The 489,519-nt window shown below is 45.4% G+C and overlaps 12 protein-coding genes across 23 annotated transcripts; 8 read left to right on the forward strand and 4 right to left on the reverse strand.

The window, feature by feature from the left end:
* The first annotated feature begins 22,322 nt into the window (after positions 1 to 22,322).
* Zfh2 (Zn finger homeodomain 2) lies at positions 22,323 to 337,782 on the forward strand. Of its 6 annotated transcripts, none has more exons than XM_076815525.1 (10): positions 22,323 to 24,238; positions 55,975 to 56,025; positions 109,299 to 109,334; positions 147,192 to 147,255; positions 219,648 to 223,024; positions 226,061 to 227,071; positions 227,162 to 228,900; positions 229,471 to 232,179; positions 232,289 to 232,736; positions 336,371 to 337,782. In XM_076815525.1, exons 5-10 carry the CDS (start codon positions 219,850 to 219,852, stop codon positions 337,090 to 337,092), a joined length of 9,804 nt encoding a protein of 3,267 aa, XP_076671640.1. In that variant the 5' UTR covers positions 22,323 to 24,238; positions 55,975 to 56,025; positions 109,299 to 109,334; positions 147,192 to 147,255; positions 219,648 to 219,849; the 3' UTR covers positions 337,093 to 337,782. The 6 variants fall into 6 exon arrangements, with proteins under 6 accessions (XP_076671640.1, XP_076671642.1, XP_076671641.1 ...); XM_076815527.1 differs by adding an exon at positions 307,344 to 307,414 and having other exon boundaries at positions 226,061 to 228,900; positions 336,371 to 336,508; XM_076815526.1 differs by adding an exon at positions 307,344 to 307,414 and having other exon boundaries at positions 226,061 to 228,900; positions 336,374 to 336,490.
* Positions 337,783 to 383,489: 45,707 nt separating this feature from the next.
* LOC143370437 (protein-L-histidine N-pros-methyltransferase) lies at positions 383,490 to 424,547 on the forward strand. 2 transcript variants are annotated; one of them, XM_076815567.1, is made up of 6 exons: positions 383,496 to 383,898; positions 396,580 to 396,791; positions 418,361 to 418,573; positions 419,691 to 420,078; positions 420,154 to 420,262; positions 424,262 to 424,547. In XM_076815567.1, exons 1-6 carry the CDS (start codon positions 383,707 to 383,709, stop codon positions 424,264 to 424,266), a joined length of 1,119 nt encoding a protein of 372 aa, XP_076671682.1. In that variant the 5' UTR covers positions 383,496 to 383,706; the 3' UTR covers positions 424,267 to 424,547. The 2 variants fall into 2 exon arrangements, with proteins under 2 accessions (XP_076671683.1, XP_076671682.1); XM_076815568.1 differs by lacking the exon at positions 418,361 to 418,573 and having other exon boundaries at positions 383,490 to 383,898.
* On the reverse strand, positions 420,268 to 426,697 carry LOC143370435 (uncharacterized). The gene is made up of 7 exons (XM_076815565.1): positions 426,476 to 426,697; positions 425,740 to 425,982; positions 425,244 to 425,628; positions 424,767 to 425,154; positions 424,567 to 424,689; positions 424,202 to 424,334; positions 420,268 to 424,115 (listed from the first exon to the last, which is right to left on the reverse strand). Exons 2-7 carry the CDS (start codon positions 425,979 to 425,981, stop codon positions 424,067 to 424,069), a joined length of 1,320 nt encoding a protein of 439 aa, XP_076671680.1. The 5' UTR covers position 425,982; positions 426,476 to 426,697; the 3' UTR covers positions 420,268 to 424,066.
* Positions 426,698 to 428,514: 1,817 nt separating this feature from the next.
* LOC143370482 (uncharacterized) lies at positions 428,515 to 430,427 on the forward strand. 2 transcript variants are annotated; one of them, XM_076815663.1, is made up of 5 exons: positions 428,515 to 428,904; positions 428,972 to 429,252; positions 429,354 to 429,529; positions 429,861 to 430,044; positions 430,212 to 430,427. In XM_076815663.1, the coding sequence occupies exons 2-5, from the start codon at positions 429,175 to 429,177 to the stop codon at positions 430,251 to 430,253; spliced, it is 480 nt and encodes a 159-aa protein (XP_076671778.1). In that variant the 5' UTR covers positions 428,515 to 428,904; positions 428,972 to 429,174; the 3' UTR covers positions 430,254 to 430,427. The 2 variants fall into 2 exon arrangements, with proteins under 2 accessions (XP_076671778.1, XP_076671779.1); XM_076815664.1 differs by having other exon boundaries at positions 428,855 to 428,872.
* A 3,319-nt stretch (positions 430,428 to 433,746) lies between these two features.
* On the forward strand, positions 433,747 to 436,153 carry Cpr4 (cuticular protein 4). Its single transcript, XM_076815588.1, has 2 exons — positions 433,747 to 434,018; positions 435,090 to 436,153. Exons 1-2 carry the CDS (start codon positions 434,007 to 434,009, stop codon positions 435,462 to 435,464), a joined length of 387 nt encoding a protein of 128 aa, XP_076671703.1. The 5' UTR covers positions 433,747 to 434,006; the 3' UTR covers positions 435,465 to 436,153.
* Positions 436,154 to 440,489: 4,336 nt separating this feature from the next.
* Positions 440,490 to 441,973, forward strand: Cpr3 (cuticular protein 3). Its single transcript, XM_076815587.1, has 2 exons — positions 440,490 to 440,516; positions 440,884 to 441,973. The coding sequence occupies exons 1-2, from the start codon at positions 440,505 to 440,507 to the stop codon at positions 441,820 to 441,822; spliced, it is 951 nt and encodes a 316-aa protein (XP_076671702.1). The 5' UTR covers positions 440,490 to 440,504; the 3' UTR covers positions 441,823 to 441,973.
* Positions 441,974 to 449,237: 7,264 nt separating this feature from the next.
* Cpr2 (cuticular protein 2) lies at positions 449,238 to 450,151 on the reverse strand. The gene is made up of 2 exons (XM_076814692.1): positions 450,140 to 450,151; positions 449,238 to 449,990 (listed from the first exon to the last, which is right to left on the reverse strand). The coding sequence occupies exons 1-2, from the start codon at positions 450,149 to 450,151 to the stop codon at positions 449,238 to 449,240; spliced, it is 765 nt and encodes a 254-aa protein (XP_076670807.1).
* Positions 450,152 to 454,213: 4,062 nt separating this feature from the next.
* Positions 454,214 to 455,502, forward strand: LOC143370442 (cuticle protein-like). Its single transcript, XM_076815579.1, has 2 exons — positions 454,214 to 454,296; positions 454,762 to 455,502. Exons 1-2 carry the CDS (start codon positions 454,225 to 454,227, stop codon positions 455,440 to 455,442), a joined length of 753 nt encoding a protein of 250 aa, XP_076671694.1. The 5' UTR covers positions 454,214 to 454,224; the 3' UTR covers positions 455,443 to 455,502.
* Positions 455,503 to 457,621: 2,119 nt separating this feature from the next.
* Smc6 (Structural maintenance of chromosomes 6) lies at positions 457,622 to 464,389 on the reverse strand. 2 transcript variants are annotated; one of them, XM_076813906.1, is made up of 21 exons: positions 464,253 to 464,389; positions 463,938 to 464,088; positions 463,275 to 463,519; positions 462,961 to 463,153; positions 462,733 to 462,885; positions 462,387 to 462,631; positions 462,195 to 462,314; positions 461,977 to 462,107; positions 461,376 to 461,576; positions 461,107 to 461,303; positions 460,867 to 461,013; positions 460,598 to 460,782; positions 460,225 to 460,535; positions 459,932 to 460,151; positions 459,689 to 459,859; positions 459,436 to 459,623; positions 459,181 to 459,346; positions 458,657 to 458,770; positions 458,377 to 458,574; positions 458,161 to 458,294; positions 457,622 to 458,058 (listed from the first exon to the last, which is right to left on the reverse strand). In XM_076813906.1, exons 3-21 carry the CDS (start codon positions 463,380 to 463,382, stop codon positions 458,022 to 458,024), a joined length of 3,219 nt encoding a protein of 1,072 aa, XP_076670021.1. In that variant the 5' UTR covers positions 463,383 to 463,519; positions 463,938 to 464,088; positions 464,253 to 464,389; the 3' UTR covers positions 457,622 to 458,021. The 2 variants fall into 2 exon arrangements, with proteins under 2 accessions (XP_076670021.1, XP_076670022.1); XM_076813907.1 differs by lacking the exons at positions 463,938 to 464,088; positions 464,253 to 464,389 and adding an exon at positions 463,610 to 463,853.
* A 2,999-nt stretch (positions 464,390 to 467,388) lies between these two features.
* Positions 467,389 to 468,981, forward strand: Rbm13 (RNA-binding motif protein 13). The gene is made up of 7 exons (XM_076815572.1): positions 467,389 to 467,524; positions 467,586 to 467,632; positions 467,714 to 467,857; positions 467,942 to 468,254; positions 468,342 to 468,578; positions 468,648 to 468,725; positions 468,782 to 468,981. The coding sequence occupies exons 1-7, from the start codon at positions 467,510 to 467,512 to the stop codon at positions 468,914 to 468,916; spliced, it is 969 nt and encodes a 322-aa protein (XP_076671687.1). The 5' UTR covers positions 467,389 to 467,509; the 3' UTR covers positions 468,917 to 468,981.
* Positions 468,982 to 469,041: 60 nt separating this feature from the next.
* Positions 469,042 to 476,986, forward strand: LOC143370441 (post-GPI attachment to proteins factor 2-like). Of its 4 annotated transcripts, none has more exons than XM_076815575.1 (5): positions 469,042 to 469,262; positions 470,192 to 470,501; positions 470,583 to 470,850; positions 471,312 to 471,509; positions 471,661 to 476,986. In XM_076815575.1, exons 2-5 carry the CDS (start codon positions 470,337 to 470,339, stop codon positions 471,792 to 471,794), a joined length of 765 nt encoding a protein of 254 aa, XP_076671690.1. In that variant the 5' UTR covers positions 469,042 to 469,262; positions 470,192 to 470,336; the 3' UTR covers positions 471,795 to 476,986. The 4 variants fall into 4 exon arrangements, with proteins under 4 accessions (XP_076671690.1, XP_076671693.1, XP_076671691.1 ...); XM_076815578.1 differs by lacking the exon at positions 469,042 to 469,262 and adding an exon at positions 469,367 to 469,531; XM_076815576.1 differs by lacking the exon at positions 469,042 to 469,262 and adding an exon at positions 469,539 to 470,085.
* A 354-nt stretch (positions 476,987 to 477,340) lies between these two features.
* Positions 477,341 to 480,252, reverse strand: LOC143370440 (integrator complex subunit 12). The gene is made up of 3 exons (XM_076815574.1): positions 479,530 to 480,252; positions 477,671 to 477,992; positions 477,341 to 477,599 (listed from the first exon to the last, which is right to left on the reverse strand). The coding sequence occupies exons 1-3, from the start codon at positions 479,965 to 479,967 to the stop codon at positions 477,445 to 477,447; spliced, it is 915 nt and encodes a 304-aa protein (XP_076671689.1). The 5' UTR covers positions 479,968 to 480,252; the 3' UTR covers positions 477,341 to 477,444.
* Positions 480,253 to 489,519: the final 9,267 nt, after the last annotated feature.

Genomic DNA, 489,519 nt, shown 5'->3' on the forward strand with positions numbered 1-489,519 from the left:
ACGAAAAAAAAGATTTTTTGAGAAATGTGTTATAGCTTTGGAGTAAAAAATTTCCAAAGACCACCCTTTTTTCGGCCTCCTGACTGAGCATGACCCCTTAACAACTTCCCAACTTCAATCATGGAGCTCCTTTTCAATCACAAGTTCCGCGTGTGGTCATGGTCGAACGCGATCTCTCTTCCACGAACCAACGCGGGCCTTTTATTCTCCGTAGCAGTAGCCAATTTGTCTCACTGCTCGCGATACTCTTCTGAATAATGTCTCTTTCTTAGATCACCCCTAGCTGTTCTCCGTTCGTCAAGCTTTCACCGTCAACAAATAATAATCGCAACTCCGAGGCACGGTGCTAACGACGAAAGCCCGCGTTTGCAGGGTCACTCCACAGTCGCGCGGTTTCGTTAGGATTCCCCAAACGAATACGCACTCGCGCTGGGGATCGATAATCGATGCCACCTGCAGGACGCGCTTAAAAAAAGAAAAACTGCCACCGACGCGCATCGGAGCGATTATTTGCGCTGCGCGACGATAATGGATACGGAAAGGCGGTTTGAATCCGGCCGAATGGGCGTATGAATGGTCGCCGTTTAGCGTAATTATTGGCGCATTGTCTACGGCACAATGCCGGGCGCGAAATTGGCATGCAAAAATCGGATGCGATCCTATTGTCCGATCCGTGGCCGCGCGGCAGCCTCCCCGAGCTCTCCAGTTTTCGAATATTTCGCCGTCAATGCCGCCGATTCGTTCGCCAATCGAATCTGGCTCGCACGGCCGTGGAAAGGAATTCGTGTCCCGCGAATTACGTGATTTTCGGTGGCTATTTCTTTTTTAAATACAACCACCGCGAAACGCGTTACGCGCGCGCGGGGCTACGCTCCAATCGCTCGTCGGCGACGGGGAAAATTGAAGTCGATGAAGCATCTCTTTAGCACGATCGCTTCCGCGCCACTTTCTTCGTCAGCTTTGCGTGGTAGATCCTTGGCGACGGATGGTGGCGACGTTCGCGCCGCTGCCTCGAGGTGAAAGTTCACCGATGAGCTGCTCGGAGATACGTTCGGAGCGCAGTTCCATCGAATGGTCCTAGCTCTCCCAAGCACGAAGACTAGAGTCGTGAAGGCTGGAAAGGCTGAGCCGTGAATTTGGCTGGTTATTAGGCAAGGGACGTCGGCGCGTTTCTAACTCCACCGAACCGAGTAACCGCGGGCTTTTTGTGCGGTCAGATTGACGGCCATTATGCCCCGAAATTGGGCCTTAATTGTGCCAGCGGTAATGAGTCGGGTTGCTCTAATGCAACGGCACCAACCACCACACATAGTATCTTAAGATGCCGCCTCGGTGTTTTTATCTAACGGGTGCTCCCTTGGCAAGTGTTCCTCTGTTCAGTGATGGTGACAGTTTCGTAATGTTAACGAGTGGCTGCTCTTACAAGTACTACGAAGTTTGCTTCACTAGTAAGGCGCTGTTTAATGAACAGCATCAACATCGATTAGTTTTCTCGATCATTAGCCAGCAGCTGCTTAGATTTGGGTATGTGGTCTCTTATTTGTAGATCGAGGAGAACGAGTACTAAACTATGGGCAGAAAATTTCGCAACCTATCCTGTACAATTCATTCGCAGCTGTCAATTTGACCAGTCGAAATTGTTTTCCGGATACGAACAAACAAACTCTGCCTCGCGCATCGATCTGGGACACCCGGTATATAATAGAGAGCGGTAGGGAATACTACTATGTGGCGACGTAGCATTATTTAATTGCTCTTCCGTTGTTTTTTCGTCGCCAGATAATTTGTGTACCTGCCGGCTATCTTCCAGTTCCTCCTATTTCACCCTATTCCCCCTGCCGTGACGTAGCTCTGTCCGTATCCCTCAACGCGGCCCTCTTCATCCCTCAGCGTGCCTCATTCGCCTCGTTTGTCTCGCTTCCTCCGACCCGGCAGCCTCGGTGTGTCGGTTTCCCCGTTGAAAGAAGTCGGCACCGTGGAAAGCAGAAGAGCAAAGCAGCGAGAGAATGGAGGAGAAGGACGAGGCGACCAGTCGGTCTACTCCTAATTGCGCGTAATTACCTATGGAGGCCAATTAGCTCGGATTGGCTGGACGGATGATCCGCGACTAGCCCGAGGACTCGAGCTCCGTCAGGACCTCGTGCCTACTCACCTTGGGCGAACTCACGCGAAAGCGACTACGAGCCGTCCCCGTTTCCAGAATTCCTCATTCTTCTCTCTCCCCGTCTCGTTTGAGCAAAAAATATTTACACCAAGTGGCCGCGTGACTATTTTTCCTTAAACCGAGCCTGAGATGTATCTAGCGAGAAATTAGAGAAACATAATCGCGCACCGGTGAAGAGGTACTGAAAGATATTGGGCTGTCCTTAGTTTTGAGCAACGCGCTCGTTTGAGCCGCTTCGTGGAAAGGATAATGGTTATTCTTCTAAAGAATCTGTGAAAGTAGAGTTTGAAGAATTTTCAGGAGAAAGGTACCTACCTTGAAGAAAGTGCACGGTTACATATGATTATTTTCCGTGGTTCGGTTCGGCATCGAGGATTTTCTATCTTGACCAGTACACGGGAAGCTTTAAAAATGTTACTTGCCTTCTTTATGCAGCCTAATGACTGTGAAACACAGCGAAAGCATACCGTAGCTCGAAGGCATTGTCTTCCTTATGCCGTGACAGATATCTGTTTGCCAGTAAAATCGTCTTTGCGCGATGTCCAATACGAGCACGGTTGATTTCATACGGCAAGTGGAAGTCATGAAATTCTTTCGGTCTAGGGGCTTCGAATATTAGAATACTGTCGGTACGAGCCGTGCCCACCGAATGGAAACGGTAGATTTACTTCCCCTTCGATTTACATGAATTTTTGCTGCATAAAATTTCGGTCGACCAGGTAAATCCTCTTGGAGCTAATAAAATCTAATGGATCGTGTTATCGACAGAATCGAGTTGAACGGCGTAATGGCATCATTCTTCCGCCGTTGTAAATGAAATCAACAGTGTCCTGGTTAAATGGTAAACGTAAATAAAAGTGAAAGACGACGAAGATGTCCGCTCTCCTCCATTCAGGATTCTAATATTACCAGCATCTCGATGTTCCCACGTTCTTGTTGCCTTTTTCTCGTCATATCACAGAACAACTTAATGGCGGTATCGGTGTTTTGTGCGTTTCAACGTTACGAACCGTTTACCGCGATGCTGTACTATAATTACGTGCCTCTAATTACGCGCGCAACACTGTCCCCTCCGGTTTATTTGTCCTGCCGTTTCCCAGGGAGCATCAGCACTAATACACCTCGGGCAGTTGCAATTTCAAACGATCATAAATAATCGCACGCACGATGCGGGGCCCAGGCGGTACATACGTAATGAGCAATTAACAATCGATTTCCTTGCCGGGTAATTGCATCATCCACGCGGAAACGCTAGGCGACGCCGCGATGCAATCGCTTTTATCGATTTCCCCCCTCGAAAAATCTTCGCCGCGCAATCTATCCTCGAAACTTTCATTCCGAACTCCTCGAGATTGTGTAAGCTTCGCAACCTCTCCATGACGATCGTATTTACTGGCTTTCCAAGGTATCAATTAATTCCTCCATTTCGGCGCTTTTATTACCGCAAGGACGAACTTTTTCACGCGCCCCGAGGACTTTACTTTTCCCCTTACGAAGAGAGAGAAAAAAAATGAAACACCTAAATAGATTCTCAGGCATAATGATGTAAAGGAAGCTGCAACTGTAGGTCGAGGAAACTTAACGTATCGATACGGAACAGCAAATCGTTCCTCTCATCCGACTCGATGGAGGTCTCGATTAGATGCAAGCTTCCAAGAGCCCATCATTCCCATTCCCTTTTCCCGAATTCTATTCCGTCCGCGATACAGTTCCACCAAAGACTCACTCGACCCGCAGAGAATACGTGGAAAATTCATGACAAGCCCTGTGCGACGAACAGTATGTTTTCGTCCAAACTAGGGGAAGCATATATTTATCTGGTCTTTACACAAGCCGATTCAGCTGTTGTTCCGTATCCACTTTTCAAGATCAGAATCCTGAGGGACTCGAGGACGCGGAGGCGGGGCTGGCCGGCGCAGGGGCAGGGGGACGGGAAAAAAGAGAATACGCGAAAAGAGAAAATCGCTGAGAACGGATGGGGGTGCTGGTGGCTGACATCGGAGGACCTCTGGGGCAGGACAATTCGTCATTAGTAAACAAATAGTTTAGCGACCGGTCGGGTCAGGCCTACATAAACTAAACAACAATAAGGCCCCGCAGCAGAAAGAAATACCGACTCGCTACCCTTCGAGGTTCGCACACCTGGCTTCACCTTCGTAGGAGTTTACCTGCACGGGTGGGTGCTGAAGAAGTCAGGGGCGTGTGTATTTCAACTGGTACCACCGCACCACGCCCAGTCGCCGGGCTAACAGTGATTTATTTCGCGGGCTTAACGATCACGTCTCATCTACCTAGCCCTTGCTTTATCTTTGTCATTGATCACCACCGGTTGCGTAACCGTGGCACCCTCCTTCTTCCAATTAGCCAGCGGCTTTTAATTTTCGCGTGCATGACCTGACTTTGATCGATACTGATGCTAGTGGACATCGCCAGGATTCGTACTACCGTGGTCAAATTATAGAGGAGGGATTTCCTCGTTCTTTGTCAGTGCCCCGATTTCTTCGCGGCCAAATTACTCCGCGACTCAGAAATTTTTTTATTTCGAAATAAATTTCAGCGCTGCTTGAGAGAAGCTGCTACTTTAAATGCTGGCTTCTCTTTACTTTGAAAGCTTCTGCGCGGGACATCGGCATGCTGATGTAAATATAAAAAGTCGATGGCTTGTAAAGGAAGGTTCGTTATAAAATCGATTCCATCGACAGAAGCTATGTTTCGAATATACCGAAGATGAGAGAACGAACGCTGCTCAGATTATGAATTCGCGAAGGGTACTTCGGGGCGCGGGCACGTCCCTGATCGGCACCAGGTTCTAGTTTGGCCGAGATCTCCCCACCTGACCGAGACTGATCGGTGTTAAAAAGAATTTCTCCGTTTCATTCGTCACCTCGGATTTCAGAATACAACTCATGCCAGGGACATCGCCGGGGCTGTTGAGAAAATGGGCGTAACCGAGCTGTGCGTGCTTTTAATCATCCGACAGTAATAGCCCCGAGCTTCTCGTTTCCCCGATTCTTCATTCCCAGATTACGATTTCGAGACGTTCGAGTCCCAAAGAGGCATTCGAGGCACTCGAAATTTCTAACACGAAACCGAGACACGTCCCTGCTTTTGTTTGGCCCGAACAAGACGGTGTCTGGTTCTCGCCAGTGCTCCGGCAGCCGGGAGTATTTGTTCAGAAGATTCCTATCGGTCTCAGGTGAATTCCCGATCGCTGTTCCTTCTGTCTAATCGCGCCAGTGCTTTCATCCACTTTTCATACTCGAAGCAATTATACAGGATATCCATAGGAATGATGTTGCATCTGCCGATCGAATCCTTCAAGCTTCGCAAAAGAGAGAAGACACGTCCTCGCAGAAAATTGAGTCCTTCGCCAATTAAAAGCTGTTGTATTTTTGTTACACTAATGCCATTCCAAACAGCGTCATAACAAGATAGAGGGAGATAAGCTGTGTTTCCGATTAATTATACAAGCAACCAATCGCCGCCCACCGAAACCACTCAATCCGAAACGACGCGTCGACATTAACGTCCTCTTTCCCGCTTTCACTGACGTTATCTCCCGCATCTCAGCTTTCTCGGGGCAATATGAAATATAAAAACTCAGTTTCCAGCCAAGGGCGTCTGGATCCAAGGAAGACTGGTCGTCCCTTTGTCCACCTGAGATCCTTGGTCCGTGATTCTCCCTAAACTATAGGGGAGAGGAGCATCTCGATGGTCCCCGTGGCGAGATTAGCATGACAATGCGCTCACCGGCCACTCATTATGGCCGTTCGTGATTCGGCGTTCCGTTGCAGCGTAAAACAAAATTCCAGCCCACGAAAATCCTGCTGGACAATAGGGGTTGACACCTTCCTCGATCCAACCGTTCCCGCTGCCCTCCGTGACGCGTCCTCTCTGCTCCTTCCACGCCGTTTTAATTCTGCCTCACCTTCCCGCCCTCCCTCTTCATCCTCTCCCACTCTCTATTACCGCCGGCATCATCCCTTGTCCACCCTCTCCCAGGACAACCTAGCCGTCTCCCACGGCTCATTCTTTCGCTGAATGAATACCAAAGATGGATCGCTTCCCTCTTTACACAGCTTCGCTCGTCCGCTTTGTTGTCCAGAAATCCTGCGATTTTCGACGAATTCACGCGTTTTAAGGGCCAGATACGCGTACACAGGGATCGCGCCGCGGATTGCCACCGGTAGATTATAATCAATGTCCCAGGGAATCGATCTATTCCCGATGGAGCCAACAGCCGCTCGCAAAATTTCGCTGGTCACGATGCGGCACGGTGACTCTTCCTTGGATAAATAATGATTGCTCGCCTTTGTGTATCACAGTCGTCGTGCTTCCCGTGGTGCATTGGAAAAAGAGGGAAAGCTAATTTTTTCTGTGCAACTTGCAGCGAAATCACATGGCGGATGATATGGTAAATGATTTTCATAGTTTCCATCCGTCGTGGTTTTGTCCCGTTGCATTTGCATTCGCACGCGATTCTAACGACACGAAATCCGCAAAGTCCGCTCGCCCCAGAGACAGGAACGTCGAAAATCCGGCGGATTCTGGAATTACGATGATTCGACGGGCAGCCGAGCGCGCCGCAGGTGTCTGCGAGAGGTGCATAAAGGGGATGCAGATAGAACGATACAAAAGAGGAGCTCGATATTCACGAGACCAAAGGGAGCATAATGCAGATCCCAAATTTTCGGAAAACTCCCTAGCTAATCGACGAGAACGACACAATCGGGCTTACCTGGTGGACGGTCCCTTTCGGCCACCGTGAGAAACAGTTTTCGAAGTGTTCTGAAAGCGTGGAGAAAAGGGGAAGAAGACCGGCGTTCTGGAGCGAGAGAAAAGCACCTCTGCCCGGCTCTTCTTCCTGGTAGAATTAACTGATGAGAGGAGGGACGGCCCAAGTATGCGTGTCACCTGAATGAAACCTCTCCTCGACCTTTTCTTATTGTCTCTTACGTACCACTCGGTTCTATTAGAATCTACAAATTTAAATTTATTATCGGAGCACCTCGAAAATTCTAACTGGATTTCTCGTATAGTGCTCCTTTGAGGAGTAAAAAGAAATTTCGTAATTTCAGGAACAATATTTTAATTTTGATTTAAGGGCAGACGGACTCCCGTAATAATTGGTGTAGTATGGTGATTACAGAGTGTATTTAAATCTCTGATAAATAGAGGTTTTAAGGAATGTCTTAAGTATACTTGTTACGAAGGAGAATCTTCAAGACGTCCCTTTAACAAGCCATTTACATCAACCCGCAATCTAAAATCAAGGGTATCTCCTTAAAGTGTCCAAGAAGACTTGAATGTTGCTCGAGGCCCTCAAGGAAGATCTCTTGCTCATCCTTAACTTATTGGAAGGCATTATAAATCTCCCTTTCGTAGCTGCGGAGTTGAAGTCGCCCGATCAATACCATTTTCAAGACACAGCGTAGCTAAAAATCTTAATAAAACAAACGATGCATAGGTATAAGTACTACGAATATAATAGAACGTCTTGTTTCCTCTTTGCTTCTTGGAGGGCAGAATATCCCAACATAAATTACCTGTGAGACGCAAATTTCCTATAACAATGAGATATGTATTTTCGTTCTACAAGCTCAACGATAAAATGCAGATACGTTCGTTCTAAATAACGACCGGCGAGGTTGCCTCTCCCTTTTCATTAATTTCCTTGGTCACCTTTGAGCCAAGATACGTGAGGAAGTTGAAAAGATCCCCGGACCAGTTTGAATCGGCACTTCACGCATCGTCCCAGCATCGCTCCTCGTCGTTCTATCTGTTCCCACTTTCCATGACAATGGTGCTCTCGCAGGACGAATAATTAAGCTTGTCGTAATCGTTCCGCACGGATTATGGTCAGCTCGGCGCATCAGCGCTCGGCCCTATTCAATGGCACAGTAAGAATTCCCATCAGCTGCCACGGTTCCTTCTTAAGTCTTCGAGTACAGAGGGGGCACATTAAGAGAAGGGTCTCGGGAGGGTGGCGAATTAATTTATGCAATAACGTACGACGCTAGTACCGACTCTCGTTTCATTGACCAGGTGATGACCGGTCCGTGTCGCAACGGGCGGCCACCCTTAACGCCAGTCTGTCCTCCTATTCCGTCTTCCCTCTCCCAGTTAACTCCTGGGGCGTGTGAAAATTCACGCTGCCCCTTTGTCTTCGTATTTTTCGTCCCCCCCCCCCCCGGATAGTTTCACTTAGGCTCTCCCTGCGTCCGTTGTTTACCTGTGCTGGCCCGTTGCTCCCCGTGAGTATCGCCGCGATAAAAGTGCCACGGACGGGAAAAGGAAGGCACGAGCGCACGACGGACGAAGAAAAGGGAGAATGGCTGGGAAATCGAAGTAAACAGGGAAGTTTGAGAAGAGATAAACAGCTATGTTATGCTTTCACTGCCATTCCGAATGCAAAGACCCTTTGCTCAATGGACCGCGAGCGCTTTGTCTAGAGGAGTACCCTGCTTTTAAAAATGTTGATGCGCTTAGGAAAGACGAGTTCTTCCTTCATTTTCGCTTATTTGTTACTTACAATTAGTTCGATTTCAAGATCGTTTACGTTTGTGTTTTTGTGTTTGTTTGTCGGGTAATGTATTCTCGAAATTATAAATATTTTATAATTTATAGATAATTATGCTTGTGTCCCTAGTTTGCGGGATAACTCGTGTTTTGTATAATTTTTATTTCTGCATATCTGAAGGCTAATTTCAACAGCTTTCGAAATAAGAATACACGACTCATTTGCCATCATTCGTCCCGGAAGGCTGACGGAGCTGATGCAGGACCAAGGAATCTTTCAAGCTCGTGTGACCGTAGAAAGCGAAAACTTATCTCGAATCCCGATCTGCTGTCTTATTTACTCATGCTCCTCGTTTTCTTCCCGAGGGCGACGGTCGGGAGTCGAGACAAAGCGAGCATCGTAATCGACCGTAAAAATACCGAGGTGCCCCCGAATTCGTTAATCTCTTTTCCTTCACTTTCGCGGCCGTTGTTTAGGGTGCTGGCGGTTCCCTCACGAAAGAGAAGATTCACCACAATGCCCCTTTGTCTAGCCCTCTTGCCCCAGTTTCCTGGTGCGTGGCCAGTTTCGGCCGTCTCTCTGACACGCTATAATTGAATTGTCGACCGAGGAATTTCTTAATATTTCACTGGCATTTGTTCCACTGTAAACGCACGGCGACATCTTGTTAGGCATCTCTCGCGTACCAGACGTGGGTATAACAAATCTAAAGAAACTATGAAAATTCCAATTATATAAACAAAAACAATTGAAATGGTGCTTTTGGACACTGTGTTTGCACACGCTGCGATAGAGAAAGGTAGTGACACAGAAGACATTCCGTGATACTGTGCAATAATGAGAAACGCCCTCATCCAAGATCTCTCGCACCGAAATCTCCCGCCCCCGTCGATCTTACGAGCAAATCGAACGCCAGTCCTGGAAACTTTGGGTCCACCGAAACACCAGAATTTCGTGGCGCGAGTCTCGCGTGGGTAGTCCGTCGAAAAGACTGCGACGTGTGGAATCCTTGGGCTTTCGGTGGCATTGAACCGAGCCAGGGGAAGAGAGAGAAAGACACGTGGTCCCCATTCATGGTTGCTGGTGTACTACTACGGTTCGAGCATGCTGGCTGGAGGTCGACTAGGAGGTGGAGGTCAAAGGGAGTGACGGAGGGAGGGAAGAGCATGGGCGGCGGGTAAAGGGTACCAACCACTATAGGTGAGGGTGAAACGAAAAGTCAGCGGGCTGCAGCTACCACGGGGGTTGGTATAGTGCACTACTACCAGCAGTGCTACCCCTCTAGCAACCGGGATACGTGGTGGCTCGGACTTTGTGTCGGTACGCGCGTCGCGATTCTAGGGCGTGCTCGTGGAGGGCTATAACCCTGGGCTGTAAAACTTACCAGAATCCAGTTCAGTCGATCTAATAGCCACCCCTTTCGCATCGGTTCCCTCCGCTTTCGATGGGTCGGCTTCACTGGGTCACGACCTCGCCACAGATTCTTTCGGTTTCGATCTCCGGACGGCCTTTCGAAAACACGCCCGCGATTGCATTCCTCGGCAGCGGCGGCAAACCTGGGGCTCGTCGAACGGAAGTGATTGATTTCTGCCGGCAGCGATCGCGTATGCCGGCCAACCGCGGTGCTCCTTGTCCATCGACCTTGCTCCAATGGGAAATTATGACCTGCCCAATCGGAACTCTTTACGCTGAGTAGGTACGTTGCGTGATTTGAAGGAACTGCTACCTATCCAACAATTTTGCGTACTGCAAATGTAGATCGGTGTAATGTTTTATGAAAAACTAGTGAAGATATTTTCACCTCCCCGGAGCACCAGGTTACTAACAAGGAGAGTATTTTACGCCTCTGTCATTTTGATTTTTGGATATGGACAAAAAATAAACAATTTTTTATGTATTATTTAAACAAGTGGACTTTTTGAAAATCTGGTGAGTCAGTCATATTTCGCATTCAAAGACACAAAATTCGTCCATTCACACTATTCCCCTATCTCTAATAGTTCTCGAGATATTCCACAAAAATGATTTTTCAACCCTAACTTTGAACGCAGTTTTCACCCCCCAAATATGAAAACGGGGAAAAATAAAAAAAAACACGTATTTCTTATTTTTCGGTCCTCTACAACATATCCAAAAATCAAAATGATCGGAGGCGGGCACCTAAAATACTCTCCTTGTAAGCCACGCCTGTCTTCACACCCCCCCACGAATTAGGAACACTGTAAATATATAGATTGCCATCCGGAGCATTGCATAACCGTGCCACCCGCGCAAAGAATGAAATTGTACTCCTCCGCTCTCAATAAATCAAGCTCGCGTAAAGACAACTGGACGGGGTTAAGGGGCACATTGAAAAGGGATCGCATAAATACAGTGAGCATGCATAGGTGAACGCATTTAATCTCTGCAGCTACCTCCCCTTCATCCGTCTTCCCTCTGCGTTTCCCTCGGCGGAGCACCTACACGCAGGTCAACCTTCCTTTCTCCCTTGGTCTTCGCTGGCCTGTCCTCCTCCTGTTCCTCCCCGGTGTACTCCGTTTTAGAGTCCCGCAGGAGGATTTTGAACGATAAATACGCCGCGCGTATAACTCAATATCAGACCGCGAACAGAAGAAAAAAAAAGAAGAAAAGAAAAGAGGAGAAGAAGACAGCAGGCAAAAATGTTCGTGGATGGACTTCGAGGGCAGACCGAGAGAGGCATTAAAAGGGGAGGATATTAAGAACCACCACAGATCTTGTGTAGAAGGATCCGTGGCGCGGACGGAGAGGAAGGGAAGGGAACGGAGAAGGAGAGAACGATAAAAGGGAGGATAGTGGGAGGATAGAGAGTGTGGCGAGGGAGACGGAGGCAAGGATGCTCACGTATGAGGCAGGACCTCATAACTCCTTATAATGTCCTCTTCTGCGAATGCCTAGCATACACCCCCGTTCCCGTGCACCGTTTCAGGAACACCGTGAACACACCATTGACCCTCTTCTTCTTCTCCGTCCTCTCCGTCCTTCCCTTCCCTCTACTTCCATTTCTTCGTCGCCGTTGTCGTCCACCTCGCCGTCGTCGTTCTCGTATTCCGCGAGGAAGTGTGGGTGGCTTGTGTGTACGCGCCATAAGGCCTGCCTGCAGCCTCCTTTTGCTAACCCCCTTCACCCACCTTCTCCACCTTCTCCACCTTCTTGCCCTCCACCTCTTCCCTCGGGAGTCTGTGTACTTTTATATGCCCTTCCATACCTTCTCCAAGGGAATAAGAGAGTTAATCTTGATATAATGGACGCGACTGTCGCGGCCCACAAGACAATAGTCCAAGATATATCGTTAGCTTCGCCCTTTCGCATCTCGGCGCCATTATACTGGCACGCTCGATTCTCTTTCTTCTTCGTTTTCTTCCACTTCTTATTTCGGCTTCACGGGGTGTTACGACGCACGCTCGCTTTCGAGGCAATGATAATGCGACCCGCGGTAGATGGGCCGCCGATGCTTTCGATTATACGCCGGCCGGAATGTATATCCGGCTACCTTTCGGCGTGCCCTCGGCGTTCGCTGCATTTTCGCCGCTGAACCTCGCGCGATTGTCTTCCCGCGATCGATCCCACCGGCGCGGACGATGGAAATTGCTCGTGCGTACGCGTGTGTCGGTGTTTAGGTCCTCGATCTCCGAGGGTGATCTTAGATTGCGAGCTTTATTTCGTTTATTTTGCCCCGTAATTATAGATCTCGCTTCGCAAACAGTCCCAAGGGTGGTGGTGGTGCTCGTGGCTATTATTTGTACTTGCTCTTTAAGCAGGAAGCCTCTGTTTAAACGATTAAACTTTATACATGAATAAGAGCACAAAGTGGGACTTACTTCGGATATTACGTGGAAGTTATATAAACAGGATTCTCTGTATTACTCTTCGACTTACTTTGCGCTAGATTAACCCTTTCCCCCGCTTATTAGAGGGGCAACATTAAATCAAGACCGACTCCCCACTGCAACGAGATGAATCTTTATACCGTGTATTTATTAGTATTTATTAACCAACCGATTAACGTTTACGTTTATCGACCGCGGGGATTAAGCAAGGCTCCGCGAGTTGCTGCTCAATCTCGTTAAATCCAAAGACCGGGACAAAATCTAATTATAAACGGCACGGCAATCACGCCGGGTCCCCGCGCTCACCGCGAGGAGAAAAGAATGGGGGCTTAAGTTGAAAAACTTTTTTCTTCCACGCGATTATCTTAAGATCAGCGTATTACCGCGATCCATTAACGAAGATGGAGTCGGAGGGAGATAAAGAAACAAGACGCGGAACCGTGATCCACGCCGTTGGAACTCTTAAAGGCCTTCGCTACTTTCTCCTCCATCTTCTCGCCAGCAGACTCCCCCGCAAAATCATAATCTGATCTCGTATTAAGGATCTCCTCTGCCCCTCTCGGGGCCCCTGCGCCCCCTGCCTACTCCGCGCCCCCTCCGCCGCTCCTTCTCCCACGGCCGTGTTCCCCTATTTTTATGCAGATCAGAAGCGAGCGCCCTGAGGTGGGAAGCTGCGCTATAAACGCTTTATAATCTCGATTTCGCTGGCTCGTACGTGCCGTTCGTTTCGAAGGGCAGCTGGTGCTCTTGGAGATCCACGTACATGCTCGTGACTGAAATCGATTAATCCGGGAGAAAATGAGGGACCACTCGAAAGCTGGTCTTTGATCGCGAAGATTGACGAACGAGATTTTGCGTTGGAAACGGTCCGAGGTTCGCCCAAGGAGACCCCCGGCTCCTGGGAACTCTGGTTAATTGTGTAAGGAAATCTGCGGTTCTTACACAATAGCGTATTATGCAAAAGTACATGATGAATCGATATCTATCAGCTATTAGTAATAGTATATTTAACAACTGCGCTGCCCTGATTCGAAATGTCGAGGGAACGGGGCTGAATTGCTTCTAGTTTCAAAGCTCTATGTACATGGACTTAGTGATTAATGGTAGGAGCAATGACGAGTTTGCAGAAAATATGTACATATTCCTTGATTCTTAATTAATAGTTATAGTTCAGTGTTTCGTGAACTATGTAGGAATAGGGTGATAAATTCCCAGTGATAAATTTGAAATATTTTCGAATTCTTCGAGCGAATGATAAAATACATAGGCGATTATTTTTATCTGCCTTAATTGTGGCATATCCCGGTACGTTGCTTTCAGCTGAATTTCCGCGAAATAATTTCACTCTCGGGTCGCTCGAGCGGGCATTGTTGAAAGCTCAAGGCGTCGAAACGGAAGAACGATGTCCGTTAGCGACATTCAAGGGGTCGCATTAAACGCATTCGGACGTTACTTAACAATGAATTAACCACCCCAGGGTCCGTTGGACGAGAGGCAATGGACAGGACATGCGAGGATTTGGCTGCTCCTTCTTTCATACAATGGCTTCCGGGCTCGTGGCATCACTTCCCGAGGGGAAAAATTATCCATGAAATATTGAGGGACCTTGCGAGCATTACCCTCGCTCCAATTGCATTGCGAATACCGCGTAACCAGCACTTATGACATTCACGTCAAACGTACAGGTGGGCCAACGTAATTTAACGTTCGGGCTCTCGTGTTGCCTCTGCAATGGTCTACTGTAAAAAATTCTTCCAGCATATTTTCACTCAAACCTGCTATCATTTAATAAACTCAAATAGCTCACCTCCATCATATCGATACTTAACACAAGTATAATTTCAATAGTTCACACTTTGAAAATCAACTTTTGGTAACCCCAATTTTTTAACTCTTCTGAGAGCAGAGTTGGGCATTAACAAAAGAAAAAAATTATTTGAATAACGGATTGAATGAAAGTTACTTTAATTTTAGATTATTCGACGAATAAAATTAATTTTTTTATTTGTCGGACGTTTCAACTTGAGCGTCGAATAAAATTTTAAACTTGAACTTGAACTTAAACTTAAACTTAAACTTAAACTTAAACTTAAACTTAAACTTAAACTTAAACTTAAACTTAAACTTAAACTTAAACTTAAACTTAAACTTAAACTCAAACTCAAACTCAAACTTAAACTTAAACTTAAACTTAAACCTAAACCTAAACTTAAACTTAAACTTAAACTTACAGCCACAGTTAAAGTTAAAGTTGAAAATTGTATTCAAAGCTCAAGTTGAACCGCTCGGCGAATAAAAAACATAACTTTATTCTACACATGATGTATAATTATTTTAACTCATCTTCGTTATTTGAAATTTTATTTATATAAAAATTTAGCCCATCTCCCTCTGAGAGTCGCGAAAACAGCAGAGTAGGTATACAGAATATAAACTGAAGCAGACAAATGGGAGACAACAGAAGATACTTGCTGCTTACATTTTTCTAAAGAAGCATACATAATCCTTCGCCGTCTTCAGGTGCACTTTTAATTCCCAGGAGCGTTTTAATAACCCTTGGACGAGCCGGAACAATCGCCCGCGGGCAGGGCCATCCGAAACTATTGTTTTTCCTCGGCAAAGAGGGACTGCCAAGTGGAAAATCGGCCGATAGATTCGGAAATGCTGCTCGCCGAAGACGAAGGGCGACGGTCCTGGTGGCTCTGTGTGAGTTCAGGGGAGTGGAACGTCGATAGTGGTGGTGATAGCGGTTATAAGAATCTACTTGGCGTACCCTGCACGGCGTCGTACTTAGAGGGCGCCCTTCTTCTTACGGCATCTCGAAGGGGTAGTTGGCATGGCCATTAATTCATCTGCTCGTTGATTGCCTGCACCCCCTCGCGTCTCCTCACTTCAGCTCCTACCCAGACCCCGTATCTCCGCACTTTTCTAATTAATTTCTAACTCGAGGTTAGTCCTATCGGTCTGCCCCCCCCCTTGTAACCTCCACCACGACTTCTTCGTGTGCTTACAGGCGGGGGGTAGAAAGCAACCGTTCGTCGTCACTATTATAGGCTGGCTTGATCGATGCCACGACGACAGAGAAGCGCAGTGACTACGTCCAGGGACATTAGAGAGGAGCGTTTCGTATTAAGCCCTTGTTAATTTTTTGGCTCGGGTTACGGGCGGGCTGTATCAAGCGATTCGTGCTTCCGTTCCTTCGTTAAGGGATAATGAGCCCTCTTCCGCTTTGCTCATCGGTTACGATGGTTGGGTTTCAGAAGGGATTACGGTAGATGGACGATTTCTGTGAACATCGGTCAGCTGTGCCGTCTGTTATTTAAACGGTAGCTATCGTTTATTAAACCAGCAGTTCCTTTGCCATTCACCGATCACTTAGTCAATGATTGGGGTGCGTGCGAAAAATCGCTACACACTCTTATCACTTTTAATATTCAATTGTAAACGATTTCGATGCGAGCTCCTGCATCTGGGAATATTATCTAAGTATCAGTCCCGTCGTTTTCAATTTAACGTTACAAGCTAATGATCCCCGTGAATCCTCCTGATCTACCGCTGAATCATTAAGGAGCGCGAGCTACTTACATAAATTCGTTGCACACGCGTAAAACACAGATCACGGAATTCCTGTCGCTTGATCAGCTGGAACCTCCGGTCGGTGCTGCTCGTTTCCTATCGCGTCTACCACAGCGTGGTTCGTCGTAGCGAAGGTAGCATAAACCAGGAAGGGGTTTATCAATTAAATCGCGCGTACGCTCCTTACGTAATTACAAGGATCCGTAAGCGGCGCAGTGATAAAGTCATTGACGCAACGCGGACATGCGTCGGCCGATGCTCGGCGATCCAGGGCGAGCGTAGCGTGACCGAATGTGTAATTTCGAAAAACGGCGCTCCGCGGCCCGGCCACTCGTGGCAGAATTCCTTGGTAATGGACGGCCGGGCGAAGTACAAGCGCACAGTTTCGTAATCCCACTGAAATACCTAATTAAGGCGTTAATGTTATGCCGCCTCACCGGCCGACGATTAATTCGAGCTTAATTACTGGGCGCATCGTTGTTAACATGTCAGGCGAGCGCGATGGCTCATTTTCCATTGGTCGCCGCGGTATGCTGCGCACGTTATCAGATATACTCCATCACAGAATTTTACGCGGTACCAGTTTGTCCAGCGGGGCCTTAATTCTTTCGGGCGCCCGTGTGGTGGTAACGGCAGTGGACGTTGGTGTAAGGAATGTATTGTGGCTTCGTTAGCGGGCTAATGAATGCTAAACTGGTCCCCGTTTACTGTTTATTTCAAATTTACAAGAGCTGCTTCAATACACACGGTGTCCCGTGCTGAACCAGTCCCCGCGAATCTCGTTGAAATTAGCAATCGCTATGCGCGAAGGCGCTTCAAGTTTCTTCTAAAATCCAAGCAACCGTTGCTTCTCAGTGTATTCCCATAACATCAGGGGCCGCAGAGATATTAACGCGTGCAGTACCTGCGTAAGACATAATCCGCGACAATTGAAAAAGAAAATCCGCAGCCCCGCAGTGTCTCCTTAAAATGCAAACGCCAAGGACTCCGTTCCAACGAGAGTCTCGAGAGCGTCCCGTTTCTCGCAGTCAACCGTCATTTCGTACTCGAACGCGTTCACCTCCGTTCGACGATCCATCGATCCCAGTGCCCGCAGGACACCGTGGTGCCGTCGACTGGTCGAGGAGGACTCTTGGAGTGCACTTGGTTCACGGATCCGCTGAACAAGATTTAAAGGGTCCGCGTAAACAAACGGACTGGTACGCGCTAACCGAAAGCTGCAACACTTTTTTTTCTCTCTACACCGTTCGCTCCCTCTCTCTCTCTCTCTCTCAGTGCGGGCTAAGTGCCATTATGCTGGCGCAGGCTACACCCTGTACGAGCACGTAATAAAGCAACGAGGGAGAGGAGCGGAACGAGCGAGAGACAAAGAGAAAGAGAGCGAACCGTGAGCCGCGGTGGGCAGACTTGAGGCATTGTGATGCAAATGTGTCTAATCGGCCGAGCCAGCCGACCATATGTCCGTTTGCGCACAACGAGCGCCAGCGTCGCGTTGCAGCGAGATGAACATGCTAAACCTAACCATTAACCATTATTGCGTACTAATGACGATCGCGGACACGCTTAGTTAAACGTATGACGAAGTGTCAAGGCTCCCTCGCCGCCGGTCAGCTTCGTGCCGCATCTTTTTATAAATCGCTCTGAACACGGAGTTCAGAGTCTTCGTGTTACGAATCGAGATCGCTCGCTGAATATTACCTGCACATTGTGCCGAACCTTTGGGTCCTCGATTTTAGGTCCTTCGAACTAACTTTGAAGTATTCATTAGTCGCAGAAGAGTCCCCAGCGAGAAGGCTCTTAGATTTGAAATTGCTGCCCCGTGAATGAGACCTAAAGCCATGCATGAAATACAGTAGAATCTCCAAGCGGCAGCCTTCTTTTTCGAAGTGTCTTGCCATCTGAAATATCCATTCATAATTCATCGCGTTCGTCCATTCATCCCCGGTTACGGATTGAAGTTACCGATTCATTTCGCGATTGTCGTTAGCCGTTTCCAATCGGCTAGCCAGAGAAACGGGAAAGAACGAATGCACCGATCGTCCCCAGGAACCGTCGACCGATTTCCGTTCGCGTTAACGGTTCGCGGACAGCAGTTGGTACGCGGGAGAGCTTCACGGGCATTACTGTGCCTCGACGTATATTTAGGCCCGATTATTTATGATTACGATTATTCCGGACGGCTTTCGAGCGCTTTATTGAATGTTTAGCATGTGCTGGCCACGCTAATTCTGAACTGAACGTTTATAGCATGAGGGGTATCTCTCCTCCTACGTGCTCTCCTTAGACGAGCTTTTGCGCTCTGTCGCTAATTCGCCCCGTTCGATCAAATTACTCGTTCGCGAAACAGCCTCGCCCTTCTCTGCTCTCCCTTCCCTGCTCCCTCCCCTTGCCGCCCTCCATTTCAGCTTCTTTTTTACCCTTCCGCCGGCTAATGATGATCGTTAATCCCCCTTCTTAACCATTTGACCCGTACCCCGTCCTCCGTCTCCTGCGGGGAGATATCTTCCTTGCGATTTTACATAACAATCGTGCCTGAAAATCGGCAGTGATAGCAGTTAATTTGGCGAGGGTTCGCTTGGATTCAGTCACCGCCGTTGCGGAGGAAAAATACAAATCCCTCGGGCAACAAATCCTGAGCTTAAGTAGTCCCCCTGGAATTGACGAAGTGGCGACCAGTGGGATCTCCGTTGCAACGGCTTGAACTTGAATAACGCGATCGGCTAGCTTGCAAAACTCTGAGGGAAAACTCTAAAAATATCTAAGAGGGACGTTGAAATGGTGGACGTTTAATAAGGCTTTCCTCGTTAATGTTCGAATGGGTTCGACGACGAAATCCTGGGTGCTGCATGTCCGGCGCGCGGTTCAGCCGACCTTGCGATCTAAGAAAAACAATGAGAAGTTAGAGCGCACCGCCGGGTTGTACATGACGCGAACGCCAGCTATTTCGGGCAGGAAATGTTTCGCGCTTCGACGTTAACTCCGCGACGAGTTTTGCCCGCGGGCGTAGGAGGCCGACCATTTATTCGAAATAATTACTCTGGCGATACTCGGAGACGGGGCGCAGATATTTAGGACAGCCAACAGTGCCAGGTATTTCGGGCGAACAAACGTTTCGCGCGCATCGGCTTTAATAAATGAACAACTTTTGCCCGGTCGCCCCGGCCGGCCGTCCAATTATTTAAAATAATTACACGGTTAGGCGGAACGGATCGGGCGACGGGAACGGCGATAACTCGTACGCTAGCCGACAATGAAGGGAACTATCGTAGGCGCTTATGCTGCGTCGTTACGTGCATAGCTTTCCGGTTCGTAATTCTTGTCGCTCGAGGAAATTTCAGGCAGCGCCGAGGAAAATCACGCGAGCAGTTCAATTCCGGGTATGCCGCGGTGGTTTTTAATAGTAATGCATCAAACCATAGCGCCCGGGTATGCTAGACGTGGAGAAGGGAACCTCGCAGTGGATTGCGCGTGGAACCGATGCTTGCAGTTGCTGCGATTTCTACGGAGCGCAGGCTTTATTTATATTGAGACCTTAACACGCGCGTCGACAAGCGAATTAAGAATGAAAGCAGAGGGTAGGGGAGACCGGGGCTGGTAGGCCAGTTTTTCAGTGTTTGATTTTTAATAAATTATGTGGGCGAAATGTCATTAAACCGGTTAGTGTATTTGATAAGGCATACGTTTGGCTGTCTGATTAAATTATTGAAGCATTTTAATGTTTCTCTAACACCCTCCATGCTGGTCAACCAGCTCCATGATCGGGGTTGCTAGACGTACAGTATGGAGTAGGTTGACTATGGGTTCAATCAGTTAAGAAAATGTTATTAGCTACTTATCTCAGTTGTAATAAACTAATACAACGTCAGAAGAGTTGTTTCGTTATATAATATTAATTATCCTTCGTTCATTTTTTAATAATAAACTGCAAATTTTTTCAACTTAATCATACATTATAATGAGTTTATAACATACGACAATTTAAATAAAAAATAAAAGTCTCTTTCCGAATATCAAAATAACAATTTAAAGCTTATTAACGTTATTAGGCAACCAGCCCCGAAAGATCATTTTGGCTTTAATAATCTATATAACCTTCAATTATTTATGTATAAACAAAAATACTACGTCAATAGATCGTCTAATAAACAAAATTTAAAATAGTCCCTTAACATTTATTCTATTGCAACTACATAGGGCGTGGAAACAAAATCTTGAAGAAAAAATATTTACGTACGTAGTCAATTTCTCGATAAACGATGATAAAACTGTCAAAAAACGTGCGATCGCGGGATCGGACATAAATGCATGTCATAGTAGAAGTGACTTCTTTCTGCACTAAATCTTTCCGCAGTAGAGCCTATGTCGGTGTAAAGTTATTAACAATTAGTCAACCTACCCCCGGTCTCCCCTACGAGCCGGCAGGAGGCACAATTGACGGAGAAGGTCAGTGCAAGAGAGGCATTTACGCTAAAGCATCGAAACACAAGCTATCCGAGCCCTTTCTCCCATCATTCTTCACCGCAGCATTCCAACAGCTATGTCTGCCGGCGAAAAAATAGCGTGCAGCTTAGATCCCCGCGAGAAAGGCAGAACCTCGGGCGTCTTAATTACATTTCTCGAGTTTGCATGCCGGCGATCGAACAAGTATCATTTAGCCGGCCGTGGGCAGGAGCGTGCACCGCGGAGCAAACGAATGATCGGTAATTGCCAAAGCGAGGCAACGTTCTAAGGCCAGGGGCGCCGTTTACACGGGATCACTGCGCCCGGTTCACCACGAGGCATCAGCGACTTATTTCAAATAGTCACGGGCCCGTTATTACGAGTCTCGTTACAAAACGGCCGGACGAAACCGCGTCGGAGGTGGCGAGACCTTTCGCCCTGGCGATTATTACGGCGGTATCGCGTGAAAGGTGTCTTTGCACTCACGGCGTTTTCCACTGGCTAGTCACGTGCCGCGGGAGGCGAAAGAGAGCGAGAGCCGGGGCGGCGGCGATGGAAGAAAAAAGGAGGGACTACAACGCCGTACGCTTCATCTTTAAATAGCAGTGGACGTTGTAGAAGCGGCAAAATCCATTTCCAAGTAGCCACGGATGCTCCGTACGGACCACCCACTGCCGCGTCTTCCCAGCTATCCGTCTTTTTACGCGGAATCGCCGCTTGTCTTAAATCCCTCGACGAATTAGAATCGGACACCCGCGCCAGCCAAATTGCCGGTCCTTCCTCCGCGTTTCCATCGCACGATCCGCGGACCCGTCGCGCCAACAGCCGAAGGATCCGACGAGCCTCTGTGGTTCGAGTCGAGTATCAATAACACACCCAGGCGCGAATTACGCGAGTACTGTTCAAGGGGGATCGCGATTATTCCTGACGTCATCCAGGCGTTTGTTTAATGAACGCTACCAACCTCTGCTCTCCCCTCTCTCTCTCTCTCTCGAGCAGAAATCGAGGATACGGCGAGCATAGATCGCGCAGCGGTCGCTGGGATCATTATTTATAGGTTGAAGCGGAGACTGTCAGTAGGCGAATGGTACCAGGCCAAACGTTTGTTTATTGCGTTGCGCGCGATGCTTATGGAATTTATAACTCATTAATACACTTTTATCGATGCGTCCCGGTGGGCTCGCTGCTCCCGGCGCACCGACCGTCAGGAATACTTGAGCCGAGAGTGTCGCCAGTCGTACCCGCAATTGTACACCGCGCAAGCATTCGCGGATGAGTTCACTCGTCCTCCCTCTCCTTCCGCGCGTCAAACAATCATTAAGCATTCAGCCGCGTCGAATTCTCTGGAAGCGAAAGCCATCGCCGCGGATGATTTCAGAAATACCTGTCAAAGGATCGTCACGAGACTTTCCAATTGAGCGATCGCCCGGATACTCGAAAGGCGGCGACTCGCGGGGCCTCGCGACGATGCCAATAGGTACCAGGCGGCCGGAAAGTTGCCCGTGGGCGAGCAATCTCCACCGCGGGATAGGATCTCGGATATCGATCAACCGTCCCCGGCCGCGACAACTGATTTTCGATGGTACAGCGACACTGACGTCATCGCGGCGTTTGTTTAATGAGCGGCTACCAAGTCTCTCCCCCACGGCCTGTCCCTCTACGCCGGGCAGAAATCGCGGCCAGAGGGAGACAGCTAGCGGTGTCCGTGGAGGGGGCGTAGGGAGAGCGAGAAAGAAAGAGAAGAAGGGGAGAGAGGTAGTATCGTGTCGGACGCTGGACGAGGCGCACGCTCGATGCGAAGCAGCGCGTGCTTTCACGCGTGGATACCAGGAAGCGGTGTTTCTGCACCAGGACAACGGGTTCAAGCCCTGGACGGTCCGTGTCGACCTGGTCGCGGGCCAAGCCGACAGGACCCGGCCTCGCGGGCACCAGGCCGTTCCGCAGCGTCCCCGCGGACACGTCCGAAAAGTGGTTACGGACCGTGCGTCGTCGGCCACGCGGCACACGTGAGTGCAACGAAGACGAACCGCTACCGAGCGCCGCCGAGCGCCGACGAGCGGCCACGATCGTCTCACCGGGGTATCCTGCCTCGCCGCTGATTGGCCGAAACCCCGAGGAAGTGGTCACCGTCGACGAAGGCTCGGACCACACCGCCACGTGAGTTGAGCGCCGTATCGCGAACCAGGATATCGCGCGCGCCTTTTCATCGTATTCTGGGCCACCGGATTTCGCCCGCGATCCGACGCGCAACGGCGCAGCATCTTCCACGGACTCGGCGGCCGAGCCCACCGACCTTAGCTAGTTCACAGAAGAGGACCGTTTTCGGAGAACATCGACATACATTTCTGAAGGAGCGTCGAGAACCGAAGCGACACTAGGTGTTGCTCTCAGACGCCAGTCGCTGTCTTCTTTGGCAGCAAACCACCGCATCCTTCGGTCCGGAGAAATTGAGTGACCAACGGATATATATGGAGCACGCCGTCCGGTTAACTTGACTGCGTCGTCATTGAAATTGGCCGTTCTATGGTTTAAAGACAAAGCGGGGAAAGCTTAAGCTTCTCCATGAAGAGTGGGACGTTCTTGCAGACGGTACCGCGGCTCCGTTTCGCTCCTGCACGGGGGAAGGAGTATTGATCTACGTCATCGTAGTCATCACGTGGTGATCCTGACCTAGGCCAATGTCTTTACTCCATATGACGCTGCGCGTTTCAGCCGGTGTCCTCTAGACGGCCGTTTCCCTTCTAAATATAAGGCTACCGCCGAGCCAGTCACCGAAGTTTTACCATGGAAATGGAGGAAGGCTCCTGGTACCGCGTCGAAGAACAGCTGGGATTATCGGGCGAGGGCTTGCTGCCGGATCTCTCGGAAAGTTGAACGCGACGATTCGTTGGACGCGAGAGAATTCGACGTCGCGGAACTGTCCTCGTCACGCACTCCGTCTATTGACAAAAGAGAAAGTTGGTGTCTTCGAGTGTTATAAATAGAAGTGCACAGTGAATAAAACGTTTATCGGGAAACGTTGGTTTTTTTCTTCCTCTCCCCCGGCAGCCATTGATCGCCGGAGATTCCGGTGTCGGGACTCTTTTGTAAAACTTTACTGCCGTTGCAGAGGCGATCAGTAACCCGTGCAAAAAGTGTCGGCGCACCATCGGCCTTAGGTTTTTGCTCGAAACGTGCCACGATAAACAGCCAGTGCTAAATGTTATGCAACAGACGCGTAGTGAAACTCGTAGATTACATCGATTAGCTGTATCGACGATTTGAACGGTCTCAGTGTCGAAACGAAAAGCTTAACGATTATCGAAGATTAGGTACTATTAAGAAATAAGTCCCTTTTAAATAGCCCGTGTATCGCGAGTATTTAATCACATTTATTATCTGCTAGCGATATCTATTTATATTAGCTCCATTAAGAAAGAGATCGGCGAGCTGGTGGCGTATCGAACGAGCGAGAGAGAGAGAGAGAGAGAACTTTCTGTGGTAAAGTGGGCGATTGGCAACGACCGTTCGACCGTTCGAGGGCTCGATGGCTCGGTGATCTGTCAGAGGAATCGATGAAAATTTCAAACCCTGCGAGTGTCTCTGCATAGGAGCAAGAAATTACTGACCCACCATCGGACACGAGAAGATCGCTCCAAGTGCTTAGAAAGCTTCTGCAGCGACGTGACATTGAAAACGTCCCCTCTGCTGGTATGTCGATCTTTTATTTCTCGGTACACAAAGAGCGTTGGGCGATCATATCGCGTCCATAATTAATCCTTCGCTATCAGACCTACGAAATACCTCGGTTTTAATTAGAAGATCATAGATGGACTATGAATTATTGCTAACTTTAGATTAAGGTGTTGTTTTATTTACGACCACAATCCAGGGAGATACGCACCTTTTTATTCGACATACTCCACAGAGTACATTATCAAAAATAATTAAAAACGAATTGAGGAAATTGGTTTAAAAATTTCAGGAAGAATATCCGTCAGATTTGCGCGTTAAATAATTATTGTTTCTTCGCGTGCGATGCTGGTCGCATATTATTTGGGATCTAAACTAAGAGCAACAGAAACGTTGCCAGAACTAATTATACATTAGGCTTTTCCTTATTATAAACTCTTTACTTGCACAGATTTAATGCGGCTCTTGCGAAACGCAGGAATAGTTGACACGTGGAGGAAAGGAGTCGCAAATATTTTCTTAAAACCGAGGCGGAACAATGACACTAGCAGCCTAATAACTCCCGAGGATTTGTTAATTCTAAACAAACTCGACGAGCACAATAATCCTGCATCGTTATTCAACTAAATCTCGCGCGACTAGAAACTCATAGCAGAAAATGAAGTCAGAAGAACAAGATGACTGCTAACTTGATGTAATTGGTGGAGAAGGTGGGAGAGCAATCGTACGCGTGCACTCCCCTTCACGTTGCTTTAGACAGTATAAAATTCGCGATTACGAGCGCTGCAACGGTGTCAGCTGTTAGCTGCTCGTGCACTTTATGATTGATCCCTTGGCAATATAAATCGTCGAAACACGTATTAACAAATCCTTTCAGGGGGATGGGGGGGGGGGAGGGGGAGAACCTCGCCTTCCATCGAAACATTAAGAAATCTGTGCTGAACACGCCAGCTATCATGCTTTCGTCAAGCACGTCGCTCGACGAGTCTCGATGACAAAATAATTTACCGCTCGGAAGCTGTCGCTGGGAAATTATACGCATATTCAATAATAATTCTTATCTCACAGGCGCGTCTACGCCGCTGCGCGGAAATTCACAGCTGCCGACGCTCGGGAATAAATAAACCCGATTTAAAACGTCGTTCTTCATTAAACAGGCCTGCTCTAATTCAATGAACGGTAACAGTGAAGGAAAACGGTATTTTCATTTCTCGGTCGGAACGATGCGCTCATCGAGTGCCTCGGAGCGCGGCCATACCTCACACGAGTATCGCCGGGAGATATTCAGGGCGCATACCCGTCGAGGAAACCGGGCGATCTAACGAAGTTATGAATTTCCTCGATACACGGCCATAGGGAACGAGCGCCACGAAAATACTAGCGCGTCGGCTCTGAATGAATAGCTCAAGTACGCTCGGTGGTGTCCGCCGGCGTTTAGTTGGCGAAACGTCAGCCATTCCGTTGCCAGAAATCGCCTCGGTACACTAACCATCGTAAAGACCGGCTAACGTAATTCCCGCATAACGTAAAAATAAACAAGCCGAGTCCGGATAACCGAACGAAACGTCCTCGAGCACAGGCACCGTGCTTCTAACGTACATACCCGCTGGGAAGCAATTCACCAGCGTGCAAGTCTACGTTCATTCACCGCTTCGGTGGCGTCGGCGTGTTTCCACGCCGAGGAATATCCGCCCCGAGTGTTTCCACTTCGACATCCTCCCCGAAAGCATCGAAATGCTCGAACGAAGCTCGCAGTACTGTTTACGCAAAATTTTCCCCATGGAAGTCGTGATTCGGGAAAGGTTTCAAAGACTTAGAGGGACATTTTTGAAAATCTAGCCCCACTCGGAGTGTTGGTGCTCCGAATTCGGAGGCGCAGTCACGGCTAATTGCTCGGGACACAGTGGTTCGCGCGAAACAAAGAACTTTTCGCGATCCGTCGAGCGGAGTGTCGGCGAGGTTCGGTAATGGCACACCTCTGCGCGGCGAGACATCGTCGGTCGATGTGCAGTCACTTCCAAAACGCGTCCACTGGCTCGCGACGATGGCTGCTCTGATCGCGCTCTGCTCCGTGAACGGTCGAGTTAATGACAGGCAGGAAACAGCGTTTAATTAAAGTACGCACTTCCGGTAGGAACGTTTTCACGAGACCGCGCGCGTCGCCGCTCGCTACGGGCCCGAAGCCACCGTCCATTGCGTAATTCCGAAGCGGAGATAAAAGGAACGAATTATCGCGCCCGCGAGATGTTCCCACGTTTTCCTTCGGTGTTTCTGCGCGGATCCAGGGAGCACCTTGCCGATTCCCATTCCATTTATAATCGCCGCGAAACGCTTGGAAATGTTGCGCGTTGCATCGCGACAGGGGGAGGGGGATTAAATCGGTGGCCACCGCTCGCGCGGGTCTACGCGGAACTTCGGTGCCAATTATTTCGGTTAGTTCGGTTCCGTTCAGGAAGAGCCGTGATACAGTTCTTTCATGCGCTAGCGGCTGGGTGAACGGTGATCCCTTTTCTATTATTACGGAACACGATTTGGCAATTGCAGGTTTGCGTCGTTAATATTTCTGTGACATTGTTGCAGAGAGGTGGCATTTGCCTGGCAGAACTAGCGTAACGATGATGAGGACAGTGGGGTTCGTTAATTACAATTTAATGGGAGAAACACTGGGGAAAGTTGACTATTTTGGCATGGAACTCAAAAAAGGAAACTGAAGGCCAAAGCAATTTACTCGTAACATTAAATTTTAATATTGAAAGTGTGGGAGGACTGTGTTTATATGGAATATACCTATACTTGGCTTCGAATTGTTCTGCTATAGGTACACAATAATAAGTCATAGAAGAGCTGATAGAATAAGGTAAAGGCACCAGTAGTTGACCGGTGAAGAGAAATCCTTCGCGTAAATAATAGTAACTATTTGCTCTTGCATTAAATAGTGACAGTCGCTGCCTAATGATACCTACTCTTTAAGCTTTCTAAACTACGTAATGAGAACGATTTTTTAAAAAAAGTTATGGTATACAAATTTTAGAACCGTTTTTCGAAGTTTAGTAACTGCTTCAGAAGTTGACCATCCTTGAAAATGAAAATACTAGTAGTTGGTCCTATGTTGGTCAGTAATTGACCACCTATACTAGAAAGAGAATTAAGGCAATGATATAGGTAATCGTCTTATCATCGTTTATTGTCAATGATTTAGAACAAGTTAGAACTAAAGAAGAAAATGAAATTAAAAGAAACTGGGTAAATGCACGAAAAAGTTGAATGTATGTTAGTGATTTTTTAGGTCGCTGATTCCGAATCCGACATGGGATTTGTAAAATTAAATTGTATAAATAATTTGTTTAAACAAATCATTGCAAAATTACATGTTTTGGTACATATAGAATCGTGTCAAGCGGGACAAGCAAGCAAAAAAAAAGTTAACAGATCCGTGAGGAGATCTTTTCCGTAGTTTATTAAAGCATTTACAATATATTTAAAAATACATACTTGTGACTATAAAGTGATACATTGAAACGAAATGAAAAAAATTTATTTTTTCACAACAAAAAAAGTAGAGGAAACAGTAGCTTCATGCCACTGCGAAAATGTAAAAGGTTACATGTCCAATCCGGGACACTTTGCGGGACACTTTTCAATGCGGGACAAAGGGCTCAAATGCGGGACGTCTGGTCACTTTACCTTAATAGAATTATCGAGCATGTACGTTTAGTGTTGAATTGCATTCTCAAGAATATTCCCAGTCCTTCGTACTACAGTTTCTTCGACCAACTACAAACTGACCGCTCCTTTGAATGTCAGTCACTGAAGATCGCGTATCAACCATGGATCGCCTACCAAAACGCCTCTTCATCATCCCCGTGATAACCTAATCCGTTTCCTTTACACGTTCCGCGGAGCTTGGCTAACAGCGATTCAGCTTCGCCGTTTAAGTGATTAATGAAACGGTTTTTTTCCCTCCCCGCAACCTTCTGGCAAACTATCCCATGCATTGTTACTGTGCACATTGTCCCGGTGTATCCGCGAACGATTGCTGTCGAACGGGTGGAGCTGGCGCGAGTTGGAGCGAGCCGGCGATCGACAGAGTCACGAGATACGATCGTTGTTTGAAGAAACGTGATCCAGCGATCCAGCAAAAACGGCTGATCTCGGCACGCCACGGCGCGCTGCGAGAGAAAGCGATTCCTATGGATCATAATGAACGGACGAGCCGCGTGTAAATGATTTTATTGCTAAGTGTTACGGGCAGAATTGACGGCCGGCAATTATTCCGTCGTTCGGTTTTTATGCACCGGCGATTCCTGTGGGAAAGGCAGCGCCGTTTTCGGCGCGCGGAAACGATTCATTGTGGATCGTTACAATGTACCAGATCCCGCGCAAGCGTTGCACAATTAACGAGCGAGCTATAGGCGCAAAGAAGTACACTCAGAAATAACTGTTTTTGCCCCTGAATTTGATCGCTCTGTTCCCCTGGAAGTGGAACGCGTAGTTTGAATGAACCGATTGCTGATCAGAGTACGTCTCGAATTAGGGCTTCTCTGCAAAAGTGAATTTCTCAGGCGTGTCTGATAATTTTACAGTCGCGTCACTCGCATCGCAATTAAAACAGACGGCTCTTCGCGTAGGCTCGATAAATTTTAGTGGTCCTAGCATATTTCCTAATACTAATAATAATAATTTCATCTTCAATATTCACGATTGAAAAGTACCGTGTAAGTTTCCAGCGCGGGGTGCAGCGACGCAGCGTGCTTAGAGCGATTCGAATTTCGCCTTAGATAACTGTCCCAAAATATTTGAGATCGTGCAATTCTCTCTGCTGCGCAGCTCCGAAAATCTGCTGCTTTGCATATAAAATTGTTACGAGAGCATCGCAATGGATAGCCTGAGTCAGCAGCTGTCGAACATCTGAGAAACGAGCGCAACTGTTCGCGGAGCATTTTTCCGCACTGGGCGCGGTAAATTTCAAACTTGTTGGCAACAAGTGTTTCCCCCCGTGTTACACGATTGCACGGCTTAAGTTTCAGCCGCGGACGTACCAAATTTCCGCAACACCTGTTGCGAAACATTTCGAATTTGCCAGCTAGCGAACTTTCCTGCGTCTCGAGGCCCGGCTTAATTTCAGAGATGATTATTATTATTATTCCGTTCGCATCGCCCGCGCCTCGTCGTCTCTATTTTTAAATATTATTGCCAGATCCCCCATCCACCCCCCACCGTTCTCAAATTCCAGTCCTATCCTCTGCTCCACATTGTTCGCCGATTATTTATTTTTTGCCACCGTTAATCGGCGTTACTCTCTGCAGCTTTACAACACGTCTAACACGGCTCGACTGTTCTTTATTCAGCAATATTTATGCGACCCATCGACTCCACTTACCGCACTCTTGAAGAAGCTTGAAAACTAGTTTAATTGCTGAATATAAGCTTCTTCTTTCTACCAATAGTAATTATTCTCGGAAGTTCAACATATCTCTATTAATTTCCACAGAATTCCTCAAATAATACTTTTGATAAGGTTTCAAAGAATTCCGCAAGAGGATAGTTGAAGGTTCAGTAGCTTCATTTGCACGTACTTCTTGCAGCCTCTTCGTCTTCTCCTCCTTCGAACTTCCTCGTACTCTGATTCCACTTCCTCTTTCGATCCGATTTGCGCGAAACATTTGAGCAGTTCGACAGCGCTGCCCGTCCTTCGGGCGCGGCAAGTGACGCAGATCGTGACTAACGAAGCGCCTTGTTCACGATATGCCGTAATCGTCTACTCGTCAATTAACACCGTGCCGAACGCGTAGCTTCATTACGCCACCTTTAAATTATGCACGGGCACCGCGGAGTAGGAAAACGCTGTGTCTGCGTGACTATTTCTTTTTCTGGAATCCCGGGGAACCGTGTCATCCCGTGCTCTCGACCTCGCTCCAGAATCCTCGCGCCGTTCGAAAATCTTGTTCGCGGCAGGCCGCGATTATTTTAGCAGGCTTTCTTCCGACTTTTCGGACGGCGAGCCGGGGCAGGCCTGCGCCGTTTCGATGAAGCAATTCGCGCCGGGAAAGCCGCGCGCGGAATCTTTAATCGAATCTGTTAGAAGTGCCTCTAAGTGATTAGCGAACGGGCGAACGAAGGAATCCGTGACTTTACGAGACGCGGAGGAAACGAATGGAACTTGCTGGAATGTTAATACGCCCATAATCGATGGTCGGGTATCAAAGGAACGGAGAAGGACGCGTCCGTCACCGACGCGATCCGATCGGGAACATCGGTGCTTCGACCGAAGATGATTCACTCCTAAAAAAAAAATCCTCGAATCGCTGGCCACGGCGCATACAAATCGCCAATAACCATGCTATTAAATTCACACCACGCCGAATACCAAATTAAGGGCCGAAATAAGTTAAGAGCTTCTGCGTTTCGAAAGCATTCCGTGATTTTGCAAACATCGATGCCCGCGGAGCATCGATTTTTATATATGCGTCTGCTCTCTGCAGGCCCCATGAATATTCCCGGGAAATTAGCGAGGCAGATTTCAGGCGTGAATTAAAATGTAACATAAATCATCTGTAACCAGTTATCTCCTGATATTTTTGCAAAACGTGGAAGAAACACTGTCGTTCCACGGTATTGGAATCCTCGATGCTTAAGTAGAAACAGCCAGCCGTGGGTAGACACATCGCGGCGTTCCTTACTTGACCACACACGTAGCTGTGAATTTTCAGAAGCAGTATTCTCAGTTAAGTTGAGTACAGTCAGCCCGGTTAATATGAAACGGCTTAAAACTAATGCTGATATCGTTTATTTTATCAGAATAAATCTAATATGTTAAGAGTTTAATGCTGATTCGGAAAAACTGGTCGATATTTGGTTTAAGATTATATTCGCTGAAAATCCAGTTGAAAACTGAAGTCATGAAATCTGATCATTTCTCTCGAGGTGACGTTCGGAGAGATGGTCCGTCTTTTTTGGGAGAGATGACCCACGTAATTACTAATGAAAAAATAACAGAGAAGAATGCAAAATTATTTACAACTACAGATCTATAGAAATTTTATTTGTCCACGCTGAACAATTGAAGAACACGTCAAACAGAAAGCGAACTGCCTACTGCATAATAAAAAAGATACTAATTCCTCGCAAAATATTGTAAATTAAACTGATAGAATAACAGTTTAGAAAGTGAGTCATCTCTCACCCATAATTTGAGAGTAAGGCATCTATCCTAATCATAACTACGCGATCTCTCCTTTCTGCAAGGAGGAGGAAGGTTAAAATGACCAAATTCTTTGACTGCATTGTCCCTTAACACCTCTACTATCTCATTATCCAAAAAACGTTAAACGAAAATTAACTTAGAATAAAATTCTGAACATAGGAGGTTTATTCTGATAAAATAAATGATGTCAGAAGTATATTTAAAATACGATCCTGTACACTACTGTTCTATAAAAAGGTAAAATGTAACCTCACGTTACCTTTTACATCCAATAACTCAAGAAAAACACAGAAGAAAGCGAAATGACGTTATTCATTCAACTGATTAGCTCCTAAAAAAGCAATTAATCTGCAGTTTAACGCGCCTTTACTATCGAGTCTGAAATAAATCGACTACGCAATCTCTCCTGCCCCATCGACTCACCTCAACTTATCCTAATAACTTAAAAAAAACCCTTATCCCATATTATCGCCTCACCTGTATGTCAGACCTGGTCTCTTTCCCGCGAATTTGACGAATGAAAAGGGGCCTCGGAGGAGGGCCTTTGGAAAACAAAAGAGTCGTAGTTCGACGGCGTAACCGGGGCACACGGGAGCGGCAGCATGATCGACGAAGTGGATACAGCCGCATGCTCGAAATAACTCCGCGACACCTGACTAACGTCGCTGATATTCATGCGATAAAGCGCGTGCATGGTCCGGTGCTCCTGCGGGGCCCGGCACCGCTTCAGTGCTTCCTCTGGCAATAATTGGCCGCTAGCAGCGCTTTCGTGGGTTAATTATCGCGGCACTAAACCCCGATCCACGCACTTTTAACCCGTCCCACAACGGCCGCGCTCTCTTAACGCTCGCGGTGCGAGGGGAATCGATCCGCGAGCGAGGAGAACGTGGATCGTGGGCGAGGATTTTACGAGCGATATCGTCGGTACCTTTAATTTACCGTCTCGTCCAGTCAGCTGGCGTCGTCCTTCGCCTCGGACTCGGCGAAACGAATTCTAAGTAACTCGCCGACTATAAACGTCCCTCGGAGCTGATCCCTCCCGAGGAAGGCGTGCGGCTTGAAAATAATAATAGATAACACCCGAGGCGTTTCGCGATTTCTCGGCGACCGGTTACCCGTTCGGCTTCCCTCGAGTCGGGTCTACTCCGAGAGGGAGGCTCTATTCTCTTTTTTTTTTTCTTCGCGGGAAAACACGACCCGTGACGGAGATCGTGTCGCTGTCGCGATGGGAAAGTGTATTTCCATTTCTGAATCTTCGTGGTCCAAGAACGAGAAGCGCGACGTACCGCCTAGTCGAGTAGCGCAAATTCTTCGAGGTTCCCTCGGTGGTTTTCGCGATACAAGCTTTTTATTAATTACTTGAGTACCGAGCTTGGGCAACTTTTTCAGTAAGCACCATTGGGATTCGATACTCTGTTCACTGTATGTAATACTGTATCAGTAATGAGCACCTGTAACAGAAACATCGCGCGTTATAGATTGCACGGCAAGAAGCTATCTTCAAGGTTGTTGACTGTCCCGTTAATGATCAATGATCACCAAGCTTGCCGTCACTGACGCTCGTCGCACTCAATATCTGGTCACAATTTAATTCAATCGCGAGGGAAAAAAGGGTACTTCGAGCTAACTGACCGTCAGATGCAGATTTCAAATCGAATCGATCCAACAGGTTAGATGAAGCCATTCCCTGTGCATAGAAGATACGTGTATCGCTTATCCTATTTAAGTACCGGGCAGTTACAGCCTGCTGTCCGCAGGAAAAATTTTACTTTAATGTAATTCATTGGAATCGTTGCTTCGAGGCTGACCATCGCGTGATTAATAATTTTTTCCTCAGATCATTTAAACGAGTTTGCGATGAGCTACTTTGAGGTTCGTGCCAGAATCAAACGAGGTTGCCTGAATATTGGAAGCGGGGCGGGTCGGGCTAGGGCATCTAGAGAACATAGAAGCGGAAAGGAGAAGATTTTACGAGCCGTAATGAAAGCGCTGGAGCCTAGCGGTGCTTTTTGTCGGATCTGTTTGATTATCGGCTAATGAAGTAGCGCGATAATTGCCCCAACATTTTTACTTCGCGCCAGGTCGTCAATCTACTCGAACGCCACGCTCTAATGTCGCAAAGTATCCAGGCGCAAGCGAGCAAATGTTTTCTCAATATCTATGGGGCAATGAAACGTGAAAAGTTATGTGTTCCCGGAACATTGTAATTCCGCGAGGCGTATTATTATTGCGGAAGTATTCTTAGCGTGTACACTGTATATTCGCCATTTCTGTAACGTCACAGTTAGCTATTTTTCCAGTGTTTCGTGGAGTTCGTTATTTGGAGGGGTCGTTCGGTTATGCATCCCTCCATTATTTATTTATTTATTTATAAACGGACCGAAGCCCTCTTTACATAAATGTTTACAAAGGAAAAAGAACTTTACCTAATATAACAAAAGAAGGACATGCTAAATTACATGGTACACCGGATAAGACATTATCCGATGATCCTATGTAACCATCCATTAAAGAAACCAATACTGTTATAGAGAATACTAGAGTCAGCAATAATTCGATTTATTGGATTAATTAATCCATATATAGATCTGGATTTAAGTGGTTGTAGTCCTGCTCTAGATCTCAATGCGCGTTCAGGTGCGTAGAAATTGATTTGCATAAGAAGATTTGCATTCTGAAGATTTTTAAATCATCAGCGAATAGGAGGAACTTACAATATTGGAAAATGGTAGTTAAGTCATTTATGAAAATTATAAATAGTAGAGGACCTAGGTGGGAGCCTTGAGGTAACTCCTCTAGAATATGAACTAGTTAGTTCAGATCGGTCACATCGTTATATGGTATAGTTATTTAATCCTTATCGCTTTTATCGCCTGCATTTATTAAAACTGTTATCTTTAACGGCGTGATACGTTCAACAGCATATTTCTGGAAATAATTATGCAGTATTTGGCGTTCATATGTTAGGAATACGATTCAGTGAATGTAGCACAACATATTTAAAAATAACGCGCTGCAAGTAGCCGCGCTCTCTGAGCATTTGATCAATTAATGATAATTATGATAAACACCTATCAAATCGTCATTATACCTCAACGCACCACACCCTCGAGTCTTTTTTCACCCACTCTGTTTTCCATTTCGTTAACCCTTGAATTTTTAGGAAAATGTAAGGCAGTTGCTAATATTTGTACTTCTCAGTTTTTGGCATTACGTTAAACGCGTAGATGAACTGAAGGCCGCGGCAGGGTTAAATCCCCATCAGTGTCAGTTAAAATCTTGAAGACTTGAGAATAGAAAGAAGCCAGACCCGTAAAACTAAGCAAACTCCAGCAGAAGATTATGAAATCTGGATCCACTTTGGTTCAGGTTAGATGAATTCTTCTGAAACAGACGAATCGTTCAGCCGTTCACTTTGCAGCCGCGGTCTGTCACGTACGTGGAAACGTGCCCGTCGCCCTTCGACGAACGGCCGCGCTGCTAATTACTGGGCCGCGCATAATTGTCGCGAATTAAGGAATTTAAGCTGGGAACGCGGTACGGCGAAGCCGGTCGCTCATTAATTGGCCCGGTTGATTGCCACTTGCCGTCGCTAAGCGCTAGATTGTAAACACTCGGCTCGTTAATTGTCCGGCGAGTGTCGCGCGAGTTGTCGTTGCCGCGGCTCCGAGCCGATAATTAAGCCTCCCTCGGACCGCGCCGGCCGGACGCGTACACATAACGAAATGCCGCGGGCGGTATTTTCGATCTCGCGAGCAGATCGTGCGGCACCGGCTGTCTGGCTTTCAGTTCGGCCACTAATACAACCTTAACTCGTCGCTCCCTTTCGCGAAAGCGTCGCGCCGCGGACGTCGATCGCGCGTCCACCATCGACCACCGAACGCCTATAACGAAGCGACAGCCGAAGGTGATGGCGGTGATACCGAGATCCGGATCTATCATCGCGCGAGAATTCGAGGCAATTTCATTTTTCGTGGAATATCTCGGGAACGTTGAGAGATATCGAAAAGAAGTTTAAACAAAAGTTGCATCTTTTTTACATCTACAAAGATGGGCAAAAAATAATTATTGAGAAATCTATACTTTTCAAGTTACCCCCACCAAAAATCCTTAATTCGATAATTATTTTTACGCAGTTTTGGAGATATAGAAAATAGATGCTACTTTTGTTTCAACTTCTTTTCGATAGCTCTCACCCTTCTCGAGATATCCCACGAAAAAGAGTATTCTGCATTTTTTCCAAGGGGTGATTTCACCCTCTAAAATCGCACTGTGGCACCAATGAAAAATAGGTTTAGGTTACGGATCGACTACTCTATTTGCACACAAAGTTGCATAATTTTCTGAATTTTTTAGGCGCCCAACTTCCCTTATCAGTGAGGAAATTTGGAGATTGACGGCGATGCGTAAATCTGCTCCTGGAAATTGAAATGGTTTTCATAGTGTCTTATCTGAGCTTCCTAGAGGACAAGGTTGTTTCGATTGGTACGAATTTGTTTTATTTAATGGGATATGTATTAATGCGCTATAATAGCTTTGATCATTAGTGTTGTCAGATTTATGTCGTGCTTCTGCTGTAACCCTTTTCGTGTGTAGGGGCAGTCATGTGTACGTGTGTTTGCTTTGGACTGAGCACAAACGGTACGGTGAAAGTGGGTCTTTAATTAATAGCAAAAGATACAACCTCCTTTATTTAGACTGTTTTCGTTTTGAGGTTTCCTAAGAGATGAATCCTTGGTTGCATTTATCCGCTGGGTATTACTCGAATACAGGGCATTTTCGAAAAGATTGTCGCACGTTAAGAGGACGGAAAATCGCGTGGGTGGGTGGATACTTGGGAGTGGTGCTGTGTATTTACCGACGATGAGAAAAGCGAAAGGCTTCTCTGAACCAATAGACGGCAGTGATTTAATAAGAATGTTGAACGTGTCATAGTCGCAGATAGATATGTTAAATTATTTTAATATAATGAGTGATCTCTGCTAGATTGGTGATATGAATCAAAGAGGAGGTTGACAGTCTAAAAAGTGACACTTTATCGGTGTGTGCTTGCATTTGAGAAAGCGAAGCGAGGTGATATATTTTAATGACAGTAGATGGTAGGGAATTTTTTTAATTGTGCATTTAAACATCAAAGTGGCACCGGTAATTTCAGTGGTCCACAATTTATTGCCTAATTAAGTCCCCTTTAACCTCCCATAAATCGCGTCCGTTTACTCTAAAAATTGCTCTTCGGCGAATTCCGTTACTTCCATTAAGACACTTCGGTCATTTAGACAAACGAAGGTTTCTCTTCCACCGTAAACGAAGTTATGGCGGGAAGGAATGTTGTTCCAGGTGTGAACATAACACCGATCCACTCAGATCGAGGACGAGTAATTAATCGTGAAATTTGACGTATTGCCCCTTAATTCGTGATTAATTATTGATCCGATGATCGTTAATGTGTCAAATATTCCAATTGCTCAATTCGGAGAATATGATATACGAGATAGTAGTTCGTACTTAAGGTCGCACAGTTATTGAAAGGCGGACAGGCGGAGCTCTTCGTTAACCAACATTGATTCTCTATACATAATATATGTATCTGAACAGAGCGATGCAAATCATAAGCAAATACCTTCAAATTTAAACTCGTAAATCCAACAGAACTACATAGGTATCAATGGCTTACTGCACAGATTTAGTATTTTCGTGAAGAGCAGGTTTAAACATTCAATGGTACCTATGATTCGGGGATATACAATGAATAAAAATATAATTTTTTACAAAATTTATGAAGTAGATATAAATGTGATTTTTATACAGCATAAAGGAACAGTCAAGAACTATCTGCTGCATATAAAAACTCATATTTCACAAAAGTGGTAAAATATATCATCCTCTAATATAAAGTTCAGAATATTTCACTTGTAGTGATCAAACCCAATATCTGCATTATTCTCAATTACGTACAACAGCAGCACTCTTGATTAGTCAATATCGACAGCTTTACCACCAAAAGACACACTTCCACCGGAACATGGAGTCCCCGAATTAAATCAATAATTCTACTCAAAACATTACGCCCTCAATAGCATTACGCCCTTAAAATATCAGAGGCTCTATCCTGGAAGCAGCACTTGCCGAAGAAAAAAATCTTTATTCCCCAACTAAGTAACTTCTTCTCACCCGTACGTACCTACCTCCTGTTCCTACCAGCAACAACAGAATACTCGTGCTACTTTCACTGTACACAGAGCCCCTCGAACTCTCCCTTAATTCCACACCTGATGACTCCACCGAAGCTACCCACCGAACATACACCCCCGGCGGATAAAGGAGAGGAGCACACCGCGTCTCGCGGATGGTGCAATAAATATCCGCTCCGTGGCGCGCATATAAATCTGAAAATATAATAAAAGCGCGGCGGGGAGGGAGGGGCCGCGGTGAAACAAACTAACCGACGTGCCAGCAGGGACGCGGGGCCGATGGATGAAACGAGAAGGAGACGGCGTTTACGATCGCCGCGGCCAGAGGAGGATCGAAAGGAAGGATCGAGGGAACCAAGTGTCGCGGCGAACAGCCGGATGCGCGCTTCTGGTCCCGGCAATTAATAATTAAGAGCCCCCGGCCAGTGGGCGGAGTGGGGGGTCGGTCCGTTAATTAATCGAAGCTGCGTGGCCGCGCGAGCGCTAATTACAATTTATAATTAAGCAGCTTAAGCTCGCGGTGCCTCGCACGCCGGGCCGGACGGGCCGCGTGCAATTAATATGATTAATCGTTCCGCGAATTGTCGGCCCGGGCCAAGAGTAACGGCTCCAGCTTCGAATTTAAAAATCGGCTGGGCCCATTCACTGGCCTGCATGCCCGAGATCGCCGTGATACGCGTAAAAAACCTGGTCTGATTGGATTCTTAGGCGTCGGTTATGATAAGCCATCATTCGCGCTGGTTATTAATAGCGGTACAATCGAACCGCGTGTTATTCCCCGTTGCTCTGATTAGTTTCTTCCCCGAACGCGCGATAGCTTATCGAGCTAACTCGGTCAAAACATCTTTGCACCTTCGGCAATTAAATTGGTGGCAAAAGGCACTTTCCGTAAACACCAGGTGTTTTCGTAACTGTCGATGAAACAATCATCAAGGACGATAGTTTAATGTCGCGTTTGCGTTTGAGGATTCTACCAGAATCGCAGTTTTAGAAATTTAGAAAGTTAACCCTGTGAAGGTGGAACACAGACGTCACTCGCGACACTCCCAGCTCGTAACGTTTATTATAGGGAAAGCTAATTACCAACGTACCACGTAATACGTCACGCCATACGCCTTCGCGCATTCAGCGAAATTAATCAATCACGGCGATCCTCCCAGCGTTAACAATGACCCCGTGCCCAGCAGCCGCAGAATTTATCCCGCGTGCATTTCTTTCCGCACAGCGCGCCTGGTGCTATCTCGTTCGCGGTGAATTTTTACAACGGCGCGCGGGTTGCGCAACGGGGCCGCACGTCCCACGAGCGTTTACGAAAGACCGAATCGAGGAAGCTTATGAAAGCGATGGCGATGCCCCCCTCCCTAATTGACGGACCCACGGCAGGAGGGACATTAATTACCACTCGATGCGCGGAGACGCTCCGTCCGACTAGCGCGTAATTAATCGCGGCAGGTGGAAGAGAGGATATTGATTTCGTGGCACCGAGGTGCCTGCTCGCGACTCGCTGGGCCGAGGGACGCGAGCGCAGGGAACGTGGGACAAGGACGCGGAGGAAGGAAAACGAGAGGCGGACCGGGGGGAAAAAAAGGTATCACCGGGACCGATCGCGACTGTTACGTTAATTAACGATGTAGATCGTGGTTCCGGGTCGGCCGGGGCCACCATAAATCTGCGACGCGGCGTGGATCCGCGTAATTTATCAAAACTCGGATGAATCCTCGGGGAACGAGGCGGTCGCTGGAACCGTGCGGAATTATTATTCCGCGGAAAATAACCGTTATAAATTCCCGGGCAATTCCGCGGCGAAAACTGCTGATACAGGTTCCCGAATCGAATGATAAATCTATCGGGTGGTCGGCCGACCGAGACATTAGTGTGTAAATGAGGCGCGGGGGAGGAGGGCGCCCTGTCTCGGGGCGAAAAACAACCCCGGCTACGGTATTAATAAGAGATCCTCCTTTCTTGCTGCTTAATGAACGCACATCAACGACCTGGATCCGTCTGTACGTACGTGCTCGAGAAATAAACGCACACTGCCCCGGTAACGAATACTCCGATGCGTGTAAGCGAAGGGGATGGTACGAGGGCGGAGGATGGGAAAGTTTATACAAAGATCGAGGGAGGAACGATGCAGAGAGAGATGATCGGGCTGATTGTGTTTTTCCGAATCAATATCATTAATGTAACACAGCAGGGGGTGCTTGATGAAGGCGCGACTGGGAAATCCCCGGGCCGCTACTTTAATCGGCTGTTCTCAGGGGCGAACATTGAGACTCTTTTTCCGGGGTAAGACTGTCGGTTATAGTTGCTGGTAGATTCGCGAACAAACTGCGTCCATGCGTTTATGTATGTAGAATGGCGAAGCATGATGCTGGAATATTTCTTCTTAAAAATTATAATAACGATAATAGTACGCCAGCAAAGCAAAAACTCAATTTGTGGTATTCCATTAGCGAGCGTGCTACTATTTAATATGCAAACTACAGTCGCAATTAGCGCCACTGAAAAAGTTCCTGGATACATTTAATGTTAGGAAAAACTCGATTTTTCCAGTTCTTCGGGAACCGTTTGAAACACTGCGTCATTGTGTTCCTTTATATAAGTCGTCCATGCTTGTTGAATATTCTCGCCTCAATTTACACGCCTTCGACATTAAATAGGGAAATTGACCTATTATTTCAAAGAATCCCACTTCGTTATCTTACGGTAATTGAAACGAACATACAACCGGGGCTTAATTATCGCATCGTCGGCCTTAATTCGCCTGCCTTGTTGGCTACCAAATTTCCATCGGAGAGTGTAGTTACAGCGACCGGGATTGCATCGCGGTAGAACCCGTAGGGAAGATCGCGGCCGCCATAAATCCATGGGAACGCGACACTCCCGACAAGGCGGACTCTAATACGAGTACATGCCGAGGTATCGAGATCGCGGCGATATTTTTCGTCTATCTGTCCGTTCATCCCACTCGTGATTAGAGTGCAAACGCACATTAGCACGGTTGTACATATCTGGCGTTCCCGTCACGCTTTATCGCCGCGGAGGCGCGAGGACGTTTCTTCGATATGTAATTCATGAAAAGAATATTCAATGGAAATGCCCGGCCATTGGCAATGGATATGCTCGACGTGCACCACATTGCAATTTACGACGATCTAATCGCGGCTAAAGTTCAGGGCCGTGCGATATACCGCTGGTACCCGCACCGTGTTTTCGTCCAGCCTCGAAAACCTGCCCATAAACACCGGACCTATGCCGCACCCCAATCCCCTCGAAACGCCGCTAATCAAAGGAGAGAATGGCCATTGGAGGTTGTCCGTAACTAGCTGCTCGTTAGTCATTTATAGGAGCGGATGACAGAGGTGTACCTTGCCAGATAACGAAACTCATCGACAGCTTTCCCTACTCTTTTAACGAGGGAAATTATTTTCCATCGCAGGTGGTATGCTCGTAGCAAACCAGCTGGCTGTGAAGTAATGGAAAGTTCGGAGCTAAATTTATTCAAGCGTCTTTCTGTATAAAATTAACGAAGTTCGACGTTACTGAGCCATCGTATGGGTATCTCCTACGGTTTTATTTATCCCGTGGATGCCATCGAGGGAACAGACCCATAGCGTAACCATCCGACGTTACAACTCTCCCTCCGGCGTTATCAACTCGCTGGTTGAATTATCAGAGGCGGTATAATGAAATTTTCCCCGGATTATTACCTCCAAGCAGTACGTCGCCCCACTGGCACAAGGTAGCTCGTCGTTACGCCGGCGAACGTCGTCCACTTTCGACACCATGCACCTTGGCCAGGTGGGTGTGAGTTAATTAGAGGCTACAGCGTACGTAGAGCACCCCCTTATGGTCTCCCTCAGCGGTGTTCCAGTCTCGACCGCCGTCAGAACGGAAGAACACCCAGGGAAGGTGTTGCGGGGGTGCAACGTCAGGGCTGTCAAGGTAATATCTAGTACGAGCTACAAGTCGACCGCTTATTAAAAACATCGAGCCTTGACCGGCGATCCCTTTCCCACCCAGACGACACGAGCACGCTCGCGCAAGGGCGAGCGTAGCCTACCCCCGTGTGTGTAGCACAAGCGTTACACACGCGGACGCGGGTTAAGCTCGCGGCTTATTACGTTCCATGGATGTTGGTCTGGGAATTATTAACTTTTGCAATTTTATGGCCACCGCTGGATATTGTGAACCCGCAGTCCTTGTGTATTTAAATTGGGGTGAATATGGGGTACGTTTGTGCGAGATGTCGCTTGTGCTTCGATGGACGGTGCTGAAGACACGAGTGCGTTGTAATTAAAAACAGCAGTAACATACTGCAGAACGCAAAGCCTGAATTAAATTTCAGGATCTATTGGGCCTAGTTATGCAGAAAGCTGCCAACCCTCAATGATCAGAAGCTGAGTAAATTTAGTTTGAAGATTTTAATTGGTAAAGAAAAGTAGCTTTAGTTCTATGGGGTTCATTTTATTTCTTATTATTGTTTTGCAATGTTTTTTAATGGGTTATTTCATAGTGAGTGGTATAATTAATATTATTTTAAACTTTCTGTAGCTTTTATTTATTAACCCTAAAATGAAACTCTGGCATGGTTGTTTTAATAATTGTATAATTTAAGAGTTGTTCTATGGGTTGGTAATTTTTTACCAAATAAAGATCCCGTAATTATGGGATTCGAATTTCTGTTATTTTGAGGGTTGGTAGCTTCCTGCACAACTACTTAGGCCCAATTGTAGGTAGTAGCAGCATCAAATGATTAAAATATTCAATGTAACAAAGACTTATTTGCTGCGAGCTCCGATGACAAAATTCTCGACTGGATTTTTCGTCGACGAAGCGTTCGATGAAGTTTTTAAGTGACCAATTACGAAATACATAGGTATTATTAGAAGGTTATGGCACCTTCTTTCGTGTAAGTAAGGGGTGTGCTGCCTTTCCCAGGATCTAACTACTCCACGATATAATTCCCCACGGTGTTTGCATGTTTTATAGCCCTGCGACGCGGAATCGACGTGTGACTCTTCATTATAGCGTGACCAATTAAATATTTAAACCCGCGGCGTTAACGGGGAACGGTTCGATCGGGCTGCAATAAATTGTCAGCGCAATCGGTGGCGCTACAAGCTGTGCTTCTTGTATTCTAGTTAACCTTTCATCGCGGTAAATACCTGTGCCGCAGGAAATTGTTGCAGTGTAGCATGTCACGGTTGCAGGTGCCATTACCGTTATCTGCGTTCGTAATCGCACATACGTGCCGCGCAATGACGCTTTCCACAGAACAATAGAAACGACGGCTTGTTTATCACGCACCGCGCCGCAAATTTCTACCTACCAAGATCAATTTGTTCAACGAAATCGACTCCACCGATTGCTTGCCCCGTTTCCATTTCCCTGGCTACTGGAGCACCGTCGGATTTTATCGACGCAATTACACAAATTTACCGTAATCACTGTCGTCCATAGTCGTCCTCGTTCAGGTGTTTTACGTGCTACTTTTCACTGGAATATCAGCAACTCGACTCTGATCCTGTCAATACAGCTGCTTCGCAATGAAAGGAAATTTCTATAGGAGCTATACAACCCTCCACATTATAAAAACACTTTAGTCCTATCAAAGATGAAATATTTCACTATTAAATATACCATTTAAATGCAAACAACAAAGGTGTCCGAGTTCGCGCGTGTACTCAGCCAGAAGCATTCGAATTACCTTGAACGAAGAAAGCACCCCTAAGCAGCGCGATTCAGAGCACTTGCGCCTTATCAATCGTTAAGACAGCGTTAGTCCCAGGTCGGCCAGAGTTTCGGTTTCGTTTTACCGAATCAGTTATGAATAATATATTTCTCAATTCCGAAGCGTTACGCGGTGCCTCCACCACGGCGGAGCAGCGTGGTTTCCGGCGTGATGGCGCAGCGGTAATGCAGCGTCCCCCCGGGGGGTTGGCGGAGTTAACGAGACGTCATAAGGGCCGAGGTATAATTGCGTCAAAGGCGTATAACGGGAGTAATCGCACGGGCGCAGTCAGGCTGCAACAAGGTTCATAGAAACGAACGGAGAAGGACGGGGGCTGGGTCGATGGGAGAGAGACGTAGCGTCGGGCCGCGGCGTCATAGGGGAATGAAACGAAATTAAGGAAAGAAATAATGCGATAGGAGAGAGCAGCCCCGGCGAGGGGGCCAGCGAACCTGGTCACACCGATGGCCGCGCGCGGCAGCGGGACACACTCTCATCGCGACGGAAAGCTTGGTACACGTGTTGATGACCGAGACTCATCCCTAATTGCGCTTGATGACACCGTGTCCTCGGGGGTGAAACCGCAGAACGCTCTCTACCCTCGCTTCCTTCCTCCCGCACGCGGCCACCCCCCAGCGCTCGTCGACGGACCCTCGGCACGAGGAGGGAAGAGCCTGGACGATCGGGACATGTGTCGTGCTCAAGCATCCGGAAAAGCACACCGGGTTATCTAGGATCCGGACCAAAATACACGGCACACGTTCGAGGGTCGTTCTCTCTTCTTTCGATACACGATACTCTCGTACGAGGGCGACGATCCTGTCACGTTTACCTGGATAAGGGCCAGCTTTATTGGTCTCTTAGAGGGAGGCTGTGTATCGACTCGTTGGCCCGCGCAGTTTGCATACTGCAAGGAGGGTGCGACACCGGAGGTGTGATTTTAATTTTACGAGACGCACAGTTGCTCCCTCGTACCGGTCCGTCGATTCACCCTAGCGCCACACAGTGGGCAGAAGTGAGCTAGTTTGTTTCAAAATCAAAGAACTTTTGATAGAAAGGAGATAGAGCGATGATTTTTTTTTTAATTAAAGCTGAAAGATTGCAGAATATGGGAAAATTAATGAAATTATGGTACGAACGGTTTTTACCTTTGAAAATCTGGGTTAAACTTGAAATTTTACAATAAAATTATGTTTTATCCACTACCGTGCTCGGTTAGAATTCGGTAAAAAAAAAATTCTAACCGAACATGGTAATGGATGAAACATAATTTTATTGTAAAATTTCAAGTTTAACACAGATTTTCAAAGGTAAAAAACGTTCGTACCATAATTTCATTAATTTTCCCATATTCTGCAATCTTTCAGCTTTAATTAAAAAAAAAATCATCGCTCTATCTCCTTTCTATCAAAAGTCCTTTGATTTTGAAACAAACTACCTCACTTTTGCCCACTGTTCGCCATTCCGCGTTAAATATGTAGCACGGCACAGGGTTGTGCGCGAGCGAGTAAATTTCCCGCGGTTCTTTATTGGGTGCCCAGCTACACGCAGCGGGGGATCATAAACTGTGGTAGAATGTGATCCAATGGAAGTGGTATGTCGTATGATTTTTAGCGAGGAGAATGCGCGAGTATGAGCACTTGAATGGATTCTTGGACGGTCCAGTTTATTTCGATGGCGCTGCTCGAAACTAACCCGATAGCAACGATCAATCGCATGGTTTCCACGTTTCTTTTATCTTAATCCCTTGGACTCCCCAATTTGGGACAGCCTCGAACGTACCTACCGCTCATCAGATACAGATCGCTAATCTATAATTTCCGTGACTAATTTATCTTCCCGCTCGACTTCATCCCCCAACGCTTGGCCGTCGACGACCACTGCCGTGGCCAAAGGATCCACGCATCCACGAACGAATTACCCAAGTTATTTCGAGCACGCCAAGGTTTTTAACAGGTGCGCGAGCCGGGCGCAATCAACGTTCCAACCTATTCAATTACGACGGAATTTCCCGGAATCGAATATTGTCTAAGACCTTTCCTGGCGGGGCGCGTTCTTAGAATCCGCCAATTAATCGACCGTTAGCCCGGAATGTTGCGCGACGGTGAATCAGGAATGGGTTACGCCGGACAGAGGGATGAACGCGCAGGAGAGGGTAGAACGTCGGGCAGCTACGTTATGAATACATTATATCTCCGGTTCCAAGGGATGCTGGCACATGCGCCGACGGAGTGGCTCCACCCTGTCCTCCACCGGGACTCCCTGTGTTTCTCCTCTCCTCTCTCCCTCGTCCTCTCGGCCCGCAACCCCCTCTGGCCCCGTAGCCCCCCTGTCTGCTGGCGCTAATTATACATGCGCTAACCAATCCACCTCCAATGAGGCCGGGCTTGTCGCCCTCTCTACCCGAGAGGGTTCAACCACTCTTGTCCTCACTCGTCGGAGCCTGGGTGGAGCGTGGACCTTTCTCCGCGCGCACCACGCATTTGCTTTGCTTAATTACGCGGAGGCGTTAACTAGCTTTCGGCCAACCCTTGAATCGCAACCCTTTGCCTGGCTGGAAAGGGAAACCCAGCCGTTGATTGGTCTTCCGCGGTTCCAGCGAGCTTACTTCCGACCGAGCAACTCCAGCCCGACTAGAATGATAAGGGTTTTCCGGTGAATTTCCATTTCACCCTAGACCCTCTCAAAAGCGCGTGTATTTTAGACAGTCGCTTACCGCTCCGAGTGATCTCGGTCTTTTAAACTGCGCGAGGGTTGAGAGTTTCTGAAATTTTTAACCTCGAGAGGAGCAGAGGGGGTGGGTTCCAGTGGCAGCTCGAATATCGTTTATTCACGACAAGAATCGGACTTCATCCCCGCGGTGCATTGTGGGCTCGGTTACCGCAATGTTCTCGACCACTGGATGCTCCGATGTCGACTCGCACCGAAGTTTCGGTATTCGCGGTTCGTGTCCTCTCGCGAGCGCTCGAAGCTCACGTTTTCTCGGCCGAGGCGCCGTTACGGTGCCCTGGCGCTCGGTTTCCCGGCGATAATTAAATAGGGAACGGGGCATAAAGGCCGGTCCTATTTTATATTCATTGCCTCCTATCCCATTAGGAGCTATCACCGATTCAATATTCCTCCAGCCGCGAGTCCCTCGGACTTAATCTCATATTCGCAAGACAAACACTCACCCTCCAGCGATCTTAACAGACGCTCCGCAGGAAGTAACGACCTCGCAATCTCCAATTTACGAGCCGGCACTCTACGCCAGCCGAGATCCTCGAGGTCAAAGATTTCCTCGGCTCGATCTTCGTTTCCATGGTGGAAATGACCGAGACGAGCTTGTGCCGGCGCAACGAGATAAATAAGAAGCCCGAGGAGCAGCCCGAGCGGATCGACGGAAGGGAGACGGGGATACGAGAGGATGCCCGGGCGAAACGAGACAGACAGATGGGGGGAAAAAAGTGAGAGAAAAGGAGAGAGAGTCGGGCGAGGGTGGAGGGCGGGGGGAGTTCGTAGCTCGAGGGTGAAGGACGAACTCGCAGCGTCTCTTTCCCTTCCGAAGGAGGCTAGAGAGCCGCGAAACGCGGATTCGACAAATCGAAGTGTGGCCCCCCCGTGCGAAAGGCTGGCGGCGGGGCGCGCAGGGAGAGGGGGAGCGGGCTCCTCGAGGAGATGGAGCGTCGCTGCAGCTCGGAATAAGAGGGTGGGTGGCGGTGTGTGCCGCCTTCGACGCGCAGGCCCTATGCAAAATAGCAAGGCTTGGTGGGGTGACGGAGCCGTTCGAGACCCCCCAACGGGGCAAACAACCCCTTAGTTCTGCCGTAGCGGCCGCAGACGCCCCCACCACGTGTGTGTGTCGCGCGAGAGACGCCTCTCGCCGTCGTCGCCGTCGTTGCCGTCGTCGTCGTACGTCGCCGTCGTCGACGGCAGCGCCACCACGCTCGCTCCTTCCTCTTTCGCACGATTTTTTCGCCGATCCCGATTTCTTGATATCGTTCCACGACCGCCACCATCCACGCCTGTTCCTCGCGTGAAGCGCGCGCGCGCGCGGGCGCCCTTGGACCTCTGTCGTTGTCAGTGAACGTGCACGACCTCCGCGAGGATCCCCGACCGACGCTCACCCCCTGGAGCAAGCCGGCAAGAGGAAGCTTGTGCCATTCGGATGCATCCCCCGATCAAGAGTAAGAATGACCGCCCCCGCGGTTTAAACAAACGTAACAACCTCTCCGCTGAGAATATGGGCCGCGGGTTTGTAACTGCTGCTGGACGGGTTCAGTGTTTCGCGGCGTTCAGGTCGATTTAAGTTATTAGAACTTTCGAGATTACTTTGCCTAACTCTCCGCCACCGTATCGAGGAACCAGCCAGGTGTTAAGGGATGTCGAAATGGCAGTAGTGGGACTCTGGCTGGAGTCATTGGGCGTGTAAACAGATCTTCGGGTTAGAAATCGAATCGCTGTAGAGTCTCAATGGGTGTTCTTCATCGAACCTCCTCTTCTGCGTCAGATTCTTTCCTGCATTGCTGGTGAATATTATTCTTCTTCTCGTCAGTCAGGTCGGACCATTAATCACGAAGCTTCCGGCTTTAAGTCGTATTCTTTAGTCGATCGGAAGATGCGGTTGACACTCCGGCAGCAGCGGTACACGCGCATGAAGTCAGACTCGGAATTACCTTAGCAACCTTGAACTAATAAGTCTCTCGTCAGCTGCATGCGACATTGCGGCGCTTCGAGTACATTAAATAAGGAAACATTCTACGCCTAGGCGAGCCCCGATCGCTTTATGGACACCGTCCCGGTGAGTCGTAAAAACGCCGTGATTTCGAGCCGGTATTTTTACGAAATCCTCAAGCTGGCATAAATCTCGGAGCTCTTTCGGCGAGAAACAGCCAAGTGATTATCAATATTTATTGGATCTGGCTGGCCATAAATCTCCCTCGAGTCTACTGATTGCCGTCGTCGACTTGATTACAATTGATTGCGTTTTAATTCATATGTTCCCCGAGACATTTGATCCACAATTTTGTAGGTCATTCGTCGTGGAACATTCGAAAGAGATCCATTACTTCTAGCACGTAAAGTGGGACCAGAAGCTCCCGAACGGAATTAAAACTCCGGTAGATAGAGTCCCACAGAATCATCAGCCCCACGTTTTACAGAACATTATTAACCCGTCGTTCCAATCAACAGCCGCGGCAACTACCAGAAACCGAGCACGAGTAGGTATTCCCAATCAATCTTGCTACAAGTTTCCAACTCTCGCCGACCCCGAGGATATTTAGAAGTATAAATTCTAATCAGCCGTTATAGACACGCTACGCGACGGGTATCGATTCGGTGGTAATTATACAGCCGCGCGGAGGGAAAAGACATAGGTAGAGAATCGATAGATGAGGAAGAGGCGATAAAGGTGCCATGATTAATCGCCGATCAATTAACAGTCGCCTGGTGCCGCGCGACGGTTGCGTCACACGTGTACCACGACGCTCCGAGCCGGACCTCCTCTCATTAATTAGTTATTAACAACGCACCGCGGTAATTACCTATGCAAATTGGCCCGCCGCCCGTTCTACGCCCGTCATTATCTCAGCAGTGATTTCGCAATGCCGCCTCCGCTTCCTCGGCTTGCCGTGCGACCGTCGCGTCGCCGAGGGCCCCGTGAAAAAGTGCGCGAAGGTGGAAGGTCGAGGTAAAGACGAATCGCCTTCGGATGTGCCGAGCGTCAACTCCTGCGATTCAATGTTCACTCTCGAAACCGGGAGTGTCCGTCGTGCTTTAACGACCGTTTGTGCATCGATCGTACGAGGAATTATTTATCGCGCGCCTGTCGTATTTACATTCCAACCGCGATCCCCCTCTGGTCTTTTTTTTTTTCCTTTCTCCCGTTCGCCCCCTCGTGGCACTTTGGGATAACGTCGCGTTGCTTGTTAAGCGTCGATCACGCCGGGGTTGATAATTCACGAGCGAAAATTTATAATTCAATAAGCGACGCTCCACCCGACCGTCTGGTTGGGAATATCGAACTCGATGGTATTACGTCGCACGCAAATTTCGCGGCAGGCGAGCTTCCCTTTCACCTTCGGGTCATTCCACGCGAAGTCGGACACTTTTCGCAGTAACATTTCGGGTTTTGGTGCAACTTGGATATGTTGTAGTCTTTAGGGGTGTATAAACATATCTCGATGGATTTTTCGAAATGTTAAAAATGGTGGATGTTACAGCTGTTTGAAATATAGTGTTTACTATTTTTCCAAAAATTATAACTGTTGGACTAATAAACTGATAAAAATCACCTTTTGGGTGCTTACAGTGCAGATATAAGAGTATCTAATAAAAATTATTTCACTTAATAAAAACTAATATTTGACCATTTATTTAGTAATTGTTCTAAACAAATGCAATTTTATTGTTGAAGGCACCTGTTTAAAAATTTGAAAAAATAGGAGGGTAAAGCCCTGTTTTTCCTCTTTATGGACATGGTTTGAAAAATGTGGACGTTTTAAAATCGGCCAAATGAAAATTAATTGAATGTAACGCTGCGTGAAATCACACCGGCTCGACTGGTCGCTCGGGCCGTGCGGTACTCGCAGCGGCCAAGCGGCTATACCTGCCACTTTTATATAGGGTATTAATGAGGACCGCTGCAAGGTTTGAAGTAAATATATTGAACTATCTATCTAGTAGATATGGTTTCTTTATTTCATTCCTAACCTTGTGTGCCCTTGACGGTCATAGTATACCATATGGTTGAATTTGTCTTGGCAGTCGCTTTCATATTGGGTAATCAAATATATAACATTCCATTTAAAAAACTAAAACTCACCCTCGTTTCAAGGAAAATATTGCGAACACCAAAAATTCAGATACCGTATTATGTCGGATATAAAAAACAGTAAGAGTTTTCCTCCTTCAATTTTTTTCAAATACTTACCATTTTCGAGAATCCTGTATAAGAATATCAGATATAGCCGCTTGGCCGCTGCGAGTACCGCACGGCCCGAGCGACCAGTCGAGCCGGTGTGATTTGACGCAGCTATGCATTCAATTAATTTTCATTTCGCCCATTTTAAAACGTCCACGTTTTTCAAAACAGGTCCATAAAGAGGAAAAACAGGGCTTTATCCTCCTATTTTTTCCAAATTTTTAAAAGGTGCCTTCAACTATGAAATTGCATTTGTTTAGAACAATTACTAAATAAATGGTAAAATATTCGTTTGTATTAAGTGAAATAATTTTTATTAGGTACTCTTATATCTGCACTGTAAGCACCCAAAAGGTCATTTTTATCAGTTTATTAGTTCAACAGTTATAATTTTTGGAAAAATAGTAAACACTATATTTCAAAGAGCTGTAACATCCACAATTTCTGACATTTCGAAAAATCCTTCGAGATATGTTAATATACCCCTAAAGACTATGACATATCCAAGTTGCACCAAAATCCGAAATGTTCCTCCGAAAAGTGTCCGACTTCGCGTGGAATGACCCCTGCAGGATCCTCTCGGCGAACCACCGTCCAAGAATATCGGCAGCACTTTATCCCCATCGAGTACAATAAACCGAGTTAAAAAAAAAAAGAAGTCCGGTGCAGGCCGCTTGTTCTAAAATTAAAATAGTCGAGGGCATCTTTTCCTCCGCTTTGTTTTCGCCCGCCGAAAATCCGCACTCGGCTCCTAGAATCTTAAATTCTCTTTACGTCACCCAGGGGACTCCGCAATGTTAAAAAAATACCCGGGCGATTCTAAAATTGCCGCGTCGATTCTAAAACTGCCCGCGTATTATCGTTCTTCGTTGCAACAACTCCGCTCGTATCCTCGAGCCCTGCTCGCGCTCAGGTTCACCCGCGCGTGTTCGTCGCACGTGATCACTGGCCCCGAGGATTGGGAAGAAAAGCTTGGGAATAAATCGGCGATATGCCATTGCTGGGCGTTTAAATAGCAACGAGGAGGCGAGTGTCGTTTGTTTTCCAATAGCGATTGCGCGAGCCGCAGAAGTGGCACACACCGGCGCTCGCGTCGATCATTTTCGCGATCTACGATCGATCGAGCCGCTTCTGGCGGCAACGAGCGCGATAATTACGATAAAACCGGCGCCGGCGGAGTGGAGTTAATTATTCAGCGCCGTGCGTGTGCCCACGTCCTCTGTCCCACAAAGGGAAACTACTGGAGGCGATTACCCTTCGATGGTGAATTTCGACCTGACAAAACCTGCCTCGTATGGAATGGCGAGCGTGCACTTTTCGTAGCAAGACCAGTGCGAACTACTCCACGATATCGCAACGAAGTTCGCGGGTTCTGGCAGCAACATGTGCACAGAAAACCTTTCAGCACTTTATCGTCATTATTCCCACAAACGTGTCTATAGCTGTCTTCATTCGTCGAACAGTATTCTACAGCTTCCGCCACTGGTTAGGTACGATTAACGAACGCAATTGCGCGACGTACAATTATTCCTGGTAGCCGAAGATGCGCAACCGATGAAGTCTCGTCTACGCTGTTCCATGACAACGACCACCGTGTAATCGCGAAGTTAGTCGTTGCAATTGGAAGATTGAAGACTTAAACGTCGGCCGTTCACGTAACTCCGCTAACGAACAGACGGAAAGCTCGAATTAACCGCACGACGAGCCGTTCGGTTGACGAATTTTACCAAAGCGCGGAGTAACAGGAGGCGCGAGTCCCGACGAATTCGCCGGGCCTGCGCGGGGTTCGTCGAAATTCCAAATGCCCGCGGTGTGGTATAATAATCGAGCTGCGAGGGAATGTTTAAAAAATGCTCGCTGCTCGGGCGAGGAGCGCGATGTCTCGGGATCGGTAACGATCGCCGTGCAAATGATCCACGGAGGACGCGGGAGCCTTCGGGAGGGTCACCGCGGGCGGTCCAGGATCGAGGAAGAATGAAGAGGCAGGAATGAGGGTGACGGGAAATAGAGGGAGGGCGGTGTAACACGCGTGTGCGCGAGGAGGATGAAGATAGAGAGAGAGAGAGAGAGAGAGAAAGGGATCTTTTACGGATCGACTACCAGAACGATGAAATCGGTGACGGAGAAAGGGGCGGACGTAGGCGGTCATTTGTTGTTGTTTATTAATTCGAGGCGAGGCGAGATACGTCCACTTTGTGCGGTTCGGTTGCTCGTTTCGCCCACGCATAAATTTCTGTCTATGTGTTTCTCTCCGGCCCGCAATAACGCACACGTAGCCCACAATGGCGCGCGTCTGCCCGATGATAATGCAGGGCATCGTAAATAAAATATGCCCGATGGCCGGTGACCGCGGGGACCGTCGAAATTCCGGGGCGAAGCTTTTTCGGAGCAGTGATCGGTGATTCCTGGATCAATGGCGAGCAGCCAGTGGACCCGAAAAGCATCGTAAAGGCGGTAATAAAAGCGTTGCTACTAACATGTCGCTCGCGCGGCTTTTTATTGGACACGGTGTTACTTTACTCCGACCAGCCAGGGGCCATTGTTTTTGGGGAGCAACCCCGCGATCTTCTTCACCCTTTGTCCTCGCGGGCTAGAGTTCTGCGGTGGTTTAATCGATTCGTAACGTTGCACCGGTAGGCCGTTGTCTAATTTCGTGGGGCTGCTTGCCGGAAATCTAGCGTTTCTTCGATTGTAAAGCTTCGTCGCTCGTTGCAGTGAATCTGTGGGTGACCTAAATTGGTGCGCGAGGTGATTGAGAGCTTTGGAGTGATTATTTAGGTGTTGCGATGTGGAGTGGCGGTAGAACAGGGTTGGATGCGGCTTAAATCCTGAATTATTTATTTATTATTATTATTATTATTAACGGGAAACCCTCTAGTGTACAGAGATATAAAATTATTACCATTACTACATAGAAAGATAAAAATAAGCGAAAGAAATAAAAAATATATATATAAAATGATAACATAAAATAAAATAAAATAATGTAATATGAAATATAATTATAGAAATATTTGCTGCTCCCTTGTCTTAGATAACTAAATAATGTACTGTGTTCTAGGTAATTAGAAGATTGCCTATTCGAACAGGGTAACCAGTGCAGTGCAAAACTATGCATAGTATAGAAACTAGAAAGTGAGCGAAGATCATACGTTAACGGAGGAACTGAGGACCTTGCAGCTCCAGTTTCGACTGTTTTGAGTTATGTGTAACATACGTAAAAAAAATCTGCATCGTTTGCTGCACATTTGATGTAAATCCGATAACGAATTAATGATTTATTATAAATTTTGAATCTTCTCCCATTACTTTTTTGCACAGTACGAATGCTCGAGATTCGAAAAATTCGCCAGAAATAGAAATGAAAAGTGATCAAGTCAGTACCTACTATTTATTGTGAGAAAATATGTTGTTTTTTCAATTAGAGGTCTCTTTTTAATTTCAAGTCGAAGCAATAATTTTATAAACAGTTTTCCCTAATTTACTTCAAGTTGATGAAGATGCAGCTGCGCTGCTCTTGCTGCAAGGTCCTCAATTGTGTTTTTATTTGCTGTTCATTTGCGTCCCTCTTCACAGGCGAGGTTCTTTAAACATTTCCAGTAGTCTTTCAGCAGGGCAGGAAAGCTGTCGGGTATATAGCATTCGCTTTCGCAATCAACAATTTAATTTCGTTCCGAGTCGCTCGTCCTCGAGGAACGTTGCGGCTTTTATCCTCCGCGATCGAAGAGCGTCGAATTAATTTCGGTAGCACCTGTATCGATTATAAGTGTGTTCTTTTTCCTGGCCACGCTCGGGGGCAACATTAAAAATAACTACCTATCGGCTCTCGTGCAACGAACCACCCACGTCTCGGTCTCGCGTTACGATCGCGTATCTCTTTTAATACAACGGTACTGCGGCCGGGTGAGAGCGTACCCTGCGAAATTTTTCGAATTTCCAACCAACGACCGCGCCGTTGTCGAAAATAAACGTTTCCACCGGTAACCAAACAACTGGCGCGCGTGCAAATCATTCATTATGCGAAAAATAGAGCCTCCCGTGTGCTTTGCATCTATGAGGCTCGTCACCCTTAACAGCAACTGGAACAAACTGGTTTCTACAATAATATAAATAATCTAGCTTGTCGAAAGTTCAACAAATATCATCCTCTGCTGGTTCGCAGAAAGCACAGCTAATTCCCGAAGCACAGATGTTGCGTGTGTCGCAATGAAGAAAGGCACATGCGGTTCGAGCGGAGACCAATCCTGTGTGTTCAGCAATTTTTCTGGGCATTATTATACCATTTACTTTCAAGGATAGATCGAATTACTATCAATTAAAGCCAAGAATAATCTTAAGTAAATGCAGTAATTAATTTGCAAGAAAAAGCGATGAAATTATGCCCGAGTTAGTGGCGTCTGAAAACGGGGGCCCCAATTATCCCTGACAGGTACGTCGGGGAAGGAAGGGATTTTCTTCTGAAAAAATCGTTACTGGTTCTCGTTAATAATAGCGTTGCGCCGCGAGGTGGCCGTGGACGTAAAAAGCGCGATAATTATCGAGCTGCGAAGTCGATCGAGCCGAAGTATTTCGATCGAGAGCCGAGACGGATAACAAGATCGAACCTCGAGGCTGCTTCCATGCCCACGGAGAGACATCGATGGTTATTATGAGCAACACCATGGGGACCCGTAATATAGCCCGTGCTTTGCTGTAGGTCCGCAGCTTCTCTCCGCACGCACACCAACCGCCGACACTCTCCTAACGGCTGTAAAAAATGATTCTCGCGGCGAAAGACATGTAAATTTATGAAGGCTCCGGGGGCCTGGCTGCCCTCCCTCCCTACCCCCTGGCTGCATCCCTGCCCCCCCTCGACGTGGATGCATTGTTGTGCTAACAATTAATTAATGTCGCTTTAATTGCGCCTACCACGGCAACGACCCCGGTCCCTTTTCCCGTTTCTCGTCACCGACGATCCTTTTGTCTTTGCATACCTTCGACTGCGCGAAATTATGCTGATTAAAGCGCTGTCCTCTTGGTTATTGTTAGTGGGCCTCGGTTCGGGGATACCGAACAGCGACTCCCCTTCTCGGTGAATATTTCATGGGCCAAAAACGGGCCTCTCCTTTTGTGGTCATTGTTCCGTGGTGTGCATTGTGCGATGCTGTTATTGTCGTCCTGATCGATCATTGTTTTTCTGCTTCTTTAATTGTATGCTGCGAATCCGCGGAGTTATTGCGAGTCAGATAGATTATCTCTGCGTATTAGTTAGCTTCTATGGGTCGGGGGTATTAAACACTTGGGAAGCAGTGGGTTGTATTATCACCCTGCGCCAGCTTTGGTGTTTATTTGAAAATTATTCGACTTTTTGCGAACACCAGAATCCAAACCCTTCTCGATGAAAAACGACGGACTAATGACTACAAATCACCCGTGCCTCAAAATCGGCGAAACGTTCACTGGACAGTCTGGCGAGAGATACGATAATTTGGCAAAAATACAGTAACTACTGGCTGGAGCCAAAAATGTCCATGGTTGATTTTTAAGCGCGGGACTTTATCGCGCGTGAATCTTGGGAGATGATTGGCGACGCCTTTAAGATACAGAGTGTCATAATCCAGTACGTGAATTCACACCTGCCCGATATGAGCATTAACGTTTGAGAGCCTGCCTTCGTTATATTTTCCTCCGCGTGTCCGCTGAAGCGTGCGTGCTCACTCTGTCCGTGTTTTTCTGTTCCAGGACGTAAGGGAGCGGAAGGAGCGTAGATGAGTCCTGCTGTCTGCGTTCTCGGTAAGTCGTGAACAGCGAATATAAAGAGCGTACGGAATGTCTCACGGCTGAGCCCAGGGGGACCTTGTTATACGTGTAGGTATATTATTCCAACCCATGCCCAGCTTCAGCTTCTATTTAACTAACGAGCCAGTTCCGTTACGTACGAAAGGCAAGTTTGGCTTCTTTTCAAAACGATACGGCTGCGTGTTTCGTATTTCGAACGTTCTCAGGATCGCGAGCTATTTTCGAAAATTAACCGAAATTGACGACTGACTTTTCTTGTTGAACACTCATGTACTCCCCGCTTGATACGATGGAATATCATGGAATATCGATATCGTGTCACTTCCATGGAATTCTTTGAATAACTTAAGCGGTCATGCTCAGTCAGGAGGCCGAAAAAAGGGTGGTCTTTGGAAATTTTTTACTCAGAAGCTATAACACATTTTCCATAAAGTCTTTTTTCCTTTTAAGAGTTGCATCTAGGACCGTGCATGGTAATTTTTTTATTTAAAAATATTTATCAATAACTAAGTTATTGTCCATCACTCGAAGGCTCTCTAAATAAAAAGGCTTCTGCGGTGCCCACTGCTGCTCGAAAGTCGAGCATCTAAAATAAAAAATTCAAAAGAATTTACTTATTATATTATATTATCTAGTATTTGAACAAAGGATTTTTTTATCCGCTGCTTAGTTTTCTTTTGATTGACGAAAATCAGGCAAGATTTATGATAAAAATTTAAACTTTTACTTTAAACATTAGCCATTTTTTCCCAAATCAATAACTACCTGTAGTAATTTTTGCGATGGAAAATATAAATAAGTATATGAAATGTCAGCGATCTCCCGGCAGCGACTTTTTTCAGAAGTTTGCGTCTAATTTTGACCTAGTGCGTCCGAAATAAAAAAATTCGCGGGAATTTAGTTAGTACGTTAGATTATCTAGTCCTTAATCGTTCATTATCCCGAGAAATTAATTTGCTACAAAATGGCGGCTTCTCATATCAAAAGTATCGATTTTCGCCACAGAATCGCTCTCATTATTCCTTATTTTTCATGTGTAAAATAAAAACTACGTAATGGAAATGAAAACGCCATGATTAAGGACTAGATAATCAAATATACAAACTAAATTTGGTCGAATTTTCCATTTCTGATGAACCAGATCAAAGCTACAGTGGTCACCGTAAACTGCATAAATAAAAAAACGCTGCCGTGAAATCGCCTAAAATTCGATTATTTATTTCGATACCGTAATGCAAAAAAAAATTACATGAACTTTAAAATATATACTTTAAAATATACAACCGTTTATTGAAAAAAGTCGTCAAGTTTTAAAAGAAAATCCCGAAAATACTTGTGTTTCCAGATCTTACAGGTAGGCATAGCCCCTTAATTGATCCTTGCGCCAGTGCCATCGTATAATTTCTATAAGCAACCCAAACCTTTCACCCAAGGATTCGTAACGGCTCGTCAAAAACGTTGCAACAAGATGTCCCCTCCCCGCGGTCTGCCGTCGTTTATCCAGCAAACCGGACCAAACGAATCGATGCATCGTGCCAGCGCGTCTCAACGAATTCTCGATCGGATCGATTCCCCCCGGGGGCGCGATGCAACGGTGTCGATTCCCCCGGTCCACGGGTGAGACAGAGAAACGGCCGGGCGTCGGGCGGAAGCGAGACGGCGCGGCGCGAAGGATGAAGGAGACAGGGGCCCGTTGCTGGACTACCTCTTCTTCCCCATAAATACGGATTTAGTCGCGCGGTTTACGACCGAAAACGTGTCGAGCTTCGCGAGCCAGGCCGCGCCTAAATTATTAAAGTCGTAAACGATCGAAATCGTCGTTAAGCGGCGCGCGAGGAAACCCATTGGGGCCCTGCCTCCGCGTCTCCACGGAGCGAGGATCATTTTTCTCGGGGCTTCATTGTTGGGCCACGGCTAAGCGGGCCTGGGATACACGACTCGCCGTATCCACGCGGCCGACAATAAACGGGCTTGCCCGTCGTACGCGGGTTTTCTGCGACGGATGCCCCCGGTATCTGGCCGGGCATAGATCAGGCAGCAAGGTTATTGGCACCGGTAATCTCGAACGGCACGCGTAATACCTCCCGATGAGTTGTTAACGCGACGTTACGCGAATGAAATATTCTGTCCGACGGTTTGAACCGGGATTTATCGTGTGCCCCGTGTCGCGCCTACCTTTTTACGGGGGCTAGCTAGTCGTGGTGACTCCGATGACGGAGGCGCGTTGATTCATCGCCGATCGAGGCTGTATTGTAGCTTTCGCGGCGGACCCTTCGATTGGAATCTGACGCGGCTTGGCGGGGACTCGTATGGGAGGGGAAATTCGCAGTTGAGGGGCTCCGTTTTTCGGGACTTACGAGTGAAAAGATCGTGGGCGTTTGAAATGTTTTGGGGATGGGACTTGTGCACTGAAGGGAATTAAGGTGGGCGTATGAGTGTTCGAAATGCGGGGGTTAATAAGTTCAAAGATGGAGTAGATAGTTTTCATTGAATTATTGATAAGATGTGGTTGATGCTTCTTGTGTTAGCGACGCGTTAAGGCTCACTGTACCACCTTGTTTAACCATCTTGTTTAATTATGCGCGTTTTATCTTTTATTATCCTCGCGAAGGCTGCATTCAGTTGAGTAAATCGTGCTGCGGGAATGGTGTGTGTGTGTGTACTTTGCAATTATTTTTTGCAGTGAGTACAGTGGTACCGTTATTATTTTATTCCGCAGTGTAACGAGCTTTATTCATTATTGTGTTCGAATGGGATTTCGCCTGACCCTGATCGGCTACAAGTTTCACGGAGGAGAATGATCGATGGGAAATACACTATTATTATATTTTTAATCGATGCACTTAATTCATTCCCTGTGTTCGCTCGAAACGATTTAATTGCGCGGTCATTATCTGGCATTATCCAGTGATTAACGCTGGTTCCGTTCCTTAAAAAGGTAGTTTACGTAATCAACGTGAGTGTTCGCTAAAGATGGATGCCGATGGTGATGAAAAAGGAACGCGCAAAGTTCAGCCGAAGCAAACATAATCGTCGTACTAATGAAGAACTAACATACGGTATGAAGAAATCACCTTCGATACTTGACGATTCCTTCGGATAGTTTTACGGATTTTCCACCAGGTAAAAATGTGACTTTCGTTACGAAGAAATAATCGACGATACATACTTCGCGATTGCTTAAGATTTTCTTATGGATTTTCCGATAGAACTCTATGGCTGCGAAGTCCACGATCCAATAGATATATTTCGCCAACCTTCGTTATTCCGAAATTTATCATTTCGCACGTAACGATCCTTAATAAATAAAGGATCGTTATTATAATAAACCGTGAAGTTGGTTCGTGGTGATTAAGGAACGAAAAAAATTCGATACACGGGCCCGTCGATACGCGAACGGCGAGAACGCATCTGTAATAACGAAAAGGACGAATAAAAAGGAAAGGAATGTTCGAAAGCTGGGGAACACGAGAGGGGGGCAAGAGAGAACTCGGTTTCGAGAGAACTCCGGTCCATTATGTATATTATATCTTAATCGTTATTAATGCAGAATTATCATACAAATTATACTTATCATGCAAATCGCCTCGGAAAGCGGAAATTGAATTTTTATCGTGAACCGTGTCGCTGACAAATTAGTTATGGTTTAATGTTCTACGCTCTCAACATCCATGTCACGGCTGTCAATGAAATTTGTCACGCTCGTGTAAGCAGGCTACGCAATGTACCGTATTTCTGAATTTTACGAACGTGCAGGCATCTCGCTCCCTCTCGGTCTGTCCTGATAAATAACATCAACCCAGACAACTGTGGCGCCTAATTAAAACCCATCTTCAATAACTTGGAAATTTATCCGTCCGCTCGTGCAGCTTCCCAGGAAAAATGGATCCAGGATTCAACCGCAAAATGTCAAACCTACTATATTAATTTATATACCGTGACTAATCTCTCGCAGGCATCGGTAGCTTTGTCGCTAAACGCGGGGAAACGTTAAGGAATATTTAACGACCAAAACGATATCGTCGACAGGTCCCAATCCGTAGAATGCGTAATTAAAAGGAGGACTAGTTAAGGTAGACGCACCATTTCTGGCCACTTTAAAGTATTGTACCAGTTTTGGCCAGTTATTAAAAAATATAATATTTCTCCGCCTAAGCAATAAATGTAACCTTATATCTCTGCGGGTATACTAAACAAAATATTTATCGTGTGAAATTCTCCGCATAATAATGATCTGCAAGCAGTTTAAGAAATAAGATAATTATACACATGGCCAAAAACAGTGCAATGGCCAAAAATGGTACACCTACCCTATAACGAAATTGTAACTTCATTCCTCTGAAACGTCCTCGGCCAGTGACAATCATTGGCCAGGCTGGCAGGAGAGAATTTATTATAAAGCCGGAGCGCCGATGGGGCGGATTAATCATTCATCGGCTGTATCGATCCCGGTGGAAAGCGGAAATTTATGGATTTCCCTGGCCGCCAGCTGGCCGACGAGGTCTCCAGCACGTCTGAGATTAAAACTATTTCTGGGAATGCGGCGTGGAGCGGGCAGCTAGGACGCATGTCGAGCCTCCGCGTCACGTATCCAGGATAGGTGGCACGCACTAGGTGGCTGACTACAAAGAAGCGAGGCCGATTTGCAATTTAAATCCGTCGGCGTACGTGCCCACGGGTCATCCGATTACTATACGCCACTGCGCCGATCATTTCACCGAACCTGGATAGCTTCGATAACAGCGTACATCCACCGAGAAGATACCCGCGAGATCGAGAGTCGTTCGACTGCAGTTCGAGGGTGGCAGCTCTCGTGGCCACGTCAACATCTCCGACGAAAGTATTTTCGCGGAGGACCTGTGTACTGAATTGAATCAGTATCCTCCACCTTCCTACTGAATTCGACGGGGCTGGGGGCGTGCTCTATGATTTTGTCAAGTCTCCTGGAGATTGTTGCTGTTCGAAAAACAATGGAGTAAATTGTGGTAGTTTGGGATATTTAAAGGGAGAGATAACTGTTAGTGAGGATGTATGTAGTTTCTTAGTGTTATTGGGTGTGATTTGAGGAGTGGATTTAGTACACTAAAATGGGAGGAAAGGATTAAATGAGGCATTGAGAGCAAAAACGGACTAAGCCATGTTGAAAAAAATCAATTTTTCATATTTTATATGATTAGTACTGGCTATTGGAATACATTATTGATACTAACTCAATTTCGCAAAAAATGTGCGATTCTGCTTTAAAATAAATGGGGCTTCTATCGAATCGTTACAGTTCCTATTCGAGATAGAAGAAAAAGTAGCTATCTGAAAATGAAAACAGAGCTCTTGTAAAGGCTCCCTGTAATTTCTCCTACACGCACTTGGTCTTCGAAAACAGACACGTTGATCCTCGAATTAAGAGACTCCGGGGGCTGGGTTCGGGAAAGTTTGGCTTAAGAGCGTCGAAGAAAAGTCTCTTCACCTTTTTCTTCCCGCTAGTCCTTCGTTTTTTGTAGGTATCAAGGTGGTTCTCTAATTGCTTTTTGTTGCAGTAATCGATCGTTATACCCTTCAAGGTCTTTCACTGAATCGAGCTGCACAATAAGTGTTGTCAAATTAGAGTAGATTAGTAATAGTCGATTTCTTATAATTCGTATGACTACAACACTACATATTATTTATTTATTTATTTACTTACGGGCGAAGGCCCTTTGGTGTCGAGTACATAAATAAGACGAAATATAAAGGAGAATTTAGTTCGAGTTACAATATACGCAGCTTAATATGTCTTGATACAGCTGATTTGAAGATGGTTACGGATCCATGGAAAAAGTCGACAAAGTCGTTGAAATCATTCGCAGTTGTACAGAGTCTATTTATACAATCATTTTTTCCTAAGTTCGTTCGATATGGGGCAATATGAAAAAGTTGCCTAGATCTTAAGGGTATCCTAGGGACATAGAATTTTAAAAGTTCCAGAATTCCTGGTCAATCGACGAACTGATTAAGGGTTTTATAAACTAAGACCAAGTCTGCCATGGTTCTACGTTCTTCCAGAGTATCATATTTAAGGTACTGAGAATGCCATCGTAGTTGTGACAGGTTATAGACATCGGTTTATTGATTTTGAAAGCGATATATCACTTAGAAATTTGTGTTGGACACCTTGGAGCAGTTTGATATGATTTGATTGCGCCGGGTTCCATACTTGCGAAGTATATTCGAGGTGTGGTATTTATCCTAAAGGAGGGCCTGATTATAATGCGGAAGTCCACATTTTTTCACTTAAAGTTGATTAAAATTCTACCTCCCTGCGAATAAAAAACGAACCGTAACCACTCTGCGGTGAAACTTCATTGAAGTGTGTTTCTCCAATAGAAAGCTTCTAACGAGCGCGCCAAACGCAATTTCATGGAAATTCGACAGTTTTTTCTGTCCCATCCGCTCAGAGTTTCCACGCCTGTGGACGCATTTCAAACAATGAAGAGAAGAACCATCTTAAGGCCTTCAGCTTTCCAATGCAGCGCCCCTATGCACCCTCGAACCCCCTTCTCTTCATCGCTCTTCTCTTCCCTGACTGAATCGTTCCCTTCGACGATATTTCCTTATCGATCGATCTTTCACGGTACCCTTTCGCCCCCTTCGAGCCACCACGCCAGCCTCTGTTTCTTTCCCTCTGCTCCCATTTTTGTATCTCGAGCAATTCTGTCCTCCCCGTTCAACCCAAGTCTTCGCCAATTTACTAACATCTCCCATCGCGTGAAACGGTGGAACCGCGAATAATTACAGACGAATAATTGCATTCCATCCTTATCAACCCCCAGAGGCGCCGATTTCTTCGATGTCTTTCGCCAAGGAAACATCAAGGGGCGTTCAGATGATCGAGATGCTGCTCGATTGCAAACGGAACGTCTCGCGTCACGGTGTACGCAGAGGGGCCGAGGTCACGAGGAGCACGAGGACGATTATAAAAACGGCTGGCAGGTGGTGGGGCCCAGATTGGTCCCCATGCATGTATATATCGGAAAGAATATCGAGTGTCGACCTTCCGTGGGGCTCTGCGAACCGTTCGAACCGTTTTCGATCGGTTCGATCGGGGCCCCCATCGTGCCTCTTTCTTACAATGTTTCTCACGTCGGCACAGACAAAAGGCCGCAGAAATTCCACCGTGAAAATCCGCGCTCATATTGGCCCGCGACTGCGCCTCGTGACAAAGAACGCGGGCGAGTGGAAATACGTGCGAGAAGGCTGGAAACTGCTTCGTTGAAATCAGTTAGGAAATCACGGGGTCCCATTGGAGAGCTCTCTCTCTCCCTCTCTCTCTCTCTCTCTCTCTCTCTCCCCCTCGTTCCTCCCTGTTCCTCCAGTTCTTGCCTCCCCTCCGTGCTCCCTCCCGCCACGGGGTCGATCATTAATTTGTAACGAACCGGCGCCGACTGTTATTATCCTATGGTTACGCGATCACGTGATTACACGCACACGCAACGCTGCGTGATCTCGTGGGTACGGGAGGCCAGTTTCGACGGATGTTAAGCGGGGAATCGAAAGGAGATTATAGCCGCGTCGCGAGGATCTCGTGCTGGATGCATCCGATGAAAACTGATATTACATACGTGCTCTCAGTGGGAAGACACCGCCGCGCTTTTCACGCGTCTGGCTATTGTACACGTGTAATTTATTCGTTCTTCGCTTTTGCACGGTTTAAGTGTTCAGTTGTTAAAGGGTGGGGCAGAGAGGAGTCACATCGAAATGCAGGGGTTGCGAGGTCATGGGTGCACGTTTAAGGGGTTACATCCACCTAGAGGTCCGGAAAAGCATACAAGTTTAGGAATTTTTTGGGGGAAAAGTATAAGTGAAAATCATACACAATGTTTTTCTACTAAAAGGTACATCTTTTAACTATATTATTCTAAATTTTCATTAGATATTATTATTAACTAGAGGAGATATCGGCTTGGATATGAGTCCTGTTTTTTTTTAAGCATAAGCTAGTGGAAAAAATTAAAATAGATTTTAATAGTAAATAACTTTCAGAAGTACCTAACGTTCTCATATTTTAAAATTTTGCTTTCAATTTCGCAATAATGGTAATACTTGCAAAGCCTTCTTGAAAAAGAGAAACATGTTTTCCACGAAATTCCATATTTCAACTTCAAACGATCGCTCTTTTTTTACCAAAATACAATATTAAAATGCGAAGAACGTCAGGTACTTCTAGTAGAAAAACATTGTGTATGATTTGCACTCATACTTTTCCCCAAAAAAATTCCTGAACTGGTATGCTTTTTCCGGACCTCTAAGTGGATGTAACCCCTTAAGTAGACGATGAGCCTCATAGACAGACCCACTTAATTCTTAAGTTTCCGAAGGCAAATGGCGATCGCAGGATTTCGGAGATCGGGTCCTCTCACTGGTAACAGAAGCTATCGATGAACAACAGCCTATCGGATAACCACCGCTAACGGATTCGATCGGTGTGCAAACATGGCCCAGGTTGAGCCACGAGACTATCGATTGGTCTTTCCAGGAAGGCAGGGGGCCGTCATGTAATCCGACTGGCGTCTTGAAACGGGAATTATTTCGACCATCGATTTCGATCACCTGCCCTGGACAAGGAGTCGCCCGCACCGTGAACCGTTCACCCCTGTCTGCCCAAAAAAATCCCTTAGAAGATCACCCTCGACGATACTGTTACTACCGATCAACAAGCAGGCTACAAGAATCACTCGGATGTATGTAAACTGGATTGAAATCGGTGTTGAAAAACTGCTTCGCGGTGTCTCATTTAACTAGTTCCTCGTGGAAGCTAATAGCAGATCTCCAACGAATAATTACGCTTTTTCGCACGGTTGAATGGAGCTCTGAGCATCGATCGATGTCACATATGATTCTATCTTTCATCAATTACTCAGCAGTTCTTACACGTAATTCCATGCTTCGAAGTTTAACTGTCTATAATAGATTCCTCCTACTAAATTCCAAATAGACCCTGTGAATTTGCATCACCTTCAAGCGAGTACAGTGAAGTACAATTCTATTACCATCTAAACCAGAGCACTATCCCTAAACAGATAAACCATCTGTCCAATTCAAACACCTTCAAAATAAATCCATTTTCCCACAAAAAGAAACCCTGTCTCTTAACCCTTAACTGGTATACTGTTTTTGGCAAACGTGACTGGTATACTGGGGTCGTGTCGGATCCCAAAGAAAAAGGGACACAGAAATTTGTACAGTCGACAGTAGATCAACCTCTATGAATATTTTCTTCTTAGGTAATGTATAAAATAATAGAAACGTAGAACGTTAAACTATTATTATAAAATTAATTAGAAATTCAGTTTACGAACTTAGACAACCAAAGATTTTGCACCGAAATTTGCCTGCTTGGGGTCATGAGCGACCCCAGGATAGCAGTTAAGGGTTAACGAAACGGAGTGCAGAAAATCGGCAAGAATACATCGATTCGATCGCGGTTCCCCAGTCTGTCGGTCGATGTCCGCTCGATCGCGATTACTTAAACATCCACCAGTTCGCCGCGGTACAAACTTTGACTTCTGGAATAGGATTTTTTTCCGGGAACCGGCTATCGAAGTGCACGGGGTAAAGCAACGCGAGCGGGGGTTGTTGGACGAGGGAAACGACTGGAACGCAAGTGGTCAGGGTTCCGTAGTGGACGGGCATAACCGGGTTACGCTCGACTGTTCGACGAATCGGCTTAGAACCTCGGAAAACGTTAGCCGATGTTTGCAGCGCCGAGAATGAAATGTTGTGTTCCGTGTATCGGTCTATACATCGAGGTAATTAAGTGCTGACCCCACGGTAATTCCATTATCGCTGCCATCGTTGTCCGGCGGTGCTGGGAAATCCGATTAGCCGCGGGCGACTATGTGTCGCTTTGCGCGTGCACATCATCGTGGCTGCAACGCCATATCCTTCTGAATTCGTAAGATTTTTACTCGCGCACAGTTGCATCGACGTCCGTGCCGCTCTTACCGAATTGAGGGCGCTACCGAGGAAACGTAACACCGCCCCAAAAATCGGCCGTCGACTAGACGAGAGACGGGTCTGTTATAATTATTTTGTAACACTATTTCTTAACCGTGAAATCCCTGTTTACCCGTGGCACCTATGCGATCGCCGTTCCTGGCTAAGAAAAGCGATAGTGACATCATCGAATGAAACAAAAACTCTCCGTTCAGATTCTTTTAGGAGAAACGCATTGTCTGGTCAGTGTAAAGCTGCACGTATCCCAAAACAAACTTGTTCTTTCGTCAATAAAACTCTTTTAAAAATAGCATCGGTCGCTTCGAATTGCTCGAATTCAATGGTCCGGCGAAGCAAGTGCGGCGTGTTTGAAAGAATTCAATGCTTTTCTCGCTACATTACGCACCTCTGTGACGCAGGTCTCGAAATCGACTCATCGGAACGCGACTTAAGATTCCGTTTCTCACCTCCCCTTTTCTGATTCCCCGAAAAGCGATAATCGTTAATTGCAAGACGTCGCCCGATTATGCATAAATCCGGCCGAGGATGACGCCCGCGAGGGAGCCTGCGCAGGGAGGGGCATGGAACTCGCCCCACGGAATATTTCGTTCGCACGGTTTCATTTCAATTAACGTCCCCCCGTCCCAAGGGGTTCGGTGTCGCCTTATTCTATATATAGTCTATTTCGATGTCTCACCGATAATTGCGCCGCGGTAACTCGAACGAGTTAGCGGCTCCTTAAGGGATGGATTTCGAAACTGGTTTCGCATTATGCGCCATTCTCACCCCGAGGCGTTTCGAGACGCTCGGCCGGGTTTTTATTTTGCCCGGCGAAGGGGTGGTCAAGGAGGCGAGCCGATCGATTTCAATGGCGGTGTTAATTCTGGAATGACGGTTGGCCGCATGCACTCCACGACCGGTCCCTCAAATCTGTATAAATTAAACGTTTCTCTCTTCCGACGCTGAACTTGATCTCGGGCATTCCACTCGGGACCTTCTTCCTCGAGATTTAGGAAGCACGGCAACGTGGAGATCTTTGACAAATCTGTGCCATCCTTTATTCACTCCGATATGGACGATCGAGTGAAAATTCAGGGTTCCAGTGGTCGCATTCTTCCCTCCACTTAGACCCAAGCAATCGCAACGGGCTGCCCATTAGCTCAGCCGTCCGTGCAGAAAAAATGTGTCAGAATTTTCCGGGGAACACCCCTCCGTCGCGGAAACGTGAATTATGCCGGAAACGTGGAAGCTGGAGGGCGGTGAATGCGAACGGAAGCCGCGACTTCGGCGATCAGAGGCGGCAGAGTCGCCCATCTGGCAGCTAGTCACTAATCTATTCCTGTGCGGGCATCAACACAGTGTCTACAGCGCATACCGTCGCGTCACAATGCAAACGGTGCATACACGCGTGGATTTCAAGTGCACGTACACGCTCCGTGGAAATTCGAAATCATTTCTAATACAGTAATTGCTCCGAACGGGGGAACTGGCACGAATTCAGATCGCGTTCGTCAGTGGACTGTCTCCCGTTCGCGGCCAGATGATTTATCTGTTCCGTTTTCATCTCGCGTCCTCGTTTTGTAATGCCGTGAAATCTTTGCGCCGTGCGATTTACCACGGTGTCCACTCGAGGAAAAAAAGAAGAAGGAGAGGAATTGCGCGGCTCGGGCGCGAACTTTGCTTTATCGCCATTCAACAATTTTGCCTTTGGGAATAGTTTAGTAAATATGTTGGAAGTGTGAATAATTTACAGTACTCGTAGCATTCAGGTTTTTTGGAGCGCCTATGTGTATGTTGTTTAATGGAAATATGCGGTCTGAATAAATTATTTTAGTTTACGCTATATTATATGCAAATTAAGGAGAGTCGCGGTTTCATTTTAAAGTATACTCGATTATCTTCGTTAAAACTATCGCAAATCTCTACCATCTACTTCGTCGAGTCCTTAGAATTAAGGGGTGGAGGGCCTATTTCAGATTCTAGGAGTAAGGTGATTCTTGGGAATTTTTTTCTAAGAAACAGTTAAGCGGATCTTTTCCAAACTTTCAGAGTATTTTAGTCCACATTCAAATAATAAAAATTAATTTTTTCGTTACAAAGTGTTCGGTAGAAATGGAGATATATTGACGAAATTGACAAATTCGTGGGACTTCAAAGAAAAAGTTACGATTCTACCCCAAAACGTTTCGTACTATTTATGGAAAAGGAGTTGTCCATTTCGATTTATTTATCAAAGTTTTAGATCCATCGACAATGTAATTATACGAGGAATAAGAAAATCGTTGTTTTTTGTTATTTCAGGGAAGAATTGTAGCCACCAAAATAATCGCAAATTTGCAACACCGGCGCGCGAGTCCCCACGAACGTGTTCATATATCTCCATATCTACCGAACATTTTGTAATGAAAAAATTAATTTTTATTGTTGGAATGTGAACTAAAATACCCTGAAAGTTTGGACAAGATTCACTTAGCAGTTCCTTAGAAAAAAAATTCCCAAGAATCACTTTATTCCTAGCGTCCTAAATAGGGCTCCCCCCTTAATTCTACAGTTCCGTTCTTCTACTTTAAAATGTATTGAATCAATCAAGTTCATGAATTGCTCAGAGGAGCCCTTAATCACCTCGTTCACCATAAAAGCCAAAAAATTTCACTTCCACCATTCATCGAGCGAGGAACGCAATCCGTGACCCAAGCTCGCCAGAAACCATCCCCCAAAGACGTTCTAAGTCAACGGAACTTGGTCTAAGTCAGCAGACATCGTGCCTGCTTCTTTCCCCCAATCATCTCCCCAGCCGCCCTGAGTTCCTTGTTTCTTTTTTTCATCGCGGTGCACGAGGCCTAAGAAACACGACTTCGTCGGAGTCGCACACCAGCCACGACGGTGTAATTATGCCGCGCAGTGATTGGCGTGGTTCATGGAACAGAGGGTGCAAGCGTGGCTAAGCACGAGGGTAGCGGCGGAGGTGGTGGGAGAGGTCCTGGCGGGGGCGGTTGTGGGGCAAAGAAGAGGGTTTTTAGCTCGAATTCATTAGAAGTAAAAATCGATAGGCGACGCTCTCGCTGCCTCCGCCGGCTACGTTTCGCTTGGTAAAAAGAATGTGAGAGCACCGCCACCCCTCCGCCCCTCTGCTATACTCGCAGCTTTCGCCCTGTTGTTCTCCGTCCTCCTTTGGAAGCCACCCTCACACTCTGCCGCTTCTTCTTTCGCCCGCAGAGTTGCGGCTATTCGGGCTACTTCTGCGAGCCGATACTCGGTGCTCGAAAAAGAGGCACGACGAGCGACAGAATTTTATTCTATCGCCACCGCGGCTGGTAGAAGCTCTTGGTGAATTAGCAAGGGAAGCTGATTCACGCGTCTCGCGCCACGAAAAAAAAAAATGATCAACGTTTGGAATAGATGCGGCTGGTTTGCAACTTCTCAAAATATCCACTCGCTCGATAACAAAGCTTGTATATCTATTCGTAAATATAACAAATATCTCCCTGTTCACGTGATGCGAATGTTCCGCATCGACTTCCAAATAGCCCAGCGGGAAGCTCGACACCATTCGACGTCGGCTTTCTCTCACGAAAAATCGCCTTTTGTTTAGCGACGTGCGCGCTTATGCGCGTTAAAAATACGTGTCGCATTAGGGACGGAAATTATTCATCGCACGGCCACGTATTCCATATTAATACCCCCGCCCCGAACGGCACCGGCGACGGATATCGCTCCCCATCGCTAAAGGTCTTTACTAGAACGAAGAACGATGATCTTTCGTAACTTCTCGCTACGGAGCCAAGACTTGACAGTTATGCAAAGCACATCAGGCCTGACCTTGATGTCAGAGGATATCGATTGATCACGATCGAGCGCGTCAATCTTCGACGCTGTTGTCGCTGGTGAACGATCTTTAGGCGCCTCTCGCTCACTCTCCGTCTTCTCCCTCTTCACTCGCGTCCCTCCGCTGCCGTCTCGCTCGTTGCCATTGTTTTTTGGGGTCACCCTATAAACACAGTGACGGGTGCACGAAAAATGTAAGGGGCGAGGGGAGGAAGGGACGATAAGGTGGGGGGCGTCGGTGGTGAAGAAGTGGCGGGTGAAACGCAGAGCGGAAGAGAGGGTGGGCCGAATTAACGGTAACCACTTCGGCTCGGTCATTAGAGAAAAACTTTCTTTCCACTGGCGCCAACCAATCCGACCCCAAGGATCCCGGGACCTGAGAGAATTTTCAATCGAATCGCAATCCTCGAAACGCTTTCGCCCTCGTTTTCGCGTAACGAGGACGCGTCGACCACCCTCCGCTTGCACCCCCACCGCTTCGGGATCTTCTGCCTGTTGTTTCCCTCCCCCGAAGTACGCGATTCCAATTCCGGTTGAATAGAAACACTGCCGGTCGTGGAACGATGGAAAAATTCACCCGTGCCGCGTGGGTCACTCTGTGCGAACACTTTCCTTTTTATCTCTCAGCGCAGACCTTCTCGCGCGAAGCTGCCTTCTCGCATCCGTCTGTATTAAAGAGAGTTACTCCGCCTCGTCGTTTTACTAAAACTTAACACATGCGAATCCTGAGGCTGAAACTCCTAACACAGTCACGACCGAGCCCCCGACGATTTTAAAATACCTGAGAGACTGAGAGAGTCGGCTATGCCTAGGGGAATTAATATCTGATCCTGTAATACAACGCGGAGAAAAGTTATCGCGAGGATCGCTCCACTGAAAACGGAGAAACTGCCCCGGTTCGCCTAGGATTCCTCGTTTCAATGTCCTCCTTTGATGAACCCACATCGTCTCTACTCGCGTCTCTCCTTCTCTTAATTACGGTCCCTCGAGAATGGGGTGGCAATAGGGGAGGGACGGTGGCGGCTATTAACGTCCAACGATCGAAGGAAGGAGCGCGCGCGAGCGAGCGAAAGGGGTGCGAAGGAGACAGAGGGCAGCGGGGGCGATAGGGGTTGATCTTAAACGAAGAGAGAAAGAAAGTCGGTACTTTTATGTATTCTATACTCAACGTGTGTGGTTTCACCGATCGAGGATAGCCGCGACCGTGGGGGGGGGGGGGGGGTGGCTAGGCAGTCGGAGAGGAGAAATAGAAGAGGATCGTGGAACCGTCGGTCGTTGGCGGGGATAATTAGACGGGGCGAGAAAGGGACGAGAGGACGGACAGTAAGGAAAAGAGGGAGAAGGAGGAAAAGCGACTTCTGGGTAAAGCGGCGCCAGATAAGACTTAATATTTGATCGTGAGCCCACCCTTGCCTCGCTCTGACTCAACACACACACACACCCCTGCCCCTCGATCGATCTACACCCTTTCCGAAGCCCCCTCCCCCCTCGACGGCCAACTATCAGGGGCAAATCTGTTGACACTACCGGCCGGAACCTTGTTTCCGATTTCCGTGGGATCGTTCTCGCGGAGATCGACGCCGTCCTTGCTGGCCGACACGGCCACCCCGACGCCACACGCTTGATTAACGCGCACGTGTCCCGTGCCATTTCCTCGGGCTCGATATTGCGCTGCAGCTCGCCGAAGGTTGCACTCGCAGTCCTTCCACCAGTGATTCCGATCGTTATCAGCCACAGTCTCGTAACTATTCGCTAATGCTCCGCTGACTTGACCGCGCGGATCTTTCGGCGAACAGCGGGCTTTTTGGAACAAAGTTTCCGTGTTTCTGCTTCGCGGCAATCGTATTATTCTTGGTGGGTATTAGGTGGTCGATGGGTTCGCGAGGTTCGTTATACAGTTCGGAAGGAAGATAAGAAACACGGAAGCTAGCGAAGCTGTAATTATTGACGTAGTTGCCAGGGGTATTTGGTGTACTCTTTAGTATGGAAATGTGTGAATTGCTAAAGATAAAAGAGAATGACGTTGCCCTTCAGCCTCGTGTCGCACATTCGCGGTACGGCACCGTTTATACGGTAAAAGGAACGAAGATCATACCGTCAAGGACCCACCTCCTGATCAGAACCCAATTTCTGATCAGTTTAGTATATAAATACCAAATAATAAATTTATTATGATAGAAATTTATTCTAATAAATTACTAAATAATTATGAAGTATTTCGAAATTTATACGCAAAATTTGATAGCTCGTAGTAAAATCTGTTTAGGTGATCAGAAACTGCTTCCTTTGCAATTTATACTTTCAAAGTTAAATTATAATATAATTATTATTCTGTGTGCACTGTTTTTAATACCAAATTAAAGATAAAACATAGATTTACTGAAATAAGAAAATATCATTTAAATTTGGGTAAGTTTTCCCTTTACACGTTTAAAAACCCGCGGTAGTTACTCTTAAGGGGAGGTTCCGGTCTAGAGCCCCAAAAAATAGGTGATCTTTAGGAATTAATTAAAGGAAAACTACTATATACAATTTAATGGGACGTTTTGCGTTGTATTAAGGATGTCCTAAATTATAGAAATATATTTTTTGTTTTGTAATTAATCATTACAGACGGCACTGGGGAGTCGTTAAAGTCAAGGCGTCAAAAAATTGATCCAAATCGGTGGGATTTCTTTCTGTATTCCCAAAAGTTATTATCCGATTCGACTGAAACTTTTTTTATTTTGAAGAATATACTTCTGGCTAGGGGGAAACCAGAAAAAAATGCAAAACTGACATTTTTAAGAAAATAACGACACTTGAAGTTTTAAATCACTTTTCCCCTATATTTTTCGTCCTTTCAACGCCTTTGAAAATTATAAATTTTCAATTTTGTATTTTTTCTGGTTTCCCTCCTAGCCAGAAGTATATTCTTCAAAGTAAAAAAAGTTTCAGTCGAATCGGATAATAACTTTTGGGGATACAGGTCCCACCGTTTTGAGAACACTGTTTCGAGAAAAACGTGTTTAAAGTTTTACGTGAGTGCCGAGTGGCCGGGTGTTACCCATGCATTTGATGCTACTCAAATGCCTATAACATCGGGAATTTTACGAATTTCAACAAATCCCTTTAAACACGCATTCCTAAAAGGTTGAACATTTGAAAAATGAAATAAAAAAAATCGACTTTTAGACCGGAACCTCCCCTTAAGTGATCAGGAACTGGGTCCTTGACAGTATGAGATCTTTCGCACTTGTCGTCGCCGCACAGACGGAGAACTTCTATGCGATCTTCGCAATTTTTACCGTGAAAACGGGACCGCGCCGCGAGTGTGTGAAACGGGGCTGAATCGCGATGCTAACGATCATTGACATCTTCCGTTCGTTTTAATATCAGTTACCTAAGGTGTGAAGTTGATAAATGAATTGGTAACGAATAATGTCACGATTAAATACTTGTATCGCTTCATTCGTGCATATTTCAAGGATAACGATCTGTCACCGGAGGAATTGATATTTCAATCGTCCGTATGTCGCTAACAGACCTGACCTGATTCAGTCATTCGCGTTTCTCGTTTACTTTCATTTCGACTAATAACATATTCGTTCATCAAAACGAATTCGATGCCCCGAGCGTGCTACTGATCTGACAACTGGAGCACTAAAATCGAGCAGAACGCATCGAATTCTGGCAAACAATATCACGAATAATACTTGAAAGCTGCACGAATCACTTTGCCCTGGTATCGTTTCCCCCCCTTTCTTTGCATCCCTTTCACCCGCGATCAAAGATTTGTCACCCACGACGAATCCTTCTATACACCTTTATACACCATCGTTCCTTTCGAATCGCGAATTAGAAAATTACTTTGGAAGCGTTCGTCGCGGCTGCGGATCGGCTGGTGTAAGTTTAAGGGCTGGCCGTCGCCTTTATTCTTTCGTGCCGGCCGCGTAGTCACGAAATTCGTTATGTACAATGTAAATAGGCTTCGTGACTGCAAAAGCGTTTGTTTCATTGCGCTGGTTTTAATCGGGGACATCGTACTTCATAAAACTCCGCTCAGCCACGTGAGCCATCGTTCCGAGCTCACCAGTTCCGAGAAGCCGTTGATTTACTACAAAGAACGTTCGTTATTTTTAAAACAATGCGCGTATGAATAATTCATAAAGCTTCGAAAATAGGGGCTGCTGCATGAAATTAATCGCCGCGATAGAGACGATGGAATTCCCGTGGAAATCATTATAATACGCGAACACCACGCTTGGCTCGCTTCTACAAATCCAAAATACTCCATACATTTAAGGGAACTCAATATCGCGTAACTGATCAGAGAAGCGAACGAACAACTAGCCTCGCTAAAATAATTCACCCCATTCCCGACCGCATTCCTGCACCGCGAGTGCTGATTCGCGAGTCTGCAGTACGGTGACCCAAGTAACCGAGCCCAGCACCAGGATTCTCGTCGAGGAACACGCTCTGGGGCACGCATCCGAGTCCCACGGAGTTTCCTCGAAGATGCCAGGCGTCGTGGGCGCGGGGTGGCCGCGAGGCACCCTCAAAGAAATTTCCATGCCGAGGCGGCGAATCGATTAGACGCCGGTCAACTTCGACCCTGTCGAACCGCAGACTCGATATTCCCTATTCCTCCCACTCCTGCTGGCTAGCTGCTCGGTCTCTGTTCCTCTCGAGGCTCGGTTCGAGCGTATAATTATCAGAGGCACGCGAGCCCAGGGACCCTCCTCGAGAGGGCCTGTGTGCAAGTTCTCTTCCTCAGGCTTGCGAGGCCTATTCCGCGCTTCTTCCACGTTCCCCTTCTGCTCCCTCCTCCCCGTCCCGGCCCTCTCCCGCGCTGGCTGAACCCGTCGGTTCGCTAATACTAGGAAGAAACCTAGACTTACCGCGGGCTTCGCTAGGTTCCTACAGGGGCTCGACCCCATGCTGGAGGAGCCACGGCGCCCCATTACCATACGATTTTCATGTTAGCGCCTCCGGGCCCCAAAGCTGCACGACCGCGCATTATACTTAACTTAAGCCGGGCCCGCGACTCACGTGTACGTGCACACGGGAGATTCGGTGCGCGTAGACGGCTCGCCGTGTGCACGCGCTTGTCCGCGTATTTTGCCACTCGGGGCGACGTCGGCGTAGGTGTAGGTGTGGCAGGACCATGGAATCCCGGCGTAGATAATTGTACAATGCTGTAAACGGTTTACTTCTGCGCAACGGCGTAGGCACTTGGGGCTCCGGTGTTGGGTACAGAGACGCGGGTTTGCTCTGATAACAGTGGAGCTTGGAAACACTTTGACTCGAGCTTCATCTCTGTAGTACCTATTAGAAAATTTCAGAGGATGGATGTATTTAATCTTCTTACCGAAACTGATCGTTTTCTTTCAACTCTGCTGGGCTATAGAGACCGAATGATCGGAGGAGTTGATAGCGCACTCGTAGCTCTGACTCGCGAAAGTGACGCGCACACTTGTGGAGCCTCGAATTTGGGCGTTCCTCTCTGTCGTTTCGAGCGAAGCTGAACTCCAACGGGGCGGTGTACTTTTATACGATGCTTTCTGGAGTGAAAATCGTGGTCTCGTCGCTCGGCTGCTGCCTCCGCTGGACACCGGTGCGTTCGCGCAAGTGCGACTACGCGTGATTACGTGTGACTGCTGGGAGGCATTTGCAACAATCGCGGGGATGCACTGACAGGCAGCTTTATTTACCTAATTACCGGATTTAACCGGGGAAAATAGTGGTGAATGATAGCTCGCGATGCCTGGGTTAAGTACGTGCGCGCTGGGCGTGTTTCAGCTGCGCGCGTGTGTGGCCCCCGTATACGTGCATGCGAATAATGGTGCGCGATGCATATTAAACCTGGGGGATGATTAGAGGTTTTCTAACGCGAATCTCGCTTTATTCCTGTTCGTCGCGGCGATGTTGGTGTTCCTTATCCTCTCCTCGCCGGCTTTCTTTTCGTACGGGGCGAAGATCGACGCCCGACCACGTTTCCGGCGAATTTGTGCAACGTTGCGCGGCGGCCTCCCGGCCCCGTTCCTTCGATCCCCCGCGAACGCAAAACTGTAGCGCCGTAAAGGGAGGAGAGCAATGAGGGGTGTTCCGTGTTTAGAATCCGTAAAGCTCGAAGCGTACGCTTGCATGGCGCAAAACTGTAAACGGCGATCGTAAGAGCATACGGAGCTGTCATTACTAGATAATCATTTCTCCGCGGAGCAGAAATAACAGCGGCCTGCTGAGGGCCACCGTTCAACCATCAATTAAAAAATTTTAAGTTTACACGTGGCACGGTTCCACTCGTCTGGCCACTTCGTACGGCAATTGGTGGCGTTGCGACTTTTCAAATTGTTCGTCGGGGGCAGAGGTATGATGGACGTTCGAACGGAGTGTGTATCGATATTTTGGATGAAATATGTGGACGAGAATTGAAAGTTTATTGTTGGGTGAAAGCGTTGAAGGGTTGAAAACTCTTTGGTTCTAATTCTCCATTGAGTAGCTACTGTTCATGTTGATGAGTACTGATTAGGGTGGTCCAAGCCTGTTTTTGTTCCTGAAACGAAAAGAAGTGTGTATATCAATAACTGGATCATATGAATCATGTTTACAGGTCGCTAAGAATTACAACATTGTTTTACGCAATTAACTCTCCGTTGACACTCTGGGTGTGAGCCACCCATAAACTGATTTTGACGCTCTGTACCTTCTATATGCAAAATAAATAACTTTTTTCCAAAGCCGAGTTACAATCTATTTTTTTTCTTACAATATTATATCAGAACAGTAACCATGTAGATTTTTAGCTTCCAATATTGAAATTTGTACATGTTACAATTTTTTGAAGGTTTTCTTCGTGTTTTCTCGACATATGGTGATCTAGATTTTTTTTGCAAACACTGGGATAAAATATCAATTAAAAATCTATTGGAATACAGTTTAGAAACCTTGAAATTGACCCATGATTTTTTTCATAACGATTGGATTCTTTAGATGAGAATGCCAGTCGTTCAAAAATTGTTCTGGGTGTGAGCCACCCGCAGATATGTCAAAGTTGATCGAAAAAGGAGGTGTGTCAACGCATGGTTAAGTGTATATTATTCCTTAATAGCGTAAAAAAATGTTATTTTTGTGTCGGGCATAAAAATGGCTTCCACTAGTTCCAAATCTACAAAGACATCAGCTGGAGAGTCGTTAATTGGAACACAGACAGAAACTCCTTCGCATGCCCTTAAAAACGATTAATCCTAGCAACCTCTAAAGATTGTCCGATTGGGCTGAAATTCTGCACAGGTGTTAGTTAGCATATTCAGAACAAAAGCAACCTTGTGGAAAACCTACATTTTATACTTGAAAAAATGGACCACCCTAAGTAGTACTGATACCTATATCTCATCTCTAGTAACATTAATATTGTACTAGCTTACCAAACATAAATTGAACTTATTCTTCTTAAAACTTGTCCCTTTACGTCCGACTCGAAGCTCAGCAACAGGCCTGAACTAGAACACAGTTCTCCAAAACTTGAAGTTGATGATGGTCTACTCCGATATGCGGTTTCGCAAGAACGGGCCATTTTGATCTTCCCTTATTGATCTCCAGGGTTCATATCAATTCGTTAATTGCACACTCTCTCAAAACACCTTTACCACATGGACCACCCCGTTGAAGTAAGTTCGAGAAGTTCCAATACGTGTTATCTGTTAATCGCGTGTCGAGGGCCAGGGAATAGAGCGCAGAGTAGGCGGAAACAATCAGAAGGGGGTAGGATATCTCGTGTTTAGAATCCGTAAGGCTTCGGGCGTTCGTTTGCACAGCGTAAACGGCGATCGCAGCAGCGACCAGGCTGGCCATTGTCGGGCGATTATTTGCCCTCCCTTGTGTTGTCTCTTCTCGCTAGAGCATGGGTACGTCGTGGGTACACTGTTGTTACGAAGTTAGACGCGGGCCTGCATGACACCCGTGAAAGTTTAACAAACATTGCCAGGGGATAGCGGACAACAGTTTCACGAGCGAGTGGTGGTTGACCGCGCTGCTACGGCTCACTGGTCATCGGGTCATCATCGTTTATTTATCTGAGAGACAGACGCGTCCCGCTGCTGAAACAGAGCGTGACGGAATCGCTGGAATTTGGGGAATTTAAAGTTCCCTGTGCGTCTGGGAGGTTACCATCTAAAGTAGAAATTAAATTAAATGGATCATAAAAGATGACGAAGAATTTAGAGAATTCTATTCAGCTACAGATAGATCCCAGTTCCGTGAAACAGAGGAAGGTCCAAAGAAATAACTGGGCGCGCGTAAAACTTGCGTATCCACTGGAAACAATCTGTCCTCCCTCGGGTGGATCCAGATTCGTATAAAATCACCGCGTTCCGCGTGCACTTGCGAGTACTTTTTACGATTCAAGGTAAGAATCGGTTCATGCTCCAGGGGTGGGGGGGGGGCGAGGGGGTGGTAATCCAAGAGAATTTTTTCTCCCTTCCCAGAGAAGTGGCCGTGTTATGCCAGCGACCCTGCGAGACACCAGGCTGCAAATGTCGCATTGTGGACCGGCCAATAAAGTCGCTCGTTCGCCCACGCACGCGACTCCGGAGGACCGTCTCGCGGCTGTGAAGGAGCAAGAAGCTGGACAGAAGGAGAGGCAGGGGGGCGAGCGAGAGAGAGAGAGTGGAAGCTTAGAAGGGACTATTGGAAACGCGCCTTGTCGTAAATGCCTCGGCCCCGCGTCGTTTCTTTCTCTTTCCTCGTTTTTTCCGCCTTCTTTCCCGGCCGAAGTGCTCCTTGCTCAAAGACGCAAGGTCGGCTCGTGGGTGGCGACGATAATAATTATTGCCAGGGGGGGGGAGGTGGGGGGCTTCGAACGATCGATCGACGATCTCGGATTTGCCGGTGAGATCTTCGCGATCTCCTTTATTCCTTGTTGGAACGCGGCTTTATCACCTGGCCGGGCTGGGGACGTTTTCAACATCCGTTGTACGCCGGCGAAAAAGAAACCAACGACGGGCGTATAAACAATTTTGCATTTAATACCAGCTGTACTTTACGCTGATCAAGTATACAGGCCCGCGAAGGTGTGAGATTTTTACGACGGCATAGATTCCCTGGGCGCGTCTACCGATGTTATTGAATATCAACGAGGACGATGAGTCGCGGAACGCTCGCTATACGCCCCCCCTCTAGGCGTAATACTTTTGTCGATCGAACACAGGGCACGGGAAAAAGACTGTAACTGCCAGAACGAGGGGCTTCTCGCGGGAAGAAGAAAAAATTCTCGGGCGGAATGTTCAATTGTTATCTCGTGCAGAGCTCGGTTAATTGAAAGCTAATGATCTTACTTCAGGTGGGACATTTCGTGCAAATTCGTGTCAAACTTGGGAGAATATCTTGGAAAGTTTCTTAAGATGCTCTGCGCAGCGTGCGCAGTTTAATTTTCTTAGTTTCTAACAAGGGAAGTTAGCCAACCCGAAAATTCAGAAAATTATGCAACTTTGGGTGCAAGCAGAGTAGTCGATCCGTAATACAAACCTATTTTTTGTTGGTGTCATCTTTCTGCTTTGGGGGGTGAAATTACCCCTTGAGAAAAGTGCAGAATTTTCTTTTTCGTGAAATACCTCGAGAACAGTGAGAGATATCGAAAAGTTCAAACAAAAATTGTATCTCTTTATTACATCTACGAAACTGCATAAAAGTAATTATCCAATTAAGGATTGGTGGTGGGGGTAACTTGAAAAGTATAGATATCTCAGTAATTATTTTTACGTAGCTTTCTGGATGTAAAAAACAGCTGCAACTTTTCTTTAAACTTCTTTTCGATACCTTTCATCGTTCTCGAGATATTCCACGAAAAAGAAAATTCTGCATTTTCCAAACTTCTCCTCTAAAACGAGTAACTTCCTTTGAAAAACACCTTAGATTCTATTATACTTTTTAATAATCTGCTTACCAATAACCACCCAAACGAAAATTCGTATACAAATCTCAACTATATTCCACGGTTAAAACATTCATCCTGTAAGAATCAGGAAGAGCATTCCCTCAGAAGCTTCGCCGTCATCCCACGCTTTAATTTACAAAAGCGGTGTCGCAGTATCTTCACCGTCCCCCTCGAACCTCACTAAAGTCCCTGGAATAATGACGGCAACATACATTAGTATATCTTAACGGTAGGCAACAATCTCCTAATCGTATACACGAGAAAGGACCTGCGCCTTCGCTGGTGCACCGTGCAAGCGCGCTTGAATCGCGAGGGCGGGACAGTTACGAACAGGCGGTATCTTATTAGGCAATTTGTCCAGGTGGAATCAGAAAAGTCGCGGCGGTTAATCGATTGCCATGGATCGACGGCGGCTGGAAACGTCCCGCGACGCTTCAGGTTGCCGTCCACCGTGGGCAGGCGTCCGTCTCGCTTCCCTCTGCGGACGTTCATCGATCGGCAATAACCGTCGATCGATCGCGCGATTCCGCCTTTCCGAAACGGCCCCGGCTGGCGGAGACTCCTCCGGGTGGCTCTTTTATCGCGTTAACGAACGCTCCGCGGCCGCAGATCGCCGCACGACGATAGCAATAATTGTCGTGCGTATATACGACCGATCGATTTGCCGTTCCCTCTGTCTCGGGGCGCGCTTGCACCGGGCCCGCTCCGACGACGTCCGCTTCCTCGCGACGTCTCGCCGCGCGCCGGCGTTAAACCGACTTTAACGCCGGTCCCGGCTGACGAGTATGGAAACTCGTGGGTGACAATGGCAATAATTGTATCCAAATCGCGGCGCGTCGCGTCGCGGACACGCTGGGACCGTGACGGGGCGAGGGGCCCCGGTGAACGACGTGCACGCGTTGCCGTCGAGATTCGTGGGTGACAATAACGATTCCAGGTTTACAGCGGTGCCCGAGGGATCCGTCGATCGGCATACCTCAGCGTCGGTTTATTCGCGCGATCTCCCTGGCCGATGTCGCGATAGATCGCTGGTTTAATGATGAAGGGGGCTGGGGGGAGGTCGGGTATCGACGTGGAGGATTTTATGGGGGTGGTCGGGGGACTTTAGCATCGATCCATCGACCGGTGATGTTTATTCTTGGGACGTGACGTCACGGGACGTCGTGCTGGGTTTTGTTAGGAGGTGGATCAGAGGTGTGGAACGGAAGAGGGAAACGTAGTTGGTGCGAAGAAGTGTATAGGTGAGGCTTTGGTAATTTCACAACGTGCGATAAAATTTCACAACGATGATATTGAAATAATCGAAATGGGCAAAGTTGACGCGTGCTTTTACAACTTCTTGATCCCTCAACGTTGCAAAGGAATTATTCAAAACAGGCTGGCTTGCACTGCATCCCATTGGACCCGAGGATCCTCCTTGGAATCAGTGAGCAAGCTTTCATCATCGAGATTTATTCTGGCACGCGCGATCTCGACAGGCGAAAGTGGAGGGAAAAAAAAAAGGATGCAAATGAGAGGAAGGCTCGTGGCGCGTTTGGTAGGAAAAGATTGAAATTCGGTCGCGTGTCCTGGACGCGTCCTGGCGGCGTGCTCCTCGCCGCGGTGTGGATCGGAGTCTAGGAGGAGGCACATTATTCAAATTCGCCGCGCGGAGATTAGAATTAGAATCGTCGATTTTTGGACACGTGCCTGCGCATCCCGAGATCGCCGCGCGAGTCGTCCCCCATAGCGAAAAAGAGGATAGGACCGTCTGAGATGGGACCACGGGAGGGAAATATTCAAATCTCCGACAGGAGACACGAGCCGGAAGTTGCACGCGCTCCGCGGCTCCGTGATTTATTTGCATGATGCGATAGATAGAACCGGCGAGGCCTCCCTCCGGATTACAATTAAAATCGTCTACACCGACACGGGCCCGGAACGTGCGCGCAGAATGTATTTCCATGGTTAAGAAGCTTCCAAGTGTGGCTCAGAAATGGAATTGTGTCTTAAGCGGCGATACTGCGTTAGTCTCGTTGCAATTCAGCTTTCGACATTTTTTTTTCTTCATAATTTAAGTTAACGAACGTGGGAGATAGAGTGAATTAATTAAACTTCTTTATGTTGGTACGATATTTCGGAGGTTTAATCAGGAAAGAGCTGTTCAATGGTCATAGCTCAGGGAGTAATACAGTGACGTCTGATACGATTAAATTTTATCATAATTTGCTGAGGAAAATGTAAGATATGGAAATAGTGTTAAATAGTGCTACTGTAGTTCTGGATTAAAGCACCGCTTGCTTTTTAAGATATCATTCAAACTAGGTACTTGCTATATAATATTTCCTCCGCCTATATGAGATAACCGTTACATGAATCAACGAGGTCGAAGAAGAGAAAAATCGAAGACCGTTTAGAAGCACGATAGCCGTTACGCGCATCGGAAAAATCGAGCGCCTCAAAATAACACGGCTGGTACAAAGAACGCCCTGGGCTTTCATCCTCGTCAGGACCTCTCCGTATGCAAATTTAGTCCTAGATCCATAGCAGCACGCGACTCGACGCTGGCTTGAATTCAAATTCAAACTTCCTACTGCGAGGTTGCCCTGCGTTTTTGCATCGTTAATTTCCACGTGAAGCGTGCACTTGTCACCCCCCAAAGGGTACGAATAGGAGGAAAAAGGGATACCTGACTGGCATACAGGCGGGCAAGAAGGGGATTTTTCACTTTCACAATGACGAAAGAGCAGTCACTGCACGCATCCTTATTTTCTATTCACCGGCGATCTACCGCCTCGAGGAGCCGAAATTTTACCTGAATAAACGGTCCGTCAGGGAATCACAGTGAAATCTCGGCGCAACGGTACCTAGCAGAAGCGAATATTCCAAAATTCACGTAGAAGCTAACATTCGCTGCTATTTCGTTCAGCTTCCTTTACTAGCAATGAATTCATCGCGCTGGAGCTGGCAGCAAAGCAACCTTATTTACCTTCGATAAACCCTGTCATTCGTCACACACTCCGCAGCTCAACATGTAATATAAAAAAAAATTAAATTACATGGGGTTTCTGAAGCACGAAAATTAATTCCAGACTAGTAGCCCAAGGTCCTCGATTCTACTTGTCGCTCGGTGCACCGAGCAAATCGTTTCGGCATTAGCATGGATTGTTGTGCGAGTCAAGCCTAGCTGAGCCACTGTTTCATCCAGAATTCCCACACCTATACGAGCGCCCTTAATTCTCCCCCAGCTGGTCCAGACAGATACATAGATCGGAGGAGAGAGACGGACCAGAGTTGTCACTTGAGCTTCGGCCAGGTATGGAGGAGAGAATGAATGTGCGCGGATCGGTACGTAAGATCTGCGATTCGGTGGTGAATAGGCGCCGCGGGTCTGAATGCGAAGGGGCTGCTTCCCTTCTGAGACAATAATAGAAACAGTACCAGCAGCCTGGGCACGGCCCAAATACCTTAAAATACATGATACACGACGAGCCTCCGCTCCATTTCTTCTCGCCCTTTCTTCACCCCCTTGCTCGACGTTTCCCTCGCCCCGGCGATACAATTAAAGTACGTTGCGGTCTTTAAAGCGTCCCCAGCCTCCGCACCGCGCACCCCTTCGATCGCTGTTCGTTTGTCGTTCGATTTATGTACCAAAAGGGTGAAACGTAGGGAATCTGGGCCAGTGCCCCGGACTCCGGTACCTGTTCCCCTCCCGGGGTCCCGATCCTCTCGTTCCTCTGATCCTGGCTGATCGCCCAATCGAACGACCTCCTTTATTCCACCGGCATAACCGAATCTTCGTCGCCCTTCGATTCATCGGCCGGGGGGTTCCAGCCGCTTCCATGCAGATCCTTTGATTTGTGGGATCGGTTGGTCGTTGGCCCACGGTGCATAATTCGCTTTGATTATCGTGAATACGTCGCTCGGCAATCGGGATACAGTCGGCAGGAAGTCGTTTTCCTTTCCTCCTTCATTTCGCCCCTCCATCCGTTACCTATTAGTAGTGTTCCTTCTCGAGAATGCTTTCTCGAGAATTTCACGAGAAATTTTATAATTGCTAATTTCTTATTTCTCGAGAAATACTATAATTTCTCGAGAAACTTAAGTCTAGGAAAAATATTATAAATCTCATTTATTTCCGTAAATGAATGTATTACTAGTTAATCGCGAACGTATAAACACATCTACAATTTATGATACATCTTATTAATAACATTAGAACCTATTTGAATTCCAATAGAAAATCACAGTACAGAAGATTCGATAGTATTAACTGCTGAAGGTGCTCTTAAATTCTTATTTAAAAATTTAGAAAAATTGTATGCTGAATTAAGTATCTAATGAGTTTCTTGTGACTATTAAAGAAGAAATATAGAGAAGAGGAGATAAGACTATTGTATCCCGTATAAATTTTTTGCATGATACAGAAATTCTTCCAAAATTTGCCACATTGTGCTATTTAAAAATAAAATTTAAAACCAAAAAGTAATGTTTCGCTTTGTACAAATTTTGTATTAAATTAATAAATTTACCAATTATATTTAATATCTATTTTTCCTTTACATAAGTTTTGTATAAATTAGACAGGAATAATCATTTAGTTAAAGTTTTCTTTTGTTTTTGATAAATATTATCAACATTATTCCAAAAATATAATTTTTGCAATATTTTTTTCAATTTCTCGAGAAACTTAAGTCTAGGAAAAATATTATAAATCTCATTTATTTTCGTAAATGAATGTATTACTAGTTAATCGCGAACGTATAAACACATCTACAATTTATGATACATCTTATTAATAACATTAGAACCTATTTGAATTCCAATAGAAAATCACAGTACAGAAGATTCGATAGTATTAACTGCTGAAGGTGCTCTTAAATTCTAATTTAAAAATTTAGAAAAATTGTATGCTGAATTAAGTATCTAATGAGTTTCTTGCGACTATTAAAGAAGAAATATAGAGAAGAGGAGATAAGACTATTGTATCCCGTATAAATTTTTTGCATGATACAGAAATTCTTCCAAAATTTGCCACATTGTGCTATTTAAAAATAAAATTTAAAACCAAAAAGTAATGTTTCGCTTTGTACAAATTTTGTATTAAATTAATAAATTTACCAATTATATTTAATATCTATTTTTCCTTTACATAAGTTTTGTATAAATTAGACAGGAATAATCATTTAGTTAAAGTTTTCTTTTGTTTTTGATAAATATTATCAACATTATTCCAAAAATATAATTTTTGCAATATTTTTTTCAATTTCTCGAGAATTCTCGAGAATTCTCAAGAAATATGATCTCATTTCTGATTTCTCGAGAAACAAAAAAGTGTGGAGAAATCAGGAACACTACCTATTAGCATCTGGCGTGGCAATGAACAGACATCGTCGTCTTCTGGTGGCAATCGGGAGCACCAGCACGGAGTTACATAGAATCGTGAATTTTTGTGAAATTTTATGTCAGAAAGAGTTCAACTTTTCGATTCCGTTTGTCATCTCTTGTTCGACAACGTGGGTGTATACGAAAAGTGTAATTGTACTGCTATTTGTAGTTGCAGTTATGTAATTGTTAGACTCTGAACAAAGTACAAGTTCTATCGTTAATTCAAGAGAGAACTTCTTACACAACTAGTTTACTAAACCTCGTGATTGAGACTGAAACAAGATGTCCAATTAAAGTCTGCAGTAATTGCAATCAGAATATCACTCTATGCTTGCATATGTTTCATTTGCATCGGAACTCGAATGTATACGTTGGCTCCGAGATACAAGCTTCTCGGTTAACGAGCAACGCTCAGAATTGCCAGCTGGTTTCAGAAAACTTTTCACTGAAATAACCGGAATTAGAAAGTGGCTGCAGGACGATGTATTAGCCGATGGAAAGAATATTATTAAAAAGCAGGGACGACTGATATCTGCAATTATACCTGTCCAACGTGGAGAGTGGCTTTTCATCAACATAGGTATACTTTATAACTGATAATCCATTTTTACTCTCGCGTGCTAATTAAGTTTCGTAACGACAGGTATTGCTCCACTGATTGTAAATCAGTTGCCACTGAAATCGTCCGCGAAACTGATCGTTTAAATAATTAATAGCGATGTACATCGGTGTTTCTAGGCTCGTCTCCAGACATCATCATCGTTTCGATTTAAGGGATTATACCTAGTCAGGCGGCCGAAAAGAGGCGAATATTTGTGATTTTTTCGTGCAAAAATCAAAATTTCAACTTTAAATAGCTGTCATTTTGTTTTAAATTAATATTTCTTAATAGTTTTAATAATATTTACTTATAGTTTTTTTATTTGAGATAACCTGGTTCCGAATGACAGTGCTCACCGCAAAACCAAATTTTTAAAAATGCTTCTTGGATGTCGGTTGTTACTTTATTATAAACGTAAATATTTTTCAACGAAAAAATTACCAAATGTTCTTTAAATGTTGCTCTTTTAGGCGCAAAAAGTTTGGTAAAAATATACGCTTCCACTTCTTCAAAAAAAATTCACAAATATTCGCCTCTTTTCGGCCACCTGGCTAGGTATACCTAACTCCTTAAGCTACCAATGCGACAGAATCAGATTTTTAATTTAATCGAATTCCGCTAGGATTGTTACTCGATGCTGTTCCTCTAATGGCGAAGAACCATTTCGGAACAAGTTATTAAATAAAGAATATATTATTTGCTTGTTCATTTAGGGCTAAGGGATACTAATCGACCCTTCTAATTATTTTACCAAGCGATACTGAAACGAATGGATATAATTGTAATGTTCGGTAACAACTTCTACGACGATGCACAAGCAGCCTCTTAAAATTCCGTGTGTCTGCTCCTCGAAACAGAAATTTATCCAGCTATGCTTATTCCTGGCCACCGAGAGCAGGAGGGTTAACACATTCGTTATATCCGACACAGCTCAGAGGGCCTCGTTCCAGAGCATAGCTCGTGGGAAAACGCGCTTGCGAATCGAAGCACGGCACATTTTTCGCCACATTCCTCCATAATTCATTTTCGCTCCTCACCTCGTTCGTTCTCTTTCCATTCTTCCCTCGACACGGCCGATTCGCGTTTATTCATTCGAATTCCTGGCAACTCGCGAGTCTTGACAAGAAACGCGAGACGCTCGCGACTTCCTTTGCGCCTTGAGCACCTTGGCAAATCGAACGCTATAAATAAATCACACGAAAATATATGGCTCCTCTGTACGTTCCTGTACCGCGTTCGCTCAATGGATCATTCCGCTAAGAATGTTCGAGCAATCTCCCCGACAATTGGTCCCTTAAATTAAATTCAATAATTTGGCATTAAATTGCCCGGGAAAATATGAGGCTTGATAAATTTAGTTGCCGCGGGAAAGCTTTTAACAATCGTATCACAAAATTTCGTCCGCGTCTTATTGTTAGCAGCAAAGGATATAATTGGGTGACCCGCTCCTGGCTCCTTTGCATATTCCTAAAAGATTCTGAAAACAGGAAATCGATAATCTTCCTCGTCCACTAAAAATATGTCAGCCTTATTTAATTTTTCCACTTCGCATATACCGTCCGACGAAATGAAAGCTTGACATGTACTCTGTTAAAAATATCTGTTGCGCGCGCACTCGTTGCTGCTGCTTTTACGGTGTCGCAGGAGAACTGAAACAATTGGAATGGTTTCGTAACGTTCCCGTACAATCGGGATACGATCGGAGCATCAATTTCCGATTCCAAGGAAACCCGTTCACAACACCGCGGATCAAATTATTCCACTTTTTCGTTTCTCGTTGGGCTAATTTAGCGACGCTTTTATCCGCCGGATCGCGGAAAAGTCGCGTGACGTTTTTGCCCGGCGGGCTATTATTATTCCCATTATCGCGGAATAATCGGCAATAAAAGGAGAAGTAATCACATTAAGGGGGCGGTATTGCAATGAGGATTTGTCGGCTAATTCGCCCGCCGAATCGATCCGCGCAGTGAATTCTTTTACGGCGCTGCGTGCAGATTACCGTGCACGCAACGACCGACGATCCACGGACACGCATCGATGGCTCTTTCCCATCGTGCCTTCGCTCCTGATCGTCGATTCAAATTCGAGCCCGCTCGAGGGACGAATAGGTGCTTCTGTACACCGCGATCCGTAACGTTCTCTACCGCGCCGCGAGAGCAGGCCTGCGTATGGATTCTTCGAGATTAATGGACCGCGAGATTCGAGGCTGTTTACGACCAACAGAAGCCAGTGCTACGGCTTTGCTCCACCGGCACGATAATTCATCAAAAATGTAAACTGCAATTTTATTAAAAAACAGTAGCTGCGATTATCTTATTTTATCCTCGAAAGTTTCGTGCGTGACGAAATTAGAGATTCCAGCAAAATATATTTGCTGCAAGTTGCCAACTGTACGAAATATTTGAATCTCTTATTTAAATCAAGTGACAAATACAGCTGGGAATCCACCGTGAGCTAAGCTATGCTATGCGATGCTATGTTTTAGCTTAGCTTTTGGTGGAAACGGTTCCATAAGAATGTAGGGTAAACCAACCAGTAATTGAGCGCATACTAGTGAAAGAAACATTAAGCAAAGCAATGTGAATTATAAATTTAAACGTTATTATATGTTTATAAATGGAGCGTAGTTGCACTTTTAATATCCTCTATTTTTAGTTACGCGTATTAAGCAAACATTAATAAGTACAATTCTTATTAAAAGTATGCGGTCATTTACTGGGCTTCTACGCGTTTTGCATTTTACAATTTTTCTTCTTAAATTACGATAAGAATAAGTAATTATTCATATAGAAATTTCAAGAGAAATAAATTTAAATACACTTTCAACAGTTGTTTTATTGTTATACATAAATATATCCAAGTATTAATCTCAACGGTCCATAGATTCAGCAATTCGGTCATTCACCGGTTGGTTCACCCTATTGAAGCTAATTTTTTTAAACCTTGCATCGCGTATCATAGCTTAGCTTCCCGGTGGATTCCCGGCTTAAAAGCTTCTATGTTCCAAACCCACCAAGAAAATCCAGCATTCTAAATCAATAAAAAATCTGTGACATCATCGCTCGACGATCCGAAGCACCCCTACTTGTCCCAGAACGAAGCCGCGTGACTTTGCACGCGCTCACCTGAAGCCAGCGCAGATACGGATCTCTGGACGCGCGACAGAGATCAGTATCACTTGAAACGATCGTAGGACGCGTTGGATTCCTCGTGGCGCGCGGACGTCGGGCGATTTTTCTAGGTGTAGCTTCCTGCCTGACGTCACAATTAGCCTGATTATAATTACGGCGGAGAAAGACAGGCTGCGCAGCGAGTGCGCGAGCAAGCGAGAGGCACGCGGCTGCGAGGAGGCGGGAGAGGACGCGAGCGTGCTAAAGGGAGCGAGATGACCGCCGAGAGGAATGCGCGAGGAGAAGCGGGGAAGACACGCATTTAACGGTGTGGCGAACGACGGTCGAGCTGACAAGCGAGATAATTAGGTGGAACGAGACAGGACGTGCGCATTAATTAATTAGCCCAATCTAAGTCCACTTCGCTTATTGCGCGCGCCCGTGCACGGAACTGGACACGACCTCAAAACCTATCCGCGCTGATTTCGCGAGCCACGAACCGAGTGCCTGCAGTCCGGGGATCGTTTATTCATGATCGCGCGATGATAGACAGACGGCTGTCTAATAATTCGCGCGACAGTGCCACGGGATTCGCAGTAACGTCAGCGATTTCTCGGCCGGCATTAATCAAGCTTAATTTTCGTCCGCTAATTCGCGCCGGACGTCACGTTTCCCTCCTTTCTTTCCTTTTCCCCTTCATCCGCCGCTTCGTCCTGTGACCTTCTCTTCTCTGTCTCCTCGTGGGCGTAGCTTCGTAGGGTACTTTTTGGGCGACGCGATTCCAGGCCGAACTGTGGACGTTTCAGCAGCGACTGGTTCCGATGTGGTCTTCGCTCTCGGCGAAGCTGCTGCAGCTGAATCGAGCGCAATTTTGAACGAGCCCCAGCGCGTTATTTACGCGGGTCGATTCGCTTTTTTTTCAGGGCGTGGGAATTCGTAAGGGAAGAGAGAATCTCCGTGACACGGTGTGGTATTTTTTTCTGGAATTTCGGGGAGTTTAATTTCACTTCATTTCGATCGGCAATAAAATTACAGGTACCCCGGGCTAAAAAATTGTTCGCGAACTCCCTCCGATATTGCATTCTTCCGTACACGCTCAGAAGAAGCTCATCAATCAAAAGCCTTCCTCGAAAACTCCGAAACTTCATTTCCTTCAAACTGTTCCACTTGTTCCTCCCGAATCACTCCGCCGCAAAAGACGCGCCACGTGTATCGATTCCAAAGTGGCTCCGAAATAATTACGAGGCAGCTCGCCGGGCGCGTGCTAATTGCAAACAGGCCGCGCGAGACTGCATTGCAGTGAGCTTAGGCCAGCGTGGCCAAGCTGGAGCGGGTCTGCGCGGCCGATTTCGAGCCTTCTTGGCACCTCCTGCGCTCTCTTTGCCCTGAGAAATAATTAATATATGCTAACGAATGAGAAGCGTAACGGCTGGCACTCTTAAATTCGCGCCATTGAGCGACCAAGTGTCCGTGAGTCCCTTCGACGATCTTTCTTTCTCCCCTGCTGCCCTCTCTTTCTGTTCTCTCTCTCTCTCTCCTCCACGGTGCCTCTCCCTCGAACTGCTTTCCGTCGAACTGTTCGGAACTGGTCGCAGCTCGGCAGCCTCCCTTCGGGGGTCGCGGGAAAGGGAGGCAGGAGGCCAACCGACGTCCTCCGCCAACTATCACCTCGATTAATTCTATTGGCAGAAATTAAACCGTATTCCATCGGCCCTGCTCGATTCTGCTGGAGCTCGCTGGCTGATTTCCTTCGAGATTTGGCATACGCTCGAAAGGGGTTAAACGCTGCACCAGAGAGGGCTGCTGGCGGCGTAATTGCTGGCGGCTTTAAATTGGATCGCCTGTTTGCCCGGCGATCCAAAAGCGACACCGTGGAGGAGGATTAATCCTTTCCGTTGCGAGCTGCTCTTGCCCGGAGCCGGCTGATTTGTCGCGCGCTTGATTCTTTTAAGTGGGAATACCGGTGCCGCGTGAATCGGCGTGGGGGAGAACCGATTCAGGTATCCAGCTGCGTGCAAACTTCCCTGGAATAAGCCATTTGGAATTGAATCGCGGTGCTTCGCTTCCTTGGCACTTGGGGATTGTGAAAGGAGATTTACCTTGCGACTAGGATGTTCAGAATTTTCGTCAACTCTCGCGATATGAAATAGAGCACAAATGGGTAGACGAAAGATTATCCAGAAGTGTCCATTAATTAAGTGCCATTTTTAAGTGCCATAAGCGTCGCTGGCCGTTTGTTGAATGATTTTGAATCAGCGACGAACAGAGAAAAGCTTTTAAAGGATCCCCACTCGCGACAATGGTGCCGGTTATAGTAACAGTTCCGAATATTTTAAGGGCTTTCCAAGAGAATGAGCCCGCTGCATTCATCGTCGCTCTCCCTCGTCGGCCATTTTCGCTTAATCTCTTTTCTGGAGAAAATTAAGTCGAATTCAGGCGCAGTCGTTCGAACGTAACTCAGTAACAATGCATCGGTGCGAGTACAGCCTAGTCCTCGTCCCTTCTGCCCCTCTGCCTCGCCCCAACACACCCTCAGCTCCGAGAGGGAACCTCCAGCAACCACCCTCTCTTACCTGTGCGCCTAGGCGTAGTGAAAACGACACTTTCGATTCAGTATTTCTTCCCCCCCCTATTCGCTGGAAAGTGTTACGTTTCTTGTGTCCGAAACACTCTCGAGGATATTAACGAGTTTGTTCGTTAATAATTCAAACGTAGGTGGCCGGAAGATCTGTCTTTATCGCGTCTGTATCATTATCCTTAAATCGCGTGAATTACCGCTGCAAGAAATATTCATCACTGACGCAATTGGATAGGTACTTAAAATAGCACGCAATTATGCCACTTCGGACGGTCAGGAAAAAGCGGAGTTGGAAATATATGCATGAAGCACCGCTTGCAACAGATTTGCGTGCTCCGAAGGTGCATTTCTTGTAAATGCTTATCGTCAGCAGGACTTTCATTGGCCGTGCTGGCGTTTTTAAGACTTTGTACTCAGCGATTATATTTGGAACCCTGAGTCAGGGTAGAAACTTTTAATCCAAGCGAAGAAGTGGCATTGAGGGGACTAGGCAGTCGAAAAAACGATTTTTTATTGCATTTTCCGAAAGTACTATCTTTTCTGAATAAAATGCCGCTTGGTTTACAGTAAAATTCGCTAAATTGTAGATTTGGCAGCTAAGAACGTCAAGCGGCAACCTATAGCGTCGTCTTTGCCCAGAAACTTTAAATGCGTTTTTCTCGAATATTTTTTTCTCTTCATCTTTTCCTGACTGCGAATGAATTGAGGTTCAGATCGACTTGGAAAAATTACGGGATGTGTAAAACATGTGCCATTTTGAGGCAAACATCTTATAGGGTCCGTAAAAATTCGAGATTTTCATAAAAAAAATTAAGAAGTCACCGAATTTTTTTAACCCAGACCATCATTGTTTGTGCGCTACAAAAATCCGGTGACTTCTTAATTTTTTTATGCAAATCTCGTATTTTTACGGACACTATAAGAGGTTTGCCCCGAAATGGCACATGTTTTACACATCCCGTAATTTTTCCCAAGTCGATCTGAACCTCAATTCGTTCGCAATCAGGAAAAAAATGAAGAGTAACAAATATTCGAGGAAAACGCGTTTAAAGTTTCTGGGTAAAGGCGACGCTATAGGTTGCCGCTTGACGTTTTCAACTGCCAAATCTACAATTTTGCGAATTTTACTATAAACCAAGCGGCATTTTATTCAGAAAGGATAGTACTTTCGGAAAATGCAATAAAAAATCGATTTTTCGACTGCCTAGTCCCCTTCGCAGCGACTTAAATGCAGAAATGAATTATGTAACACTTCGTCGCAGTGGTTTCCTAATGCCTAAAGTCTGTGATAATTAATCAAAGAAGAGGAAATGCAGTCTGGGCTGAAATTGATATTCCGAAGAAAATTGCGAAACAGCAGTGAAAATGGTTTCTTCGAGAAATACTGCAGACTTTGAATGGTGTGTCGAAAAGGTTCCAGCAGTCTCGATCACAGATCGGTGAATCCCAGAAATCACTGGCAACTGCGCGAAATGGGACAGAGATTCAGTTAAAACTCCCGAGTGAGCCGGAAAAAAGGAACGCCTGAAGGATCAGGGAGCCGGCCGAAATTGCTTGGCCCTCGTGGCGCACGAAAATTTTCAACGTGCATCCGGGATGAGCGAGTGACAGGGGTAGGTGGGCGGGCACGATGGGAATTTTATAACGAATAAAATTTTAAGCGCCTTATAAAACCTGGCAAGTGTGCAGTAGCAGTCTGTAATATGGCTCGTATATCCGTTGCCCGTGCCTCGACTCGTGTACGTAAAGTCCCTCCCTGTTTCCCCCGTCCCTCCATAGCTTTTTCGCAACCCCTAACCACCTATGCCGGCTTTTGCATTCTTGCGTGTCACATCTTCTGCCCTTTCATTCCTCTGGCGAGCAACGCAGCAATGCTCGAAGCCTGCTCTTTTATCGAGCCCTCGGTCCCGCTGGTTCGTCGATTCTGTGTCTATCGTGACTCGTAAGGTGAATTCCATTCCCATTGTCTTTGGCGGAGGCCCGCCGAAGGCAGCAGCAACGGATTTCCGTGGCGAAAGCTCGATGCTAATCAGGACCCAGGGCGCATAATGTATTACGTAATATCGGGTTGCCACGGTGGAAGGTGAAATACGCCGGGGCACGGAGCTTTCTTCCCATTTTTCCTCCCCCTTTTTCCCCTGTTTAACGAGAGACGCGCTCTAGCCGGCGTGATATTAAAATAGTAGCAGCGCCGCGTTACAGCGTGACGGCGTAAAATGATAACGCCTGGAAACGCGGCGTAATCGATCGAGCGTTATTAAGAATAAACGTGGAACACGTTAAAGGGAGGCGGGAAGAGAGGGCAGGCTGTGAATAAGCGAGCACGAGAGCGAGAGATCAGAGGAAGCATGGTATAATGGCATAAACCGGTCAACGAGTCAACATCACGCGGCTGCAACGGTGGGTGAGAGGTGGGATATAAATCAAAACATTCGGGCATTAGAGAAAATTGAAGGGACGACTTTGACGCCGCGCGAACGCTGCAAGAACTTTGGAAACACGGGGTGTGAAGAGGAAGAAGAATGGGGCAGTGTGAATAAAATTCGTTTCGTGGAACCTTCGTAGCTTTCATATTAAAGATATTTTATTACTAAAATATCCGAGGAAAATGAAATACAAAGAAAAAGTACCTATAGGCTGCGATCGTGGAGAAAGATTGTAGGAATATCTATTAAAGTTCTAAGGAAATAATGAAAAGTGGCAAGAGAAGCTTATAATTCTTCGTGCAAAAAGTAATTGAAAATCTTGTTATCATTGTCTTAATGGTTACTTAGTGTTAATAGTTATTAAAGTTTCCTGGAGTTTTTCCCCTAAGCTATAGGTTGTTAAGCAGCGTTACACTTTTTATGAAATAATAATTGGTTGGCATGGAAGAATTAATTAAGAAGTCAGCGTATTTTATCAATTTGTACATGGTTGCATATCAGTTCTTTATTTAATAAATAATGTTAGTGTGACGTATGGTAATTGAATTAGTTGTAACTATATAAATATTAAAAATTGGCTCTATGACAGCCAAACTTAACTGTGGCTTGAGGATACGTGTATTTAAATGGTAGATAGTCAGTCGAATTGGTTTTACCATTCTTTCTTCAATATTATAGTACGGAGGATATTGTCTACGTGATCCCTCAAAACAAAGCACGAAGAAGAAAATTTGAAGAAAAAAAAACAGATCGTGTTTACCAGTAAAACGAACCCTGCGGCAGTGTTTTGCCTTTACTCAATCACTTTGTGCACAAGTGATGAAAACATTGCGCGTTAGACTTCCATCAATCACTGATTCCCCCTACGTTCCTTAACTACATGCCTACCACCATTTTTCGTATTTTCTGAATTTCGACACGGAAATCCTCCCCTTTCCCAAATACTCACCTCTCAACGTTCAGTATTATTTCGACCGCGATAGCAGCAAGACCTGTTTCGAATAGTAACAGGTTTGTCCAACTGATAGTGAAGTGAATTTCGTTTAATTTCTTCGATCCCAATCGAGTTAATTGTTATCGTATCGCGTTCTAACACACTATACTTAATTCTTCAACCGCTAGATTATTATTTATCTTTCTTTTTTATGTGGATGAAAATCGCGAAAGTGAAACGTGTGTGCAATTCGATGAAATTTGGTACGTAAGATTTTTTTGGACTAAGGAAATAATTTATTATCCCTAAATATTAACGAGCTACATTTTCGAAAGGACGCAATAAATCACAATAAGGTACGAGATTCGTAGATTTCTCTTTACACGGGAAATTTACAAGTTTCAATGTGTCATATCATTTGAGGCTATTTTGTGTAATATTGAAATACTTCGATTTAGAAATGACATCTATTAATCCTTGTTAGCCGAAACGTTGAAATTTTAAATCCTATGTACACGAGTACTGGCGAAGTAGCACATCAAATATTAAAAAGAGATCTCAAGGCGTGCAACCACCGTCTAAAATTTGCAATACATGCCACCTAATGTACAGTATTCAAATTAATAATACAGTAGGAGCAAAAGAGTTCACTCTAAATACAACAGTTACAATCCTATAATAATTACATTCGTCACTTAGACTCTCAATATTACCACAAATTCTTAAATCCACAATATAGATTACGCTAACATTAAAGTAGAACATTTATTGAAGTATAACATTTAAGTTATTAGGACTCACCCCTCTCCTCCCTTCTGGGGGGTGGTTAAAACGGAAATTACGGGTTACATGTGCTTTTCGTTGCGCGTAGCAAAACATTTCGGCGATATTTACGGATTTCAATGCCCCGACCTCTAATTGGCCGTTCAGTTATCTCTCCCCTGAAGAACGAGCCACTTCACAGAAAGAGAGTGCAACGCATTATCCATGTCTCACCTTAACGCCGCGTCTCCGTGCAAATAAGCCTGGCATTGCTATTTACCCGTGATATTCCATGCGACTCGCGTGTGCAAGCGACGCGGTTATGTACTGGGTGTTCGACGATGAACGATCAGTTCGATCTGACCCTGTGCAAACCACCGTGGGGTCTAGGTAGTTGCTCGAAGCGCTTACCTGCAGCCTGAATGGTACCTCTGAACCGACGCCGACGATAAGAACGTTCGAGTGCTTGCTTGCATAGATTTTTTTTGGCCGATGCTCTTTTCTGATAAACGCTTAAAACAAACGGCGATAGGTGGTGTTTGACGATCAAATAGCAGAGGCTTCTGTTAAGGTTAATGAACAGACTCGCATAGAGTAATGAAGGTATCGAAGGTTGCTGTGGGACAGTAATGTTTGCTTTCAATATCTGGTTTGGAAGAATTTAAGAAATTTCTTAGGAATGGTGTTCGTTTTTATATATATAGTCGTTATATATATATATATAAATATTATATATATTATATATAAATATTATATATATAGATTATATTTAAAAATGGATTTTAAAATTTTTTAAAATTATATATTATATATATATTATTAATTTTTTTTTAATTATATATTATATATATATATTATAATATATATATATATAATATACAATTAAAAAATTTAAAACTCCATTTTTAAATTTTATATTTAAAATTTTTTTGTGGAATCAGAGGAATAGTGAGGCCTCTTTTCATAGAAGACAGTTTTTCGTACCTTACCATTGATATTTCGAATATATTCACACATTTCATATTTTTATGTCCTATCTTCTTTCAATCTCTCCTACTTCTGCCAAATGAACGTATCCAAAGTGCCAATTGTGAGCTACAGAAGTATCTTGAGTGAAAAGGCCCTCGTACGTTGAACCACAGATGCGTCATGATTAATTTTGCCGAATACCCCCGCGTGACGTTATCGATGCTCCAAAAACTATGGCTCGGCCATATTTTCCCTCCGAGAATCTTAATTGTGTTCCATACTTCTAGCTTTACTCGCCCAGCAACTAAAAATCCTGGGCGAGAAATTAACGAGAAAGCTTGTTTGACAAACAAGACGTATAATATGCAGAATTTCACTAATCATGATCCCCCTCCGAACGGAGCGCGCGTGTTCGCTCCCGCGTGTCATCGTGCACAACGAAGAAGGTGCCGGGAAGAAAAGCTCGCATCGGTGAGTCGGATACGAGTTGCACGGTCAATCCAGCCGATATCTTGGCTGAAGATCGACGAACGAGCTTCGACGGCGAGTGTAATTAATTACCGAATGAGGAGGAGCCCGGGGATACCACCCGGCGGGAACTACTCAGCATATACTCGTCATAATTCCCAGAAACCTCCCTTCCACCTTCCCCCGCCCCTCCCTCGATGAGTTTCAAGTTTTCGATCGATACTTGACACTTCCCCGTTCGTATTACGCTGCTGAATGCTACCCTGCATCGCGCACTTCTATTTTATTAACGACGAATTAAACCCCTGACGAACGTTACGAGCAACATCGCATTTCCGCCACGGTGCAGCTGGGAATTACCTACGTAGCGAATAACAGTGGGGAGAGTCTCAGGAACTGTTTGATTTCAAGCGTAATAGCGTATTCACCGATAATTGCGGATAATTATGGAAAGGCTAAATGCTGGAAGTCGTGATAATATGATTCTCTTCTGTGTGCTGCAGAATTAGGGGTTGAAAATCCATAGCTGCTCTTCCTGCACAGTTGTTTAGCCGACCCATATTCAAGAACTGTATTTTACCCAGCTACGTAGGCAACTCAGTTTTTATCACGTCCCTAAGTAGTTCTGTTCTTTGACTTTCAGCTGCAAATAACAGTCACCTCTTCCAACAGGCTAATCGTCACCTCCAATGCCGTCAGATTTCTTAACGAAACTCACAAACATACTTTATAATTACAGCAGACATATACCACAGACAAAAATCATTTAATTATCCATTCTTCAGACATTTAATACAGAAACACCACTGTCCACACCCCACCACCAAAACGTCACCACCGCACCAATATCAAGAGCGTTAATCACGTTCAGCAACGATTTCACACGATGCGCGGCCCTTCCACGGGAAGAATTTCCCCCGCCTCGATTCTCGCGGAATCACAGATACATCTCGTTCACGAACACCTGCGAGGAACACCTGCCACGAAATAATAGAAAGAAGGAGCCACCATAAACGACACGAAATTTAGATGCCGTTTTTATGCCGCGCGTACGCATAAAATCCAGCAGCGGATACTAACCGCAGTCGGCCGGGGCCATTATAAAACTGCCTTATGGCCCGATAAATTCCGATCGGCCTACTGGAATCCCCCGAAGGCCACGTTCGGGAGATCTTCCCTCGCTGGGGGCAGCCGCCCCCCGTAGACGGCACCGTATTATCCACGGGCGCATAGCTTGCCCGTCATAATTCTAGGAAAAGTCTGGTCCGGCACGAGATGGAGGCCAGGCCGGAGGAAGGGGCCCAAACGAGTGAGCGACACACGGGGCCCGACTACGCGGTGGGTTAATGTATGGAAATGCATTCCAGATCCAGGATGACCGGTGTCATCTCGGGTCGCCGGGCCCTAGGGCCCCCAGCATTTTCGCTGGCCTAGTAAATCTGTTCGGTCGGTCCACGAGATGATCTCGGGCTCGGCCAGGATGCTGCCCCGTCCCGTTCTGACGCGTACCCTTCAACGTTCGCCCGCTCTGCCTCTGACGCGCCCCCTTTTCCTCCGCTGGCCCCCGTTTCACGGCTCCTTTGGCCGTGAGCCTCGCCACCCTGGAATCTTCTGTCGTGGAATACCTGGAAAAGTCCATTCAGAAACTGGGACGATTCCTTTTGTGTCAACCAACCGTCGCCGCTCGAGGCGAGTGTGACTCCAAGGCCGCCACAGTCGCGCCTGGGATCGCAGGGATTATTCGTCGAGATTATTTTGACGGTTTAGTGAGAAGGCTTCGCTGTTCCTCGCCGCTTCCTTTCTCTCGTCCGCTGGCTTCTTCTCCTCCGGAGGCTGCTTTTGTCAATCGAGCTCGCAGGATGGCTTGTTTGTGGGGATCGATAGGGTTCAGGTGTTGGAGTAGTTATGAAACGGGGAATCGAAACAGATTTACCGTTCCCTCGCTCGCAATCATTGCTTACTTAAGAGGAGAGTATTTTAGGTGTCCGCCTCCGATCATTTTGATTTTTGAATATGTTATAGAGGACCGAAAAATAAGAAATACGTGTTTTTTTATTCTTCCCTGTTTTCATATTTGGGGGGTGAAAACTGCGTTCAAAGTTAGGGTTGAAAAATCATTTTTGTGGAATATCTCGAGAACTACTAGAGATAGGGGAATAGTGTCAATGGACGAATTTTGTGTCTTTAAATGCGAAATATGACTGACTCATCAGATTTTCAAAAAGTCCATTTGTTTAAATAATACATAAAAAATTGTTAGTTTTTGTTAATATTTCTTGTAAATCTTTATCTATTTTCATGGAAATTTATTTTCTTATACTTCGCAGCCGAACCGAAAATACGGATAAATCAGAATTTGTATTTCCTACAAATTAAGAAATATAATTATTATTGAAGTTTACTTATAGTAAGGTGTCCTCCTACAGGGAAATGTAGTTCTCAAGTTATCTAGAAATAAAATTCTAAACAAAACATATCTAATACGCATATAATTTCCTTTTGTATACTGGATATTACTAAAAAAGAAAAGTTAACAAAAGTTTCCGCGTCTGTAGTAGAAACTATGAGAAAAGCTATTGGCGCTGGTTATACTTTGCACGACAGACACATTCGGCAATGGGCTCTGAACGCATACAAAGAGCAGGACGCCTAAAATACTCTCCTCGTTAGTTTCTCCCGGACGAGGTTTTAAATTGACGGTGTTGGTACGGTAACTTTTCTGACTAGTCGAACTCACTTGTCCGTTCATGTTCCGATGAACAAGACCACTTTCGGAGCCGCTCTTTCCTCAAGCACTCACCGCGCCTCGTCAAACAGAACGTCCCATCCCGACGACTATCACTTATCAAGCCCTCCCTTCGAATACCAAATACATTTTACACCGCCCGGCGACCGATAAAACCGCCTCGTCCCCGCGCTATCGCGGGCGAGCCCGCTGTGGCTGCATTAAATGCGTATCCTAAGAGTCTGCGGAACATCCACGCCTCTAATTATTTCTTCACTCGCTATCTGCCGGTACGGATCTCCCCGACGATTCCGGCGAAAGGTGGTTCGCGCCCCGAAAACCCGGCCAATCTGCCAGGCGCGATCTTGCTCGACTGGAGGAGGCGCGAAACCGCGGGGGACTGTTGGGGGAGTTGGAGGGCAAGGAGGAGAACGACAATCCTACGGCGGTCTTGTCACGAGAGAAAGTGAGGCGCCTTGTTTGCACACCTGTGCGCAGTGTGTGAACCGTCCATAATAATACCAGGCTTCACACGAGGTGTGCTGCGTGCACGCGTCCGCCGACAGGCCGTCGTTCCCTTCGGCCTACCTGGGCTGCGTCGGCAGAGGGCCGCGGTAACAGAGACGAGGCGAGAATCGGAGTAGGCGAAAGAAGAGGAGCGGGATCGGAGTAGACGAGTGGAGGGCGGTGATCAGCCGGCTCCGCGGGCCAGGCCCGATGGTTTTAGCAAGGAAAATATAAAACTATAAGGACAAGAAGCAGAGGAGGATCCCAGCGGGACGAGGGAGATGGGTTCTTTACAGGCCAGTTGGTAGCACCGACAAGACAGCCGACATCTCCGCCCTTTCGCGGGCCAGATTTGTAACAGTACCCAGGCAAACCAGAAACCAGGGAGATCTTCCTCCTCCTTCGCCTAGCGTGTAAGGTATGACGTGGCCGGGCCGCGCGGTATGTAGAAGGCGAGGAACACGGAGTTTACGGTGATAAGCTCGCGTTAAGCCTGATAGCGGGTAATGGATAGGCAACGAGCCTTGTGTTTCTTTTTCTTCTGCTTGTGGGAGGTGAACGGGACTGGGTTGATGCTGGAGATATTCCTCTGGGATAGGTTATTAATTTCGCGCGTGCACGGGTGAATCGCGAATGTTGTGGCTCCAGAGAAAGGCTAGAGTTTAGAGAAACTTTGTAGCGAAGCATCCATTCGTAGGTTTGAGTGATTGGAAAACGTATAGTAGAACTGTTAGTCGACCTTAATACATGGGGATTTTTTCTAATGTTTCTCCAATCGAGGACGGTTCTGAATATTCAACGTGAATTATTATTTCGGCGTGAAGGAAGTGCGTGTATTAAATGGTTATACCCAGTCAGGCGGCCGAAAAGTGGCGAATGTTTGTGAATTTTTTTTTAAAAAGCGGAAGCGTATATTTTTACAAAACTTTTTGCGCTTAAAAGAGCAACATTTAAAGAACATTTGGTAATTTTTTCGTGGAAAAATATTTGCGTTTATAATAAAGTTACAACAGAAACACAGGAAGCCTTTTTTTTAAAAGCTGCTTTTGCGGCGAGCACTGCCATTCGGAACCAGAATATCTAAAATCAAAAAACAAAAAAGATTTCGTTAGTATATTAATGTATCCTCTGATTGGCAGAGGGAATTTCCGTAATATTAATTTAAAACGAAATGGTGGCTATTTAAGTTGAAGTCTTGACGGTTCGCGTAATTTATCACAATTAAAAATCAGGACTTCAACTTTAAATAGCCGCTATTTTATTTTAAATTAATATTTCGGGGATTCCCTCCGCCAATGAGAGGGTACATTAATATACTAACGAAATCTTTTTTGTCTTTCTTATTTTAGATAATCTGGTTCCGAATGGCAATGCTCGCCGCAAAAACAGCTTTTTAAAATGGCTTCTTGGATGTCGGTTGTAATTTTATTATAAACGTAAATATTTCTCTACAAAAAAATTACCAAATGTTCTTTAAATGTTACTCTTTTAAGTGCAAAAATTTCTGTAAAAATATATGCTTCCGTTTTTTCAAAAAAAATTCACAAATATACACTAGGTATAACCCCTTAAGCAGTATTAAGTGGACATCTCTTTACACTGTATTTAATAAAAAGCCATCATAGTTTTGCTAATAAGTGTTATTATAATAGCTACATCTCCCCTCCGTTTCTTCGCGAAACCGTGTAAAATGTAGCAATCTAAATTGACGTTGAAAAAGCGAAACAGTGGTAAATGGCTTTAACCTAGGTATCTCTGAAGCGCTACTAACATTTTTCTACGCGATGGCGCACTATGTACAATTTTCCGAGTGACCTTGAAACGGTGGCTTTCTTACAAGTCGGCGAAGGGAGTGCTAGCATGTTTATTCATGCCTAATTGTATCGCGTCGTTATATGGAAACGAAGCACCTGGTTATTAAATTATAGGCCTGCAAGTCTCTTCCAAGAAGGCTATGAATTCGTCAGACCTATAAATAATAGACTATAAGTCTGCGTACCCACGCTGCTCTTAAAAACCATTTTCCTTCTTATCAAATCATTCCAGGCGTTTTTTTTCCATATGTAGCAAACCCACAATTATTCACAACCCTCTGTAGTTCAACAAATTATTAAATCCACCGACACCATTTAAAGCTAAATTATTCATAACCACGCACAAGCATAAAGGCAACACTTCCCAATAAAACTCCACTCGAGGATCTAAAATGCGAAACACAAATTTCCCCGTCAACCGGCTTGTCACAAGCTTTCCGTGAAGAGACACTCGCGGAAAGCCTCTATCGCGGGGCAATTAGACCACTTCCTTTCGATCGGATGAATTTCTACAGGAGTCGCACGGGGACCAATGGCTGCGCACGGTTGTTGCACGCGTGAAAAGAACGGTTTAACATTTCTCTATAATAATGCCTGATCAGCCTATCGATTCTTTTCGAGCGACGTCCAGGCAATGCATGCGCTACACGCTCGGGGGAATTGGCTTCAATCTAAACGAGCCGTGGCCACAGACACGGCCTAATCACTACAAGGATATTAGCTAATCTCGACCAATTAGACGTAATGGCTGGATTAAGACGGATCGCACGCATGCTAAAATTGAATATTATATAATCCCGGCCAGAGCCACGCTAGGTTTCCCACGTACATATATATATACGTGCCGCGAACTCGGACGTCATTAGCTGTCGGTTTCTACCTACTATCGTCGTGGCCGTGTATGGAACTCCAAGAAAATCAGACTAACGATCCCCCGCAACAATTTTCTGCACCGCAATGCCGCGCAAAGCTTTTGTTGCTTCGATCCGCCCCGGCTGTTTTAACGGCTGTTAGTTGTTAGTCGAGGAAAGGCTCGCTTCCTGCTGAATTTTGGCGCAGCTAAGGGCCCCCAGCTTGTAACGAGGATGACATTTTGTAACGATGCGACTGTTCCGTTCTCCTGAGAACGGGGATTTCATTTTCATTGGGTTACATGAGAAGAAAAATGAAATTGCAGTATTTACATTGTTTATTCTTGTATCATCCCCATTCCTTCTGCTCGTGCTTCCAACTATCTTAATTTTCATACTTTAACGATTCGCATTCGCGTTTCTTCAGCTGCTCAGTATTTTTTAGAACACCTTGCAGCATTTCTATTTCTCTCGAGGGAATTATTTTCGCCTAACATTAATTTCGTCTCGTAATAGATTTAATTGCTTTTTAATTAGCCAGCAAATATCCCTTATTGTGCTCAGAATAATTCCAAACATAAATGTGTTGTTAACTGCTCGGATAAGAATCTTTATAAAAATGTCCACAGCACTTTGAAGCACCACGACCGGGTAGAACCTAAATATAATACCACGCTGTTCGAGCACAGGTGGTGCAGTCAGCTTTGACAGGTCCACATTCACAGAAACGACAACAATACGGCGGAAAATAATTGGAAACCATAATTAGAAGGGGGCATGCGACGCGTTGACAGGGTTTCGCGCGCAAGATGAAAGATAACGCGCAGCGTTAGCGGCTCCTAGCGCTAATTATGGTCGTAAAACGCCCGCGGTATGACGGTCCACCGTGAATAATTGTCGCTGTGGCGCAATTATCTTTGGCCGGGCGTTATTGGGAGACATCGGGGGGATTCCAGGAATGCGGTGAACAAAAAGCCGACACGGAACGATGCCACCACCATCGCGGCTGCTGCGTCACTTCCGAGGAGTGTAGGGCGATTAGGCGTTAACGAAACGTGGCTCTCTCTTCCCGTAATCACGCTCCCAATTCGCCGCGAGATAAGGGAAAGTTTCGTTGGACGCCACGGAACATCTGTGTTTGTCGTGGAACGTCCGCATGTCGGTCACTCCAAGAGCGTTTCCAGGCGAACGACAGTAAGGGCGCTATTATCGACTGTTTACCATATCTTACCTTTCCAACGATAACGATAATCTCGGGGAAGCGTCTTACGGACGAGCCGAGACACGGCTTTAAATGGTCTGGCGATCGCCATCGCCGATACTAAAGACGTGAAATTATTGAATAATCGGCGGACAGCTTGTACGGATTGGAGTGGGTAGATTTTAGTTTTCCTTCTGGCAGCAGGATCGTTGAATCATTTTTAGCATAGGTGACAGGCAGCGGAGCGAAACGTTGCACACGCGAGATAAGAGGAACTACATTATTCTTCTAATGCGCATTCATCGGTTGATCAGAAATTAATGTTTTGTGGAGAAGTTGGTGTTAGAAAAAGGAAATCGTTGAAGTTGCTTCAGGGTGTGTTCTGCGCTTGCTCTGATGATTGATGAAGTGTAAAGGAGTAGGATATGCTGGATAGTGGATGAGGAATTTTTACTTTGCGCTGCTTGATTGTAAAATACACAGGCAAGGCGTGGAATATTTTCAGATACTCCTACAAATAATATGAAGTAGGGTAATTATGGCAGAGTTGCCGCACCTTGCGCAAAATTGTCACCGTGTCTAAATTTTGCAATGAAAATTTTTTTCAAGGATATATATTATTAGTTGAACATCTTGCGCTGCTACTAGCATTAACCGAAATCTAAATTTTAATATTTGTCACCCTTAAAAAATTGGAACTAAAAACATCCCCTTCTAGGAGAGATGCCGCACAGGCGGGAGTGGTGTCTCATTTCGAAAAACGTTTAATTTTCCAGTTAATCGAGTTAATTTGAACTTGTTATTTAAAAAAATAGTAAAAGCAAAGTAAAATGAAACATCTCTTTAATTTATACAGTTATAAAATACAATAAAATTGGAAAAATAAATAGGTACAGTTATTATTTCTGCTTTTCTAAATTTAATAGGCTTTTCGCCTTGCTTCCATATTCATTACACCTAAAATAAAAATAAAATGTGAGAAAAGTGTAGAAAAAACCACAAATATGTGGGTTTTGTACAAAATTTTTGTATAAAAAATAAATAATTTGCCTTGACATATCACGGTATCTATTTTGAAACACTTTTCTGTATTTTTAACATTAAAAACATCATTTAGTCGGCTTAGGTACCTTCCGATACAGTACGCTATCAATCCCGCATAAAAGTGCGGCGTCTCTCCCAGTGCGGCATCTCTCCCATAATTACCCTATGCATGGTAAGAGCAGAATCGTTTAAAAATATTCTAAACTTTCAATTGCGCTGGATACATTCAAAAAGACAAAAACGACATTCATAGCAGACCCTGAGAACAGATCCGGATTTCAGAAAGCCCGGCACCTCCATCTTTCCAACACGTTCGCTCTTCCTTTCACTTGTTCCTGGAGCCTCGATCGCTCCCAAAAGTCGTCGTGTCTAAAGATGCCCTCGATCACGGGCACGTGTTAGCCGTTTAACGAGATCGCCGGTTACTGACCTTGGCCAAGCGATCGGGCCGTGAGGAGGGAAGAAAGCGGACACCAGAATTTCCAGCAGCCTCGAATTCCTCGGAGCTGACCCGGCCGACAGGAGAGAGATCTCTCTCCTCCTGGATGGTTTGTCGGCGGTCGAACGACAAGCGTTCCCCAAACACAGAGGGACAAGGCCAGCCCCCGGGGGTGGAAGGCAACAAGTGACCGCAAGCCAGACACACACGGCCATCAGCCCTGCTTCTGTTCTCTCTCGTTCCACCTTGCGGGTAGCACCTCTTCCTCCTCGTTCCTGGTCGACGACCACTCCGGCCGTCCGTCGACGACAATCGATATATCGACCGTCCGGGGAAAGGCGGCGTAACGTCCGGGCACCCATGAGTCGACTTACATAAGCTGGGGAGCCGTGCGTTCATGTGCGTGGCTACGTGCGCGCGTGTTCACGAGAAAGGGAGAGGAACGAGCGGATCGGTGGGTTACGTGGGTTGCGGTAGGCCACGGACGTTCGTCCATCTGTCTTCCGTGCCCTTCGAATACCTATTATCGATAGCACGCTGTACCGTTTACTCTGCCCCGAAAACTGCCAGCTCTCTGCCCGATCCGTCCAGAGTAAACAACCATATCTACGTTCCAGTGCGGGTGTTAGTCGAGGATTCACTGCTCCGCTAGGTCCGCACTGTGCATTTGTTTCCGCGTTCCCCTAGCCGTGCCTGAGCACCGAGGTTCTTTGATTAGGCCTGCCTGAAACGTGGCTGGAGTGCGGTGAATCTGACATCGAAGAGATAAGATATCGGTTGGGCAGATTACCTACACTGAACTTTCAGGGATGAAGCTTTAACTACCGATCTTTCTTATACTTAGGCTACGCACCTTATTCCGAAGTTTCTTTAAGGGGGAACACCTCTGTGACGGCCGGAAAAGTAAGCCATTTTTAAGAATTTTTTCAGGAATAATTTACAGTTTTCATACAAAATTGTTATTACCTACCTTTAGTACGCTGTCTTAAGAGACTATACAAAAAAATAATAAATACAAAAACATCTATAAATTTTAATATATTAATTAATCTTCTAGACCCCCCAATGCGAGGTGGTCGAGGTGTAACTATGGAACAGCAGGTCCGAAATTAAATTTCTTTTTTTTTATATAAACTATATGAGTGTAGTTTCCGTTGTACGTACGGATTCTTTGCTTGAAAATAAAATTTTTTAAATACGCTCGAAGAGCTGTCTATCTTATTCGCGGATTTTCGAAACTTTTCTTCTAAGGTGCACCATTTTTACAACAATAATTTGTTTAAGAAATCGGCGCGTACAACGGAAACTACACTCATACAGTTTATAAAAAAAAAAGAAATTTGATTTCGGACCTGCTGTTCCATATGTACACCTTCGACTAGCTCGCGTGGGGGTGTCTAGAAGATTAATTAATATATTAAAATTTATGGGTGTTTTCCTACTTATTTTTTTCCGTATAGTCTCTTAAGACAGCGTACTAAGGGTAGGTAATAAAATTTTTCTATGAAAACTGTATATTATTCCTGAAAAAAAATTCTTAAGAATGGCTTACTTTTCCGGCCGTCACAGTGGCGTTCCCCCTTAACTCCGAGGCACCGCGTTCGTTATACAGCAGGGAATTGGAAATACGGAGTGAGCTAGTCAATAGAATAACGGCTTCGAAGAGTTACGTTTTAATGACCAGTTGAAAGGCCTCTCGATACCACAGCCGTAACGATGCGACGAGCAAACAGTAAACCCTGTCAAGCTACCCCGTCGCTGATACGAACACTCCTCGGAGCTTCGTTCCGCTTTCCCGCCGCGACAGATACTTTCCCGCGTAAATTCCAGTCGCTGATCAAACAAAGGATGCCACGGAAGGCCAGGATCCGATGGACGGGCAACGGAAGTTCGTTAGTGTGCCGCAGGGTGGAGGGGCGTCACGGGGGTGACCGAAGGGAAACACCGAGCCACCGTTAGTTCTTTCGGGTTTTACACGCCGGCGTCCCGACGTGGTAATGTTTTAGCGTATTGATCCGTTGGGGTTTAGTTGTGCCGTGGCAAAAGTGGCGGCGGGGGTGGTTGCCGCGATAGAGAAGAGGGACGGTCAGCGGGAGCGGGGAGGGTAAAAACTGGACGGCGGCACTTACTCGCTCATAATCACCCCCCGAGCCACTCCAACCACCTTCGACGACCCCACCCCTCGTGCTTTCTAGCGCCGCGGTGCATTTCCACGAGCGCGTGTATCGTGGCTTGTTTGTGCCCTCCCTCTGGCCGCGTACACTCCACCGGAACTATAAAATGTCCCCTCTCGCTTCGGGGCCCTGTAAATTGGTGTCGGCCAGTGTTTAACCTTCCAAGTACTGAAGAAACTATCGAGGACGTAATTTCAAGGTTTTCCTGGGGTGGTAGTCTGCAGCTTCTTAAACCTTTCAGGCTCTATAGGATATTGATTTTATTCGAGGCGTGTACACGATACTATTTGTACTTGTACGAGCATCGATCATCCGTTTGCTACAGTATTACGTACCTGAACAGCGACTGCAGTTTCTATATTATCTGTCGATTCCTGCGAAGGCATGCCGTCGCGCATTCCAAATTGTCACCAAGCGGATGTGAGTCGAAAAATCGTTGGATTTTTCTGTGCAGGTTTATTACTCGCATAGTTTCAACGCCTACATGTCAGGTGGCCGTTGGACTGCGTAACTTGGACAGACGCGAAGAAAGTCACTTTCATTCCGCATAATGAAGCGTAACCTCGCTCGCAGCCAATTTCGAATAGCTTTGTCGATCGAACATTGAATTTTAGGATTCTTCTGATGCGAAGAATATTTCGGATGCGGCTCGGTACGGAACTCTGTCCTTACTCCTCCACATTAATGACAAATTCAACTCTGCGGCGCGTGCAGTTCAAGTGCCAAAGAACGTCAATTATCGAGGACACTTTGAACTTGAATTATTTACGCTTAACGCAGAATCGCGGCCCGACGAAATCGCCGCCGCGATTTCCAACTATTCTTACGCCTAAAGGGGGTTGTTTATTAAGGAGTTCTTGGAAGGAGTAATGAGCTCGTCTCGCGATGGCGACGCGAATCGATAGAGGCTGCAACGCGAGTGGGTAAAATGACGCTACAGCGGCGAGCGGCATTGCCACCCTTCTTACGTATGCACACCCTCGAATAATTGCGGCCCATTCGCGCAAATTATCCCGGGGTTTCCGCGTCGGGCGAAGTAAAATGTAATAATACGGCTTGCTCGTCGCGCACACGTGCATGCGAGCCGCGAGTGTCTTTCGCATCGTCTGGTCATTTGCTTGGCCTCGCGTCCGCGTGGCACCGCCGTTCGTGCACGCCCGATCGTTTCCACGTAAACGCGTTACGTTTTCAAACACTCCCGCTGCGCGGCGAAGTGTGAACATGCAAGTAAAGTCCCCCGGACTATCGTAAAATTCTAGAGAGAAATAATAAGCGCGCTGGGCAAGGATTCTCACGGCGACCCACGCGGGAGCTCGACGATGGATTATCAGCTTGGAGTTTCGATAGACATTACATTGTAACGGTTCATAGCTAGTCGCAGAGCCTTGGGATCCCAGGAATTTCGGTTTCATCAACGTGAAACTTGACAATTTTTTATATTACTGGTGGGTGGAGCGGGCAATGGGAGTCTATTTTGTTTTGAAGGGTATTCGGATTGAAATCTCGTGTTTACAATACTTCTTTTTTTAATACAATTGGGTGAAATTAATTGTGATTTAATAACCGAAATGTATCTTCGTTTGATTGCAGAAGGAGCCTCTACTTTTATGGTGGCGAACGTATCTGGTATGTATCACAATCTACTTTTTTTAGCTTTCAGATACAATGGGTGATCGAATTATCAGAGCCAGCTGTCTAAATCCACGATTTTAAATTAAAACAATTAATCCTTAAATGGAAGCCTAGTTGCACTGAATTCTTTGTTTCTCCGAAATATTCGTGCAGCTATACTCTGGGCAACGTTATTTCTACACAAAGGCAAAGAACACATTTTTCGTACCGTGGCTCTAATAATTTAATCACTCAAACCGTTAGTGGCGATCTTTGTATTGCAATCCTGCAACTGATAACTTAAACGACTGGTGTCTCTCTGTGTAAAATAGCAAATTTACCCTTGGAGCTTCATGCCTCGATAGTCTTCGCGCTTGCAAAACCTTAGAAAAGGACTCGAATTAATTCCCTGGCCATTCAGCACAACGCTACTCGCTCGATAAAAGTAAAACACTAAACGAACAGAAAGTAGAGTGAAATCAACGTGTTCACCACTACGCGCCCCACGTTTCTAATTCCAACTTCTCGTGACAGACCCGCGAAGCTCTATCAACGTTGAATTTTACGCGAATAAAACAAACGACGCAACGAAACGCCAACTTGACCTCTGATATCCCCTGGGCCCAGCCACAAATCTACAGCGTGCCGAAAGAAACAGCCTTAAAACGTACCGCGGTCCGTGACGAGTGGTTTGCCGAAACGCACAGTGGGTAGCGAGCGCGCGGAATGGAAAAAAATTGGAGGGACGACGGAGGATCCTCGGGCAGCGTCCGCGCGAGGCCGCGACAATGCGCTGCGAGCAGGGTCAAAGGAATTCCACGCTTTTTCTCGTGGATCGTGGCTTATCGGCGAGGAAAATCGGAACAACCCCGAGGTAGGCGCGGCGCGAACGTAACCGTGTAACACACTCGAGGTGGTCGTTGGTACGCGTGCGATTACTTACTCTCCATCGGCGAATTAACGACGAATCACCGATGGGAGAACCGGTTGCCCGGCCGAACGGCACGCAGCCTAACGACTTCTCTCCTCGGCTTCAACGGGCATTCCAACGGCACGAGTTTGCCCCGCGACGCGAATTAATGGAAACACGCCGCGGCACGCCGTGCGCGCTGATAAAGCGGAACGCGCGTCCTTACCTACGTATCTCTTTATCCCGGCCCGATGCGTTCCGCGCCGCGTTTCGTCTCCGACCATATTCCGCGTTTACGCAGATCTCGCTCGCCATATTTTGCTAATCGCCGCGCGCCTCCTATCGCCCCCGCGGGGGTGTTTTAGGAGCCGCGACCTTCGGCGCGAACGCGCGTGCAATTGTTCGTTTGGTTTCCACTGTGCGACGGAACTCGGTGGTCCCAGTTTCGGTCCTCCCCTTTCAGTGGTGATTGTGCGAGTTCGGTGGGAGTATGTGGATCGCATTCGGGTCAGGAATGCAGGCGTTTAGGGTGCTGGGTTTGTCAATGTGTAGTGCTGTGTGGAATGTCAGCAAAGGGGTAGCAGTGGGAGGAGGATTAATAGTTTCAGAAGGTATTTTGTAGGAACGCGGTGCTTCTTGGTGGAGGAACAAACTGGTGAAGTGGCGAAACATACTCGCACCGAAATGGCGCAGATGGACTCAATGTAGGGTTGCCAACTTTTTTCCTGGAAAATATAGTACTAAGGTGAATCTCCCAATTTCGGCTCATGTCCCCATTTCTGATCATTTCGTATTTTTTTTATTATTCTATGCGTTACGTTTGGAGTATAGTTGCAACAAAATAATTCTAAATTATTTAAATATTTACGCGAGTGTTGCAGGAGCTTGGGGCAATACATACATCGCTATTTTTCATGAGCAGAAATGCGGACATTTGGAGCATTATATATTATATAAATTATATAAATTACTAATAGTTAAACATCTTGAAATATCGTTCTTAAATAGTTTCTGAAATGGTTGATTTATTATGAAAGAATTAATCAATTACTCTGCAAATTTTGATCTCAAACAAATTTTATACACCTTCTTTATGACGAGTTATCTCTTAAATGAGCAGAAATTGGGACGTTCACCTTATAGGCCAAATGTGATAAAAAATACAGTACATTGTGAAAGAATATAGTAGATACTTTTCAGAGGAAAGTGGTACAAAATCAGGCTACATTAAAACATCTTATTTTCTAAATGTATATTTTTTGTGCATTTTCATTAGTAATTAATTTATTGTCTTTAATAAATATGTCCAAGGTTTACTTGCACTGAAACTCCAAATTAATATATATACATAAGGAGCTTATTTTTTACGAGAGATAGACTGGCTCTGTTTCTCCCTTCCAGTCACTTCATATTAATTACAGAAAAAATCCTCTGTGTTAAAGTTTAAATTCGCAAACTAAATTCTTGATGTAGCGATAGACTAAAAAAATAAGTAAAATTGTAGAATTATATCAATGTACCAAAAATACAGTATTTTTACGTACTACATCTTTTTCTAACAGTATATAGTACACTAGACAAAAATATAGTACAATACTATATATTATAGTAGGGTTGGCAATGCTAAGTCAATGGTGCATCAAGCACCAGTCTCTTCCTCGCGCTCTTCGCTCTAAATTTCATCAATCTTTTTCATCTGCATCTCCAGTACCTGCACCTATAGCTTTTCAATGTTGCATTAATTTCCCCACCAGAAATTACTAGCAGCGTACCAAAAATTAAAATGAATCGATCACTTCTCTTCATTGACTTCTGACCAATTATCCCAGTAAACTGTAATCACGGCCAACGCGCACTGCAGCGTCGCGAGAATGTCTGTAATGAATTCTGTCCCACCTTGTCATTCCCCCGGAATCAAGATTAATTCCGAAAATCATCCGTACATGTTGCCTGCATCACCGTCGATTACCGAGCGAACGAACGGTCCGACATGATCGACGTCAGACGCTTATCAGTTTCCGGTGTGAATTTGATTTCTGGACAAATCGGAGATCACTGATAACGCCGCGAACGAGATCATCCATTAAGCAGCGAGCTGCAACGATGCTTTTTAATTGCCCCGTAGAAGAATGTGCGTGCTGAGAGCCACGGCAGGGAGGAACGTCCTTAAAACTGGCTTCCTCCTTGTTCCTCTGCCGCCAGGACGCGCAGCTACGCGTCTTAAATGAAGCGATTCCGTATTCACGCATGAGCGGGATCGTAGAAGCTCGCCCGAACACGCTCGCGCCAGCTCGGAGAAGAAATATGAAAAGGAAAGAAGCCAGCGGGAGCGCGAGCATCTGTTTCCTTTGCGGCAAATTTCTTCCGCGTCCAACGGCCTCGCCGTGACGATAAATGATTTCGTTCACGGGCAAAATGAATATTTCCGTTCGCGGCGTAGGTATTCAATTTAACCCGCGAGCCGTCACGTTCGGATTATTCTCGCGGATTAACCGTAATTATCGCCGTATCCCCCTCCACGCTTAACGACCATTATTTTTTCACGCCACCTATTGGATTCTCGATAATCCCTCGTTAAAGTGTAATCGCCGTGGAGAATCAGCCTCTACTTGCACGAGAACGTTACTCGAAGTGAATAAAATTATTCGGCGCATAGGTGAATTAATTTAAGGAAGTTTGAGGGAGTTGAGACTGCTGAGAGGTGTGAGGATCGCTATAGGGTGACTGTTCGTACAATTTCTTCCGTATGTTCCTCTCATGGAAGGAATATTTCCAACTAGCTTTACTACTCGGCTTCGCCCGAAATTTAGATTCTGATTTTATAAAAAAATTGTTTTTTAGTTTTTTTTTTTGTGAAAGTGATCACATTCATCTGGATTTATCAGGCATAATGAGCTGAAGCACGTTTCGTGGTCACGGAGTTTATCGTTCGAAAGTTTTTAGGCGACAGACAAACACACAAACATATAAAAGCTTTCTGCTTCACATATTAAGATTTCCCAAAGAATATCGCGGGGAATATTGAAGGGAGTGGTTACCTGTCTGTACAAGGAAGATTTGCATCTACTCCTTTTTGAGAATAACAGGATGTCATTAAACACAAAATTGGGAAGGTTCCGAACAGTTAACCGTAGATGACGAAATTATACTCATAATTGACTGCTTTTCATTCGGGAATACCTACTTGTCTGCATTAGAATTACAAAACTCGTGGCCAGCCAAGTGGAAGAGGACAAAACTTGGTCAGACAGAGAGATGTGTCTAAACGTAGTATGTAGGGCTATTAAAAAATAGCAAATTCAGTGTCCAGAGGCCAAACAGCTAGGGTAAAGCAACCAGTGAATGACCAAATTGTTGAATCTATGGACATTTGAGATTAATACTTGAATATATTTATGTATAACCACAAAACAACTGTTAAAATTGCATTTAAAATTTTTCTTGAAACTTCTATAAAAATAATTACTCATTATTATCGTAATTTAAAAAGAAAACAATTATAAAATGCAAAACGCGTAGAAGCCCAGTAAATGACCGCATACTTTTAATAAGAATTGTACTAATTAACGTTTGCTGAATACGCGTAACTAAAAATATACGATATTAAAAGTGCAACTACACTCCATTTATAAACATATAATAACGTTTAAATTTATAATTGACATTTCTTTGCCTAATATTTCTTTCACTAGTATGCGGTCAATTACTGGTTGGTTTACCCTACGCGAAAATGTGGAACCGAAAGCGCGGTCCCATCCAAAAGCTCCGTCACGTACGGTCGCGTGCGGAGCACGAAGATCGAGCAACGCGGAAAATCTGCTCGGCGTTAAAACTGCAAGATTGATCGGGCAACAGTTACAGCATCGTCGCGGGGCACAATGTTATCCATCCGTCTGCAAGCGTAATTGAACATAATTTATCGTATTTCTTGACCCCGTTCGGAATCGATATTCCGTGCTTGCACGGGCCCCGTGCATCAGCGACAATGTGGCGAATTAGCTCGGCTCGTTTTGCCTTTTACTGCCTAACGACTCGAGCGGGCATTCCGATGGCGCGAGTTTGCCTCGCAACGCGAATTAATGGAAACAAGCCGCGGCGCGCCGTATGCGCTGATAAACCGGAACGACCATTTCACGGGCTTCTTCGTCGTCCTCTCGAACGCTCCGCCATGTTCGAATTAAACGATTCCGTGTTCACGCGTGGCAAGAAAAAAGCCTGGCAAAGTACCTGCGTAACGTCCCGCCTTTTTTCCTCTTTCATCCACGTTTCCATTCTGGCCTCCTCGCTCGTCCTTTTTACCGCGCGTCATAACCTGCGTGATCATTGGCAATCGTAGCGCTCCCACTTTTTCTGCTTACCTGTCTTTCGTTCCCCTGCGAGGCAGAGAATTCTGCAACGCGCGAATTAAAAGCATCGCCCGTCCGCCACGCGGAGCGGTCCACCTCCGTTCGAACGAAATTCGTCTCCGCCGGAGCACGCGTTCCCGGGGAAAATATGGCAGCTTTTATTCGACGAGCCCGATTATGCCCGTCCCGTGACCGAATCTCGTCCCGGGGTTAGCAGAGCGCAGACGAACCGTGGCCCGTGGACGATAAGGGCAAACCGGGCGGAACCGCGGGTTAAGGTGAAGCTGACTGGCGTTTTCGCGTGCTCCGCCGAGCTCCCCCCATCGTCCATGGGACCTTTATTCACACTCGAGGATCCGGCGGTCGGTGTTGATCGTTAAAAGCCGTTATTACGAAGAAAAACAACCCTCTCGCCCTCTCTTTGGCTGCGATTTTTCTTGGCTTTCCGCGGTGAAACGCGGCGTTCCAACAGTACGCCCGGCACTTTACGCTGCCACAGACAGGCTAACGACTTCTCCGCTTGACTTTAATGGACATTCCGCGCCGTGATTTTACTCCGCGATTTGAATTAATGGAAACACGCTGGCATCCCATTTGCACTGATAAAAGCAGAACGTCCCCGCCGACCGATCCTCGCCGTCCCCCGCCCCGTTTCTGCTCTGCCCGTCGGGGCGAGAGGGCGGCAGCCGCGGTTTCGTGCACCGCGGCGAGATGCTGTTGGATTAAGCGATTACGCGGCCCCGCTTATACGAGCCTCGGACCGGTGCATCGATCACCGTGAACGGCGATTTCGAATACGGCGCGTATCGCGAACGATGTTTAAGACCGACGCTCGCCGCTGGTCGCTGTACAACGAGCGCACACGCTTCGGGGATAACGGCAGTTTCGTGGAGGTGAGAGCGCGTTGGTTTTAGTAATTACTTGGGCTCGAATTTTTTGGCGCAGCTAGCGTACACCGCGTGTAAAAATTGGGGATGCTCAAAGTTTCGTGGGAAAATTCGGGTGAAGGCTTTGTCTCGTCTGGGGTAGATTTTCTGGGGCATCTTGTGTTTTTATGCTTCATTCGAGAGTTGGGATAAATTTGTGTTTTACTACTTAGTTGGTTTTTGGTTCAGACACTTGGGATAACGAATTTGTAGTATCACAAATGATTTGGTAAATAAGAATTGCTTTTTAGTTGGAAGCTTTGGGGAAAGGAGAGGTGGGAAGCTATAATTGTCTGGCAAATAATTCTTTTGTTGATAAGGGAAGATGCCGAACCTGGAAATTCAAAAAATTCTGAAACTCTGTGAATATGTAGGGGATTTCCTCCTGAGTACAACGCAAATTTTCTTTGCTGCCCAAATTCACTCGGAAGGGGTAAAATTAACCCCTGTAAGAGATAGAAATAAGTTTCATGCTATGACAGTAATACCAAAATGCTTGAAACTCTTGCACCAATCACTGTCACCCAATTAATAAATAAACAGACTTAATGCATCGTTGAATTCCGATCGTTATTACTTTCTACGATGCTGATATTATCTAAACCATTGTATTTCGTTATGTTAATAGCTTAAATATTACAATTACAGCATTTTCTTTAACGTCTTGTTTTCTCTTTAGCTAGTAAGGAAGTCATCGTTTTCACTCTCATAATATCCGCTCAAAGTGTTTGATCGTTTCATCCAAATTAACGAAGAAAAAATTAAGTGCTGCTTTTTTCTATCGTATAAATTACAGTTTCAATTGTATGCTAATTTTTTTTTACGTATCATTTCGCAAGATTTATTCGTTAATTTAAGTAAAACAGCTTTGGGTGACAGTAATTGTGTCCTTTACCCTACCTACCCCCAGTTTCAATTACACCCAAGTGCTCCTAAGTTTTTCCCTAAGATACAATTGCCCGCAATCAACAACCACTTCCATACCTCCCGTAGCCACTCTCCGCACTTTTCTAAACCGAAATCCGTGCAATTTTGCCCCGTCTACCTCTAAAGCCGGAATGTGATAATTTGATCGGTCCTCCGCCATCCACGCCAGAGCCCCCGCGGTGTTCCTCGACCTTTCCTCCGCGCAGAGGAATCAATCTGCAGTTCCACCGGCTGCCGTCAAAATGCACGTCGCCGCTCCGAGTGATATCATAAGCGACAAACGAGTCGGGGCTAGGCTATTCTCGACGCGAATTAACAATTGGATAAGGTAACGAGCGCGATCAAAGGATGGAAGCGAACCGAGGACGAGGTAATCCCGCGGCCGGTATTGTTTCACCGACGGAAGTCACTCTTTTATTACGAGACACTTCCTGCTCCGTACAGGAGCACACGGACGTGCCTGTTTACACCGTGTACATGCCACGTGAACACAGGTACCTCCGTCTCTCTCGGTCCCCGTTCGCCTCCTGCCTCGTCGCCACGAGCCATCCGCTCTTTCTCCATCTTTCGTTCTTTTTCCCTGGGCCGACAGGTAGACACGGGCTGGCCTGCGACAGAGACGCCCGTGCACGCAACCGAGCGCGCGTCCCCCCCCCGGCACCCCCTGTCGCCCCTGTAATTAGAGGACTCGGGGCTAATTTCCGCGACGGATTAAAAGGGAGGCAACGGAACGACGGAGAGGAGGGAGAAACGAATCGCGGCGGGCAAATGGTAGCGCGGCGGTTGCTCCGAGAGCTTGTTCCTACTTGGAGCAAACTGGCTAAAGCGGCGGATGATTAACTAACCGCGCGAACGGCTATTAATCAGCCTGGTAATTAAGACGAACCGGCCGCGAAAGGGTTTCGCCAGTTTCCTGCAACGCGTACGCGATACTCGAATTCCTGCGCGGCCGGGCAGGCTGGAATTCGCGGGGCGCGCGGCGAGCATGATTCGCACCGCGCACAGTGGTTACAACCTGGAGAAAACCCGAAATTATGAAAGTCGGGTTTTTAGGTATCGATTACTATTTTCTGGAAGACAGTGAACCGATCTATCTTGCTATGAAAAGGGATATATGTTTTTCTCTTTAATACGGAAGTAAAGTGCACCTGAAGTAGACCTTTCATATTCTAGCGAGATTCTGACAGCTTTCTAACCAAAGTTTCGACATTTTCCTTGTAATTTTTGGGGACATTTACAATCAAATGAATTATGTATTATAAACGGGTATAGTCTCAGCTTATGTATCACGTAAATAGTTTTCAAAATACATAAACGAAATCATGTTTTCGAGCCTTAAAGGAAAGTACGTATAATTTGTTTATTGTTTTAAAGATTTGCTTTATCTTATATCGAAATTAATAAATCCTATAATTTCGCAGTTTCGTACAAAATTCTCTGCGAAGTTCTCTTCCACGCGAATATATCATTTGAACACTTCTTACAAGAAAATTATTCGGTTTTCGAAGACGACCACATTAATAAAGTAGTGGGTGAAATTAATAAAAGATTTTTACCACGGTTGAACTTGAGACTTCGGTCAGTACACCGTATTAGAGCGAAGTTTTATAAAAAATACTGCGATTGGTTGGAAGGTGTCTTTGTAAAAAAGTCATATTAAATTATTTCTTTAATATCATATTAAGTTTGATGTTTAAGAAGTAATATGAAGCAAAAATAATTAAAAAATATTGAGAAATGCCGAAGTTATGAGTTTTTTCCACTTTCTCCTCTATGCATCGGACCACTGTGCCAGTACCGGCGCTGGCCAGTCCATTTGAAACGGGAGGCAACAAAACTAGGCATGGTAACGCCGGCCTGGGTGTTTCGCAGATGTAACAATCCAGCTGGGGTGTTTAACTGATGTGTCGCGGCATGCTCGCCGTCTAGGGGATGCAGGAGTGTGCACACCTGAGTGTCTAAGTTATTCTTGGGTTTATGGAAGAGTAATACAGAGGAGGATCGTGTTGTAAATTGGCGACGAGGTTGTCGTACACGAGGCGCGGATGCGCGAGCTTAGTTTCCATCGGTGACGAGGGTTAAGGGTCCCCTGAAAGCAACTCATTACTCATACTTGTAATTCTATGACCCTTTAGTTCGCAGCACCGATTAACTTCCTCCGTGGCTTCTGTTATTCTTGATTCCTCGCCCCTGCGAAGCTTCCCCAGCGATTGGAGAGCAGGAAAGTGTCCGAGCGAACGGTGAAACATTGCCCACGGAATCAGCTGGAAACACATCAGAATGGAAGCGTGAAGAGAGGAAGGGGCAACCTGGCCTAATTCAGCACCGTGTGTTCCGGTAATTATAATAATTAGCCCACGGTTCCGTTACACTCGAATCGACACTCGTTGCCCGCTGGTCGGCCAACGAGCGACCGTGACGCGGAGGAATCCCAATTTCTGTCCCGACACGCTCGTGGGGAACGCTCGAGACCCGGTGCACGCGCCCCCCCTGCCAGCCCCTCCTCCATTCCAGCCCTCTGCCCCCGACGATTTTTTGCTCTTTCCGCTGAAATACCACTGGTCCGGAGCGGCGTTATCAGCCGGTCAAATTAATGTAACGAAAGGCCGGATTAATGCCGCTACGTCGATGGTGGAAGTCGAGGGGGGGGCGGCCGTAGTGTTGGAATTAATTAACTCGGCCGCGCGTACGTATAATTCAGGGGTGTACACGTTGATTGATTAAAGCCGATTTCACGACCAATCAATCTATAACTCCTTACCGCCGTTCCACACCGGCAGCCATAAATTTGCACCGGCTATTAAAGGAATCCACCGTGAGCCTTATCGTTCATTTATAACTGTCCGCGGATGTCTCATTAACCTCCCTTTTCTCGGAACGGGATCGCGAGTGGCGACAAGAGCCAAAGAAATCTCTCGAAATATCCCCGGGTCGCGGATCGCGCGGAAACGGGGGCAGCCGCTGCCGAAGGGGCGGCCGTCGTGGGCAGAGGGGGGTGCCGCCGAGTTCGGGCTTTACATGTGTCGCTTGACACACTCGGCCACTCGTAAACAATGAACATGTGTAAACAATTGTCGGCCGTCGACGCCGGGATTAAGTCATCTTTTGGCACGAGTCGGGCCCCGCGCTGCGACAATGGAGCTGCGCGTCGAGTTGCTTATGCGACCGCGAGGCCTAGCAGCTATGCCGTCGAACGCGGGATTTAGCGGGGGTGTTTAAAATAGACGAACGCGGCGCGACGTGGAGACACGATGGTAAATGCTGTAGGGATCTTCCGAGGATTCTGCGATTCAGTGGCGTGAGGGGTGGTGCTGTCGGTGTTTTTTTTTTTTTTTAATGGAAATTGAATATTGTGGGTTGAAAGCAGTTTATTAGAGCGTAGGGTAGATGTACCCTTTGTGGCTATTGCACTGTTTTTGGCCACGTGCTTAATTATCTGATTTTTAAATCGCTTGCAGATTATTATTATCTGGAGAATTTCACATGATAAATATTTTGTTTAGTATACCACCAAAAATATAAGGTTACATTTATCGCTTACACGGAAAAATATTATATTTTTTAAGAAGTTGCCAAAACTGGTACAATATCTTAAAGTGGCCGCAAATGGTGAATCCACCCTACCTACTAAATAAATTGTGCTTTGGCGTTTTTAGTTTAAGGGCCCCAGCAATCATCCCGCTAAAGTTACTCGACGGCGCAGGATGTGACCCAAAAATACCCGTATCTCTTATCCTATTTAATTATGTCGGAAATCAATTATCCAGGAGGAATGCGCTGGAAGCCAGCAGCTCTGGGACCGTGTCCCAGCTCGAGCGCGCCGTTCGAGCTGCTTTTCCAGCAAGACACATTATAAGTTTTTCCCCGGGGTTAATTTCGCCCGGCGATAGCTAAATCCTTTCTCTCTCCTGCTTCTTTCCCACCCTCGCTCCTCCTCCCCGTGCTTCGCTCTTTTATTCTTGCGCCGCCCTGTCCCTCTGCAACCCCCGTTGGCCGAGCTCGAACTAAGAGCGGCTAAGAGTTGGTAGGAGCGTCTCTATGGTTAATTAAACGCATAGATCACCCCCTCTCTCGCAATCTCCACCGACTCCTTCTTAGGTTCACCCCAACCGCCTTTCCACTTGCCCGTCGTTTTCTTTCTTTCCCAGAAACCCCGCAGACGCTCCTGCTCGCTTCTTCCTCGTTATAAGCGTGCATGTGAGCCTCCTTTTACGTCGCCAGTGCTGTACGCTATCTCAGAAAATTTTAAAAACACCTCCCCCTCGCTCGATTAACCGCGTAGGAACCTCTGGTAATTTCGAGAATCTCGTCACAGATATTCTCACAAGCCACGTATTAACTATCGAGGCAAGCTCGCATTAGAAATCCTCTGGCTCCCAGATATCGTGGACTAAATAAAAATGAAATTATATAACAGCTCCTCTTGATACCAATGAAATTCCACTGAGAAAAATGGGGTGCCTAACCCTCCTGACTCGACCCCTCAGCGTTTCGACAATATTTAACCAAATAGTGGGCGCAGAATTCAACGAAATCCTGCACGAGGGTTCTCCTGCGAGAATCGCATCGGAGGAATTAATTACCAGTCGATGGAAACGCGCCTCCGTACTCGCTGCACAGAATTTCTCACGCGGGCCAGCAGCTTGGGCTTTTTTACACGATTTTCGAGAAAGAGGTCGGGTATTCGGAACTTCCTCTTCCACGCCCACGTGATGTAAGCGAAAGGGGAAGAAGAGGGCAAAGCCTCTGTAGGTAGGTACATACCGGTTTCTCAAGTAGGCGTAACCTCTGCCTGAAACTACCGTCCACGCTCATTATCGTTCACGCGGGTAAACCCGTCGTCGATTCCTCGCCCGTTCGCCGCGATCGATCGTTTGACCCGTTTGCCGTGAAACGCACGCTTGCATACATACCCGCGGACGCGCCTTATTCGCGCGCCTTTTTGCACCCCCTATTTGGCCCGATAACAGTGCACAGATGCTGCGCGCATCGCGTAGACGCAGGGCTCCACGATTTACGAATTTGTTCGCGTGGGGAGGCGCGTGGGGGTTCGATTCTCTAATGGACCGACGTCTCCAAGAATTACCCTGAATACGGCGCTCGGAACGTCACTCGATGTCGCGTGTTCTGGAATGCAGTATCAATCGAGGACATCTATGCAAAATAGGACCGACCTTTCCTATTACTTTTATCATTATTTGTAATTCGCTCGGTGCTCGTTAAATCCTATTTCTTTTCACTCGATGCTCCGCGATACAGGGGTGAGACGCAGAGGTTCTCCGAGGGTAGTTCTTGCGCGCCGTGGGCTGAGGGGTCGGAGAGATTTATTTGCAATAAGTTGCGATATTAACGATCGCCGTGAACGATTCTTTACATCTGATTTAGCGAGGTTTCCCTCTGGTATTGTGTTATTTGTAAGGTTGTCGTAGATTATTTACGACAGAGAACGGTATGCAAAGTGCACGAACGAAAGTGTGATTTCCCAGAAACGTCGCGAGCCCATTAATTAGACTTGAAAATTGCATTTCATCTATCAGCAATTATTCTTACGCGTCAACTTTCGTTTTTAATGGTGTTCTCGTGCTGCGCAGAATTCGAGCATTCCGATAAAATCTTATAAACTGCTCGCGTTCTAGAATATTTCGTTGTGCAGAAATATCGATTGCACTGAGCTCTCGTTATCCGCGTTTGAACAGCTTTCGAAATAACAGATGAAAAACAGAGGAGGCTGTTACCCACGAATACGACGATGCTGCGTCCAAAGTTTTTGTACTCCACCCCTTCCTCGTAGTCAAACTCGCCACCCCCTCAGCAAGATATTATTCGAATTCGAGGACCCATTAAGCAATACTTATAACAGAACACCATTGTCTGAATCGATCCCCTCTCGAATCCTCCTCCTCCACGTCAAGAATTACAACGAGGATCTCGAACAGCTCGCGTCGAATCGTCGTAAATAATGCAGCGGATAGATACGTCCCTGAAGCCGAAAGGAGGAGGTTGAGACGGAGAAGAAGGTGGAGGAGGAGGTGGATGGCCAGCAGGGCAGACGATATTCTTATGAATCGATGAAAGAACCGCGAGCATGCGCGCCGGAATCTTAATAACTCATGCGATACCACCCCTCCCCTTTCTTCTGTTATCCAGACCCCCCGCCGCTGTTATCAACCCCTGGCATCCCTGTTTTCCGCCCCGGGAGCAGATATGCCCGTTATAATATGCGTGTACCGGTTGCCGGGGTAAAAACACGAGGCCTGGACATTCCGCGCGTGGTTTCGCGGACACTTCGTGCATATTTGCGAGGGACGGTGGCATGGCCGAAAACACTCGTGTCGCTCGCGCCCCCGGCATTTCTCCTTGTCACCAGCCGAGGACAATCCACAACCGCTTCCTGCTGGATGCACCCGCCGTACAGTTGCTCACGCACCTTCGTCATGGCCGTTTACGACCGCTTTTTACGGACATACGCGCGGTTTTAGTGCGGCCCGTTCCCGCGGATTTACTGCTGGAACACCGCGTCGCTCCATTTCTATTACTTCCTTTCTGGTCGGGGCTTGCACTCTCGTCCCTGTGCCAGTGGAGGGTTAATTAGCTTTCATGCGTCGCGAGTGTCGTCAAGAGGCAATGAATGGGGATATTTTTGCTTGGCGCTGAATACGGCTGCAGTGTTCGTTTGCATCGAGCCAGAAAGGAAAGCTGGCTGACAAGTGAGAAATATTAATAAATGTCCCCTTTCATTCGTCTGGGGTGTAGGAATCAAGAAAATCATGAGAAATATGTGTTCTTTTGTGGTCTATATGTAGTGGTGATTAGTATCAGCAACTAACGGGAGAAGACTGTGAATTAGTACAGATGCTTCCTTAACATTCGTTGCTTCATGATTTTTTAACACTGTCTGCAAGTGTTTGCCTGCAAATGTAAAACCCCTGTTTCATTGGTCTGGGTTAGGCTATAAAACAACCGCATAAAAAACTTCAAATAAGTAAAAAAATTAGGCCAAGTACGTGAAATCAAATAAATCACAAAAGAATAGAAGATAATAATAATTAGCATATATAAAGAAGATGTAAAATCAAAATGAGCTGCAAGTACATAAAGATGCTTTCCAACTGCGCTTAAGATGGCACCACTACATATACACAGCTAAAATACTGTGTTCATACATTCCATTACCCATATCGCGGACATTTTAATAATGCGAAGATAAAATGTAACATCTAGACATTTGTCTAGATGTCCGCGGCCTGGAAGTCAAATACTTGGCGAGACGATATTACGATATCTCTGTTATGCGTGGACCGATTTTACTGAATTTGGTCTTAGTCGAAAGCTAATATGCGATTTACATAAGAAAAATGCCTTTAAACTGAGAAAATATTGCAGGCGTGATGAGATATTAATGAAATAAATTTCAGGATACATTGGAATAGCCGTGCGACGAGTAAATGATAGCGGTAGCGACAGTCGACATATACCGGGTGTCTTTCATGTACTTGGCGTCGAGACGCTACCGCGTCTCTAGACACTCGAAGACTGCTTACTGCCGCACAGTGCGCAGTTTGAAAAGCATTCGCATAACTACACAGTTCTGCCTAATGAAATCCACGAAAATATACCCCAGCTCCGTAATCTCCCTGAACAGACGGCTGAACGCACAACGCGACCGCACATAAGCAGCGACTAAGCAGAGATAACCAGGAACGAAACCAGCAACGATGGGGCATTTATTTCAGACAGAAATCCGTTCTCGGTCCCGCGAAATCGCAGCGAAAGAGGTGCCAATTCCCACTGCGTTCGCGATATGAAATTATAAAAAACACCGTGGGTCGCGCGATTATGCCCATCCCGAAGGTAGGGGGGCCATTGGCGATCTTCGAGGACTTCGTGACGCGTTTCCCCGCAGAGCGGAGGCTAGACGGTCGCTCGGGGTGTAGCCGAGGGTACGGTCGAGAGAAAAATCGTTAACGCGTCGATAAAATAAAATGGAAATGACGCGTCGCGTTAAGAGATCTGGCCCGGTGCACGCCAAGAGGAGAGAGACACGTCGAGCGGCTCAGTCCCCGTGTGTTCGCTGGGCCGTTGGCCGTCGAGGGGCGAGGGACGGGCACGCGAACAAATTAGCCCTCTATCTGAAACAACTTCTTGGAATAGCCGTTACTCACGGCCGAAGATCGGGGCCCGTATTGCTCGAGCGAAACGACCGCGGCCGGCGGGACGTGGGGGCCCGCGGAGAACGGGCCTGAACAAGAGGAGGAGAAGTGTCGGGGAAAGGAGCGGGGAGGGGAGGGGGGCAGAGCGAGTAGCCAGAGCGAGAAAGACGAAGTAGAAGAGGAGGAGGGAACAAAACGAAAGAAAAAGGTCGGACGAGGCATTTCGAATTTCCAGCTCGAATTCAGGGGAAGTCGGGAGGGGGTGGGGGCGGCAGACGAAGGGGAGAGGCAGAGGGAACGAGGAGAGCGGACCCGTGGATCTCTGCTCAATCCAGGGATAAGCGAGTTGTTCGAACAGTGTTGAACAGGAGTGAATATTTATACGCGGCCTCTGGCTTCGCACCTTTTTTGCCGTGCCCGTCGTCGTCCTCCACCTCCCGCTTCTACGCCACGTCGTCGCCTTCCTCACGTTTTCACCTTTAGGGTCCCATGCGGTATCTTCTTGATTACCCGGTCCTAATTAATTCCTCAGGCTTTATCTTTATTTTTCCCTGGCCCCGGCCGACACCGCGACCGTGCGGACCGATCGTTCCTCAGAGGAGGAGCTGGCGAGCCGTACGATCGGCCAGAGGACCAGCAGCGGCAAGGAGGGACACGAGGGTCCCCGAGGGGGATAGGAATGGTCGTCGACACCGCGCGGAACGTCTAGACGACGTGTCGTTCCGCCGGCCGTGGAAATAATCTTGCGCGCGATAAAACGGCGTGAATGATTGCTCGGTGAGCGTCGACACGAGAGCGTTTACTTCTGCCGATTTCCTTCCTCGTTACCAGTCACCACGGCGCTGCGCGCGGTTTATACGCCCTTGGTCTCCGATGTCGCCGGCGATATTTCGATCTTTTAATAAATCCGATCGACTTTTACAAGCGCTCCGCAGATACGGCCAATGAGAAGGCCTTTCAGGAGCGAGGCACGATGGGTTCCTGGGACGTTAATGAAGATCGATTGTTCGATAGCGAATTGTCGCCTTTGGCGTTCCAGAGCTCGTTACCGCCCGTGCCGATCCCTCGGTGATATCTTCATGCGCGAGTTCTGCAAATTCGGCGCATCTTTCGGTTTCATTAAGAGAAGCTTCTTCACTCGCGTCACTTCATTTCTGTAACAACTTCTCCCAAATACGTAAGGGGAGAAACTATGAGAAGTTTCTTGAAGACACTGGTTTCTTTTAGTTTCGAATCCCGTACACTTCTCCGTCTTCTTGGAAAGAAAACAGTGACTTCGCATCTCTCTATGTAGGTCAAAGCCGCATCTTCAACTTCGTTGACAAGTTCGAATCGATGCTTTAAACCACACAGGGAATTCGAGCGGAAAATTGAAAATACACATGTTTACACTTAGTCTTCTCTTCTCATTCGAAATAAATAGAGTCTGGCGCATCTCTTACAGCCGAACATTTTTATTTTTTACAAATTTAAATAGTTTTCATGGCACGACCATTTACTGTCAGACTTAACAGTAGCGTCTTCTTGCTCCACAATGTGAAGTCTCATTTCTACGTAATAAAATATCTACGCATTTTGCAAGCTGGTTCACCGAAATTCATCAACGCCAACTGCAGAAACAAACGAGGCTAATTCGAATAACTCGATTCGGTTCGTAGAGCGAATTCGTAATATTTAGATAATGACATCTGAATGTTCCCATTGATGGTTACTTCCTTCGCTCAAAAGAAAAATGACCAGGATAATAATATTGATGATACGATCTCCTTGATGAACGTGGTAACGAGATAGAGCCGTGTATGTACGCCGGGACGCACGTATCACTTTTAAACGCCGGAAATGAGTTATTAGCGGTTGCGCCGCGCGCACTCAATTGTCCTGATTTGGAAACCTCTAATCTGGACCCTCCCCCCTCCCCCTTCCGGCCACGAATTTAAGCCTCCATGTTTCCGTGTCTATCGTTACTATTTCAAGGGGGGCCTTTCTCACCAGAATCTATTCCGACTGTCGAAATGATATTCACGACAGCATCCGTACGCCACGAGTTCACGAGCAGAAAAATCGAACGAGTCACGTGCAGCTCGGTCGAGGCACCGCCTCAAGGTAACGAGAGAAGTTTATTGAAACGTGGTTGATTCTTCATATTTTTTTATACATAAAAGTTGGAGAGTTTTAACGCACACGTCCACTTTTATGAAAGTCACGAATTATTATATCGAAGCAATTATGTTTACCTTGCGCTATAATTGTAGGGTAACGTGCACTTATCTGACAGAGCACTTTGTGCTTTAAATGAAACTTGCAGTTCATTGGTATCTTATTAATGAAAATGGGACGAGGCTTGTGCATCGCTATTTCCACGAGTTAATTCGCGATGCTTGGAGAATTATATTATCGACACTTGAGGCGTTAAATCTTAGCTGGGCCATAAACAAATATTGCTTAAAACGTGCGGCATGAGTTTCTTTAGAAAAAATGTAGTACAAGCCGCGTGTAACATGCATAGACCTCGTGTATTGATACAGGGTCTCGATACATTCTGCATGTGTTTACCTAAATTGGATTAACGATATCACCGTCGTGATCAATACATAAACTTAATAGACTGGACGATCGGCCGTGCCTCGGAGGAATCGACTGGTAAAACGAGTTTGGACTTTATCGCGGCGATGATCTCTTTAGCTCCCCCGGTCCATCGGGCGCAAACAATTAAACGCAATGAGAAAAATCCCCTAATCTCGCGGCCGTTGTAAACATGATTAGCATCGGCGGGGGCGGGAGCAGGCGATGGTCGAGTACGTAAATTAGCGCGGTGAACCCTTCCGTGAAGTTTCAATTATCTCGTGGAGCGGCGATGGAGTTTAACGAGATTCTTAGATGGTGCTTGAAATTCAAAGGACGAAGGCACTTTACGGTACCCTAACGAAGCCACCTGCCTGGCACCGTCCACCCTGTTAATTTTAATCGAAGGAGACGCTTTCACGTGAATTAGAAGGGGGCTGGGCGAGGGGGGCGGCCGGCGGTAGTGGACGGCTCTACGACTGCAGCAGGCCGCTCGTAAAAGACGTTCGTATCGAAAGTGTCGTCGCGTCGGTGGACTCGCTTGGGGACCCCGAGCACGATCAAATGAATCAACAGAGACAATTAATAGCCCGGCGAGGACGCCCTGGAAAAGCGTCGGGACGCCGCCACCCCCGTCGGCGAATGTGTGGACAACAAATCTATCTGTCTGTTCGCCGGACACACTACTGCGGGAGCTGGTGCGGCGCGAATTAACCGATACCCTGGATAATTCGGCCGTTTCGTCCGAATCGGAATACGAAATTTTTTTGTGAAATCAGCGGTGACTTTTTTCAACACTTTGGACCTGAAAATGAGCGTAGGATTTTCTTCGAACTTGTTACTTTTAATTTTAATTTTAAACGGACCCTTCTGAAATAACCTTTTCGAGGGATACAGCGGGAATTGTAATTTATATTTATAGTAACCGAAGTTAGAAGTAGGCCGTGACCATGTCCGACATAATAATTGTGAATGGAGAACGAAGTGGAGCGCGAGAGGAGCTCTCGTTTCACGGATTCGCAAATCCGTAACAGTCTGCTAAGCGCGGAGGGGATGAATGACGACGAGGGAAAATCTGTGCTCGTTTAACGTGCCCAAGGGTTCAACCCTTCCGACGCTTCCACCCTTCGACAATATTTAATGCATGTTTTAAGCGTAATTAAATGGCAGAGGGTTTATCGTCTCCAGCCACGTTCGCCCTCCCACGCAAATTATCGCATTTAACCGCCACCGATCTCGTCTCTCGTCGACTGTCACCCCGCCGCCTTCTCCGCCACCGTTTCTGACTGCCTTCGCCAGTCATAATGTACTTTTCATTAGCCCCGAACCCTTTCGCGGAGTAGATTCAATCTTGGAATATTCATCGCCTCGCAACCCTTCTCCATTACAATACCCAACACCGACACGTCCCTTTCACAGCTTCGCGAGCCGCCACTCAACAGGTTTTAATTAGCGTCGACACTTTCGCGACGACGATTTAACCCCTTTCGCGCGACAAGTAATTTATTCTCCTTCGAACTGATAGATTTCCCTCTCTATTAACTCGTTATTATACACGAAAATCTATGCGGTATGGGTGATAATGGGCTGGTGACAAGATAATCTACAACCCCTGGCAATAAGTTTGGAACCAAACGCTTTTACTTTAAAATTGACTAATTTAACATTACCACGCGTTTCAAAATATATACCGTTGCATATTATACATAAAAAATATTGGTGTTTCTCGTTAATTTCGTATTTGTGCGTTTGGTTCCGAACTTATTGCCAGGGGTTGTACATAATGTACGCTATATTTAGTGGTATAAAATTAGCGGCTGTCTTAATTTCGAATATCTTTAGCCGATGGCAATTTCGAAACAGTTACGTTTTAATTGAAAATTAACCCCTCCACCTTTACTTTTCGCACGTCTACATATCGATGCAGAGAAATGTCAGAAGTCCGTTTCACGCGACAAACGAAAGGAAGGAAAGCTAGAAAGACAAACGATCACACTTAACTTTGCAGCTTGCCTCCGTTATCTCTTTGTGATATCTCTGAAGCACAGCCTGGGGGCCGCAGCGCGTTCACGGTACGGGGCTGGCCACTCTCACCCTCCGCGGCCTCTCTCGAACCTCTAAAGCCAAGAATAACCCTTGCTTTGCATCTCACCTGTTGCTCGACACCGACCCTCGACACTCCCGGCGGTACTTCAGGGGTGGCTAATTAAAGAGTCAGACGGTGGCTGGTTTCGCGGTGTTTAATACACCGTTCCTTCACCCTCCGCCGGGCCCCCATTTCGCCTCTCCTCGAGGCGCCAGGACAGAATCCAGAATCCCTCCACCCCCGTGCTTTTTGTTCCTCTCGGTTTCACAGGGCTGGAATTAATTAGCGGCTCTAGTTAAGCGGGGTGGATATCGCCGCGGCGACTCATTTAAGGGATGTTTATTTTAATTTCAGCCCGTCCGAGGGGCGGTGGGAGGAGGAGAAAAAACCCCAGGGCCGGGTGACTTTTTATTACTTAATTAACTTCTTCCTCCCGCAGCATCGTCTCCTTCATCACCTCCGGCCGCCGCAGCACGATCACCAGCACCCCTAGGGCCGTCCTCTTTACCCACGGTCCACCACCGTCCCTTCCACCCAAACTGCTCCGCGTCTACTTCTCGGCTGTTGGGTTTTTTCTTCCCTTCGCCGCAGCCTTAAACGCGACTTCCACGTCGAGATTCTTCGCGGCAATTATTTCCTCGTTATTTTTCATCGTGGTAACCGGTGCGTCTTGCGCGACTCGCTGCCTAATTATCGCCGCAAAAATGAGCCTCTCGCTGGGGCCTGCTTGCCGCCTCCCCCCGGGCCCCCCTGGCCCGTCGCGATTGCAAACCCTGTGATTATAATGCCAGCGAATACGCTTCCCTGGGTCCTTTCGGAGCAACGGGCCGCGCCGGGGAGACGCAGAGGGATCGTTTCTCGCGAAATTGCTGACGGCTCTCTGCATTTCTGCACGTGAAACCTTCCTCGGGCGGGCCCGAGCGTGCCGCTGGCGCGGCCAGCCTGGAACGCGACGAGGGAAAGCCGACTAGCGTGCTGCGGGACAGAAGACACTTTAAATTAGCGGCCAGCAGTCACCGGATTTACTTCGAACTTCGCATATATCTTCAGTAAATGTCCCATTCTTGCCGGTACTAAAACTAAGTTGGTTGCTGCGAAATTAGACTTTTGCGACTTAAAGAACCAGCGAATTTTTTTACAGAAATCGATGTCCGTTTTAGAAACTGCCATTTTTCTTGCAAGTTCAACATTTTTATAAACGAAGGAGTCAGGATCAATTGCGTCAGAGGGTGAATTTAAATTGCGCTTTCCAACGACCTCCTTTTGGAACGCAATTTAACCCCCAGGTGTGTGCATTAAACGGGACAGTTTATCAAACTTGACGCAAGTCTAATTGCCTCGTTGAGAACGTTCAGATATCGCGGTGTTTCTTAAAATTGCGATCCCCGTCGACCCCGTTAATCAACGGAATGGTGGATATTCAGAATTGTTCCTCCAGCCGCAGTAAAGGAGCAACAGTGACGAAGCGGGCTCATCAAGCACGCGCCTTTAACCTCCGTCCTGCCGTAACAGGAAGTCCGTCTAATTAATTTCACCGGGAGAAAAGAATCCCTTGCGGGGGTGGCTTCACGGTTAAGAATACAGCGCGCCGAGAAGAAAAGAAGGAGCGGGAGGGTGTGGGCGGGGGTTGGAGAGGCTGGATTATTTCGTTATGTCTCGCGGCGAGTCGAGATGTCGGGCAATTAGCCGTCGTATAATTATCCCCCTCGCCCCTTATTAGCCCCGGCCGTTCTCGGTGGCAGCTGTTGCCGCGGATATTCGGCAGCGGCGGAGCACGGGACGGGCACCAATAACAATGTATAATGACAGGATATCTTCCGCCATTTATTTTAATATTCCGTCGGAGGCCGGGTAAAAAGGGGAGAGTGTTCAATTTACCGAAGACGAATTTGATCGTCGCCGCTTCAATCTTCCCCGTTGGACGGCGGGCTTTCCCGACGATTAACGAACGTTATAAATTAACCGACCGCAAAAGGAAAGCGCGGAGAAACGACAGAAACGTAGAACGGAGGAGGAATTAATAAAGATCCGGATGTAATGAAAGTTGAAAAAAAGAAGGAGGTTGAAAGAGAGACGCAGGACGAGGAGGAGGAACTTGGTCAAGATACTCCACCCCCATCTTTGTCTTGGTGAGCCGCGCTTTCAGAATTCTTCCATTCTTGATAATTATCCTACCGTCCAAGCAGTCCTTAATCTTTCAGCTCGCCTTTCAAGGAAAGCTCCTACCGAATGAATGCCCGGCCTCGGCGAAATAATATTTTATACACAACAAAAGCGACCCCCGGGCACGGCTGCTGCCCTCCTCCACCTACACCTTCAACCTCCACCCTCCACCCCCTCTCTTTCTCTCTCTCTCTCTCTCTCTCTGCCGCACCGCGCGATTGTTATCGCGGAGACGTTACCTAGCACCTATACAGAACTGGCTATTTTACTTTCTTCCTTCCTTTTTCCTTGCCCGTTCAGCCGAGGAGCCACCGATTTCGTTGATAACCGCGCGCCCGCCGCGCAAATTAATCGCGAGTTCTCTGCTTCGCGAAATGATCCACCGGAAAGATTGCGTAATTACTCGGGATATAATTACGCTGCTGTGGTTAGAGTAATTTAAACGTATCGAACTGATGGCAGATCCGAAGATCTCGGGAAGTTGCAGGAATCTACTGGGGGTAGTCTAGTTGAATGCTATAGTTAATAATAAAGGAAGTTAGGAAATTCAGAATATTATGCAACTCTGGGCGCAAGTAGAGTAGTTCATGCCTGAGACAACCCTATTTTTGTTAGTGCCATAGTGCGGTTTTATGGGGTGAAATGACCACTTGAAAAAATGCGAAATTTTTGAATTTTACAAGTTTAATACAAATGTCAATTGATGAACTATATCCATTTTCGTGGTCAAAACTCCATAACTTATTTTTAATATATAAAATTCGGCACTTTTACGTTCTAATATATGAAAAATTAAATTATCCGAAAAACAGCACTTACAAAAATTACGAACGATAAAGATTTTTTTATTATTTACATTTATACACTTATTTCTTTGTTCGAGCATGCCTCTGCTACAGTGCAGCAAGGCATAGCAGAAGGGTTATCGCTTCTGACGACAAACAAACATACATAATACAAACAATCAAACAGAGGATCGAAGCTGAATAAAATCGTTTAAAAAGAATAAAAAGGTTTGTAATGTATAACATGTGATCCAGTCTCGGTCACAGTTATGTCGTATGTTAGACAAGACACACTGGATCGTGTTTAAAAAAATGCATATAATTACAAGATTAGCAATTATTAGCAATTAATAATTGCATTTATAGAATCAAAATAGTCCAACGTAAAATAGGAATGAAAATCATTATGTATCGAAAATGGTTTCTTATATGAAAAGGTTATTTCTAAAACACTATTTTAAAAATTGTATAAATTACGTATTAAAAACTGAAACATAATTATTTTGAGGACAAAAAGATATCTTACTCACCACCAAGAATTAAATCCATGCCTTGAAATTATTTTCAGATCTTTGGATAACACAATATAACTGTTTGAAGCAACTTGAAAACCTGGATTAATTCTTTAACATAAACATTTGCGAGTCTATAGGAGCTTTGTATTAAAACATTTAACAGTAAAATTGGTGGCGTTTGATACTCATATTAATTGACATTTGCATTTATTTTGTCGAATTGAAAAATTTATTTTTGTGGTTTTGGCCATAAAATCGCGAAATTTCCCCACTGTGCGTCTGCGCGACGGTATCAGATTTCGTGGAGTCACTAAACGATTATCCCCGGCGGATCGCGGTGGCCCGGATTAATCGTCATTAATCTTCATCGCCGCGTTGCCGATCATTTTTCTTGCGCGGGGGGGACGCGCGCGTCCGAAGCTCGCGCCGGTTCAACGCGGCATCTCATTTAACCGTATAAATCACTTTGCTTAAAACTGAGGCGAGGAGGAGCGACGTTTCCGAGCCGTGGCTAATCGAGGCCCCGAAACTCGCCCCCGACCCTGCCGCGAGCGTAAGGGGTTCGTCGCTGGTCGCGCGAAATAATTCAAATCGCGCATACCGGGCCCCGCTCGATCCTCGATCACGGTCAAGATTTCGTGGGGGTCACGTGAGAATGCACGGCAACGACGTGTCTCGGAGCAGCGCAGCCGTGGCGAGGCCGTGCGCGGTTGGTTTAGGCGCAATTAATCTTCGTTAAGTAAGCAAGCAAGCAAGCAAGCGAGCGAGCGAGCGAGCGGGGCCCTTCTACTTGCATCGCGCAAACGCCTCGCGCGCGCACACACAGCTGTCCTCCACACGCTCATCCCGCTTGTGCGAGGCCTGAAGTCGGTGGTGGCTCGCCTATACGCGCGAGCGTGTGCGTGCGCACACGTGGAAGCGCTGTGTCAGAGTCGCGAGCAGTCCCATATCTCGTTCGCTCGTTCCTCTCTTGTACGCTCGCGTGCGCGCTCCCCCTCCCCCATAACTCGTCCCCCGTTGCTCGTCCTCTCGGTTAGTTATGCTCGTACTCGTCGTGTACGCGCTCACACCCCGGGGCTCTGATTAAATCTGAGTAATTAAGGGAGTTAACCTCGACTTAACTTGACTTAACGCAGTCACGCCCGCTTGCCCACCCCTCGCGAGGCTACACACCGTTTACACGGCGATTTACATTGTTCCGAGGAAACGGGTGTCTTCGCGGCGCGCACTCACGGCATTCCGCGCGCGTCCTCCGCTCCCGGCCGGGGCCCGTCGCGCGTTCGCGCACGCACCGCCACCGCTCCCTCGTTTAATTGCTGCGCGCCGCTAATTACACAGCCACGTAGCCGCGGGGGGAACCGGTGCGTGCAGCGACGTCGTTCCTGATGCAAATTAAGCGCGTGGGCCCCTCCGCCCGCGCCCTGGCCCCTCTTGGCTCGTTTCTTCCGTTCTAATCGCCCGGTGGAAGGAGAGGCCTGCATCGACCGCGTCCACCGGCAGAAGTGCGATTGGGCGTCGGGTAATTAAGGATCCTGGTGGCTTTGGTACGCCGTGATCAGCGCCGACCAGGAAGCGGACCCCACGTGAGTTCTATTCGCGGACGCGCGTCTCGTCGCGGATCATTTAGCCTCTATGCTGTACAGAGCTGCTTCTAGGAGCAAACTGGCTTCACCCCTCGCGCTGCTTCCGGTAGGAATGATATTCAGAATGTCTCTCGAATGTAAATATCGTCTGATTTTTGTATCATTGATTTGTGTCTCCGAACATTACTTGCTAGCGTTGGTTAGTTGAAGTCGTCGTAGGTATCAGGTGGCAGTGCCCTTGACTTCGCTGGGAAAGGTAGAAACTTGTAGAAGGAACGGTCCTGCGGTGAATGGGCAGGAGACGTAAGGCCAATTACTCGGTTCGACGCCACGAAATTGTATCCCAGCGCCGGAATCCTCTCGAACATTATCTGCGGGAGCCACCTGAAGTTTATTATTTGTGCAACACGCCTAGTGCTATTAAAATGCATCAAAGCATCTAACAAGCTCAGGGTACTGCGCGACAATCCTTAATGGTATTCGAGAATTTATGACGAAGCGTGCGGTCGCGTTGAACTTCTTCGAAGATAGGTAAATGGCAGATCCTAGACGGAGTTACGAATGAAGCATACGTTTACACTAAGTTGTCTTATTGCCTTTTAGTGCTAGGGTTATACAGACATCATACAACACGGTGCAACGAATGTAGAAAGACAAAGCAGCTTAGGATGCACCATTCGCGAACATTACTTTAGGTTGCTCTGTCTGGTCTGCTTAAATGTGGCAGAAATGTCGAATAACTTTATGGAGGTGTAGGTTGTTACGCGCAGGACAGTCATATTCGTGGCAGGTAATTTGATTCACGAAGACCAGCTGATAGTCGGCTGATTTCCACGAAAGTGAGTCTGGGTCACTTCCTTGACGCAAAGGCTGTGCTTGTCATTCGGGCTGAAAGCTGTAGCTGACATCTGTTTTAGTATTGCGGTGGACAATCTGCTGCAAGCATTGTGCGAAATTTATGAATGGATTGAGCACTTTTACGTTCCGCTAAGCAGAATGTACGGTGTTCTCTACTGCGGACCTGTATCGGTTGATTTACTAGTAGCACTGAGGGTCTGAACACAAGGAAATGGTAAATCGAACGTAGATTGATGAAATGAACATATACGGATGTCAAAATGGAATTACTTTTAAGATTCTATAAATATTATTATCCCTTAACATTTAATATCCCTTTCAATCTTAACGAAATCTCAATATTTAGTTATCCATTGATCCACGTTTCTCTCTCGTTCGCAGACCCAAAGTTCAAGCAATGCATTCGAACCTACGCACCCTCAGTTATCCCTCAACCCTTTAACAGTAACAGCAACAGAGAACGAATTATGATCTCCAAAATATGCAACTCTTTCCTATCCGAAATCACTTGTACCTATTTCTAAAGTCCCACTACCTACGATACCTCTCGCCACACACGTCGTCGTTCGAATGGTAAAGTTTGCGACTATTTACTGTATAAAATTACTTAACTTTAAAACGCCACCAGAGTATACATTCACGACGAACAGACTCATGCATTCAGCTCGCAATTGGCAAAAATTGCAGTTTCGCAACAGCGATAATAATATCCCCCGGATGTACACCCACCTCTTGAAGAATTAAAGATGCACACCAAGCAAGCTCGAAGGGATCCTCGAAGGAGCATCGAATAGCGCACTAAAGGCAAGTCCGACGAGTAATATTAAAACAGCCCTTGCGACTGGGCGACGTGGACGTCGTCGCCTCGCCATCGGTGCCCTTCCCCCGATTCCTCGGACCCCCTGCGGGCGCACGCAATCCGAGTGCAGCACGCATCTCCAGCCCCGCGGTGGCTGCTGCAGAAGCGTCGCGACGCATGGGTTCCGCTTGCATTCGAGCGTAAGAGGAGAGGTGCCTCGCCTAATTAGCCCGCTCGTGTATTTCCGTCGCGTGACGTCACGTGAGCTCGTTTGCCTGGCCCGCGGCCAGCTTTTCCGCCGAACTATAAACCATATTCACACCCACGCAACACAATTAGCCCGCGGCCACCCAGCGAATTATAATATCCGCGAAGCCTGTTCGTCGTTGTTATAAAGAACATTTCTCCTCGACGGAGTCTGGAGGTCCATGGTAGCAGGGGACGAGACAGGGTAGGTAGGGAGGTCACGACAGTGGGGGTGACAGCCACGCAAGCTCGTCGTAATCTCGCCTACGAATTTGACGTTTCTGCTCTCTCTCTCTCTCTCTCTCTCTCTCTCTCTCTCTTTCTCTCCTTCTCCCTGTATCTCTCTGGTTCGAGCTTGGAGCTTCGACCTCATCCTACCCGCGATTCCCAGACGCAAATATGACGCGGAGCAGTTGGTAGGAGAATGACGTTGTCGGGACGAGTGTCGAGGATTTGCGCGGCTCGTTGGGATGCTGCGAATTGGCGCTGTTGCTCGGAGATTAGGCTCGACGGAGAACTTTATTTGTCGGCGCGGCTGGTTGTTTCGGTCAATCTTTGGAGGTTTAAGTATACAGGGTGAGCCACATGACTTGTCCACCCCCGAATAATTTCTGGAGTATGAAATTTAAGAGAGCAGTGAATTTTCTTTGAGGAGGTATTGAGCTTTATTTGTCCTACACCGAATAATAATAACAGGTGTATGAAAGTCAGCAGGCATTACTTTCAGCACTGTAGCTAAGGTAAAATATTTATTTGTATTTATCGTTACCTTTATGTACGTGCAGCTCATTTTGATTTCGCATCTTTTTTTATTTTATAATTATTATTATCTTCTACTTTTTGTGATTTCTTTGATTTCACGTACTTGGCGTAATTTTTTTAATTTTCTGAAGTTTTTTATGGAGATCTCACTTCTTTTTACAAAGATAATTTGCATAGAGAATGACTCCAGATGATTTTCAATATTATATATTATTATTATATTATTAATTGATGACTGGATAATTTTTTCATCCTCTCGGGTTTTTTTTAAATATCATAGGTCATTTTTCATTCATAGGTATACACCTTGGAGTAAGTTTTTATAATAAGATCTCATCTTGTTATCATCTAGAATCCCCAAGTGTTTCAAGAAGTGGTACTAGTAACAAATACTACGTGTAGTTTGATATTTACGACGGGTCGAGGGTTAATGTTTGATGGTGGATAATTTGTTGAGCAGGTTTTACGAGCTAAAGCACACTTCATATATATTCTTGTTGTCTTTTTTCTTCTCTATTTATGTATCCCCTCAGTACACTACAAATGTAATACTATTACTGTATTCAAGAGGGTTGCCTTTCGTAACGAAAATCGGAGGTTCCTGTAAAATCGCTGACTACAAAACGCTTATCGATGCCCGAGAGAACGAGATAGATGAATTGCGTATAGACGTGGACTCAAACACTTGCAGAGTGAAATTAAATTTGTTTCCGCCGCGAGAGGAGAAATCCGCACGAAGCTAGGATTTCCTGTACTTTTTACTTAAGAGATAAGCTCGGTGTTTTAAGAGCGTTGCGGTGGAACGGTGTCGTAAAACCTTGGAGGGGATGCCTGTAGATCGTCAGGGGGACACAACCCCTCGAATCGGCCCTCGAGTCGAGGCAGCCAGTAGATCGTGATGCCGCAGGAGGAGACTCGAATTTTAAAGTAGGTAGACTAAAACCTGAACCGCCTTGATGTCTTTTCTTCTCCTGGTCAAGTAGTTGCTTTCCTATGCAAATTCTTATTGTGCAAAGTACGTTAGAACTCGCGCAAGCAGCACAGCAATTTATTTATCGCGTCAACGTTTCCACCCCTTTCCCCGTGCAGCAAACAATAGCTGTTTCTGTACAACTATTCCAAGATATCGTTTGAATTGCTGGTCTAGCACCGATCTATTTATATATATATATAAAAGAAGAAGTCCTAACTGACTGACTCATCAATGTCCAGCTCAAACCGTTTAACCTAGGAACGTGAAATTTGGAAGGTACATTGTTTTCATGACGTAGACACCCACTAAGGAAGGATTTTTGGAAATTCCATCCCCTAGGGGGTGAAAAAAGGCAAAATATATTTTCTCGGACTCCCTAATATCTCTTAGGCCCGATTAGATATCAACTTGGGTCTTACTCACAAAGATTACCCACACAAATGCCTAAAAACCAATTTCAGTATTTTTCCCTAACCAATACCTAAAGAGGTGAAAAGAGGTGAAAATGTATCTTCACGGATTGCTCAAAATCTCTTAGATACGATTAGATATCAACTTGGTTTTTACTTCGAAAGATTACCCACACAAATGCCTAAAAACAATTTCAGGATCTTGCCCTAATCAACCGCTAAGGTGGTGGTGAAAATGTGTGAAACGTGTTTTCATAGAGTCCTTAATATTTTTAAGGCCCGAAGCGAAGCGCGAGGGTATTTTGCTAGCCTACAATAAACACCAAACACATACAAGAAACTACATACGAGAGCCTTCGCCAAATTTCCTTCTTAGTTCCACCCCTGTAACCATTCATCGCCACGGAAAATCGCCGAGCCCCTCTCCCCGAGTTAACGAGAATAATTCCACCCGGATCGTCCGCCAGCATCAACAGAGAATTCCGCGGAACGTTGTTCGCGCAGGGGAACGATCCGATCTTCCGCTCGACGGGCTCGAAGATACCTGCTCGCGAGAGTCTCGCAAACGAAATCTACGAGGATCGCGGGAGCGTGAATTCGGCTGATCAAACGTTGGGACTATCGAGAATTTGCCTCTCGCAAAGGGAAGAGGGACGCCGATAAGGGTGGGGGACCGACGTCGGAGGGGTGTAACGCGGGGAGACAGAGAGACAGTAACGCGGAGAATAACGGCGGCGAAGAAAACGGGCCGTGGCGGGGGTGCGACGGAGGAGCTGGGGGGATGACGAGAGGTGTATGTGCAGGAGGGCAAGCCGAAAGTCCTTTCGCTAAAAAGGAGGACCCCAAGGGGTGGTTCTCGGGGGAAGGAAGAAGGGAGCGGGCTAACGGGGAGAGAAAAAGATGGAAGATCGTGGAGGAGGCGGGGGGGGGGGGAGGAGGAGTGGAAGTAAGTATTGATTCAGATTCAGCTAGTTAGCTATGCTCGAAGCAAGCACATCCCCTCCTCGAGCTTCTTCGGCCACCTTTTTCTCCGGCGGGCAGGATCCCCTCGCTTCCTCTCCTTCTGTCTATCCCGTGCACGCGGGGGTGGACGGTTAGCGGCGGGCGAGAAGACGTCGCGGGGAGACGGGAGGGTGGAGAACGCAGAACGGGGGTGGAGCGAAATAAAGGGGGCCGAGGGATGCAGAAGAGGAGGCGTATGTAGAACGGAGAAGCGTGTAGACACTAGACGCCGCGCGAAGGTATAAGGTGTAGGAGGTGACAAGCATCTCCTTCGATCTTTCTTTCCCTTTGTGCCCCACCTCCTCTACCCCCTGCGGCCCCTTGTTAACCCCCTCCGTTCCCACCCGCCGTCTTCTGCCTCTCCGCCCTCCTCTAGTTATCTGTCTATCGTTGCAGCTCCCTTTTACATTCCCATGACGACAGCCCAGATGCACTCGGCAGCCATACGAGGTGTATGTTAAAAACGCCAGTCGATATTTCTGTTGCACAAGGCTGGACGAAGCTGGAGCGGGCGCTCCCGCGACGGGCTAGCTTCCACGTGAGCTTTACTGTCACCTCGGCGCAATGATTTTCGAAGGCTTCTTTTGAAATAGCACCTCGTTCACCATTTCCCCAGACGTATTTAGTATCTCCGAGGTGCTTCGCGATGAACATTTTTAGTAAAGTTTAATGGAGGTAAATAAAATGATTTAGAATTTCGACCGTAAAGAATTTTTAAAACTTAAACGTAAATGTTATCGGCGCACCTATTTTTAGACCGCACCGGTGCGCCGATTACATTTACATTTAAGTTTTATTAATGGAGCTACTGTGAATACCCTCTCTGTCAATAGAACTGACTAACTGAAAAGTTATTACACCACCAAATGGTTCTTGTGAGGTATTTATTTATTTATTTTTTTTTCATTTTAAGCGTCGAAGGTTTAACATTTTTCTCAGTGCACGATACCAAATTAAGCGTACGTTACGTACGGGGCAACGATCCCGAACAAATCGAAATGACAAAAAAAAATGGTGCGCGAATCAGCGACTTCCGAAGCGTCGCGACGCCTTCGCGTTGTAGCTTCATTCTGCCTTCTCTTTCGTAGTTGCCAGCTTTACGGGCGTCCCCATCTCGCGGAGTTTTCTGCAACCAGGGCGTCGCGACGCCTTAGCGGCTAATAAGAGACGCTGGCCTAGCCAAAAGGCGTCCCCTCGTGTTGCAGCGCCTACTGCAAACGCGTCTCTTCTGCTGCGTCTTCTCGTTTGCTTCGGCACAATCCTGCACTCACCCTAAAACATCTGCATAAAATATTTGTGCGTTATTCTAGATGAATTTGTAGAAGCACTCAACGCGAAGCCTGCATTATTTTGCAAATTATTAGCCGCTGTGTGGATCCAGCATGGATAAAAAGTCACTTGATTAGGAAGCATAATATGTACCAAAGTAACACGAAGACAAATTATTTTCTTCTTCAGATATAGTCACGTATAGATATCCGACGATTATTCCGAAAATCATGGTCAAAATAAATGACGATTCCTAGATCCACGAATACGTACTTGAGTAGGGTAGATGCACTGTTTGTGGCCACTTTAAGGCAGGGCTTGAATAGGTTTCGAAAATAACTGTTTCAAACTGTTATATAAAGGTTCTGACTGAAAGAGTTATGAAGAACCTTTATTCGGAATAACCGTTATAAAGAACCTAAATATCAGACTATATAAATATATGTTACGGTTCCTATATAGCTCTAAAACTTTTATTTTTTAGGTTCTATATAAGTTCCAAAGCGATTATCGAACAGATTCTTGTAACGACTGTACAGAATTAAGTAAGCAAATATATATTTGCCTACTTATTTATAATAATTTTTAAACAATTTGATTACACAGAGTAATCTATAGTTGTAATATGTTGTAATTTAATTTACTGTAAAATTCTGTAGAATCGTTACAAGAATTGGTTCTATAATCGCTTTGGAACTTATATAGAACCTAAAAAATAAAAGTTATAAAACCTAAAAAAATAAAAGTTATAGAACCTAAAAAATAAAAGCTATAGAACTTAAAAAATAAAAGTATATAGAACCTAAAAAATAAAAGTTATAGAACCTAAAATATAAAAGTTATAGAGCTATATAGGAACCGTAACTTACAATTATATAGTCCGATATTTAGGTGCTTTTAACGGTTATTCCGAATAAAGGTTCTTCATAACTCTTTCAAGAACCGAAATCTTTATAATAACGGTTTCAAGTCCTGCTTTAAGGTATTGCACCAGTTTTGGCCACTTCTTAAAAAATATAATATTTCCCCGTGTAAGCAATAAGTGTAACCTTATATTTCTGGCGGTATACTAAGCAACACATTTATGATGTGAAATTCTCCATATAACAATGATCTGCAAGCAATTTAAAAATAAGATAATTATGCACGTGGCCAAAAACAGTGCAATTTCCACAAACTGTACATCTACCCTTCCTAACAATAATCCAGCACACTCAAGCCCCAGAGGATCGATCCATACACGCGAACTTTCCCTTCCACAACCACCGCATCTTCACCTCACATTTTATCACCGATCTAACTTCCAACAGATCCGAAATTTATACAAAATTCCCTTCTTCCTTGCCCGCGAGAGCGCCGATATAAGAGCAACCTGTTCCTCCGTTCGTCGAGTGACAAGTGTCTCTATCGACGGCCGAAGAAGGTGCCGTTCCGTTAGGATTGGGCGAATTTTGCAAATTGCCGCCCTCCCGCCATGCGTGGCGCGTCGACCTAAATCGACGACGCCGATCTATCAAAAGGTTACCCCGGCGATTATTTCGCCCGATTACGTAGTCGGTCATTTATTCGCTGTCCGCCGCTAACGGCGAACTATTTCGCTCCGCTTATTAACGATCGCGGTGCCGTTAACCAATAAGAAAAATCCCTCGCCATGGCGACGTGTTCCCGTATCGCCGGGTCGCCGGGCGGAATTGATATCGGTGCGAAATCATTATTGACGCACACTACATTGGCTGCAATTTGCGTAACGATAACAATCAGCTTTAAGTGGAACAATAGGCTGCCGTGACGGTAATTAGTGCCGTGTACTGTCTGGCGTGATGACAATTGCGCCAGCGGGCGAATGGTAAATGGTAACATTAATAATAGTTGCCGATAGGGCGCAACGCGCGGCACCATCGTCACGAATAATGGACCGTTATTATTCTCTTCCGTTAAATATTTAAATTGAATGGGGACGGCCGGGGCTGGCCGACCGGCCGATTCCACTGCGATCGTAAATTGATTTCCAAAACGATTTCTGCCGTTGCGTAATCGCTTGTTTCGCCCGACGAACCGTGTCGTCGGGCGTTCGATCTTTTCGGTGACGTTTCACGCTTACGCGGGTAATTTTCGAGTAACGCGGAAAATATTTATGGCCCCCGAAGCTCGCGTTTATTACATTTCGACGGTGTGGAATGGCGGGTCGGCGGTAGGGGCTGCGGGCCCTTTCTTTAAATTCATCGAAAGAAAAGGAACCGGAGCGTGACGCCGAAGTTCCGGCTGCGGTCGACATATTTCGTACAGTCACTTCGGGATGCAGACTAATGTGTCTCGTTGTATTACTAATCCCTGCACTGCATTATTTACTACTGCGTATCACATTTACTGGGAAACGAATCTGAATTTCTAGATTCCCTTGGATTTCCAGATTTCAGTAGCACAAAATTAAAATATACATCCCATTTTCTCGGGGCATCCGTGTCGACGATTCCAGCGCGACGAGGTCTCAAAAACACGCGTCGCCATTTGAAAGTGAAACGAACGGGAAAGGAGCATTATCTGGCCCAGGGTGAATCAGCATCTGCCGTTTTAATGAAGCGCGGGGGCCCGGAGTAAAAGCGCAAGAAACAACGCACTTGGACGAGGAACGATTCGACGCTGATACGGTGGAACGACGGGCGAGCCGTCGACGGTGATACGCCGATCCGCCAGGTCGTTGCGAAACGGCGACACGTACGGCCAGAGATGGACGGGGAGGATGGTGAACAAAAAATATGTTGGAAAATTTTTCTCGCTGTATGCCCTGGTAGCATCTCTCGATGCGCATTGAACGTAGGGACAGAGACAAAACGTTCTCGAGGCGACCCGACGACGCATGGTCGACCTTTATTGGAATATTTATGGCGGCTGCCTGTACGAGACGAATTTTTATCGATCCGTTCTGTTGCCGCGCCGTCGATGCTAGGTTCGGGTTTCGATCTCCTCGCCGACGGAAATCGCGATATTTATTCATAAGCCTCGGTCAGAACGCGCGCGGATTGCGCGCATAATAAAGCTCCGCGTATTGCCCGGCCGGCTGTCGCTGTTCTACCCATCGCCGCGACATTGATTTCAACAACGCCGGACATCTATCGTCCCCCTTCCTTTCGATTTTCTTCCGCGCCTGCTTTTCCAAGTTTCCTCGAAACGCCGCGACCGCTGGAATAATCGTGACCATTCTAGGGCTGTTCGAGTACTCGAATACTCGAGTAGCTTGAAATTCGGACCGAGCCGAGACTCGGTTTCCGAGCCGAGCCGGGTACTCGAAAAAACGGAGCGGCTCGAATAGAACCGAGTAGCTTGAATAGAACCGAGTAGCTTGAATAGAACCGAGAACTCGAATTTTTTCGAGCGGCTCGAATAGAAGCGAGCGGCTCGATTTTTTTCGAGCAGCTCGAATAGAACCGACAACTCGAATTTTTTCGAGCGGCTCGAATAGAACCGAGAACTCGAATTTTTTCGAGCGGCTCGAATAGAACCGAGCGCGCCGAAAGTACCGAGTGGACCGAAAGTACCGAACAGTCCGGTGTGTCGACTAGTTTGAAGCTTGAATGTTTCGAATATTTTAGAATTTGTTTATTTACTGGATAATGATTTGTAATTATTATTAATTAATCCTGTTACCTGCGAGGAGAACTGAAAACTTCTATTAGTACTTTCGAATAGAAGAATTTCAGCTCTTTCAAACGCCATATTAATTAAGATATTTACTGATCAATTTATAGGAATAATACTGCTTCCTAAAAATGAGAATATTACATCAGAACTAACGAATTCAGTACTTACCGCATTGTACGATAACAAAACTAAGCACAGCCACACAAATCGACACTGGTAACTCTACCTTCATTGACAATTGACTGTCAATCACCATTGGCAACTGCCACAACTCAACAATGAAATTCTCATGGTGCGAACTTTTACCTACGTCTACTATATAAGTGTTCTGTACCACAGAAATTACTTGCTATGATAAATACTGATGTTTTCATTCATTCACCACGCAAGACTTCGTCCGCCAGGAAAAGAGACTCAATTCGACGCTGCCAATATGTTTTCCGGTATGCACGCCGTCTCCTTTCCTTCCCTCTTTCCCCCGATCCGCTGTTTTTTCCGCCCCTGCTCCGGGACCCTCCGTGGACCGCCCACAAACTTATTACCGGCCGTGTGCTAGGTGTTATTAAAAATTAGGGAGCGGATTCTAGACACCGGTTGCAAGTCACTGGACCTGAGTAACCGAGAGACGTGGCGTCGTAATTAAAAAATTAAAGGGACGGCTGGACCTCCGGTCTGTTAGTTTTACTGCGCGCTGGGGAGGATGAGTGTGCGTTCCAGGGTGAAATCGAGGTTCCTCGGCCTCGTTCATGGCGCCAGGAAACAGGGGAGTACTATAATTTTCGGTTTTATCCACGCCTTATCTTTCCCCTCTCGGGCAGCCTCCACTTAAGACGCAGCCGCGTTTCCTCGAGCAACATGACTTTCCTCGTATAGCTCCAGCGTCGCTAGGTCATATTAAAAGAATCTATTTAGCGAATTACAGCTGAGGAATTTTATGGGAAGCTGTATCTCAGTAGACAGCTCTGGTTCCGTTAATTGCTGAGAGTTCCTCGTGTACAGATTGAAACTTCGTTAAGATATTGAGCAGCTGACTAAGCGTCGCAGAGGATTCTACTTGTTTGCTACCATTCCATATTTCAATGAAGTCAATCACACTGTTGTAAGTTTCCCCTAAAATAAAGCAACCCTGCAAAGAAGCTGCTGTCACCGAAATACAGCGACCGGCACCTAGCGCATGAAACGAACTATATTTCCCCGCAGTGAGGAAAAAATCCAGCAGTGAATTCGCGATATGGCGCCAATGAGGGAGACAGAGTTGCACTTCCAATCCTACCAGAGGAACAATAGATACAAGCATATCTGTCCTTACTACGCCAAATAACTTCATTAATTTAACAACACACTTCAACGACCACTCACGCCACACCTCCGCCGGGGCCAATGCAACAACCTCCCATCGCAAGCGTCGCAAACTGCATGCTCGTATTACGGCCGGGCAATCAGCGAAGGAGGGAGAAAATACAAAGAAAAATTGAACAGAAAAGACGGCAAAAAGCGAGTAGGAGCAGAGGGACTCCCACACGCGGCATGCCGCGGTGTCCTCTTCGAGGGGGAAGGGAAGGACTCGCAGGTAAACCTTCTGCCAATCCCTTCGTCTTATTCGCGATACTTTAATATCGGATATGGCAATAAATTACGTATCGACGTAAAAGCGGCTTCTCTACCCTCCTCCCCCTGCCGGCATGGTCACGAAGACCTTTCTCCCTCCTGCGCCCTCCGCGGCCCTTGTCTCTTTCTTGCTCTCCTTCGATCCCCTTCTCCCTCTCGGAGCGTACACGTGAACGGGCGGGGTAATATAATCACACTTAATGACACTCGATACGAACTTGTAACATCGGCATTGCACGAGATACCGGAACGATAAGGGACGTGTTTCGAGACGCAGGGCGCTCGTAAGTCCTCGGCGCTACATTGGGACCAGGGCACCGCCAGCCCCGCGCCGTATTTATGGATTGCGCAGTGGCTAATCTGGCCGGGCTTAAACCATCGTTTAATTTAAAGTTCGCCCGTGGCGCAGTATTTAACGTCCGGCGGCTATCGTCCGACAATACGGTTACATTATACCGGCGACGACACGGCGGAATTTGCGAGGGGCCCCCGAAACCGTGAGGTCCGGGTACCGCGGGCGTATGGACGCGGCGTTTCAAATAGATGGGTATTGTAAAACCCTTCCTGAAATGATGTTGTTAGGTTGCTAGCTTTCTGAACCATTTCCTTAATGATTTCCAAGGTTATTTAGGGCACGGTTGATAGGGTATTGATAGTATTTAAGGCGCGGAATAGTTGCGTCGTAGGAAAGGTAGAGGTAGTTGGTGGGTGAAGGGGATGTTTGTTTTAAACTTCTCATAATCGGGAGAAATAGTGGAGGAACGGGTGGAACGTGAGGGAGACTTGTGGAGAATGAAGGGAATTGTAGATACGCTTGATTAGACGTTTATGGAAACTTTGAACAACTCTCAGAAGAGGCAAAGTCCTTCGTAATTAGTGTTCCTTCTCCAGAATGCTTTCTCGAGAAATTTTATAATTGCTTATTTCTTATTTCTCGAGAAACTTAAGTCTAGGAAAAATATTATAAATCTCATTTATTTTCGTAAATGAATGTATTACTAATTAATCGCGAACGTATAAACACATCTACAATTTATAATACATCTTATTAATAACATTAGAACCTATATGAATTCCAATAGAAAATCACAGCACAGAAGTTTCGATATTATTAACTGCTGAAGGTGCTCTTAAATTCTTATTTAAAAATTTAGAAAAATTGTATACTGAATTAAGTACCTAACGAGTTTCTTGTGGCTATTAAAGAAGAAATATTGAAAAGAAGAGATAAGACTATTGTACCCCGTATAAAATTGTTGCATGATCCAGAATTTCTTCCAAAAGAATATTAGATTATTAGATTTACTAATGCTAGGTCTATGCGACTAATTTAAATTATTTTATGTTAAACAGGTAAAACCCATTGGACCGCAGAACGTTGACACGAAGAGACTGCGAATGAATGCAACTAATTTCGGTGAGCACGAATTAAAAGTTCATTCTAACCGGCAATGATTGCGCAATTAGGAGCACGGGGTATTAATGCAGCGATAGGATTCGAATAGCTCGCGACGATATCATTAAACTAATTCTCTAAGCCACGATCAGCGTCGTCCATCCATTTCGAAACGGCCTTCTATCGGCCGACGAACACACGGCCAGCAGAGAGTTACACGTGAAGACCCAATACACGCGGCTCTCTATATTAGCATTTAGTAATTACCTTATCGTAACGATCAGCCTGTAGTACACCGTATCTTGCTTGTATCTCCGTTACGTCCTTCGCGCCTTCGTGACACGCGAGCGATTATCGGTGCCCCTCTACGTTCATCACGAACATCCTGGCTCGTGGAATCAGTGTCCATGCGTGCCTTTTCTCGCCCCTTCCTTGTGCTCCACCGTTCGTTCTTCCTTTCAAACGAAATTTCTCCCCACTATTACGTAAAACATTCTCTTATCGACAAGCCTCCCTATTCCGTTGCGTGCATCCCTCTTTTTGCTTCGTACTACTGAAATCCTCACGTAACGGGGAAGCTGACTGCAATGTTTTCCCCACCCGTGACGCCACCACTTGTCATCGGTGCTTCAGGTTTATTTAAATTATCTAATTTCCCTTCTTAATTTCTATCTCTATAATAAGCGCATGTATCTATAATTATTATTAGCTACTATTAATTACGTAGATGTAAAAAATAAATTTGCAACTTTCAGGTTACAAAGACGTCGAACCTGGTAAAACGGAAAAAAGATATTAGAAGTAAATTTTAGCATAAAAATTTTTCACACGTCTTATAATATTTCATAATTCTCTCCTTTTGTGGCGCATTTTAATTTCCAAACCAACAGTCAGCAAAGGCACATGCGCTAGTGACGCCCTCTGAGCGGAGCTTTGCGTCAGCTTTCCCATTGGAGAGTACCAAACATCTTCAAGTCTCTGTTCATATCTCCCATACAGTAGGTCACGTTTCCTCATCGACCCGTTCGTTAGACAGGTGCGAATGTCACAAATTTCCCAAGAAACCGACGTTTCCGTGTCACGTTATCATTGAAATGTTCGAGCCTCACTAACGCTCCTCCGAATCACTTAACTGTCCTCTAGCGGCGATTGCCTAATCGGATCGGCAAGCACTTTTGGATTTTCTCGCTGTCTTCGGTCTCCTTGTATGTAGCTTTCTCTGTTCTTCGTTTATTCAAGCTTCCACCGCGAGATTTTAAGTTAAAGGTAGATCCTGCATCGTTAACGAGAACCCAGAACGACGTTGCTGCTTTCTCTCTTGCTCTCTGGACCCCGGTATACCTACGTACCGGCGTACTCAAGTAATTTCGTTTTACTGCATCGGTTACCTGACATGCAGACACCCACGGACCGGTTCGAGACCACACGATCGAAACTTCACGCCTGCTCCTCTACCTGGCCACCGTAATCGGCTCGCAGGAATTCACTGTAATCCCGAAGCTAGGACGACTCCGATTTGTTTGCTCAGTAGACGCCAAATAGACGCGTCCGTTTCGAAATAGGATATGGCTTAACAAAGCGTTAAATGAGGATCTTCTGTCGAGTCGTCCAGCGGTCAGCCTATTTAAAATTGGGTTTCAATACCGTGTATTCTCCGTTGTACTGAAGTCTCGTGCACGTGGAGAAAGTATTAGAGTAAAGAAAAATTGCATAAAGACTCATTTAACCCCAAGCGAATCCATGGAAGGGCGTTTAAAAGTACATACTCTCAATTCAGCGAATTCCAAATCATCAAGACGATCTCATCACTGATCCCAGTCGAAGTAATTCAGTTAATCTTCAGTGAAGGTAAAGACTCTCGTCATCCAGCGAAATTAGACACAAGAACCCACCACCAGCCTCCAGGAATAAACTATTTTCCCTGCTTCATGAACCACCAAATCTCGTCCAAGGAAAAGCAAAGGCTGGGCCAGACGCGGAGCCTCTGAATCGCGGGACACCAAGCTTCTGAACGATCTCTGGTGACGCGCTGGAACCAGTGACGTCATCGTCCTTTCGTTTTATCGCGAGCCACGGGCACTAGCCTGAGGAAGGTCAGGGCTATTCACCCGACCCCGAAACCATTCCATCGTGTATGTGTCGTGACCACGCATGGCCGTGGCGAGGCTCGCTGGTGGCTGTGCGAGGGGCTGCACACACGAGCTCCTCTGCTCGCACAGGCATGCACACGGACGCGGGTTCTAGCCTTACACGCGAGTAATCGCATCGCGTGTGTCCAAACGTGTACACACGCGGTATATGTGCACCTAAGCACATAAGTATAGCCATAACCGCCAACTTCGTGAATGGAGGAGCGACGGAGGATCAATGCCCCCTTACGTTTATCTACCGCTTTTATGTGCGTTTCACTGGCCGCCGTGCAGTTAGCTCCTCGTTTCTGGACACGTAGGCATCTGTGGCCCATTGATGCAGGGGCAGCCGAATTGGCCCGCCAAATCAGCGCGCTCCTGCTGCAGATCAACGATCCATAGATCCACGATAACGTCCCCAGGAGAAATTCCGTGGATCCCTTGGTCATGCGTTGGGAACTGTGAGGTGTGAGTATGGTGGACGCGGGGGTGGTGACGTTCGGAGTGGAGCTGAGGAAATCGCAATTTGGAAATTACCTACTACGCGTCGATTGTGAAATTAATAATTCCACGACTGTCGACTAATTTTTGTGTACTCCGTTTTGCGACAGTTGCGACTGAATGTGGAAACACAACAGTGCTTTTACTCATTAATCATTCGCAATGCATAGATACCTACAGTGACGGGCGAAAGAAAGATTAGGTCCTTTAAAATCGCATAACTCTTTTAGAATCGGTCCAAACGACAATTTTTTTTGAGAAGCTAGAAGGATTAGTTTGCTACGCGTTTCGTCGTTTTGAAAAAAAAATTGGAATTGATCGGATCGCCGATTTCGGGAATTTCACGATTTTCGACCTTATTCTGCGATCTTTAAGCGTTTATAGCTCAGAGTTATATACAGTGGCGGGTTTCAGGAAAAAGGCCCAGGTGGCAAATATTCCGAGGGGCCCATTTTCTCGGGAAAATGAAGAGGTTTTTACTAAAAACGGGTTCAGTGTAGTACAGATAAAAATATAGGGCCCTGAAGGGCCTTCTGGTTAGGGGCCCACCTGCTCATCGACGGCCAGTTAAATCGTCACTACCTATATAGGTACTTTTTCTACGAAAATGACTGCATAGACGAGTAATAGGCAAATTTTTCCCCACTGCACAAATCAGGTTAATTTTTATGCTCGCATTAATTGAACAGTGGACGCTTTTCGATCAATTCCGTGTCTACCACGCGACACTAAATTCTGCGAACTGATAAATTTGTTTTCTAGCTTCCCTACATAGGTATCATCTCACTCGTGAGTTTTCCTAAAGATTAACTACCACACAGAAAGCTGCACGTAGGAAGCGTCCCTCGAGTTCCGAGAAATGGTTCGTTCGGCTACTGTTCCCTTGTTATTTATACGAGCAAAAGGTGAACTTGATCACGGCGGCGGTACTGGCGTTAAAATATTCAAAAAGAGAACTAAATCGATGTATAATAAGAGCGCCGAACGCACGGCAGGGTAAAAGAAGCAGATCCAGGACGCGGACAGTGCTATAGGACGCGAAACAATTCATCCCTCCGAGTAAATTTCCAACCCCTTCTCACGGGCGGTAAACGTCTTCGGCCCCCTTTTGCGCTCCCGGCGTATTCTTTCATTTTTCCATCCATCGAGCGCGTTGTATCTCGGTGGCCGTGTCAGGCGGGCCGCAGAAATGCAAATAGAGAATTGTTCGCAGGCCGCTCGCTTTCAATGTCCGCGCTTGAGGTGTTATTCTTGTCCATGAATTACCATCGAACGCTCCTTCGCGCGCGGACGCTCCTCGAATTTGCATACCGACCGTGAAACTGGAAATCGTTTCACCGTGTGGCGACTCGCGTTCTCGGAGCGTGTCATTAGGCCACGAAGAGATAAACGGGCAAATGGATTTAGGGAAATCAGCTTGTGGCGAGCACGGATTAGCCGTGGCGCTAACGCCTCGCCCTTCGAAACCCAATCTGAGATGGTATTCTCGTGATGTTTCATTAAGATAGAATAGCGACAACTGGAGAGAGGAAATTATTCGAAAGTCGATGTTTAATGAGTAGGTACCTATTTTCAAATATTCAGATTAAATAGAAGAGTCCTTGTAGAAGACACTGTAACTCTCAAAAATCAAATGCTATACTATAGTAATACTTTGGTAACTTTTTAGGTCGTCCTGAAAGCAAAAAGTGCGCCCACAAAATATTAGATTCTTTATTATTCTTATTCTTTTCAAACGTAGTAATTTTTTGTCGGCTTTAAAAGTGTTTGACTTGTTTAATGTTATGTAGGGTTTTTGTCTGTTAGTTAAATAAATTCAACTTTAACTCAGTTTTATACAGCTTTCAATTCTCAATTCAGCTTTTAAGTTTTGAGATGTTGTTAAACAGTAGTAGAGGTAAAGTAAATTAAAAAATTTGTATCTTTTTTGTCTACTGTATCTACTTTGAGTCTTCAAACATTTGGCAGAATAGCTTGCGAATTCTGTTTTTCTGTATTGAGATCAGATATTCAAATTGAGGTATTGATTTCGCGACGATCTAATAATTCCAGCACATCGAATTCCTCTGGAAAAATATAATAATGGAATATTCGTCTGACTTGAGTGTACCTATATACGCGAGATTTACTCCACTCGAATTCGGTGTAACCTGACGTTACGAGCTTTAGGAGAGCCGAAGCCAGAAGGTTCGCCTTGTTCTACAATCATTGAGTAATTAATTTGTATCCGGGATGATCGTTGGAGAGTTTCCCTCGCGTGGAATATTTCCTCGGTACGCTATCGGCGAACGCGTGCTGCTGAACATGCAGCCGTGCACTATTACAGTTTATGCCTTCGATCCGTAAACAGGATTACTGCTCGCCTGTAACTGCATGTACGATCTTATAAACTATTATTATCTTACGTTCGTTGCACGTTGCGGCATTGAATCGCCGTACACCTGCCGCCGCGACGTCTGGTAGGTATATCTCCTAACATTGTTTGCCAAACGATGAACCACGTCCTCGATCCACAAAAGTTTCCTTTCCATCGGTGGCGTGCTTCCGTAGGCTAGCGGAAAACTCGCGTCGATCGCCACGAAATGATTAAACGGCCGTGGGATATCGTTGCGAGAAGAGCATCGCTCATTAAAGCAATTAACGCAAGATTGCAGGCACTTACCTCTTTTATCTTGGTACAAATGAATTATTAGAAGAGATATACGCAGAATACAGACTTCGCTTGATTACAAATTCAAACTGTAGGTAATAACCAGGTATCGCCATCCTCCTGGCAGCTATGAAATCTACGCGAAAATGAGTCGCCACGCATCATCCTTAACCTACTTCGAACTTCCCACACTTTCGTCCCCCGAAGTCCCCAGCCTATCGAAGCCGCAGCCATCGAGGAGCCACCGAAACGGCCCAGAAGTCTCGTTGCTTCGCCCAAGGCTGGCGAAGTGCAGCTCGGAGGTGCCCGGATACTCCTCTTCCTGAACCGAGCCGCGGTGCGCTGTTAGCACGTGTTCCATCGAAGGGGCCGTTCGTCGGTTCGTGGGTCCTCAGCCGGTACCGGGCTGATCTACGTTAATTGCGGGTGCAAGACTGTAAACAAAGGTAATAAATAACCAGAGGGAAGACGTCGTGCCCGGGCGGAGCAGGTACCGAGCCATAGCCTGCCTGGCAGTTACAAGAGAATTAGGATTACACGCCTGCGAATAATAATGCTGTATAAAGTGTTTCTCTGCGCGTGACACGGGCACACCATTCGTAGGCCATTCGTGGACGGACAATGGTCAGCCGGTGGCGGGTGGTGCATTGTCCTGCCAGTTTCACCGAGAGTTTTAGGGTGTTCATGGTCATCTACGAAAAAGCAGGTGCTGCGCGTTCACCGAGGATCCCATTGGGGGTCGTCGGACACCGGGGGCCCTCGCTCGCCGCCGCTGTCCCACTCTCCGCTTTGTGACCGCTTCTTTTCTGCTTTCCTAGTCCTCTGTATACAGTTATGGAAGTGACCGGTGGTGACTGGTGTCACTCGGCGATACGCCTCACGGTTAGCAGGTTGCTGGAACCTGTCCCCGCGTCCTTGATCCTGGAATCCGTCGGCACCGCGTCACAAACGCGACAGTCATTCACGCGCTATCGATGAACTGGATTCTCGGGGGAGTGTGCGCGAGCATCCCGGCTCGGAGATACTTTGATAATTGCTGGGGTTCCTATAAAAACACTTACGCTGTTGGTATAGGTAACGCGGCACCTATCCACCGCGAATATATTTGAGTCATTCGGACAGGCATTTGAGTGCGTAGGCACGGGAATACGTACCAGCTTCTTATCTTCCTGAAATCGAAGGGGGATCCTGTCCGGAGGGAAAGTAACGAGAACGATTGTTCCCGAACACCAGCGCGCATTCGCATCGAATTACGAGCCCGAGTACGGAGCGCAGTGTCGAGAGCCGCTGGAACGTGCCCTGGAAAATTTATCGCTCTCTCCGTGGAAAACTCCAATTAACCAGCCCCGTCGCGCACCGCAATCGTATAAATGAGATTACGGATCGTATTTTACCAGTACATTTCCCACAATTACGCGCGTTCCCGTTCCACTTAAATATATTACCGTGTCCGCGCGATGACGTTTACGAGGCTGATCGCGGCGCGAGGATGATCTCATCAGGCCCGATAACTAGACAATCCAATCAGTCAGCTCTGTCCCGAGCAGTGGATCGTCCAGGGAAGTAACGCTCCTTTTACACCTTTCGCTCTGTCCCCCTTCTCCCCAGTCTCTCCACGATTCGGATGGTAATCGCAGACCGGGCACGCTCGATCCCCGTAGTTCCGTGCTCGGATGGTTTTTCGGCCGGTGCGGTTAGTCATTAAGGCTTGGCGTAAACGCACCACTCGGGGACGTCTCCCTCGTCCCCGGCATCGTGGCTCCGATCCTTCGTCCAGGCGCGGAGAGAAAGGAAAAAGGGACACGCCGCGTCGGTCCACTGGATCCACTCTCTAATTGCGGCTAATTTCGTTAATTACCGTAGAAGCACCGCGCGGCGAGCCCCACTAATTCGGGGGTCCTACATTGTGTCTAGACTTTAAACAACATTCGCGCATCCCGCCCGCTCGTCCCTCTCCCCTCCCTTTCTTCCTCTCCCTCCCTGGCCCTCTGTCTTCTCCATCAATTAGCCTCAACTGCTCATCGACGCGATCGGGGCCCTTTCTCACGGGACTTCGTCAGCCACGCGCTTTATCGCCCGTTCCACGAGGATTCCGTTTTCTCGGAAACACCGCCACGGACCAGGACACTGACACGTTCCCGGAAATTTCGGAGCGGTTCGGTGCTTCCGCGGTTCGGCTCCAAAGGGAATACTGCTTTTCAATGGACGCCGAGTAAGAAGGTTATTAAAGCCGCTGGTTAGCGGAGAGAGTGTGAAAACGGAGTTACGGTCTCGCGGAACTGACAGTTAGGTACTTATGATCCTTGGATTCCTATGGAATTCTATTCTCTATCCAGATATTATTATTATTATTATTCGTCTTTATTACTTGACACATCCAGAGAAGAAAATAATACATAAAGACAAGCGAAGTAAATGGCGAGGCTGCAGTGCAATACTGTTAGAAGCCTAACCGTGACTAAATAACTAACTGAATGACTAAGAACTAACTAACATTAAGAAACTAGAAAGTTATTGTGACGCATAATGTAACCATATATATCGCTGAGCTTTACATTTACAATCAGGAAACGAATTTAAACCTATATGCGTTAGTATTCTCTGGAACAGTAGGTGGGACTTTTTGTTCCCTGCAATCGGCTTCATAGTTACAAGGGCGCGCGCAGATTTTGATTAGTCTTCCCGCAGATTTGCAGAATTGTGAGAAATATTTGACACGTATTTTATGTTATCGGCAGTCGTCCAGGTCGAAGGAGTGAAAACAACCCCCAAAGTTGCAGGACGGAAACATATTTTCTGGAATATCTCCGGAACTATTGCAAATCTGCAGAGTCTCCTCAAAATCAGCGTGCGCGAGTTCGATACGTCCGTTTGCTAGTAACATACCTATTACTTCTATAGTTAGGGAAACGTATGAATATTCTGTTTACACATTAACGGTATCATTATCAGTGCCACGACCATCACTGAATGAACCCCAAAGAAATAATCGTGCCCCCCCAGGTACAGTGCGCAAGCCCATTCATTCTGTCGGTCAGATTATTATCTGCAGCTGTTTTCACGGGCAACAGGATCGCGAAGATAAACAATCTTGCGAAATACGTTCAAGCCGTGGTCCCGAGGAGACGAGAAACTTTGAAACAACTGGTGGTTACCTGTCCCGTGGCGGTTTCCGAAGTACCAGCAGCGACAGTAACGCTAACAGGTAGAAGGGAGGACGGTTTCCCCGGAAAAGAATGAAAGGCTTAGAGGGGAAGGATGGGTGTCCGTAGGACGTAAAAATACGCAGCTCCGGCTAGACAAAAGGCCGATGAGATCCTACGGCGTTTGCGGCGCTCAGCCACGCAGACGCAAGAACAATATTTTACTTTCAATACCGATGGCCAGCACCTGCTGGTGCCGAACAATCCCACCACCAGGTAGGGCTACCTGTGACACACAACGAGAAACTCTGCCAAATTTCTCTCCCCCCCCCACCTATCTCCTTGCCCACGGGCTTCCTGTCGCTTCTCCCAGCCTGTCGTCAAAAACCATCGGGATCATCTTCATAACCGTGGGCGCCGTTTCCGAGAAGCTGCGGACAACGAAGCCCGGAGCTTAGCGAGTCTCTCGTGCAGGAGTCGATTCACCATTGGACCAGTCGCTGCCTAGGTATACACGGTGTCAATTCCGGGAAAACTCCCAAGGTACTTCGAGGTACAACACGGCTTCCGAAGCTGTGCCTCTTCGAGTGGCTGCATTGCATCGAAGAAGTAGCTGCGCTACTTATTATCTTCCAGAAAGGAATGGAAACACGTTGAAGCCAGCGGAGGTTCGCGAAGGTACCTATCTCGACCGGACCACCGCCCAGTTGTCTACCGAGATCCGGGGATGCTGGTCGGAAGAGCGTTTATCTGCGGCGTACAGCGAGGAGAACGGTCCAGCGAAATCACGACCAGTTTGACGAGATTTATGATTTCCAACAATGGCCAGCGATCTGATCCGTTGGTAAGCAGGCCAAACGCGGCGGAATCGGTAAGAAGGTCGACAGCTCGTGTTCGCCGGGTAAGAAGGGGTGAAATGAACGGCGCCCGGCAGTCTGGTCAGTCCGGTTTCCTTCCGGTTCAAAAGTTGCGCGGCGGAGTGGCCGGCGCGTGCGACCTCCTCGTCTCTCCGCCGGCATTCGTCTTCCTCTCTGTCGTTTTCGTCCTGTTCTTCGCCCTTTTCCCAGGATCCTCCCCGACGGCCCCGAGGAACCGTTCACCTGGTAACAGAGCGGCGTTGCGTGCGTCTCGTGGCTACGCTCTGGAGGGAAGCAGTTCAGAGAATGCCCTCCCGAGGAGGAGGGCTGCTTCCCACCCCGGCTGTCGCGTACGTGCTCGATGCACACGCAACGGGAAGAACCACCCTCCCGCGCCGGGGAGAATCGTGTGCACGCGCGCGAGACCACGTAATTTCTCCCGACGTTCCTACCCTGACGTTTGGCCCTCCCGTTCAGAAAGACGAGCGAGGGCGAGGTCAGGTTTTGCCACCGCTGAAACCGTTCGAACCTCGCTCCTCGGGCTGGCTCCCTGGCTGATCGTGTTCGTTGGGAATGGACACGACGCAACGGGGTCGCTCGGAGTGTTGCGCGCTGACGAATCACGTGAGAACCCATTGGCGACGGCCGGCTCGAACGCGAATTCTTAGCAGGATTGTTTCGCCGGCACGTTAATCGCCAGACAGTTTTCGACGTGTTGTCCCCGCGTTTTTGTCGGTCGTTAGACCGTTCGTGACCGGGAATTCTTAACCCTTGAAGCGGTTCAGCGCTTCGATCGGGGGGCTGCCTTCGACGTTGTTTGAAATGTGCGATTTTAGGGATACCTAGAAATGGATTCGGAGTTAGAGCCACTAAGTAGCAGGGGTGATTATCACGAAACGATACTTCGACTCTATTTCTTTACACTTTAAGATGACAGTTGGCATCGTTCAAGAAACACACACAGTTTAGATTAAGCTTTCCTTGTTGGGTAAACTCGGGTAAGGGATGGTTTTAGAATTTGTTTATTAAGGTGAATGTAACAATTTCTGCTCATGACCTCGTTTCTGATCATTTAGTGTTTTTTTTATTATTGTATGCGTTACGTTTGTACTATAGTTGCAACAAAATAATTCTAAATTATTTAAAAATACATACATCGCTGTTTTTCGTGAGCAGAAATACGGACATTTAGAGCATTATATATTTAACTACAAATTACTAATAGTTAAACATCTGGAAGTATCTTTCTTAAATAGTTTTTTAATTGGTTGATTTATTATTACAGAATTAATCAATTACTCTGCAAATTTTCGTCGCAAACAAATTTTTTACACCTTCTTTATGACGAGTTACCTCTTAAATGAGCAGAAATTGGGACATTCAACTTAACTGCTAATATTCACATCTTCTGAGTATATTTAATTGAAAATATACGAAATTAAATTCTCACGACATACTCTGGTGACTCCGTGATAGCTCTGTTAACTCCGTGATAATTCTCGTTGGCGCGATATACATATGTTCACCAGCTACTTGTTTATATTATTTTATATTATTTTATATTATTGTTATTTTCTGTATAATCAATCGTTTCATGATCGTTAAATGTCTGAGACATAAGGAAACATTGTTTCTGGTATTGACCATCAGAATTTTTCAAACAGCTCAATCAGAACCGCAGTCCCAGACACACGAAAAATAAGAATTTAGTTATTTCCAAAAGCAAAAATATCACTGATGACTTACTGTGTGATAATTTCAATAGTAAATCTTGTTAAAGTGTCACCATACCATCACTTACCTACCGTTTTAATTTTCTACTTATCTCCTAAAGCACATATAATACATAAACAAGCGACCGTCCACAATTAGCACGAAGAATTTTCCAAATAATGCGCTGCTGGAACAAAAGCACAGTCAATCTATGACACTAACTTCAATTGACTGATTCTTTTACCGCGTCATAAACTAGAAGATCAACGCTGTCTGTTAGTTTTGTTTTCAACTTAATTGGGTGTGACAACTTCGAGTTACAGACGAATGAAAAAGTATCCCTGAGTAACCACTATGACGGACTAAGCCGAGTTTACTCTAGAACCTAACCATACAACCAGGCACTTCTGCCCCTGCCCTTTTCAAGCACAAGTGCGAAGCAAGTGTCCTTCCAACACTCCCGATCTTTCCCATGCAATTGCAGCCGAAATCGAGCACCAGCGCGTACCCCGGCACCTCAGCTCGAAGCCAAGAACCTTTTACTGCCCCCTGAGAAATTTCCATAGGATTTACCGCGGCGCATCCGCGCGCCACGGCAACGGTTCCGCGGTGCGTGGCCGCGTCGAGATTCTGAAATCGTTCGGATAGTTGCCGGGGTAAAACGATAGTAATTCGATTTTACGGCGTGGCAGGCCCACCGGCGGCCGATGGAATCGTTTCGGGTTCCCAGACGCGCGCGTTTTTTCCGCGCGCTCCCTTTCCCACCGTTGGCCAACGATCTCGCCGGCTACCGTGTCGCTGTTCAACTCTTTGTAATATTTCTCATAGCCCGGGACACGGTCAGCAGCCTCCTTCAGCGCCTCAGCGACGACGAGGAATGCGCGGAGCTGGGCCGCATACCGAAGAATCGCGGAACGTTTTGACGACCCCCATAAAACCGTACGTAACGACGAGCCACCTCAGGACGCGCGCGCGCTCCGTAGTATTCACCTCTGCTGCCGTTCCCTTTTCTCCTCCCTTGCCGAAGCCCCCGATAAGGGCCTGCTGGGTCGCCCAACGATACTAGACAAGGTCCGCTCGATGAGTCCGCTGGCCCCTAAACAGATGCGCCAAGATGAGACGGAAACGTGGATTCAACGCGGTAATTAGTGGCGCGTTTTCACGCGGTACTCAGAGGGGTATCTTTGTCGAGTAATAAAGGGGGCGACCTCGAGATTGCGAGCGACGACAGGCGTTCTCGGAATACAGTCGGCTGTAACGCAGGTTTATTGTATCATATATTCCATCTAGCGGGGATGCAGAAGAAGAGAGCTCTGTGTGGGAAAGGTTAACAGTGCCGGAAATTAAATTTTACGGGAAGGAAATGCGGGAGGGAAAGATACATGGGGAGGAAATGCAGAGTTTCGTTGGAAATTCGTTATAACGCAGGGGCAGGAAAGTTTTTTCGGGGGGGGGGGGCGAAACGTGACTGGGGTGTCCGGGAGTAAGTCGGCGAGGAATGCTCGCGTGCGTCGGGAGTGGCTAACAAGTGGCGGTTGTGATTGCGCGTGCTTGTACGTGGGAGGGTGTAAGTGTTCTTTAGGACAGTCTAATGTGTTGCGAAGTTTCGAGGAAGAATCGCGAGAGGGGGAGATCTGATTTAATTGAAGTCGATTAGCTCTCGCAGGTTATTAAACGTACCTACTTACATTTACATGCCCCCGAAAGGGAGTGAAACTAGGTGGGATATTGGACAGAATGGAAGCTCGTGTGAAAGCGAGAAACGAGGGTGACCAAAACCACCGGGTTTGCCTTGGAACGAAACTAATCCTCATCGTTATCGATAACATCTTCGCGGAAAAAATTTCCGCTCGCTGGAAACTTTTTCCCGCACGCAAGTAGCACGCGTCGTGTAACGCGACCGAAGCAAACTTGGAGGCGTCACGCACAACCCCTATAATTTTTGTTCCACGTCTTTATCGGCCAGGTGCTCTGGACAGAGCGTTTCTCAAAGGGCGACGAATTTCCAACAGTTATAGCCCTGCTCTTGAAAAGGTGCATGCATCTTCCAGCGGGCGGAAAAAATGATTCTGTGGAACGGGAGACGGAATCGGTTTAAAGTCACTTTACGAGTTTCCCTTTGCGAGGCGAGACACCTGGCCGAAGGCCATCCGCGGGCCTGGAATCCTGAAAGTGCAGTAAAACTGACCGAAGACAGAGCTGGGGATCCCTTTTTGAACGAACAGCGCCTTCTCCCTTTCGGTCCATCCATTCACAGATCCCCCTACTTGCTCCTTGGTCCTTAAACAGCCAACCCTCCTGGCCACGATCGTCCGCTTTTGACCGATGATCCTCGGACGCGAGGCTTCCTTGAAAGCTTCAACGTATCGACAAAACTATCATCGACAGGCTCGCTCTGTCTGAGAATTCCAGGGAGGGTGGTGGCGTTTTTATAATGGAATTAATCTTGCTACGTAAATAGCAGCGATCGAACCGCTTGCCTTGGAAAATGAAAGCTATCCCTTTAAGGCTGTGCTTGCGCACACAGCCCTCTCACAAGGACGCACAAAATGGGTAAAGTAATTCCGTTTACAACGAGGGAGGAAGAATATTTTTTTCTCGATTTTTTCTAGATTTGTAACTTTACTAGATTCGTAATTTTCTTTTAACTTATAAAGGAATTGTGCAGCTCCTAGAAAGCCTAGCGCGCTTCTCTTTGCCATATTTCCAAGGAGAAAGGAAAATGTGGGAAATTAGAGGGAATGGAGCCCGAAGGGTTCCTAAAAGTATTGTTTGGAACTCGCTCGATCCTGCAGCATCCCTGAAGGCGAATAAATGAACTGAAATTAGCAAATTGCCAGGCATGATGCCCAAACGGTTCTGAAAGCACGCATGCCGCAGTCATCTTCGCGCGAATCAATTTCCCGCCATAATTCTTATCATCCGAAAGAAGTAGGAGGACCACAGTCTATTTGCTAGGAAAACGTTGACATTGTCCCTGGCTGGCTATAATCAGGTCCTTCGTGAAAAGTGCAGCGAGGATGGAGGAGCGAAGGATTATATCGCGCCATAAAAGGACAGGTCCTCGTGGCTAGGTGAAAGTCCCGCGGAAGCTCGTCGTCTTCCTTTAGGACCCGTGGAAATCGTCTTCCCGCGTTTTCAAGTCGTCGTTTGGGCGGATAGTCAACCGTAGCCAGCATCAGCGCGGAGTACAATGGCGGTTGTCGTTGTCTCGAACGAGCGAACGGACGAACGACGTGCTTTGTCGTAATCTTTACGTACACAGAAATGAATCATATTTACGCAATGTCCGACAGCGATTATTCTCTCAGCAGGTTCGGTAGAGACGTTCCGTCTGACGTCGCGTGAAGCATGCAGGGCATTTACTTCACATTCTAAAAGCAGAGGATGCTCCTCGCTGAGGGAAACCTCCCACATGTAATCCGAGGTTGCAATTAACAGGCACAGAGGCGCGACGATCCAACACGACGAGACAGACCTCCATGTTTCTTAACCAGAGCACGACCAGACACCGCCAAAGACGCACTTGTTTCCCCCGACCGGCACTCGTCGAAATTGATCCAAGCTGGACGCCCGGAGACGCGAGTCACAATTTAACAGGTTCTCCTGAAAAGGAGGAAATCATGCACAGGCACACCCGATGCGAACTCCCGCAGAAACGGACGGGGGCTGGTTGGTCGAAAAAGAAGGGAAAAAAAAAAGGAGAACGAAGGTACGCAACGAAGACGTCTACCGGCGTCTCCTCCCGTCGGAAATCCTGGATCTTCGATCGAGTCAGGCAGACGATACGTCCGGTCGGGCGAAAGGACGAGGGAGCGGGAGAGGAGGCAGAAGAGAGCCTACCCCTCGGAGAGGAAAGTTTACCGGAAAAATATCCGGGAAGTTGCAAGGCTGGAGCAGCGACTCGCGCCTCCAGCCCCCACCCGACGTGAACGATGCGTTAGCGGAGTCGTCCTCGGCTTCTGCGCTGTGGCCGAAGCGTTGTCTTTGGCTGGCCGCATCCGCGACGCGTGGAGGGGGCAGCGACGACAGGCTGGTAGGGGAAGAGCGCGACGAGCTCCCCCACCAAGGAAAGACAGCGCAGCATCCAGGGCCCGCGTGGCCACGCCCCGTCGCAACGGACGGTCCCGCCCACTTACCCCCACGCGGCGGGTCAGCGCAGCTGCCGCGCTGATCGCGGAAGAGGGGAAGCGCGCGAGCGGGGCTGGGTAGTGGTGCCGGAGCGGGTGGTGGGGGTCGTCGGGACACGGAGCACACTCGGCCGACGCGACTCGGTGGAGGGGTGGAAGCGGCCGGCCGCGGAGGGGCGGGGAAGCGAACAGTTCGGCAGCGCGACCCGACGTGGGCACTTCGCTGTCCGGCCTTTCCTTCATTAAAATATTATTCCGTGCGTAGAGAGAGAGAGCCGCGGAGCCCGGCGAGAACCTCGCCGCCGTTTTCACGCCACGAGCAACACACTCTCGCCACCCCCTCGTCACGGGTCCCGCATCGTTCGCGTTTTACCGAGGGGTTGGACGCGGACGCGGAGTTGGTTTTTTTTCTCCCTGCCGGCCGGACAACGCCGCACTCGCCAAGGATTATATCTATCTGGTGGCCGCCCGCGCTGCGTGTTGCGAGCGACGAAAACGGTGATCGCGCGACGACCGGTGGTTCCTCGACAGTGCGCGACTCTTTTGGTCCCCGATCGCCATATCGGGCCCCGTTCCGTAATTCCTCTAGCCGGGCTTGTGACGCGTCGACCCGAACACGCGCCGGAGGGAAAACCAGGGAGCAATCCGCCCAACTCGGTCACCGAGCCAATCAGCCGCATTCGAGGACTCGCTTGGACCCGGCAGAGCGGGCCGATGAGCCGGAAACGTCGACTACGACCAACGATCCACCCTCGTCCGACCGATACATCCTGTGGCTGCTCTGCGCGCTTTCTGGACGACGGGCGCCGATGTGTCACGGGCCGTGCACGGATCTAAGGAAGGATAGTTAGAACGTGGTGCCCAAGTCCTCCGGATTCTCCAGGGTGATTGCTCTCTGTAGTCGGCTCCAGGACGCCCCTGAAAACTGTGTGTTGTGCTTTGAAACGTATCGTTCCTGGTCTTGCGACCCGCGTCCCTAGACGCGCGACTCCTCTCCATCCTGCGACCCTTCGTCGACAAGCCCGTGGTGCAAGGGAACGCGCGTACAAGTGTCGGGACACATCCGATCGCCGAGTTGTTCACTGGAAAAGTAATATCGTGCTTCGAGAGTACAGTGCTCAGAGGGGTAACAGTGCGACTGCTGCTTAAAGGGAAACTGGCAGCTCGCGGGATATGAACCCAGGTACGTGATCTCTTGTCTACAGGGTTTAGATAATCCGGGCTGATAGTGCTTTCGTTCGCGCCGAGAGTGACAGGGTTAGTTCTTCGCGACGATCTCATCGAAATCCAGAATCGTCGACGCCTCGTCGTTACCTTGTGTTGTGACATAGTCCGAGACACGCGAAGTGAGGCTTCCTAGATTGACCGGAAACGGTGGTGCACCCGGGTCCGAGTTCCTCGCACGGTCAGACCGAGCTGGTGTAAAAGTTTTCGCAGCAACTGCTGACGTACGCAACTTCGAGCACCTACCAAATGTCAAACATCGTGAATAACGTCGTTTTAGTGACGGTGTACTCTGTTGTGGATCGCACAGACGGTCAACAGGAACTCTCGGAGAAGCTTGAAAGAAGATTTGTAGGGCGAAGCTATCTGATACAATCCAAATTAATTTTATCTCCGATACTTTCTTGATGATATAAACACTCCTCCAGCACGAATCTACGAATCGCTCAGAGTTCGTTCGATACTGAAGGAAAAAGGATCTAGCTCTTCAAGTAGGATTTCTTCATCTTCGAATAAAATTCTCCCTCCGTGATCTGGTAGTATTCAGCCTACTCCAAGTGACCCCTAACACAGTGTGTCCCAAAACATTCCTCGCGATGCACCTAGTAAGCTCAAAGTTCGATACTCAAGGAAAAAGGATCTAGCTCTTCAAGTAGAATTTCTTCATCTCCCAATAAAATTCTCCCCGCGTGATCTGGAAGTATTCAGCCTACTCCAAGTGGTCCCTAACACAGTGTATCCCAAAGCATTCCTCGCGATGCACCTAGTAAGCTCAGAGTTCCTTCGATACTCAAGGAAAAAGGATCTAGCTCTCCAAGTAGGATTTCTTCATCTCCGAATAAAATTCTCCCTCCGTGATCTGGTAGTGTTCAGCCTACTCCAAGTGATCCCTAACACAGTGTATCCCGCAGCATTCCTCGCGATGCACCTAGTAATCTCCTTTGCGAGTCCATTTATGACCCGCTCTCGTCACTCGGCAGCTAACACGACGCCCGGTGTCAAGCATACATTTCTCTCGTTTACGACGGCACTCCGATCCTGAGGAATGCAATTGTTCAGCCGGGAATCCGACGAATTCGGCCGTGTCGACAAGGCCCGCGAGTGTTCCTCCCTCGCGTTGAAATTTCAACCGGTTCTGCGGACGTTACGGGGCCCCGTTGCCGCGGACGTTCGTGTCCCGAAGGTGCGTGCAACGAGCATCGGGCCCGGGAACGCAGTGGAAACGCGTGCGACACGCCAGATTTCGATTCGTTCGCAGATAAGGGAACCGGTATTAGGGGCCCTCTCGAGACGCCGGGGCGCGATACACCGTCGCGATTTAGATATCCAGCCTTTTGTTTACCAACACCGGTTCGAGATTACGATCCGCGAAAAAAGTCTCGAGAACACGGGACGCCTGATAGCGCGTCCACTCTGCTCGTCGGAGCTCCGTCGACGTGCACCTCCGTGATGTCTCCTGACAATGAGTTTCGAAACAGATCCGTGCTCCGTAAGTGCCACTCTTCGGACGCGCATCCTATAAACTCTAGGCACTCTGCGTGCCACGATTCGTTGCTCTGATTGTTAAAGCGGAATGACAGGTCGTGACGTGGGTAGTGGTTTAACTTTTATACAGGAACGTGGATGCTTCGATTCTCCTTGAAGAACAACACCCGAACTCGGAATAGCAGGAGTGTAATTGCTTCTGGGGGGAGGGACAAAAGTTTCTTTCGGTATAGAGAATTGTAGGAAACCGCGTGCAGGTATCCACCGATGTTTTCCGACACAAGAGACTGCTGTTCCTCTCCAAGATGCGCTTCTGTTTGACGCAAAGGAAGAGCAGTCAGCCGAGAGGAACTAGGGTCGGCGGTTCTCCTGGTTCCCCGAGAAACACTCTGGAAACGGGGCCTCGCCAATTTTCACGACCGAACTGTTCGATTATTTCTCGCCGGAGCAAGAGCCGAGCGGGCCTAAAGGTCAGCGAAGCAGCGCTCTTCGGTATACACCCGGGCAGCCGAGTATCCGTTCCGGGGGGAGACGACTATTGTTACGAAGCTGGCCCGCAGGAGAGCGTGCCGTCGTGTTTCCATAAACAGCGAATAATTCGGTGCTAGTTTCCATCGAGCCGTTGTAGCGAATCTTTTTTCCACGCGAATACCACCTGACGGTCCCTCGTTGCCGGAGAGGGGCGAACGGGGGAGAATGGTGACCCGTAACTCTCGGCTTGACCTCGGTCTGAAAAGTCAAGCCTCTCGGGTATTTCCCACGTCACCGGGGCGGGATTTATTCCTCCAAATCGAACGGCTGGCTAATTAATCGCGAATAAATCGCAGTCGGTGCTGCTGCACTCGCAGCCGGTGTGCGTGGCGCGATTAATTAAAGCCAGCGCGCGCTTTGCATCGCGACGTAGAGCTTTCTCGAAAAACAATTTACCATCGGGGTCAACGGTATCGCGTTGCCGATGTTTTCTACGTGCGTGCCCGCTCGCGCCTTTATTCGTCGCCCACGAAGCCAGCGCGCCTTCCACCAGACGACTAATTAACCGCGATTGATATACGCCTGGTCCCAGCTCGCCTGCGTTAGAAAGTCTAATTGCCTGGCCCCGCACGGAAACCCCGGCCGTTATGAAGGAATCTCGAAATTTATCGCGAACGAGAGCCTGGCGTGGATCGCTGGCAACGATACGCGTTGTTCGACGCCGCCTGCGTGCTCGATCGTCGGGCGAGATTTCCGATCGGGCGTCGCGAGCTTCACGAAATTAGAAAGCTGTAATCCGTTAGGGTAACTGCGGCACGTTTCCTCCGCGGCGACCGACGCGTGCGACGCGTTAAAGGTGTCCGAGGGTGGCCGTTTTTGGGGCATTTCGTAATCCTTGGTGCCGGAAAGCTTCTTCCTTTTAGAGGCTCGAGCGTTTATGGTCTCCCGTGGATTTCCGCTCGGCATGCTTCGTCTCTAAAGCAGTTCCAACCGAGGACTCCCGGGGCCTGACGGCGCACCGAATTCTAAGCATTCCCAGCGTCCATTTGGCGCGGAGAACGGCTATCGGCGGCGCTGTAAGAAACGGATGTCGCGACACTCCGCGTCATTGACATTTTTCTCCGAGTGGTCGCACGGTCGCGGAATATTGCTGCAATTTGTTTACCCGAATGAGGAATAGGGGGGACGCGTTCCCTGGGGGCTAATTAATCGCGACCAGTGCATACGTACGGGGCAGAGCGCTGCCTCTCCTTTTCCCTGGCCAAGTCGCTCTCTCGATTGCCGGTTGCTCGCGACGCCCGCTTCGCGAACTAATTAGATCCGCGAGCCACAGCTTTTCGACTCGGCCATTTCGAAAGTGGATTAATTAAGGAAACACCGACTCGTTAACGCTCGCGAGTGGGCAATCGTGGGCGATAGAAATAAACTCGGCCATAGAGAGTGTTTGCAAAAAAACATCAGCCAATATCAGTGATCCTGCGACCAAAATCTTGCGGCATTCGCTGATGGTAAAATTTAAAGTTTAGTGCTTCTTTCACTTAGCGATGACGAACAGCTTTGGGGAATTCGTGCGTTGACAGTCGAAGTGACGCGTGGAAGTGGTTGTTCTTGTTTTAATTAGAGCCTGGCGAGCTTCACAGCAGACTCGAACTTCGGTTCTGATAATCTCTCGTGCCTGTAGAATTCCACGTGCGAAGATCCAACGAGGAATTGTTCGAATCTAGCGAGCGGTGGCATTTTTTACGCACGCTCATCGGTTCGTCGTTTCGCAATCGGGTTCCTCAGCGGCTCCTCGCGCCTCTATCTCTCTCCGGCGCGCGCGGCGAGGTTCGGGTTCAACGAGCACTCGCATTCTCGGAGGAAATATCACCGGGATGCATTTAACAGTTCCCAGTCTCTTCTCGCGATAAATCATTAGCGATTGGTGGAAGGAATATCGCTCGGTATAATATATTATCGTCACTCGGCCCATAATTTAGACTCGCGGAAGAACGGTCGACGGCGCGCAATTAAAATAGTAATAATTTATTATCTTGCTCCGCGGCGACTCGTGTTTACGTGCAAATGCAACCGCGGACAGTCTGTATCCGCTTGGTAATTGAAAGGACGGCTCGGCGCCCAAAAATTCTCGGCGTCGACGACCAACGGGGGGGTTCGCGGCCAAAGAAACGCCGGGTCTCGCGTGTGTACGTACACGCGCGTGTCTGCGGGAGGGATCCTTCGTTATCGTCGCGACGAGCCTCGTTTCCGCGAGTTATCTTGTCGCGTTTGCAGCGAGGCCCCAATCCGACGGGCGCCGCGCATTGAAATCACCGCGGCGGGCCACCAGCGTTGCCGGAAATAGATCTTCGGGGCTGGGAAGCCATCGGATCATAATCCAGCGTCGTTAACGTGCCTCTCGTTTCGCCGTCCGGAGGAGAAACCCGTCGAACAGTGCGCAGCACGCTTTCGTGCGTCTCGGCGCACGGCGTGAATAATTCTGTCAACGTTGACGTCACGGGGGCGGCAGCCTCGGCACCACGGAGCTTTTCAGTGAGTATCCGCCGTTGAGCCGCGATGAGGGAGGACATGTGCCTCCGTGGGAACGATAGGTTTCATAAGGTTTTCGGCGGCGCGACGAGCTGTTGCAGGTGCACGTTGCAACGACCACTTGGTTCGATTAATATTTATCAAGGTGCCGCGGAGAATAACGCATCAAGATTTATTCTCTCGCAATTAGACGCTCCGCCGATTGATTTATAATCTCGAGCATACCTCTCTAACGGCCGTGCCCAATTTGGCAGGCTTTAAATCATGCCTACTGTCGAGATTTTCGTTTATTGCGAACCACCTGAAATTACCGAAATTGTCGAATTCCTTTCACGTGTAATAGTTTTCCATGTCACCTTGCAGTAGTCGAGGCTGTTCTGCCGTTGAAAGACAATGTGTCGTTAAATCCTCGATTGTACCGCGCCTAATGGTACAGGATTTTGTTGAAAAATACACGAGTTTCGCCGCGGGGATCCTCGAGCTCGGGCGAAATCCGAAATTAGTCGAGCCATGTGTTTCCGACGACGCCGAATGTAATCCAGTTATCTCGGGTGATCAGGGGTCCATTAAAAACGGACCTGACTACTTTCTCTATCTGAAACGATCGGCCGTTTAATGGACACCACGAGTGGCGGGTTTCGAGGCCGGTTTTCGATTTGCGCCGATTCAATTAAAAACGGGAGGGTGCTCATTCTTCGCCACGTATTTACCGCGGACGGCGTTAATTGACGTGACGACCGTGATCATCGGCCCTTGGCAGGGAAGGAGGTGGGGAAATGTGTAAAAAAAACGAGACAAAAGACTGTGGAACCGGTGTAGGTAGAGGCGGCCAAAGATTTCCCAAGCGTTGGCGGAATGCTGTCGAGTTGAAAATTACAGCCAACCCGAATTCGAATTCTTCTTCTCGTTTCTTTTTTTGTTAGTTGGAGGAAAGGAGGCAAGTCCTTTGTCCCTAAATCACGATTAACGATTACAGAATCTCCTCCAACGGAATATAAAATAGGATGCACCTCGATAAGAATAATCTTGCAAGCCTGTCTCTGCATTAACAAACGACTGCATAAATTGGGGATAAATTCCCGCGCGCCTTTGGATCGCCGTGTATTGTTTGGGAATTGGGGAGCCTCTCTAATCACGCGCATTTCAAATACACCAATGGTTCGTTCTATTTTACTTCGCGGCTTGTGATTGTGAATCGGAATGAAATGAATTTTCCTCCCTTGCCGCGAAACAATTAATACTTGTTTACACTCTGTACAATCGGGCGTCCTTGAACGACTGTTTTTTGGACACATCTCACCGCGAAGCCTGTATCGATTGAAACGAAAGCTGGATTGGACGAGGGGTGGCAGGTGGTGGATGAGTTTCCGCGCGGCGTGATTGCCTTAGAATTAAAAGGTCCCCGCGCCTGCATAAAAGAGCGCGTCGCATAATTCTAGGACACGAGTCGATCGTAAATTTTTCAACATCGTTGATTAACCATCGAGACGCGGCAGAACTCGAGCTGGGTGGTCGGACGTTGAAATCGTTATGACCTTTTTATCACCGGCCATTACTAAACCGAAATAATTTCGTTTCGCGCTTCTACATCCCGCGAGGACTCGAAACATCGTAAATATGTTCAACGGCATCGTTCACGGTTCCGGGACACCTTATTGGGCTAGAAATCCGGCGAATCCGCTGTACCATATTTTATATTTAAATACTATGCCCCTGTGAATCAGCAATATTTTTAACATCGCGCCTTTTACCGTTCTCAGTTTTTTTTTTTAAATGTTTAGAGGAGTCTGTTTCTCTCGCAACTGCACGGCATTCGATACATGTTAATGAATACTGCGCGTCAAAGAGTTTCTTTTTTTCTCTATATTTTACATTAATATCGATGTCGTCAGAGCGTCTTCAATAATTAGCATATTGATCAGTCGATCCTTGATTGTGTCCAAACGATCGTGAATTGCACGCCAGTAATAGTTGGCATTCATGTTTGCTCCTCGGAGAGCGTTATATAAATTAGCCGTTCATTAATATCAAGCATCAATTTCCATGTGAATGTAGAATTCGCGCGGATTACCCTCCCGCTTTCTGAATGAAAGAGAAATATTCGGAACACAGAGATCATTAGCAGTCTACCATTTATTTCGCGAGGAGGCCTTAAAAGTCAACTCTGCCGTGCCTACTGTGAAGCTCAGTTGAGAGTGGCGCGATTAAATACTTCCCTACATGACCACCAAATTATCTTACTCGCCTCCCATCGAATCCCCGCAAAGACGCTCGACGTCTAAAACACGTCGAGGAGCAGAGCGCTCATCCGCAGCGAGTATTCACTAGCGACGATACTGCGCGTCGCACGGCCTTCCTTGCTAATAAGCACAATTCGTAATGAAGGGTTGACTCGACCGTTGATTAACAATTCCTGTTCCGTGCTTGCCGCTACTTCTCGGTGCCGTTTGGTGGCTTTCGAAGCACCCCACTTCGCTATTCATAAAGAGCCGAGTCGCCCACCCCTGTTTTGCAGGCGGATTTGCATGAAACTCGGAGAAACAAGCCCCGATTGATCAGCCGGCGTGAGTGACTCTCGCGTGGCAGCAGGCTCATCGTAAACGTTGCTTCCGATTACTTTCTGTCCGCGACGTCGATCCTCTCCTTCCCTTGCTTCCTCCGCCCTTTCATCCCCCCGCGAACTTCTTATCCCCCCCCCCTCATCCTTCGCCTCGAAAATCCGTCTGCCACGGTACATTTGCATAACGCCGCGACTGATACGCTTAAACGCGGACCGCAGACAATCGTCCCGCTTTTAATAAGCGCTTTTGTGCCTTACGCCCTATTACCAATTCTTATTTCGTGGCCGGCCTCGAGTTTTTCCTCCGGCTAACCGCCCTAATCTCGTATTCATAAAGCTCGATGGATCGCCCTCTTTCCGTCTCCCGCTCCTCCGGCCCGTTGCTGATTTGCATGAAACCTGCGGAATCCTCGCGCGGAAGGCAGAGTGCGCGCACGAGCCGTGCCCTTCGTCTGGCCACAATAGAAATAGATCCAGCGTTCCAGGGACCTGCAGCCGAGCGCTTCACGCCTCTGCGCGTGCAGACTTCGCCTGTGCCACGGTGCCCCGCGCGTATTATCATAAGGCATTCACGCAACACGTGCCGGGCATGGGTCCGATTCGCCGGCACGTTTTCACGCGTTTCTGCCATTCTGAATAGGGACGCGATCGGCACGGAGGCCGGAAAGGGTTGACGGGGCAGCGATTTTTGGCTACAAGCGCTGGCCACTTCGGCTGGTAGGCAGCTCCTCGTGCACCGGTCGCAGTGGTCGATGATCTTCTGAGGAATTTCGACGCGTGGTTCGGTGGCTTGCCTCTCGGCACGCCGCGCCGATTCATCCCACCGAGACCATTGTCCTTGTACTATGGATTGTCGTTTCTAACAGCTCGCGTTGCTCCGTTCTGAGACGAGTGACGATCAGTGCGACGAGTGCGAGGAATGACGAGGCGAGTCTCTGTGCAAAGTGAAATTGAAAATTTGGCCTTTTTTAGTAAGTAGTCTTTGGGGTTTCAAGCTCAAACTTGGAACAGTATAAGAGCGTAAGTGGGTGTTGATTTTGGGGATATATTGGAAGCTGATTCTTTGATTTCTATCGCGCGTGGTATCTAGCAGGGTCGATAAGAGATCTGTGTCGATATTTGCGAAGATTAGTCGAGCGTGATGGGTTTTTTACGCGAAAATCAATAATTCGCGTTTGCTATTTAGAAGTCAGAAGCGTCTTCCCGCATGTGCTACTCATTGTAGGACAGTCTGTATTTAAAGATGCGTTGAGGATGTTACTGTTATCGTTTAGGTTCTCCGTTGCGCAATATTGTATTCATTTGTGCCCCCGAGACGTAATTTTTGTGACTTTTAAAGCCATTACTCGCAATCACTTACGATTGACGCATTCAAATTGAGATACATGTATGATCGATATATAGGTACGGGGCGATTCGTATTCAAGGCAGATTATGATCCTTTTTATTTCACTGTTATGTAATTGGGTGGACATAATAAGCAAGTAAAAATTCATGAGTAACGACGATTCGAAACGGATAAGTGTTCGGGAGAAAATTACCCAAATTACTCAAACTACTTGAAAGGGAATTACTTATTCGAATTGCACAACTTTTCTGCAACGCATAGCGTGACAGATGTCATACCTCTGGTACGCGTACTGTAATAACAATACTCTAATATTGTGAGCCAAGAAATCGTCTGAAATTTTGGAAACATGATTCCTTTGCATCGGGGTTTTTTTTACAAATCTTTGTGCAGAATTAATAATTTTAGTCTCGACTCAGAGTAAGTTTCTTAAATCAAGTTTTAATAGAAAAGACTGTAGGTAGTTGAAAACACTTTTACAACCCTTCGCCCGATAGTATTCGTAAATATAACGAATCACGCGCTCGCAGTGATATGCAGAGCAGTATTTCAGTGGTAAATACGAAACTCTTGACTCCTCGATGGCAGAATTTGTTTTCGGAGTATAAAATCGGAGTATAAATATATCCCACATTAAACGCACTGACTCGGAGTGTCTGGTATCGTAAAATTTCACTGTAAAGTCGGAGGTGCATTCTGTGAATCGGGGACAATTATGAAGGACCGAAAATGGCCCGGGAACAGTAAAACAGGTATACGGGTGACAGGCTTTCGTTGGAATTATTTTGAAGACTTTTGAAATCGCTGCACATTCACACCTCGCTGTTAACAGTCACACAGCACTGCCGTGCAGAAGGGGCAAATTTCTTCGATAAAAAATCACTGCGCTCAATTATTTTAATTACACCATGACTGTCATTTAACGCGAACCACTTACCCACTCGCGCATAACGAATGGAATACTCGCTGTTCTCATCCTGAAAAGACAAAACTTGCAGCTCGATTTCCCCCTGGAAAGTTCAACCACTGTGCCCCACAGATCAAACGATTATTATACCCAGTGCGCGTTAAATTTCCACAGAATTTAAATCACATCCACGATCCAAATATCGCGCAATCCTCCGATCAGCAGAACCCATCCTAAGGTGCCCATTTAATCAGTCGGGCTTACAAATAGAGGAAGTGCAGTGTATTTGGAATACCAGTTTGTTTAAGACGAATAAAAAATTACGGCAGAGGATGGGAAGAAGTAAAACTGCATAATATCGTAGGGAAGCTTTAATAAACTTTTATATTTCAAACTCTCAGTAATAATAAAAAAGAAAAAGTAGCTGAAACTTTGGTTTAAATGAAAAATAACAGGAAGTATCGATTTCGTTAAGGTGCATGTAATTTGGAATACCGGTATTCTAATTTAGCTTTACTTTATAAACTTAAAAAAAACTTGTAGATAATAAAATTATTTTCTTTAATGATGTAATCAGGCTGAAAAATCACAAATACATACAGGAATTTGGGCGCTGGCCCAAACCGACGCGGCGGCAGCCGTTAAGCATGAAACAAAAGCATCGCTGAGCTTTGGAATATTCCAAATTACCTTCACCTTCGGTATTCCGAATTAGCAACACGGCGTTGGAACCTAAAATTTCATGTCACACTCTGTATTCTCGAAATTATCGCGAAACTGACACGGAACCATAGAAGGAACATGCAAATGAGCAGATTAAGTGTTTAACACTAAAGTTTCGACATATTTTAGCCATGACTGGAACGATTGAATACTTGCTGAAACTGTCTTGCAGATTGACGTTTTCTTATTCCGCAGATTAAGTCGAAAATGTAAAGATGGCGGTTCATCTACGAATGTCGTTAGCTGACAGGTCATTAGCCCCTATTAATAATAATAATAACAATTCGCCAGACCTGGGGTTAGGTTGCAAAACAGCAGTTACGCTGAATTTCGCCCATTTGCCACTTAATTATCTATGTAAATTTGTGGTGAATAAAGAATTATTATTATTATCTACGGTGTTACAAATCAGTTATCGTTAATAGTTTATTAGATACTTCGGTATTCCAAATTACCAATAGTATTCCGAAAATGCTGCGTTTACTCTACCTAAAACGTTACAGATGAATCGTAAAAAATGTAGCAAAAGTGTTTCGCAATAATTGCGCCTAAATGATGGAGATTTGGGATTTGGGACGAGCAAACGATGTCCCCGATACCCCCGGAGGGCGTCCGGCCGACCAGTTATTCAGATCTCCTCGGTTTGCACGAAATCTACCTGGAATAAACAGCGCGTTCTTTACGATACCTCCGCCAGTGTCCGTGTTACTGGTCAACGAGGGAGAGCCATGAATATGACTGAGACCCAGTATTAGGTGCCTTTATGTCGGCACAATGCCGTTTATTATCATAATCTATTATCACGGCTTACGTGAACGCGCCACGACCGGGCCCGTTACCGACGCGAAGGTGCGCTGCGGCCGATACAGCCTCGAATCCTTTCACGCTCGTTACTTGACGGCCCTTCAGGGATTGTCCTTGAATATATCCTCCTCGCCCGTATTTTTCTCGAAACGACCGAATCGAGATGTCTTCCCTTCCGATTATCGGGCCCCCGCCCTCCCTCCCCCTTCGAACTCCGGCCCGCCTCGATAGCTCGCTGGGCCATTCCGATGATTTCTCGTCAAGGGTCGCCAAAGGTTCGCCACTATCTGCAAGTTTGTGCGACGCGGGCCCAGCATTGTGGCGGCTCTGTAGGTGTGAGTGAAATAGCCGCGTTGGCTTCGGAATAATTTCGACGGCTGTTCGTTGGCGTCGAAAGCGGTGAACCCGCGAGGGTACATCTGTCTCTTCCGATTTTTATTACCCTGCAGGTTCTTGATTATTACCTCGGGGAAACTGTGCGACTGATGCTCGCGGTAATTCGTCCCTGAAATTTTCAATCGGACTTCTTCGCTCCTCTGCGACGCTCGTCTCGAAGCGGATAGCGGTGATTCTTGTTTTTCAAAAGTGCTGCGTGCTCTTATGCGGTTAGAGAACGCGCGCGATACTTGCTACTGTACAGTTGTACTTAGGAGAAGGATTATGGAAATATATGGCTTTGGACGTCGAGAAGTTTGCCGTAAAATAGTGTAATGGTCAGGGATTTATCGTCCTGCAGCGTAATTAGGAGTTTTCATTTTGCTTGGGAGTTCATTTTCTGATCTATTGTCGCATAAAGGGCCCCCCAAGTGGGAGATCTATAAACATTCCCGGAGATGCTCGAAAAACGACGGGAATTAATCAGCGAGTACCGCAAAGGGGTTGCGCCTCGACGAATCAGCTTATAATAATTTCACATTAATACGCACCTTCCGATGTGTATCCTTCTTAGAGAATGTTTCTAGCCGATCGTAAACGCCGGTAGAATATCCGCCGAGACACACGCCGCAATCAGTTCCTGTCCTTTTGTTTCTGGCAGACACACGCGTGCTCCGTGCGCCGAGCGTTAATTAACGAGGAAAGGGAAGTAGCGGCGGCTAATAACCGATTTTCGTGGCATTTTTCCGCGATCTGCATAATCTGCCGTTACAGCTGTTCCAATAGCATCTGACAAGCGTTTCCATGCTCGAGCCCCCTGGCTCTCCCCGATGACGTAACGAGCAGATCGATCGCTGAAAGAAACACCAAACAATTTCTATTCCGCGGAGCGGATGCTCGCGCACCAGTAAATTAACCTTAATTCTGGCAGGAGCTAAGCGTCTGCTTTTTACTGCCCCGCTCGTCTCGGCCCCTCGTAAAGAGCACGCGTTTGTCTAATAAATCGCCTAGCCTTTGATTGTAAATCCGCGGCGTAATCCGCCGCGTCTTACGGTCCCGTCCGTCGTAGCATTTATCCGGGCTCCTGTTACGAATTAATTATTCGTAACGAGCCTTAACGAGCTTCCTTTATCCCCCAATATAAACTGAAAACACCGCGAGCTGCGTAGTTCTCCGAACGCAGCCGCGCGTGTTTGTTCATTTGATTAATATAAATCAGCCGTGCGGAGCGGACCGTTAATGGCGCGAGGCAGATGTATAAGTGCGCGAATTAAATACCGCCCCGGCATTCTTAGGACCGGCCATACCGACGATTAAGCTCTTATCTCTCCGGCGAGCGTTGATCGGGTCGCAACGCTTGACACGCGCGTCGCGAGCCCGCGGTCGGATCGCGGTTTCCGCGCGTTATTACCGCTAATACGACACGATCTCCTCGATCCTTATCGCCGATTAATTCTAATCACTCTCCGGCGGTAATAATCTCGCGAGCGGGTGGACGTCCCAGCACTGTTTCCCACGATGCCCGCGCGTTCGTGAAATCGGCATCGACAGACGCGGCTCTTCGTTGCGGCGGAGACGCGGAAATTAACCCTTAACTTGGTACACTGTTTTTGGCAAACGTGACTGGTATACTGGGGTCGTGGCAGACCCCAAATAAAAAAGGACACGGAAATTTGTAAAGTCGACACTAGAGCAACCACTACGAATATTTTCTTCTTAGGTAACGTAGAAAATAATAGAAGCGTAGAAAGTTAAACTATTATTATAAAATTAATTAGAAATTCAGTTTGCTAACTTAGACAACCGAAAATTGTGCATCGAACTTTGGGTGCTTGGGGTCATGAGCGACCCCAGGATACCAGTTAAGGGTTAAGGTGGCCCATTGGCGATATCCAAATAAAAAAGGACACAGAAATTTGTAAAGTCGACACTAGAGCAACCACTACGAATATTTTCTTCTTAGGTAACGTAGAAAATAACAGAAGCGTAGAAAGTTAAACTATTATTATAAAATTAATTAGAAATTCAGTTTACCAACTTAGACAACCGAAAATTGTGCATCGAACTTTGGGTCATGAGCGACCCCAGGATACCAGTTAAGGGTTAAGGCGGCCCATTGGCGATAGTCCCCGCGTTCGTCAGCCAGGAGCAACGCGCACGGGATTCGTCGGTGACCGCTGCCGATCGAGCTTTCCGCGACGCGTTTGTAGAGGGAACTTCTTCATTAGACCTATTCCACCCGGCGTATACGTGCAATTACGCTTATCGCCGCGCGGATCTCACGCGATCCCCAGCGTTTAATACGAAAACACAGTGTGTCGCGGCAACGGACGGGAACCGGCAGTCGTATATACCGCGGCAAATTTTTCCGATCGATTCCGGAGATTAAACGCCGCGCGGCGGGCCCCGTCAGGTGGCGGGAGGGGGTGCCTGCGATTTGATTCATCGTGTGTCCCTTGGCGAAGGTGTTTATTTTATTCGATAATTACCGCGAGCGGTGGTGCGAGAACCCGCTCGGCGAACGGCGGTCATTAGTGGCTTAATTATATCTCGCCAGCGATTATTCTGGCATTTCTGCTTGTACGTATACGCGCGCGTCTGTTGCGCGTGTGAGACGCGCCTCTACACGGGTGGAGAAAAAGGGGGCGACGGTCGGTCGAGGGGGGCAGACGAATACGAGCATGGTGGACTTTAAAGGCCATCCTTGGACGGACCCTCGTAAAAACGCACTTTGTTGCCTCCTTAAATCCTGATAATTCCACGCTTCGGCTCTGCCCGCCGATTACGGCGTAATCGCGTTTCGGCGGGCTTCCCGCCGCGAGCGAGAAGACCTTTTTCTCGTTACGAAACGGCCGCGTCTCGTTCGGATTAATTGCGACGCCTTTTGTCTCGCGGGCGACGGGCGGGCCGTTTCAGTCGCGCCTCGAGCACGATCGATAGGTATCGGATTTCTCCGATGGCGAGAGAAATTCGAGGGCTCGGGCTGGGGACGAAAGAGGGCTTTCGCGTCGGCACGGCGGACCTTCGAATTGTTCGCGCCCTAGCGCGTGCGCGCCGCTTTGGCTGCGCGTGCCACTTTGCGCGAAGATTTTAAATGGCTAGGAACGGAAGCAGCGTTTCTTTCCTAGCTTTCCAGTGGTATGTTACAATTAGGGTGTCATAGTAATTTTTGATTTCTTTCTTTTCTTCGAACGGTTTTAAATGACGAATGAAGAGCCAGGGGCTAGCAGCTGGATTTTTTAACTTTGTTCTCTGACGCGTGCGCAAGCAGCTTGGATAAAACTTTGCCACATCGCACAGTGGGGAAATTTTGCGATTTTATGGACGAAACTACAGAAATGAAATTTTTGAATTTTACAAATTTAATACAAATGTCAGTTGAAACCGCAAAACTTATTTTTAATATATAAAATTCGGCACTTTTACGTTCTAATAATAATAATTAACTAATTACATATCTAAATATAATTTGCATTTATTTTGTCGAATTGAAAAATTTATTTTTGTGGTTTTGGCCATAAAATCGCGAAATTTCCCCACTGTGCATCGTAGATATGTGGGCCCGCGTCGAAGTGATAAACGGCTCTCGCCGATACAAAATCGATCTCGGCGACCACAATTTCCAGCGTATTGTGCGACAGAGTACGAAATTACAATTTGACGATTGTTAATAACCGGCTTACGCCCCGCGAAACCGACAGGTAGCCCAAAGAATTCAGTTAAGCGAAGAAAGAAGCGAGTTCCGTGGTTTAATCCTCGTGGAAAGTCGTCCTCATGCTGCGATTTGCATTTGTAAACGCGGCTTAAGCCGCGAGATCACGTTTTCCGGGTTCAACCGGTTGCGCCCGGCCCTTTTGTTGCATTATTAGCTTCCTATTGTGGGCCGATATCCGAGCCGAAGTTGCGCAGAAGTGCCCTGGCAGAGGGAAGGGATTTAATAAGCCCAAACAAAAAGAACATGAACAAATAATGTTCGAGCTATCACGCGAAACGACGAACGCTAAAGAGCATCTTCGTGTGTTGCAACAAATTTAAGTTTCGAGCTGCTGTTTGTATCGTCTTCTGTTCGTTAAAACGATAAAAAACGCGGAGGTTTAGAATAATTTAAGCCTCATTTACGTATTCCTCGCAAGTGTTATTTATAATTAGACGATCACCACGTAGACTCTGCTATTAACCATCGCGAACCTCGTATCCGAAATATTATTAGTGTTCGTAGCTTCAGGAATGGGCGAAATTCTGATGAAAAAGTCTGATCCCGTGTAAACCGTAACAACAAGGTGGCCCGTCGATTTCGGTGTAAATGTGATACACGCGTAATTGCGAAAGATGATTTCCCCCCGGCAGGTTCCGTCATTAACGTAATTACATTTTGTCCCTCGGAATTATAGTGATCCGCGGTGAAATAGAAGCAACGAAAAAAGATCCCGTCGGCGGCCTCTCAATCATTTTAATTACATCCCCTGAATGCTCCTCTAATTTTTATGGGTCGCGTTGGCCGCGCATATGGGAAATTAAAGGGACAGGGCACGGCTGGAATTTAATTGCGCCGATCGCCGATCGAAGGGTAAAAGCTGACGAACCCCGGTCGCGCCGCTGTCCCTGTCCTTCACGCTGGGGGATCCTAACGATACCGATCGAACGGTCCGGGAAATCGAGGGGACGTCCGACCAACGAAAAATCCACCGCTCGGACGCAGAGATCGACGGGTTTCATCGCCGGCGATACCCGCGACGTTTCCTCGTGCCGCCGTCCGTGGAGAGGGAAGAAGAAAGACGTCGTAAAGAGGAGGAACGAGCCAGCCAGCGAACGGACGAAATTCCAAATCGACGGTCGCGATCGATTTCGTGGAATTCGACTCGTGGAACGGCATCGTCGGACGTGTGACGGTTAACCGGCATAACAGATTCGCATTCCTGACACTGCGCGACACATAAACTGCAATTTGCAGAACGCTTCAGGTGCGCGCGCGCGCTCCTCCCTCCCCCCGTGCGCTTCGCCTCGCCGAAAGTCGTAGTCGACGATTTACGAAGTTGAATCGATCCGATCTCGCGTCGGGGATCCTAGAAATCGTAAACTCGCGCGACACGTCGTACGTTCGCCAGGCTAGTAACATTAATCTGTTTAATTCGGAAACAGGTCTGAGTCCGATCGTGTCCAGCGTGTATGATGAACAGAGATTAGCTGTCACCGATACTATACGGAGGATAGTGATATGAAAAGCATAGTCCTCGCTTAACAATTCGGCGTATCGGTTTCTGTACCCAGCAGCGATCCATTTTATCAACACAATTCTAGGTAGCTACCCCAAAAAGGCACTCCCGAAAGGGAACACAAGCGGAGTGACGTGCGACCGGTGTATATACCGATCACGAGCCCAGCGCACTTCACCCCCAGAAACAGAGCAAATTAAGACACACCAATTTCGAGCGGAGCCGCGCGTTCTTCCGCGACGCATTAATCACCCCTCTAATCACCAGTCCCGATCGATCTCGGGATCTTGCCCGGCCGCGATAGATCGGCGCCCAGGGATCGCATTTTTTCACTTTGCCGTCCAGTTAGAACCGTTCCGATGCCACCGCCTAGAAATCTCGTGTGTCGGCGCCGCTATTAATAGACGGCCGTGTGGTTGGCGATGCGGACATTAATCGACGTGTCGTTATTCGTGCATACGCGCCGTGCCTGGCATGGAAAACAATATTTTACGCCGGCGACAATAGTTGTCGCCCGGTCAGCTCGGTCTCTCTCCTTCCCACTGTCCCTCGCATTCTACGCTCCCCCCTCTCTCTCTCTCTCTCTCTGCTCGCTTGTACACCGTCCTCTGCCTTTCTCTCCTCCGCCTTCGTTTCTCCCCCCACCCGCGGGCGCGCGGGGCCCCCAGACCTCACCTTCCGATGGGCCTGAAAAGCCCGCTCGGTATCTCATCGTCAGTCCCGCCATGCCAGAACAGACGGACGAAGTTACTTACGAGCCACGTGTGCTCGCGGCGCACAGACTTGTCCACGTGTACCCGCGGGTAAATTAGAGTCGCCCCCTTCGGAACGCCGCGGCGGGTTCGTCTAATAAATGTCTTGTAATCGCGGATATCCGGGAGCTGGCTGCGCGACCGATTTACAAGGCTCCACTGTGTGTACTTCTCTCGGGGGGAACGGTTATTTGGGAGCGCGCGGGGGCGTTCGAATTAGAACTGACTCGAATGTGTTACTTTGGATCAGAGCTTGATTTATATAGTGACGGCTCGTGAGTTTGGAAGCTAGGAAGACGCTCGGTGAGGATATAAGAAGGTGCAATTATGTTATGCGCTTGCTATATTGGGCGTACGTAGTTGACGTAGTTTTCACTGCAGTTATGTGCAAAAAGTCCGGCTAGCATTGATATTTTAGGCTTCATGCAGCTCGAGCTAGTGTGATCGATACAGCACATTGTCTATAAGTGAGATTCGTGACTTCCTTGAAATTGCATGCTTCGGTATGAATTTCTGTTAGTTCTGTAGTACCTAGTTGGACGGGTGGAATGGGACTTCACGCGTAGATTCCGCTCGTTTGATCTTGAAACTAGTGGAAATGTCATTCGACTTCATCCAAGTAGGGAGACCGGGGTAAAATGAGCTTTCTTAATTTGTTCTTCAAAAATGGAATATATTTAAAAAATTTGGTGACGTAATAAATGTATGTAATATAACAATGATAATTATGCCCATTCAGATATCGAGAAATGTAAATTCATTTAAAAATTCATTTTTAGAAACTTCCGATTGGTTTTCTTTTCAATTTAGCTTCTTGGATAAATGAGTGATAAATGTGTTATTTTAACTCCAAATTTTTTCTACGCGTTTAAAACAACTTTATAAATAAACATGTACACGCGTTTAAGACAACATTAATCCCAACATTATTAAATAATTAATTTTCCACTGACAAGGAGAGGTCCCCAGGTGTCCGCCTCCGATTGCCTTGAATTTTGGATATGTTTTAGAGGACCGAAAAATAAGAAATACGTGTCTTTTTATTTTGAACCTTTTGCATGTTTAGGGGATCAAAGCACCCCTCAAAGTTCATAAAGGTTACAAAATTGTGTCAAATAAAACTTCAAATAAATTTCATTTGCGTCACAATTATCCAAAAACCAAAGCAATCGGAGACGAACACCTGAAAACAAAAACTTTGAGAGGTGGTTTCACCCCTAAACATGCAAACAGGCCAAAATAAAAAACCACGCGGCGTGATGGAACAGAAACTAGCCTAACAAAAATGGAAAATCTGCCACAGTTTTTGACAACCACGGTGCAAAAAAACAGAAGCTGACGTCTACACACGTTATCCCAGCGCAAGGGGTTAATAATTACCTATATCCTTAATTAAAGTTCTTATTTTATTTCAGCTCACTTTACCCCATACATACCTCTTGCATCATTTCTCTCAAGTTGAATTTTAATATACTCTAAGTGTATTTTAAGTATTGCTGTTCGTCATTTATCAATTGTAAGGTTTGAATTATATTAAAAATCTATTTCTACACATTTTTATTCAAAGGGAAAAATGTTATTCTACTTCAAACTATTTTAGGCTCACTTTACCCTGGTCTCCCCTACCTGGTAATTATCAATTTCGTGCGACGTTCTGTTGTAACAGTGGAATGCGTGGATGTCAGCTGAAAAAGCATAAGAACGACACCCTTTTAAGCGTTTCGGGGGGGGGCAGATGAAACTGATCTCGACTCGACTAATCGAACCGTCGCGTAGAATGTAACCTCCAAGCCGTGCTTTACTCCCAAGTATCGGCGGACGACGCTTAGGCGGTGGAAATCTAATCGAAGTCGATCCCATTTGTTTGTTGAAGACGGTCGGGGCTCTGGACACCGCTGCCTTTGTCTCCTAATCCTTAATCCGCAATCAGGAGCCATTGTGCGTGGGCACAGGGAGCGCGTCGCGCGCGGGCGTGCTCGCGGATGCGCGCCGAGGAGGATTACGGGAGATTAAAATCATCAGAGAGAAAGAAAAAGATGTATCGGGGGTGGTGGACGCTCAGGGAGAAAAGAAGGGACAGGACTGCGCGAGGAACGATGGGAGCGCGCGTCTGAAGGAAAGGCGAACGACTCTTCCCGCGCCCTTTGGAATGGAAGTTGATTAGAATTAATTGCAATTATAGGTACAATTGTATTACGAACCCTGCCTTCTGATTTCAATCTTGTAAAAATCTGCGGGGCGTTCAACTTTCAATCGTCAGCAGCTGGATAAACCGGGGGCACCGATATGTGTATCTATATTAAACATTCGAGCAAGATCTCGTGACCATCTGAAACACAATCTTCCACTATCCTCGACATTATCTCATCGAACAAGAACCTTTCGTGTTATCCTAGGTAACGACTTCATCACGCAGTGATACACATTCTCCTTCTGTCCAGTGAGATGTCGTTTTAGTCTTCGTTCCAAACTAACGAGTGCCTTTTTACAAGCGCGTTCCTACCACGTTCTCGATTATCGCGAGACTCCGTCGATTCTTGCCGCGTCTGAGACGCACCAGCAAGGGCGATGTTCCAACGAAATTCATTGTGTGGCGGAGCAAAGACGAGTCGACTCGCGCCTCGCCAGGCTGGTGATCTCGTCAAGGCACAGAGGGGGGGGGAGGGATATTCAAATAAGTTGATTCGTTAGTCCGTCGGATTAATTTGCTACGACGGTATCGGATGCGCCCTCGCATTCATTAGGCGGGCTGCCGCTGCTCTTCTTCGTGGTAGGGAGACAGCTTGCGCTTCTACGGGTGTCCTGGCGAGTTTTGTGGGCCTGCCATGTGGATCACGATGACTGAGCACCGATTCACTCGGCTTGCACGACCAAGATACCTTGCCAACGTCGGGGTCCCATCTTTGTCCGCGCAAAATTGCTGAAGATTGCGCGTCTGTGCTGTTGAAGACCGTCGTCCGCGCTGATCAACTGGTCCCTCGAACTTGCTGCGGAGACTGGTTTGCATTTGATGGAGAAGAGCAAAACGGAGGATTGTGTTCTGATGTATTATTAGATTTTGAGTACATGAAGTTCATTCCAAAACACTTTGCCAATCAATTCTTTCATTCACTCGCCACGTAGAATCAAGTATTATTCAAATCTGTTAGCAGCAAACGAGGGTACTTTAGGTCACAAAAGCGGTAGACACATTTTCGTTCGTCGGCAGAAAGGGCACATTCTCGGTGGTCGCTCCAATTTCACCGGAAAGCCAAAGCCCCCCCTCAGTCGCGAGAAATGAGCAAGAGAAATACACAAACCTGCTCCGGCTAGTCCCTTTTTTCCCCACTTCTTTCCCGTCACAGTAAAAAGGACGGAGCGAAGGTGGGGGAGGAATGAGAAAAAATGTGGAAACGCCGCGTTGCCTCTCCCTTATCTGTATCTATAACATTTACGGCTTTGTTATTGGCGCGGGGATAAAAATGCTTGAAACGAACATCGCGGGTCGTGGCCTCGGCGTGTTGGTTCGTAACAGGGTGAGAGATCAGATCGTGGATAAGATGTGTCCAGCCAGCAGATAGCCATTGGGGCCCCTTCCATGTCACAACTGGTCTGGCACGTTTTGCATTGCGCTCGTTCTGCCAAACCCCTCTCCTCCCCGCCCGGTGTTCCCGGTCCCCGGATTTTTCCGTCTTGCTCGGGATTCACGTCGGCATCCCGCCTGCCAACGTAATCGGCCAGCCACGTAACGTTCCGTCTTTTAACGCGTTGATCGATCAATGAATTCCTTTAACGAAGCCACGCATCGGGCCCACGGTTGGAATGATTTCGACAGGCTGTCGGCTCGAAGGGTTTAAAAAGGAGGCGTAACGATTCCTCGCCACCCCGATCTACATTGTCAGCTCGTGCTTGGCTACTTAGGTAATAGATACTTTGCGATGGCAACTCGTGGAACGTGTCGTGACGTCTCTACTTTTTGGGCATTACGTAAACTGTTGGTAGTATAGATGTTAGTGAAGAGAATTAGGGGTAGGAAGATGGGAGTGTGGGTTAGTGATCTTTGGAAGAGGGTGGCATTGCTCTTGAGGACACTGTTATTATGTGATCGTTGGCGGTGGAGGTGCATTCCCTAACATCGCAAGAATCCCTCGATCGGTATTCGGAAACCAAGAATTTCGATACGCCAACTAGTGACAGAAAATGGAACTACTGAGAGTAGGCTGAAATCCGTCGAAGTCCATACGATCATCAGTGTTTATATAGCCGTGTTGTGAAAAACGAGTGTTTTTAAATTTTTTTGAACACTAAATTTTTACTCATTCGATTAATAAATACTTATTCCGAATGTTTGGTGGGATACGAGCGTAGTTTCAATAGTTTACCAACTTACCACCACAGCGCTGAAATCTAAGCCACGCCTCCACTTGGTTTCCCAATAGGAACTAGGTAAGTTTTGTCAAATATCGGAGTAAACGTCAAAGTAGGCTGAATGCCAGACTGCGCGACTGGTCCAATGTTTGGAAGCCTAGAATCATCAGCGTCACCTCAATCACCCCAATTTCAACGAGTCCTCTGAAATCTGTCGTTAATCACAGCACGATGATAGGCCTCAGATTCTCGGGACACCTTCAAGTACCTACATTTATAAAAGAACCGAATAATCCCTGTCAGGAAACATTCTTTCGGATGAAAGAAACATCCTTCACTTTCCATAGACGCTTGTCCGCAAGCATTCGTACCAATAAATCGCCGACTCATCGAATCCCGCGTATTTTTTTTTACGGGATTATGTAGGGCTTCCTTTCTTTTCACTTAAACATCGGACCGGTAGAATCGAAATGTTCGAATTTTTTGCGATAACCTTGTCCGAAGACAGCGACCTCCGATGCTGTGACTTAATGATGTGGCATGAATTCGGTGTGGGCGACGCTTGCTCTCTCTCTTTCTCTTTTCCCCTCTTTCTCTCTCCCCTGCCATCTTTCTCGCTCTCCCGCCACACCTCGCATATTTGGCGCGTGATGTCGCGACCAGATTGGTTCGACATGCTGTACGAATGTAAAGGTCGAAGCCGTGAACGAACGAGCCGCTAGGGAGGACGTTGAGCGGATTCTTAAATTGACGCCGAGACGGCCCCAGTCGGAGCGGACGTACGACAGCACTTCCTCGATCCAACGGCACCGCAGCGGGGAAAAAAATGACAACCACGAGGAATATTTGGACGGGGATGCTGGGATATTAAGGTCCAGGCTCGATATAGCGTCGTTGCAACGTGCGCACTTACTTTGGCGAAATTAGGAGGGAATTGGGGAACGTGCATCGTCCGTGGAGGGGTGACTGGTTTTACGAAGGGAGTGTGGGGTTACTGGTGCGATAAAAATAATGACACGCTTGGTGGTAAATAATATATCTATTTATTTGGAATATCGTTGCGGTATCGTCGCTTCCTCTGGTGGGACTAACTGCCTGGCCCACGCTTAGCCCCCTCCACGTCGGTCTCGAAAGGCTCTCTGCTAGGGCGAGGAAAGGCCGCGAATCATAACCGTTTGTTTGTTTTGACGCGCTACGTTTTCTGGAACTCGCTGCGAAGCGTTCCGTTCGCCACAGTAGTTACGAAGATATGGTTGCGTGCTTACGTTTTGGAAGTTAGAGGAGTGGGGCGGTCTACTCAAGCGCTTCTGGCTGAATTTCTAAGCGAGGCTTGCGTCGAGATTGTCGTAAGTTCTATGGAACTACAACGTGTAATTTCTGTGTAGAAACACGTGAAATATACACAGTATATTTTCATTGGTGCACGGCATGCCTAATGGATGATAGAGAATTCCTCTAACCGACACAGCATATTGAAGACTTTCAAGTATTAAGTACCCCGAACGATGAAGTCATTTGAGCAAGTGGTCCCTCAATCATTTCGAGCAGTGCAAATACGCTTCGCGCACGGGGATTACGGATTGAATTACGCGTAAAATTCGAATTAAAAGTGCAAGCGCGCGGCGAAAGAAATGTAATCGCGGTTGCGCCGCGCACGGGAAAGTTAATGAAAGAGGAAATTGATGATTACACGTTTCTCTAAGCGCGCCGCCCGTCGCCACGCATCCCATCGATTCGCTTTCGGTTAATACGAAAGGAACATATGGGTTTTTCATGCGGCCCGCGAAGCGCTGTGTTATTTATTACCATCTGCTGATAATGGGCGCATTTGTTATTCACCGCGAGTGATTATCCGATGGGTGGATTAGCAGGGTTTCTGGTTTAATTGGTATCGCGCAAACACGGTAATATCAGACAATTAGAATACAATCGTCACACGTACGGAAGCTTTTTTATTGATCGAAACAAATCGACCGGAACCGTGCCATTAATTATTTTGCTTTATCGACGAAGCCTCTGGCGGGACAGTCACGCGGGCAAATCCAGTGACATACCTCGCGACGGCCCTTCGACGTAAACTTTCATCTAAATTTCTCTATGAACTTTCCTCTACGTCGGCCTGATCGCGAGGCTCTTTCAACATCATCTATATGTAATGCAAGCACAGGACTGTCCTAATCTCGATGCTCCTATTATTTCCCAACAAACACTCTGCATGAAGTACCTAACACCGCGTAAATAATAATAATAATGATAATAAATCGTCTTTATTCTTTATAAAATAATCAATACAACATCGTGGAGTTAGAAAACGCAAAGTATAGAAGGGGCGAGGCTCAGCATCGCTGTTATTATGCCTGACCCGAAACGTAGCTACAAAGTTGCAAGAAAATTAAACCCCTGCTTAATTCAGAAAAAGGAGAATTTAGCCCTTGCTGAATTGAAAGAAAATTAAGCCCTTAGTTCTCGAAAGCTTGTCGAAATGGTTTTGAACTGCAGGGTCATTTCGACCCATAGCACAATTTCTATCGTAGGCAGATAGATGGGTTTCGCGAAGGAATTGGATATAAAATTAATTAAGTAATTCTTCGTTATTTCACTGAATACTATTTCTACCATCACAGCGAAACAACAACGAAACGAGGTGCCACATTGTTGCTTTAGAGCGATAACGAGTGGCGTTTGAACGCTCCGCCGGCGATTGTAAACAGATTGAGCCTCAGTCAGAGCCTGAATTTGTCAAAGTTGGGTGAAAATGGCCCTGCGTTCTTCGTACGTGAATTAATTGAGAAAGCAAATTGCCCTTGATACTTGGCCCATTCAAAAGCACTTCCCTCAGGATCCCATCAGAAATCTTGTCCATGAAATTAATGACATCTTCAAACCCATACATAATACTATAAAACACCCGGTGCCATTCGAAGTGCTTCCTAATTCAAAGTGCAAATCTCTTTCAACCGCGTTTAACATCCATTCCCCGGTTCTCGGTGAACGAGTACAGCAACGCAGGAATTGCATAATTAAGAAACGACGTTGCGCGGCTCGCATTGAGAATTTTCAACGACGCCGACTTCGGTTGCCGAAAAAAGTCCCGCGGTGATTCGCGGCGAGATTTCCATCGGTGATCGATCCGAAACGAATGGGCCTCTCCGCTCGGGCTCGCCGCGGCGAGCGGAGCCGGCCTCTTCTTGGCTTCTCTTTTTTACCCGGCCGGTGAATCCAGTGGAAGTGACGCCCAACGGGTTCGATCGACAGCCTTGAGGTGTCCGTCGGTGATTTAAAACAGTAGGAGCTTGCAAACGTGTCGCCGATCGAACGCGTGCACGGTTACACAGGGGCCCGTATATCGCGGCGGACTTGGCGCCAACATGCGCTCCGAAAAGCCCGCCAATCGTTTCACCGCGAGACGAGCCGAGGATCGGCGAGCGATGGCGAAACGATCGAACCTCTGCCCCCGTGACGACGCTCGCATGAATCATTGGTCGATTTCGCGCGCCTCCCGTCGCCGCGGCCTTTATTGGATCGAGGTCGTCGATCCACGCTCGATCGTTTATCGGAAAACTCGCGGGAAAACCGGTCGACCGATTGTTCAATTAAACGGCCGTCGACTCGTCGGCCAGCGAAACGGCGTCTATTCGCCGGCCGTCGCCTTACGACTTACAATGCGTTTTTCTTTTGTTTTAACGATGAATACGTCACCGTGACATTTATCGGCACCGTTTCTCTAACGGTATGTCCCGAAGCTGTTCTCTTCTCGCTGCCCAGCCGTTTCTTTATTAGAAGTTCCTGGTGTAATCGAGAATGTGGTCAATTTACGCGTTCACCGCCACGTGAATAATGCGTCGTTTTTTCCCGCGCCAGGCCATTTGCGATTTCATGCGTAACAGTCGATCGCCGATACGGGATTGCCGGCGTAGCTGGGATCGCGACACGTCGCGCCGCGCTCGAATATTATTACTAATTGTACTTCGAAGGGTGTTGCCGCGCTACTTCAAGGTCCATCCGTCGAACTTAACGTTCCGTAACGGAGAGCATTCTTTTTGTCTTCTGTTTCCAAAAAGGTGGGGTTAACACAGTGGCGCACTCAGGATTTAATCTTGGGGGGAGCCGAGTTGAAGGGATACAAATATTTCTAATGCGAATTCAACACAATTCATCGGGTGATTATATAAATTTACTTAAAGAATAAAATCCCGTTTTCCTTTCCTCTTACAAGTCCTCTTCTTCGGGGGGTGTCAGGGTTCCCTCTGGGTGCGCCTCTGCACTGGGCTAACATGTAGGAATATCAGTCGCGAAGACGAATTCAGACTTTGAATGATTCGCCCACAGTGGAGGGACGTAAGGTGTAAAGATCCTTCTCATCCGCGTGTCATCCAAACTAACCAGTGAACAAAGTGGAGCCAGTCTACTTCCGATGAATTCACTTCGCTCGATCTGTCGACTGGGATCTTTCACTGCGGTGTGTACGCTTCGATACAGTGGCGAGCACGTCTATCGTCGAGGGTTATGGAAAATCGAAATCTATGAATAACTCCTCGCCGTACATCGCTTTCCGAACGTGTGGACTTTGAAATTTCCGATTGCAATTATAAATTCATCCCCGACATCGATATCGTTATCGTTCGCAAACAAAAGAAGAGCTAGAGCAAAAACAGATTTCCAACCCGTGAGAGTGCACATGTCCGCTGGAAACGTTGCGATCGTTGTACCCATTTATTGTGCAGCGCGAAATCGTTCGATCTCCGTCCGATCTCCGTCGTTCGCTTGGCGAAAAGAGAGTTTGGCCGATTCAGGGAATGAGTAGCCGAGAACGTAACAGTCTAGCGCAGTTCGGTATACACACTTGCCTGGCGCGCGGCGAAACACACGGGAACCAGTTCTCGGCTACGTTATGCATGAAATCGATCAATCGTAGCGGCCGGCAAACGAGATCGGTCTTTTAGTTCGTTCGGAGTTTACATGAATCATTAGCTGACTTTTGTCGTGCCCGGTGTCACGTTCTAATATACGGCTCCCTCGTTCTTAATCGCCGCGAGGAATTTTCGCTTCTAGTAATTACGCGATCGTATTTTGTCCTCTCCCTTGTGCTTTCTTTTCCTTCCTTCCACCGGCCGGTGCGCGCGCGGCGCGGCGTCGCGCTCGCTGCGAGCGCGTAATTGTACAGTGATATATGACGAACGAATTCTTTCTTTTTGGATAAGGTAATTTGCTCTCTACGTGCGAGGTGTTGCTGTTCCGTTTATCGTCGCCCGGTAAATTGTTGCGAGCTGTGCCCGCGGAAGATTCTGTTTCACAATTGGGGGGTTGAAACTAGGGATTGCAAACCGGTAAATCGGTAAATCGGTTTGAAGCTCTTTTTCACTGATAACGTGGTAGATGTCGGCGGAATTATGCGCTACATAAATGTGCTACAATGCTTTACGTACAATTTTTACCAGTAATTCGCCAAATTTTTACCGGTACTTCGAGAAATACGTAATTTACCGGTAAATCGATTTACCGGTAATTATCGAGAAATACGTGATTTATCGAATTTACCGGTAAAAATTTTGCGAATTACCGGTAAAAATTGTATGTATGGCAATGTAGCACATTTATATAGCGCATAATTCCGTCGACATCTACTACGTTATCAGTGAAAAAAACTTCAAACCGATTTACCGGTTTGCAATCCCTAGTTGAAACGGTGAACGATGTAGGTGCCAAAGATATGAAAAGTTATTTTTCAGAGGAAAAGGATGCAAGTAAACTCCACGCTGAATACGGCGATAAACGCTGCAAGTTGATTATTTAAACATTTTAAAAGCTAATGTCAAGCAAAGTGCCGAAAAATTAGGACTGAGTACTTCATATTATTTCATGCATGATAATGATCCGAAGCATACGGCTGAAATTATTAAGTTATGGCTACTTTACAACGTTCCGAAACAGTTACATACACCTCCTCAATCGCCGGATTTAAATCCTATACAGCATCTATGGGATTTGTTAGAGCGTAGAATACGTCAACATACTATAACATCAAATATGTTAAAAACTATTTTAAAAGAAGAATGGGAAAAAATTAGTGCTCAAGAGACAAGTACACTTGTACATTCTATACCGAAACGATTGCAGGAGGTTCTAAAAAGAAGAGGATATCCTACTTTGCATCACTTAGGATTATTTTTATTTTTGTTATACCTGTACGCAGACTTTTCTGGTGATTTTTCAGAGACATTTTTCGTTTTATTGTTTGTATTTAAGTTCTGATCATTTTTAATTTGTTACTTCGACATTACTAGAATTGTAAACATACCATGTACATGTTACAAATACATTTTCACCTGAATTCAAGGATATTTCTATATTTTCATAAACAGACACTTCTGCATACCTTAGTGTACGCAGACTTTTTATACCTAGTGTAAGTACTTACACGCGTGGTGACTTTTATACACCGCCATCGGAAAGCCCACAAAAACTAGTTAAAAAAAAACAATTCTTTGCAACATATTGCAAAAGTGTTTATTAGACGGAAAGCATTTATAATAACCAAAACAAAAGGAATAACTTGAGTCAGCCTAAACTTCATATTGGCCGATTTGGGCGAGTAGTTAAAGGCTGGTATTGCAGTAAAACTCACACTCGAAAGAAATACGCGTTCGAAGCGAATCGAGCAACGCTTTTCCCGGTGCCATTAAAGGACAATTCACTACCTGTTCGACGATTGTTGTTAGGGAGTGGGACAATGGAAAAGGCGAAAGTGTTTACCACTTACCAGCCAGCTCGAAATTAATTAGGCTTTACTCTCCTCCGCCGGTACCAACCGTCCGGTGTTTCCTCTACGACGCCATAAAGGAAGGGATAGAACAAAGAAACTCGTCAGGTTCGGTTTTGTTGCAGCAATAGACTGCACGCCCTAATATTTGCCGTTTTCAAAGTCCCAAATTGCCCGCTTAACTTTCTTCTGCGCGTGCTAAAGAAATGGAAAAGCCCTAGGTGTCAGGTAAAACAATTCAACAACAAAAGCCTGTTCAATGTGATTCCACGATGGATGCCGGCCCCGCTTAACTCGCGATGCATCTCACACGCATCTTAAAACGAGCTTTCGCACCTCGATCAACTTGCGATCGAAAGTGCTTGTCATTTTAAAGAAGTAGTATTATTACCAAGTCACACGCGCAGCTTCGACATTATTGAGTGTGTCGAAACGGACCCTGCATCCGCTTAGGAAGGGTTGGGGCGCGGAAGGAAACGCTAGGGGACGGTCGAGTCGTCGGAGCTCGATGGATCGAGCGGCGCCGTGGACGAATCCTTCCAGCAGCGTGCGCGAGGCATCGGGAATTTCATCGAGCAGAACACGCCGCGACCTTCCTTTCACAAAGTGCGCACAAATCAGCGTAGACACGCCACCGTCTTACGCGCAGAGGTTGCAGCCGGTTATTACACCGCTCCACGGGGACTCCGCTTTTTCTACTTTTCAAAAGACGTCTGTCGAGCGGTAGAAGCGTGTCCGCGCGTCGAATAAAGCGTTATTATGCAGGCTGGTCCGTTACATGCCGGTACAATCGGGCAGAGGGGGCTTCTTCGCGAAGGAAGACGTCGAAAGTATTCTGTCAAGTGTTTGGAAATCAGCCTACGTTTACGAGAGAAGCGACTTCGAACCAGAGTTGGGCAAAATGTAATCTAATTACAAATTACAAAGTACGATTGAACTGTAATTGTGCAATTGATTACACATTATTTTCAGTAATCGTTGATTTAGATAGTTGGCAAAAACCAATGGTCAACTACCTAAATTAACAATTACAGAAAATAAGGTGTAATTAATTACACAATTACAGTTTAATCGTTATTTGTTATTTGTAATTAGATTACATTTTGCCCAACTGTGCTTTGAACGCTGATGAGGCACTCGTGCGTTGGGGCTAGAATTTAGCGTGGCAGATCTTACTTGCTCGTAGTTCTCAGCTCGGAGGCCAGTTTTATATAATAGCATCGACGTAGGTGCCGTTTTCGAGTATTTCTAGGCGAAATGAATCTTTCTATGAACTATGCATCGTAGTTTCATATTTATAGTTTTTGAAATCAGGAACATTCTAGTATCGCATATGTTTGCTCACATCAGTATGACGCCATGGACTTCGTCGTCTGCACCTCGCTGCTGCCCGCTACCCCCTTAATGAGCGCGCGTAATTGCTGGCTCTGATAGGAATCAGTGCGTGCCAGGTGATATTTTATTAACGCGACCTAACCCTCCGTGCTTTGACGACTTTTCAAGCCGATAGTTTGGTAGCTGGATATTCACCGCCGTTGGAAAATATTCCAACGACTCTGGGCGCGAGGAAAAGGGTAGCATTTCGCTTTGAATCTGCTTTATTAACTTTTAGTATTTCCTCCTGGAAAATTTGTTATTTACGCATCGATCGATCGAGCAAAAAGAATCGGGGAGTAGAGTAAGATTCTGACAAAGTAGGTACAGTTTCTGCAGGGTAAATCCGGGAGACGCGGTCGGGCCGGAGAGTTGGTCGAGCCGCTATATTTCAGACTCTATAGGTAAAAACGCGTTAAAATGCAGAGCAAATACTTCTTTAGAAGCCAACAGTTGAATGAGTAGCGTCACTTCGCTTCCATCTGTATTTTATCTGGATTTATAGGCTATAAAATGCAAATTGAGGTTACATTTAGCCTATTTTGTCACACAACGGTGTATAGAATCGTATTTAAAATATACTTCTAAGTTTATTTCTGTTTAATGTTTGGGATAATGAGATGGTAGAGATATTGAGGGACAATGCAGCCAAAGTATTTGGCCATATTAACTCTTCCTCTCAAAACTAACGAGAAGACCATCTCTGGCTGCAGAAAGGAGAGATGCTCGAGTTATGATTTTTTCATTATTTTTGTATTATTTTTGTGTATTTATTTTATTCATTCACTTTTGTATTCATTTGCCTTGCTAATTGCCGGCAGGTAGTTCACTTTGTCTTTGATCTGCTCTTTACTTGTTTAGCATAAACAAATTAAATATCAATGAATCCGTAGCTGTATTCACTCATAAATAATTTCGCTTTCTTCTTTGTTATTTCTCCGTGAATAATTATGAGTGGTCTCTGTCAACGACGAAAACCATTTCCCCCGGCACCTCGGGAGAGGTGGTCAGATGTCACGACTTCAGTTTTCAACCCGATTTACAGTAAATATTGCCTTAAAGCAAATGTCGACCAGTTTCTCTGAATCAATATAAAATTCTGTACATATTAGGTTTGTTCTGATAAAATAAGTAATATCTGCATTAGTTTTAATAATCATTTTATATTATGTCGACCGCGTCTCCCGGATCTACCCTATTTCAAGTAGAATTAACATTGTCCCATCGGTCATTCGATACAGATTTCTGTATTACAGATTTGTCGTACTGCGTCACGTCGAGACGCAAGGAAGCATTTCCGAAATGTAGGACCGACGCGGACGTCTATTCATAAACGTTACTCCCCGTGTTTTATCCAAGATCTGGCGACAGTATTTGAATCCGACGCATAAGCGCCCAGAGGAGCACGGCGCTCTTTGTTGCACGACAAAACCTGCGCAGGTGTGTCTCAGCTTTACCTGTCCCGACAGCAGGAAAACTCACAATGATCGTTGCTAGCTTACCGGGGACTATTGCGTTTCTTGCAACACAATGGATTTCCACGTATAATTCTCGGTGGATTCGGCCACGGGTTTCATTCGACGGCGAGGGAAATCAGCGTCGATCCGTATCGTCTAGGAAAACCGTTTCCACGGCTCCTTATCTTGGATCGCAGCTTACTGCAAGTCGTTTCTCTCACATAACCGATGGCAATTCGCGGTATCCATAGAAAGGACTCTGTCGAATACTGAGAGCCGTGTGTAAAAGACTTCAAGTAGATCATCAATTTTATTTATGCAAGGGCAATTTGTTGAGCCACAAAGGTTTGATCGAAACAATAGAAATGAGGGGTGGGAAGATATTGCCGTTTTGATGCGGGCGGGTAATAAGAATTTGAAAACCAAGGAGATTCAAGTATCGCGCGCTACAGCTGACAGCTACACCTATAGTAATGCAGCTTGAAGAGAAGTCAAGAACCCATGCATGTATGCACCATTACTTGATGAACATTAAGGGGAGTTGAGAATTTGATGCAAGAAGCACAATGAAACATTAGGGTGTGTCCATTTTTTGAATGTTTTAATTTTAAAAACGACTAGTGAGAAAACGGTACAATTTCAGGTTTAAAATTAACCACTACCTTTAAATTTTGTGTAATACATTATTTACCTAGTTGGAATTTCATTTGAAATTATAGAAAAGTACGAAAATTATTAAAATTATTAAAAAAAAATTAATAGTTGAGCTTATGAACCGCAACAGAAGCAAACAAGGTGTCGCCTTTTTGGTGGACTTTGTTAAATAGCATAAAATTTACTACATAAATTACATGTGGCTAGATCTGTTGCTAAAGTTACATATATTTTCATTTTGTAGTAAATGCACATTTCCACATATTTTTATTTTCATTTTCATGCTTTTATGTAAGCAAGTCTCACTTTAAGTAGTACATGAATATGTAGTTTGTAGTTAAATCATATTTAATTTTCACTTTTTTCAACTGTGATTTGAAGTAGCTAAACCTCGCTCAAATCAATTTCTGAAGATAATTTCAGATTCATGATTAAAAACAGCATTACTTTGTCACTAGTGATTCTAAATTTTTCAAAAACTTTAAATTTACCCATAAAATTGTCTCACCCTAATGAAACATCATGTTTTGAACTTCTAACTGTTTATAGCAGGGGATTGGAGCAGACCAATTTTTAATTTGCTCCGCTCCAGCTTGCTAAATAAAAATGCTTTTAATACTTTCAAACAGTGATCTTTCATTTGCAACAAACCCCGTCTTCCTAGCTTTTCATTTTCATATAGAAAAAAAATCATAAAGAATGCTTAATTTTCGGGCAAAGAAAATACTATGCCCCCTTAACACTTGGCTGCGCGGCCCTACGATATAAAATTTTTTCCTACGATATAATATTTGAGATTTGGTATTTATTAAAAACATTTCATTCATCTGCTCGTATAAAACGAAAGAAAATACAAATAATAACACAAAATTTGGAGCAGTGGAGCAGTAAAAATTTTCCGCGCTCCGCTTCTGCTCCGGGCAAAACCCCATTGCTCCACTCCCCCGCGCTCCAGCTCCGAGCTCCGCTCCAACGCTCTGGTTTATAGATATCAAGATACTATTAATGTTTCATTGTGCCAACTCTCCCTACTGCTATAACACCTTAGAATGTGTAGGAACGTGACGAAATGCACCAAACTAGGTAGCTCGTACCCTCAAGAATATTAGGCAGGTACTTTAGACATCACTTGAGTGGGCTCCAGTATAATCACACTTCCAGGAATATCCGAATTCAATGCCCCTGACGCGTCTACCGCGTAAAAATAATATCCCAAAGAGCAAGCGAAATTTCCAAAAGAATCCACCCCCAGTTAAGAAGAAACTGCGCGAGCGCGGTTGAAAAGGGCATAAAAGAAGCCCGCGCGGGCGCAGCACTGTTACTCAGCCGAATCCTCGGGAATTATACAAAAATCTCCGCACCCGTGTGGCTATCCTCAGCGTCTCTGACAATGGACCGCCATGGGACAATTCCCAGGTCCGGATCCCGAAGTTCACCCATCGCTGCGAACAATAAGGAAAAATCAGGCTCGATCGATTCCTTCCAGGAACGAGGCAGGGTTTCATCTTTCAACTATTGACGGGGAGCGCGGCGCAGGTCCTGGTCTCCGCGCTGCTGTCTCCTCGCGTACCAGCGAGGATCGAGGCCCCACAATGGCCCTGGCCGAAAGCTGGCTAAAGACGCAGCACGGGATGGTGTTTTCGGGGTACTTAGCGAACGGAGGAGGGAGGAAGTAACAATGACCGCGACCAGTCAGCCGCGGGCTCTTTACGAGCGATCGACAGCACCTGGCAGAGTGACCTGCGCCTTCGGGGACGAGCCACGATCTTGCTGCCGAGATGGTCCGCAACGGCTGGAACACCTGCGCTCCCCGGGAAAACTTTTCGACGAGGCACGTCGGGGCCCCATTCAGGGAACGTTCCGTGGGGGCGGGCGAGGGCGGAGGGGGAGGAAAAAGGTGAAGCCGAAGGTGGCCTTGGTCGGCCGCTTGAATCCGGGAAAGGAAACGCTTCGAGGGGATTTTTGTGTACGGACTCTCGGTGGACAGATATGAATTCCGGTTTCGGGGAACGGGGGTGAGAGGACGCGACGCGTTAGCCCCCGGCTTGACACGTTCACCTCGACAAATCGTGCGGGGCTAATCGGTGAACGATTTCTGGGTGCATTGCTTTCTATGGATCTCATTCGGGTTGGTGTTCCGCGAATGAGCGGCGGCTTTCGTTGTAACTACGCGAGAGGGGTGCTTGCAGTGGTAAGTCCCTGTGCTTAGTTCCATTCGGAATGATTAAATTTGCAATTGGCTGTCGAAGAGCGTTACGAGTGTTCGTGTAGTAACGACGGATTGTTCGTGGGTAACGAGCGAAGAAACGTAGAGAAACGCCAAGTAATTTAATTAGAACGTTGGTGAATCGAAATAGCCGGGAATTAGACGAAATTGACGATGCAGGAAGAGAGACGTCTGTTCTGAGGCTTCTGACAAAACGGTCGCGATGCGATTATACGGTTTCAGGGGTGTATGAGAGTGCAACCGGCGTAGTTGCGTTCATTGCTGCCATCGCGCGTTTCTGCGATGGTGTAATGATACTTCTCCATGAGACTTTTATGAAAACTTTGCTAAACTGCGGGAGAGCTGACGTGTGTGCGTGGAGGACCATCCGGGTGTGTTCATTTCGAAGTAGGACATAGTAATAATTACTAAGGTGCAACTAAAGGGAGGAATTGGGAAGGGTCACGGTTTAAATGAAATATTCGTGGCAATGTATGTAGCAGATACATATCCTGCCCTCCTTATGATTAAGGACATTACATTTTAATAAATGTCCTATCTAGCATTCCGAAACATCTGCGAAAACTGAAGTTTTATCATTTTCTTCTTGCCCTCCTGGTAAAAAATAAATAAGTTAGACTGTTCCTAGATCTCTACGAAGCACTAGGGGGTTATAATTTTACTTAAAGGGAAAAGGCGTCTGGAACTTAAAATATTTCAACATTTCGTGGAAAATGGGATAATGCTTGATAGAACATTTTAATCCAGGAGGCCAGTACCTAAAACTTCAACTTTACTACGTGTAATATAAGAGGAAAGAGCACGTCCAATTAGAACTCATGCATCGTTAGCATACACTCGCATGTGTTCCCTTATTTTCCTCAGAGTTTCATACAGTTGGTAAGTATCCTCCCAGCTTTCTGCAAGCATTCAGCGTTTAGGAACGGCGTATGGCGCGACTGGCACATAGATGGCGCCCCGTTGGCTTCGATATGTATTTGTGTAGTTCGTAAAGGAGTAAGTAGCGTCGGAGAGTCGGCGTGAGGGAATCGGTAACGCGGCTGGCCCGAACGCAGAGGGCCCCGCCGATCTTGGGTTCGAGTCCCCCCCCCCCCCCATCGCACAGTGTCTCGCGGTATGTGTTCAAAAAGCAAAAATTTGAGTTTTTAAATTTTGTATTTCATTTCGTGGAATTGGTAGTAAACAGTCCTCCGACATAAGAACATAAGTAAAAAAGGATTTAAGATCAGTAAAATTACATTCAAAGGCGAATAATAGTAAATATTTACCCACTGTATTTTTGTTGTATTTATAAGTTCTTTTCTTTCTTTCTTTTTTGAAAATAAGCAAAATATACCCGTCTTTCGTTTTATTAATTAAAAAATCGTGCATTTAAAGGTATGGATACGTACCAGTGGCACAAATTATTACTTTTTTTGTCGCATCTTCTAACTTCTGGAGAGAATTAAAAAAAAACGAAATATATCGGTTCTTTCATTTTTTGACTACAATTAGTTCCTTTTATGCCCTTTAATTTGGTGTAAATTCTATCTGCTCCCGAGTGCTCCTACATGAGTAGAAATACATTAATAAAACGAAAAATTAGACAAATCTGTGCTAGAATATTTATTTTTAAAGGACACTGAGCTTTGAATTCCTTCAGGTTCAACTGATAGTGATGAAGATGTATAATAAGAATGAATAATTTAAAATTTATTATGAATACAAATTATTTAAAAAATTAATTTTATTTTTTTATAATTGTTTCATATGTTTGTTATTAATTTGTGTTTAAATGTATTTAAAAAAAGATATATTTTATTTGTTTTACAAAAGTATGCACGATATGATTAACTAATAAAAATTATGTTCAAAAATATATTTTAATGAATTATTTTATGCTAAAAATTATTTTTTTCTGCACAAATATGATTAATATATCAATTACATGCAAATAACTGTATGTTAATGGAAAATTGATTTTTTTCTTACATACTCGTTACACTGTGCATCGCCTGAAGCTCTCTTTTTCGCCTACATTTCAAATCCTACAACAATTATTCAGCATTAATGCAGCGAACAGTGCGAGTTGCCAAACTGCTAACATTATCAGAAACACATAAATGGCCCATCTAAAATAGAATACATATTCGCGTTACGTACACACATTAGTATCGCAATTATCGTTTAATCTGATCCCAGTACCTATCTGTGTTCGGAAAGTAGTGCGATCCGTCGATTCGAAACGGCGCGGTCCCCCGCCGCGTAAGAAGTCCAAAGTCCGCCACCTACGCGGCCACGGTGGCGCACCTTGTAGATATGAATTTGCAAGTTGGCGTGGGTGGTTGCAGGGCGCTCAGTATCGCCTTTGGTTTCCTCGCGTCGCGCTCCAGATGACCGTGCCCCCCTACGCGGCCCCCCTTCCTTCCCTGAAAGACGTCCACGGGGGGACGACCCACCCACGCGACCTTCGACGTCTTCGTTTTCTCCTCCCTCCCCTCGCTCCCCGATGTCTGCATAATGCTCCAAGAGACGCCGAAGATCCATCGTGATAGAGGTCAGGCAATTAATCGTACGAATTAATTAATCGGATCACGGCCGATACCTATCTTCGCGGCCGAACGAGGAAGTTTCCTCGGGCGTAGGCGACCCTAACCAAGTCGCGATCCCACGTCCCGATAAGGGGCTCCCCTAACCCCCCCCCCCCCTTTTCGCGACCATGAGAGTGCAACCCCAGCGAACACAGGAAACCAGAACATTCCTCACGTCCCACCTTCGAAATAGGATTATCTTCGTCCATTCATCCCTTCGCCGGAGCGATTTGGAATGTGTCACGTGGGCGTCGCGTACACCAACCAGCAGTTTCACGCTAGCCGGAATGCACAACGACGGAGTTCCCTGGCGATTCTTTTCTCCCTCGGGCTTTTGGAATTCTCTCGCGTTTTGCGCGGGCACTGTGTAATGTCTTATGAAACGAATTTGGTCGGAGTTCGATATTTTCTAGAGGGGCGTTTAGAATGCAGTTGATGGAATAGAGTTGGCGCATGGGGAGGAGGAGGAGGTGACAAGAATCACATATTTAGTCAGAATAATTCTACGTCGCGAAGTGTTGCTGCACGTGTCGCGTTTCACTGAGTTACCATTTCGGTGCAGCCATTCGATACACGTAACAGAATCCTCTCTAATTGTAAGTACTGAGCCCTGTTCGTTCCGTGACTAATGAAATTAGAGATTCCCAGCGGTAACTTTAATTGGCAACTGGGTTACTCGAATATTTCGACATTCTACTCTGTGTCATTTTCATTCCACCCTTAAGGGGTTTCTCTACTTCGAATTCCTGAAAAGGAGCGCGATATTTGGGATTTTTTTTAGAGGAACCCTCAAATTATATTCATTGGAAACTTTGTGCCTATACTTGTACATATTCAGGCAACATTTTGCAAAAAATTCAATTCCAAAATAACAGTGCCTAAAATATTAAACGCGTCTTCCTCAAAACGATGTTTTTCGAATTAGTTAGCATGATAGCTCAAAAACCAATCACCTGATTTACGTCAAACTTTGTATATATCTTCCGTAGATGTCCCATTCTCGTTGGTACTAAAACTAAGTCGGTTTCTGCAAAATTAGACTTTTGCGACTTAAAGAACCAGCGACTTTTTTGCAGAAACCGATATCTTTTTAGACATTTTTTTACTTGTCAGTATTTCTCATTTAATCTAGTTCGGACGACAGCCACACTCATACAGATTACACAATTTTTTAAATTTTCTATTTCAGACAACTACAAGGACTGATTTTATACTAACCGTGCGCATATGATTTTTGTAAGGCGCCCTATTTGAAGCACTATAACTCCGGATATATCCAATATTTTTGCGTACAAATTTTTTTGTCATATTCTCTAAAGATTGACAAATAAAGCCACGAAGCTGGAAGTAAATATATCTAACGGTTTTGTTTTAAAGAATTCCCAAAGTTCGCATCGTTGTTCGTCCGTCAACGTAGGGAGACCCTTTAAGTCAAGCATATACTATATTTAAGAAAACACGTGATAAATAAAGTGTGGAGATATATGTCGATCTAAAAAACACCTTGATCTGCATAAAATCGGGAACAAAGATCCACTGTGACGTGATGGGTCAGCCAATAATCAGTCGTTTAATGTATGACTCATTGTACACATCGATCGTCGGCGGTGAGGAGTGTGTTATCGATACGCGTTATCGACGGCCGTTTCTTCGCCTACCTTTCGCTGTCCTCCCCTCTTTTCACTCGCTCTGTCGCCTGCACGCTTCCCTAATAATGACACGTTGTTCCCCGCGAAAATTGTAGCCGTCCTTACGAAACAAGTTGCCCAGTGTGAATCTCTATGTAGACGATACACCCGATACATGCGCATCGGCTAATGCTGTATGAATAATTGAATATCCCCCCTATCCGACGCGTATCTATGAGCGTAGGGGGCAGTATACATCGCTGCACTAAGGCCTCGCTAACGGGTGTCTAACTGCGACTCGAAAATGTCGCCGAGATGTTCGATTTTAGCTCAGTTCTCTGCCGCCGTTCGAATGCATCGAATTCCTCGTCCCGATTGACGAGCAGAGTGGAAGCGAAGCTGGGGAATTGAAAATATCCCGGGACAGTTGCTTTGAATACATTATTACGCGACGAAGAAAAGGAACACTTAACCCTTCGTGGTCACCCGAGGTGTATCGCACCTCGGGATATGTCTTTGTCAGTATTTCTGTACATTTTTAGACCTTAATAATAGAATTTATAAATTTGAAGTTTAAATAAAATTGCTTTTATCCACAACTAGTTACTCAAATACAAATTTCAACATATCAAAGTTTAGATTTTTAAGAAAGGACTATAAGAAAGTCACAGCATGTTGAAAGTTATAAGATTCAAAAATACGAAAATTGTAACTCAAAAATGACGTTGGGAAACAGGAGAAACCCCACGTGACCAATTTGTGATTATAAGAAGGATTAGGTAAGGATAGAAGCATATTTTGGAAAGCTGATAACTGGTGCTCTATTGTGACACCAAGTTGCTCCGTTTCAACCTCAACATTTAACGTTTTGGTTCTTCCTGTCGCGCGATACGCTGTACCTGCGTGTAGAAATATTTTCTTATTTTACGTATTCGTGAACCTATCGACCCAAGTTTCGTACAAGACCGAGGACCGTCAAGGACCCAGTTGCTGATCACTTAAGAGTAACTACCGCGGGTTTTTAAACGTGTAAAGGGAAAACTTAACCAAATGTAAACGATTTTTTGTTATTTTAGTAAATCTGTGTTTCATCTTTAATTTGGTATTAAAAAAAGTGCGCGCGCAATAATAATTATTTTATAATTTAACTTTGAAAGTGAAAAATGCAAAGGGAACAGTTTCTGATCACCTTCACACGTTTTACTATGAGCTATCAAATTCTGCGTATAAATATCAAAATACTTCATAATCATTTAGTAATTTGTTAGAATAAATTTGTACTATAATAAGCTTATTATTTGGTTTATTTTCCTAAACTGATCAGGAATTGGGTTCTGATCAGGAACTGGGTCCTTGCCGGTACTCGGTTCGAATAACCGAACCGAGCCGAGCGCTCGAAAGAACCGAGCGGCTCGATTGAAGCTTGCGGCTCGAAAGAAGCGAGCGGCTCGAACGATCCGAGCACGCGAGCAGGTCTGGCGTACAGTGTACAATGTATGTACATCGGATCGTTCGATGCCACCCGATTGTTTCCAGCCGCTCGCTTCTTTCGAGCCGCAAGCTTCGTTCGAGCGCTGGGCTCGGATCGGAAACCGAGTCCCGGCTCGACTCGAATTCCGAGCTGCTCGAATATTCGAGTACTCGAACAGCTCCACTACCCACCCTCGGTGTACCCCGATATCACGACGAGCTCCTCGTACCCTGTCCTTGAAAACGTACGACTCCATCGGGCTAGAATTTTGTTCGTCACTGAAACAGATGTCGATTACTGTGACACGCTCGTGGACGACGTGCAATTTACCGTTGCCGATACATGCACACGCGCGCCCCGTGGCTCGTCATTTCCACATATTCCTGCGTCGCCCCGCGGTTGCATGTCAGGAGAATAATCCTTGTGGGGAACGCTTCCCTAATTCCACCCCCGGCCGCGTAAGAGTATAGACGCGAAAGGCGTAACAATTGCAGGATATCGTCGCCGGAGGACATTTGCGGCCGTGACATCCTACAATATGATACGTACAATTGCCTCGCAGCGGCACAGGTATAAAAATCCTAACAATACGGTGGCCACGTAGGGGTGCGCGTCGACGATGAGCTGGAAACCAGGGGCAGAATGACGTCCACGCGACGCGCGAATGAAGACACGCGCTTGTTTGTTATTTTCGAAATACGTGCACGCTGTATTTGCGGGAGAGTCACGTGCGTCGAAATTGCCCGGTTTCTCACATATTTCATTGAAGACCCGCGCGTTTACCTCGTCAGGTTCGACGATCGCCGTTCGACGAGCCGCGAGCGTGAAAATTTTCGATAAATCTCCTATTTTAGATAAAGTCTCGTGGAAGATGTAAATGACAATGGAGATTCCGTGGTGGAGATTTCGAGCGTGCACGTGGCAATTGCTCGAAGGCCGTTCAATAATTAGTTATAACTGTGATAGGCACTGTGTGCCCGCATTCGCAGATGGGGGCCACGTAAGAGACGCATTGCGACGCCTAATAGTCATTCTCGCGTTTGGCGCGTAAAAGGCCTTCGGTTCGTTTATTTGCCGAAGCCATGTTGGTTACATAAACTCCGATCGTCGGGCGAACCTGCTGTCCCGCGAGTTTTCGTGTCTCTGGTGGACTCTCTTTAATTTGCTGGCGTTGAATTTACAAAATTACTTTGAGTCGACAAAGCGCTTTGCTCGTTGCGCGTTCCCCTTTGCAGCAGCATTGCTTCGATATAAGCCCCGCGAGTGCCTCGTCGTCCTCGATCGAGCATTCGCGAAAATCTTCTTTCGAAAAGGAAAGGGAGGGCTCCTCTTTTTACCCACCGCAATTGACACTTCCCCCGTTTCGGACTGACACTTCATTAGGGACGATTGCTGGCATCCCCTGCCGCCGTCGTTTCTTTCCTCGTCCTTCATCGGCCGGATCTCGAGACCTGTCGCAGAATTTTTCACGCTGAGCCCCTCAAACAACGAACGCGTTCCTACCTATGCATCCCTTCGGAACGGAGCAGCTCCGCACGTACAGAGTTCTTGTTCCACTGGCCGGATCCTTCCTCTAACGATCTCGTTCTGCCCGTGGAATCCGATGATGGTTCTGTCGGTTTCGTAGAGACGGTTCGCTTCTTCATCCGTCGCTTTGTTGCTAATTTCTCCGCGCCTGAATCGTTCCTCGTACCCATCGACCTGCATTCGATATTTATCCAGATCCAACCACTATCCGGCATGCCAATGAGCGACGATTAGCTGGGCTATTCAATAATTGCACGGCAGAAATATCTCACAGGATACTACTGGCGCGCGACGGCGATGCAACATTCATGCGGGCATTGTTTACCAATTCCACCGTTCAAAATAGAAAGTCCCATTGATCGCTCTCTCGAAGCTGAATTTATCGCCAGGGTAAAGCTTTATTATTCATTGTCCCGGCCCGATCGTCGTCCCCAATAAAATGCGCAAGCTATAAATAGCATTGTCAATAATTCTAAAACTTACATCTTTACACGAGCAAATTGTACGACTCCGCGCGAAGCATACACCAAAACTTTACGTCGAACCGTGGCGATTTGCTTCGCAAGTTATTCACTCCTTCATCGACCGTATCTACTGACAGAAGGCAATATCGTTATTTCAATCCTCCCACTCTCGCGAAATTATTATTATTAGTAGTATAAATATATACGGGATAAAGTCCCATTAGTGTACAAGAGCAAGAACAGAGGAAAAGACAAAAAGAAAAATAAATAGCAATACACAGCGCATACGAAAAAGCATACAATACTTAAAGTAGGTAAATGGTTTGACCCTTTGGAAGAAATTCTGGAACATGCAAAAATTTTATACGCGGTACAAAATAGTCTTATCTCCTCTTTTCAATGTTTCTTCTTTAATAGCCACAAGAAACTCATTAGATACTTAATTCAGTGTACAATTTTTCTAAATTTTTAAATAAGAATTTAAGAGCACCTTCTGCAGTTAATAATATCGAATCATCTGTACTGTGATTTTCTATTGGAATTCATATAGGTTCTAATGTTATTAATAAGATGCATTATAAATTGTAGATGTGGTTATACGTTCGCGATTAACTAGTAACACATTCATTTACGAAAATAAATGAGATTTATAATATTTTTCCTAGACTTAAGTTTCTCGAGATATTATAGTATTTCTCGAGAAATAAGAAATAAGCAATTATAAAATTTCTCGAGAAAGCATTCTCGAGAAGGAACACTAGATGCGGGGTAGATTCTTCGAGATGATCTGATTAAATAACATTTTGAGAGGTTCAGGGTCATGTAGTTACTCGCACACCGTCTCTGAAAATTTACAAGGCCCATCTGTAAACCGTGAATTATAACGACATTATCGTGAAATGTCGATTTGAACTTTCGGCGTGCACAGAAGGAATACTTGATGCGCGAACGGTTACCTTCGATCACTGATTCCCGATGGACATCGATTAGTGGCCATCGTGGTTCTTTCCCCACCCGATTTCCCCGAACGAATTTACTCCCTTCCCCATTCAGCCAGCGTCGATTTGCAGCTCCACTTTTTTTGCGACTCTCCCGTAAAGGACCCCGGTGGGCGAGCACCTGTAAAACAATCGCGAAGCCGCACGAATTACCGGGGGACGCGTGCTTGCGCCGTAAAGGGTTAGCGGCAGGGTGAGATACGCATCGCGGGGCTGGAAAATGGCAACGGGGGTGGGCGCGAAGGGAGACATTGTAAGGTTACCGATGCAGCCTGCTAATGAGGCCGCGACTGCACGCCTCGATACCGAGCAGCCCTTTCCGGAAGCGCGTTCTTGCCACGCTGCTGCCAACAGGTTTTGCCCGCCGCCTTGACTTATCGCGGGCCACGAAGGAAATGGTCGAGCGAGATGAAAAGGAGAAGCTGCTTCTAACAATATATCGCTGGATTCCCGTTCGATTCACTTTTCAAACTATTCCGTAGAAATTTCTGCAATTTCGTGCAACGTCGAATTCGAAGCCGGTGCCATTCGACTTCGAGTTTCCTTGGATATATTGTCGATTGGTAATTTACGGATTGCCACACAGTGATTAGGCACTTTCGCGCGTCTTTTTATTCGTGCGTCATTATTTAGGTAAATAATACTCGATTGTGGTGTACCGCAATCAATTTTCTGATTGCCGGAACAGGATCAGCTTGGATTAATTGTCCTTCCATTAATGCCCCGTTGTAGAGTCGTTAAACGATTCGATGTGCCAGATTACGTGCGCCGTGCGTCTGAACCATAATGTGGGACTGATGATGGGAGTGTATCTACAGTGGGGCTCAAAAATAAGAGGACGGAGGCTCTCGCATTTCGTTTTCTACTCTTTAAACAATTTCTCTTTGACTGCACTGCCCGTTATACAGAGCGTGTTTTAAGATTCATAAACAGTGGGCGTTAGTTTGTCAAGCGTCCTAGTCGGATGTCGCAAGCAGAAGCCTACTGTTTAATCAATCCACAGGGACACTCTTCGTCGGGCTGAAAATAAGTTTCGCCAGGCAAGAGGGTTGTGGCGATTAAAATTACGTTGTTCATCCGGCGATGCCGCTCGGAAAAGCGAGTGTAAATACTCGAGGAAGAAGCCGTCGACTTTTGCTGCTCGCTGTAGCGACCGGTTCGATATTATTTGCCGGGAGATGATTTTTGTAACTGCCTCGGTACACGGTGCTCGCGTTACCACACCGGCGTTGATGGATCTGCCGTTGACTTGCGAAGCGATCCCACGGGTTCAGACAGATATGGGCGTGGAGCATTTAAATCAATTTACGGACACGCATGAGTAGCCGCGACGAGTATTTCCAACGTTCTATAAAGCCGCTTCCTATGGTCGATTTCAATCGAGTCCTTGGTAATTCTGGCTTTTAACCCTTGGATAGCTCGTTAGGAAACCCTGCCGTCGATGTGGGTTAATACTCCACGGAAAAATACACGCGAAGCATATTAAACTAGAATTCTGTGTTGGAGGATATCTGTGTAGATGAACTTCGAAGCGGAGGAATATATGGAGCTTGATATTTTTATAGGAATTTGTATACCTACCTGCATTTTAATGCAGAGGTGGGAAGGCACTGTGTCAGTTCGGTGTGTGTTTGAAGAAACTCGGTAATGGTTATTACGAATTTCGAGCTCGAGGGGACGCACGATCCTTTTTGGACTTTATTTAGTCGCTCTTAATGTATTATTTAAGGGGTAGACGACGGTAAGCAAGAGGTAGTTGTAGTTGGAGGCCATTCTGATTGTGTCTTTCCGCCTTGCCTATAGATAAAGTTGGGTGAAAGCTGCAGCACAGTATAGACACTCATCAATGTTTCCGACCTTACGTATGCGTCACCGGAGTAACCCTTTATTCAAGGGTATAATTAGCCCCACATACTCCGTACCAGGGATCGTATGCGCATAAGCCGTTTCTGCTGCGGATCCGCTTCGCATCGGACTTTGCACTTTGCTCGCCGAAAGAAGTAACACGTCAAAGCGCACTGCATTTATGAGGACGCTTGCGACGAGTCGAAACTTTCTTAACATCCGCCGATGGCGAGTTCACCGATCAGGGGTCGAATGAAATTGAAAAATTTTCAGTTAATTATGAAATAACTGTAGTTTTATGACTATTATCCTTTCTGGACCGAGAAAGCTGTTATATGATGCAGTGTATTAGCTGAAAGTTTACATTAAATAAGAAACCTTTATTTGCTTGAAAGTAGAAAAAAAAGTTCCAGTTAAGCAGGAACATTTATTCTGCTGTGAAAAAGTTAAAACTGTGACAAGCAGATTTAATGAAAATGTAAGTTGAAACTTTAAACCGTTCGGTGAAAATATGTAAGCAGTTATATAAAAATCACAATGTGCTTTCGCTTTTGTATTTATGCGGCTTCCAATCCTAAACAATACTAATTAAAAAAATATTCTTAACTTTTATGTTGTACCCCTAAAATATCTGTTCAAAAGTACGTGATCCTCAAGAACTTTTATTAATTAAATATAAAACAACTGTTACAACTGAACTCTTACAACGGAGTTAAAATCTTAACGTACACAGTTAGCTTAAAACAGAAAAGAAATGATTTAAAAGTAAAAAGTTGGATAACTAACTTTTATATATAAAAGTTAACAGTTTCACTCGACCCTGATCTGCGATCGCAAATTCCGCTCGACACGATCCAAAGATCTCGCGACAAAGCACCAATTATCAAGTCACACAAAACAACTCTGATCCCATCAAACCAGAAACAACTGATAATCCACTGTAAAATCACGCGCCCGTCCGATTAATAAATCCTACTCCGCTGTATGACTTCCCACTCCAAGTGTCCCCCGACCAAAAACATGTGTGAACCAACGGCTAACCTTATCACAGCAAGCAAACGTATCTACGTTCGCCGCGAGGAGCAAAAGAAATCATTGGTCGTGGAAGGTGCTCAGCCACGAGGAAAGATCCCCGCGGAGTACACAGGGGAACGGTGGACGAGGAGCCTTATTACCGATTCGCCGAAATCTCCGTCGATCATAAATCAAGCGAGGAGCCGTTCCTCTCGGTGCGAGGCATCCGCTAACAGAGATCATTAGCGCGCCACCTCGAACCGGCTGCAAATCCAATCAGGGTCATCCGCTCGTGCTGGCCAGCGATGGAGCGGCGCGCGTCGGCCGGAGTCGATAAAAAATCCACCTCGGTGAATTATAATATCCACTCCGTGGACTCCGTGGACTTAGGTGGAGACCTAACCCAGGCCGCGCCGTTTCCGAAATTCCGCTACCGTTGGCCGGGAGAACTAGAAACTCGGCCAACGGCGACCCCCAACAGGGGCCAGGCGCTCGTCGTCGACAAAGCCGTATAGATCACATTAAGGGATGTTTTTACAATAATTCCTGCCGGCATGGCGGTAGCCCCCCCACAGGCCGCGTGAACGTGCCCGAGCGCACAGACGGCCACACACACACACACACTCACGCGCGCGCACACCTTCTCGCGGATCGCTTAGCAGCTGGGTAGGTAGGCAGCCGCCATGTCTAATTATGTCGCATTGATTTTGTCATTAGCCAACCCTGCGGTCGTTGTTGCGGCCACGGCGTTGAAGCAAAAACCACTTCCTACCCAACGATCGACGGCGAAGCCCGACCGCGTGTTCCGCGTTCGCCCCCTTCCGAGTCGCGGCAGCGACGCTGCCTGGCGTCCATTGGAATCCGACGATCCAAGGTGGAATCTATCGGATTCCTCGGGGACAGTTTTTCTTCGGCCGTGAGCTGCCCGATTGGGGGATCGTTAACACGACTCTCGACTCTGTAATAATACGCGGCGATTCCTGGTACATAAAAACAGAGGTGGCCATTGGAAATGACAGCGGCCCTGGACGGAATCAAGGAAAGCTGGTTGTTTGGGATGCAAGGGTTCCTCGATGATCCTCCGTTCCGCCTACGACGGAGGAATCGCGAACATACTCACAAGTTTCTCAGGTGTCTGCCTCCAATTGCTTTGGTTTTTGGATATGGTTTAGAGGACAGAAAAATAAGATATACGTGTTTTTTTGTTTTAGCTTGTTTGCATGCTTAGGGGGTGAAACCACCCTGCAAAGTTATTGATTTTCAGGTGTTCGTCTCCGACTGCTTTGGATTTTGGATAATTATAATACGTGTATTTTTATTTTGGTCTGTTGCATGTTTAGGGGGTGAAAGCACCCCTCAAAGTTATTGATTTTCAGGTGTTCATCTCCGGTTGCTTTGGTTTTTGGATAATTACGACGCAAATGAAATTTATATGAAGTTTTACTTAACACAATTTTGTAACCTTCATGAACTTTGAGGGGTGGTTTCACCCCCTAAACATGCAAACGGGTCAAAATAAAAAGACACGTATTTCTTATTTTTCTGTCCTCTAAACCATATCCAAAAACCAAAGCAATTGGAGGCCGACACCTGTGAAACTTGTGAGTACACGTGCGAGTTGGCCGGCAAGATACGCGGCATACTTTCGTTTTTATTCAATCAGAGACACTTCCAAACTGAATTTGAACCTGACAAGTACGTAGCACGATGCAAAAATGTCCGCTGGAAGAATACATAGGGGTACTGGGTACAATATATCAAGGTAAAACGTTTTTTCCAGCCAAAAACTGACCTCCGTGCACACGCGCGAGTACCGGAGGGTTAATTGGCGGATCCGCGTCCGCGCGGGACGCCCGTGGGCCCGGCGGGCCGGTCGACGACGAAAATTCGATGAAATCTAATAATCGGTGACCGTTGATCTGGCGGGAGTCGAGGGTGGGGGGCTATACGTGCGTGCGCGTGCGTGTTACGGGCGAGTTTCTCACGGTGCACTGGCAGAAAATTATAAGGGATGAGGTTAAACTCCGGGTTACCCCGCGGGGGTAAGGGAGCGCCCGGCGAGGAGGAAGAACGAAAACGACCGAGGCGGAGGAGAGGGCTGGGAGGACGAAAGCGCGCACCGCTCAGAGGGGGCAAATCATACTTAATTGATATCACAAAGAGGCTCTGCTCGCGCTCACCACCTAGCCCAACCTAACCTCATAATCGCCAGCTCCTCCGCCGGATTAAACGCCGCCTGGATCCATGTTGCACGTAAATTACGCGCGCCTGCTTCGTGTGCTCTACCCTTCACTTATTACCGTTGTCTTCGAGCGAGCCTCTTCTTTCTGCTCTCCCATCGTTCCCCTCCCCGTTCACTCCCCCATCTCTCCCCCCATTTCATCGCGATTCTGCCCCTCTCCCACCGCACCTCTCACTCCCCCCCTTTTGCCGGTCGTTTAGCCCTCGCCAAGGATCTGCTCTCGTTCGACCGCGAACGGCCATCGCGAATGGCAAAAGGCCGATTCGCTCGCGCAATTGGAAAATCATCGATTAAAGTCGACGGATCCGGAGCCCTCCCCCCCTCGCGCCCTAACGAACGACGCTGGTGCTCGTCAATGTCTAGTATCGGGGTCGACCGTCCTGATCGTTGAAAGCGTCGGCGATTTTTAGCGGTTTGGGTGGTCTCGTCGGGTCTCACGGAGCTGTAGCAGGTTCTCGAGTGCTAATTGAAAACGCAGGTTATGTGGAGCGTGAGATATGAACGTTTGTCACGTACCCCCTGCGTTTCAACTTTCGACCCTCGAATTGCCGACGGTTCTTCACCTACTCGCTAATAATCTGGGCAGACACTGGGACGCTCGAAATCTTTCTCGAATACCATAGCTCGTACAATTAATTCAGTGACGCTCTTTGTGGAATATTGAACGGTATTTTATTCGAAAGCCACGGCTAGACGGACGGAATATGTAAAATTCATGGCCTTGCAGTAGTAAAGATCAGGGACCGAGTGTCCAGTAGTTTCGGGATAGACCGTTTATTTTAATGGCGCTTATACGCATTTCTACGCTATCAAGTTTGATTTTAGAGGTGTATCCTCTCTGACTGATCACGCCCACGCCACTTCATTATTTGCCTGGTGCTTATCCTACCGAAGGATTGAAAAGCCTTCGACTCTGCTAGGGTAGCTAGCTCGAGGATGAGGCTGATCTTCAATTGGACGGAATTCCGTCGCGTCAACAAATCCCATAACCCGTTCGTTAATTGACAATTGCTGGAATGTTCAGCGACGAAGGTTTATCGAGCCGGGACCATGTGTTTCACATCGACGCGTCTCGAGTTCGTGCAACTCGCGCGTCTCGTGTCCCGAAGTCGGTGCGTGCGTTTCGGCACCGTTGTTCGGCCACTCGATAGCTCTTATCGGGCCTTGTACGCGCGTATAAAGTAGAAAGCAGCCGGTGTAATGATAATAATGAAAGGAGCACGGCGCGAGATCGATCGTGAGCTGGGAGTTGCGAAGTGGTACGTTTAATGATACCGATCGTTAAACGAATACCGAAGCCTAGTTTACTGGAGGGGCCTTAACTATGCTGCTTAAAAATGCATGAATAATAATGAGCGTTGCGTTTCATTGAAATTCACGCGTGACGGTAGTGGGAGGTGTTCGAGTGCATAAAGGAGACAAGAGTGGACCGTAGTTACTAGGCGAATAAGAACGGAATGTGGAACAAAAATTCTCGTTCGACGACCCAACAAAGATTCTAAATCATTCTGGAGTTGGAAGATCTGGTGGATGCTTTCACGGGGGCTATGATGTTGGACGAGGCATTAATTACATCATTATATTCTTTAGCGTCATTCATTTTTACTAGGAATTTAATATTTTCTGTGTCGGCATTCCGCGTTTTGGAAACGGCCTATGCGATTAGCACATCGGTGGCGCCGCGCTTATAGAGTTCGGAAAGGAGTAGCATCGGAGAGTCGGCGCACAGTGGGGAAATTTCGCGATTTTATGGCCAAAACCGCAAAAATAATTTCTTGAATTTGACAAAATAAATGCAAATGTCAATTAATATGAGTATCAAGCGCCACCAATTTTACTGTTAAATGTTTTAATACAAAGCTCCTATAGACTCGCAAATGTTTATGTTAAAGAATTAATCCAGATTTTCAAGTTGCTTCAAACACTTATATTGCGTTATCCAAAGATCTGAAAATAATTTCAAGGCATGGATTCAATTCCTGGTGGTGCGTAAGATATCTTTTTGTCCTCAAAATAATTATGTTTGGGTTTTTAATACGTAATTTATACAATTTTTAATGTAGTGTTTTAAATATAACCTGTTTTTATAAGAATCAATTTTCAATACATAAAATAGTTATCAATCCCATTATATTCTGCAATGATTTTCATTCCTATTTTACGTTGGACTATTTTGATCTATAAATGCAATTATTAATTGCTAATAGTTGCTAATCTTGTAATTATATGCTTTTTTTAAACAAGATCCAGTGTGTCTTGTCTAATATACGACATAACTGTGACCGAGACTGGTTCACATGTTATACATTACAAACATTTTATTCTTTTTTAAACGATTTTATTCAGCTTCGATCCTCTGTTTGATTGTATTATGTATGTTTGTTTCTCGTCAGAAGCAATAACCCTTCTGCTATGACCTGCAGGACTGTAGCAGAGGCATGCTCTAACAAAGAAAAAAGTGTATAAATGTAAATAATAAAAAATCTTTATCGTTCGTAATTTGTGTAAGTGCTGTTTCTCGAATAATTTAGTTTCTCATATATTAGAACGTAAAAGTGGCGAATTTTATATATTGAAAATAAGTTTTGAGGTTTTGACCACGAAAATGGATATAGTTCTTCAATTGACATTTGTATTAAATTTGTAAAATTAAAAATTTTCATTTTTGTAGGTTTGACCATAAAATCGCAAAATTTCCCCACTGTGCGGCAGTGGGGGATTGGTAACGCGCCTGGCTAGTACGCGGAGGACTCGCAGATCTTGAGTTCGAGTCCCATCGCTCGAGATTCTCTTTTTCGTCTATATCTGTAATTATAATTACTGCAAGAAACTTCAGTTCCCTTATCGTTTTGAGGCCTTTTCGTACGAGCATGGCGACTGATATTTCGAACATAATCACACTGCTTCTGTCTAGTGACTACTATAACCCAAATAATACCATCAATTAAACTTCAGTTCTCCATGTTCTCTCGGTAGGAAGCTCTACCGCACAAAATTACCTTGATATATTTGATACATCTCGCCTACAACTCCAAAAACAACTCATCATTCCGACATTCAAGCTAACAACCCTCCTTACTCAGGAAACAGCCCTACTACCGCGATTCGAACTCTTCTCAACCGCTCTCACTCCAGCTCCAAGAGTGCCTCCGCAATCCCAATCCCACCTATTCCTATTTCCAATAACCACGCACCTTGGGTGCTGCGTTAACGGGGGTCGACGATCGCTCCACCGATCCGCAGAAACGCAGAAAAGGGAGGCCCCATGGCCGCGACTCGAGCCGCGCCGTCCGTCGTCCTCCTCCTCTGCGGTGGCACGCAAGCTCGCCTGAGAAATAAGCAGGCACGATATTCAATAAATAACGAGACGCGTACGAGATAATTGGGAGGCCATAATTGCGCGCATCTTGCGTATATCGTGCCTGGCCGAAACGCGCGACCGATCGTCATGTGGGCCCCGCGGGGCCCCCTCGATTCTTCCTACCGGCCGTGGAGCACAAAAGGGACTTTCGCGTGAGGAGGGACGTATATGCATCGGTTCGGTTTTGCGGTGAAACGGCGCGACAAACAAAAGCCCGGTGCTGTCGACTTCGCGGTCGTTCGCCGAATGTTTGACTCCCATCATCAGTGGGGGGGACCCTCTTCCCGGTTTCTTCCCCTCGTGCCTCCAGTTCGTTACCAAGGTGTTCTCCACTGGCGTATCTGTCTCTCTTTCTCTCTCTCTCTCTCTCTCTGCGTCCCTTCGTGCTCTTCCCCTTCCGTCATTGAGCGCGAACTCATCAACCACCTGTGTTCATCGTCCACTTTCTCCCGAGCGACGATTACGCTCCGGCGTCTCGTGTTGTACGCCCGTTTCAGCGTTTTCCGTGTAGACCCCGTTGTCGTTCCACGTGGCTAGAAGACGCGGGGTTTGTGGTCGCTTGAGGGAAATACGGGGGTGTTTGGTTGAATCTTAACCCCGTTTTGAGGAATTTCGAAGATGAGGGTCGTTGCATTGGTATTTTAAGTTTCTTCGTTAGTTTGTCACATATTCTGTCATTATTATTGAGTGGAATAATAATCGGCTGTATGAAACTACATTACGTCGAGAATGAGGGTTATATAAATTGTCTGATAAATGTAGGATCTATACAAGGTACGGATTTGACTCGTTAGAGGGTTAATCTAGTTGTTAATGAGTTATCAGTCCTATAGATATTTGTTCAGCAGAAACCAGATGCGCTGTTTCACAACGAATTGCTGTGGTTATTGGCAGAATCGCGTAAATTATTAATCGCACAAAAATTACCCCGAGTCTACCACAATTTCGAGCAACCTTCGATGCCAACCAACACAGTAATCAAATTCATTGATCGCATCGGCGGTAACAATGTTTCGCGGAACAAGCCTGCTACGTCGTCGAAAGAGGAAGGTGGTGGAAATACTCCAGTAATCGATATATCGGCTTTGTTTAATGAATCCTCGTAGAAATACATAGTCATCCACTGGTCGTCACGCCATCAAACTCGCTCGACGCGTTTCCCCTATTCCAGTGGTTTTCAAGCGTGACTACGCTTATACTCCATTGTTACAGAGAACCCTCGGTCGAAACTCGTGGTCCTCTAAAAAGTCAACTTGCACCACCTTCGAGCCAGCCTCGCCGAGTTTGTTGGATCTCCAACTTCCCCCAGCCTGGTGAAACATAAATTCACGAAACTCGCATTTTCTTCGCGAAGCTACGTTCGTTCCTCGCTTTCTCGTCGCGAATAATTCCCGGGCCGATTTGAGGGGCGATTATCTTGCCTCCTGCACGAAATAGCGACGCAGGATGGGAGGCGCAGGGACATCGATGGGTTATTAACGTGTGCAAGTATGGCAGAGGAATAGCCAAGATACTATCGTTGTAATGAAGGACTATGGGCTAATGAAACAGCGGAGGTTTTCATTGCGATCTAGCCCGATCGAAGCAGCCTCGCCAATGGCCGTCCTTCGGCTCTTGGCATCGTTCGAAACGGATGATAAATTAGCTCGGAATAGGTAACTCGGGGCAGGTGATGTCAGATTGGCAGATGTTTTTGGTTACACAACAGTCTGGCCCTAATCTATCCGGCACGGGTGTTATATAGTTTTTTCTTGGTTCACAGACGCCCACGCGTGCTGCATTATTGTCCATGCCTTTTTCTTACTGTAACGATTATAGTTAGTACTATATATTCCTTTTGAGGCTCTTGTGGTATTTGCGTATGGAAAAGCAGAGGATGCAGTGGAATGCACTCTGCTTTGAAATAAATCTTTGCCTCTATCAGATTCGAGGGATAGTAAGCTGGATAGATTTAATTAGACCTGTACCTACGGTACTGTTAATGTCACAGAATTCAGGGGATGGTTCCCTGCTTGCAAGCCAAGCAGTTCGATCTTGTTTATCACTCCCGCAAACTTACGCTCGAAAGATTTCAATCTTATTTATAAGATGCAGTTGTAAACATTTCCAAAGATCAACGAATACATTGCAAATTTTAAAGAAATCAGCTTCCAGCTTGCCTCGGAACACGTGGTCCACAAAGAGCACATTTGGAACACGTTCCCCGCAGAATCGATCGAAGTTTGATGTCGTACAAGAATAAGTGTACTCCTTCAAACATTTGAAATTTCTTTTCCATTATACAACCACCCATTTGGAATGCCACATTTTTAGCAACTCCGAGATTCGACGCGCTGATCGAGCATTGGGACTCTATTTACGCGTCGCACTAACGCGCACCATAACGTAATGCACTATCACAGTAGTCACGCAACGATCGTATCTGCCTTGATCGTGCGTTAAGCCAAGCTACCTGGCTTCCCGACGTGTTAATATGAAAATAAAAATCCCTACCCCGCCTCTGTCAACGTGGGCACCCACGATACGATCGTAGCTCGAGAAACAGTGCAAACAGATTCCACGTGCTACGTTAGCCCTTGCATTAACAACCTAACCACCGATCTATTAACAGGGACCATTCGATAAAACACTTCCTGCGATATTAACCTGTCTTGCGGAATCCAACGTTTCCCTCAGCTCCGTAAACACGTTAAACCGAGCATCAGGCCGGCTATAATTGATCGTGAGATGCAAAGTGGAGGGTTACATTATTATGCACCGTCTATTCCCGCCCGAAGGGGGAGAGGGAGGAGGCGAGGAAAAGTCTGGGAACGGTTATCGATGGTCGCGCGATTTACCTAGGATCGGCGGGTACCGATCGACGATAACCCGTGGAAATGATCGGGCTGCGGTGGCTCACGCATTATAAAAGTGGCATCGTCCGAGATGCCAGGGATACGGTGACTGGATTATGGAGCTTGTACCGCGGAATTATAACTGTGCTGATAGCGAAGAGAAAGGTGCAGAGCTAGAGGGTGTTCGGAGGATGGGGAGCACAGGGGGAGGCAACATAATGCCGCGCGCGTATGCATCACGATGTCCAGCGGCTTGATCCTAGCGCAGAGGAGAGGAGACCGCGCTGCACGGATCGAAGAGGGAAGAGGAAGGTCCCCAGGTAGCTTCCACGAGGTTCAGAGATCCTCGAGCCTCGTCACGCTGCCGTACACCCCCGTGCACGCCCATAAATGCATCGATACCAGCGCGCACCTACCCTTCTCTAGACTCTAATCCGATAGATTCCGCGGCCGGTCGCGGTCATCTTTTGAGCCACGATAATCCGAGGCTGCGATTTCACGTAATTGGGAGTAGATGATTAGACGCACGCTCGTTGCCAGCACAGAATCACGTGCAATCCTGTACACGCTTACGGTGGAACCGTACGATACCCCTGAAGGCGATCTCTCACGGTGAGCGATCGCGTGTCCTCGAAATTCGATTCGTGGAACAGTGGGAGCCTGTGAGCGAGTGTCGTGGGCCCAAGGGTGGTGCTCCGGCTGTTTGCCAAGCTGGACAATTTGTCGGTTTATTGCTAGAAAAATGGGTGATTGCAGGGGGTATGTAGAAAAGGCGCGCTTTAATCCGAGCACGGACAAGAGTGGCATTCACGGTGGAGCATCAACGTTCAATCTTTGTCCGTTACGGTTTTCTACCTTGGCCGCGGCGTAGAACGAACAGAGACGTCAATATCCAATCGATAGATAAGCTCGGTGGACGGGTCGCAAACACAGCTGGGTCCACCGTGGGCCCAGGTAATCCGAACACAGGACACCTTGTGTTCCTGCGACGAGTCTCTTCGGCTTTGTGTACCCACCCGCCGCCATCGCTGGCTTGATCCTCTGTACACGCAGCTTGCCGCGTGTTCTACGTATTTTCGCTATCTTTCGACTGTCCTCGGCGCTGGCTCTGTTTGCCCGGATTAACCGACTAGACCATCTTGCAATATTCACCGCGAGATCATTCCTCCTCCAGCGGGCGAACTATGTAGGATTCTTCCACGCTCGCGAATACATATACCGCGGGTGAAATTCCGTTCGGGGTGAGAATTGATGGAATTACAGAGCCCGTAGAAGCAACTCGGATCCAGTAATTTTCAATTTGTTCATTAGATACTACTTGCTACGAATTATGACGTGCCCACCAGTTGGTGGAAAGGGTACGCGTGTTTAAAAATATTGTTATCATAGATGTAAGATGAAGGTTTTTTAGGAATAAACACACTAACATAATTGTATTCAATATATACTGATAGCAAATAAAAAGCTTTATTCGTAATAAGAAAATTATACATATTTGGAAATAATGTACAGAAAATGCCAGTCACTGAAAATCGTACACGTTGGTACACCTGTAAAAAGTACGGGAATAACCAGATATCAATGTTATAGAACATGTGTGGCATGAACTGGAAAAAAGTTAGATTACACTGCGTTTCTAATAAACAACAATTGAGGTCTGCACTGCAAGAAGAGTGGGCGACCATTTTGAAGGAATTTTGCGAAAAATTGGTGCAATCGGTTCCACGACGACTACAAGCAGTCGAAAATAATCGTGGACACCTCACAAAATATTGAAATGCACTTTCATTTTTTTTCTATTAACGATAATAACATATTTTTCGACATGTACGATTTTTAGTGACTGGCATTTTCTGTACATTATTTCGAAATATGTATAATTTTCTTATTACGAATAAAGCTTTTTAATTGCAATCAGTATATATTGAACACAATTATGTTAGTGTGTTTATTCCTAAAAAACCTTCATCTTACATCTATGGTAACAATATTTTTCAAACGATAATCTGGCAAGTTTTACAGTGTACGATTTCGATTGGCACTCACTGTACATATTTATTTTGAAATTTCGTAATATGGAAGGTTGAGCAGCGTTTTGAAGGGCGAATGTCTGTTTGATGTTACAGGTACGACCTGGGGTTGCGTCGGGGTAGCTAGTAAAGCGTCTGTTGGCGGTGGCGAAGAGATTACGACAGATAGACAACGATTGAAGGGGGCGGGGTGCGCAGCATTCGGTAGAAGAAGAAGAAGAAGAAGAGTAAGTCGAGAGAGTGTAGGCGCAGGCGCCGTAGGTGATGTGAGGCTGGCGCCCGCCTCACGTTTGGGGTGATGCCCTCCAGTGAGCCTCATCCCCCCCAGTACCACCTTCAGCACCACAACATTCCTCCCTCGCACCTCCAGCAACACACGTCGAGCGCGATCGGGCAGCATCAGCTCTACCAGCAGCTGGTGGCGGCCCATCATCAGCAGCATCAGCAGCACCACCTCCACCAGCACCAGCAGCAGCAGCAACGACAACAGCAACACGGCGGGCCCTTTCAAAATTCCACGTACACGCAGCAAAAGCAGGAGATGAGCCCGGAGGAGGAGGGGGGTCGAGGGGGCGGGTCCCCCCCGGCAGCAGGGGCTGCGCTGCACCAGCCCCATCACCCCCGGACGGCCAGTCCACCCTCGGGCACGGAACCCTGCACCCGCGATGCCATACCAACGCCCACGCCAATCGCGGATACCACTACAACCACTACCACCACTACTATGACAATGCAAACGCAGGGGCAGCAGCAGCAACAGCAAGAACAACAGGGTCCGAGCCCCAGCCCCAGTCCAACGGGCGGCGACGTTGAGAAATTCGACGGAAAGATAGTCTACAACCCGGACGGCTCGGCGTACATCATCGAGGGCGAAAGTGAGCTCAGCGAGGATGACTCCCTTCCGGACGGTTGCATCGTAGACGGGCGCGGTGTCTCGGTTCCTCATTCTCTCGTGTTCCCTCAGATCGCGAGCGCGTACTACGTGTCAAGGCTGTACGCTCACCAGGCCTACCAGCAGCAGCAGCAACAGCAACAGCAACGTCCGGCGGTGCAGCAGCACAATCCCGATCTTCCCGTGATGCACAGCTATCGGGTGATCAGTTACAGAAGCGCGGAGGGCAGTAAACAGCCGCCACCACCGCCAGCTGCACCACCACCCCCAGCCGCGTCGGTGCCGGTCAAGCCGATTCTCATGTGCTTCATATGCAAGCTCAGTTTCGGTTACGCGAAGAGCTTCGTGGCGCACGCTCAAGGCGAGCACCAGCTCACCCTGATGGAGGACGAGAGACAGGTGCTTTCTCACTCGACAGCATCGGCCATCATTCAAGCCGTAGGCAGAGGAAAGCAGCCGCTCGTCAGCTTCCTCGAGCCCGTGGCGAGTTCCACTTGCTCGCAAGCGTCGCCAGCGCAGATGCAAGTCCAACAGCAACAGCAGCGCGCCGAGATCAACGAACACGAGACGCCGACGACGACTAGCACGCCTGCCAGCACTCCCGGTGTACCGAGCAGCCCTCAGCAGCAGCAACAGCAGCAACAGAGGCCGTCGCCGAGCACACCCACCACGCCCACCTCTCACTCAAACCACCCGCTCGCGTACAATCATCAACAGACGCAGCAGCATCAATGGGCCGGGGCGCAAGTGAGCGCTGCTTCTTGGGCAAAAGCTCCAGACGCCGCCAGCATGCACTACACATCACCACCACCGCCAACCTCGTCGACAAAAGGCTCACCATCCTCCTACGCCGCTTTGACACAGCAACCACCGAATTTTCTCACGGGCACCACCATCGGCGTTTGTCCAGAGCACATGCAAGGCAGGCCTAGTGGAGTGGAGTGCCCGAAATGCGAGCTTATTCTAGCCAGCAGCAGGTTGGCCGGCCCAGGCGGGCCCCTGGCCGGCATCCACAGCCGAAACTCCTGCAAGACCCTCAAGTGCCCGAAATGCAACTGGCATTACAAGTATCAAGAGACCCTGGAGATCCATATGAAGGAGAAACACCCGGAGAGCGAAACCTCCTGCATATACTGCATCGCTGGCCAACCTCATCCTAGGTTAGCTCGCGGCGAGACCTACACCTGCGGGTACAAGCCGTACAGGTGCGAGGTGTGCAACTATTCGACCACGACCAAGGGAAATCTCAGTATTCACATGCAAAGCGACAAACACCTGAACAACATGCAGGAGCTGCAGCAAGGCGGAGGAGGGACTTCTAGCACCAGTAATCCGTCGTCTTCGCAAGACGCGCCGATGCCAACGAGGAGCCCCCACCACCAGCAGAACCACAGTCCGCACATAGCTGGTCAGGCCGGGAACCAAGGCAAACCGAAGCCAACGTTTCGCTGCGACGTGTGTAACTACGAGACCAACGTCGCGCGCAACCTCAGGATACACATGACCAGTGAGAAACACACGCACAACATGCTGGTATTGCAGCAGAACGTCAAGCACATGCAGACCCTGTCCGCGCTCCAGTCCCACCATCAGCAGGCACAGCATCACCATCAGCAAGCGCAACATCAGCACCAACAGCAACTGGAGCAGTTACTCCACCTGGGCGGCCTGGACAAACCTCAACACGCCGAAGCAGCCCTAGCGGACATGGCGTACAACCAGGCATTGTTGATTCAAATGATGACTGGCGGTCAGTTACCACCTCAGCTTCCACCTGAAATCATGGGTGGCATGGCGAGCATGGGTGCGATGGGCAACCTAGCTGGAGACGTCGGCCTCTCTCCGGACAGCATGGACCCGCCACCGGAACCAGCAGACCCCGATCCATCCCACCTGTACCAGTGCTGTGTCTGCAACAATTTCGGGACGGACTCGTTGGAAGGATTGGGCCACCACCTGGCTGTGGACAGAACGCGGACGCGCGAGGGCGAGATCCTTGCCCTGGTAGCCGGCCACTTCGTCTGCAAACTTTGTTCCTACAAGACCAACCTGAAAGCGAACTTCCAACTGCACTGCAAGACGGACAAGCATCTTCAGCGTCTGCAGCATGTGAACCACGTGAAAGAGGGCGGTCCGCGGAACGAGTGGAAGCTCAAGTACCTGGCCTCGCCCACCAGCGCCGCGCAGTTGCGGTGTCACGCGTGCGATTATTACACGAACAGCGCCCACAAGTTGGCCCTGCACGCTGCGTCGCCCAGGCACGAAGCCGCCGCTCTGCTCCTCCGTCACCTGCTGGAGGCCAGCGCGAACGTGCCCTCGCAGGGGAAACTGTATCATTGCGCTCTGTGCGGATTCAGCGCCAGGCACAGACTGCCTCTTCTGCAGCACGTCCGTTCCCTCAGACATCTTCAAATGGAGCAGCTGCATCAGCTCCATCGGCGAAGCGGCATCCAAGGGAACGAGACTCCGCACACGGACATCGGTGACGTTTTCCAAGTCGTCAGCGACCCTGATGCTCCACCTGTGCAACAGTCCAGTCCCACCACACCGACCACACCGACTGCTACCAGTGCCAACAGTGGTGAGTAGAGTTGCGACACAGTTTCTTGGAATATCGTATCATTCCTGTTGCTTCTTCGCTCTTATTCTACCGTTTGGTGTGATTTGCTTGTGCACGCAAGAACGCGAAAGTTGATCCCTTGTGGCAAGGTGACAGAAGAGAGTTGGAGATTGGAGAGGGACGAGTGTCAAAAGTTGTTTAGTAAATATCATAGAGGAATTACGTCTGACGAATGGCTGTCGAATTGAGTTTCTGGAATTTCGCTCTCTATATTTCTCCCCGAGGTTTCTTGAGAAGCTTCGGTACCTGTGGTTCATTCACATGAATCTTTTTCTTTGATAATCTCATAGAAAGCAGAGTTGGGATAGTATTAACCTCTTATTCAAATTCGTCGTACAGAAAGATCCTTCTTCCGTCTCCGAACTGTGCTGTCACGAACCAATTCAATTCTCAAGCTAACAGCAATCCACTTGTCTATACCTCGAAGAATTTATCGATGATCCTCATCAAAATTTTCCTTTTTTTCGCTTGAACCACTGTAAATAGTGACAATGTCCAAACGAACATGGTCTGTTGCCATTGCACGTAGAGTCGATCAGGTTTTGATAAACCGTTCGCTGTACGGGTCTAAAGGAAATTCCGCGTCGCGCGTAGAGAAGCATTCGCCACGCCCTTTAATAAATTATCGCGTTTACTTTCATCGATTATCGCGTAATTAACGGGCGAAGACGGTAATTTCGCGTGGCATATGGCTGTGGCGTGTGCCACCGCGGCATGCACAATGCCAAGGGTTATTATATCGACGGGGCTGTATACTTACATAAATATACGAGGAGAGGGCACGTACACGAAGAGAAACCAGCAGCACGCGTTGCATCGTAGTGCCATGTCCTCGCAACTGACGCATGCTTGATGTAAATGCGGTTTCGGACAATACCAGACCACGCGAATAGGCGGTTCTCCTTTATTTCTCGTATCGCTTTCTTTCTGCCGTCTACGCTTCCCTTTTTCCCCCCTCCCCACGGGTGACCCATCGATAATTTCCCATCGGCAATCTGTAATTTCAAATGGTCTTGTTACTTCGGACGAGGAAGCATCTGCGATGTGTGCACACCGCCATCGCCGCCACGAGAAAGTCACCCTCGGTGCCTTTCATCGTTACCAAAACTCTTTCTCCTAATACGGTGTAATACGGGACGCTCGAGCCAGGGGCCCTTTCCCTTTTCACGCGAATGAAATTATTGAGCTGACTCACGTCAATTTGCTTCAACAATTTCGGCGGTTACGTTCTCCGATGAATACAGGGACATCGTAAGCATCATTTGACACTATTTCAAGGATCTATTGTAGATTAGCTAACTTGTTTATCACGTTAGCCAAGAGTTACTATACTGTATTCCGAACTTGGAAGCAAAGATTGCCGTAATATTTATAAAAGAAGAACACGAAACAAGGAAGTGGAGAATCGATGAAAATGTAGTGCTAAAAGGGAAATTCTGGTCGTCGCACAGTGGGGAAATTTTGCGATTTTATGGCCAAAACTATAGAAATGAACATTTTTAATTTTACAAATTTAATACAAATGTCAATTGAAGAACTATATCCATTTTCGTGGCAAACTCTTCAAAATTTATTTTTAATATATAAAATTCGGCACTTTTACGTTATAATATATGAGAAACTAAATTATCCGAAAAGCAGCACTTACAAAAATTACGAACGATAAAGATTTTTTAATTATTTACATTTATACACTTTTTTCTTTGTTAGAGCATGCCTCTGATACAGTCCAGCAGGTCATAGCAGAAGGGTTATCGCTTCTGACGACAAACAAACATACATAATACAAACAATCAAACAGAGGATCGAAGCTGAATAAAGTCGTTTAAAAAAGAATAAAAAGGTTTGTAATGTATAACATGTGATCCAGTCTCGGTCACAGTTATGTCGTATGTTAGACAAGACACACTGGATCGTGTTTAAAAAAATGCATATAATTACAAGATTAGCAACTATTAGCAATTAATAATTGCATTTATAGAATCAAAATATTATGGGATTGATAATTATTTTATGTATTGAAAATTGATTCTTATATAAACAGGTTATGTCTAAAACACTACATTAAAAATTGTATAAATTACGTATTAAAAACCGAAACATAATTATTTTGAGGACAAAAAGCTATCTTATGCACCCCCAGAAATTGAATCCATGCCTTCGAATTCTTTTCAGATCTATGAATAACACAATATAAGTGTTTGAAGCAACTTGAAAATCTGGATTAATTCTTTGCGATCGGTCTAACCTCACATCAACATAAAGATTTGAGAGTCTACACGAGCTTTGCATTAAAAAATTTAACAGTAAAATTGGTGGCATTTGATACTCATATTAGTTCTTCAATTGACATTTGCATTTATTTTGTCGAATTGAAAAATTTATTTTTGTGATTTTGGCCATAAAATCGCGAAATTTCCCCACGACGCGTCGTGTGAAATGCTTTCGCTGTTGTTGCACATAGCTACTTTACTTTCTCTCATAGTATTACCGGCTTACATCGTCGTTCGCATGCAGCTGCAAGATTAATGGTTATTTTTTCGGCTATTAAGATTTTCTGTGTCGATGGACGATTTATCGGCGCCTTAATAGAAAGGTGAATTACACGCTCGCGTTATCGAAAGATAGTAATCGGTGTATTAAAGCATACGAATTTATGTTGCTCGAATCAGTACTGTTATCGTTGACGTAGCTCGGTTGCACGGTATTTAATGGGGTTTCCGGATTTCACCGCCCCGCGGTTGAAACATTTCCCCCCCTATTTTACGCTAATATCCGTCTAAAGACTAACGTTAATCCGTGCAAAACGTTGCTCGTTCATGGAACGAATTAAATCGAACAGTTTGCATTGCGAATGTTTCCAAGTTATTTCAACGTCATTATTATTACGCCAATATAATTGCGTCTTCGTTTACGATTTACATGCTAAACATATCGCGCATTCATGTCAGTAATATCATTCCCACCCATAAGCGAATCCATTTTGCGTTTTTCCAGAACGGCGAGAGGAAGGTAGCGAGTGCGGCAACGAGGTGAAACAAGAGCCGGACAACGATCAGGAGCAAGAACAAGAGCCGGAGAACGAGCAGGAGGAAGTCACCTGCCCGTACTGTACTTATCAGCCGACGTCGCGCGATGAATTGAGGCAGCATTTGCAAATGGCCCACGTACAGGACTCCGAGGACAAAGCGGAGGCCGTGAAAGAAGAACCACCGCCAGACTTGCTGTGCCCGTTGTGCCAGGACGGATTCAAGGAGCGTTCGGGGCTGGAGAAGCACGTGATGCAGATACACTCGGTGAACAGTGACGGGTTGCAGCGCCTGTTGCTCCTGGTGGACCAGAGCCACTGGCTGAACAACAATCCGAGGAGCACGCAGTCGGCGACCACGCCGACGTCGCCAACCACCACCGCCAAGCCGTCTCAAGAGGAAGACATGAGCGAGCGCGGTACGAACGAGGAGATCGAAGAGATCACCAGATGCACAATTTGTGGGCGCATCTGTCGGTCATTGGAGGAGCTGCAGCAACACCATAGAGAGACCCATCCGGCTACCACGCCCACGTTGGCCGTCAGCGAGAAGCACGTTTACAAATATCGGTGCGGCCAGTGCAGCCTGGCGTTCAAAACATTGGAGAAGCTGCAACAGCACTCGCAGTATCACGCTATCAGGGACGCGACCAAGTGCCCGCTGTGTGGACGTTCGTTTCGCTCGGTGCAGGCGTTGCAGAGACACGTGGAGTCGGCTCACGCGGACCTCCACGAGGACGAGCTGGCGCAATACAAGCAGAGCCTGTTGCACGCGCATCCGCTGTTTCAGGCGCTCACAGAGGAAGCATTCAGGAGGCAGGGTAACCTCAGCAGCGAGCAGAACGTCGAGGACGATGCCAGCAAGGCGGAGGAGGAAGAGAGCGACGCTAGCGACTCGTCGCCGTTGCACAAGGAGCAACGTCTGCTGGAGGACTATCTGAACAGCCAGCCGGTCGCCGAAGATTCCTATCACGATCCAGGTAGGAAATTTAAGTGTCACCGTTGCAAAGTCGCGTTCACGCGGCAGAGCTACCTCACCGGGCATAACAAAACGTTGTTGCACCGAAAAGGAGAGAAGATGTCCTACCCGATGGAGAAGTACCTGGACCCGAACAGACCGTACAAGTGCGACGTCTGCAAGGAGAGTTTCACCCAGAAGAACATACTGCTGGTGCATTACAACAGCGTCAGCCACTTGCACAAGCTGAAGAGAGCGATGCAGGAGCAGGGTAACAATAACACGCTGATCTCGGTCGTGCCACCGGCTAGCCCGACAGAGTCGCCGGACTCCCAGCAGGACCAGGACAAGAAGCCATACAAGTGCAACATCTGCAAGGTGGCCTATTCCCAGGGCAGCACGTTGGATATACACATGAGGAGCGTGCTCCATCAGACGAGGGCCAGTAAACTGCCAGACCTAGCCGCCAGCGGGCAACTAGACCTAGCCCGACCACTGATCGAACAACCGCCGCCGACAAGCCCGAACAGTCCACCGGTCAACGCCAACACCAGTAACAGTGGAACGATGCTCTCCTGTCCTCGGTGCAGCGCTCTATTCGTGAACCAAGAACAGCTCGCCACGCACCAACAGCTTTACTGTATCTTCAGCAACCCGCTGGCCTTGTTTCAACAACTGGCAGCGTCGCAGCAACTCGTCCCGTCAACGCCCGCGAAAACACCGCCACCAGCCTCAACGACGCCTAGCCCGCAACAGCACATGCAACAGAGCGTCCAACACTCGACGCAGACGACGCAGGACATTCTGTCGCAGCCGCGGCACAAGACGTCGCAGATGTATAAGCATCTGTTGGAGAGCTTCGGCTTCGACCTGGTCATGCAGTTCAACGAGAACCACCAAAGACGCCAGCGGAAGGAGGAGGAAGCTGCAGCCGCGCTGCAGGCTCAGCAGGAGCAACAGAAGCAGGAGCAGCAGAAGCAGGCTCTCGCCGCGCAAGCCGCGAGGGAGAGGGAGGAGGAGGCCGAGGAGGCCGGCGACGACGACGTTATACCGGAGCTTACCAGAAGCACGTGTCAGCATTGTAACAAGGAGTTCAGTAGCGTCTGGGTGCTCAAGGCCCATTGCGAGGAGGTGCACCGTGATTTGGTGCCTCGCGAGTTTTTGGAGAAGTACGCGCAACAGTTCAAGTGCGAGTACGAGAAGAAGAGCGTCGTGGTGACGGTTGCTACGTCCTCTTCCACGTCGTCTGCACCGAGAAGCTCCACGCCGGCGTGTAGCCAGCCGCAAGACCTCACCTCTGACAGGGAGCAACGCGATAAAGAGAAGGAGGAGAACAGTGAGAGTAAAGAACGTATCAGCAAGACCCCAGAAGCTACGTCGACCACGCCAGCAACGACTCCAGCACTGAGTAACACGCCAGTGTCCAGCACCGATTCGACTACACCTACCGTTTTGTCCACCAATCAGTCGCATCACATGCAACAACAGCAGCAACAGCAGCAACAGCAGCAGCAACAACAGCAGCAGCAGCAGCAACAACAACAGCAGCATGCTCAGATGACTCTGGCCCAGCAAATGTCCGAAATGCAAGCTGCTTTGAATGCTATGGCAGCTTCTCAGCTGCAGCAACAACTGCAACAGTATCCAGGATTGATGATGGGAATGATGGGTCTACCGCTTGGATTGAACGTTCCTGCTTTGGCTGCCATGAATCTACAACCACCACTGGTTCCCATGATGCTACCACCGCCACCCTACGACGGCGCTGCCACCGGATATCCGCCTATCAATGCCCAAGCTGACCTCCTGGCTAAGCAACATCTCGCCTTGCAGCAGCAACAAGCGGCAGCGGTAAGTAATTTTCTGGTATATTTTTCTTCTACTTTTAGCAACTTCGGTTGCTAGTAGCTTTACTATGCGGCCGTCGTCGTTTCTGGTGCTCGGACAGTAAAGTGCTTCGGGAGTTTTCGCTTCACTACCGCGAGAATTTCGTTGAGAAAATTGTACACCGATGCATTGCATTTAATTCTCAAGATTCGTTTAGTGAGATATTTGAATGCAGATTTAGGATTCATAGGAATTAAAGTACAATTTGTGTAGGACATTCGGAACACATGTCATTTTTTTTTTTTTTTTGATAGCGTCCTTATTTTTTTACATTCATAATTTGGATAGAGTAAATCGCCAATAGGACGATATTTCTGTGATGTAAGATTAAACGCTACGTCTACGTAAACGCTATGATTGTGAAATACTGAAGCGTCACGAATACGTATACACCAAACTTCGATCGTGTTCTAAAGATGTTGTATTAAAAAATATAGATTTAGCCAGGTTGCTGGTTACACTGGTTACGCGGTAAATTTTCTATAGACACGAGGCACAGAGGAAGAAAGCATGCGTAATGTTTCCGTGTTACAGGCAAACGCAGCTGCCTCGCAGAAGCGAGCACGCACTCGTATAACAGACGAACAGCTCAAAATACTCCGAGCGCATTTCGATATTAACAATTCGCCGGGCGAAGAGCAAATTCTGGATATGGCGGCGCAGAGCGGTTTACCACCGAAAGTGATCAAGCACTGGTTCCGAAACACGTTGTTCAAGGAGCGTCAGCGTAACAAAGACAGCCCCTATAACTTCAACAATCCGCCGAGCACCACGCTGAACCTGGAAGAATACGAGAAAACAGGAGAGGCGAAGGTTACACCGTTGAACTCCAGCGTGTCTGGAAGTAGTTCCTCGGAAGACAAGAGCCCAAACAAGCAGGCAACCCCTCCGCCATTGACGACGAACGTCAACGTGTCTCAGGCCAGCGAGATCAAGCAGGAGATCCAGGAGCAGCAGCAGTGCCACGTTCAGCAACAGTCGCAACATCAGGAGGAGCAACAGCATCATTCTCCAGGAAGTTCGGGTGGGCAACAGTCGCGACCACATTCTCCGGCTCTCAGCATGAGCTCCGTGTTCTCTGGCATGCACCACGACGTATCGTCCCATGCCCCGTCGACGACCAGCACGCCAAGCACGCCCATGCTGCCGCCAAAACTGGGACCGCAGAATTTCGCCAACCCTAACCCTAGCCCAGGCGGAGTCGTGCAAGGCGCCATAACGGCGATGGCTCTGACGCCGCAGAGATCCCTGAGCCCTGGTCGCGGGCCGACTGATTACTCCTACGGCGGGAACGGTAACAACTCGTCGGGTAGCAGCTCCGGGAAAAGGGCTAATCGGACGAGATTCACCGATTATCAGATCAAGGTCCTTCAAGAGTTCTTCGAGAACAACGCGTACCCAAAGGACGACGATTTGGAATATCTGAGCAAGCTTCTCGGCCTGAGCCCGCGCGTGATCGTAGTTTGGTTTCAAAATGCCAGGCAGAAGGCGCGCAAAGTTTACGAGAACCAGCCGGCCGCCGAGCCAGTGGCAACGGGGAACCGCGAGGGTGACGACGGTTCAGGCCGTTTCCAAAGAACTCCAGGCTTGAATTACCAATGCAAAAAGTGCTTGCTGGTATTCCAGAGGTACTACGAGCTCATTCGACATCAGAAGACCCACTGCTTCAAGGAGGAGGACGCGAAGAGGAGTGCACAAGCGCAGGCCGCCGCAGCTCAAGTCGCCGCGGTTTTGAGCTCGGAAGATAGTAACAGCAGCTCCACGACCACCACCGCGAACATCGTGTCCAATACTTCAACTAATGCCCCTGCTCTCGCTGAGCAACTGCAACAACCGCTCAACGCTACCACCTCGCCGCACCATCAGCAGCAGACAATAACGCAGTCGCATCAGCAGCCTCAGCAGCAGACGCAACAGCAGCAACAGTCGCAGTCGCAGACCGAGTCGAAGGAGGGTAGCTTTCAATGCGACAAGTGCAACCTGATGTTCGGTCGATTCGAGCTCTGGCGCGAGCACCAACTGGTACATATCATGAACCCGTCCCTGTTCCCACCCGCTTACCCACCAGACTCGCCGTTCGGGATTCTCCAGCAGCAGGCGCTGAGCGCCACGTCCGGCGTGGCTACCGACACCCCTCACCCCCTTATCGCGATGATGCAAGACAGGAAGAGGAAGTACGACGACTTCGAGGAGGGAACGGGCGGCGAGAGCCGCTCCAACTCGGAGCACAGCGAGCAGCCCAAGGACAAACGTCTGAGGACAACGATACTACCCGAGCAGCTGGATTATTTGTATCAGAAGTATCAGGTCGAATCGAATCCGTCGAGGAAAATGCTGGAGACGATCGCTCGGGAGGTCGGCTTGAAGAAACGAGTGGTTCAAGTGTGGTTCCAGAATACTCGTGCCCGCGAGCGGAAGGGCCAGTTCCGCGCGCACAGCCAAGTGATCAACAAACGGTGCCCGTTCTGTCCGGCGCTGTTCAAAGTGAAATCCGCGTTGGAGTCGCATCTGAGCAGCAAGCACGCCGATCAAGTAGCCCGTGGTGAAGTGAACATAGATAACATCCCGGACGAGGAGCTGTCGATGGAGTCCGCTCCGTCGAACCCGAGCACGCCGAACATGATGCCACCGTTGTTCCCACCTTTCAACACCGACATGGAGGCCTCCCTGAAGAAGTACTACGAGGAGTCCATGAAGCGATACATCAGCGAGCTACAGGCCCACGCCAGTAACGGCAAGCAAGAAGCAACGAACCATCAAACGGGAAACAACAGCGGCGAGTCGCCATTAGATCTGAGCAAACCAGTGGACCTTAGCCGCCCGATGAAACTGAGCCTCGGTGGGCTGAGCAACCTCCTAGAGGAGCAGCACGCGGCTCATTTCCGTGGCGGGAGCGATTGCGGCCCGTTGACCGACCTCTCCGAACGGAGCATCTGCGACGACGACAGCATGAGCGAGACCACGGAGTTCCTGGACGATGAGAGCGGGCCGGCGAGTCCAGCATCGAGCACGCAGAGCTCTAGACAGGGGCCCGCGTCCGCGGGGACCGGCGGTGTCACTGTCACGCCTGTGACAGGCACCGGTGGCGCGACCGGCCAGTCCAGCGGCAAGAGATATCGCACGCAGATGTCAGCGACCCAGGTGAAGGTGATGAAGTCGCTGTTCTCGGACTACAAGACACCGACCATGGCCGAGTGCGAGATGCTCGGTCGTGAGATAGGCCTGCCGAAGCGCGTGGTCCAGGTAAGGGCGCTCCGTCCTGCTACTGATCGGTGCTAAGGGACGCTCGCGTTCTCTGCACGCGATCGTCTCGGCGTCGACGGGCTTGCGGTCTAATCGAAACGAGTTGCAGGTCTGGTTCCAGAACGCCCGCGCGAAGGAGAAGAAAGCCAGATTGGCGGCTGGCCTGCCAGCCGAGGGCTCGGCTGTCCAACCGCACCGCGGGCCCACGGGGCCCGACGAGTGCAGGCTCTGCTCGGTACGATACTCGGCCAAGTCGCCGCTCCAGGAGCACGTGTTCTCGCGACGGCACATCGAGTCTGTGCGCGTCGCCGTCGAGGAAGGCAGCCTGGTGCCGCCGACGCCTGGTGCACCGATCGTTCCCACCGGCAACAGCGGTGCGCAAGGGATCGGTAACTCGTCGGTGGTCGGGGCCAGCAGCCAGCAGGCTGGCCAACAGCAGCAGTCGGACGAAAACATGATGTACGGATCCTTGTTCCTCCATCCCACGGCGATGTTCCAGTCACAGCAGCAGCAACACCCGGGCGCCGCAGCGGCTAGCACGGCTACCACCACGGCCGGTGAGTGTCTGGCTGACCTCTTAGACTCGTAAGCGACCGTTCGACCCGCGTTTCGTTCGAAATTCTGATCTATTTCTTCCCTTTCTTCTTCTTCTTCTTAATTGATTTCACTTTACGAGGAGAGACAATGGGTATTAGACTCGAGACGCTTTTGTTCCCTTCGTTTCATCCTCGTTGACCAACGTCGAGACAGCTACTCGGCGTGTTCACCCATCAGATTTCGACTGTTCTTTTTAAGCCGCGACTCGCGAAATGGGAACGGCGGAGTGTCCCCGCCGTTCGATTTCTCGTCCTCTTTTTACTATTAATCGTGACAAGGAATTTCGAACGCGCGCCCGTCGCGTCGTTGTATGTTGTGCACGTGTCCTTTGTTCACCGCGTGTATATACATACGCCTGTATAATTTGGCCCGTGTGATACTCTAGGGGGCCCGTCGAGCTATGGAATTTATACGAAAACTCTCGAGAAATCTTTACATGTATAGTGCGAATATAATATATCCAGAGCTAGGCAATACTGAAAGTTCCTATCAGATGACTATTCTAGCGTAAGAGAGAATGCGAGAGGGTGAATGTGAGAGCGAACGTTAAGACAGAGCAAATGCGAGGGAGTGAACGACCGAGAGTGTGGGGAAAAATGTGTACGGGTGAGTGTGCATCGAGCATTAACTTTTAAACGAAAACGATCATCGCAACCGGAGAGAGATACAAATTATTACGAACTTTATTATTATGTTTTATAATGGAACCTTAGTAATGTCCATTTCGATTATTACTCGAAGCGTTTGATGCATTATAGTATAGCCAGAAAGAACGGAGAATACATTGCCTTTAATTCGTACATAGCGTAGCGAAGTATCACTCCCTCTCCTCCGCCCCCTTGCCTTTGTTTCTATCTCCCCTTCTTCCCCCCTCGTTCCGATACTACATCATCATTATCGTCGTCGTCATCGTCGTCGTCGTCGTCGTCGTCGTCGTCATTATATCCGCGAAGCCATTCCAACACCGTGTCATCTCGCGTTCAAGCCCCATCTTCCTTCTTATCGTGCCTGAAGCATTTTCGTTGTAAATACTTCGCATAGTCCTTGTCGATCACCGAGGCCTGGCTAGGGCCCCTTTATCTCGAACGGTCCCGATTCTGGCCTCCACGAGGCCGCATAATTCGCTATAGACGCGCTCCTCCGAGAAATACCAAGGGCACGTATATTTAAACTCCCTCCCTCCCGTCCCTACGCGTCTTGTTACTCCCTACCCACTTTCCAGGCCCCTGTCCCTCCGTTTCGCGTCGACGCGACCAAGGAGAGGAATCCTATTTGCCATTTCACGACGACATCGATCTTAATCAGGGCTACTACTAATTAATTATTGTTTTATGCGTTAGTTATTTATGAGTTCCCTTTTGTGATAGTCACACTCTCGCCTGCCCACGCATATCGGACGCGGGCTCGCTTCGGGTTCGCCTCTCGACCTTGATCAAAGCCCGACATACACACGTCCGTCTCCTTTTGCGCTTCTATTTTTCGTTGTTTCTCTGTTCTTTTTCATTTTGCCCTTTTTTGTTTCATTCACAATTTATTTTATTTCGCGCGAGCTCGTATTCGCCGCCGACGAGGGTGTGGCTCCCGGCTTCTCGCTTCTTTTTTCTTCGTCGACACGAGGCACACACGAACACATACACGCGACACGTGCGCGAGCACCGTCGCACACGTAGGCACAGGCGTGCACGGAGACACACACACAAACACACGCAACAGACATGAACAGACGACAAACAACGTTAATGTATGTCAGTCCCTACTATTCTTGTGTATATAGTTTATTATTATTATTAATTATTATTATTAATTATTATTATTATTTTATATTATTATTATTATATTATTTTTCCGTTCTAGTCTAAAATAAAGCTATACTATCATAAGATTAAACTTTGGTTTTTTTCTTCTTATTTCAAGTTATCACCCGCCACCAGCGATCCTCCACCCCTAACAGCGACGGGCGTTTAATCAGCTCTGCCGCAAGTCCTCGATCCATTCAGTCGCCCCAATCACTCCCCACGTTATTCGAATCTCAAGTATCGCGAATGTCTCGAATGGTGTTGGAAATCTTGATCAGACCCTCAAGGCATCGACGAGTTTCTCTGCTTCGGAAGAGTGCAAGTAGAAGTATGCGCGTGTGTGTAGGCTCAGGATGCTTCCAGATTTAATAAGATTTTCAACACTCTGCAGGACTCTATAAATTCGCCGAGAATCGGATTCTATCCACACCGATCCCCGTCACACGTGCGAGGTAATCCAACATGCCTTTGGAACCCATCCCTAACTCCCGCCCTCGCTGGATCATCCCTCCTCCCTTTGCTTTGTTTTCGGGTAAGTTGCTGTCGTGAACTGACCAGCCGCATCTAAGTCCACCGCCGTCCCATGCGCCCCGGGAAGCGAATAACGGTGCATTTGTTTAACAGGCGAGTTTGCAACCAGCGCGTAGGTAGCTCGCGCACGATCGGGCAGGTGATACCCGACGCGGAAGAAAGCGAGTTTCTCGGCATGTACCAGTCGGTTTTCCATAAACAGCGGCCATTCAAACGAATCACCGCCCAGTTCGTCTTGTCGCGTCGTGTACGGCGAGGTAATTAAAAACGGAGGTAATTAAAATACGGGTCGGCTCGGTTGACGTACATGGAGTCGTCGCCAGCCAGCCAAGCCCCCTATCGTTGCAAAAAGCATGTCGATTTATCTGGGATTGGTTTAGCAGCCGCGAACTGAGAGACTAACTCGCGCCCGAGGAACAAATTAGAAGTGACATGGAAGCACTAACCCGACGTATTGCAGCCAGCTACTTAATATCTCTGCCTGCGCGGCGATTTTCACAACGGACCCGTGAGCAATAGGAAACCGTTTCCTTTAGAGGAAATCCTGTTCTAATTTCCTTAATCAGGTTACAAAACGTGGGCATACATCAAGGCTTTCTTTTAGCAGAACCAGAACACCTTGATAGAGGTGAACACCTTGATAGAAGTTCAACTTGCGATTAGACATCTGTATTCCGTCACTCTTCTTATTTCACGTGTCACCATTGAACACAAAAATCGTAAACCGTTCCTTATAGTCCCCCTGAAAAGCAGCAGGCGCTAAAATCAAAGCCAAAGTCTCGTCGATGCTTTTGAAGCTGATCGTAAGTCGTCGAAATTCACGCCTCGAGTGGTGCGTCATCTGCGATCCACCTGGATGATTTCAATTAGGAACGAAACAATAACAGGCCCGTGCACAGCGGGGGTGGGGACAGCGCGTAGGAGTCATCGACTCGATGACTTTGTAATTGTTACGTGATTTATACCAGACTTTCCAAGGTTTTGTCGATCGACCGGCTGGTAATTAGTCGCGGTGCTTTTTCGAGGCGTCGCCCGATTTAACAATAGAGGCTGATCTGTACGCGACGATGCGTGAGGAGGTGGATGATTGCGAGAACCATTGTGCTCGCGGTCATGGTCGGTGTCGGTGGCAGCGAGCGGGCCCCGCCGACACCACCACCTCCACGAGATTCCCTAAACGACGCGATTGACGCGCTGAATGGGTCGAGGCTCGTGGAAGGAATAAGAGAACAAAGGGCTGGAATATTCGCTCGGAAAATTGATTCCTCGGCGGCGACGAAACGTCGGCGCGTTTGAACTCCGCGCTACCCGTTTTCGCGCCTTTTGTACGGGCGTCACGTCGAAGGCACCGTATTCGACGCTGGATCTAATGGTTAGGGATGAATCGATACCATCAAGGTATCGATAATTTTACTCATAACTTGTATCGAAAGAAACTACAGATATCTACTCAGCATTGAATTACAAGTATCGATACCTACTTGTAGCGAACGAAAATTAGTAGAGTTCTTCTTTATTAATATATTTTATTAAAATAAAATTCGATATACAGATGTGGTATGTGTAACATACTAAAAGAATGCAGAAGGGAGAAAGGACAAATAGTATTTTATTAACTAAGATTTATTTGACATACTAAATAGCTCAAAGTATCTGGCGTCGCGCGCGTAAAACTTCGATTATCACGGAGTGTTTAGAGGGTGAAATATGAGGGAAGGGGTGGGATGTCCAGATTTTATGGTAGCCTATATTTTCCGCAGGGTTCTAGAGAGTAATTATGCAAAATTTGATCCAGATCGGGTAAAAAAATCGGGATAAAAAGTGTCCTATAAGTTATTCCTGGTCCTAGACTACGTACCTATGTACAAAATTTCAGTAAGATCCGTTGCGTAGTTGCGACGTGATCGAGTAACAAACATCCACACATCCAAACACACTTTCGCAATTATTATATTGGTAGGATAAATCAATCAAAGAATAAATCTTTTGACACGAGGACTTTTTTCTGATACCAAGTAAATAGGTATCGTAACTGTAGGTATCGATACTAAAATTACTCAGTATCGAAACGACAGTACCAGTAATTACTCACATTCACTTGGATCGGTTTATCCCTACTAATGGTCACGCTTGGGGTCGGCCGTAGAAGCTTCGTCTTCTTAAATTATTATTATTATCTACAGGAAAACCCTTTAGGATACAAAAAAGTGTATACAGATAAGTGCAGTACCTAAAACAATAAAAATACAAAAAAGAACAAAACCATATCAAACAGAACAAACAAAACAAAGCGGTCAGCAAACAACGATCATAATTCGCAGCAACAACGGACATAAAAAAATACTAAATTAAACACGGAATCGATTAAACAATTGTCTCCGGAACGAGTCGAACGCGATCGAGAACAAGTCAATATCGGCTATATAACGGTTAACCTCATCCATAGCGCGGTTTAAAGGATCATCAGTGCAATGCCTGTAGTCCGGAACCCTCGTTTCGAAAAGGAGCTTCTGACGCAGTAACCGTTGTGGGACGTAAAAACATATCAGCAACAATAACTCCTGACAGTTCGTCTGACCGCGAATTAATTTGTAAAGAAACAAGAGGTCAGAACAGACTCTAAGGTTGGTCACTAAGGTTGGAGAGCCCTAACTTCCGTAAGGCCGGACGGTAGTCATGATCGAAGAACCGCATAGGACTACCAGTTGCTCTCATAGCTAGCCTACAGAACTTATGCTGGACCCATTCGAGTAAGCTCCTACATACCATATGCCCCGGGCTCCAGATTACCGAAGCATACTCTACCTGTGGTCGAACAAGTGCGACGTAAAGCAATTTCAGTGTCTTGATCCGCCTGAAATGCTTCGCAAATCGGGCAATAAACCCCAAGGTTTTCATCGCTTAAATTAAGCGAAATGTCTATGATGGTCGCAAGAATCATCTCCCTCGAGATATCGACACATTACGGTACGCGTGACGCGCAGCTACGTCTAAATTTCTCATCCACTTCGTCCCATTATACAGTTACACTATACCCTCGTACCTTAACCCTCGGAAACTACCACTAAGCTGGCAATTTCGTGCGGGAGCACTGTCGAATAAACATATCAATGTAGAGGCATGAATAAATAAGAGAGCGTAGGTATTTTAAAATGACAATGCCGCCGGAGACTAGCAGAGCCGCGTTTCATCTGGAATCGTGACGCCGAGAGGAAGAGGTTCAAGGTGATCCGCAGCCACGTGTCGCGCCTTTTCTATTTCACTCGTATCTACATATTTCGGCGTGCTCCTCGAGGGTTGGCCGGGAAGAGGCGACGAGGGATGAAAGCGGGCGCAACTCGGAAGAATTCATGACGCGAGCCCCTTCGCGGCAGCGTCCTTCCGGCTCGTGGCGGGCCACGTGTCGTTTCTCTGGGACGCGGCAGTATTTCGAGAGAAAAAACCTTATGCTAATGGAGCAAAGGAGGCGTACGTTCCGTACCGGCGGGGAACGATTATATGCGCGATTCGTGAAATTATGCAAAACGTACGGCGCGCCGCGCAAAGGACGCCCGTTTTGACTCGCGTGCTGCCGCGTAGGGTGCGCGAGCGACTCGCACGGTAGGCCACGTGGCGTCGTCCACGAGGGAATGCAAATGGTAACTTCTCTGGAGGGGTTGAACGACGTTCTCTTTGTCGCGGGACATCGGCACGAAACGAAAATTACCCAGGGCACGTATCGGGGCCCCGCTTACGTCCCAATTAACCCCGCGCCCGACAAACGAACGCTTCGAGGAGCTTCCTCTGTTCGATTGACTTAAGGCCGAGTCCAATTTCACGAATTACCCCGAGGTACAGCCGTAACAGCCGTGGCAGAAATGCTCGATCGCGTTCGTCTGTCACGTTCTGATGGCGCAACGGAAATGGCAGCTGAAGAACGTCGTTGAGGGAATCTTACGTGCACTGTGCTTCAAATGCATCTGCTAATCGGCTAACTTCAGTGTTCGTAGGTAGGTAACCTGGCATGGAGTACAGTGCATAAAACATTCGCCTAATTTTTCATGCCGGGTCCTGGAAGTTTATTCTTCTTCTAAATCGTATTTCACATGGTGAACGCCTTGCTCAAGTCGCGCTGAACGAGTTCACATGGTAGAGTCTCCAGATAGACGCTGAGCACGCCAACAGAGTTGGAATTAGCATTTCTCGGGGTCCATCCTTTCCCTCTTGCGCCGGCAGTCGTGGAGGCTGGCGGTGTTCGTTTATTCGCTTTTAATCCCCTCGGATCGAACGCGGGGGCCGCGCGGTCACCTCCAAGGTGGCAGAGGAGTAAGTACCTCGAGTCGTTCCGTCTCTCACGCTTTCTGCCCCCTTTCTAACCCCCGTTCCTGTCCTTTCTTCCGCCGTGTCCTGGGCCATATGTTACCCGATCCACGGGCGGAGCTATTAATTATATCGATCTATATAGGCCGCGTATTTAGCCGTAGCAGCCGAAAAGCAGCGCTAGGCCCCGCGACAGTTTGTGGCTCCTCTATTCCCCTACCCTCTGCTCGATCGGCTCTCCTCGTCCCCTGTGCGCGTCGCGGGACCGTGCGGCACAGCGACGACGGGGTGAGAACCTAAAAAAATGTCCAAGCCTAGCGCGTTGCACAGAAATACATGAAACCCCAGGCATAAATCATTAGGGTTTTGGCGTGGAGGAACTATTATGTGACTCACCGCCGGGTAACGGAGATGAGAGCGGGGCGGGAGGGAAGGGGGGTCGAAAAAATCTTGTTACAGGGGGTGAGTGTTCCACCGTGGGGCTCTGGCCCCACCGTTGTCGGTAGATCATTTTTTTTTTCTTTGGATAAAGTGATCGCTCGCCATTGGCTGGGTTTATTTGTTAATTGGATTTCAGGATTATTGATCTGCTGCAGCTCGGGCAGAACGCACAGTGGTGCCTTTTCCCGAAAAGCTGGCCAAAAGTCAATTTCTGTAGTGAATAGCAGCTTGTTGGTAGTATGGCACATTTAATATATATATATATCAGTGCAACAAATGCCGCTTGAAAATTTAAAATATAGTGGTCGGTTAATGAAATATAGGCCATCAAAGTTGACGAAATTTCGTGGTTTTTAGATGGCTTGAAAACGCTAGTTTAATGTATCAGGCAAAGTTGATTTTTAAAAAATTCATATGTAAAACATTTTACCATTAAGATACGTGTTATAAACATACATTTTGCACGTGAACAATGCAAAGTATCTTTGAACTTACTCTTGTACTTCCCTTCTCAAGGTATCCTAAATCTTACTCATATTTTAGTACAACGGAAGGAAAATAGTTATTTTATTCACCGAACTTCACACAGTGACAAGTTTCTTGACTTAAAGTTACACGTGAAGTATGATATCCAACTGAAACATCTTGCACATATTTGCACTTTTTTAAGATATCCGCATTTAAAGTGCCTATTAGTATTTATCTACGCTCTCCGTGAACTAACTCTTTCAAGTCTGCACTTTTTTCTGACTAAATTGAAGTACGTTTTGAGGGGTTTGCCGCTTTTTAGCGATTTGGAACCACTGTGGAACGCGAACGTCGGGTCCTGGAAAGAGGTGAAATTTGCCAGTTTTGAGGGTGAAATTGGCACTGTGGGGGTTCGTCAAGTGTTAGTGTATTCGCACAGGGCGTGGTGGATTTTTATTCCACAATTGCATCAGGGTTTAAATATACACATGCATGCCTAATGCTATACTTCTTCCTTCCACTCGTGCAATCTTCGCGCCATTTCGTTAGCTTCAGAAATGATTGCGTGTACACAATAAGAATTCGTTTTGCGGTATTCCGCTGGAATACCGATAATTATTTTCCTCCAGTTCCTGCGTCTCTGAAACCACTCTCGCACTCCACTCGAATTCCTCCTTAATAACGCTACTGGGAAACGATTACCTCTCATTCCTAGCCTCAGAGAAAAACTTGCAATTAATGCTAGAATAACCATTTCTTCATGGAAACTATTTCACGTAAAGCACGGATAATTGAAAAAACTACGTGACATTGAGTTTTTCCCTTCACTCATCAAACATTCAGCAAGTCAATGAATGGGCTCTGATTTGTCACTGAGAAAACTACCTTAACGCAGCAGACTTCTTGAACACTACCGCTTTAATCCTCCGAAGCTCGTAAGAATGTAAACAAATAAGAACAACCCTCTAAACCAGTAGCCAAAAGCACATTGCCGTCTTGTACCTTCGAAAACATTTCTTTGGACACCGCTGAAAAGGGCTTCAGTTCAACCGCGATGTATCTCCGCAATCCGTAATAATTTCCGTCTTATAAACATCCCGCAAAGAAGAACGATTCGATCGGGGCCCGATTTCGCGCGTGTCGAAACGTTCCCCGGGCCCGTTCACTTTCGCCGCGCGCGATCGTCGCCACGAGGAATTCCACGGGGGGGAGAGTTCTTTTGGCCCTTGGCCCCGGCAGACTTCGCGTCGGGACGAGGTGGCGAGCGTACCTGCCTCCGAAGCCAGTCACGGGACCGTCCCTGAATAACCTAGTAAAACCGTCGAGCCGTACGCAGGATGGTGGCTGGACGACACTCTACCCTTTCGTAGTCGCTTTTCGATGGCGCGCTACTGGAATCCCGACAAAAAACCCGACCAGGCTACTGGCCACTCTAATGCTCGCCTATAATGCCCGGCCGTGTTATTTTCAACGGCGATGACGCGTCCCCGTAATGACGCGCCGCTTTCGTCGACCTCGACGCCGCGGAAACGATTCCAGCGCGGCCGGCAGTTGTCCAAGTAGCGCGATCCAAGATTGCTCAGACGGGGAAACTCGTTAGAAAAATTGCCCCGAGAAGCGTCTGGCGCGACAAGCGAAACGCTCGTAATTTCCTTGCCGCGGGTCCTGCTTTATCTTCCATTTCCGTGGCCGATGTAATTGTTTCGCGGGAAACGAAACCTCCTTTCGCTTCGTTTCGGGTGGACCAGTTCCGTTCGACGTTTCACTGAGTTCGCGAGCGAACGGTAATGGTGCGTGGAATCTGTTCTGTCTTCTCCGAGGGCGGAACAAAGGAAGGAGGTGTGTAAGTTCGTGGACGTGGAGGAGGTTTGTTTTTAGGGATGGTTATAAGGTTTTTAATCTCTTCACGTGTATTTCTGCGTGGAGTCCAAAGAGAACTGGTTTTTAATTTCTGTGGTGTAGAGTGTGGGGGTTGAAATATGTTAATGGTTGTGTTACGAGGTTACATATGGCGGTATTAGAATTTAGGGGATGGTGAGTGTAAATTAATTTTGGAATATTTCTTGTTCTATGGTATTGTAATAAATATATTATTCAACGTCATCTGTTACGTACTGAATTGCTGTCAAAGGAGAATACCAATTAGGTACCTACTAACAGCCTGATAAGTATCTTAATGAAGCAAGTAAGGAAACTTATGTTTTATATAGAGCTTGCGTGAAAATTATAAATCAGACCGAATCATTTGAACTCTCAGTGCTAGAAGAAATTGAACAGTTTGTGATATGATTGTGATATAAGAGATTAAATGTGGGGTGAAAGAAAGTAAAGTAATATAGAAGCAGCAGAATTGGTTGATGATACGTTTGCATAATTTATTATTATATTATTTACATTAATGCGAACAGTATTAAAATATTCGAGGGAAATTAATCAAGAATTTTCAAGGAATATTAATCTTTTTATCAAGAATGTATAAGAAAGTTAACTTGAGTGGAAAAGTGGCGTGTTTACCAGCGTAGCAAGCTTCATGGCCAATTTTTGCCTTCTGACGTCATAAATTTGGCATACGTGCGACCCAAATATTGTATCTCCCACCACTAAGCGTCTTTCCCACCTTTTCCTATCTACCTGCCGTAAATACTTTGGGTATGAATTTCAAGCTAGTAATGCCCCCTCCAAAGTCAAACGATTCCGTCGGTCGACCAGTATTATTTTGATAGTCGGGACGCGAGGAAGTGCCTCGAACAGTGAAGCGGCTACGAACATATTATTACCCGATATTTTAATATACTATTCATAGTATATAGATAGTGAAATATACAGTGTATAGTACAGTATAAAAAATTAGATACGTGCGCCTGTGTTTCTCGTGCGCGAATATCTGAGACTGGCACTTAACCAAGACTTAATCAACGCTTCAGTTAGTTGACTTAACTGACGCGAGCCATAAGTCGGATCCCCAGATTTTACGTGGTCGCATTTTGGAAATGGAGCCTCCCATTGTAACGCAGTAAGCAATTTTCTGGTTTCTTTTGCATATTTCAAATTACTGCATAAACGTTTCTATATATTTAAATGATTGCTCAACCATGAGAAGAAAGAGGAATTTAGGAGAATGTAGTAAATAAAAACTGGCTACTAGCTTCTAATATTTCTGCGATTTTTACAAATTTCTGATTGTTCTCCCTTATAATCTATGAATTCAGAATAGAGTTTTACTTTTAGCATTGGTATCTATGTATTAATCGCAACACCCATGAAATAGAACTATGAATGCCTTTGTTAATGAATATTTCCTACTTCATTCCCGAATACTCGAAACGCGTGAAAACAGTGTCTACTGCCTCATACCGCACTCACAAGGGAAGATCCTGAACCCGAAAATTCAAAAAACTTCTGATACTTTGTGAAAATGTAGGGGATTTCCTCCTGATTACAACGCAATTTTTGTTTGCTGAAATTAACCCCTGAAAATTCGGCTATTTTTCGATTTTGTGTTATAACTCCCGAACTGTAAGAGATAGAAAAAAAGTTTCAATACAAAACTTACTCCTATTAATTAGATCTATCATTTGGTAAAAAAAATTATTTCACACTTCGCGAGTTATAGCACAAATTCGGAAAATAACCGGATTTTCAGGGGTCAATTACACCCCTTTAGAGTGAATTTTGGCAGAAAACAAAAATTGCGTGGTAAACGGGAGAAAATTCCCTACATATTCAAAAAGTTTCAGAATTTTTTAAATTCCCAAGTTCGGGATGTTGCCTTGTCAACTAAAAATCAATATTCACTACCACAAACCCTTATCCCATCACCGACAAATCCACACGGTAAAGTAGTTTGTATCCAACATATCAAGCGCTGAGCACCCAATCATCAGTCGCGCAATAATATTTCCCCAGCATTAACTTAAAAGTGAACTATAACTCGCATCTTAAATACTCGAGCGATGCAATGAATATTTCCAGTATCGGAGCTCCTCGAACGCTTATGCATACTTTTCGCGCGCGAGTTGCACGCTTCAACCCCCATCCCGCACAAGAAAGTCGAGCGCGCGACATATGAATAGTTTTAAGAAAAATCGCGACAATGATTCATCGGCTTTCGAACGTGGCTGGCCATCCCGCAAAAATTCCTCCGCAATTGTGCGTGGATGATGCCAAGGCGACCGAATTGTTACGGGCGAAGAACGATGGTACCATAAACTCCGCGAAGGCAACACGGCGCGACGAGTTATGGCGATGATGCTTGGAGTTCCACGCATGACTCGGCACGGTGCAAGTAGTGCCGATGGACCTTGAGTCGATCAAAAAACGAGTAAAGTCGCTCGGTACCTTGACGCGTACCGAGCAGTCGGCCATAGGAAAGGATCGAAGGCTAATTACATACCTATTAAGCGTTTTCGTCGCTCGTTGCACGCGTCGCGTCTTTCAGAAAATTGTTGATATTTTTTTTAAAAAAAAAAACATACGTTTTACAGTTTCAGGTTATCTGGGTCCAAAATATTTTAGAATATCAAAAGCCTGCATGAAAATGTTAATCTCTCTCAAGACTACTTAATGACGGGTTCGTGGTTGTAAGGGTGGGGAAATTTGGGGCGAAGGAATGCTTTCCTGATTTACTTTGTCACTCTGTTTCCTCAAAATAGGAGAAATGTGAATGGTTCGAGTGTAGGAATAGTAGGAGTGTCTTTTTTGTAAGTTTGTAGGTTCCATGACGAACTGCTTTACGTATTCTATCATGATGAATATGAAATGGAGAAAGGTGGAAGGTGTGTTTAAAAATTCTGCAGAAGCAATAGGACAGTCTGTTATAATTGCAACATAACAGTCGTAATCGTTGTCGGAGAAAACTATCGATGGTTTTTTCTACTGGCGGACGTTCCAAACGATTGTGTTATAGGGTGCACTGCTATTAGCCTATCATTATTTACTGAGAATATTCGCGGATCGAAGCCCCTACAACGTCGCATTATGATTGTATTGAATAATAGAAAAGTGGTACGAGCGCCTCGCATGCGAACGTATCTGCATTTAAATCTACCTGTCAGTGCAATCAAAGATCGCTTGTGCCGAACTCTGTCATTTGTATACGAGACGCGACATCGACCGCGCGTGGCATAAATCGTTCTTCGAGCAGGTATTTAATAGAAGCTCGGGATATGGATCTAAATCACGCTATTCACGTTCCCACGGAAGGACTGGACAATTTCACATTAAATGTTTCAGCGTGAGGATAAAAAAATTAATTTGAAAATATTATGAAATCAAAATATCACACGAAAGCTTTACCGTATTTTTAATGGGACATTTGTTTAATTGCATCTGCTATTTACGATATATCGACCCATTTTTATTATTTTCTGTCTTTCTTGAACTAAAACCGCGAATATATTTGAAATATTATATTCTTTCAATCTGAAGAATTAGAGATTCAATTCATCTTAAATACTGACGATTCTACCAGCGTCGTGTTCTGCCAGTGAAAACGTTTACCGTAAACAAGTGCACATTCCAAACGGCATGCAAATGCAATCATTCGAAAGCAAAGGGCGCAGATCCTCCTACGCTCGGGTGCAAATGCAAACCGGCAACGAAATTAACCCTATCCTTGCAACCACACAGCGTTCCTTGCTTTTCACGATCCTGAGCGAGCGCACTTTAGAGGACGAGGAATACAGGGCGTACCAAAAGGGTTGGTCGAAATTTTACCAGTTCAATCCATCAAACAGAAGAAAAAGCAAATTCGTACAAACGTGCGGTCCAAAACGGTCGCCCTTAAAATTATAATTAAAAGAACAGTTCGCAACGAGGGCACACCACGAATTACACAAACTCCTCACTGATTTCCAAGTGATCAATGGAAACGAATCGTTTGCGTAGTTTTCTGCAGATTAGGGCACCAATAAAATAAACTCGTAGCACATTTCAACTATTCCACGTCATGCATGTCGAGTAACATAACTCGATAGTGAAAGTAGCATCCATTGTAACACTTCCCCACTCGAAACTCCCACCATAGGCCCTTCGTTTCAACTTCGTTTCACTTCAATTACAACTGAATGAGAGAACTTTTCCCATTCCTCAATTTGTCCCGCACAAATCATACCCAAAATCTTCGACCAGCCTCTCTGGGGCGCCCTGTACTCCATCTGATACCTCGCTATAAAGAGGTACACGTAGCCTGGGCGCAGAGTCGGCGGCGGTCTCGGTGTCTTCGGAGCTGGGCCCGGAGACGACCGCAGATCGCAAGCCTACCGCGGACCCGACGTCGCCAGCTGACGGTGGTTGATGTTGTTGCCTGAATTATACTCTGATTATACTCCGGGCGCGCGGCGGCTATGATTAAACATTAAACAACGTCATTACGCCGGGCAAGAAGGGAACGTAGAAAGCTGGGGCGCGAGGGGGTGCTCGTGGGAGGAAGACAGCGAGCGAGACGGGCGAGGCGGAGGGCGACGAGGGGTATTCCTCGAGGAGGGTTCCGGTCGTCGGGTGACCGCGGCCGCTCGTGTCCTCCTACGAGTTCAGGATTAGCTTGTATATAATTCCTTTAGCTCGGCCGGGCAGAGGCTGGCCTGCCTCTTCCCTTCGGCCCGCTCGCTCTTGCTGACTGCCTGCCTAACCAGAAACAGGAATGCCAAGAAGCGTAATTAGCTATTCGCCCGCGAGTCGGGCCTATTTGCTTTACTGCATTCCGCGCCACCATTCAGAATGGAACGGACTCGACGAGAGAAACGGGGTGAAAGAGGGACACAGGGGGAGGCTGCGGGCCCTCCCGATCGGCGAGAAGAACGACCCTAACGAGCTGGATCGGTCCGGAAACAACGATCGATAGAGGGGAGTGGGCCCGCGCGTGGTTCCGACAATCGCGAGATTAACTTTTCATAGCTGATCCGTGGATCGATTGACAGGGCTCGTGCAGCAGGGGGAGAAGTCCTCGGCGAAGGGAATGATAAATGGCGTCGCGGAGCACTGGAATCGGATCGTGATTCTCTGGAGGATGACAGTGGGTCCTTGAGTTTTCGTTAAGAGACACTGCTAGCTTTCGGTATTCTTGTTTAATCCTTCGGGAGATGGATGTGTATACCTAATTATGAAAGCACGGCGAGGAACGGTGAAGGGAAGATTCTTTAAAGTAGGGGTACATGTGTGTAAAGGTGCAAATCCACGGTGAGACAAAAATACCGTGGCTCGCATGGGACTTTAAGGGATGTCCCTACCTTGACGGACGAAAAATTATGCGAACTTTGGGAATTTTTTAAAACAAAACCATGAATATATTTACTTCCAGCTTGGTGGTTTCATTTGTCAATCTTTGGAGAACGTGGAAAAAAAATTGTATGCAAAATTAGTGGTTATAGCCGGAGTTATAGTGCTTCAAATAGAGCGTCTTACAAAAATCGTATGCGCATGGTTAGCATAAAATCAGCCGTTGTAGTTGTCTGAAATAGAAAATTTAAAAGTTTGTGTAATCTGTGTGAGTGTGGCTATCGTCTGTACTAGATTAAATGAGAAATACTGAAAAGTAAAATTCGAAAAACATCGCTTTGAGAAAAACGCTTTTAAAGTTTTAGATACTGTTTTTCTAATTAAATTTGTTTAAAAATGTTGCCTAAATTTGTAGATATATATGCATAGAATTTCCAATTAATATAATTTGAGGATTTCTCGTAAGAAAATCCCAAATATCGCCATCCTTTTCAGGCCGTCAAAGTAGGAAGACTATTAAGTAGGGGATTGTTTTTTAATTATTACAAGTTGTATGATATATTTTCAAAAATCTTTACATTTAGTTGCTGCTTATATTTTCGTCTCGTGATAGAAAAGTGTCGTGTAAAATCTCATCTTGGATTCGCACCTTAAGACATTAATCAATTTCCATAACATTTTACGTTTTTGACATTCCACGTGATTCCAATTGAGTAACTAACAATCGCTTACCAACATGCATACGGTAATGCCTCAGCCACAGTAACTAACTCCCAGTATGTTCCTCTATGTTTCCATCACGGAAAAATATTTCGAACACACACGTCCTACATTTTAGCACGTAAAAGTCTTTTACATATTCCACCCCCAAAAAGCAGTCCAAGAATAATACCATATATAAGCTGTTTCACTAACCCTTTCAAGAATCGAGCTTCCACGACGTCAACCTCGTTCTAAACTTCTTGCGGCGTTACAATCCACGAGCCTCCGTTCATTCCCACAAGATTACGCGAGGCTGCTCAAATCTGGCCTCGGCTAACTAGAAATTCCGAGTGCCGGCAACGGACTGGAGCGTAAACTCGTTCCCCTTTCGCATACCGGAAGGAATTGGCCAGTCGAAATCATTTTCTCGGCATCATGTCGCGATTCTTCGCGAGCGCGATACGTGACTGCTATCAGCAGCATAATCCCCTTTAACGTGCTCCTTTGCTCTGATCTTCCTACGCTAAAGTGGAGCACGGGTGTCGTAGAAACGCGATTGCTGAGTTAGCAGGGTCTCGGTGGAAGAAATACATCGTGTGTTCATGGTCGATACATGATGTTGGCTTGTATATTGTTCGCCGATGCCTGTGAAGGCAGGTGAACTTGTGTAGGATGACTTAACGAAGAAAATTGAGCGGCCCAGTAGAAAACAGGCATATGTCGCATATGAATATATATTTTCGCTTCTTCTAGTTTGTACCATTAATTCGTTCCTGCAATGTAGTGTAATTCCACCACGCTACATTAAATTTTCTTCTTTGTAGATAAAATAAATGCGTAGTGGAAAAGGGGCACATGCCACTCGGCTCCTCGGGCACATGTGACCTAATAAAATTAATTTTTCTGCAAAATTTTGACAATAGTTGTCATTTACCATCTAACTTTAGTACCGTTTACAATAATTCCTATGAAAACAATTTTTCCTGCAACTTGCTACACTCTAAAATCATAAAACAGTGGTAAGTGCCTGTTTTCCACTGGGCCCCCAATTATAAAATAGCCTGGCGCTAGAGGACTCAACAAGCACGCTGAAGAAGAGATCTATGTACGGAAAGGAAGATGCGAAAAATAGCTGGGATTTACGGTGAAGTTTGATTGAGATTTTAGAAGCGTGTAGATGAACCTAAGTAATAGCAGTGGCAGGGAATAATGGAATTCGTAAGATATCTGTGATCTTCCTTTAATGTCCCCATAGAGTCCTAAGTAGTATGAAGATCTCTCCTCTTTGGACATGGGCCTTCAGAAAAATCGTTGATCATACGTTTACCTGTGGATTAGCAAAGTGGTTCAGTCGAATAAATAGGAGTCCATTTCGTAATTTTAAGACCAGTCACAGTCGGAGATGCGGTGGAGTGGGATGAAGATCCAGAAGCAGAATTAGATGTAAAAGTTACGCAACGTTGTTGGAGAAGTTACGGGGAGAAGATTCTTCAGAGGTGAATCGTCGAAAGAACCGAAGAAAGAAATTAAAGATGGCCGTGATTGCCATTGGATCGCCGCCAGAAACGTCGAACGTAACGAAGTTTTTCGAGCTTGCCGGCGTCGATAAGAGATCCGATGGGGATGGGGGTTGAAAGGGGCGCGTCGCGTATTAGGAATTCATATCTTGACTGGGGTGGGAGGCTTCTCAAGTGTGATCAATACGGAGTTATTCTTATGAACAGCGATACTCAATCCGCAGTGAAAAGAAATTCTTGTACAACTGATCTGCTTGCGTGTAACATTGGTGTGTTACGATCTACCTTACATAAACTTGCAACAGGATCTCCTTTTACTTAGATAAAAAAATTTCTCCCACAGGTCGCAATTATCTTTCACCTCGATACACTCCATCTCAAAATAGAGAAACAGTAACTACTTTTTCATATAATTCTTTTATCATCTTCGAGGCTACCCCCTAGTGCACCTCAACCCCCGAGATCGCAAGCTAAAAGTGTCTTTGTAAATATTACAAATTTACCAAATTATTCGTCAAGTAGTTCGAAAAGCAACATGAGAACCGTCGACGGGGCGTTTTTTCGCGGAGCCCCGGATTTTCTTGGCATTCCAGCCTTCTTTGGTTTCAAAGTCGGCTCGGATACGACGGCCGGGGTTGAAAGCTGGGGCTGCAGACATACATTAATAACCGGGGAGATAGGTACGTATCTGCCGTACCTCTCCCCTCGAATAAGAAGATACATCCCTTATATAAATGTGTGACTAACGGGCGGAAGCTTGCGCGGAGCTTGTTAGGAGGAAACGAGGAAACGAGGAAACTCTCTCGGCAATCCTTTCTAGTTATTTTCGGAGTATCTTTCGAGTCTACTGTCTCCCCCCCTTTATGCTGAGTTATTCGTTCGCCAGCGTGAGATATCTCTCGATCAGGCTCGTACGATGGCTACACGTTCGCTGGAACACTTCGGTTTCTATGGAGCTTCATTTGAACGCGGATTCCTCTTGGAATTGTCTGCCCCGCTAATTAACTCTGATTTTCTGTGACGTAAGATGGATAGTTTTTACAGCGGGAATAGCGATTCGTGATGGCTACTCTAACAGGGTAAAGGACCCAATTACTGACACCTAACCAATTACTGTCACCTTAAACTGTTTTACTTAAAATAAAGAATAAATAAACGTTGTAAGTCATACACAAAAAGAATTATGTAATTCAACCTATAATCTATACTATAGATTATATACTATAGTTTGTTTATTCGTTATTTTAAGTAAAATAGCTTAAGGTGACAGTAATTGGTTAGGTGTCAGGGTCCTTTACCCCACTGAGTCTTATTTTATTGAAGAAATATTATACGTAGCTATATTTATTTTGTAATAGAGCAAGTCTTCTCGTGCCACGCTTTCGTGCACAGTCAGAAAGCAGCATATTAAATTATTCTCATTAGAAACTAGATTCGAATTTGGAAAGGATACGCTCTCGTGGTTTCTAGGGCCCATCGCAGTCGCGTGTAAAGGCGCGGAGCGTGTAACTGGAGCATTCGAAGACCAAGCGAGCGGTCTCCAATTCACCCGCAATCAGCCTGGCCACAAAGGCTCGCGATCAACATAATTACCTCGCATATATTACACAAATCAGAGTGCGCCGAGCATAGCCAGCTCGAGATTCCCGCGATAGTACACCGTTTCTGGATAGTAACCCAATATTCGCAAACCAACAAATCCTAATAGGCACCTTTCATCGTCCAAACAGCAAATCACTACTTTCTTCGAGACGATTGATTCGCCGTCCCACGTCTACCGAGTACCTATATTTCATTCAGCTTACATTAGCGAATACTAATTTTCCAACCACCTTCTGACACACCCCGCACACACGACACCAAAAATGGCTAGGTACTCCCGCGCCGTTCACACTCATCCCCCGCCGTGGATGCGTTAATCAGCATGCATAGCGAGAGCTTGAAGGGACCCCCGAAGAATCATTGAAAGCGAAAGGAGGCTTACGCGCCCGGTACCATCGAAAGTGGTAAAACGCCAAAGGAAACGGTCCTTTCTCCTGAAGAGGTACCAAAATTGGCTCGCGAGGGTTTGGAGGATTTCACAGATTCGCAGCGTACGACGGGCCGATCGATTATCCCTCACGGATTTTGATAGAGCCTAGGGAGACCGAGGCGATAGAGGCTACCCGCGTTGGCGAGCTATTTAGCGACGCAAACGGCCGTCTCGTCGGCCACGGGGGCACGGATGCTCGGGGGAGGAAGGAGTCATTACAAGCTCGTTTTCTCGCTCTTTTCGCCAGGACCCACTCGTTGTTCCTTTCTTTCACCCATTGCTCTCGGAAAGAGGGCCAGTCCGCGCCTGTAATCACGGTAATGCCCACCGTAAGGGACACGGTAACTCGCGGGATCCGTTGCCCGCCACGGTCGGCGTGTTCCATGCTTTACGGCTCCTATGCATCGGATCCTGGGCAGTTAAGGCATCGTGGCCTGAATAACCAATAAGATTCCGCGGGGCACGCGAGAACCGCGAGAGCCACCGTGTGAATTCGAAAATGGAACGCGAGGTTCGAATGCCTTTCGCGAAATTTACGTGGCAATTTCTCTCGCCTGAGTAGAAAGAGCTTCTGTCGATTATTTCTGTTTCACTGTGCTCTGCCATAGAGGGATGAGAAATCTTAGGGCCACTGTATTGATATTTAAATTCATAGAAACTTTTAAGTGGGTTCATGCTAGGTACGTACAATTTCACGTTTAAAAGTTCTAATCTTCTTTTAAAACATGACCCGTCAATTTTAAATTATAAATTCTCCCGCATAAACACCGTCCACCTATGGGATAGACTACGCGTGCGTGTCACCGGCTCCGACACTATTAAACTTAGGCCCGGTGCCTGGCGAAATTAAATATCCCCGGCTATCTGGATGACCCGAATTGCCACAATCAAATGGATATCGCCTAGCGAACAATGGCGCGCGATGCTCCGGCTGCAATTATCCCGCCGCATAGCAAGTACCGAGGGGGGGCATTATCTGTAATTATGCGTTTCTTGCACTACCAGTCCCGAATGATAAATGGCGACCGAGCAGGAAGAGACGATTCCGTTCCATGTAACGCTCATTTATACAAGCTGTATGTAAATCCCCCCCTGCCTCCATCAAGATTATCGAGATATTTAAAGACGCTGCCGCGATGGAACTGGCCGCGGCGAGGCCGCCTATACCGGCGGGGCGAAATCTTAAAACGGGAACACGGTCTCCAAGTACGAACGATAATGCGTCCGGCTGCATATCATTAAAACGTTCGTCATCGTCTGGTAGCACGGGGTCCGCCGGGACGCGGAATGCGGCCAGAAGAAATAAATTCGTGCCCTACCCCCCTCCTCGACACTCGGACCGGTCAGTGGTACTCGCTCCTCAAACCTGGCCGGGGGCCCTAACAAGGGAAAAAGGGTTCGGAGGATTTCGAGCAAGCAACGTCTATCGTGCGCATTATACGCGGCCCGCGAAAAAAACCGTCCGCCGCGTCCACGTCCGTGGCCGGCCAGAAGGGGGCTTCCATCCTTCTGGCAGGATCAAAAAGAGGACGCGATCGCTAATAATATCGGTGGAAGCCCAAGAATCCGCAAAGAGACGCTCGTCTGCGTGGCGAGCCGCCCGTAAATCTGCCCGCGTCACCGCGCCGGTATACCCGAAGGCTCGGTAGTACCTACCGCTCCGTCCATCCGTCTATCCGCTTCTTCCCTCGCTGCATCCCCAACCCGCGCGACGCTTCGCAGCGTTTCGGCTGACAATTATCGGGCTGCTCTGAATTTCTGGAAACGGCCGGGGAGAATTAAAGGTGACGGGAATTTGTGACCACTGTGGCGCAGAGAGATCTCGAGTGTACGCGTCGAAGCAAACGGCTGCGATAGGGTAAGATTCGGGATGGAGGTGGACTTGTACCTTCGAGCGATTTGCATGAGAATATAATTAGGTAGGCGTGCGAAGTTGGAACCATTATGTAATTACATAGGCAATCTTGGCAAGCACTTCCTGGGGAATCTTATTGCGATCTTTCGCAGTTGTGCGTCAGCTGCATAGCAAAGGTACCCCGCTCGATAGAGCTCCATGTGACACCCTCTGCGCTGCGTCAATCTTCCAACCGTCGAATGCAATGGACTCGCGTGACCGATCGTTGAAATGTCTCTTCAAGCTTGATCATAAGCCAGAGTTACATCTACAGTTGCGAGCTGGGGTGGAGGAAACGATCCGTTCACCCCCTCTGCCCTCCGAAATTCGCCACCGGTGGGTTAGTGCCCATCTACTAATAATTTAGCGGAGTCGAAGGGACTCGAGCGCGTTGCCGATGGACGCGCACTGTTTCTTCTTCGATCCCCGATGAAGAGCACCGTGGCTCCCGATGATGCTCGGGGCGGAATTTGGAGCGCGCGAAAAATCCATGCCGGCCACGGGAAGAGGGGGATCGCGACGGCTACGCCCCTGGAAAGAGGTGGTCGCCATCCATGGTAGGAAGGAAGCGCAAATACTGGGATTGGTTCTCGCGTACGCGAGACAGAGCTTCGACTCTCGGTACGCAGAGAGTGCCCGCGATGTGACTCCTTCTCCATCTCCACCTCTGTCCTCCCCCTCGACCCACGTCCTCCACCACCTCCTTCGCTTGTCCACCTTCTCCTCCAGCTGGTGGGGACAGATTTCCTCTTGACGCGCCGCGAGCCACGCTGCTCTATACACTTCTCCTCCGTCCACTTGTATCGTTTCCTTGGCTGCCGCTCCGGCGGGTTCAAGGACTCGGTTTCGAGGAATGGGGAATCCCCTTGTCTTCGCCCGCCATCGACGGAGGAGCGTTAACCCCATAACCATCTCCGCGCGTCAATCCTCTCGCGCGGGCGATCATCAGTCTTCGGCTATTAAGGATTGATTTACGGTACGCCGCGGCGTCGTCGTTCGCTCCAAGGGAAGCCAAGTGTTTTCTTTCTCTTCTTCTTCTTCTTCTTCTTTTGCCACTGCGAAAGAAAAACCCTGCCACGTGGGCGAGCGTCCTGGCGATTTAACGATGGTAGGGGTATCCGCTGTTACGGTGACAGTTCCTGAAACCGCGGAAAAGATACGCGGTTGCTAGCGGAGTGAAAAGAAGGGAGCACTGTTTGGCGCCATGATTGCTGCAACGTGACTGGGCCTACACTCCGGCAACCGAGTCGCGACTATGCGCAGTATCGCCGGCCACTGACAGCTGACGGCCCATGATAGAGACGTCAGGATTGTTTTCGAGAAAAATGATTCGAGGCAATGACTGTCGCGGTTGGACGACAAGCTGCGCCGAAGAAAATGTGTATTTGTAGACAGCCGTTACAGGTGACGGCCTGTGACACGAGGCTGACGGCACATGAACCGATCCTAAATCATTTTCTTCTGGCCGAGGATTAATGGGCCTTCGCTGTTCTTTACGGTCCCCTGCTGATTGTCGCTGCACCGCGGGATGATTACGATGACGTTCACTTTAATGTTCACCGCTGCTGCGACCGATGTTACCGTTCTGCAACCTTTCATTCGGTCCTGGATTTCTTTTCCCTTTCACGGGAGATTTTGGAAGCGGGTCCGCGAAGCAGGCTTATTAGGTGAATCTTTCAATGTAAAACTGGTTTGGATTTCGTTGAAGTGCTTGCGATTAAACCAAGATCCACGAAAATTTGTACCCTGCGTCCTCCAGCTTCTGTCTACCGATACCGCAAACTATTCGTAGTGATACTTTCGGCTCCGCCACCAGAGGGCATTCGGTCGATCACGCTCTCTCGCAAGTGCTGCCTCAGCTACCGATTTCTATATATACCAGTTTCGTCGAACCTCCTAAAACACCCTCCTCTAAAGCAGGACCTGCTAGGTGAGGCTCAAAGCCTCGTTCACATTAGTCACAAATTACTTGACTTCAAGTTTGTGTTCAGTAAAATGTCAGCTGCCTTCAAGTTACTTTCAAGATTACTTGAAGCAAGTAGATATCTGTCTGCATAAAAAACTTTTCAGAAAAGTAAAAAAATACGCCAAGTACATGAAATCAAATAAATCACAAAAAATGGAAGATAATAATAATTATAAAATAAAAAAAGATGTGAAATCAAAATGAGCTGCACGTATATATTAAAGGTAATGATATAAATACAAATAAATATTTTAATACGAATAAACATTTTATTCAAAATACTTTACATAAGAAAAATGCCTTTAAATTTAGGAAATATTGCGGGCGTGATGAGATATTAATGAAATAAGTTTCAGGTTAGGTTCGAATAGCCCGGCGACGAGTAAATGATAGCGATAGCGACAGTCGACATATACGGGGTGTCTTTCCTGTACTTTCTTTCCTGTACTTGGCGTCGAGACGCTACCGCGTCTCTAGAAAATCGCGTCAGAGGATGGTCTCCTTCTTTATTCCATAGAATATCATATTTCTAATACATTTCTACGAATTTAGTAATCTTGTTATTACTCCACCTAATCTTAGTCATTGTTTTCTGATTACAACCTCACTTTTCCAACACAGTAGGCAGTCAACTTAATACCAGCGACTTCAAGTTCACACTTGTACCTACGTCCACACTATTCAAGTTGCATTTCAAGGCAAGTAAAGTTGAAAGACTCCCTACTTCGCATGAAACTTGACCGAAATTTCAAAGGATATTACAAGTCAACTGAATAAACTCGTTCACATTGGTAAAGTAGTTCCAAGCTACTCGAATTCAGGCGACTTGAAGTCAAGTAACTTGACTAATCTGACAGAGGCTCTACCGATGAGTCCACTAGCAGGTCCCGGACGAAACGCAACCTTCCCTTTCGCTCCTTCCACCCCGTCTTTAACCATTCTTCAACCCCCGGCAAATACTCTAGTCCGAGTTATCCACTAACTTCCATCGTGTTTATCCGCACCTTGGCAAAGTCTTACTCTCACAGTGTTATCTTCCTCTAAAAAACCAAGCATCATCAGAGCCCCAGAAAATTTCATTTGCATGGTCGCCGACGATGAAGGTTCGCGAGGTTCCACGACCTCCGGTGGCCCCTCCGCTATCCCCAGCACCAATAACACAAATCGGATTCAGTATCCCAGCGGGTCGATACGTCGGAAATCAGACGTGCAACTAATAGCTCGGGGTGCACAGTGTTGCGTTTCTCGGAAACGTCCGCGAGCCGGGCGGCAATAATGAACAGGTATCCGGGGAGGCGAAGCGTGCAGCGCGGACATAAAATGCGAAATGACTATCTCCGTCAGAGACACCGGGCGTCCTTTCGATCGCCGTTGCTCCGGCGTGTCGATCGGTAGCGATCGCGCGATGGGAACACGGGGCTGAAAAGGGCGATTCTCGCGCGAGTCATCGACACCGAGAGGAAATCGATTAGTCCGCGGTGTATTCGCCGACAACTGCCGGTCGATGCATTATCGATGCAATGCGGGCCCTCATACACATACATGAAGGGAAAATGGCGGCCACCGGGGGAACCGCGAAGGTGTCGATAGGATCACGCTCTCTTCCTCCCTCTTCGGCTCGCCTTCGGGTCCGACCCACGGCGGCCTAGCGATGCCTGGCTTCTCTAAGCGCGCAACGAGGACCCGTGGTAATATATTGATAGGACGCCGGCGATATTGCTTTCGCATATTTATGCCGGTGCTCGTGGGAATCGTCTTGCTGGATAAGGGGGAAACGCTATCGGCGCCATGGAATCGCGAGCCAGCTCTCAGCGACTCTCCCAATAACGCTCGACCTGCTAGGTATATCGGTTATTATCTCATCGATGGCCGGAGATCGTAATCTTTTAAATATACCGCGCTGGCTGCAGTCACGCCTGTTGGCTGATCGATCCTGATCGAATTCTGGAGCAGTCTCTAGTTCCCGAACCCTCGGCTGTATTCTAAACCGCATGGAAGCAGACAGATAGCTACATCGGTGCCTCTCGCGTGGGTGTACACGACCCTGCAACCCAGCATCGATGGAATCGTCAGAAAGTATTCGCGCCCGTGTCGAGTTGATCATAAAATCGCCGTCAGATGTACCCAAATTGGCACCTCCCCGACGCTGCCGCGGTGGACGCATTCCCTGTCGAACCAGCGGATCCCGAGCGATGTCTCCTTGGCGGGCAAATCAGCGATGCCTGACGCTCGTGTGCCAGCTCGCGGTCGATGGTAAAATACGTTGCCCCAGTTCGGAACGGCGGGGACGTGCATTGAGAGCGGAGAGGACGGACGACACTATTGTTGGAGGATTTCTAAGGAACCGAGCGTTTTCTGGATGCCGCGCGTAACGACTCGGATCCCCGAGGAACACCTGGCTGGGTGGCATCGGTTTTTCGACGCGGAATGAACATAATGTACCAAGGCGCGGCCTTTCGTGAGGGCCCGTCGCACACCCCCGACAGCGGAAGCGCAGATGACAAAGCGTTTTCTCACCCGAGGAAGGACAAAGGGGCCCCGATTCCCGAGATTACCTGGCTCCCGGCGAAGGGATACAAAATACAACGCGATAGCGACGCGGGGTGTTGGAGAATTCTGGCCTTTCAGCGAGATCTTTTCGAGACCTGCCGCTATCGAATTGCCATTCAGTCGCGCCCGAATCGCACGATCGAAAGGAATAATTCATTACGCGGATAGATGAGCCGGATATCGTCTTGGTACACCCTCTGCGGGGCAGCGTCTAAGAATTAAGTTGTCCTTTAGTACCTACGCTGAGGATCTCGACGCACGGTGTCCGCGTAATATTTAGGTACCGAGCGGTGTCGTTAAGAGGCGTGGATATTACCAGAACATCGGGGGTCGCGATCACGCTTCGACGTCGATGCGGTGGGAGCACGAGGCAAATAAAGGGCCCGTGTACGAAGGCGAATTCCCAGACAACGCGCTGCGACTGTTGCGAGCTAGCTGAGGGCCATTTACTGTCCGAATTTACGACGGCTATCGCGGAGATAAGGAACGCGGGCGACACGGGTGCCACGAGGGGCCGCGCTCGATTACAAAAACCAGCGAACCGGTGGTCCACTTTCGATCCGACAATCCTACTCGGCCGCGCTGATCGGGGGATCGCCCGCGACATCCAGCGACCGGGGAGGAAATTATAATTGAGTCCGAGATTAAAGGTTTGTCCTTATTATGCTCGGGGCAGGGTGGAGGCACGAAAAGACCGAGCCGAGTGGCGAGAGGGATCCAGTTTTTACTGCTCCACCATTCTCCCCCTTACTGGCCCCCCTCCTCCGCGTCGCGTACGGAGTCAACCGTCAGCCCAATCTTGATATATCTCCTACCCGAGGTTGCCCGTTCGCTTTTCATTGGGCCGGTCCTGCCTCCATTTATATCGCATTATGAGGCCAGCTCCTTGGAATCCTCCGTGGAAGACCCAGACCCAGTGGTCCCCTTGTGTCCTGGCCACTGCACTCGCTCGCCGAGTTCGAGATGGTCCAGGTCAGGACTAAGGTCACCGATGCAGAAGGCCGTTTCACTTTCCGTGGGCCAAACCGTCCATGCGTAGGTATTTCGAAGCTGCACTAATTGCGTAAATCTAAGGTGTATGATTGACTAGGGTGTTTGCGGGCAGGTAATTGTTTTTTCTAATAGTGGAGGTTTGTAGGGTCGACAGAGACCTTAGCAATGATGAAAAAAAATTATTTTTGTGGCGAGCGGAACGCGTCAAAGCAAGTTCCAGAAAACGAGCGCGTCAGAACGAACAAACGGTCGTGAATCGCGACCTTTTCTCGATCTAGCGGAGAGCCTTTGCGTGGCCCAGGCAGTTAGTCTCACGAGAGCCAGCGACGATACCACAACGATATTCCAAATAAATGGATATAGTATTTACCACCAAGCGCGTTATTATTTTTACTGTACCAGTAAGCCTACAATTTTAATCTTGGCAATTCCTTGAACGTTGCACAGTGAGGGAATTTCGCGATTTTATGGCCAAAACCACAAAAATAAATTTTTCAATTCGACAAAATAAATGCAAATGTAAATTGAAGAACTGATATGAGTATTAAATGCCACCAATTTTACTGTTAAATGTTTTAATACAAAGCTCGTATAGACTCGCAAATTAGTTATTCCACGTCAAAACGAATAGGTGAAAAATTTAGTTTCACCGATTCTCTTCAAAATTACAGCATTTATCAATAACCTTGCAAAAACATTATTAACATTAAATATTTCGAAAACTATTCGACATAGGCTGTTGAAATTCAGTGTACTTTGTTTTTGCAGGGTTATCGATAAATGCTGTAGTTTTGAAGAGAATCGGTGAAACTAAATTTTTCACCTATTCGTTTTGACGTGGAATAGCTCAAATGTTTATGTTCACGTGAGGTTAGACCGATCGCAAAGAATTAATCCAGATTTTCAAGTTGCTTCAAACACTTATATTGTGTTATCCAAAGATCTGGTGGTGCGCAAGATATATTTTTGTCCTCAAAATAATTATGTTTCGATTTTTAATAAGTAGTTTATACAAATTTTAAAGTACTGTTTTTCGGATAATTTATTTTCTCATCTATTAGAACGTAAAAGTGCCGAATTTTATATATTAAAAATAAGTTTTGAGGTTTTCACCACGAAAATGGATGTAGTTCTTCAATCGACATTTGTATTAAATTTGTAAAATTAAAATCTTTCATTCCTGTAGTTTCGGCCATAAAATCGCAAAATTTCCCCACTGTGCGTTGGTAGAATCTCTAGCGATGGTAGAAGAATGGAATGACTTTCACTGTCAAGGGAATACCTACTGTCCTGGGATCAACCACGCGATGTATAAGAAGGAATGCCGTGAAAGCTGCTGAAAAGGAAAGGCTATTCAGCTTCGTGGAAACAACGACGGATCCGCAACCTTCGTTTCCTTGCGAGGGAGAAGAACGAGACGAAAAAGTGAATCAATTTCTTTGTTACGTAAGGACGGGATTCTGTGAAAGTGACGGTGTTTTCTCCCGATCGTGTCGATATCGCCGGTGATCAGGGTGGAATTAATGATCTTTGGATTGTCTTTGGAGGGTAGCAAACGGAGGACAGGGGATAGCAATTTCAACGCGATGACAAATGACTGGCGGATCTTGGAGGAAGTTTAACGGGGTGCCATCTGTGCGTCGGGCGGCGCAGGAAGCGAATGCTGGCCCCCGAGGTGGCAGAAGGGCACCGAAAGGGGCCGCGGAAGATGATGCGAGCGAAATTGATAATACTTGGCGGATGCAAACGATTACGAAGCAGCCTTTCTTCTCTCTGTCGTACTTCGTGAATTTTGACGGAGCCTAACCCAGAGGGGACGCGAAATCGATTCGGGAGCTTAATACTTTGTTAAAGCGAGACCGCAGAAATCATCGCTGGCATCGCTGCCGAACCGGTTCCGCGGAACAGTGACATAATGGCGCGAGACGAGCGAGGATGAATTTAATGTTTCGCAAATTTCAGTGTCCCCTGTGCCACAGTCTTAAACCTTCGCCTGATAATTATTGTTATCGAGGGCAGGAAGCAAGGTACCGAACGCTTTAACGAGCTTCATTGATGCCGTGTGCTTCGGAAAGTGGGTTTAAAATTGATACTTACCTACTAATAGCCTTCAGATGTACCACGTAATTCGCTCGTTAGTTTGCAAATGAATCCGCAAGTAATTTTCTGCGAGTTGGACAGGTGAATCATCTTACACAGGTTTTGGTCCGCAACGTGTATTTCACTTTACATGCTTCGGGGTTGTAAATGAACATTTATTTGAAAATGATTCGCATCCAGCTTACTCTAAGATAGCGAGCCTAATATTTTCTTAGAAGTCCTAGTACCCACTGATAATAGGAGAGGTATAAGTGACAGCGTGTTTATTCGAGCGGTGCAAAGAATATTTCCAGTATTCCAATTACTATATAGAACACAATGTCGTTAAGGATCTGTTAGAAAGTTGCAGTCGAGTAATCCTTCTTTCACTGAGCATCGAAACGCAGCCTCTCGTATGAGAAACCGTTGTAATGGCGAACGAATCTGAAGTTAAACAGGTCTGATTTACGCGGTGTTTATACTTATTTATATTTGAAGCGTTTAGCGCACACGAGGATGATCTATGAGCTGCATTAACGCGGCCCTGTTAAACGGTGCCCGAGGGGCCAGCGTAGGTTTGACGGTTCCTCCGCGTCGATACTTCTCGTCGTCTCTCCTCTTTCGCCCCCCTTTCTTTACTTCCTCGCAGCGCTGGACCCGCGCTCCATGACCTGACCCTTCATAAACTAGGGCCCAACTGTGCTATATTTTAAATGCATATAGACGTAGGCGTGCATGCCGTTAAAATAAATACAAGTGCCGAGGGGGCTCGGCCTGTATCGGTTCGGGTATAAACGCTGGCCACCGACACCTCACCCTCCCCCTTCTCGAAAAAAGGAGGGAGCAAGAAACCACAAAAAAAAGAGGAAGAAACGGACAAGACACGATCCGTCTCGTGGCCATGGTTGTGCACTTCGTTCCGAGACGTCCTAGGTGCTTTCAAACACACGAACCCCCTATTATTCCCTGTCCCGGCCGCAGCTGCAGCCGCAGTGTCGCCGTGGCAATGCGAGCCTGCATCCAACCAGAGCACGTGCACCTTGATTAGGGGATTTAGTAACACGATCTGGCCCTCGTCGAGGTGTCTGAAGTTACGAGCATTCTGGATTATCGTTTTAGACGTCTTTAGAGCGCGGTGGGAAGTGGGATGGATAGTGACGGTGGGTAATCGGTGCGTGGTTTTAATGGTTTCAATGTTGAGGAAACAATGGGTGTCCGATGGCTGGTCGCCACTGTGAACGGAGCAAGTCCAGGTTGAGGATTTGAAAGGAAAGTGGATCAGAAGTAGAACAAGTGTCTCACTCGAGATTTTATTCGCACTTTTCTTTCAAATATCTCTGGGACCAAATTGAACTTTGAATATTTGCGCATATTATTATTATTATTAAATGACTTTATTGCACCATTAAAATTAAAATTACAATAGCGAGTAGGGGAGGTTCAGCATTAACTGCTGCTCTACAACCTAATCTAAAACGTTGTTAGGAGATAAAAGAAAAGGAAAGAAAACAAATAGGCTAACATTAAATAAAATAAAATAAAATAACTAGGAACAAGATAAGAATAAGAAAAAGCCATTTACATATAATGGCTAAGAACTCCTGGCGCACAGTTTCCGCTACTACTTTCGCTTTAGTCACGTACTCCAGCGTCATCACGTACCCCGAAACGGTACTATAGTAACCCATCACGTTTGCATCCAGCCATTCGCGAGAAATCGATCAAAATTCCTTGCCGCGGGGATGAAAACATCCCGAGCCGGTTGCCACGGGCCGATTTCCTTTTCAGAAGCATCGATATCTCGCTGCGAGGTGCAGCTTCGTCATCAGATACATCCTCTGCCCTGCGCAATGGGAATTTTGATTAGACGTGGATTATCGGTGCCGGAAAGAAATGGGTAGCGAGGCTGCGGCCCAGCATCCACTAGACTCCAAGCTGTCTGGGCTCCTCGGCGAATCCTTGGATCGTCTATCTCCTCCCTTGGTTTATTGCCGTTTGATTCTTTTCCTTCTCCCTCCGCCGCACGGCAGCGCTTGTATACCTCCAGCGGGTCGTCAGATTCCCGCCGCTCTGCGGCACCTCCGCCGCTCCGGGAGAAGAACGAGAGAAAGGAAGGAAGGAAGGGAACTAGCCGCGCAAAAACTTTCGACTAGTTCTCGCCAGGTTGGCGTTCGATCTAGTTAAGCCCCATCACGGCGTCCAGGCACTCGCCGACCAGCACTTCGTCTTTTCTTCTGCGAGCCGTGAATCGCGACTCCGCCATCATCGGAACTGCTCGTGCGATACCACTGTTAGTGATTCGAAAGGCTGAGTACAGGGTATGCTGATAGAGGCGCAATTGTGTCGTCGAGCACGGCCGTTTTCGATAATGAGATTCCTGATGCTCGAAGCATTCATTCCGCGCAGAGACGTCCAAATGCTTCCACCAGATTAGCAAGTTGGGAAAGGAATTTTTCACCCGAGGCAAATTAGTTAGCGGGCCTAAGTCCGTGAAGATTCTTCCCATATACCCATCATCCATTTGACCCTGCATTTTTAATACCAAACCACCCTGCGCAGTCGCACTTCCTCTCCCACCGTTGAAGTCACCAGCAGACGCCTGCCTCGGGATTTATCGCACGAGGCGCGAGCGTGTTACCGAATCTTCGCGAGGACATTGTCGCCGACCCGCCACACGATCACTCGTCGCGTCGTTTTATCTCGCGCAGAGGACCGGGAGGAGCAGCGCGCGGCGTCCGAATCGAGAGTGCATCCGGTCATAAGCCGCGCACTCCTCCGCGCAAAAAGGTAACTCGATTAAACCGTGATAGAGGAGACAGCGGGGACAGGGCGGCGGAGGGGGAGGAAGTGACGGAGGTGGACCACGGGGAGCAGTCCTCGCGGGCAATGGAAGTGGCGGCGGAGAACGGTGGTGCGCGACTTCCTCGAAGGAAGGAGAGGGCGCGGTCCTACCGCGAAGAGGAATCCTCCGGGTAACACATGGAAGGATAGAGTTATTTATTGTTATGGCCGGCCGTTCGGCGTCGTTGTGTGTGGGTGTCGGGAGGGTGGTTCGGGGGCCTCCGCTTCGGCTCCGGGATCCTCTCTCTCCCTCTGTCTCCCATTCTCTCTGCCGGCTCGCGCTCACCCGTTGGGACCCGGGTATCTACAAACACAGATACCTGCCTCTCGGTGCCGTAACACACGTTTCCTCTCTACACCTATGTCCTCCTTCCCGCTCCAACCACCTGGGCCCCGTTCCGTTCTTCTCCTCTGTCGCGCTCTGTCAGGGCCCTTCTGCAACGTGTGCAACGGGCCGCCCACTCCCGGTATACCCCGCTGGGTGTCCAACACCTACCTACATGGCCGCGGCACAACTGTATCCGTCCCAAGCTCCGCTGACCCGGTCCACACACCGCGATTTGCCGCCAGCACCACCGCCACCGCCACGGGGACCGCACTAAATTTATCCTACCGAACGACTTTATTACATTACCTCGAACGTTTAATTCGAAATTATTACTTAGACCGGGACACCGACGCCAGGATCGGCGAGAGAGAGAGTGGGGGACAGCTCCGGTGGAGGCGGCGAGGGAGGAAGGTCGCTTTGATTTACGTGTCAGTAAAAAGTGCCTCAGGTTCGAGGACACCTCCGATGCTCCCACCCTCTACGTGCACCGCTGCGGGGACGCGATCCGCGGACAATCGCGTTGCAACATCCAGCGGTACCGTTTCGCGTTTTGCAAAGAGGATTTTTCGAGGCGCATTCGAGCAGAGAACAGTGGAAATTATACATCGGAAGTCGGTGTCTGCGAGACGAGGTCGATAATGGTCGAATACTCTCGCGGCCCCGGTTCCGTGGGGAGTCGTGACTTGTACTCGGGTGTCGGCCACGAACGAGAGAGAGATATTTTTACGAGTCTGGCTGAGGTTAGTCTCAGGGTTCGACTCCTCGCGGTGGAGTTATAATTTACAGCCCTTTACCTTGGCCCCCTCTTTCTCTCTCTTCCTCTTCCTTCCGTGGTCTTTCTCTCTTTTCACACGTACTCTCGAGGAAGATTGTTCTGGCTCGCTCGCGAACTCTAGAGCTAACCCCCAGCACTGGCTTTAATAGTGTCTGTTCGTCTGTCCGTACGCCTCACCCCACCACTCTCTCTTCTTCTTTCGCGCTGAGGAGTACGTGTGGGTTGTTAGTCGGGCAGTTTATGCTCGGCTTGCTTGCATGCCCTTTCTACTGCGCTCGCAAACTCTTCCCTTCTGCCTGTCCTCCTGGTGCACACGCGAAATCGAAGACCAGTGACTTGCAGTTAGGCGGATCCGTTTGAATTGCTCTTAAGCTGACCGGGTACCTACTCTTGGGTCGCTGTGATTTGCTTCGAATTCTGTATTTAGTTAGGGTATACTTAAAGTTCCGTGGGAAATTCGAAGGATATTCTCCCTTCTGAGGCTGTCTATGGAAATATTGGAAATAAGAAAGGTGCTTCGCATAGAATAGTGGCGAATCTCAATGATGAGCTAAAGGACTCGCTTTTCACGGAATCGTATACAAGTGTTCAAACACTGCAGCTATTAAAAAAATAAATGAAGAATCGAAATTAAGTAGATAAGGTGAATGTCCCAATTTCTGCTCATTTAAGAGGTTACTCGTCAGAAAGAAGGTGTGAAAAATTTGTTTCTGGTCAAAATTTGCAGAGTAATTGATTAATTCTTTAATAATAAATCAACCAATTCAAAAACTATTTAAGAAAGATATTTCAAGATGCATAACTACTAGTAATTTGTAATTAAATATAATGCTTTACCACATAATATGTTACCTTTTCAGGTTAAAATAAGTTACATCTTCTATGGAGATGTTTTATAACACAATAATAAAGCATAAAATAATGATAAACAAAAATTAGAATGCCTTCGAATAGAAATAGAGGTTACAGCATATTTTGAATTGCCAGGTTATATTGCTAAAATTTTGGTGAGTAGAAATGCGGACACGACGATGATTCACTTGACCCTAAACCTAATCACCTGTTTTCTACTTAAAATAATCAAGAATAGTAAAAAATCTACATCCAGAGCACAGTACGGTATCTGTTTTTGTTATTGAATAAGAACTTTTACTACAAACACTATTTTCTGCCCAATTATCGAATACCAATAGTGACCCTGTTCCTACTACAACCAGCTAAAACACGGTTGAAAAATCATGAGTCAGAAATGAGCAGAAATGGGGACATGAGCAGAAATTGGGACATTCCCCTTAGGGTCATTCCACGCGAAGTCGGACACTTTTCGGAGGAACATTTCGGATTTTGGTGCAACTTGGATATGTTGTAGTCTTTAGGGGTATATAAACATATCTCGCAGGATTTTTCGAAATGTCAAAAATTGTGGATGTCACAGCTCTTTGAAATATAGTGTTTACTATTTTTCCAGAAATTATAAGTGTTGAACTAATAAACTGATAAAAATGACCTTTTGGGTGCTTACAGTGCAGATATAAGAGTACCTAATAAAAATTACTTCACTTAATAAAAACGAATATTTGACCATTTATTTAGTAATTCTTCTAAACAAATGCAATTGTATAGTTGAAGGCACCTTTTTAAAAATTTGGAAAAAATAGGAGGATAAAGCCCTGTTTTTCCTCTTTATGGACATGTTTCGAAAAACGTGGACGTTTTAAAATTGGCCAAATGAAAATTAATTGAAAGTAACGCTGCGTCAAATCACACCGGCTCGACTGGTCGCAGCGGCCAAGCGGCTATACCTGCCACTGTAGAATATACAACAGAAGAATTTCTTGAACATCCGGGAACTCGATTGGCGACGTTGCAAGTCGATGATTTTATTGCAAAAAATCAGAGTAGTTATTTCAAATATTGCAAAGAAAATTTAGGGCCGGACTGGTTCAGTAATCCATCCTCGTTTATATCGATGTACCTAATGCCGTACTTTTACAGCGGAGCGCCTCATTCATGCATACAATACCATTTACCCCGAAGATTTGTTTCTCGTTGGTCGACGCCGCTCTCGCAGCAAATGACAGCGGCGCTCGTCGCGCACGAAAGAGCCGCGATTCCGCCGATCTAAATCATAGCGGTGACAGAGTTGAGGGTTCCCCGGGCTGGTGAAGAATGAACGACGAGCTGAGTCCCCTGGATGGCGTATTAGCGGTACACGGGGATTTTACATGATGCCCTGTAATGGCGACCCGATAGACGGAAACGTATTAGCCTGTTTCTTTCGGTCGCTGAGACAAAAGGGCAGCGCCGAGAGGGCAATGAGCCTTGTGTGAATGCATATACATGTTGCCCGTCCAGTCGAGTTTAACATTTAAAGTGGATTGTGGTTTGGCAGCGAAAAAATGAAACGACCAGTGACCCGAGACTTTTCATTCCACTGATTTGCATTTTCCTCCCCGCGGTGCAAATAGTGTTCCTAGTTTTAACACTCGTGTTGTCCTCGTTACGCTTCGGTAGCCTTGTCGAGGACTAGTATACGATACACTAAGATGGATCCGATAGCGAAGACGCGTCCACGTGTCATCGGAGTTTTCAGGTAGCCGTAGATCCCCGGCTTGAGGATAAGAAACGCGATAGACCCGTTGCCATTCTCATGGCAAGGGGAACTATCGAGGTGGATCGATGATCCAGAGCCTCGCCACTTGTTTCGTTACAACGCACGTGTCTGTAGCTGTTGAATAGCTTCCTCTCTTATACGGTCAGCACTGATCATCGCGAATAATTATCCTTTTCACCCTTTGTTTCTCCAAAACGACAAGGCAGACTGTCCTCCGTCGACAGGATTGCGAGACTGGGGGTGATTTGCACCAGGATCAAATTCTTCTTGACTATGCAGGCTCAACTAGATCTGCTCTTCAAACCTTCCTTAAGCTTTGATTCGAGAATTCCAAGGTTCATAGTTCCAACATCTTTTCTAGTAAAATCAGGAATACCTACTATATCTCCCTTAAACTGGAATCCTAAGCGTTACCATTAGTGCAATCAGGACGCCAAGTTTCTTCCTCGATTCGAACGAAAGTTTCCCTTATCCACAATGACCGTTACAAAGGACAATTAAACATGTCCCCGTCATTTTCCTCCTCAACTCACTTATTCTCAGGCGTCCTCCGTGCCTCCGTGCAATAGCCGAGCAGCCGTCAGAGGGCGACGAAAATTTCACCACCCCCCGGCGAAGTCTCAGCCAGGAGACATCACACTCCGCTGCCTTTGGGCGTCCGCGCACGGCAGGATGAGCGATGAGGCTGACCAATGATCCGTTACTAGGCACATTGTTACGCCAGACGTTGTATAGTGTTACCAGGAATACAGCAGGCCGCGTCGCGCTGTGTGCACGCACGAGGTGCTGCTGGTACGTAGGTGTACGCGAGCAAGAGAGGGGAAGCGGGGAGGGAAGATAGCGGCGGTGGGACCTGGAAAGGGGTGGAGGAGCGAAAAGAGCGGAGCCTCCGTGGTAGCGTCGGTAACTCTGTCAGGCGACGCGTCGTAAACTTTCGCCTCCATCGGCGAGCGCCTTCGCGCCTTCCCTGGCCCACCACCTTCCTCTTTCTTCACCGCTCGCCCCTTTTCTTGTTGTTTTTTTCCCTTCTTCTTGTTCCACTTCTTCGCCCGCTTCTTCGCTCCGGCTCACCTCCCGAAGCTCGGGGCCCGTGGAGCAGTCGCTTCCCCCACGCACCAACACACCTCGCCGCGGCTGCCTTCCTATTCTTCTCGCGCGTATGATTCAGCCTCGCTTCGGTTAAACGCTTATGCAGATTGCCGATAGTAAACGACCGGCTGGACAGAAATAGAGGCCAGAACGGTCGAGGACAGGGCAGACCAGACACCGACGGAAACACTGCCACCGCGGCTGCGCGCGCGCAGTGTCGCCGGCGCGCTCTTTTCGAGTGTCTGACGGGGACGGGGGTCGAGGCTCGATCAGCTGGTTCGTGGATTGATTCGAAGTCGCGTATGGTTTAATCTGGGTGCTTTTAAATCGTAGCGAAACAGTGCAGGAGAACGTGGATGGATTCTGCGGTATTTACTGGTACAGATGTGGTAAGAAGATGATGTTAGAGAGTTTGGAAAGTCTTACTCAATCTAGTTGTACTGTATATTTAGTATACAGAGGGTGTGATTATTATTATTATTATTATTATTTTAATATATACGGGATAAAGTTGTACATTAGTGTACAAAAGCAAAAACAGGGAAAAAGAAAAAAAGAAATAGCAATACACAGCGCATACAAAAAAGCATACAAAAAACCAAGTGTCTTAGTAGATTCACTAGCAATGCGCAGACAATGTTTTGAATAGTTTAGCAGCGGTGTCAAATAAACACCTAGGTCGAAAATTTCACAGACGTGAGTTAAGATCGCATCGCAAAGCTTATAGTCAAAAGATACGGGACAGATTCTTCGAGATGATCTCATTAAATAACATTTTTAGAGGTTTAGGGTCATGTAGTTATTCGCACACCATCTCTCAAAATTTACAAGGTCCATCTGTAATCAATCCGTGACAGTCCTTGTTACAGGATATTCTTTTAAAGATCTTTAAATCATCTGCGTATAGTAAAAAATGGCTATGTTCGAAAATACATGATAGATCATTTATAAAACGGTTAAAAAGTAAAGGACCAAGATTTGAGCCCTGAGGAACGCCTGACAATACTGAAGTAATAGGTGATTAGATATGATAGGTGAAGTCTGGGTGATAAGGTCTCTTCGGGTGCAATGATTGACCTCCTATTTCGAATCATCTAAATGTGACGGCATCTGAGAGTAGTCGTTTGCTGTTCTATTCTGTTTGGGTGGAAATTTGTGGTGACATGTGCTTTAAAACAATTCAGATTTCACGCGCACATTGCAAATCGTGGGGAATTTATAGCTATACCTGTTTCGAGCGGTACTCTATATCAATTGCGACAAATACTTCGATACTGGTACCTTATTCCGTATTTCACAATATTCTCTGAAACGTTCGGGACTTTCGTCGACCCATTTGTTACATATGCTTTTCCTATTTGTTATACATGCTGGAGCCTTCTCGATATTTTCGCACTTGCCAATAATAAGTAGCTCCCTGATGGTGTGTCGCTTACGAAATCATTTCTCAAAAACGTCATACACGTCCGGGAATAGACGCCGAAGCATTCTTCGCGGCGTTCTCAGTAATCCTCCAGCAAGCCCCCAGGAATTTCACCGTCACGTGTTGTTGAAAATCCGATCACGAGCCGTTGCTTCCTAAAAAAGACTTAATTATCTCACGTTCATCGTAAGATCATCACGCTCACAAATAAAGATTTTAGCCCAGCCGTCATTCGAATCACGTGCGCGGTGTACCCTACACTTAAGCATAACCTTGAATGCGAATCGTAAGACCGATTCTTCTACTTCACGAGGAACGTGTCCAGGCTCGGTCGAAAAATTGTAACGTAGGCTCGGTGACGTGGAAATTGTCATTACTAGCGCGCGTCCTACGCGCCGCGGAGAGATAAAATCACAGCCACGTGTAGGTACGATAAAATTTGTGTCGTGCCGGAGACCGAGAATGTTTCGGCACCGAAATACAAATGAGGTAGTCCAGAATAATTTCATATATTTCAAAGGCGATTCTAAATCTAAGTTTGCCACCGTCAAGCATGATCTCGCAGTAATTCGTGAATATCAATAACAAATCCTTCGTTGGCATATTAAAATTATTAAATTTTCCGAAAGAAGAGGGCACAGATCTCGGACAGTCGCAAGTCCTCCTTCAAACTGACCATACTACGTCACATTTAAAAAAATTCAATTCGAATCTATAATTCGTCACACGTTCTTTAAAATACTCAATGATATTCCCCCACAGATCAATCGAAGTTCACCCTGAACTCATCCAAGCGCGTTAAGACGCTCGAACATTGGGCCCCGCCTCGGCCAAGCGAATTGTCCGCTGTCTGAACTCTTCGCGTTCCCGTGGTCGTCCGCGAATTCATTAGGATGCCAAGCTTAATGGTCGACACATGCTCGCGCAGATTTCTGCACACGTGTCCGATGAATATTTATCCAGCGATTAGGCAGCGAGCATTCCGTACACCGACGGCTCTGCCCTCCCTTCCCTTCCTCCAACCAACCAACCCCCGTCGTACTCGTCCACTTGGCAGAGAGGTAATTTGTCGCCGCGCTGCCGAGGAGCCGAGCAGTAATTAATAAAGCAGCCGGTCGTTGGACGGAATTACCGGGACGCGTGAAACGCAACGGCAAACACTTTAACCCTCGTTCGCCACCCGTACTAATTGAGACGCTCCCTTGAAAGACAGTCGTCGTGGGCCCGCTAACGGCCGGTGTCAACAATCGTCGGGGCTTAATTATGCACGCCTCTAATTACCACGGGCCAGCCGCTGTCCAGGAGTAGGAAGACGGAAAGGCGGAGGAGGGGGAGGTCAGGCTGGCGCGTACGTGGTTGACGCGTTTGGTAGCGGTATGTCCCGGCGTCCGGGGCCCGCTTCCCACTTAACGTTCCTTGCGTCACCGGCCGCTTAATTTGTTTAACTAATCAGGACAGAGCGTTAATTGTTCAATTACACATAGGTGGCGATCGGAGGTCAGCGCCGATCGGCTAATCGCTGCCCGGCCCCGGACCGACTTCGGATGGGAACGCTCCGTGACCGCGCCCGTGCTAATTGTCACGACGCGAACGGCCGATCCTAATTGACCGCGAAAGGGGAAAGGAGAGAAGGCGGACAGAGATAAACGGCCAAAGACGTCCGGTCTTTTTAACCAGGAACGTAGCTTCGATTAAGGGAGCCCACCTACAAACTGGTTGTATTATATTCTGATTAACGTCTCGGGCTCGCGAGGTGGTCCGCTCCGGACCTACTCCCCGCGTCTTTTCCTCCTCCTCTTCATCCTCCCGTCCCTCTCCTTTTTACTTTTTTCTCCGCCGCGTTTCATTCGACTATGATTATATTCGTGCAACGGAGCCGGCAGCTCGCCGCGCGTTATCGCGTAATCGACGCCCTTGGAGATAAGGGACGAGTAATTGCTCGCCGGCCGAGAGAAATTACGCGAACCTCGCTAACGAGACCTCGAGGAAGAGCTGCTGGGTTTCACCTACGAAATGGGAGATTACTGAATAGGTGTTATTTATACGCTGGATGGGTAATGGGGGTTGGCTCTCGGAGGAGTGATTAGTTGCTTCGAAGAGACCTTGCGACTATTTTTTTTGTGAATTCTGTTTTGATAGGTTTGATTAGAACGCGTGGATTAGGAGTTACTTGAAGAGAAGTTAGCTCAGGGATTCTGTTACCATTTTGTGGGGGAGATTTGGGGAATCGCGTTCACCAAAGATTCGAGAAATCGTGTAGTTGAATTGTTCTGGTGTTGCTGAAATATCATTTTAAGAATAATATCTCGATTCTCGATATTTCTCGGAATGGTGGAAATAGGGAAGCGTTAAAGTAGGAAAGAAGTGCTGTTAGTAACAGAAGCGGGGACAACGAAACGTCGAGTGCCTTCGTGTCCAGAACCATTTGCATCCCTAATTCTGTTCACAGACCCGTCCACGTGACATCGAACAATATTATCAGTTATTCCGCGCAATTCCCCGCAGTACTATTCGACGCATATTTAAAGAAGCTTCTCGGCTACGTGATATTTCGTAGAGTTCTCCAGGCTGCACAAGCAACACCACGAAAAAGGAGGAAAGAATAGAGAAAGCAAGTAAACAGTGGATCTAAAATGTTTAATAAAACAACTCGATCGAGGCATCAGAAATTCAGCAGAAAAGCCTCGCCACCCTTCGTTCACTCAACGCGCCAAAATATTCCAAGAAACACAAAACTACACAGCTAAATTAACTTAACACCCCAACCTCTAAGTACCTTCCTAAAAAAAAGCTACATTACTCCCCCATCAAAGAATCGCGGACGATTCGTATTAATTCACGACGAACGCATCGCGGCCTCGATTAGAAAGATGAAATCCAGGTGCCAATATTCCCATCAGCGTCACGGAGATACCTTCACGAGGCGCGGGTGGGTTTCATAAAGTCCCGTGGCCAGTTGGGTCGGGTATGAAGCTCGCCAAAATGCGATACGGGCTTTGACGAAGGATTTGGGTAATCCATCCGCGATAAATCGAGGCCAGGCGAGCTTCAGTGGCCGCAGCCCCGGCATTTCAACCAACAGGCCCGTCATTCTAGAGAGTGGACCGTACGCGCGGTATGTACCGGGGTCACGTACGATATCGGGCACAAAAGGAGGCAGAAGAAGGTTAGATTAAAGCTAAGGGAAGCCGTGCTTCGTTTCTGACGAGACAATCAAGTAATGCCTGCTCGGTATGCCCGCCGTCGGGCATGCCGCGCCTCTGGGGTGCCGTAAGCCACAGGACTGAAAGGAAAAACCGCGTACCACAGCATCGTCGCGGCACCTACAACCTCGCTGCCGTCCGCGGGCTTCTGAATTCTTCATGGGCCCGGGACTTTTTTAATGGCCCGGCCGGCGGGCTTCGTTTGAATGGACAATCTGGGGGGATGGAGCGCGGAGGGATGCTAGGCGGCTCCGCTATCCGCGTGGATGGTGATTTGTCCTTTTCTTGGTCCGCCGGGAATGCAACTGATACACCACTGCTCGATGATCTTCCAAGCGAGCTGAGTGTTCGAGGTTCGCCGTTGGTAGCTTCATTCTTTTCGTGGATTTAAGCCGTGGACAGGTGAGACACTTGTGGGACTTACCGCTGGTATTGCGGATGTATTTACTTGGCGAAGGTAGCGTTCGTTTAAGAAGGGCAGAAGAGGGAGCGTGTATGCTCGAAATACCTGTCGCGAGATGCTAAAGTGTCTCGTGTGAAAAGGCACTTGGAGGTACGAATTTGTGGGGAGGGATTGTCACAAGCCCGGGAAGTGGTTTGTAATTTGCACTTGCTGGGAGGAAGGTTTCTCTGAGCGATCCGATGGATGGACTGCCATTTGTAAGGTTTTTGTAGGTAACTGATACGTTGATACGTGACGAATGTTAGAAAACGAGATTCTACTTGATTCGAAATTGATTTGCGTTGCTGCGTAGGTGTATTTAGGGAACACCGGGGTAAAGTGAGCCTCGGGGTAAAATGAGCTTTCTTAATTAGTTCTTGAAAAAAAAATAGAATATATTTACAAATTTTGGTGACGTCATAAATGTATGTAATGTAACAATGTTTTTGACAACCACGGTGTAAAAAAAGCCAGAAGCTGACGTGCTACACGCGTCAGTCCAGCGCAAGGGGTTAATAATCACCTATATCCTTAATTAAAGTTCTTATTTTATTTCAGCTGATCCGTCTTGCATAATTTCTTTCAAGTTGAATTTTAATATACTCCAAATTTATCTTGAGTATTGCTATTCGTCATTTACCAATAGTAACGTTCAAATTATATTATAAATCTATTTCCACACATTTTTATTGAAAGGGAAACATTTTATTCCGCTTCAAACTTGTTTAGGCTCACTTTACCCTGTTCTCCCCTACACAATCTCCGTGTCTCGTAGCCTCATTCGCCAACTACTTGTCGTTACATATTCCAAAGCTTATAATCACTTCATTACCTGTACAGGTGTACGTGCACGCAATTCTCAGAAGTGACAATTGCTTCCCTTTAGTAAGACCTCTGTTTTGCCTCGTCGCCTCCAAGTTCCTCGAATCGCATCCGTTCTCGCGCTTCACTTTCTTGCAGCAGAGAAATGTCCGAGGCCCCCCGAAAGAAGGGCCGTTTCTTTAACCGCCCCGAGATATCTATGTCATTAGACGCAATTAGAAGCGTGATTACGTTCTTGTCGAGGCAGGCGTACGCTGCCGCCGAGGGCATTGTAATCACGGCCGTGGAAAATTGTGGCGCAAAAAGTGAACGAGCCAGGCAACCGAGTCGCGCATTACACGACAAGTAAATAGCTGAATTATGCAAGCTGACACAATGATCCGCCTCGCCGTTCGGCCGGTGAACGCTTGCTAATGCTCTTATAGGAATGCCAGACCGCGCGGTACGCCTGGAAATTGTTTCGCGCTATTTTCTCCGCAATGATATTTGCCGAGAAAATGAGATGAGAAAGTAACGTCCGACGATAATTCGCGAAAGCGCGGTGCTAATTGCTTCCTGTTCGCGCGTACACGCCGTATCGCTTATCCGAATCATTTATGGTTCGTTGGAGGCACGAAGGAACATCACCTCTGCCGCGACTTAACCGTGCTACGCGAGCATCGCGCGCTATTACCACGGATTAACGAGAAGTGTGGGGGCTAATCAACGTAGCGGCGCGAATAATCTCACGTTTATTTGTAATTAGTAACTTTCAACGACAATGCCGTTTATTCGGGGCGCAGTTTCGTCGTTTTTACTAACAGCCGCTTGTACCCGTTTCGAGAAGAGCTTTCTTCATTCTTCTCGTTGGCCTGCGGAATCCTTCTTGAATAGCAACGACGAACAGAAAGTAGAAAGAAGTGCTCCTGAGCAGCCTTAACTCTTTACAACGTCACGATTTTATAAGTAGTGTTACTTTTTAAATTTTTACCTGTTCTCTGTCTTATTTGTTACTCTAATTTTCTTTAAGTTTAGAATACGACTTTCCCTTACAACTAATTTTATATTAAAAACCAAAAAAGCGACGTAGTTGTGTTTAAAAAAGGAAAAAGACGGAACAGAGTAATCGACTACTATTATTAGAAATAAGTATTTTTAATTCATTCCCATTGTTCTGGTGACAGCTTTCGCTCAATACCTACTTAGTTCCACTTTGGCATGCGTTGGCCAATAAACTTTTACACGCGGGTAGCACTTTCCTACTTACAAATGACTGTTTTTCTTCAGCGCCTGTGCATTCAGACTGAAAACTGGAGTAAAAGAGGCGGGGATTTTTCACGAAGTGCAGAAGGCACAGCTAGAGTATTAGAAAAGACTTCAAAACCGATTGGTCGCTCTCAGGCAGAACAAAAAAATTCACAACTGTTGTACTTTTTAAACAACGCGTATAATTATCGCGGCACTTCAGCAACTCGCGTTCTCAGAAGTTCGTGCGTCGCCTGCTACCCTTACATCATTTTTAAACTCCTCCTATGTTTGTCAAGAAGCGAACACTGGTGTCGAAGATAGCATTCGTGGGTTAGAGAAGCGTCACGCGTGGAGAGGCCTTTACTACCACCGCTGACGTACGTGGTCGCCGTGGCACGAGACTTAAGCCGCCGTTTTATCTCGTCGATGCCAATGAATTATGATAAATGGCATCGGAGTTTCCCCGGCGAGCCGAGGAATGCAAAGGAGAGACGCTCGTATACGGAATACGAAACCAGCGAGCGAACCGTTCCGCGTTGCCTGATGAAGGGTGACTATCGAACGAAGCCGATGACTCAGGGCTTTTTTTACTATCGCCGATGATAATTCACGTGAGGGGTGCGCGCGACACGATCGGCAATCAATACTCGGAGCGATACCCTCCGCCCCTGGCGCTTTCGTTCACGATGATGATCCCGCGTGCCAAAGTAGCCCCCACGTTATGGCAACGGACGGAACGATCATGCTGGCTGATCTCCCTGTGCGATTTAAAATCGACGGTATCGCGAGGAAGCGAATGGAAACGCTTCCTCGGCCGAGTGGGAGCTCGCGAAAAGTGGAAGTTTGTTTGCTGGTACGAAACAGAGGTTTGTAATTACACACTGTGCTTCGTATCGAGGGTCTGCAGTGAAAATCAGAGACATTCGGAGGCTTGTTACCGCGAGGGAAATTTCAATGAGATTCTGTAGCTTGGAACTTCTGGGAAAGTAGTAGCGTAGAGTGCAGCGAGCATGTTTGGGCTTCTGATTTTTTTGGAAAACGTGGCTTTGATTGGAAAGTGGTGTACCTTGTTGTGATTAGCTTGAATAAGGGATAGGGATTTAATTAGGTTCGATTCTAGGTAGTAGAATTTAATTTGCGTAGAATATTTAGAGGACACGCGGAACGTGAAATGAATTCTGCGGGACAGGTGAATTTAAAGCATGCGAAACTTTAGACAGGCAAGGTCAATCCAGTTCTGTCGTGGATTTGCTGAAAGAAATTCGAGTTCGATCGGGGGCTCGAGCCTCGACTGTGGCTACCGTGCTCGTAAGAGTAGAAGCCCTAATGACATTCGCCCGATCAAAGGAGGCCACCCTCGAAAATAGTCGAGGAAATTTAAAACGCTCCCTTTTTTAGCCAAAAAGGAACGAAGACTGACGAGGGTTAATGCTGATCACGTAACCGTGTACGTGAACCCCTTCCCACCCCTCGCGCCCCTTTCCAGGCAAACTCCATCCCTCGTCATTTTTCCCACTAGCCCAGCACTCGGTGCCATCGATCAATCAGGAGCTTTTGAGAAATCCAGGAAACGGGGGGATCATATTGAATCGAAAGTCGCGATTCATTCCATTTTCCTTATTGAACGTCGAACGTTACTCGAGTCTTATTCCTAATTACTGTCATTAGAAAAAACTCTTTGTAATCGTATTGCTTCGGGGATGTTTCTTCGCGAAGCTGGTGTCACCTTTCGTGATGCTGAAGAAGATTCAGATAATGCCTAGTTAGTGTTCCTGATTTCTCGATATTTTTTCTTTCTCGAGAAATAAGAAACTGGATCATACTACTTGAGGAATCTCGAGAATTCTCGAGAAATTGAAAACAAATATTACAAAATTTATATTTTCGGAGTAATGTTGATTTATCAAACACAAGAGAACTTTAACTAATTGTTCATTCTTGTCCGATTTGCACAAAACTTGTATAAATGAAAAACAGATATCAAATACAATTGATTTTTATTTAATACAAAATTTGTGCAAAGCGAAACAAGCGTAATTTCGTCTGGTTTCCCCCCTAGCCAGAAATATATTCTTCAAAATAAAAAAAGTTTCAGTCGAATCGGATAATAACTTTTGGAGATACAGGTCCCACCGTTTTGAGAACACTGTTTCGAGAAAAACGCGTTTAAAGTTTTACGCGAGTGCCGAGTGTTACTCATGCATTTGCCGCGACTCAAATGCCTATAACTTCGGGAATCTTACGAATTTCAACAAATCCCTTTAAACACGCATTCCTAAAAGGTTGAACATTCGAAAAGTGAAATAAAAAAAATCGACTTTTAGATCGGAACCTCCCCTTAAGTGCGAGAGGAACACGAATGTTTCCCATCATTTCGCAGCAGTTACTTCTACTTCTGTCGGAAAGCACGTTGAACTTGTTTTAAAATAAGAGCACCGAAGGTTTGAATAAGAAGGAGAGAGCCTAAGTAGGAAATGGAGGCTTAATACAAAGATCACTGACATCTCTACGCGGTCAAGTACAAAGATGGAATACCAAAAAGAAGAGAAGTAGGTATCCTTCTTACTGATCACGTACAACGATCAGCTTGATCGAACGTACCGCGTCTAGATCGTACAGCAACGAACAGATAATCATAATGGGAAGAATTTCACGGATAATGCGTGTGCATACGAGATGCACCACGAATCAGTATGCAAAGCATGCGCGGAGAGTTAAACTTTGTCATCACCCACCGTGGAATACGTACGCATTATTGTTCGCCCTACTGTCACCCGGAATTTGCATTAATTGCGACAGCTCGTTGTGCAACAAGTGCCTGCTGAAATTAAATCGAGTTCCACAGAAGAGGAATTACAAACAGAATACGCCTCATAAATCTAAAAAACAGAAATACCACGTTTGGGGAGAGAATAATCTACGGCCAATGCGAAAATAATTCTCCGTTTAACCGAAGATTTAATACTCCGAACGATCACGGAAAATTCCAGCGCAACGCATAAAGAGCAGACACTGACGAAGGCACCGCAAGAAAATTTGTAATGCGAACAGAATCACCGAAGAAGCTGTAAGTGAAATAATCTCTGACGATGCCTCTGGAACGTGTTCTCTCGCGAACCAACGCCCTCGGTGGTTTGACTGCTGGTGATTGACAAAAAACCTGGCAGGTAATAACAGATTTAGCGAAATTCCAGCCGGTAAAAATATTAAGTCCCGGTAATCGTTCGGTAACGCTGCGGTGCCCCATCGAGCATAAAGGAAATAAGAGTATCGAAAGGAGGAGAGGTGTACCCTCTTACCGATCACGTACAAAGCCGAGTTCAATCGGACGTGCCACGAACATCTGGATCGTAGAGCAACATAATCATAATGGGAAACGTTTTGCGGATAATTCGTGCGCGTAGGTACAGAGGATGTATCGATCCAGGTATGCTCACCAATACCAACCTCGAACAGCTCCAAGATGGGCCGGTGAAGTGCACGGCAACCCGCGTGCAGGTGTCCGTGAAGGTTTCAAATGATCGTTATTCGAATCCTCGAGGAAGCTTTCCCCTTCTTTTTTCATTTTATTAATCATCTCGATTGGCGCAGCCGGGAGGGAGATAAGTCAGTAAAAAGAGTTGGAACGATGCATTAGAGAGGAATGGTTGATAGGGTGTGCAATAGCGTGGTCTGAAGTTTCGCAGATAAACTTAGAAACAAGGATCTCCGTATTTGCCACAAACATCCCACCCGCGGGTGGTATCATCTCTCTCGCCGATTAACGTCCCAATGCTTCCATAGACAGCCGCCCAGGTGACCCAGGAATCAATGACAGGTACTTCTCGCGTCCAAGCTCAGTGACCATAAAGGTGACTACTTGGTTTCGAGGTCTCTTAGCCCATCTAATATCGAAGGGACTCCTCTCGAGAGAGGAGTCATCGGAGCAGTCAGCTGGGCACGCCGGCGGAGCCGTGCGTGGTTCAGGAATGGACTGGGACCCAGCGGATCTTCTCGCGCGTCCCCGTCGCGCCTGTAATCCCCCGAAAACCAGCTTAGATCCCGGCGACAATTTATGGCGCTGTATTTTACGTCGGTCGCAAAAAAAGGCTCGCGGACGGTTTAAACAAACGGAGAGCTACGAGGGCTTATAAATATTGACTGACGGCGCCATCGGTGGCGCGTGTTTGTGCGCTGGCACAGGTGAAGAACGGGCGTCGTCGGTGTTGCGGCCGCGCGCACCCGCGGCCCCCACGTAAGATGCGCGCGTACATTCTGCAGACGCATTGCCGTGCACCGGTGCACATATAAATAATTTGATATACGATTATGCATGTATGCCACGCGCGGTGCCCTACACGCACACACCGTCGCTAATGGAATATTCGCGGTCCCGGGTGCGGGGGAAGGAGACGGGGCTCTGACGGCGGAGGGGAGATAGAGAGAGCGAGAGAGAGAGAGAGAGAGAGAGAGAGGAGGCGCGTCTTTACATTTCAAATAAGTCGAGGCTCGTACTCTCTTGGCTTCCTCCCTCCACGGGTGGATAGAAGGGACGCGCGGGGTGGAGGAGAGGGAGCATAGGAGGGGGTGTGGGCTCCTTCTCTTCCTTATACGTATTCATTATTGGTACGCGCCTGGTTATACCGCTCGAAACGTGCGTCGCCAGCCCGAATTCTCTTATTTGTCATAAATCAACGCCGGATCACGCAACAGTCCGAGAATTCGTGATTTCGGTCCGTCCGCTGACGTGGGACGGATTTGCGATGCGAATTCTTACCGGCCAGGTATTCGATTGTTCCTCCTTTTTTTCGTCTTCCTTTGCCCCCCTCCAACGTTGCTCCTCTTCGTTTTGATCGCGCAGGAATTCGCACGGTGCCCCTCTCCGCCCCACCCCTCGTCCTCTTCTTTTCGGGGTTTTCTCTCTCCCCTTTTTTTTCTTTCTCGACGAGCTCTGCCCGTGCCCGCGGGTCGAGGATCGAAGTGACGGAGCGCCGAATTTATTCAATCGCGCGGGTTCGTTGATTCGTCGCCATTAGGATAACAAAGACCCGGATAGATGGGTTTATAAAGGGATTCGTAATTTCCCATTGACGATGATAAGTGATGGTAATGTATAACGGACGCCGCCGCCCGTTCATCTCACCTTGGCGCCGCCTGCGGGCATTTTTTATCTTCGAAATCGCGGTGCGCGAATCGGACCTGCTACGGTTTCATGTATTCCCTGAAGAGACGCAATGTTCGCGGCTGTCGGACCATGCTGATCTGATAATACGCGTTCGACCGGGCGAATTTTTAGTCGCTGACACCCAAGGACACCGGCGTGAATTGTAAAGAGAAGAGAGCTTAAAAATTTGGAACTCTTCACACTTCGCTAAATGCTTTCGAACGTTCTCTTCGAGCAGCAGCGCTTTGTTGTCGTTAGGTCCACTTGAATGCGTAATTCGTCGGACTCGGGGATAATTTCTGTTCGATTTTGACTCGTCGAATTTCCGTCAGCGGCCTTGCCTGCCAGTCGCTCGGATGGAATTGAAGAAATCGTGAGAGGGACTCGGTTCTAACGAAGCCCAACCCAACTACCGTCGCCAAGGGTTGTCTCGTTATCTTTTACAGATAGCAAGCCCAGCTCCGTACCCTCTCAACCTCGTTCGCTTTCCACGTGGAAGAACCAGCTCCATAATCACGGGAATCCTTATTTATTGGGTATCGATCGTATTCAAATCCCCCCAGGTTCCTTCACGGACAAGAGCTGACGGGAACCTCTTTCTGGAGCTGGTCAAGGATCGCGGACCAGAAAAGAGATTTATCTTTGTACCGTAGCGGCCATTCTAGGCTTCCCCGGATCTCATCTGAAGAAGAAAAATCTAAATCCGAGTCGCGGTGGAGACGATCCCAGCACGGGATCGGATTTCCTTGCCACTCTGTCCGATGTTGGACAAACGATTCGTGACCCTTCGATACTTTCGATTTAACGTGACGATTTCAATGGCCCAGACCGATGTTTGCGGTAATCGAATTTCTTCGAATACTTTCTTGCTACCAAAGAAACCCTTTGATACCATCTTCTTACAAGGTTCTTCAGGAACTTCAAACCCGTGGAGAAGTTTTGTTTTCTAAAATTCTGATACTCCGCGCCCTGCGAGGATTCTCCACCACTCTGAGCTTCCTTTATCCGATTACTTCCATATTATACAAATCTGCGAAATTAGAATTCGAATAGTTGACACTGTTGACAGTTTATCATTTTACTTGAAATCCTGAAGAATCGTTTGCTCTAACAGTTCCCCTGTTCTCTCCCCCGCCCCTTTACAGCTAAAGCAACACAATACTTCCAAATCCTTCAGCAACTCCTCGTCCCCCGATAAAATACTTGAATCATTCGAATCGTAAAAAGCTCTCTGTCCCGCGCGCACGGTCCCGTTTGCCCCTGATGATTCCCGAACAAGGGACACAATCGTGGCCAGGGAAAAGGGCAGTAAAATCACGTCGCCCAGGAACGTGGAAATGTAAAACATAACGCGTCCGAGGGCGAAACAGAGGAGCCAGGAGAGGGGACGGCCGTAAAACGGGATAAAGGATCCAATGTTATCACAGGAATTGTCGGTGTCCAGCCTTTTTACGGACTGGCAACGCCGAGGAGACGCCTTTATTCGCGAGTTTCACACTTGAACGGCAGGACGACCGAGAAAAAGGAAATGCACGCGAAGCTCGGGACATAATACGACTATAATTGCGGTTTCTGTCGGGACGCTTGAACGGAGAGGGAATATTTCCACTGTGCTCGGAACCCCGTAAAATTTCGTGACTCGCTTTTGTCGCGTACGATTATCTCGTAAACGTCACGGGGCTCTAGGGAATACGCCGGTGCTTTTCAAGTGAAACTTTAACGGGCTTCTCTGGAACGATTTTTGGGAAACCGAGCCGTTCATCTTGGCGATGCTCGACGTAGAATGAAAGGAGTGGGAGAGAAATTTCTTGCGACAGGGGGTTGGAATTGGTTACTGGCGAGGGGTGCAGGGATACTTGGAGCATTAGGCTGATGGGGACGTTATGAGTATTTTACTGCATATTGAGTTTTGTGTTAGGTATGAATAGAAATGTGCTGTACTGTAAGTAGAATTAGGTGTCCTGAGAAAGTGGTGAATTTTTCTGGAATAGCTGTGGTGATCTTCTCGATTGAATAAGCTACGCAATCAATCGCGTACCTGCAGACATTTGAAACGGAAAATCGAGGGAATTAATCTTGTAAGGGCTGTCGGGACTAATTTTGGATAAGAGGCTTTTGATGTATTCGTTAAAACATCAAGCCTTCAATAATTATTTTATTTATTTGATTAACCGTTGGAGTTCCGGGTTTTTTTTTATAGAAAAAATAGTAGTTTTCAGTATCCAAAAATTGATATAGTATATGTTGTACAGAATTAGAGGCCTTGCACAGATCCCCAAAAAGGGATTTTTCGGTCCGGAACGGTAATAAAATTTTGGATATTTTTTAATTTAAAAAATACATTATGTCTGGTGGTTTTTGATACTGCTGATTACGAATCTGTAGTCAGGTTGTAGAAATGTTTGACCTACAGGGCAGTTTTACTGACCTAAGGGAATTTACATATACCAAAATTCAGTGATTCACCTTTTCTTTTTTTGTTTTTTCTTCTTTTTTTCCCATGTTTTTATTTACTATTTTTGGTATAAAACTATAGTCTCAGTGATAACAACAGTATCAAATAATAATATCAGAGATAGCGAAAATATCAAAATATAGTTTCAGAGATGGCGACAATATCATCAAATCAAATTATAGTATCCGAAATGCATATACCGAAATTCTGGAAAGGTAAGAATGTCCAGGAATTACTCATTACATATCTCTCCTTGATTTTACATTTCACGTGCGAGAGTCGGCGCATCCTAGCGGCGGAACCGAAAATATTATTCTGCACGACATTCGCGCACATTGAACAGAACGAATTTATAATCAAGCATACATCCAAACACAGTCGAGCACTAACACAAACAGACGTATTTATACTTTAAATCATTTTCAAGTAATGTACTTACTCAAAGCCCCAAAATGGACTTTGCCGGTCTCCTAAAGGTTAATAAAATTTAGCACAGAGATTATAATAGTGTAAAATTAAGGGGTGAAGGCACCCTTGATTTCCACAAGACTTACGTAATTATTCACGATCTTACGCGATCCAGGTTTCACACAGAAAGTAACATTAGGCCTGCCAAACACCTTTGCAGCCTCAACTCTTCGACTAATAGCAAAAATGGGTAATAAGTTTAATCCGTGAGCAGTAACCTTTAATGGTAACCAAGCTATTACTCGACCCAGTTGAATTAAAACTGTCGACGCTGCAATAATTTCCCGATAATGGGACTCTATACAGCTACGCACCCGTTAACATTTCCGCGTTTTACTCGATTATCTTAATGCTAATGTTACTTGACCACGCGACCCAACGTTGCTCCCCAAAGTTATATTAAATGCCACTGGCGTCAGCTAAAAACAATCAAAATTTGTCCAAAGAGAATTAATTCCCCAGCACCGTCTCGACTTTTTACTTCGCTGCACGAAATCATTACCTCGCTAGACAGCATTCGCGAAACCCCTCGCGCCGCGCGGAAATATTACTCCGGGTGGATGAAGAAGAAACGGCGCCAGGAGGGGGGGGGAGGGAGGGTGAGGGTCGCGAAAAGAAAATTGACTGAAGAAAAGCCGAGCTTGGAAGGCAGTCAGCCTCGGGACTCGTGCGTAAACTTTTCTGAATTTCCTTAGGCAAATATTGGCTCGGCCCGCGCGCAGGGTCGTAGAAAGCGGGTGTTCTTGGGGGAGCCTTTAGGGGCAAACGAAATGAGATTTTTCCCGGAGAAACGGGACGAGTCCCGCGACTCTGACGGGGAGAGCGAATTTGAAATTAGCTCGTGTCGCGGCCCGACGATCCGCGTTATTCGCGAAGCACACACAGAGTTCGGGGCTTCCTCGGAGGAATATACATACATATGTATTTTCTCACGCGCCACTGCGATGCTGGCTGAAGAGTCTTTGGCTGGCAGAAATTGAAAGTAGAGGCACTTCTTTGGCATTCAAAACCGAACTGCTAGGAGGCCATTTAGTGGTTCGAAATCTATCGCTACGTAAGTAGTAGGTAATTCTGTTTTAATATTACGTTTGATGTTATCCGTGCAGCTCTCGTTCAACTGCGTTGGACAATTAAGGCGCTTCACAGGCAATTCGTTCAGCTTGAATATAATCTCACACAGAAATGTTTGAAGTCCAAAGTTTACAGGATAGGCACCCAGATGGAATGTGAATTCTAAAAGAAATTCATCTTAAATTTCGTCAAGCTTCTCCATTCACCGTAACGCCGCATAGAGGAGAAAGTGGAAAAATTCATAACTTCGGCACTTCTGAATATTTTTAAATTATTTTTGTTTCGTATTACTTCTTAAACATCAAACTTAATATCGTATCAAAGAAATAATTTAATATGACTTTTTTACACATAAAATGTGTAGTTTTATTAAATTTTATAAAATGGGTAATTAAGCGTTATAAACTAACATTTTAACATACGTAAATTATACATTACTTTATAGACAACACTTATGTTTATTTAAAAATATTTACAAAACCTGTACATACAATAGCAGCTGATTTTTGCAGGACATTTATGTGATGGTACTTTCAAAATATATCATCAAGAGAACGTAGGAACGCGTAGCTTTTTTTGTAGGCCTACAAAAAGCAGTTACAATCTCAAATTATACGTACCTTCCTTTAAGGCTCGAAAACATGATTTCGCTTATGTATTTTGAAAACTATTTACGTGATACATAAGCTGAGACTATACCCGTTTATAACACATAATTCATTCGATTATAAATATCCCCATAGGTAAAAGGAAAATGTCGAAACTTTGGTTAGAAAGCTGTCAGAATCTCGCTAGAATACGAAAGGTCTACTTCAGATGCATTTTACTTCCGTATTAAAGAGAAAAACATATATCCCTTTTCATAGCAAGATAGATCGGTGCAATTGTCTTCCAGAAAATAGTAATCGATACCTAAAAACCCGACTTTCATAATTTAGGGGTTTTTTTCCATGTTTTAACCACTATGCGCCGTTTGTTTAATATTTCGAAGGTCTCCGACTGATTTCCCGCATTTTCCGCGTCCCTGCGGATCCACTCTTGTATATCGTTGTTCCGAGGTATTCTTTCATTATTGAAGGTCAACATAGCGAAGATACTTGGACAATAACCCGTAGGCGAATTTCTGAGGGCCCGGCAGAGGGGGAGGGCCTAGATTACAGACAGGGAATAGCGCCGAGGCCGTGGTTGCTCCCGTGGGTGAGGGTTGCGAGCTCGCCGCCGGGGTGGAGGGAACGGCAATCATCCCTACTTGATGAGTTTTTCTTATTTTCCCGGCGGAGTTTTAAAAATGGCCGTTTGGCATGCAAGCTCGCGCTCGCCCAGGCCTCCTCGATTTATTTCGATTACTTTTTTCTAACCCCTGTCACTTCTCCCCCAGCCGCGTGTCCGATCGGGGAACGGAAGCCTGCCCTCCGATCGGTTGTCGTTGATCTACGTGTTCCCCTGTCGTTCTCCCTTCGGCTGTGTTAGAACACACTGCATTGTATTCCTTCGCCTTCGGACGCGGCCACCTATCTCTGAAATCTTCAATGGACCTCGTGAGTAATGAACGCGTTAATGGCGTTAAGTTCTGCTCGAAGGGTCGGAGCAAGCGTAGCCTCCGAGAAATGCTCATTGGAATTCGTGTTACACCGCCTGTTACGCTCTCGAAACTGGAGGACGAAGAAGTAGAATGCTGAACGAAAGATACTCCTATCTGATCACGGATAAAGCCACAGGTTAAAAGCACAAGTTCCCGGACAGCTCGATTGAGACTTCTAAATGAAAAATAATTCTTAAAACCAATCATCTCGACGCGGAAAATTTCATGAAAAACGATGCCCCAGATAAAAGTCTAATGGCACCTCTACAAGTGTGCCATTGGAGCTTTTGGATGTTACGACCAACGCGGAGGAAAAAGGAGGCACGGTGGCCTGTCTGGCAATCATCGTGCATTGAACGAGAGATTACATTAGTAATAAGCCATTGATATTTCATAGGGAGTGGGTCCCGTAACGTGGTCCACACGTACGTAACCACCGGCTCACGAACCTGCTCCCAAGAGATCTCAATCAAGGCGAAAAATAATTTTTATCGCGACCCACGCGAGGCAGCCTAATAATCTTCGGCGGGTCTGATCGAGTTTCGCTGCGCGTTCGACGAAGCTATACACCCCTCGCACGGGGCGGGATACTTTATTCCCCCTTTCTGCGGCTGAAGGTAGCTTATTTAGAGTATCGAGGCTCTAAATAATCGAATAAGACCCCGCGTGCTGGATATTTCAAGCGCCGTGGAAGTATCTTACCCCGGGAAAGCTGAAGCGCGCAACAGCAAGTACGCGAGAGGAGCTGGCGCGCCGGTGCTGCTCCCAATCTCGGCGTGGTCGCGAGATTGCACGAAACGAAAACGGACGCGGAAGGAATAAGAAGACGATAGGCGGAGAGGGAAAATAAACGGTGCACGGGGGGGGGGGGGGAGGAGAAAAAAAAAAGGACGAGCGCTCGGAACGAAGGAGAGTTCGACGGAAAAAGCAACGACGGCGAAGGAAGGTGGACGGTTCGCCCCTCCTTTCCCTCTTCAGCCTTTCGTCACACCTCCACACCTCCTTTGTTTTAGCCGCTTCGCTTCGGTTTCGGCATGGTTTTTCATCTGGCTTTTTGCCCGCGCGTTTCGCCACTTAACTCCGGTAGTGTCACGTCATCGCCGCTGGCTGTCCAACAGCTACTAAGGACTCTGTGTGGAGATATTAAAGGTATGCGGACAGCGGCTGCTCCATCTCCTCCACGGATTCATCCTGTCTTCCCTTCTTCGCCCTCTTTCTAGGGCCCCCTCCGATCCGGGGCCTCGTCGGCCCACTCGGACCGTCCTAATTCCACAAAACAATGCCGAAACCGGGGCCCGTCCTTGGACGATTAAACCGCGATCCGGCAGCCTCCTTTTCCATTCCTTGGATTAAACGCATTCGTCGAGCAGTTGGGAGAAGCTTTAATTTGACTACGAAATGATGGGCGAAGGTCCGCAGGAATTTTTTGCCCCGGCTGGTCGTGGCCGTCCCTGCTCCTCGTCGCTGGCGTTATTCATGGTCGACGGGATCCCTCTTTCTCCGATACTCAAGCCACTTGTTGGCGCAAATGTCGCCGTTTTGTATACTGGCGTTCCATCGCGATGTTTAAACATAACTGTTTTGTGATAAAGATGTCAGCGTAGAACATTTTGGGGTGGCTGGCTTTCTGATGCTGGTTTTATAGTTTTCATGCGAATCGGGTAATTGGTCAGGGAACTTAGTAGCTTTGTAGCGTAGCGAAGGCGAGACAGAGTTTCTTGAAAGAAATTTTCGAGGAGTGCATACCAAAGCGCAAGACAATTAAAACGCACTGGCTTGATAGAGAAAAGAATCGCCCAGGCGTCTGCCTGTCTGTTTGCGGGCATGTCTGACGACGTTGGGCATGGCCCTTTGAATGGGCCTTGGAATGTGGCACCCACACCACCGGGTGTATTCCCTTTATACGCAAACACGCACGCCTGGCCGCTCACCCACGCCACCGATGGGTGCTTCACCAATGATGGATACCAGAAAATTCTCTCCACGTATTTCTTTCTAATGAAACTCAAACTTTTCTGTGCGAGACTGGTATACTAGTCACTTAGCCCTGGTGGACATAATTTACTAGTAAATTGATTTACCGACTAGAGTATAATCTACTATGAATAATTCAATTATAAGAATACCCTGAAACTAGTCACTGAAGGGGTTATGCCTACCTGTAAGGTTTGAAAACACAAGTATTTTTGGGATTTTTTTTTAATACTTGAAGCCTTTTGTAAATAAACTGTTGTATATTCTAAAGTATATATTTTAAAGTTCTTGTAGTTCCTTTTGCATTGCGATATCTAAATAAATAATCGAATTATAGGCGATTTCCCGGAAGTGTTGTTTTATTTAAGCATTTTGCGGTGACCACTGTAGCTTTGACCTGGTTCATCAGAAATAAAAGATTCGACCAAATTTAGTTAGTATTAGATTACCTAGTCAAAAATGATGAAACATGAGAACAATTCTGTGGCGAAAATCGATACTTTTTCTGTGAGAAGCCGCCATTTTGTAGCAAATTAATTTTTCGGGATAATGAACGATTAAGCACTAGACGATCTAATATACTATCTAAATTCCCGCGAATTCTTTATTTCGGATGAACCAGGTAAAAATTAGACTGGTCACCGCAAACTACTGAAAGAAAATCGCTGCCAGGAGATTGCTGATGTTTCTTTTATTTATTTATATTTTCCACCGCAAAAATTGCTACAAGTAGTTTAACTTGTACACTTTCGAATACATAAAGGTTTGATTAAAAAAGCCTCCAAATTTTTTCCAGACCTCAGAGGTAGGTATAACTCCTTAAACTACGTCAAATCTTACTTGGCTGATGCTAATTAATTTTCTTCTCACTCTCCTTACTGTGCTGTTATCATTTACCACACCAGTGTCGGCACAACTAAAGCTCCACGTAGTGCTTCCACTTCCCCAACCTGGGTCCTAAATCACGTTCAGCAAACCCAGTTTCAGTGATCATGTTCACGACGCTCGAACGAGACAACTGTGCCCCGACGCATATCCCGTGAAAGTAGAAAACCGTGCTCGCGACGATCGTCGAACCAATCCCAGCAATGATCCCTCGGCTCCCAGGGAATCTGTTTTGCCTTCGTGGACCGAGATCGCCGCGGTCCGTCCTCGTAAAGCCAGGGAACCACGGAATGCTGGCTGCCCTAATAGCCTCTGGTGGCGCTCTGCGTGCCCAGCAGTCTAGCCTTCTCTGTTGGGCTGCATACCTTCGCGGAACCAGGAGGAAGCTCCGCCGGGGCCCGACTCGTTGTGCACTGTCGGACCTCGGGGTTATGGTGGCCACGCGTTCTTGTTTTATCGTTCTCGGCGCACGAGGCACGACCGGCAAATTGTCAGAACGCGCCTCGCCAACCGAAATGAGTTTACTGCTACGTGGCGCGGTGAAAAGGGCAGAGGAAGGCGGGGCACAGTGAATGTTAAGCGAGCCGAGAAATTTCAAATTTTCGCTTGCGGACACCGATATAAAGAGCTAGGGAATGTGACTAAATGTTTCAAAATTTCGTACAGCTTGGATTTTTCATATAAAACTACTTACCTATTTACTCTTAAGTCTATTTCTACTGCACTTCGCATCTCAGCCACGTTCTACATTGTCTTAGTCTCCGAAGAGCCGCGTCACCGAAAGAACAATCGCTGCCAAAGCGACGACGTAGGGTCATCTCTCGGGTACCATTATCTCCGGATAGTCTTTAGAAGAGGATTGAAAAAATTGCAGAGAATTCTATTTGAAATCAGCGTTATAGTACAGCGGTTATAGGATTATGCGCCCTTGGTTCCAGGACGTCTGGTCTCATCCAATTATCCCGAAACTTTTGTCCTTCCGCCTGGAAGAGCCCTTGGTCCCGGTCAATACCTCTGCCTGCCCTGTTCCCCGCGAAAGGAGCACAAAGGAGCGGGCTCGCTCACGGTGGACCCACGGTGCACTGATTAAAAATTATCACCCGACGACTACAAAAGGGCCACTTGCCCGCTTCACGCTTACTTTCCTTCTTGCTCCTCCACTCGCTCGCCATCCACCCTCTTCTTCCCCGCCGTGCTTCTTTCGCCTGTTCTCGATGGCCAGTCCTCCTTATTTATCTCCACCGCGGGTCCCCCGAAAGCTAAACACGCCGCGGTCGAGTTAGCGGCCGAAGAAACTTACCAGACGAATTAAAAGTTACTTACACCGACGGACGAGTGTTTTCGCGAGGGGCAGGGCTCGTCGAGAGGGAGGCAAGCAAAGTGGTGGTTGAACGAATGGCTTTGGCTATTAGGGGGCCCATCGCGGGAATCATCAGGCTCAAGTGCAATGGTTGTAGGAGATGTTAATTGGAGACGGTTCGACGAGCGTGCCATTGAAGCGAGGAGGTCATTGTTTCTTGCATAAAACAATGTAGGTATATGTTTTCATATAATTCTCCGGAGAGATAATAGCAAATAATTTACCACCACTTTTAGTACCAACTTTGCATGAACGTCTCACTAATCAACGGGGAACTATCGCACCGGCGCGGCTGGTTCAGCGGACGAAAATTATCGAGCATCGTTCTCATCAATATCTCCGCGCACGAGCAACCTTTACTTTCGTACCGAGAATTAATCGCGCGTCCCGGCAAAACTGACTTTCGCAAGCCCCAACGGTACTTATAACAACCGTCTGTATTTAAATCATTCGCACAAATTACACCCCCGCTGCTCCCCGCGCGCGGCAGGGTTACGCGAACGATCAGACCGCTCGAATCGCGAACGCACGACCACCGTCCGCCCGCGACGTGATTCGAAACATCAAAGTCCGCTCGGACGGCTGACTTTTACGCTCCTCGGGATGATTACAATGTTACGGTCCCGCCTTCGGCTATCCCTCTTACCGTGTCCGCCTCGAACCGCTAGCTCACGAACGTCTCGCGACATTGCATTCAAAGAGGGCCACGCTAAAGTTCGCCCGAATCACGTCCTCCTTGCTTTCCCGCATCATACCTCGCGCAGCCGTCTGCCTCCCCGCTCCCTTCGATCGCCGCGGATGCGATTGAAATGGGCGTGGACGATGCCGTGCATGATAAAACGGTATCTCGTTATTTTTCGCGGTATAACAACGTTTTTACCGTAAACGTCCCGTGCCTTTTCATCTCCTTGACGCCCGTCCGGAGAGAGAGGTGCGTGCTCGCACGCCAGTAGCGACCGGCCGCTCGGCAGCCCCCAATGTTTAGCCGCGGCTCGGCGACCGAATTTCCACGGCCGGACCGCGTCGTTTCAATCAGGCCTGATCGATGCTCGACACAGAACAGGCGTAACACTCTGTTAATCAATAAGAGAGCAGCGCTGCTACCGTTGCCTCCGTACGCGGCCCTCGATCTTTTCGGGATCGATTCCTCCTTTCGGTACGTGTACACGAATACGCCCATCGGCATTCACGAGCGCCGGTCACGAAAGGGGGCCGTGACTCGCGACGTGATTCGCACGTATCGCTGCCCTCACGATAATCCCGATGCCAGTGAACTTTCAATCCCGAAGAAGCTTCGGGCTAATCTCTGCTGAATTCTCGCGTCCCGGCCGATAGAAGGTTACTCCGCCGCGCTTCCCTAAGTGGTATGATCCTCGCGGTCCCATCGGACCGGCACGATTGAATCGCGAGGATTAATCAAAGTGACTACGTCCGCTTGGATTCCACCGCGGACAATTTCAAGCCTCTTTGGCTAGTGTCTTTTGGGGGAGCGTGGGGTTGAAGTAGGAGATGATTCGATGCTGTTTTCGAGGGGGTCAATTACGTGATCTTCTGGCAGGCTGGTGGGAAAGGGATACACTCGCACGAACACTGTTTCCTCCTTCGGGGAGCTTCATCGGCTTCTCTGTGCCCTCCGAGGCTGTGCATCTTCAAGTTCTTTTAACGATCAGGATGCCAGGGAAGGGGTGAGTTGGTGGAGGAAGAATCGAGTAGCGGGTGTTTTAGCTTCGGTTAGTATTTGAAGGGTTCTGAAGGTGGAAATTGAAAGAAGTTAAGGAAGATCCTTTTATGCGCTCAACACATTGTAATCAAGAGACACGGCAGTGTCTCGCGGCAAGTATATATTGGTATATATGCGCAGCGGACACAGAGTGGATCTATTACGCCACGACTCGCTATCAAGAACCCTGAGATTTCCGAATCTCAGTAACGCCTGATCCGATTACATTTTGAATGGTCTTAATGGATAGCTTGGGTTTGATTTACATCAGAAAAGTGTCTTCGTTTTGTTTCTACGGGCCTTATGAGCTGAGATATAAAGTTTACTGAATTTTATGTTCTTAAAATTCAGCATCGTCCTCGTCAAAAATATATGTGCTTAATATTATTTAATACATTTTTTCATTTTACCATTGAGATTTTTCCTTTGTATAAATAGCCATTGTGATAATTGGCGCAATTGATGTATATCATTATTTTTGTGAAGTTAAATATAGAACATTAATTAATTTATGACAATGTTTTTAAATGGGATTCTTTTCGATGGTTTACATTACAACTTCATCGCTTTCTGGGTGACTATAAATCCTTAGCAATAGGAGTTTGTTCCATGACAGCCTCTGCTGTCATTTGCCTGCAAAAAATACTCCACTACTAGAAGCAAACTTTCTTCTAACAGTCCTTTAAAAGATCAACATATTCAACACTAGACGAGAAAAGAGACGTAGGTGTCCTCCTTTTTTCAATCTTCCTCCGTCCGTCAATCTACCCACTTACGTGCACCCTGCCTGACACCTCGCTCAACTTACACCTAACAAATCAAAAGCAACGCGCACCATTCGCTAATTAACCACCAGAAAACCGAAGATCACGAAGCAAGCAAAGTACCTACCCCGACGCAGATTAAATAGCCCCCGACTATTTCCTCAATTTTCATCCAGAAGCTCCACTACAAGCTCCTCGCGCAGCGTTACTCATTTCATCAACGAAGTTTCGGGAAGCTGGCAGTCGAAAGATTTATTTTAAGGATCACCGGCGGTGTCCGTGACGTGGAAGGACTCACGGGCCGTCGGAATGTCTTCGCCGTGGAATTATCCTCCCGGATTGAAATGAGTTCTGGGAACCGGGGTACGAGTGTTGTTGGCCGGCTCTGGTACCGTTGCAGAGAGCCTAGAAAATTGATGGCTTCTCTAGTACTCCGCTCCATTGTTCGACCCGCTAATTTTAGACGGCCGATTTGCTAGAACCGTTCTTTTCCTCATTCCCGATATAAAAGCCACCCCGCGAATGTTTCACGGGGACATAGTTCCTTCGCGCGGGAAACGCCCTGTACGGTGGAAATCGAGAGCTGAGGATATTTCGCTTAGATGGCTAACGCCAGATCGGAGTTGGAGAAGCTTTGCGCGATTTGGCAATGCGCGAGTCCGCTGCCACCTGGTCGCACTATAAAAATCTTATCGGCGATCTTCGCGCGGCTCGGGTGGGGACGCTTAATATTAATGTCTCCTCTCGCGCGGTGGTACCCTCGCATCCTTGCACACCGGGTGACTTCGGAGAACGCGCGACGTTCTTCCTCCGAGCGATTATTTCAGCGTGAACGCCGTGCTTGATGAAGATACTGCGTTCCAAGCCGCTTGGATCCGTAGCGAGCTCCGATCGGCTACGAATTTAAATGTCCCGGGTGAAGCGTTCTATTATGAAATGTAAATAGTTGTCGCGGTTCAGTTCAGCGCTGTCGGCAAGGAAATGTGAGGAACAGCGGGAACTTGAAATGCCAAGAGGCTTAATTAGAATACTTCGATCTGACGTGGCCATAAAAGGGTACAGCGAAGTGCGTTCCACTAACAGACAAGGTCCGCAACCTTCGTCACCCGCGATTTTTCATTACTCGGCGAGCGCTAACGATACAGAAAACAAACCGAGATTACCATCGATCCCCCACGGCTTTGTTCCGCGAACACCTCGCTCTGTCCATTTAGCGTGCATGACTTTTACCTATAATTGCGAGTCATCTCGCCGAGGGACTTTTCGCAAGAGGGATCGTTGCACGCAAAGGTCGTCGAATAATTTGCGAACGGGCAGGCATTCTTCTGTCCGCGATAATGAACCGACAGGGTGTACACCGGGGACGTTGTAATTCTCCCAGGGACCGACGGGAAATTCAGCTAGGAAGGCCTGCGCCGAGGCATGGCAGGAGAACAGGGTACACCCGGTAGAAAAATATTAAAGACGAGCACGTAGGAGAACCGTGCACCAGGTACCAACGTCCCATATCCCCCTGTATAACGTATGAACACCGCAGGCCCGAGGTGGTATAGGAGTTTAATTGGTGGTAATATGAATCCGCGTAATATAAACCGCCATCAGTCTCTCGCCAGGAGAGTAAGCGAGCGAGAAACCCGTCCGAGGGGAAAAGAAATGACAGAGAGGAGGAACGACGGGGGCCAGAGGACGGAAACGATGTCTCCACCTTCGTAATACCGACGACTCTTTTTATCACTGTCGCGAAACACGGTGCCCTTTGAGCACGAGGGCCAAGCACCGGAGGGGGACGTGACGGGGTGGCGGGCAATTTAGATCGAACCGATCGCCCCGTCCTGGTCGAGAATTAGGTGTCCTTGTAGAAACGAAAGCGGACCTGGAGCCTCGGAGGCGTTAACAAGCCTTTCAAATCACTGCGAACTGATTGGCATTGAATCTCTTGGATATGTCGGCGGTATCGGACCGCGCGCTCTGTGGGTCTCTGCATCCACTTGTCAAAGGATAAGATAAGTTCCCACGTGACTGAAGGTTAAAGAAACTAATATCACCCCTACAGCGGCCATATTAATATCGTGAACCTCTGTCCAATTACTTGAAATCACGCGATACGCCAGTTCCAATAGAAATGCCCCGTCCAGGCATCATCCTCCTTATCGCACGATGCGACTGTAATCAGTGGCAGCAACGCGCGTTGCCAAGAGTACCTACACACAATGGAAAGGACCTTAAATTCAGCAGCGAAGGGCGCGACAATCTCACCCCCACCGCGCCCAAGTTCGTTGACTTGCGACAGTCGTAACTCCCCCCGCGATCGTAAGATAAATACCCCGAGCGGAGAAAGATTCCGAGGCGTGCTCTCCGAGGGAGAACCGATCCTGCCCATCTCTCAGGGTCCATCTTCCCGCCCTCCTCAGCTTCCAGGCCACCCCAGCGTATTTTCTCTAATGTATTCACAAATCTTCGTTCACAGCGCGACGTTATCATTCTCCGGGCAGCCCCCGAGCGTCGTTCCGCCGGGCTACGGTGTATGCCCGCGCATACGTGTACGGTAGCCTCGGAGATGTAAGTGTGCGCGGGCGCTCCTTTCTTCCACCCCACGGGGAAGGGTGGAATTCATTTCGCGGCCCAACGCCCTCGTCGCCAGCTAGCAGCGCCGTTCGATTGCTTCGATTATCCTTACCTTATTCCTCCGAGCTCACCGCCACCCCCCGACCAACCCGCCATCAACCACCTTGACCCAGCAGCCTTCTTTTTCTCCCTCGATCCCCCCACGATCCTCCATTCTCCGTTCTCGTTTCGCTACGTACCGACTCTATCGTCTCGCGACTCCACGACGGAATCCTCGCTGCTCCGCCGCCCCCCTCCCCGCTTCGTCGCCCGCCCTGCAAATCTATTCTTCGGGGTGCAGGTGCCCGAAAATCCCGGCCGGCTCTCGCCTACGCCGAGGGGCTGATTTTCTCGTAAAGGCTCCGCCCGCGAGACGCAGATAGCGGGAATAGGGTTGAAATAGAAATCGGGAAACGAACGAGACTGGAATGGCACGGGTAGGAATTAGGGTGCTTACGCCGATGGCGAGATCCCTGGATCGCTGGCAGCAGATATTCATACGAGGTCACATCGACTTGGCGATGCGTCACTCGCGGACGTTTATCGCTGCTCTTGAATGCGGGATACTTTTAAATGCACTTCGATCGTTTGTCGTCTGGCACAAAAGGCGTCTTGTGGCAAAGTTTCTGGGATCGGCGCGGTCATGATAGTTTCGTTTGAATTTTAATGACCACTCGTGCTTAACTTTGAAACGCTTGGCCGTGGCGAATGTGCCCAGTGAAGTGTCATAAAGGTGCAAAACCACGATCAGACAAATGTAGGGGTGAAGAGTACAGTGGTTGGCCACCTGACAGTGACTGGCCCTATTTTGAGAAATGAAAAAATATAAAGAAATATCAATGTTATGCTTTTTTTTTAATGAACATATTCGTATTCCTTGTCTTTTTTGCTTCGAATGTAATCAATATTTCTCCACTCATTATACACTGTGATTATATTTAAAAGCAGATAGGAGACTCGGCTTTACAGCTTGAAAATTACAGCGATTCAATAAAAAAATTATAAGAGTACAGTTGAAAGATTTCGAATATTTTAATGGACTTGTGATATATCTATATCTCTCATATTCTGTATGTATTGATAAATAACGGTCAAAACTTTATAAAAAAATTATTTATTTGTTAAAATTATACATATATTATATTCATTAACGGTATTGAAACGGTAATTTTTAAAAAAGATTCATCATTTACATAATTGTAGTAGAATTAAATAAAAAGAAGAAGTACTATTATGTATATTACATTGTATAGTTATATTTTAAGTTTCTTGTGATTTGAATTTTAATTGGTGTATTCAAATTCAATTTGATTATTAAATTTATTTAATTAAATTGAAATTAAAAATGAAATTTCATTGAATTAATTGGATAAAGCAGCAAGAGAAAAACATTATAAAAGAGAAAATCAGTAACAAGGAGAAGACTTTCCAAAATAAAAGAGCGACACCAATAATTATAAGCAATGAAAGATGCCCAAAGAAAGTATACCTTGTCAGAGATAATAACTGATAAAATATAATATGTATAAGAATACATATATTTATTTATGTTTAATACATACATAAGATATATCCATTTTTATTGAATAATTTTAATCCCATTTCTATCATCAAATCATATAACATTTTCTTTTAGATTATATTATGTGTCAAATAGCGGCCAATCACTGTCGAACCGATCGGACAACTACTGTCATGACCATGTCAATAACTATATTTCTTCGTAGTCAACACATTTTTTGTATATTTTATATATTCTGATTTTTAAAAATTCTATTTATTTTTAGATTATTAGGGGTTTTTCCTACTTATTTATATTGATTTCCATTTCAAATTTACTAAATTCACATTTATAATTCGATATTCATGTGACACTCTTACTTAAGTGGCCAACCATTGTACTCTTTACCCTATCGTGTCTCTCACGAGACTTTAATTTCGCGAGGCAGGTTTAATGATATATTTTCAAAAAATTACATTATTTACACCTAGTTATCCCTGCGATTTTCGTCTCGCGATAGAAAAGTCTCTAGTAAAATCTCATCGTGGACGCGCACCTTTAGAGGGGTTTCTTTAGATCTGTCGTGTACCAATTCTTGATCCACGGCGACACTGGCGGGTATATTGCAACCACGCGAAGGAACGGTGTAGGAATGTACTTTGAACGCTTTAAAAGGAATTCGAAATCACTTCGTGGGGACATAATTCCTCGAACTCGTCCACAGTTTTATGTCAAGAACTTACCGCCTGAGAATCGTTCGATAAAAGTAGTTTAGAACCGAACAAGTACATCGCAACTCCAGTACCTCTACTTCGTACCTGCTCCGCCACGGAAGTCAAATGAAAGCAGAATACTCGATTCGGTGCTCGTAAAGCGCGCGATAGGAGAGCAGATGCTTCTTTGGCCGGACCATAGAATTTCCAAACTCCTGCCTGGAAAGATGTCGTTTCCCGTGAAATCTCGAGTTCCCTGACGCAGGGGCGAAGCTGCGCTGAAATTTATTCATAATCGGGCCGCGAGCACCGCCCGGATCCCGAACAATTCGACGCCGGAGAAAGAATATCCCTCGTAAGACCGGCAGGGTTGGGGGCGAGGGGTTGAAGTCACGTCGTCATTCCGGAATATGAGATTTTCAGGAGCCCCTGGTCGACGGGGGGTGGTCTTAGGTAAGAGGCGGGGAAGAAGGGCGAAGGCCCAGGCGGGAATTCGCGAGCCTGTGTCTGCGCTAGACGGAAGTTCAGGGGTGCTTGTAATAGCCGACGCGGTCGAGGGCCCTTCTGGTACGTAGCGCAGCCACGGGCAGGCGAATCTGGTGGCCTCGTACGTGGAGAAAAGCGCGTACTCGCACGAAGAAAGACGACGCGAGACATTATTGGATTCTGAGCATTCTCGGAGTTATTAAAATTCGAAGCGAACCGCGGGCTGGGGAGGGTGATACGCCGGCCAGAGCGAAAAATCTCCCGCAGGGAGAGGGGGTGGGACGCCTGTCGAAGAATATTAAAGTCCCGATACCCTTCTGACGTCCCTCCAGAGAGAGAAAGACGATGGTTTTCCTGTAAACCTTACCCGCCGCTCTTCTTACGCGGTTTGTTAACCACGAGGAGGGTGGATTTTTCTGCCTCGAAAATTTCGGCCTCTGAGCGGAGACTAGAGGGATGATATACAGTGGCGGGAGAAAGAGGCTTGTACACCTCTGCCTCTTCGTTCTAATCAACAATATCTGTTTGAGAATAAAGTTTAAGTTTCGGGGATGTGTGTTTTATTGGGAATTCATTTTTCATACAATAGTCCAGCGTGCTTTAGTTATTATTTAACTAGAGTGATTCTTTATACTGTAATCACGCTGTTTCTTCATTCAGCGACCACAATCACCTCAGCTTGAAATTTTGTGAAGAGATTAGAAATTCATTTTCCTCTGAATTACCTAACATCATTATTATTATTATTATTATTATTATTGCGGCTTCATTGCTCCTTAAATGGAAAATATAAGATATGTAGAAATAGTAAATTTAGAGTGAAAGCGGAGCAGTAGTAGAAACTGTTAATAAGCCGAACCGTAAGAACATAAAACTAAGAATAAACTAAAATTACTACAGATAGTTTCTTTTATTTCTCTAGTGCTACCCGCTGTTGGTACTTTACTATTCCTATACTATATTACCCATCGCGACGTTAGTTTCCATTTGAAATTCATGAAATTCAGTTCGACGGTTTCTCTAATTGCAAAGTAATACAGAAAGCGTGCCAAGTATCTATTAAAGTTTCAAGGCTGCTGGTATTTACCACGTATAATTTGCATACGAAACTAACGAGGGCATTCGCAGTATATTAAGGGCACGGTCTGTAGAAACGTTTTTCACGTTAATTTCTCAAAGAGCGGCCGTAATATCTCGACCTCTTTATCGGCCGCCCCCGGCTACTCCCCGGCGATGCTATCAGGCTCTATTATCAAATCAGAATGATCAATCATCAGGGCCAATAACAAACACGCGGGGAAAGTGGCTTTCTCGCCCGGTGTGGCAAACACAAAAGACGGTAGCCAGTTTTCAAGAGGGTCCGGTGAAAGGCGGTAGAAGTCACCGAGGGCGGATTTAGGGGAGGGAAAAGGTGGTAGGTTGTTCTCAGACCTAGCCAGGGGTGTCTATCGCATATGAGCAAATACAGGGATCCTCCACGTAATCTGTATAATCGGTTCGCCGTTCCATCGATCATGCTTCGACAATAAACTTAATATGATTTCACGTTGGACGCGATCATTCCCGGCGATTCCTTGTTACGTGTACATTTTCTGACGTCGGGAGCGTGTGTACCATGACTCACGTTAAAAGTGAGCAGCGTCGATAGTGATCGAACTAAGGCTCCGGAACTTATTCCCGTTTATTCCTATTACTAATAGCTTATACCTATTAAGGAGGAACACCACTGCGACGGCCGGAAAAGTAAGCCATTTTTATGAATTTTTTTCAGGAGTAATATACAATTTTCATAGAAAAATTTTATTACCTACCTTTAGTACGCTGTCTTAAGAGACTATACAAAAAAATAAATAGGAAAACATGCATAAGTTTTAATATATTAATTAATCTTCTAGATCCCCCCACGCGAGCTGGTGGAAAGTGTAACTGTGGAACAGCAGATCCGAAGTCAAGTTTAATTTTTTTTTTATAAACTATATGAGTGTAGTTTCGGTTGTACGTACCGATTTCTTAAACAAATTGTTTTTGTAAAAATGGTGCGCTTTACAAGAGAAGTTTCAAAAATCCTCGAATAAGATGGACAGTTTTTCGAGCGTATTTCAGAACATTTGTTTTCAATCAAAGAATCCGTACCTACAACGGAAACTACACTCATATAGTTTATAACAAAAAAATGAAATTTGTTTTCGGACCTGCTGTTCCATAGTTACACCTTCGACCAGCTCGCGTGTGGGGGTCTAGAAGATTAATTAATATATTAAAACTTATGGATGTTTTTCTATTTATTTTATTTTCTATAGTCTCTTAAGACAGCGTACTAAAGGTAGGTAATACAATATTTCTACGAAAACTGTAAATTATGCCTGAAAAAAAATCTTAAAAATGGCTTACTTTTCCGGCGATCACAGTGGTGTTCCCCCTTAACAGCGGGTGTATCCGTATATATAAAAAAAAAAGAAAAAAGCGCAGACCTAACCCAGACCTAACCCAGAACCCTCGAAACGCGTGAAAAGATCATCCCCCTTCTTAAATCCGAAATAAGAGATCGCCGGAAAGCAAATAGCGCGCTCCGCGAGCTAACGAACAAATAAAAATCCCTTCCGCGTGTTACGTTTTCCGGCGCATTAGTCACGCACAATACTTGCGACGAACGGCGTCCCGAGACCGGAGGAAAAAGGCAAACAATTTTCCCCGGCGAATATTCATAAATTAAACGCGGCCCGCCATTCGCGTGCAAGCACCAGCTAGCCTCGCGGGCAAATAAAACGTAAGGATTAAATACGGGAGGGTCGGGGGTGTTCGCGTACGCGTGTGGTAAAACGAGGAGCAGAAAAAAAAACATGCAAAGAAGAGCGAGCAGCTCTTCGCGGTGGCGTTTGATTTTTGGTTTGCATTGCTGTTCGTCGGCCCGGAAGAAAAGCCTTTAGAGAGTTTTTCCAGCCGGGAAAGCTGGTCGAATATTCCGCGAGTCCTCGAGTCAGGGCGGGGGAGCGACTCTATTCAATATCCTCTCTTTCATTTCCGTGATTGCTGTTTTAAATAATTGCATCTCTATACCACCCTCCCGTCACCCCTGCTCGACTCGTTTGTGCAAAATATTTGAAATCGACCACGCCTCCCTACCCTCCGCTGCCGCGCCCGCCCCTCTGTGCACCCGCAGTCACGTTTTTCATCGAATCTGGACGGACTTCGGTAACCCGTGATTTTTAATTAAATGCTACCCATCGGTAGTATCGATGAAGAGGAAAAGTTGGCATCGGGTCTCGCCGCGACACGCTGCCAAACGTGGCTCCATAAAATTGGCTATTGGCCTGCCGGTCCGGGGAGGGGCGGCAAAGAAGAGTCATTTCCCGAATTAAAATTTCATTCGCTTTATAGCGGAGTATCGGCTGACGGCCGAAGGTTGCGAGAAACTTTTTCGCGACCCCGTAACGACCCGCAGTGGGGAAATTTTGCGATTTTATGGCCGAAACTACAGAAATGAAATTTTTGAATTTTACAAATTTAATACAAATGTCAATTGAAGAACTATATCCATTTTCGTGGTAGAAACCTCAAAACTTATTTTTAATATATAAAATTCGGCACTTTTACGTTCTAATATATGAGAAAGTAAATTATCCGAAAAGCAGCACTTACAAAAATTACGAACGATAAAGATTTTTTTATTATTTACATTTATACACTTTTTTCTTTGTTAGAGCATGCCTCTGCTACAGTGCAGCAGGGCATAGCAGAAGGGTTATCGCTTCTGACGACAAACAAACATACATAATACAAACAATCAAACAGAGGATCGAAGCTGAATAAAATCGTTTAAAAAAGAATAAAAAGGTTTGTAATGTGTAACATGTGAAGCAGGCAAAAAGATATCTTACGCACCACCAAGAATTGAATCCACGCCTTGAAATTATTTTCAGATCTTTGGATAACACAATATAAGTGTTTGAAGCAACTTCAAAATCTGGATTAATTCATTAACATAAACATTTGCGAGTCTATACGAGCTTTGTATTAAAACATGTAACAGTAATATTGGTGGAATTTGATACTCATATTAGTTCTTCAACTGACATTTGCATTTATTTTGTCGAATTGAAAAATTTATTTTTCTGGTTTCGGCCATAAAATCGCGAAATTTCCCCACTGTGCGACCGTTGGGCAACGCTTCGACGGAGATTCGGCAACCCTGGGAAATTAGAAGGTTCCAAGGGAAGCTTTTGAGGGCGTCGAGCCCTCGCTATTGGATATTTTTTAACAAGCTGCCACGGGGGGAAAATATCATATTTCTGTAAAGGCTCCCCTCCTTCGTTAATTCCCCTTGAATTTCAGTCACCATCTCGAGCCAGTAAAAGATCGATCGTCTTGGTACCGTCTCCCTTCTATTGTCTCCGGCACCCCGAGGATAAAGGGAGGGAAAACTGTTGGAAAAATTTGCGTCACCGACCGGGGCCTTGCATCCTCTACTATCACAGCCAACGAAACGCAAGATAAAGAAACGTGATTCTGGATTAATGCTTGCTATTAATTCCGGGCACTGTGTTATTCGTATTTGGATTGGGAGTGGAACGGGGCTAATTCATTTGTCGGTCCGAGCGAAGATGAAAGTGTGTCACCATTTGGAGCGGTAATTCGAGCCAAATCGATGGGCCGAGCCCCGTGCGCTCCCCTCGCCCGAGATTTCCTACCCCCGGAAGAATTCAGTCCGCGAAAACAGCTTTGAATCGGTGATCAATAGCGGGCCAGTGCTCCCTGGGCTCCGAAACAGCAGTCCGGGATGGGGGAGTCGGCTTCGTAGGCGTCGTTATTTACTAAACGAGCAGACGTGTCCGCGTCGCAGCAGAGATTACCGCAGGTCGCAACGTTCGTGACGATAACGGAGAAGCGGCGCGGCGCCGAAGAGGCAGAGTCTTTCTCGATCTACCGTTAAAGCCGTCGGCCACTCCCGCGCCCTTGATATCTCTGTTTCGAGGAATCGAACGCGAGACAGGAGGCGAGGCAGCGAGACTCGGTCCTGCCGCAAAACTCCGTGTAGCCGGGCGGGGGTGAGCGTCGAAAAGCTCGCAAAAATGCGATGCCGCGAGGCAGCGGAGACGGGCAAGGGGCGGTTTGTCGCGTATCAAGCAGTGGCGGCTGTCGTGGTTCGTGCGAACCGGCCCTTTACGATTCGAAATCGTTCAGTGGAAGCACGGCGCGGCGGCGAGGCAACGGGCGAAGAAGGGAGGCAGTGAATAAAGATGGAGATGACGGAGAAAAGCGAGAATGGGGGCTGACGGAGGGAGAGAGGACGCGAAAAAAGGGAGACGCAGATAAAAGGAGAGAGAGAGAGAGAGAAAGGGAGAAGAAGCCTCGAGTGCTAAGCCCGATGCGAGAGTGGCCAGGCTAAGCCCAAGGCAGAAAGAAAGGTTTTATCTGCTCGCAGTTATTTATCGCTTTCCGTTGTAGCGCTGTCGTCGGGGCACGACCAATCAGAAGTCAGTATCCCCGGGTACCAGTCCGCGCCATCCGCATACATTATCGTGCGGAGCCTCGGCCATTGTCTTTCCACCGTTGTAAATCACATTTTATTCCCTCGCTTACGGTTTCGTTTTATTTATTTGTCGGAGAAACGTATCGCTACCGTACTCGTGGCCAAGGGGGCGCGCTGGGGCGCGCGCGCGCGCCAGCTCGCGTCCCCCGGCGTGCACGTGAGTGTACGTATGAGCGCTATAAAGGGCCCGCACACTCTCGCGAGGCCACGAGGATGACACACGTGTGTATAACAGGGGGGGAAACACACGCTTCTTGGTGAAATCCGTGTAAGGGGAACACACAGACGCGGCCGAGGGTACTGTTGTGTCGCCGTGGCCCCTTCGGGTTCGCCTCTCGACCACAGAACGTGTGAGTGGGGTTGGGGGCAGCAGCGAACGACTTCGATTTTTATTAAGCACCCAGGCCGACCGACGTCCGCGTCCTCGTCGTCGTCCCCGACGACGACTGTTTAACTAAATTCCATCGCGAGATCACCCTGCTGCTTCGTGATCTCCCTAGGACCCCGCTCGGCTTTTCTTCTCCTTTTTTTCTCCCTCTCGCCCCTCCGTTTCCTCTCCGCCTCCCGCTCTGACCCGTTGTCCCTGTTCCCTCGGACCCACGCTTTCTTTCGGACCTTTTTCCGCACGCTTCGGGGGATAAAAGCGAAAGGATCGCCTCGCATGATTTACGGAAACCGCGCTGATGAAACGGGGCTCTCGGATTCGTTTTCGTTTCTTCGGGCCTGTGCACGTTGCGGACGCACGCTGCGGACTGCTGCTTAATGTTGGTTCGCCGCGAGGACACGATTCGGGTGGTTTTGTAGGCTTTCTTCCTTTCTTTTTGCCCGACGCTAGTCAGCGAACTTGGTGTAGTTTTTGTATGGAGAGAATCGATTGTTTGGCGCAGGATTTCGGCGTGTTGGGGATGTTAATGGGATTTTGTGGCCTGGAGATTGTAGAACGAGACTTCGAAGGTATTAATGTCAGGGTAGACTGTTCAGTGATTGGCATCCTAAGCGGAAATCCCAATTGGAATGTCTATATTTTTTGTGAAGTTTTTATATGCTCTTAATTTTCAGATGTTATCAATGATTGTGGATTTCTCATTAAAATAAAACATCTCGAGTATCTATCCAGTCTCTTATGTTAAAAATATTCAATGAGAAACAAAAATAGGCATAAAAGTACAATCTTTGGCACCCTAAAATTTCAGGTTAAATAGAAAAACATATGTAGTTAAAAACGAAGTTTAAAGTGTTTAAACAGCTATTTCATTCACTATTGAATACCTACGACACTTAGTAAATCTGTATTTCAATCCATTACTTAGTTTTAAAGCGACAAAATATACTTACCTACCCCTTATCAAAGTTTTAAGAAAGCGCCTAAAACTCAGCCCTTTCTCCCACTTTGTGGTGTTGCCAGATGTAAAATGTGTAGTTCAACTACTGGGCTTTGCAGTGTTGTAGCGAAAAAAAAAAGAAATTATAAAAAAGTACTTTCTAAGCTTGTGCTTCGTAATATTTGGCTCTTAAATCTGGAGTGTCAATGATTAGTGCAGTGCCAGCATTAGTGCAGTTTACTCTACGAAGTGAATCTTTAAGGGTATATCAAGCATCTGGCTATGGCACATTAATAGCAACTTCTTTATCCAATCAATTCATAAAACACTTATATAATGGTACTTAAATTTTACACCAGAAGTTATTCTATTTTCTCGTCGTTTAAACACACAGCACTGTCGTTTCATTCAATTAGACTTATTCTTGACTTCTTCGTTGGGAAGCCTTCTTTCGTGGTCGTGGAAGCATTAAATGTGCAAAATTGCACGACTCCGTAAAATAGGGTATGGGATCACGTGGAAGCTTCGCAGAAAACGATTCGAAGCTAGGAACGCTTTATTTAACATCCTTTATCCAGAGATGATTTCATACGCGTGCATCGCGCTGCATGTTAATTATGGGTTTCGTTGCCTTTATGCCGGTACTTAAGTACAGTGCCAGCATTCGACCAAGGTGAAGCAACTTCGCTCATAGAGAGTCAAAGTTTCGCGAAGCTCGAAGCGAAGGGGAATAACGCCTCTGTATATAACATTTCGCGAAACCTTTTGCATATTTACCGAGAAAAGTGATCGACATGAAAGAGGAGGATCGAATTGCTGCACTCTTCTTTTGTACTTCATTAATTACGAATTGCAGCACACCTTAGTGCCGAGCCTCTATAATTCGAACTAATGGGGAGGCTTGATTACCCCAATAAGGGCATTTTTCAATAGTTGACCACCCTATATTTTAGGTAAATCAATATAGATATTAATAGCCTCGAATTCTTTAACAGATTTAACTGCACGAGTTTAAGCGTCGATCTTTAACAGAGGATATGGCTAAAGGGTTGCCAAAATTTGCACGCAAAATTGATTACGAAAGATGTACATTGTGGCTAACATAATAATGCAGCAGAAAGCATCCCGCTTAGCTAACTGTAACATACTCAAGCACTGCCATCGACGCGATTAACACTCCCTTACCACTGAAACATAAATCACATTACACAAAGGTCTCCACGATCGTAATAAACCGGACTCTGCGTGCCAAGACTGAAGCAATAATCGACCATAGTACAAAAACCAAGAACAATATCATTGACCTCTACTACTTGAACGATCGCCGTTCGACGTTTATCGCCGCAACGACCGGCCTCAGCCGCACACGAAAACGCGACTGAGACTTTCGTGTTGATGTAAACAGTGTGAATCGGTTGTAAAAGTGTTGAACGTGTTGGCAATGGAGGCGTCCATTTCTCGAGGCAAGAGAGAGAGAGAGAGAGAGAGTCTGGCCTGCTCTGTAGTTTCATCGAAATCGGTTAAAGAATCACGGTGACCTCGTATTATTTCCAAACGCACGTCTCGAAGCATATTCGAGTCGATAGAGTTCCCTCGGCGATAGAAGATTTTGTAAACGTAGACCTTACCCCTGTTCTACATTCAAAATTTGTTCGTGTGTGAGAAAAGAGTTGCAAAGATAAAAAACAAAAAAAAATAGAAACTCCATCACGACCGAATAAAATACCAAATGCTTGTGATAGTTTCAGCGGTGCAAGTAGACCATGCAGGCCAGGTTTTCTCCCAGCCTCAGTCGCGTCCTGGCCATCAACAGGTCAGTAACAATGATAAATATTATTAAACTTTCTGCGCGGAGTCCGATGAAACCACGCCGAAACGTATCAGCGTTCCGCTCAGCTCCGATATTCACGTTTCTCGCGGTGCTAATTAACGCATTATGGGCCGAATAATTAATCAGGACCAGTGACGGAAATTCGTAAGTTGCTAACTCGTAAGTGAATATTATTAATTTTCTGTTGACATTTACATGACTGGAGTACTCCGTTCTCTCCAGTGCCCATTAAAATGGCGAAATGTAATACAATGTTTCCTTGAATATTTAATTAATCTTTAAACTTCGCGCGGCGTCGATTAATCACCGTGGAATTCTATTAAACGCACTCTCAAAGAGCTCCTACACGATCCATAATGCGTTAAGAGTGATGTAACTTAAAATTCACATGTAGTAATCAATTCCAGATACGTCGATAGAAAATCACATCGGCCAATTACAGCGCGTGAACGCAATTGTTTCTAATCGGTGCTGGCGAAAGAGAAAGTTGGGGAACACGTTCATGCCAGCTCTGATACGTTACGCGGCTTTATCGGATCTCCCTCTGTAAAACGGTCCCCGATAGTTGCCTAGTTATTGCGCGGGGAATGCGGTGCGTTTCGCCCGAGAACGCGAGCTGAAACGAACATTTTCAAAGGAACATTTTCAGGGAGAAACCTCCGAATGTCCTCGTCCACTTTGCATCGACTAATTACTCGCCCTTATCTCGAATGCTGCCTAAGTTTGAATCATTCAAATTCATTTCCTCGGCCGTCCGCAACACCCCAGGAACAACCACCACTCTGATTTCCTCTTTGTGCCTCCCCACAAGCCCCCTTCGCGTTTTTTTTTCACCCCCATAGTGTCTCCCCGAGCAACTTTCTTTCTCTCGTGCGTGCAAAATTAATTCAACCTCAAATTAGCTGCCTGCCTACCCTCAACTTCCCCCGGCGATTTTCTGCTTCTTTTTTTCCATGCAGGAGAAACTCGAAACCCGTACGGTAACCATGTTTTGAATCACGTCGCGCGACCAGAAGTTTTTTTTCCCTTTCCCCTGCTGTTTCGCCTGCACTCGAGGGTGCCTCACCCTCCATGCAAATGAGCGTATCGCGGATCTTCCGCGCGCCGCGCCAAGGGCGTGCTCATACGCGAGTCCCCGTTTAGAAAGGAAATACTCGAGGCGAACAAGTAGAATGGTCTCTCCACTCTTTTTGGGTTCGTTAATGTCGCCATTTAGCTGGGGGGGTTGAAGTGATTAACCTGTCGCGTGCGACTGATGGAAACCGTGACTTGGGCCCACGGGGTGGCCACATATTCGCGGCGCACAATTTGCACGAGCGCGTAAGTGTACCGAGCGATAGTGGAATTTGTGAGAATTGAGAAGAGCTGGGAAAGGAAGAAGAAGTGGGATGTCTGAGGTTTCTAGTTTGGTGGCGGCAATGCTTCGATACTAGATCACCTGTAAAACCTCTAATTTAGTTGATGGCATATTCTGTTTGGGCATGATTATTGGAAGCCTGATTGTTTCTTAGCGTTAGTACAGTGTTTGAGAAAGTATACAGGGGAAATACTTCCTTCATGCCGTTTATGTTCATCCAGCACAATGGCGTTTCTAGTCTGCTAGGATCTGCGCAGAGCAATAGCGAAACGAGAAAGAAACAAGGAATTATTAAACGTATAAAAATAAGTGCCTGGCAAGATCCGTCTGGTGTCACCTCGATCCTTAACACGACCCAAAAACCGTCAAGTCCGTTTATTGTTATGTAGATTCGTAATCTTCCGCATTGTACCAAACAATAGACGTACATATTGAGGCCCCGAGAATAGAGTGAATGCTTATTAAAGTCATGCCGGTATTCACTGCGTTTAGCCTTTTCCGAAACCTTTGCTCGAGATCGACAAAAAATGTTGGGATATAAAAAGAGAACGGTAACAAAGAGGCTGAAATGGTCGCGGTATTATAAATAAGCGAATAATTAATCGTCCACGCAGCAAGTTATATATTTCAACTAAATTGCCTTTATTAAGTTCGACCTTCTTTTTCTCTATTTTATATATGATTGGCCGATATACCCGGTGTTACCCAGGTTAATGCAACTTTTAAAATAAAGGCGACAGTATTATAGACGGCAAACAGTTGATAGAATTATTAATGTTAGCGAGAAAGGCTATAGTATTTTTTTTATAGTTTAGGTGTTTGTTGTCATTAGGGCAACACATGTCTAAACAGAAATTTTACTAAATGTTAGAGTGATACACGGACCCACGTGATGTGTAACCAACGTCACTTACAACTTTTACCGTAACTCGCTACGCCGGTATCAAAACGCTACGCCAGTACTCATTTCTCATTGAATAACAGTTCTTAAAAGTGGACATGGTCAACGAAACCTATACAGTCACCTCCGCTCGGACGTGTAGAACATATGTGCCAAGGAACGAAATCTGTGCAGCGGTGTAAATTTGTATTACGAACTTACAAACAAGCAAACAGAAAATTAATTGTTTGTAAGTTCCTAATACAAATTTACACCGCTTCTATTTTTTTCATCCTTCTATTATCTTCTATATATAGAATATATAGAGAAAAGAGTTGCAAAGATAAAAATTATTCTATTCTATATATAGAAGATAATAGAAGGATGAAAAAAATTACAGGTTTGCCCGATAGCATTCGTTGTTTCCACAAAAATATCGAGGAAGCTACTAGAGTGTCTAGTAAGAATCGCAATAATTTTTCAACAGAGTGTTTCCGCATGGGTATGAAAACAGTGGAGGCAAAGCAAATGATACGAACGATTATTTTATAGCGTCGGGAAGATGAACTATCTGATCGATATCTATAAGCGAACCCCTCGGTATGTATGCAGCAACAATGCACGGCTCGGCTGCTCAATGATTTATAACCCCACTTATGAACCAAATCGATTTCCCTCGAAGATAGTAGCCTGACGCCTACACACTCTTTTAATGCGGATACATTCAAATATCCACCACGAGTGCGGTGGCTTTCGCGTTAGTTTTGCCCTCTATAGAATCCAAGTCATCGAACCGCGAGCGATGCAGATCTTTGAATAATTTTTATTCGCAGCCAGGGCAGTCCTAACGGCGAAGCATTGCTGAAATTTGAACACCGAATCAACGAGAACGAGAACCCTTACCCGCGGAGACCATTCTGCCCTTTCACCCCCTCACCCCGAAAGAGTTTCCAAAGCGGAAGGATGTCCAACTGTCGCCCCGTCACGACATTCGATTCGAGCTGGAATTGCGAAAATAAATTCGCCCGGGGATCGAGGGGATGTAGCGTCAATAAAGTGGAAAGAAAGCCCAATAATGAGACGTCCCCGCTTTGAACTTGGAGCCGACGATCGTTGGCTGTCTTGGCTCGATCGACGAGAAATGAGACGCGCGCGTGGAATGAAAAGGGGAGGAGGGCCGGCGAGTAGCGGCGGGGCGGGGGAGGGTGAAATAGGAGGTTGTTAAGGTGGTGGAAATTATTCTTTCTGGAAAATCACGTGCCCCCCGGGCTCCCGGGCACACGGCAATCATACTGACGTATCGACTAAACAACGTGTCACGTTCGAGGAGAGACGGCACAGAGCGCGAAAACGACGTTCCGATCGAAGCCCTTCCATCTTCCCCTCTTCTACTGCCAGTTCCTTCGCAATTGTTCCGCGGGGTATCTCGTGACTTGCTGGAACCGTGTCTAGGTGGGCCGATTCGGGCGTGCATCAAAATGTCACGGCGAGCCACGACAGGTCGTCGTCCGGATTAAAGCGCTTTAAACGGCCCACTGATAGTAATTGCTCCGGGAAAAATAACCTTTCCGTTCAATCCCTGTGGGACGATGCTGCACAGCCGACGAAACGAACAATGCCCCGCCCGTTACGCCGGGTATCACGCGACCACGTTAATTTCTACTTTGAATCGAGATTGCACCTTGCAACGATGCCGTTCGCTCTGCTGCAGTTGGACGTGATGATGCATCGAGCGCAGTTCGTGGAAGAGGTCTGTGCACTCCTAGAAGCACGTAATGTGTAACAGATATTCGAAGGAAATGCACTCTGACGCGTGACCCTTGAAATTTAATGAAAGCCTTAGGCAAGTTCGACGTATGCTCAGCTGGAGGGGCAGTGACGAGCTATTGAGTAATTGACAGTTAAGGACGAGGAAAGTTTTCTAACGTCAAACTGGAATAAGAAAAAACAGAGGAGCACGTATACAAGGTGAATGACCCAATTTCTGCTCATTTAAGAGGTTACTTGTCGGATAGAAGGTGTAAAAAATTTGTTTGCGATCAAAATTTGCAGAGTAATTGATTAATTCTTTGATAATAAATCAACCAGTCGAAAACTATTTAAGAAAGATATTTTAATATGTTGAATTAATAGTAATTTGTAATTAAATATAATGCTTTAAATGTCCGTATTTCTGCTCACGAAAAAAGCGATGTACGTATTTCTACTCTCCATTTGTACCAATTTCTGCTGATATAATATGTTGCCTTTGCAAGTTAAAATAAGTTACATCTTTTATGGAGATGTTTCATAACACAACAGTACAGCATAAAATAATGATAAACAAAAATTAAAATGCCTTCGAATAGAAATAGAAGGTACAGCATGTATTGAATTGTCAGGTTATTTTGCTAAAATTTTGAGGAATAGAAATGCGGACACGACGGTGATTCACTTGACCCTAAACCTAATCACCTGTTTTCTACTTAAAATAATCAAGAATAGTAAAAATCTACATTCAGAGCACAATACGGTATCTGTTTTTGTTATTGAATAAGAACTTTTACTACAAACACTATTTTCTGCGCAATTATCGAATACCAATAGTGTCTCTCATTTTAAAAGTTTTTCGTTGCTTATGCTGCACTTCGATTAGCCCCAAGCTCGTGCAACACTCGCGTAAGTGTTCAAATAATTTAGAATTATTTTGTTGCAACTACAGTACAAACGTGACGCTTATAATAATAAGAAAAATGCGAAATGAGCGAAAATGGGGACATGAGCAGAAATTGGGACATTCACCTTACATGATTATTTTATTTCGTAATGGTCAGCACCTGCGCGACACACGATCGCCAGGGCGAATGACCGTTTCCGCCGCTTGCCCCAGGTCAGGGGTCAACCCTGACCCTGCCACGCTTCGCCCCCTTTGGAAAAAGTTCGTAATGAAGGTTCGTGACACGAAGCTATTTTTTGTCGACGCCTCCCATCGTAAGGACTCCTGGCAATAGATAGTATCCCGCGATGCAGACGAGTATAAGGAACGTATATCTATCATCGGAATACATTTGTGCGAATCACTGGGGTGAGTATGCAACCCCCTACGTTATACTTCCTATAATAAAGGGTGTCTACAGGGAAACGTTGGTAGAAATAATTTATTTTCCCCCTCGAACGGGTAACCGGTTAAAACGAAGGATTAATAAGAATGATGTAGCTTCAAAGAAACACGAGAAACTTCTGCCGTGCATTCCATTTTACTCGTTTAGTCATCCGTATCAATAGCAGTTCAGTTTACGAAATTATTCATCAGACGTTTCACTAAATTTTGAAGTGTGTGATAATAAATATGCATATATGTAGGTTATTATTATTATTATTATTATTATTATTATTATTTCATCTTTATTACTTATAGAAAATAAACAGGGACGGATTTGGAGATATGGCGCCCCTAGGCTAACAAATGTCTACCCTTTCCGTGAAATATCATAAAATATTTTAATTTAAAAGAGTCGAGACAATTTAAAAATTAATGCAATATGGCAAATCACATATGTGCTATTTGCTAATTCGCTGTGCGAAAAGGAAGTGAATTATTTTTAAAACTGTCCATCGCTCAAAATTTGACGTTCCCCAAAATTTGGCGCTTCCCAAAATTTGCCACTCCCCAAAATTTATCTCCCCATACTGCAGCATACTTAGCCTATACACAAATCCACCTCTGAAAATAAATGATACGCACATAGATGAGTAATAGTAAAAGTAAACAACTAGAGTAGGAAAATATAAAAAAAAAATTACAAGTGTACGTTTCATAGATTTTTCGTCACGTGACTCACTGTTACTGCTACTTGTAGAAAATATTGGAATTTATTATTTACGCCGCAACGTTGTTATTTCATTAACGATCAATACTTTGCTACCGTTCACGTGCAAGAAGGTAGCAATTTTAATATGGAATTCATTCGGTGGGGGCGATACGTGTAAAAAGAACACGGTAGCAGCTGTACCGCGGAGAGAAATGAATAATCGAGGACGAAGGGCAACATAGCAGTTTTGAAAAATACAATGTTTATCTGGCCTTACAAGAAAACTAACGTAGAAGCTTTCCCGCTCTTATCCCTAGGTCCCTTCCTTTGGGGATACGCGACCTATCATCGAGCTACCCATACTGATGCGATAGCAACCTCTGGGTATACCTCATCATTACATTTAACAGGCTTAAGTTTATTCGTGCATGACATTGAATAAAAGAAAACACCTCGTTTCTGCGGAAATAGTATCTCACCGATGAATTTGCTAGTATTCTCGAAACTCGCATACCTAGTAATCATTTCTTCAATCAAAAAAGCTCAAAGAAGTACTTAGGTACCTATAACGTTCTACAAATTCGTAACACGATCTTTCATCCACTACCTTCACTGCACTTTTGGAAATCAGGATTTGTCATTTTCCACCTGCGTTTCCTTAAAGGTAATACTACAAGCTACAATTCCAAAGGAGCGATACGAAATGGAGATATTATTTAACGAGATCAAATTTAGAATTAAACCACAAAATACAAGAGTTGCGTAAGGAGGATAGGAGTTTAAAAAAAAATACCACCCTGTGCTTTGTTGAAGGAAGCCCCTCGAAGTACGTTTTTTCTGCTCCACGAAATATTCTTACCCACCCCATAATTCGGCTCCTATCGCGCACGGTTATTACCAAAAAAAGGGGGGCAGGCATTAGTGCCACCTTCTCTCCCCTTCGTGACACCATAAATATAAAAATATCCCTCACCCCTGGGATAACTTCCTATCACCCGTGCGGGGAAGTGTGGTGCGTGGAAAATACGATTCGAAACTGACATATGGAGCTTCGTTTGTTCGTTGCTGCAAACGTTCCTTTCAGCGGTGGTAAAAATACCGCTTTAGAAATTAACGTAACACTTAAACAGACTCGCTTTCGGAATAATTATTGTCAGACTCTGTGGAAGATGGATTTTAATTTCAAAATTAATCCTGCAAATATTAACATTCAAGTCGAACGTGAATTATGTTTCTTTTATTTTTCTGTCCCAACTGTTACTCGAGCAATGCCCATGTCCAGTTTAATTAATTTTCAGCGGGTCATTTTACAAATTTCGTGGTATGCGATTAGATAGGCGCATAATTTCTAAAAGAACCATTTAATGAAGAATACGACAACCCCGAGCTTCATGAAACTATTTTCCGAGGCCTCCGGATAGGCAATAGCTGAGTGCCCTTTTTTTGTGCCCTGCAGAAGGGTCGGTCGAAGGGTGGAGGAACCACCCTTTCCACGTGCTTCTATGTGCTGCCAGGGGGGATAGTAAAAAATAACCAAGATGTACCGCGTAGCCAGCAGTGCCTTCGGGAGCATAACTCTGCTAATGTATCCCACTGAAACTTATTGTATGCTACACTCTTTCCCTCTCGGCTACATCTTCCCTTTTCTGGACCCTCCGCAAAACCTGAGCCACCTCTTCGTTAACGGAAGGGAGAGCAGCCCCTCTGTATTAAGATCTACATTCACCGGGATACAGAGTCCGCAAATCTTCTAATTCAGAATTCCAGCAGCGCGCTTTAAAACGTTTAAGTAATCCAAGTGCAAAATAATTAAAAGTCTAATTTTTATTAATTCCTATTTCACACGTTGCGAAAGAAGTGCTGAAAGCATAAGCTATATTTCTACCTCAGTTCTGTAATCCATTCATAATACTCTATATAGTGCAATCTTGCAACTGTGAATTTTTTCCAAATTTAACAAACGCGTTGATAAATTTAATATCCTATAAACCAAACTTAGTTTCACCCCCGCGTCTCAAATAGCTTCGAAGAACTTCACTCCTTGCTTCCTTGGAGTCGCATCTGAACACTATGCAGAATTATCTGCCGCACCCTCTCCCCAGCAAACATACACGCAATAGATATCGCGGGAACGGGTGAATCGTGAAATTAATTAAAGTAATCGCGCAGAATGTCAGGCGAGGAGCGGCCTGATACTGCCGCGGAACCGCAAACGGTACTTGGCAAACGTTTCCCCAGCGATTTTCGGCATTAATTGCCGCCGCGTGTAACGGGTAGCGCGGACAGAAAAAGGGGCCACACAGCCTGACAAAGGCTGCAGGAAGAAGCGGCCGCTATGGAGTCATAAACGTGAGTTATGCCAGCTGTTAGATAGTTGAATCTCAGTATTCTGTGGCACGCTTTCGGTCCGTTAATATCTTCATTACTAAATCATCCCCGCCCTCGACGGCGTCCACGGTGCCTCGTGAACAGACGCTGAGATAGACAATCACGCGGATGGGAATTTCTGGATTCTACCCTAACAACGACCATTTTCATCCACGGCACATATCACGTTTATACGGCCAGCCATCGCCGATAACAGAAGCCCGTGGCTCCTTTCGTATCGAATTTCTCGAGAGCTACGAAACAGCGGAAAGTCAACCAATCTTTACGGTAGAATAGAGAACTATTAAGTACATAAGTACTTAATTATACGCTATGATATACATTAGCGAAACTATCAGCATGATGCTTTGAGTATTCACGAATCGAATTCGATACTTTTAACGCCCGTTTCTTGTTGGGATAATGCATACAAAATTTTGTATTTAAATACAAAGGATAACGTGTCAATAATTAGGACTGGCTCATTAATTGGGACGTTTACCTTAGTTAGTTGACAAATCAGGAGTGGAAAAATTGCTTTGAATAGATATTTCCTGTGAAGCTGGGATCTTGTAGCATAATTGCGTACGTGGACATTTAATTACTCATTAAGGTTTAACACGCCAGATTACGTAACAGCTTCGTTCGCGAAATGCAGGGTTGGAGATGAACTGATTTACTGCGGCCGAGATGAGTTAATTAATTTGTCGTCATCTGCGAGCACGTAACTTCGAATACACTGGTGAGGTTTCTGGCGGAGGTTTAATGCATCGCCCCCGTTGGGCTGCTATTGTGAAAAATCGGGGCGAAAAATATACGTGCTTGGCTGACGAACGAGTGGAAAGTAACGGATCGTTCCAGTCTAGAAAATCACTCCTTCCGTTTTCCATAGGCATTCGCGTTCCAGCCACTGTCGCGGCCGCGCTTTCTACCAGGAATTAAACCGGCGATCTTAAATTAAACCGTTCATGCGGACCGCACGTAAAGCCTGACACTCGCGATAATTCACGTCGACCCACGTTGACAGCACCGTCGTGTCGCATACGAATGGCGAAAATTCGTATGGTCGTTACCTCCGCGCAAAGTGAGAGAAAGAAAAAAAGCCTCCGACGAGCAAGGGACCGAGCGAAGCGGAGGGGAAGGTTCGACGAGGGAAATAAAGACCGAAGGAAGAACGTTACCCGTTCATTTCGTAGTGGAGGGAAAGCTTTCATCGTTTTCAAAAGTATCCTTTACAGATCCATTTTGTTGCAAGGGGATCAAGAATTCCGTTACCCCCGAACGCAATACGTTGCCTCTCCACTGGAATCGAACTATTCAAATCCACGAAACGCATTTTCGAACGCGCGGGTAATGCAACACGCCATCCGCGAAAAATCGTTGGAAAGAAATTCACCTCCCGATGTCTGCAGAAATCACCGTGCCGTTATGAAAGCGCGTGACGACAGGCGAGGAGGGAAGCAGGAGAGACGGATTCCGACGAGCGTTTGAAGCTCATTAAAAAGCCGGGGTACTTCCTCGGCCGAGTAAAAGGGCAGAAAAGATCGCGTTAACGACGTGCTCGACAATTAACCCCGGCGGAAGGGAAGAGTGGGCTTCCTGTCGGGGCGACTGGCAGCCTGGGACAATTAATTAATGCCGTCTCGGCCGTTCAATTTGGGGCGCAAACGAGTTGGATCCTGGCTTACCGAGAGCAGAGCCTTGAACAAACGTCTCCTGTTGCAACCTGTTGCTGGGGGAACCAGAGAGAGAGAGAGAGAGGGAGAGGGCGGAGAGAGGAAGAAAGAGAGGTGGTGGAACAAGAGTAAAAGGACAGGGGTAGGATGATGGCCAGCGGTGGCTGACGGGGTGGCAGTGATGCTGCGAGCTGGCAATTAAGCCATCAACCCTTAATGAATGAACCCCGTTCACAGACACCGACTCCAGGCAACCCCCATTAGCTAACTAACCCCGAGCTATTTGCATATCTGTCGGCGAGGGTGACTCGCTCAGATTCACCGAGACAATTACGAGTAACTTTATGGTCAGGTGCTTAAAGGCTTAAAGCCGACGAGCCCTTACAGAATCCATTGATAACCGTGGTAACATCTCCGTGAATCGATTTCTTCTTACTACGACTTCGTTCTAGTTGATTCGTTGCTGTCACCGGCTGGATGCATAGGTATTTAGTGAATTGATTATTGGATTTATATGTGCTGTATGTGGTTCAGTGATCTGGATGATTCATTAGTTTCGTTAGTTTCATTTCAAGCATATATGAAGGGTAAGGGGGAAACTGGGAATGTCACGAAACAGCTTTATCCAGGAAATTAAGTGTTTTGATCCAGTGCAAAGTGGACTGTACTTGTTTTTAACCAGTATAACAAAACTTTAACGTTATCTTACGGAGCATTTGAACTTTATAATCCTTTGTGATTCGGGAGTTCTGTACTTCCAGTTGCCACCAACAAAATCTTAATATATGAAGCAGAAATTTTATTATAAAAAAACGATAGAAAGAAACATTTAAATAAATATATTTTAAGTAACGATAAAAGCAAACAAATTTTAAATAACGAAAGGTGGAAAGCATAACCAGTTTCGAACACTTTTTTCATATTGTGTATTTAGTTAAATGATAGGATTAAATTTCACGTAATCCGAATTAAAATTGTGACATACGTAGTGAGGATCACCCATGCTGCAGTCTTCGTGGGTCTAACCCTTAAAATCTAGACATTCGGGATGATTCTCTTTCGACCAGCTTTCACTGAAAGGGTCCAATCAAACCAGACATAGACAATCATTATCGTCTGAAGAATTCCTATCCTGTATGCTATTTTGCTCTCCCAAGTGTTTTTTAGAATAGAATTTTTATAACATGCAAACTATACAAGACTTGTTAAAATCAAATACAGGAACTTATAAAGGCATCATCTAAGAACGCTCTAGCAAATAATTGCTTTAATATCTATAGTTTAACTGTGAATATTAACAAAAAAAACAAAATAGAAGAAACTTACCTGAATGATCTAAATAACAAGTTTAGCTTGCCCACAGTATACGATTCGTGGTACTGCTCAGCGTCACTCAGTACAATAAAAGAGACACTATACACATGCAACTGTGTAAAGCAAACGTTCTGGAAATGTTTGTGGAAGGGGGCAGAAGGCGTGTTACTTTCATGACGCCGTTACGTTTGTCCCCGCTCTCCCCTATGCTATAAATCGCAAAATCGCGATAAATTGACATACCTCGTATTTCTCCTTATCCTTCATATTATTGCTTACCTATCTTTGAGTAACAGAAATAATAAAAAGTTTCACGCGTGCAAAAGCATTAACTTTATACGATAATACGTTGAACGTAAAATAATTATTTAATTTAGTAATTCATTGGCCAGTGTGTGTCCACGTATATTTATTTATATATCTTTATAAATTTACTACTCGATTAGCTACAATTGCCATCTTCTTCATTAATTTGCGGAGATTTGAGAATTTTCTTGTTACTGTGGATGAACCACAGGTTAAATTCTAATTCACCTTCCATCGCACCTACACACGTGGACAGCGATCCGTGTTAGCACAAGGCTGGCGAAAGTGATGGACAATTTCCGGTCGAAGGTTAAGGAGCATTTAATTAGTACGAGTTAACACAGTCGCCTATCGTCCTGCTCAATTTCACACGCGAACGTGTAACCCCTGGGCACACGGAATGAAAGATTCCGTCTTGGGGCGTGAAAAACACGATGAGATAGTTCAGCTCTTTTACCACGTGGGTCGGTTTATCTTCGTGGAAGATCTCAGGACACACAGTCCGAGCAAATTCCTTCCTCGAGGGTTCCTACACGAGGGTAAAGAAATTATCTTCACGCGTGTATACAGTGTTCTGCGCCATGAAGTTTTGCTGCTTCCACCCCTGCTTCGCTAAATTAAATCTGCACTCATCGTTTAATGAGCTACATCGACCGTATCTTGCTGCCTTTTTTCATATTCCCTGAAAATGGAATATTGCATAGGTATTACTCGACATTGTACACATATAGTAGGAACTTGAGCAGATTTCTTAAACCCACTAAACCATCGCCATTCCTTTAATGAGTTTTTATAGCAAACGAAATTTAAGTACGTTCTCCATATTAAGGGGTTAGACCACCTTGGAGGCCCGAAAATCATATGTAAGTTTCAGAACTTTTTTACGGACTTTATTCCACATGCCTTATGGTAAATAAAACAAAAATTGCAACTATTTTTTTTAAATAATAATCCCGTACACTTTGACGTAGAATAAGGAACCGAAAGTTTTCATTATTTACACGAGTTTTACTACAGAAGTACATAGCGATTTGTGAAAATATTGATTTTAGTGAAAATGGTGGGCATTTGAAGAGAATATCAGTTTTAGCCGAAACATTTGCTTGAAATTTTAAGCCTAATTGTGTCTAAAATTGCCTGTAACAAAAAAAGTTTGTAATGAATCGTAAAACCTTTATGTACTTCTGTAGACAATGTATTACAGAAGATGCTATTAAAATTTCAAGTGAATCGAATAAAATTTGTTCAAGTTATGCTGCTAGCCAATTTGAAGAAAGTGATTCCGAGGAGCTTCGCGGGACCACACGTAACTTGGCCATTTTTTAATAATTCCCTACAATATTTATACAACATATTCACTAACGCGCGCCCTAAACACAAGAAGCATAGAAATAATTTTCAATCTCATAGTACTATAAAAATAAATTCGTCTAATTGCGGAGATTTCAAAAGTCACTTGTCACGCCATTTCAGCTGTTCGCCAGAGCACTGAAAATAACAAACACGGAATCCCGGTGTTCGCTGAAAAGGCGTTATTAAACGGACCTCGGAATTAAACGATCCGCTTCCTTAATCGAAGCTGAATCTCTGTCCGAAACGGCGCCTGTGAGAAACGAGGTATCGCGAAATTACGATGGTGTCGATTGATCAAAAGTCGAATCTCCAAGGGACGAGTGTGTATCGTATCTGCGCCATTCCGGGGCATCGCGTGTCCAGACGCACTTTGTCCTGCTAACTCCCTATACCTTATCCAGTCCTTAGCGCGGGAACGCTAATTCGTTGATTATCCTAATGACTGTCAAGGAACCAGCAGGAAAGAAGAAAACCACGTACCGTGACCCCTTTCCTTGATTTATTCCGCGTGGCCCCTTTGAACTCGCCGACAGGGTTTGCATATTCTACGGTTTCGAGCCTCCTCCCCCCCAGCTTCATACTCCTCTCCCGATATGATTACGCCATTCCCGATTTCGTAATTCCTAATTAACCAGACATTGAATCAACCGTCCGAGTAATAACCGATCGGCCATGGTGCACGCTACACTTTACCCTGGAAATCTTCATTCCTCATTACCGGGCATCGGGGCATCTAATAGTTACATGCGCGAGTCTTGATCACGATAGGGCTTCTTAATCTCTCCAGACAAATCTGACGTCCTAGTTTCTTACTTCGTGTCGTCCACGGTTTATTACGCTGCACGTCAAACTCAAGAAATCGCGAGAAGTAAATTATCACCCCTTTCTTTCTCATCTGTCCAGTACCTGCGCATCGCCCAGCTGCGTATAACTTTGTCGTATTATATTTAATGTTTGGCAACGGGGCTGGATTCACCGGCGCGCAGGACGCAGCTTTCTGTGACGTATGCTTTTGCACACGTAGGCTCGAGTTAACTAGTTCGGGACGAAGTATATTAGATATCTGAGTGCAGTGGATTCTGAGGAAGTAAACTGGAACGATAGGGAAGCGAGTTTAATTACCTACACGTGTTCTTAACGTAAATACCATTATAGGGGAGCGATTTCACGGGCAGATAGAGTTACAAGGTTTCGACGTGCTGTAGACGTTTTGTAGAACGAGTTACATATGTATGACGCGAGGGAAATATGTAAAAGTTGCTCGAGAACCCTTAATTCGAGCGTGGCTGTCGAGAGCGCGGGTATATAAATGCGAATTTAAATTATACGGGTAGGTACCGGTCGCCATCTCGATAGGGTTTCTTAATCCCCTCTGGGAAACACTAACGCCCTACTTTTACACTCTCCACCCAGGCCCCGGCTTAATTACTCTAATCACGTGCGCCGTTGTCGCGTGAACCGACCAATCGCCGGGCAGATTTAATGCATGGTTACAGCAGAACTTCTTCAACGGGAAATCGAAAGACGAAGACCCTGGTGTGCTCCACGGCGAACTTCATTTCCCGCGATAAGTACCATCGTTCATCCAATTAACGCCTCGAAGCACTTTGATCAGAGGCCGTAACAGCCGATTTATTTCTTAATTTCAGTCCGCTGCCAGTGATTATTACTCCCCGAAGGAGGATCCATCCTTCCTCAGTACTTTAAATTGATACGGTAACGTTGTTCTACGCGAGTCGAGGATTAAACTCTCAACTATTAAAACTCGGAGATTAAAATGTCCCAAGCTTGTATCAGAACTTCGCTCAATTTCCATTCTACCCTCCTCTCCTAGCAACGCTCGAACCATCGCGAGTAACTATAAAACACCGTAAACTTTACTGAATATTGTAGGATGCTTCGATTCTCCACCGAGCCGTTGCATACTCCCTAACAACCGACTCTTCCGCATAGCCTGCAGGTATGCACCTATTTATATCCAGGCCTTTATGCGAAACCTATTTATACAGAGTAAGGTACCTATCTAGTCGCAACTGGAGTAGACGCCACGCAGGCGCGTCTGATCGCGCGCGATCAAGTTTATCTCATTTTACACGCGTTTCAGTAATTAAAGCCCGCGCACCGACTACCCGACCGGGCAAGTTCCACGGGACTTCCTTATTGGCGGCTGAATTAAAATGCATCCGAACAGGAACCCGCGGCGATCGTTAATTGGTGATTGTTTTCTTATTCTGGCTAACCGTAAATTACGGGGACGCGGTGGCTTTGGCGGGATCGAAGTTTCCCCGGTCGTTTGTTTTCTCCCTTTGCCACGATAATAAGGGAGTGACAATAAACGACTGGAGCCTTGGATATTAAAATCTTGCTCCTCGGGGGAGGCTTCGAGTGTCTCACCCCCTCCCCCACCCCAAATACGAGAAAGTGGTGCTTCTAGCATTGTTTGCGGGGTGGACTTGAATCCTCCTAATTAGAAAATTCTCGTAGCGACCCCGTCTTCGCGTGCGCCTTCTTCCTTCGGCCGAACCTTTTTATTATACGGGAGCGTAACAAGGGTCGAGGGTGGCCCCAGTAATTATTATTCAAATATTTTTCTTTGCCCGAGCCCGCCGCATTAATATTTACGACGCCACCCCCCACAGACATCCCCCTCGAGCAGAGGGCTGTACGCGAGCGACGAACCTATCGCGGAGACGTCTGTGACGATTTCTGCTTTTAAGTTACACGTCTCATGGAGTGCGCTGAAATTTCGATCCGATGTCGATGATCACTTTGGTGCCTCTTGCTGGTTAGACAAACTCAGGGAGCGCCTGAAATTTACGATATGTATTCGATATCGCGTAGGGAAAGAAATCTTGTTAACGGTCTCTTTCCCTCTGGCGAAATTCAAAAAAGTTAATTGAATTGAGCTCCCAGCGTGTGATTCAAGACTCCGAAAGCCGCGCGACGTGTTTCCGCTCGTTTTATGCACTTACCACTTCATCCAATTAACCCAGGCGACGCGGTCTGTTTACATAAGTCAACCGGCTAATTTTTGTTTCGCCCGTCTAATCAAATTACAAAAACGATTGAAGGAACGTGTAAACCCGCGAGGTCGTTCGACTGCCTTGGTATTAAAGGGTTACGTCAGCGACGTTGCTCTTGTAAGGTTTAGTCTGGATCAGTGGCGGTGGATCAAAGTTTTTACCCCGCAGAAATTAGGAATATCAAAGAACACGTATATCCCGGGATTCTGTGAAGTAATTGTTGGAGCGCAAGATTTAAATGATTCCACTGCTTCGGCGACTGCTACAACATTTATAATGGCCAAGCAAATATATCAGTAGGTATTTGTAATTGAGATGTAAGAATAGGTGTATCAAAAATAATAATTAACATGAATTAACTAAAGACAGGAGGAAGAACAAGCCTAAATGGACGCTTAATGTTGTGCCAGAAGGCAGAGATGAGGAAATTGTTATTTAAATAAAATTTCGAGTAACGAATAAAAGTTAAAAGAAAATTTCGTCATCCGTTCGTTAACCCGAGTTAACTTTATTTAACACGTGACGAATAATTTTTTTGAATAAAACTTTTGCCCAGCTAGCTCGCGCCGCGGCGGCTTCTGCCTTGATCTGTGCCGACACAGACCGAGGAAAAGCAGTGCGAACTAGTTGCAGAAAAAGCACGGACGCAACCTAATCCTCTCGCAAGAAATAGGAAACAACTTGTAAACACGGGCGCGAAAAGAAGAGGCAAGCCGCAGCCACCTGGTTTTTTCGCCGGAGGGTAAAAAGAGGTGTGAACAAGTAGCTCGAGAAAAAAGGGAGACCGTGGTCTTATTACGAGTGCGAGCTGTGCAAACGGTGCTTCAAACGCGCGCAAGAAGGACAAGCGAGTCTTACATCTTTGCTGAAAAAAAAAGGAAGGCAGTCGTACTCGAGCATAAGGAAAGGAGGATGGGGGTGCAAGACGATCCTTTTTCATCGGTGAAGCGGAGGCAAAAGAGTGTGAACTGGGTCTAGAAAAAGGTGGGCGAGTGCAAAAGCGAGAAGGACGGGTGAAATCGTAGACGAGTGGGAGGAGGACAGAGGTTACGCGAGATGAAAGAAAAAGGGGTGGCCCGAGCTTTTTCGCTGATAGAAAGAAACAGTGAATTTCTTAGGCATGTGCAGAAAGGATGAAAGATTACTATGTACTTGCTCGCAGGATAGACAGAGTCGGCTGCGTGCGACGTGGCGAGAAGGCAAATGGGTGGAGGATCTTTTTTTAGTGCTCCTCCATAGAGCGGGGAAAAGATTTGAATAACTTGTTCCTGAAGAATTAATCTAAGTGTCCAGCATCGGTTTTTATTAGTGTCATTAAGCAGATCTTGTAAATTTTATTTTATCGTACGATAACTCTTCTTTTAAAAAAAAAAACCTATTCGTTAGACTTCCTAGCCGTATATTCTATCCGACTGCTATCCAACACCTGAAGAAAGCTGCTACGATGAAGGAGTGACTATTTACAGTGAGCCACGAAAGTATTCGAACGCTCGCTATTGAAACTGTAAACAATAAAAATATACATGTTAGACTTAAGTTCTAACCTAACTACTAAAAGACAGAGTATTGAGATTATATATACCAAATTTGAAGTGAATTGGATAATATTTGTAGAAATTATGAAACATTTATTACAAAGAATAATTAATGCTTTTCGAATACTTTTGTGATCCTGTTTGAGTACATCTTTGCAATAAATGTTTCATAACTTCTACAAATATTATCCGATTTACTTCAAATTTGGTATATATAATCTCGATACTTGTGCGTTACAGTAGTTACAACGGTACTTTTAGAACTTAAGTCTAACTTGAATATTTTTATTGTTTACAGTGTTAATAGCGAGCGTTCGAATACTTTCGTGACTCACTGTATGTACATATTATATAGACAAATAAAAACGCAATTTGTTGGACGCGTGAAAGACGAGTAGGTACGCTAGAGGTCTGGACAGTGAACGTGTTGGGACTATAAAAAAAATTAGAACATACAAAACTTTAAAAACATGTTTAAAAAAAACAGAAAGTTACATAATACTTCCAGGCCCTTGCGAAACCTCAAATTTTTTGAGACAGAATCTAGCTTTTGCGGGCTTAATCTGAATCACTGAAGGCAATTTTCTTTCACTATTAAAAAACAATCACACAATTTTAATTCTTTCATTCCGCGCAACCGCTGTTCCGTTGCAAGATTCCATTTGGTGGCATGCGAACATCGCCAAAATTGGCACGCGTGCCATTGATTTGCCATCGCCGGTTAGATCGACGCATGCCGCGGGTACGCGAACGTAAACAGCCTCGGTTCGCCAAAAAATTCAATTCTGTCCGCGTCTGATTTGCGTAACGAGCCGTGCATGCCCGAGGATCCACCTCCTGCCTCCAACCCCCTACTCCAGCTTCGAGAAAGGAATCGCGCACCCCTTTTTCGGCGTCCTAACGATGTGCCAACAAGATACGGGGGCCGCGGATAAAGAGCTGCTCGAGGAGGAGCGTAAGCAGATTGACAAGAAGGCGATCGTTTTGTGCGCGAAGACGGAATAAAGAAAGAGACGGAGGGGGACGAAGACAAATATAAGAGGTTCAGGGAGTTAGGTCTAAGAAGCAGACCGTGGAAACCATTCCCTCCGAGGGGAGGCCTCCACCCCTTAATTATCCGACTGACAATTATTTTTAACGACTCCGCGATATCCAAACGAGACCTAATCCGTCGACGTGGCGTTTGCTAAAAGGGTGTCTCCTTATCGCGTCTTTTTAATCCCCTGCTGAAATCTCTTACTTTCATGTCAGGGCTTTTTCACGGGCATTCACACTTTTACAGGTATAATATAACTCACTGCTTCTTCATCCCTAAACTGCACCGACTTGCGTAACGTATAAGATACTTATAACCGTCAGCAGACATATTTCTTAAAAAATTCAAAGACAGTAGCGTTGCAAGTGTGGTGCTTAAACTACCGCACGCACTTCCCCGTGAGTATAACAGACATCTGTGCGAACCTTTCGCTCCGGTGCGTTGAGCTGCTGAGGATCATTGAGGCGAATCTTCTAAGGGTACTGCTGCGCCTCGTATCAGGGTCAGCGTGGCCCACACGCGCGCGTGTGCGCACTCGACACGGCGAATATCAGATTGTTACCGGATACGCTGCTGATCCAAACCCGTTCGCGGCCGTCGGGATTGTTCGCGTTCCCAGCGGGCCTCCTTTGCAAACAGGGGCGGTTGGAACGTTCGTGATTGAACGAACGCGATCGCCTCGCGGATCGAAGCTTCGGTGAACCGTGCTGCGTTCTTCCTGGAAAGTCAAACTGTTACCGGTATATCGTGGATAGGACGGCCAGCAGGTTCGAGGGGGATCCGTGGAGCAAGTTTGATGAATTCGAGAGGAGACGGTAGTCCACTCTACGAGAGGAGCGCGGTGAATCCGCGCAGCCGAGGTCCGCCCCTGACTTTGGAGGCTCCGTGTTGCTCTGCATTTAAATAATTAAAGATCCGACGGGACGGATGGACGCACGGACCCGTCGTATTAATGGGATAATCGAGCGTTCAACGTCGAACGAGAAGTGCCAGCGCGCAGGGAAGATGGGGGCAGGGGGGAGGAGGTATGGTGGTTGGTGACGGTGGTGGTGATAATGATTTTATAGTCAGCTGAACTGCCCGGGGGAGGAGGGTGAGAGACAATTGACTCGATAATACGGGTCTTCCTGCCTGGCACCCGTTGATACCGACGGCGAATCAAGTGCGAACACCCGACCAAGAGAAAGAGGAGAGCCGAGGGACAAGGATAAATGTTCCGTTCGCTAATGACCCCCGGTGCCTCTTTAGGGACTGCTTCTCGACTTAGGCTACCGGTCGAAGACCTCTCCACCTCTTCGTCACAGGGCGAGGAATCAGGTGCCTGACAGCGAACTCCACCTTCTGGCTTCTGCTGCACCCTCGCGTTTTGCGGGCTCAATAGGGCACCACCTTTCGCCCGGTCAGCCCGATGATCGTGCAACCGAGGATACGTAGAGGTGTTCGCCAGACGGATCTGCGACACAGGCAACCTGTTAGACGAGAGAATTCTTGGTGAAGTTATGCTTTTCAAGGATATTCAGGGCCATTGTTACCGTTGCAAGCCCCCGCATCGTTTAAGGGGTCATGCTCAGTCAGGAGGCCGAAAAAAGGGTGGTCTTTCGAAATTTTTTACTCAAAAGCTATAACACATTTGTCAAAAAATCTTTTTTCCTTTTAAGGATTGCATCTAGTACTGTGCATGGTAATTTTTTTGTTTAAAAATAGTTATCAATAACTAAGTTATTGTCCATCACTCGAAGGCTCTCTAAATAAAAAGGCTTCTGCGGTGACCACTGATGCTCGAAAGTCGAGCATCTAAAATAAAAAATTCAAAAGAATTTACTTATTATATTATATTATCTAGTATTTGAACGAAGGATTTTTCGAAATATTGATTTAGGAAAAAATGGCTGATGATTAAAGTAAAAGTTTCAATTTTTATCATAAATCGTGCTTGATTTTCGTTAATTAAAAGAAAACTAACCATCGGATCAAAAAATCCTTCGTTCAAATACTAGTTAATATAATATAATAAGTAAATTCTTTTGAATGTTTTATTTTAGATGATCGACTTTCGAGCAGCAGTGGTCACCACAGAAGCCTTTATTTTTAGAGAACCTTCGAGTGATGGACCATAACTTAGTTATTGATAAATATTTTTAAATAAAAAAAATACGATGCACGGTACCAGATGCAATCCTTAAAAGGAAACAAGATTTTTTGAGGAATGTGTTATAGCTTTTGAGTGAAAAATTTCCAAAGACCACCCTTTTTTCGGCCTCCTGACTGAGCATGACCCCTTAACTACCGACTGCACCCAGATACCAATCAGTGAAACGGGAATTCGGTAATGAGTGACTGCGAGGAGATACAGGTGGTGGTGCTGTATTTTACGATGACACAGGTTTCACTCGCGACGCGCTTCCCCGTGCTCGACCTATCCGTGTCGGTGTAATTCATCGATAAGGTGTCGAGGCGTCGCGTCGATACGCGAATTAATACAGCGCCGCGTAAAACGTTAAACGGATGGGCACTTGTATTTCTCTGGCCGCTCGTAAAAAGTGTTCGCTTAATCCTATCCTTCCGCGCGGCGTGACGTACACAGGTGTCAGGGAAACACCTGCCTCGGAACCGCCGAACCGAAATATCCGTGCAACAATAACCCGAGATTCAATTGCGCGCCGTACGAAACATCCTGAATCATTGCTTTCGTATTATTGACGCACTCTCCATCGTCGGATACCCGTTCAGGCTCCGTCGAACTTTCACGAGGCGATTACGAATCGGACAAGGTAACAGCTTCCCCGAGACGCGAGGAGACGAGAGAGTGTCCCTAAAAAATTGGCGAGACGCAAGGCTCGAAGGATAATTCGTCTAAGTGGTATTAGGGAAAGAAGAAATGGATCGATTAGCATACCGAATTATCTTCACCGCCCACCGACGCCGGGACGAGCGCAGCGCTGGTTGCAAAGAGACACGAACGAGAGAGAAATAGAGAGGAGAAGGAGCCAGTCCACCTTCGACGCGCGGCGAACGCAAAAATAGCCCCGGGACACGTCAATAATTAATTAACAGAATTTATCGATACGCCACCGGCGTTATCTTGTCCGATACGCGTACGAAACGATTTTGTGGCCGTGCAGGGAGATAAGCCGTCGTCAATTCACTCGGCTGCCTCGTTCCCGTAGAAATTACGACTTCCTCGTGATCCTCGACATCCAACATTTCCTGAGGGAGACGCGGAGAGCCCTTACAACGAATGTCGTTCCCGGTATCAACGTCAAATGGGTGGGCAGGTGACTCGGTACGGTCCAACCCAAATTTGGGCCCTCGAATATGAACGTCGTCCATTTAGTAACATAAATAACTGTTACCGAACTCACTCGCAGTCTCGGAATTTAAGGGGGTATTCTAGTCTAGACACTCGTTTTTGAAGGTGATATTTGAAAATTAATTCTGGGAAACCTATCGCACCTACAGGGCAGCGTTTTTGCACACATATTTAGTAGTGTTTGAACTATCAACACAATTTTTTGGAATGCATTATATTGAAATTTGTGCAAGTTACACGCCGAAGCGCGGGTCATGTCATCAAAAACCGGCCCCATCGGGCGCACGAATTGCGGCCGTCCTAGTCATCTCAAACGAAAGTACCAAAGATTTTTTTAATCTATATGAGCGCAGTTATCGCCCGAACTAGATTTAACCAAATCCGGACATTGTTACCGAAATCACAGCTGTTTAAAATTTTATATTTGATTTTTTCGACTTTTCTTGAGCTAAAACAAGGTGTGGGGAAGGTTGTATGTAAACTATTGATATAATTCTAGTTCCGGCTATAGGTACACATTCACTTTGAATGTGTGTCAAATTTTAGCTCAATCGATGCAGTAGTTTTTGAGAACAATGTGCGCCCGATCTAAAAAAATTGTTTCGAGAAAAACGCGTTTAATGTTTTTCATACAGTACGACCTATACGACTGAAGTTGCGGTAGATAACAACTAATTTCTGTAACTTATCCCTAATCTGGTATACCAGGAACGTAAAGGAAACCTTTCTGAGCTTCAAAAAAATCATGTTGGGCAGCTCTCTCTTCTCTGCTGGCAGTCATAGCCTCTTTAGATACAAGGGTCGAGGAAACGACTGCCGGCCACGCTGCGGCCTTAAACCCCTATAACTCTGGGAGTTTTTCGAATTTCACCTTAATATTTTAGAGACATATTTTCGAAACCCTAAAATATTTGAAAATCAAACAAAATAAAAATAGAATTTTTGGGTAGAATACCCCCTTAAGTATTTCTTAAGAGGAAAAAGGAAAGGGGAGGTCGAATAAAAGTGAGCTTTAATTAGTGGCCTTTTTACGAGTTATCGATATTCCTTTCTACTAATTGCAGTGAGCCTCGTAAGCAGGAGAGTGTTTCACTTCTTCGTCGTTATCGTTGCAATTAATATTTTACCCCGAAGTAACTGGTGGCGTGTAAAGCAGAGGTACCCTTTCTGATAGAGAGTGCCGTTCTGTAAATCTGTAAATCAATTCCGGCACAAATCGAGTGCACGGTACGAGGGGACCGTCGTATGGCCCGAAAGTACGAGCGTCTCTTACACGACACCGTGGGGCCCGTCCGGGGCCGTTCGGATCACCGTCGAACCGTTTCTAACGAACGTACCATTCGCTGATCGGGAGATACATCCAGCGAGAGGAGAAGAGCATGGAAGGAAGAGAGACGGACAGCCGGGGCGAACGAGCAAAGAGCCATTGATCCTGGGCGTTGGGACAAGCCTGGAACCGTGTCCGTGCAGCAGTTCGAAGCCTCGGACATCGGTCCCTTGACGTCTCAAGCGGGAGGGTCCCGCGTCGGGCCAGATAACGAAATTAGCCCGGCCGCTAATTTATTTCCTAATTCCCGCGGGAGCGGAGGTGTGAAACAGCCGTTCTGGACCGTGGTGTCCACGATAACGGGCCCCGGCGTTGGCATAAAAAGAGGAGGAAGGGTTCCTCTCGCAGGAAGGCGATCGGGACGGAAAGGGCGAGGGGGGTCCGGAACGGCGGGGGGAAGGCAGGGGCGGCAGAGGGCCGCGGGACACCGAGAGAGCTGGAGAAAATGAAAGAGAGCGAAGAGGAGATAATGCGGGGGCAGGAATGCACGCCCACGTTCGCACCGTGTTTTCCTACGTCGGTGTGTGGCGGTCACCACGTGAGAACCGCCTGGCAGGAATACGCGGTATGCAAGCTTGTTGCATACTTCGCGTGGCATAGTTATGGATCCGCTGATCCATCGATCCATCGACCCTGGCATTGACTGCGGCAACGATTCTGCCCATCCTCCGTCGCTCCATCTCCCGATGATTGCGCGAAAATGAATGCATCGGAGGTGTCTGTTAGAGGGAATCGAATGGTACAGCTTCGATTTTACGAGAGGGGTGTAACGGCGCAGGTTTAAGTGTTCGACTTGTCCGCGATGGTCGGAACTCGAGATTGTCAGGCCACGGAGACTCGATTTTAGTCAACGGGAAATCGGGCTGGGAAGATGTTCGAGGTCGGTCGCTTAAGCCAGCTGATGGGGAAGCTGTGACAGTGTCTCTGAAGAGAATTAATCGAAGGCTTAACTGTAAAGTCATTGGTAACGTACAGCGATGACGGAGTAACGTTTTCAGTGGACTCAAATAATTCTGGATTGACTGCTTCGGCGCCTGCTCCTTCGTGTCAATTGCGCATAATCGCTGCGTGTCTATCAAAAGCGGACGCGTTACGAACAGAGGCGAATACATAGAAGGAGAATCAATATTGAAAGAAAGCGCGTATCGGGGTTAGCACGGTCTAGCAATTACTCCAATCGTTTTCGTAATTGAATCTCTCGACGGAATGTAACTTTCTTTTCAACTAGGTAATGTCTAACGTACCGTCGCGAATAGTGTTACCGCTCAGAAGTCCCTCGATTCAATCCAACATAAGCGAGAATACACCAAGATCCCTCTTATCAAATCGTCCATCTTCGCGCTATCTTTCGACGATCGCCGAATATTAAAATCTTCTGCACGGCAAAACTGCTAGAGACGCAGCGCACGATTTTATCTGGGACCGTTCCTACCGATCCGAGGCTGCCCGCTCCGTTCAGCAAACCAGATTCAATTTGACAGACTTCGGCTCGCCGTTGCGCTCTTCCAGGACATCCATTAAAATTCCTGGAGGCGCTAACGACATTCTCGATTATTTTGTTCGACGCCCTTCGAATGCGAGTTTATAGCTGTCAGGGTATACAGACATACACCTACTTACCAGCGGGGCCCACGGTATTGCGTCTGACACGGAAACTCGCTCGTAAATTCCCGCCGAACAAATTTCCAGCATGTGTCGCGGCTATCTTAGTCCCAGTGGTTCTCAACAGCCCTCGTCACGATTCGTTTAGCCTCATTAACGGCCTGCTGATCGATCTACGGTGTCGGCTCTTTGCTCGGCAATTCCAGGGAACCGAACTGCCGATTACCCGTCCCTGGCTTTCTAATCGAGACTTCGCTAAATAAAAGAATCGTCGTTTCGATTACCAACAACGATCGCATCGAGCGAACTTCTTAGCAAAGAAGCCTATCGCAGCAGCTTAGCATCGAAAGCCCCCGCGTTCAGCAAGATCCATTTGGATCGATAAGAAAGCTTGCCAGCTTCCATGATCGGGCATCTCGGCGTGCCGCGCGGAGTATGAGGATCCCTGGGACTTGGGAGCGGCCGGCAATCAGAATCTCGTACGTAGCCACACATTTAAACAAAAACACACATCGAGGTGGTGCCGAAGCACTACTATCTCAATCCGTACGCAAATGAGCCCCTCTGCCCTCTAAGAAGACGTGGCGAGAGCGATCCGCGCCTGTAAGAGCGCCCCGCTCGAAATGTGGCGCGCAAGATGCCCGGCCGCCAGTGTTCGGGCGCAATAAATTGAACGCGAGCGCGCCTACACGCGTACACAATACACGCGGCGCGATGTTGATCGTGCTTACGCGAGGCGCGGAGGAGTAGGAGATTGAGCTTGAGAGTGACGGCGGGCAGAGGGGAGGGCAAATCAAAGCCACTCAAAGAAATAACCAGTGCTCATTAAGAGTAATAACCCTCTCTTCGGCCGGGCCGATTGTTTCAAGGGTGTCACACGGATCGGGCAGCTGCGATACTGCGCGTTACTTAACCGTCTTCCTTGTTATATTGCTTGATTCGGGGTTGCACCGGGGCCCGACGCTGGCCTTGGCGAGAGCGGAGGTCTGTCAACCGTGCCCGTCTTCGCGAAACGTCCACCGACGTTACCTCGCCCGAGTTTCGGCATGTATCGGGACGCGTGCGCTGCGCGGAATCGGAGCTGCGCGCTTAAAAATTGCTTCGCGGACGATCGTTCCGAGGGAGGGCGTTTTAAGAGCATTAGCCGCACGAGGCTGGAGCCCTCGTTGCGTGAGGTGAGCGCAGCCATTGCGTTCCAAGAAATTGTTACGCTTAATTTGCGGAGATGATATACTCGTCGACGCGCGGGCTGCACGATTCCGTTGCGATTAAGGGATTAGCTTGACGCTCCAGTCTGCGATAGAAGTACGATTGTTTCATCATTTCCCATCGCATCGTCTCGAATTTGGCACCGTTTGCTCGAGGAGCATTAAACTGTCTCGATGCTTCTGCGAGGAATAGATGTAAAAGTTCGTAATGAATTCTCTGTAAAGAAATGGTACAGAGACGGAGGATTAGAAGAGCCAGCCAGAACTGTGCCAGGCCAATATTCTTTCGCTAATCCCACCCATTTATCTGTGGCACTTCTCTTCGTTCTTTACTACGTCCCTGTGTCGACCCCTTCCAAGAAGGTCCCTTCGATGGCGAGGCATAAAAACGCGGATTATTTGCTCTTACGATCGAGGTGAACCATAATCCAGGCGGCCGCGAGGTGCCAGAAAGAAGTGTTAGTCAAACAGTGCATCCGTGCGTGCCAGGGGTTCTCATTAGGGTCCCGAGAGAGAGAGAGAGATCGGGCCGAGGCTGGTCGTGTCTTCGACTCTAATAACTATCAATTCCATTGTTGACACCGAGCGGACGGATCGAGAGGGGAGCGAAAGGGCGAAGGAGAGGAGAGCGACAGAGATAATATCCTGCTTGGCTCTCTGCACTCGACAAAGCTGCCCGCGCCCCACCAAGCTTGATAATTACAGGCGAGCGTCCAGCGAATGAGCAGGGGTATCATTAACACTTCCTGCCTCGTAACGACTCCTCGTCTGATACACGATACGCGATATACCCATGCGCGTCACTGCATAAACCTGTCAACCCGCCTAATCGGCACGAAACAGCGCGTCCTCTCTCTCTCCTCCGCCCGATCGAATCTCGCTGGGGCCATTCCTCGGAAATCTTCGCTACCCCCGCGACAAACTATCAAACGGTCCACCGTAGAATTCTAAAAACTGAATGCTAGAGCTAGTTGCAGGGTCTTCAGTCTAGCTCTAGCTGCAACTCCCGCGGCGATAGGTCGAATTAGTTGCCAATCTTCCGGAATTTTTTTTTGAGTGTCGTACACAGTTGACCTAGTGACAAAAGTGTCGTCGCGTAGACGTACCTTAAGAGAGTGCGGGGTGTTTTAAAAATGTCTCGAATTGAGAAATTAAATGAACGGGATAGAGTGACGCGGGGTTTCTAAGGTGCGCGGTAGTTACTTGGTCGTGTGAGGGGAATTGAAATTGTGGAAGGTGTGCGCTCGAATGAGGTGCCATTTGTGGATTAGCAGCGGATATGTTGTAGGAGTGTTAGCAGCGTTTCGTAATAATCGAATTAGAATCGATGATCGACGGATGCACGACGATCAGGCGAGCCAGCATCAGGAACGGCATCGAGAGCTCATCTCTCGAGGCGGCCAGAGGAATTATTCCGTTAATGCGCGTTGCCCGGCGGCCAGGCTAATAACGACCAATTTACCTGTCTCACCGAAGCAAGAACAGGTTCCGCATAAATTTCCCCGCTGTTGCACCGGCGACGTTATTATGACAACTAGGTTAGCACAAATCAATTATAACTTCGCGCTGCCGCGCGCGGCTACCTTCGTCCTTTTCTCACGCAGCCGACTCGCTCTGATTGTTCCTCGAGTTGTTGTCGAAGATGATAACAAATGGTAGTAACGTTAGTGGTGCAATCAGCTACGAAACTTTTAATTGGATCCGCTACGAGATGGGATATTATCATATTTCTCCATCATTACCGTGGTCGCGGTTATATTTGCACTTTAGCGTCCGACGTTGTGGAAGATTCTTGACCCCAACGGCTCGTTGTAATTGTCCCCAGCGAATAATCGATACTAGTCGCTTTATCTACACCGCTGTGGTCTACTGATATTGATAGTAACATCGGGTATATTACATGCGGCCAGCACGTGTTCAGTTTTATCCATATCCCTTTGTAACGTTGGTTATTAACGGTTGAGATAAGCTTCTAACCCTTTCCACAAAATAACGTTCGAACGAGGTGAAAAGTACTTGCAAGCTTTAAGGGGGAATCCTATTCTTTGGACTGAAAGCATCACGAAATTGGGGATTTTTTTTTTAAGAAACTAGCGATTTGATTCATCTGAATTTTGGACCATATTTTGATGCATCTTTGAGGAAGCAATAGAGTTTTTTTTGTGAATTTTTAATAATAAATATACCTAGGAGTTATAAATGATTGACCAACACACCGCGCAAAATTCGTCGTCCGTTGGTGCGCATGATATTTATCTTCCTGGTAATCCAAAACAGAAAAATGAATCGGCGTTCCACTATATACATACCTATGTAGCCATAATTTTATGAGTCAGAAAAAATTACAAATATTTTTTGAGGATTGTGTAGAGTTTTCAAATTGAAAGGTCTGAGACTTTAACTTTTGCTATACAATTTTACGCCAATTGTCTTATGTAATCAAAGAAGTATATAACTTATCGGTATTCTGGTTCATTAAAGTATAAAGTAATGTTTGTTGGACATGCAGGCCAAATTTGAAGGTAATCGGTTCTGTGGTTACAGAAAAATCGTGCACATCAGTGGACAACGGCGGTGTGATGGTCAATCATGCATAACTCTTATATTTATTATTAAAAATTAATAAAAAAAAAACTACAGCTTCTTCGAAGATGCATAAAAATATACTCCAAAATTCAGATTATTCGAATCGCTAGTTTCTTAAAAAAAAAATCTAAAATTTCGCTATGTTTTTAGCTCAAAGAATAGGATTCCTCCCTTAACTCAACAAAGCTCTTCGCGCCCCGACAACTCACATATAAAAATTGGCCAAGCACATTTTCCTAACGGCGTCGATCCATTGTTTGGTTTCAGTAGCGACTCCAGGTTTAAGCGGCGGCATGCACGGGAACGGTCTGATGTCCTTGCACGTGGAAGGTGGCACGCAGGTCCAGGTCCCGCGCTCCCTGATGCAGGCGTTCCTGCAGCAGGACCCGAACCATCCTGGCCTGGAGACGGTACGACTGCCAACGCCCCCGTGCGGCTCTGACGAGAACGGGACCCCTCAGTACTGCCGCGAGCTGGAGACCGAACTGTGTCTGGTGTGTCGCCGGTGCGGCCGAGCTTATCCCCAGGAGTCGACGCTGCTCGCTCATCAGCGCTCCTGCTACCTGGGCAATCAGCAGCGTCGCGGCGCGCTGCGTCTCGTCCAGTCTCGTTACAGCTGCAGCCTGTGCGACGGGAACGCTACCGCTCGAACCTACGCGAGCGTGAGCGAGTGGCGGCGCCACGCAGACAGCTTGCAGCACCGCGCCCGCCTCGAAGCCAACCAGGAACGGCCGCAGCAGCAGCAACAACAGTACGGCAATATCAGCGGAGACACCTCGGCGCAGTGCGGCGAAGAGGTGCACCCGCTGACGGACGAGATGGAGGACGTCGTGAATCAGATCACCTTGCTGGCCGCTCGTGCCGCCGCTGAGAGCACGACCGGCCAGTCCCAGGGCAACGAGAGAGCGAACCAGGACAACAACAACGGCCCTGACGCGAAGAGGCAGAAGCTGGTGCAGGAGGTGGCCGCTCTAGCTGGGGCGCGTTAAGCAGAGATGTGGCTGGTCGCGAGGAGTGGTCGAGTATGGGGTAGCCAGGAAGAGGTTGCGCGCAGGGATGCGTCAGGATGCGTGGAAGGATGCGGGGCGTCTCGACACCTTCGGGCTGGAAAGAAGAGCGTGGAAAGAGGAAGAAGACCGAGAGTGTTCGATGGGTGCTCATCAAGAGTGGTACTCAATAACGAAAACAACGTTCCTAACTGGCTAGAATAACCGGCACGGGGTTCCAGGCCTAAGCAGGAACTGACTGGTGTTGGACGAATCGAGGTGCCGGGGCGGTCGCATTTTCTTCCGCCCCGGCCACCACTGGAACCCTCGCGGCCCGGGACTAATTGCGCGTGGACGGTGGACCAAATCACGACGAGAGCGCATATGGACCTCTCTGATTTCGTTTTATTTCCGTTGCGCACGGCCACTGTCGCGCACATACCAATTTAACTGTTATTTTTGTTACGGCTGACTGTAATAGCGCGCCACCAAGCAGCGCGCACACCAAAGTTCCTTCGATAGAGAGAGGAGACGGGAAAGTGGTTGCGGGAATGGAGAACGGGAGCGAGCGGAACGATCGATCCGACTGGCGATCGTTCGAGAGACGTCGCACGGGCCGGGAGAGCCTTCTTCGGCGGTATCGTCGACTAGCCGAGCATTCGATCTGTCCGTGAAAGCACGCCGCTTCGCTTCGTAGCGGGGGAGGGGGGGGGTGGGGGTGGGGGTGGGGGGAGGAGAGAAATGAAATTGCGACGCAATAGGCGCGACGTGGAACAGAACCGAGTAACGCAAAAAAAAGGGGTTTCGACGGTGGAGGGTGAAGGGCGGGGGAAGGGAAGGGTACGCGTCGACGACGGTGGAGAAACGCGTCGAAGTGGGCTGACTTAAACGTTCCTATGTAAAGTAATAATAAAAGTTTAATGAGAAAACAGAGTTACTAAAACGAAAAAAGAAGAAAGGAGGGCAGACATTAAAAGAGGCGCGGCGATCTAGGGTAGATCGCGGTGCGGCGCTCGCGATAACTAAAGTGCCGCGATCGTTACGAATAGGTACGTACATATACATCTGAATCTTCACTCTCTGTCTCTCTGTCTCTTTCTTTCTCTTTTTACGCGCGTGTGTATGGGTGGCGGGTGGTGGTGCACCGGTGAAGCGTATGCCGGAAGGATTGCGAGGTAAGTGTCGTTGACGACGATGACCGCGGAGCGCCTTTTGCTGAACGGCAGGAAAAAGAAACTGAGAGAAAAGGGCGCGCGGATCGAGCGTGACGCCACCGCGTTCCTCTTTCACACGGACAAGGGAGGGGAGGGGCGAGAGAGACGCGAAGTGGGGACCGCAGAGGCCCAGTTAGAAGATCCGACCTACGACCCGTGAAAAATCGCAACGAAGGAGTCTCGGACCGAGGGCCCGCACGCGCACACGTGCACACTCACACGCATACGTACACACACTCGACATGCACACACGGGCGAGTGCCGCGCGTCACACGTTTATACATAGCGACACATGTATACATACTTTTAAATACACAAAGGGCACGGTAACCCCGTAGCTGGGAGGGGTTTAGGTAGGGTGGTGCCGCGCCACCGAGGCGCGAGTTTTAACGTATATTTCTCTTTTCCTTTTCTGGCCGAAAACGAGACACGAGAACCCTCGATAGGATGTTGAACATGTCCGAGGACAAGAGAGAGAGGCGATACGGAAGGGAAACGCGAGGGGAGGGCGGACGTTGTCGCCCCCCGATGCCCGTCGCGACACGGTTCGCGTTCACGAACAAGCAAGACCCAGCAACATGGTTCCTATATTTAATAAATTATATTTAATAACGCTAAACAAAAAAAAAATGATTAATAATAGTAACATTAACGATAATAATAAACATAGTAATAATAACGATAGTAATAAAGTAATAGTTATAGCTATCGATAGCTGTAATAATCATTGCTAGTTTACGATCGGCGAGCCGATCAATTCGGGCGTATTACACCGCGATCGAGCGCAGTGCTGGGGATCTCTTTGCGCTCTCCGTCATCCCTCTGCGCGCCCTAGCGCGAGTTTCGCGGGGCCAGGCGACGATCTTGCACAGAGGACGACGGTTCCCGGGGGGGGGATCGTCGAGGAGGTAAACGACATTTCGCGCCAAGTGCAAAGGGATGTTCGGCGGACGATCGAGAAATCGGCAGCACTGGATCGCGAGTAGACCTCTCGATCGGCGGGTAAAAGGGGGTTTTGTAAAGGTCTGTTTGGGAGTGACAAAAAAGAATTCACTATTAGCTCGTAAGTTACGGTTAATTAAAACCTAAAAAAAGAACAGTAGAGATAAGGGAGAGGAAGGTTATGCATCGGTAGACGACACACGGACACACATGCATATATATATATATATATATATATATGAAAAGTATATATATATATATAAATAAACGAATGAAAATGAATGAATAAGAAAAAATATATATATATATTTAAGTAGATGAATATATATATGTGTATGACATCGTACGGCATCGCGTGATGCTATGATGTCATATATGTATGTGTGATGTAACGTACTAGAATCCTCGCGGGTACTATCCGGAACGATAACGCGTATACACGCGTACGTACGTCGTGTTCCACGCGTTTGAAGATGTTTCGCGTCGACGCCAACGGAAAGAACCTAAGAAAGAACGAATGTTGGGGGGAGGGGGGGGGGGAGGAGGGGTCGAAAGAGAGTCCGTCGCGTGCGCGAAACGTTAAGGGTCGCGCTCTGGAGGCAAGAGAGCACACGGGAGAACGTTGTTTTTATTCACCCAGAAGGGAAGCAAGAAAGAGAGGGCGATGGCAAAGAGCAGAAGTGCGCGAGGGACGGCACCACCGAGTAACGAACGAATCAGTTCGCCGTGGGAGAGTAGATTAGAGGGGAAGAGGGTGCTGGGGGATGGAGAGCGGGGCGCAAAAGGAAAGAAAACGTAATGCGGTCGTCAAGTCGAAGCGACAGCGCGGTGTAATAACTATTTCTAAGGTACTAAGCAACTCGAGGTTCCTGTCTGCAAAAGATGCTTTTTCTAATGTAACGTTGACAACAGCAATTATTAATATTATATTTGACTTATTATTATTACGATCATTATTATTATGATTATTATTATAGAGTACGACATTATATTTACATATATGTGGTCATGTATTTATTATTATCTATGTAAAACGTTACAGCGTTGAACCTATACTAAACTACTTAGGAAACGAGTACACACACACACACACACACATGTAGACACAGAGGGTGCGCGCGCATTGTTGCTGATCATCGACGCAACAACGCGAAAGCCTGCGTGCACGCATCCGGACACACAAACACACACACACACACAGAGAGAGAGAGGCACACGGCGGTTAATGTCGTTCGTACACGTGATAAGGGCTGACGCGCGATGGAATATTCCCAATTTTGTCGCGTTGCTCCGTTGGCGATCCGTTTTTTCGATCGTGTCCAGAGCATCGAATCGAATAATAACTTTGTAACCGATACCTCGCAAAATAGGACAATTGTTACTATCTGGTGATCACGGGCTAATTAAACTCCTTGTAGATTAATCAAATTAGACGATAGTGGCCCGGCCCCCTGCCTACCCCCCGAAAAACCCCTCAACCGCCCCCCCCTCCCCCCCTTGCCCGCGGAAAGCCGTAGGTTTTTCAGTGTTTCGTCGATCTTGGACGTTCTCATCGCTATCAAGGACGTAACCGATATCACTAATCTTAGCACGAATCGCGACATCCGTAGGGCGATTCGTCCTTTCTCGCGTACATACATTCTAAGGAGAGGTATGCACTTTGGCGCACAAAGAATCAATATCGTGTTCCTTTTAATTGTATACAGAGACACACTCACGCGTACACAGCCACACACACACACACACACACACATACACGCGTATACACGGGGTATACTTAATTTTTTCTAAACGACTCGCGATCGCAGGTGGACGTAACGAGATATCGACGAGCGAGGGCAACCGAATTCAGGACACCAATGGCACACGACACACACACACCCACGTACACGACGACACAGAACGAGACACGTAAGAGGCATGCGAGTCGAGGGCCGAGAAACGGTCCCGAGACGGTGTCGCGCGTATGTACATACCGCCATGCGCGCGTGTGTTTCTCAGAATGCGGCAACGTACGTGCGCGTGTACGCAGAACTGGGTCGGTTTTGGCGTTTTGAGTTTTCGAGTACGGGAGATTGCGTGATAGAGTAACCGAACCTCGCTACTAGCTGTTCCTAAAAATCAACAATGAATGAGTGATAAGCGTGCGCGAATAATTTAAGGGGTGCGACTAAGTGACAGATTATGCAATGGAAATGCGAGACCTATTATTGCGTTTGCGAGATTCTTGCGCCTGCCGCCGCCGTCGCGTCGCGTCTCTCTCGTCGGAACGGAAACGTCGATCGTCTTGGCCATTCCCTGCGGGGGAGGTCGATCCGTTCGGCGTCGGTACCCTGCCGTTGAGAAGCAGCACCTGGCCCACGATCGGATAGATCGTCGACGGCTACCGAGACCGACGGATTCGTCTGTTGCCACGAGAAGAAAGAGAGAAACAGAAGGAACTATAGAAGCGATCGCCGGTCGCATATGCATTCTTACAGGGTCTCGCGATCGGTTCAGATGAAACGCGACGGTTCTTCTGAAATCGGAGGAGGAACAGATACGAGAGAGACCGGTCGATCAGTATTTTCTACGAGAGAAATAGCGACGGACGGCGAGCGAGTTTTTCAGTTTTCTAATCTCGTTGAGTTTCTACGATATGTGTTGAACGCGAGTATTTATTATTAACCCCCATTGGTTACCTCTGTTGCTATTGCAATAGATTATTATTATTATTGCCGCCGTCATCGTCATTTATTATTATTGAGATGGATGCGTGGTGTTTATTATTATTGCAATTATTAACATGGATTATTATTGTCATTATTATTGCCGATTGAATTGTGAATCTGTTCGAGCGACATTTCATTGACTATTAATTAATAACGGATACTAATAGATAACGATAGCGACTAATTCTTGTGAGAGATTGCCATGTGTATATCTTATATGTACTCACTATGGGGCCCCGCGATCCTTTTTGGCGGTGATTGAACGCCAACGAGACGCGTGGCGCCCAAAACGCCGGCCCGATGACCCCGACGATGTTGGCGCCGTGCAGCGAACGCTCGCGTTTGCGAGATGCGATTTCCTTTTCTTTTTCTTTTTGTTTTTCTTCTTCTTTTTCTTCTTCCTATTTCGACGATCGTCGGGTCGCGAGCGCCCGACACGACACGCCTCTCCCCGCGCCTCGCGCATGGCCCCTTTTTTTTGTAAAACGCCGAGGCGCGGGGAGATCTCGACGAGGGGGCGAAGCGACACCGGCGGCTCTTCTGGCGAATGAAATGACGGAATGGAAGGGAGAGAGAGAGAGAGGGAGAGAGAGTGGGAGAGAGAGAGAGAGAGAGAGGAAGGACGAAAGAGAGCGAAAAACCCGAGGAAAATGATAAAGGGCGCGCGTGCACCCGCCGCAGGGCGTGCCCCCGTATTTTTCACAGAGATGCGTAAGAAAGACGTGCCGCGCGGAATGTATAGTTTCTTTGTTCTGCCTTTTTTCTCGCGCGATCCCGTTCGTCGGGTGTGTACGAAAGATAACGCGAGGTCCCATCGTTTGCTTTCGCCGGTCTCGGCTAACCCTCCCCGAACGACGACGAATTTCCCTCCGATGTTCCCGCGCTTTCCTCCCCGCGCCGGCGGCCATCTCTCGCTCTAGCTAATTCTCGATCGCGTACCTCGCAACGCGCCGCCGGCGCGGATGTACAAAACCGTGAAACGATCAAGAAGACGGGGGGGAGTCAAGTGGAGGTGTATGAAAAAAAAGAGGGAAACAGAGAAATCCATACGCTCTTTCTTGAACATCTCGCCCATCTGCGCTCGCCCTTGTGTACAAATATATATTTATGGTGCCATACGTGTTATGCGCGCGTGAACAGGATCCCGCGTTCGCGCGCGCATCTAGATTTTATAATAGAGGAAAGATGAAAGAACGAAAATAATGCTGTGAGGATGAGAGAGAGAGAGAGGGAGAGAGAGAGGGGGTAGGGAGGACAGAGAGAAAGAGAGAGGAAGGTGAGAATGAGAGGGGGTGCGAAAGAGAGAGAAAGAGAGGGGTGGTGGGAAAGGGAGAAAGTGAGAGACAGCGAGAAAGAGAGAAAAAGGAGGGGGACGACGAGAAAGAAAGAAGGTGAGGGAGAGTGAGGATGAGAGAAAGAGCGGAAGCGAGAATGAGAAAAAGGACGAGAGTGTGAATGAGAGAAAGAACGAGAGAAAGAAAGAGAGAGAGAGATATATGCAAGCGCGAAAACGTATTGGCGCATACGTACGTACATACATCACACATACACGTGCCATTTAAGATGGCTGTACCTGTATACGTATATAAATATACGCGAGCATACAGTGGTGCACATGTTTACGTGCGCTATTCCTATAAAGAGTGACCAGCAAGAGAAAGAGAGAAGAGGAGAGAAAGAGAGAGAGAGAGTTGGGGAAAGAAAGGAAATGAGAGAAAGCGACAGAAAGGGAGAGAGAAAGAGAGAGAAAGGGAGAGAGAGAGAGAGAGAGAGAGAGAGAGAGAGAGAGAGAGAGAGAGAAATAGGAATTTAAGAAAGGCGAGGTCAGCTGCAATCGGGCCCCAACATCGTACGGCTAATGAGTGCGGTGCAATCATGTTCCTATTAGGTTTCATATCTAAGCGAGTAATTAATTATACCACTAAATATAAATGATGAAGAAGGATATAATGATATTATATATATATTATTGGATATATATATATACATACGATACGATTATATATAGATCTAGTCTATCAAACTAACAACAAACAACACTCCCCTCTCCCAGGTCCCTTCCCCGGAAAGAGATAAAGATGCAACATATTTTCCCATATACATAGATCCTGTCCTCTCGTGTAAACTGAATCGAAAGGGGCGCGTGTACGCGAATGAAGTTCACGCGTGAATTTCCTCCGACATATGTAGGTACTTTTACGAGCTGGATGCGTTTCATCGTTTCTTTATTCTTCTTTCCGTTTCGCATTTACTTATTTTCGATAGGGTCGGGAGGAGTAGTGGGGGCGGCGGGTTAACCAGCTCGTGCGAGTATCGAGCGACCCCTCTTTTTGTCTAGAGAATAAGCAGGGCATCCGAGTTTTCTTTTTTTCGCCAGCCGCGTTTAACGAAGCGTTCCTACGTAAAAGTGTTCCCACCCCCTCCGCCACCGAGTCAAAGCAACAGTTAAGCGGGACGACGCGACGAGGCGAAGAGGGGAGACGAAGAAGAACGCGAGGACTATACGAAACCGAACGAATATAATTAAATGAACGACAAAAGAAACGGCATTTTGGTTCCTAAAGCGTCGTCCAGAGACAACGTCTCCTAGGATAACACCGTGTTCACGTTACTCTAGAAGGCTTTGCCGAAAGAAAACAGAAATGAAGAAACAGAAAAAGAAACGAAAACAAAGACTATCTTTCTCGGATAATATCCGTGCACCTCGTTTTGTCCCTGCTCCTCCCCTCCGTCTTTTTGGTTCCCCTAAGGTTTCGCTGATCCGCCGACGCTTCGAACACTATTCTCCCTTAATTGGTGAATTACGCTTCACGGACCACCACGCAGAGAAACCAACCGATGCCTCCTTACGTCTGTTGAACATTCGTCCTGTCTGCGGCTCGTTTCCTACGATTTCTTCTACTTTTAAGGCGACGGTGACTCGTTTGATAAGGAATTTTTACTGAACCACGGATGGATTATGTTTGAGAAATGGAAGAAAAAAAAAACAGAAAGAAGCAAAATAAAAAGTCTCCTTCGGTAAGAAACGTAACATATCACCTATCCACCTCGAACATTCGTTTCGCGTAGCTACGCATCCTCGGCCCGCCTCGAGCTGCGTTCCTTTACCGAGGACGGTGTCTTAAAGCTGCGATAGGCCTTGTCTAAAAGCCAGCTGTGTTTCGCTACTATGCTTTAGAAAAGTAGATAGTGTTCGTTCCCCGAACACTAAATCCTATCGCTCAATCATGGAAGATGGACGACGAATATACGATCGTGAAAAAAAAATATAGCGTGACTTAGAACGTAGGATAAGCAGGCGCGCGCAAATTCCTTGTGGCGAAAGGAATCGATAGGTTCTTCACCGTTTTGCAGTCTGAGGCTTCGTGTTCAATACACAACCGATTGCTATTTGAACGTCTAAATTGCAGAATACATAGAAAACGTAGTATAAATTAGCTAAAATCTGTGGGAATACCTACTCGACAAGATAAAGTCCAAATTATGGTTTGCACATCTCTTTTTACAAAAGAAAATGAAAAGATTTGTAAAATTCAAGTGTATAAGCGCGTTTACTAATAGACCGAACGTTTAACGCGATTTACCCCGGGTTCGTTATAAATCTTAGCTAATTTTGAATTTGGAAATAATCCCTCATACCCTTGTGCAGGTTAGCTTCGAGAAATCGGTGCTATTCGATCCGCGATACTGAGTCGAACTCTGTCATAGGACGACGTAACGCGTTGCTTCTTACGTCGGGTTAAAAATCAGAATCGAACTGATACGTTGTGGAAATATACGTAGAAAATAGACTGCTCGTGTTCCTCATGCGCGAGTGCAACTGCTGCTGATATGCAAACAGCGTGCACCGATATAGTTAGCCTTCTGAACTTCAACTGCGTCTATTTTAAAAACGAAGCCTCAGATTGCACACTGGTAAGTGAAGCTTTGAATTCTTTACGCGTAGCATTCGCACGGTTTAGCTGGTCCGCCTGAAATACAGAGGATCGTGGAAAGTAAAATTCGACGTGTAATCCGAGCGTGTCGCTGTCGCGAACGTCATTCGCGGGACGCGAATATCGTTCCATTACGCCAGAATCCATTTGATTTCCGGGCCGCGTGGCGTACCATTTCCGAGTTCCGATATTAGCTCACCTGCCAATTTGCATACAGACGGCAAAACACGGCCGCTTAGGCGACCGATGTCGCGTTAGCACGCGACATTGGTAACGCCCGTACCACGATGACCCGATGCCATTTTTCAATGACGCTATTATGAATTTCCATTCAGCGGGACGTTTCGAACAACTGCGGTGTCAGCCTCTAGTCGCTTCTGGCACGATCGATCGCATCGATCCCGCGACTTTCGTGGCCATTAAATCGTGCGGCTCCTAGTCTCCCAGGATCGAAGGAAGCAGTCGTGGCAGCTGAACCCCCCAAAAAGGCGAACAGTTTTTTCACTTTTCCACCTGTCATTTGCACCCTGCCTCTCCTCTCTCCTACCTTGCCAAATCGTTGAAGCTCGTTTGGCTCTCTCAGTCACCGACAAGAACTGAACTGTACTAAACTTCGACGTATTCTATTAAATGCTAGTTTATCAGAAAATCGATACATCTGTCTCATCATTGATCCCTTTTCGCTGGATGCTTCCGTTGGTGATCGTTGGATCCGCCGTCGAGATCTCCTTTACCCTGCTGATGTGGTTCTCGTAAGTACAGATTTTCATATTTTATAACGGTAAGCGAGAATTCCTTCGCGGCTATAGACGCGTGTTTTAAAGGGATCTACGTAGCTCGTTGAAAAGTATGTTTAAGTGCATTTGATGGAGGAGGTGTGGAATCTATTTTCAAGGCAAATTGCGAAAATTTGTGAGGTTTCTTTCGGTGACTATTAAGTCCATCATTTGCATATCTATCGCAAGAAATATTTTCACCATCCTCGCAATTTAATCTAAAGAAATCGAATTGGCTCGCACCGCGAGAAGGCACGAGAAGATAAGTCCGACACAATCGATCGCAGAATAAACATGGAGAATCGCGATGCATTCGCGACGGATCGACGTGGAATCGAGGGAGCGGAATAACTTACGCGGAGGCGGACGAAGAGGGCGAGGAGGAGGAAGGAGAGGTCGAGGAGAGGGAGAAGAGGATCGTCGTCGTCTTAGGAGAGTGTTTGCTCGCGAGATGAAACGCAAATTAGGTTTAGAGGGGGATCAAACCCCCGTCGTATCGAAATAAAGGCGGCACGTAAAATATACGCGACTCACCCTCGCCGCCCGTACCCTTTGGGAAGCTAACAGGGATAGGAAAGCATCCTTCACCTCCATCGGCTCTATCTCCATCTATACCATCCCGACCACCCCGTTCCAGAAACCCCCAAAGCGCCTTTACGACACGATATCGTCTCGAATGCTAACTTCGAGTCGCGTCTACTCTGCTGCAAAAATTCCGGGGCTCTGAAAGTGGCTGGCTCGCAAATTTAAATACGAGAGCCACCGTTTTTAGAGTAACGACGACGTGCGTGTGCCAGTAAATAGAAGACTCAAGGCACGATGCACCGTGGTCCGCGCTTTAGTCGAATAAGTGGCGGATATCTATCGAATAAATGTGAAGAATGCTGGTGAATATAGGGTTTCTTTTATTTCAGACTTTGTGTCACCTAGAATTTTCCAATCATATGAAACGAACTGTAATTTTATGCACAAGGTGGGACGTGATTCGGGGTAAAATGGGAAAGTGGAAATATAGACCGAAGTTTTTGTACGAGACTTTATCCTTGAAAGGAGCCACATTTACAATTCGAGAAGTAAGGTATATTTGTACGGTTCAACAGAGTCGTCTGACGTGTCTGTCTATTGCTGGTTATTTCTACTTGCGCGTTAGGAAGGTGAAGATATAACACGATTACACAGCCACAGTACTATTTCTGAGTAATTAAACAGCGTATCAAGGACATACACGCTAACAAACTTAAAAATTTAAATCTCATAATTAAAAATAATTACTTTCATCGTGACCTTTAGAATGATGTGCTCGTAATTTGGTTCCTGTGTATTTCTCTTTCGAAACGCGTAATCCGAAGACGAATTCTATAAATGCACTTAAAAATTATTATCAACAATTAATACTCGCGGTATTAAAATTTTTTATTTTCAAGTAGTAGGGGATAAAAATTGTATAGGCAACCTCGCGCTTACTATGTTCAATCAAGAACTCCATGCTGTTACTGTTCCACAGTGCATTACGGTTCTGAGATGCATATTACAGGTACATTTAAAATACATTCATCACAGAGCTGCGAGCGAGCGGAGTACAAGACAGCTCCGCAGGACTAAAGGAAACGCTGGGAAGCTTTACTGAAGATTCCTTTGGACAGAAGGAAGGCAGAAACGCATCCACCTACACAGTTTCCCTCTTATCCTTTCCATTTCCACTCAATCGCATCGAGTACTTCCTTACCATTACGTACCCCGGTATCTAGTTACAAACACAGCGGGCTGCGCGTTTGAGACAATTTCTATCGAAGTGTGGACCATCGTTTCTTGTACGTATTCCACCTCTTTCATTCCATGTACCTGCACCCAGCGTCAACATTATAACAGATACTCGTTTCACATACAGGGTGTCCAACGGTCCGCAAAATCCTTCAGATATTCGCCAATATACCATACAGCGTTGTACGTCCATTAAGGGGTCATGCCTAACGAGGAAAGATCCCGAACCAGGACATTCAAAAAATTCTGAGACTTTGTGAATATGTAGGGGATTTCCTATTGATGTAAACGCAATTTTTTTTGCTGCCCAATTTTACTTTAAGGGGGCGAAATTGACTCCTTAAATTCCGGATATTTTCCGATTTTGTGTTATAACCCGCGAACTGTAAGTTACCAAATGATAGTTCTATTTAAAAGAAGCAGCTTTTGTTTTGAAACTTGTTTTCTATCTCTTCTATTCTCTCGTAACACTTACAGATTGCGAGTTAAAAAATAAAATCGGAAAATAGCCGAATTTTCAGGGGTTAATTTCACCTCCCTAGTGTGAATTTGGGCAGCAAACAAAAGTTGCGGTGTAATCAGAAGAAAACCCCTACATATTCACAAAGTTTCAATTTTTTTTTGAATTTCCGGGTCCGGGATCTTCCCTTGTAAGTAGTTGACAGTCGAAAAGGTACGTGATTTTCGCGAATTTTTTGTGGAAAATCTAACGTATATTTTTTACAACTATTTCCTTATTTCAAAAGTACATATATACAGCAACACTCGGTAATTTTTTCATAAAAGAATATTAAAAAATGAACGAATAACGGCCACTCTCGTGGAAGCTGTTTACATAAAGCTGCGCGGTAAGCACGATTTCTCCGAGCTGGATCATCTGACATCGAAAAGTGAAGAAGATTCTGTTAACATACGAGTTTATCCGGACGAAGGATTTTCGTTCCGATGAAAACTCTATTTTTAATTAAAAAAAAATGAACAATTCGGACATCGAAAAATCATGGACAAGCGTTAAACCCCGCCGATTTTGTCTGAACTGAATTTCTTGAGTTCTTTTTTATTCGATACTAAGCTGAACCAGCTCCTCTTAACATCCCTCGCAGGATTATGAAACCACACCCTTCACTGCCCGTTTAGAAATATACTGCGAACCGAGGCTCGCGTTCCTGCGTTAACAACGTTCACCAAACGAGCACCCGGTACATAAGGAACGTGCGTCTTCAGGTGTTGTAACATATAAGACTGTTCCATACCTATATATATACACACGTTCACCAGGAGGTCGTATCTTCTCGTTAGCCGCCGCGATGAAGCTACCCGCGCGGTGGAGTCACGTTTTTAATTTCTACCGGGCTGGCCTTAGTTCATTTTCACACCCCCTCAGTGGGTGCCGCGTTCGCCGGGCGTCTAATAAGTAAATAATAACTCGTTCCGCCACATAACTCCTCCAGCTGGCCTCCACTTCGGAGGGCCAGCCGCTCGGCGGGCCCTCCGCGCAATTAATACGAATTCCACGGCGACACATCACGACGAGGCGATGTTTATTCGCGATCGCTGTGGGCCTGGAAATCTGGAAAGCCACGGGCCGCGCGGGGGACGTATTTACAACGCGCTGCTATAATAACTTCGGGGCGCGTGATAAAGTTGGCGTGCACGGGAGCGACGACGATATTTCTGCGGCAGAACGCTATAATTACGATGTCGAGTTAAGCGAGTTATTATTTGGACATGTATTTGTCAGCTTTGAATTTTATAGCGCGGTTGTAAGAGTTAGGTGCGTTCGGCTAGCAGTTTTATTAGACGTTCCGGACGATTTCCTTTAATGAGGCATCGCTGCTCGAATTTATCGGAGGGGGATGATAGAGAAGCGAGTACTGCGGAATCTTTCGTAATGAAGAGATTAGTTGCTCTCGCGAGCCACAGAGATTACGGTGTATTAAATTATGGAAATTTCGATCGGCTCGGTGGAGGCTACAAGCTCGCGAGCTTGTAACGGATGGAACGGGATATCGTGGTATAAAATTTAATCGCTTTTTCGCGAATGGCTCGATAGCTTCATGCAAATCGTCCATAAGGTTACGTTAAACGCCCGGGCACGGTGTTCCTAGTTTCCTGGGAATCTTCCCGCTTGATCCTGAAACTTCGCTAGGATCCCGGTAAAAAGCCTGGCGTCCCTTCGAACTGTGCTGCGTTAGCAATTAACGTAAAGCTATCGTGTTCCACTGGCCAGTCCGCCTATCTTCTTTGCCCCTTTTGTTTCAATGTAACGGCCTCCGACGGAAATTACTGCAATCCCTGGATAACTGGCCTAGGTAGCCAGCTAATCACCGACGAGAATCATTAATTGCCAAATAATTGCAACAGCCGCGCCGCGGCTGGATCTACTTCTTGCGCAGCCTCCGCGCTGTGTAGAAACGATCGTGGCCAGACCTTGGCTTCGGGTCGACGCCAGCCACAATTTGACAGGTGCTGATTGGCGGCTCATTAAACAGCATTTAATACGCGGCCGACTGTAACAGAACAAATTGCTGTTCTGCAGGAAACGAGGCACTGACTGTTTCTTCTCTTTTCCCGTTCGGACCGCATCCTATAACATTGACGCACCCGTGAATAGATGCAGCGCATATTTCGCGATCCGCGGTGTTCATTAAACGCGAACACCTCGGGCATTATGCGATTACGATGCGCCAACGCGTGCCCTTCCTCTTCAGAAACCGTGACAGCTTTTCTTTAACGGATCTTATCTTTTAGCGCTGGTTGTGACGGCTGAAAAACGCTCTTTGCTGTTGGAATCTGGGAGAGAGATGCAGTGACCGAATTGAGCACCTTGCAGCAAGAGGGTGCAGCTCAAATTTTTTTACAGTTTTCGAGTTACGACGTGTGATATACGTAAAATAAATTCTACATCGTTTGCTGCACAGTCGATGCAAATCCGATAATAAATGAGTGATTTATTGCAAATAAATAAAAATATAAATATTATAAATATTATATTATAAGTATTAATAGTAATATTTTTATTATAAAATATTTTCTCCCTCAAAATAGAAAGAAAAACTTATCAACTCCGTAACTGCTTTTTATTGTGTAAAAATACTTATATATTTTTTTTTATATAGTTTATGTCACGGGAGCGGAACTGTAGACTGTGCTATGTATACCACATCCGATAAGCATAAAAGAATGTACAGATGGCGAAATGAATACTAATACTACTACTACTATTTATATATTTTTCAATTAGTGTTCTCTTTTTAATGTTAAGTCAAAGCAATAATTTTATAAACAGTTTTTTCTAATTTACTCGAGGTTAGTAAAGATGGAGCTGCACCCCTCTTACTGTGAGGTCCTCAATTCTGGAGGAGGTTCCTGTAATAGTACAAGTGTAAAGTGATATGTGTAATTTGACTGGAGTCTTTGGTGTTACTTAGTTGGCTTTGCCGGTGCCATTTTGAAAATTATATGCAGAGTAATTCGCAGATGCATGAATATGCGTTGGGGGAGAGAACCTCCCCGAATGTTAGAAAATTGTATGGGCATGGTTTTAGAAGTGTAGGAGATTAAAGGGAAGAGTAACAAAGTAGGGGAAAATGGGCCAAAACCGAGTGCCTAATTTATTTTTCTTGCCAGCACAAAATCAGATGGCAAAATAAGCTTTGGCCACCGCTAGAAATTTTAATTGGTCCTTTCAGAGTCAGAAAATGAGAGTTCTTCTTTGAAAATAACTATTTGGCTCACAGAAGGTTTTACCCAAAGGTGTGAGTAATATCGAGTACCTATTAAAACACGCGAAAAATATAATATAATTATAAAACCTTTATTACTATTACTTCAGAAGTCACAAAGAAAGTTATTTGAACAAATACTAACTTGTACAAAAATTTATTTTAATTTACCTAGTAAAAAAAAAAATACAAATAAAGGTCTCATCGCAACACAACACTGAAGCTTTTCAACTCGAAATTTTTAAACTTCTCTAGTTGAAAAACCACGCTCTTTGCACTTATCATAGAAAAATCCCTTAACAATGGTGCTCTGCGTTTGCAGGAAAATATGGAACATTGTTCAAAAAAATTTTAAATCAATCTTGTTTGGAAAATGACTGTCGAAGGAAATCATTCGTCCTTCGCAATATTCACTGCAACGCCTGTAAATAGAATTAGGTATCCTGCAAAACTGAGCGACGTTACCATTAGACTTTCGTGCTGCTGCAAAAGGGACCCTTTGTTATCGAACACGGCCATACGTGTACGTTAGATCGCACTGATGGCGCGCGTGTAAAATAAAGCAAGACGGGACGAGAGCTAAAGGTACACTTGCTGGCACGTATGAAAATGTAGATGTATGTCGTAGAGACTTAACCGAAGGAAAAGCTCGGATGCTGGCGGAGGGAGGAGCTCGACCTCCTTAGAATGCATGTGTTTACCTTTAATACATTTTTCGACGATGTTGACCGAGGCGTATCTTCAACCTGCGCGCGTGTGCACGCATACGTACATGTGAGAGCCCGGGACCTACAGGGTGCCGCTAAAATATTCACCTTGTCAGAGGCGGCCTGCAAAATGTGGACGGCAATTTCTACGGTAACCGAATTCAAAAGGGGCCAAACGCAGATAGTAAGAAAGAGAAACGAGCGCCGTTGAAAAATGTCCCCTGTCTGGTTCGCACGAGCGTCGGACCCCCACTTCGAGCCTCTTCCAGCGCGATAATTGCATTCCTTCGAAGAATAGTAGTTAAAGAATTTATTTGAAGCGACTCGCAATGAATTTCCGCGAGCGTTACACCGAGCCGCGCTTCGTGTACATCGCTGCGAGAAAGGTCGAGCAAAGGGAAACTTAGGCAATCGCTCTTCGATCTATTACGAATTATTGTTTTTCTACGCTACGGGTATCCTGGTGGTAACCGATAGCGCATCGATCATCGTTATCAATATCCTAACGACCCCATAGAAATATTCTTTTACTATCATAACACGCTCGGGCGTAAAGCACACAATCATTAAGTCAAACTGCATTAACATAATCATGGCACGCAAACACGGATCGCAATTTCTGAAACAGCTCCTCCCATGAGTGTTTAGGTTCTGGGCAAAGGCCAAGCAACCTCGAAGCGATTTCCCGTGAAATTGCTCTATGCTCGAGCCTCCCCGTAACCGATTCTATCGTGCCTGTTAACAGTGTTTACGATACGCGTTATTAAAAGGAAATCAGTAATCGTTTATCTGCATTGAGCGACGCTTACAAGGAGAGTATTTTAGGTGTCCGCCTCCGAGCATTTTGATTTTTGGATATGTTATAGAGGACCGAAAATTAAGAAATACGTGTTTTTTTATTTTTCCCCGTTTTCATATTTGGGGGGTGAAAGCTGCGTTCAAGTTAGTTAGGGTTGAAATATCATTTTTGTGGAATATCTCGAGAACTATTAGAGATAGGGGAATAGTGTCAATGGACGAATTTTGTGTCTCTGAATGGGAAATATGACTGACTCGCCAGATTTACAAAAAGTCCATTTGTTTAAATAATACATAAAAAATTGTTATTTTTTGTTAATAATTCTTGTAAATCTTCATCTATTTGCATGCAAATTTATTTTCTTATACTTCACAGGAAATTATATGCGTATTAGATATGTTTTGTTTAGAATTTTATTTCTAGATAACTTGAGAACTACATTTCCCTGTAGGAGGACACCTTACTATAAGTAAACTTCAATAATAATTATATTTGTTAATTTGTAGGAAATACAAATTCTGATTTATCCGTATTTTCGGTTCGGCTGCGAAGTATAAGAAAATAAATTTCCATGAAAATAGATGAAGATTTACAAGAATTATTAACAAAAAATAACAATTTTTTATGTATTATTTAAACAAATGGACTTTTTGAAAATCTGGTGAGTCAGTCATATTTCGACACCTAAAATACTCTCCTTATAAGTAGTTACCGTGGCGAGCTAGGGTATAATTCTGCTTAATTGCAATTTAAATATTTCCAGAGTCCATCGTTTCACGCCCATGGAGATTAAAATGTCGACAATGCCCGGGACGAAAGCAATCCCGAAAATGGCATGTCCACCTCGGCCACGGTTAAGCCGAGCTTTGTGGCGATTCTCGCGCGGTGTTGCCTTTGGCCGAGCTCTCGTCACTGGCCGGAGATTCAAAGGGTGGTTCAAAGACCCTTCGGCGCTATTTCCCGCTAAAATCATTCGCGCGGGGATCCCCTTATCTGGCTATGCAAAAGAGAAGGAAGGAGGAGACAGAAATTGACAATTCCTCTGTCCCGAGCGCCCGCGAGCGCGCGTGCTTCCACCCCCGCCATTCCATCGACGGCTCTTGTGAAAGGCAGCGGGAATAACGGACGAGGATAGTTCGCGACAAATCTTTCCCTCTATGCAGAAACCGGGCGGAGATAGATGGGGGCGAGGAAGGAGGATGGAGGAGCCGGGGGTAGAGAGAGAGAAGCAGGGGCAGTACTCGCGAAAGCTATGTCAGGGAAAGACAGGGGAACGTGAGGAAAGGTAAGAAGGGAGGAGAGAAAGAAACGTCACTCGCGCAGTGTTTGTCCAGGAGGATTCGAGCGAGTGCCGTGTACGTCGGTGGAGGCCGGCGAAGGGTGAAAGGGTGGCCACCCCTCTCACGGCCACCCACGTAGGTGGTGGCAGTTGCGGGGGACGTACGGAGGGCAGGGGATGGAGAGGACGCGGGAATGGGGGTGGCTCCGAGGCAGTCCTCTTCTTAGAGCATTTCAATATATGGCAAGGGCCTTTGAGGTTGCGGGGGTTGGGGTGCTCGAGGGCAAGAGGAGAGGCACCCACCTTCGTGGAAGCGAGGGGGCACAACGATGGTGTGGGGTGAGAGGCGCTATTGATTCTTCTTTTAATCTCGTCGCGACCCATCCCTCGAGTCGACCTGAAGTTGAGGGAGAAAGAAGGTATGGGGGAGAGGGTGGTAGGAGGGGTAGCAGGGGGGAAGCTAGAGTGGCAGGCGAAGAAAACGAAAGAAGAAGGACCTTACGGCCAAGGGGTGGCACCGCAAGGTCCCTGGGTTGGGTGACACGAGGAGGGGCCCCGAGGAGCGAAAGGATGGTCTTACTTATTTGAATGTGTCGCCGCGCGAGACAAAAACGACGCCGTTGAATCCGTGGAATCGATGTGCCGTGGCACCGCCGCTGCCGCCGCCGCTACCACCCTCATCGACACTCGACGAAATCGTGGAAAGATCGGCGGAGGGACCGCCACGCACGCGTGTACCCGCGGAGCACGCACGAGGAGAGCACCCGCTGCGAGATGATATTTATGTATCTATTGATTGAGTGCCGCCACCGCCGACGGCTGCCCTGGCCACTTTCGTTTCATGTGAAATCGACCTTGGCGAGAGGACGGTTTTCTGTGTCGCGTTATAGCCAGTCTGCTGCGTTTTCGAAACGGTGCACAGTGGAGAAATTACGCGATTTTATGGCCAAAACCACAAATATAAATTTTTCAATTCGACAAAATAAATGCAAATGTCAATTGAAGAACTAATACGAGTATCAAATGCCACCAATTTTACTGTTAAATGATTTAATACAAAGCTCCTATAGACTTGCAAATGTTTATGTTATAGAATTAATCCAGATTTTCAAGTTGCTTCAAACACTTATATTGTGTTATCCAAAGATCTGAAAATAATTTCAAGATATCTTTTTGTCCTCAAAATAATTATGTTGCGGTTTTTAATACGTAATTTATACAATTTTTAAAGCAGTGTTTTAGAAATAACCTTTTCATGTAAGAATCAGTTTTCAATACATAAAATAGTTATCAATCCCATAATATCCTGCAATGATTTTCATTCCTATTTTACGTTGGACTATTTTGATTCTATAAATACAATTATTAATTGCTAATAGTTGCTAATCATGTAATTATATGCATTTTTTATGCACGATCCAGTGTCTTGTACGGTGTCGGGAAGTATTTTATTTGATTTTTTTACTTTCGCAAATAATTTTCGAAGCACGTTTAGCTCAAGAATGCACTTCAAACTAGATCTCTGTCAAATCGAAACGTCAGATTGGCACGTCTCTTGGGCTAATATGTGCGGTGTGGCAATACTTTTAAGGTTGGCAACTGAGAATTCTGAAAAAAAATTATAGGCGCCCAACTCCTCGATGAAACAGGTGCCCGCCTGAAGGCAGGCGTATGCACTAGAGGGTTAAATTGTCAGTGAACCGGTCTCTTCTTTATTGGAAGTTCTCGGGGATTATGGCCATTTCTGTTACAAGATTATTTCAAAATACCAAGGTACGAAAATACGATTAACTTTCTTACGATGATCTTCAGTAATTGTAGAAAAACTCACCCCTCCGTGGACACGCATTCATTCATCGTGGCAGCCTTTTAAAGCACTTCTGCATCTTTATTCGCAGCAGATATCGGAATTGCGAGCGTGTAGCACGTGCCGGCTGGGTATTAAAAGTCCATAAGTATGGGCCGCATGCGGCGTATAAAAATTCAGGAAACGCAATAAGCGCAACGAAATAAAGTCGTGCAGTTTCTTCCGTTATCCGTTACACCGCCCCCCGCAACCCCCTTTGCGCCGTTTCCGAACTCTACGTCTACGTACACGCGGTGCCTTCTCTCGCGCATCTCGCTCCCTCCGGTCCCCTCTCTATCCTTCCTTGTCCCGATCAGACGGGAAGTGCACCCCAGAGTGTAACAGAGAGAGCAACAGGAGGGCAGGGGAAAAAAATCAGCTCCGTGGCCGAAGCGACCAGGGAGCAACGAGTGAAAGACGCGGGGATAGATCGTGGGATGAGGATCGGCAGTGGAAATGACGAGAAGACGGGGGAGTCACCCTATTTTTTTGTGCCCGTGGCTCAGGGCTAGGGTAAGATATTGATTTTTTTTATTTTATAATTAGGGGCTCGCACCCCTTGGCTGCCAGAAAAACATGTCACCCTGAAAGAGCCCGCCGCCCTTCGCCGACCCCACGAACGATTCGCTCCTCTGACACCTTTATGGTCCACGTATGGCCAGGACTCCTTACATAACTCTGGGTCGCTCAATGGCACAATGGAGAGCCAATCGGAGAAGTGAGAATATTTTCATCGATTTTTTTGAAACCCTACCCCGAGGTTTCGACCGATCGAGCGCGAAATTTTGAGTAAGGAGTTACATACAGTGAGTGTCACTCAAAATCGTACAGTGTAACGCTTGCCAGATTATCGTTTGAAAAGATTTTTTAGGAATAAACACACTGACATAATTGTACTGAATATATACTAATTGCAAATAAAAAGCTTTATTCGTAATAAGAAAATTATACATATTTGGAAATAATGTACAGAAAATGCCAGTAACTGAAAATCGTACATGTTGGTTCACCTGTAAAAAGTACGGGAATAACCTAATTTTCTTTTCTGTAACAGTTGGCTATCCTTTCTTTATACCTTCAGGGAAATTTTTTGTGTAACTAAAAGTCGCAAATTAGTGCGCAACGGGTAAAATTAATTAAAATGAAGCAAACCACTCTTGAAGAACGGGAATTGGTTATTTACCATTATAAAAATGGAAAAAGCCTAAATAAAATAGCTGAAATTATTAATCGGAAAAGGAGTACTAGATTACACTGCGTTTCTAATAAACAACAATTGAGGTCTGCACTGCAAGAAGAGTGGGCAACCATTTCGAAGGAATTTTGCGAAAAATTGGTGCAATCGGTTCCACGACGACTACAAGCAGTCGAAAATAATCGTGGATACCCCACAAAATATTGAAATGCACTTTCGTTTTTTTTTCTATTAACGATAATAACATATTTTTCGACATGTACGATTTTCAGTGACTGGCATTTTCTGTACATTATTTCCAAATATGTATAATTTTCTTATTAAGAATAAAACTTTTTATTTGCACTCAGTATATATTGAATACAATTATGTTAGTGTGTTTATTCCTAAAAAACCTTCATCTCACATCTATAGTAACAATATTTTTCAAACGATAATCTGGCAAGCGTTACAGTGTACGATTTTGAGTGGCACTCACTGTATATCGTTTGATAATTTATAGGAAACTGGTCGAAATAATCCTGCGCTGATTGAAGTGGCCTTGTTGTAAGGTGAATGTCCCAATTTCTGCTCATGTTCCCATTTCTGCTCGTTTCGTATTTTTCTTATTATTATATGCGTTACGTTTGTACTATAGTTGCAACAAAATAATTCTAATACATCGCTATTTTTCATGAGCAGAAATACGGACATTTAGAGCATTATATATTTAATTACAAATTACTAATAGTTAAACATCATGAAATATCTTTCTTAAATAGTTTTCGAATTGGTTGATTTATTATTAAAGAATTAATCAATTACTCTGCAAATTTTGATCACAGACAATTTTTTTACACCTTCTTTACGACGAGTTACCTCTTAAATGAGCAGAAATTGGGACATTCGCCTTAGGTTCTACTTATACGTATGGGGGCATCATTGATTCCATTGCGCGGCGATATTATACCCAGGATCCTTCTAAATTGAAATCACGTCCCCGAACGTTGCTTCCGAGACACACGCTATCTGCCAGCCGCCCCCGCGTAACCGTCACTTCCGATTCCTTTCAAAAAATCAAAGCCACCCCCGGGGAATCTCGCCGCGGTTCCCAGAAGGAAAGGAGCCCCGGTAAAAATCATAGCGCGTCGGGTTCGTGCCTCTCTCGTTTCTCCATATAAGATACCAGGATTCGTAGAATTTCCAGGTTTAGAGGGAGGGTGTGGGGGGATCCTCGAGGGCGGGAGGGGGCGAGTTCACTCGCGAGGCAGAGGCTGCCGCCGTGGGGTATGGGAGATTGCAGCAACCCTGCAAAGTACAAAGAACCGGCATAGCCGTGCACCCCCTACAACCCTCCCATTTCACATTTCTACTCTCCCTTTCTCTCTCCCTCCGGCTTCTTCTCCGCCACTGTGCTCTCTCGCCCTCTTCCACTTGCCACCCCTTCCGCCGGCCCCGTCGGAGGTGACAATTCCTCATCTACCTCTGCTCACACCTCCGCCCGATTCCTTTGCAACCCCCTCCGCCACCGTCCACAAACGAACGAACGAAACGGGCGCGCACACATGAGCGCGCGGTTTCTCCCGTTCGCTTAGACGCACCGACGCGGACGAACACGCACGCACCCCACGGCAGTCGGTACACCTCCACACACCTACGCTCGGCATACATAACGAGTCGGCTTGTCACACACAGAGTATAATATGCAAAGACCCGCCCCCAGGTTGCTATGGAAACTCCGGAGCTGGCGTGAGAGGAGCCCGGTGTAGAGAGAAGCCCGATGGAGGGCCAGGGAGAGGAGGGAAACGCGGGAAGAGGGCAGGCACCCTTGGAAATTTGTATAACTACCCCCCCAGGAGCGACGAGAGGAGTAGGAGAAGGAGAAGATGGGTGACTCTACGTGGAGGGCGGGGGCACACACATCGATCCGGGGAACCACCCCGCGCCCAACGCTTCCTTCGTCATCTCACAGAGCTACTGCTACCCATCCACCCCCTTAGCCGTCGTCTTCCTTCTACCGCCGTGCGGGCAACTGCTGCATGCCTGCAATGCCTACCTCGTCCGAATGTTTATGCCTGCATTAAAACCACCCTCTCCAGGCCCCCGACTCCGCTGAGCTTCCGATATCACCGCGGCAGGATATTATCCGTGTGTGGACCGATCTTGGATTGCGTTTAACAGCAACTTTTCCTTCCTTTACGTTGGATACTTCCGATTCCGGACTACCAGGGAAAAGGAGATGTTTGAATATGGTACGTGTGATTATACCTTGAAAAGGAATCTTCGATTAATCCACGTTTGAACGATCCTTCTTCATCCTTCAGAATAGAATACACTTCTAAAGTCTCATCACCTATTTCATATAGAATACACGCGCGTAGAATCATACGGTGAAAAATAGTACTAACCAACGTTTCTCATCAATGTATCAAGTTTGACGATAACATCAATAACACTTGCCCGTGCGAACGCAGGGCCCTCCGACAGCATTCATACGTGGAACAAGAAATAAAGAGGAGTAGGAGTATCGTGGCCTAAAAACACGATAATCGAAGAAAGCCATCAACACCAGGAAGTCCGATAATACGAGGCACGACCTCGATGAAGGGGATTAGCCGACCGAGGCTCTCATAATCCGAACGTAAAAGAGATCCGCGATGGAGAGTCGCTCACGGCGAATCCTGACCACGGATATACACGAGGGCGATTCTAATCGAATTAACTGAACTTTCACCCGGCTCCGTAGTCACCTAACGACCGGTCCGCAGCAATTACCGAGCCCTCGCCTTTCGATTCTTGTCTCTGTCCTATCGCCGCGAGTTTCCGTGATTCCGCGTATGTAGACCCCGTCCCTGCTCGCTCCCACGTCCCCGGACGTATTCGCTTTTTCCCTCGCTCTCGTTCAGAGCATACGAACGGTTCGTGCATGTCCCTGCGCAATTAGTTTCAGAGATTCTTCGACGAATATAAATGCTTTCTAAATATCCTTGAAGATACAATTGGACGATACATTCCTTGCCACGGAGAGAGCCTTGGAGCCCCAAAATACCTACCCATCTCGATTTGCTCGATGCTTTGAGACAGCAATGCTCGAAAGCTGTGTTGCTTTTGTCAGTTGCACACTGGACTCTGTATCTGTTTCGCCAACTACATCCAGAAGCGACGATCGTCAACTTAGAACGGTTGGCTACTTCAGCTCCATCCGTAATGAGTTTTTCGACCGTGAAACGGGAAAGAGAGAAACGCCACACGACGGCTTGCCATCTCCGTTCGAGCACGCTCATAATCATCATAACGATGATTATGTAGGTAAATGCGGCTGCGAGGGAGAGAGCGAGAGACGAGAGGCGAGTCCCGATTCCTACGCCGGCCAGCTGCTTCGTTCGATCCATCGCTAATTATCCTCGTAAGCATCGAGTTAATTGCTACATTCGCTGCCTCTCGTTTCGATCGGTCCCGCTTTTTCATCCCCCTTCCAAGTCGTGGCTCTTCCTCCGGCTCGCTGTCTCCATCCCGCTCGCTTCTCCGCAGGCCTCTCACCGAGTAGGAAGTAGGAAAAGTGTAACGTGGGATCTGGTGTCTCTTGCCATTTCAACGTAGATCACTCGGAGAATTAAGGAGCCCGCGCAAGGTATATTTTCATGCTGACAGGTGATTATGCGGTACGAGGTATGTAATACAGTAGAGACTCGATTCCAAAGTTGAGAATTGATTTGGATTGAATTGGTTCCCGGTCAGACCACTTTTCAGCACCACTTTCGTCGCATATTGTAACGGACAATTTGCAACATTTCAATACTTCGAATTGTACGGTTTAAACGTCACGCCGGGCTAAACAGTGTGGCGTTACAACCGGAATCAATGAAACTTACGGTGATTTAATAATTCACGTCCGTTCCTGACAGTCATTAATGCATTAACCTGACTTGTTATTTTCAGCGCGTCACCAGCAGTAACAAGACAAGCATTCATTTCAGAAGTCGAATCCGGAGGAGAGTGATTCGGCAGATTCGTAATCAAGATCAGCGAGACGCGAGTTTCAAGCCTGTTGCGAAGACTGATTCCACTGGGTTTCGCGGGCTGAGTGATATAAAATCAGAATCCGAGTCTGAATAGAAAAACTGCTGCGTGGTCTACGAAGTAACGTTCATTATCGGTTCAGAAAATTTTAAAACAGATTATATAACACCCTTTATTACATGGTTAGTAATTATATAACGAAACCTCTTTCTCCATTTCTTTAAAATCTCCATTTTAATACGCAGAAGCACTCGTATTCTAGCAAAAGCGGAGTACACCGTGTGGGAGCAGCAGCCACCGAAAGAATAGATATGGTCGCCCAGAAATCAGCGTAAATGAGTCCGGCAAATAACTCGCACAAAACGTCTCAACAAGTTGCCGCCGATACGACGATTCTAGCCGTCCTATCGCGAGTTCGCATCGAGAGAGGGAGACTCCCGCTAGCCACGGTCGAGCCTCGAACAATCCTAGATAGTTGAACGGCGAAGAAACGACGCGGCACCTTCGTGATCCCTAATACCAGCTCGCAGGGGCGCGAATTCAAATGAGCCGAAACGACCACGGCACGGTTACCGCGCAAAAATGCACGGTACGCGGATGATTACAATGTTACCGCACGGTAGAACGTGGAATTGCAGAATCGAGGGGCAGGGGCGGAGGGACGGCGGGGCCGTGGTTGCAGAGCAACGGTGGGACAGAGAGGTAGCCGGGGTGCTTGACGGCGGGAGCAAGAGAGGAAAGCTAGATGCGGTACGTGGTGTGTGCGTGGCGTGGGTGGAGACTGCCCCACGAAGCCCTACGGGCAGAATTATCATACCCACACACCGGCACGGGGTCTGATCTAATCACACTCCCATATACATAAAATAACTGCTCTACGGGGCCCTATGGGGCACACCGCGTACCGTCCAGAGAGAAACACCGTGGTGGAACGAGCGGGACAGAGGCGGGAGGGACAGGGAGACGAGGATAGAAGGAAAGAGAGAGAGAGAGAGAGAGAGGGAGAGAGGTGGATTGTTTTCAGCTGGGACTCGAGTATAAATTGGCCAATTATTCGGAAATAAGGTAATTATATAAGAAGGGAGTGATCTCCGATCGCGCGGACTCGAGTGGAAGGAGATGAAGGGCGAGGCACGGGGGTTTGGGGAGAGGGGTGGCAGGAATCGAAGAGAGAAATCAAAGGCGATTATCTGCCTATGAGGTAGGAATCGTCGGCCGGCGTCGGGGCCCGTTCTCTCTAAGAATTATTCGCCCGTGGGCCCGGTTGGTCGTTGCTCGCGGTGCAAAAGGGCTCGTTCGGGAACGGCAGATGTATTTTCTAAATGGAGACGAATTAGTCGATAAATAACGGATCGATTACGCTCGCGACGCCGCACAGTGGGGAAATTTTGCGATTTTATGGCCGAAACTACTGAAATGAATTTTTTTAATTTTACAAATTTAATACAAATGTCGATTGAAGAACTATATACATTTTCGCGGTCGAAACCTGAAAACTTATTTTTAATATATAAAATTCGGCACTTTTATGTTCTAATATGTGAGAAACTAAATTATCCGAAAAACAGCGCTTACAAAAATTACGAACCATAAAGATTTTTTTATTATTTACATTTATACACTTTTTTCTTTGTTAGAGCATGCCTCTGCTACAGTGCAGCAGGGCATAGCAGAAGGGTTATCGCTTCTGGCGACAAACAAACATACATAATACAAAAAATCAAACGGAGGATCGAAGCTGAATAAAATCGTTTAAAAAAGAATAAAAAAATGCATATAATTACAAGATTAGCAACTATTAGCAATTAATAATTGTATTTATAGAATCAAAATAGTCCAACGTAAAATAGGAATGAAAATCATTGCAGGATATTATGGGATTGATAACTATTTTATATATTGAAAATTGATTCTTATATGAAAAGGTTATTTGTAAAACACTACTTTACAAATTGCATAAATTACGTATTAAAAACCGAAACATAATTATTTTGAGGACAAAAAGATATCTTACGCACCACCAGGAATTGAATCCATGTCTTGAAATTATTTTCAGATCTTTGGGTAACACAATATAAGTGTTTGAAGCAACTTGAAAATTTGGATTAGTTCTTTAATTAACATTTGCATTTATTTTGTCGAATTGAAAAATTTATTTTTGTGGTTTTGGCCATAAAATAGCGAAATTTTCACACTGTGCACCGATCGTACCATGTTGGAGCGAGAGCTGGGCGCAAAGGGGAAGGGGGGAGCCGTTCGGTTCTGGGACCCACCCCCGAATATCGAAAGCCGGAGGACCCGCTGCCGTCGGGGCAGCTGGCGACTCGGAGGATCCATCGTCGCTGTTGCTACCCCCGCGACGAAGACGCGCGCGGAGTCACGACGCCTAATAAATTTCTTCGGAATCCAAGGGCGAGGGGGAATCACGCCACGGCCGATGCGTTACACACCCCGGAGGTATCCGCAGACGGCCATTTAAACTCCCTCACTTAAATACGATAAAAAAGCCCCCGCCGAATACCTGGAAAATAAGTAATAGGAGAGTGAGCGCATTATCCCAATTACACGTACGGGCGCTAATCGTCGGACACGAGTCCGTAGGGGCGCCTCCGCCGGGACATTAACATTCCGAAAAACCGGTGATTCTCGCCGACGGTACTATCGACTCCGCGAGACCTCTATAACTACGAGAGATACTCTCCGTCCCTGTCTGTATATACGAGCGCTAGTTGCCGGCATAAGAGCTGCTCAGCTGGCTATTAAGGGCTGCGTGGTGGCCCGAGGCCGGAATTAGCATACCCTCGAACTGAAACTCCACCTCCGCACCGATATCTCGGCTGCACGAGGAGGAATATAACTTAAGTTCAAGCGGATATTATGCCACCATTCTTCCCTCCCCTACCCTCCCCCCTATAATCCGCCCTCCCCCGTCGGCCTTCCCTTATAACCATATAGGTGGGTGCATCGACTGGACCGTAAGAGGCGATAGAAAGGGAGGACGCGAGGCCGAGAAGGGAAGGTGGACGGAGGTCCTCTTCCTTATCGTCGACGATCTCTTTTAATTGTAATTATATGCGGCCTCGTAGCAGATAAGGATCGAACGAGAGGAGTCGGGGCCCCAATAAGTCCTGGGCTCAGTCCCACCCAAGCGCGTGCCGTTTACGCCCAGGAATCGAAAGGGTTAAAGCCGAGGCTCGTATGCAACGAAGTTGACTCTCAGGGAATCTACTGAACGGGACTTGGCGCGCGGCTCACCTAAACGGGTGAGCGGAGATTCCTGATTTCTGTATCGTTAGGTGAACTTGTCTTCGACGCTCGCACAGTGGGGTATTCGCACCGAAAAGCCGGACACGACGAGTTTAAAATTTGCTCAATCTTTAAGTTCCCATAACTTCGTGAAAATTCATCCAAAATGAATCGAACAAAAACCATTTTAAAGTTTGCGCTGTCTACTTTTCGATTCTTTTAATTACTTTCATCGCAATGGTATCTAAAAAGTAAAAACGGCTTTAAAGTGGAGTCTATCACATTGTCAAAATTTCTCGACATCTGTTAAGTTTACGGGCTCCGAACAATGATCCTTGCAAGTTTATATGTTATATATTAGATATATTGTCCCTCAGGCATTCATCTACCTCGAATGCTAAAAATTTTACGGCTTACTCAAAATTCTTGAAATTCACTAATATCCGGCTTTTCGGTGCGAATACCCCACTGTGGCTCGGTAGACTCCTTCCTCAATGAAAGAGCACGGATAACGCGTCGGTATAGCGATATGTTATATCGCGTGGGAGGAATGTAGCTCGCAGCAAATTGTCCTTAATGTCGGGTTTAATGGAACCGACTCGGTCCTTCGTTATTAATTCCACCACGTTTTTCTATCCGTTTCCTGCGCGTCCGTGGGTCCTCCGAAATTAAAAAAAAAACACGTGTTTCGCGGGCGAATCCCCCGAACGCCGAACGCTCTCGCGGGGAAAGAATTTAACGAACGTGCAATCAAACTCGACGCCTCGAGGGGCCAATCTTCCCGAGCGCCGAGATTTCGGGAATATTAAATCATAGCTGTTCAAAGAGGCACCGTATCGGCCCATATTTATTTTCGTAACTCCGATTCCGCCACGCTCGTCGGGACCGTGCTGCCGCTGTAATCTTCCTACTAAGCGGGCTATCATTAGGAGCAGCATTCGCCCTCGTACCAAACGTTGTAATAAACCAGCGTCCCCTCGTCGAGTATTTAAAAACCATTCTCGTGCCCGCTATTGTCTCGTCCGAGGAGCTGCGCGCAGGAAAGAAGAAAGCCAAATCGCGACGCGGGACCGAGATGTTTTGCCGGACCGCGGAGCCAGCGTTCCTTCCGCAGCGTGAAATTCTTTCGCGGCGCTTTTTCCGATAGATAGGAAACCGGATACGATTAATCGAGGCCCAGCGGGCTTCGATGATATTATGGCTGATAATTGGTCGTTCAGGCATCTCGAACATACGAGAGGAAGAAAGATGGACACGGCGGGGAGGCAGCGAGCAAGATAACACGGCGCAACTCGCCTCGGCCAACCCATAACTAAGGCGCGCCTTATTTAAGGCATTATAAGGGCCCTAATTAATACAATGTGGGGGTAGGCGAGATTTTTTTACGAGGCTGCAAGGTTTTATCGCCAATTAAGCGGAGCGCCGCGGAGCAGGCCGCAAGCGAGCGAGGAGGAGGGGGCCAAGAAGGACGAAGAGGAGCAGATATTAAGAGGGAGGAGGAAGGACAGAGGATCGTAATACCTTGGTATGTATACCCCCGACACCTTGGAACATTCAAAAGGCGTACCAATATTCCCCACATCTCCGGCGTGGTACCGACTCATTCTCCTCCGATCGAGGTGAGTCTCTTGCCCTCCTTTCGCGCTTCTGCTTTTTCTTCTTCTTCGCGCGGTCTCTGCACGGGGCGCTGGAAAAGGGGGCAGACTTTGGGGGCGTATGGAAGATGGTTATCAACGCGAGCCTGAAAATTAACCATGTTGGTCCAGGGTGCCATTTTCACGTTCGATAAGGGGAGTAATTCTCCTCGATTCCTATCATCTGTGAAAATCGAATCTCCACTTGGGACTCTTGTTTCTGTGTGTAGCACTTTGCATGGGAACACGTGCTGCAATAAGCGCTGCAAATTCATGTTAACAAGATTTTTAAAAAAAGTTTTTTTTCGTCGGGAATCTTTTTTAACTGCTTTTCAACATTTTTTTCACGTAATGCGGCGCTTATTGCCCTATTAAACTTTTGTTTGGAAGTTTTATTTCTGTCTCTTGTACTTTAGGAGTTACATGCGAAAAAGTGGTTGTGCCTATTTGATTTCGAGGTTAGTTTCCACACCCTTAAGGGGAGGTTCCGGTCTGAAAGTCGATTTTTTTATTTCGTTTTTCGATTGTTCAACCTTTTAGAAATACATGTTTAAAAGGATTTGTTGAAATTCGTAAAATTCCCGAAGTTATAGGTAAAACTTTAAACGCGTTTTTCTCGAAACAGTGTTCTCAAAATGGTGGGACCTGTATCTCTAAAAGTTATTATCCGATTCGACTGAAACTTTTTTTATTTTGAAGAATATACTTCTGGCTAGGGGGGGGGCAGAAAAAATACAAAAAATTTAAAATTTATAATTTTCAAAGGCGTTGAAAGGACGAAAACTATAGGGGAAAAGTGATTTCAAACTTCAAGTATCGTTATTTTCTAAAAAAATGCCATTTTTATAATTTTGTCTTGTTTCCCCCCTATCCAGAAGTATATTCTTCAAAATAAAAAAAGTTTCAGTCGAATCGGATACTAACTTTTGGAGATACAGGTCCCACCGATTTGGATGATTTTTTTTACGCCTTGACTTTAACGACTCCCCAGTGCAGTCTGCAAAGATTAATTACAAAACAAAAAATATATTTCTATAATTTAAGACATCCTCAATGCATTGCAAAAAGTCCCATTAAGTTATATGTAGCAGTTTTCCTTTAATTAATTCCTAAAGATCACCTATTTTTTGGGGCACTAGACCAGAACCTCCCCTTAAAGAGGGATTCTCGTCTAACAGCCCCAAACGTAACTGATATCTAAGAATATTTTTTTACAAAGCTGTTCCTCATATTGAATTAAACTCTTTTGGGATATAAGGAGGCATCATTAAATTTGCAGAAGATATTTTTTTGTATGTCGTATGATCGTTCTTATTATTTATTAATTGTGGAATCTTGTCCACCTCTACGACGATGTAACTCCTGTTGGCGGGATGTGTAGCACCTGTAACATTCATCTGATTGCAAAAAGAATAAAAGTATCTTAAAGTTAGATAGTTTACACTGGGATTGGTCCGCTTTAAAGAAAAAAAAAAGAAAAATTGAAAGAGTTATAGCGTTTAAAAGAAAAAGTAAGTTTTTTCCTTAGACAAATTTTTCATATTATTTTTTATATCGGCGAAAGAAAGTATTATAAATAAAAACTAAAATTAAAATTTTATGTCCAGTCCCAGCGTAAATTATTTAACATTTAGAAAATTTTCTCCTTTTTGCAATCAGACGACTGCGACAGGTGCTACACCTGACGCCAACATCGTCGAAGAGGTTACCACGATTCCACAATAATTAATAAATAATCAGAAGGATGGACATAAAAATAAATTCTTAAAAAAAGTTCAAAGACGCCTCCTTATATCCCAAAAGAGTTTAAAGCAATATTAACAATAATTATTTCTTCAAAAGACTTCATAAATTTCGGGAGCTGTGACACGAGAATCCCCCCTTAAAGGGCCATTGTGTACGAATGAAACACACCGTTGTTCTTGTGTTGAGTCACTCTATAAACCCACAAAGTTGCGTTCCAATCTGTGAGCAAGAATTCCCGGCGTTCCCTTATTCGTGCCTCATGAAGAAACGGATGAAACGAAAGTATCACGAACGATAGACTATGTACAACTTTCACATTTTATAAGTTCTCTGTCCGAGCGGGTTCTGCCCCGGCTCGTTCTTTATCGGAACACCCTAGGCTGGTGATTCGAAGCAGCGGCGACAGTTTCGCCCGGGAATAGCCTGCCTACGTCGAATCGGTAATGCTCGAAAAAGAAACGTCCGCTGGAATTTAATCCACTTCCCGTTGCATTTCCCGTTTCTACCTCGGTTCTAATCGAGAGGCTCCCGCCGGTTCCATCGTGGAATTGATTTCCTTCTCATCTGAATATAATTTTCCTTGGACGATCACGGCCTGCGCGGATAATGACGGAGTTATGCCGTAACACCTCGGAGGCATCTCTCTATATAAAGCCCGCGCGCATTGTGCGGAGCGCGGGGAACATCGAGGCGTACTGTAAACCACCTCGATACGGTATGCTCGCCGTGTACCCGCGTCACCGCACCTACACAGAGCCGTTCCGCAACAATAAATCGACTATCATGCTCGGCTGACTGGCTAAATCAGAACTCGAAATTTGATAGACACGTCTGCAACGAATCGCGGGACGTGCGCCGGTGGAATTGAAATAGATCCATCGTCGAGCTGACGTGTGACATGAACTAACCCCTCGGACAGGATGACCTAAGTAACCCGGAATGGGTAAGCCGAGCCGCGTTGGTCTCGATTTGGATTCAGTTTTAAAACCAATTCGATTATTCGCCGGCCCTTTTCGATTTCTGAGCAGAGACACACTTCTCCCTTCAGGGATACTTTAGAAGCTTCTGTACCGTTATAGGCATAGCAGCAATGATAGGCTCGCACTTAAAGCCGAGCGTTTATTTTTCACGTAACCAGTTGGCATCGGGCGCACGTAAATTTGAAACGGTTACTATCCTCGTCGCGTAATCCAGCGACCAGCTCTTCCTCAAACAACAAACTTCAGCTCGGCCGAGATTTATCGCCCCTCCAAGTGCGTATATTTCATTACAGCTGACCGTTGCTCGACGCGCGACACATTCCCAACGGTTACGAACGGTCGCCACCGCTCGGGACCGCACATTTTCGTTCGGAGCTCGTAACTAATTCCCAAAGGTCCGGCACCAGGGAGGCGCATAAATAACCGGGCAATCGTGGGTGACGAGTTTTCTCGTCGCGGTACGACGTCCTTAAATCTCTTCGTGGCCCGAGTGACGTCCCGTAATGGGGGGGTTGCGCGGCGGCCAAGCAAGGGGGTAAGGAACGAAGTGGGTGCACATCGGACGTTACGGCCCGGCATTGGCAGGCGTTTGAAATACACTCGGCTGAATTATGAACCGTAAAAACACGAGGTATAACGCCCGGGACGAAACTCGCGGGGCTTTAACCTGGCGGTAACCGTATTCACCCTCGCGGAGGGTTATTACCGTGCGTGACTCGGTGTGGTCTGCGGTCCAAACACCTCGGCAGGATGCCGGCGCGCAACATGGGACCAGAGGGAAGGTGGAATCGGATGCACGGGGACGAAGGAGCGTAGCCGAGCGAAGCGGCAGAAGGTGGTGAATCTCCTACGGCTGTGCATTCGAGTAGCAACCGTGTCTCGTTAACAGCCTGTCTTGTTTCGAGGACGAATGGGGTACTCTCGTTTATGGAACTCCCTGGTGGTTAATTTTGCGCATGCTCTTTCCGACTGAAGCGAGACTTGGTAGGCCTACATTTTAGCGGCGTGGAAACTTAGAAAATTGCCGCAGAATTACCGTGGCTTTCTTCCTCGAGTGCGACAGGCTTCAGCGCGTATTAAAAAACGTCTAGCGCGGACGTGTGCGCCGAGGGTAGAGGCACGCCGCACAGTGGTCCGATGCATAGAGGAGAAAGAGGAAAAAAATCATAACTTCGGTATTTCGCAATATTTTTTAATTATTTTTGTTTCATATTACTTCTTAAACATCGAACTTAATGTAGTATTAATGAAATAATTTAATATGACTTTTTTACGCATGAAATGTGTAGTTTTATTAAATTTTATAAAATGGGTAATTAGGCGTTATAAACTAACATTTTAACTTACGTAAATTATACATTACTTTATAGACAACACGTATTTTTATTTAAAAATATTTACAAAACCTATACATACAATAGCAGCTGATTTTTGCAGGACATTTATGTGATGCTATCTACTTTCAAAATATATCATCAAGAGAACGTAGGAACGCGTAGCTTTTTTTGTAGGCCTACAAAAAGCAGTTGCAACCTCAAATTATACGTACCTTCCTTTAAGGCTCGAAAACATGATTTCGCTTATGTATTTTGAAAACTATTTACGTGATACATAAGCTGAGACTATACCCGTTTATAACACATAATTCATTCGATTATAAATATCCCCATAGGTAAAAGGAAAATGTCGAAACTTTGGTTAGAAAGCTGTCAGAATCTCGCTAGAATACGAAAGGTCTACTTCAGATGCATTTTACTTCCGTATTAAACAGAAAAACATATATCCCTTTTCATAGCAAGATAGATCGCTTCATTGTCTTCCAGAAAATAGTAATCGATACCTAAAAACCGGACTTTCATAATTTAGGGTTTTTTCCAGGTTGGAACCACTGTGCGCCGCTCGTTAAAAATCTGGCGATGCGTGCTTCGAATTGCCTCAGAATTGAACACAATGGGGAACAGGAATGGCCAGCCGGTAACGAGAAAAAGAAGAGGCCTAGGGACTCGAAGGTTAAGTACCGATCAGAATGGCCTTATACGTCGCCGGAGGAAGGTTAGAAACGGCAAGGGCATCGACTGTTCAAGGATCGGAGCGCGAACTGTGTCAAGTATCCTTCCACGGAGGTGTGCTAACCAGAGGAAACGAAAGGCGCAGGGCTGAAGATGAAGATGAAGAAGACGACGACGAAGAAGAAGAAAAGGGAGACGGACATTAGCGTAATGACGTCCAAAGTGAGGTGTAATGACACCAGGGTCATCGGGCGATACTGCAACGGATCATACGGCGAGGTCGTGATGGCGAGGTCGTTCCCTCCATCCGAACCACCTCCAACGCCACCATCACCGCCACCTTCCTCCTCTCCGTTCCGGCTCCTCCACCTCCGCCTACTTCTACCTGACTCCTACAGCTTCTCTTTTCCTCCTCCTGTTCGCGAGCGCGCCCGCGGAATGAGCCGACTCGGCCTGACTTGCCCGCCAATAATAATTCTTACCAGATTCAATTTGAATAATGCCGCGTGCGGTTTCCATCGGCATGCCCGAGCACGCCTTATTATCTCACGTACCAACTCGCCTACTCGATATCCATCGATGATATATCCCCCTCCTCGCCAGCCACCATTATATTTTTCCCCTCTGCGTCCCCCGATATGAGGATCACCCTCGGTCTTCATCGTCCCCCCCCCCCTTTCTCCCCTCTTTCTTCCCCTTTCTTTCCCATCCCTTCTGCACCGCTAGTTCGCGCCGAGCCGACGCTTAAAATTCTAGGATTTATCTCTCCTTTATCCTTTCATTCCTGTCTCTCGGTTAATGTCGCGCTTTCTTTCTTTACAGGCCCCGATGCCGCTCGCTCGTTTTATGAAACCCTGGCGAAAAGATGCCCGCCTCCCGTTCACCCCCTCCCCCGTGGAACGCGCCTGAATCAAAGTGCGGAGCCCGCGTATAAATCGTCTGCCTCGGAATGCTCCGTTGAAATCGATTTCCACGCGATTCTCCAGCTTTGACCGCTCGCGAGGATCAATATCTATGCTCGCAGATTAACGCGTGATTACGCGGAACCTGCGCCTAAGTTTCGTCACGTGAAATAACAGCTCTCGGGATCCCCCCGTAGAAATTAACCCATACTTTGCCATTAGGATTTTTTCTTCGTTCCGCTACTGCTGCTTCTCCCTCGTTTTATCAAAATTACTCACTCATCGCTCGCGCCTCTTGAAACCTCGGATAGCTCCGCCCTTGATCTTCCTCCTCCTCCTCGTCTCAATCACCCTCCTCCTGGCATTCTTCTGCGCCCCGTCTTCGTCTCTTCGCGGGGCTACTCCGTCCGCTGGCCAGATTCGCGGCCAGACGTCATTATTCCCGCGATACGTACACCGCTGCGAAAACTCTCAGGGCAGCGGTCTTCTTTTCCTCGCCGTGCGCCATATCGAGGGAGGTATGCGCCTCGTCATGGCACCGATGAGTGACCTTTTTCTTTCTCCTCCGATGCTGCTTCTGCCGCGTTAGGGAAACCAAGTACCTGGCATCTAACGACAGACCCGGCCTCCAAGGTGCGTTGCCACCATTTTTATCGGTACGTTCAAATAAATAGTATGCGCATGAATTTTGCGTAACTTCATGTCACGTATGACGTTCCAGCGATTCAGTGTTAAGTCTCTAGAAGGAAACATTTCCGAGTCTGACTAGAGTTTCAAGAAATTTATTTAAGGGGTTCAGCCAGCTTTCGAAAAAGAACGCGATTTTCTGGAATTTTTTGTGGAATATCTACTGTATATTTTTTAGAACTATTTGTTTATTTTAAGAGTACGTATATACAGCATTTCTCAGTAATTTTGTTATAGAAAAATATTAAAAAATGAAAGTGTAACAGTCATTCTCGCGGAAACTGTGTTGATATCGGTCAGTAAGGTATTTCGAAATTCGCTGTATCGATTGACCTAACTTTTGCAGATTTCTTTTATATACCAAAGACTAGTAGATGAACGAAGAACATTTTATTTTAACAGAACTATTTTTAATTAACGAAAAACGAACAATTCACACATCGAAAAAGCGTGATTTTGCGTTAAATGATCGCTATTCTGTTAAAAATCAACTTTTTGAAAAAACCTTTGTTCATCTACTGAATTCAACCATACATTAATAGAATGTTTTTGAATTTTTAATTTTAGATGAACCGAGAAAACTTGTTAACTGTTATTTGTTCATTTTTAAATGTTTTTCTATAACAAAATTACTGAGAGTTGCTGCATATGTGTATTTTTAAAATAAGCGAATAGTTGTAAAAAAATATACCTACAGTAGATATTCCAAAAAGAATTCCCGTAAATCGCGTTCTTCTTCGAAAGCTGACTAGGCATAACCCCTTAATATTTCTGTCATTTTAGCTCTAAGCAGAGGAAAGTTATAATGCTTCTGATATCGCAGTCGAAGTTTTGGGCTACTAAGCTTGTAGAATTTTGTCTCTTTCCCTGCCCGTCGACATAATGTCCTTTGAACCCCCTTTTAAAACCCCTAAACAGTAACAGTTACAGCGTGATAGGGAGCTCTCTAGCTTCAGAGAGTGCGACATCACATCAAGAGAATGAACTGTACGTGACGGCCATTAGGGGACGACCATTTTCGTTCGAGCAGCTGAGATTTATTTATAAAAGCATCGCTCAGATGCAAAGGTTTTAGCTCTCGATTACCTATTATAGGGGAGAGTTGCCAATATCGTACTGATCACCTAAATCGTACCTCATCAATTGCTCAGTAATTAATGAATACAGAATAATATGTCACAAAAAGATTAATAGCAAATGAAACAGTTCCGAACAAAAGCTTAAACATCTTATAGTAGGTGCCTAAAAGGTCAAGCTAGAATATCTAATATTAACTTGCGTTCAAATTAGTACCAAATACGAAATATAACGTAAACTCTACCCTCCCCTAAAATGGACAGAATAATTTTTGAAAAATTTGCAAAAAAGAATCTCTTTAAACAATCCCATTCTTAGAATTTATTTTTCACACGCATGAAACAGTGAGAGCACAGCTTGTGCTTCCCCATGTAAATGCTATGGTAGATTTGTCGCGAGACGAGATTATATATCCAGCTAGTGTGTGATGCGCCAATCGCCCAGTTATCGATTACCTGTCGCCGGAATCAAATGGGAGATTGAACGAACTTGTGGTTTGAAAGAAAAACCACTGTAGCATATGTGTCCCGCAGGGGTTCTTTTTATCGGGGCCATTATAAAGGTTTTCACAAAGTTTTCGACGGCCTACCCCAGCAACATCCACTGCCTGAGAGACGCATTAAATGTAGGGTTCCCGCAACGAAACCATTCCGATTAAATCGACGAACGAAATGAATTCCCCCCTTCAGCGTGTGCTCTAATTCAAGCAAAGATAATAAGAATCACATTTGGGCATCCTCCAGCATCCCGTGAATCCCAATAATTTATTAATACACATTAACGTTCATTCGCAGATCTTTCGAAATGGCGCGACGCTTCCTGTCGCCAACAAAAATGGAATAAAGCACCCAGCGCATCTATGATTGGTGCCACGCTTCGACGTTGCGCCCCGCAAAAACGCAAGGATAATCGGAGGGGGGAATGATTGTTCCCCGCGTTTCCATCATCACTCCAGGGCCGCGTCCGGAGCCCGATGAAATTAAAAGTGCCGGTAATCAGTCAGCGATATACCTTTATCTCGTTTTGCTCGTAGAAAAAGCGAATCGGCGCGCAGCTTTGCCGCGGTGCCGCCTCCCTTTTGCCGGGCGTTTGCGATTCAATAGGAGGGAAACGTCCGGTGGCCCGGCGGGGCCGTCGGTAAGAAATAGGGGACGGGGGCCGACGTCGCCCCTCAGGTGGGTCACCGCGAGGTAAATCGAGAAGCTACGGCCGATGGAAGTCGGCGGTCCGTCCGGGTGCGGACGAACGGAGGACTCATGATTCAGTTAAGAGTTTGAGGTTTGAGGTCTGGCCGTCATTATGTCGCCTGCCGCCGTACCTGGCGGCCTGTCTGACGAAGAACGACGAGGTGGCGGCGCGGGGGGACAAGGGACGGCAGAGGGGCTGGGGAAGGACGCGGCGGTGGCGGTTCGTGAAGGTGGAGAACGCGAGGGAAGGATGAGGAGGCAAAGCGCGGAGGGAGGAGGACAAAAACGAGGCATTAGCGCTGCCCATGCTACCGTGTGTTCCACGGTCTGGCCGACCGCCCGCTGATGCCCATTTCTACTTACCAAATTAGCATTATTACCCGGTACCGACGCAAAAATGCAATCAATGTGTATATCCGTCGGTACGTATGTAGCGTTGAAAAAAGAAGGTGCCGACCCCAGTCGGACGCCACCGTACCCGCCGTAAACCAGTGTTAACGACCCTGATCTCTCCGTCCCCCGAAGACGGACGAGCGTACCTATGTACGTACGCCGGGCATCGGTTAGCGCCTCGATGCTTTATAGCGTCGCGCCACCGATTCCCAAAATTTCTTCCCCTGACACTAATCGAGCGGCTCGGTTAAGTAGGGGTTGTTTTTCAATGTCCTGCTGGTCGATTCAGAAGGATGCGTGATCGGTGACGCGAGGGCGCTGGCTGTCCTGAATGGGGAACTGTACCTACCGTGGATGGACATTGGGCTAACATCCTCGCGGGGCTGTTTCGCGTGGAAATTGACGGAACGCGTGTGTATACTTTGCGCGGAATACGTTCAAGAGCTGAATGCTCGTGGAATGAACGTTTTGCAGCTCCGCTATGGAATTATGCCCGGGACCATGACTGCGCGTAAGGCGAATGCCTAATCGCCGGAGCATCTGATCAGTTAGCCGTGACTTATAACGGCCGCTAATTTTCAACAAAGTTTTAAAGATCTTTTTTACGAGTGGCGCAGGAGGAATTATGCAGCGCCGCCTCAGCGAGATCAGCATACACGTACGACGCGGTCACCTTTCCCAGCTACCTGGCCCGCTCGTTAGTATGCACGCTTGGATTTTATGCATATCAGCGTTTTATAAAAGCGATTTCGGCCGCGGCGTAATTAACGTGCGATCTTAACGGTGGGCGGACGTCGCGAGGATGCAGCGGCTGGTTGGAAGAGTTTTCGCAGAATTTGAGGAATAGGTAGATAAGTCTTCAGAATGACCCTTAATACCCGCCAACTTCTTTACAAATATCAATAGTCGCCGCAGGCAAATAGACGAATAAACGTTGCGCGAAGGTTCAAGTCACGCTCCGGAAGCTTCACCACTCCGTCGACGATCGTTTACGACGCTTGGGAGGTCATCATCGCGATACCCTTAATTTACGTTCGAAGACGCGTGTTCGTGTACCGCGTAATCACTTTAATTCCCCGCTAATGAGAACACTCGGGGAGGGAGGCCAGGATGAACGGGATTCCGTAATTTTTTCCGCGCCGTTAACTTTCCCCGCGTAAACAACGAGCAGCCGTCCCTTTTCGCGACCGATGATTCGGTTACGGATGCACGCACCGCACGAACACGCGCGCGGCCACGTCGCCCAGCCACGTGGAGGCATGTATGACAGGAGCAGCGAAGGCTCGACTTTCGAAGCCTCGGGGTACGCGAGACGGATATAGGCTACCAGTCTTACGCATCCTGCCGCACACGGGGCATACATCACTCCACGTGTGAACCCTCACCACCACCAGCAGCGACCTCACCACCCAGATATGTGCGTTTCTCGCCGTGGCCACCGATGTGCTGGTAATTATCGTTACGAAGGAGGGGGGATAAGAAGAACGAGCCGGAAGAGAGAAACAGCAGGGATCGGTGCGTGGATCTCCTTTCGGTGTTCTCCCTGTAATCAGACAGCCGTGGCCTGGGCCTGCTCGGTAGGAGGAGCACAGGCGGTACGGGGAGAAAGAGAAACCGAGGGACGTATTAGTGTCTCTTCTGATTTAAGGCGCTGCATAGAGACGTTTAATTGTTTCGTGGGGGCCCGTTCCTCGAGGGAAAACTCTCTCTCCTCGGGCATAGGCGGAGTGGGACATTTCGGGCGGTTGCAGGCGGGTGGTCAATGAACCTTCCGGCTACCGTAGATAGAGCATCGCGTCGAGCGAAGAGGAGAGGTTCATCGGCTTCATAAATTGGGAGATAATTATGATAACCTACCGACGGTTTATACCGAGCAGCAACTTTTTATTCGAGGATAATTGAAACTCCGGCTACACTGGCAACAGCATGTCCTCCGCGAAATAAGAGCGCGCCAGACCGCGGCCAGGGAAACGTATTACGTGTACGTTCATCGGCGCCGGGTTAACATCGAATTATCGTCACGGCAATTATCGTTGCCCGGGTGTAATTAAATTATTTCTCGAGGGCTGCGAGGAATTTAACCCGTTTTACCGCTTTTAGAATTTCGCCCGATAGCACCGCTGTACACACACGCACCACGGGTTTCAGCTACGTAATTACGGGCGCGATAATTCATCGGCGCGTGTAAGTGTGCGATGCACGGCCAGCTTACGGGTTTCGTTAATAACGGTTTGCACCTCTGCCGGGGCTAATTAATGCTTCCCACTACGGTCGCGGTTAATTACGCGTTCCCGCGAGAAAAAAATGTCCTTATTATCTTAAACACCGGCTTTCAGTGAAATCTGGATTTGTCGATCGCTGCGGAATAAGAACGTCGCGACCGCTATCGCGCTCCTCTCGCTCGGGGAGACGATAAATTTCCAAACGCAGAAGGAGAGGCTCCGGATGGCTGAGGGGCACGTTTCGCGCTGCTTTGTCCTTTCGACTGCACTCGGCCTCCCTCAACCACTTTCCTTTCTACTTCTCCGTCCAGCTCCTTCGCTCATTTCCTCCTACCCGCTCCCGCTCCAGCTTCCCAGCTCCTTCTCTGCAAATTTACAATGCTCCCGCTTGTAATAAGCGGTTGCGCGCTTCGTTCGCGATTATGAGCTCACTTCAGATACCGAGGGGACTTATCGAGTTAAGGCCCTTCTTCAGCACGGAACGCCAAAGCCTTTACCCCTTTCGAACGATATCTCTGCCGTGGAAAAAAGCCTTCCATTTATCCCTGTGATTTATAATTCGCTTGTACAAGTGCAGCTTTGTTACAGGTTTCGAGAGAATATCCAGCTTTATCGTCGATGTGGAAAAATGGTATATAGTTTAATGTGTTTAAATCGGTATTTAATTGGTCGCTGTGTATTGGTACATCTGTATCGTCGAAGAAATTCGTAGACAGAGGAGGAACTAGAGAAATGAGTTCTGTCCAAATAGTTGTTGAGTGTATGTAGGTACCTTGGGAAAACGTTAATTGCACGTCGAGTTCATTGATAACAATCAAGTGTATCGACTTCTTTCGATAAAGACTTACAGAGAATGATATCTTATCGACGCTCGATTTTTCCATTGTCGAGTAGGGGAAATGAAGGTGGACAAACAAATCTTGCTAACGCATTTTTATCTCCTTGGGGATCTTTGTAGGAAAAGCTTTCAATTCGAATCATCATTTGTATCTTGTTGTTATTTTGCCCGCACATTTTCAGTGTCTACAGTGGCGGAAAAAAAAGTTTACACCATTAAAAATCGCGTAACTCTTTTAGAATTGGTCCAAACGACATGAGTTTTTTTGAGGAGCTAAAAGGATTAGTTTGCTAAGTGATATGTATCGTTGTTTGAAAAAAAAATGCAATTGGTGGCAATAGCAAAAAAAATAATAAATGTTGAATTTTTATTACAGGCTCACAAAAAAAAAAGTTTAAAAGACGACAGTTACTATTTTTTTTTTTTTGCTATTCCGACCAATTGCATTTTTTCTCAAAACGACGAAACACGTTACTTAGCAAATTAATCCTTCTAGCTCCTAAAAACAACGCATGTCGCTTGGACCAATTCTGAAAAAGTTGTGCGATTTTAAAAGTTGTAAACTTTCCTTCGTCCGCCACTGTATATTCAACAGTTACTAAGTAGTTTCATAGCTTTCAAATGCCAATCAACCGTGCGTACCGAGCCTTAGTATCAGAATTACAATATTCTTCCATTCCGGAGCTCTACCTACGTTATAAAAATTCAGATAAGAAAATTACGCAGCATTATCAGTTGCAAATGTGTGTAGCATTTCCAAGCATCACGTAACTGCTAAGTCATGCTAATATAACCACGGGGTTTTATTATTTGTAGAAACTTGTCTGCGGCATAATTAATCTAGACAGCAGGAAAGTGCTAATTATTCGCCATAACGTTGATATCGCCGCGCGGTTACATATTACTGCTAATCGGCCAGTAAGAGTTAAGCTTCCTAGCCTGCTGAAATATCAAAGATCAGGAGCACTGACTCCTTTAAAAAAAGAAAGCATTCCCGAGTGAATATACTTGGCCGTGGTTTCTGATTCACAATCGTAGAACATTATTACTGACCACGACTATATCCGAATCCTTAATCGTTTGAACCTACGATCCTTTGAGTTTAGGAGAGCTGAGGCCGACTTGCTTTTCCTTTTTAAGATTATTAACAGCCGTATTAATTGCCCTCAACTCCTTGAGTTGATTAACTTCTATGCTCCTGTGAGATCGTTTAGATTCACACGTACTTTTCTTCCCCAGCAGTATATTTCCTCATTGATCAACTCGGACCCAGTAAACCGCGTATGTAGTGTAGGTAATACATATTGTGAAAGCATGGACTTATTCGATGTTAACATAAGCAGCTTTAGAAACTCGGTTCGTAGTAACTTGCATAATTTGTGATTTGTCCGTCTTAACTGTAATACCAATCGTGTACACTAATGGGGACCCTTCCCCGTTTAATAAATAAATTATATGTACGAAATTATGATCGAGCACATGGTGGCACATTCGAGTGGCCTCGATCGCATCGTCTTCTGATAAAAGATACGATATGATGTCATTACAATAATGCCCAGTTCCTTAAGTACCTGACGTATGTGAAGCTCCTGAATAGCCCGAGGGAAGATTAGGGATTCGAATCAGTGGAATGCACCACGAGGCAGTGGCACGGCATGCTTTGTAAGGGGGACACGCGCACCACATGTTTAAGCTTTAAGTGACAGCCACAGTCCAAACATGTCGTGGACAAGTTAGAACCACTGCAACTCGCCACGGCCGCATTCTTCTTTCAGCTTTCGAGATTCAAAATACTTCCCGCGTCCCGTCCCAGAGGATTCCAAATCGCAGCGACTGGGATTCTAATTGCTGGATATACTAGCAGTAGGATTGCCAACCGTACTATAATATATAGTATTGTACTATAATTTTTATCTATATAGGTACCTACTGTTAGAAAAAGATATAGTACGTAAAAATATTATAGTTCTGATACATCGATAAAATTCTACAATTTTTACTTATTTTTCTTATTCTATGGCAACATCAAACGTTAATTTTCTATTAACAAGTAAATAAAATTCACCTGTTTTCTAAGTTAAACAATACATATATACTACTTGTAGTTCTTTCAATTAGTAACCTTCACCCCCTTAACGGAGAGGATTTCTATAAGGAATGTGAAGGGGCGGGAAGAGAGAAACAGAACCAGTCTACCTCTCACAAAAAATCAAGCCTTTGGCATATTTGTTAAGGACATAAATTAATTAATAATGCAAAATGCACAGAAGAATATACATCTAAGAAATAAGATGTCGTTGTTTTAATATAATTTTATTCTGTACCGCTTTCCTCTGAAAAGTACCTAGCTACTATATTTTTTACAATGTACTATATTTCTTATTTCATGTAAAGTACTATATTTTCCTGAAAAAAATTGGCACCCCTAACTAGTAGCGACCCTAAATTTTAGTTTCACACTACACCCTATTTCTAGTAAAGTAAATTAAGATCACCCTTCTATTCCAAACATTATGATACCTTGTGCGTCTAATTCTATTAATTCCTCAGTTGCCCATTTAATTTCTTAAAAATCCTCTCTCGTCGTTGAATTCTTTTTTCGTCGTGGGATCCTTCGAGTTAGTCTAAACAGTTTTTGCAGTCATCTTTCTGTTGCATTACACGGTATGATATTGAAGAAGATAGCGGCGAATTGTTGGCGTATTTCAATTATTCCTGCCAGGCAGGCTTCCGTGTTTTGTGTCGCGTGCGCAAAGTATACATTTTTCCATGAGCCAGGTCGTCGCAAAACGTACGGAAAGGCGAATGAAAAACTCAGAGCGAGGGTGTCACAGTGTCAGCGACGGTGAAAAATTTGCCAATTAAAAAAAATCTCATTTCTACCGGTAACGAGGGGCGGCGTGCAATTAACGTCACAGGCGAAAATGATTTATGGGGTGAGGAGGAGAGGGTGTGGGTCGTAGGCGAGAGGCTAGCTTATCATAAATTAATGAATTATCAGTTCCCTGCGCGGGGGAGCACGAGGGAGGAAGCAGCGCGCCGCGTCAATATGCTATTTAAAATATTCATCGGTGTACTCCAGGGAGCCAGACATTTTCTCAAAGGCGTATTTATTTCAACACTAAAAGAGAGCTTACACATACGCGGGCACATCGACTGCCATTAAAAACTACAGTTAACAGTTTACTGTATTAAAACTGACGAACAATTTATTCAAAGATGTATACTGGGAGTTATAAAATTATCGACAGATTTAGGAAAATTGATAAAGAACTGATAAGGGTCGTAAATTGCAACCCGATTTTGAAGTCCCCTCTGAAAATTAGGAACATGAATTGGTAATGCAATTTTGGACAGTTTTTAATAGAATTTAACCGAAAGTGGTGTAAAAGAATTTAAATGGAATCATTATAAGTGATAGCTACGGCTGTTTCAAAGTAAAAAAGTAGCAGAGGATTACAGAGAATATTTATCGTAGCTCGCAATATGTAAAAGCTGGAATGTTTTGTGTCTACTGTCAAGAACTACGTCGATATTCCGCGATTCACCTCGACGCGTTCTTTAACCTCTGCCTATCAGCCCATCTTCGTCATTTATTCTGCACTGTCTCCCTCTCTCCTGCTAGCGTATTCTCCCATTCGCGATCTAGGCTTTGCTGTCTTTGTTCCCTTTTCAGCGCCGGGATCGTTCCTGTTCTCTTTGTTCCCTTACGAGCAGCACTGACGTGAGACTCGAATCAAGGTCACGCGTAAATTAAACCGCGCGACTTAAAAAAGGGGAATATGATCGCGGAGACACGCACGATCGAACGCAATCGTACATTGACACGCGAGTGTTCTCATCGTTGCTTCACCATTATCGTGGAACTTTTATGAGGTCTTAACGAGCGACGTTTCCGCGCGTACCTAGAGTCCCTCGATTATTGAAACAATCGTGATGTACTGGCCGTGTGTTACGTAGGTACTTATTACTTTGCATTATGTATTTTAGGTGATTCCCAAATGGCAGCAAAAGTTCAGGTGTTTCTAGACCTGTGAACACTTTGAGAGAGAACAAAGAGGCTTCTCAATGGTAACTTCATAGTGATATGGAGGATAGAAGAATGGAATACTACTTAATAATTTGTTTCGACTTGGGTTCATACATAACCTCTTTCGTACGGTGTATGCTATTCTACATGGAAGAATATCTTTGCTTACTATACCATAGAAACCTAAACGATCAGCGCCTGTGGATTGCCTAGCGAAAGCAGTGAATATAACAGATCAATCAATTCTCGTCGATATAATAAAATAACAACAAACTTCCCACACCCCTTCATTTTCCACAAAAATGATCATCACAACTCATCAAGATATATCGTCAAAAGTAACTAGATATTTCCTGAACCCAACCATTCGTAAAATTGGTACACATACATTTATCTTGAATCTGTTGAATCTATGAAAAGATATACAATTCGCAAGAAACTGTCATTCAAGTTACCAAAGCCTTCGAGTCTGTACAAACGTAAAAATGAATTTATTCCGAGCCTCGATTATCAATGCCTTCGCTGATTGGAAGTGTTCGCAGGGTGTTCCTACATCGTCGACCGTGGCTGCTTACGCAGAACGGGGTTCTCCAGTCGTCCAGCAGGCGTCGCCACCGTTGCCAACATGGCCACGTGCTAAACGTGTTTACGCGATCTGCGTCACCTTTTCGTGGTTTTTCTGGATATAGAGCAAAGTGTCGGTCGCGAGATTACGGTGGCCAGTTACATATGATGTGTGCGCGGTGACTGGCAGTCATTAACGTGCTCCTCGCGGGCATGGCGGGCGCGGATCCGCCTCTGCGACGGTGCACCTGCGACATCAGGAACCTGGCTACCTGTTCTGCTGTCAGTCAGGATGCACCCACGAGCAGAGCCGTGCGAAGTTACCGGCCACATGGCAGCCTCGCCAGGGTGCTCTACGACAAGCAGAAGGCGGACGAGCAGCTCGAGGCCTACGACAAAACTCTGGTGAGTGGAGCGTAACTAGGTTACGTTTCTCTACACTCATGCATCCCTGCCCATAAAACCGCGCGTATCCGTTCACCGTGTGGCCGCCTGAGGTCACGTCTGTGGTCTCAGGACCGTAAACACCATAGGCTATTGCGGCCACAGAACGTTACGTTACTTATGTTCGTATCCCAAATGTTTTTATCTGATATGCTATAGTTGTGTATCATAATCGTATGGTATATTAGTTTATAAGGTAGTTTATGGTATTTGGAGTTTCTATAAATACTTATGAACGTTTCACGAACGTATTAAGGCCTTTTCGTACGAGGCATTTCTGTAGCTCGTGGTTGGTATTTAAGATATTTCATTAGGTAGAGGCAAGTTTGGTGTGTAAGTAATGGAAAAGGGGGGGAAGGGTGTGGATATCGATAAAATACAATTGGTGAGCTATCAGAGTGTTTCGATTAAGAAGGACGTGAAGGCCTTTTCATACGGGACACTTTGGTGGCTTGGAACTGATATGTCGGGGCACATTCACGTGGCAAATTATTATTTTTTATATTCGTTTCGTTGGAAAAAGATAAGTGTGTGTACGAGAAGTTGTTGGAATATTTTAGTATCTATACAGACATATATAGATATATGTATAACGTCAGTGAAGTATACAAATGATTTACATCTTTATTTGTACTGGAGCACAGGGAGTTACTGAATTGGAGTATAATAGCCGTTTGTGGCTCTATGCAGTCAAATGCATATGCACAACGAAAGCAGTCAGAGTCATCCCGTGAGCACAAGGTAACTCGGTGAAAATTTCAAATGCAACCGATTCACGCGTCACTTATAATACATTTCGCATGCACGCTCGGCCGGTGTCGAGCTTAATTATATTTAATTACAATACCTCCGTAAGGAATTCCTTTCCGAGAATTAAGCCTCTCGAATCTGGTCTTCGGAAACTCGAGTGGCGCACGGGCCAGCAGGGTAATTGGGTTGCCGGGGGAGGAAGAAGCTGCTCGAGGGGGATGGGGAGGGGGAGGGGGGAGCAGTAATAATTAGTACAATTACCGCACAAGGCCAACCACTGACTAAACCCTCTTTCCTCGAACGATGCTGCTCAAGAGTCAAGACCGTGCTCTCGGTAATTACGGGACAATTACGTCCTCGATATTCCTGAAACATCTCCGAGCTCGCTTCAGGCACTGTCCACGTATTTAGTTCCATACGCGAACCGCGAGTTGGCCCTATTTATAATTACACCACGCTGGTGGCTTGCAATTTGGCTGTTTGGAGTCACGACCCACCCGAACCGGGCCGAGCCACTCGTGTACCAACAGATTAAGAGCAGGCCCGCGGACACCTTTCGCAGGGCTCTTCTCACGACTTCAGGCAGGCGTGCTATTGATATCGATTCCCTGTCGCTGTGTGCGCTTTTAAATGTCAGGCTCCGCCACGAAGTAATCTGCACCGCGATGCGGAAAATCTTGCTCCTCTCGTCGCGCATCTATTACCCAGAATGCTCCGCGCCTCGCGATCCACGTTTACCCATCCAATTATGATGCACCCCGGACGCGTGGGCCCGACGCGGCTGCAATATGGCGCGCGTACGGAGGGCAGTGTCGCGCAACGAGCTCCAGCGGCGGACGGGGCCGAATGGCGAAAGAAAAGGAGCTTTTATCGGTGTTTGCAGAAGCCTTTCGCTCCGCGACAGAGAGCAAATCGATTCGGAAGGCTGGCTGAGCCGCGTGCTCCGGCAGGTGCCTCGCAGGAAAAAGAAAGGAATCCCATTCGGTCCCGTGAAACGAGAAATTTGAAATTCGTGCGGAGGGACGTCCCCCGCGAGATTTCACCCCTCAGCGAGCGAAATCGACGCGAGACGTCTCTCCCTCTCCCTCCCCGCCTCGTGCGCGGCGAGTGCCGCGTGTTCCTTAGCCCGCCGACGTCTAATGTCCCCGAGCAGTCTGAAAACTTTACTCTCAGACCGAGCGACGTGGATGCGTCGACCCGGTGGTGTCTTAAGGTTTTTAAAAGGCCGCCCTGCCGTCGGTTCCGTCGCCTCGGAGAAGCCTGCCGAGGGAGGACGAGGGGAGAGAGCTGCTTTAAAATATTAAGTGACTGATGGATGAGGCTCCTGAGGGGAAGAAAGAGGCCCGTACATAGGAGGGAAGATACCCGGAACGCTCGCGTCCTTTCCTTGCGCCTCTCGGCTTCCAAGCCGCCGCGTGTCCCATTTCTTAGGAATTTTAACTTGCCTCCATGCGTCGTGTCGGCGTCGACGTTGTCAGCCCTGTCCCGCGTTTGTAACTCGGCGACGACTCGACGTAAGCTTGCGAAATAGCGGCAGAGCGTATCTCGCGCAGCCTCGTAAGAATAATACCGATGCTCGTGGCAATAATGTTTATTGACTTCGAGGGGCGAGGATAAAGAGAACGCCGCGTTCATTTCGAGCTCAGGTAGCATCTATGTAAGATGAATGTCCCAATTTCTGCTCATTTAAGGGGTTAGTCGTCGGAAAGGGGGTGGAAAAAATTTGTTTGCGATCAAAATTTGCAGGGTAATTGATTAATTCTTTAATAATAAATCAACCAGTCGAAAACTATTTAAGAAAGATATTTCAAGATGTTTAACTACTAGTAATTTGTAATTAAATGTAATGTTTTAAATGTCCTTAATTCTGCTCACGAAAAATAGCGATGTACGTATTTCTACTCACCATTTGTACCAATTTCTGCTCACATAATATCTTCTTTTTTCGGGTTAAAATAAGTTACATCTTACAGTAAACCATAAAATAACAATAAACAAAAAAATGAAATGCCTTCGAATAGAAATAGAGGTTACAGCATGTATTGAATTGTCGGGTTATGTTGCTAAAATTTTGGTGAGTAGAAATGCGGACACGACGGTGATTCACTTGACCCTAAACCTAATCACCTGTTTTCTACTTAAAATAATCAAGAATAGTAAAAAATCTACGTCCAGAGCACAATACGGTATCTGTTTTTGTTATTGAATAAGAACTTTTACTGCAAAAGCTATTTTCTGCCCAATTATCGAATACCAATAGTGACCCTGTTCCTACCAGCTAAAACACGGTTGAAAAATCAGAGTCTCTCATTTTAAAAGTTTTTCATATGCTGCACTTCGATTAGCCCCAAGCTCGTGCAACACTCGCCCAAATGTTCAAATAATTTATAATTATTTTGTTGTAACTACAGTACAAACGTGACGCTTATAATAATAAGAAAAATACGAAATGAGCAGAAATGGGGACACGAGCAGAAATTGTGACATTCGCCTTATGTCCTGTTTTTACAGCAAGATTTACCAAAAGAGGAATGCACGAGAAATTGTTGATACTAATTTAAGCTGAACGATTGAAAAGCTACAGGTGCCCAGAGACTAATAACAGAGCTAAGGGTATCCGAGCGATGTTACGCAGAGAACCGGACAAGGCGTAAACGTGAAACGGCCCCGTTACGCGATTACAAAAGCACGCAGGAGCAGAAATAACGCCGCCTCGCGATTTATAGACTTCGAAGAGCGCTGCAAGATAAATCCTCGCGTGCGATAAATCTGCACCGCGGGCACTCAGCGGCCAGAGACAGCACGTGACGCGCATCGCTGCGACCAAATGACAATGTAAATAATATCGGGGCAACGGTACTCATTATGCCACGTAGAAGGGCATAGAAATGGGTGGCGGAGAGTGGCCGTTATCGGTCGCGCGGACCAACCCGTCAGGACCGCTGCGGCGGGAAGAAGACGCGCGCGGACGATACGGCTCCCACCGCGTTTATGGCCCAGCAACGAAATCTAGAATCTTTCGCGGCCCGGGATCGCGCCGGTAGATCTCCGCCGGATCCGCGATAAATCCGGATGGCCGGCGGATCTCGTTTTATCAGCTCGGCGTGATCGCGCGTGGCGCGGCGTGTGCGTGCTCCGCGCGTAGGACCGGCCGCGTCGAAAAACTGATTTCTGGACTCTGGATGTATACCGCTCGATCCTCCAACAGTCGTATTTATGTCTTTATTCGTGCGGGGGATACCGGTTCCGCCGGTGAACACGATCTCGGGCGGATTCTTTCTGCGCGCACACGATACGCTTTGTCGCCGTTGTTCTTGCGCGCGCGAGTCGGGGCTGCCAGCCGGCCGATTCGAAAGTCGCGGGCGAAAAAACGTCGACGGCGGGTCGGTGAAATGAAAGATTTCATTACGTCCCGGCCGTTGGTATTTCTCATTTTTGCCGGCCGCTTGCTCATCTTTAACCGCTCTGTATTTCGTTGAGGAGCCAAGGGTAGACGGTGAGTCCGAGTTCCGTGGTTTTGCACCGCGTCGGTCGTTCTGGATAGATATTAACGTGGAATGGTACGGTTATCGTGTTCGTTATTCGCGTCAGGGGATGGGGAAAGGCTCCACGAGCAGATTTCAGCGTTCTTCGTTGCGTTAACTTAGTTTCTCATCGGTGGAGAATGTGACATTATCGGGTGCTTGGTTTATTCGTGGGAACGTAGAACAGGGAAGTAGAAACGCCCGGTGCCATAACAGACACTATTGCATGAGTAGAATAGGAAGAACTTTGAAGGGGGAATAGGAGGATTGGGTTGGAAGAAACGCACAGATTAGCAAGAAATACCTGTTGGCTAAGTAGGCTGCAGCATAGGGCGGCTTTGGACGAAAGAAATTGGAAAAGGTAGCGGTATGTTTATGTCTGTAAAATGTCTACCTATTTCTCTGATACCGAGAGTGAAGGGAGATCTTCAAACACAGAGGCTTGAGACAATTTTAAAAATTATTCACTTCTTTGTGTAGCAAATTAGCAATAACTTATGTGTGAGTTTTCATATTAACTTTTCGTGGTCACACCTTCTTATAATCACAAATTGGTTACAAGGGATTGACTACACCTCAGCGTCAGTTTTGAGTCACCATTCTCCTATTTTGAGTCTTTTAAGTTTTGAGCGATTGTACATTTGTATTTGAATAAACAGTTGTGCATAAAAGCGATTGTTTTGTTAAAATGCACTAAATTTTTAAATTTTATTTTTAAGGTCTAAAAATTTACAGAAATATTGGCAGAGACATATGTTGGGGTGCGAAACACCCCGTGGGATCACGAAGGGTTAAGGGGTCTTTCCACTGTGACGCCCTAAGGTACCGCTGTTTGGAACTTTTTTTTTGTCACAAAAAATGTGTTTACCAAATTGAAGCTTTTTCTATTTGTTAATACGTGCTTTGATAATACAAAATTATTTTTTGCATATTTTTTTAATGCTTGCTTGCGCCAAAATAAGTGGGTGTAATATGCGCTGTAAAATAAAAGACGTCTCGGCTGCGTGGTCGATTTTGGAAGAACCGTGTGGCTGAAACAAAAAACTCAAAAAGATCTGTACTCATAATGACTGCCGCTATGGCAGGGTCTAAGATTAATTAGATTGATGAAGAATTAACAAAATGGCCGACGTCCAAATTTGAACTATCGAAATTAGCTAAACTTTTTTAATCATTCTGCGACGCAAACGATGAGCAAAAAACCAACGAAAATGTGTGATTCTAATCCGGGCCATAGCGGCAGTCATACTGATTACAAAAATTAGAAATTTTTTTGTTGTATTCTCAAAACACATTAATAAATAGAAAAAATCTTCAATTTAGTAAACACATTTTTTGTGACAAAAAAAGTTCCAAACAGCGGTACTTTATTAGGGCGTCACAGTGGAAAGACCCCTTAAATTAATTCTAAAAGTGTCTGAACTCTTTTAAATTAAAATATTTGCTGATATTTCTCGAAAAGGGCGGCAGACGTTTGTTAGCCTAGGGGCGCCGAATCTCCAACTCCGCCCTTGCAACCTCCTTATACATATTTCTTCAAAAGAAGTGAAAAATCGAGTAGGTTAGAAACGTTTCTAGGGACCTACGTACCTAGGTACGTAGCATAGTTAAAATGAAGTTCGTAAAATTGTTGTGCCACGCGGAAGGTGTTACCCTTCGTAGGAAAATAAATTAACGTTCTCACAGAAGATCGTCCGTGCGCCAACCTACACTTACGGGGGCTCGCAATAAAGCGTACCGCCAAGCATCGCGTTATCGCGACCGTTTGAGGGAAGAAAAAATATTAACGACACACGGCACTCCACGGATTAGAGAAACGGCATTATCGTAGGACGAGAGGATGGTTCTGTTGTGGAGCGGGGCCGATCGACGAGGGCAGAGAAGGCTGTCATAAAAGCGTGGAAAGCGCAGGAAAGCCCGTTGAAAGAAGTCTCGAAAGGGGACGATGGGACGGCCGTGGCGCACGCATCGTAATTTGCAAGTTATTCCGCGCGGCTATACGGATCGGATAACGAAACCGCGGGACGGGCACAGATCGTTATCCGCTCGTTCTCGAAATATTCCTCGGGCGGACGACGTAAATCCAGGGAACGCATCTAAGTAACAAAAGGAGTGCTCTCCCAGGCGTTTCACGCATGATCGATCGTGCCGCGCACCAGGGAAAGCAGTCGAAAAGATTCCATCGACCCTGCGTGGGTGCGCGTAAAAAGATTGCTGGATCTTCTCCGATCGTTCGAACATAATAACAACCTATGCAACAACCGCTACAATTTCTTACATTTTATTTACCGAGATTTTGGTCGAGGGTTTATTTCTCTCGTCGAGCGACTCTATCAGCCGCTGAGGATTGTGCTCGCAGTTGATTTACACCCGGTATAAGAATACCTACATGTCCTCGTTACCCTCGTAGATCATCGCCACCCTCCTGCCGGCGGATTTACGATAGCCGAAACGCCTCTCTTTTCGCGCAAACGAACTGATATTCTAGGCGCGGCTGGCTTCGTTAGCCGATCGTCGATCTCGATGGAAACTCCTCACGGTTAGTTACACCGGAGCCTTCTGTACGCCACTGCTTTCCCAATCAACGGTCGCCCGCCGAACTGCTCACGGCGTGATCCTTCTAAAAAGGGGTACACTTCTACGCCTGCACCCTCTCTTTGCTTTGCGCCGTTGTTCGGCTGGCGCGCTTAAAGGTCCTCCGCTAACAAGATCTTTCCTTACGGTTAAAAAAAGAAAGGCGAACGGTGATCTGGGGATCCATGTGGGAAACCTTCTAGAGCTCCCAATTCGGAGCTCGAAAAACAGAAAAGTGATAGACAGTACACGATGGTACCCTATACTAGATCCATAGAAATGGCGCTAAGAATTACACGCGAAGGAAGAGTTGAAAGGTTTCTAACCCCCTTGGAAGAGCAAAGCTTCTTGCCGAAAATGGGGAATGTCCACCGTCCACCAAAACGTCCACAGATATGAAACGAGACGTTAAGATGGGGAGAGTAACATTTGCATCGACCAGCTTGATCCTGATGGCCCTTCTATCCACCCGATGGGATCGCGCGGCAAGTTCAGAAACGTGGAAAGATGGCGTGGATCCTCTCCCACGGCGCCAATATAACACCCGTTGGCTCGCGCCCGCCGCCGCCTCCAGCAATAACATAATGGCACAGGAAGAGAATGCGTTTGACTCGCGATCCAACACGCCCGTGGAATCCGAAGAGCTCCGCGTACGAGCGGCCAAACATCCCCAGTATTCCTCGCCGAAAGCATAAACCGCTCGACGGCCGTTGTTTATTGTTCACAGTTTACGCCAGGTTTACGCGTGCTCCGGGCCCCTCTCGGCCCTCGAATACGGGCGATTTCCAGAAAAAGGAGCCCGACTGGGGAGAAAGAAATGAACCGGCGGCGGAGGAGAAATCCCCGAGATCTCGCGATTCGATCTCCGGCTTGGCAGAACTCCATTTTATTCTACGAAGCCCAGATACCGAGCGGGCAACTGGGAGGAGGGCAAACGACCCCTTCGCGTCGCGTAATTGCTACTCCATGGAACAATACGTATCGGTCTCGTTACTGGCGATCGATAAACGTAAATTGATGCACCCCTCGCCGTACAGGTGTTACGGTCACTGACAATGAATCGCGCGCTTTGGATGATGCTTGATGCACGACCTTAACGAAAGTGAAACGGGGAGATCGCGATATTTATCGTAATGGGATCACTGCTGTTGGAGAATTAACGGAGGTTGCGTTATATGGAGTGCATAGGTGGGAAATGCTTCGGCAAACTAGTTTCTTCATACAAATGCGTAACTAAGGTAATTATACAGAAGAGGCCACGTCTCACCGAATTTGATCACCTTCAAATATGTTGTAATGGTCATCCTTCTGAACAACTTTTTCCTATACATGTTACCACCGCTCGGTTTTAGTTTCTGAGATATTCGCAAAAAACTGTGATCGGTAGATGGTTTGGGTTTGATGGTTTAGCGGCCCAAGTTTTGAGAGAATGAAGATAAAAGTGTGTAAATCGCCCAGAAGTTGGCGGCCCCCGGTACAGTGGTTGTATTGATGGACTAGCGAGACACAAGTCCAAAATCATGACCATCCAAAATGGTCATACCACAAGCTATTGAGTCAGAGATACCGGAATGATATGGTAAGTAGTAAATCAAGCTTCAGCCATGAGTACTTTAATTTCCAACGAACAGAATTAAAATATGATCATGAAAATGGTGATTTTTTTCAATAGCTTTCGTTGGAAAAGCTCTAGATGTCCAGAAATCTCATGGAACCTGAAAATTCTTGTGCTGTTTTGTTCTATTTACTTTATAGAGTGCGTATCCACAAGTTATAGCTGTAAATATTTGCAACTTTGCATAAATTTTATACATAATTAAAATAATTCTATCTTCAGAAATGATGATGTTAGGACCTAAAATGTGTAATTCGTTCTAAATAACGTGGTTGTAAACAATTTCTCTCTACAAAACACAGTTCATATTCGCTTTCTACATTTGAAGAAACCCCAGAATACGAATTTTGGCTTCAAAAACCCTTGCAGGCCGAGGTGAAAGTTTTAAGGGTGGTAAAACAATATGGATGGTGTTTTTCAAACAAATAATAAACATTCCCACCTAACTGATGATTTAGCTAGATTGTTATTTATAGGGCCCTAAACCATCTGACCCAAACCAACTACCGATCAAAGTTTCTTGCGAATATCTCGGAAACTAAGGCCGAGCGGCGGTAACATGTATAGGAAAAAGTTGTTTAGAATGATGACCTTCGCAACATATTTCAAGGTCATCAAAATCGGTGTGCCCTTTTCTATATAATTACCGCAACTTTTATTTAAATCACGTTCTTATAATCTCTAACGGTACAACGTCGGAAGCAACGAAGCCGAGCCTTCTCGGCAAGAAATTCCCTAGGAATTCAGCCGTATCAGAATCAAGGTTCGCATAGTTGTTCGCGCGATACCCCGTTCCATTGGTTGCTTAGTACGTCCGGAGGGCAGCTCGAATATTTTACCTTATATGTGCGTCCGGCTTTCGTTAGTGGCAATGAGAAGAAAGAATAGGGGGGAAAAAACAGTGCGAGACCATCGCGAAAAGATCGAGGCCTTCTGTTGTTTGTCGGTGCGTCGCGAGACGTTGATTTAGATGGCTGTGATTTCCGAGTTGGCTACTTGTTGTCCGAGCCGAGTCGGATGGCGATTGGTGGCGTGCACCGTAGACTACACGGAAGGTGTGCGAATCTGATTCTCTTCTCCTCCGTACCCTTCGCCCGATTCATTCCGTCCCCCGTCTGCGCAGCGCCACAGAAAGTCGCCACTAATGACACAAAGAGGAATGCTGTCCGGCAGCGCGCGAACGCGCCGGTAGCCATTTGTAATTCGCTAAGAAAAAGTCGAGAAAAAGTCGAATCAAAGTGTGATGACGGAGGCGGAGGGCCAGCTACTCGCAATTAGCGATGCATGCTGGCAGCTATAATTAAAATTGTACGGTAACCCCCCCTCGCCCGCCCAGCACGCTGACTTTCATATCCTTTCGCTCGCCTCGCCCCTGTTGCTGGTCTAATTCAATTACCCGCGAAAGGTCATCAGACGTTCGTTAGAATAATAACCGAGTTTCATGGCTCATTACGTGGATAGATGCACCGAGAATTGCGCGCCACCTTCCTCTTGATCTCTTATTCAGTTTTTCCTCATTACGCGCCCGTGCGTTTCCCAATCGTCGCCAGTGCCCGTCGCGTGCACTATTTATCTGAATCTTTTGTGCCGGTTTATGTGCTCGTGTTGTTTGTCAGGGCAGACAGCTTCGACAGTTTGTGAAAGCGTGTGCCTTGTAAGTCAATGTGCAAACTAATCATTATCTCTCTATGTTCTTACTTTGATGCGCATGGAAGATGTTGCAAGTGTCTTTATTCTATCTCCACGTGTGCTTCGCGTATCCATACCTATCGCGGAAATAGTTGAGTCTCACAGTGGGGAAATTTTGCGATTCTATGGCCGAAACTACTGAAATGAATTTTTTTAATTTTACAAATTTAATACAAATGTCAATTGAAGAACTATATCGATTTTCGTGGTAGAAACCTGAAAACTTATTTTTAATATATAAAATTTGGCACTTTTATGTTCTAATATATGAGAAACTACATTATCCGAAAAACAGCGCTTACAAAAATTGGGGAGCATCAAATTTTGAGGAGCGACAAATTTTGGGGAGCAGAAGATTTGGGGGGACGACATTTTGGGGACGCCAAATTTTAGGAAGCGATAAATTTTGGGAAGTGGCTAATTTAAAGCGAAAGAAATCGAGAAATTTTTAAACACAAAGGCTTGAGACAGCTCTAAAACCAATTCACTTCTTTTTCGTACCTATATCGACTTAGCAATAATAAATAACTCATATGTGAGTTGCCATATTGAATTAATTTTGAAACTGTCTCGACTCTTTTAAATTAAAATATTTGATGACAGCCTAGGCGCGCCAAATCTCCAAATCCACCCGGCTACTTACGACATTATAATCCAATTTGGTGATTAATAAACAGTCTATCTCCCGAGCACTTCACCAACCCTCTTACGCATAGCTCAAGACTTCTGATTTCTTAAAAATCTGTTGATTGAAAGGCACGAGTTGCTCTTCCTTTCTCCATACCAACATGTTCTTCAATTAACGTACAATACCCGCCACACATTGTCGAAACTAATGAATGTCCGGAGCAACTGAAATACGCTTGCAGTAATTAAGTTTTTATTGCCGTCCGTTGGCGCGTTACATCCCGGCACATTGTATCGGTTCCCCGGCGATTTGAAGAAAAAAAACCACTTTCAGAAACGAAAAATAAGAAGAAGAAACAACCGCGCAGCCGACGATGACAGAGTCGACAGAATATTACAGAGGTCCGACCAGAGTTAATTCCCGCGGGCCGTGGAGAGGGACTGTTTTAATTAGAGAATCTAATTGATGGCCGCGTACGGCGCGGCTGCCGAGCAATCCATAAACGACTTCTTAGTGGCCGCGCACCTGGGCACCGCCACGGCGTTAATTACTCTCCTTCTGTGGCTGGGTCCTTCCATCTCTCGACCCACACTTTTTTTCCCCACCCCGGCCCTACCCTCCCGCCCTCCCCGCGTGCGTGCGTTTTTTTCTCCAGCTCTCTCTGGATGGAAGCGGCGCGAGGGGGCCGGCGTATAAAGGGGGCAGCGGAGGGTTAAAAAAAAAAAAAGGAAGAAAAGAGTAGGAGGAGCAGGAAAACGTAGGATCGCCGTGAGGGAGATGGAAAGGGATGCGAGGCCGTGTGGAAGAGGGCCGAGGTGGAGGGAGCAACAAGTGTCCCCCGTCGCGAGGCGCAAAAGCATTCCTAATTACGCCCCTGCCCTTGGAGCGAGACGAGACAAAAAGCGCGTTGATTACATTTTCGTATAATTTCATCGGCCGGCTCTCGCCATTAAGAGCCGCCACCGCGCGCAAATTAGATCGATTCCTTAATGCCCCCGGAGCCGCGTAATTGGTTCTCATTCTCGGAAGCTGACGGTGAAATCGGATATCTGTCGTGTAGCGAGGCGGCCCAGCCCTGGCACCGGCGGGGACCGGTCAGCGTAATTGCTTCTCCGACTGTTTTGCGGTTCCGCGCCGAAACCGCCTCGGCACCGAGGAATATCGTTAATGTCGCGATACGCGCCACCCGATAATGAAGCGAGAAACGCTTTTTTGCCGGACACCTTGCGGGATGTTAATGAATCGCGCGGGGCTCCGCCGGGGCCCACTCCGTTCGGCGCATTAACTCGTCGCGGGCCTCGCCGGGTACCTCACGGCCTCCGCGGTCGTTACGCGTGTCGTGATTACCAGCGAAATTGAAAATATTCGCTAGTACGGCCACCGCTCGGTGAGTATTTGCGGCCAAGCGCGCCGCGGATCGAGGTATTCATCCTGTGCGGTGATTGCAGAACTCGCGAGGGAGGTTTTTTTCTGCGCGGTGCAATTGTCAACGGCGACGGGGCCAGGCGGTTTGAAATTTCCTTCCTCGGTGCACGGCGAGGGAAGCTGCAGACGTTTGTAGGAGGCATGTCTTTGGTTGCCAGGCGTGTGATAGTGGTGACTCGATGGTAGACCTCTAATCTAGTTATAGAATTTGGGTGGTGATCTTTTGTTTGAGAATTCTCAGTTAACGAGAACGACTGACACATTCGAGGGCCATCGCCACTGCTCTTCTATTTGTTATGACAGTTGAGGGACCTTATTTTTCGTTGCCAGTGATTAATTGGTAGCAGCTGCCTGGATTCAGGATTCAAGTTGAAACACAGAAACGATGCCCGCGCTGCCTGCAGAAACTATCAATACGGCCCTGGTTTTTGTTACAGTGGTACAAAGTAGACAGCACCAAAGTCCGCGAGGATTTGGTCCGTTTGTGGATTCCCCTTGGAGCGGGGCCTCAGCACGACCAGCCTGACAAAACCGCCGAAATCTTTCTAATGAAATCCGCCGAGAGATCAGACTCTTTGCCGTTGCAAGCATGGCATTCTCTGGCAAGATCTGCTTTGTCCTGGTTCATCAGCCGCACATCCATAAATGGGTGAGTGTACCGACCAGCTCGAGCTTCGAAAAATTGCAGAATCCGCACGTCATTAATTCCCCCATTCTTTTTCCCGCTCGTCCTTTATTACGTTACCCCGCTTGATCCTTTCACGTTCAATTCAGTTTTTAAGATTCATACCAAATACGACGCTCGGTGTACTCGTGGGGAGTGTTGATACACATGTTTTGCAGAAATTTGTGGGACAATTTGTAACGTGCAAATCTCTCGTAACAAAAAGAATTACCCCCCTGAAAATTATAGCTCTAGTCGTGGGACATTTCAATAGTTATTCGCAAACTACGATATGTACTTGATTACATAACTTCGGGCAACATCAGAGCAGTGAAACGAGTAGGTGTGGGTTAAAATTAGTGTTGTATAAAGCTCGAGTCTTCAAAGCTTTAACATTAATGACTCAGCCTTTAAGGCTAATATCATATGAAGCTCGAGCTCTCGAAGTTCGAGGTTCAAGCATTGAGGCTCAAGCCTCGAAGCTGAAGGCTCTTGTGTTTAATAGTAATGAAGTTAACTCCAAGTCCTTGATATTATGTCTTATTTTGTGCAACCACTATTGTAAAACGTTAAAATTAAACACAGAGTAAAATGCTTTTTGATGGTTCCACTAATTAGTTGGATTGTGTTTTAATAATACAATAAAAGTACAAAACTATACAATAGTATTTTTTGTAAGTGTAGTCATTTGTAACAAAACTCTTTGATAAAATTATGATAAAACACAAAAAGAACAACACAATCGCTATAATATAAATTTCAGTATATTATCTGGTCTTCTTATAACATTTGTAGCGTTCCTGCTCACTGCATTCTTGGTTTGAACGTTTCTCAACATAAAATTAATTGATCATTGTCGTACAACACCAGTGTTACGACTGAGCTAACCGAGCAGATTATAAAGGCGATTTAACCAATTTTGTTTCAATCGTCAAGGGAACCGAATAACATATTCACTTCACCACTTACAATTTATACGACTCGAGCCTTCGAGCTTGAAGACTCGAGCTTTAAAGGCTAGAGCTCTCACGGCTACAGGGTTCGAGCCTTAAAGGTTCGAGCCTTTAGAGTTTGAACCGCGACTCGAGCTCTTAAAGCTCACGGCTCCAAGCTCATTCTAACAACACTAGTTAAAACATTCTGTCAGATAACATTATCTGGCAGTTACTCACGTGGACTTTTCTACTTAATTTGACTCGTCACTTACACGTTGAATATTGGCAGCTGAAATATTTTCACTTACCAGAGCGATATTTTTCAGTCATAAAATCTTATCAACTTGCAATAGAAACTTATCCTTTTCAACTGAATAATTGATAGAAATCTAGAGTGTCTAGAGAAGTCGTTTAAACCTCCAGCAAACAAGACAATTTTCGTTGTTACACATTCATTAAACAATCAGATGCCTCGCATGAATGTGACATCTATCCTCAAACTTCCTCTAAAATCAACGCGCAACCCTTCCCATAAACCCCCTGCGAGAATCCTACCTCACACCCAAGGATTAACCCCGCATACATCAAACTTCATTCACAGTCCCCAGTACATGAAGATCAATCGACTAAACAATTTAAAAAAAAAAAAACTAATACACCCGGAAAGAATGAGGAAACACCCCCTTTTCCAGCACTCGCCCGTAGAAAGCTAGGGTAAGTCGAGGTCCGAGCGAAGGCAGAGATCGTTCGCGAGGTGATGAAAGGAGGCTTTCCCTTCTCGCCGGTTAATTAATAACCACGCAGATACGATCTCCGCCTATCTCGCTGTCCGATGAAGCTCGACAAGCTGGTGGCAAAGGCCCTGGCATGGCCGTGCCGTGGCCGGGGTCGGCTGCGTGAGGTGGGCCCCTTCGAACAGAGAAGACGATAGGAGCAGCCAGCAGGGCGCGCGCGCGATGGAGAGAGAGACGGCGAGAGGAATGGTTATTGATGACCAGCTTTGTTTGCCCCCCGAACCGTTTATTAAAATCCAACGCGGGTGATTAACCTCCACCGACTGCGTCGCCCTGACAGCTACCAAGAGGAACACCTCCGCGGCTCGGTGTGTATATGGGACTGGCCGGGGGAACCGTTTATTAAAATCCAGCACGGCTGGGCCCGAGCTACTAGGCGGAACAGCTCCGCGGCCGCTTCATGAATTAGAATGATGTAGAAGTTTCTTCGTGGCTGCTCGTCAGCCGGATTGAGCAATTAACGCATTACCAAGCGGACGGGTTCACGGTCCCTGGGCCAGGCTCGCGCAGACCGTTCGAGGGGGATAAATTCGCGATGAAATATGGATTTTCTCCGGGCCGTTTTTATTGATCGTAAACGAGGGCGAAGTGTATCGTCGTCGGTGTAACGTTCGTAAAAGTCAATCCATCGGGACGGTTAATATTATTCGCGGGGCAATAAATATCAGTGAAATATGCAAAATTTGCCCGAGGGGGTTGGGGTAAAGTGTATTTTATACATCATATGCTAATGGTGAGTGGAGGTGGAGGTACATGGTTTTGAGGGTAGCTGGGGGAAGATGTTTGTACTTGCTGGTTTAGTTTCAGGTGTGGTGAATGTTTGCAGACTGTAGACAGTGATTTTTAACTTTATTGCGGTGTTATCATTCATTGAATTGATGATTCTGTTTGTTGGAAGGTGGATGAGATTGTCAATTGGAGGGTGCGAGGAAAAACAGGGAATGTCACAAAAAAGATTTAACGAGAAAATGAAGTTTTAATATTTTAGTCCACCAGTAAAGAAACAAGGTTCGATGAATTTATTGAAAACTGTGAAAAATGATTAAACTCATTTTAACTTTAAAGAATTAGTTAAAAATTAACATTAAATTGTCATTATAAAATTATTAATAAATAATATTTTTGCATTAGATGCTTGAAATGCAAGAATTAAACCTTATTATAGTATTAAACTAATAAGAATTTCTCGAGAAATTTTATAATTGCTTATTTCTTATTTCTCGAGAAATACTATAATTTCTCGAAAAACTTAAGTCTAGGAAAAAATTATAAATCTCATTTATTTTCGTAAATGAATGTATTACTAGTTAATCGCGAACGTATAACCACATCTACAATTCATAATACATCTTATTAATAACATTAGAACCTATATGAATTCCAATAGAAAATCACAGTACAGAAGATTCGATATTATTAACTGCTGAAGGTGCTCTTAAATTCTTAATTAAAAATTTAGAAAAATTGTATACTAAATTAAGTACCTAATGAGTTTCTTGTGGCTATTAAAGAAGAAACATTGAAAAGAAGAGATAAGACTATTGTACCCCGTATAAAATTTTTGCAAGATCCAGAATTTCTTCCAAAAGGGTCAAAAGACGCATTTTTTCATTTAACAGCCAAAATAGATATTTCTAAAACGTCAAAATATAGCAGTAACAGATTTTGCTAAAAAAAAATAGATTCACTGACGCTACATTAGACGCATTGTGCTATTTAAAAATAAATTTTAAAACCAAAAAGAAATGTTTCGCTTTGTACAAATTTTTTTATTAAATAAATAAATTTAGCAATTATATTTAATATCTATTTTCATTTACACAAATTTTGTATAAATTAGACAGGAATAATCATTTAGTTAAAGTTTTCTTGTGTTTTTGATAAATATTATCAACATTATTCCAAAAATATAATTTTTGCAATATTTCTTTCAATTTCTCGAGAATTCTCAAGAAATGTGATCTCATTTCTGATTTCTCGAGAAACAAAAAATATCGAGAAATCAGGAACACTAGTTGCATCTTGTAATTGGAGAACTTTTAGCGATGCACGAAGGAGTTCGCAATTTCACCGAGAATTTAAAGCAGAGATTATTTGCAGCTTCAAACGGAAGAGTAACTAGGAGTGTATAATATTCCGCGTTCCAAATTGCATCGCGTTATCGGTTGGCCGTGTGCCGTGAAATATCAAGATAACGTTCGCAGATACGTTCAAACAGTAATACGACGGTATCAGATAATTTTGGTCATGCGCAACCTCTTAACTCTCATAATCTCGCGAATCATCTGGTCGTTTCGAAGGCATTCTGATTCTCCGTCCAAATTATTACATCGACAATATGATGTCTCACCTCCAGAGCAACCGAATCTCTCCTGCTAATTAAACCCGTGTTTCTTCAATAATCGACGCAGTGCGCTGCGATAATTTCCACCAGGAAGGAAGCTACGTCTGCCACAGATTTATCCAAAATTTCCGAAGATCAGAATTCCGCTTGGACACGGAGCATAATTGCGGAAGAGGTCAGACGTAACGTGCAGGCATGGGGCTGAACAGCAATTAGCAGCCATCGCGTCGCCGAGCTTTATTATGCGCATTCACGGCGAGTCCTACGGAGAAAAGGACGCAGAGGGTCCAAACTAGGATAAGAAGAACGACGAAGGAGTCACCTGGGTGACGTTCACGTGACGTTACAACGCACTCCCGCTGAGAATATTCATTACATACCCTTATGGCTGATCCTCCGCGTCTTGGTAGCTCCTGGCATCGGGGTCCGTTCGCTCGTCTCGCAAATTAATCATAATTAGCGGTGAGATGTCCTCCGTCGGTCGGTGCCGAGGAACGGGGGAGCAGGGGTGTATGGTAGCGAGAGAGGGGGATAAAAAGAGCAGAGAGGAGCGAAAGAAAGGAGAGGACGAAAGAAAATCAGGCAGTCGAAGCGTGCATCCGCTCTCTGGACTCTCGACAAGGGTCTCGACGTGGCCTTTTCGAATCACCACGCCATCCTGATTTTATTTTCGGGGCAAATTGCGCGCAATTTCCGACAAATGGGCAGGTGTCCGCGTACGAATCCTTTTCGCGGCTCCTGACGTCAATTAACAATGATTGGTCGCTGTCGAATGGTTATTACTTCTAATTGCCGGCCGGAAATGTTCCCCTTCGACCACCAGTTTCTGTTATTTCCACGGTCCCTCGATTGTATCTCGATGCAAATTCGGTTGTTAGAGTCTGTTTGCTTCGCGGTATACGGAATAATTATAGCCCGCCTATTACCGCTCTCTGCTCTACTACTATTATTCCCCGCTGGTGCCTCTGGACGTGCGGTTTGCCGCGATTACCCCCGGCCGCTTTTCATATCGTCGAGAAATGCGAAAAGAGAGGCAATTCAGCCCATAAACCGCAACCGTGTAATCCGATGTTTGGCTGTTTCATATCTCCCGTAATCGGTTTAAGATCTTGCACCTTCGTTTGCGGCCGATTAAGGGAGAACAATGTAACGATTCCCGGCGGAATGATTGCTGAGGTAAAGCCTCGAGGATATCGGGAATAATGAAACGAGTGTTCGCGTAATCACTAAGTCGTAATTATAAGTTAATGGGGCAAGCCGGTGGGATCGCCGCTTAGGGATAAAGCGAACGATTTTTAGGAATCCCTGCCCTCCTTCGTCGCGTACGATGAATGCTGTCGAGCTGATCGGCCAGAGCATCATCAGTGGGCCGCGTGGCTGTGAAAAAATACGTCGATCGATCAGGAAGGAAGGGGTGGAAGACGCCGCGCCGAAGGTAACAAAGTCAGACAAGGAGATGGGTATCTATCAGATTCCAAAGTCAGACGGAACCCAGTAGCCAGTTTTTGTGAGATGGGCCCTACCGTGTACGGAACTTTGAGACGGCCGTGAGTGCCTGCTAGAGGGAGACGATCCAGGGAGGAGGAGGCTGTTTAGTTCCGTGCACCACCTGTTATCTTCTCGTCTCCTCTTCGACTTTCCCCCCCTGTCCTTATAAACCTGACTTCCAAAGGGTGACCAAACGCACAGCTTTGTTTCTCGCACAATCTTCCTCGACGATGCTCGCAAGAGGCGCTCGACACTTCCAAGGATATGCTAAATAAAAGCGTAGCTCGTCCCGCGTCTTTGGACTTTGAAAAGGGTCATAAACCTTCCGCTGTGTCGCTGACCAATCCAGCCTTTCGCTGGTTCGTATTTAAATCTCTTTGTCCCTTTCTGGAAAAAGTTTGCGTGGCTCATCTTCGCGATGTCGCTAGAATCTGTTACTCTCCCTTTTGCGTCTTGCTGCAAGTTTTTCTGCCCGAATGTGTATGGGTGACAGTCAATCGCGGATTGTCAAGCACGCTTGTCAGTCGTGCTCGACAGCGTATAGGCCACTTTACTTTTTCATTTATGTAGCGTTCTCTTCTACCTGTCGACAACGATGTGCGCAACGGAGCCGCCGCGCGTACGCTCGCGCCGCTGCAGGGTAAATTCGATTTTAATGAGCGAACAGAGACCATGTGGCCGCTGCGCTGGAACTGGGTCGAGCATTGTCATAATTACCGCCGGCCGAATGGGTAATTTAATTTCGGGGGAAGGGATTGCGCGCCGCCCGAAAACACGTAATTACGCGCCGCCTCATTTTCACGGTGACCGAACATCGATCATTTCGTAAGTGGTTGTCGGTTGGATTTATAAGTCGAAATTGGGTGTCGGGCCAGACTCGCGGATATAGGAGAAAGTTGTTAACAAGACGTTAGGTGTCGTTGATATTGGCATTAAATTTACAGAATGGAATTGTACTGTTGGATGCAAGAAGTGCATATTTTTCATACACACGGAAGTTGTTGTAAAACTGTCTTTATAGAAAAGCATTCTTTTCTATATTTCTCCATTTTATGCAAAAAGAGCCTGGTAGAGCTATAATTAGAATTAATTTCACTGCGTAATTTATTACATAATTCAGATTTTAATAATGCAACTACAAAGGAGATGCCTATGCAATTTTTTTTAAATATTATTAATATTATACAAATTTTTTAAATATTATTATTTAAAAAAGTTGCATAGGCATCTCCTTTGTAGTTGCATTATTAAAATCGGAATTATGTAATAAATTAAGCAGTGAAATTAATTTTAATTATAGCTCTACCAGGCTCTTTTTTCATAAAATGGAGAAATATAGAAAAAAATGCTTTTTTACATTATTTTTTATTATTTACTTACTCTTTGCATAATAATTGAAAAAAACTAGAATATTGAAAGAATATAGTCAGAAAAATAGTTATAGATCGTGTCATGCTCAGGTTGATGTATGTTTGTCTTACAAGAAAAGATCCCCAAGCCGGAAATTCAAGAAATTATGAAACTTTGAGGATTCGTAGAGGATATATAGCACAATTTTTTTTTACCGATCTTATGTTATACCTCGCGAACTATAAGAGATAGAAAAAAGTTTTTAGACAAAAGTTACTTCTTTTAATTAAGGCTATCATTCGAAAACTTCCAGTTCTCCAGTTATAACAGAAAATTGTAAAATAGCCGGATTTTCAGAGGTCAATTTCACCACCTTAGAGTGAATTTGTGCAGCAAACAAAAATTACGTAATAAATATCTATATATCCTTCACATATCCTCAAAGTTTCATAAATTTTTGAATTTCCGGGTTGGGGATCTTCCCTTGTTAGATACGAGTTAGGTTGAGTTGGTCAACATCGATTCACAAAATTTACACTAGCTCTGTCAAATGCGGAAAAGAATGAGGAATCTAATTATGCGTTCCATGCAAAAAGGGCCTGCGTGTCCCGAGGCCGTTCTTGCATCCAACAGTAAAATTGTACCTAAGTAAGCGGATCTTAATCTATTTTCAAGCTCCACTAACTACAATTTAAACCCACTGCTCGTTAATAAATCAACGAATGCACATTGTACGAAAATATCAGGAAGGGTGAAAAATCAATGAACTGGTCCTTAGGTTGACTGTACTTGGGGGAAAGGGTTAATGAGTAATTAACAGGGCGCAAACTCGTGCTCGAAGGAGGGTGGTTTCACGGAGGCTGGTGTGCCGGAGACCCTCGGGAACCGCCCCTCGGTTATAATTAGTGGTCATAGGACAGGCACAGAGAGAAAGCCAGAAATCTGCTGGTTTTCGAGGGGTAGGCGAGGCGGCGCCCACACGCTTTTCCATTAGACGCGAGAATTCGCGCCTGCGCCCCTCGATTAATTACGGAGAGGGTTGCCAATCGGAAGGAAAGCCGGAGTGCGCGGCCCGGACGCGCAAACGCGCTAATGATAATTACTGACCAATCCCAGAATCCTGCTGGAAGCGAAACGAGCGGAGAGCAGCGCGGAAAAGAAAGAGTTGAGGTGGCCCGGGGGGGTTGGAGCTTCGCTGAATGGAGACTCGCGCATGGGGGAAGGTTTCTTGAGAGGACGTTTTAAAGGTTCGAGAGAAAGCTTCTCACCCTTTTGTCAATTATTACACGCAGCGATGGAGGAGATATTGATCCTGATCAGGAATTGAAACGGTTCCGAAAATAACTGTTTCAAACAGTTATGTATCGGTTCTGACTGAAACAGTTACGAAGAACCGATATTCTGAGTAACTGTTATTAGGAACCGAAATTTCTGACTATATCGATTTCGGTTACGGTTCTACAGAACCGATATTATATCGGTTCTAAAACGGTTCTGGAATTGATTCTTGCATCGATTTTACAGGAATTGAAATAAGTAGATATTACGCTTACAGATTACTGTGTGTTAAGAATTTATTTTGAAGAAATATTTCTAAGAAATTAAATAATCTACAATTTTGTTACGGTTTAAGCGTATTACTAATATATCATTAACCAGGTTTCCGCTCATTCTCGAGCGATGCGGAGATAAAATAAATTAATAAAATAATTACTACCGACTAGTAATTTTATTAGAATTTCTAATTGAAGTTGCTTCTAAAAATGCACTTCACAAATGAGACTTGTGTACCCTGCGACAACCAAATCAGGAACGATGTTTTTATTTTATCGCACTGTTTCAACTCTTGGATGACTGTGCATGGATTTCTTTTTTCAAGAGATTGGCTTAAGCTAAAAATTGTTTACGTTAGGCCCGTTTCAAAGTTCAGCGGAGCGTCCGCGCTTCGCATGCGGAGCATATTTCCTATATGTTGTACACGAGCGTTCGTCCGCATCCGCACCACATGATTACTTTGACACAAACGGAAGCTTTCACACTTTCACAGTCAAGCGAATTCCGCCACGGAGTAATAAACAGCTACGCATCAAAACATTGACGTACTTAAATACGCTACTGAGATGCTGACTATTGAGAAATACTGTGAGAGCACCATCTACTAAAGTAAGCTCTGTAATCGGGTGAATCGCGTTACAGGACTGGTCTCACACAAGTATTGAAATATTGCAATAATGTTTTTGTCATTAAATAGTCTGTTAAATTTTACAAAATCGATCATCAAACCGTCGAAATTCCCAATACTGCCAATTACACGTGACAGCTAACCAGATTAGACTGCTTTAATTTTCGCCACCAGATTGCGTAGCGGAAATAAGAAAATGCCAGTAGCAAGAATAGACGTCTGCGTTCAAATTGCGCTGACAAAATAAATCCATGCACAGCCATCGGAGAGTTAAAACATATAACAATTTCGTAGGAACAATATAAGAATCAATTTACGAACCGAAATAAACCGACTCCAGAACCGTTTGAGAACCGATATAGAACCGAAAAAGTAACGGTTCTAGAACCGTTATAACCGGTATAATATCGGTTCTAGAACCGCTATAACCGGTATAATATCGGTTCTAGAACCGCTATAACCGGTATAATATCCGTTCTAGAACCGCTATAACCGGTATAATATCGGTTCTAGAACCGCTATAACCGGTATAATATCGGTTCTAGTCGGTTCTAGTCTAGATATAGTCAGAAATTTCGGTTCCTTATAACAGTTATCCAGAATATCGGTTCTTCGTAACTGTTTCAAGAACAGTTTTAAACCCCTGATCCTGATCTTTGCAATCTATAATGAGCGAAGTAAAAATACCTGGGGCAGTGTTTTTTCGTTAGGGATATTGGAATCGCAAACGTGGGCGTTTCTGACGATCGAAGCAGCCCCCATTGGTACAGCCGCGCGTTTGCGCCGTACTAATTACTCATTAATCCTTTCACAAGCGCATGCTCAACGAGGAAAATGAGGCGTCCCTAAAGTGACGATAGGGGTATATCCCAAGGGCGTGCATATTTCACAGCGCCAAGGCACCTCCGCCGTTGAATGCCAACGGCCAATCCTTCGAGGTGTCGTCTCACCCTACCCCCTGAAATTAGGCTTCGATCCAAATAAAGGCACGCATATCCCATCAATTTTGTGCCCAACAACATATTTCAGCGCTGATAAAAATGGACGCGCAGCGGCCAGATAACGTCCTCCGTTAAACTTTATGGAATTCCGATTGCATCCTCCGCGTAGAATTTACAGGCGCGTTGGCGCGCGGCGAGACCGGGCACCGCCAAACCGCCCGATACGAAATCAAACAATGCAACGGATAAAGAGGGAGGCGAGGCATCTCCCGGCGATAGGGTGTTGGTATCGGTGGTGCAGCGTGACGAACGCATCTTCCTCGTGTATATCAGTACATAAACCGGTATTTCCAGGGGGTAGAGAAGGGGCGTCCGTGTGCGTGGTCCCGGCCACGTAAGAATGGCCGCGTCGTGTCGCCTGGCGTCCCTTCGCACAACCCTGCGAATTACGTATGCACCGGTGTCGCGGTGGTTCGCGGGCTCCTCGGTGTCTCGCGTCACATAAATCGAACGATATGAGCCTGGCCGGCCAATCAGAGCGGCCTTTACCACCGGGATAAAAAATGACCACAGTTGGCGCGATCTCCTCGCCACCGAGTGGACGCCACTAACGAACAAGAGCCTGCACGGACTCCACGCTCTGCCTCGATACCAACTAGAGCACATAATGCATAGTACCTACGTAGTGCACGCTGGGTAATGTATAGGTATACAGCGCTGCATCTACCAGCACCCTACGCCAACTGTGCCCTATCGAGAGTTACCAGTATCGCGGGCAAACTTGGAGAGGATCTATTTCATTTACCGGTGGAGTTGCTGTGTGGGAAATACAGCGGGAATCTGTTTATTTCAATGAAATTTTCACTTCAGGTGTTATGTATGTTTGACGAGCAGAGGATTTCGGGTATTCGCCTTCGATTGCTTTTGTTTTTGGAAAGGTTTTGGGGGCTGAAAAAATTGAAACACTTGTTTATTTATTTTGAAGAGTGAAAACACCCCTTAAAGTTCATAAGAAGAGGTACGAATACAAAAGTTCCTATTGTTAGTTAAAAGAATATTATAACATTGTGTATATTAAGTATTTATATCAAGTTTTATTCAACAGAATGTTATAATGTTCTTTAAGAGGGGAGGCCTACCCAGAAATTTTCGGAAATCGATATTTCGATTTTTGTATTTTCTTGAACTACATCTTGAAAATATTCCCTGAAAGTGTCAAGTTAATCCGACCAAAATTTACAAACTTGCACGCGTGTTCCTCGGTGTAGCGCTCAGACTAGTGTTCCTGATTTGTCGATATTTTTTGTTTCTCGAGAAATCAGAAATGAGATCATATTTCTTGAGAATTCTCGAGAAATTGAAAGAAATATTGCAAAAATTATATTTTTGGAATAATGTTGATAATATTTATCAAAAACGCAAGAAAACTTTAACTAAATGATTATTCCTGTCTAATTTATACAAGACTTGTGTAAATGAAAAAATAGATATTAAATATAATTGGTAAATTCATTTATTTAATGCAAAATACGAAAATAAATGAGATTCATAATATTTTCCTAGACTTAAGTTTCTCGAGAAATTATAGTATTTCTCGAGAAATAAGAAATTACCAATTATAAAATTTCTCGAGAAGGAACACTAGGTCAGACCCAAATCTTTAAACGTGTTTTCCTCAAAATCATGGTTTCAAAGTCGGTGAGACACGTAGCTAAAAAATTAATGAACCGATTTAGTCGAGGCTTTGCAGGCTTATTTTAGGGTTAAAAATCTAAGCGCTATCGGGAGCTTTTTTTGCCTAGATTTTTTTACACTCAAGATACGAGCGATTTTTTGCCAAATATCGATGCTTCAACTTTGCACAGCCGTCATTTTGTCTCAAAATAATTTTTCCAAAATCGTGCCCGATTGCGCCTAAATAATTTCATATCTTATCTAAAAAAAAATCGAATTTTCAATTTTGGATGATCCTGCACCGAGTTACAGTTGTCACCGCAACGCGCTTAAAAAAAGGACGTCTGGAGCATCGCCTATAACTCACAAACCTTTCAATACTTTTTACCACCAAAAATACTGAAATATCCGTAAGATGTACTCTTTCCAATAAACAAAGGTTTAGTAATAAAAGTTTATCGGTTTTTCTAGAAAAAATTCCCAAAGATGCATATTGTTTTGACCGTCCTAAGTAGGCCTCCCCCCTTAAGTAACAATACTTTTGTATTTGTACCTCTCCTTGTGAACTTTGAGAGGTGATTTCACCCCCTAAATATGTAAACGGGCTAAAATAAAAAAAAACACGTATGTACCTACCTACTCGTTCCTTTTCGGTCGTCTAAAACATATCTGAAAACGAAAGCAGTCGGATGCGGACACCTGAAAAGCCCTCCTCCTTGTAAGTGGTACAAAAAAGTGTACGATCATGGAATCATTTTGAGGCGGCCTATCTATTTTTATTCGCCTTTGTGCTCGTTCATTTCAAGAAAGTGTATATTAATATATAATTAAAATATCAAAGGGGGGTGAAGACTACCCAAACAATGCAATACAGACTTAGGTATTTGTAGACGTGACGAAAGCATCGACTTATTCGACGCGTCAGTGTTTTCTTAACGTCCCATAACTACGTCGCATATTTTAAGCAAACGCAGGAAGCCAAGAATGAATTTTCCGTTGGACAGTGTCCAGGTGTATGTAACCCTTTAATCCCTTCTCTGCCATCGGTAACTTTCTACGGAATTTATTCTGTTTCGTTCCATTCAAGCCGCATTGTTTATAACTGCGTAACACACGCGAAAATAGCTCTCCGAAACGGAATTTCCAGGGGATGCAATTGAATCGTGGAGAAATTACACGCGCTCCGCCAAAGGTAACGTTTCGCGCGATATTTTATCTCGAGATTAACGACACCGTGCACTCGGTGCATAATGCATGCCGTTGCATCCGAGTTGCAGCGCCACTGATATCTACGTATCGCATTCGATCGCGAGAGTTATACCGGGGGAAGGTGTGCTGCGCTTATTATATACATTGAACACACGTTCGGGAGGAACTCGCGCTTGGGAAAGGATGTGTAACTTATTATATATGTTACAGTCGATAGAATGGAAGGTTTCGCGGGGAGGAGGGTAGATACGTTGACCTTACCTACGTGGCGATCGAAGAAAACTCTGGTTGAAGAAAAGATATCTCCAAATGCTCACTGGTGCCTTTCCATATTTATCAGCAGGGTACCTACTAATAAGAAAATCATCCAGATATGAGAATTTCTTGTTAAGGCGGAGAACAGTTACGTGTATGTAAATTTTAATCAGAAATTATTTTGTAAATCTTGAGAACCAGCTGCGAGTAATGGACAATCAACATCAGGAAATAATCTTTCTCTTCTTATGCCCCTCTTACGGTCCACGCTTTTCTTTCCCCGGTGAAAATCCGTTTTCTCTGCATTTAAAAATTAACATCTAGATGCGCCACTTTAATATCTGGCCGCCTCGTTGAGTCGAGACTGCCCCTGCCTTTTTCTACCTTTTATGGCGCAGCAACTCCAGGGGATCGTACTTGAATCACAGTGTTTAAGGCGTCTAAAATTCAGAAATGTCTCTAAGGAAGAGGGGGATTTGTCGTAGCTGGTGTCGCGGAGAAACGAGTTATAAAAGCGTGTATTTCCCTCGCGAATAGTCCACTTCGTGCTCCCATATCCTCCCCTGACAATCCTGCTGAAAATCAGACCAACTTTCTAAAAACTGCGCCGCGATACGAGCCTCGATACCATGGTTCTTCGTCGTTACCAGATCAGCATCGTTACAATTCCACTCGGTTACGCTGCATTGTATCCCGACGGTTCATGGAATAAGTAGCAGAAACTGAAGTCAGAAGCCTGCGGTTCTAATAATCGCTAGCGCTTTTTAAACAGGGCGACTGAGGGTGTTCCCAGTCACGTCCTATCGCGAGTAAAAACGAAATATCGCACCGTTCAAAAATTGACACAGAGGGAGCATTCCTTTGCTCGCGCCCTCCGCCAGCCCTTGGGGTGTTGAGAGGGTTGAATTGGTTTCGAGCGGATACGCGACGTGTGATCCACGTCTCCAGACACACACACACGCGCGCGCGCATCACGCTCGCGGAGTCGCGACGTTACCGTCCAACGTGGTGGGCGCGCGCAACAGAGACAAATAACATTTCCAGGGCCGAAGGGGGTCTGGAGCCTGATAAAGGAGGGGGGTGAGAGAAGACGAAATGGGTGGAGAACAAGGAAATCGAAGTGTAAGAGAGAGTGTGTGGCCGGGAAGAGGAGAGGAGAGTATGCGAAAGACTCGCATAACGATCCCGTTTAAGAATCCCTCCCCATCCCTCCCGCGACAAACCCTCACCCCGCTTAACTCACAGCGAAGCCGGGCGAAATAACGGGCACTCGTGCTCGCCACCCACCCATTCGTCCCCCTCTTCCCGGCCCCTCCCTCCCTCCTCCATCGTCGGGGGAGACAGCATTTGCAAAACTCCGACGTGTATAATAATAATTACTGTCCTGTGCGGATACTCCTATCCACCCTCTCTTCCCGCCGTGCCGCTGCGGGCGGCGGCGGGACGGGTGGCGTGGCCTCCCCTCCAGGTCTCGTGGACAGGGTGGTCCGTGGTCCACGCCTACCCAGCATCCCTAGCTCCGAGCTACGTCCGCCTTCCCCTCTTCTCCGCGTTTCTCTTTCTTCCTTCTCGCGTTCCCTCGGAACTTACCGTCTCTCACGCCCGCGCTCGCTCTACCTCTCTCTCGGTTGGTAACGCTAGAGCACAGACACTCGGAGGAGAGAAAAGCCGGCTAACGAGACGCCCAAGCACCGACGGGGGGAATGCTAAATAGACGGTGTACGCTCTCCTCTCTCTCTCTGTACCCCGCACTTTCGCTCCCCTCGTTTCCCTCCCCGAGACATTGTTCTTCCTTGTTCGCCGTTCTGCTTCCTCCCTTTCCGTCTGCACTTGTTTCTCTTTATGCGCGGAGTATCCCCCACCATGCTCTCGCAGCCTCCCCTCCGCCAGGGACTTGTGCTTTCGCGAAATAAGCTCGCCCCCCACCGCCGGCCAGCAGGGGGCACGAGCGCGGACGGAAACGGTCGAGCGGAACCGAGGCGCCTCTCCTACATTATCACGGCCGCGCACACTGTCCGCGCACACGCTGTGCCCGCGTGTCGTTCCTCCTGCTCGCGCGCTTACTTCCTTTCTTCTCTCCTCCGCGTTCGTACGCGCGGACCTAAGTGCGACGATTGTATAATCGCGGCTGGAGGGGGAGAAGATGGGGAACCCGGCGGGGGAGGACGAGGAGCGATGATATCGAAACGAAAGACCCTTGACTCCTTCCCCGCGCGCTTTCTTTCGCGGAGTCCTGAGACTTTTTAGACTATCTTTTCTTCTCGTGGCCCCGCGATGAGGATGGGGACGACTCGGGCAGAGCGCGGCTTCTATATCGTTCGCGTGAAACTTATTACAGTTTTTTTTAAACTCCGAAAGGTGATTCGCGCAGTAACGATCATCGTTTCGGTTAAAATTCCAACCGCACTCGGTACTCAGAACCGAATGGCATGAGTCAGCTGTGCCAGTGATACTTTGCGGCACGAAAATATAAATAGGTCAGTATGGAGTTCTGAATTACAAGCTTGGCAATCGAGCCGAATTTGTAAGCGTCGCAGGAGATTCTATGAGCAAGTTGGCGAATGATCCGCAAAATTATTCGAGCTCCCGCAATCACCCTTGCTTCTTACCAATTCAAGATACATTTTTCAGGATGACAGACGTTGATTGAGCGCTGTCGAAGAAAGTAATGTCTCTGAAATCGACTGCGAAAGCCTCGAACGTAACTTGGAACAACACTGTAATTGCTCAGAGATCCTCTACGTTTAGTCCTAGGAATTTGAGAACATGACGTTTTCGATAATCAGACTGCATTTCGTGGGATATTTTGTTCTGTATCTCGAATTGAGGACCTTGCAACAAGAGGAATACAGCTCCATCTTTACCAACTTCAATTAAATAAAAAAAAAACTGTTTATAAAATTATTGCTTGGTCTTAACATTGAAAAGAGAACTCTAATTAAAAGATATATATTTCCACACAAATTTTTCAAATCCGGAGCATTCGTATTGCATAAAAAAATAATGAGTGCAGAATCAAAGTTTGCAATAAATCGCTCATTTGTTATCGGATTTGCATGAAACCTCGTAACTAAATAACTGTAAAAGACTGTTCAGAATGGAGCTGCACCCCTCTTGCTGCAAGGTGCTAAATTGAACATTATTACACGCTATGTTTAAAGAGGTACTTTGCTTTTCAAACCCATTGGCACTGTCTCGCAGTTAAAAAGTTGGATAGCGCAGCCGAATAACGAGGGACAATCTTTTAATGAGTCCAACCAGCGGCCAAGTATGTCGAGCGTGTTGTAAGAAGGGAAAAGAAAGATGACATAGGAAAAAGGGAAGAGAAAGGTCAGGATACCGCCGTTGCTCGTTCAGAACGGCAAACGAAGGTAAAGATGACTGGATAGATTCCTTGAGCGTTGCTCCAATCAGATCCCATGTCACTCGGTTCATTAATCCATTCAGGGTGTACTCTGAAAAGTCCCGCGTTGTATTACAGAGTTACACCCGTCCGTATGTAACGACGTTGAATATGTAATGGCGTTCAGAACGCAGCGAATCTCGAGCGTGACGAGATTCAATCAAATTATAATTGTACCGCGTCGATGTACCTTTTAAAGCGGTTTATGCTGAATCAAAGTTTGCATCTATAAATACACGCTTGTCACTTTCTCGACGTAACTGTATTAACAGAACGAGAACCGGATACGTCGGCTCGCATCGGGCGTAGGAGTGACCGACAGTTTTCTTAACATCCGTCAGGATGTTAACGAACAATTCATCAGCGTCAGCTTTGTACGCGCCTTGTTGGAAATATTAATTTATTCTAAACAAGACGAATGTTTGCGGGTACACTTGCGAGCTATTCCACGTCAAAACGGGTAGGTGAACAATTTAGTTTCACCGATTCTCTTAAAAAATACAGCATTTGTCGATCACCTTGCAAAAACAAAGTATACTGAATTTCAACGGCCTGTGTTAAATAGTTTTCGAAATATTTAATGTTAAAGCCTCGAAAATTCAAACAAAATCGGCTGACGCATCATCATTTATACTGTAATATCTCGGTTATTTTTAAAGATAATGCCACCGTCTTGGGCTCATTTTAAAACTGAAGGAATGCTTTTTCAACCCGTGTATAAAATATTTTGTTTATTGTTAATAAACTTAACTCACCATATAAAAGATTAGCAATAGTGCAGTTCCAAGCGGTGTGCACTATCGTAAGTTTTATTTTTTTATTAACTGTTCCCAAAACTTCTCCACTTTTTTGAAAAAGCCATTTATTAGTTGAAGACTTGACGAATCGAATGGTATTTTTTTCAAGCCGATCCGTGGGTGGGAACGACGTCAAATCACGATTTAAAACTTTGACATCGATTACTGTTAAGTTTATTAACAATAAACAATATATTCTATATAAGTTTTGAGAAAGCATTCCTTCAGCTTTAAAATGAACCCAAGACGGTGGCATTATCTTTAAAAATCACCGAGATATTACAGTTTAAGTGATGACGCGTCAGCCGATTGTTTGAATTTTCGAAACTTTAACATTAAATATTTCGAAAACTATTTGACATAGGCGGTTGAAATTCAGTATACTTTGTTTTTGCAAGGTTATCGGTAAATGCTGTAATTTCGAAGAAACTAAATTTTTCACCTAGCAACAGTGAGATTTGTAGAAGTTAAGAGAAGGGGTATGGAAAAGAAAGGAAGTCGCGCGAGTAGTCTCGGTAGTAGATCGGCTGCTAAACCTCCATTCTAAGTAGTTTATTGCTGTGACTATAAAATTCGCGCAACGAAATTAATTTGGGATTATCGTCGTATTCGTCCCGTTCGTACTTTGGGATGATTAACCGTTCCGTTTCGGGGTAAACTATTTTACGCGGGAAGTTGTCTGATTTGAATTTAAGTCGAAAAGTAACTATATCGGCGGCAGTCGTTGAATTATACAAGTGGCAGCGTCGACCAGAAGAATAAGAATACAGTGGGACACGGTTCGCGTCGATATCATTAGGTGTGTTTCTGTAATGCCAGTGTACCTTCGATTATTTGCGCGCCCAGGCGATCGAGGGAAAGAGAAAGAATCTCGGCGGGCCGAGCGGCCGGGCGAAGGAGAAGGAGAGGCATAAGGTGTATCGAGAGCTCTGCGGCAATCCAGCAGAGAGCAGCACCGTTGAAACGGGGATTTGCAAACAATAGGCCCGAAGCGGGGTGGATTCTTTAGATGGCGGCTTGATACGCATCGCATTTACATATTATTGCTATTATTAGGTAAACGGTCCTTCGAGCGCCTCTTTAACACTACGCGCTCGCCCTTCGAGGTATTTTACGAGCGACCGCGAGAGGCCCCCACCGATAAAAGCCGAGACCGTAGCCAATGCGGCCAACTGAACCAGCACCCCCTGTCGGCGGACAAAAATTGAACCACCGGTCCGGGCACCGAGTGGGTGGCTGGAATTGTAAATAATCACCCGAGCCCCTGGAAACAGATACCTTATCGGGCCTACACTCATCGTCGATATCGTTATCCTTCTCCGCGTCTACATCAACGGTACCTACTCCACAACTGACAAAGATTAAGACACTTTGCAGTCATTCGTGATGCACAAGTGCTGGCCGTACCTTAATCTGATCTGTGCGGTACCGCTTGAGTCGTTGATCAACCGAACCCTTCTGGCGCTGAGATTCAAAAGAATATCCACGCGGAAATCCTTCAAAACTTATGTATATGAATGCAGATCACAAAGAGGGGTCATTTTTGGAAGGAACATCGTAATTCTGGGTGTTTCATTTGAAACGTTGATACTTCTTATTTAATTCTGTTTATTACCCAGAATATAGGCTTGCTTTCTGAGATTGGTGTGATGTACTTTTCTTCTCGTACTAGTGATGGCGATACATCCCCACATGTATCGATATTTCGTATCGATACGTATTGACAGTCCAAGTATCGATACAACTGATATATTGGAGACGAAGTATCGATATCACCGATATCGATACGTTCGTATCGGCCCATGTATTCATGTCCTCATTACATGATCTTTTTTTACACACCATGCACAATATTAATTAATATAATTTAATCTCTAGGGTACTCGTGAAATCAATACGAATAGTCATTCTAATCGATGCGTATGGTGTCGATGCGACTGACATATTGTCATTGGTATCGATACTTAAATTAAAAATGGAATCCAAAAATGAAAATATTAATATGCAAAAAAATCATTTGGTTAGTTCACACATGCCGAATGCCGATGATGTCGGCGTGGTGTTCCGGGTGTCCGCGTCCGTGCTGCGGTGCGGTTGTATCGATATCGATATTCATGGTTAAGTATCGATACAGCAATATATCGTTACATTAAGTATCGATACGAAGTATCGATGTATTGGTTGGAAAGTATCGATATTCCGATATATCGATACTGTATCGCCATCACTATCTCGTACCAAGGCCCACTTTCGTCCAGATTATAGAAGCGATAAGAAATGATCGAAGAAAACGGTTCAGTTTGAAATCCGCGTGGCGTGCAGGATCGTGCGAGATCGCGTAAGATCGACATTTTAAAGCTGGCAACGCTGCGGACTCGTGGGTATCGGGGCCCTCTAGACCGCGTGACGCCAGGTCGAAATTAAAGACGCGGCTTTAGACGGCGGAGGAGTGGGGGGAGGGGCCCCCCGACGAAGTCGTGGAAGGCAAAAAGGAGGAAGGCGAAAGAGGGATCGGAATCGCTCGATAAAACAGGGCGACGTTGGGAGCACCGATGGGCCCCGAACGATTCGAAGGGGAGAAACATTGGGCCGGTGGTAGGGGGAGGAACGAGTACGTACACACAATGGGGCCCCGAGAAGAGAAGCCGAGAGCAAAAGCGGTGAATTAATTGTCGCTCGCGCCGCCGACGAAGCCGCTACGATCCGCGGGCCTGATTTGTGAGCCGCACGCGTGTATATCGTACGTGTATCTGCCCGCTTGGCCTCTCCTCGCCCTCTCCCACCTTTCTCCTCCTCCTCTTCCCTCTCCATTCCCTTTATTCTTCCCCTCTCGGCCGTCTCCGCCACCGGCAACAAGGAGACCCGTGTAGAGGCCGCGACGACGGTGGTGGAGACTGACAATGGAAACAAGCTCGGGGAACGACAGAGTAAACAGGCCCCGGAGAAAGAGAGATACAGAGAAACGGGAAACAAAAGCGAGATGGTGAGCGGAAAAAAAGAAGCCGAAGAAAAGGGGAAACGGGTCGTGGAAGAGAGAAAGAATCGCGGGGGCCCAATGGAAAGGAGGAAGAGGATGGCAGAGAAACTGAAAGATGCTACGAAAAATGCGGCAACCGGGTCCCCCGACGTTACCTCCCCTTCTCGTCATCCCCCATCTCCACCTCGGCCCTCCTCTGCTTCTATACCTCATTCTGTCCCCTGTATCTCCTTCCTTCTTCTCCACCTCTTCCTCTTCGTCCCTCTCGCTCTTTTATTTTTATTTATTATTCAATGGAGGCCAGGAGGTGCTCGTTAATTGATGGCACCGGCTATGGTCGATGCGGAGAGGGAGAAAAATCGAGGTGGGCCCCCGAAGAATGGGACCACGAGACCACCATCGCCTTATTTATAACGCCGGGGGTAACCGAATTCACGATCAAAATCCCGCGTTCCGCGGCATTGATGGATCGCCGCGGCCATCCACCGCGTCGCCGCGGCGGCACCGGTATTTTCAAATGAACCCACCCTTTTTCCCTCCGAAACAGCCCAGCCATCGGCCAGGAAGATTCCCTTCGTACGGCATCATCGGATTCTGCTAGCTAACCCGAGCCTCGACATGCCAGACGCTCGATTTCTATATACAGCTGCCTTTCATCGATCATGGAAGCCTCCTCGTCGCCGCCGTCGTCGTCGTCGTCGTCGGCTGGCACAATGAGATGTTGAAATATGCGTTACCGTTCCGCTGATTTATCCGTTTCACTCCTTTGTAGCCGTCCTTGCGATCCAACGCGTTGCTCGGCCTCTTAAAACTTTATCCCAACGTTCTGCTCATCCTTGCGAATGATTTTTTATGAATAAAGGGGCAGGACATTGCGACGCAACAAGAGAAATCGATCGCGCCGCGATCTTGTTCTCGATCGTCGTTGTGCTTACGAACTAGGCACCGAGAGTTTCACTTTGGAAGTATCAGTTTCCGATTGCCCTGCAAGCCCAAAGGTATAAGGTAAATATAAGTAAGTTCTGGAGACCTCGATCATTGGGATCTGAAGATTTTTATTTTCTAGGTATTCTTCGAGTTCTGCTTGCAGATGTTTTACTTTCATCGATCGGTTGCTTTTATTTTTCTATTAAAAGTGAAGTTCACCCCCTACGGACAAGATCGTCGAACGTTTCCTTTGACATGTAATAAAACAATTGTTGCAGGCTGCTCGGCCGTGGGTCCATGCACGTCTTTTCTTGTGAACAGTTTCAAAAGCTGATGAACGCCAGTGGCTTTTCGGGGCCGTGGCATTCCTTGGTGGACTTAGGCGCAGGCGATGGCGCTACCACCGCTCACGTCGCTCACCTTTTTGACAGAGTTTACGCGACAGACATATCGGCGCCGATGAGATGGGCCCTGGCTAAAAGAAAATTTACGTAAGTTCCATTCTTCTCTTCGGCTCGCTTTGCACCCTTCCAAGGGAACCTAAATTCAGAAGGGATATATCATATCTGCTTATCTGAAAACTGGTACGATACAAGTTTCAAGCTATTTCTATTTTCTTCGAGTGCTAAGTTTCGAGGGTTCGTCTCCAAAATATATTGCATTCAAATCTACGCGATTAACAAAGATTGTGGGACTCTAAATAAACCAACTCACGAACACATATCTAGTGGCTACACCTCGGGCATATTTACACAATTTTGCAATACAATTTTATTTAAAAACAGCCGGATACACGGAGCACTGACTCAGCACAAATTTGCCCCTTAAAGTGAATAGTTTACTAAAAGAAAAAATCCGTAATCGAGTCTTTTATGAACCGCTCAGACGCGCGCAACCCCTCTCGAGAGAAACGTACCTTGGGATTCCTCCTAGTCTCCTAATTACGCACGTACTCGCTTAATTCAATGCCATCGGGGTCCTGGGGAACGTATAACGATGCACTTGCTCATGATGGTGTACCGGTATGTAATACCCCGTCGTGCGCCACTAACAAGTTTATTGCACCGAATTGATTGGAGTAGAAGTTTACGGTGGTTTTACACCCGGGCTGTCTCGCGTCGATACGGACGGCCAGTTGCTTTGCTCGGATTTTAAATAAGTCCCTGTAGGATGCGGCACGCTCGTAACGTTTTATAGAAATCTTCTCCGACGGACGAGTTTGAAAACCCCTCTAAACGTACTGTCGTACGCAACCACGCAACCGACTTAATCACGAATGGAAATCTCCGATACACGATGGAAATACTGAGAAAATCTACGCCACACCGAACTACAAAATTAATTAGGCCCAAGTTCCCAGCGTTTCGTTCTAACACTCTGAGTTCTCCGAAATTTCAAGGTCACATTGCGACGCGTGACTCGGAAGGTTCAGTGCCTGGGCGACGGGTGAGTTGTTCTTAGGAATTCCTGGCAATTGGGGAATGGCCGCCAAAGTTCCTTGCTCCCCAGTCCCCTCAGTATTACTGGCAACAGCGACCTAGAAGAGCGTAGCAAAGCTCGAGGCCGTCGTTCTGCTTTCCGCCTGCATACGTTTGCGTGACTTTGCAGGGTGCTGGAATTGGATAAGTGGCAAGAAACCGGGCCCTTTAACGTCATACTCTGCCTGAACCTGTTGGACCGATGCGACCGACCCAACACTCTGCTCAGGCACCTGAAATCATCCCTGAGCCCTGGCGGCCGGCTGGTGGTGGCGTTGGTCCTCCCCTTCAGCCCGTACGTGGAGATCGGCGAGAGGGGTGATCACAAGCCGTCGGAGTACTTGCCGGTAAAGGGAAACGGGCTGGAGGGTCAGATCGCCAGCCTCGTCGACCGGGTTTTCGCGCCACTGGGCCTGAAGTGTCTCGTGTGGAGCAAGCTGCCTTATCTCTGCGAGGGCGACCTCGGCCAGGCGTACTACTTCCTCGACGACGTGGTGTTCCTCCTGGAGGCACAGCCCGTTAGTAACCAATCCTCTGCTTCATGCCCGGTGGAAAACTGTTTCGTGGAATCTAACACGATTAGAGGGTTTCAGGACACCTCCCGATACTTGGCCTCCGAGTGGACGCACATCGAGGCGCAGAACGGGCAGCGGGACGACGGCGCGCCCGATCAGACCGGCCGCGAGCGGAATTGTAACGCAGGCAAGTCACACTTGTAAAAACTTTAATCATTGCTGTCATGAATTAGAATTATGCGAGAATACAGAAGAGCAATACTGGCAAGCGACAACGAGAGCTTAACGTGCAGATACAGCGGTAGCGTTGGTGTACCATATCATTTAATTGTCCTTTCGCGGACGAACGAACGACGACGGTGCGCATCTTACAACGATCTCTTACTGTCAAAGTCGGTGCGGAAAACTTGTACACGGTTTACGGTATAAATATGGCGAGAGGGGCGGTAAAAACTCGGAAACGTACTCTGAACGGCCGGCGACGCGACCTCGCCTCGCATGCATGGCGCTTCACTCCCCTCGAGATTCGCTTTCTTTTTGTACCTTTATCAGACTTAGTTTCCGTGCTCCCTCTTTCTCATTTGGCATGCACCGGGTGTTTCGCCTGACTTTACCACTTGCAACAACCAGATGCAATTGCGTCTGCTTAGGAGAGGCAGATATTACGGTATTCTCAAGATCCTACTCTTCATAGCGTTCCGTTGAAATGAATGCTTTTTAGCTCAAATATTCCGTAAAATGATTGTCATCCATTTTCTAATATTCTTTATTGACCTTGCGATTTTGAAAAGATTAATGTAACGCTTAATCGAATGTTCGCCCTTTCAAAGTAATTTTCTTTCCGTCGTCGAAAGCAAGGGGAATATTTAAGTAATCAAGTTAGGAGAAACACCCTGTATGTAGCGACTTAGTCATGGATATGCTTAGTTGTGTCGACGCCTCGATAGCAAGCAAACGGCGATACGTTTGTATTAGTTTTACACAGCTACGAGAAGAAACAAGTCCATTCAGTTCTTGTAAATACATTTTGGTGTGTAACAGATAATAGTCGAATTACTTAGATGATATCGTAGCAGCCTTATCTTAAAATACATCGGTGATCAAAAGAATGTCGAACAGGTGAATGAAAAGACACGACATTTTGACAAGAAGACAACTACGTTCCGATCTATGTTTTATAGGATGGAGGGATTTCCCACGATAGACCAGTGATAAATGTAGTACTGTGATTATTCATGCGCATACGTAAAAATATGAATTTCAAACTTCCTTTTGACCACCGCTGTATATTAATTAACAAAGACGCGTGCTGCACAGGACCCAAATTTCTGAGATTTTCGGACCAAGTTACAAGCAGTTTATAAAATTTACGATAACGTAATAGAATGACCACCTGTGTTCTACTTGCTAAATTCGAGTGTAGTCTAGCCTCGTGGTACAATAGAACAAATTCAGTCTTCATAATTTCAACAAACAACATACTCCGAGATTTAGTTAGAATGTAAATTCTCCTAAAATCCATTACGCCTTTTACTGGCTTGTATCGACGTCGGAATATTCTCCCTTTTAATATCCCAAATTGTAGAACTAACTAGAACACTAGTCGCAACTTTAAAATATGTCGAGATATGAAAGAAGTTCAAAGATAACATTCTAATTTAGATTTGTTACCTTTACACTTTTATATATACACGCACAATTACAAATTATAATTGCCTTTTTTTTAACGCATCGATCCTTTCTTCAAATATGCTTATTTTATTCGTACAGTGACTATTCTTCGTCGTTCTTGTGTTATTTATATGTTTCTTGATATTGCAGAAACGAGGTGTTTAAATATTTTCTTCGGATACATTAAAATACATCGAACTCGTCTGTACAGACTCGCCAGCTGATTTCAAAAGGCACGAGAACCGTTTACTAATCGGATTCTCAGTGCCTATCAAAGTTCAGCCAACTTTTAGTATCCATACACAGAATGGTCAATTTTAATCTACAAACGTGAGAGTTGAAAAGGTTCGATTAAGTTATTAAAGTTGAACGAAAAGTAATCCATACGCATGGACCTAACGACAAAATTTCACGGTCACATTATGCCATCCATCTTGTTTGCTTTTAAAAAAATATATAGACTTCATTTTTAAAAAGAAGTGACTGTAAAATCACCTTGTTGCCGTATTCGATTTCATTAATTCCATATATGTAGATACTCCGAAAATTCGACATAGACACTTTTCAAAATATGCTCGCCTATAGATGAAAAAGAAAACGCTTTTATGTGTAACGAAGATGTGGATGTAGTTGGATATAATGTGCTCTACGAAGAAACAAAAATGTTGCTTTTAATAGCGATACATACACAGATATGAATTAAGACGTGATGAAAATCTGAGCCCTGTTAACAATCGGTCGACACATTTGCTGCAGACATTTGTAAATAAATATACGTTTATAACAGACACATCTATGGAAAGATATTTTGATATAATTGTACGTCTTTACGTACACGCATTCGCACACGCCCATATAAAATTTTGCTATTTCATAGCCGAAACTTCACATTCATCGAACCCTCCGTACAAATAAGATCCATGCATGCATCCGTTTTCTCACGCACTTGACACACAAATTTATTGTTTATATTCAGAAACGTATAGTCCATACTTTGATATTATCGAGCAAGAAGGAAACATTTCACCATCGTAGATATGCGTTTAACAATTAAGTTTAAAACGACTTTACTTCTACAACGAAAATAAAATGCATCCCGGCGAAAGGTGTTCGCCGAGACAACGCATAATATTCTTTATTAGGCGATTTTATTTTGCAGTTTGCAGAGGTAATATCGTTTTTAAGTAATATTAGTGCACAGAGAGAGAGAGAGAGAATTTTGAGCGTCAGTGCAAATCACATTTCACGAATTTTCTAATAATGTAACTTCTCCTCATTTTTACATAGTAACGAAATAATTTATTCCTTGAAAAATATCTATGAATTGACCAATGATTTTTCCTTTTTTTCTTCATTTATTTATACGTGCACACCGCATTTTACTGCCCATGGAGCTTATAAATTATTGCAAGTTCTAACACCTTTTAGGTGCAACTTGTCAGTGAATAATACTAGACGTAACAACAATATATGTTCGATCTATTCTTATAAATAAACAATAACTCGTTTAATGTAATTTTTAAGAAAAAATATATATATAAATTGAATATTTACTTTAACTAGACAACTTTATTACGAGTTCAGTCGTTGGAATCAAAAACAATACTCCGTAATTATGTAATAAACATTGAGAAAACATTTAAAAATTAAATAATGCGAGGTCGAATGGTAACAAGAATTATGATTCCTTACTTATACTTTTATATTTAAAATATCCACGATAATGATTAATTACCAAACATTTCAAACTTGTATCTCCGGCTGATGTCAGCCTTTTTATTTATACTTCACTTTTAACGCGTACGTATGATTTACTTACACAATGTATAAAGAATCTTTATAATACATCAGTAATCAGGTAATCATTGGAACACAAATGGTGAGTTATTAAATCAATAAATAACAATACAACGTAAATGCGGCTTTATAATACATGCAATATGCAAATTATTTGTAACGCGGCCAGCAATCCGAAATCGCGTGGCCGCTATTGCTAAGCCCCATAGGCAGATCCTAAAGACTCGAGGTAAAATCATAGCGACGAAATAATAAGGCTAGTCTGAATCTGAAGTAACGGTGTGAGTTTCGATTGACTATATATAAATTTTCTGTTTTTCACTACCCACGTTTATCACAGTCCACGCATGACTCGTTTTATCTCTTAGTATTCCGAGGTCCTAAACGCCAACAACATTTGAGCAATCCTTCGGGTTGTTTACATACAAAACACCCCATCTAACCCATAAACACCACATGACTAGAACATCATAGAGCGCAAAGACAAAACCTGGTCTGACACTTAAAAAAGCGAAGACATTGTTTAGTCTAGCTTGCGTTGTTCGCACAACTCTTCTAAACCTCCAGTCTTTCTGCATAAAAATTATAACTCTTTATTTGATAACTCTAGTCATGTAACGAGGGTATACTTACAATGTAAACCATAAGAAATACTTACAATGATGGGAGATAAGGAGTACCCGTATGATCTAATCGATGTTTATCTTCATTTTTCCAGCTTGAGACGGGAATATGCGGCGGCGGCAGGAAACTTCTCAACGACTGCACAAGCTGTATCGTATCAACCAGCGCTGTAACAGAACAACAGGCACAAAATATATACATTTTATCGACTTCCCCGATGTTTTGCATAATAAAGGATAAGCGCGAGATGCTAAACCGATTGTAAAAATAGTCTCCGACAGCATCACACGCGAGCACGGCGTTCCGTCGAATGTAATTAATTTATAAAACGTTCACTTATAATATATACACGCACAATATAAACATGATACTAAAGAAAGGGATTATGTATCTTATTACTTTTCTGCAGCGCTTCCGATTGTTTCCCGTATGGTTTGCACATTGCAGGACGTACGCAAGCTTTCATTCTTGCCATATTCTTCATAACTTCCGCGAAAGCTCTTACTATTTTCTCCTGGCCACCTGCGCAGTAATAAAATCCTCGTTAATATACGCCAGCGTAATTCAATGACATAGAAATTCTATAATGCGCTAGTAACCTTCCGAGTTAGAAGCCGACCGCGATCCTTTCTCGTTCTCCAGCGGCCAAGCTCCATTATGTAAAGCTAACAAATCCTTATTTGCATTTCCTATTCCTTGTAGATTCCCTAAACCAAGTCCATTGAGATTGTCCAAATTATCCAAATTTGTTCTTAAAAAATCTGTTAATTTATGGTCGGACATTGGTATATTAGGTACTAAAGATTCGTAATGTTGTTTCCCAGTGGTTACTTTTTTGTCTTGTGACACAGGCCGATGTGGAATATTTAACGATGGACGGCTCGGAGGGCGTTGGAGATTCATTTGGTTCCCGGCGCCTCTCATTTCTGACAAATCTGCCGATGATCCTCCTCCCATGTGAGTATTTGGATTAGCACCGCTTAAACTCTACAACACGAGCGTACATTGCAATCGACATTCAGGAGCCAATAGACAAACTAAACGTCTACGTAAATCAATAACATGTTTATGCTTACTGCTTGGAAATCTGTATTATGAGGAAAGCTACTACGTAAAAGGGAAGCAGTCGTTTCATTGTCTTGAATATAAGTCGGTGCCATATGTCCCATTTTTTGTGTTAATTCCAATTGATTTTTATAGTAACGACAAGCATGATTCGGACAGTTTTGTACCACCTCTATTATAAATTCTTTTTCCATACCAAAGCATTCTCGCCCGATAGTGTACGATTCCATAACAGCTCTAACTGTGCCCTCTAAGCCCAAATGTAAACCGTGCGGGCCGTTCATATGCTTTAACATCACAGCATTCGCGAAATGTTCGTAGGGCAATATTATTTTTCCATTCTCTCTAAGAACTAGCCTCCCTTGGGAGTCCAAAGCTATTCTCGACGCCATCATTCTGTTTGCACATTATAACATATTTAATAAAACCAGCGCGAACTAACGAATCTTATGTCGAAGTACAAAGGAATAAGAATCCCCTTATGAATTTAAAACTGTGCATTCTTACTGCAGATAAGCGGCGCTTGGAATCATAGACGCATCCTTGAATTCTGAAAAACATTGTAGAAGTTCGATGCTTGGATTCCAACCCTTATTCTGGAGATAGGCTTGCAATAACATATACATTTTCTCTGTAACATAGCCGGCGCTACTCGGCGTAGCAGGGTAACCGGAACCTCCTCCTGGTGGCCCCATCTCGGTTTGCATACCTTTGGCAACGATGTTCTTCATAGTTTCCGCCAGGTCCATTCTGTGCAAACAACACCGTCCGCTTTAAAAGCTCCTAGCAAGTGACATTGTAATGGTCACAGTTAAGAAAATCAAGAAGTGTGTCACAGATACAGAGCAAGATTGAAATAAATCTATAAACAGTTAGGTGTAACACTGTCATCAGATCAATTTTCACAGAGGCCGTATTATTCCATCGTGACGGAAGTTACGGTATCGCGAAAACGGTGTAATTGATTCGTACGAGAATGATTTGAAAAAAAAAAAAATGAGGAAAATTAAGATGTACAGTAGCCGTACCGATGCTAATTGACACACGTAATAAAAAAGGGTCAGGAAAATGCATGTAGATTGCCAGGGTAGCAAGCTTGGCAGTTTAAAAATCCATGCATATTCGAATCCTCCGGCCATTGTTATTTGCGGGATGAAGACGTCTAAAGAAACGATAAAAAACACTGATGCGAGCCACCGCCCCCCTTTAAAGGCGGGGGGGAATGAACGTTTTGGACACTCACCCCGTACCGAGCACGATTTTCACTCACTCGAAGTTTAACCGGGAACGCTACAGGGCCCGTTTATCACCCTAATAGTCGCCGCTCGGAATACCCTCATTAATGATTCCTCTCACATTTGCAAGTAACATAAATCCCGATAATTATTTCTGCAAGGATTGTTGTTTGCGCGGCTGGCCGGCAGAGGCGCTTGGCTTCATCATGATTTTTTAGCGTATCCACTACATCGCGTGTATGTGTACACCTACGACCTGCGGCATTCCGGCGCTTACGCGACTCCACTTTGCGCATTTATCAATATTACTTTTTGTAATTGATATCGCTCGACAGCTTTCGGCTCTTTGCAACGCGTCGCGTCAACAGGAATCGAGGTGCCATCTCCGTGCATATAGCAATTTCGAGTTGTCATAGCTGTGTGTACACATTAAGAATTATGTAATTAATGTAACGAGAAGTATATTCGACATCTTCGATCTGTGTATCATTCGTAACTCAACACTTTATGTCTACGTAATTTACTTTGTTAATATAATGTCGCTGTATGTATTTATAAATGCTGCGAATAAATGTTCTGTCGCGATTCATAATTTATGTAGTGTTGTAATATATTTCCTGTAATGAAAGGAATATTATCAATTAATCTTCGTTTCTACTTACGGGTGTTAAATTTCAATTAGGAGCTGATTTAAATTCAACTGTTTCAGTGGTTGTGTTACAAGACCATCGCTAGATGGCCGCAGCGTGTAAGTGCTGTGACTGTACCATATTGGGTAAAGAAAATATTCGTCGCTGCACCATCGACGAAGTATAGGCACAGACGAAGTATAGAATACCTCGTCTGTGACGTTATTAATGTAACCTGCATTAACTACAGATAATAAATGTCGTGTCGCGGTGAAAGCTATGAACTAAAATGGGCATTAAAAATCATTTTCTCCAAACTGACGTTGGCATGCTTCAACGCCCATTTTGTCGAATTAATTATTAATGTAACTACGGCAACTTTCATGGGAGAAACTGGCTAGGTTCGATATCTTGAGGTTCAATACTGGAAATATAATATATATATATTAGTTTGGGAAAAGCTATAATTGATTTTGGCAGAGAGAATTCAACTGAAAATATAAATCGGCGAAACTTCCGAAAACCGGTCAAACCCGATTGGGCTGAAATTTTGCAAATAGCTTCATTTTGCATAAAAATAACGTTTGCGAGAAGGATTTTTGGCGACTCGAATTTTTTTTTTACCATTTCAATGCCGTTCCCTACCTTACCGACAGAGTCGAGAATAGGATACAACAGTTATTCAAACATTCTCTTTATTATTCTCCTGTATATACATATTTAATATCGTTCAATAATGTTTCGAATGGGTCTCTGCCTGACTTCTTCACTTCATACCGCCATAAATATTCACAGATGTGATCAATCATGGTGTCATCCTTAATTCCGCCTCTACTCAAACGAGCCCGCAAAGCCCGCCACGACGCTTCAATGGTTTGGGTATATGCTCCCTTGGCCCCGTGTAAACTCACATCGGTTCGCTACCATGCTTTACGCGCCCGCGAGCGGGCGCGCGCCCCCCGCCCCAAACTAACCCAAAACCAATACTAATACCCAGTATCAAGCTGATATCTCTTTCTAAGTTGATCTCTGTTTTATAGATTTTAGGAGATTAATAAGGAGAATGCACTGAATAACTGTTGAATCCGATTCTCCGCTCTGTCGGTAAGATAGAGAATGACATTGAAATGGTAAAAAAAAAATTTTCGAGTCGCCAAAAATCCTTCTCGCAAACGTTATTTTTATGCAAAATGAAGCTATTTGCAAAATTTCAGCCCAATCGGGTTTGACCGGTTTTCGGAAGTATAGCCTATAAATCACTGTACCAGAAATGAAATAACTCGATTATGCATTCATTTATTAGCAATCTAAAATCCGATTTAAAGACGAAAGAATGGTGCGTGAAAATACGCCAATGCCAAATAGAAATTTCTACCAATACGTAAAACTGGCAGCTGGCGTGTTTTCACGTCTAGTTTAGTTTGTAAATTTCACTGCTACGTGGTGATAGTGTTTGTGTTTTCCAATGGTTTTCCACAAAACCGAACAAATTGTTGATACTCTTGCAAGAGTAATAAATGAATAATACTGTTGATGAGTATAGATTGATAATAAATTACATGCTTCTTTAAAGGGCCTGAGGCTTAGTTTACAGATGAATAAATAAAGCGTCGTTACAGCTACATATAATTTCATGATAATTCATAGTACCCCATTAAGTCATACACATTTCGGAATTTGAATTTAATTACACGATTAGAAGGTAACACTATGCATGGAATTATGCTCATGCATTAAAATATAGTGTTACAGATTACAGGTACATTTTTAAACAATGTAAACAGTGTTGACGGAAGTGGACCATCATTGTAGGTTGTAGGTTATTTTTCGAAACCTTCAATAATTTTACGTGATTCTGATTCATGTCCTGTTTAGGCATTATGACACATGAGGAAGTTAAATATATGTCCGAACACATATTCATATAATAATGATAACAGAATAAAAGATAACACACACGAACGATCGCAATGATCGAATTTATCTACTGATAAATGATAATTAGTTTATTCGTACATACATTGAATTAAATGGTCACTTGTCAATATTTTTAATTATTAAATTAAATATCGAACGAAATGTTAACGCTAGGAATGTTTCAATTAACTCACCCCGAGGCACTGTCGGAAACTGAGCTTCGAGAAATCTTAGAGTGTGTAAGTAAACGGCAATGCACTTCTCGTAAGCTTATTGTTAAATCTCGAGGAGTTAATTCTTTTTATTCCTACTCTCACGTGTCCTCTTGTTCTGTTTATAGAGTTGCCTCGACTCCAGTACTTATAAAAATTTATCTCGATTAGAATTAATAGACCTTTATAAACGGGTTGCAATGCCATTGCCTCCAAGACGCGAACACTCTGAAAGCTCAGATACGAGGAAATGTAACGGAGAAAGAAATTCCGTTAACGAGTCGCACAAAAATTCTGGTTCTTCGTAAGTGAAAACATTTTCTAAGCTGTAAGATTATTCATCGTATTATTGGTTTCGAAAAGAATGCTTTATCGCGACTGAGGAATATGTGGAAAACAATTGTGTATCTTTATTCAGCGATAAGAATAGAAGAAAAAATAAATTCTTTGTAATCGATCAACTTCTGTGAGAAACAATGTTTACTACCTCCAAAAATAAAGGGGGATTGTTAAATAGCCTTTCTTAAATGCTTCACCCTATACGTAAATTAAAAAATGCCAATAAGCGAATTATATATAAAATTTATTAAAGGAACGTAAGCGTATATGTTTAAAAATTATTATTATGTTTGCAGGAATGGCATAAGAGATACGAAACATCCTGAGCGTGAAACAAGGACATCTGAGTCCTCTGTGAGTTTACTAAAGTCACCTGTAAACGAACTTAGACATACACCTAAAAAAATACGTTTGTACAACTCAAGTAATGCGAAACAGTGCAATGGTACTAACAAGCGTGTTAGCGATGATAAGCACAATGTACGTATGCTTAGAATTTACATGTATTATACCTAAATTTAAATTACCAACAAAATCAAAATGTTTCCTTGCATTATAGTGCTTTAAACAAGAATATTATGACTATCCTGTAGTTCTGTTTTGCATGTTAATTTAATTATAATTAATAGAATTTTTGCATGTTTCAGGAGGCTCCATTAAAGAAGAGACAGAAGATTACGTGGCCATAACAGTATTACTATATTAAATATTTGTGGTGTACGAAGATTATTTTCGTAAAATTATCAGTTCACTTCGCTAGTTGTTATCAAGTAGGATATAAATTTAAATGGACTTTTTACTCTATAATATTATACTAAGCTAAATGATGTAAATGTTATAAATAGTGAAATTGTGATTTTTAATCGTTTCCTGTAAATGAAATTCGCTTTATCAGCTAACAAATGACATTACAGAATCCGATCTATTAACGTCAATTGCTATGCATGAATTCTTATACGAATTTATTTGAAAACTATTTTATAAATTTGCTTAATTTTATTACACGTAATTTTATTTACGTGTCATACAGGTTTTAATGTAGATCGAAAAGGGAAACATTTTTCTGTGTACTTAGTTTATAGGTAACTCTTCCATGGACTGAATAAAAATAAAGCTAATAATATATAAAGAAAATTGAGGTCATAAATCCAAAGCCTGGACGTAACAAATGGTCACAACTCCGGCAAAAATGGTCGTATCGATATCTTCAAAATATCGTTTGAAAGTATGGAATCTCTACTTTCAACTGTCTTTTTCAGATTTTAGCTTTATTGCTCCATTAGTGTACCTTCCGAGCCACATATTGCCCGAAGTGTTGGTACAAATCAGCACTTGCACCCTCCGGTGCTTATTTAAGCTGATATCTGTACTCAACAGAAGAACTGAGATTGCGTAACATGAGCGTCTGGAGGGGAGGGCAAAAGGGGCAGTTGCTCCTTCCTGGCTATTGAGAATAAATCGCTTATTTTAATAAACTAGTCTTTATTAAGTTTATATCTTCTAAAAAAGTGAATTTTTTAAATTTCGTTTTTTAAAACTTTAATTACAAAATGGGTTAAAAAAGCAAGAGATAACGAATATTTACGTTGCCTTAGACTCTTAGAGCTTTGGATAACACATACCTATATTAATACAACTTATAATTAACAGTAATTAATATATAAAATTTAATTTACTTGCTTTATTACTGTTACAATTATACTTCTTATACATTTCAAATAAAAATGACTGAATTAAAACGTTACAATTGTACCGTTGAAAATAATTAATTTGTTATAATATCTGTATTATAATAAAATATTTATTCTCTTCGACAAATATATTTTTCGCAATCGGCTAAACCGTAGACACTTAAAGATACCTAAGGAATTAAAAGTACTATTAATTCTTTGGGTGACCATTTCAAAGCTCAACGTTCGTCGCGTGCGGAGTTCCTCTCGTCACATCTCTTAAGCATAGCCGCTAAACGCCCATGCGCGTTCCCCGCCTGCACTGAACAAACGCATATATGCGCCCATAGCACTGATTAATTGATTATATGTATATAGAACTGATTGTGAAGGCAATGACCGACATTTTTCTTAACATCCTATATGTTACAAATTCATACTAAAATACGTTTCATTCAGGAGCAAAAGAAAAGCCGAAGGCAGGAGTCGAAATTTGAAAGCGAAATTCGAGCATTCGAAACTGGAACGTCGGAGCTGTTCAGTATTCTTCGCGCCCCGTACTCGCATGACGGAAATGTTACACTTGCAACTGGAGCTAAAACCATTCAGAATTACGCAACGGTGAAAGCACAACAGTGCTAAGCTGGAAGAATTATTGACCGATCTGATCATTCCACATTTTACAGATGCTCATTCTTTTTCCACGTGCTCTTCGCAAAGCGGAAATATGATGTCCGTTATTCGTTGACTGCACATAAGCACTGAACCTACACGATCTATGTTATTTATTCAACTGCGGTTTGGGATGTTGTACGAAGACTTCCAGAGCCTCGTACGTATTCCTACTATATGACGACAAATGGATGCATTCGAAATTTACGTAGAAAATATTTATGCACTATCAGGGCTGCATTTATACTTTTGGAGGCCCTAGGCCCAACATCATTATGAGGCCCTTAAAGAACATGCCTATTTGTGTGAAATATGTAGACAGGTGTAGGGAACAAAATACATAGCTATTAACTCAGAAGGTTTTTGCCTCGTTGGTAGTACCCTCACGTACATGAATTTTATGTAATACAGCAGTTCCTGTTAGATTTATATTCTAAGGGAAGATCGATGTATTTTAAGTGGAGCTGGGTCGCAAATTGTTCAGCTGCCTCTAGTTTTTATATTATGAATTTAATATTTAAAAAAATATTTTATTTTGCAACTATAATTAGGCTGTGTTTGATGTTGTTTGTTTTAACATGTGCACTGTTCACAATAGTGCTTAGAAAATTGTAGCTTTACAGTTTAGAGGCTTTTTTGTACCAGTTACTGCTTTATTATAAAGAAAAACGAAGATACAATAATATAAATAATTTTTGGCAATTTTGTAGTTACTTCAGTTGTATGTTATATTTTAAACAAGGATGTACTTCTTATATTAATGGCGTACAATGCAACAGGAAGTCCCTGTTAGTCCTGTGATATATCTATGGATGTATGCTACCACTCAGGAGTTTGGGTATACTTACAATAATTTGCATTCTGCATTGGAATAATAAGTATAGATTTTTGTATCAGAAAAGCCTTTAATTTACTTCTGCCTGTAGGTATAATAGCATTCTATGACGTTGTAAGTACTTGTTTCCCATTATGAATGACTTGATCACACTGGGATTTATAAAAAGGTCACATAAAGTAATAGGATAAATTTCGATCGATAAAAAGTACACTTCAGAATAAATGACGCTAGTTTTAAACAAACTTGAAATAGTTCGTAACACTTCCATATGGAGACATGGTAACAGGACTACTATCAACATATTATTAATAAAAAAAAATTATCCAAAATGAAAGTGGTAATAATAATATTTATAAATATAAAATTTAAGTATACTTTCTCACTAATTGGTGTATTCAAACTTTCGAGCGCCGTAGCTCCACAATACTATTTGAAAATATTTACATCGAGGAACTTGGAATTTAAATTTAAATTTTAATTTTTATATTATTTTTATAACATATAACGTATATACAGTAAGGGGCCGTCCTTAAATTACGTAAGGGTAATTTTGGCGAATTTTTACCCCCTCCCTCCCCCAGTATAAGCATTCGTAAGATTTGGTATTCCAACCCCCTCCTTGCGTAATATTTTTTACGCTTAATTTTTTCAGTTATTAAAATTCTTTTAAAGGTTTATATAATTCATTGAACTCGGTATCGGGAAATTTAAACTAAAACTACTTTTCCGGAACATTAATGATAGAATTTGTATTTATTGAAAATTAGTTTAAAAAATATTACGTAAGACGCTAGCTGACTCCCCTCTCCCCCCCTCCATGTAAGAAAACGTAAGAAATTCGCGCCCCCCCCCCCCAAAAAAAAGCCTTACGTAATTTAAGGATGACCCCTAAGTAGTAAAGTATATATGTACGATTTTCCGGTCGATTTTGGCATTTAGCTCGAGAGATAAAAGGCACCTTTCAATTTGAAACCCACTGTATGTAATTAAACAAACGGCACGTTGAAATGCTGAAAAATTGTTGTTTTTATAGTTGTGCGTTGGAGAGTTAAGAACAAGAGCAAAACTTTTGCCGTGGCGGCAGAAACGTGTCACGTACCGTCGAAGCTGTTTGCGATGCATCGGGGGCTGCCGAGCATCGGCGCACGTACACCGAACGACCACCCTGTGCTCCCTATAAATACGTTTGTCACTGGGAAGCAAAGAGTCAGTTCCCTCCTTGACTTTCGTTCAACAATAGGATTACCTTAGGCACAATCAAGATGGTCGTCAAGGTGAGAAGAAGGCATCCGATAACGCGTTAAATTCTGGTACTTTTCATTAACGGGACAAGGTTTCTGGTTCGCTATGGAAAATGCACAAACCACTAGGGCGTAATTTTAATTGGAAAATATTTAATTTACAAATTCCTTCGGACTTATTACCTGCTAAGTAGATATATTTGAACTTATTTTGGAAATTTTCTGTACTTCCATATCGAAATTCAAAAGCATACATTATATTTTTGCCTACTGAGGCGTACTCGAGGTATTTTTCATCGATCATCGAGGTACTTTATGCGATATCAAAAGCCACAATATTATACAAAAATTGTAACTTCGAAATTGTCCGTTTTCGAGGGGGGAATAGATAGCTTATGCCAGGGGTGTCGAGGTTTCTTTTAGTAAGGTGACTTCGAGCTGCCTTTTATGCAGAATAATACATATAATACGCATTAGAAAATAGTACAGCGTAGTATACAATTAGCAGAACAGCGTCATACAGTTTATGTTACTGCTGCTGTACGATATGCTCGCCAAGGAAACTCATCGTAAAATAAGTAGTTCTGTCACCTCTATGATCAGACAAAGCGGTTCCGGCTACGCGGTGTCACTCTGGGAACTAAAATTAGTTTTTTTAATTAATTAAGAAGCCCCACTTCCCTCTAATTTTTTACAACGCAACGAAGACTATTTTTTAAATAGAACCATATTTAATCTTTTTCATATAAACCAATTACACTCGCCATTTTATCTACCTGTACAATTGTACTGAGATAATTTCTTCAGGTAATCATATAAACTTCCTCGTATCTTTTTGGTTCCTTCCTATTATTAATACGTTGCTACTAATTATTCTCATCATTTCCATTATTTATTTTGCTCCTTCATTTCAAATCGACGGATATTCTAGCCCATCCAATAACCAGTAACAATAACAAGATCACTGAACTTAAGATATTGGAAAAAACACTTGAGGAGATACATATCTACAAGCAAGCTACCCCCAAACTAGACCAAACTTCCAAAATCACCTTATAATAATTATAATTATTAACTAACGATCTGTATTTCGTAACGTTGCAGAGTGTAACGATCCTGCTGGCGATCGTAGCGTTCGCAAGCTTGAATGCTGCTGCGATCCCTGTACCAACTTTGCCAGTGGCTAAGCTCGGGCCCGTAGTGCCGGTCCACCCAGAGTTCAATTACGATCCCCATCCGCAATACACGTACGCCTACGACGTGCAGGACAGCCTGACCGGGGACACGAAGAGCCAGCACGAGAGCAGGAACGGCGACGTAGTCAGCGGTAGTTACAGCTTCATCGAAGCCGACGGTACGAGGAGGACCGTCGAGTACACCGCGGACCCTGTGAACGGATTTAACGCTGTCGTCCACAGAGAACCAGTGGTTGTCGTGAAACCGGCCTACAAGGTCGCCCCCGTAGCTTTCCACCCTTAAGAACGAGAGCCTGGAGCTGTTTTCGAAGATCATCGCTCACATTTGAATCCCTGAGAAACCAAACGGATAAATTCCATTTAATACGAACCAGAGAAGATTGAGAAGTTTAAGCACTTGTTACGTGATGATTAGCCCCGGGTCTCTTTGGACCCGTGGTAGCTGCCCCGCTATTTTTTTAATACGACGTTACTGTTAATAGAGCAATTCATTCCTTTAGTTTCTGAGATTTTTTATATTACTTAAATTATTAGTTAAAAACCACCCGGGCGCCGCTAAACGAGGGTGAAGTAATTAAGTACTAAGATTTGAGAAATTTGCAGCAAGTGGAGTCGAGCAGCTTGGATTCTGAGGGGGTTCATTTATATCGCTCCTTAATTTATATTTGCGACGTTCTGTTGCTGGCCTGATAGCGATTTAAGAATACGACTCTTTGGATGATGCATCTGTTCCGATGTTTTTTTTAACAGAAATCTCTTTTCCCATTGATTACCATTTATTGTATCATATATGGTTCGTATCGTCGATGGACTATTGGAAAAGCAATGAATCGATGTGAGTGTGGTGGAGAGTATTGCACTCAGCATCGCGAAAGAAGGAGAATAGAAGATTTTCGTAATTATTACTTATATAGTTTGTAATTAATGTTACATAGTATCCAAATCTGAGTGAAATTGATGATATTCATTGATTAATCAGGAGGGGGCGCATTTGATTTTTTTTATACTGTATCATTTTCTGCGCAACTAGTCATATCATAATGTACATATCACAATTTATATATTAAAGTCTCTTATAAAACATACTTACCTATAAGTTTACCCTTTCCCCAAACTTCCCTCTTCGTATATGTATATTATTATTAATTTAAAATAGAAAGTATTTAATACAAATACACGGTTTTACGTCTTACATTAATTTTTAATGTTGCTGCTAACAATGAGGTGTGTCGAGAGCGAAGTCTTTTATTCGAAGTAGCATGCAGTAGTACGCGGTAGCAGGGGGTGAAATGTCCCCTCAAAACTCGCTTACAGAGGATAGTCTTTCTGTAACTAGATTGATCCCAAACTATTTGTCGAATTTAAAACTGTTTTGGACGAAAGTCCGCAAGTAATAGACTCAATTTTATATGTAGAATCATACTGGCAATGAAAAACGTGATTTCCACAATTTTGAAGAAATATTCTCACCCCATCACCCTCTCTTATATTCTCAATAGCTTCAGAATACTGTAGGTAATAAAAAGTGTGCAGGAAAAATTGTTAAAATGTGATGACTACTACTTTCAATCTACAAGTATCGGTGCAATGGAAACTTATCTGTGCTGACACCAAAAATTTTTAAAGGAGATTCGGTATGTTATTGCAAAAGCTGTACAATGCTCCGTTTCGAGTGACATTTACCTTTGAAATTATCTTTAAAATTGGTACTATAAAGTACCAATTCTAATTTTTTTTTTTGCCATTTACTTATCTTTACGCCCCCACCCTCCACTGCAAGGGGTATAGGAGGCTTATAGCGTGACCGGCGTTTAGCCCACTCGTAGTTATAAGACGTTTATCGCCATCTACCGACGATCCTGTAAAGAGGTTTGTGATTTTTAGCTACTATAAGAAATTCAAGAGACCCACAGTAAGATTAGCTCTTTTCAGAGATACTGGGTCAAGCGCCGGCCGCGCCATTATAATACAAAAATAAAAATTCTATTTGATCCACATTTTCTACTAGGATATATACTCTTCGCGTACAAATGTACAGAAAAATGGATTAATATTTGAGTAAGAAATTAACAAAAAATGCTATTTTTTCAATGTATTATTTAAACAAACGGAATTTTTTGGAATCTGTTTGCACGGCAGCATCCCTTATTAGAAAATACATCGTTTTACCGTTTACACCTTCCTCCTAGCTCTAGTAGTTTCCAAGATATTCGACCAAACATATTTCACCCCTTCGATTGTCACTTCGATATGTTCCCTTGTCAGTATAAAATAACTATTCAGTTGGAATGTATTATATCCTCAATCTGCAAACGTGTACAATGCATTTACACATAATGCATAAGTAACACTCTTCCAAAAATTGAAAAGATGCTCCCTTGTAAATACATGAATGGAAATGTAATTATTTACAAAAGCATACCACACACCGATTTTTATGACCTTGAAGTATATGTGAAGTTTAACATTCTGAACAATTTTTAACCATACATATATAGGTAACCACCGTTCGGCTTTAATTTTCGAGATATTCGCAAAAAACTGTTTGCCAAACTTTTGAGAGATTTAAGATAAAAAAATATGTTTCAGAAACATATTCTCGAGCCACGAGTTGCTGGTTCAAATCCCCATGACCAGCCATTTCCGGGCAATTTTTTTCGCCAGAATGACGTGTACCTACACCTAACATAACAATAATTTCAACTAAAGCCTTTTGCGAATATCTCGAAAACTAAAATCAAGCGTCAGCAACAAGTATAGGAAAAAGTTATTCAGAATCATGCACCTGACATCATACTTCGAGGTCAATGTTGGGAAAATGTTATTCAAATACAATTGCATAAAATATATAACGAACTTATAATGAAAATTTAATACAACGACTGCAATTTATCGTCTATTCACAATAAGCAACGTTTTAATAATAAAGAACAAATCATCGACAGACAACGACCAGCATTGTGATTACGAAAGAGAGTGCACCGTATTAGGTATACGTAGAATAACCATCGACTTACACAGAGAAATTATTAAAATTATTTAGTAGAAATTAAGTTTATTTAATTTAGTTTCTTAAATTTTACCTTAAGAAAGAGGATACTGGAATTATGGGATAAAAAATGACTTCTTCCTTTCTAATTGATTTGATGATTTTTATTAGAAGTACATATAAAACGTCACAATATTTTACGGGATTATCAATCGATGTTAATTTTACGCATCGTCGATGAAGCTTTTAGAAACCGAAAAAGTGCGTGTTGGTACATTTCGATTCGACGAGGAGCGTTGCTCTTGAAATTCACGATGTGTCGATGGCGTGAAAATATAGAGGTTGGGAAAGGAAAGAAAGGACACAATGGCCGTATACATAGAATCCACTCCCTTTCGTAATTTCGTTGACTAACCTCGGATGACTCTCTTTGACGTGTCGGCATACAAATTGTGCGCACACTTAGAATTCATTTTCACTGGAATTTCAGGGGCCATCCTGTCGCGCTTAAACTAAACCCAATTGACGCAAATATGATGTGATCGTTTATCATCGATAAATGATATAGCTTTGTAATCTCCGTTTTAATTACTCAGTGTAAAAAAATCTCATTATATTGGTTAGCAATTATAAAAAGAATGAAACTATATACCTAGTGATTGCATCGATCCTAGTCGCAGTTTTGGTATTGGTTTCTGTATCAATTCCAATATAATAATAATAATAATAATAATAATAATAATAATAATAATAATAATAATAATAATAATAATAATTCGTATTTAACATACATAAATATGACGTAGGTACATATGAATAGTAAAAATAGTCAAAAGTAATGAAAGAAAATCAATAACAGTTAACAGATAACGAAACTACTTAAAGGACCATACTTTTTCATTTCTTCAGTTCAGAGTGACAAAACTGTACCTCATTACGGCGGGGTCCTGGTGATCTGAATTGCAACGGATCGTGTTTCAATTTAGCATATACAAATCTTTATATTTCTAGCACATTGAGAAGCTATTTAGATTTGCCGTAGTAAGTCCTCAGTAACTCTGATATTGCTTCGTTTCGATTATTATAGAGAATAAAAGAATTCACCACTCAACATTTTTAAAGTCAGAATATAAAGTATTAGAAAGATTGGATAATGGTGAAATGAGTAATAGTGAACGGTTGTAAGGTAAATGAAGCTTCTATGCGTCTAACAGTAGTTTGTAGTTGGTTGTTTATGGCGAAATACCACAGTAATGAAGAATGTAACGAAAATGTAATTGATGCGTTTTAATTCAATTGATCTGGGTTCTTAATAGTCGAAGCCTTCGTCGATCCAGCTGAGCTCAGATTATCAAGGTTCCACTGTGACTGACCAATACAGAAAGCAAAGTCATTTCTGACAATCTCAGCTTCCACAAGCATACACCATCCCCATCACATGAATATATATATATGCATAATTGAGGCATTTAGCGCAGAAACGGACTAACCCACATTTTTTGCGGAATTAAGTTAGTAGCAATAATATATTCCAATAGGCTGAATTAATCATATAAAATAGGAAAAATTATTTGTTTTTCAATATGAGTTTTAGCTCTCAATGTCTCGATTTTACTGCCAGCTCCAAGAATTGATGAGAATATTAATCCTAAGTACTGCAATTACCAACCATTATCACTCAGAATTCTTCAGACCTACTAGTAAACCCCCTCCATTTGAAAACCTCATCTAAGTAAAATCATCCAGAATGTAGTATACCTACCAAAAGCGTGCGTGCATAGTATGCGCAGGCTAACAGGCTATCGCCGCTCAATTAAAACATCGTAGCGTGACGTAAATGTTAATCGATAATGATCGCGCAACAAGAAGGCAAACTTTTGGCGAACGTGGACTACAGATCAAGGGGGAGGATTGGCCCAGAGTTGACCGCGCGTGGTGGTGCCTCGCGGTTTCGTCGTACGGCCTCGAGCGGCTCCGTATCTTCGATATATTGGCATACAAGTCGCGTGTAGAAGCGCGACGATATGAAGAAACATAAGCGTGCATACTCATCCACTGTGTCGCATGTACATCGCAACATTTATGAGGGGGTCATCGGATGGCAAAGGAAAGAGGAATAGTCAGACAGAACGAAAGAAGGAGAGATCAAAGTGGGGGGCATCTGTGTGTGTGTGTGTGTGTAACACGGGTGGCACGAGGCAAGTTTGGGTGCAAGGAATAGCTCGGTTATTGTTGGCGGATGACACGAAAACGCCGACGGTCATCACCTGTATAAAAGTGCGACCGATCTTACCCCGAGGCATCAGTCTTCTGGCGATCCTCTCGCAAATCAACATGGCTGGAAAGGTAAGGAAAGCTTCGTCCAAGGCACACCAACCTCCGTGCCGACCAGCACCTTCGTTCTATTACCGAGCATCCCTTCTTGGGACCGGGGATCCATGCGCATCTCGTTAAGTAGAGGTACCCCTAGTCCGGGCGATGTCGACTGCATCAAAAGTGCAGTGAAAGGGAGTCCAAAGGTTATCTGTATTCCCATCCGCGACAGATGAATAAGCTCCTGCAAGCGCCTGCAATTCTTTACTCCCCTAGTAGCATTTCTAGTTGACCCACAGTATCCCCAACTTAGGAATTAGTTGGCCATCAAAATGCCAACAACAAATGCTGCTAGGGTGGTTACTTAGGCTAATACTGACCTGGTCGTTTGAAATTCCAGCTCGTCGTACTCGTAAGCTTGGCGGTGCTCTCGAAGGGGGCGGTGGTGCCTGCGGTGGTACCAGCGGTGTCCGTGCCAGCGGCGAGGCTCGAGGAGCTGGACGCGGCTCCTCAGTACAGTTTCGCTTACGACGTCCAGGACCCGGTGACCGGCGACTCTAAGGCCCAATACGAGACGAGGAACGGCGACATCGTGCAGGGTAGTTACAGCCTGATCGAGGCAGACGGTACTAGACGCATCGTCCAGTACACGGCCGACCCCATAAACGGATTCAACGCGGTGGTGAGCCGCGAGCCAGCCACCGCGGTGGCTGCGATCGCAGCGCCACTGTTGCCTTACGCACCTGCCATCGCGCCCTCCGTGGCGGCTGCGCCTGTCCTGCCCGCAGCAGCTGCGCCGGTGCCAGCCATTCCCGCCAGTGGCCCGGACTCCGACGTCGAGGTCGTCGAAGCCAGGTCGGGCCCCATCGTCGCAGCCGCGCCGAACGCTCGGGAGGAGCAACTTCGGCAGCAGCAAGAACGACAGCTGCAGCAGCTGAAGGAGCTCGAGAGGCAACAGCAAGAACAGCAGCAACAGCAGCTGCAACGGCTTCAACAGCAATCCAGGCAGCAGTTCCAGCAACAGATACAGCAGCGGAAACAGGAGAGGGCGCAGCTGAGCCAGGAGGAGATCGAGGCAGAGCAGCAACAGCTGCAGCTGCAACGGCAGCAGGTGCAGCGGCAACAGCCGCAGCTGCAGCAACAAATCGCACCGGTCAGAGCTGCCGCTACTCCGGTGCAAGTGGGGGTGAAAGCTCAACGATTGGTCGGACTGCCTGCGGCTAAAGCTGTTACTACTTATCCCAACGCCTATGCATACACGGCCGCCTATTCCTCACCTTTGGCTTACGCGACACCTCTCAATGGACTCACCTATGCACCCGCCACCGCGCTCCTGTGAAGTATTTTTTAACGAATATTGTTATCACATTCCCGCCTAATCGATATCGGTATTGTCAATAAGATTGGAATAAACGTGTGCTTGCGTTGAATTATGTAAAGTTACTGTTACACTCAAGCGCCTGAAATGTTTGTATAGCCGCGCTTGCAGGGATGCAGCGATTAACCTGAGACCCTTTCGAGTGGTGTTTAAAGCCTTGGGGGTGTAAGTCGTCAAATATTGTCATCATTCGTTGCAAGGCTGCACTTTCAGATACCAAAAAGTATACTCAATACTTTTCTGGTTTCTTAAATTGAAGGATGACACTTAAGGTTCCTGTTAACTTCGCTGCCTGTTGTTTTTATATCACTATGTCTTTGCAATCTACTGTTCTTAGACGTGTCCTTGGAGGTAGAGAAATAGTGGACCCATAAATTAGGGACGGCCAGAGACATCATTAGCGGTCATCCTCATTCTAAACTAGGTTCAGTCGATTAGTTTGACGCGGAGGATCTATACGAGGATGGGTGCTTAGACTCCTGTCGAGCTTGGTCATATAAAACCTGCTTCTGTTTCTCACCCCATCTCATTCACAACTTCAATGTTTACTTATTGTCGACAATACACGACTACTTGAACTCTAGGTAAACTCTTGCAGTAATGCTAGGAAAACGTCACAATTCAAAGTAGTTTATCTGTACACTTCATTAACGCAGAAATAATGCAATAAACATACACAGTATGAGACATCATTGAAGATTCCTTACGGCCAATTAAGCGATCAGTGATTTCGATATTGTGGCATTTTTTAACAGCCGCATAATTGCTCCCTATCTCAGTCCGTAGATTCATGATCCCAAGAACTCGCACCGTCACTTTCCCATAATTTAATCATTAACGCAACACCTATATGACGTTTCCGTGAAGGAAAGAACAAACATGTAAAAAAATCGTAACGATTAATTGGCAATGCTCCGACAAAACGAACCACGCTACATCTCGTTTGCCACAAAGACGTAAAGACAAGGTACCTGCCTACCACGCAGTGATTAATCGTGTAGAGAGAAAAATAAAGATTTATTATTCAAGAAGGTACATGCGAGTGGATTGTGCCGTTTCTTTCTGGATTACGTAGGACTGTCTCTACGATGGGGCCAGTGTCCTCGTGATCTCTATAGGCCCCCCCAGTCCCCCGACGCCAATCGATTACGTCGCGCGACCTACGTGACCGTGCGTAGGCGTAATAAGTAAAAGCGCCGCGAATAACGTCGATCAATGTCGCAGACGGGGCAGGATCGATCACCCGTCACGTTCATCCGCGAGCATCGGGTTCATCGTCGTTCATCGTCGTTCACCGCGTTACGCAAGCTGCCGTTACGGCGCCCGGCACCGTTCCTCCGCCGCGGGTTTGCGCAAGGAACGCCGCGCGTATGTTTAACACACGGAGCGCGGCTCGACCTTCGACCATACGCGCCGCGCAACTATATAAACCTGCCCGCGGGTCGCATTGTCCACCACGCGTTGCATTCTTACGGAACAGGTTCACGTTTGGACGATATATTTATGGACGGTGTCGCTGCCCTGCAATCATCCAGCTCCCCATACAAATGGGGTCCGGAGGAACGAAGGAACTACCTATCCGTCGATTCGGATCAATCTATCAGTTCGGATCGTGACCTGGGGTTCCACGCGCTTACATCTCTGGTCGCTTCTTTGAGGATTTATAACCCATTCGGTATTGGTTTTTGACACGATGTTTATAGAACACTCTCTTCTTCGTTTCACCTCCCCAACCACCTCCTTCAATCCCTCGCCCTAAAAATTAGCAGGAAAAAATCCGGGCCAAGTTGATGCGCCGGAATGAAGTGTTGTGGATGTCAAGTGCGCTTTAATCGAGAACTATGTAAACAGTGATTCGTGTTCCTGTTTCGCGTTCATGAGCTGAATGTTCATGTTTGGCACAATTTAATTCCACGAGTCTGACTCGAGATGATCATGTTGGGTCCGAAATTGGTATCACTAGAGGCTCCTTCTTTCTGGACTCTTATTTACTGGACTCTCCATGCATACAATTTATCGAGTCTTATAAATATTTAATTCAGACCTGATACAGACATAAACTAGATTTAACTTAGTCCGATCCAGAGCTAATGGGATGCAAGGGTGCTGGGAATCGGGGCTAGAGTAGAAGATATCCTTCGACTGCCTCGCGGAGTCATGCAACTTTTTTGGTTCTTCTAGTTGCCCTACAATGGGGCCTTCCTTAAATTGGGTAAGGGTAATTTTGGCGATTTCTTACCCCTCCGTTCCCGAGTATAAAAATTCGTAAAAATATGAAAATTCGTAAGAATGTAAAAATTCGTAAGAATATAATAATTAGTAAGAATATAAAAATTCGTAAGAATATAAAAATTCGTAAGAATATAATAATTCGTAAGAATATAAAAATTCGTAAGAATATGAAAATTCGTAAGAATATAAAAATTCGTAAGAATATAAAAATTCGTCAGAATATGAAAATATTCCAACCTCCTCCCCCCACCTGCCCTCTTCCTTACATAATATCTTTAACATTGTATTTTTTCCGTTATTAAAATTCTTTTAAAGATTTATATAATGCATTTAACTCGGTTTTGCGTTTGCGATGAAACGTCGTTTTTTAGGTACCTACTCGTGTTGAAAATTAGGTTAAAAAAATATTATATAAGACGCTATCTGACTCCCTCCCACTCCATTTTTGTAAGAAAATGTAAAAAATTCGAGACCCCGCCGCTGAAAAAATCCTTACGTAATTTAAGGACGACGCCACTAGGCTTTAAACTCTCGCAAGCACTAGTTAACCCCCAAAAGTACGAAACACAGATTTTCGGGTGTGTTAGTGAAGAGATTGGAGTAGGCTACACCCATTACCCGAAATGCACCCAAAATTGAACGCATTGGCTTTTATGGTCTGGGTACTCAGGGGAGCCTCGGCTCGTGTAGTATGATAAATCTTCGCGGTGGAGTTAACATTGCAGAAGTATCCTGCAGATCTTGTTTTCTAATTATTCTTTATTTCTGTGCCTTTGTTCTGCTTTACTGCACACACAGCGTTAATCATTTTCTGTGCACACGAGGCACTAACAAGTAGTACAACTGGTTTCGCAAGTAGTATCGCCATGGATATGTCAGACGCGTCGCCGCGCCTGTAGCGTGTGTACGTACATATGTACAATCACTTTCACGCCAGTGCATCGTATGTGTGCTTGTATTTAATACAGCGTGCGAGCTTTTAATAAAAAAGTACTTCCAATGACTTTGATAATCAAGATCTAGATTAGCGCCGAGAATTTAAATTCTGAATCATAAATCATAAGGTGAAAGCAAAACTTGAGACGGACATCATTCTTTGGATCAGAATGACCAAAAATTATATAACGTATGATTTTCAACGCTTATAGCATTTATTTATTCAAGTGGATTATGCAAAGTTGCGGATCTGCTTTCTGATATTCTTCTGTAAATAAAGTATCACTTTTCTCAAACAGTAGACTTAACCGAAACCTAATTATTATTTTACACGTACACACGGAAAAATGTTTCTTCGTTTAATAAATAATACTTATGTAACGCGTAATTACCTTACAATTACGGAGACGTATGTTGTACAACAAATTCAAGAATTCTTATTAAGATTATGAACTACAATATGCATAAACAGAAACTGTATCTTTATGTTTTATTAAATATTATTTGAATAAAAAATGTAATGGATAAAATTGAAATGAAGAAACATTAAGAAGAGATCTTTTGCTACAGAGCAATATTGAAAAAAAATTAAAAGTCGACAAATCAAAGAACATTGAGATCTTTCCACAGTCTTGCGTAATATTTCTATATGTAACTACATAACACGTTTTCACTTCGAAATTGCACGAGTTTTCTATAGCAATCAGGTCGCAACTGTCTTCTCGCATAAAATGACGATAATTTCGGTCAACTCGCTCTTAATAAAAATATAACAAGGACGCACGCCGCCCGAGAAAGGAAGGAACATTTTTTTATACGCAGGATCGTAATGTTAATCGCGGGGCCCGTCATTATACGAAGTAAATTTCAATTCCTCCCCACACAGTACACCGATGAAACAAAAGAATTCTCTCGAAACAAATTCCACACCCTCGAAAATACAATTCTTAAATTTCTACAGTTCATAATTTCAATTTTTCAAAATATATCAGTCATTCCTTAATAATAAGCGCATTTAATCATCCACTAGACCAGCGATTCCCAACGTGTAGGTCGCGACCCCCACCCCGGGGAAAATAATTATTCTCAGTTGACGATTTTTATCACTTATTTATTTTAATATGGTTACATTGCCACATTCTATTAATGATGTAACACTGATTTTTCATAAATCAAAGGATGGGAATATTTACCTTAGATACCTCATTTGGGGGGGGGGGGTCGCATGTTATTTGATTATTATAAGAGGGTATAGGGGTTCAAAAAAGTTTAAGAAAAACACTGCACTAGGAATTTATATAATCTTAAAGAAGATTTATCCCCAATTGTATTTTATACAGATGTACCTACACTTTTCCTAATAAATATACAAATGTGTAATCGGTTTGATTCACTGTTAAGTTGAGAACTGCTTTATAAACCAGATCTAAAAGGAAAAGCAAAATGAGACGAAATAAAATGGAGAATGGTACCGTAGCCCTTGGATGAATATTGGAAAGGGGGCCCTGAAGGCTTTGTTCCGTTCAGTTACATGCCTGCCTCAAATGGCTAACTTTCACCGAATAATCCAGGGCTGCAGCCGCGGCCGTCAAAAGTACCGCGCCCAATGTCACGATCTGGCTCCTCGTAATCGCGCCCCGTATTACGTGGCTCGCTACAAAAGAAACCGGTCCACTTTTGGTAGACCGGTTACGGAAAGAATTCGACCAAATGGACGACGGATCGCCTTCGGCGAGAAACGTCGCTGCTCCTTTCATATTGATTTCGCTTAGAACACGAGCAACGCTCCCCGCTCGTTCGTCTCTAACCACTTAGACAGCTATATTTTAGAGTTTAGTAATAATTAATATTGCGTTTCCAAAGGCTCCGTGTTGCAACACCGCGAAATATTCGAGAACAGAATGGTCCGAATGGAGCCGAGTTGAACGGATATACATATTTTTAATAAAAAATAAAAATAAGGTGACAATTCAGTAGGCGAATATAAAAATTTATTTAATGAATAAAATCCAGCTTTCTTTTCTTTTTACAAAGCTATCGAATTACTTCAGTCGTGTTTTTTTTTAATCTCCTTTTTCCTTTTTCTTTGGGGGGTGCCAAGGCCCCATAGCCCTCTCTGGGTGCGCCACTGGTGAACGTGCGAATTTTTACAAGTTGTGGAATGTAATAAGATTTTTTTCTTTTAGTAATGTCAAGAATAGTCTGTGGTTTAGTTTTATTTCTAAGGCTTAATGATTCGAACAAAGTAGTGTAGGGAAGACGGGAATAATTAATTTAGGAAAATGGATTGAAATTCTCTTTTGGACTTTTGAACGTTTGGAGAGTCATTTAAGATTTTACACCGAAATTAGAGTAATTTTACTTTCACTTTTTAGAGCGATGATGTAACACTAAGAAGAGCAACATTTTTATTAAGCAATTAATGATGAATATTAAATATTCATCTAATGAATGTTAATGAAAATAATTATAATTGTCGTCAGAATGTACTATTAAGATTATTCTGGTGCAATTTCAGGCGGATTCGTTGAAACACCGATTTGTATTGTAAACCGAATGTGAAATCGTTGCGAATAATCAATCGCCGATTAATAATCGAGTCACGTAAACAGTAGAGACAACTGCAGGTGCTATCGTGACTGGGTTATACCTGTCTTCTACGGATTAAAAGGTTACAAAGCGTTTCTACGCACAAGACAATGAAAAGTGGACGCGTCTGTTACAAGAACCGCTCTTTTGCTTTCGACTTCCACCCTGTCCTCCTCTAGAAATAGTTTCACCCCCACAAGCATCTATTATTGCAGTGACTATACGAATAGCTGATTTTAATAGTACAAAATTGAATTATAAAAGTAAAATGGTATACAAATTTCCAACAGTGCGATCGGTAGATAATCAAGAGAAAATATAGACAGCGAAAGCTTTTTACACGAAACGCAGAAGATTAAGAATTGTGGAATCTTTCCTCCGTTATGGTCGACACCCTTTCGTTATATTTTCATCGAGCTGTTTCCCCTTTCTCTTCCAGCGAATAAACGTACAATTTAGATTAGTCTGGTGTAATATCAGGCGGATTCGTTGAAACACCGAATTGTATTGTAAAACAAAGAATTCTACAGCAGAAAGAGATGGACACATGTTATCCTGTGACCGCCTCCAAAAAACTTAATCGTTCTGGTTCGCTCCTATTTCGCAATCATTTAAATCGAGGTCTGGAGTTCAGACGCCTTTCTCCCCTGGTAACGGATTCAGCCCATGCGATCAAGATCAATTTCGTTACACGTAAGTCGCGCGTTTTCCTCCTCGCTGTGTCTCTTCCCATTGCGTTGCGTGGCTTTACAGAATTGCTAATCGTTCTGAACCGATGAAAATTATATTCATTTAAAATTCGTCTTACGTTATCTAACATTTAAAACTTCGTTTTGTTTAGCCCTTTAAATGCTGCTAGGAAAAATTTGCGTTCGCTTATTGTATGCAGCGGGTATGTGCGGGGAACGCCCATAGGCGTTCAACGACTATGGTTAACAGATGTGGCTGGAGGAGTCCCGCACGCAGCGTACGCTGAGGATTCGAACTCTCAGCCCTCATAGGGTTAATGTATTCTCTATTCGTTCTAAAAAATTTGAGAATATTCTATTCTTTACACGGACATTACTCGAGATTAATGTACTGATATAGTGCCATTTTGAAAACAGGGACATCAAAGAAAGGATTCTGAAAACAAGAAACCTGGCTGGACAGTTTCGCGACTTAGTAGTCGCAGCAGTTGCTCTGAATTCTGAATTAGTTTTCACCAGACGTCACCATCTCTTGCATCAGTCTGCGCGATGACAGCGGGCAGTGTAGAAATTTGACGATCCAGCGCGGCCGCCGCTTGAGAAACGAGTACGAAAATAGAGTGTAGAAAGTGGGTCGGATCCGGTGGCCGCTAAGACCGCTAGAAGGATCCTCGGGCAGGTGCGCCACCCCATGGTCAAGGTACCACGAGTGCGTCCTGCTGCTGGGAGCGATCCGCAGAGCACTCAGCCCCGGTTCCCCCGCAATTCAATGATACACCAGGGTTGAGTAGGGTAGGTGGCAGGTGTAGCGCAAGAGAGACAGGTAGCCAAGTACATTCGTAACAAATTTAATTAGTCACAAACAAGTGCTAAAAAAATAAATAAAGTTCAGCCTGAGTCGACGCCGTTGGGTGTGTAGCGCGGGTACGCTTAGAGGTAGTGCGCCGGGGCAGCGGCGTACGACAGAGCTGGTGCTGCTGCGTAGGACAGAGCTGGTGCTGCGGCGTAGGACAGAGCTGGTGCAGCGGCGAGCTTGGCGTAGGGCGATGGGTGGGCAGAGTAGGCGATGGGTGCTGGGTGGGCAGAGTAGGCGATGGGTGCTGCGTGGGCGACGGCTACTGGGGCAGCATGGGCGTAGGTCAGAGGAGCGGCCAGTTTAGCGGCCGGCGCGGCGTAGAGGGCTGGGGCAAGCTTGGCGACTGGTGATGCGTAGGCCAGGGGTGCAGCGTGAGCGACGGGTGCAGCGGCGATGGCCTTGACGGCGACGGCGGCTGGCTCTTTGCGGACTACGGCGTTGAATCCGTTGACTGGGTCAGCGGTGTAGTCGACGGTGCGCTTGGTGCCGTCAGCGTCGATGAGGGAGTAGCTGCCCTGGACCACGTCACCGTCCCGGCTTTCCTGTTGGCTCTTGGCGTCGCCGGTCAAGGCATCGTGCACATCGTAGGCGTAGCTGTACTGGGGATGGGGGTCGTAGTCAGCGTCGACAGTCTTGGTGACCACCGCCTTGGTAATCGGGGCGACAGCTAACGTCTTAGCGTAGGCCAGAGGGGCAGCTTGGGCAGCGTAGGTCAGAGGAGCAGCTGGGGCGGCGTAGGCCAGAGGTGCAGCTGGGGCGTAGGACAGAGCTGCTCCGGACAACACACCGGCGTTGGCGGCGGCCACGAGGGTGGCGAGGGCTACGAACTAGAAAGTCGAAAGCGAATTGTTAGAAGTTCGTAGAATCTGGTTTTACCTGCTCTTAGGGGTAGTTTGTTGGGCGTCGGTGTCGGGTTTGATCGGCCTTAGCGATACAAGATGTACCGTGTACGTCGATCGTCGGCGTCCTTACTCACCTTGAATACCATTGTTGAGGAGATTTGGTTGGTTTGGATCGACTGAGCGACTGATGATGTCAAACGGTTATTCGGACTGCTTTATATACTGGCGCGCGGGCCATTGCCACTATTCTCCCCCTCCCAATTCGGTCAGGTTTTGCCGGACTTTCAAAGTTTGGCGGCAGATCGTATCAGCCGACCGCACTTGAACTTGGCCGGTACTAGGGCACCTCTCATATTCAACATTTCTCGATACTCGACGGGCAGCATGGACGAGAAACGCTGATTTCGTCCGCAGCCGAGCGGACTTATTCATAAGCGATCGTTCGTTATGTGCGGGTACCCTTGTTGCGTGGGTTTTCAATTAGACTTGCCCTTTGTGGAGGTTTTCTGTATCTTTGAATTATCAAGTTACTTATCAGCTAAACGAACGAAATTTATAACAGACAGTTTGCGAAACGAAATTGTTAGAATTATTAGTTTTACAGGAAGACACTTAGAATATCTGAAGTGCTATATATGATCCGGTGTTAAATTTTGGACGCGAAAGTTGATAACATATACGCGTTAGAAGGAACTTAAAAATAAAAGATCGAAATTAAACATAAAATTTCGATTTATAAAAAGAACTGTTTACACTTTGACCATCTGAATTATACAGCATTTTGTACTGTATTTATTACATGTTGCTTTTATTTTTCTTTCGTGTCTGTAAATCTTCCTTTCTTTTTAACAAATTCCAGCTGTGAATACCACTGATAGGTACGAATTTTCAATATTCAAATAATTAGTTCTATTCTACTGTTCCAATACCCCAATCTTAAGTCGACCGAACGAGTAATTAAATTTAAGCATAAAATTCGCTTAATTCATGCCATTCCCTGTTTACGAGTCTCCCATTGCATCGCAATTTCAGATCCGAGGGACGATCGTCGAAATTCAATTTTGCCAGCAGCAAATCGCACGGTGGATCGATTTTCTAAATTTCACCAAATTCCACGGCAACTGGCCCCGACGGACGAGAATTCGTCGCGAAACTTTCCAGCGATACGTGTCGGCGGGTGTATCCCGATCTACCTCGTCCGTTGCGTCATATCTAACGTTACCACCGAGCAGAAGTGGAGCACTTTCATAAAGAAAAAATAGGTGGGCCGTCCGAAACGCGGGGCCCGCTGTCGATCGATCAGTAGCCCCGGGGCCAGCAGGAAACTATATCGATCTCGATCCAGAATCAAGACCTCCGCCTCCGCCAGCTCCTGTCCTGTAGAATCCTACGATCGCGTGGAGCAGTCTGCGGCGTAGCCGCGTGAAATCATTGCCGCAACCCGAATTTAGGTCTTCCGCACTTGTTGCGCACTGACCGCTGGAATTTTAATGCGTTCTACTCCTATTCCTTTTCTCGGAACTTGGTTCCTCGTTGCCAATTGTCGACAAATATTCAGGCAAAAAATATACACAAATTAGTAAACCATTAACAAACAAAAAACAGACCATGCGGGGTGTCGATTGCTCGCCAAACAAAATGCAGTTTAAGGGGACCTTCCGGTCTAAAAGTCGATTTTTTTTTTTTATTTCATTTTTCGAATGTTCAACCTTTTAGGAATGCGTGTTTAAAAGGATTTAAAAGGCCACTCGGCGCCCACATAAAACTTTAAACGCGTTTTTCTCGAAACAGTGTTCTCAAAACTGTGGGATCTGTATTTTCAAAACTTATTATCCGATTCGACAGAAACTTTCTTTATTTTGAAGAATATACTTCTGGCTAGGGGGGATACAGGAAAAAATACAAAAAATTGAAAATTTATAATTTTCAAAGGCGTTGAAAGGATGAAAAATATAGGGAAAAAGTGATTTCACACTTCAAGTGTCGTTATTTTCTAAAAAAATAAGGTTTTTGTAATTTTGTCTGGTTTATCCCCTAGCCAGATGCATATTCTTCAAAATAAAAAAGTTTCAGTCGAATCGGATAATAACTTTTGGAGATACAGGTGCCACCGATTAAAATCAATTTTTTTACGCCTTGACTTTAACGACTCCCCAGTGCCGTCTGCAATGATTAATTATAAAACAAAAAATATATTTCTATAACTTAAGGCATCCTTAATACAATGCAAAAAGTCCCATTGAATTATATACAGTAGTTTTCCTTTAATTAATTCCTAAAGGTCACCTATTTTTGGGGGCTCTAGACCAGAACCTCCCCTTAAATTTCACGCCGTGGTGGACGAACATCTACATATATTTACGTAAGATGTGTCGGTACATAGTTATACCGATATAAGTAACATTTTGTATTTTGTAATGTAACGTATGTATGTGTCTTAGCAAATGGATCTGCTTTTAGGACAGGAGAGTATGGATAGGCAAGAAGTCGACAGAACTTGCACGTGTAGCCGCTACAAGTGTATGTTAACGACGAAAAATAAGGAAAATCGTATCGGTGCGAGGAATTAATGCAATATAAATTTCTCTATATGCCTTAATCGTGTAAAACTCCGATGATTCTTACGTCACCAACTCCTTACATCACGAGTACGTAATCTCGTCCTCTTATTTTTTCATACTGCGAAAAAACCAGTCGATTCTGCCAATTATGGTGGAACTCAAGGTCGGTGCACGAATTTTTTACACCATCGAACTGCAGTATATTAAACGATACAAGTTGTTCGTTCCGACCGCTCGACTGCCCCCTCTTCTACTGAAAATGGTCCTAATAGCGTCGAAGCAGGTAACATATGGCGAGGACTTTAACGAATAATTACATGGCAAGAAAATTGTCAAATTTTTCAGGGAGTTTCATGTAACAGAGATAGAATATCGTTCTCAATTTTAATTTAACAGCAATGCTATATTATGCAATTTTTAACACGCGTATCTATATGGTTTTATTTCGCAGAATATTTCAGAGATAGTAGGTACTTAATTTTTTATCAGCAAATAGTTCGAAGTATTCGTACAAATTAATTATCCAAGATTTAATTTTTTGATGTTCTATGTTTAGGTGTCGCAGATAATAAGATCTCCTTTGTTATATATTGATATGCAGAAGTATCGGTGCCGTCTTAACACAGAGGCGAAAGAGGCAGCTGCCTCAAGGCCCCGAAGCTCAGGGGCCCCTGAAAAATTGGAAAATTACAAAAAATAGGGTTGTAAAAGCTAGAAAAGAATTGGGAATGGACCCTCCAACTGTGGCGGAAAGAAAATAACGAATAGATACAGCAAAATTTAGATTTTAAAATGGGGCCCTTTCTCGTGGAATGCACCTCACGTTTAATCTAATTTATTTAATTGTTTTAATACTTATTCACTTCGCGCGATAGCGCGCTATTTTTTATTTTGTTTAATTTAGAATAATTTCGGGGGCCCCATATGGAGCTCGTCGTAAGGCCCCCGAAAACAATAAGACGGCACTGAGCAGTAAATGCATTTCAGTTGAAATCGTTAAACGTAATTGCAGATGTATCAGTTGGTGACTCGCGAAAGTCACTAAATTTCCCAACACAACTTTCCCATTGTTCCCAAAATTCATGGAATCAGTATTCGATAATCTGCGCATATGTAAAACAAAAGGAAATATGCTAGCGAGGTTTCTCTAAATAAACGATCTAAACCATATTAACAAGTACTATCGAAATCAGAAATAAAAAGAAACAAATATTTCATTTAATTTGCTAAAACTATACGATCTGCGTTCACACTTTACCATACCGCAGAGAAAACTGCGAACGATGCTTAACTAAATAAAAAGCGGCGTAAACCAAACGGAGGCTAGCGAAACAATTAATTCTGCAAGCAATCAGCAATGACCAAAATGTTATAGAGAAGAAAAGCGACGCCGCGTTTCCATCGAGCAGAAGTCCGAAGACGGATTAAGTAACTCGTGGCAAGGACGTGGCCTAGTCCACGGCGACGGTGTTCATGATGGTCCAACGACCATCGTCGCTGTTCGAATTGTTCGTGATGGGCGTGGTCCGATTTCTTGCTCAATTTTGTGCCACTCTGCGGCCGCAAATCGGGTGACCGTCGAAGGTACCGTCACCCAGTTACGTCAGCGTGCCCGTGGGTCCTGCTCGCGCGGTATAAAAGCCGAAAACCACCCGACCATGGTATCATTCGCATCACAGACAGACAGATCAACAGATCAACCAATCAAGCAAGCTACAATGGCTTTCAAGGTATAACAGCCGAGAACTCGTAATTCATTCTGCGAACACTTTCAAAGCAGTCCGCCGACTACCGGGACGGGTTTCGATGCGCGGCGACGAAGTATTTCGTACGACTTTATCATCGAAACTGTCGCGGGCCTGGCCGATTCTAATTATTCGCCCCTCGGCGCCGAAAAGTATCACAAAATCATTTGTCTCTTCGATTAACGTTCCTCCTTTTTTTGCAACGCTGCGATCGAAAGTGGAACGCACGTCCGCGGCTCTGATTTCAATAATCCTGCACGTACGATTTCGGTAACACGACTTTCATCGACGACTCGAGAACGGTAGAATTTGAAGCCCGCAAGCGCTCCGGGAGATCGGTGCATACTCGCAAGCACGGTATCGCTCGAGGCGTTACATATTTAAAAGTTGATTATCCGATGGACCTAACAATAGAATCGCATCTAACTTAAAGTACAACTCTGTTCACAGTTCGTTGCCTTCGCCGCCCTGGTAGCAGCCGCCAACGCCGGGCTTCTGCCCGCTGCGCCTCTGTCTTACGCCCCAGCCGCACCCCTGGCTTACGCGGCCGCGGCGCCGGTGATCGCCGCCAAGACGGTAGCCGTGGCCCCCGTGGCCAAGACTGTGGACGCTGACTACGACCCTCATCCTCAATACAGCTATGCCTACGACGTCCACGACAGCTTGACCGGTGACGCCAAGAGCCAGCAGGAAACCCGCGACGGAGACGTTGTCCAGGGTAGCTACTCCCTCATCGAGGCTGACGGAACTAGGCGCATCGTCGACTACACCGCTGACCCGGTCAACGGATTCAACGCCGTCGTCCGCAAGGAGGCCGCCGCTGCTCCTCTTGTGGCCGCTGCACCAGTAGCCAAAATCGCCACCCCCATTGCTAAGATCGCCGCTCCGATCACGTACGCCGCACCAGCCGCCCAGGTCGCATACGCCGCGCCAGCTGCCCAGATCGCATACGCCGCGCCCGTAGCTAAATACGCTGCTGCGCCAGTTGCCTATGCTGCTCCAGTCGCCAAGCTGGCCGCCGCACCAGCGCTCTCCTACGCCGCACCCGCGCTCTCCTACGCCGCTCCATTCGCCAAGATCGCTTCACCCCTTGCTTACGCCGCCCCAGCTCAAGCCGCCTACATCCACTGAAACCGATCTGTCTTCTATAGGGATAATGTCTGTCAAATAAACGCCGTTTTCTAGCAAGTACATACCGTGGTTCTGCAATGTCTCAACTCCCTCTTTGTCGACTCGTCCACTCGGCATCGTCCTTCCACCTTTCATCCCGCTCCCTTTTGGTCGCTCATAGGAGCACAGGGTGGGAGCACCTGATATGCAGCGATGTAGTTACTTATACCTGCTTGCACTTCGTGTGAAGGTAAATTGGAAAGTGGTGGTACCTATGCTGCAGAAATGAATTGATATTATATTTGCGTATTATTCGTTGGAATAATTTTTTTTCACAAGTTCAAGTGGTATACGTGTACTTTCAAATCGTCAACACCGTTTCGTATGCTATGGTATACCCATACAGATTTATGTACACACTAGCAAAATTCCTCCGGGCTTCGCTTCGGGCCTAAGAGATATTAAGGACTCCATGAAAACACATTTCACTCCTTTTACTCACTTAGGGGTTGATTAGGGCAAAATGCTGAATCTGGTTTTTAGGCATCTGTGTGGGTAACCTTTGTACGTAAAAACCAAGTTGATATCTAATCGGGCCTAAGAAATAATGGTGTTTTGGAGGCAGATAAAATGGGGGTCTGGTCAGTGGCACATATAAGGAAAAAGGCCCAGGTAGCAAACGTTCTGAGGGGCTGATTTTTCGGGAAAATGAAGAGGTAGTTTACTAAAAACGAACTAAGTATGTAGTAGTGCAGAAAAAAATATAAGACATATAAAACCATAATTTTTGTTTGTGTAAATGGGGCCTGGAGGGGGCAGCGACTCATTGGCCGCCTATTAAATCCGCCACTAGGTCTGGTAAAATGATTATATAAAGTGGGAAGGTTGATAGGATGGCAAATAACCTGATGTCGAATTGATGATTAAAGGACAAGGACTTTGTTTCTGAATGAATTCGCCACAGAGTGAGGAAAGTAGGGTACCTTCTGGTAGGAGGCCTGTCATAAGTAAGTCGGCACTTACCCCAGAACCTTGGAGCAGAAAGTGTGCTCTCTGTAAGATTTCTTTCGCCAGTTAATGAAATCTATTTAACATGCATAATTTGGCCATTACATAAAATTAAAGGATTAAGAGGCTGGTAACTTATAAAATATTTGCCATTGGCGAATATTATTACTTTATTTGTGTAATTAACCCTTTCACGCCTAACGTCGGATATATCCGACGTACACGAAACGATTCCAAAATATAGATATGTAATATGTATATTGGCGGCTAGCATCGCCGTCGAGAAAGGGTTAAAAGAAACTTATTCAGATGCAAAAATTAACTAATCGTTATCTTAAGCGTTTCGCCATTTCGAAGCAGAATTAAATACTCCGCTCTTAATTCTGCTCATCTTAACATATTCTGCATACAATTCCAAAGATTTACATATATTTAACAAAAGTAAAAACTTTATATACAACTCTGTTCGCATAATTTCGATTCGCTTCTGAAACTACCACGAAAACCTGTTCCGACCGTGTGCAACAACTTATAACTTTCTTGCCATGCGATACTCGCAGAACAGATGGAAGGGCTGAAAAATTCGCATGAAATTAATGCTGCGCGCGTGTAGGTAATCGTTATACAGCGTGGAAGAACTGCCTGAACAATGACATGGATTCTGTATCCACATATCACTCGTTCTTATCGCTCGTTAAGGGGACACCTTTTCACTAACCATTCACGGACGAGCCTCGCGTTCTCCAACACTTTCTCCGCCCTGAAGTGGCCGTGTTGCTGGTTACACAATACAACCACGCCTCGTACCCATCGGCCGTTGCGAGTGGTGCACGTAATATAAGCCGTTGCGTTAATCGGGAACCCCAGGCAAACCAGATTCGTGCAACGATCCCACCTTGATCCACTTACGATCCCGCGTATCCTCCTCCTTAAGCGCGCTTTATTGCTCTGAAAGTGCATAATTAATCACAGGATGGCAGTTAATATAATACTAAAGAGAGACATAATTCACACCCCCTTATAGAATGGCCTTTAGCAACTTTATGGTTGTCATCAATGCAAATTACCAAGCACGACAATTGAACGGTATGTTTCATTTTACGTTTCACACGAATTCCATGTCCTATTCTTGTATTCTGAAACAGAGTATCACGGCGAAAGTGTAATTTTCAGGATTTACGGAAAAGTGATCCATTTTTATCATATGTATTTTATTACAAAAATACAATGTACGCTGAACAAGATTTTAATGGAACCATTGTTATAAATATATTGCCCGTAATTATAAAAATATGTTTCGCACGATACTCCTACTTGTGAGCATTATCTTTCATTTTTGCTTCCGTACCGGAAATTTCTTCGAAGTAGACAAAAAAATACAAAAATGTTGGATTTTTGTTTCTTAAAACACATATTACATATAAACTTTTTAATGTCAATACGGTAATGCAGTAGCATAAATATATTATTCTTACTTAACAGTAGTAAAAAGCTCTCACTTTTAACAAAATCGGTCACGTTATTATGTTCCTAATATATTCTAAAGAAAATTATAAGTAACACTTGTTAAGAAGTACTAAACTAAGTTGTACTTATTGATCCTGACTTGCCCTCTCTGGCGCCGCCAACCTGCAAATTAATATGTTCGAATGGGTTATATAAACTGCACTTTCTTTGCATCGATTAACTGTTAAAAATTACAATTTTCACTTGCATCAAGACTACACTTACCGATGGATTGTTACGTAGTCCTCTGCAAGGACATTGGATGTGTCTAAAGGCGTTAAAAATGTGAACTGGCTTTGCGGGTGTGTTTTAGCATGCTCCAAAAGAATGTCCATTATAACTCGCCGGTTTACTTTATCCTAATTAAAATAATCATTAACGAACACTACACTTTACATACACATAGAGGACTCTTAACTTTCGCAAATATTATGCACGTACCATGAAAACGTCAAATTCGTCTAGGAAATAAAAAGGTAAACCGGTGCAATCCCAAAGTGCTAAAATAAAGGCAACAGTCGAATAAGACCTTTCACCGCCTGACAATGATCTTGCGTCATTGGTTGACCTTTTAGTATCGTTTTGCGTGTGTACTTCAAGTTCAAGTGTCTTCCGTTCATGGTCGATGTGTATGGCACCCTGGCAAACAGGTTTAACGCAAAATGATAACATAAAGAAATGAAAATACTCCTGTTGTTCCAGCAGACATTTTCATACATACTGTTTTGTTCCGCAAAGCGAGCACATTGGAAAATGAACTTTGTATGCTTTTTCCATAAGTGACTTTCATGTCCGCAAATAATTTCTTTCGAGTTTGCAACCGTTTAAGATGTTCCTACAACATACAAGCATTAGTTTATTCACATTTATCTTCCTTGTTTGTGACGATGAAAAGAAGTATAAGGATTAAGTTATTCAGTTCAACGTTGTAAATGTTATAATCAGGACGAAAGTTTTTTTAAGATCATTTTTAAAAAGCTTTCAGCTGCTGGTGATTTTTAACGTGATCTTTTTATTCACTCTCAAACGATTCGAGTGACCACACGAGTGGATGCTTGGGTCGAGTATATTTAAATAACAAAATTCGTCACACCATAAATTATTACGATAGCTGTGCTACAATCACAAATTTGTTGAGAAACTTTCTCATGGTTGAGGTACGATTTTCTCTATTTACAGGATATTTGGCCCAATTACGATATCTGCATTATCATGTGCGTAAAGGAGAAAAATGTAATAACTCACTTGATAACTTTTTTCAATTTTCGAAGCCAAGTGAAAATCCTTGCCGCACTTTGCTTCTTTTTCTTTTAACTCTTGACGCAATTTTTCTATAGTACCCAATTGCCGCTCAATCTCGCGAATCTTGGTTTTCAGATCTTTAGATAATCGTTCAAGTTCCTTGGCAGATCTGTAAAAATATTCGGTTTGCTTTTCGGTCATACACATTCCAGCAACTAATACGATATACATTATCCGTATACACAGTAAGTTATTAACCTTGCCGTTTCTATTCTTTCGCATCGGTTTGTAGCATTAGACACAGCCTTTTCAGTAACCCTTTGTTGCGTCTCCAGCTCCGCGGTTGCATTTTGCAGCGCATGGCGGAATGCCTGCAATTTCTTTGCCGCGTGTCTGCTCTTTGCACGCATTGCTTCTTTTTCATCCTGCAGTTGTTTTATACTTTCCTAGATAAAAGATGTACGAATGTATAAACACAGGATATTAAAGCGACCTTCAATTCAGAAAATACCTTCAAAGGCTGAATTTTTGAGTCCAAGCTCTGCCTTAGTTCTCTATGCCGCTTGACTTCTGCATCTAAGCTCTCAACTTTCTTTTGAAGCTCAAGAACCTCTACGTTTAAACGAGACTCCTCGCGTTTCTCCTGGTCTAATTTCTTCTCCAACTCGTTCAATTCATTTTTCTGTGCCGAGATTTGTATTTATGTTATTTTTATACATTTCACGAATACCTCACTTTTGGATAAAGTACTTACAAATACAGTAACAGATATAGCTTCGTTCGCTTCAATTTTATCCTTCAGATCATTGATGGACGCTTTATATTGACTTCGAGCCGCATGAAGCTTGGCGACTTTCCCATTCACAGATATTAATTCGGAATTCGAACGTTTCTGTTTCTCGCAAGCTGTCGTGTACGATTGCATCGCGCTATTCTTCTCGTTATCTATACTACGAATCTCGTCCTCTAATGCGCTGATAGAAAAATCGGTCCATGAGTTTCACAGTAATCGTACGGCAAAAAGAAAGAAGAGGTAGACGAACATACTTAATCGTGTCTGTAACAGAAACTTGGAGGAATCTCGCTTTCAAGCCACGTGGCCCGCCGTAGCTCCTATAATTTGGATCTGGGTAGAATGAATCGCCTTGCTGAGTGAAGGCCCGTTTACAATTCCGTGGAACTTTTGTAGCGTCAGACATAATGCCCGATGCTTCCGTGCTAGTCGGTATTAACAAAACACATTCAACTTCCCGCTGGTCGATGAGACAATTAGCAACGACAGGATCTGATATATCCATTGCGTCTAACAGATTAGAATAATTTGGCGAGTAAGTACAGTGTGCACGAACATCGTGGGCCTAAAAATACGAATGAACTTTTATACAGCGAACTATAACATTTTAAAAAACAATTTACTTACTATATTATAGAATTTGCTGCATATGATCTGTGGGGTTCTTTCGTTTAGATAAATCTCTTTCATAATTACATTTAATTCTTTGGCATCGTGACTATTATCTACACAAAACGTACTAAAAGTGTTGGGTCCTAAATAATTTTCAACGGCAGGTGCCCATGCTGGATTCTTCATTTTTATATGCGCCCCTAAACACGGGTGAAGAAACACACGCGTGTTGTAAATTGAATGAAATTATCGATACGAAATAAAAGAAATTTTCAACTATTTACCAAGGGGGCCGCGTGGTTTTTGTTTGAAATGCCCATTGCTATATTCTTCTTCGATCCTTCTTAAGAGGCGTGGTATATTTCGCCCAAAGACACTTAAGGCATTATCCGAATGCTGTTTCCTTGCACTTAACTCTCGTCTGATTTTCACTTAAAATGGGATTAGATTGTTCAGCCTCGTTCGACTTGATTTCGTATTTCGAGATGTGACATTAATTTATATGCTAATAATTAAATACTCACGTATACGACTTTCACAGCCGCTTGCTTCGATTTTGAACGCTTGAATTTCTTTCAAAAGGCGCATTTTATCAGTTTCTAAATGTGTTTGATGAGTTTGTTTGGTACGTAATAAGGCTTCAACCTCGTCCAACTTTTGCTCCAAATCTGTTAACTGCTGTTTCATCGCGTTCCTCTCACTCTGTTCTGCATTATCACCACTAAAAGGAACACGTAATTGTATTGGCAAGTTGATACGCATACAAAATATATAAGAAAATTATAAATGAAACCTTTCTAGTCGATGTATTTCCTTTCGGATCATACTAATATCATCTTCCAATCTCTTAATTTTACTTTGAGCAGAGCGCCACTCTCGTGCTTTGGTGGAATGTGCGTCTTTATTTATGCTATAGTCTTGCTTCGTTTTATTATACACTTCAGAGCTGCTAGCAACTTCCTGTTCTACACAATTAATTTCTTCTCTCAATTTTCTATAAAAAAAAATAACGATAACATATATCACATCCTATATACATGGAAAAAGAATGAATGGTGAATCACCTAACATTCTCTGCGTTGCATCACTGTTACAATTCAATGCAAGTTTAAATACGTATTATCTCTAATTTTTTTTTTATCAAATATAGTCACACAATTTTATATTACGTTTGCACCCTTTATGTTATGCCATACTCCTCCCGTTCGCGTTAAAGGATGAAAGTATAGATTCTATTACAAAAGAAGATTTAAGTGACCATCAGCTTATGGTATCTCAATCAGACTTCCTTCCCCAACTTTTTCCGTATCACCGAGGATGGAGATATTCGCGAGTAAATCTTAGGTGACTCACCCTATATACTTGTCAGTAAAACAGTTATTAATTATTCATACTGGATTTTATTATTTATTTCTTCATCTTTGGAGTCTGCAGACGATTCGGTGTCCCTGAGCTGTACAAGATTGTTTTCGCATTTGTTAAACACTTCCTCGACCTTCTGTAGTTTTGTTTCTTCTACTATAGCCTGCACAGTGGTATTGGAATTTGATGTTATTAATTAAGAGCTAGATATTGTTCTGTATAATTCTGATGTATCAGATTTGTCACTCACGACTGCCCAAATCAACTCCATTTCAAGATCAGTCACTTCGTCGTGTAATTTATCGATGCCTTCCGCTCTCTTTATATTCAACTTAAGCTGTTCCACTTCTTTCCTTGCCTCGGACAATATCTGTAACAAAATCTTGTTAGCATATGCATGAAACACGCCACTCGTTGCAAGAAACACATAAAACAAGTGCACCTCGTTGTACTGTTTTAACTTTTGATATTCGTGTTGACACATTACATCAGCTTCCTTATAGTTATTACCGATTACATCTAAGAGCGTTGCTTTCATAAACAGTTCGTACTTTTCTTGCGGCTTAGACGACACTAGAAAAGTTCTTGATATGTCCTGATTCAGAATAGAAATTGGATTGTCTATCTGAATGTTCATCGCTCTTAATATGTTATCCAGCTCGTTTCGTTTCGTAGAAATCACTTCCCCTGTCAAACACAATTCCACATATATATCTGCTTCGAATATCTTAAAGTATACGCAGAAATTCAGTTAATCGACTCTAATAACAAACAACTGCCTTGCGAACCTTTCCAGTTTCTAATTTTGTACGTAGATGAATTTCCAATACTACGAAAAACCGTTATTGTATTGCCGTAAACTTCTGGCTTGTACGCCATGGGGCCATTGTTAATCAACGTCACTTCGATCGTCGCTGTGTTTTTCCCCTTCTTTATGAAACCTATTCGTGAAAGAAATATATTATAAAGAAAACGAACAGTTTTCACTGACGCTATACCGTAACGTGCGTTTATACCTTTCACAGACGCTCCGCGACTTGTGACATTCGCCCTGGCTCCAAGACCGACCGTCAAAGCCGTTAATATTGCACTTTTACCGCTCCCATTACGGCCAACAATGAAATTTACATTCGGGTTTAATATTATTTCCAAGGCGTCGTGGCACATGAAGTTTCGCATCAGAATTTTTGTTATCTTCCCTGGTTTAGCCTGCAAGGTAAGACGATACACAAGAATAACTCTACATTCTGATGTACCTCTGAATGCGAGGAATTGCAAAGCGAGAGCTTATCTGGCTCTCATAGAATCATTGATAAATCTAACCACTTACTTCGTCGGTAAAAACAAACGTGTCTTCTTTTCCCTTCGCGCGTTTCGACAGAAGTTCCTCCGATTCCACGGACTTCCTCTTTTTCCTGCTTCTTATATCCCTTTCCATGGTTTCGGCGATACTTATTTACAATCCAGTTACGTGCAAATTGTATGCTCATTCAAATAGCCGCGCAACCAACTACCGCGTACACCATCTTCCTCGTAGATGCTTATCGATTTCATTACAAATAACCTTCAATCATCCTGCAACTTTTATAGACTCCTTCCATTCAAAATTTAAAACTGTGCTTCTTTCCTTCAATAAGCCGGTGACATCAAGATATGTTATCGTACCGAACAACTACCTAGAGAAACGCGTGTATCTTTCCCGCCAGAGAACACACTTCTATGCCTACAACCATTGCGTACGAAACTGTAGATTTCCCACTACCGTTTACTTATCCTCCGTTTCCGCCAATAACACAACAGCATCGGAAAGTAAGTACACGACAGCCAATCACGGAAGAGAATTTTCAAAAATTCAAAATGGTGGTATATAAAGGGTGCACTCAATGCTGGCTGCAGGTGGGGTGGGGGAGAGGGGAACCATCCAACCGCCTAGGGCGCAAGGCCAGTAGGGGCGCTCAAACAAATTTTCGACAAGACTGATTATTTAACTCACCTCTTTCTTTTTTATTAACACTGTCGCTTAGGCTAGCGTTTGATTTCAATTAATAGATTGCTTCACGTTCGACGATGTTTGTTATATTTATATGATAATATTCTTGGTCCGCGCTCTGTCTTTTTAATTTATATTGTCATTAAAGTCACTCCTGAAGGTAAAAACATATCATTGTCGTGTTATTGAGGACTAAGTACTGAAAATTAAATATTTTATCACTGAAAGGCGACGTGAGAAAATTTCTCCCAGGGTGCTGAGACTCTAAGGCCGACACTGGGTATAAGTAAAAATTATTTAAATCAAGGTTACACTTACTTCGTCCTAGACGCATTAAATAAATAAAAGGATATAGCTGCACATATATTATTAAAATTAATTGTGTACAGTGCAAAAAATTACAATATCGTCTCGAGACCAACAGATCCTTTTGGACGTTCGCTTTCATACTGCGTTGCAATTTTATTTACGAAACATTCGCAATAGTATTATCACAGACGAGGTACAGAATAGACCGATCGGCTATACTTCCGAAAACCGGTCAAACCCGATTGGGCTGAAATTTTGCAAATAGCTTCATTTTGCATAAAAATAACGTTTGCGAGAAGGATTTTTGGCGACTCGAAAATTTTTTTTTTACCATTTCAATGTCATTCTCTATCTTACCGACAGAGCGGAGAATCGGATTCAACAGTTATTCAGTGCATTCTCCTTATTAATCTCCTAAAATCTATAAAACAGAGATCAACTTAGAAAGAGATATCAGCTTGATACTGGGTATTAGTATTGGTTTTGGGCTAGTTTGGGGCGGGGGGCGCGCGCCCGCTCGCGGGCGCGTAAAGCATGGTAGCGAACCGATGTGAGTTTACACGGGGCCAAGCTTCAATGCATTCTCCTTATTAAATTTGACTCAAATTTTGCGTACAGGATTTTTTAAACACATGTACGAATCGAAGGTCCTGGTTCTCCGCTCTGTCGGTAAGATAGAGAATGACATTGAAATGGTAAAAAAAAAATTTTCGAGTCGCCAAAAATCCTTCTCGCAAACGTTATTTTTATGCAAAATGAAGCTATTTGCAAAATTTCAGCCCAATCGGGTTTGACCGGTTTTCGGAAGTTTCGCCGACCGATCACCCAATGCTATTTTCTGTCTCGCGGTTTTGGGGCTCATGAGCCCATTACCATTTCCGTGTCACATCCGACGTTAGCGGCTAAGCATGAAATAAGAGTGCAGCACTACAAGACATATGTCATTGATACACGCATCATATGGAGCGGCATACTCACCTCTTTAGCGTCGCGCGGTATCCCTGACAACGCGGACGAGAGTGGGAAAACTCTACAGCGCACGTGTGTTCTGGCTTCGCCAGCGCTGCTTTAATATATGGGTTTGTTTCTATGCAAATGTAGCTGTTACAATTACTTTTTGACGGTAGAAATAAAAGACGTCAGCAAACAATGTTCCATTGAAAGGAATAAAAGCAGGATCAGAGGAGAACGAAAGCTCATTATATAACCTTCCAAGACAACAGTTATTATTTCTTTACTCATAAAAGGGAAAAAAGGTTCCTTGCTTTTCGTTAATCCGTATACAGCGTTTCCCATCTTAAACGAGCGACTCTTCGGTCTCGAGAAGCCCACCGGTTGACTGTCGAAAGCAATAAATCTGGCGGGCCAGATGGGACTTTCGGTACGGGAAACTAGGTATATAAATTGTTCGTGTTTCTGATAGATGCTTATTTATGACAGCATCATCAATCGATTGCTGGGATTTCCTGATGAAAATGAGTCTACATAGAACGAAGCACTCCATTTGTAAAGTACAGTGGTACCCAGGTAAATTAGAACGAACACCATTTTTGTGCGACCATGCTTAGCCTCATCCTTCATCGCTTGTAGCCCGTACGAAGCACCGAACAACATTTATAATTTTCACTGCTATAAAAATGATTTTTCATCCGGGAAAAAATTATTCAGAAAGGCCGTCCCTTCTAGATTAATATAAAGAAAGAACCAACTAAATCCGACAAATAGTTTCCGAGGTAAAAATTCATAAGGATAACCTATTTTCACGAAAATAGGCAAACAGATCAGGGGACCCCAGATCAACGTCAAATATTCACAGCGGCAGCGGAATATCCGCTCCGGTGTGAGCACACACGCGGATTCCGGTACCTCTGCCACTGCGAACATTCCGTTGCCGCTTCGCCTGCGGATAAATCGCTGCCGCGTATAAAAAACTGCCGCGAATCCATCGCGGCGAAATGTTCGCTGCCTCGTTGGTGGAATTATCTAGCAAATAGAATTTTACAAATTCTAAAGACATTTGCTGATTTGTTCTGCTTTATATGTGATTTACTTATTCGACGGTAGGTGGCTGGAGGTTGTAATTCTATTTAACAGTTACAGTTTTGCAATACGTTTTATCTTGTTACATCTTATCTTACGCACCAGATGGAGAATTTATTAATAGCACCTATACCTAGTTTCTTTACAAACTTTTTACGATGAAGCCTCGAGCTATCGTTAAGTACTTCGTATTATTTTATTAATTCCACGCCCAGTCTTCAATTTATTCGTTTATGGCCAGGAAAAGTTAAACTCATTGTTAGGATGCGAAACATTTGGCGTTCTTTCCTGCCCGGCATTGCTTTCTATGAATAGCGATTGACGTATCATAAACTCAGGGAACACCAAACCTTGCACATGGCCTCAGCGGACCATTCGCATAATTGCCACCACGTGCAACGGCCTGCGCCGCATACCTGCATTGCTCCCTACGACATATTAAATATTGTTGCGGCGTAGAGGTACCTCTTCGTTAGCCATCGTTAACAGTTTGAACACTATCTACTTACATCAATAACCGTCCCTTAATTGTCTCGGTCCCTTTCTCCGCTAGAAGTCCCTGCGGTACATATTGATACAATTACCGAATGAGCAAGATGTAACTCGGATTATTCGAGTCTCAAGTATATAACAAAGAAAGATAACGTATCGTAAATTCGATTTGTTATTTAAAGAATGCCCAACTCTCTCCTGGTGTAGAAAAACGCAGACGAGGTACATATGCAGGGCCGAGCACCATTATGCAAGTTATGCTCCGCATAAGGACGTCAGCCAAAGGGGGGGGGGGGACTAAAAACTATATTTAATAAAAAGGAATCCAACTCCCACATAAACAAAATTTAAATGTAATTATTTTCTTTATTGTACCTCGTAAAGACAAAACATATTAAATAGAAAACTGGTGCAAAGATTTGGGGGCGCCAAAAATATTCTTGCATAAGGTAGACGCCTTACGCACGTGCGAAGCGATAACGTCGCATGCGACACGAAAATGGCACATTAAATGCCCCCCTCAGTCGGTATGGCTGGCAACTTTTCTTATCCGCGAGCGCTTTCTCTCAAAGCTATCCTATTATATATAGGATTCCTATACCCCATACCCGCTAGTGTTGCTATATTCACGGCGTTTAGAGCGCACGTGTGCTTTTACGAAAAACTTGTGTCAAAAATGTTTAATATTTTTCGTAATCATATTTTGTAAGATATAAAGAAATAAAACACATAAAATGCAGCACGACGACGTGAGTATACTATGAATTACATACAGATATTCACACTTAATTTAACCTTACATTTTTATAGGTTGTGTGGAGCGTTATCAATAAGTCCTTCTGCTCTTTCAAAGTAAAGTAAGTACAATTTTTTAAAGGAAGTTTACATCCCTATCGTTAAAAACAATTCTAACTTTATTTTACGTTTAATGTTTGCAGCACCAAGTCCCAAAGGTTTTGTCGCAATGAATACAATCTCACAGGTTTATGTAGCAGGGCATCCTGTCCTCTTGCAAATAGTCAGTATGCTACCATCAGAGAAGAAAACGGTATCATTTACCTATATATGAGGACAGCAGAGAGGTAATAGATTTAAAACAAAATTGTACGTTTTAAGATTAATTTCATTACCATTGGACTGCGTAATACATTGGGAATTCTCCGCAGGGTGCATTCTCCGAAAAATGCGTGGGAGAAGGTGAAGCTTTCCAGAAACTTTGAAAAGGCAATAAGCCAAATCAATGAAAATTTGTTATATTGGCCAGGCTTCATAAAGGCGAAATGTAAGCAAAGATTTGTAAAAGTTACGCAGTATCTCATACGAATGAGAAAATTAAGGTTAAGAAGGCAGAAACAGATTGTGCCGATTCAAAGAAAGATTGAAAGACGAGAGAGGCGTAGAGAAGAGAAGGCCCTCGTCGCGGCTAGATTAGAAACGGCGATTGAGAAGCAACTTATGGAACGATTGAAGCAAGGCATGGTACGTGTCTTTAGTAATGCAATTATACTCATATATGTGAATATATATTTTTTACTCGATCACAGAATATTTGCTTCTTTTTTCTAGTACAATGATATTTATAATTTCCCACAAAAAGTATTCGACAAAGCTGTGGAAGCTGTTGAGGTTGAAGGAGAAAGCGAAGCCGAGAGTGAAAGAGAAGAAGAGAAGGAGGAAGAGATTGAAAAGGAAGTGGAAATGGAATTAGAAGCAGACGAAAGGGAAAGAGAAATTAACGAACCGCATTACGTGGAAGCAGAGTCGGATGACGATAATGACTATGGCATTGAAGAAGTGTCCATGGTAATCAGAAATTATAATAAATTCTTATAAATTATAGATTCTTCTAAACTAATATACTTGTTTGAGTAGGACGAAGACAGTGATTCAGGACAGAAGCAGGAAGTTGAATTATCTGATAGTTTCGAATCGGAAACGAGTGATATCGAGGTAATAAATGAATAACCTTTCGCTCTTTCACATTTAAAATCAATGTATTTTTGCAGGATATAACACCGTCCACGAGTAAAAACGCAAAACGACCGGCTCCTAAAAAAGGCAAAGCGCAAAAGAAAACCCGCCCCAAAGTCCAGATTGAATACGAACTCGAGGAGGCACCGCGGCAAAGAGAACGAGCATAATTACTTTTTACTTAGGAGAATTATAATTGTATCTTTAATAATAAAGTTGAAACTTGTTTCACAAATTCCAGCAGTACTATCCTTACAATATTAACATTTCTTCTATCATAACAGATTGTATCATAGTCTTGTTTAAACAACTAAAGATTCCTCTTTTAGATAGCGCGAATTCGAAATTCGCGCCAGTGCTTGAGTAGCTTATATACACAGTGTAGATGGCATCTCCTCAAACAGAAATTATGGGAACCTAGCAGACGACATGTTTGTACACAAGGCTAAGGTAACTCCTGTCAATTTTCCACACGAAGAATACAAATGAACATGAATGAACTATTTACCGCCAAAGGTATAACAATTTCGATAAATTGTGACTGACCCGAGATCGTGATACTACATACAAACTCCACCGTAAATACAGCATTACGAACCCATTCACTCGAACGTTGCGTATGTTGTTTATCTTTTATATACTGGCCCGTGTATAAATCTATCTTTCTAAACGAGAAGCTACTATACTTAAATAAGATCTCGGAAAGCTATGAAATAAAGTAGCGACCACGTTCCGATTACATATGTCACAATACGCGAAGTGAAGTTTCGCATGGCATGCAGTAGGTAAAAAGAGCGGACGATTGTCAACTTGCGGCCTGTCAAAAAAAAAACTTAAGACGCCTTTGCGTTAAATACTTTAATGAAGTACGATCGTTTTATCGCACGTTTCACGCGAATGCACCGAGCTCCGTAATAAAGCTCCCGCAGGCAAATGTCACGAGCTTCGCATTACCCGTGACAGTGTCTTTTGTTTGCTATAAATAGAAAAAGTAGGTTATCCGTAAAATCAATTCCAAAAATAGGGCAATTAACCCAATATGTTTCTCGGTTTTAGCAGTTAATACTAAGGCAAGGGCCGCGTCATATTACCCTTATGTTCAATTTCTGCGATCTATTATCATTTTGCTCTTTCATTGTCATAATTAACTTAATGCAGGATAATTACTTCACTTGTGTCAGAAAGGACAATTTAAATCTACAGAAATCTCATCCTGAACGAATTGTAATCGTGTTCTGTGGATTCTTACATAAAATGTGGTAGTAATTTGTATGACATTTAAAACACTTTAATCAAGAAAGTGCTTTTAAACGATTACGATCCTGAGGAAACCTGTGAAGTAATTATGTGAATACATTCGTAAAACATGCTTGTTATCTAACATCTGCTACCGCTAATTGTCGTCCATACTCTATTATTAATGTAGGCGTCATTTTTGCTTGCAGGTGTATTATGAAATTTAGAGAAACTTTCAAAATCATCGATCGAGATTAAAGGCAAGATTATGGTCTTGGCGCAGCATGATTTAATACGTTTCTAAGCTCGCTTTGTATTCTGCGCATAAATGTCAAAATATTAGATTATATCGCCATGGAGTTGAATAATGTGGGAAACAATAAGAGCTCCGTGTATATGGCAATATCGTTTAGAAAATTATGCGTGGCAACAGTGTCGTTGCCTCTTGTCACTCTTCTATTCTGTTTCGTTACGGCGAATATCTTCCAATCAGATGACATTCACGAAACACATTGTAGGGTACGCACACTTATAGATTTAATAACTGATAAATTATCGATTTCAATTAACTGTATTAAAAGCGAAATGTTTCTCATCCAGGTTTACAATGTACTTCCATCGATCTCAGCCATTACTGGCATATCCCCGCAAAGATATTTGTGGCGCATAAGTATAGCATTGCATATTGGCCCTCGTCTAATTATTGCCAGCGTTTACCATTCTTATTATTATAATATGCTTAAAGCGATCGACGATGTACCGCTGAAAATTATGGGATCGCGACTTTTAAATTTATGCTACTGGCTGAATATCGGGGAAGTGGCTGCCTTATGTGGTGTTACATACATCTCGAACAGAGAGAATTATTGTAAGTAAAATTATGGAAAGAGTAGTCTCCCATTTAGCGTATAATGTATCAGTGGCGCACTCAAGATCTAATCTCGGGTGGAGCCGAGTTGAATGGATAAAAATACTTTTAATGCAAATTCTATAAAATTCATTAGGTGGTTATAAATATTTATTTAAAGAATAAAATCCTATTTTATTTTCTGTTTACAAAGCCGCACCTTTGGAGAGTGCTAGGACCCGTTGGTTATACATGAATATAGAGTGTCCATTTTAACATTACTATATTTTTATTGCTTCTGACGACGCTAAATAGCGTTTGAGAAATAAAACATTCTAGTCGTCTATGGTTCCTTTTTTTTTCAAATTGAATTATATATCAGTAGCTTCTTATTTGCAGCAAAATATTTTATGTATATCACCTGTTTTCATGGTTCGTAATATAGGCTTTGAGGAATTAAATAACGAAAATTGTTTTTTCAGCGGTGCATGAAAAAATCTTCATCGCCTTCATGATTAGTTCCCTTACGTATATGCTGACAGCAGTAAGGCTGGGACGTATAGTAACACCGAATGCACAAAGTCTTCGATACAAGCAGGTGCTTTTTATAATGAGTCTCGTCAGTACCATTGGACTCGTCATTTTCTTCCTAAAACACAGGCTATTGTGCCATGATCTAGGTAAGGAAATTCATATATTTACGATAAATAGTTGATAAGTGTATATAACCACATAATACAGCAAATACCATTTGTTTTTACTTAACTGTGAACTACATTTATTGTTAAGGTTGCCGTTTATAAAACTTATTACAATATTTTTTTCTAACAGCATTTAGTTGGTTTTCCTTCTGCGAGTATGTGATCGCCTGTGCAAATATGGGTTTCCATGTTACCGTAATATTAGACTTTCCCAAGGAGCAGCTGGTTGTTGGGAATGCTTTACCTGCCTTAAAGGTGGATTAACTCCTCGTAATATTTTATATTTATTGTTATCTTATTATTGTCATCAAAGTGCCTACTGCCACTGTCTGGAAGTGCTATTGCCAAGAATTAAAAGTATATTATACTATACGAAGCTGAGTATCCACTGCTAAATACTGGGAAACATTTGCTAGCAAAACTTGTGTCTATTAACGGAAGTTAAAAGTATCTGTAAACAGTTTTTGTTAAACACTCCATGCTCACAGTAATTTCGGCGATAATATTAATGCGGCAGCATTAACAAAATTACTAACTATTAAATACTACATCTACAGCTTCCATAATGAGCAACAGATAAAATCAAACGAGAACATAATCCTTTGATTTCTTTTATTTTTTTCGCGGTAGACAAATATCAGAGTTGATGTGAAAGCGGATAAGCAATTATAGATTCATAATTTATACGACCCTCAGCATTTTAATTGATTTTAAAAAAGATCTGTTGCGGTATGTTTATTACTATATTAAGTGTTGGAACTGGGGTCATGTTTATGTATGTACATACCGTAAAAATTTGTCTTCTATTTCCGTTGGGATGCTTAAGCATTAAGAAGTATTCAGAAATGTTTTACATATTAAGTGGATACACGGTTCAATGCACAACGGTTCTCCAATTAAATCATACTCTCACGGGAATAAAGAAATATTAGCGTGACCTAACGCTTTATGTTAGTCTGCAAATATTTGTGGCAATTTTCATCTTAATCTTCGCATGCATTTGTTAATAATTTTCTAATAAAAAATACAATCAATACTTCCACTTCTGACATATAAAAGCACAGTTAAAAAGAAAAATGGAAAAATCTAGCGCTTCCAAAGTATGGCACTGGTATCTTCCCAGGCAATGAAATCTTTAATGGCCTTTTAGGTAGTAGAAACTTGTAGCGATACCAGACAAACATGTATCCTACATACAAACAATATGTAAACGTAAAGTCTAAACTAATGGGATTTCCATATTTAGCTTCCGCGCATAGTTCATTTTAAACGGGAAAAGAAAATGGGGAAATAATTGTTAGCGCGAAGAAGGGAACGCGTACTGGCGTATAAATAATTTCGAAGCGTGTTTCGTTAATGGTATTTTGTGAAGTGAGAATTCTAGTCGATAATTAATTCTAGTCGTCATATTTTTGATGTGTTTTAAAACATTTATTATCATGTCATGCCATGAATTTCGATGCATTGTTAGCATGTAGGATGCATTTACATTGACGTAATTTTCATGTTTAATGAGGGTACGTTCGTAGTACGAGTGTACGCAGTTTTAATTTAAAATAAAGTAGAGATATTGTACATCATTGTACAGCTGTATATCACCAATATAATATATTGTATCGCGTATTAGTATACACACACATATATATATGAGCCGATCATTACGTAATGTATAATACAAGCGAAAAGGCACAAGTTACTCGATGATACTCACGCGAAATTCACCGTTGCAGATTTATGTTACGAACGTAAGAATTAATACCTATGTTTACACGTAGCGTATAATCTTTAAGTGCAACACGATGATTAGCAAACGATTGGTATTTGAATAATTATGAAATTTAGGGAGGAACACATTGACGGAAAGTAAACTCGATAATTAACTTGTACGATATATTTCTGACCAAAGCTCGAATAACGTCCAAAATTACGGAGCAAATTTACGAGATTAATTCGAATAACTGTTTGTACGAAATTTTATAAGCAAGAGCCTCATTCTCCCTTTTTAAGCTATCCATATAGTAGGTATTGGAATCAGTTTTATAAATCCGAATGAGTATGTGTAATACTTAAGGGCACTGGATGAACACATCGTTTAGAGTTACCGCAGTGATATATTGCAGTGTCATGTTCCTTGCGTATTTTATTCTGCATTCAAATAGCGATAAATAGATTTTAAATAGCACTCGTTTAAGGCTGTCGTTACTCTACATTTCTACATCCCAGCATTACTTATATAATATATTTTGATGCTAGGACTTTTAGACTACCACTGAAAGGATAGTAACGGATATGTCCGCTTGTAAAATGATCGACAATCGCGTAACAACCCTTTCATTAGAATATACAGAATTATTGTTGATTCGTGCTTGTCTTAGTTCTATATATCTTACATTCGCAACTCTATAAGTATTCGAAAGATACACCCGAGATGTTAAATCGCTACAGCAACACGATGATTTCGATTATAATACGTTCGTATTAATTTATAACCGTGTATAGGAACAATTATGAATTGTCACGATTAGTTTATCGATATTATTATCTCACGTTAAAAGCCGCGCCAGGTGATATATTAAAGATACCGTGTACGTATTGTATTGGCATCGAATCGGCGGTATCGCACGGATAAAAATCGTTCTACAGAATATCTTTAATAAATCACTAATTTCTCGCAGTATAATCATTTCAATTGCTTCTGACATTCACTTGTAGCAGTCGTGTACGATGTCCTTTCATTTTATTTTAATTACTTCTCCAATGTCCGATGAATATCTCCGTTTATTGTTTCTTCTCTACCAATACATACAGATGAGATACACACTACTGGTTCTAAAAATACATTAAATGCGGGGCAATTGTAAACGGTCTTTTTAAGGCGATTTACAAGGAGTGATTTATTGCACGCTGCTTTACAGTAATCGCGAACACACGATACACTTCAAGTGAGCGGTACGTTCGGCTAGTATTGTTAGTCGCTATTGTTTATTCCGTTAACTGATTTTACAGTAGGCTCGTGTTTATCATGTAACATTATCAACGAGATACTTTGACGGAACTCTGATCGTACCAAGAGACAAGGGGTTCTGACACGGTTTATGTAAACTGTCACGTCGGTGCCAGAATATAATGTGTTGTTGAGGTGCAACTTCGGGGAGACCTTGACATGTGTCAGAATCTTTATTTAATTGATGTCGGCCACTTGGCACGGCGACTCCGTCATGAATTAGGCTGAATGTCCGCCGCGGTTTAAACAGAGGTTTATTATGTAAAGTAGTTCGAGGCGGATTCTGGAGCAGAGTCATACGCCGCTATAATTATAAAAATTGTATGTTAGAAGCGCCGCGCGAAGAAAGTTGTTAATCACCACCTTTATACTCTGCTCCACCCTGCGCATGTACGTCTAACACATAGAGCGTGCCACGTACAGTCGGGAACGTAGCAGAGAACTTTATGTCGCGAGTAATACTGAATTCGCTGGAAGGTTCAGGTACACGTAGCGATCGATAAAGGCGGCTCGATAATACGTCTGCAATTATAATTGCACGTCAATTTCTCTCGTCGCATGCACGCACCACGCACCTTAGCACTCCCGAGAGGAGCTTTTTATCACTTGAGTACCGGCATATTTACGATCTCGCTTTTTAATGGTCCAGGTTCAAAATTGTGCCGCGAGTTAACGGACGTTTTACCACGCATAATTGTGAAAATGTATGTTCACACCCTAAGAGTGACTAATGGAGAATTAGGACGAGACAGATGTTAACAAAAGCCATTGAGAAAACAAAAAAGATACTGATAGAAATATTTGCTAGGCTCGTATTCCTGTACTGTCATTCGTACTATTTTTCTAGAATAGCAATACTTGGTTGTGAGTTAATATATTTAACGTATTGTTATCTGCGTGTAAAGTATATTTTTTCCCCCCGTTCGATTTTGTAAAAGGTTTAGGAATCTTTGCGTGCCAGAATGAGCTTTTTAGATATATTATTATGTAGTTTCTATATATAGATATATAAATATACATATAAATATACACATAGTTCAAACTTAAATTAATTAGCAATAATAATGGGAGTAATGAAGGAGACATATCGACTCGATAGGTACATGAAACTTTAATTTTTAGAAATTCGCATCAACGATGATACTCGCTATTGTACTAAACAAGCGTGCGATGGCAAAGAATTCGGCAAATGATACGGTTCGCGCTTCGTTCAGACGAATAGTGAAAGAAAACAGCATTTTCACGCGAATACCCTTGCTATTGGCTCGTGGATATTATTCCGCGACGCATATTTTTCAACATAATTTCGCTACCGGAACACTTTTTTTCCTGATTTATCTAATTGCTGAACGAACGAACCGTCGTGCTCTTGCAGTGGAACAGTTTCCTCTTCGACAAGTGGGTAATTTAAATGATCGGCAATTCTGTGATAATCAGCACAAATATCTGCCCCGCGATACCGTCTTATATTTCCATGGTAGTTTAAAAACTGTATTTATTGTCTTCTATGGCCTGCCTAATTAAGCTAATTAAGAAACAGCAATGACTCGTTTGTGAATCTTTCTCAGTTCAATTCTCGAGATCAATTCGCTTCAACTATCTCCTTTTGCTTTGCAAGCCTGTTACGAGTATTATCACAGAATTCGCTTCCGCCGGGGCACTTATTTCTGCAAGCGAATGGCCGATTTGCAAAGTGTTGTAAGAGAGAAATCACAGCGTTCGCCAGGAGAATGATCGATTTTGTAAGATCGGATCGGATAAATGTTTCGTTCCGACCAGATCCGCAGGTTGATTTAATAATTTACTGATACGTTGCGTCGAAGGCGGAGCACAAATAAATTAATGCGGCGTAGGTGAACGGCATCCAGCGTCGTTGTAATATTCTTAAAGAACAAAGATTCTAGAATGACTCGCCTAGAATCGACGTTCACGTTCCGTATGTACGTCGAAGGATGGATCGGATTGGCCTGTAATTCTGTAACGCCTGGCGTACGTACATACTTGATCTCCTCCTGTACGCGCGATCAATTAGAACGAAAGTGATCGAGCACCGTGCCCGATTAAAACTTGGGCATGGTCGCCGAAGGTAATTGAACTCCGTTGACCTTAATATGGAGAAGGAACGAGCCGCGCGATAAGGGTAGAGGGGGCATCTGATTGTCAGTATGTAAATTGCCAAAATAGGGGCTCGATTGGACCACGACAAGACCACGTTCTTTCTTTCTCTTTGGTTCCCCCCGACGAGCAGTTTCGTTGCCGAGTCGAGCAAGGTGTGCGCTATCTGTAATTGGCTTGTGCAACGTGCCCTGTACTGTGATCGGAATGTTCTTTTGCGGGAGTGATGTATGAAATTGCGTCGATTTGTCGAGAACAAAGTACGTTTAACGACGGGTTTCTCCACCCATGTACATGTAAAGAAACGATTAACGAAATAAAGCGTACCGTGCATGTACATCGATCGTTTCTCTATCCCACTGCCACTGCGTTCATTCCAGCAAGCTATTTCACATCTTTCGAGATAAACAGACGGTTGTAATCAGCGGCGGATTTAAGGAAAAAGGGCCAGGTGGCAGACGTTCCGAGGGGCCTTTTTTGGGAAAATGAGGGGGTAGTTTACTCAAAACCGGGATAAGTCTACTAGTACAGAAAAAAGTATAGTGTTTGGATAAGATCACAATTTTTTTTTTGAAAATTGGGCCTTATGGGGCCTTCAGGGCTGGGGCTCCGACGAAAGTTACTCATCGGCTGCCTGTTAAATTCGGCACTGTTTGTAATCATCTGTATAGCTACACTTTAATAAATATAAGTATTTTATTAATATCCTAGTTCTGAATATACTTGGAACGTTGAATATATTTATGAACAATTACAAAACGTAATTTCAAGTGCCTATAATTACAACGCCTGCTATTACTGCTTGACTATGGAACGGGTTACTGAAAGTTTCGATCCAATTCGTTTCCTCAAGTGATTGGAAGACACGGTCTTCGTCACTTTCGGCATTAACTGTGCAGAGTTTTTCACGCATATGCCCTCGCCGGTGCCGCTGGCCGTTTGAAAGCAATCTACAAACACACGACTTGATATTACGAATTTAATAAAAAGGGAAACAGTAGATGCGCGTAATATTGCTTACCTAGTGATACTTGATCAGCGATACTCGCCTCGCTTTTTAAAAAATTCGTCTCTAATTTCCCCGGCATGTTGGTCTTCGTAGAAGATTCTCTCAGTTTGCTCGTGTCGCTTTGCTGGCGAAATTTTCTGGGCTTCTTTTCGTCGGTGGCGGCAGCGGAGCTTAGGGAGGCAGCATCCGTGCATTTCCCGCAGCGCCATACGATTCTGGGATCATAGACGTCGATGTCGACCACAGGAGGGTGGTGGCACAGTGGGTGATAGACTTCTTGACACTCTTGGCACTCCAATAAAATTAGTGGCCCCAGTTTTGCTCCATTGCAGACCTTCCGTTCCATTCGTTTCGTCGAATAGAGTTCGGTTTGCATAAAGCGATCGAATATATTAATCTCGTGTGCCTCGAGCAATTTCGCGGTAGAGGAAGGACGAGAATATGAGGGGGAGTATAAACCAGTTGGAGAATGATTTATGTTATAACACTAGGGTGGCCCTTTTTCTCAACATCCGATTTCTTTTGCTCTCCCCAAATAGTATGGTTCCGTTTCATAAAAAAATAACGAGTACAGACCAGGCCTTAAAAATTTTGTTCAAGTAATATTAAAAGAGCATTGAATTTTCTACAATTTTTATGTATAAAATTTTTTCGTGCTTCCAACCATTTTTTAAATAATAGCGATAACAGGCGATCTCTACGAAAAATTATATACACAGAAATTGTAGGAAATTGAGTTCTCTTTTAATATTATTTGAACACAATTTCACTGGAGCTTACCCTTTTCGGAAAATTCTTTAAATTCGTCTGTTCGATTGGAACACACTTTTTCTGGGATTATGTTCTTACGAAATGGGACCATTCTAGGTGGTGAGAGCAAAGAAATACGTGGGAAAAAATTTTGAGACAAAAATTAGGCGTCTGCCTAGGGCGTAAAGTCTACAAGGGGCGCAAAACGCTGTTTTAATTGTTACCATTTTTTAAAAGAAAGTGTTAAATGAAATATTACAAGTTGTACTATGTAAATGTTTCAAGCTAGGAATACAAAAAACTCAGGGTAAGAACATCGAAAAGCTCAAATAAATGTATTATTTATGTACAAATTATAAATAAAGGGCTCCATTTGGCAAGTTTACTAAGGGCGCTAAAAAGGCTTGAGCCGGGCCTGGGGCCAATATCGTGACTCACATGAGACTTTAATCTCACGAGACAATTATTTCATTATTTTTCAATTATTTAGTCATTAGTTTCACGAAACTAGGGTAAACCAACCAGTATTTGACCGCATACCAGTGAATGGCCATTAGGCAAAGAGATTATAAATTTAAACATTATTATATTTTTATAAATGGAGTGTAGTTGCACTTTAAATATCCTATATTTTAATTACTAAGCAAACACTAATAAGTACAATTCTTATTAAAAGTATGCGGTCATTTACTGAGCTTCTCCAGGATTTGCATTTTATAATTGTTTTTCTTTAAGTTACGATAAGAATAAATAATAATTTTTATAGAAATTTCAAGAAAAATAAATTTAAATGCAATTTCAAGAAAAATAAATTTAAATGCAATTTCAAGAAAAATAAATTTAAATGCAATTTCAACAGTTGTTTTGCTGTCCTACATAAATATATTCAAGCATTAATCTCAAAGGTCCACAGATTCAACAATTCGGTTACTCACTGGTTGGTTTACCCTACTTAGAATCTCACGAGACAAGTTTCGCGATATATTTCCAAGAATCTCATCTCTCGCGACAATTTCCATTATTTACATTCAGTTATTACCGGACTTTTCGTCTCGTGACAGAAGCGCACACATTTCTAATAACTAGGTTACATTATTGCAAAGAAATGATTCTACAAAAACCTTGCATAAAAGCCCGTCCGCCGATGCTTCGTCCGGTATGGATATCCTCGGAATGTCCCCTTTGTCGCTATAATCCTCGATTTCTGCATCGAGCGTTTTCGTGGTTGTCCAATTGCTTCTCGCTGTATGATTTACGAAAAGCGAGAGGTTCTTGGGTGTTTTTGGTGCACTGGAGTCATTGGGCCTCTTCCGCGACACGGCTCCGCGCTTCTCCGATTGATCGCTCGAGAAACACGTCCCACAAGTTTTCGTGTTTTGCAGAAGTTTCCTCGGCACCCTTGCCATCAGGATCTTGTCGAATCCGTACGTTCTCTCGATGGACGCGTCCAGCATTTTACGAAGCTTTTCCGCGCTGTCGTCGTCCGTCGAATGTAGCAGCGTCAAAGCGTCGAAGAAATCGTCATCCGAGTCAGTCGCGTCTTCCGAGTCCTCGAACATTTTACAGGGATTCGGTGGAAGCCTCCCTTCGAAGGTCTCCTGCGTTTTCTTTGGCGCACGCGTGTGCCGTGATTATCGGTAACTAGGGTGCGGCGCGAAGGGGGTCGCGAGCTTCAAAGCGACACGGAAGTTTTGCGCGAGCATTCGACGGATTCGATTGTGCGAATAGCGGCGGACGACTTTGGACGAATGTTCATTGTGAAATGTGCCGAAGAAAACTCGTCGGTATTTATCAACTCGACCGTCGACTTGCTCGGGCGATTGTATATCGATAGACTTGCAACGATGCACCCGTTGCTCTTTGGTTCGGCGATGAAAAATTACTGACCGCGCCGCTGTAATTACTGTCTAAGCACGATCGATGAGTTACGAATGCTTGTGTAAAATATTTTGAAGAAAGCACTGCTTGCGATGGAACAGCAATATATATACATATGTATATGCAGATTGCGGATAAATGAGGAATCAGTTGCTTTTGCATGTTCCTTTTAGGGGGTGCTTCTGATGAAAACGCGCCTGTACATCTTCCTCGTCATTTTAGCAAAACTGTTTCGTTACATTTATTCTACAGAACACTTGTGTTTTTATTATAAGGTAAGTGAGGGTAGTAAGGCCCAGACGTCGTTTTTCCCTGGTAGGTCAATTTGCGATACTGGTTTTAAGAACTTAAAAATTTATTTTTTGTTGCTTTCGTAAATTTTTAGGAGTATCGCAGTTTGTGGTTGTTCATAGATTTCTATGAAATCAAAAGTTCTCAAATATATGTGTTTTTTTTTTAATTATGGAACCTTAAGTGGGCCTTATTACTAGGGTTGTCCATCGTACTATAATATGTGGTATTGTACTATATTTTTGTCTAGTGTAGTGTATACTGTTATATAGAAAAATATATCGTACGTGAAAATACTATATTTCCGATACATCGATAAAATTCTACAATTTTTGCTTATTTTTTATTCTAGGGCAGCAAAACTTTAATTTTACAATGTAAAGTTTAACCGAGAGAATTTATTCTAAAGAGAATATGAATTGGCGGAAGAGAGAAACGGAGCTATTTAGTTTATATCAGAAAAAATGAGCTCCTGATATATTTATGTAAATTTGGACTTTTAGTGCAATCGAACGTAACGCAATATTATTGTACGTATCATCTCAAAGTAATTTCTTATCTTCTGTCATGAATGTGAGGTGACGGAATGAGAGAAACAAGGCCTCTTTCAATTTGACAAAGAATAAATTATTTACATATTTTAATATGAATATTGAGTGCAATAATGCCATCGAGTTATTTAAGAATGATAAAAAGTTGTTCTGTATTGCTAAAAACAAAAAAAAAATATGTTTGGAAGAAATAAAAACTAATAAGAGTAAAATGTACTTTTACTTTTTCGAGTGTACTTTTTTTCATACTCCATGACAGCAAATTTACATTATTATCCTGTAAAAAAAGTGGTAACCCTACCAGCAGCGGATGCTGGTAAACGTCAGAATTCATCCATCAGTTCTGTTGGCGAGAGTCCGAGTCCAAATATTCTTATTTATTCACTTATATACCTAACAAAAAACCCATTTGGTGCACAGATAATAGAGAAAACCAGACGAGCACTAATACCTAAAAGCAGAAACACAAAACAGAACAAAATAAACGAAAAAAATTATACCAAGCTAAAAAATAATCAAAAAAAAGGAAAAAAAAATACAATTACATAAAATATCATAGAAAATACATTTTCTAAGATATTTCGAATCTCCGATCGGTCCACAACTGTACACGCTAGTACTCTCCGGTGCATTTCAAGATTCACCCGGTCCTCGAACGTTTTCGGTAACACATACACCTTCCCCAAATAAACGTCTACTTTCCCAGAGCTTATATGTACACCCATCTTTCCCAACTAAAAGTTCAAGCGCAACCTCCCATCACCCATGACACCCCTGCGTCTCCAAACAACTTGTTAATTTCAACCCTGCGAAGAGATCGTCCAGCACACGCGATCGAGAAAGAATCGAAAAAGGAAAGGAGTTCAGTTATTATGGAGAATGGCGGGTTTCTCACCCTGCAAGCACTGTACCAGAATCGAGTGGAATCCAGCTGAGAAGCCGGGCCCGGTAGACGTCGAACGAGTAGGATTATTCGCCAGTGGATCGGAGCTGGAGCCGAGACCTGGGTCGGGGTCGGGGTCGGGGCCGGGGAACAATGTCGGAAACGACGAGGACGGTATGCCGAGATATGCAGGATATCGCGCAGAACTGCGATCCTTGGAGATCGGGGGCAGAGGCAGAGGGTTACGGAGGCGGCGCGCGCGAGCAAAGCCGGGGGATACGTATCCCCGTTGCACCACCACCACCAACAGCCCCGACGGCAACGCGCGCCGGGAGAATACGTCTAAGTGTATTACCTACGGGGGAGAGCGTACCGTTCCACCTAAATATGTAATAATATCTACCGGAGATACCGGCATTCCTCGACCTCGAGAAGAATTCGATCAAAATGTGTCGCGATACTCCCTACGGTATGCCAGGTGAGGTACGCGTCTCCCCCGCGCTACCCTTCCTGCACCACCTTCACCCCCCGTTCGCGCTTCTACGTCTTCTTCCTCGTTCGCCCCTGCCCTGGTTTGTCCGAACGGAATCGGACGGGGGCGGTATCGGTATTCGCGGCCGTTTCTAGTTCTCGCGAGGGCGCTGCCGCGTTTTTAATATCGCCCCGGTCAAAATTCACTCCCGCCGGTGACGAGTGTTAAGACACCTATTCTGCGGGGAATGATCGTGAGAGGCGTGGCGAATTTATCGGGGAACTTGACGAATTTTAATTTATTTCGTGTTTTAAATTTAGCCGGGATTTATAAGCAGCGAAGAGCATTCAATCTGTATCGAATATCGCGTTTTGTGGAAATGCAGCAGGTTTAGGTACTAATATTTACTTATGGACGCAGGGGCGTCAGGGGACTTTTTTCCAGGGGGAGGGGCAATTTTGAGATGATGGTAAAGAAAAATATACCCCTCTTGCTTTTTTTAACCCATTTTATAGTGCCAATTTATTTAAAAATTTAAAAATATTCCTTTTTTTAGTATAAACTTAATAAAGATCAGTTTTGAAAAATAAGCGAGTTTCATAGGTATTACGAACACGAATTTTGATTCTTCATAGTTCTAGTTTTTGAATCAAGGACTCAAAAATTTTTCATCGTTTAATGATACTGTTTTATTAACATGAAGCGCAGCAAACGAAGTTTCAGAAATTTTTGCCCAGTTTGAGCGTATGCGAGGGCCAAATTTTTTTTCCCGATAAATCCAATGAAGAGCTCTTATAGAGCAAACATTTCTCTTTAATTTCGTGTTTTTGGTTTTGTTGTGCGATTTTTATTGACCGAGTTATTCGCGATCAGAGCAAGAAAGGTACTTTTCACTTTGAACACCTATAACTTGCGAACTCATGATCGTAGACAAATTTCCATAAGTGTTTTGGAAAGCTAAGAAAGTTTCCTTTCAGAACCTTTAGTTGCCAATTTAAGATTTTCTTTTAATCGTATTAAATCCATTTCAAAATGATCCCAAAAATTGACGAAAATATTTGAGTATAATAATTCGGCCACCCTGTGTAAGTCAAATATTTTTTATTTGACATAAAAATGTGTTTAACCCTTTAGCGCCGGCGACTAACTCCCGATGAAGGAAAAATATCTAGTTTTCTTTTTATCGTTAAAAATGGTCTGAATTATATATTTTTATATGCATTCTTTTTTCTTTTTTTCAGAGGTTAAAATGCATAAAACAAATGAATACAGGGTTCAGATAGGTCCATCTTTCAACGAATAAAACTACTCTAAACATGTACTATTTACTCTAGCGCAAATCGCGAAACAGCAAAGAAAGGGAATGCACTGTACGTATGTACGGAATTAACATGAAAATTAATTTTTATAAAAGAATTTGTAGTGGAACGTCTCTCGTCCCCTTTATTGACCCGCCTGTGCACCCGATCATCTTATGACACCATTAATTGAGTTTCTTGATCGTTTTCTTCTTCTTGCGCGACACCCTCTCCGCCGGAGAGTCTCCGGCCTGCAGGTGACGGGAGAATTTTTAGAATGCACCGCTCGCGCGATATTTTAATATTTTGTAGCTTGTCCTTCGCGAAAGTAAATCTCCGCCGCGATAAGCCCCGCCAGGAATCTCACCCCCGCAGAATATCCGCCGGTTATAAGAAATGTTTCCCAAGTTTATGAGGTGATGCGAAGGTTCGCCGTAGCGCGGATCGAACGCTTTTACCTTCTTTTTTTCAAATAACAGAATCAACGGGGTGGGAACCGTTGCGTCGTAAAACACGCAATAAAAATATTCGCCGTCGGTGCCTGAAAATGCCAAGAAGAAATTGCTCTCGCCAAAAAATGGGCCTTGTATATTCGCAGGATTGTGATAATTTTTATGTGGCAAAATTACTAGGTACGTAACTGCTAGGCGCGTGTGTTTGAAGATCGTGACAAATTAAAACAGATCCGTTCCATTACGGGCCAGGAATTCTGATGAAATTTAGCGTACAGGAAGAATATTAAAAAGTATTCGACACATTTGTTTTTTATCACCTGATATTCATGTTATTACATTACTCGTAAATTAATGGAGATGGAAAAACATCGAATAGAAAGAATACTTGGTTTTTAATAATAAGGTAATTTCGGGTAATAAGGCCCAGCAGGTAATAAGGCCCACCTGTAATTTATCCTTGGTTGGTCAATCCACAGTCATGTTAATGCCATCTATTGCTTTTACTACGTACGAAATGTCACTCGAAGTTGAGGAAGTGACAAAGCAGATAATAAGGCCCACCAAATATATTAAGTGGGCAGAGACCTCTTCCAAAGCAGGACCGATATTGAGAAGAGCTCCGAAGCACGTACCACTTCAACCGGGACAAAAAAGAAAAGAGTCTGTGAACAAGAACCCATTCCATCCACCTCCAGAGAAAACGTGGACTGTAACTCTGTAGACAGTTGCTTTTGAAAATTATGCAGAACTGTATTCAAGGCAGATATGCGAAAGTGTGTCACGTGTCTCACCTGAAAACATGAGGAATTCATTGGGCTCACACCTGAAATCGAAAATGTCTTTGTTTGCCCGAATTGTACGTATTAAATAGGTGGGCCTTATTACCTGCACCACAGGAAATAAGGCCCATTTACAAGGTTTTTAAAATCCTATTAATTTCTGTATTTGTTGTGTTCATATATTGTTACAAATATTACAATGTACAGTTTAATGACCATAGATTTCTATAAAAAAAAAGTTTTCAAAAATATGTATAATTTTTTTTTAAAAAAATTATAGAACCACAGGTGGGCCTTATTACCCGAACTTACCTTATTAATAATCTGCCCGATTACGTTTTTATGTATATTTTACGTGAGATACATTTTAGTTAACTGAAAGCAGCACAATCTCCGATAATTATTCTAACACCACTCTTACGATTATTCTTTAAAATAAACTTCGAGGAAACGACAATATTCTCTCGAAATTTTTATTCGCAAAAGTATAAAAATCAATTTACAGATTATTCGAAGTAGATTTCTATTGTTATGCATTTGGAAATGAATATGTACGTCACTTCTTAAATATTATAAATATTAACTCGATGCCTAGCGTCAGCAGTTGCATTATTGAAACAAACAGTCTGCTATCTTTATTATTAGACCGGAACGTTGGCTAAACGGTGCTCGGATATTCGAGGTTTTACTCGGGTATTTTAACGAGATTTCTATCGATTGTGGAGAATCGAAGGGCTCCGAAAGGTCACGATGCCGGTAATAATTTGACGGTGCGTTTACTCCGCGGGCACGATATCCGGACACACTTTGGCCATTGTTGCGACATCACAAATTCAAGCGAAAACTGGCATCGGCCAGGCTTCCGCGTCCCGCGATGCAGTTTCGGACAATGTAGGAACAATAGGCGCGCAACTTCCGTGGAACGATAATTTCAAGTTCGCTCCAGCCCGTACTTAATAAGTTTACTGAATGCGCTGTTATAATTAATTCGCATATTTAACCCTAGGGAGAATTCGTGATAGGTATTCGAGTCGAATCAATTACCTACGCGTTAATAAAATTCTACGCGCTTGTAAATTTAATTTCTTCGAGCTCGCAACGCATTGCCTTTGTTTGTCAGCTACTGAATTCCTATAAATTATTGAAGTATGCAGAAGATTTATGGGAACGTGAAATAACACCGCTCCGATTATTAATTCATTTCTCACTCGCGTGACAGTATTTCTGATAATATTTCAAATACAGTAAAACAAAATTATATATATTATAACAGATTCTGTAATAAGTACGTAATATATACTTACCGCAAGCATTAACAGCTAATTAGCATGTATTACAGATAGAAAATGATACAAATTTTATATATTTTCACACTTGTAGTACATTCACAAAAATGCAATGTTTAAGAATCAGTTTGGTTTTTTGGTTCAAATGAGTCCGTGAGCTGAAGTCACACCCGCCAAGAAGGTATTTCTTTTCGAAGGCGCGATTTTGAACTCCAGATAACATTGAAAACACAAAATTAAAAGCGTATTTAAAAATTCTTCGGTATACTTTGCAAGTAGCTTAATAAATGAAAAGAAAGTTTGACATTGATATTCATTGTATTCACCGAGAAGGGAAAAGCCTGAATATTGCCGAATTTTGCGGCGTGATTATCAGAACAACCCCTTAAGTAACTTCGAGGAAATTCACAATATCTTCGTGCGATTGAATCCGGTGTAAATTATAAAAAATCAAGCCTCTGTTTGCCTACGTAACGAGGCGAGTCGCCGATGTTGCGAATTTTTCGCAACGGTCAGGTGCAGCCTGACAATATCGATGTCGATGAACCTGTATCAGGTAGAGTTATTAGACACGATCGAATGCAAAATGCATCGTTGCATAACAGAGTGCAGCGCGAAGTACATATCGCAGCAATCGCGTGCGCGACGTGTCATTTAACATTAGAATTGGATGATAAAAGAAATCAGTGTTACTAAAGAAGCCTGAAGAGGCCCATTCTTCGCGTCGAGCAGAAATTACTAAAACCCTAAGATGAACAGTCATGTTGACATCGATTTACATGCCTCGATAAGAAGAAGCTATCATCTTGACAGAAGTCTAACAATTTATTCGGCGTGACAGGTGGCATCGAAAGTGAAGGCAATTTCTTTTCACAACGCTGATCATCGTTCAGCCGATTTGTATTAGCGTCTTTCATCCGATCGCGTAAAGCGAGCACAGCGGGAAGTTTTATGACTTTATGACTATGGGCATTAAGAGAGGTATATACCTACGCAACATACCGACCGTGCCGTATATACTAGAGTTGGAATAGCTGGAATAAATGGAGGCCATCGAGGGATGGATAATTGTCAATTTGATCGCGTATGAAGGAATCGATCGACATCTTACTGCTAACGCGAATTCACGCGGTTCACTTTTGGCTGAACATTGCGGCTGATTCGACAAAATTGAAAGTCAAATGAACGCGGTGTAAATCACCACTCGATCGAAGTGTTCAAACAAATTGAACATTGAAAGAAGTTGACAGAGTTTCTACTTTCGTTTTCTACTCAAAGGTTTTCTTCACTCGCGTCGATGTATTGTTTGTAAACAGGGCTGTTTTGTGGCAGAAGATTGTTTTTAAAGGCAATAAGAATATTGGAAGTGTTATGCAAAACAAACAAATTAAATTTGCCTTGACGGTATTTTTACGCGGAGAGGTTTAGTCGATTTCATTGGAATTGTGTAAACATTCGCCTTTCGATGTCAATATTTCAATTTTGTTGAATGAACCGCACTGTTCAAGCAAAGTGAACCGTGCAATTACGTGTTCAGGTTCAACAGTTAAAATTTAATCTCATTGTAGTACGTGTTATTTAATTTTTAATAAATAAACGCACTACTGATTTCGAAGAAAATAATTCTCCAGATTAACATTCTGTAACGATCACTATTATATCAATATTACGATCGCCAGCGATTATAATACAGATGAATTTGAATCGGTATCATTGTAATGAAAAGAGAGGAGCATAGGTACTTGTATTGTTTGGTAGAACGTGTAAAAGGTGTCGAATTAAGTTTATTACGGCGGAACGAATCTACCAATGTGTACCGCACAATCATGCTATAATCGAGGGCGAAGAGTGCGCGCGAAATTGCCGCGAAACTAACGGAATCGTTTAGTCCGCGCGGCTCGTCGACGCGTCACGAAAATTGAGCGCTAACGTAATTAAGTAATTAAACCTCGCGGGTGAAATCGGACCGTTGCTTTTCCCATTCAATGTGTCGCGCGCACTGAAAAGCCCGCACGAAAACTGTGGATTTCAACCCCCGCGGCGAGTCTGTCACCGTGCACGCTCCGCCACTCTGTGATCGTTCGTAAACATTTGTCGAGTGCAATGTGTCCAACTGACAAAAGGAGCCCGCGCTACACCGTGCGTTTAAAAGCATTAATTACGGCTGCTTTTGTCTCCGTGCAAAAGCAACGCTTTGAGCGTCATTTTGATACGTGACATTCGATTTCACGAGCGCTGCCCCTCCTGTCCTGTTTAAATTGCATCCCCGAACGTTCGTCGCGTGAATGGGACGCAGTGAACCCAGAGATTCGCCGTACGAATCGACGTGCTTCCACGAACCATTCCGAAAGACAAGGGTGTGTTGTCGTTTCGAAGTGACTTGGCTTGGTAATGATTTAAATCGGTGTCATTTACCTGGCAAGATTTTTTTCCATACTCAATTTATGGTAACGATGATAAAACGTGTTTCTTACAAATTCGGAATTAGAAGAATTAAATAGAAATACACTAGGACCCTTTTACCGTCAACCCGTTTAACACTGTTTTACTGTAGCGTACAATAAAATGGTGCATCCCCGACACTTTGTATAAAATTGAAAGCTATAAATGTATTATATAAGTTTATACGTCAGTACGCTGTCTGTGTGTGTGGGGGTGCGTTTTATATTTACGTAAAGTTAAAGTGACACCACTTACAAGGGAGCATCCCGAACCAGGAAATTCAAAAAATTCTGAAAGTGTGTGAATATGTAGGGAATTTCCTTCTGAGTACAGCGCAATTTTTGTTTGCTGCCCAAATTCACTCTAAGAGGGTGGAATTGACCCCAGAAAATCCGATTATTTTCCGATTTTGTGTTACAACTCGTGATCTGTAAAATAATTTCTTCGCCAAATGATAGATCTAATTAAAAGAAGTAACTTTTGTCTTGAAACTTTTCTTCTATCTCTTACAGTTCGCGAGTTATGTTGCAAAATCGGAGAATAGCCGAATTTTCGGGGGTTAATTTCACCCCCTTCGAGTGAATTTGGGCTGCAAACAAAAATTGCGTTGTAATCAGGAGGAAATCCCCTACATATTTTCAAAGTTCCAGAATTTTTTGAATTTACGTGTTCGGGAGCTTCCCTTGTTAGTGGTGTAAATTCTGAGCTGTTAAACGGGATCTTACTGTACACAAAAAAAAATTGAAAAGACACAGGAATCGCAATTACAAAGAAAG

This window comes from Andrena cerasifolii, chromosome 6 (genome assembly GCF_050908995.1).
Source record: "Andrena cerasifolii isolate SP2316 chromosome 6, iyAndCera1_principal, whole genome shotgun sequence".
Lineage (NCBI taxonomy): Eukaryota > Metazoa > Arthropoda > Insecta > Hymenoptera > Andrenidae > Andrena > Andrena cerasifolii.

Bases quoted from the DNA above. Each gene is read 5' to 3' on its own strand.
- Zfh2 (XM_076815521.1), top strand. From the start codon at position 219,850: ATGCCCTCCAGTGAGCCTCATCCCCCCCAGTACCACCTTCAGCACCAC. The intron at 223,025-226,060 runs GTGAGTAGAGTT...GCGTTTTTCCAG, and splicing joins TGCTACCAGTGCCAACAGTG to AACGGCGAGAGGAAGGTAGC. The intron at 232,180-232,288 runs GTAAGGGCGCTC...AACGAGTTGCAG, and splicing joins TGCCGAAGCGCGTGGTCCAG to GTCTGGTTCCAGAACGCCCG.
- LOC143370437 (XM_076815567.1), top strand. From the start codon at position 383,707: ATGGCGGGCGCGGATCCGCCTCTGCGACGGTGCACCTGCGACATCAGG. The intron at 383,899-396,579 runs GTGAGTGGAGCG...TTTTTGTTACAG, and splicing joins AGGCCTACGACAAAACTCTG to TGGTACAAAGTAGACAGCAC. The intron at 420,079-420,153 runs GTTAGTAACCAA...AGAGGGTTTCAG, and splicing joins TCCTCCTGGAGGCACAGCCC to GACACCTCCCGATACTTGGC.
- LOC143370435 (XM_076815565.1), bottom strand. From the start codon at position 425,981: ATGGACCTGGCGGAAACTATGAAGAACATCGTTGCCAAAGGTATGCAA. The intron at 425,629-425,739 runs GTAAGAATGCAC...ATGTGCAAACAG, and splicing joins CCAAGCGCCGCTTATCTGCA to AATGATGGCGTCGAGAATAG. The intron at 425,155-425,243 runs GTAAGCATAAAC...CTCGTGTTGTAG, and splicing joins ATAATACAGATTTCCAAGCA to AGTTTAAGCGGTGCTAATCC.
- LOC143370482 (XM_076815663.1), top strand. From the start codon at position 429,175: ATGTTAACGCTAGGAATGTTTCAATTAACTCACCCCGAGGCACTGTCG. The intron at 429,530-429,860 runs GTAAGTGAAAAC...TTATGTTTGCAG, and splicing joins CACAAAAATTCTGGTTCTTC to GAATGGCATAAGAGATACGA. The intron at 430,045-430,211 runs GTACGTATGCTT...TGCATGTTTCAG, and splicing joins TTAGCGATGATAAGCACAAT to GAGGCTCCATTAAAGAAGAG.
- LOC143370442 (XM_076815579.1), top strand. From the start codon at position 454,225: ATGGTATCATTCGCATCACAGACAGACAGATCAACAGATCAACCAATC. The intron at 454,297-454,761 runs GTATAACAGCCG...CTCTGTTCACAG, and splicing joins AAGCTACAATGGCTTTCAAG to TTCGTTGCCTTCGCCGCCCT.
- Smc6 (XM_076813906.1), bottom strand. From the start codon at position 463,382: ATGGAAAGGGATATAAGAAGCAGGAAAAAGAGGAAGTCCGTGGAATCG. The intron at 460,536-460,597 runs GTAAGTAAATTG...TCGTATTTTTAG, and splicing joins GCAGCAAATTCTATAATATA to GCCCACGATGTTCGTGCACA. The intron at 458,295-458,376 runs GTACGTGCATAA...TATTTTAATTAG, and splicing joins ACGAATTTGACGTTTTCATG to GATAAAGTAAACCGGCGAGT.
- Rbm13 (XM_076815572.1), top strand. The intron at 467,633-467,713 runs GTAAGTACAATT...TAATGTTTGCAG, and splicing joins TTCTGCTCTTTCAAAGTAAA to CACCAAGTCCCAAAGGTTTT. The intron at 468,255-468,341 runs GTACGTGTCTTT...TCTTTTTTCTAG, and splicing joins AACGATTGAAGCAAGGCATG to TACAATGATATTTATAATTT.
- LOC143370441 (XM_076815575.1), top strand. From the start codon at position 470,337: ATGGAGTTGAATAATGTGGGAAACAATAAGAGCTCCGTGTATATGGCA. The intron at 470,502-470,582 runs GTACGCACACTT...TTTCTCATCCAG, and splicing joins TTCACGAAACACATTGTAGG to GTTTACAATGTACTTCCATC. The intron at 470,851-471,311 runs GTAAGTAAAATT...TTGTTTTTTCAG, and splicing joins CTCGAACAGAGAGAATTATT to CGGTGCATGAAAAAATCTTC.
- LOC143370440 (XM_076815574.1), bottom strand. From the start codon at position 479,967: ATGTTCGAGGACTCGGAAGACGCGACTGACTCGGATGACGATTTCTTC. The intron at 477,993-479,529 runs GTTTTTGTAGAA...ATGGAACGGAAG, and splicing joins CGGACGGGCTTTTATGCAAG to GTCTGCAATGGAGCAAAACT. The intron at 477,600-477,670 runs GTAAGCAATATT...GTGTGTTTGTAG, and splicing joins CGCTGATCAAGTATCACTAG to ATTGCTTTCAAACGGCCAGC.